General features: G+C 40.8%; 4 protein-coding genes and 2 pseudogenes across 15 annotated transcripts; 1 reads left to right on the top strand and 5 right to left on the bottom strand.

Annotated features, from left to right (window-relative positions):
* Nucleotides 1–40,644: 40,644 nt before the first annotated feature.
* On the bottom strand, nucleotides 40,645–99,973 carry crcp (calcitonin gene-related peptide-receptor component protein). 2 transcript variants are annotated; one of them, XM_080210572.1, is made up of 6 exons: nucleotides 99,907–99,973; nucleotides 90,277–90,313; nucleotides 89,557–89,655; nucleotides 87,131–87,225; nucleotides 44,842–44,899; nucleotides 40,645–41,483 (listed from the first exon to the last, which is right to left on the bottom strand). In XM_080210572.1, exons 1-6 carry the CDS (start codon nucleotides 99,912–99,914, stop codon nucleotides 41,316–41,318), a joined length of 465 nt encoding a protein of 154 aa, XP_080066698.1. In that variant the 5' UTR covers nucleotides 99,915–99,973; the 3' UTR covers nucleotides 40,645–41,315. The 2 variants fall into 2 exon arrangements, with proteins under 2 accessions (XP_080066698.1, XP_080066700.1); XM_080210574.1 differs by lacking the exon at nucleotides 99,907–99,973 and adding an exon at nucleotides 99,722–99,855.
* A 1,738-nt stretch (nucleotides 99,974–101,711) lies between these two features.
* On the bottom strand, nucleotides 101,712–323,185 carry usp32 (ubiquitin specific peptidase 32). 2 transcript variants are annotated; one of them, XM_080210653.1, is made up of 34 exons: nucleotides 322,935–323,185; nucleotides 286,324–286,451; nucleotides 236,946–237,051; nucleotides 213,044–213,162; nucleotides 195,427–195,586; nucleotides 169,239–169,370; nucleotides 165,732–165,839; nucleotides 164,362–164,477; nucleotides 162,786–162,848; nucleotides 160,387–160,470; nucleotides 158,392–158,453; nucleotides 157,683–157,785; nucleotides 149,665–149,848; nucleotides 144,366–144,541; nucleotides 141,555–141,695; nucleotides 139,338–139,497; nucleotides 137,232–137,386; nucleotides 137,066–137,147; nucleotides 133,705–133,779; nucleotides 132,385–132,523; nucleotides 125,586–125,691; nucleotides 124,932–125,105; nucleotides 123,900–124,074; nucleotides 120,894–121,045; nucleotides 119,825–119,936; nucleotides 118,758–118,969; nucleotides 117,788–117,972; nucleotides 116,347–116,433; nucleotides 115,652–115,772; nucleotides 115,231–115,422; nucleotides 111,524–111,767; nucleotides 109,923–110,395; nucleotides 107,461–107,553; nucleotides 101,712–103,969 (listed from the first exon to the last, which is right to left on the bottom strand). In XM_080210653.1, exons 1-34 carry the CDS (start codon nucleotides 322,990–322,992, stop codon nucleotides 103,796–103,798), a joined length of 4,851 nt encoding a protein of 1,616 aa, XP_080066779.1. In that variant the 5' UTR covers nucleotides 322,993–323,185; the 3' UTR covers nucleotides 101,712–103,795. The 2 variants fall into 2 exon arrangements, with proteins under 2 accessions (XP_080066779.1, XP_080066780.1); XM_080210654.1 differs by having other exon boundaries at nucleotides 139,380–139,497.
* A 494-nt stretch (nucleotides 323,186–323,679) lies between these two features.
* LOC145357363 (uncharacterized) lies at nucleotides 323,680–400,017 on the top strand. 10 transcript variants are annotated; one of them, XM_080210657.1, is made up of 9 exons: nucleotides 323,682–323,810; nucleotides 332,099–332,188; nucleotides 336,971–337,569; nucleotides 371,094–371,267; nucleotides 387,357–387,452; nucleotides 390,033–390,145; nucleotides 390,762–390,885; nucleotides 398,262–398,434; nucleotides 398,519–400,017. In XM_080210657.1, exons 4-9 carry the CDS (start codon nucleotides 371,228–371,230, stop codon nucleotides 398,582–398,584), a joined length of 612 nt encoding a protein of 203 aa, XP_080066783.1. In that variant the 5' UTR covers nucleotides 323,682–323,810; nucleotides 332,099–332,188; nucleotides 336,971–337,569; nucleotides 371,094–371,227; the 3' UTR covers nucleotides 398,585–400,017. The 10 variants fall into 10 exon arrangements, with proteins under 10 accessions (XP_080066781.1, XP_080066784.1, XP_080066782.1 ...); XM_080210655.1 differs by lacking the exon at nucleotides 332,099–332,188 and having other exon boundaries at nucleotides 323,680–323,810; XM_080210658.1 differs by lacking the exon at nucleotides 332,099–332,188 and having other exon boundaries at nucleotides 323,680–323,855.
* Nucleotides 400,018–406,493: 6,476 nt separating this feature from the next.
* Nucleotides 406,494–498,792, bottom strand: appbp2 (amyloid beta precursor protein (cytoplasmic tail) binding protein 2). The gene is made up of 13 exons (XM_080210490.1): nucleotides 498,373–498,792; nucleotides 467,134–467,222; nucleotides 442,818–442,969; nucleotides 437,537–437,660; nucleotides 429,111–429,279; nucleotides 426,312–426,401; nucleotides 425,371–425,438; nucleotides 424,667–424,772; nucleotides 423,283–423,407; nucleotides 422,580–422,665; nucleotides 418,717–418,907; nucleotides 414,943–415,108; nucleotides 406,494–408,065 (listed from the first exon to the last, which is right to left on the bottom strand). Exons 1-13 carry the CDS (start codon nucleotides 498,508–498,510, stop codon nucleotides 407,812–407,814), a joined length of 1,758 nt encoding a protein of 585 aa, XP_080066616.1. The 5' UTR covers nucleotides 498,511–498,792; the 3' UTR covers nucleotides 406,494–407,811.
* LOC145357654 (U2 spliceosomal RNA) lies at nucleotides 415,873–416,034 on the bottom strand (annotated as a pseudogene).
* On the bottom strand, nucleotides 467,625–468,142 carry LOC145357348 (large ribosomal subunit protein eL20 pseudogene; annotated as a pseudogene).
* Nucleotides 498,793–519,817: the final 21,025 nt, after the last annotated feature.

Here is a 519,817-nt window from a genome sequence, read left to right as displayed (position 1 = left end):
ATAACACCAGCGCCCCCCCCCCTCACTTCCCCAATGCCCCCGAGCGCCTGGCATCTAACTGAGTCCCTTGCCTTATGTATAATCACTGTTGTAATGTAGGCAATTTGGTAGCTAATTGCCACTCGCACTAGACAGTTGCATGGCACTTGTGGCACAGTGGTTAACACAGCGCCAGGGACCAGTTCAATTCCAACCTCAGATCACTGTGTGGAGTTATGATGTGGAGATGCCAGTGTTGGACTGGGGTAAACACAGAAAGAAGTCTCACAACACCAGGTTAAAGGCCAACAGGTTTATTTGGTATCAAAAGCCACTAGCTTTCGGAGCACTGCTCCTTCGTCAGCTTTTGCTACCAAATAAACCTGTTGGACTTTAACCTGGTGTTGGAAGACTTCTTACTGTGTGAATTTGCACATTCTCCCTGTGTCTGCGTGACTTTCCTCCGGGTGCTCCAGTTCCCACCCACACTACAAAGATGTGCAGGTTTGATTGGTCATGTTCAGTTGCCCATCAGTGTTAGGGCTTAGCAGGGTAAGTACATGAGATTATGGGTATATGGCCTGGGCAGGATTGTTGTCGGTGCAGGCGTGATAGGCCGAATGGCCTCTTTATGCACTGCAGAGATTCTATGAAATTTGATTTGATTTATTGTCACATGTATTAACATAAGTATTATTGCTTGCGCACTATACAGACAAAGCATACCGTTCATAGAGAAGGAAACGAGAGAGTGCAGAATGTAGTGTTACAGTCATAGCTGGGGTGTAGAGAAAGATCAACTTAATGCAAAAGTCTGACAGCAGCAGGGAAGAAGCTGTTTTTGAGTCAGTTGGTACGTGACCTCAGACTTTTATATCTTTTTCCCAAAGGAAAAAGATGGAAGAGAGAATGTCCAGGATGTGTGGCATCCTTAATTATGCTAGCTGCTTTGCTGAGGCAGCGGGAAGTGCAGACAGAGTCAATGGATGGGAGGCTGGCTTACGTGATGGATTGGGCTATATTCTCAACCTTTTGTAGTTCCTTGTGGTCTTGGGCAGAGCAGGAGCCATACCAAGCTGTGATACAACCAGAAAGAATGCTTTCTATGGTTCATCTGTAAAAGTTGGTGAGAGTTGTAGCTGACATGCCAAATTTCTTTAAGCCCCAGGGAGAGTAGAGGCATTCATGGGCTTTCTTAACTATAGTGTCGGCATGGGGGGACCAGAACAGGTTGTTGGTGATCTGGACACCTAAAAACCTGAAGCTCTCGTCCCTTTCTACTTTGTCCCCATTGGTGTAGACAGGGGCATGTTCTCCTTTATGCTTCCTGAAGTTGATGACAATCTCCTTCGATTTCTGGACACGTAAAGGAGAAGATGCCCCTGTTTACAAATAGGATTAAGATCAGATAATTTTTTTGCAATGCTAATTGTGAGATTTGAGTTTAGTGTTTATTTATTGGTGTCACAAATAGGCTTACATTAACACCTTAATGAAGTTACTGTGAAAATCCCCAAGTTGCCTCATGTTCCCGAACCTGTTTGGGTGCACTGAGGGAGAATTTAGCATGGCCAATGCACTAACCAGCACATCTTTCAGACTGTGGGAGGAAACCAGAGCACCCGGAGGAAACTGGGTGCTTTGGGCAGAATGTGGAAATTTCATGCAGACAGTGACCCAAGCCGGGAATCAAATCCGGGTCCCTGGCACGTGAGACAACAGTGCTAACCACTGTGCCAGTATTTGTATAAGCCACCCCCCTCCCCCTCCATGCTCCAGAGCACCTGGCATCCCAATTGAGTGCCTTTTCTGATGTACAGTTACTGTTATAATAGGCAACATGGCAGCTAATTATTGCTCACACAAACAGAAGTAGGATCAAGATCAGATTTTTTTTGCAATGCTAATTGATTTGATTTATTATCATCACATGTATTGGGATACAGTGAAAAGTTTTGTTTCTTGCGCACTATATAGACAAGCATGCCGTTCATGCAGAAGGAAAGGAGAGGGTGCAGAACTTAGTGTTACAATCATAGTTAGGGTGCAGAGAAAGATCAACTTAATAAATGGTATTCAAAGGTCTGATGGCAGTGGGGAAGAAGCTGTTCTTGAGTCAGTTGTTAGGTCACCTCAGACTTTTGTGTCTTTTTCCCAGTGGAAGAAGGTGGAAGAGAGTATATCTGGGGTGAGTGGGGTCCTTGATTATGCTGGCTGCTTTTCCGAGGCAATGGGAAGTATAGATGGAGTGTTTGTATAAACCATTCCCAGAGTGCTTGACATACAACTGAGTACTTTTTTGTTGTAACGTAAGCAACATGGTAGCTAATTGCCGCTCACGCAAACAGAAATAGGACCAAGATCAGATAGTATTTTTTGCAATGCTAATTGTGAGATTTGAGGGAATGGAAGTGGGAATTAAAGGTGAAAGAAAGACGTTAGCACTTAGGAGCAGACCATTCAGCCCTCTAAGTCTGTTCCACCATTCAATAAGAACTTACAATGATCAGGCAGGCTGATCTCCCATGCTTGGATAGAGTCAATGATCAGGTTTAACTGAGGTTTTACCTGATGTGATTTTTTAGAACCATCTCAGCCTTTTGGCTAAGATGAAGACTGTAATTCTCTCATCCCACAATGCTAAAAAATTAGTGCAGCGGACTGGGAGATCCCGCAGTGGCTGTTTGTGTGAGTGTTCAAGCCCCGCTTGCATTTTCCAGCGCCGGATTTCCAGTGGCCTCTCTTCTGTGCCAGAAATCGCCAGGGAGACAAAAAGACCATTTAAAGGTCAATTCAATTTCATTTGCATGTGATTAGCAGGCCAGGGACAGAAATCTCCGAGCCCGCTAGCATCTCCCATCCCGCCAGAGTATTTCAGTCCAGCAGCGATTACACTAATGAGGAACTAGCGGTCCTACCTAGCTGGAGTAAAGGGGGGGCAATCAGAGCCCCGCAATCGGCCAGGGAAGAATTGCCCCCTCAGCAATGGCACTCTTACAGTGCCAGTCTGTGCCCCCTGGCATTGTCCAAGGGGCAAAGTGCAATGCCTAGGAGGCACCTTGTCACTGCTCATCAGGCATTGGTCAGTGCCAAGGGGATGGAGCATGGAAGCGGGGCCTAGGGGACGATCAGTGGGGCTGGGGCATCCCAGTGCCATTCTGGAATCGGGATCGGTAGGGGAAGAAGGGAGACCAGTGATCGGGGTGGGCTGTGGTGGGTGTCGTGGGGAACTGGCCAGCGATTGAGCTGGCCAGCAATCGGGAGGTCAGTAGTGCGGGGCCACTGTGAATGCTCCGGCCTTGGCGCTAACAAATTGGCAGTGGCCCACTCAGTGTGCTGATTTCAGCTTCTCCAGCGAGAGCAGGCACCACCTCCTGAAATTTAATGATATTGCACTGAGTGTGGGACATTCTTGTCTGAACTCCCACTGACAAAAATACACCGTGAATTACTCCAGTTTTCTTGCAAATCCGACACTTAGAATTTTTTTGGGTGGCACGGTAGCACAGTGGTTAGCACTGCTGCTTCACAGCTCCAGGGACCTGGGTTCAATTCCTGGCTCAGGTCACTGTCTGTGTGGAGTTTACACATTCTCCTTGTGTCTGCATGGATTTCCTCCAAGTGCTCCAGTTTCCTCCCACAGTCCAAAGATGTGCGGGTTAGGTTGCTTGGCCATGCTAAATTGCCCCTTAGTGTCCTGGGATGTGTAGCTTAGAAGGATTAGCTGGTACATGTTAGGGATATGGGGATAGGGCCTGGGTGGGATTGTGGTCAGTTCAGACTTGACAGGCTGAAGGGCCTGTTTCTGCACTGTAGGGTTCTATTGTTCTATAATTCCGCCTGATGCGTCTGATCAAGCCCAAGATGGGGTGCAATTTTTTTTTGCAACTTAGATCTTGTTTGTCTCTTTTATGGGGACCATGAATTGGATTCAATTTGAATTCGGTTTTTTTGGATGGAACAAAAATTTGAAAAAAAAAGAAAAGCAAGATTGATCTGATTGTGTCTCAGCTCCCCTTTCCTGGCTGCTCCCCATAAGTCTTAATTCCATTATCTACATCGCACCCTTCATGATCACCAGATGTCCCAAAGCACTTGACAGCCAGTGAGGTGCATTTTGAAGGTGCAGTCACTGTTGCAATGTAGGAATACAATGATAGGCCATTATTTTAAGCTGTCAGCTGTGACTCGATTGGCAGCACTCTTACCCGAGTCAGAAGGGCTTGTGATTGAAGACCCACTCCGGAAACTTGAGCAGAAAAATCTAGGCTGTAATTGAGGAAGTGCTATACCATTGGAGATGCTGGGTTGGATTCTCCGACCTTGCTTACAGCTCTGGCCTCGCTGCAATGAATGGAGATTTGGTGAGGTGCCAAATTTTCCTTTCTTGCTGGCAGTGGCGCATGAACAGCTGGAGAACTCCAGCCACTGTCATTCAGATGAGATGTTAAAAAAAGTGTCATCTGGTGGACATAAGAGATTCCACTGCATATTGAGGAGAGCATTAAGATTATCTCAGACATCCTGGTCAATATTTGTGCGTCAAGAAACAGCACAAAAATGGCTTGTTCAGTCATTTCCACATTGCTGTTTGTGGGAGCTTGCAGATTGACTGCCAAGTTTCCTACATTACAACGGTGACTACATTTCAAAAATACTTTATTAGCTTTGAGACATCCTGTGGTTGTGAATGGTACTATGTACAGACAAATCTTTCCTTATTATTTTGTTTAAGCAATTGTAATGTCTACTTGAAACACTGAACTTGTCAGAAATAGTGATTCACCATAGCAAATGGCTTGAAATTAATATAATAAGGCGTCAATGGGAAAAATGGTACTTCTCCACATAGTTTCTGTAATATCAACTTAAAAATAACAGAAAATACACAGCTGTATACAATTAAAATTTCCTTAAAATATTATTTACTGAAAACATTTTGAAAATCATGCCTCCAGTTTTCTGTTGTAAAACATCTGCAGTTCAGGTTATTCAACAGCACACTAAAAAAAAATTCCTGGATATGGCAATACTGTACTGGTGATGTCATACTGCCAACTCACTGCAACTTAAAGAAAGCTTTCTCTTGCACTTTTACATTTAATTGCCTTTTCTTTGGTCAGATCTGAGACTGTGTTAGAAGCAGCTGCAACCATATCTTCTTATAATTCTACAGTAATGATTGAAACTTCTTCTTAGATGCTAGTTACATTATAATTCACTCATAGATTTGATATAGAAGATAGTGCATTTTTTTTCTGCCAAGCAAAGCACAGAACAGTTCCAAAAATATTATGCCAACAACAATAACCATCATTTTATGTTACCGTATTGGCTATTAAATGAGAAAGCCATTTGACTTTTGAAAATCCATAATATTGTAAGTATGTTCCCCATATGCTCAGCAGTTCCCCTCAGTTTTCCGTCACAATTTATATGCTTTAAAAATCCAGTGCCTGTTTCCACTCCTCTATTAACTTGTCCAAATGGCTTTCCTACATGTAGAAACCTTGGCAGTTAATGCCAGTGGGTTATCTGACAGTTGAGAACATGGTCATTACTGTCACAAAGATTTTCCCTGTGCCAATTCTGTTCTCGTCATTGGCTTGCCACTGACTCTGGCTGTTATCCAGTGTCAACTTTATAAGAATAATTCCTGCCTGTATCATGGGTCCCAGCAGTGCGGGAGGCTGAAAAATTACTGCTACACACCTCGGGCGTTTGCAGCAGTATACTTGAGCCAATTGTTTACATGGCAGCTGAAAGGGAAAGTTCTTTGTTGAATTGCGTGTTAAAGTTTGGAGGAGTAGTATTGATCACTATCTGCTCTTCATGGCACCATTACATGCCAGCGATATAATGTTAGTGACGTGAAATGCACTGATTAAGTGGAAAATCCCAGATGTAGGACTGGGCATCAGGCAACCAGCAAAATATTTCCATGGACATATCACCATCCCAATCCATAGAGGCTATGTTTGGAAATGGACAAAGCCCCTTGGAAAATTATCTCCTTTTCTTTTATCATAAATATATAAATTATTGCAAAGGTTTGAATATTCTTTGAATTGGCCCTTCTCTCAATAATACATCTCAGTTCATGTGTTTTAGTTCACATATTCTTATGAAGTTTGCTTTGTTCAACCAATATCCTGGAGACTGCTAACCAAATTAATTCAAATGTTATTGTAATGTTGGTCCCAGAAATATAATTTCTTCAAATTAATTTATATCGCCATGTGAACAAGCCTAGGCCTATGTTCCTTTGAGTGAGATCCTTAATAAATCATATGAAGATGACATGAATTCAGATTTTTCCGTCACTGTATCAGGTCAGCATTTACAACTTCTACAATGGAATACAGACCATACCGTTGTTCAACGGCAACTATCAAAATCACAGCAGGGAGACCAGCAAGGGGAAAATAATAAACTGGAAGTGGCTGAAACTGAACTCATAAGAACATAAGAACATAAGAAATAGGAGCAGGAGTAGGCCATCTAGCCCTTCGAGCCTGCCCCGCCATTCAATAAGATCATGGCTGATCTGTCGTGGCTCAGTTCCACTTTCCCGCCCTCTCCCCATAATCCTTAATCCTCTCTCTTATCAAGAACCCATCAACCCGCTTCTTAAAAATATTTAGCGAGGCAGCCTCCACCACTTCAACGGGCAGAGAATTCCAGAGATTCACCACCCTTTGAGTGAAGAAGTTCCTCCTCAACTCCGTTCTAAACCGCCTCCCCTTTATCTTGAGGCTGTGCCCCCTAGTCCTACTGTCTTTTTTGAGCGGGAAGAGTCTCTCCACCTCTATCCTATCCATCCCATTCATCATCTTATACGTCTCAATGAGATCTCCCCTCATTCTTCTAAACTCTAACGAGTACAAGCCTAGTTTATTCAGCCTCTCCTCATAGCTCAATCCCCTCAACTCCGGTATCAGCCTAGTAAACCTCCTCTGCACTCCCTCCAGGGCCAAAATATCTTTGCGCAGGTGCGGCGCCCAAAACTGCACACAGTACTCCAGCTGCGGCCTCACCAATGCCCTATACAGCTGCAGCAAGACCTCCCTACTTTTAGATTCAATCCCCCTCGCTATGAAGGCCAGCATCCCATTCGCCTTCCTGACCACCTGCTGCACCTGCAGGCTGGGTTTTTGCGACTCATGCACAAGGACCCCGAGGTCCCTCTGCACCGTCGCCTGCTGCAGTTTTTCGCCTCGTAAGTAGTAGTCCTTCCTACCATTTTTCCTACCAAAGTGGACCACCTCACACTTGCCAACATTAAATTCCATTTGCCATTTCCTGGCCCATTCGCCCAGCCTATCTAGATCCTTCTGCAGACTCTCCACACCCTCCGCACAATTTGCCGTTCCCCCAATCTTGGTGTCATCAGCAAATTTCGACACCTTGCACTCGGTTCCCTCCTCCAGATCATCTATATAAATGGTAAATAGCTGAGGCCCCAGCACCGACCCCTGGGGCACCCCACTAGTCACCAACCGCCAATCCGAATAGCACCCGTTGACCCCCACTCTCTGCCTCCTATTTGACAACCAATCCTCTATCCACGCTAACACCCTACCCCCAACTCCATGTCCCCTGACCTTCTGCAATAACCTCTTGTGAGGTACCTTGTCAAACGCCTTCTGAAAATCCAGAAAGACCACATCCACCGGCTCTCCTCTATCCACTGCCCTAGACACATCCTCATAGAACTCCAGTAAATTTGTCAGACACGACTTCCCTTTAATGAAACCGTGTTGCGTCTGCCCTATCAAGCAATTCCCTTCAAGATGCCTCGCAATTTCCTCCTTAATGACGGATTCTAACATTTTACCTACCACAGACGTTAAACTAACCGGCCTATAATTCCCCGCCTTTTGCCTGGCACCCTTCTTAAACAACGGCGTAACATTAGCCGTTTTCCAATCTTCCGGCACATCCCCGGAATCCAGCGACGTCTGGAAAATAACCACCAAGGCATCCACTATAACCTCCGCCATTTCTTTCAGAACCCTCGGATGCATTCCATCCGGTCCTGGGGACTTGTCCACAATCAGCCCCTCCAGTCTGTCGAGCACCGCCTCTCTAGTAACAGTAATGTCATTAAGACCCTCCAGTCCTACCACCTTTCCATCGCTAACACCCGGCAAATTATTCACGTCCTCCTCCGTGAAGACAGAAACAAAAAAGTTATTCAAGACCTTAGCCATTTCCCCATCCCCTACCACTAGGTCCCCTTTCTCATCCTCTAAAGGACCAACGTTCACCCTAGCCAGCCTCTTCCTTTTTATATACTTATAAAAACTCTTGCTATCCTTTTTTATATTAAGTGCTAGCCCAGCTTCATAGCTTCTCCTACCCTCCTTTATCAACTTCTTTGTCAATCTTTGTTGACATTTAAACCTTTCCCAATCCTCTTGTCGCCCACTGCTCTTAGCTACTCTAAATTCCTCCGCTTTTAATTTAACACTTTCCTTCACCTCTTTCGTTATCCACGGCTTATTACCTCTCCTCCTATGGTCCTTTTTGACCATCGGAATAAATTTCTGCTGAGCACCAAGAAAGATCTCCTTAAAGATCCTCCACTGCTCCTCAGCAGACCTACCTTCCAACGCGCTCCCCCAGTCCACATTCGCCAATTCTTCTCTCATCCTACCGTACTCCCCTCTATTCAAACAAAGGACGCGTGTCCGGGAACCCACTTTCTCCTCCTCCATCTGCACCAGAAACTCCACCATGCAATGATCACTCTCTCCAAGAGGATCCTTCACCGCAAGGTCCCTAATTCTACCCGCCTCATTACATAGCACCAGATCCAAGATAGCTCGCTCCCTCGTCGGCTCCAACACACACTGTTCAAGGAAATTATCCCGGCAGCATTCCAAGAACTCCTCCTCGAGCCCACCTCGTCCAACATGGGTCGACCAATCAATATGCAGATTGAAATCTCCCATAACTACTGCCGTCCCATTCCTGCACGCCGCACTTATTTGCGCGTTAACAGCCCGCCCCACCTCCAGATCATTATTTGGGGGCCTATAGACGACACCCACCAGCGTCTTCCTCCCTTTGCTGTTCCTAATCTCCACCCACAACGATTCCACTTTCTGCTCTTTGGCTCCGATATCATCCCTTGCTACCACCTTGATACTATCCTTAATCAGCAGAGCTACGCCACCCCCTCTTTCCTCCTGCCTATCCTTCCTAAACACTTGATAGCCCTGTACATTCATCTCCCAGTCCCTGTCACCTTGCAGCCACGTCTCTGTAATGGCCACCAGATCGTATCCATTTGTGTCGATCTGCGCCACCAGCTCATCCACTTTATTCCGAATGCTTCGTGCATTCAGATAAAGCGCTTTCATCCCAGCCTTCACCTGGACCCTATTTGCCGTAACGCCACCAATTGGGACATCCTCGGCCTCTTCCCTTACCTGTACCCTATCCTTAACTTTAGACCTCGTAGCGTCACCTACCCTCGCACCCTCCCCCCCACTAATTAGTTTAAAGCCCTGTCTACAGTCCTCTTTACTCGATTCGCCAACACTCTGGTCCCAGCACGGTTCAGACCAACCCCATCCCGCCCGAACAAGTCCCACCTACCCCAATACTGGTGCCAATGCCCCATAAATTCGAACACATTCCTCCCACACCAATCCCTGAGCCACCCATTCACTTCCTTTATCCTGTCAACCCTACGTCCGTCTGCACTCAGTTCAGGCAGTAGCCCAGAGACGACCACCTTGTCGGTTCTACTTTTTAATTCCATTCCCAGCTTTTCATACTCCCTCCCCAGATCCTCAGTCCGCACTTTGCCTACGTCGCCGGCACCCAAATGTACCACAACGACCGGATTCTCACCCTCCCACTCCAGGTTCCTCTGCAGCCCAGCTGCGACATCCTGTACCCGAGCACCAGGCAGACAACACACCCTTCTGTGCACTTTGTCATTGTGACAAAGGACAGTGTCAATACCCTTCACCCCACTATCCCCAATCACTACTACGTTCCTTTTCCCCTTCTCTTTGCCTATGTCCTGCTGCATCACTGTACCGTGTGCAGTTTGCTCACCAACCTCACCTGCCTCGTCCTCTTCCAGACTGGAAGCAAGAACCTCAAACCTGTTATGCAGATTAAGAGGCTGAGGCCTCCGCTCCTCACCCCCCTTCCTCCTCCCAGCAGCCCCCTTTTGTCCCTGACCCTTAGATTTAGCCAGTCTAGGGGCACCCTCTCTCCCCCTGATGAGCCTCAGTGTCTGTAGCTCAGAGGCCAGCTCATCCACCTTGAGCTGGAGCTCTTCCAGCAACCTGCACTTACTACAGACATGGTCACTGGGAAGGACCCTGGGGTCCACCAGTTCCCACATCATACAGAAACCACACATCACATACCCCTCCATTATTCACTGTAATTTTTTATGGGGAAAAAAATTTTTTTCCTTGTTTCCTGCTGTAGTAGTTTTGAAAAAATTTTTTTTTCCTTGTTTTTTCAAACAAACTCACCTGGCCTTTTTCCTTCAAGCCCTTTTTGATATTAAGCCCTATTAACTCACTCTGCTTCCTACTCACTCCGCTGCCCGCTCAAACGCTGCCCGCTGTCTACACCAGGCCTCCTTTTAAACCTGGCGCTGATTTAAAGCAGGCTGGTCCACAAATGCCTTTCAACCACTCCCTCAGAATTCTTAAAGCAGTAAATACAATAAATAAATGCTTTAAACAGTTCTACAAAGAGTAAAGTGCTTTAAACTTATTTTAAACAGGTTTTTAACAGGTAAAATCTTAGCTCTCTCTCTCTGCTCCAGCAAACAATGGAAGGCTTCACTGTGTGGCCCCTTGATAATTAAAGCAGGCTGGTCCACAAATGCCTTTCAACCACTCCCTCAGAATTCTTAAAGCAGTAAATACAATAAATAAATGCTTTAAACAGTTCTACAAAGAGTAAAGTGCTTTAAACTTTCCCGTTGACATCTCTGCAAGCCGACAAAGGTGAAATCTTCTCCTATATGAAAACCTGCCCACTTCTCCACAGAGTCAAGGTTGTGCTACTCAATTGCCAACACAGTAATTCCTGGCAGTTGCTGAAAAGTAACACAAAGCCTTAGGTGTCTGCACACAATCCAATGGTTTGTTTTTCCATTGTCTATGGAGTAATAGTTGAGGGCCTCTATTTCTGATCTTCCAGTGGAGTAACACTTTTTCTCTCTCTCTCTGTCTACTCCTATCATAACCTTTCAGAATCTTAAAGATCTTTATTAGGTCATCCCTCTTTTCAAGAGTTAAAAAAAACCCCAGCCTGTTTATAATTTCCTGATAGTATTTCTGGTATCACCCTGGTAATTTTTTTGATGTTTCTTCATTGCCTTTATATCCTTTTCACAATGTGATGACCAGTATGGTACACAACACCCAAAGTGACCTAACCAAGGTCCATTATAAGTTGAGTTCTCTAATTTTCAATTCTACTCCTTAAGAAATGAAGCACAGTGCCGGATTTGCTTCATTTATGCACTATTAACCTGTTTTTCTTACTTTTTCTTGGGAAATGAGTGTCACCGGCTCAGCCAGTATTGATTGCCCATCCCTAATGAGAGGAGGTTCCCGTACACTTGCTATCCTTGTTCTTCTGGATGGAGGGGTTATGGGTATGGAAACTTGTAGATGGTAAAGGGACTTTAAGGAGTCAGGATGCGAGTTATTTGACACAAAATCCCAGCCTCTGACCTGGTCTTGTATTTAATGGTGGTCCAGTGCAATTCCCAGTCAATGGTAATGCCCAGGATATTGATATGATTCAGTAATGCTGATATGTCACAGGCGTTGATAAAATTCTCTAGATGGTCATTGCTTAGCGCTTGTATGCTCATATGGAGAAAATGTTACTTCCTATTAATCAGCCCAAATTTAAACGTTGTCCAAGTCTTGCTGCATATAAACATGTACCTCATTAATATCTGAAGAGTTGAAAATGATACTGAACACTGCAATCATCAGCAAGCATCCCCACTTCTGATCCATTGTTGGAGGAAAGGTCATTTTAGAAGCAGCTGAAGATGGTTGGTTCTAGGCAGGACCAGCGAGAGAATTCATGGGCCCTGTTACTTCTCCTAATTATCCCCTTATCCCCCTCACCCTCTTTCCCCATGACGTCACACCCCTCCCAACCTGCTCACTCTTGTCCCCCAAAGCATAAAGGCACAAGCCACATAAATTCATCTCTGCTTTAGTGCTCTTAACTTATAAAAAAAACACCTGCATTAATAATTGCTGAATTAAAATCCAAGCTTACCTCTTGTCTGAATGATGGTAAAGATGATCAATATTAAGATGAGTGTCTTGAGGTGAGCAAACATGAAACTTGCTGATAAGAATGAAGTGGGAAAACCATCCAATGATCACCGCAGCACGCCGGTGCAGGACTAATGAGCCAGTCCAGTGCAGGAGCAAATACTTCAATTAACAAGATGCATATGCTACCATTCCGTGTATTCCAGAGTCTCATTCAGTTTCAAAAGTTAACTTCCTTACTTCCTCTCACGAAATCAAATAAGTTATTGCTGCTTAGATAAGTGATTTTCAATACAATTATTTCATACAAGGGGTTTTAATGGATTCCACTTTATCAGCATCTCACAGAATAGAAAGAACAAATGGCAACATTGGTCTTCATGGTCAGTGAGAAGTATTGAAGCTCCAGGCTACTCTGTGCAATACAACTTTTAAAACGCCAAAGGAGAAAGAGTGAATAGTCCACAATTTCTATCTGAGTTTTCTTGATCAATGAGTCTGAGGACTCTGCTGAATGCTGCTTCTCACTACAATATATATTTTCAATGTCAACTATGAAACACCACTTTAATACAATATTTCAATCGCTCAAAAACTCATAAAAGCACAAGGTGAAGTGAGATAATCGGTAAGTAGACATATAGGACAGGATTAAAGTCAATGGAAAAGACTCTTGAGTATCATGTGCAGTGTAAAACAAATTACTGATTCACTATGACCTTATTAAGCACTCCTGGCAATTTTACCCCATAAAACTTGCTCATAGTAAACTTGCAATAGCAACAACATATGCAGAACTCTAGCCATGATTCCACCGTCTATTTGCAAGATAATTATGGATTACAAATGCCCTCTAGCCCAACTCATCTCATCTATCCAGAATGACCTTTAAAAGTCTCCCCTGCTCCCAGAGTATCCAGTTGAATCTAAAATGATTCCAGGAGTTTCACTGACAATTTTCAACCAGATTTTCAACCAAGACCACTTGTGGTAGTTGCTGCGAGTAGGAACTGCTGCTGCTATCAGGCAATTTCATGGTTTTTAGGCATGGTTTCAGAAAATGGGAACCACAAAGCTTCCCAAAGTTTGAAGCAGCACATAGAAACTGGCAGTGAAACTGACTTGAAAGATCAGCTTTTGAAAAATTGAATTGTCAGGCCGACAACTCCAAATTTTTTCTTAAAGTTGGTCTTTCAGGTCTGAAACTCTAGCTGCTCACCCTAGACAACAATGAGAACTCCATTTATTGAATATCACTCCCCACCCCTAGGCCTTGGTGTTTCGCACCATTGCATCCCCCCATCTCTCCCGAGCCTAGGACATTAATAAAAATTGTGAAAGCCTGGGCTTGAGATGATTGGCCTCCAACAACAACAATCTTCCTTCATGCAAGTTACAACTCCAACCAGTGGAGAATTTTGCCCCGTTCCTATTGACTTGAATTTTGCTCATTGGTGTCATACTTGGTCAGATGCTGCCTTGATGTCAAAGGCAGTCATTTTCATCTCACCTCTGGAATTCAACTTTTGACTCCAAGTTTGGACCAATACCACAATGAGGGCCGAAGCTATGTGAGCCTGATGGAACTTAAACTGAGCATGAAGAAGGGCAGTACGGTGACACAATGGTAAGCACTGCTGCCTCACAGCACCAGGGACCCGGGTTCGATTCCCAGCTTGGGTCACTGTGTGGAGTCTGCACGTTCTCTCTGTCTGCGTGGGTTTCCTCTGCACGCTCTGGTTTCCTCTCACATTCCAAAAGATGTGCTGGTTAGGTGCATTGGCCATGCTAAATTCTCCCTCAGTGCACCCGAACAGGTGCCGGAGTGTGGTGACTCAGGGGTTTTCACAGTAACTTCATTGTAATGTAAGCCTACTTGTGACACTATTAAATAAACTTTAAATAAACAGACCATTGCTGTGTAAATGCTGTTTGACAGCATTGTCAAGAACCCCTTCCATTATTTTGCTGATGATTAAGAGTACACTAAATGGGCAGTAATTCGTTCAATCAGATTTGCTCTGTTTTTTGATCATCTGCCCAATTTTGTGACATTTGCAAATTTATGCTGGAAATACTTAGTAACTATGCATTCAGCCTGACCGTTCTGATTTTTAAAGCTGGTTTTTCAGATCAGCTGCACTGAAGTTGCTGCTTGCTGCTGTTGGTCTTCAGGAAATCTCGTGGTGCCGATGTTTTTTGAAAATTGCCAGAAAACCAAGGTCAGCAGCAGCAATTCTGTCTTGTAGCAAGGATCACAAGGATTGAAAATCTGATTGAAAAATGGTAAGTGAAAACCCTGGAATTGTTTTAAAATCAATTGGATATTGTGGGAGGGGGGTATTTTTAAGGTCATTCTAGATGGGTGAGATGAGCTGGGCCAAGTGGCCTTTGTAATAGAACAATGCTACCTGTTTCCTGACTTCACTTCCTCCAATCTCACTAACTACTCTGTGGCACCTTATCAAAGGTCTTTTGGAAATGTTGATGAGTTTGCAGTATATTAATGGTTCCACAAACAAGAGATCCATGTCACATGACTCCCACCTATGCCTTGTCAAAGCTAGAGAGGAATGTGCATTCCTCATCTGGGTCCCTGAGATTGTGGAATGTCTCGAGCAGTAAGAATTAAAAGGAAGGATATAAAATTTAATTTACTGAACTAACCTTTTCCAGTCTTTCTTGCTTCTTCAAAGGGTTCAATGAGGTTGGTCAGATAAGAGGATCCCTTTTAAAATCACAGAATGGTTACAGCTCAGAAGGAAGCCATTCAGCCCATTTCCAGCATAAATTTACACTGCTTCTCCAAAGGAGCAATTTACTTAGTGCAACTCACCAACCTTCTTCCCAAAGCACTGCACATCCTTACTTTTCAGATAATAATCCAATTCGCTCATGAGTGCCCCAACTGAACCTGCCTTCACCTGACCGACAGACTGTGCTATTTGTTATTATATTTTTGCTTTCTATTTCTATTTAGATTTTGTAAATTTTCCTCCCACCAGTGTTGAGCTGACTGGTTTATAGGCCCCGGACATTTCTGTCTCCGATCTTAAATGTAGAAATAACCTTTATTCTCTTTAATCCTCTGGCACAGCATGTTTTTGAACTAATTATTAAATATATTTTATAGTGCTTCTACTATTTACTAGATTCTCTTAAAATACATGGATGTAATCTATCCAAGTCAGGGGCTTTATTTTCATAGAGTTAGATTAGTTATTTAATATTTCTCCTTTTTTATTTAAAATGGGGTTGTGCCATTTCTAATCTCCCCTTCTGTTGTCATGACTACCTAACTAAAATCCTGGTAAATTCTAAAGCAAAGTATTTAATACTTCTGGCATTTTGTTTAAAAAAGTTTATTTATTAGTGCCACAAGTAGACTTACATTCACACTGCCTTTCATTTATCCTGTCCATTTCTTAATGGCCCTATTTCCACCTCAACTTTCCTTTTCTCATTTATGTGCCTGTAGCTAGTTTAATATTTTATTCTATGTTCCTTGATAAGTTATTGTCATATTTCCTCTGACGTCCCAACTATATTTAATATTCTCTTTTAGTCTTCCAGTTTTCTCCCTTGCCATGCTCTGCCCTGTTCATGTACAACTTTTCCGTTATCCTTTCTTTTACGTCTGTATTCATCTATAGTGTCTCATGAATATTTAGATGGATTCAATAATCCTGGTGAAAACGGAGCTGAAATGACAATGCTCCCATAATTCCATCAAGCAACTTGGGAGGATGGCTAACCTTGCCTGAGTCAATGTCATAATTTAGATGTGCTCAGCATACATTTCAATTAGCACAGAGAACACAATGAATAACAAAACTAAGGGGGAGAAAAAAACAAAATAATTTATAGATTGCTACTCCAATTTCAATCCAATTGTTTGTTCTCATGCAAAAGAATGGCAGAAATAGGCAAAAGTAAACCTGCGATGTTGACAGTTCTGATGCTTTGCTGCAAAAGGTACAATAGAGATACTTCACTGTGGAACTTTCTTCTCACCTTTTGCTTATTAGGAGATGAGTGATTACGAGAGCTGCTCCCCACTGTCGTTGGAGCAGAAGTGGAAGGATGACTGTCTGCAGACTGATTCCTCAAATTAATTTTAAGCCTACAGTATAATCACCATGACCTAACATTGCAATGCCTCGACACCAGAAGCTCGAGCACAATTTCTTGCATCTATCGTACCTGCGTTTCCACATCCACAATGTTTCAGCTTTAAATTGTGAATGACACTTAGGAGTGCTTCTAATGTCATGCATTCCTGTTGCAGATAGTATTGTAGCAATCAAATTACCTTCAGAAACTACCTGTTATTTGTTAAATACAGTATTTGTTTAATCCAGTTTATATTACAGGTGTGCATGAAGCAACTCTTAATGTTCTTTAAAATGTTAAAACTATATCCTTTGTCCATCTTTAAAGGACAACAGGAGACACACAAAACTGGAGTGATGGCATTGAGCCAAGAGAAGCCGTGAGTGAGAGATCTTGTGGCTTGTTAGCAAGCCAACTGTAAATGGTATCCTAAAAAACTGCTTCTTCAGACTGCACGCCACCTCCCTCCCCCACCCAAACAAATCCACTCATTAAAAACACACTGTGGAGTAGAAACACATGCATCATGGTAACATATGTTCCTTTTCCCCTCATGTAGGGATCACCCAAGATGATTAGACAGCTGAACTATCTCACAAGAATGCTTCATATACAACTGTAGCTCAGAGACATTTTTCTTGGAGAATTCTTACCGGGACAAGAGGGAGCAACTGGTAATGGACACTGCATAGCATGTAATCAGAGGCTGAAGTGCAGCAGGAACAGGAACACTCTGAATAAAAACGGTTCCTCTGCTGCAAGACCCATCAATTCTTATCTACTGCAGTTCAGGCTGTATTTTGATAATCTTCACATAACTGTATAGTATGCCAAATACATGTTCGAAGTAGTGTTTTAAAATTTCTGCGGTCATGCAAATGGGATTGGAAAACCAGCAGGCAACCTCAGAGCCAGCAGTAATTTCATTCCATTAGGGAGCTCCCAAGGGTACAGGTCCAAAACATAGATGGGATAGCCCTCAGAAGTACAACTATTGAGAGCTGGGGCTCCTTTTACAGAAGTCTCCTACTTTTGGATTGGCTCATGAAACACTGAGGATGCAGTTTTCACCCCTTAGCACAGACCAAAAGTTAAGTTAATGGTCATTGGCAAGGAACAATTAGGGGAGCAGGCACTGGAAGTTAATGTCACTGTGGTCAATCTGGTTGGCCCTTCAGAGGATCGAAAAAATGAGAAAGATACCTTCATGTAAAACTGCAACCTTGTCTGCCTGGTCAGTTGGACATGAATGATTCAAAGAGTTTCTGGATTTTCGTGGTTTTCTGATCAACATTTAGCCCTCAACCATCCCTGGAAAAACATCATTTGCATTCAGTAAAGTGGAATGGCATGATGGCACAGTGGTTAGCACTGTTGCCTCACAGTGCCAGGGACCCAGGTTCAATTCCCGGTTTGGGTCACTGTCTGTGTGGAGTTTACACATTCTCCCCGTGCCTGCATAGATTTCCTCTGGGTGCTCCGGTTTTCTCCTGCAGTCCAAAGATGTGCAGGTTAGGTGAATTGGCCATGTTAAATTGCCCCTTAGTGTCAGGGGGGCAAGCTAGGGTAAATGCATGGTGTTATGGCGCTAGGGCCTGGGTGTACTATTGTTGGTGCAGACTCGATGGGTCGAAGGGATTCCTTCTGCACTGTAGCATTCTATGAATCTATGAAAATATACTATTGACATATTTCCCATTTGAAAATATTTACATATTGTAAAAGGTATGTCATTGGGTACAGGTTGAGCTTAATTAAATACGAAGGAATGTGATCTTGATAGGACCCAATGTCATATAGATGTGGTGAGACAGGAACCTAGAAAATTTAATGCTTAATGACAGTAAGTAATTAGTGCAATGTTTTTGGTCCCTGTGTGAAGAAGCAGTTTTAGCTGTCAGCCAAGGTAACCCATATAGAGCCTGTTCTCTCATGAATTTTGGATAACTGTGGGATTCACTGGTTTATTAATGTCTTGCATGTTCTACTAGAAACAGGAGACTCTCACCAGTCTGTTGTCTGGAATTGATGCCACCAGTTATCACAGGGGTATCTATGCAATCAAACTTGTACTGCCACTGGGAATAAGATTCAATGTTTTGGTCTTATCCACAATTACCCTGTCCCCCTGACACTAAGGGGCAACTTAGCATGGCCTGATTGGCCTCAGGCTTGAGGTTGTCTGAATTGGAAAGATAACATACATAATACATACATGCTATGCTACGGTACTTACTAATGATAATTAATGAGTGAATGTGATATTGCCTAGAGAATTCTATCACTTCAATGCTTCTTTGTTTATTAAACTAATAAATATATATTGTAATGGGTTCATCTTCCACTGTCATCAGATCCAGAATACAATAGCTAATTTAATTTTCAAGTGCACATTCATGCTGAGAAGTACATCTATTTCAGCAATGTATGAAGACTAGAGTCAAAAGACAGGAACAAGCAATGGCCAACTGAAAGGAGGTTGTTCTTCATATAGGCCTGCATGAGATGTTTATCACCCACAACTGCAACCAAATCCAAGAGGTCTTACAGAACTAATACATCAGAACTAATGGGAGTCACTCTTCGGGTGGAGTCACATTGTAATTAGTTACCTCAATTTACTCTTACATCCTGTGCTCCCAGTTCCATAAGTATCATTTGCCATTTTTCTCATCGTTCCCTGTTGTAAAATCTACAACAGCTGAATCAAGTCATGGAACAAGCTAGCTTGGCCCTAAAATTATTAAAATGAAGTGCCAAAACCACAGCAATTATTTGTTCTCAGTGGATTTTAAGAGGATAAGGGCTTAAAAGAGCTTTTGATTTAATTTGATTTGATTTATTATCATCACATGTATTGGTATACAGTGAGAAGTATTGTTTCTTGTGTTATGCAAAGCATACCACATGTGGAGAAGGAAAGGAGAGAGTGTAGAATGAAGTGCTGCAGTCAACACTAGGATGTAGAGAAAGATTAACTTCCAAATCTCTGAGATTGTAAAAGTGCATTGTTAGACAGTTAAAAAGAGTTAGAATGGAGTTTTAGAGATATAGAATGAGAGTAAGAGATATAATTAAAGGGAATGTTGCCACAGCTCACAAGAAGTTGCCACGTTCTGGTGCCATCTTGAATCCTTTGGGAAATCAGCTTAACAACCATTGGATTATTGTAGGATGGATGAGTTTTTGACTGCTTGGTTTTAACTGTGCAAGTGAGTGGGATTTGAGTGAATTAAAACCTTCCCATTTAAGTCATAAACACATTTTCCTAGTTAGCAGGTGCATGGTGACAAAGTTCACAAAAAATTGTTATTGAAAGCCAAGGGAGGTCAAAATTGAGACATGAAGCTATCCACATTATCTCTTTTACCTTCCTTGGTGCAGTCATACAAACTTAGAACTTTTGTTATTTGTTGAAATATAAATAAGTATAATCCCCTTTTATTATTTTGGTATTTTAAAGCCTTGGCTAGATTGGAGTTTCATATTAAATTTTCGAGATTGTAGTTTTATTTCCTTATTAGAACTAAGAAGGAAAATAATGTTTAGATTAGGATTTCTGTACAGCTAGAATAAAGCTCAGCTTAGCACTGGTTGCAAAGTCCACATGGTCAACTAACAATTGTAGGAACAAATAAAGTTTGCATTTAAACTACAAACAGAGATAAGGGGTTACATGACAATGTATGGCCAATCTATATCCAATTTATGATTGGACAAATGGGGGTGCATAGGGGAAACATGACAGAATGAATTTTGTAACAATTATTTTTGGGTATAATATGGAGGTCTTGATCCCTCTCCATAGAGGACAGAGCTGAGGTTATGACATCAGAGTGTGGAAGGTGCATGTACAAAAATTGTAGCTTTTACACAAGATACAAAAGGAAATATAATTCTCAATTTTAACCACTGCTTAAATACTGTAATGTATTATCCTTGTTTAAGGCTGAACACAACAGTTTGCAATATGAAGTCAGTGTTGGACAATTGGACAGCCTGCAGGGACAATTAAAATGATCAGACTGTGCAGCATTATTTAAAGCATTAGTTAACAAATCATTAATTGCTTTTGGTAGTTTTCTACAACCTAATTCACACATTTGTCTCTGTACAAGTGGAATTTATGACAGACTAAAATGTTTAAGGCCCAAGAAAGTTACCAGAACAAACACTCTGAAAAAGATAATAAATTATTAGCACTAAATAAATAGGCTTGTAGAGACAATGTGGATAAAGTGGTCTGTGACAGGCAAGCAACAAATATTACCAAACAAGTACAGTAATACTTCCAAAAGATAATGGCACAAATTTCAGTTCTGCTATGAAATAATCGTAAAAGTGTACTTCTGAACTGTGATTCCTACAATATAACAATACCCATACTACAAAAATACTCGGGCACAGTCTTTGTTTATCCTTGATTGGTGATGACAGTCACTTTTTCCAAGACATTGCTGCAGAAACACAGGCTGTCCCTGGTATTTTGCCTAAGTTCCTCATGATCCTGTACAATGAGTACTTGCTGGTAAGGCATTTTCCCGTGAGGATATTATGATAAGCTCATATGATGCTTATAGGTGTAAAACTGATGTGGTTACTAGTTAATGGTTAATTTATTTTTTCATCGTTTCCTACAGTGTCAGGGGCACCAAGGCAAATCAATTTTTACAGCCATTCCTCAAGACTAAATCTCAGAAAGTGTTGGTACGTTTGGCTTGCTGCTTTACCATTCAATGTTTGAGGAGTCATGAAAGCTTTAGTTATATAAGTACATTATTTAAAATAAATATTAAAAAGGTATACTGACCAAAGAGTTGATAGATACAGGTGGCATTCCAATAGTTTTCAAACATACCTGGAGTATTTTGTCAGCTACCAGAACCTAAATTATGTAATCAAGGAGCAATGAAGACCAAGAAGTCAAACAAGTACAGCTAATTTAGGAAAAAATGTGAATTCTTTAGAATCATGTGAGCGTTTTCAGGTGACAACTAATTTCCAGTGCTCATTTCAATCATGTTAGCAAGTCTTTTTTTTCATTCGTGAAACACTGGCATCACTGACTGGCCAACATTTATTGCCCATTCCTTGTTCCCCAAGGGGGGTTGAGGGTCAACCACATTGCTGTGGCTCTGAAGTAACATGTAGGCTAGACCAGGTAGGGAAAGCAGGTTTGCTTCCCTAAGGGAGATTAGTGAATCGGATGGTTTTTTTTCTGACAATCAACACTGTTTTTATGGTCATCAGTGGATTCTTAATTTCAGATATTTTTGATTGAATTTAAATTCCACCATCTGCTGTGGTGGAATTCAAACCCAAGTCCCTAAAGATTAGCAGAGTTTCTGGATTATTAGTCTAGCAATAATATCACTAGGCCATTTATACCTAATATCTAAAAGTATAAAAATATTGTTTTGTGCAGTTGTAATAACCCAGGAATCAGTGTCCTGTGGTTCAGTACAGGATAATGGAGCTGAATGTGTCCCCACTCCTGTTCCAGTTTCCAGCACTGCTTTTGCTCTGAAGTCTGAAAAAAAGAACTAGGTTGATTTGAGTTCAGATTAGTAGGCTCAACCAGATAGTTAGCTCTGTGAACAAATCTATGAGGAAATTTAGCCTGGTGGATAGGCATATCTAGCAGGCAGAAAGCTGAGCTTACTTACATTTGTACATATGGCTAATGTAAACAAATTTGCAAAGTACTGGAGAATGATTGAAACTCTGTAGAAAAGCAGACATTACAGAAAACAGAAAGAGTCTGGCAAGTTTGCCTGAAAAAGGTTCAGAGTATTTTCTTTCTTTGTGTTCCTGGCCACGTAAGCTTATGGCCTTAGAGGAGTTGCCTGGCTTCGAAAGAGACTTACTGTGCTCTGATTTAACATTCTGGCTCAGACTGCCTTTATGTATTACTTATTCTGAAAGTCGAGCATGAAAGTAAATAAATGATTAGAAGCACACATTTTTTTTTTAATTTGCCACAAGAAAGGCTCTAAGCAAGTGCTGCACAATCTAGGCATGCATTTTACCATATTCAGAGCAGACCTGGATTTAATTTTTATTTATATAACTCAAAAAATTGAAGTTGATGGAAATCATTTGAGTGGGAGATGCACAAAACTAGATCCCTCTTCTGTTTTTTTGTTTGATTTCTTTCAGCCACATTGCAATATGGGTAGCAGTATGAAAGTAACATAAGTCCCCAGCTAACTTGATTAATTGCCTCTTATTGAGCTCAGGCTGGATTGAAATTCTGCATCTAAAATTTATTTATTAGTCACGAGTGAGGCTTACACTAACACTGCAATGAAGTTACTGTGAAATTTCATTAGTCGCCACACTCTGGCGTCCGTTTGGGTCAATGCACCTAATCAGCACGTCTTTCGGACTGTGGGAGGAAACTGGAGCACCCGGAGGAAATCTTTGCAGACACTGGGAGAATGTGCAAACTCCACACAGGCAGTGACCCAAGCTGGGAATTAAACATGGGTCCCTGGCGCTGTGAGCAGAAATGCTAACCACTACCCAGACCTTAATATGGTTAGATGCCATAATAATAAATACTGTCACATTAGCTCATACTTATTTATAGTGTCACAAATAAGCTTACATTAACACTGTAATGAAGTTACTGTGAAAATCCCCTAGTCGCGCCACTCCAGTGATATAGTGAGGGAGAAATTAGCATGACCAATGCAGCTAAACCAGCATGTCTTTCGGACTGTGAGAGAAAACTGGAGCACATGTAGGAAACCCATGCAGACATGGGGAGAATGTGCAAATTCCACACAGACAGTTACACCAGGAATCGAACCTGGGTCCCTGGATCTGTGAGGCTGCAGTGCTAATCACTGTGCCATCATAGCCAGCGTCTGCAAGTTTGAAATACAAGGTTAACTTTAGGTTGTATAAATGCTAATAATGCTAATAGTTATTAGTAGTTCTAAAATTTAAGATGTTGCTGGAGAACAAGCACAGCAATAAGTTTTCACAGAACTTTGCATCTCGAATGTTTAAATCATTTAAAAGCATTTTTGCGGGCTTTTTGTACCTACCGCTTTAAGAATTCTAAGGGAGTGGATAGCAGGGAGTTGTGGGGGAGCAGGCTTTAAAACAGCACCAGGTTTAAAAGGAGGCCTGGTGTAGACAGCGGGCAGTGTCGGAGCGGGCAGCGGAGTGAGAGGGAAGCAGAGTGAGCTATTAAGGCTTAGGAGCAAAAGGGCTGGGGAGAAAAAGGGCCAGGTAAGTTCGTGTGGAAATTTTCAATATTACTACAGTGAATAATGGAGGGGCATGTGATGTGTTGTTTCTGCATGATGTGGGAACTGGTGGACCCCAGGGTCCTTCCCAGTGACCATGTCTGCAGTAAGTGCAGGTTGCTGGAGGAGCTCCAGCTCAAGGTAGACGAGCTGGCCTCTGAGCTACAGACACTGAGGCTCATCAAGGGGAGAGAGGGTGCCATTGTCAATGGGGTGCAAGTGACATCCACCCCCCCTAGACTGGCTAACTCTAAGGGTCAGGAACAAGAGGGGGCTGCTGAGTGGAGGAAGGAGGGTGGGGAGCGGAGGAAGGAGGGTGGGGAGCGGATGCCTCAGCCTCTCAATCTGCATAACAGGTTTGAGGTTCTTGCTTCCGGTGTGGACGAGAACAAGGGAGGTGAGGTTGGTGAGCAAACTGCACACGGTACAGTGATGCAGCAGGACATAGGCAAAGAGAAGGGGAAAAGGAATGTAGTTGTAATTGGGGATAGTGGGGTGAAGGGTATTGACACTGTCCTTTGTCACAATGACAAAGTGCACAGAAGGGTGTGTTGTCTGCCTGGTGCTCGGGTCCGGGATGTTGCATCTGGGCTGCAGAGGAACCTGGAATGGGAGGGTGAGAATCCGGTCGTTGTGGTACATGTGGGTGCCAACGACGTAGGCAAAATGCGAACTGAGGATCTGGGGAGGGAGTATGAAAAGCTGGGAATGGAATTAAAAAGTAGAACCGACAAGGTGGTTATCTCTGGGCTACTGCCTGAACCGAGTGCAGACGGGCGTAAGGTTGATAAGATTAAGGAAGTGAATGGGTGGCTCAGGGATTGGTGTGGGAGGAATGGGTTTGAATTTATGGGGCATTGGCATCAGTATTGGGGTAGGTGGGACCTGTTCGGGTGGGATGGGGTTGGTCTGAACCGTGCTGGGACCAGAGTCCTGGCGAATTGTGTAAATAGGACTGTAGACAGGGCTTTAAACTAATTAGAGGGGGGGAGGGTGCGAGGGTAGGTGACATTACGGGGTCTAAAGTTAAGGAGAGGGTACAGGTAAGGGAAGAGGCCAAGGATGTCCCAATAATAGAGGGAGTAGGGGGCGTGAGTATGGTTGGTGGTGTTCTGGCAAATAGGGTCCAGGTGAAGGCTGGGATGAAGGCACTTTATCTGAATGCACGGGGCATTCGGAATAAAGTGGATGAGCTGGTGGCGCAGATCAGCACAAATGGATATGATCTGGTGGCCATTACAGAGATGTGGCTGCAAGGTGACAGGGACTGGGAGCTGAATGTCCAGGGGTATCAAGTGTTTAGGAAGGATAGGCAGGAGGAAAAAGGGGGGGGTGCGTAGCTCTGCTGAATAAGGATAGCATCAGGGTGGTAGCAAGGGATGATATAGGAACCAAAGAGCAGAAAGTGGAATCGTTGTGGGTGGAGATTAGGAACAGCAAAGGGAGGAAGACGCTGGTGGGTGTCGTCTATAGGCCCCCGAATAATGATCTGGAGGTGGGGCGGGCTGTTAACGCGCAAATAAGTGCGGCGTGCAGGAATGGGACGGCGATAATTATGGGGGATTTCAATCTACATATTGATTGGTCGACCCATGTTGTACGCGGTGGGCTCAAGGAGGAGTTCTTGGAATGCTGCCGGGATAGTTTCCTTGAACAGTGTGTGTTGGAGCCGACGAGGGAGCGAGCTATCTTGGATCTGGTGTTATGTAATGAGGCGGGTAGAATTAGGGACCTTGTGGTGAAGGATCCTCTTGGGGAGAGTGATCATTGTATGGTGGAGTTTCTGGTGCAGATGGAGGAGGAGAAAGTGGGGTCCCGGACACGCGTCCTTTGTTTGAACAGAGGGGAGTACGGTAGGATGAGAGAAGAATTGGCAAATGTTGACTGGGGGAGCGCGTTGGAAGGTAGGTCTGCTGAGGAGCAGTGGAGGATTTTTAAGGAGATCTTTCTTGGTGCTCAGCAGAAATTTATTCCGATGGTTAAAAAGGACCGTAGGAGAAGAGGTAATAAGCTGTGGATAACGAAGGAGGTGAAGGAAAGTGTTAAATTAAAAGCGGAGACGTTTAGAGTAGCTAAGAGTAGTGGGTGAGAAGAGGATTGGGAGAGGTTTAAATGTCAACAAAGATTGACAAAGAAATTGATAAAGAAGGGTAGGAGAAACTATGAAGCTGGGCTAGCGCTTAATATAAAAAAGGATAGCAAGAGTTTTTATAAATATATAAAAAGGAAGAGGCTGGCTAGGGTGAACGTTGGACCCTTAGAGGATGAGAAGGGGGACTTAGTGGTAGGGGATGGGGAAATGGCTGAGGTCTTGAATAACTTTTTGGTTTCGGTCTTCACGGAGGAGGACGTGAATAATTTGCTGGGTGTTAGAGATGGAAAGGTGGTAGGACTGGAGGGTCTCAATGACATTATTGTTACTAGAGAGGCGGTGCTCGACAGACTGGAGGGACTGATTGTGGACAAGTCCCCAGGACCGGATGGAATGCATCCGAGGGTTCTGAAAGAAATGGCGGAGGTGATAGTGGATGCCTTGGTGGTTATTTTCCAAACGTCGCTGGATTCCGGGGAGGTGCCGGAAGATTGGAAAACGGCTAATGTTACGCCGTTGTTTAAGAAGCGTGCCAGGCAAAAGGCGGGGAATTATAGGCCGGTTAGTTTAACGTCTGTTGTAGGTAAAATGTTAGAATCCGTCATCAAGGAGGAAATAGCGAGGTATCTTGAGGGGAATTGCTTGATAGAGCAGACGCAGCACGGTTTCGTTAAGGGGAAGTCGTGTCTGACAAATTTATTGGAGTTCTATGAGGATGTGTCTAGGGCGGTGGATAGAGGAGAGCCGGTGGATGTGGTCTTTCTTGATTTTCAGAAGGCGTTTGACAAGGTACCTCACAAGAGGTTATTACAGAAGGTCAGGGGACATGGAGTTGGGGGTAGGGTGTTAGCGTGGATAGAGGATTGGTTGTCAAATAGGAGGCAGAGAGTGGGGGTCAATGGGTGCTATTCGGATTGGTGGTTGGTGACTAGTGGAGTGCCCCAGGGGTCGGTGCTGGGGCCCCAGCTATTTACCATTTATATAGATGATTTGGAGGAGGGAACCGAGTGCAGGGTGTCGAAATTTGCTGATGACACCAAGATTGGTGGAACGGCAAATTGTGCGGAGGGTGTGGAGAGTCTGCAGAAGGATCTAGATAGGCTGGGCGAATGGGCCAGGAACTGGCAAATGGAATTTAATGTTGGCAAGTGCGAGGTGGTCCACTTTGGTAGGAATAATGGTAGGAAGGACTATTACTTAGGTGGTGAAAAACTGCAGCAGGCGACGGTGCAGAGGGACCTCGGGGTCCTTGTGCATGAGTCGCAAAAACCCAGCCTGCAGGTGCAGCAGGTGGTCAGGAAGGCGAATGGGATACTGGCCTTCATAGTGAGGGGGATTGAATATAAAAGTAGGGAGGTCTTGCTGCGGCTGTATAGGGCATTGGTGAGGCCGCAGCTGGAGTACTGTGTGCAGTTTTGGTCGCCGCACTTATGCAAGGATATTTTGGCCTTGGAGGGAGTGCAGAGGAGGTTTACTAAGCTGATACCGGAGTTGAAGGGGTTGAGCTATGAGGAGAGGCTGAATAAACTAGGCTTGTACTCGTTAGAGTTTAGAAGAATGAGGGGAGATCTCATTGAGACATATAAGATGATGAATGGGATGGATAGGATAGAGGTGGAGAGACTCTTCCTGCTCAGAAAGGACAGTAGGACTAGGGGGCACAGCCTCAAGATAAAGGGGGGGCGGTTTAGAACGGAGTTGAGGAGGAACTTCTTCACTCAAAGGGTGGTGAATCTCTGGAATTCTCTGCCCATTGAAGTGGTGGAGGCTGCCTCGCTAAATATATTTAAGACACGGGTTGATAGGTTTTTGATAGGCAAGGGAATTAAGGGTTATGGGGAGAGGGCGGGAAAGTGGAACTGAGCCACGACAGATCAGCCATGATCTTATTGAATCGCGGGGCAGGCTCGAAGGGCTAGATGGCCTACTCCTGCTCCTATTTCTTATGTTCTAATGATGAATTTACAGTGTCTTCCTTCAGCCCTAAAACATATTGCCCCTGCTAGTTGCGGGATGCTGGATAAAAGAGAAAAAAAAATCTGCAAGTGTATGGAAACAGGCAGGGAAGACGGAGTAGCCGTACTGTCTTCACAGATAGACAGCATGGGGATGAAGGGAAGAATGGCATTTTCTATCCTGTAACTGTTGTATGATTCCATATGTAAGCTGATAATGACACTGAGGGCAATATGGCAACTGGGACAATGAAACCAACAGTCTACCTCTTTAACCAATGAGACTTAAGGATTAAGAAAGCAGCGGGGGGTGGGGGGAGGGTGGATTCGAGTGGGTAGATTAGAACCAAACCAGGGACAGAAAGGGAAATAGAAAGGGAAAGAAAGATTGAATTATGGGAGCAAAAGAAAATGAGGCAGAAAGTGAAAACACAAATAAAAGTAAGAATGTAAATTTTAAAATATTTCCTAAAAAAACTTACCACTTGCAGAGTCGAAACTTCAATTGTTCCAGAGAATTCAAGTAACATTGCAAGAATTTGAACCTTGTCATTAAATGAGCCTTTATGTTGCTAAGTTCCTAACCTAACCTCCAGAGTTTGATTTTTATTTGCTGTGCAAATTCAGAAATTTACTGAAACTAATGTGGAGGTTGACAGTGAGTTGCCAATTTCATTGGTTTAAAAGCAGAATTATGTAAATTGTAAATAATTTGTAGCAATTCACAATGGAAGAAGATCTCTTCACCACAAATTGCTGAATGATTTACAGGTTAATAGCAAAATGCTTGTTAGACATTTTGTTAACAAATTCTGGCACAACATTGTTTTTTTACGATAGGCTAACTACACATTTTGAAAGACGTGCTGGTTAGGTGTATTGACCTGAAAAAGCACCGGAGCGTGCCGATTAGGGGAATTTCACAGTAACTTCCTTGCAGTGTTAATGCAAGCCTTAGTGGTGACTAATAAATAAAAACTTAACTTAAACTGAACTATTATCGTTGGTGATATTAATGGAAGGCACTCATTTCTTATATGACTTCCCTTGTCTTCTATTTAATAATGTCTTTAATCTGTTTAAAAGGTAATATTTATATAGTTAAATCCAGGAAGGCAGAAAATAGTGATATAGCACCGCTGTTTACTTAGTATTTGAACAAAAATTAGAGGCTGATATTTTGAGTGGGATTCTTTTATCTGTCTAAAGTTCTTAACTGAAACTACAGAGAGTATTATCCCCTCCAGAATATTTTGCACTGTGCTTGTTATTATCAAATTCTAGTTCATGCACTGTGGTAATCTCAAGATCATTGGATTCCAGTACAAGGTGAGAGGATTACAATGCTGCCAATATGCACCCCATTTGTTCTCTGACTCTGATGGTCAATCTGTTCTTGGTGTCCTTGGGTATTGTTGGTTCTGACTGTTTGTAATTAAGAGAGCTTCCTGACTGTCACTGTTTACTTGGCAGAAAAACAAGTAGTGAATTTCCCGCAGCTTAAATATGTTCATAGAGCTGGCTAGAAATATCTAGATTCTGCTTTGAAGAATTGCCGGTACCCAGGCTTCTCCGTCTGCATCCCAATTAAGAAACACACACTTCCATCACCCCATATTCCTCACTTAAACTCCAGCTACTTTTGTTTTGCATTGGAAGAAGGGGCGATGTGTTGTGCTTCTTTAAATTAATGCATTTCTGTGTTGTGAAAGTTTATCTTTTCTATGCTACATGATACAATGATATATCATAAAAGTTTCATAACTTATACCTAGAAACATGAAGTACTCACACCTTGGACTTGATTTTGCAGTCAGCAACAAAACAACAGCACTTGCTGTTGACGTTAAAAGTTTCTCATAAAAATTTTGTGATCTCTGTTTGTGAACATCCCCTTTCTCAGTGGTAATTTAAGTTTGGCACCACATCAAAGAGATTTCCAAAAGCACTGATGTCAGCAAACAGGGGAAACAGCCAATCACATGGAGGTATTCTCACAGCTAGCAATCCAGGAAGTTTCTTATAAAAATCTTGTGATCTTTGTTTGTGGACATCCACTTTCTCAGTGGTAATTTATATCTGGCACTAAAGCAAAGAGATCTCTAAGCTTTCCCAAGGGTTCTTTTATAGTCTAAAAATGGAAGTTTTATTGATTCTTTGATTGTTTTGGGGTTGCACTCCAGGGTCGCTCAACAATGCATCTTCTGGATTATCATAGAATCACTGAAAGTAACTTTTGGATTTTCGCAGAAGTTCCTGTCTGTTTTCAGTGGAGTAATGAAGACAAACGCTGACAGCCTGACTGTCATTACCACTGCAAAATCAGGCATGGTCCAGATTTTTGCATCAGCATTGAAGTGATGGTACTCACCACTGACCTTTTCTTAAAGTACCTACTCAGGTAATATGTTGGTGGAGGCGAGAATTTCACTTGGAAGCCAAGGTTTCCTTGTGGTCTCAGCCCTGGCTCTGCTCTGCAATGTTCTTTAACGCCAGCATAAAAAAAGAGATTACTTGGCATGATAAATAAAAGTCAAACACAATGAATGTCAAAACTAAGCTGTTGCAGAACCTAAATTATGCAAGTACACAGGGTTTTATATTAGAACTAGTTAAAAAAGCAGAAACATACGTTTGGAAATAATTTTTTTCCAAGCGAGATAAATTTGAGCAGAATCATTTTAAAAAGCCATGCAAATTAAATAATTGTAAAGGTCAGATAAAACAGCAAAATCCCTCCCTCAGTATTTTGGAAGTTGAAATATCGGTCTCCTCATCAGGCTGAATTTTTAAAGAAGTGTTTTGAATTGACTCTGGAGGTTCTTTCCACCTCGAAGCACCAGCCCTAAAATATTGCTGGGATAATCTCATTACAAGGGTTCTTTTTATATTCATTCATGGGAGGAGAGCATCGCTGGCTGGGCCAGCATTTATTGTCCATCCCTGACAGCATTTAAGAGCCAACTACATTGCGATAGCTCTGGAGTCGCATGTAGGCCACACCAGGTAAGGACAGTCGATTTCCTTCCCTAAAGGGCATTAGTGGACCAGATGCATTTTTATAACATTTGACAATGATCTTTTGATCCCAGATTTTTATTGAATTCAAATTTCACCATCTGCCATGGGGGGATTCAAACCCAGGTTCCCACAGCATCATCCTGGGTCTCGAGATTGCTAGTTCAGCAACAATACCAATACACCACTGCTTCCACTGTTAGCACGTAGACTTCCAGTTGATGCTGATGAGTGAACACTCTGGAACAGTGCAGAATGGCCCAAACAGCACTCAGATTTCTGCACCCAAGTGTGCACACGTGTGCACAGCTGAAGTTGCAGACCCTGTCAGCAGTGTATACCAACAGCCTCACTGTCATTAGCTCAACAAATTCTAGACCAATATATTGACAAAGTTTCATTTATAAGAATGTAAATCTTCAAGTAGAGTACATTGAGCATCCCCAATTATCGGTTAGTTATATCTGACTGAATGGTATCTTTACATAAATTCTCTTCCAGTATTCTCCAAATGAGGAACTTAGTTGAACGTCTAAAGATTCCGGATAATATTTCCAGTGGAAGTATTCCAAATATATATAAGCACAGCATAATCTTAATTTTCACACTACTTTAAAATAAAGAGAACACATAAGCTACTGTCATAATTCCAGAACATCCTATTAATTCTACCCATATGTGAGTTTAGTATGGAATTACAGAGTGCAAACAATTTTGATTACGTGGTAGACAAAAGCACCTGCCAACCATATCAATGGAGAATTAGAGAAAATAGATCTTCAATTAGTTTGCTTTCCATATGTTAGTTCAGATTTGCTCCAATTTATCTTGTGGACTATTATATGTCAACACATTTCTGCAAGCATAATAAATAGCAGACAATTATATAGAGGCTAGCCTCCTGCATCTCTTCTCTTTCTAACCTAGATTTTGAATGGCTGCATTTCCCTGAATTCAATATTGCTACAAACCCAGTTGATGTTATAACCGGACGGGAAGATCCCAGAGTGGCACCCTGGCTTAAAGGACTGTATGTTTTACTTTTTTAAAAATCAAATGTGAAAGCAGAGTCTGAGCACCACTGATTAGTGTTGACAACAGGAAAGTAAATTATTAAACCTGGAAAAGAATGGGTTATAATATAATACTCCTTTACTCCCCTCACCCTCAGGCTTAACAAATTACACACAAGTTTTGCATCCAATTAATACGGATGACAAAGTATATTTGAAGCCACAATGGTCTCATTAGCACACAAAGTTAGTGTTTGTGGATTTCTCCGCAGAATTGCCCCAGATGATTGTCATATGAATGTTTCCAAATTCCACTCCCAAAATATGTTTTAAATTCTCCTTTTGTCACAATACTTTCAATTACTCTACCCTAGATTAGACAAACCACGCCCTCAGGTGTCAGCACACCCTGAGTGCAATGGGCTAGCCTTGTCGCTTGCCTGACCATTGACTCTCCCCTGCCAGGCTCTTTGTGTTAGCATTCTTATAACCCTTGGCAACCAGCTAATGAACTGATCAGAAAAAAACTGCATTGTTCGATTAGGCCAGTCAGATAGAGCCAGCACAGAGAGGGTCAGGACCCTCTAGACATCCTGATGTTCGTGCCTTATTACACGCAGCCCACATTCCAATGCCAATACAAGGAAACACTGGCTCCAAAAAGTCTAAAGTTTATTTATTTGTCACAAGTAAGGCTTACGTTAACACTGCAATGAAGTTGCTGTGAAATTCCCCTAGTCACCACAGTCTGGCGCCTGTTCAGATCAATGCACCTAACCAGCACATCTTTCAGAATGTGGGAGGAAACTGGACCACGTGGAGGAAACCCACGCAGACATTGGGAGAACGTGCAAACTCCACACAGACAGTGACCCAAGTCAGGAATTGAACCTAGGTCCCTGGCATGGTGAAGCAGCAGTTCTAACCACTGTGCTACCATGCCATTTCTATAAACAAATTCTTCAGCTCTTTTTTTTAACACCTTGTGCCCTTTAATATGTTTCAGGCCAACTTGGCCACGGGTAATCCCAGCAAACTTGAAAAAAACAACTTTGGCTAAAAATCAGTTTTGTCTGCTTGAGGAACTTTCAGCATATTAAAAATTAAATCTCTGCAGGCCATTTGACCACAGAAATCTGTTTTCTCCATGCTAATTGTGTGATACTGTGAATATCAATCATCAACATGATTAAGTCTCCTACAGTATAACAATAGTGGATCCAGACTCGAACCATTGACTCTATTCTTCCTCCACAAATGCTGTCAGAACTGCTGAGATTTTCCAGCATCTTCTGCTTTTGTTTCATTCCAGCATCCTCAGTATTTTGCTTTTATCCTACAGTATTACCTTGATTATTATCTTACAGATCATTTTCCTAAGATTAATTAAACTTCTGACATCCATTACCCACTTCACAATTAGTGAAAATAGTTTCTCCATCCCTGTTGCCCTTAACTATTCAATTTCAATCAAGCCACCCCTTGACCGTCTAAATTCTAGGGGATACAACACTAGCTTGTTTAATCTCTCTGATAACTTGGCCCTTGGGGTTCTGCTAACATTCTGGCAAATTCTAGGGATAGTGATCATAACTCTATCTCCTTTACGCTAGCATTGGAAAGAGATAAGATCAGGCAAGTTAGGAAAGTGTTTATCTGGAGTAAGGGGAAATATAAAGCCATCAGGAAGGAAATTAAATGAGTAAATTGGAAGGAGGTGTTCTCGGGAAAAAGTACCGAAGTAATGTGGCAGATTTTCAAGGAATGTTTGTCTAGAGTTCTGCACAACAACGTTCCGATGAGGGAGGTTTTGGTAGGTTACGGGAACCGTGGTGCACGAAAGTTGTAATGAACCTAGTCAAAAAGAAAAGTGTACAAAAGGTTCAGAGAGCTAGGAGATGTTAGGGATCTAGAGGAGTGTACAGCTTCTTGGAAGGAACTTAAGAAGCAAATTAGGAGAGCCAGAAGGGGTCACGAGAAGGCCTTGGCAGGTAAGGTTAAGGAGAACCCTTAGGCGTTCTACAAATATGTGAAGAGTAAAAGGATGAGACGTGAAGAAATAGGAACTATAAAATGTGAAGGTGGGAAAGTTTGTACAGAACTGGTAGAAATAGCAGAGGTGCTTAATGAATACTTTACCTCGATGTTCACAGTTGAAAAAGACCTTGGTGGTTGTACTGCAGGCTTGCGGCGGACTGAAAAGATTGAGTATGTGGACATTAAGAAAGAGGATGTGTTGGAAGTTTTGAATAGCATCAAGATAGATACATCGCTGGGACTGGATGGGATGTACCCCACGTTACTGTGGGAGGCCAGGGAAGAGATTGCAGAATCTCTGGCAATGATCTTTGCGTCGTCGATGGAGACAGGAGAGGTTCCGCAGAATTGGAGGATTGCGAATGTGGTTCCTATATTCAAGAAAGGGAATAGAGATAGCCCAGGAAATTACCGACCGGTGAGTCTAACCTCAGTGGTTGGTAAGTTGATGGAGAAGATTCTGAGGGACAGGATTTATGAACATTTAGAGAAGTTTAGTATGCTCAATAGTAATCAGCACGGCTTTGTCAAAAGGCAGATTGTGCCTTATTAGCCTGGTTGAGTTCTTTGAAAATGTGACTAAATACATTGACGAAGGAATAGTGGTAGATATGACTTATATGGACTTCAGCAAGGCGTTCGATAAGTCCCCCATGCAAGACTTCTTGAGAAAGTGGGAGGGCATGGGATCCAAGGGGCAGTTGCCTTGTGGATCCAGAACTGGCTTGCCTGCAGAAGGCAGATAATGGTTGTAGATGGGTCTTTATCTGCACGGAGGTCGGTCACCAGTGGAGTGCCCCAGGGATCTGTTCTGGGACCCTTGCTGTTTATAATTTTCATAAATGACCTGGATGAGGAAGTGGAGGGATGGGTTGGTAAGTTTGCTGACGACACGAAGGTTGGTGGTGTTGTGTATAGTTTGGAGGGATGTCAGAAGTTGCAGCGTGACATAGATAGGATGCAAGGCTGGGCGGAGAAGTGGCAGATGGACTTCAACTCGGATAAATGTGTAGTGGTTTATTTTGGCAGGTCAAGTGGGATGAAGGAGTATAATATCAAGGGTAAGACTCTTAGCAGTGTAGAGGATCAGAAGGACCTTGGGGTCCGGGTCCATAGGACTCTTAAATCAGCCTCGCAGGTTGAGGATGTGGTTAAGAAGGCTTATGGTGTACTGGCCTTCATCAATCAAGGGATTGAGTTTAGGAGTCGGGAGATAATGTTGCAGCATTATAAGACCCTAGTCAGACCTCTCTTGGAATACTGTGCTCAGTTCTGGTTGCCTCATTACAGGAAGGATGTGGAAGCTATTGAAAGGGTGCAGAGGAGATTTACAAGGATGTTGCCTGGAGGATTGGGTGGCACGCCTTATGAGGATAGGTTGAGGGAGCTCGGTCTTTTCTCCTTAGAGAGACAAAGGATGAGAGGTCACCTGATAGAAGTGTATAAGATGTTGAGAGGTGTAGATTGGGTGGATTCTCAGATGCTTTTTCCAAGGGCTGGAATAGTTGCTATAAGAGGACACAGGTTTAAGGTGCTGGGGAGTAGGTACAGAGGAAATATCAGGGGTAAGTTTTTCACTCAGAGGGTGAATCGGCTGCCGGCAGTGGTGGTGTAAGCAAATTCGATAGGGTCTTTCAAGAGACTTCTGGATGAGTACATGGGACTTAATATAATTGAGGGTTATAGGTAAGCCTAGTTGGTATGGATATCATCGGTGCAACTTGTGGGCCGAAAGGCCTGTTTGTGCTGTAGTTTTTCTGTGTTCTAAATCTGGACTGCACTCCCTCAGAGGCTAGTGTATCCTCCCTAAGGTGTGGTGACCAAAACTGCTCATCATGCTCCAGTTGTGATCTGAACATGGTTTTGTAATCAAGTCCTGTAGATATAAAGACCAGCAATCCATTAGTCTTTTTAATTATTTCTTGGACCTGTTCATGAGATTTTAGTTATGTACATTCTTGAGCCCCCACATCTTTGGACCCTTACTATTTCTAGCTTTTCATCATTCAGAAAGTACTGTATTCTATCCTTTCTAGATCCAAAACGGACCTAATTTGTTTGCATTGAAATTAATTTGCTATAGGTTTGTCCATTCACTTAATCTGTCAGTACTTTTTTCAACTGGTTTCCATCTAAACTGCAAACAGGACCACCTTTTGTGTGATTGACAAATTTGGATATGGACTTTTTGCACCATCATCAAAGCCATTAATGAATACTAAAAAGAGAGATTGTTGTGAGAAACCACTAATCACATCCTGCCATTCCCTACTCTTTATTCTTACTCAGCTAATTTCCTAACCAGGTCTATAATTTACCTATAATTTCATGAGCTTCAACTATATATTTGCCTGTCTACTATTACAGTCGCATTGTCAAAAAAAAATCAGTCAGGATTGCTAGGTGAGACCTGTCCTTTAAAATTCAAGTTAGCTCCTTTTGATCACCTGAAAATCATGTCCAGTCACCCTATCCTTTATTTTAGACGAGCAATTTTACAACAATGGTCCAGGATTCCCTGGTTTTCCTCATTTGCTAATCTTTCAAAATGTTGGGGAACTCTGAAAAATCTTTCCTATGAGAGGGATGAATCTTTTTAATAATGCTCCTAGATTTCAACACAAGTCAGTTCATTGTTGCCATTGATTTATCTGAGCATAAGAATTCAAATTATATGGCGGGCAATCCTCAACTCATATAATCCACAGAAAAATGTAAGGAAGGTCACATCTTAGCTTACATTATGGCTCCTGCATAATGCAAATGGGGCTGAACAATTGCAGGAAGAGGTGTTTCAGTGACAGTGGGAAAATAATGCAGCATTTGATTGGAAGAGCAGTGCATGTTGAAGAGACAGAATCTGAGAGTTCTTGCACCCAGCTTCCTGAATTCACTGACTATGACACTGAGGGAGGGATTATTGTTGTCGCACCAGTTCGCCAAACTCTATATCACTTTCCTGTATTCTGTCCCATTATTGTTTGAGATCTGACCTGTTACGGTAGTGCCAACAGCAAACTTGAAATGGAGTTGGAGAGGAATTTGGCCAATCATAAGTGTATAAGGAGGTGTGTAAGGGGTTGAGGCCGCTGGTGCTTTGCGGGGCACCAGTGTTCAGGTTAATCATGGAGCAGGTGTCATTATCTATCCTAGTTGATTGCAGTCTGTGGGTTAGGCAGTCTAGGACCCTATGGAAGAAAGAGACATAAAATTTCCTCATTTCACGCTGGCTGATGGGAGGTCAGTGGTACAATCCCAACAGTGTGATTGCACCGCTCCTGTTTTTGAGTTTTACTCATAAGGCCTCACTACATAATCCCACCAAAATTTCCTCCCTGTGTATAGTTGCACCATTCTCCCTAATCAGTAAAGCAACACTACCACCTCTTTTGTCACCTTCTCTATCTTGCCTGAAGCATCTAAATCCTGGAATGCTAAGCAGCCAGTCCTGCCCTTCTTTCATCCAAATCACTGTAATTGCCACATCATCATAATTCCAATTTTATCATCCCACCTTGAGTGAGACATGATTGGCAGGTGAAGGCCAGTTAAAGAACAAGTTGGTGGTTACACTTTCTTCTGGAAAGGCAAAGCAGAAGAAGAATGTCATCTCTACGGGATTTCACCATAAAAAAGAAATTGGTTGGATGTCTCAAAGAACTCCCCTGTGGGGTGAATGAATGCCTCATTACAGAGGGTTTTCTCTACTGTCCACCAGGGGAAAGGTCATCACAAGAATTCTCAACACCTCCTCCCAGTGGCTGAATTGCTCCTCCCAGAATTTTTGTGCGTCTTCCCCATCAAGAGGCACAATGGACATGATCTTCAGCATGTGACAAATCCAGGAAAAGTGCCAGGAGCAGCGACAACCTCTGTACATAGTGTTCTTCAATCTTGCAAAAACCGTGAGTAATTGTAGAACATCACTCTCGAATTCAACTACCTGCAGAAACTCATCACCACTCTCTGCCTGCCCTACGGGGACATGTCAGCCGTGATCTTCACCCACGGAACTGCGACATGCCCAGTACGAGTACAGATTGGGTGAAACAGAACAGTATTATCGCACGAACACTCTTCTCCATCTTTCTTGCAGCAACACTCCTCCAATCACCTTGAAGCTCCCTGCTAGAGTGGAGTTAACCTAGTGGACAAGCGGGAAACTGTTCAACCCCTGATGCCTCCAGGCCAGAACTAGGACGATTCCAACTTCTGTCATCGAGCTGCAGTACACAGATGATACCTGTGTGTGATCACACTCAGAGGCTGGGCTACAAACCATCATTGCTGCATTGACGAAGGCAGATGAGAAAATGGGCGTGGACAGACATTGAAGATGAAATCCAACTAAGGACTTCAATGCACCAATCTTCAGATGCTTGATGAATTGAGTGTTCGAAGATTGTGACTTCAAAACGAGCACTAAGCTCATGGTCTACAAAGCAGCTGTGGTTCCTGCCCTTCTGTATGCTGAAGGAACACAGATATTGTACAGGAGGCACTTCAAATCTCTGGAGAGATATCACCAATGTTGTCCCTGTAAAAATGTACAAATCCAGTGGCAGGATAGGCATATGAATGTGACTGCCCTCTTCCATGCCAATATCCCAGCATCGAGGCATTGGTCAACTCAACCAGCTGCGATGGGTGGGCCACATTGTTTGCATGTCTGACACAAGACTCCCGAAACAAGTGCTTTACTCCGAGCTAATGGCGAATGATCACTAGGAAGACAGAGGAAATATTAAAAGGACACTTTGAAAACCTCCCTAAATAAATGCAACATCCACATCAATGCACAGGAATCGTTTGCCTTAGAACCAAGATGCCAGTCACCTCATGTATCACCTGGTGGAGCATGCAGAGTGTCAACAGCGGAAAGAAAGCACAGAGTCCAGAGCATCCCACCCACCCAACACACCAAACATTACCTATCAAACCTGTGGCAGAATCTGTGGTTCCAGATTTGGACTATTCAGCTACTACAGAACCCACCTTCCCAGAGTGGAAGTAAGTCATCCTCAACCCTGAGGGACTGCTAAAGAAGAAGATATCAATGATTTGAATGAGGGAAGTAAATTGCCAAGTTTGTGGACGACACAAAAATAGGTGGGAAGACAAGTAATGAGGATGACACAAATAGTCTACAGAGCAGTACAGACAAGTCAAGTGAGTGGGCAGAAACTTGGCAGCTGGAATATTATGCAGGAAAATGTAAAGTTATGGTAGGGAGAATAAAGGAGTTAAATATTATTTAAACAAAGAAGTACTGCAGAAAACTGCAGCAAAGAAGGATGAGGTGGTCTTCATGCATAAATCAAAAAATGCCAGCTGGCAAGTTTTTGATTTGATTTATTCTTGTCACATGTATTGGTAAACAGTGAAAAGTATTGTTTCTTGCATGCTATACAAAGCATAATGTTCATAGAGAACGAGAGAATGCAGAATGTAGTATTACACTCACGACTAGGATGTAGAGAAAGATCAACTTAGTGCGAGGTAGGTCCATTCAAAAGTCTGACAGTAGCAGAGAAGAAGCTGTTCCTGAGTCAGTTGGTACATGGTACTTTTGTATCTTTTTCCTGACGGAAGAAGGTGGAAGAGAGAATGTCCGGGATGCATAGGGTCCTTAATTATGCTGGCTGCTGAGGCAGGGGGAAGTGTGGACAGAGTCAATGGATGGGAGTCTGATTTGTGTGATGGTCTGGGCTTCGCTCACAACCCTTTTTAGTTTCTTGCGGTCTTGAGCAGAGCAGGAGCCATACCAAGCTGTGATACAATCATAAAGAATGCTTTCTATGGTGCATCTGTAAAAGTTAGTGAGAGTCGCAGCTGACATTTCCTTGGTGTTCTGAGAAAGTAGAGGCACTGGTGGGCTTTCTTAACTATAAGGGGACCAGGACAGGTTGCTGGTGATTTGAACGCCTAAAAACGTGAAGTTCTTGACCATTTCTACTTTGTTCCATTGGTATAGACAGGGGCATGTTAATTTAGCAGGAAATAGGGAAGGCAAATGGAATGTTGGCCTTCATTTCAAAGGGAATGGAGAGTAAAAATAGGGAAGTTTTGCTCAAACTATTCAAGGCAGAAGTTAGAATACACTTGGAATACTGTGAACAATTTTGGTTCCCACATCTAAGGAAATTGGCATTGGAGGTAGTCTAGGGAAGGTTCACTAGGTTGATGCTGGGTATGGAGGGATTTTCTTTTGAGGAGAGGTTGAATAGTTTGGGGCTGGACTCATTGACGTTTAGAAGAATGAGAGGTGAGCTGATTGAGTTACATAGGATTCTCAGGGGGCTTGACAAGGTGGATGCTGAGAGGCTGTTTTCCCTTATGGGACGAGGGAGCATTATTACAGAGTAAAGGGTCACCCACTTAAGATAGATAAGGAGGAATTTCTTCACTCAGGTGATAGTAAATCTGTGGAATTCTTTACTGAAGAGGGCTGTAGAGGCTGGGGTAAGTACGTTCAAGGCAGTGATAGATTTTTAATCAGTAAGGGAATCAAGAGTCATGGGGATAAGGTGGGAAAGTGGAGTTGAGGATCTTCATATCAGATCAGTCATGATCTCATTGAATGGCGCACGAGATTCATTGGGCCAAATGGCCTACTTCTACTTCTACAATTTATATTCCTTCTATTCTTCAAAGAAAGCAGCAGGTATTCAGGGGAATCTTTAGATTCCATGTGGATCTGTACGAAACCTTGCACCAGTTTTTCCAAGCAACATGCTTGGATGTTGGAAATGGCAATACTCTTATTATTTACATTTCCAAATTACCTTGTGTACTTGCTTAAGAGTTTTCACATTCTTTGAGGAACACAAAGATTTTGCTGGGATACAATAGATCTTACACTATTTCCATACTGAGATTGTTGACCCAATAATAAACATTTTATTTTATAATCAGTGAATTTACATTCCAAATTGCTGTTACCCTGAACCAATTTTTCTTGATTTTTGAACATTTATCTTATGTAACAATGGGCTTTTATTTTAGCTGGTTCCCAAACTGACTTAAAACTCCACTTAAATATTTTCAATATCATAATACTACAATACATATGTGTTACGACAAGGTGTATTGTTTCAGTTTATTGACCTAAACAGTTTTCAATATAAGATTTTTTATTTTGCTTACCAAGTCCGTAAATAAGCATTTTCTTTCCAATTCTACACACACCTCCCTTTGAACACTAACCTGGCAGATTTTCTTCCGTAGACTAACAACTATAAACTAAACATGTAAGGTACACTTTTTGTCAGCTTTTACTAAATACAAAGCTACAGAGGTTGAAGTATTTTAGTCTTTGCACCATTGAATTATAAAAATATACTATTTCTGAGTTAAGGAAACACAAGCTAAACACAGCTCATGTCTCTCTCAAGGTACGGTACAGAACATAACAGAAAACATCTGGACAGTATCTGAAATACTATTTTTGCAGGCTTGAATCCAAGTACAGTCAATAGGGCTTAAATACCAAAGGCAAGATAGATCAATCATCAGAATGTTTCCTGAACTGAAATGGTGTTTATTGGATTGGCTTGATTCTGCTAAGATTCTGCCTTTTGGTTTCCTTCCTCTTCAGCAACCATATCCGCCTCTTCCTGCTGCTGAGACGCAGCTTGCTCATCGGGGTCTCCTGGCAGGATACTATTGATGGTCTGTAGAAGCTCCTCAATCTGTTCTTCTGTTAGTCTCTCTTCACTCTCTTCTACCATCTGAAACATTGTGATGGATAACTTGACATTTATTAATGCAAATGATTAAATTTGATCCAATTGCACATAAAAATAAGTGAATAAAGCATCAACTTATTGTGAAGAGTTTCTACACACTCCACCTGGCATTAGAGAGCCCCAAGAAACATATTCATCTAAAAGTTGACTATCTCTTTTGAATTCATTAGATTTATTATTGTCACATGTATTAGTATACAGTGAAAAATATTGTTTGTTGCAGTATTGGTTCTAGGGCAGCGTGGTGACACAATAGTTAGCATTGCTGCCTCACAACGCTGGGGATCTGCGTTCGATTCCCAGCTTGGGTCACTGTTTGTGTGGAGACTGTATGTACTCCCTGTGTCTGCGTGGGCTTCCTCCAGGGACTGCACACAATACTTGAAGTGTGGCCTCACCAAGGCCCTGTACAACTGCAGCAAGACATTGTTACTCCTATACTCAAATTCTCTTGTTATGAAGGCCAGCATGCCGTTGGCTTTCCTCACTGCCTCTTGTACCTGCATGCCAACCTTCATCAACTATTCCAATATGACGCCTAGGTCATATTGAACTTCCCCCTCTCCTAAATTGCCACCATTCAGATAATCTTCCTTCCAGTTTTTGCCAAAGTGGATAACCTTATATTTATCCACATTATATTGCATTTGCCAAGTATTTGCCCACTTAGCCAGCCTGTCCAAGTCACCCTGCAGCCTGTTAGCATCCTCCTCACAGCACACACTGCCACCCAGCTTACTGTAATTTGCAAATTTGGAGAGTAAACTTGCATGAAACATAAAAGTGGACTGTAAAAGTTTCCACAACTACATAAAAAGGAAAAGATTAGTGAAGACAAATGTAGGTCTCTGGCACTCCAAAACAGGAGAATTTATAATAATAGAGAACTAGGAAATGGCGGAGCAATTAAACAACTACTTTAGTTTTGCCTTCACAGAGGAAGATACAATTAACTTCCCAGAAATACTAAGGAGTCAGGGGTGTAGGGAATAGGAATTGAAAGAATTAGCATTACAAGAGAAAAACTGCTGGAGAAACTAATGAGACTAAAAGCCAAGAAATTCCCAGGGCCTGATTATCTACATTCCAGGATACTAAAGGAGGTGCCCATGGTAATAGTGGGTGCGTTAGCTGTCATTTTCCAGAAATCTGTAGATTTTGGAAAAGTCCTGGCAGATTGAACACTGGCCAACATAACCCCAATACCTTAAAAAGGAGGGAGGAAGAGAGGAAACAGGGAATTACATAGCCTAACATCAGTATTAGGGAAAATGTTAGAGTTTATTATAAAGGATGTGATAACAGGACATTTAGAAAACATCAATGGGTTTAACTAAAGTCAGTATGGATTTGTGAAAGGGAAATCCTGTTGGACAAATATACTGGAATTCTTTGAGGGTATAACTTGTAGGATAATGGTGAACCAGTGGATGTGGTGCATTTGGATTTTTACTGCTGTGTCAAGAGCACATGTGGGGTGTATTTAGAGGGGGGGAGTGCTGGTTGCACAAAGCTGAGGATTGAATTATCACGAAGTGATCATCAGTAAATCTGAAAGAAAACAGATCAGTGTGGAATGCACATGAACTCAAAGCAGGTGCTGAGAAAGGAGATATAGCTGTAAAAATAGCTCTTGGCAAAGAGACACAAGCAAGGCAATGGAATAACACTGAAGATGTCTAGGATGAAATAAACATACGTAAATTATGAAGGACTGAGAAAGAGAATTTCTTGAAGGCTAAAGTTCCTGGAAGAGAAGTATCCTTATATAAAACAGTAAAATGAAAGAAAAACAGCTAATTCTGGAAATTCTGGAATAGGCATTCTATAAAAAGGAAAGAAGGGGTCAAGTTTCAGCTATAACCTTTCATTGGAGCTGAAAACTAAAACGCATCTCAAAAAGTTTGAATGGTGGCATGAAGAGAAGAAGCACAAGATACTCCACTCTGACAGAGAAAGTTAATAGACTTACTTATTTTACAATCTAAACGGTGTTCAATAGACCAGGCAAAAGTTAGGAAAATGCCCTTCATCCAGATGCAACAGTGCTTGGAGGAAATAAAATTTTATTCTGATGTGTAAATAAATGATTTGTAGACAAGAAATGAAAGGTTTGCAAACATAACAGGCAAACTTCTGTGGCCTCCCAGCCACGTGTTTCTTGGTGGTGGAAGGTAGCGCACCATTCATTGGCGGTGGGAATCTCTGGTCCTGTCGCTGTCAATGGGATTTCCCATCGAAGGCACTCTAAGCTGCCAGAAAACCCGTGGGTGGGGGTGGACTGCCAGCTGGACCAGAAAATCCCATTGGCGAGAACGGCTGGAGAATTCCGGTAAATGTCATAAATTATGTTGAATCATTACCAAATTGTGTTCAAAAATTAAAGCTTGGATTTCACAACAGCTTGAAGGAATCCTCTCGAAGACTCACTTCCTGAGATGGTTAACCAGCTGCCACGTCTTCATAAACACTGAGACTGTTCAGTCTGCATATTGTTTACACGAACTAGAATATTTACATTGCTTAAGTATGGGCCATACGGAAGCTGTTATTAAAATGGGAAGCTTTGCTGACAATGCCAAAAGATTCCATCCAGCAGCAGTTAGATTCTGCACTTGTTATCATTTTCAATGCTCCCAAAGAATAACACAACTTTTGAATCTGTGTAGCTTTCTAAAGCTTTGAACCGAAAGGTCAATAACTGGCTTATGTTCACTGACTTTCATATGGAAAAACAAATATATAAAAGTGTTTAAATTGTAGGAAAGCCAACTTAATTTTCTGAAAACAATAGGAATATTTTAAAACTCAGATCATTGTATTGTATAAATATACTTGTCTAAGTTTATATTTAGCATATATCATAAAAATCAGCAATCATAGGTTATATTTTAAATGGGAAGGCAGGTATAATAACTAAATTGACTGCAAATTTTTTGCTTTTCCTTTCCTGAAAGCAGTGTATTTATTCTGGAATAACGTTTCACAGGTATTGCCCATGCTCTGACTTAACCAAACCTTCATCCTGTCCTTAAGCCCATTCTTCCAGCAGCAGTCCCTGGCTAGTGTTTGGGACAAGGATCCACAGCTGATTACTGCCCTCTCTAGCTCACTTCGATGAATTGCCACTGTCACCCTAAATGATCTATTTTCATCACAGACCAAAGAGCAATCTGTGGGCCATCCTGGTTTGTGTGGCTCAATATCGCATTGAATGACCCATTTATACACAAATCCAGAGAAAATTTCACCGTGTCCTTTGGTAGCCAAAGGAGTCTTTTTCACAAATTGTACAATTACTTTTCCTATCTTTTGATGTGGCTAAAGAAATTTAACTTACCAGTTGTATCTCCACTGCAGTCAATGGCCTGTGATTCAACAACTGAAGTTTTTCTGCCCTGGAGGATAAACAATAAATCAGCCCTCTTATAGGATTATGCTCAAGATATTCAATATTGAAGTACAATGTCAAATAATTGAACAGGTAGGTTTTTGTTTTAAAAGCACATCTCTCCACAATCTTACTATCAATTAAAAGGAGCACAAGTGGGTATTGAACAGGACAACATTCACATGTGAATGCTTTCAATAAAATATAAATGCAAGTTGGCTTTTTTTACATTCCTAACATACATCTCCACAAACATCTTAATACAAAAAAAGAATAAAATATATTTATTTCTGTTGAAAAAGTTGAAACAAAAAAGAACAGGTAAAAATGGAAGAATAACAGCGTTCAAGAATCAAACATTTTCTGTGTGTTAAGCTTGGGATATGCGAAGACAGTCACATGAAGGCTTTGTCTTACTTTATAACCTCAGCTGGCACAGATCAGCATTAATCAATTTATTTTACATCTGCAAACTCCAATTTTGTAAACTCTCATTCAGAAAGTTTTAACGAGAAAAACAAAGACTGTGACAATTCCCAGCATTGTTAAGACAAACACCAAGGCTTTACATTTTAAATCAGAACTATTTATGAAGTGAACTGTAATTCACTCTGAAAACTGAATAAAAAGGCATAAAATGTGACTACTGTAGTAAAACAAGAAGCATGACTAATGTTATGTAGCTTTTGATTTTAATGCCTTATCAACAGTTTGCATGTTTCAACTCAGAAAGACCAGTAGGTATACCTACCCAAGTCACTGTGTACTTTTGATAAATCACTAGGTGTAGCAGAAGAGTCTGGTGCTGTCTTTGTGTTTTTGACAGTACATGATCCACAGCTGAATCATTTTAATTAGAGTCTACATCAGTTACAAACAACCCAAAGTTTGAATTCATCACATATTCAGCTGCTGCAATTTTTATTGGAAAATCATCACTACCCAGTAAATTACATTCCAAACCCTGAGGGTGTTGTGCTGGTGTCATGGTTAAACATGTTTCAACATAACTTACAAAATTTGCAGATGATACAAAATTTTGAAGTGCTATGACCCCTGAAGGGGTGGTGTAGAATGTCAAAAGGATAAGCATGTTTGTGGATATGCAGCAGTTGAAATTTAATGCAGAGAAGTGTGAAGGCAGAGAGACAATATAAAACAAAGGGTACAATTCTAAAGAGGTGCAGAATCCTAGCCTTTATTAATAGGAGTATGAAAGCAAAGAAGTTAGGTTAAAAGCAAATTACTGTGGATGCTGGAACCTGAAACCAAAAGAGAAAACGCTGGAAAATCTCAGTAGGTCTGGCAGCATCTGTAAGGAGAGAAAAGAGCTGATGTTTTGAGTCTAGATAACCCTTTGTCAAAGCTAAAGGCATAGAAAATGGGAGATATTTATATATAGAGCGAGGGAATGAAAGATGAGTAAAAGCCACAGAAACAAGGGGAAAGGCTGCTAATGACAGTCCATAAAAAAAAGTGTGAATGGCCAAATGGCAGAGAAACTGAAATCAAGGCGTGGGGGGGTGGTGGTGGAGATGGGGTAAAATTGAGAAAAAGTAGGAAAGGAGAAGTCAAGGGGGAGAAAAGGTGAGGAAAAAAGGGATAAAATAGGAGAATGAGTGAGGGAAAAGAAAAATTTGTATTCGGGAAAGAGCATCATTTTTGCTCCAGTATGTTGGTACAAATACAAAGCTATGTCAGTTCATTTTCACAAACACACTGTTTCACCCCTTGCAGGTTCCTCAACAGAAATGGAAGATAAACCTGAGAATGTTTTGTGATGTTCAGAACTTTGTCACAGAAATTATCTATTCATCAATCCTTTAGTTTTCAGTTATTTTACGTATCGGTGCCATTCTGTTTATGAGCCTCTGTTGTTCAGGCTCCTTATACGGCCTAATTTCACCTGAATCAAATCCGGGTATCCACATGTTCCACTAATGTTCAAGATGCAGTTGAACATCCTTGACTTGCAGTGTGTTTGACTAGCAGTGATGTGCTAGTTGACATGCAGCACTCACCACACTTTCAATAAATTCATCAATGCAAAAGCATTTCTTTGATATCTTCATCAAATTGCTCATTTGGATCAGGTCCTGCAGCTTCTTCTTGTTTAAAACCTGATTGCCTTCTGGACTCGCATTCCTGAGTCTGGTGTTGCAGGCATCTTTACCATAGCAGCGTTATTAGCCATTGTACTTGGAGGTAGTGTACTGGATGGATCAGGTTTTACTGAGGGAAAATTTGTTCAATTTATTAGAACTGCAGATCTGATCTGGTTCATAATCCATTGGGAAATCTACTTCTCATTAGGTCAACTTACCTCCACCTCCAGGACAAATGACACCGCTCCACATAGCAGCACACTCCTTAGATTTAATGACTTATTTCCAATTGCTACTCTCAGCTGGCTTTGTCATTGGCCAAACTCAAGAGTAGCCATTTGCCTCTCTTCCCAAAGATAACTTTTCCTTTATCATCCTCTCTCTACTCCACCCCCCACCTCCATTCCTATCATCTCATGCCCCGCATTTTAAAATCTGTGTTTTGGATTATTGTCTTGTGCTTCATATTTTTACTATTCCTTTATGGGAATTGTGCAGCTCAATCTGGACCAGTGTTACAATCCCTATGGTGGTCCATAAAACAAAATGATATAACATGCAGTTTTTTATTCACACAGGATATGTCAGAAGGTCCTGTCCAACAATAGCTTTTACCTCTGAACTTACAGCTACAATTAACAACAACAAGGGACACTTCTACACACCCTCCCATGCGCCCTCTCTCCCCGAGTCATGACAATCTGGATGCTGTTAATTTTCCAGAGATGGTATTCAACAGATAGTATTCCAGTTTATGGTTTGGCCACTTCTGGGAAAATACCCATATTTTTCACCATCTCCTGGTTTCAGGCAGTTCATAGTTTATCTCCTTTGATGCCAAACAGAAAACCGAATCTCTTCGCAAGACTGATTTATTTTCTCTCCTCATGAATTCAGTGTGCCTTTCTTTATGTTTCTGTGTGCTTTCTCTGTGTCTGCATTTATATGTTCATTACCTTTGGTCTCCAGCTCTGACGCTTATTGCTATCCTTTGTCTGCAGCCCTCCTTTGTCTGGCTACACTGCATTACATATCTTAACTTCCTTCCTATTGCTACTGCTTCTGCGTTGGGGATTGCCAGGTTACATGGAGCTGTATTTCTTATCATCTAAGACTGATCTCTTTACAATTAATACAAACACTTAAAAGTCCCTTTCAAAGGTTTTTAAAACAATTAGAGATTCCAGACATCTTAAAGAAATTACAAATTTTCCTTGCTGCACTGCTTTGGGTCACATCAGGAATTTGGAAACATCTGACAATCAAAAAAATCTTTCTCATCAGAAAGGAACTAAACTTTAATTAATACTAAGTTCGTGTTTATTTACAGCAATTGAACTTTGCAGTCTTAAAAACAGAGGCTGTTAGTTTTAACACAACTTCAAATTAGCAGCAGAAAATAAATTATATATTACATGATGTGACGCTTTTATCAATGCAATGAATGGTCAATTATTTAACAAATAACTCTTCTGAAATTAATAGCAGTTTTAGATTTGCACATTATAAATAACAATTTATTTTTCATCATATCCCTTTTCAGAGAAGGGCATAATTTGTAATGTTGGAAGGAAATGTCAGCCTATGTGTCAGTTCTTGCTCAGCTCAAAGTATAGCATTTTTTTTGATGTTTTGTGATAATAACTTCCCACGCTCTGGTCCTCTCAGCTCTGCATTTTGTTTGGATGTTTGCTACACACAGTCAACTTTATGTTTCCGCTCAACTTATTGCAATACTCCAGTGCATTCTCCCTTTCTGCATTTATTTCTGGAATCTAGATCAACACTTTGTTTACCTTTGTTCCACTTAAAAAACTCCATTTTTTTTTGCAAGTTTATACCCACGTTGTAAAGCCATCTGTGGATATGTTCTAGCAATGTTTATTACATATTGGGGCCAATTTTGTCAAATAAGGAGTGTGATGGAAACTGTAATCATACAAGCTCTTAAAGTCTTCGACTCAGTCTTAATTGCATCCATTTATAGGGAAGTAATCATATGTGAGGATAAAAAGTGATGGAATCTTTTTAAAGACTCAAAATTACTTTCCAACCCATGTAAACGTCACACAGGAACATGAAATACATAGAACTGGAAAAGTCTTGGTCATGCATCCTGTTGATCCCAAAACTAATACCTCTCAATTGCCACTCCTTCAAAAATCTATCCAACGTACCCTTAAAAATTTCCATGCATCTGACTCCTGTGCAATTTGTTCCAAACTCATCATCTTATGTATTAAATAATGACAAACTGTTACACATATGCTGCCCTTACAGTTTCATTGTTGTAGCACTTGCATGGTCCATACTTCAGTCTGGCTTCAGGATAGCAAACTCACATCTTCCTAGGACTCCACAAATCAAATCACTAACATTGGGAATTTTGCACTGAATTGTGCATGCAGTGACACATGGCTTGCCTGCAAGTAGGGAACATGTCTCTCAGAGGACACAAGTATTTAAGGACTATTTATCCATTTGCACGAGACAGCATAGAAGTCAAAGGTGGAGTTTTACCTTTTTATTGATAATTGTGGCACTGGGTGGAAAAAATGATGTTGAAGTCACCAGCACCAACGCAGTTTACTCCACCTTACTGCTAGGAACTTGGTACATAGAAGTTGAAGGGTCCCATGATGTCATGTTGTGGGGCAGCCTCTACAACTTAGTTTTTTCAAGATTGGGGCACCATTTTTAAAGGCCACCCCAATGCACAAAAGTTAAAATGGAACACTGTCCACCCTTGGCCCATGAGCACTTCCCCTTGATGACCCTCTCCTCCAAAGTGACTGGAACTCCTCTGATAGGTCTGGCACTCTGGGAGACCAATCGGAATTTATGCCAGTGTGCTCTCATGCCAACATTAATGGATTATCTAACAATGGGGGGGGGGGGGGGGCAATACCTCATCTTCTACTTTCTTATATTTTGTTCAGTTGTAATATTTGGAGCATTTATTTTAGTCTTAAGTTGCTTCTTTTACAGATGCTTTTAGTTTTAATGCATTTTTCAATTAACATGTACTTTTCAATTTTTTGAGGAAGGCAGAAGGCATGTTACAAGTTACAGGGTCCTTTGTAAGTGGCATATGTTAATAATAATGTTTAGTTTAATCGGAGCCCAAAATAGCATATAATCACTGAAGTGGAATAAGATGAAAGAAGCATGCCAAGAAAGTGAACAGGCATCTCAGTTCTACCTACCAAATGATTGGCTCCTATATGTTGAGTAGAAACAATGGGCAGGATTTACCATACAACCTGCCCAGTGTTTTGTGATGGTGCCAGGAGGTGGCCCACCATTGGCTGGCGGTGGGATCTTCCAGTCCCGCTGCTGTCAGTGGGGTTTCCCACTGAATGCACCCCTCACTGCCGTGAAACCCACAGCAGGGGAGAATTGTCGGCAGGACCTTAAGTTCCCGCCAGCGTGACCAGCCGAAAAGATCAAGCTAATACTTCAACTAATTCCATTTACATCTTTTGAACTCACCAGCATGTTGCAGACGTAGCAATTTTGAGGTGTACAATTCTAGAAATCGGTATACTTACAAGTAGCAAGATCTCATGTTCTCTTGTGCTCAGCTGTAGTCCTCAGATGTTTCTGGTAAGTTCACTTTTGTCTAATTGAAGTCACTAATGTCAACAATGGAAGATCAACAGAAACTACAAATGCCTTGGACAGATGTCCAACTAAATTATAGATGCAATTAGAATTAGAACAATTAGTCACAAGGATGTTGTTTAAATAATCCTCAAAAATACAGGATAATGCACCGCTTTTTAAAGAGCATTCCATCAAGAACATTTTTATGAGCTTTTCTAGCTTTGAGTTATTCGCAATCCATCAAACAACTGAAAGCCAGCAGGCACAATGGAGAAAACTTTTTACCTGCCCTCTAAATCTAATGTTTTGAAGATTTGTTCCCAGGGAGCATTATCAGAACCTTTTAGTTCAACATATTGAGCCATTATTTTAATCAAAATATTACAGTGCTAATGAAAATTGTGCCCACACATTTCACATCTGGTTAATGAAACATCATAGGAAATGTGAAGAGGTTCATTATTGAAAGTAGCCTAGCCCAAAGGAAAAAAGAGAAACACCCACTGTATTTTTCCTGAATAGGTCATTGATTGGTGGAAGGAAGGAAGCTGACATCCATAGTTGAATCCCCTCATTGTTACATATATAATTTATGACCATTAAGGAAAATCCTGGGCCATGCAAAGAAGGAGCTTATCTGATCTCAGGTGCGGCTGCAGAAGGAATGTCACAACTAGCTTCCACATGCCTATTGGAGTTCAGGGAAAAGCAGCCATTGGTTCCTGCTTATGATAAACATCACCAAAAGTGTGCAGGAGTGAATGTCAGGCAGGGGCAGAATTAGACTTGTAGTTGCGTATGTTTGGTCTAAAATCCAACCTAAAGGCTCGTGACAAATGGTACACACCCTCCACTGAACTACAATCCTCAGGAATTGGGAAAACTTGAAAGTTGGGGGGGGGGGGGGGCGGCGGGGGACATAGTTTGAGAGTTAATGGTTATCCTAAAAATCCAAACATTTCCCAACTTGAACTGATCTAGAAAGATCAAAGTGAAGTACTTTAGATGCTGGCAGCAAGACTTCCAATCCAGCTAGTGGCAGACAAGAAGCACAGGTCCGAGTTGAGTTTTACATGAAATTACAGGCTTTTCAGTCCAACCAATCCATGCCCGTGTTATGCTCCATGAGTATCATCCATTTTTCTTCATCTAAATATATTATGACCCTCCATCCCCTTCTCTCTCTTAAATGCATCTGTACTATTTGCTTCAGTACTTTGAAGTGGCAAGTTCCACATTCACACCATAGTTTGGGTGGAGAGGTTTCTTCCAAGTTTCTTATTAGAATTCTCGGAAGTCATTTTATATTGATGGTTTTTAGTTACACTCTTCTCCATAAGATAAACATTCTGTCTGTATCCACTCTCTCAAAGCATTTCATTTTTTTTTAAGACTTCCACTGATTGCTCCTCTGCCTTCTTTTCTCATGAGAAAACTGATCCATCTTTTCCTGATATAGATATGCATCCACATTTCTGGTATCAGCCTTGTCAAGCTTTTCTGCACCCACTCCAATATCCTTTTCATAATATGGGACATTATTGTCTGCAGCACTTGCGTGATTTCACCATGGTTCAATATATGTTTAGCATAACTTCCCTACTTTTCAATTCTATTCCTCTGGAAATAAAGTTTTGAGTGTTTGGTTTGTTTTGTTTTAGTGGCCTTGCTAACCTGTGGTGCAACTTTCAGTGACTTATATATTTGTACTCTAAGATCCCTTTGTTCCTCTGTCCCACTAGACTTCCACCTTGCAAGTGTGACCTCTATTCTTTTTACCAAAATGACACTTGAATTTCATTTGTTAATGAGTGTCCATTCTGCAAATTTATTATCTCCTCTTGTATATCCTGTCAATTATGTGCCAGCCATTAATTTATAAATGGTGTCTTTGATTCCACAGTACAAACCTTTCGTGTAAATTGCAGACAGCAATGGTCCCAGCACTGATCCTTTGGAAGCGTCATTAAGTTGTGCACGAATGTCTGGTGATGATACAAGGCCAACTCAGATATACATATTTGCAAAGGGACCAGAATAATCATTGTAGCAAAGCATGATTATGATACCCAGATGCACAATGTTCTTAATGACAGTTCCAAATTCATAGCTGCAGCTAAGTGTGACCATGCATTCTTGCTCAAAAGTATGCGACTAAAATACATTTGTTAGTGTTGTGTAAAAATAATGAACTGTCTTGCAATGTATATGATGGTCACTGTCCTCGTAGCTTATTGCATCCACGTGTGTACAGGCTACTGAAGATGCACAGAAGTGATGTTCCATAATGCCAAATACACCCTATTTTATCAGTGATCAATTCAATGCAGCACGAATTGGCCAAATGGTTGAGTAACTACTACAGCCAGTTCTTAGTACACTTTCCACGTACACAATGAAGATCCCTTCACCTTCACGAAGACTAAACTCAACCTTACATTTTGATAGCAATGCCTTATCTTTCTGTTCATTTGACACTGCAAGGTCATCTACAAGCTTACTGCTGAGGGAAGTCATTAACATTTGTGCCATGTTGGCAAATCATGACAATATAGACATGCCATTTTCTGAATCACGATTCACTGAACTTATGAACTTAGCAACTTGTACAGTAGAATTCAATTTTGATTATACCATGTATGTTCAAATAGATGGTGTAGTCTTGAGGTCCCCTCTAGGTCCAGCGTTCACTAGCATTTTGGTTGGTTTCCATGAGAAACATGTTTTTGAATGAGTCTCAATCTCCAGCACTGTGTATATCCAAACTGTAGTGATACATTTGCAAATTTTGAATCTGCAGTTTTGCCCACCTTAAAATGCACCATTTTGCACCCTTTCCTCGACTTGCTAGTTGAGAAATCCATTAATGGGTTTTCAATTACTTTCTACTGCAAGTCTATCTTCACTGATCAATACACATGGTGGGATTTTTATTGTTCCACACTATAAGATTTGCTTCATTAGTAATCTTGTAAACAGGGCCTTGGCCATTTGCTCGTCTTGCAAACTTGATACAGAAATACAGTGCTGTGGGACAATGGCTATCCTGACCAGATCATTATTTGCTCTATATCGTGCAAACTTGCCAAACAGTCAGACTCCAGGGCCTGTAAAGTGCCTGGTCTACTTCAAATTACCCTGAAAAGTCAAAGTATCTAAAATATTTCAACAACATGTTACATAAGCTGTTTCACACAGCTACTATCCTGTGGCTATATGACTGGTATTTTCCACCAGCAGGATGTTGCCTTCCATCCAAAAAGATGTTCTGCCCATCACATAATTGAGCAACATTGTTTTTGAATGTTAGTGTCAGAGCCATGCTGATCAAATCAAAAGGTATGTGCATTTGATTGTTCAGAACAGGCATGGTACAGTCCACACTCAACCGGTCTGCACAAAATAAAATTTCTACTGCAAAATATGATTCCACAATTGGGCAGTATTTGCCGCGTGGGTTTCCTCCAGGTGCTCTGGTTTCCTCCCACAGTCCAAAGGTGTGTGGATTAAGTGGATTGGCCATGCTAAATTTCCCCTTTGTGTCGGGGGACTAGTTAGGGTAAATACATGGGGTTATGAGGATAAGGCCTGGGTGGAACTGTGGCTGGTGCAGACTCAATGGGCCAAATAGCCTCCTTCTGCATTGTAGGATTCTATGATTTTATGAATTACCTGGGAGCTTGGGGAGCTTTTAGCTCCTTGTTGCATTCTCCATGGCAACATCTGAGCCACAGTAAGAAGTTTCACAACACCAGGTTAAAGTTCAACAGGTTTATTTGGTAGCAACCGCCACTAGCTTTCAGAGCGCTGTTCCTTCATCAGGTGACTGTTAAGCCTGTTGGACTTTAACCTGGTGTTGTGGGACTTCTTACTGTGTTTACCCCAGTCCACTGCCGGCATCTCCACATCATGATATCTGAGCCAAACAGAGTCGACTTGCCAACCAATCAGCAACCTTTCCCCCTCTAGTACAGATTGCTGTGATCATGCTAAATTTGGTGTTCTCACATTTGTCCTAATGAATGCAAGACAAAAAGCTTTGGTATCATGTTATTCCTTTTAACAGGGAATTGTGGTCTCCACCCTCTCTGCCCTAATTGTGGCCTCCTCCGACCTGACTCACTCTCTTGTCACTCCCCTCTTTAGAACTGTGTTCCTGTATGAAGATCCAAGCCATATCTGGAGGTCCAATAGTGTGGAAGCATGAGGCCTAATGGTGCAGAAATGGGGCTGTACAATTCATGTAATTTATAAATGCTCCCACCAGCAAGGGCTTGGGTGAAGAACAGGAAGACAGGAGCATTTGAAAAAAATCATGGATTGTAGCATTCCCAGCTCAGCACTTCTCCAACAACCGGTCTTGCACTTGCACAACACTGGAGCTCCAGTTTTGGACTGGACTTGGGTCTTCAAATGGTAACAGAGTTCCAAGAGAGAGAAGGTACAGGAAGGTGAGTCAGGGAATTAGAGTTCGAACAGAGGGTGCTCAGGGAGGGAGTGTCTGTAATTCAAAGGTAAGGGCTGGAAGGGGAAGGCCACAACTCGGAGGTCAGGGAGTGGGGAAGATTGCAAATCAGGGGATAGGGAGCAGTGGGGCTGGAATTTGAGTTGAGAAGTGAAGAGAGGTCACTCCAAAATGGTGGCAATTAGGAAACAATGACAAAATAAATTTTGTAATGCTGAATGAGATTACAGGCCCCATTAATTTACTGATGCTAAAGCAAAACATCTTTAAAATGGGCTGTATTAAATAAAGGTCAAACTGGGCAATTTTAAAAGAGGGCCGATCATAACTGAAGAAGAATAATCATACTCACTGAGAAGTTTCACATAATTTTTAATGCAATGCATCTATTAAAATTGATCTTTCTGCCTCAAGAACATTTGGGAAGCCTTAGACAAGGGGCCGTTGTCAAAAAAGTAGAGCCCGATTTACCAGAAGTGAAATTAAGAAACAAAGGGTGGTAGCAGTTTGGAAGTTAGGGTGTAAATCAGTCACAATCTCATTGAACAGACATAAGAGAGTTGAAAGGCCTGCTCCTGTTCCTATATTCATCAATTGCTCCTCAAGGCTACTAGGATTCCAAGTTATTCAACATAAAGGGAGTCGTGATTGAGTTCTGCTCTTGCTCTTGTTCTGAATCTACAAGTCTATTTTTGACCAGGTGACAGTGACTCACAAGCAGCAGCCAGAGTTGATGCTTTTCCTGCTACTTCAGAGAATATTTTATTATCTTTTGGAGACCTATATCATCTTAATACTGCAACTACAGTTGGGGCATATTAGATTTAAGCAAAACTAAAATTAAGTTTGATAATCAGCCTAGAAAGTGTGCATGAATAAAATCTGCAAGGGAATATAGCACTACTATATGATAAACATGATGTGGAGATGCCAGCATTGGACTGGGGTAAGCACAGTGAGAAGTCTCAACAGGTTAAAATCCAACAGGTTTATTTGCAGCACAAGTTTTCGGAGTCTCAGGCTCTTTCTTCAGGTGAGTGAGGAGTTGGGTTCACAAACAGGACGTAAACAGGCACAAACTCAATTTACAAAATAATGGTCAGAATTTGAGTCTTTATAGGTAATCAAGTCTTAAAGGTACAGACAATGTGAGTGGAGAGAGGGCCAAGCAGAGGTTAAAGAGATGTGTATTGTCTCCAGCCAGGACAGTTAGTCAGATTTTGTAAGCCCAGGCAAGTTGTGGGGATTACAGGCAGTGTGACATGAGCCCAAGATCCAGGTTGAGGCCGTCCTCATGTGCGGAACTTGGCTATCATTTTCTGCTCAGCGATCCTACATTGTCGTGTGTCGCGAAGGCTACCTTGGAGTTCACTTAAGTGAAGATCAGAGGCTGAATGCTCATGACTGCTGAAGTGTTCCCTGATGGAAGGGAGCACTCCTGCCGGGTGATTGTTGAGCAATGTTCATTCATCCGTTGTCGTAGCATCTGCATGGTCTCCCCAATGTACCATGTCTCAGGACATCCTTTCCTGCAGTGTATCAGGTAGACAATGCTGGCCAAATCACAAGACTATGTACCGTGTTCCTGGTGGATGGTGTTCTCAAGTGAGAACTCCCATGACTTGCCTGGGCTTGCAAAATCTCACTCACTATTCTGGCTGGAGACAATGCACATCTCTTTAACCTGTGCTTGGCCCTCTCTCCACTCACAATGTCTGTACCGTTAAGACTTGATTATCTGCAAAGATTCAAATGCTATCCATTACCTTGTAAAATGAGTCTGTATATATATGCTCTGTTGGAGAACACAACTCCTCACTCACCTAAAGAAGGAGCTCGAGACTCCAAAAGCTTGTGCTGCCAAATAAACCTGTTGAACTTTAACCTGGTGTTGTGAGACTTCTTAATATGATGAGCATTACGGGCAAGCAATAGAATAAAGACTGGCATCATATAGGGTTTGGTTTTCACCCTGAGCAAGTGGAAGGGTATTAAAAGGGTTAAAATCTCGCCTGTATACTCTTTGAATATTGCTGAAACAGAAAAGGGTGAAGTTAAAAGATATTGTGGAGAGTTCACCGCTTTGTTAAATAACATATCAAAACACTGAAGCAGCAAACATTAAAACAAATAGGATGTAAATGATATTGTTACATTGTCATCAATAGGCCGTGTCATAAAGAAAAACAAGAGAAACGAGTACCTTATCCATGGAAGAAAGTGATTAGGAAAAGTCTAAAATAACCTAGTGTGTACAGATAAATACATCCAGGAAAGTATTCCAGGTTAAAATATGAGAGGAAGAGGTTGTTTAAACTTGGCAAATTTAGGCTTGATGTCAGCAATTTCTTCTTCCAGAGTGATCAACACTTGGACTTAATTTGTAGTTAGGAAAGAGAGGGAAAAAATGAAATCGTTTAAGAATCAGCAAATATTGTTTTATCTACTAAGATAGTCCAAATTATCTTCCTCATCTATTTGGTGATCTGGTATCAAAATCATACCTACAATGCTTGTATTTTATATTGCTTTATAACATCAAAGCATTTCAAGTTACTTTTGAAGTGCAGTGACGGAAGTGTGTACATGACAGCTATTCTAATGCCCTACAGTTAGGAGATGTATAACTAGTAAATCTCTATTCTTGCTGTGATTTAAATGAACTACTCCATCCCAAATTACATTTTTCAACTACTGGAAAGGATCCAATCTGATTGCAGGTCACATGTAGGAAAGAACTTCATCCTCACTGAAGCATTCATATCTGTCAAAGTCACTTTTTAACTGTCTAGTTTTCATTGCAAATAATTTGCCTTGCCGGTCAGTGTTATTTTATGGTGCAGACTTAGTTTTGTTCAATAAATAGTAAGATTGCTGGTTTTTATTTAAAATACAGAATAAAACTGCTGGATGCCATTTGTAGATTTGGCACTTCCAAATCAGGTAGGTGTGATTCTTAGCTCATGCTGGCCAGTATAACACAACTCTTAAAAAAAAATCTTTCACAGGATGCAGGCATTGCTGGTAAGGCCACCATTTGTTGCCCAACCATAATTGCCCTTGAACTGGGTGACTTGCTAGGCAATTTCAGAGGAAGGTTAAGAGTTAATCACATTGTTGTGGGTTTGGAATCAAATGTAGGACAGACAGGTAAGGATAATACATTGGGTCTGGCCAAAATTCTTTTGATTTGATTTGATTTATTAACACACATATTGCTATGCAGTACTGTTTCTTGTGTGCCACATAAAGTGTACCATTCAGAGAAAAGGAAAGGAGAGAGTGCAGAATGTAGTGTTACAGCCATAGCTAGGGTGTAGAGAAAGATCAAGTAAATGTGAGGTAGGTCCATTCAAATGTCTGATGGCAGCAGAGAAGAAACTGTTCTTGAGTCAATTGGTATATGTCCTCAGACTTTTGTATCTTTTTCCTGATGGAAGAAGATGGAAGACAGTACATCTGGGGTGCAAGGGGTCCTTGATTATGCTGGCTGCTTTTCCGAGGCAGTGTGACGTGTAGATAGTGTTAATGGGTGGGAAGCTGGTTTGAGTGATGGACTTCGTTTACAACCCTTTGTAGTTTCTTGCGGTCTTGGACAGAGCAGGAGCCATACCAAGCAGTGATACAACCACAGAGCATGTTTTCTATGGTACATCTGTAAAAGTTGGTGAGAGTCATAGCTGACATGTCAAATTTCCTTAGTCTAAGAAAATAGGCATTGGTGGGCTTTCTTAACTATAGTCACGGCATGAGAGGACCAGGACAGCTTCAAAACTTGATTCTCTATCTCATTCCTGTACTATGGCTCATCATTGTTTGAGGGCTGACCCACCAAGGTGGTGTCATCTGCAAACTTAAAAATTGAGTTGGAGGGGAATTTGGCCACAGTCACAGGTGTATAAGGAGTATAGTATGAGGCTGAGGACACAGCCTTATGGGGCACTGCTGTTCAGGATGATTGTGGAAGGGATGGTGTTGCCTATCCTTACCAATTGTGGTCTGTGGGTTAGGAAGTTTAGGATCCATTTGCAGAGGGTGGAGCCGAGCCTCAGGCCAAGGAGTTTGGAGATGGATTTCATAGGAATAATAGTGTTGACAGTTGAGCTATAGTTGATAAATAGGCGTCAGACAAAGGTGTCTTCTAGTATTCCAGGGTTGAGTGCAAGGCCGGGAGATGGTGTCTGCTGGGGACCTGTTGCAGTGGTAGGCAAAATGTAATGGATCCAAGCAATCTGGGAGGCCGCAATTGATTCGTCCATGGCTAACCTTTCAAAGCACTTCATAATGATGGATGTCAGAGCCATCAGACGATAGTCACTAAGGCACGCTGCCTGTCTTTTCTTTGGTACTGGGGTGATGGTCATCGTCTTGAAGCAGATCAGGACCTCAGATTGTTTTAAAGAGAGTTGAAAATGTCTGCAAATATCCCCGCCAGCTGGTCCGCGCATGATCTAAGTGCTCGTCCAGGTACCCCATTTGGCCAGTCACTTCGTGGGCTGACCTTCGAGAAGGCTGCTCCAAAATCTGCATTGGTGACCTTGGATACAATTTCATCCGAGGCTTCCAGGATGGAGCATGTGCTCTTGCTGACCTCTTGCTCTAAACAGGCATAGTTTGCAAGGAATGCATTGAGCTCATCAGGGAGGAGTTACTGACCTCTGGGTCTCTATTAATTTTCTCTACGAGCTTGTGACTATGAGACAAGCATAAGGTGGTTTGGAACAGGGTTAATTCCCTATGGTGAAGCATGTGGCCTTCTCAAAGGCAATCTGACTAAGATCTTTTACCTGGCTGTCTGGAAAATTGCAGACATGAACCTACATGTGACACGTTTTTTGGATATACAAACCATAGCGCATCTTTTTAAAAAGGATTTATTTTCTGAAATGCCACAGGCAACTGTCAAACTCCCAAAGAAAATAAAGTGATATGGTCTTGTTCCCGTTCGGTAAATGCATGCTGTACCTAATATCTGTGTAGTAAATAATTCCTTGCAATTGTAGTCACATCCTTGAAAAGTGCAACTTTAAGGGAAACATTGAGAGAAACAGATTTTCCCATGACAACCAATATAATCGTTTACATTCTGTAGGATCCTGGCTGTCAGAAAACAAAATTAAGTTTAGATCCTGTAAGTTGAAATATTGTACATTTCTAAATTCCTATCTTTGAAAACAAAATAACTTTTAGAATAAACTTTAAATTATGAGAAAATGGTAACTCTTTCTCTTCCCTGACTTTCCCTCGCTGCCTCCCTTGTTCCCTGAACTTCCCGCATCCACTTCTCTCGGTTCGCCACATCAATAACACTCCAGTTTGCCACTTCTTTCCCTGATCCTCCAGCTCACTGCTCCTCTCCCTGTCCATCCCACTCACCTCTTCTTCCACTTCCCTCCCTGACCGTCTCCCTTGGTGTGACCAGCAGCTTGGGAGAGGAATGGGGCAGCAAGAGGCAGGAAATGATCAATGAGAGTGAGACAAAAGGTCAAGAACGGAAGTGGCAATTGGGAGAGGCAGGAAGTGGGAGGTGGGAAGGGCAGGGAATGGAAGGATTGGAGAGCAGGAGGGTTGGTGAGTGGGTCATAGGAAAGATAAGTGTGGGCTACATAATCAATACTACTGGTAAGGATATTCTTCACACAAAATTGTACTGCAGAAGTTTCAGAAAAGTCACTGTTACTTCAAAGCTCTCCAAGGTCCAAAACATTTATTCCAGGTTAAGCAGCGTTTCACTTGCACCTCTCTCAATTTGCGTATTACATTCGCTGCTCCCAATGTGGTCTCCTCTACATTGGAGAGGCCAAGTATAGATTGGATGATCGCTTTGCTGATCACCTTTGGTCTGTGTGCAATCAGGACCCTGACCTTCCGGTTGCTTGCCATTTTAACACATGATCCTGCTCCCATGCCCACATGTCTGTCCTTGACTTATTGCAATGTTCCAGTGAAGCTCAACGCAAACAAGATGAACACCATTTGATCTCCTCACTAGGCACTTTACAGCCTTTCGGTCTCAACATCAAATTCAACAACTTTAGATGATTTGCTCTACTCCACTTTGTCCCCCTTTGTTTCCATTCTTTTTTTTACTTTTTTAAAATTTCTTTATTGTCTTTCTTCATTTTTCTTTGCCCCCCCCCAGTCTTTCCCCCTTCATCCCCCTTCCTTTATCTTTTCTCCCCCTGCTTCCCCTTTTCTACATTCTACCTCTGTTCTATTTCCCCCCTCCCCCAACATCTCCATTTGTCACAGTTTACAGTTTCTCTGCCGTTTGGCCATTCACACCCTTTACTCTCTCTGTGGACAGCTATTAGCAGTCTTTGCCCCTGGTTTCTATGGCTATAACTCATTTTTCATTCCCTCCTTCTGCAGTATAAACATCTCCGACTTTCTATGCTTTTTAGCTTTGACAAAAGGTCATCGGGTCTTGAAATGTCAACTCATATTGCTCCTTACAGGCGCTGCCAGATCTGCTGAGATTTTCCAGCATTTTCTCCAGCATCCATGTAATTTGCTTTTATTAGGACAAAGATCTTGCCCCCTCACTTGCCTCAAAATGGCAGCATTTGGATCACATGATGAAATGCATGCTCTGATGCAAAATGATGCTAAAGTAGAAGTTCCGACACCAAGTGCGTGTATCAGCCTCATTATATCTGTGACATAAACACGGAATGAAGCTTAATGAGCCAATGTAAAAAAGGGGCTTATTGTGCCGAGGCACTATTGTAGTTTGAGGGTGATGTGGAAGGGGCAGGGAGTGCCTGGCAGGGACAGGCAATCAGCTTTTTAAAAAACAAGATCATCCAAATGGCTAAAAGGAGGAGGAATGGAAGAAGGATTTTAGCAAAGTACCTTTGACTCAATCAGGGGAATTTTGGAAGATCACAAGCACTATTTCTGCAGCCACTTTTTTTTGGAACCCAAGTGGTTAATTTGCCTTTCGTTCTATTATTTTTTCCAGTACTTTTATTTTACTAATGTTAGTTACTTCAAGTTCTTCACTCATAATTGACCCTTAGGTTCCCACCATTTCTGGTTATGTTTTTTGTATCTTCTATCATGAAGACAGGCACAAAATATTTGTTTAACGTATCTGCCTTCTCCTTATTACAAATTATAATTTCCTGTGTCAGCTTCTAAGGAAAACATGTTTATTTTCACAACCCTCTTTCTTTATACATACCTTTAGAAGCACTTACAATTTGTTTTTGCTTTTCTTGCTATCTTACTTTCACAATCTATTTTCTCCCTCATTAGCCTGAGTAATTAAAAGTCAGTCAGCCTCTCCTTGTTCTAAGCAAATTACTGGAAAAAATTCTGAGTTGGTATAAATTGTTATTCAGAAAGGTATGGATAATCAAGGAGTCTCACCACAAATTTCTGAAGGGAAAGTCATGTCTGACTATTTGACAGACTTTTATTGAGGAAATTAATTAACCACATTGCTTTGGAGTCACACATGGGTCAGACTGGGTAAGGTTTCCTTCTTTCAAATATACATTTACAAACTACATGGAGACTTTTTATGAGCAATTTTTCTCAGACTCAGCAAGAGGGCCAATAGACAAAACTCAGTTTGACAATGAAAATCAAACCCAATCAGACTCGATATTTGGAACAAGAAATTCAATCTTTACAATACAGTCCATACTCTTAAATTCCTAGTCTAGATTGTCAGCTTTGGTTTAGTAGTAGAACTTGTGAGTCAGAAAGCTATGGGGTCAGGTCCCATTCCAGAGACTTGAAGACGTAATTTAAGATGGCTGCGAGAAGGCTGTATTTACTGTCAGAGGTATCATCTTTGAGATGAGACCTTGAAATATAAAGCCATGGCACTATTTGATGAGCTTCCTGGAGCCCTTGCCAATATTTAACAAGCATCATAACAGATTACATGGTAATGTACTTGTCACTGTTTCTGAGATAATGCTGTGCATAAACTGGGTGCTGTGTTCCCTTCAGCATAACAGTGACTTTCTTCAAAGGTACTTTATTGGCTATAAAGCTCCTGAAGTCATGAAAAGCACTGTGCAAATATATGCTCTTTTCAGAAGGAATCAGGCATGAACTTAAAGATGTCTAAACAGCGATATTATTACTCTGAAACTGAAAATAAACTCACAGCTTGAAACAAAGTACTGACCCTCAGAGATGCTAACAATAATTCCTAAAAAGGAACATTATTATTCAGAATGCCTTCAATACATTTCAAATCTGTACTAACGTTATTGTTCCAAGGGGAGAGAAAACACACTGAACTGGCAGCTGGAGATTAAAGACTGGATGACATGCAAACAATTAATTATAACCAGCTGTGGCCTCCTACACTGTTCCAATGAAGCTCCCCACAAGTTCAGGAACAGCACTTCATTTTTCGATTAGATGCTTGACAGTTTTCCAGGATCAGGATTCAACAACTTTGGTCCAGAACCTTTACATCACTTTTCTGGATAGCATTGTTTGCTCCTTTAACTTTTTTTTAATTCATTCATAGGACATGGGCGTCGCTGGCTAGCCAGCATGTATTGCCCATCCCTTGTTGCCCAAGGGCAGTTGAGGGTCAACCACATTGCTGTGGCTCTGAAGTCATATGTAGGCCAGACCAGGTAAGGAGGGCGGATTTCCTTTCCTAAAGGACATTAGTGAATCAGGTGGATGTTTCTGACAATCGACAATGGTTTCATGGTCATCAGTAGACTCTTAATTCAAGGTTTTTTTTATTGAATTCAAATTCCACCATCTGTTGTGGCAGGATTCAAACCCAGGTTCCCAGAATACTAGCTGCGTTTCTGGATTAAGAGTCTAGGGATAATACCGTTAGGCCAATGCCTCCCCTTTGCAGCATCCTTTTTGTCACTTTCTTGTCCTCCACCTCTTCACTGACTTTCTCTTTTGCTTTTATCCCCACCCTTGTATTCCAGCCTTTGCAACTTGTTGGATCGCTAACATTTTCAAGTTCTGATGAAGGGTCATCACTCTGAAACATTAACTCTGTTCCTCTCTCCAAAAATTTTCAGCATTTTCTGCTTTTGTTTTAGGATCCCAGTGCCACAGTGTTTTGCTTTCCAGCAACTAAGAAGTGTCGTGTGAGCTGCGAGATCACTCCTTCTGGTATGAATGTACAACTGGTTTTGTTTATGTAAAACATAGCTGCTGGCTAGATCAGTTTTCCAAAATATGCATCTTACAAAACTACTGACATTCAAATTCAGATGCATGGACTCTAATTGTTTTTGTTTTTGCCCATAAAATTTTTCCCTCCCCCTCTTGTTGCTCAAGTAGTTATGCAGGGATCAACCACCCTCGATATCTCATCTGTGGATTAAGTGCCCAGAGGCTATTTTAATCACAGAATGCAGCATAACCATGTTCAATCATGGGCATTCCCTAATTATTGTTCCTACAATATTGCTGTTTATATGCCACATAATTAATCTCTCACTTTAAGCTAATCTGCCTCTCTCTCTTGTACCATACACTGATTGTTAAAAGATTTGAGTTTGCAGTCAGTTTTCCAAAACAAAAATATTGTTATTAGCATTTTAAGATTAATGGAAGAAAGAGATTTAAGGTCCTTTCAAGTTGAGTCAAGTGAAGAGAACAGGAGCAAAGTATTTTAAAGGATAACATTTTAAAATATTCTGTGCTCCACCTCATCCACATTTTTGCCATTGCTTTTATATCTTGCTCTGACAGGAATCCAAATGTTGATGTTTTAACCCAGGAATCTTGAGATACAGTCAGATGGGAAGTGAAAGGAGAATTCACAATCAAAAGGAGATCTGCATCATCTAAAATTAATATTCAGCAGCATTTATTTTAAATAATACAAGTTTCCCTGTGCTACCAGCTGTATCCTCACAGCCCTTTGCCACTTCTATCAAATCTTAACAGAGTGACTCACTAAATACCCTAACTACCCATCCTAGATTATGCATCCTAATTCTCCTTTCAATCCCTCCCCTGATTTCACCAGACCCTTCCACTTATCTTCATCCTCATTTTCGAGCAACTGTTAGACACTTCCTGCTTCTTACCTTCAGTCACAAACATCTAGCTTATCATCTTTTGTATTCTGTTCATTCAAAGAGGGTTAATAAACAAAATGAACCTAACAAATCTTTCGCATGAAAATATGCACATCATATCTTAACCCAAACTATTGCTAACACTCCTATAGCAGCAATAGAACTTGACTTATTTAAACACTTTAAATCAGTGGGGTGTAAGGGAGAGGTAGTACCTCTCATAAGTGGCTCCTTTTGGAGTGGTTCATTCTGTATTGATCCTCAATACAGGATATATGAAGAATAGCTTTACAAACTTACTTGAGGTCTTTGATGACATAACCAGTAAGGTGGATAGTGGGGAACGTGTGGATGTGGCATATCTAGATTCCAGAATGGCGTTTGACAAAGTGTCGCATAAAAGACTGATCCAGAAGGTGAGATTGCAGCGGATTTGGGGTAGAGTACTAGATTAGATTAAGGATTGGCTGACGGACAGAAAGCAGAGAGTCGGGATAAATAGGTCCTTCTCCGGCTGGCGAAATGTAACTAACAGGGTACCACAGGAATCAGTCCTCAGACCGCAACTGTTCACAATCTATGTAAATGATCTGTAAGCAGGGGCAGAATGTAACAGAGCAAACTATGCAGATGATGCTAAAATAGGTGGGAAAGCGGGCCGTGAAGAGGATATAAAGATTTTACAGATGGATATAGATAGGCTAGGAAAATGGGTCGAAATTTGGCAGCTGGAGTTTAATGTGGACGTGTGGATAAATAAATAGGCAAATTATTACCTAAATGGAAAGTCGATTCAAAATGTATCTGGGCAGAGGGATCTGGGTGTCTATATTCATGAATCGCAGAAAGTTTGTATGCAGGTGCAGCACGTAATAAAAAAGGCAAATGGGATTTTGGCATTTATTGCAAAGGGACTGAGTATAAAAGTGGAGAAATGTTGCTGCAATTGTATGGGGTGTTGGTGGGACCACATCTGGAGTATGTGTCCAGTTTTGGTCTCTTTATTTGAGGAAGAATGTGGTGGCACTGGAGGCAGTTTAGAGGATGTTCGCCAGATTGATTCCAGGGATGAAAGGATTGACATATGAGGAGAGATTAAACAGTTTGGGTTTACACTTGTTTGAGATTAGAAGGATTGAGGTGTATAAAATTTTAAAAAGGATTGATAAAGTAAATGTAGACCAAATGTTTCCTCCAATGGGGCAAGCTAGATCAAGGTATAGGTTGAGAGACAGTAGATTTAAAATGAGATGAGGAGGAACTATTTCTTGCAGAGGGTGGTGAATTTGTGGAATTTGCTGCCCTATAGCACAGTGGTCTGAATCATTAAATGGTTTCAAGAAGGAGATAGATAGATTTCTAACAAAAAAAGAGGATAGAGGGATATGGGGAACAGGTGGGGAGGTGGATTTGAGACCAGGGAGAGATCAGCTAGGATCGGATTGAATGGTGGAGCAGACTCGAAGGGCTGAACTTGCCTACTTCTGCTCCTAATTCCTATGTTCCACCTTCACCCAACAGTCACTTATAGCTCCAAGTAATTGTTAACAGTGGTCACACTCTGGTAAACTGCTTTGATGGGTGGGCCAAACCAGGAGAGTCTGGTCTCCAATTGGTCTCCTCCCCTTGGTGACTCATGAATTTGTCTATCCTGAGATGCAAAGACTGATTCCCGCAGACTGGGTCTATGAGACCAACCAAAAGCCATTCAGCCTTGAGGGTGGTTCAGCACTGTGCTGTGGAATAGACAAAGCTCGACAAGACACAGAAGACATCCCAATCACCCAATACATCCAGGTCCACCTTCAGCAATCTAGATTTGTCTTGCTACTGGATCAAGATAGGTCAGTACAAGACAGACTACAATACACATACAAATCTGCCTTGCTATAATTAAATTCACATGCACATTCATCATCTTTCTTTCATTTGTCATCTATCATTTAACTACCACATGTCCTGTGACAGTGGATATGCTCATAGCAGAGGCGTGGATTCACTGAGAGCCTAGCTGCGAACCTGCACACAACGAGCTCAGGTCATGGAGTCATTTTTCATTAATCAGAAGCACAATGGATCTTAGCAACCCCAAGTGACTGAGTAGCCCTTTTCAGGACCACTCTAATCATCTCTAATTTGAAGAAGGGGCCCAAAAAAGACCCCCTAGCAATGCCTGCTTCACCTCACAGGCCATCAGACGATGAACATGTCTTGCACGTGATTTGGAGGGGTCACTGATATGCTGTATGCAGTTACACAGCTTCAGCAGAAAAGCAAAGGACAAGATGGATCTCCACTCAATGTTTGTTGGCCTGACCAAGGCTTTTAACACAATCGGCCATGAGGGCCTTTGAGTGGTGCTAGAGAATTTCGGCTGTCCTGAGATGGTTCAACAGATTCAAGTTGGCATGCTTGTGTGTGTCCCGGATGGTGGTGAGTCTTCTGAACCATTACCAGTCACGACTGGAGTTAAACGCTGATGCATTATATCCAACTTTCTTCAGCATGTTTTTCTCAGTCATTCTCTCTGGTACCTTCCATAATGCTGATCCTGGCATTAAAATCAGATATCGCATGGACAGAAAACTGTTCAATCTGAGATGAACGAGGAGTCATCCAGACTGAAACGTTGGCTTTATTCTCTTTCCACTGATGCTGTCAGACCTGCTGAGATTTTCCAGCATTTTTCTGATTTTGTTGTCAATCTGAGATGAGTCTGGGCAGAGATCGAGGTAGCCAATGACATATTTTGTAATTTCTTGTTGACCAATGACTGCACACGAAGTTTCAGTTCATAGCAGGGCATGTAACGTTGCATGGATTTGTTCTCCAATTCACGTGATAACTTTGGCCTTATGGTTAGCATTTAATCAGCTGCTCCAGGAAAGCCTTACCTCATGTAAAAGTTTTCAGTCCATGAAGAGAATCTGTTAGCAGTGGATAAGTTCACTTATCTCAACAGCATGCTCTCTTGAAATAGACATATTGACAAAACATGTATGAATTTGCATAGCAATTATTGCCTTCAAACATTAGTCTGGTAAGAGTTTAATTACCAAGCTGAAACTCTACAGAGTTACAGTCCTGTGCATTGTGCTTCATGCAGGCAGGACTTGGACCGTATACCAAGAAGTTCAACCACTTCCACTTGAGCTGCTTTCAAAAGCATCTGAAGATCAGATGGCAGGACAAAATATCACTGAGGTGTTCACCCAAGCTGGCATGCCATGTTGAGACAGTTACCATTGAGTTGGGCTTGTCACAGAATCACAGATTATTACAGTGCAGAAGTGGCCCTACGGCCCATCAAATCTGCACCGACACGTGAAATGCCCTCCTATCTTACTTGCCAGCACTTGGCCCATAGCCTTGGATGTTATGGCATGCCAAATGCTCATCCAGGTGCATTTTAAAAGATGTGAGGCATCTCGCCTCCATCATCCTCCCAGGCAGTGCATTCCAGACCATCACCACCATCTGGGTAAAAAAAGGTTTTCATCAAATGCCCCCCAAACCTTTCACCCCTCACTTTTAACTTGTGTCCCTCGTAACTGACCCTTCAACTAAGGGGAACAGCTGCTCCCTAACCACCCTGTCCATGCCCCTCATAATCTTGAGCACCCCAATCATGTTGCCCCTCAGTCTTCTCTGCTCCAAAGAAAACAACCCAAGCCTATCCAACCTCTGTTCGTAACTTAAATGTTCCATCCTAGACAGCATCCTGGTGAATTTCCTGTGCACCCCGTCCACTGCACGTCCTTTCTATAATGTGGCAAAAAGATTTGCACACAGTGCTCCAGCTGTGGCCTCACCAAAGCTCTATACAACTCCATCATGACTTCTCTGCTTTTGTAATCTATACTCCAATCGTTAAAGGCGAGTGTGCCCTATGCCTTTTTCGTCACCCTATTTGTCTGCCTTTCTGCCCAGAAAATAGGGTGGTCATGTAGCCAGAATGCCTGATACTTTTACGAAAGCAAATCTTCTATGGAGAGCTCGAGTCTGGGATGTGCACTCACGAACGTCAAAGGAAGGGCTACAAGGACACACGGAAGGCTTTACTTGAGATTTCAACATTATTTTGAGTCTTTTTTAAAAATTAATTTACGGGATGTGGGCATCACTGGCTAAACCAGCATTTATTGCCCATCCCTATTGCCCTTGAGGAGGTGATGGTGAACTGCCTTCTTGAGCCACAGTGAGAAGTCTGACAACACCAGGTATAAGTCAAACCAATTTATTTGATAGTAAACTCGCAAGCTTTCGGGGTTTGCCCCTTCGTCAGGTGAATGGAGAGTTCTGGCCTCAGACAGAGCATATAACAGCACAGACAGTTTACAGATTACTGGTTAGAATGTGAGTCTTTATGCCTGTGGTCACTGTTCTCCTGAAAGTTGGGTAGTTTGCTGCGAACAATGGCCTGTTTGAGGTTGTGCGGTTGTCTGGTTGTCTGAAGGCAAGAAGTGGGGGTGTGGGGATGGCTCTGGCAAGACGTTTGTCTTCATCAATGATATGTTGAAGAATCTGGAGAATGAACAGTGACCACAACACCACACAACCTTGCCACAGCAACCTCTGCAAGACCTGCCGGATCATCGACATGGATGACATCATCACACGTGAGAATACCATCCACCAGGTACACGGTACATACTCTTGTAACTCAGCCAATGTTGTCTACCTAATAAGCTGCAGGAAAGGATGTCCCGAAGCATGGTTCATTGGGGAGACCATGCAGACGCTACGACAACGGATGAATGAACATTGCTTGATAATCACCAGGCAAGACTGTTCCCTTCCTGTTGGCGAACACTTCAGTGGTCACGGGCATTCGGCCTCTGACCATCGGGTAAGCATTCTCCAAGGTGGCCTTCACGACACACGACAGCACAGAGTTGCTGAGCAGAGACTGATAGCCAAGTTCACATGAGGACGGTTTCAACAGGGACCTTGGGTTCACATCACACTGTCTGTAACCCCCGTGACTTGCCTGGGTTTGCTAAACCTCACTTACTGTACTGTCTGGAGACAATACACATCTCTTTAACCTGGGGCTTAATGCTCCTTCCACTCACATTATTGGCCACTTTAAGACTTGAATAGCAGGTCAGGTGTAAAGACTCGCATTCTAATCAGTAATCTATAAACTGTGCTGTTATATGCTCTGTCTGAGGCCAGAACTCTCCATTCGCCTGACGAAGGGGCAAATCCCGAAAGCTTGCGAGTTTACTATCAAATAAATTGGTTGGACTTAAACCTGGTGTTGTCAGACTTCTTACTGTGTTTACCCCAGTCCAACGCCGGCATCTCCACTTCTTGAACCACTACAGTCCATGTGGTGCAGGCATACTCATGGTGCTATCAGGGAGGGAATTCCAATGTTTTGATCCAGAGATAGTGAAGGAATGGTGATATATTCCCAAGTGAGGATGGTGCATGGCTTGGAGGGGAAGTTTCAGGCAGTGGAATTTCCATGTATCTGCTGCTCTTTTTCTTCAAGATGCTAGCGGTTACGAGTTTAGAAGGTGCTGTCTTAGAAGCCTTGGTGAGTTTCTGCAGCGCTGCACTGTGCTTTGGTGGTGGAGGGAGTGAATGTTTGTGGAAGGGGTGCCAATCAAACAAGATAGTGTTGTACTTCTTGAACGTTGTTGGAGCTGCACTCATCCAGACAAGAGAGTGTTCCATCACACTCCTGACTTGTGCCTTGCAGATGGCTTCAGGGAATGAGGTAGTGAATTACAAGCCACAGAATTCCTAGCCTTTGATCTGTCCTTGTAGCCACAGTATTTGTATGTCCAGTCCAGTTCAGTTTCTGCTCAATGGTAATCCACAGGATATTGATAATGGGGAAAACAGCGATGATAATGCCAATGAATGTCTTGAGAGAAGTCTGCTGCACCTAGCAAAGCTAAATAAAAAAAAGTGCAGCTTCCTTTGAAAAGCAAGCACATCTCAGAGGCAGAAAGAAAATTTAAGGAGATGAAATCCTGAGCCAGCAAATTATGCAAAATTCAACCACCTGAGGCATCGTGTTTTATTTGCAGCCGATCCCTACGGCTGAAAATTGTCCTTAGCAGAAACCTACATACCCACTGGAACCTACCAAATGCCTCAGATGATAAATCCCATAATCATCTTTATTTTGAGGACAAACAAGGAACTTCACTATATTATGCAGTTTATGAAACCTATTAAAATATTGTAACATATAGGGAGGCAGCGGAATGGTGGTATTATTGCTGAACTAGTAATCCAGAGATCCAGGTGTTAGGATCCCAGACCAGAACTCCGAAGTATGTTATGAAGCCAAACTAGACCCAACAATTTTTTGATTTTGACATAAACGTGAGGAAAGGATGTTTCACTCCAGGAGTAATTCCACTGACAAATTAGGGATTTAAAAAAAATCAACACAAGCTTTATTCATAAGTTATACTTATAAGTTAGCGTTATACTTGAACATAAGTTTGTTTAAGTATAACTCTAACAAAATTAAGCAGCCTAATTCTTAACAGTTGAACAATCTTTAAATATGAAAAACAACTCTAATTTCTAATTTACTACTTAACAATTCCAAATAAATAACATTCTAATTATAAACTTAAAACTCACGTTAAACATACTTAGCAATCACGAGTATTCTTGCTATAATGAGTGTAAACAGCCTTGGAGTTTTCAGAGAAAGATAGAGTTTTCAGAAACCTGCAAAATTCTCGTAACGTCAACCAGAACAACCAAATTCCAACTTCTTTCTGCAAAAACCTGTGTCTCTCTCTGCTACAGAAACCACAACATCACATCACTCTAATATGAAATCCCAAGGAACTTAACTGAATAAAAATTCATTAACTCTACTTAACATAACCACTTACAAGGTTGAAATGAATAATTATCCTTCTTCTCAGCATTTGAGCTGTATACCTTCCAGACATACTGACTACCTGTCGAAGAAAGCCGAACTTTAAAATATTCTCCTGAAACATAAAATACTCACATTATATACATATATCATTTGCACTTTCATCATACAGGGTCATGCTCTGGGGACGCAGGTTTGAATCCCACTATGGCAGACAGTGAAATTTGAATTCAGCAAAAATAAAACTGGAATTAAAAGTCTAATATCAGACTGAGGAGAGATTGAGTTGGTTAGGATTATATGTGCTGGAGTTCAGAACAATGAGGAGCCATTTCATAGAAACCTATAAAATTTGAACAAGATAGGGTTCCCAATGGTGAGAGTGTCCAGAGCAAGGGTCATAGTCTAAGGATGAGGGGGTAAAACCTTTAGGACTGACATGAGGAGAGATTTCTTCACCCATAGAGTGGTAAGCTTGCAGAACTCACTATCACAAAGAGGTCAAAATATTGTATGTTTTCAAGAAGGAGTTAAATATAGTTCTTGGGACAAAGGGGATCAAAGGAGTGGGGGGAGGCAGGATAAGTTATTGAATTGGATGATCTGCTGTGATCATAATGAATAACACGGAAGGCTTGAAAGGCCTACTCCTGCACCTATTTTCTATGTTCTGATGAAAGGTCATTGACCTGAAACATTAACTCTTTACCTCCACAAATGCTAAAACTGATCTGCTGAGTATTTCCAGCATTTTCTGTTTTAATTTTGGATTTCTAGTATTGCCAGTAGTTTGGTTTTGTTTAATGAACAAATTGTGGCATAGAACAATACAGCTTCTAATGCACAATGATTGGGCAATTTGTTGTATGAATATACAACATCCAAAACAGAAAGGTACCCCAGTGATCCAACTTAATTGTGAAACCCTAAAAATTCTATTGCTCCAACCCTTACAGCAGCCAAGTCGTGTTTGTCAAAATATACAGAATGAGCGCTTTGATTGAACCGCATGCTAATTCTTTTGAGGGAGTGACAGACCAAAGCTAAGGTGAAGTTGCACGAATAAGCAGAGATTGATTTTTTTTTATTAAATCTGCAAAAGATAGAGGAAAACATAGAAGCACTAAAGAACAAAAGCAAATAATTAAATGCAGACAAGAAACATTAAAACTGAAGCCCAACAAACATATGTTTCACATGCTGCCATGAGCATTGGTCCTGGAGGAAACATTTTACAAGGCACAAAGTTCTGGTAACTTAAGTAATTATTTTAAGTAATAATGAATGAATTATTAAATATTTTGCAAGCCAATTAGGATTATGTGTTCACTTGGACTAGAAATAAAAATATCAACAGGAGCCACTTTGAAAAAAGATAGTTCAATGAAATTGTAGACTTTAATAGAGGTTACATTTCTCTGCGAACCTGTGGGATCTAATTCTCAATGATTCAGTACGGTTACATTGCTCATTTCAGCTAATTAACAAACCAAAACACTGGAGAGCCAATTCTGACAAACCAGGGATTATACAAGCCTACAGCATGAGCTGTGTTGAATTTTGAGATTATAGGCTCTGTCTTTTTATTTAGAAAGGCACTTAACAAATAAAGAATGCATGCAAGGAATCAAGCCTACAAACTGGCTGGTGGCCAGGTGCAAAACTAGGTCAACCAGCTGCACTCAGAATGACAAACGCTATCCTTAAAGAGCAAATTTGTTCCCTCACCAGCAAACAATGTTCAAGCTAGAATAGAATGATTTGAAGGGGTATGTTAGCACAACTGCTGGATTGTCCTGTGGGAAGTTGGCATAGGGCAAATATCTTTCTGCTGTGCCGTAAATGATTCTGTCCCCGAATATCCTATCCCACAATCCTCATTGTGTGGGCAGCGAGAAAATAAATACACTCGAGCGATGAAAAGCCCCAGAAATAAAAACATAAAATGCTGGAAATCCTCAGCATGCCTGGTCGCACATGTGAAGTGAAGAATAGAAATAATTGGCACAAACTTACCCAAAAAGATTTTAACTGTCAAAAAAGTTTGGAAACTGGAGTAATTCACTCCGGTTATTTGGGCGAGTTTAGCACTAATTTTCCCACACTCTGTCATTTTTTTTGGCTGTTGGGAGATTGACATCGAAAGAGGGCTGGAACCTATGGAGGCTGGGGAAGCTGGCTGCAGAGTGCTGAACAGGCTTTTTGGCCTCTTCCTGGCTCTCCATGCCAATCAACCAGCGCAGCAGGCGGGTAAGATTGTGCCCTATGTTTCTGGTTGTTGACCCTTTGGAATGTTAGTTGAAGAAAAAAAATCAACAATGCAGACAGCAAGCTATTACCACAAAATCGTTGGTCTCCCATTTTAGTCACTGCAGTGCAAAACACAGAAAAAGTTGACAATCATTTAGGATCTCATCTATGCACGATTATGTGACTCAGGCATATCTGAAGATGTGGCTTCAAAAACAAAATTCCAAAATCCCAAACCAAATTGGGAGCCATGTGCACACTTGAGGTTGTGTGTCAGATTCTGCATGCTTGCTTGCAGAATGTGTGACTCTGTCAACAGAAGGCAACCTCACAACTTCAGGACAATATGAAACAATGCTATACACAAGATGTTTAATCAGGCAGATAATGTAAGCAATAGTTCAAACATTGCTCTGGATTTATATTTCTGCTTAGCTTCATTTGGAATGAATGGTATAGAAGTAGTCTGTAAACAGAAATTTCAAACATACAATGTCAATCTCCAGACTTTGAATGGGAGTTCGAGATTAGATTCAAGACATCTGTGATGCTTTTTTGAAGAAACAAAACGTAATTAAGACAATATTTTAGAGTTGATGATTCCAACCTAATTCAGACAAGAGATTATAATTAAAATGGACATCTGGTCCCCGAAGAAGGAACTAGAAAATTTGTAAAGCTTGGCCAAACCACTGAAGAAAACATAAATCTTTTCGATTATCCATTGTGAACAATCCAATTGGAGCTGCTTTCATTTTATTTGGTTATTCGCTGCTCTCGTGGTTTTGCTTTTTGCCTTTTCTCATCTGAGTAATTCAGTTTTAATCCAGAGTCAACAGCTTTTCTTATTATATGACTGAGAGTCATATAATTAAATAGAAACAGAACTATGAAGCAGTCTGGTCCTAGCAGGAACCAAGGGAAAGGATGGGAAAAGCTGGAAAATATGACTGTTGTCTAAAAATCTAATGTGCTCAAGATGATGTCATTTTGAAAACAATTCCAAGGTTAAATACCAAGGATTTTATATGAAGTACACAAAACCTGAAGCACTCAAATACCCGATATTCAGGATTTGATATCTCCTACTGCCAAGGTTAGCAAACCTTACTTATTGCACGCCCCGTTTCAGTTCCCCTGGCTAACTCTACCAGTAATCCTTCTTCTAACTTCTGTTTGCTGTGGAGATATTTTGTTGCACTGCATGGTTCCATCAAGATTGATATGTGGCTGCTCATGTGTGCAATTTAAAGGGAACACTGTTCCCTGTGCAGCACATTTCTTATTGCTCCTTAACTGCACACTCTCGCAGCTCAGACAGAACATTGCCTACCAGCACCGTGGTTCAATATTTTAAAACCTGTTTAGTGCTCAAGCATTGTACAAATACACAAATTATAATACAAATATACAACTTAAACTATGGCTTAATAATACTAATTACCAATAATGTGACAGATGAGGTTGTTTGTTCAAGCATATGGACATAATGCTCGGAGTGTTGGGTGATAGTTTGAGTCACAAATTATTTTCTAAAGACACTGATGATATTTTGTTTCACTCTAGTAAATGATGAAAACCCACTTACACAGGTAAGCTATAGCAAACAGTATCAATACTTTGGCAGCCCTAGCGGGAACTGTTTGTATTTGAATCCAAAGCTTAGCCAGTGCTTCTGTTGAAATTCAATCTCAAATCAATCATCAGTTGAAATATTTAGGCAGTTCTCTTGTTCTTTGGTGAACAAGTTTGGTGGCATGGGTACTGCAGAAAATTGTTCAAGTTTCAAGGACCCACCCATCTACATTTCATTGGGTACAGAACCAACCTCTCCTTCCAGTTGCACCTAAATCTACGATGACAGATTCAACCTGAATCTACCATTAATAATTACAGTCCCAGTCTAATTTTGATCATTTCTTTCTAATTAACGTTTCCAAAAACTGCAAAGTGTGGAGGGTTTTATTTTGCAGAAGCAAACTCACCCCAAACCAGTTTGAGAAAATGCAATACGCAGTACTAGTCATTTGCTCTGTTAACCACTCCTGTACCTAGAAACGTACACTTCTGAAATGAACATTTCTCTCATTAATTTTAGAGGAAAAAAATTCTTTAAAAAGGAATTTGACTGTACAGAAATGCATAGGCTGTGGTCTGGAAATACTAAGAAGGGGCAATGGGGTTTGGAAACTCAACAGAGAAGAAACTTGAGTTTTGATTGCATTTGGTCATGGAAGGATAAAGGTCTTGCTTACTAAAAACAAGTTTATTAATAGATACTGTAGCAGCAAAACCTATTGCATGTTTGAATTATGAAATTAAAGAAAAAACAGCTGCTTTCCCTCTTTATGGGACACAAGATGAACATGTGCTCCACTTAAACAAAACCAAAATGACCTCATAGAACATACAAAAGTTTCCAAGTTGCAACACATTCTTTTAAACTTCAGATCAGAAAGTTGTATCCTGCATTTTGTCTGAGGAATAAGGTTAGGATGTTACAATTAGAAAATGTGCACAAGTTGCAAATGGCTTTGTTCATCCTTCAAGAGGAAGCAGACTATATTCATTATCAGGGGTGTTTGGTAGGCTTTCGGTGGTGCGTAGGTGACTGCTACAGCCAATCTGTGCCTGGAAGTTTCTGTTGCAAATAGGACAAAGTCTCGGACATGACTTGGGTCACTGTCGGTGCAGAGTATGTATGTTCTCCCCATGTCTGTATGGGTTTCCCCCAGGTGCTCCAGTTTTCCCTCACAGTCCATAAGACATGCTGGTTAGGTGAATTGGTCGTGCTAAATTCTCCCTCAGTGTACTCTAATAGGCATTGAAATATCGTTTCTAGGGGATTTTCACAATAACTTCATTGTGGTGTTAATGTAAGCCTACTTGTGACGCTAATAAGTAAACTTTAAGGTAGCAGACAACTGAGTTTTGGATGAGTTGTTAGCTTGGTATTTACTTGCCTTACATTTGCTCTCTGCCTTTGGGATGCATTTGCTTTTGAAGGAGAATGAGCAGTTTATCTCAATTCGCTAAGTGCAGTGATCCTTGGTGAGCACTTCCAGGGCTTGAAGTCAAGATCAAAACTCCTAAGTAAAGCCTTCAAAGTGTCCAAGTATCATTGCTTTGACAGCCACAACAGCACACTTGAGACTGAAGTTCTCAATAGAAGATTCACTCTAATAAGCGAGTGTTAGGCATTCTGGCTATATGACCAGCCAATTCAGTTGTGACTGTCTCAATATAGTGTGGATGCTTGGTACGTCAACTCAGGTGAGTATCAGAGTATCTGGTATTTTGTCCTGTCATCTGATCTTCAGAAGCTTCTGAAGGCAAAACAAGTTAACATGATGCTGATACAAAGTCCAAGTCTTGCATGTGCACAGCAGTAGGACTATTGTGTTCTACAGACTTTCAGTTTGTTAGACAGACATACTCCTCTTTATTCTCAGACTGATGTTCAAGATCTGCTGAAGGCTATTCTCACTTTGGCAATTCTAGATGTGTCTCATCGTCAATATAGCCAGTTTGAGAGAGTATGCTACCAAGATAAATGAATGTATCCACTACCATGCCAGGTTTTGGTTTTGGACTGAAACTTCGGGCTCCAGATATGACTTTACCCAAGCAGGCTGGTACATTACTTCCGATTTCTTTGTAGTTATTGTATGGCCAAAGCTGTTCTCCAATATGTGTCAAGTCCATGATACGTTGCATGACCGGTAGCTAGTGAGCCAACAAACAGGAAAACATGAAGTATTTCCTTGGAGATCTTGGTCTTTGCGCAAAGTTATTTCCGATTGAGCAGCTTCAACACCTTGCAAAACCTGATCTTAATACCAGGATCACCAGCATGGAAGGCATTGGAGAATATGTGCAGAGAAACATGAAGAGGGTTAGCTGCAGCTGACATCCCTGTTTAACTTCATCGGTGACTGGGAATGGGTCAGAAGACTCACCATCATCCAGGACATCAGTGAACATACCACCATAGAACTGTCAAATGATTGTGATAAATTTCTTCGGGGGTAGCCAAATCTGTTCATTTCCTTCCAAAGGCCGTCAGGGCTGATTGTGTCAAAGGCTTTGGTTAGGTCCACATACATGGTATAGAGGTGCATTGTAACAGAGGAGACCTGACTAGAAAGGAACGGTATTCATTGTTAAACACAAAATAAAGCCTCTACTCAGTGGCACACAAACAAGTCCCCGCCAGAACAATAGTTTTGCAGACCCTTCCCCGTACCTGCCTTATAAAGGGCTCACGTGACGAGTTCCACCTGGGTAGACCATTGCCTCTTACCAATGGAACTCATATTCAACAAGTTCCACAGGGAGATCAATTAGAAATTCCCTATGGAACTCATGGGAGTTATCACATGCATGGTCTGCACTCCTCCTGGAGCTGTATACAGTGACCCCTGTATCAGTGATTCCTCAACCTTTTCTAAAACTGAACTGACTCTGGTAGCAAATCCTGGTTGAGGTGTTGCACCAATGGTCAGAAGGATTCTAGTGAAGATTTTGCTGATGTTGGAAAACAGTGAGATTTCTCTGATTGTTGCAAATTTGGCGAGTTCTTTGTGTATAACTGGACAATGGAGGCATCTTTTGGGATGGTTCCTTGCTCCCACAGAGACTGAAAGAGCTCAGTGAGCTTCGTGAGCTCAGATTTGTAGACCTCAGCTGGTGTAGCAGCAGCTTCTGGAGTTTTGCCATAAGATTGCATTTTGATTGCGTTTATTGTTTCTAACAATGTGAAAGTGTCATCAAGAGAGTTATTGATGGCAACTATTGCTTTTTCATTGATGGATGAAGGTTGATTGAGGTTATGGTTAAAATGCTCTTCTCACTTTCTAGAATTCATCTTCTCCTTGAGTACCAAGGATTGGTGATGAACTGTGGCCAGTAGACATTTTTCAGAGGATCACAGAATCTCTTGTACCTAACCAACTCTCTGCAGACAAGGGCAGTACTTCTTTCAGTCTGTTGGCTATGGATTGTCCATAAGGATGCACACATTCTACGTGCCAATGGTGACTGGTTGTCACGTTTGTATTTTTAAGACTTGTCAGACAGGTGAAGCAGACAATATTTAGGAATCCACCCCCCCATACTAGGGAGGTGAACAGTGTGGTCCAGAAAAGGATTGTTCAGTTGTTTAGAGAGCTATCGAGTTCCAGTTTTGGTTCCTTCCAATGATAAACAAATATTTGACCCGAGCTAGCTGTGTGCAGATTTCACACTGCAGCTCTCAGTGAATCCATACCTACTGCTACATTGCTCGTCATCATTAGTGGTCATGCCACTGATAGATAATGGATGACAGTGATGAAAAGGTTTTATTTATTTAACTACGTGAGTGAATTGAGAACCAATTTTCATTTGTAATCTTGACTTGGTTGAGAGGCTAATGTTGCAGCAACCAAAGTTACATATTGCAATTCATAAAAACAATAAAATACAAATTAGCAGTGAAAGAGAATTGACAGTTTAGCAAGTACAAGCATCAGTCAACAAAGCTTTAACTCTTTGGCAAAAACATTCATGGTAATAGAATTAGTGAATTTCAGCTATAGTTGTGCCTTGTTCCAGTTATTGGCAGCTGCAAACTGAAATGAATTGTGACCAAAGACTGTATTCACTCTTAGAGTGACCAATTTGATCAAGTCACATTACCTCAGATCATAACTTGGACGTGAATGAATTATTGAGGCAGAATGGTACAGTGAGTCTATCTTGTCCTCACCTATTGTGACCTAATGGCAAGATGAGTTTAGATGGCTGGAGATAAATCCAAATGCTGTGGGTGACTGGGGTGGCTTATCTGTCTTGTTGAGCTCTATATGTATGAACAGTAATCTAAAACACAGGGGCTGATTAGTTAGGACTGAGATTAGGAGAAATCACTTTGCTGAAGGGATTGTGAAGCTTTGAAATTCTCTATCCCAGAGGGTTTTGGATGCTTCGTCATTGAATACATTCAAGGTTGAGCTGGGCACATTTTTGGTGTCTTAGGGAATAGAAGGGTATGGGGAGCAGGCGGAATAATGGAGTTGAAACCCAAGATCAGCTATGATATTATTGAATGGTGGAGCAGGTTGAATCGTTCTCCTGGTCTTATGGTCCTGCTTCTACTTCCTCTGATCTGCTTTCACAACTCAATGCTAGCTCATGTTCAAGACTTTTGCACCCTAGACTGGTTTCATCCACTCAGTCTGCCAGAATCAAACTTCACAAGCTAAGATGGGCAAATCACTAAGCTGCCAAGAGTAGGAGACCCGACAGCTATGCTTATTTGATTTGGTCCGCTTGCTGAAATGCTATACCAAGGTGTGGCCACTGTCACATGCTAACAGCTACTTCATGCCACAAGTGAGAGCTGGTTCAAGGGGAGGGCCAATAAAGGATAAGCCACTGCAAAGAGTGCGGTCAGCCCACCAGTGAAACATGTCGCCCTTCCTTTACTCCCGGCTTTGATCATAAAAATGTTCAAAAGTGAAAAGTATCATCATGGAGAAACTTCTTGGTTGATTTCAATTATTTATCACAAAGCCAGACAAATATCAATTAAAATCATTTAAAATGTCCTTGAAGAATGTCAGCCAGATTGCTTGCAAGTCTTGATATTTATATCATATTGAATTTCATTAAATTTTCAAGTAGCAATCACATCTGTAAAGCACAGCTTTAACTAGCTGAATTGCAATATTTATCTGTAAGATTGCCATCAAGCTGTTAGAATGTCTCAAAAACAGTGTTACTTTGCTCCACTGACTTCATCAAAGTAAAGCTGTACCATACTTCCCATACTATCACTCTCCAATTTAGTTTTGTATCCAACCTCATTCTCCATTAAATCTGGATAAAATTTTCAGAACCTGCATAAAAGCCAGTTTATACAGTTGCTGGAACCAATTATGCTGCTTATAATGTTTAGTGCAGCCAACAGTGGAGAGAACTGTTTGCCATCAGCTTTTTCAGATGTAACAAGGATCACAATGAGGACCTCAGTCCTTTTCTTGCCTAACATGTTAGCAACACATAAAAACTACATGCAAAATAATATTCTCCCAATATTGTCTTTCTTCTTGTAGGAGATTTGCCAACATGCATAATCTTTCATTCAGAGCAAGACTGGCAAAGTTGCAAGTTTTTCAACAGCTACACTGCTCTTTAAACAGTAGGACAGAAATACAATTTAATTAATCATAGAATCCTGACAGTGCAGAAGGTGGCCATTTGGCCCATCAAGTCTGTACCGACCACAAACCCACCCAAGCCCTACTCCTGTAACCCTTATTTACCCTGTGAATCCTCCTGACATTAGGGTCAATTTAACATGGCCAATCCACCTAACCTATACATCTTTGGACTTCAGTTGAACTTTTTTCTTTAAACGCCATCGTTTTACTGTCTCTAATTTGGAATCCCTCGCATGGTGCCAATTCATGCTGTTATTTTGGCATTTAAAAATATTAGATAAAAATTAAGTACATTTGTTAAGGAACATATAACACGATTCTATCCATTAGTGTCGCAAGTAGGCTAATGTTAACCCTTCAAAGAAATTACTGCAAAAATCCCTAGTCGCTACACTCCGGTGCCTGTTCGGGTACACTGGGGGAGAGTTCAGCACGGCCAATGCACTGAAACTGCATGTCTTTTTTGGACAGCAGGAGGAAGCCGAAGCACCCAGAGGAAACCCATGCACACATGGGGAGAATCTGCAGATCCTCACAGACAGTAACCCAGGTCCTGGCACTGTGAGGCAACAGTGTTAGCCACTGTGCTGTCCATAATAATAACATGCAGGGGCATAGATTTCACAGTGTCCTACAGGGAAACAGCCAGTCATAAATTAAGACATTAATGATTTTTAACCTCCTTTCAGTCAATCATAGGAAGTATCAAACTTCCCTCCTCGCCAGAGCTTGATCAGTCCAGGGTTTCCATAATTTTGTCCAGGTTTGCAGCAGAGCATTAATATAACACAGGAGACAGTAGTTATGAGTGATAAACCCAACTCAACTGGTGTAGACAATGGGTACTATGAGCAATGGTGAGAGGGACCACTGTCCCACTGGTCAGTAACCATCCATCTCAAAGCCAGGCAGTTCACAATTAGTATTTGAAGTGAAGTTCAAAAGACTGCTGGACAGTGTGTTAATGATTACTGGTTTCAACTTTACAAGGATATCCAAGTGTCTTTCAACATAGGAAATACTGGGGACATATACGAAGGGATCAAAAAAGCAACAGGTCCATCAGTAACAAAAATTGGCTCCAATGAAGTAAAGGTGGGGGAAGACTACAATTAACAGTTGGAGAGAGGGTGGAACATTACCTTGTCTTGTACCCTAGGGAGAACACGGTCATCAAGGAAGCTCTAGACACCATTGAAAGCCTGCCTGTCATGGTAGAACTTGATATTGAATCCACAGTGGAGGAGTGTAGATGGGGGCTTCCTCTTGAGGCTATGTACAGCTACTAAAGCTAATACAAAGACTCACAATACAGTGTTCTGATGTTGAAGATGTGACTTTATTTAACCAAATGATCGAATGGGAGAATGATATGAGGAAGCCCTGCTTTCAAGCTATAGAATGTAGGTAGCTGGGTATCAGTCTGAAGTACAATGCCCCTGTGAATGCATTAAAGATTTTCAAAATCATGGTGCCTATCTTTCCGGCGAGCATTATCCAGTAAACATTAATACAAATCAGCCTATAATCAATCATCCTGTCATTAACTCCAGCCAACAACAATTCACATCATGGCCTCAACAGATTTCATTTGTTACTACATTACAGGCATTACCTCAGTGAAATGATTCCCACCAAATTGAACCCACGTGACTCTCATCTGACCATGAGAAATTCTTCATGTCTGCTCGCCACCTGTTGTATGACCCTATTCATAAGGCTAGCATTGGTAACCATCTTGTTCCTGATCACTGCTGATAGCATTAGCTTTCAGTGAATCTATTGGTCCTTCCCTCTCCCTATATTTTGTCACTAACTGCAGTTTCACAAAATGTAACCAAAAGCAAAACACAAACATCTTGGAAATTCAAAATACATGTTTTAAATGAGAAATATTTGTTAATTATACAGAGCTGTCTTTCTGTGGCAACAGCTGGTTTATGTTCCCATAGTCCAAGATCATTCATTCTAAAGTTAGTATCATGTTCATGTTCCTAAATCTATAGTTATGTGTTTATTAGCATAATTCACTCCCCCAAAATCAAGGAGCTTCACAAAGCTATTGACTCTCTTTGTATGGGCAAAGCTCCAGCTGTCAAAGCTATGCTGCTTGAATTCATGAAGTACAGGAAATTGGCACTCCTGCAGCATCTGTACAAATGTCTCTGGAGAAAGGGGCAGTGTCCCATGATGTGTGCGATACAAAGATTGTGATACTGTACAAGAACAGTGTACAGAGCGATTGCAACAACTGTCAAAACAAAGAACATTACAGCACAGGAACAGGCCTTTTGGCCCGCCAAGCCTGCACCGACTGAAGTAAAACCCCCTATCCTTCTGAGGACCATATCCCTCTATGCTCATCCTGTTCATGTATTTGTCAAGATGACCCTTAAAAGTCACCACTGTCCCTGCTTCCACTACCTCCCCCAGCAGCGAGTTCCAGGCACCCACCACCACTTTCCGTGTAAAAAACTTGCCTTGTACATCTCCTTTAAACTTTGCCCTTCGCACCTTTAAATCTATGCCCCCTGCTAATTGACTCTTCCACCCTAGGAAAAAGTTTCTGACTATCCACTCTGTCCATGCCCCTCACTCTTGAAGACTTCTATCAGGATCTTGTAGATTTCTACCAGGAGGATAGATCAAGATATAGAGGTCAAGAGGAACTGAATTGGATCAGCCACATAAATACTGCAGGTCAGAGGTTGGCTATTTAGCAGTAAGTAACAACTCAGTTTTTGACTCCCAAAGTTTGTCTACCATCTAAAAGGCACAATTCAGGAGTGTGATCAGTACTGCTGCAAAAAAACAAGCAGTTTAATACCACCCAGGCCAAAAGCAGCCTGTTTGATTAGTATCCCATCCTTCACCACAATTATTTACTCCTGCCACCAATGCACAACGGCAGCAGTGTGTAGTATCCACAAAATGTACTGCAGCAACTCATTAAAACTCCTTCAACAGCAGTTTCCAATCCACAACCACTAAAATCTGGAATGTGGGTGTATCTGGGTAAACTATGATTTATTGCCAATTCCTAACTGTCCTTTGAGAAGGTGGTGGTTCATAGACAGGTATAGTCCATGTAGTATTGGTACACTCACAGTGCTGTTAGAGAGCTTCAGAATTTTGACAATGAAGGAACAGTGATATAGTTCCAAGTTACGATAGTGTGTGGCTTGGAGGGGAACTTGGAACTGATAGCTTCCATGCTTCTGCTGTCACAGAATCCCTACAGTGCAGAAGGAGGCCATTCGACCCATGGAATCTGCACTGAGCACAGGCTCTATCCCCATAACCTCATGCATTTACCCTATCTAGTCCCCCTGACACTAAGGGGCAATTTATCACGGCCAATCCCCCTAACCAGCATGTCTTTCGGATTGTGGAAGGAAACTGGAGCACCCGGAGGAAACTCATGCAGACATAGGGGGTATGTGCAAACTCCACAGAGACAGTGGCCCAAGCCAGGAATTGAACCTGGGTCCCTGGCGTTGTGAGGCAGCAGTGTTAACCACTGTACCACTGTGTCGTCCAGTGCTTGGAAGATACAGTTGAAGAACCTTTGGTGAGTTGTCCTCGTGCACCTTGTAAATAGTACACATTGCTGCTAGTGTGCATTAGTGACAGGAGTAAATGTTGAAGTACTGGAAGGGGTGTCAATTAAGCAGGCTGTTTTGCTATGGATGTTGAGCTTCTTGAATATTATTGGAGCTGCACTCATCCAGGTAAATGGAGGGTATTTCATCATATGCCTGACTTGTGCATTGTAGATGATGGACAGAATATGGTGTCTCTGCAGAATTTCTCAATCTCTGACCTGCTCTATTTTTTATATATGCATTGATAGCCAGCATTCATTGCCCATCTTTGGTTGCTCTTGAGAATGTGGTGGCGAGCTGCCTTCTTGAACTACTGCAATCCATGCAATTTGATACACATGATAGGGTGGCACAATGGTTAGCACTGCTGGATAGGATGGCCTAATTAGGAAAGTCAGCATGGCTTCGTGCGGGGCAGGTCATGTCTTACTAACTTGATTGATTTTTTTAAAGGAGGTGATGAAGGTGATCGATAAAGGTAGAGCTGTGTACATGGATTTTGATAAGGCTTTTGATAAGGTCCCTCATGGTAACCTCATCTAAAAGATTAAGATGCATGGAATCCACTGTGACTTGGCTGCTTCGATTCAGAATTGGCTCGCCCATAGAAGTCAGAGATCAATAGTGGGTGTTTTTCTGGCTGGAGGTCCGTGACTAGTCATGTTCCGTATGGAGCCGTACTGGGACCTCTGCTGTTTGTGATATATATATAAATAACTTAGATGATAAGGTAGATGGATGGGTTAGTAAGTTTGCAGATGACACAAACATAGGTGAAGTTGTGGATAGTGTAGAAGGTTGTTGAAGGATAAGCGGGATATGGATCAGCTTCAGATATGGGCAGAAAATGGCAGATGGAGTTTAAGCCAGGCAAGTCTGAGGTGCTGCACTTTGGGAGGTCAAATGTTAAGGATAAGTATACTGTTGTAGGACCTTGAGCAGCATTGATGTACAGAGGAATTTTGGGGTTTAAGTCCTTATCTCCCTGAAAATGGCCACACAAGTAAATTGGGTGGCAAAGAAGGCATATGGCATGTTTGCCTTTATTGGTTGGGGCATTGAGTACAATACTCAGCATATCATGTAGCAGCTTTATAAAAGGCTGCATGTAGTATTGCATTCAATCTTGGTCGTCACATTATAGGAAGGATGTGGAGGTTTTGAAGAGGGTGCAGGAGAGGTTTACCAGGATGCTGCCTGGATTAAAAGTTATGAGCTATAAGGAGAGGCTGGACAAACTAGGGCTATTTTCTCTGGCACAGCGAAGGCTGAGGGAGACCTGATAGAAGCCTGTAAAATTATGAGAGACATAGATAGGGTCAATAGTCAGAACATTTTTCTCAGAGTTGAAATGTCTAATACTAGGGGGCATGCACTTAAGGTGAAGGGGAAAGTTCAAAGGAGATGTGAGGGACAAGTTCTTTTTTTTTACACAGAGAGTGGTAGGTATCTGGAAAGCACTGCCAGGGGTGGTGGTGCATGTAGATATGATATGGGCGTTTTAGGCTTTTAGATAAACACATGAATATGCAAGGAATAGAGGAATATGGACCAAGGCAGGCAGAAGGGATTAGTTCAATTTGGCATCATATTCAGCACATGCCTGACTTGTGCATTGTAGATGATGGACAGAATATGGTGTCTCTTGTGGGCTGTAGGGTCCATTCATGTGTTCTATGAACAGAACTCTACAATTCCAATCTTCATCCAGCTGAACTCGAGCTCCTATGTGAAAGAACTTTTCACTGGACTCTAATTCTGATAATTACATGAACTAATATTCATTTTTAGTTCCATTACAGTTCACAACCATTCATGATTATAAAGCTTTTCTCTACTTCCTTACTCTGTGTGTGTGTGTGTGTGTGTGTGTGTGTGTGTGTGTATATAGTTATCATAACATGAGTTTCCTAAAATTAGATCACAAAAACTGAGACTTTGGAAAAAACACCATAGTCTATTAAAACAATTCAAAAACATCTTGTGCTTACAGACAGCTGGACAGAGGATAAAAAAGTTCAGTTTACCTTTCTCTGCTATCCATAACAGTTTACTTTAATAAGTCAATACAATGGGAAAAGAACATAATGTGAAGTAGATAGCTGGACTTACTTGGTTAGTTTTTGTGGAAGCATTGCTGTAAGAAACTCAGTTACAATTTCTGGGGTCTGGTGTTTGCATGGTGTTTTGGACAAATACTTCAAAGTCTGTGGATGAAATATAGTACACAAGTCAAGCTTCTGATGTCGTCTATAATGCAGAAGTGTCTAATACATATTTCCATCTCTTCTGTTCTGTTCCACATTGCTCAGGTCACAGTTACTGCTTTCATGAAAACACTGGCATGTTACATAGAAATAGTGAATAGGAACTACGAATGCTGTGTAAATCTACAGTGCAATGCAGTCAGGTAATGTTCTGCAGCACATACGTTCTGGAAACATCTCCCTCAGGATCCTGTAAAGCATAAATGAGTTTTTAAACTTGAAACTCCATGACTTTTTGTCATCAACACACATAAAGCTTAACACCAACCAGCACAAGGCCACCTGCTCAACTGCCATCCCATCCACCACTTCCATCATCCATTCCTTCCATTACTGGACACACAGTGGCAGCAGTGTGTAGCATTTACAAGATGCATAGCAGCAACTCGCCAACGCTCTTTCAACAGCATCTTACAAACCTGCAACTCCTAATGCCTAGAAGGGCATGGGCTGCAGATGCTTGGGAACACCAACAACTGTAGGTTCTCCTCCAAGCTACGCACCACCCTGACTTAGAACTCTTTGTGTTCCTTCATTGTTGCTGGATCAAAATCTTGGAACTCTCTCCCAATCAGCACTGCAGGTGTATCCACACCAAATGGACTACAGAGCTTCAAGAAGATGGCTCACCACCACTTTCACAAGGGCAATTAGGGATGGGCATAAAAAAATGCTGGCCTAGCCAATGTCGTAAGAAGTCTGACAACACCAGGTTTAAGTCCAACCGATTTATTTGATAGTAAACTCCCAAGCTTGAGGTTAAACTCTTCATCAGGTGAATGGAGAGTTCTTGCCTCAGACAGAGCATATAAAGCACAAGCTTGATCAGTCTTGTAGTACGTTCCAGTTTCATAATATCCTATATCAAAAGAATTTCCCTTGCTTCATCCTAAATCTCTTTACTTTGAATCTTTTATCTATATAGAATATTTCAGTGGTTGACAGGTCTAGATCATTTATGTCATCCATAGCTCAGTTGATATCATACTGTTGGTCGCCTCTGTCAGAAAGTTGTGGGTTCAAATCCTACTCTAGACTTGAGCACAAAAATCAAAGCTGACACTTCTGTGCATTACCAATTTATGTGTTTTAGATTAAACATTAAACTGAAGTCCCCTCTATTCTCTTAGGGACATAGAAAAGATCCCATGGCACTACTTCAAAGAAGAGCAGTGAGTTCTCTCCTATAGACTGACCAATAGTTACCCCTGCATGAAGATCACTAAAATAACTCATCTGGTCATTCACAGATTGCTGCTGATCGTGGGAATGTTCTGCAGGCAAATTGGTTGTCACATTGCAACAATGACTACACTTCAGAAGTACTTAATAGGCTGCAAGTGTTTTGAGACTTTTGTTGGTTGTGAAAGGAGCTATATAAACGTAAATAGCTTTTCTGTCTTTTTATCCCTTCATAACTTCAAAAAACCTCTATCATACCACTCCACTATTTCCACAGTACTAATAAAAAAGTCTCAATCTTCCATCTCTGTATTCATACTCGTATTTCCTCAAACTAAGTACCATCCTAGTGATTTGTGACTCCCTCAACATTCTGTAACTCAAAGCAGCACAGAGTACTCCAACTTTGGTTTTCTGAAGGTTCTATATAGATTTACTATTGCATCTCAACCTTTATAATCTATACCTCTTAACCTCACATGGATAACACCACGTTGGGTTTTATAATAACATTTTCGTAAAATAATGGCAACTCTGCAGGATAAATATACACTCGAGATCAAGCAGCTCAGACTGGCTGCAACGAAACACTGGATTTATCTTTCAGCCCAGGCTCCTCTTCATTGGGACTGCCTGTAGTCCGAGCAAGGCTCGCTCACTACCCCTCCCCCAAGGAACTATGGAACTGCCAGCCAGGCTGACAGTATGCTAACACATGACATTCTCCCAAATTAGGGGCAGAAGTCTCACCTTAAAGCAATTAATGCTGCTCGCAGCATTAAATTGCCAAGGAGCAGCCGTCATTATGATGGACGGGTTTCATCACCAACTTTATAGCAGAGTGGTTGGGGACCTCAGTGCTCCGTAAAATCCAGCTCATAGTCACCAGTACTGATACAAAAAGTAAAATACTGTGAATGCTGGAAACACTGAGCAGGTCTGTCAACATCTCTAGAAGAAAACAGACTAATTAAAGTTTCAGGTCTGTGAAATGTACATTCATGACGGACTAATTCATTTTCCTGTACACGACAACCATTGGGATTAAAAAAGTGCAAACTTTGATAACACGTGAATGCCACCACCTACCTCATACATTATTGTGTTGAGGTTCTGCTGACCAGCACTATGTTTCTTATTTCCACTTTCTTTCCGTTGTTCTGTAAGATCAGTCAGAAGCTTAAAGACCTACAATGGAGAACAAAAGGATGAAAGATTGCTGATTGGTGTGCGTTCTCAGCTGAGATTTCAATGTATTACGTTATAGGGGTGATTTAACAATCCCATTAATCTAACAGGGGTGTTATGCATAGGTCATGTAAACTGGGGGCAGGATTACAATATTATAGCTACGTAGCCCCTGCCTGCATTCCTTGGAAGCACTGGGCTCCTTACTGAGTGACTCACAGGAACGTAAATTGTAGGAGCAGGAGAAGACCATTCAGCCTGTTGGGCCCACTCTGCCAATCATCCACATCAGCATTTTCCTCCACTATCACCATACCCCTTGTTTCTAATATGCAGTCATCTTTCAAATTCAGTCTTGAACATACTCAATGATCAAGCCTCCAAATAAAAGAAAGTGAAATATAAGTTTTATATAACTTTTGCCAAGAACAAACGAATGAGGATAGTTTAATTGTTCACATATGGGACAAATGGTCTGCAGAAAATTCTGCTCACGTAACAAAATCATAGACTGCAGTCAAACTTCACGTCAAAATAGCACATTGCTATTAAGCAGGATTAAAATAGTTACTGTAAAACAAATTTCACTAATCATTGAAACATAAAGATTTGAAACTTCACCTCATAATTACTCAGCATTGCAGCATTTGCGTCTTTTCTGAAATAGAAAATTAGAAAGGATAAAGTTTTGAGTCAAAAGAAATTATGCAAAAGAGACAAGTTATTAAGTAATAATTGCTTTTGCAAGCTTCAAATTGCCGTAACGGAACAGTGAATGAGCACTCCTTAATCTTCCTTGATAACAGTTTCTACTTAGTGCAAAGCCGTTGCAAGATAAAATTTCCATGGTCTGAATTTTGCAGTTGATGGAAAAGTATGATCTCTGTGGGCTGAATTTCACCTTTAATTTGAATCTGGTGCCACGCCAAGGGGACCTAAGAGTCCCCAACAACAATGATGTTATCAAGCAGGATAAACAGCCAATGGTATTGAAGTTTTCTCACAGTCAGCAAACTAGGGAGTAAAATGCACTGATTATCCTTCACTTATTATAAATTTTACCGGGAGTGAAACAAAGATTGGGGCATACTCATTTGAAGCTGAAATATCAGACAAACTTTAATTTTTTTTTAAGGTGGATTAGCAGAATGGAAGAATTTGACATGACATGAATACAGTATTAGTTTTCAAGAAGTTTCTCAGCAGTAGTTATAACTTGCTATGCCATTAAGAGTCCAGTTACACTTTAATAAGGTATAACCTTTTCAGGAGTTTGAACAGCTATATTACAGCGCAGAAGCAAAAGCTCTTGTCAATTCAGTGATTTCTAATTGCAATCTGTGGAGGCTTCAACAGCACAAGCTATGGAGAAACAGAATCATTGACAGCAACTTCTGAACATCTGCATTTTATTGCAATGTGGACTCTAAAAACTGTCAGTTTCAGAGGAAGAATCATGATGAATGCTGATAAGTTTGCATCATTACTACCACAAAGTCCAGGGCAATATCTTGATTTTAGCTCAGAATCAGATACATACTTTTAGCCAATGTAACACACTCTATATTAACTGGTCCACTGATAATGCCAACTGAAATCAGATTATGTTTTTATTACAGAATATTGTGAGTAATGGGGTAATTTCAAGTTTAAATTCCTAATTGTGGACATATTTATGTCTTGTTTGACAAGAGAAAATGGATTAAATAGTATATGCCGCATGTTCGTTGCCAGGAATCTTAGTTAAAAACAAAGAAATGAAAGCAAAATAATGAAAATAACAAAAGGAAATCATAAAGAAATTCAAATAAAATTATGGCTGAGTTCTGGACATCACAACTGCAGAGGGCACACTCCTCACATAACAGCTGCAGAGGCTGTGTTGATTTTGCTGGCGACATCCCAGACAACTACCCACATCAAAAATGGTGCAAACCAAACTCAGCTGGAAAAGACTCTTATTTCAAACCAGAAATTGCAAACAACGCTAAATCATCTGAAAAAAAGCTTTTATTTAAATACGAACAGTAATATTTAAACAGATAAATATCAAAAAGTTATTGCATTATATCCGTGTTGTACCGCCGATGGGTAATGAACAAACTGTTTCCTTTGTGTCTACCTATCGCTGTAGGAGCAGGAAATGGGCAGCAAATGAGGGCTCAGACAAGGGCCTGGGCAAGAGGCAGATGGATAGGGGCAATGAGTTGGTAACAGTGATGGCTTGGAAAAGGGGTATCAAGTGGAGGATGGAGGAGGTTCGGAAGAGAAGCGGTAAGTAGGATGCAGCGAGTGAGATGGCAAGGGCTTGGGTCAATAGTGGACAGGGCAATATAGGAATGAATCAGTACTGTCATCAGCTGACAGGCTCACAGCAAATACATCAGCTGTGTGAGAATTGTGCCTATGCCAGAAAATGCAGTGGGTGCGGAGTTCAGGAGATATGTGAAAATCAGATGGTGTTTTTTGTTGAAACTTAATGTATAGAAGTTTATGAACAAAAGGAAAGTTTAAATAAAATCAACATATATTAAAATGCATTTGCTATATATGTTTCTAACCAATGGGTAGATTAACTGTGCTATTGCATGAATTAATTTGGATATAGACATGCTTTAATAAACACGTTTATATTCATGAAAGCATTAGCTTACGTGCTGGGAGAGGGCGAGTTCACAAGGCATCCATGGGCGAAGTTAATTATGGGTTTTAATAACACAATATTAGCTCTCTGCAAGTTTACCATACCCTCCCCAACTGCACCATTCAGAGGCCAATAAAATTCTGCACCTAATGCTAAGCAGTGGATTTGTTTCCAAAAGGGATTGTGTTGTTTGGGGCGTGTGTGGCTCGATTTGTAGCAAGAGCCTATTAAAGGATGGTGAAATCTAAGCTACTAGTTGAGATGTGAAGAGAAAACAAATAGGAGTGCGGCAAAGTTGTTGGTAACTACTGGATGGTAATGCAGGAATTTGGCTTGAATGATGTGGAAGAACAATGTTAGGATTTGCAAAGAGTTTGGTGGTCAATGAAAGGCATCGGTGTTATGAAGTGCAATTGACAATAACAAGATGACGAGAGGGTAAGTAAAACATATTAAAGTGGAGAAGAATCTTTAGGTTTGAAAGGAATAATTAGGTATGGAAGTAGTAACAAATATGGAAGAAGAGTCAAGTTGGAGTACATGGAGGAAGGGCAAAAGTAAGCTTAACAATGCAGGAAAAAGAATGTTGCTTGTCATGGGGTAGAGCATGCAAAGGTCAGGATGTGGATGAGTGGAGGGATGTGCTGCATGGAGTGGGAACAAGAGAAATAAGAGCAATAAGTAGACTAGTTAAGGAAATGAAGTGCTGTTCAGTAGCAGCAACAACTGGCACAAAAAAGTTAGAAAAAGGAGCAATAAAAGGCAGCAGTGTTAAAGGGCACAGGAGGAGGCTGTGGAAAGAGAAAGCATGGAGGTAGCAAATGACACCAGGAGAGAGCAGGAAGTGGGAGGAGGAACAGGCATAGTCGGTAGAGATGAAGATGGGTGGAATGAAAGCAAATATTTCCCCAGAGAAATAAAAGAATTTAACACAATGCTTTCCCACATTAGAAAATCCAATCTGTTTAAATAGAAGGATTTCCTACATGAAGAAATCCCTACAAAGATCCTAAACTGCACTGGGAAAGACAGGGCTCCTATTGTGTGCTGAAATCAGCTTTAAGTTCTTCAAATGTTTCTTAAAACTATTAAAGTGTGTTATTGGCTTTAAATTTTGTTGCGGTTATTAAAATATTATATGTAACATTAATAACTTGAATGTTTTTGAAGAAATGGAAATTTAATGTCAGTTCACACTCCCAGCAGGACCAGCACCAGAAGCAACACAGGAAAGCTAAATAAAAGTACAAGTGCCTTAGAGATGAAAGGATTCAAAGGCAAGTAGAGAGACATATCGTTTAAATCTAAACCCAATAAAATCAACATAGTATTGAGGTAATTAATTACTATGAGTACAAAGAGCACACACTAGACGCAAGACCTTCAATATATTAATTATAATAAGCATGTATTGAGAAATGCATGTATATTGATCCAGTTCAATTACTCGCGATTTAAATAGTGTCTTCAACAAAGCAAAAGATCCCCTGTCTACTTTACAGGGGCATAATCGGATTCAACTTGAGGTTGGGCCAAAGGGAATATTAAGAATGTTCGTTAAAAATTGATCAAAAAGTATAGTTTTAAGGGGAGTCTTAAAGGAAAATCAGAGTTAGGAAGGTGGAAGTTGAGAGTTTGTGATGCCATTAATCTGCTTCTGGTCCATTCAGGGATTTTCTGCAATTCAAAACAGTTTCAGATGACTTCAAGACAGGCTAATTAGTCAAGGAGAATACTTGTGTTGAGATTCTCTGTGAATGCATGCTTTGCCTGCCTAACAAAAATGTTTTGCAATCAGACTTGATTGGTTAGTTAAAGGAAAACAAGGATATTGCGTTATGCGAGTTTACATCATCTATAATTTTTAACAATCTATCTATTCCTCGCGCTGGATTGAAAACAAGTCAGTTTCAATCCTGAGGGACTGTCTATGAAGAAGCTATATACCATTGCCATAAGTAAGGAAAAGAAAATGAAGTGATAACAGGATGACAATTGCAGAGAAGAAAATACGAAGGACACAAGTCCTAGTGAGATGGTCAGCAATACCAGGAGACAAAAAACTGCAATTTTAGAGAAGAGTGAAATCAATTACTGAGGTTGTGGGTATGCCATTTTGAATTTCAAGTCATTTGTGGTATTAAGAACATAAGAAATAGGAGCAGGAGTAGGCCATCTAGCCCTTCGAGCCTGCCCCGCCATTCAATAAGATCATGGCTGATCTGAAGTGGCTCAGTTCCATTTTCCCGCTTTCTCCCCATAACCCTTAATCCCTTGCCTACCAAAAACCTATCTACCCGCGTCTTAAATATATTTAGTGAGGTAGCCTCCACCACTTCAACGGGCAGAAAATTCCAGAGATTCACCACCCTTTGAGTGAAGAAGTTCCTCCTCGACTCCGTTCTAAACTGCACCCCCCCCCTTATCTTGAGGCTGTGCCCTCTAGTCCTGCTGTCCTTTCTGAGCGGGAAGAACCTCTCCACCTCTTTCATCATCTTATACGTATATTAGTTGCAGTAGAGGCATATCATTGTGAAGAGCTCACAACAAAAATGAAAATTTAATCTTCAGCACCCAGATTTTAATTGCTTCATCATTGGAATTAGGTCTTCAACTGACAAAACCTTTCACCCTTAACTCTTTCTCCCTGTCTTTCTTTTTTTAAAATGCTCCTTAAAATCTACCTGTTTGACTGAATCTTTGACTTTTTTCCCTAATATCACTTTATGGTTTGGTATCTAAATTTATAACAGTCCCAATGAAGTAAGTGCCTTACTTCACTCACCTCATTTTATTAGGTTATAGGGGTCACGTTAATATAAGTTGTTGTATTTAGGTATCTTCTTCACATTGACCAGAGTTCCAAACTAATTATGCTCATAAGGAGAAACATTTTTTTCTAAAAAGAGCTCCCTTGGGTAGAATTCTCTTCATTACAAGAATGTGCGTATAAGAAATGTACCAAAGGAGGAAATTTCTGTCACAATGTGTGCCAATACTGCAGGCAGTCAAGATGAAGTTGATCACTACTAGGAAAACTCAGATAAAGGTTATTTTAGTGACAACTATTCCTTCAAATCCAACATGAAGCAAATTCCAAAGTTCAGATAACCACACCAATACTTACTGTGTGGCTGAAAAGGGATTCAAGATGCAGCGATCAAAACATTGTGATTGTTCTAGACGACTGAAAAGCAATTCTTACCAATGACAAGCAGTGATTTTACTCTCTCAAACATAATGTCATTGATAAATGGTGTAGTTACAAATTTGAACCATTCCAGGGAAGCAGAATGGTAGATCAAATTTGATGTGACAATGGTAATTGAAGCGAAGAGCACAACTTCATCTCCCTGGTGCAATGCAAGAAGCTGATTTGATGAAAGAAAACCCACCGGCCTGGATTTTAAAAACAGTGGTAAACAAATGATGCTCACTTTCCATTACACTTACACTGGCCTGCAGACATTCTGAGAGCTTTTAAACTGCAATGTGTGTTTTATCAAAGTCAGAACAGCGCTCTACCCTCTACATGAGGCTTGGGACTTTTGTGAACAGAATATGCAACAATGTGTCTTCTCAACCAATCAGATTTTGGTATTTTTACTAAGACACAGAAGCTAAAACAGCAAGTGTACATTAGAATTGTACAGCATGAAAAATACAGAGCAAAAACAGAAGAGAGATGCGAGAGACAGAAAATAAAATTTTGTTTTTAAAAATCCCCATCAGCAATTAAAATCTGAAGAAAAGACATTTCATACTTATAAAAGTGAATGCCCACGACAGAGAGGTTGTTTGGTACTAATTAACACTTATCTATCCTATTGCTAAAAATTCACTTATATTTGAATCGACAAGCCTCAACTTCTTACGGCATGTTTAATAGGTTACAACATCATGTCCCTATACATGTGTGAATGCCAAGTCTCTCAGTGAGATATTAAGTGGTGAAACTTGGACAGCAATTTTTCGATGTCGGTACATAACAGCACATGCTCAGATCATTACACTACTTGCTTCTGTCTAAAATCTTGTTCTTTGACTTAGCACTTATTTTTCTCCAAATACACCACCAAGAAATTCTTTGGCATTTTTTTCTATATTGAAGGCACAATCGCCTTTCGACATTTGTCAACATTCAATGCAATGGACTGCATCAATAAGCAAAAGAAAGAATTAATAAAACATTTCATTAAAAATAACCAACTGCCTCTGCTCTTTAATTTTTTAAAGCTGTTACTAATACTTTCCCCTTTTTAATATAAAGTATAAATAATTTAAGACGATTTACTTAAATATTTATTTTAGCACAAGTGCCAATGCTATCTCATCTTCAAAGAACATCTGATTTTATAAGTTCTAGCTGAAAATTGATGTTCATTCAATGTGGGTTTCTCTATGACAGGTAAGTCTAAGTTACTGTTTGTTACCAACACACTGCATGTGCAGTTGTACCACTTCACTCTGTGACACCATTGTGAGTGAAGATCAGGACTCTACTCATTTCTTGCAATCTCAAAGTGATGTTCAGTCTCTTCACATCGTCTCGATTTTTTTAAAGAAAAATTTAAACTTGCAGCGATCTTAATGAGAACGGAAACTGAAGAAAAAAATTAAATTGACAAACGTAAGGAATGGATTTTGGAATCAGAATGGTCTACTTTATTCAGAACAACATACGATATTCATTTTAGCCTTGGTGATTTCCTATAGCTTAATCTTTTCCTCTGGCATATGTTATAATTCAGGTCAGAAACTCCAAAGTGTTTTATGAAGCTGCCTGGATCATAAGGTTTGTACCTTGAAATGAGCATGATGGGTTTCATTTCTGGTATGATTCAAATGACCCACTAGAGACCTTCTTTCCAACAAAGTTTATTACGAATAAGGTTAACATGTGTCGTCAGAAAATTAGCAACACCCTTTATCAATTACAAACAAAAACAAAACAACCATGATAATGTATAACCCTTAACAACTTTATCTAAAATGTTCCAATCAAACAAAACTTCCCATAGACGAAACCCTTCAAAACAGATGTAACACAGTAAAAGTGAATGTCCACGTGATACTGGAACTGAGTTCTTTGGTTGGAGAATTGAAACCCTGACTTCTTAGTTGTGTAACTTCTAGCAGCCCTCTGGATACACCCAGAACAATTTGAAATTACAACAGTTTCCCAGGACACTAGGGAGAGGCGCTCTCCGGGCAAGTGAGCCACTAACTGCAGATGTTTCACTCCATGAAGACAAGAAGTCTTGCTTTCAGCTAACCAGTAGAATTTCCAGAACCAGGGAGAGAGAGAAAAACACTTCTTTTCAGCTTGATGAGTCTTCTAAATATTAAACTGTTGACAGCCAAAATAGAAAATTAAACCTTAAATTCACTAGGATGGAAATAAAACTGTCCAGAACACATGATCTGCCAACCAGTATTCCTCGTAACGATGCAGGCTCATAAAACATCCCAAAGTAAAAATAAACAAATCCCAGTTAAGTAGCAATAAAAGGACTTCTACAGACAACTTGGCAACAATGACATAAGCTGAGGCAGGGAGAGCTGCACAGAACATGATTTTTTTTAAAAAAATTCTTAAAGGTACACTAACATCACACATATTATATACAAACCCTGGCAACTCACTCATCAATACCTGAAACAAATTGCCATATTTCACACTTTTAATCGAAAGACAAATACAATTCACCATTTTCTCTTACACAATCTGTTATATAGTTGTGTTAACAATAACCATAGAAATGTGTGGCTTTACTTTCCAATATTTTTAAATTGTTTGTAACTGACGTGTCTGATAGTTGTACGTGCAGATGACTATCATTGACCATTTCACATTGCCAGGAGACACAGTGTAATTTTGAAGATATTGCTGTATATATGCGTGGTGGGCGTTCCACTTACTACCAGTAGATGGTGAATGAATAACACAAACCGAGAATAGATTGTCTATCATTACTGATCAGTCTGGCTGATCTGAATGCTTTCTGATGAAGAATTCAAGAATCAAAATACAGTCTTAAAAATCTCAACTGGTTACCTATCTACATTTTTAAAAAATACCTTTATTACGAACATATGAATTCGGAAGAGTAAGCCTCTTGGCCCCTGAAGCCTGCTTTACCATTCAACAAGGTCATGGCTGATCTGATTGTTGCTGTCCAACTTCAATTACCTTTCACACCCCCTTGTTCATCAAGAATCTTTCTAGCTCTGCCTTAAGCATCTTCAAGGACCTTGCTTCCACTGCCTTTAAAGGAAAAGAGTTCCAGAGACTCAACCCTCAGAAGATTTCTCCTCATCTCTGTCTTAAATGAGCAACCCCTTATTTTTAAACAAGGAACCTAGTTCTAGAATTTCCGACAAGAGAAAACATTCTTTCCATATCCACCATGTTAAGATCCTGAGGGATGTTGAAGGTTTCAGTCAAGTCACCCCTTACTCTTCTAAGCTCTGGTGGATACAAGCCTAACCTCTCCAACCTTTATCCATAAGACAACCTGCCGATTCCTCGTTTTGACTAGTAAACCTTCTAGTAAACTGTACAAAGATAGAAATCATAGTAGTGAAGAGAAAATTCTCTTGAACAGCAGAAAAGAGAATTTAGAAGCAGTTGAGTGGTTGCAAAAGAATGGTCTTACCACACTTGGAAACAGGGAGTTAACAAGATACAAATGTATGGGAAATCACTAACAGTGAGATTACTCAAAAAAAGGTGACGGGAAGTTGTAAAAACATTTGAAGATCAAAGTTACAAAAGGGCATTGCAATATAGCTTGATGTCCTTTTTCCAGCCACTATGCCACCTTTTTATACCATCTCGCCTCTGCTATCCGATATGCTGTTCTTCTTAGATTCTCCTCCAACTTGTTGCACCGTCGGCATTACTTGAGAATAGTAATGCCTCAAGCATCCTTCACACATAAGTACACAGAACTTACAGCGCAAAAAAAAGGCTGCTTGACACAACTGGTCAATACCACGTGCTCTTGTCCGCAGTATCGATAATCCAAGCATTTCTGCACAAACTATTTGTCTTGCCTTAGTTAGCAGTTATTTTATGTTGATGGTTATATTAAGTTGATTTTTCTCTACTATGCCGATATGGCTATGCCACTAATGCTACATTCTACATCGCCTCCTTTCTGTCTCCCCCATGTACTTTATGGATGGTATGTTTTGTCTGTAAAGCGCGCAAGAAACAATACTTTTCACCGTATCCCAATTCACGTGACAATAATAAATCAAATACATATAACTAAGCACTGATTTGAAATAACAGGTCTTGACAACTTGGCAAAGTATCCTTCTATTCCGACAGGGAATTTTCACAGGAGAAGGTTTTCACCAGAAAGTGAGGCTATTTAACTATCTCGAGGTGAACCAAGAGGAACAGGCAGTTACCTGGAGTGAGATAAAAGTGAAGGATTAAAATGCGGCTACTGGAAGGTTCGAGAAGCCCCGACCGAGAGTGAAATGTGGAGCAGCGGTACACAACTCAGTTTAAACGCAGCCGGCACCGCTTGTCAATTATTTACAGCGAATGTTCCTTAAAAAAAACTGGAGCGAAATAACGAATGAAAACTTACACCTCCATCCTGCCCGGGCCCCGCTGCTAAAGATTCCTGACGGACTCTCGCCGCTGAATATGCGTTCCGACCCTGCCAGCCTCTGGCTCAAAGCGGAAAGGAACGATTGTCTGAGGTTTCACTTTCCGGGGGGCCGGATTTCAGCCTGGACCAGCAGACAGGGCAGAGTGAAGAGGCAGCACAGTTTGGGATCTCAGGTCCTGAACGCCAGTCAGCATCTGGCAGTCCTATCACCTAAAGCAGTCACTTTAAGAAAAGTTTGTTTATTAGTGTCACAGTAGGCTTCCATTAACACTGCAATGATGTTACTGTCAAAATCCCCGAGCTGCCACATTCCAATGCCTGTTTGGGTACAGAAAGGGAGAATTTAGCATAGCCAGTGCACCTCACCACGTCTTTTGGACGCTCGTCAATTATTGTGCAACGGGTTGAAGCATTCACAACCAGCAGCATGGTGGCATAGTGGTTCACATTACAGCCTCGCAGGATGCAGGTGACTATGGAGTTTGCACATTTGTCCCCATGTGGTTCCCCCACCCCTCCCCGAGTGCTCTGGTTTCCTCTGAAGATGTGCAGGTTAAACTGATTGGCCTTGGTGTCAGGGAGATTAGCAGGTAAATACATAGGGCCATGGGAATAGGAGCTGGGTGGGATTGTTGTCAGTGCAGGCTCACGAGCCCCATGGCCTCTTTCTTTACTGTAGGGTTTCTATAATTCTAACTATTTTCAGCTAAAGGTGCTGAGTAGATGATCCATCTTGGCTACCTCCTGAGATCCTCAGCATCCCCGATGTCAGTCTTCAGCCAAGTCAATACACTCCACTTGATATTCAAAAGCTGAAGTCACTGGATACTGCAAAGGTTTAGGTCCTAACAATATTCCAGCAATAGTACTAAAAGCATGCTCCAGAACTAACCAAATTGTGCCTGTACCAAACTAGTATCTACTTGGCAAATTGTCCAGGTATTTCCTATACACAAAAAAAAACAAATTTAAACTGGTCAATTATCCTCCCACCAGACTCCTTTCAATCATCAGCAAAGTAATGAAAGAGATCGTCGCAAGTGCTAGCAAGAGACATATGTTTAGCAACAAACTGCTCACTAACACTCACTTGGGATTCCATCAAGGCTGTCAAGCTCAACCTCAGCTTAGTCCAAACAGGGATAAAGGTGAACTTAACAGGGAAACTGAGCATGACTACTGTGATGTCATACTCGGTCAAATGCTACCTTGATATCAATCAGCCTGAGCAAAACTCGTCCATGGGAATAGAGGGAAAACTCTCTACTGGTTGGGGTCTTCCCTAGCACAAAGGAAGACGGTGTGGTTGAAGATCAATCATCTCACGCCCAGGACCTCACTGGAGTTCTACAGGGCAGTGGCCCAGGTCCAACTGTCTTTAGTGATGAAACAGGAACTGCTCAGATAAGAGCATCCTTAATTAACGATGTGAATTTCTTGGCAGGCAATGCTTCATTAAGAAAATAGTTCTGCTTGAAGCAGGAAAATTTCTAGTAAGAGAGAATAAATTGAGGATCTGAATTGAAGTGTGATGAAATAGTATGTATGATAACAGTCTAAAATAAATTATCGACTGAGGTTAATGTGTACATACTTATACTCGGTCAAATGTCTATAGGAGCCCAAATACTCTTTTAATTAAATCTTACATGTCTAAAAGCTAATATATTGGACAATATTGGTGGTAGGATAAAATAACCTTGCAGTTTGTCGGAAGATCACAAATATTTAATACTCATGGCAACTCAGTTTACTGAGATTTTAATCAAAAAAATCTGTTCACACATTTATTCAAGTCGGTCATTCCAGCCACTGTATTTATTGTTTTTAATAGTTACAGATGAACAGGTTCACTCCATATACAATTACCAATACAGTTTTTACAGTTTGTATTACAATACATCACTGCTATTTGTTTATTTACAGAGCACTTATGTACATAAAAATCTTCCAATTAATTCAGTGCAATGTCAATATTTTTTACAAGAATTTACAAAATAAGATGTAATGTAGTTACTCATAAATTAATAAATTCTGCAGTTATTAATGATTTAATTAAATAAAAAATATTTTTCAACCATTGTATTTATAACGGACTTGTAAGAACACACAATACAGCAGTAGATTGCACTATCTGCCCTTACTGTAGGGCTGTGGTTGAGAGGGTGGTTTAAAATATTAATTTCTCACACTCAGGCATTTTGTTTTAAACTCTTGTATAACATAAGAAGAGGAACAATTCTGGAAACACAATGTAAAATTGTTGTTGTTCTGTTCATAATGTGCACCTGTAGTTTAATCAGGATATTTAGAATACACGTAACTGTTGAGTGCATGATCTCTGCTTTAATGTTACTGTGTGTCGAGAAAGCATGGCTAGATTGATTAAGAACACCAAGCAACGAGGCACAGAATTTAGCCATCACTTCTAGAATCAGTACATGAGAATTGTGTTACACATTGACTGTAATGCAAAGAAACAAACTGAAACAAACTAGTTGTTCCATGTTACATTGTATTTGCCAATGTTCCTCTTCAACAGAGTTTAATTAGTAGTCTTTATATGAATACACACACATATATATATATATTTAAGACCATCTGAAGTAGCTGTAGGATGTTGCAGGATATCAATAAAAATCACATTGGGCGGGAATTGCAATAACCTGTAAAGGTAAAACACTGTTCAATTATAGTACCTAACCCTGGATATCAAATATTTGTTCCAGTTTTGAATATAGTAAAATAGATCAACATATCATCTGTTTCTGCTAACTAGGTTGTTTTTTTGGTGCCAAAAAAAGTTCTGTTTGAAAATGCATCAAGGTTTTTGGATGCTTTGCAGCTCAAGTAATGAAGTGTTAAAAATCCAAACTAATATTAAAGTAAAAAACAGAAATCCTGGGTTCAAAGTATTTATAATGTAATACCGACTTGAACAAATCATACATTGTGGAGCAGTGCTGAAAATGCAGATGAAATTTAAATGTAATACCATCAAAACCTTTAACAATCAGGTTTTCTAGTTTCAGCCTATTGAAAAATATTAAACCTATGACCCAAAGATGGTTTATTCTATATTCACAATAAATATGAATTGGTAAAAGAACAGAAAATGCCAAGCTCAGTGTAGCATAATCTGTTTTAAATTATTTCTATGCTTAAAGAACATGCAAGTCAACAGAACAGCAAGGAAAATTCAAGAAACACAACCCAACTTTACATTACCTTTTTAATTGTTTAAAATTGGTTCAGTTCAATTCATTCTTTGTATCAATAGTTTTAAATAATCATGGCACGTATTTTGTAATTTTTCAGGATGTTACATTAAACAGAAGAAATTGATTCTGGAGAATTTACACAAAGGTTTTAAAATAGTAATTTTCCTACAACTATATAACATTAAAAATACAAGCTGAAGTAGTAGTTAAAAAGGTAACAAATGTAAACTGTGTTTCATGAACTATTCACTCCAAATTCACCAGGGGAAAATATAGTCTACACAGTTAATGGTAACTCTGTTAGAGTTAAAATGCTGTAGCCCAAGTTTTAGTAGGTTTAAATTTCTTTCTGCCTTGCTACCATTCTGGTCTCATCAACACAATGCATGAAACAGTTTAAGAAAAGGAGGTAGCAGATCACATTGGCTACTGACACGTTGCAAATAACAACTGGAAAATCAGTATTACCATCTGTTTTCAACTTCTACATGTTTTTCTTGTGCTTCATAATCACATAAAAGATAATTTGCAGAAGCAGTACATTGAGCAGAAATCCTGTCCAACCCTGAAACTTTCATCATGGAGTGTTTTGTTGCCACAGTCATTCTGGAATTTCATGGCATTTTGCAAATGGAAGAACACATTCATTGCAGAATACAGTACTTCCTATAATCAGATTCAAAATCTTCATCCATACTGCTAGTGTCTGCCATCTTCTTGCCTTCTGTCTTTGGCAGGAACTGTGCATAGTTCACACCTTGTTGTTCATAGAAAAGGATATAGGCTGAGTCAGTATCAATTTCATCAGGATGTACCTCCTGAAATGGAGAAAAAAAAAATGCCAGGGGTAGTAGTAAAAGTGGGTGCAATTTTGTCTTTTAAAAAACACTGAAACAGTTACATGGGTAAAATTGGTATAGAGGGATATGGGCCAAACCCAGGCAATTGGTACTGACTTAATGGTAAAAACTGGGCAGCGTTGACAAGTTGGCCCAAAGGGCCTGTTTGCATACTGTAAACCTCATGACTCGATTTGGTTCTACTTTCTCAGAAGACAAAAGAAATTTGGTATGCCTACTACCATGCTCTCCAATTTCTACAGATGCACCATAGAAAGCATTCTTTCTGGCTTTTTCACAGCTTGGTATGGCTCCTGCTCTGTCCAAGGCCCCAAGAAACTATAAAGGGTTGCGAACAAAGCCCAGTTCATCACTCAAACCAGCCTCCCACCCACTGACACTGTCTACACTTCCCACCGTCTCGGAAAAGAAGCCAGCATAATTAAGGACCCCATGCACCCTGGACGTACTCTCTTCCACCTTCTTCCATTGGGAAAAAGATACAAAAGTCTGAGGAGACATGTACCAACCAAATCAAGAACAGCTTCTTCCCTGCAACCTGACTTTTACATGGACCTACCTTGCATTAAGTTGATCTTTCTCCACACCCTAGCTATGACTGTAATGCTACATTTTGCACTCTCTCCTCTATGAATGGTATGCTTTGTATAGTGTGTAAGAAACAATACTTCTCACTGTATGCTAATACATGTGACATTAATAAAATGAAAAATTGCTTCAGTCATAAGAAGCACAGGGAGAGAAAGATTAGTAGAATAAGACAGAATGGCATTCTCAGTCAAGAAATACAGAGTCATAAAACAGAAAAACATTATCCTTTTTGGTAATAGATAGTAAGAATGGTAAAGGAATAGGCACAATTAGGGACCATTTAAAGGATTTACATGGAGACATGCATGGCAAAGGTATTAAATGAATAATCTTATCAAGGAAGATGCTACCTGGAGCATGGTGAAAAAGGAGGAAATTCAGTCATTAGAACAGTTCAAAACTAGCAAGGAGGTATTGGGTAGACTGCCTGTACTTAAAGCAGACAAGGAACTGGCACCAGATGTGAGGGAAGTGAATCTGGAAAATGCAGAGACACTGGCCATAGTTTTTCATCTTCCTAGGTAATACCATAAGACTGGAAAATTGCAAACATCATGTTCTTTTGCTCACAAAAAAGTGAGGATTAACTCAGCAACTACCAATCAATAAATTTAACTTCAGTGGTGGGGAAACTTTGAGAAAATATAATTCAGGATAGAATTAATAGTCGCATAGACAAATGTGGATTAATCAAGGGAAATTACATTTAACTAACTTGGAGTTTTTCGAAAAGATAATAGGGAAATGATGAGGACAGTGCTGTTGATATGTACATTGACTTGCAGAAAGTATTTCATATGGGTACATGGTGCAGCAGAGAAAATTTTTAACTCATGGACTAAAAGGGACAGCGGCAACGTGTTGACAAAATTGGTTGAATGACAGGAAACAGATTAATAGTTAATGGATTTTTTTTAGGCTGGAGGAAGGTTTATTGTGGAGTTCCCCAGGAGATGGTATTGAGATCCTTGCTTTTCCTGATATAAATCATCTAGACCTTGTTGTACAAGGAACAATTTCTAAATTTGGAAACAATACAAAATTTGGAATATAAACACTTTGAAGAGAATAGTGTAGAACTTCAAAAGATCAGACAAATTGGTGGATAGGTGACTGATGGAATTCAATATGGAGAAATGTGGTGATACATTTTAGTAGCGAGAACATGGAGACACAGTATAAAATAAAGGGAGAGCATGAGCAGAAGGATCTGCATGTATAAGTCATTAAAGATGGCAGCAAAAATTGAGAGATCACTAGTGAAGCACACTATACCCTAGATAAAAGCAAATTACCACAGATGCTGGAATCTGAAACCTAGGATACTATATCCTATGTTTTATTCGAGCAAGGAAGTTACGCTAACTTGTATATCAGACATTAGTAAGACCGGAGCTTGAGAACAGCATACAGTTAAGGAGGTTGTGAAGGCATTGAAGAGAGTGCAGAAGAGAATGGTTCCAAGGGTGAGGAATTTCAGTTATGAAGATTAGCGAAGTTGGCACTTCACAAGGAAGAGGAAATTTGATAGAGGTAATCATGAGGTGGCTGGACGGAGTAGATAGGGAGAAACTGTTCCTGCTTATAAAAGGATCAAGAATGAAAGGGCACAGATTTAGAGTGATTTGCAAAAGAAGCAGAAGTGATACGAGAAAAAACTTTTTCCACACAGTGAAGGTTTAGAGTGTGAAATGCATTGCTTGAGACTGGTCAAGGCATGTTCAAAGCATTCAAGACAGAATTAGATGATTACTTGAAAAGAAACAATCTTCAGGGTTATGGAGAAAATAGAAGAATAACATAAGGTGAAATGCTAATTCAGAGAGCCAGGCAGACATGATGAGCTGAACGGCCTCCTGCATTGCAATAATTCTGAGACTTAATACATTTACACGGTCTTTAAACAAGGGTTGAGGTCAGCTCAGTTGGAGGAAGTTTGAAATTAGGGAATAGTCTTTACAGACCTATTGTACCAGCTCCATCCTTTTATAAGCAGAACTTTTGGTTCCAGGATAAAAACTATATCAATATTTGATAGTTCCTCATGCCATCATCATTCCTTTCAGTCTAATGTTGATAAAATTGGAGCTACCCTCTTTTGTTGCAATATCTCTTCCATTTCTCTGAAGTCCATTCACCTTTACGGCTGCTAATTTGAGCTTATTTTGGTATTCCAAAACCTTTTGCTTCTGTTTGAGCCAGAAGAAATCTGAGTGCCCATATCTTGGTCATTTAATATCTTTAACATTTTAAAATACTACTCCACATCTGCCCTTGCATCTACAACTGCTACAGAAACCAGTCATTCATGTATTTACTGTATTACAGCCCTACTTTTCCAATATTCTTCACTGCCCATGCTTTGCAACTTCTTCAACTCCATTACTTATCTGTGTCCGAAAGGATCACCTCTTTCACCCTCTCCAATGATACAACACCATATATATTATCTATTTCTCTGTAACAAGGGTTTCTCTAACAGGTCTTCCTGTCCACTTCTCCTGGACTGCTCAATTTTGTATATCTCAATTAAGTCTTTCCATACTCTCCTCAATTCCAAAGAAAACAATAGTTTCATAGCTAAAATTCTCCATTTCTTGCAAACCCTTGTAAATAAAAGAAAATCTTCTTTGATGGTACTTTTATTAATTGACTACCAGCTTTGTCATTCTTTATTCTTTGCACAAGAGCAGTATCTTAAACAATAGAAGTTGTTGAGTTTTCCACATGTGTATATTTTGGACATAGACCATGGCATATTTGCTGAGATACCAGAACTAGTGTGTTTAATTTAAACAATTAACATGTTATAGCCGAAGGGATATGCAAGACAACACAGAACTGCTCCATAAACATACCTTACAGCTACTATCATTGTAGCAGTACCATTTTTCATTTGGGTTTTTGGCATATGTGACATAGTGGCCTCCTCCCAAGATTCCTGAATGGCACTAAAACATAAATTAAAAAAGAAAGTTTTTATTTGGAAACAGGTAGAATTTTGCTGCTTTTATTATGTGCAGAAGTGTGTGTCTTGGTCACAAAATCATATACAATAAAATAAATCAGCAATATCGACATGCTTCAAAATAAAACAATTTAGAAAATGATAGCAGTGTAACTCAACATTAAAATGTTCAAGCAGATTTTAAAAAATAAAATGTCACATTAACTTACATGAGTTTTTAGACCCTTTTTGAATGAGGGGAGAGACCAAAAACGCCCATGGAAAATTAACCTTGTTACTAAAATTAAAGAAAAACTATAGAAGAGATACCCATTAAAGTTAATCTAGTTTATATTCCCATTATCCACTTAAATTATAATCTAGAATATTTAGTTTTGAAAGGTGCTACCCAGCATGATTTCTGAAGTGAAATCAGTGAAAAATCTGACTGACTTTTTCGAACACACTAGAATGAAGAATCAGGGAATTGCAATAGATATCTGATTAATTTTCCAAAAGGAAAAGTGAAGAAGTGTCTCATAAGGGGCTGTGCACTAAAAATCAATTCTAGTGGTATTATCAGTGATACAGTGCAATTGTTCATAAATCAGCTAAAGGCCCAAAGCCAAAGGGTTTTAAATGAGATTAATTCTCAATGAAGTTTGGTCACTGGTGTACTGCTCCAGGTTCAGAGCTTGGATTTGGTTTATAATGTGCATTAAGAGTCTGGAACAATGTAATTATTAAATCTGTAAATTACATGACATGATCCAGTGCAGTTAGGACCTCAAAAAAGGGAAATATCATGGAACTGAATTTGGTTATATTATGAGTCCATTTAAGATCACCAGGTATCTTTCAATATAAATGGGCAGTTATGTATCAGAACACATGGTGTTAATGGCTTATTTCTGACCTAGAGAAATAACTGAACTGTCAGCCTTCACTCCATGATAATTAAACTGGCTTTCAAATACTTAAAAGAAATGTTGATGCGGCAAACACACTGATATTACAGCCTGAGAACTTATCCTCATAGCATGGAAGAGTGCTGGTTCAATTAGTCGCTGAGAAATATGCAAGTGGTGGCTGGAGGAGGGGAAGTGAAAAATCATTTTGCTTGTGCAGTACTGTGCACTTCCCTATGGTGAGACAAAATGTGCAAAGGTAAGGTTCTGTGATCAAGCTACCCAAATGAATAAAGACATAAATTCAGATTCATTTGGGAAAACAGGAAAATAAATTAAGATTAGGCCTGGTTATATAGAATCATAGAATTCCTATAGTACAGGAGATCATTCAGCCCATCGAGTCTGTACCAACAACAATCCCATGCAGGCCCTATCCCCATAACCGCACATATTTACTCCACTAACCCCTCTAACCTATGCACCCCAGGACACTAAGGGGCAATTTAGCATGGCCAATGCACCTAACCCACACATCTTTGGACTATGGGAGGAAAATTGGAGCACCAGGAAGAAACCCACACAGACACAGGGAGAAAGTGCAAACTCCACACAGTGACCGAAGCCAGGAATTAAACCTGGATCCCTAGCACTGTGTAGCAGCAGTGCTAACCACTGCATCACTATGATTCTTCCCACTTTGTTTACTTTTGTTACACTAGCAACTAAACTTTGTCTATTGTTTACCTTGGTATTCTTTAAGATGGTTCATTAAGGATTAATACTTTCCGTCAGTCACAGAAAATAGTTTACCTCCATTATCATCTCAGAATATAGATGTATATGACTAGGTATTTAAAGTAGTGGTGAACCCACAATTCAAATGTGACTCCTATGAATTCATTTGTAATTTCTTTTAAAAGTTGGGAGCTTCTCAAGTTTGAAGAACATAGTTGAATTGTTTATGTCTCATTCATGTTTAAAAAAGCTTCTCAGCTTCCCTGCTTCAAGTTAGGTAGCTCATCTTATCGAACGAGATGTATGGGGATGACAGGAGACAAAAAAAAAAGACTCCAAGACACCATGGAAAGGTTAAAATTTGAGGATCATTTGTCCCGTCCTGTCTTATAAGACATTGATGTGATTCTAGGCATGAGACCATGTCAAACCAGGGGCCACCATCACATACTTCTAGGATTGATATTGATGATGGCACTATGTTAAAGGTTTATGCTTAGCAGGAGCTGTACAAATTTGAGAGTGAAGCCATCAAACATCGTTAACAAGCTTGTCAGTATTTTCACATGGGGAACTTGTCCAATCTGCTGACTAATACTAACTTTCAATCAGTTAAAAGATACCTATATAAATTTTGTCAGAAGAGTTACAAAGCATCTTAGCATTGAAATGTTTATTGGAAAACTATTTAGTTTACTCAATTAGATTTTAAAAATAAAGTACTTACAGAAATTGCATATAAGTTATAGAGAGGCTTCAAAATGAGTGGAGCTCTTTGGTCATCTGCAGTTACATCTTCATTTGTGAGACTTTCACATTCTCCATTATGACTGCAATTTCTAAATCCATTCTGTTGTTTATTGTGACATACTCCATTGGCTAAAATCAATTCATTGTCTTGTGCTGTTACAACCTCCTGCATTATTCCCGCATGGTCTCCTCCTGAACAGTTTGCCCTATCAGTGACATCTACCACTTGGCCCAAATGGGCATTTCTGACATTCTTCATCTCCAACATTTGATCCATATCACAAATATTCTCCTTGCTGCTGTCTAGATTTTCTTTACTGTTCGACAATTTGTTCTTGCCAAGTTGCGGTAAGCGCAGTCGACCTCTGTTTTTTCCTTGTTTTGGGCTATTAGTAGGGCTGTTGCTTTTGTTTGATGAATTATGATTTTTCCTTCCTGAAGTTGGAGAAACTGAAATTAAACACAAAAATTGAAAATAATTATTCCTCCCCATGAAGTCTATTTAGTTTTATCAAAAGCTTCTGTTAAGTAACTAAATACATGCTGTAAAATTATGGCTAAGCTGTGAAATTTAACTTATACTGCCATTACAGCTGAAAATTGCAGTGGCACTCAATTTTTGTTTAAATCTAGTCACTATATAATCATAAGAACATAAGAAATAGGAGCAGGAGTAAGCCATCTAGCCCTTCGAGCCTGCCCCGCCATTCAATAAGATCATGGCTGATCTGTCGTGGCTTAGATCCACTTTCCTGCCCTCTCCCCATAACCCTTAATCCCCTCTCTTATCAAAAACCCATCAACCCGCGTCTTAAAAATATTTAGCGAGGCAGCCTCCACCACTTCAACGGGCAGAGAATTCCAGAGATTCACCACCCTTTGAGTGAAGAAGTTCCTCCTCAACTCCGTTCTAAACCGCCCCCCCCTTTATCTTGAGGCTGTGTCCCCTAGTCCTACTGTCCTTTCTGAGCGGGAAGAGTCTCTCCACCTCTATCCTATCCATCCCATTCATCATCTTATACGTCTCAATGAGATCTCCCCTCATTCTTCTAAACTCTAACGAGTACAAGCCTAGTTTATTCAGCCTCTCCTCATAGCTCAACCCCCTCAACTCCGGTATCAGCCTAGTAAACCTCCTCTGCACTCCCTCCAAGGCCAAAATATCTTTGTGCAGGTGCGGCGCCCAAAACTGCACACAGTACTCCAGCTGCGGCCTCACCAATGCCCTATACAACTGCAGCAAGACCTCCCTACTTTTATATTCAATCCCCCTCGCTATGAAGGCCAGCATCCCATTCGCCTTCCTGACCACCTGCTGCACCTGCAAGCTGGGTTTTTGCGACTCATGCACAAGGACCCCTAGGTCCCTCTGCACCGTCACCTGCTGCAGTTTTTCGCCACGTAAGTAATAATCCTTCCTACCATTATTCCTACCAAAGTGGACCACCTCATACTTGCCAACATTAAATCATCTCCAGCAACAACGTAATTCAAACTGAATTTTAGATGACAGGTAAGCAGGTGTATGGCCTAAAAACATATACAGTAACATATACAAAAACACAATAAATTAATTACCTTTTAAATTCAAAATACTCAAATTTACACCAGCTTGTAGTTCAGAGCCACCGGTCCCTGTTTCCTGGGGGTTTTTCAAATCTAGTTTCTTCAGTTCCACTTGTGCAGTATGCTGTTCAGACTGCACTGAATCCCGTGGCACTAAAAATGCACTGGGGTCAAAACCTTCACGGGGAAATTTAACAATCTTCTGTGATTTAATCCAACGGCCATTAACAAATTGAAATCTTTTCAAGTGAATTATCTAAAAATAAGCAAAATGCAAATAATACAAGGTTAATATACCAACAGAGAACTAACCTGTTTTTGATTCTTAAATGCTGAGACTTGCTTTTGTAGCCTCTTAAATTTCTTATTTATCAATTTACTCTACGTATTAGTAATAACGTATGAATAATGAACGCCCTTTCCAGCTTTCAGAACTTCCACATTTTCTGGCTTGCAACATTCAGCAAAATGAAAAATAACTATTTTAATGTTGAGTAACAATAAGTAAAATTACTGAAACCTCAGACCATAAATAAAATTAGTTCTTTACGTTATGCATTGGGGAGAAATTGGTATTTCAATTTTTATAAGTGCAAGATTCTATAAGACTATTATATTTTGGGTAAAGTGGAGGAATAAAGGGGGTTCGTGTGATCTGTCCTGACTTTTGCCTGACAGCAAGCTAGTTCTTAAAGGTTAAGGGGGACTCAGGTTGTTTTACTTTACCTTTGGACAATGGCCAGGACGTTTGCAATGACTGTGGGTAGACTGTCTGACTTGAACTTTTCCTTTTGTGTTGACAGAGATTGGAGAATTTCCAACTCTGCACATTCACATCCATGGAAGTGGCTTTGAACTTTTCAAATTTTCAGTCCGGGGTGGGGGTGGGGGAAAGAAAGAATGCTGGGTTATAATTGGAGTTAAAGGCCGGCCCTAATGTTGGTCGGCAACTTGCAGCGGGTATTAAAAGCAGGCCTGAGAGAGGGCCATTTCTGAGATAGGAAATTCATGGTGATGTGTCAGAGCAGGGAGATATCACTAACTTGTCATACAAATGTGAACAATGTAAACGTTGATCACAGTTAGCTGACCCTGAAATGAATGGTGCATTATGTGATTTCCCTAGGAAAAAATTGTTACTGTTGCTGCCAATTCATAGTATATTGCACTGAAGCACTTAAACCTTCAAGTACCAAGACAAGACGCAATCATGGAGATGGCACCATCTTGGCACCTCCACCTAATAAAAATATTCTGAAGTAACAAAGTTAGTTATGTCTCAGTTGAGGGGCAGTGGTGATGCAGTAGCATTGTCACTAGATTAGCAGTCCAGAGACACAGGGCAATGCCCTTACTGCTTATTATTTTGAGGGCTCCTAAAGGATGGGTCATTAGCCAAGCTCTGAAGTGCCCTAGAAACCAACCACAGAATTGCAAAGGTGGATGAAGTAGCTGGGAGTTGGGAAGGAGTTATGGTAGCTACTAAGGAACCTTGTACAGGCTTGAAGGAAACAATGTTACGGTCAAAAACTACTTGTACATTAAGCAGGAGAAAGGACTTTTAGTTAACCAAGGTATTCTGATGCTCTGCTGGAGCTTTTATGACAACTTGGGTGCAATCAATGAGAACCTACAGTACGAACAGCCTACTAATTGGGTAAAAACTGTAGCTCACTGCATCCGAGTCCCCAGATCAAGAAGAAAATCAATGTGCTTCCCCCACATATGCAAACACAGCATCAATTAGTGCCTTAATGCAGCTGTGCACTGCAAATTAGGATGTACCAAACAGGTCTCTTGCTAGGATAAGTCTGAGTTATGAAAATTGGGAGACACAGCCATGACACGGCATGGGGATTCAGAGTGTGATTCAAGGTGTTGCTGGGACATATGTCAATGACCAATTCACAGCTTAAACTCAGTCGCCTTTAACACTGTTCTTCATATTGAGGTATGATGTTTAAGCTCTGTACACCCAAACCACAGGCTAATAGTCATTTTTTTCTTGTTCATCTCTTCTTCCTTCATGGCACTTGTGGTGTTGCCACTTCCTCCTGATGTTCTGCCCTCCTTCTGCATACACGGACTTGCTTCCATGGTGCCTGAGTGAGGATGCCACACCCATTCTATACCTTCCTAAAGCACCATTCTCTAACTTAATATTCTTCCTGCCACCTGAGTGCATGAGACAGCATGGGCAAAAATAATTGCCCTGCCAGGTCCAGCAGCCCCAACCTCTGACTCCCTTGGGTTGAAAGCAGACAGTTGTTAATGAATATTTGCCACTTCTGAGGCAGTTGATACAACTTTGCACTAAATTACAAAAAGGTTCCTGGACCTCTCCAAACAAGTATTCTAACTATCCAAACAAATTCCTGAAGTTCAGAATCCTCCTACCAGATGTTTCACACACCTAGGTCAACAAAATGGGGTGGCAGTGGTTAGCACTGCTGTCTCTCAGTGTCAGGGGCCTGGATTCAATTCTGGCCTTGAGTCATTGTTTGTGTGGAGTTTGCACACATTCTCCCTGTGTCTGTGTGGGTTTCCTCTGGGTGCTCTTGTTTCCTCCCACAGTCCAAAGATGTGGGGGTTAGGTTGATTGACCATGATAAATTGCCTAGCGTCAGGGTGATTAGCAAGGTAAATGTGTGGGTTTGCAGGAATAGGGCCTAGGTGATATACTGGTCAGTACAGACTCAATGGGCCGAATGGCCTCTTTTACTGTTGGGATTCTATGATGTTCTAAAATTTCACAAGTGGATGCAGATGATATATACGGGCAACTGCTTCCAGAGAACACGTATGCATGAAACAAAATCCACCCATATATAAAAGGTACGACTTCTAGATTCTGGCCTCCTCTGCCATTTTCACAATATTGTTGTGAAAACCCAGGCCTCCAAGTCTCTCGCTGAGTTGATGGGAATGTCAGAATTTATAAATGCATATAATTTAAACTGTCCATTCAATTCCAAGATAGAGAGAGTCGGGAGTCTAGAAGATAACAAATTAGCATTTCTACCTGGATACAAGGCCCACGTGATTCAGGTTGTTATGGATAAGGGCTTTGCGCGAGAAGAGATGATAGGGACCAATTGCAGGGTGGGGGTACACGTTTTCAAGGACATCCTGAGTCTCACTGACAGGGCAATCTACAAGAATCTGAGAACAGGAGCAGAAACACAAAGGCAGCCCATCTCTGTTGTTCAGATGGGACTTCATGCTTGGATTGAAGAGACCAGATTTGGGATTTAAATGAGCTGGAAGATTAGCATAGCTTGGCTGGAGGGAAGAATCTCCAGGGTAGCTCTCGTTGCAAAAAGTTCATCTGGGGAGTACAAGTTTTTCAGCTGGAAAAGGAAAATGAAACAAGTCATCTGGAGCTGAGAATAACTTGATAAAATCGATACCTGGTGAATGAAGTGTCCACTTAAGGGACAAAGTATAACTGTAGGGTGGAGGATTTGCATTCGCTTTTAAAGTCACACAAGGGAGTTTTTTCAGTAGTTTAAAATAAAGTTGCCTACAAAAGTAGTGTTAGTCAAGGTTACATTTAGTTTATTCATTTCGGTGAATGTCTTAAAACTTGAAATCTTATCATATACTCCTTTCAATCATTCACTAGAATTTAATTAACTTTTTAATAGTTAGTGTACCTTAGGCAGATTGTAATACAATCTTATGTTGATTAACTGATCAAGTGACTTTAAGTATATTACCAGAATTGGTGGAAGTCTCCAAAGATCAAGCTTCTTCGTAGCAAGGCGATGGGTCTTGCATTTTGAACAATAATAGAGCTCATCTTCCCCCAATTCCTCCTCACTAGTGAATGCCCGGAGACAGCTGTCCAAATTAATGGGCTCCGCTTGAGCTCGTCGACTCTGCTCAACACTTTCGTGCTCCTCACAGATCTAGCAATATAGGACAATTAAAATGCATGGAGTTTAATCTTGGTCTCTGCAATATTTTTGCATTGCATATTGTCCATTTGATTGTTCTGGCAGCATCAATTCTATGATTACAATAATAGTGTGAATGTACTATTTAGACACCAGGGAGGCAGTAAAATCAATAAAAGATGGAGCAACAAAAAACGTATCAACTGGTAAAATTAGCCTATGGATTAAGTGAAATATTTACCCTCTCTTGTGATGTTTGATAGCGAAGATGTAGAGCAGTTGGATCCCAGTCAATGGCTATGTAAGCATTCCCAACAGAAGCGCGTTCATCAGAACAATCAATCTTGCATCCTCTGCAAAATCTACACCAGAACAAAAGTTAAAAAGTTACGCAAAAATGCTGTTCAGGACAAATGTGCTACAAGTGTAACTATATCAATAATGGGCCAACAAATTACGCGGATCAATTTTAACTTTTTTTCTGCATGTTGCTATACTTTAAATCTTGATATACCCAAAATAACATGCATTTCTTCAACTGCATTTTCTTATCACCAAACAAATCTGGATAGAGTTGGGAGGTTATGGTTATATGGAATTTCACGGTCTTCACCAATATTATTCTCTGGTGAGCTGATAAGACAAATGAAATACACCTGACTTTGGAATATATCCAAATTCTTCCACAGACAACAAGGATTGGTGACGAGGCAATGACTACTTAAGATTGACAACTTGACAGTCAAATAAACATCAATTAAGGTTGACATTGTTCTCTTGTTTGTGGAAGTGCTAAACTAACAGACTATGCATACAATAATGCTCCCTAAAATGCACAGTCATCTCTATGTAAAATTTGGTCAATCATAAAACTATGTAAATTTTCATTATCGTTTAAATATTGATTGAAATAAAACTAGCTAGCTTTTTTCTCACCTGTACCATGAACACCATGAACATGTATTTCCATCTTTGTGAACAACTCGAAGAGTGAATGGATATTGATAGCCCATACTGTCATCACTAGAATACAGATACATAATATATTAACTGGGAAAACAAATGTTTGGTGTAATACATTGAAAGATTACTTGTAAGATAACATAGTAAATTTGAAATGATAAATCTTTAACCCTTTGAACCAAAGCAACTTTGACAATGAAAATGAACAGATAATTTGTCATTCAACATGGCTAGTGGCACCAGTAAACTGCTAAGGGGGTGGTTATCCCTAATTCTTAAGCCATTGTGCCATCCTCTTTTAAGGTTAGTCCACAGTGCTCTTCCGCAAAATTGACAAGGCACTATTTCAATATGCAAAATCAATGCAAATGATATGCAGATTAGCACAGACCCAATTCTGATTTTCAAGGTAAAAAGTGTGATTTGCTCAGATCACTTGCACAAGGAGGATTGGATCAAGACCTGAAGGAAGAATTCCCAAAAAATTGAGCAGAATTTTTTTTAAAAAAAACAATATAGCTGACTGTGCTTGCAAACAATAATGGGTTGAAAGGCTAACAACACTTAGCAATGTAGTTTAATTTCAGAGATTTTTAATCTGGATTTTTGCCAGCAAGATTAATTATTTGTGGTCAAAATTACAAATTATGCAATTAAGAGATTGCTCTTTTTTTAAAAAAAGAGTAGGATGAAAGGAAAAAGCCAAAGCAATTTTAATTGCAATGGTTGACACCACAGGCCCAAGTACAGCTTTCTGATCATGTTCAATGACACCACAGAACAGGATCAGCTTTGTAGGGTTTGCTCAAAATTGAGCTAGAAATAACCTTTATTGCTGGGATCACACTACAATGACAGTCAAGGAAACCACAAACTTTTATGCCATAGGCTCATTTAAGTACAAAATCTAACTATATCCTGTTTAGCTACATTACCAGTTATATAATTGATCAGGATTGCATTAAAAGGTTTTTGTAGCAATTATAATTTCCATCCAATGGATAACTTGTTTGTATGTAGAATTATACACCAAAGTCAACAGAACTACAGACAACAGCATAATACAAGCATCAAACTGCTAGTTCAGCTCAACATACAAGTTATAAGGTTTTGTTAGGCCTTTGTGGCATTTGCATAAAACTGCCATGGGTGCTAGCTGTTGCTCTGCATCCAATGTGCTTTCTAAATTTCATGGTCACACAGCAACTTGGATGTTTCTGCATTGGCCAAAGGTTGGCTCCTTTGACAACCACTCAGAAAATTTCAAATGACCAGACACAACAACAAGAAATGGAGGGAACAGTAGCAAAGTTTTATATAACGCAAAGTGTGACTGAAAGGTCCTACAGGACTGAACCTGCAGTTACTCTATAATAGTCCATTTTAGGGGAAATAAAAAGTCAGCAGTACTGACCAATCTTGAGCATGGTTGCTTGCTTCTTGGGGTGGCAGAGGGCTGGCAAGTCGTGAAACTTGTATCCATACAGAATCATAGAGGTCCTTCTTGCGGGTATGTACAGTGCAGGGCACGATAAGTGGCATGCCAAACAAGCTGGGGCGGTTTTTCTGAGAGGACAGAAAATACAATTCTGTCCGCATCTGTATAAAAGATAAGTATTTAAGCATTTAGGTCATTTTGCTTGGGTAAAGTGATCAATAGGATCCCAAAGTAAATAGGTTTTTCAAAAAAGGAATTATCAATACTTTTCCTCAGTAATTGACTATGTTACAGAAAAGATATCAAAAACTACTGCTATTTTCTCAGCCTGTGATTGATCTCAAATATCAAGGAATTTAAATGAACACAAAATCAGGAGAACAACACTGACACTAATTTCTGTATTTTCTAAATCTTAGTAACTGACCCTGGGTATTAAGCACATGTTCATTTTAGCAGCCAAGCTTTCTGCATATATAGAGATATCTTGTGGGTGTCACAAGATTAATGTGACCTGAATGATGCGGCTAAAATCTAGAATCTGGCTGGTTTTAACAAAGATAGCCAATTACTTTGGTGTTCAGGTTCAACCTTAAATATCAGTTTAGAAATGGACAGCTTCATTGAAGTACACAAGATAAAATTAGTATTTTGTTACAATAACAAATGCACAAAAGCTTAAGGATTATTACATTTGATCTACTACAGGCTATTTATTTACAATTGCTTTTAACTGAGAATTCACGTAAAGTTGTTTTTTTACAGCACACTTCTTTGAACTTTTTACGTATCTTAGCAAAATAAAACAGCACAAGAATAAATTACTTATATTTTGTAAAATTTAATGAATTGCATCTTTCTTGTCATCAGTAAAAGCTAGAATAAACTTGAGATTAATAGTTGATTAAGTTTTAAACAATGATTTTGCTTTGAAACATCATCTTACCATTTTTCTGTGAACTGCAATAATATATCCTATGAAAGGGCTATCAGTAACTGCTAGCAAATGTCCATTAGGCAGTCCATTAGAAAAATTCTTATCAATCCCAGCCGGCACCACAGTACTAGGAATTCCATTGGGAATGAGGTTTGGTTTCATTGGATTTGCATTTGAGGACTGGTTATGCCTTCCATTACTTAATGGCATCTGGGAGGAATCTAACAAAACATAATATGGCTCAATAACCGATGAGGAAATACATTAACAATCATAATTCCAACTTTTGCTCAAAATATAACACAAAAATTATGCTACCTGCAAGATGAATTTTGTCAAAAAATTCCAAAATATTTTTTCTGCCTTTGGGATTAACTGGCTGTGTATTATGGCTACTGCTAACAGGAAATTAATTTTAGTGCATTTGTACGATATTCCTCACTGCTATTTTGTAGCAATGTGAACCAATTTAATAAATGGATTACATGCCCCATTAGAATAATAGAGGGACAAAAACTTTATATTAAAACATTCAACTGTTGACATTACCAACAGTGACCTCTAGCCTATTTAACCTCCAGCATATTTCGACACCATAACAAGTTGTCGAGATCAAAACCAAATGAAAAAGTTCCTTTCTGTGATTACAAAGCCTCTTGCAACCCAATCAAATTGAGACTTTCCCTAGACTTTTATCAACTCATACAACTTGGCAACTGGGCTTTACTTACAGCAAGTTCAGTCAAATGATGTCACTTTTCTGTACTGTTCAAAGGCTAAGAAATACTCAAATATTTATCACTGTTTCTGTAAAAGGGTCACAGAACTGAAACATTATCTCAGTCTTTCTCCATAGATGCTGCCAGACCAGCTGGGTGATTTTGACAATTTTTATGTCTATTCCAACTTTTTGATCATGTTAATATTAGCCATGTAGAATCTGATTTATGTAGATTGAAAGTTGCAAAATTGGAACTTGAGTCTTACCCCAATGTTTGCAAATATTAAGTTTTAGTATGTACAATTTATTCATATTACATTGATGCTAAAGCACATCTCATGAGATTATTTATTACCTGTTTGTACAGGAGAATTGGCGGAGGTTGGTGATCCCGGAACAGGAATCTCAAAAGCACAAAGAAAACCATTTACTGACAGTCGCACTTTCTGGTTATCTTGAGGAAAGTTCTGAAGATAAAATTCACCATTGGCTTGGTCACTAATTGATTTACAACAATTTTATTCCATCAAAAACACTAAAATGGGTTTTTCATTTGTTAATGTGAGGGTTATATGGGAGCTTGCATTTTTAACCAATTTAATAATCACGATAACATTTCTCAAACAGATTGCTTTTTTCTTTTAATTTTCTAAATTTAATTAGTTTCCAACTGTGCCTGAAGTTGTTACCACAGTAATATTTGCCTGGATTACATTAAGCATTTTAAGCCTTAGTTTTAAGCTCCGAAGAAACAAAATAATTTATAAATAAAGTAAAATACCAAGGCTCTCCCAACCCACTGTGCAACTCAAGCCGCACAGCAGGCTAAAAAGATACAAGTGGGAGCCTCTAGTAGGACTCATGACTGGCGTCCAGCAGATTGAGAATCTCCCAGGCCTTTTGTTTCCCTGCAATCAACCCTGAACTGGAAATTGGTGAGAGATCAATTATTATGTAGAAAGCACCATTTCATATGACTAGCAGGCCTGGGACAGTAGTCTCTGAGCCCACTTGTGAACCCCTCTACTCCCTCAAGCTGGGGGGAGGTCCCACCAGTGGGGTTTATAACTGCTCCTTCCCAAAAGGGAAAGCAAGTGTGCTCACTTCACTGGTGAGGCAGAGGCCGTTGAGGCCCCAGTGGGAGGTCGGGAGCAGGGGATACCCCTTGGATACTGCCAGCTTGGCACTGCAAGTTGGTTGGGCCAGAGCAGACAGGGAACCACCCACAATTGCTGGCCTACTCAACCCCCACCCTCCCACGGAATGCTGGAGATTTGTTCCGATACATATGCTGAAAAAACAGCCAGGAAATTCTCCAGTTTTCCCACCCATTAGGCAGTTCGTTTTTTTTTGTGAGAATCCCTGCCAAAGTCTTTAAGCTAGCTGCCCCATGGTATAGCTATTTCTGCAAAATGCATACTCACTTTTATGTTAGAACCATGAACCTCTCCCAACAAGATCTGTTCTGACTTCAGTCCACACAATTCGCTTAATTGTTTTTTCAGACCAGTGTATTTCTCATCCATGTTCAATCGTAAACCATATCGCACTGGTGTGGAACCATCCAATTTGATGACTGAAACACAGAATACATTTCACATCAATACATGAACACAGCTGTCATTTTTTAAGTTTTTACTAACATTGCACATGTCTCAATTTTAATAACCATTTTTCCCCCCCCAACTATTTCAAGTTTAATTAGTGTCACAAGTAGATTTACATTAACACTGAAAATCTCTTAGTCACCACAATCTGGTGCCTGTTCAGATACACAGAGGGAAAATTTAGCATGGCCAATGCATCCAACCAGCACTTCTTTTGGACTGTCGGAGGAAACTGGAGCACCCGAAGAAAACCATGCAGACATGGGAAGAATATGCAAACTCCACACAGACAGTGACCCAAGCCAGGAAATGAACCTGGGTCTCTGGCACTGAGAGGCAGCAGTGATAACTACTGTGCCACCATGCTGCCTTAGTGTTGAGGTTTAAAATGGGGAAAACATATTTCAACATTTTTCACCCCAGATCCGATTCCATTTTACGTTTGATTCAGATTTTTTTAATATTGGGTATACTTGGACACCAGTCCTGAAGTGCCTTAGTAAACTCTTTGAACTCTAGTTAGCTATCTTACAAAAATACACTATATACTTTCAATATATGAAAGTTGTAGTGAACATTTTCTGAAACTGAAGTCACTTAAATTGCATTCCATTTGCCAATTCTCTGTCCACTCAATCAAACCATTTGATATAATTCTGGAGTTATCAGCTGTTCTCTTCATTCATCAGCTATATGGCCAATTTTTGCATCACCTCCAATTTTCCCAATCATGCCTCCCACAATCAAACCAAAAACATGTTTTTTTATCCCTTGGATGTGGGCGTCGCTGGCTGGGCCATCATTTATTACCTATCCCGAACAGCTCAAACTGACTGACTTGCTTGACTATTTTGGAGGGCAGTTAAGAATCAACCACATCACTTTGGGTCTGGAGTCACATGTATGCCAGACCAAATAAGGCCAGTAGATTTCCTCCCCCAAAAGACATTTGTGAACCAGATGGGCTTATACGACAATTGACAAAGGGTTCATGACTATCATCAGACTTTTAATTCCAGACCTTTATTCGTTTCAAATTTCACCTTGTATCATAGTAGGCATTACCCAGACTCTCTAGATTAGTAGTCCCAGTGACAATACTTTAATATGACTGCCTTCCAATATTAAACATCCTGAAATTGTATGCTGGGGCTGTTGGAGAATAATGCCTGCTTTATGCTTTACTAATAGGATATACTTTAGTACAAATGAAACATAAATAACAAATTTGTAAAATTTTGACAAAGTCTTGCAAACATTTGAGAACTGGCCTGATAAGTAATGAACAGACAGCAGGATTTCACTGGTGTTCTTGCTGGTTAGCAAGTCTTGGGATGAGGTTAGTTCTTATGTGGAATCTAATACTTTTAAGGAGTTAAGACTGACATGGAGGAAAAAGAATGACAGGAAAAAATGATTGGACAGCAAGAGAGTGACAGCAACATTAACGATGAGAAATAACAGAAAAAAAATAAATATTCTAAAAATATCTTTCGGAATCAGTATGTGCTTTTTCAAGTATAACGGAATGGAATATAACACTCAATTTCAGCCAATTTCAAATCATATATTACTCAGAAAGACGAAAATCAAAACTTAATTCTCATCTAATAATTCAACTCAACTGAACACATTGCATATTTTTAATTTCCCACACTTTCATTGATAGGTGGGATAGCAAATTAGTGCAGAATTGTGAACAGTATTTCACTGTGTGGGCTCCACATTCAATTGAACCTGGGTTGAGATTGCCAACGTGAAAACACTTTGGATTTATATACCATTACTGATGGGAAACTTTAATTCCATCAATGTTGGCGAAGGTTGTTAAATTAAAGGATTGTGTGTTGACCCAAATGTGTCTTCCAAATAACTGAGGAAGAGGCACACGTCACTTCAAAAAAGTGTCAAAACTTGAGAAAAGTACAAATAGAAAATGCTAGAAATACTTAGCAGGTCAGATAGCATCTGAGGAGAGAAACAGAGCAAACATTTCAATTTAATGATCATTTATCAGAACTGAAGATCGATAGAAATGTAATAGGTATTCAGCAAGTGAAGTGGGGGAAGATGGGGAAAAGGAAAAGTCTGTCTTAGATGAAGGGCAAGAAAGATCAATAGACAAAAACAAAAGTTTAAAGTGGCAATGGGTATAGTAAAGGGAAAAAAAGGTGCCCAAGTGAGATGTGAGTGGTTGCATAGCAACAGCACAAAAGTGAAGGGGCAGGGGAATTTAATTTAAATGAGAAGCTGTGGCATCTCGTGTTTGCATAGAAATATACTGTAGAAAACAGAATTAGGATGATCCATTGAATATTTCTGGTGGGGTAGTCGATGAGGATAAGGAGAACCCTATCTTGATCTTGAAGGAAGAGGTGGTGGTAAGAGAAGTGTGTGTAATAGATTGGATGCAGTGGAGGGCCCTGTCAACCAAGCTGGTGTGGAATCCTCAATGTAGAAAAAGGAAGACACATTGAAAGCACAGATATGCACAGAGACAAAAAACATTCACTTCTGAGGGCATAGGAAAGACAGGAGACAGAATATCACAATTTCTACTTTGGCAGCATTCTGTTTGAAATTTGAGGGGATTTTTTTTAAAGTCTATTTAAGTCTTTTTAAGTCTAAAACAATCCTCTGTACTGGTCATGTTGAGAAGCAAGAGTGTGCTCTTTGTAGCAACATCTGGAGGACCCCAAAAAACAGTATTTATAAAAGGTATGTATTGAATTAATTCATCAGCAAAGGAATTCATGGCTGAAAATGATTTCTTTACCAATTTCACATTTTTCTGGAGTGAAAAAGAATTATGTTCTGACAAACCTGTGATTTCTAAGTGCATATAGCTATCCATGGGCAGAGGTAAAGACAAGAAGTTGAATGGATCAAATCGAACACTGATGTGACCGCATGTTTTACATTTGACTTGCGATTTTAACTGTCCATGAAACAGGTCAACCACAATTGATTTATTTCTCCTCAAGTGGTTTTCCCATGCCTAAAAGAATAAGAAAATAAACATTTCACAGCAATTAAGTATTAGTACCTTTTAAAATCTTTAATATTGCAGAATATGCTAGATCTTTTATATTTTTCCATTAATAAAACAAAATTTAAAGAGACAAATTCATTAATGTTGCATTTTTAAATAAGTACGCGAACATAAAAGATAACAGCAACTTATCATCTCTTTTTTAAATAGTTAAATTCAATATTATAATTGACCCAACTATTGAAAAACTAGCATTGTTAAGTTATTGCAGTCACTGGGAGGATGCAAACAATTAACAATTTAGCTGAATATTCAGGATAGGAAACTTAGATTTGTAGTTTAATTCTATTGGCTGGAATCCTTAGGCCAACTATTTATCCTTCAACAAATTTGGCACAATGTGAATTAAAAAACTACTAGTGGTGATTTGAACCCAGATACATTCCTGTGATTTACAAGATGACAATTAACTTTGGGCAGAACACTCATTATGGAAATGTTTTCAACAGCAATATTTTCAAACATCAGTGAAAAATGAAGTTTCTAGTGGATATCCTTTCCCAATAACTTCAAGGGAAGGAAAGAAATAGGAACAAAAAAAAAGGCATGTGTCCTATCTTTCGAGTATGAGTAAAATGAGGTCTTCACAATGTAAAAGCAGGTAATATATGGCAAAACTCTTACAGCATTTAGTGCCAATGTGATAAAACCACAGGACAAATTGGCAATCTCCAATAAGCATACATTTAAATGTGCATACAAACCAACAATTACGTAAGCAACTATTAACACATCACAATAGGAATATATATTTTAATCAAATAACATTTGAAATTAAATATTCTGAACAAAGAACAACTGACCTCAGCTGCAACCTCAAAATCTGGACGACCATCACTATCCTTTAGTTCTACATATGGTTTGTCGTGAACTCTGTTGAGGTCTTCATGAAGACCATCCAACAAAAAAGCTAGAAGCTCTTGGGAATCCTGCTGCTGAAAGCCATTAAATCTTGGAGCATATTTTGCTATTGTCCACTAAAGATAAACCAAAGAAAAGAAATTAGCATTTGACATGGAGTAAACATGAAAAAGGGTTACTAAGTCCTTATAGTTGAGAGGACGGCTTTTCTCTACCACTCTTTCCCTCCCTTTCCAATCGCCCTCAGCGTACGTGCTTTCCATTTTAATATTTATTTTTGAGTTTGTAGTATAAATGCCATATCTATTAACTAAGCACAAATCAATGCTTGATTTTACCTCTGCCAGTGTCAGAAAATTCAATCCATCAGATTTCACTGTATTATGCTTTACAGAATTATTTAACAGCAGTGTTTAGCACAGCATGAAATGAATGTTAACTTGTCAAGAATGATTTATTGTGAATTTTCTTATTGATTTTATAATAAACCACTGTTAGTTATGCAACACTTTTCTAATTACAAAACGTTCACAAATAAACCGTCAATGCAAATCATCTTATTTTGTAAAATATTTTACAAAAATATCCTTTCTCACCCTGAGTTTAAGCGGTGCTATATTCTTCTGGGTTCCACTCCACAATTCTTGGATAAGATCCCCATAGCATTTGGCCATATGACCCTTCATTCCTAATGGGTTAGCCCTGCATTAAATCACAGACAGTCAAACCAACGCTGCAGCTATCAATTCATTATGTTCAGAAAATAAATCGGTTGGACTTAAACCTGGTGTTGTCAGACTTTTTACTGTCCAACGCCGGCACATCCACATCAGAAAATGTTAGACAGTGTATAAAAATATTTAGCTTAAAAAATCTGGAGTCACTAGTTATTTAATGGAAAATTACTTACATTTTTGGTTGCCATGAGACAGACACACAAAAGGTATCCAATAACCAAAAATACAAACCAAACATAAGAAATAGGAGGAGCAGACAATCTGCCCTTCAAGCCTGCTGTGCCATTCAATGAAATCATAGCTGAATATCTGCATCAACTCCATTTTCCCACCATAACCCTCGATTCTTTGAGTGCCCAAAAACCTATCTAAAATGGGCACCAACTTTGTTCAAATTTTGTTTGGGGACACAGTTTACACCACATGTTTTCTTTAACATCTTGGCAGTATTAAAAACTAACATGACAATAGCATGCTGAATTTAGTGACTGAGAATCTGTTTTAATAATCTTGGAAGAATGGAACCAACTTGTTGGACACTAGTACTGCTTCCTCCTTGGCTGCCAAATTTTGTTAGCTCTCTGTCATGGTATTATATGAATCTGCTACAGGCTACAAAGCATTTATTTTTTAAAGAAAATAAATAGTAAGGGTTCATAGGACAATGTGATATAGAACAATGCGTGTTTGAATTGCCATGATTGAACAGGATTTGCAGGAGCGCTTTTCTGGTCTCACCCAATGCAGAAATGGAAATTCCCGTTTCAAATATAGGACCTTTTGCTGACCCACTACATTCTTGCAGCAGACGTGACTAGATAATTCTACCCTATATCTAGGTCAGTATATTTCTCATCAAGCTTGAGAAAGTTTTTCTAAAATGCTCAGCCAACTATGTTCATTATGTGGAAAGATTTAAAATAAGATCATTCACAATGCAATTATCTTGGCACTTTTTAACATTTAAATTTTAGATAATATGCTGTGCAAATATAGTCCTGTGTCTCTTTAGTGACAAATGACACAGATTTTAATAGGCTGCTTTGTACAGTTGATATTACAAAATTCATTCATGCTGCTGAAATACTCATTAATGGGCAAAAAATTAGTGTTAATGATAGCTTTAACAGATATCTTGGATCACATTATAATGTACACAATTAAACTGAGTGTTTTTTATAGTTCAAGGTAATGACTGCCTTAAACATCATCAGGTTTCAAAGAAGAATTAGCTAGATCTCATGTTAGCTTGATATCTTTGTTCAGGCTCACTGATCTCTGGGAAGAAAGGGTTGTCCTACGATGAGAGGCTAAGTAAATTGGGCTTATATTCTCTGAGGTTTACGAAAGTAAGAGACTCTCTCATTGAAACCTACAAAATTCTGAAAGAGTGTGATAAGGTTGACGCTGAAAGGTTGTTTCTGCTGGTCTTGATCTGAAACATAGTAGCACAACTTCAGGATAAGGGGCCAATCATTTAGAATTGAGACAAAGAAAAATTACTTCACTGAAGTGTTGTGAATCTTTCAAATTCTCTACCCAAAATGACTGTGGATGCTCCATTGTTAAAGTTGGGGCTGGGATAGGCAGATTTTTGGTGTCTCAAGGAATGAAAGGATACGGAGAGCGAGTGGAAAATTTGAGTTGAAGCCCAAGATCAGCATATGATCACACTGAATGGTACAGCAGACTCGATGGAGCATGCTTCTTGAGTTCTTGTGCAACTTAAATTCAGCTTCCTTTAAATAGAAAAATCTAGTTAAACCTAAAAAATGTTCAATTTGGCCAATTAGTAATTTATAACATGTGGGCTGCTTTGTGCAATGTGAAGGATAATGACTGTTTATAATTTGGTTTACAATGCCCAAGTTTACACATGGAGGAAAATACTCTTACACAAAAGAAAAAAAAGTGGTAAGTTATCCTTCATTATCTGATGTTAAGCTTCCCCAGGGAGGGGACTGTTTATAATGTTGCTGTGGGGCGCAGAGTGTTCAGTGCATTACCGTAAGTTGTCCTTTTATTCTCCACCTACTGCAAGTTTCTAACTGAAAATCACAATGATTTAGATGCAGAGACATCATTCATTTTTACAGTATATTCTGAATGCCTTATAAGAATGGGATCAAAGAAATTGTTTGAAGGGATCTTGGTACATAGGTGAATCATTCCATTTGAAGAAAGTAACTGATCTTACAAGGTAGTTATCCAGCTCCCTTAGAAAACACGAACCCACTCACTGCGTTGAAAAAATATTTATCAAGCTCCAAACCAAATTACTGCACTTTTCACATTGCCTAAAGGTTTTCCATTTTTCAGATGTAGATAGTACAAGAACAGATCAGCAAGCCAGTTAATTATTTTTTCCTTGTAGACAGCAGCTCCATGAGACACAAAAAAGTTAGGTCTTAGAAATATATTTATTTCTGCTCACATTGTGGGGCCAGAGCCTTTTGCCATCGCGCAAGAATTAAATGTGAGCTCTTTTATGCATGCAAAGATAGATCATTAAAAAATTATTTCCTTTACGTGAAATGTGACACCATCTTAAGAAAATGCTTTGAACATCTCTATGGACTGAGTGATCATTTGACTTTATTGAGTATGGTTGATTAACTACTCAGAAAAGTGATGACAGTTCTACTGACAATTGGCGTGGGTGTAGGGACACAGTTGTGGGGAGAGGTAATCCCGGGAGGGTCATAAGAAATGGTGAGAAAACATCATAGCTGTCACTGACTGAAAATGTCAAGAATTCAATTCTTCAAGCAAGTAAACTGGCTTTTTCTGCAATATATGGGGGATGTTGGAATTAAGAATCTAGAAGCGCATAAAATGAACAGAAATTAAACAATTTCTAAGATATTAAAGGCCAACAAATTTTGAGATTTCTTTTTATAGTGCATTTTAATATGTGAGCCAATGAATTAGATAATTATATTTTTATGCAAGCACTGCCATGAAACCAAAATTAAAAGGCTAAATTATTTCTGCATGCAATTCTTTAGTGTAATTTGCAGTAATCACAAAATCAGCACTTTGTAATGAAGGTAATGATTAATATCTCTATTCCAAAGAAAAGAAATTGTACAAAGTATTTTATGATAGAATTTTTGTTATTGCAATTGAACTAAAGAACCGTAACAATTTTCCATGAGCTTAATCTCCATGCCCTCTAACAATTAACTTGAGAATCTGTTGAACTTTTTAAATTAATGTAATCATCAACTGCACTTATTGTGCACATCCAGTGCAAATTCTTTGGTGGAAAGTTACGGAGGGGAACCTTACCAAGCATCAAGTTCACAAATACCAAGCACAAAAATATCAACATTTATTTTAACCAAGTGTAAAAAAAATGCACGTGCACAAATACTGACACAGTAACTGTTAACATACATCAATGGAAGCAAATTTTCATGCAAGTCTGAGCCCTGACAAGATTCTGAAACACGTAAAATGAGAAAAAAGGGCAGCTGCTAATAATTAAGCTCGACTTTCATTGCAGAATGAAGTGATTCAATTCAAAATGTATGCTACTACATTGCCAAATCTTGGTGGTCAGATAAACCAAACTTTATGAAAAAAAATTAAATGTGTATCACTGCTTTTTAAACAAAAGACACACAAGATGAAAAAAGTGTTAGATGACATTTAAATGTTACCCTTTCATACCATACTAGAATTAAAACTTAAGTGAAATTTTCTTTCTAATGGCATTTATTACCTTTGTTATGAAAATTGTTCCTATTTTTGGGTCTTCTTGACAACAGTTTAGTCAAAAGAATAAGCAGCTGTTTTTAACTCTCTGCTGATGCTGCACCATCATTGTCCATCATTCAAGAGCACTACTGATTGAACTTAATATTTCCCTTCATATGATTTGAATAAGGGTGGCCATAGACAGAATATTAAAAAATGGTCTGAAGGATAGCAAGCAGTGTGCACCAGGGATTGGTTTTAGGACCCTCCCCACTGTTTCTCAATTTACATTTCTGGCTGTATTCATAAAACTCAAAGCAATACAGACAAAAGTCCTTGTATAAACCAAGAAGGTTAATTCAAAAATATTTGCTTCACATCAACTGAAACAACATTTAAAAGTACAAATTCACGGTTTCACTATTTGTCCCAAATATCCATTATGTCAACCCTTCCAAAAACATTGACAAATTAAAAAAAGTTACCCTACGTTTTAAAAGATCAAAATTATAGGAAACTTGTGTTTAGCAACCAATAAAGTGGTCTTTCTGGATTAAAATACAGTACTTGCAATGCAAGTTCAGATCAACTAGTCTTGAATGCCAGTCCAAACAATTTTTTTTTAAAAATGGCTTTCATGGTTTTGTGGAGACTCAAACACAAATGGCAAATGAGGAAAAAAATTCTGGAAATGAAGGCTGGCATCTGAGAGTGTAAAAATGAAGCTGTTAGGAAAACCCAATTGGTTCACTAATTCCTTTAATAGGGAAAACAAAATCGTTATCCAGTTTGGCCTATATATGATCTCTGTTTTATGCCAACATGGTGGAGTCTTAACTTTTTAAAGTGACCAAGCAGATCACTCAGTTGTGACAAATAGGATGCTAAGCCAGCAACGCTCACATAAATCACGCCCACACCTCGACAACAAATAAAAATATCCTGCGGCACTTAGGGTCAGAGATATGCAGCATGGAAACAGGCCCTTCGGCCTAACCGTCCATGGTAACCAGCTTTCCTAAACTGAACTAGTCTCATTTGCCCATGTTTGGCCCATATTCCTCTAAACCTTTCCAATTTATGTACTTGTCCAAATGTCTTATAAATGTTGTAATTGTACCACCTTCTCTGGTACTCACTTGGGAAACACGGCCCCCTGTGTGAAAAAGTTGCCCCACAGGTCCCTTTTAAATCTTTCCCCTTAACCTTAAAGGTATGCCCTCTAGTTCTGGACTCTCCTACCCTGGGGAAAAGACCTATGCCCCTCATGATTTTATAAATCTCTACACACTCCATAGAAAATAAAATCCTCTCGCTTATGATTCAAACCTTCAAGTCCTGATAACGTCCTTGTAAATCTTTTTTTTCTCTCTTTCCAGGTTTAATGATATCCTTCTTGTTGCAGGGTGACCAGAATAATGGAATGTAGTACTCCAAATATCTTGGACAGTTGTAACACAATGTCTCAACACTTTTACTCAATGCTCTGACCAATGAAGACAAGTGTGCCAAATGCCTTTTCACCAACCCAACTATGTGATGCTACTTTAAAAGAGCTATGCACCTGCCCCCCCAAGTCTCTCTGCTTGACAACTCTCACCTGATCCTGCCCTGGTTTGTCTTACCAAAATGCAACACCTTACGTTTATTTGCATTAACTTCCACCTACCAGTGCGAGGCCCACCGGCCCAGTTTATCATCAAGATCCTGTTGCAGTCTGAGGTAACCTTCTTCACTGTCCATTATACAACCAATTTTGGTGTCATCTGCAAACTTACAAACCAAGCTTCCTCTACTTTTGTCCAAAAATGTTTATATAAATGACAAACAATTTGGATAAATATTTGATAGTCTCTTCCTACATACCAGAACTGTTTCAGTTTTTAATCATAAGCTTGGGAGGTAACAAATCTAGTATGATTCTAAATGATCTACAAGTGTGGAATACCTTGTTTATTACATCATATGAGGCAAAGAAACATCTATATTTTTGTATGAAAGGGTTAATAATCATACAAGTTTAAAAATCACAAGCTGCACTTGAATCACACAGGGAAAGTTATGTGCAAATGGCAGGCTTTGATTAAAGTAAGCCCAGATAAAAGTCAAGGACGATCCAATTGAATGATGTGCAGCTGCAGTTAATATCTGCCCATTGGAACAAGGGCCAGTGGAAAGGGAGGTTGAGATACCATTGGTCAGAGATATAGCTATCATTTCTTGATGATATAACATGCACAAGTTTTAATTGGACATTATACCCTTATGTATGCATGATGTAACCTTAACTATGATTGGATTCAGATAACTCCTATACATCCATTGGTATTTCCCAATTTACAGAATCCCTACAGGACAGGAGGTGGCCATTCGGCCCATCAAATCTGTACCAACCACAATCCCACCCAGGCTCTATTCCTATACTCCACCCCTGCTAATCTCCCTGACACAAAGGTCAATTTAGCATGGTCAATCAACCTAACCCACACATCTTTTGACTGTTGAAGAAAACCAAAGCACCCAGAGGAAACCCGTGCAGTAACGGGGAGAAAGTGCAAACTCCACAGACAGTGACCTGAGGCCAGAATTGAACCTGGGACATTGGTGCTGTGAGGCAGCAGTGCTAACCAGTTTTCCAGCGTACCATCCCGGCAATTACTTGTAATCAAAGCTAAGACTTTAATTGCCTATGTATTTCTGAATTTTTCACTCTGAATGGTTTCATTCAAGGGCTTACAGTTGTAATAAAATTCATCTTAAACCACTCTGTTACTTTGTCTGGCTACTTGAGAGGAGTGATAGTTTTAAATATAAAAAAAACCATCATAATAGCCCCTGACATTGCAGTATAGAGAACTGAATTTCAAAATTTATGTTGAGACTGAAATGAATTAAAGGAAAAGGTAACTAACCTGTGCATTTCAATTCCACAAGTAGACTGAATTAAAACCCTTACCTGTTGAGTTCATACAGATGTCTCCCTGAGATGAAGTAGCGGGTGAGTGGCTGTGTGTTACTGACACATTGGATACTAGAATTCATAAAACATGTATTTCCCAGGTTACTTAATCCTGTAGCGCCCTTTTCAGTTGGAACTAGAACAAAAGGTATTACAGCTAATTAAGTGATTTATGAAGTGGCAGAAAAGAAGTAGATAAATAAACATGACAAAATGGTCACAAGTTAACAAAAAATGTATGGGTAATATTTGCCAAATGGATTGCCAATTGGATGCATAGATGAAGGATCAACAGAAGGTCCAAATACAGACAGTTGGACATGGTAGAATACCCACACATGGGGAAGATTTGAGGTTAAGAATAATATGTTGATCATTTCCAATATGATATTGGCCTGAGATAATCCATTTTGTTTCCCTTTTTAAAAACATATCAAAGAGCTGGTGGGGTGGGTGGAAATAATTTCTATCAGGAATTATATTAATTTGTTTGTGGAAAAAGTGCTTAAGTAATAAGATTAAAAATGTGGCATTGCAAATAAAAAATAAACAATTCAGCTTGCAGGTCTGTCACCTACTTGAACTGTGTGCATCAGAACAAAAAAATACTTGTCCAAGAAACCTGAAATATGATGGGTTTTATATTGAGCAAAAGATTTTTGTGAACATATTTCCCAGAAATATCCAAGAATGATTGCTCTAATACATAAAGATTCATGTATTCAAAACAATTTCAGTATATGTATAGCACACCACGACTTGCATCGTACATATTTCACAATCCAACTGAAAAAGCTAATTTTCGCATCTAAACCCACCCTAACTAAGCTACATCCTTCTACATATTAGAATTAATATTAGTTATGGGAAAAAATAATTGTGAGGCCAACAGCAAACAGAGTGAGTGTACCTTTATACATGTATAGCCATATTCAAATGGTCTGTATTTGAACAAATGAAATTTTCAATTGCAAAGAGAAATAACTATCCCCATGGGAGTAAGATGGAAAGATACAATGTTTAGAATGAGGCGTAAACTGGCATCATAAATTGGGTTTAAAGTTTATTTTCTTACACATTTAAATATTTTAGAAAATTGGACAATGGAAAAATCTTTGGTTTTACCTTAAAGAATGCCTCCAATTATTATTAGTCCAAAATAAATTAGGCAAACAGTGGATTTGTTTGCTAGTTTCAGCAATTCAAATAAGTATCTATAATCATGCAAATCTACTGCAATTTGCTTAATGACCCCACAACACAAATTAAATTGTATCCCTATTACTTAAACAGCTCAAATTCTATATTCGTACCTACCCTTATGTCTGTCCATTTTGCTACTGTTTGCAATGAATGACATCTCCTCCGGCCAACTCATATCTTTGTTGCGAACTATTATAAGAAACGCAGGATATCAGGCTGACAGAACTGTAACAATGCTCAAACTTAGGTAACTGGAACGTCTGTTTTGACAAAATAAATAACTTAAGTTTCGCCATTTAGTTTTGAACCTCTCTCTTGCTATCGCTCCAAGGACGTAACATTGCTAACCAGATGGCTCAATTCTTGTTTCTTGGGTTTTGTTGCAGTTTAGCTGGTTAATAGGGAGGGAGAAGCAGTGTGTTAAACAGTCCAGAAAAACTGATCTTGTAATTCTTTCACTTCTTCATGTAGGTAAGTATCAAGACATCACAATACTGCTCTATGATAATATAGCTGAGATCAGGAATTCATTGCTCCTGAATAAACAGACAAACTCATCTACCAATCTGTTGTCCATAAACATATTCAAACATGCTATGCTACATGCTACTGGACATATTTTTTCAAAACCGTTGGTGGGTTGGAGGGGTGGTTGGGGGGGGAACTGATCTACCCTCGTCCAAATGTTTTAATATTGTATACTATATAACAATTAGCAATAAAACAGAATAAGATATTTTCTAAAAATTTGATTAGTTATGCGTACTTCTCAACTTTAAGTAACTTCTCATGATATTCTGCACTCTGTTGAAGCATTCCTGATATGATTGCACAAAAATAAAAAAATTAGTAGTTTTAATTATGTGAATTTTCTACCCGGATGTTCAGATGCGACCATTTATCGAACAAGTTTGAAATGAATAACGTACACTTCAATTGAAAAATGTACAATTCTGCTGAATGTCTCTCCATCAACCTTGCGTGAAAACTCGAAATCCCTACTCCAATTAAGGGAACACCACCAGCACAAGACTGCTGCAATACAAGGGAAAAAATACCACAACCACCTCAGAGAAATTTGTGGCGGACATTAAATGACGCTGAGTGCCACATTACAAGAACAAACTGAAAAAGGTTTATAGGAATCAGGTAATTTTTGGGGAAATGCACCACCATACTAGTTTTATTTACTAGTCGCAGGTAAGGTTTAAATTAGCACTGAAGTTACTGTGAAATTCCCCTAGTTGCCACACTCCCGTGCCTGTTCGGGTCAATGCATGTCATCCAGAATGTGGGAGGAAACCGAAGCACCTGGAGAAAACCCATGCTGACACAGGGAGAATGTGCAAACTCCACACAGACAGTGACCCAAGCTGGGAAACGAATCCAGGTCCCTTGCGCTGTAAAGCGGCAGTGCTAACCACCCTGCCACCATGTCACCCCAAAACAAAAAAAGTAATTGATTAAAGTTGTGGAACTGAATATTTCTGACTGAGGTCAGACATCCTCAAACACAAAATCATGAGGGAGTTTATTATTTTTATGCTTCAATTAAGGCATCAGTGAGGGAATAAGATTTGCCGTAGCTTTGATAGTTTCGTACAAACAAATTAGATGATCATAATCTTTAAATAATTGCAACTTAACACAAAGTGAAAACGTTTAGCGCAAGAATTTTCTAAGATCAAAAATATGATTTAAAGTTGTTACCAAGTACCAAGCCAACAGTTTTTAAATAAATGACAACTAAATGGATGTTCAACAAATATACAGTATTTGCAAACACAAAAATGGTTGATAGGCCTGAATATACATTATTAAATGGGTGCATTCGTACTTATGGCAGTGATGATATGCCTTGGAGAAAATTAATTGGTAAAAGCTTGGGGTAAATGCTCAGGTTTCTATTCAAAAATCTGTGTCTTGGCTATGTGCATAATGTCAGCAGTGAATTTCTTTCAAACATTTAATTAGTAAATGTGATATACTTAGGAAGAGCAGGTGACTTTGGGCAACTAGTCCCCAAAACTTTCCATCACCAAGGCTTTTTCTCATTGTATCAAGATCTATTTTAGATTAATCGACAAAGATTGCTACGATTAGTGAACAATTCCAATATTGCTGTATCATGCAACCATCAGGATATAGGAAGTGAGTTGGATGGGTCTTGGCTGTTTTTATTTTGTTCAGCAATTCTCACATTCCTAGTTGTTTTGTGACTTGGTTCTTAAGACATTTAAATTTTACACTGAACTGGAAAGTTATTCTGGCAGCTTCAACAGCAGTGAATGGAATAATCATGAAAAATATGATTGTGTCTTTGACTATAATGTTTTGGAAACATACGCTCAATGAGGAAAACATGGGCTAATGAGATCATTGTGACAGACACAAAGTATTCACATGATGCCTTTAAAAACCTACTCAAGCCAACAGGTTAGCCAATTATACAGGTATTACTTGTCTTTGTACTTTTAAAAATCAGCAATACTTAAATACCAGAAAACAGCAGACTGCAGATTTGTGATCTTGAATCATGTGATTTAAAATAAGGCACTGCTATACCATGTGATTTGTTCCATAGTTCAGGATTGTTTTCAATGGATTTCAGAGAGGAATAGTATACCATCTATATTATTAAATAATACATTAGATTTTCCAATGAGCAAAACTCCAGAGAACAAAAACAAATTCTTGTGCAAAGATGGCCCAATAGCCTCCAAGCTATTAGATGAAAAATTAAAAGCAGAAAAAAAAATCTTGTTGAGGAAGTGGGGTAAGAACCAGCTCTCATTGATACAAAAAGTTGATCTGTACACAAATCTGAAGGGATACACAGCAAAATTTAAAATTTAGGACTATAGGTTGAACGTAATAGTTGCAACCACTCTGACAGACTGCTTGTGGACTTGAAATGCCACATTAGTTTCTGACTGAACATGCTAATATACATTACTCAAAAACATGGTTTTATTGAGCAGTCGTTGGCATTTTCCTTTAAATAATGTATATACAGCGCGCGAGTGCGCGTGTATATATATTGTGCGTGCTTCAAAGTATTTGGGGCTATAATTTTAACTGAGTAGGCTCTTTATTCATATTTACCAAGCAAACTCAAGATCCTCAAACACCAAATCATGGGGGATATTATTTCTATGCTTCAATTAAGGCATCAGTGAGGGAATAATATTTGCTGTAGCTTTGGTAGTTTCTTCCAAACAAATTCAATGATCATAACCATCAAATAATAGTAACTTAATAATATTAAGTAAAAATGTCAAGATAGACCAAGCATTTTCGAAGATCAAAAATATGATTTGAAGTTGTTACCATGTAGCAAGCCAAGAATTTTTGAATAAATGAATGACTCCCATGATTTAAACTATGATTCACAAATGAAAAATTCATTTAAAATGAGGACCAAATGCATTAGTTAATTTCACTGATCTGTGATTCTTAAAAACATTGTCTTTACCTTCAATCACCAAGTGCTGTTCATCTAGAATTTTCAAATCTTCTAACGTGTGATCCTCATCATCCAAAAGTGCAAGGTAGTTCTACAAAAGAAATTGTAGATCACTTTGCATGATCATCCCAACATAACACAACCCAATGACTGAATATTAAAAGTATGGTTTTACCTCACTGTTATACAGCCACAGTCGCATGTCTTCCTCCTTTATTCGAAGCCGCTGAGATAAGTATTCGTGTATATCTTTTATTGTTTGCATGCGGCTGAAGCAGCCAGTGTAAGCTAACACTCGTTTCATTGGAGAAGATGGTGAAGGTACATTTCCTAAATTCACAACAAGTGCTTTAAGATGAAAGTGTACAAGCCACGACACAAATAATTGTCAAAATACAAAATAATATGTTGCTGCCACCCTAGACCACAGTTGGACAAATAGGTCTCCATGAGGAATGGAAATGGCATGTTTCTAGATGCCGCTACAAAGTTATGTTGCTAACAAATTAGGCCTGAAAAGGTCAGTCTTCCTTCACACAGATTGGTATTATGAGTTTTACTAACCAACCAGACTCAAAATAGATTACACCTGCTCCAACTACAGGCCTGGTTGTGAAAAACTATCACAAAAATCACTACATTTTTGTTTTAATCCCTGTAAGATACTCAGTTATCAAATAAGTTTCATACATTTGTTGCAATCCATTAATTATGATCTCTCATTTCCAAGTCACTAAGACAATAAAACCATTAATGTATATATTGATAATTAAATGTCCAATACATTGTTTCAATGGAAAAGAATCAGACTGGATGAATGATTTAATGTAGTAATTTCATTAATCAGAAAGCAAATGATTCAACTGTCATAGGATTCAGACTGCTTTGTAAATCAATATAATTGCTAATAAAAACTACCTAATAAAACAAAATTGTATTACAAGTAATTGCTTTCTGCATGACATGATTTTATGGAAAAACTAATTTAAGCATAGCATCTTATTACTGTACTCTTAAATCAACTTGATGTTTGAAGACTGTTAAATACATCTGCAAAAGATTAGATTTTTCTCTTCGATAACAGAAACCTAAATCAGTATTGTGTAACGCTGCAGCTGCAACCAATGGTATAATGGACAAATTAATGTGTTCCATCACATAATTAAATGATGCTGATTTCCACTGAAAATTATTTATATAGAAAAAGTCCAAATCTCAGTCACATCATCTGAATAACAGGCAAAGCTCTCCATCAAGAGGAGGATGGGGGAAAACTGCAAAACTCTCAAAGCCAGTCACCAAGTCAGTTAAAGAGTTGTGTTCCCAGAGATCTAGTAATGATGATCTGGGCAGTGAGGAAGAGGTCAATTTAATTTTGAAACAAATTTAAAAAACATACATGACCATATTAGTTTGGATAGAGTAGCTAAATTTCCAAAGTTTAACATGAACGTAAATTAATTCATTTTAAAGAAATAATAAAGGCTAAAAATCTAATTTGTGAACAGTTTGATTATTAACTATTTTCTGGTGGAGTTTTGCGCATATAAATTATAAAAGGCTACAGGTAGTTACACTGTTGGGGAAAAGCTGGAGCATAAGAAACATAAATCAGTTAAATCACAATTTAAGAGGTATAGATGTAAGATTACAGCAAGAAAGTAGATTCGATTAAATTTAATCCAGAGTTCGATTTTATAAAAAAAAATCACTGTTGGGTAAGACTTGGAAGCTTATTATAAGATATTTTGCCAAATCGTTGTTCAGGGACATAAACAAGCACACAGTGCTGGGTCCACTCAAGAGTACCGACAACCACTGTAAATGGAGCCAGGGTTCTGTTATGTTTCAGCTTTCTGTACAAGAAACTTAATTTTGCTCATTTTATTTCTGATCAATTGTCCACTCGCAGTTAATGATGGAATTGGGTTACAGAGCTCAAATTGTGTTGGTTACAATGACCATTTTGTTTTTGTGTTCTTGCTTTGGTCATTGGCTGACGATTGATTTCAAGTATTAAAATTTGGGTGTCCACGGTTTTTGTGGTTCAAAAAACAAATGATGCTTCACATTAGGCCAAGTCTTACTCAAAGACCATGCAATAGTAGCTTTGTTATTTTTACTATTTTTCCTGAATAGGCAGCTTTGAATGGTCATCTGGATTTTGATAAAGCCTCAATTCAAAACTATAATCTTAGTTTGAAAACGTAATGCAGATAGAATTCGCATTCAGCAACCAGAGAACTAATAGCTCCCCTTTCTTGCTGCAGTCTTGCATTACCTCGAGGTGCATGTTGAGGAAATGTTCTCAGGCTCATCATACCCATATTCACCCAGATGTTGGACTGTTGTGTACGCGTGGCTGGTTGCTGACGCAAGAAAAGTAGGTAGCGAGGAAATAATTCCAGCTCTGCTTCATTATTTGTTGTGTTTGTAATGACCTAATTAAGATGATAGAAAAATGAAAACTAGTAGTTACTGTTCGATCACATGGTCACAGGAAATTACTTGAAACCACAGAATCTCAAATTTCTTGCCTTGCTAACAATTACCAAGATTTTGAAAACATGCCAGAGACAGTGTTTTAGAGCAACCATTCGGTTCATGAAAAGGCAGCCCTAAGAACAATACAATTGGGTGAGAACTTACAAGGAGTGACAATCACAGTCGGATTGCCACTCTACTCATCCTTACTTACACTGGAATACAGCTGCTTGTTTGCCTGAACTGCCAACTCATGCCTTCTCAGAATAATGCAGTGTAGTACGTCACCAAGGCACTCAATTTTTGGTATAGCACACTAAGGGGAAAGGAAGCCACTCTTCCTTCTTACAGCACCAGCTACAGTGAAGCAGGGAAATTTAAATAACCCAGTCATATAAAGTTAAGGAGAAGGCAAAAGGGTCAAGTAGGTGGGTAGGGATTGTGATCAGTCAAGTGTGTCAGGTGATCAGACAGGTAGTGGGGTTGGGGCAAGTTGGAGGAGTAGTTGGAGTGAGTTTTGGGGAACAGGAAAGTTGTCAGGCTGGGAGGAGGGTGGAGGGAGGATGTGGTCATGCAGGTGGAGTGAGAGCCAACAAGGTGGTTGTTTTTTGGGGGAGTGGTAGTGGGAGGAGAGAAGAGGCTGTGGAAGGTGAGCTGGAAAGGGCAGGGGGGATAGTCAGATGTGAGGGAGGTGGAGGAGTTGGACTTGTTGGGGGAGGGATGTAATCTGATGGATGCGGTAGGGGAAGGTGGGAGTGTAGTCGGATTGAGGGTGGGGAACGGGAGGATAGCTGTAGGTGAGTAGGATAGTTAATTCCCATGCAGTCCCTGCATGAGGTCAAGTTATGGGCCATACTGAATATCTCAAGATCTTGCCAAAATCTTCTTCATTAAGTAAAACAGAATGGAAAAACAACATTTTTTCATTGCTCATAACTGAAAACTTCTCTTATAACTGGCAGTTTTAGACATTCTGAAAATGCTCAATTTTAAAATCATTAAGCAGATTATGCACCATGAAATTACTAAATTCTTTAACATTAAACTATTCATTTCAGGCTATATATATTCTAAAACTTCTTAGCTAAAATAGCATACTAAGATATGTAACATTCTAATTTGGTCAACTCCTGTAACCAAATAGAAACTAATTTGCGCTTTTGCTTTTCCTTGGGGAAAATACCATGCAAAATTATTCACTGACTGACTAAATCATAGAACAGAGGTTTAAGGTTTTGAAGTTGAAATACAGGACTACAGTTTGCTATTCAAAGACTTCTCTCAAACATCCACCTCAGGGTAGCATGAACATCTGTGGAAATATATACTAGTGGGCCATACTCCGAAATATGTTATGAAGTTTGAGTGGTTAGGGTATTAGACTAGGATGCCAGTAGTATGTTTAAATCTTGTGGGGGTAAATTGTGATCTAAACCTAGTGATGTGGAAACTGAAATTCCAAAAAAACCTATAAAAACTCACTAGTTAATGTCCTTCAGGAAAGGGACCTGGCATTCTCCAGCCTACATGAGACTTGGTCTCACAAGAACGGTTGATTCTCAGTGTTGTTACAGCAACTAACAAAGAGCAATATGGTCTCACCAAAGCTGCTCACATTGCAAGAGCAGATAAAAAGAAAACGTTTCCTCATTTGTGATGCTAGATTGGCATCAATTGATGCCAATTGATCCTTTCCATCCTTCTTAAACAAAACCATCAAAACAGTTCTATTCTAATCAAGGACCTCAATAGGTTAAAATGCACTTATTTTGGATATCATTGTGCAAATAAATGAGTAATTTTAAACTGAAATATTTTCTTTATTTCATATCAAGTTCAATTTTAAAAGATTTTTATATTCAAAAATGGAAAACAAGTGTACAAAATAATTCAAAATGCGCACATTTCAGAAAAAAGCACAAAACTGAAAGCATATGTAAATATGAGTGTTAATTCTTTGACAGTTTCCAAATATAAAAACGCCAAAAAAACACTGAAGATAAAGATAACTTACAGGCCTTGGTAGGGCCAGGTTTGCTCCATACCAATGATAGAGTGCCCTCCATACAGGCTCTGGAACGATTGCATAGTCCTTGCCTCGAACCAAAGCTGGATTCTGTTTCAGGCGTCCACCCTCTAAAGTTAATGTTGGGGCCTTTACAAGGAAAGCAATACTACATATTGAAATATATAAAACTGTAACAATTTTAGTCATTTTTAAACATTAACGCAATTGAGTAACTGAAGGGATCTGTGGTACGTCACAGGTGCGCATGCATAAATAATCTTGACTCAGGAACTTGTGAATATGTTGAAATCTGTTGATGACACCAAAGTGGACTGTATGACAGATCGTAACAAAGATCATGACAGTCTTCAGGAAAAATACTGCATCATCCACAAAGATGAAAGGATGACTAGAAGGTAGAAAGCAAAACCAACAGGTTTTTTGAATTAGCATAATATGGTTGGTACTGTACAATAGCATTATGACGCAATTCCCTGTTGGATCCACTTTTCTTCCATGAATACAAACAATTTGGATTAAACACAAAAGAAAAGGCATTGAATTTTGCTGTCAGTGGTCGATAGTTTTGATGACAGATATGGGAGGGGAGAAGCTCAGCTTAGGGTCGAGTGGGACAACAAGTTTGCAAATTGTTTAATTCAGCCTTTGACAGTAGTCAGGAAGATTGAAGGAGTCAGTGGCTAAGAATATAATTTGTGGCTTTGGGTCTTCTCAATATTTAACAGGTGAAAATATCTGCATATCCAATATTGGCTATTGACCAAGAAGTGAGACTAATCTGTGCAATGGGACAGACAAATGAAGTAGTAGTTGTGGAGACCTGGGCCTTGTCTGCATTATGTAAAATGAGATATTGTCATTTTAATGACATTGCCGAGGTACAATGATGATAAGAGTAGGCCAAAGATTCTTAGGGGTTTTCACATTGTAGTAGAATGGGACCAGGAAGGAAAGCCAGCAGAGGTGATTTTCTGGGTACAACTGGACAGATAGGAATGGAACCAAGCAAGGGCAGCATCACTCAAGACATTGGAAAAGAGGCTCAGAGGAAAATGCTGTGCTCAACAGTGTTACAGGCTGCAGAGTATGATGTACAAAAATTCTTAAGTTCAATTAAAATCTGGATTAAATTTAAAGTTGTTGAGCTAACAATTTTGATTTTGATGCTGACACAAGTTACTTTTCTCGTTTAATAAAAATTATACTTGTAATCAAATCTGATTTCAAATTTGCTGCTGTACCAATCAATCCAAGGCAATAATTGTGGCAAAGGGTTTTTTTAATAAAAAATTTGTTTCTACTGTGAAATACTGTAAATAAAACGACCAAGTGATGCCTTTGCGAAATTACACCATACTTGATCTTGGTGTGGAAGTTTAGGGTACATCTAAAAGTCTGTCACCACAAAATTTACAAATTTGTGCATCATTTCTTCATATATAAGCAGTCATTAATACGTCTGCTCCATCTAACATATTCCTAAATGTCAATATTCATACAATCCCTACAGTGTGGGAGGCTGTGATTCACCCCATTGAGCCTGTACTGACAGCAATCCCAGCTAGGCTCTACCTGTAACCCCATGTTTTACCCTGCTAATTCCTCTGGCACTAATGGGCAATTTAGCATGTCTAATCAACCTAACCTGCACATTTTTGAACAGAGAGGAAACCGAAGCAGAAACAGGGAGAACTCCACTCAGTGATAGAGGCTGGAATTGAACCTCGGTCTCTGTTACTGTGAGGCAGCAGTGCTAAACCACTGTGTCATCCTATATTGTCTCTGCTTCAATAACTATTTTTTGTAGTGGATCCCACCTAGTATACTGTTAACTTTATGTCCTTATCCTTCGGAGGCATTGCTTTATGCTGAGGCATTATCTTATGCACATGAATCCCAAATCGTGCTGCTCTTGCACATCACCCAGCTTTTCTGCATTCACAGCATCACAATAAACCATATTTTGTTTTTAAAAAAGTAATACACCACTGCTTATTTACTGACAACAAATTCCATCTTTTTCCTCATTCCACCATTTTAGCAACAGCTGCTTGCAGCGTCCTTTGGTAAATGCAAAGATTGGAATTGACTGGCAAGCAGCAGCAGCTGGAGCCATGTGAAATGCTAGTTCAGAAACATGTTTGTTTACCTCCACCTTTACATCATCATCACCCACTTGAATCTCTTGTGAATTAAAAAATGTTGGTTATTGGCTTGCTAACATTTACACAGTTGAACACGCCAGAGCTGTTGACGTAGCTAGATCTCAAAACATTTTGTGGAGCTCCACGTTTGAAAATCATTTAGCAAGAATGGAATACTTAGTCTGAAAATGTACTTTTTTTCATGGGATGCAAGCTTCACTGGCAAGGCCATCTTGAACTAAGTAGCTTGCTAGGCCAGTTCCTGTTAGGCCAGTTTAGAGGGCAATTAAAAATCAATCACATTACTGGAGAGATACACAGACCAGGCCAGGCAAAGATGGCAATTTCCTTCCCTGAAGGACATCAGTGAACCTGATGGGATTTTATGACAATCAGTGATGGTTTTTTGGCCACCACCACTGAGACTGGGTTTCAATTTCAGATTATTAATTTGAATTTAAATTTCATCAGCTGCCACGGTGGGATTTGAACCCAGGTCCCCAAAGCATTTGCCTGAGCTTCTGAATTCCTAGTCCAATCACTATGGCACTCTTTATATATGCAAAACAACAAACCTAATATTCAGACAATTGGAAAACTCATCACAGCACATTTAAAGACTTTTTGATCTTTACAAGCATTATATCAATACCTTCACAGATCCTTGCATTACAAGTGACTGGTTATCAATAGCTCCTGGTTTCTGTGGACCAAGGTGTGCCAAAATGTTCCCATTAGCACCAAGGAAACATTGACCATTATTGTCCAAACTGTTGTGCTGTCTTGCAAAGCAAGCATCAGTACCAGCTGGACTAGACTGGTATAAACCTGAAGAAAAGAGGAAATATTATTTTCAAATTTTTACTTGCTTTTATATACAAAGATTCTTTTATTAAAAAGTTTGTACTTTGTCACAATCAAAATCTTTGAACACAATGTCAACACCGTGTCTTTAAACTGGATGGAAATCAAATTAGCACCATGATGAAGCAATAGTGTCATAAAATGTAACCCACAGAAAACCACTGATGCACTGAGTCAACATGTTTCTCAGTGAAAATAACTAATATGACTGATGGCTTAAATGGTCCGGCAATTAATGAAGTCTTCTGTGCTTTTAAGATCTGAATCGTTGCTCAGAGTTAGTGAGCTACAACCTGGCTTCAAACACTTGGAGGGAGAAAGCTACCTGGATACTTCCATTCTACAAAGCAGTCACACTCGTTAGGCTAGGGTCCTTTTGTTTGTTTCATCGCCAGTGACAAGAGGTTGGGACTGCAAGTGAGGTAAGCTATAGCGGTCTAGAAAGTAGAAGTGGAGAAGACTCAGTACTTGCAATTGTCTAAGATGCTCAAGGACCTTGCATGAAGGAAAGTAAGGCCTGTAGGGTGGATGAGCAAGTTACCATGGTATAGGAGGCTATTCAAATAAGGAGTGTAAATAGAAATATATTAGTATGAGGGGACAGCAGAGCCAGCGGGATAGACAGTTATCTGCAGAGTCCAAACGATTATGATACCTGCCCGATGCCAAGGTTCAGGATATCACCTCATTCAGTCCAATGCTGGAGTGCGAGCACGTGCGTGTGCTGAAGCAGACCTTACTTTGTGCTGGCGGTGGGAGGAATCTAGTTGTCATGGTCAATGTAGGTACCTATGACATAAATAGCACTTCGAAAGAGATTCTGCTTAGGGAGTAAGAGTAGCTATGTGCCAAAAGTAGAATGTCAAAGAAAATATTTGCTAGATTATTATTACTTGAGCTACAAGCAAACTGGCATAGGGTAAATAAGGTTAGAGTATTGAATGCATGTCTCTCAGACTGGTTTGGGAGAAACCGGTTTCAACTCATGGGGCAGTGGCATCACTTACAGGGAAATAGGAGTGGTACCATTGGGATGGTTGTCAACTGAACCCTGATGGGACCAATGTTCTGGCGAGTTGTGTAACTAGATCAATAGAAAGGGTTTTTAAACTAAATAGTGGCAACAAGGGGTCACGTGAGGGAAGATGTGATTAACTAAAAGGAAAGGACGAGGCAAGGCAGCAAGGTAGCTGCAAGAGTAGTGATAATCAGAGCGTGGCAGAAAAGGAAAGAGCGTATAAACGTCAGACTGCATCTGAAGATAAAGACAGAGGTTGTGAAAGTAGTGAAAAGACAGAATTAAAAGGTTCTATCTGAACACACATAGCATTCATAATAAAATGGGTAATCGGTTAGCTTAAATATGTATAATCTAATAACCATTACAGAGGTGTATCTGCATGATGACAAAGACAAGGAACTGAATATTGAAGGGATACATGACATTTCATGACAGGAAGATAGGAGAAAGTGATGGAACAGCTCTGTCAATTAAGACACAGTAAAAAGTCTGACAACACCAGGTTTAAGTCCAACCGGTTTATTTAAATCTTAAAAAACAACTTTTACAACTTAAAAAGTTGTCAGACTTTTTACTGTGTTCACCCCAGTCCAACGCCAGCATATCCACATCTTAATTAAGAGCGACATCAGTACAATAGTAAGAGATGACCTTATTTCTAAAGGTCAAAATGTAGAATCAGTTGATGCAAAGAAATAGCAAAAAGATAATAAATAATTTGTGGGAGTAGTTTGTAGTCCTCAAAGTAACTACACTGTAGAAAGGGGTATACAGTAAGAATAACAGGGGCTGGTGAAAAAGGTATGGCAACAAGTGTGGGTGATTTTAATCTGAATATATATTAGGTAAATCAGATTGGCAAAGACAGGCCAGAAGATGAGTTCATAGAGTACTTATGGGGCAGTTTATTAGAGCAACTTGTTCTTGAGACAACCAGAGGGCAGGCTTTCTACCTAATGTGCAATGAAACAGGATTAATTAATCACCTAATGGTAAAGGAACCCTAAGTAGCAATGATCATAACACGATTGAATTTTGCATTTTGCTTAAAAGTGGGTCGAAGATTAAGGGTATGAAGGCCAAGCTGACTAAAGTGAATGGGAAAGTAGGTTAAGGGCAGATTTAGAATGTTTTCAATGAGAGTGGTATTTATTAATAAATAATTAAAACAAATTATAAAACGTAAAGAAGACATTTCTTAAACAGTGCACCAAAAAACAAATTTATACACAAATTTTATTTAACCTAAGTGAAAAATAGGTAAAATGTTATGTTTTCAATTAGGGTTATGCGCTAAAGACTCTTAAAGAAGATAATGAATGTGATTGATTCACATACTACTGCATTGTTTGGTTCCAAGTTCTAGACCCACAAAATGCAACTCTTCATGAAACTTCTGCTATGATTGTTGCGGACTGAGTTGAGAAGAGATGATTTAAGAACGCCAGAGATGCTAACAACCTGAAACGTTAAATCTTAACCACTTTTTTTCACAATGCAGTTTCAATTTACTTTCCTTTTTTGAAAACTGTGGTTAAATTCCCAGTTTTAATTTACTCTCTTACACAACATGCTCTTCTCCAAAGGTCTTTTGGATTTCATTACAACAATATCACTTCCATTTAATATTGTCCTCTTCACTGGTGTTTAAACCTTCTATGCCAACTCCAGAACAGCCTAAATGATCCTAATTCAATGAATTGGAGCTAATATAATCAGATATTCAAAACTATGCAAATGTACAGTTCAGCTAAGGTGCATTGAAGTACAATTATAATTTGTTTATTTACAACAGGAATCTAACCAGAACCATTAACAAACTGGCATATTAGATTCATATCAAGCTCAATAATAATGTGATTTATCGGATGAGCTAGTTTGTCAATTGTTCTGTTCAGTCCATTTATTGCTAAAAATGTGTACCAAAAGTAACTTTGACAGTTGTGAGTAATTCCAATAAGAACATAAAGAAATACAAGCAGCAGTAGGCCACCTAGCCCCTTGGGCCTGCTCCACCATTCAATAAGATCATGGCTGATCTGATAGTGGGTTCAGTTCCACTTACCCGCCCGCTCCCCATAACACAATCCCTTATTGGTTAAAAATCTGTGACTTAAACACTTTTAACGAGGTAGCCTCTACTGCTTCATTGGGCAGAGAATTCCAAACATTCACTACCCTCTGCAAGAAGTTCCTCCTCAACTCTGTTCTAAATTGACTCCCCCGTATTTTGAGGCTACGCTCCCAAGTTCTTGCTTCCATTTTAAGTGGAAATGACCTCGCTGCTTCTACCCTGTCGAGCCCCTTCGTTATCTTATATGTCTCTAAGATCTCCCCTCAACCTTCTAAACTCCAATGCATACAGGCCCAATCTACTCAATCTCTCCTCACAAGCTGACCCCCTCATCTCCAGAATCAACCTGGTGAACTTTCTCTGTACCCCCTGTAAAGCTAATATATCCTTTCTTAAATAAGGGGACCAAAATTGTACACAGTATTCTCGGTGAGGCCTCACCAGTACCTTGTTCAGTTGCAGCACGATCTCCCTGCTTTTACACTCCATCCCTCTCGCAATAAAGGCCAACATTCCATTTGCCTTCTTGATTACCTGCTGCACCTGCAAACTGACTTTTTGTGATTCATGCACAAGGACGCCCCCCCAGGTCCCTCTGCACAGTAGCATGTTGTAATTTTTCACTATTTAAATAATCGTCCATTTTACTATTATTCCTTCCAAAGTGGATAACCTCACACTTACCAACGTTATACTCCATCTGCCAGATCTATGCCCACTCACTTCGCCGATCCAAATCTCTCTGCAAACTTTGTGTCCTCCATGTAATTTGCTTTCCCACTCATCTTTGTGTCATCAGCAAACTTTGTTACCCTACACTCAATCCCCTCCTCCAGATCATCTACGTATATGGTAAACAGTTGAGGCCCCAGCACCAATCCCTGCAGCATGCCACTAGTCACTGCTTGCCAATCGGAAAAGCACCCATTTATTCTGACACTCTGCTTTCCGTTAGATAGCCAATCCTCAATCCATGCTAACACTTTACCTCCAATTGTACCTTTATCATACGCAGCAACCTTTTGTGAGGCATCTTATCGAATGCCTTCTGGAAATCTAAATACACCACATCTACCGGCTCCCCTCTGTCAACAGCACTCGTTATATCCTCAAAATTCTAGTAAATTAGTCAAACATGACTTTCCCTTCACGAATCCATGCTGTGTCTGGTTGATCGAAACATTCTTTTCCAGGTGTCCTGCTATTTCTTCCTTAATGATAGATTCCAGCATTTTCCCAACTACGGATGTTAAGCTAACCAGCCTGTAGTTACCTGCCTTTTGTCTACCTCCTTTGTTAAACAGTGGGGTTACATTAGCTCTTTTCGAATCAATTGGCACCTCCCCCGAGTCCAGCAAACTTTGATAAATTACAACTAATGCATTTGCTATTACTTCTGCCGTTTCTTTTAGTACCCTGGGATGCATTCCATCCAGACCAGGAGACTTGTCTACCTTCAGTCCCATTAGCCTACCCAGCACTAACTGTTTAGTAATAGTGATCGTTTTAAGGTTCTCACCCCCTTCAGTCCCATGACCGTCAATTATTGGTCTATTTGCGTCCTCCACTGTGAAGACCGACAAAAAAAAACTTGTTTCGGGCCTCGGCCATTTCCTCATTTCCCATTATTAAATCCCCCTTCTCATTTTCTCAGGGACCAACATTTACTTTGGCCACTCTTTTCCATTTTATATATTTGTAAAAACTTTTACTATCAGTTTTTATATTTTGTGCGAGTTTACTTTCATAATCTATCTTTGCTTTCTTAGTAGTTCTTTGTTGTTTTTTTAAAGCTTTCCCAATCTTCTAGTTCCCCACTAATTTTGGCCACTCTGCATGCATTGGTTTTTAATTTGATGGTCTCTTTAGTTATCCATGGCTGGTTATCCCTTTTCTTACATTCCTTCATACATTCTTCTACTGTGTGCAATAAAAATGTTCAAGTTTCAAAGGGACATAATTGTAAAACCTAAAAAACAAAACTAATTTTACCAGTGCCAGTGGTCTCAGATGCTTCAGATGCAATTGAGATGTTGTCGAAACATTTTTCATCTGGAGAATTGAAGGAACTCAGCACACCAGGTTTATCTTCACCCTGATCCATAATATGCAGTGGGTTCTGGCTTTTCACTAAATTCATTATTGAAGAAGGCTCTATTATGACTGGCTTGGTTTCCTACGATAAAAGCAGGAAAAAATTTTGACAATTGAAGAACACCACACATCAATTCCATAGCCACTTCCATCCATGAAGATGGAGAATACAAGCTGAAAGTAGCACAAGATCCTTTCTAACAATTTAGAGTTTAAAATCAACACTGTTCTTTTATAGATGCCATGAACTCTAACCTCCAAAAGTATCAATTTTGACTCATATACAAGTTTTGGTCCCCTTTCACTAAGGAGGGACCAAAATCCTCTACTTGGAATTTCATTTTTAATTAGCTTAGACATCCATTACCACAGCCCAATGTGCCAAATTCATTCTTAACAATGATTACTCTATGAGTGGATTTTAGCATATAGAGATTGTAATGAAAAAAATCTGCTGGGAGCATTTTCCATATTTTGCAAAGATGCTAAAACATATTGGACCCTGTTTTTAAATCACACCACAATTCTGGTTGCATAGTTTGAAAACAGTAGACTATAATGCGGCAGAATCAAGCTATAATGTACCTCAAAAAAGAATATGCTTTTTGGTGTAGGTAAATTTTGACAGTACTTTAGACACGTTGAATAATATAAATTTAAATTAGATTTCAGTTAGTTGTCTTTGAAACAAACTATTTTGACTTGGTGACAAAGGCAATACATGGTGTTTGAAATTATCTAGGTATATGTGCAATTCAAAAGAGCTAGGAGCATGAGTGCATTTGGTCTAGCAAGTTTGCTGCAGTGATGTAACTGCCTATTATCTATAACTGCATCTGAAACATCAGTTTGTTTTGCAGGCTGGTAAAACGGCAGTGATGACAAAAGTTTAATCTGTAATGGTTCAGCCATCAAGTATACAATATTGGAATCCAAATTCACATAGGCATAGTGTCAGGTTGCTCAATAGTATATCCAATATATTTGCACATCTCAATTTTGGACAGCATGGTGACACAGTGGTTCGCACTGCTACCTCAGTTACGGGGACCTGTGTTTGATTACAGCCTTGGGTGATTATGTGGAGTTTGCATGTTCTCCCATATTTGCATGCTCCGGTTTCTCCTCTCAGTCCAAAGATGTGCAGGTTAGGTGGCTATACTACATTGCCCCTTAGAGTCCAAAAAATGCATAAGAAAGGTAGATACATGGGATACGGTGCTGAGGTGTGGTTTCGATGATAATTGGTGCTGATTCGATGGGCCAACTGGCCTCCTCCCCCACCATAAGGATTCTATTCTATAATTCTATTACAACCTGTCTTTCGAAAGCCCAGAAGAGCTGAGTGTTACGCCAAAGACTTGACTTACCCATTTTGATCAGCTATTTCATCAGTGAAGTTGCAAAGAGAGACACCATAAAGTTCAATGTTTCAGCAGAAACTTTGTTTTGAGATTGTAACAAGTACGAAACCAATTATGGGCTATTAATTTTTGAGCAGGTTAAGTATTGCTCAGCAGATGCATTGTAGCAGAGGTTCCTTGCTAGATTATTCTTCTGAGTAATAATCTAATTTGTCCTTGTATAAAAAATCACTAGAACAACATGATCCACAACATAATCACCTCCCAAAGTGAAAAACATAGTAATAAAAGGTAATTATAAGTCTCATGACATACTATCATGCCATTCACATTGTGTTGGGTTGCACGTTTTAGTGAATAGGATGTGAAACTGTTAAAGGAAACCGTTTTGCTGCAAAAACAAATAAACGTTAAAGGAAAAACCTGAATTGTGTCACATAGCTAACGACATTAATATTGAACTTTTTATCATCTCAAGATTATCAAAAATGTACAAAAATACACTTTCATTACATTCTAATTACCGAACAACCTCACTTCATTTGACACTGATGCATTCTCAATTGCAGTGCTAGATTACTTTTTCCACAGTACATGATATACATCACTGAACTGTATTCCAAGAATGACAAAGCAAGGAATTCTTTTTTATTCCAAAATAACAGTTTTTTTTAAAAAGAGAACAACTACTAAAAGCAGTAAGTTTGAAGCGAGAAGATAGAATATATCTGAAAATACCATTATTTGCCACCTCCAAAATTAAGCTCAGGACCAGTGAGCTTGTACACACTAGCAGGAGAGAGACTGCAGCTTAAAAGGAGATTCAGCTAGAGAGAGGTTATTGGAAATTTGGAGCTGAATGGAAATTCAGTGCTGGGGGAAACAGGTGCTTCACCGAGGGAGGAGCAGAGAGATGGACCTGCGAGGGAGTCTCGATGGCAACAGAGAAGTAGAAATAATTCAAACCATGCTATCACAGCCAGCAGGTAAACTATTGACTGATAAGTACTTTTTTCTTTTCTTTTTTTCTCTTGGTATTACAGTTGTTGTTAAGTTAACTTAACGGTTAAGTAATGGCAGGAGATCCCAGAACTGTGTCACGTGCCCCTTGAGATGTGGGAACTCAGGGACCCTTCCGGTGTCCCTAGCTCCTTCACATGCACAAAGTGTGCCCAACTGCAGCTCCTGTTAGACCAATTGGTGGCTCTGGAACTGCGGATGGATTCATTTTGTAGCATCTATAATGCTGAGGGAGCCATGGATAGCATGTTCAGTGAGTTGGTTACACTGCGGATAAAAATTACTGAGGAAGACAAGGAATGGGTGACCACCAGGCAGAGGAAGCATAGGCAGGCAGTGCAGGGATCCTCTTCAGTCATCACCCTTCAAAGCAGATATACTGTTTTGGATACTGTTGGGGGAGATAGCTCACCAGTGGAAGGTGTCAGCAATCAGGTTCATGGCCCCATGGCTGGCTCTGCTGCACAGGACGGTAGGAAAGAGTGGCAGAGTGATAGGGGATTCAAATTGTAAAGGGGATGAACAGGCTTTTTCTGCCGATGCAAATGAGATTCCAGGATGGTATGTTGCCTCCCTGGTGCAAGAGTCAAGGATGTCTTGGAGCAGCTGCAGGGCATTCTGGAGGGGGTGGGTGAACAGCCAGCTGTTGTAGTGCATATAGGCACCAATTATACAGGTAGAAAATGGGATGATGGCCTATAAGCTGAATTTAGGGAGTGAGGAGTTAAACTGAAATGTAGGACCTCAATGACAGTAATCAGGATTGCTACCAGTGTCACATGCTAGTCAGAGTAGAACCGTCAGAATAGCTAAGATGAATACATGGCTTCAGCGATGGTGCAAGAAGGACGGATTCAAATTCTTGGGACATTGGAACCAGTTCTGGGGAAGGTCCAACCAGTACAAATCAGATGGTCTGCACTTGGGCAGGGCTGGAACCAATGTCCTAGGGGGAGCGCTGGCTATTGCTGTTGGGGAGGGTTTAAACTAATATTGGCAGGATGATGTGAACCAATGCAGGAAGTCAGACAGAAGCAAAGTGGGGATAGAACCAAAAAGGCACTAAGGGGAAGGCAGTGAAGCCAAATTCAAAAATCAAAAGGACCACATTGCATCATAATTCTAAGAGAGCAATAAATATCAGAAAAACAAACCTGAAGGCTCTATCTCTCTTTGCGAGAAATGTTTGTAATAAGGTGGATGAATTAATTACACATAGTCATTAATGAATATGATGTAGTTGGGTTTACAAAGGCTTGGTTCCAGGGTGACCAGAGATGGGAACTTAACGTCTAGGGACATTCAATATTCAGAAAAGACAGGGGGAAAGGAAAGGAGGATGGGGCAATGTTGCAGGTAAAGAGAGGATTACTGCAATAGTGAGGAAAAACATTAGCCTGGATGATGTGGAATCTGTATGGGTGGAGCTGCAGAACACCAAAGGACAAAAAGCATTAGTGGGAGTCGTGTATAGACCACCAAACAGTAGTAGTGAGGTTGGGGATGGCATCAAGCAGGAAATTAGAGACGCATGCAGTAAGAGTACAGCAATTATGGAAGATATCATTTTGCATATTGATTGGTTCACCCAACTGGTAGCAATGCGATGGAGGAAGATTTCTTGGAATATATAAGGGATGATTTTCTCCACCAATATGTTGAGGAACCAACTAGAGAGCAGCCCATCCTAGACTGGGGATTGTGTAATGAGGGGGGATGAATCAGCAACCTTGTGGCGCGAGATCCTTTGGGGAAGAGTGACGATAGGATGGTAGAATTCTTCATTAAGATGGAGAGTGAGAAAGTTAAATCCGAGACTAGGGTCTCACGAGTAAAATTGCAGCTTATGGTATTGGGCTAACGTATTGATGTGGATAGAGAACTGGCTGGGAGACAGGAGGCAGAGTGTTAGAATAAATGGGTCCTTTTCAGAGTGGCAGGCAGTGGCTAGCAGGGACTGCAGGGTTCAGTGCTGGACTCCAGTTATTCACAATACACATTAATAATTTGGATGAAGGAATTGAATGCAATATCTCCAAATTTGCAGACGACACTAAGCTGGGTGGCAGTGTATGCTGTAAGGAGGATGTTAAGAGGCTGCGGGAGACTTGGACATGCTGGCTCAGTGGGTAAATACAATATAATGCGGATAAATGTGAGGTTATCCAGTGGAGGTGGCAAAAACAGGAAGGAAGGTTCTCTGAATGATGGTAATTTAGCATCAAAAGGGGGAAGTGCAGCGTGACTTAGGTCTCACAGTGGGGCAGTCGCTGAAAGCTGGCATGCAGATACAGCAGGCAGTGAAGAAAGCTAATGACTTTTTTTTTTAAAGAATTCGTTCGTGGGAGGACATGAGCATTGCCAATCTCTAATTATCCGAGGGCAGTTGCGAGTCAACCACATTGCTGTTGCTCTGGAGGCACATGCAGGCCAGACTAGGTAAGGATAGCAAATTTCCTTTCCTACAGGACATAAGTGAACTAGATCGATTTTCCCGACAACCAACAACGGTTTTCATCGTCATCAGTAGATTCTCAATTCCAGATACTTTTATTGAATTCAAATTCCACCATCTGCTGTAGTGGGATTTGAATCCTGGTCCCCAATAAGCTATTTCTGGATAAATAGTCTAGCAATAGTACCACAAGGCCATCGCTGCCTCTTAAACATTATACTGTCCTTCACAGCAAGAGGATTTGAGTTCGGAGTAATGAGTTCTTGTTGAAGTTGTAGAGGGTCTTGGTGAGGCCACACTTTGAGTAGTGTGTGCAGTTTCGATCTCCTAGTCTGAGGAGGACATTCTTGCTGTGGAGGGAGTCCAGCAAAAGGTTCACCAGACTGATTCCTGGAATTGCAGGACAGGCATAAGAAGAGAGGCTGGATCGACTGAGCTTGTACTCGCTGGAACTTAGAAGAATGAGGGGGGAATCACATAGAAACATAGAAAATCCTGATGGGAATGGACAGGCTAGATGTGGGAAGAATATTCTCGATGTTGGGGACGTCTTGAACTAGGGAGTCATAGTCTAAGCCATTCAGGACTGAGATGAGGAAGAACTTCACTCAAAGGTGTGAACCTGTGGAATTCTCTACTACAGAAAGCTGTTGGGGTCAGTTCATTACACATGTTCAAGGAGCTGGATGTGGCCCTTTGGTTAAAGGGATCAAGGAGTATGGGGAGAAAGCAGGATCAGCCATGAGCATATTGAATGGTGGTGTAAGCTTGAAGGGCCAAATGGCCTACTCCTGCACCTATGTTTCTATGTTCTTGGAGATATATATTTAAAAGCACAGGGGAGTATTTTTGTATTCACTGACCCGCACACTGAACCAATATTACAAGACAAGTCATTTAAATGTAATATTTATTACCACCCATTGCTTCACAATTAATCTCTCTCAGTAGAATGTTTAATTTTGCCTTTTTTTGGTTCTAACTACAAGTTAATTATTTTATAAAACTGGAAATTGAAATACATTATGTAAAATGGCAAAATATTGAAACATTTTCTATAATTACATAGAAATATTAAATATAACAGTGCAAATTGACAATATGCACTCAGATGTTTAAGGATGCACATAGCTGCTCTCGCATCAGGCTAGTGCTAATGAGTAGTGTTATCACATCTTCTGTACCATTTCTCATTCCATTGCTCATTTGACAACAGCTATATAGTAAATAGGTCAATTCAGGTTTCATTATGTACCAATTTACTGGTTGAATAACAGATTTTAACTTCTACATCCAATAAAGAAAGTGTGAAAGATGACAATGTTTTGGAACACAAGTTTTTACACAACTTTTACAAATCTCTTAATCAGCTGATACCAAGATCAATTTGATGTGGCATTGAGTGTTGAGTTATCTTCTGTAAATTGCACAGTGAATAGTTAGTAAGTTATGAGCAAAGCTTTACACAATTGGCAGACAAACACTGCTTTATTCTGTGGTTTAATTTACAGACACGCATCTTTAGTCGTATTTCCGGTCTTTGGCAATCTGGAGACCAAGATAATTGCTTCATCCATTTGTTTGCTCATGATCAATGCACAATACATGTATCATGTTAGCTTAAAAATGGGAAATTAGTGAGGTCATGTATTTAACTGGGATTAGTTTATCACAAGTAAATCAAGTCTGAGATTGTCCTATCTTGGCCTAGCCACATCTTGTGAAAAAATTTTAAAAAGTTAAAATTGCAAAACCTTTTAGTAAGAGAATCAAAGGTGAAACTTCTATAAAACTTGCACTGACAACATGTTGCCTATAGCATTTTTAAGGACATGTGTTTTTAAGGACAGGAGTAGTATATAATGGAAGTACAACATTTTATACAGCTGCAATGATATTTGTTTCAATTGGCCACTAAACCTAAGGCAGAGCCTACCAAAATGTGGACTGTCATTCACAGATGGGGTTATTTTTCTGCTAATCACAGCAATGGCTATGGTGGAACTCCGATCTAGTATTAATTGTGAGGTCCCTTTAAAATCTCATGCTATTTTTAAAATGACAGGCACGGCCTAAGTGACTGATCTTTGAGACCTGATTCCTGCTCCAAAAAGGCCAGAAAAAGGAGACATTTGTTCTGAAAAACCCTGGTTAAACAGCTCCCCCACTCTCAGTTCTTCCTCCCCTCACCGCTTTACACATCCACATCCCCACTCCCACAGGTATTACCACTTCTCTCTCAGTACCCACCTCCCAGGTCCATCTTCTTTAGTCACTTATTGTTGATGAGGTACATTTTCTGACTGTTACATTTGTAAAAGTCCAGCCGCCTTTGGTATCTCACAGAAGTGGATCCGTTTTGATGCTTAACTGCAAACCTTTCTTATAAGGGCAAGGTCATTGCACAAACATTGCCGTTGGAAGCAGGTGAGCGGAAATACAAACGAATTCCTCAGATCATAAACTAGGCTTGAATAAACTAGGCTTGTACTCGTTAGAGTTTAGAAGAATGAGGGGAGATCTCATTGAGACGTATAAGATGATGAATGGGATGGATAGGATAGAGGTGGAGAGACTCTTCCTGCTCAAAAAAGACAGTAGGACGAGGGGGCACAGCCTCAAGATAAAGGGGAGGCGGTTTAGAATGGAGTTGAGGAGGAACTTCTTCACTCAAAGGGTGGTGAATCTCTGGAATTCTCTGCCCGTTGAAGTGGTGGAGGCTGCCTCGCTAAATATTTTTAAGAAGCGGGTTGATGGGTTCTTGATAAGAGAGGGGATTAAGGGTTATGGGGAGAGGGCGGGAAAATGGAACTGAGCCACGACAGATCAGCCATGATCTAATTGAATGGCGGGGCAGGCTCGAAGGGCTAGATGGCCTACTCCTGCTCCTATTTCTTATGTTCTTATGTTCTTATCAATTAGAACTGAATAAATTGTTTCCAAACTTTAGACTCCAGATGAAATAACAAGCTTGTTTTTTCTCAAAAACTCATATTGCTTCAAACAGCATGTGACATGTGTGGTGTTTGAGTCTGACTTTTTCAATAAACATTAAAAAACATGTGGCAATTACTCACATATTTCACATACTCCTTCCACTGCTGCCACCACTGCATTGAAATCAGAAACCAGTTATGTCCAGGTTGTAGGCCATGTCTGCTTTCTCTTTCCAACCATCCACTAGATGCAAAATGCACATAAAAATTAGCAACTGAAAAAAATTAATAGCAGGGATTCCAAAACTCATTAGTGAGAAATTATATAACATGCTATTTTAACAAAGCCATGTGTTGCGTCTCCATTAGTACATTAGAAAAACATTTGACACTGGCAAGTAACACTACACAACATAACTTCAAAGCTATGATTAACTTTTGCCAATTTGTACAATAAAATTTAGGAAGCGAATATGGAGGATAAAAACTTGTGATGTCTCTTGGGGATTAGTCTGAAGTCCACAAACTTCATCAATGAGCTAAACAGCGGAAGTATGTAATTAGATGCAAAGAGATTCAGATGCGTTATGCCACACAATAGCGGAGAGCATTTAACTTAGATAAACGTATCATAGATATCTTAGATATCATGTATGTTGGTGGGGCCATTATAGGATATGCCAATCACGTGAAGGGAACAATGATAAAAGAGGTTTAGAAAGAAAAAGTCTGTTATTGTGCGCAAATCACTAAAAGTTAACCTCCTCATAATATATTAAAAATGTTACACTGTTGGAGGATGCTCAAATAACTATTACTTTATTGTTTTGGAACTGGGCAAGTTGTGCACCTGATAATTTGTCCTTCTTCTTCTGGTGTCGCTGGCCTTAGACCAAGAACTATATGGCATATCTGCAGAAAAAAGGAAACAAGATACTTCTGCTGTAATATATATCATCCCATTTTCAGAAAGAATTCTGTCTATCCCCAAGACATTTGCAGCTTAGACATTTCTCGAAGTTTCACAGCACAAAAGGGGGCCCATTATGTCTGGGCTGACTATCAGCACCTATCCATTCTAATCCCATTTTCCAGCACTTGATCCAAAGCCTTGTATTCTATTGCACTTCGTCTAAATGCTTTTTAATCCTATGAACTAACAGTTCAACATCTTAATTATTGCATGGTAACATGTAAATTATTATTGAATTATTTTACAGACTGTTTCAGTTCAGTGTTTGTGCAGGCTTGTGGAAAAATCTTCACATACAAATGTCTCATTTCACCACATTTGTGGGCAAATTATCATCTGTATCTGAACTGGAGTATAATTTGGACCATTTATATATTCCATAATACTATACCAATAACCCTAACCAAGCAGGTAATTCATCAACAGTAATTCTGAACTTCAAGGAATAAACAGAACGCCTCAAAGTAATAGTGTCAATCTTCCTTAAAAGAGAATGATTTACAAAGTTAGCTTTCCATATTCATCTGCAAATAAATCAAACATATGTATCAAAAGCATAATTCAAATGTGCACTTGGGCCAAACACTCCGCTCTGTAGACCTTGCACTAATTTAAGCGGAAAATGCCTTGCACATTATGCAGATAAACATACTTCATGGATTTACTGACTTAAACATCTACCATCATTCAAGGCAAACCTTTGAAGCTGCTTTCTTCCATCAAAGTGCAGGATTCCAGCATCACTTTATCTAACATCTTGGTGCAGCTTTCATTTGTCCAACAGTGGTAAACTGCACTTTGACTTCAATGAGTGAATGTTAACTTGTGCAAGGCACACCACACTCACCCCTCTCATTTTTTAGAGATGCAGGTGGGCGCACTTTGTCACAAAATGTTCACTTGGAGCTGCTTCTAATTGGCTGAGCTTGTATTCATCTGCTTGTATTAGGATAATCTCAGTGGCAGTCTAATGCTCCATAAGATGTTGATATTTCTATGCTGCTAAAGTCTGATATTTTCTATTGTGTTACACACCCATTTTAACAGGTAGGCAATAAGCAGTCACCAGGGTGGAAAAACATACCAAACTGAAAAATACTTGCTCCCAAAAATTCTGCTCCTCCTCTTAACATTTTTCCAACGATCTCACAAAATGGTTTAAGTGCACATGCACACTATGAATACAAGATGAGATCATATGCTCAACAATAGCATCCATTTTTCAGTTTTGATTTAGTAACCATAGACGTAATAAGGTACAGCTGGATTTCCAGTGTGGCTTCTGAAAAATTTATTAGGCAAACTGCACAAGATAGTCTAAAGATTTTAAATTTAAAAGGAAATAATTATATTTTATGTCTCATCTGCTGAAGGTGCTGTCTCATCAGAAGGTGGGGGCGGGCAGCAGTTAAAATAATTACACTGTGGACTTCCCTGCAGTATCCCATTGCTACAAATTTGTCATGTATGAGCCTAGTCTTTGATATTAAAGGATAACCAACTCTGGTTCTCACCCTAGCATTGATATTTGCGACACATGGTCTGTGGATACCCATCTGGAAAACAAACTCAGGATAGATCCTACTGAAGCCCAATAGTGCCGAAACCAACACCAACAAGCCACAGACTTCAGTGAACTGAAGAAGCGGAAAAGAGGAGAAAGCCTGAAAGCAGAATTGTTCAGCTGCCAGGATTTATACATTACTAGGATTGAGCTTATCTGCCCGATTCAGTACCATAGCCAACTATGCACTGCCCACCTAAACTGCGGCCATTTAAGGAAAACAGGACAAAACAAATAAATAATTCAAGAGAACCCAAAACAGAAATAACACATCATGAGATTGTTATGCTGGTAAACAGCATACTAACCTGAAATAGGAGATTAAGAAACTCACTGGCTAGAGCACTTTTTACACTCCATATCTGATAATCTTCTAGTGTTAAATGCCCCATCTGTCAGTGAAGGAAAACAAAAGTTCAATTATCACAGAAGGCAAAATGGTTCCCAAGAACACATCTGAGCAGCAACTTATACATTCTTGAATGTAATTCCTTTATTCAAGAATGGTGAGGGACAGTTCTCTCATGGTATTTGCTTAAAATTTACCCTAACATATTTCATTTCATTCAGCTTTCTTACTTGTAGCCTGACTTTCTTTTGGTGTCTTCATATCATTCATTGATAACAAACATCATCTCTTTCTCACTGCTGCTCTCTTACCTTTAAAATTAGGGAAGCACAGCAGTCAGCACTGTTGCCTCAGTGCCAGGAACCCGGGTTCAATTCTGGCCTTAGGTCACTGTCTGTATGGAGTTTGCAAATTCTCTCCATGTTTGCATGGGTCTACTCTGGTTTCCTTCCACAGTCCAAACATGTGTGGGGTAGGTGGATTGACCATGCTTAGTGTCAAGGGGACTAGCAGGGTAAATACATTGGGTTACAGTATAGGGCCTCGGTGAAATTGCTGTCAGTGCAGACTCGATGGGCCAAATGTACTTGTTCTGCACTGTAGGGATTCTATGATTTTAAGCTGCTAATCTTATAGAATGATCACGCTGTTCCATGACTGAGTTTATTGCTGGAATTAATTTCTTGAACACTTTGGTGAATCTTCTTGGTTTGCATCTGACGCTTAAATATCATGGAACTTCTTTTTAACTTGCTACCTGATTAGCACTTTGTGTTTTCCCACCCTCATTACAAAATTACATATTAATAAGTAGTCAAAGGAGGAGTGGAGGCCAAAACACATGATTTCAAGAAATTAGATAAGGCTAAAGGGATCAAGGAACATGGGGAGGGTTGCAGGATCAGGATATTGAATTTAATGATCAGCCATGATCAAAATAAATGGTGGAACAGACTCAAAGGGCCAACTCCTTCTATTTTCTATGTTTCTACGTAATAAAGCTTTAATTTAAGAGCAAATTTAAGTAATTTAACAGCTTTTCTGTTTCCTAACATTGCTGGACCTGTTCAGTATTTCCAGCATTTTCGGCTTTTATTCCACATCTAGCCTGTCAAAACCTTGGTGCAGCATTTGAAACATTTGCAAACAAGACTCGTGATAAAGCCCTTCATAGTATCATTTTGCATTCCATTCAAAATGGACACTGGAAAAGGCAAGCATAAGGCTCACCTAATCTAAATGCTGTATCAATTGAAAATTTAGTGAACACAAAGATTGACTTTTTAAAAGAACACCGTATGTCTTACATGATTCATTGGAAGAATGTCATTCTTAGCCATCTACAAGCTGATTTAAGCTTTAGGTAAACCAATCTTTTGATCTAGCTGGTACAGCATCATTTGTACTTTAACTTATTAACTCTCTCACTATGCTACATAGTGGCTGTGAAATACAACATAATTATTACAACCAATAGGTGCAACAGCTGAGCTCATTCGCATGTGCATGAACTTATGACATGTAACTTATGACATGTAACTTTTGCTCCAAGTTATATAAATACACACATTTCCTTTGGAAAACTATTTAAGAATCAAAAGTGCCACCATTCAGTCAAACGACTGGAATTTGTTCAAGATCTCTTCTCTGTAATTTATTCACTATGTGGTTTAATATCTCAATTTGTGGTACTAAATCCAAACTTTCATTAGTTCAGTTAGATGTTAAAATATTGGATACCATTACCCAATGTGTGTGTTTTGGCTTAACCCCATTTTACGAGTACAGGTAAGGGAGGCCACTAAGCCCATCTAGCTCATCAATCCATAGGAAACTACCATATTTCCTCACTCGCGTCCAATTCCCTTATAATTACATTGTTCACCACCACCCCACCTATTAAATTATCCCTCGAGGAAATTAATCCAGAATTTAATATTTTAGATATGCCAAATTTCAACTGAGCTTGTCATATTTAATTGTATTAGGGATGGGTAATAAAATGCTGGCCCAGTGACACGTTCTGTGAAAGATTTTTAAAAAGGTGTTATGGAACATTTTTTCATTAATATATTGCTGATGTCAATGTGCTAATTATTAGTAAACAATGAAGAAGAAAATCCTGAAGTGCTAAGACACTGGTGTTTGACTAGCAATTTAAGTCAAAGTCTGTTTCATCGGTAGAAGCACAGTGCTGTCCCCTGACAGCAAGTGCAAACATAAAAAATGAGAACAATCCAAAGAATTGCAATATCTTTTTCAGAATTTCAACAATTAACATGCAACATTCATATCACGATAAATGCAAGTCACATGCAACATTCATATCAAGACAAATGCAAAGTTGAAAAGATTTACCTTAGTGGTGTCATGCTTCTTCAAGATATGATTTACAATGTCAGCTGTCCCCATGTGCAGTTCCTAAAGAAAGTGAATAAAATCTTTGTAAACAGCTCAGATAGACATCTTCAAGTGGAGACAAAGCTTTAAGGTAGAGACCAAGGATGTCCTAATGCAGCACATTCCTGCATGGCATTGTTGATTTCATTATTCTGTTCTTTTAATTGACAATTTTTTCCCCCTTTCTGCCTGAGTTCACAAGTGCAATGCACTGTTCCACAGACAATATTGGAGATTCCAAAGATAGGTTATTAAAAAATACAATGCCAGTTTCTGCATACATCCAATTCTAACTCAACACCTGTGATGTCTCAAAATGTTGCTTGTCTGACATCCAGTACTGTTTGAGTAGAAATTTCCTTCAACTAAATAGTGGGAAGATGGAAATTATCTGATCCCATGATTGGAGCAGATGGTTGGGAGAGTAGTGTGGAATCTGGGATAGCTCCCCCGTGCATTTCTTCCACCAAGAAACTTCCCAAGGATGCCTGAAAAGCATATTGGCTGGCCATTCCATGGTGCTGCACCAGCCTTGCTCCCCGAGTTGCAGTTTGAGGGCTGCCATTTAGTTCCGATGTTAGAGTCCAGAGGTGCATGGCAAAACCAAGCACATTAGCTTTAAGAACCTAAGAACTAGGAGCAGTAGGCCATCTAGCCCTTCAAGCCTGCCCTGCCATTCAATAAGATCATGGCTGATCTGAAGTGGCTCAGTTCCACTTACCCGCTTTCTCCCCATAACCCTTAATCCCCTTGCCTACCAAAAACCTATCTACCCACGTCTTAAATATATTTAGTGACGTAGCCTCCACCACTTCAATGGGCAGAGAATTCCAGAGATTCACCACCCTTTGAGTGAGGAAGTTCCTCCTCAACTCTGTTCTAAACTCCCCCCCCCCCACCCTTATCTTGAGGCTGTGCCCTCTAGTCCTGCTGTCCTTTCTGAGCAGGAAGAGCCTCTCCACCTCTACCCTATCTATTCCTTTCATCATCTTATACGTCTCAATAAGATCCCCCCTCATCCTTCTAAACTCTAACGAGTACAAGCCCAGTCTATTCAGCCTCTCTTCATAGCTCAACCCCCTCAACTCCGGTATCAGCCTAGTGAACCTCCTCCACTACAAATTCCATCCCCTTTCCACTGATTCAATACTTCTCTTGGGCATCTGACTGAGGTTAAACTTGATGGTCTGCAGCCTTGGTATCACACTTTGATCCTGAAATAAGCTACTGACCACACATTCACGCCATCAGTAAGGCCACCCTATTTACACATCAGTAACACTGTTCTCTACCCTTGCTTTAGTTCAGCTATTGAAGAAATTCACATTAATGCCTTTGATTTGATTTTCCCAATGCACTCCCAGAAGACCACCCCCTCTAATCTGAAGGTAATCCAAAATTCTGCTGTCCATGTCCCTAACTTGCACCGAGTCCTGCTTCGCCCATCATCCCTGTGCCTACTAATTTATTAACTTGGAGTTCATTTCTCAATAAAAGAATAGACAAATTCTTAAGAATTGATACTATTACTTACAGGGATACTGTCAGTGCGGTTATCTTTCCAGACTTCCAAAAGTGCAATTATCATTTCTTCTAATTCAGTGCGAGACAAAGCTCCATCTCGGTCAGTGTCAAATACCTTGAAACAGACTAATAAAACAAAGAACTTGTCACTTTTTAATAAAAAGCTAGAAATTTGAAAATTGCCCATAAGATACTAAAATAAGGAAGACACGACAAGTGCCAAAAAATTGATAAAACAAATGACTGGAAATAAGACAGCAAGTCAATAGCTGCTACAAAGAGAAAAGACTGGTTATGATGTTTAAAAAGTGTGGTTATAAAAGTCAAACACTTTTTACAGACATGATTGATCTTTTGTTACTTCCTTCTTTCTTCGTTTTTACTTTATAGAAAACATTGTAATTATATTTTCAAAATATATAAATCAAAACTTTGCTTATTTGGACTTGCACTGTGGATTAGAACAGGCTAAAAAGATGCCTTGCAATACTTCTTCAGTCTTGTATCTCAGCTACGCAGTATACCATTTAAATACACTTGGGCGGCATGGTAGCACAGTGGTTAGCACTGCTGCTTCACAGCTCCAGAGACCTGGGTTTGAATCCCTGCTCAAGTGACTGTCTGTGTGGAGTTTGCACATTGTGTCTGTGGGTTTTCTCCAGGTGCTCCAGTTTCCTCCCACAGTCCAAAGATGTGCAGGCTTGGTTGGTCGGCCATTCTAAATTGCCCCTTAGTGTCCCGGGTTGCATGGGTTAGAGGGATTAGTGGGTAAATATGGAGGGATATGGGGATAGGGCCTGCGTGGGATTGTGGTTGGTGCAGACTTGATGGGCCAAATGGCCTCTTTCTGCACTATAGGATTCTTTGACATTATTCCTGTTCCAGGGTACGAAGCTTCATTAGTCATTAGCCTTAACTGTTTCAACGTCAAGATATCTCTAAGTAGAATGAAAGTTCATCTAAGTCGTTGCTCAAGGATGGAACACAACAGAAAGTAGAAATTTGCCTTTCGCCTCTGGAACCTAGCTCCAATCCAACAGAGATCGATGAAACACTGTCTCTTGGCTATAAATCTCTTGTATGATATTAGTACAGATACATAAACTAGTTTCTACAATCCACAGCAAAAAAAATCTTTACAGTCTGCACTAATCAGCACATTGTTTACTTATTGGTGACCTTGTAAATTATGAAGATTTTACAAAACTTATCTTTAAAAGTTTATATTTTTACCCTTTTAAAGTCTTAAATTAATTTATATAAAAACATAGTTTCCACATATTAAACCATATATTCCCACAATTTCTAAAAATAGAGCCACTAGCACAAACAAATTAACTTTTTAAAAAAATCAGAGTCGCTGAATCTACCAAAACTTACATTTCTGCCGTTCAGCAAGAGGTCCTCTACAGCAAGCAGAAAGGCCGCAAGAGATTTCTTTGAAGTCTATGTGATTGTCACGATTTTCATCAAAAGCGCTGAATAGACCTGTAAGGGATGCCCATATAAGTGGACAATACAGTTCATAAGAGGGTATTTACTGTAATACCTTGCATATATCGATTAATTTCAGATATACATTTTGTACTATCAGTGTCAATTAGAATCAGATTCCGTACAGTATAGAAGGAGGCTATTCAGCCCATCGGATACGTACTGACAATCCCACCCAGGCCCTATTCCTGTAACCCCACATTCACCCTGCTAACCCCCCAACATGAGGGTCAATTTAGCATGGCCAATCCACCTAACCTGCACACTTTTGGACTGTGGGAGGAAACCCACACAGGTACAGGGAGAAAGTGCAAACTCCACACAGTGACCCGAGCCGGAATGAAATCCAGGTCCCTGGCACTGAAAGGCAGCAGTGCTAACCACTGTGCTGCCTGTCCTGATGTGACTCAAGTCCAGGTTTATATTAATATTGTTTTATCTTCTGATTTCCACAGTATTGCTCACAAGAAATTCTGCCCGATTTATGCAGTAAATACTTGAAAATCAAGTATCAACTGAAGATAGACTTTATCTTTGTAGACTTGTACTAATTCAAGGATTGAATCAAATCCACCATAGTGCCTGTGTAATACAGTTCGAGTATCCTCTCAGGGTCAACTGCATTTCAGATAATTTAGGTTTTTGGATACCGCATGTAATCTTACATTATGATAGCTTAAGACTGGCCCAGCTATTGTCAGAAGGAAATAAAATAGCTAGAAAGGAAAGGTACACCATTTAATAATAAATACGGGGTACTTGTAATATTTTTATTTGGCATGTTCAAACAACTGGACTTCCTGAATTAAAGGTGGATGAGATTCAAAAAAAACTGTGGTTTTAGGATTCATGGATAAAGGCCACAACGTGCAATCTGTAATGTATTGAGAATGGTGAGTGATCCCGGAGTTCGGGAAGGGCTGCAACTGCAGTTAATATTGTGACTGTACAGGCAGGTACATTAGTGACAGCAACTAAAATTAAAAATAAAAGCTCAATAATTCCTGTACCAAACAGCTATTTGAAAAACGTCTTCTTCAAGGAATCAAAGAAAAGTAACCTGGTTGGTAAATAATTGTACATCTTTAACAGTGAATAACATGATCCATTGTAGCTAAGTACAACTCGTTTCAATATTGTGTCCTTAGCAGAGTAAAACGTTCCAAGACTTTCCACAGGAGCATTATCAAACAAAATATGATATTGAATTACATAAGGAGGCATTATGACAGAAAACAAAAACATTGGTCAAAGAGATAGGTTTTAGAGGAGTACTGGGGCAAAAGGAGGTAATTCTTAGTTTACAACCCTACTTCAGAGCATGGATGCTATTGGTGGAGTAGCAAAAATCAATGCGCTAGGCTAGATTTGGAGTAGGGAGAATGCGGAGATTTGTAGACCTTGAGGAGGCCACAGACAGAGCGAGGGAGAAAACCATGGAAGGTTTTAAAAATAAAGTCTTAAAAAAGCCAAACATTTCCAGGTCAGGAGCCAATGTAAGCCACTGAACAGAAGTCATGGATGATTGGGAATTTATGCTGAGTAGGACACAGGCAGCTAAGATTTGGGTCAGGTCAAGTTTGCAGAGGGTGAAAGGAGGAAAACCAGCTAGAAAAGCATTGGAACGATCTGGTCTAAAAGTAACAACAATGGACAATAGTTTCATCAGTGTTTGAGCTGAGGATGATACAGGGAATGGGTGATGTTATGGGCTTGGAAGCTGACAGTCTTGGTGTTTGAGAGAATATTGGGTAGGGCACTACATCAGTGAATGTTTTGAAGTAGTGCAATCAGAATAACATTCTAGCTGAAATAAAAATGCGACATTGACTGAGTTATCATTGAGACAAAGTGACAAAACAGAATGCAGATCATAATCCAGGTCCACGAATTGCCATCATGAGGACAACTTTGCAATCAGAACAGCACCAACTGGTGCCCACTCCTCCTCACCCCAACCCATCGGGTAGAAAATAAAGATGTCCTGCCTGTGACTAAAATTATGCACCTGTACGCCAATTAATTCTGGTCCATTTTCCCCTCACTTTTCCATTGTGCTGGCAGATGGCATTGAGCAAGCAAGCATCGTGTGAGGCATCTTAAGTGGAAGACTCCAAACAAAGACAATAATGAGTCAATGATAATCTTAATGGACCAAAATTTCAGGCAGAATAGATCTTCACTGAGCAAATTAAAAATACTTGCAAATGTGACAGCCTCTGCGTCTAACCTTGTTTACTGAGCAGAAATCTGGTCACATACCTTTCATCAAACAACAAACATTCAGCCCAAGTCTAGCACAAAAGGAGTGCTCCATCCTCTGAGACACTGCCTTTTGGGTGAAATGTTCAACCGAATTTGGCTGCACCCATAAAAGAGATAAAAGCGCCCGTGATACTTCTGAGAGCAGGGCATTCACCTAGTGTCCAGTTCAATGTTTATTCCTTGGCCAACATTAGTAAAATAAAATACATGGCCTTTGTGTGTTTGTAGGACCTTGCTGTGCACAGATTCAATACCATGTTAATACGTGGAAACAGTGAGTGAACTTTATAAGCACTCCAATTAGCTGTAAAACTCAAATATTCTGAGATTGTGAAAAGTACTACATTGAAGTAAACTGCTTCTTCTTTCCATGTCCTGCTTGAAGGCAAAGATATCCTGTCTATCTTGGGGTTCAAACCTCCTGTAAAAGTCATCCCTGATTTGGGCAATGTTTACTTTCCCCTCCCTCCATTCCAAAGAGGGAAAACAAACGCCCACCACCACCCCCCAGGTATGCAAATTCATCTTTTTCATTTTCTCCAAGAGGAAAACCCTGTTCTCAGTGATATGAAACCATTTTAGCAGAAGCATATGCCATATTAGGATTCATAACTCCACCTTTCGATATGTGGAATGTAACTCAATCCCCTCTAATCAGGATTTAATTGCCCCTCCCATCTTTTGAGAAATAATTCATGTTCAAACTAGTCTAATCCTTCAAACTGAATCAATTTGGCATGCTTAATAAAAACTTGTATTCTAAGTCTTCTTTACACCAGGTCCACCCAATCGCCCTCCCTGCTCTTTCCTCCACATTAAAGAAATGGACTCTTTCCTATTATCACTGACCCTGCATCATTCTCTGCTGCTTTCTTTCCTCCTCCTACATAAAACCAAATAATCCATAACAATGGATTATTATGGGCCTTTATTCAGACGTCACAGCATCTAAATTGGCAATAAATCTGAAAGCAACAATTTAGATTGGACAGCCATATGTTCCAAAGCATTAGTCACCACAGTTTGACCTTAGTTGGGTTCTGGTTGAGCAGTTTACTCCTAGTCTACATTTTTCTCAGTAAAATGCTTCCAATATGCATTACTCGCTCAGTAAAAAGCCTCCATTACCTTCAGTTAAAGATGGATGGATAGGCGGAGAAACCAAAGGAACAAATGTTTCCAAATCAAAACGTCCAGTCCTTGACTGAGCTTTCAATAGCCAGTAGCGTTTCTCAAGATCAATTATATCTGATTCTTCCACTGTGAAGAAAAGTAGATACGTTATCAGATTGATGAACCCCAGACTTTGTGCAACACAAAATTTTGGAGTGACTCATATAAAACTGTTGGTTATAAAAACATCAAATGTATCCTAAAATGACAGCAATTTCTGATTTGTTATATGCATGAGACTAGACCTTAGCCTTATTCAACTTTATCTACTATATTCAAAGAAACCTTTCCAAATTTATTACAAATACTTCGCAACATGCTTAAAACAATTATAACCATTCTTGTACTATTTTTTCTCCCAAACTTAGAACTTACTTACGACAAATTGCTTTTGTATAGTGCTTTTAATGAAAAAAATGCCTCAAGACACTTCAGAGATAGAGATATGGACAATCAAATGATATATTAGACACGCTGACCAAAAAGGTAGATTTTAACTGAAGTCTTAAGGTTGGAGGCAGAAAGATATGCGGATGGAATTCTAGAAAGTGATATTTAAGCAGCTAAAAAGCATAGTTGGCAAAACTGGGGCATAACAATCCAAAGACAGAGGAAAGAGAATTTGTGGGTGGGATGGTTGCAGAAATGGAGGAGCTTACAGAGATAGTGAGCAGCAAGGCCACAGCATGATTTAAAGACAAGTATGAGAATTCAAGACATCAATGACAGCCAATAAAAACAGGGTGATCCATTGAACCGTTCAGCGCAGCAGGCCATCTGGTGCACTGAGCCCGCACCGACCCTCCAAAAGAGCATCCCACCCACACCCACCCCCCTTGCCTTATCCCTGCACATTTACCATGGGCTAATGCACCTAACAATCTCTATAGATGCTGCCATACCTGCTGACTAACTCCAGCACTCTGTTTCACTGTCATGCTCCTTTGAATTCATGTCTGTTGTGCCCAATTAGCTGAAACATCTGCCGATGTAACAGTGACTATAGTCTAAAAATAAATCATTGACAGGTTTAGAATGTCCTGACGTGAAAGGTGCTGTATAAATGCAACTTGTTTCCTTCTTGGCTTCTAAGTTGGCCTGTCCCTTTAAGGCCATAACTTAAACTAGGGTGGCACAGTGGTTAGCACTGCTGCTTCACAGCGCCAGGGACCTGGGTTAGATTCCTGGTTTGGGTCACTGTGTGGGGTTTGCACATTCTCCCTGTCTGTGTGGGTTTCCTCTGGGTGCTCTGGTTTCCTTCCACAGTCCAAAGATATGCGGATTAAGTGGATCGGTCATGCTAAATTGCCCCTTAGTGTCGGGGGATTAACTGGGTAAATTCATGGGGTTAATAGGGCCTGGGTGGGATTGTGGTTGGATGCAGATCCCATAGGCTGAAAGGCCTTCTTCTGCACTGTAGGATTCTATGATTCTAACCTACATTTCTTTGGTCTATGGGAGGAAACCAGAACACCTGGATGAAACCTATACAGGCACAGGGAGAATATGCAAATGTCACACAGACAGCCATCCAAGGCCAGAATCAAACCTGGGTCCTGTCACTGTGAAGCAGCTGTGTTACCCACCCTGGCACCATGTCGCACCAATGTGCGAGCTGGTCTTGAAGCAATTTTATAAAGCTAGAAAGATGGGAGGATTGCCCAGTTCAGCATTGGAATTAATGCATCTGGGAGGTGACTAAGCCATGAATGATAGTTTCAGTTACAGACAGGTGAGGGCAGGCATTGGCAAGGCCCCACCATGCATGTTAGTTAAAAGTGAAATCCCAAAATTGGCTCAACCACAGGAAACAAAAGGTCCATGCAAAAACAGAAAATGCTGGAAAATCTCAGTAGGCCTGACAGCATCAGTGGACAGCGAATAGAGTTAATGTTTCGTGTCTGGATGACATTTCATCAGAGCTGGTATAAGCAGAGCGGAGCTTTGTCAGAGACAAGAGGGTTAGTGTATGCATTTGTGAATGGAAAGCAATTTCCAATGGCATTTCTGGTGTTGGGGCCTTAGCATTTTTAAAAATATATTAATAATTTGAACTTAAATGTGGACAGCACAGTTGGGAAATCTGCAGATGACAAAAATGGCTGCATAGCTGTAGTGAAGAGGACAGCTGTTGTTTCCAGAATTATAATCAATGCTTTGGTTGAGTGGGTGGAAAAATGGCAAATGAAATTCAATCTGGAGAAGTGAGAGGTAATGCATTTGGACAGGGCAAACAAAGCAAGAGAAAACGCGATAAACAAGAGGATATTGAGAGGTATGGAAGAAGTGAGACACCTTTGCGTGCATGCCCACAGGTTCTAGAAGGTGGCAGAACAGATGAATAAAGTGGTAAAGAAAGCATACAGAATGCTTTATTTATTGGACAAGGTAGTGAATACAAGAGCAGGAATGTAATGATGGAACTGTTTGAAACATTGGTTAGGCCACAGCTGGAATTGTGTACAGTTCTGGTCACATTACAGGAAGGACATAACTGTCTTGGAGAGAATGCAATGCAGATTTACAAGAATGTTGCTAGGCTTGAAAATTGTAACTATAAAGACAGACTGAATCGGCAAGGGTTGTTTTCCATAGAACAGGAGACTGAGGGGTGACCTCACTGAGGTGAATAAAATTATAAGGGGTCTAGATAGGGTAGACAGAAAAGAACTGTTTTCCCCAAACAGTTTAAATAGCAGGGCTTTCAACTGATTGGCAGAAGGATTAGGGTAACATGAGAAAAATTTTTTTCACCCAGCAGTTGGTGGGAGTCTGTAATTCACTACTCAAATTGGTGGTTGGTTGAGGCTGAAGCATTCAAATATATTAAAAAGTACTTGGATCTACAACTGAAATGCTGTAAGGCACAGGACTAAGGACTAGGTGTTGGAAAGTAGGATTAAAATGAGTGGCTAATTTCTTTTTCCTCTTTATTGGCCAGTGCAGACACGATCAGCTGATATGCATCACTGATTTCAGTGGTTTCTATGGACAGGGCAAAAGTGGGTAATATTAAAAGTGGAAGTGAGCGATCTTTATGATAGAAGGGATACAGGGTCAGAAACTTAACTCGAAGTTGAATAGCATGCCAAGGTTGCAAACAGCCTGGTTCAGCCTAAGGACAGAATAAAATCAGTAGCTGTGGTATGGAGTTCACAATGGGGCTAAAAGCAGCCACTTAAATCTTCTCCAATGTTTAGTTGAAAAAGAAAACACCAGCTCATCCAAGTCTGGATGTTGGCTAAGCAGTCTATAACAGAGAGGCATCATAAAGGTGGAGGTGGAGTTGCTACTGCAGACTTGAAACTGACTTAATGTTTGTAGAAAATATCACCAGGTGGAAACATAAATGGAACTAGAGGACTGGGCTAAGTAAAGATCTGTGGGGAACTTGACAATGCAGCAGGTGTTACATAGCAACAAAGAATCTAGAAGCAGGGGCAGGCCCTTCAGCCCTTTGCGCCAACGCTATCATTCATTTGAATCATGGCTGATCATCAAATTCAATATACTGACCCCTCTCCCCTTCCTCCCATTCCCCAAGAGCTACATCTAACTTCTTCTTGAAACTGGACATTTTGGCCTCATCTACTTTGTCGTCATGAATTCCACACATTCACCACCCTCTGGGTGAAGAAATTTCTCCTTACTTCACCCCTTACCCTTAAGGTATGACCCCCGCTCTGGCCGAATCTACCCCATCAAACCCTGTTCGAATTTTGTACATTTCTGCAAGATCCCCCCTCACTCTTCTAAACTCCAATGAATATAGTCCTAACTGATTTAGTCTTTCCTCAGGTGACAGGCCTGCCATCCCAGGAATCAGCCTGGCAAACCTTCACTGTACTGTCTCGACAGAAAGGCCATCCTTCCTCAGGAAAGGACACCAAAACTGCACACAATATTCCAGGTATGGCCTCACCAATGTCCTATACAATTATAGCAAAATATCCTTTTCCCTATACTCAAATTCTCTCACCATGAAGGCCAACATACCATTTGCCTTCTTTATTGCCTGCTGTACCTGCATGCTTACTTTCAGTGACTAATGCATGAGGACTCCAAGGTCTCACTGGGTATCCACCTCTCTCAATTTACATCCATTCAAGTAATAATCTATTATTGCAAACAAAGTGGATAACTTCACATTTATCCAAATTATATTGCATCTGCAGTGAAGATACCCATGTACTCAGCCTGTCCAACATTAAAAGCACCTCTAGCCCTACCCTCACCCTCTCGCCCAGCTTTGCATCATCTACAAATTTGGAGATAATACATTCAGTTCCCTTTTCCAAATCATTACTATATAAATGAGAAGAGTTGGGGTCCCTGCGGAACCTCAGTAGTCACTGACTACCAATCAGAAAAAGACCCATTTATGCCTACTTTCTGCTAACCAGCTTTCTACCCATCTCAAGACATTACCTGTAATCCCATGTGCTTTAACTTTACACTGCAGTCTATGTGAGACCTTGTCAAAAGCCTTCTGAAAGTCTAAATAAACATCCACTGTTCTTTGGTCAATTCTACTGGTTATCTTCAAAAAATTGAAAAATATTTGTCAAGCATGATTTCTAAGTCCTTGCTGCTTTTTTATATCGCTGCTTTCCAAATGCCGACTTATGAAATTCTTGATAATAAACTTAGCAACTGCGAGTACCGTTAGGCTCACTGACCTATAGTTTCCATACTGTTAAAGATGCAAACAGTTGATACTTTGGAATTCACTAAATTGGATAGAGGGGTGTTGGAGAAAGATTGTCTGGTCAACCTTGTCAAAGGCTGTATTATAGGCTAAGGGGGACAAGAGGAGATAACTGTGGTTACAGTCACAAAGGATGTCATTTGTGGGTTCAGTTATGGTCTTTTTGGTTTTGTACCATGCGCAAAAACCTGACCGAAAAGGTTTGATTTGAGTAAATCAACAGCATGAATTTGGAAGTCTACATGTCTTCAGCCACAGAAATTCCATTAGAGCACAATAAATTACTTATTTATGGAGCCAAAGACAGAAGATTTCAAATCCCTGCCCAGCAATGTAATAATGCAATGGGAAGGAAAATTGATCAGTACAACAATTACTGCAAAAATCGCCCATCTAAGCATTTAAAATGCAAGAAAAATTGACAAACTACTTTAGTAGTGAGGGATGGTATAATTAAGACAAAAATTAAATTGTACAACTAACAGGTTGCATCATCACACAATATGGTCTTTGTAACAAATATGAATGCCAATTAATTAGTTTTTAGTTTTAAGTGCAAACTGAAAAGTTATAGCTCACACACTTGCATTTCCATCAAACATCTGAATGAATCCAAACTAGGTAAGGATTGCAAAAATAACTTGCATCAACCCTTTATAGATCACACAACTTCAACTTGGCTTATTGATAAAACGAGTAACCCACGTTGAATAACATTTCTCTTGTGGATATACAACACATTTTTGATTTGTTGGCAAGTTTCAAAGAATCAAAACAGTTTTGAATTCTCATTTCCACATAAAAGGGTGATTAAAAATCCATTAGGCGTGTCTTTACGATACAGAACTAATTTGAATTTCACCAAGAACTCGAGAGTTAATAAAATGGTTGATATAAATAGGAAATTGTCAGGATACTTCAATGCAATTTGGAGATAAGTATGTCCTCTTCCATTCTTGTGCAGTGATGCAGAATTGAGAGCTATACCACCAGCCTATAACAGGATCCATAACTTCAGTATGAATGTAGCATAAACCAAAATGGTTATGCACAAGTGAAAGGTATATACAGTAGGTAAGGAAGGGGACAAGAAAACAAATTTTATTATAAGTTTAAAATAATAATGATGTTAGTTCAGTTCATTCTTTGGGAGAGCTTTTAAGAATCACAACAGTATTCTAAAGATAGAAAATCTGAATTTTCAAAGCAGGTTTCATTATAGTTATTACACAATATTATGCAATCAAAAACGAAACCAGTGCAAATGGAGAAGCAATAACGTATAACAAAATGGCATTCATTACATAATGGGCATTGTTGATCAACAAGCACAGTTAGGAAACTGGTTTACAGCAAATATTCCATGTTAGAGCAATCAAATGGATTGCGATTTGGCAGGGCTGTCTCAATGCAATCACGTGAAATGTACGGTTTGTTACTGGAATAACTGGGCATTCTCTGTCACGACAATCATTGATCCTTACTGACCATTACCTGCACACAGTGTGAACTTGTCATATGTACCGAGACGAGGCTGATATTCAAGCCAATATTTTCATGAAAATAAACAGTTTTCTGTCCATGTGCCTCATTAATGCAGGTGACACACCACACACAGCTTCATTTATTGCGTTTCAATTGTAAAAATTCATTTCAGGTTTGACAAGCTTGCTAAAACTTTGGTGTGAAACTCACTTGAGCTACTGGTTTTATTGTATGGGAAGGTCACTACACAGTTTACAGACAGATACATTGCAAAACTTCCAATAAAAATGATTTTTCTCATCATTTTAGAATTAAATTGCCAAATTAGCAGCAACTTCTGGGTGTGTCCATACATAAATTGATATAAACAAAAGATTGGTCAGGGATTACCCAGATACATTTCATAAGTGTGTCACAGCCAGCAGACACTTAGTCAAGTTGACTGAGCAAGCAAGCAAATTGAAGAGGAATTCTCAGCAAACCAGGTCATAAAAATAATTGCGCAACACATAAAAAGTGAATGATGATCAAAGTGTGAAATAAAGGTTTAGGTTAAAGCTGAAATGTCAGACTTAAAATATTTTTACTTTTTAAAATCTTTGGAATCAGGGTAAAGAAAATGATACTCCTGTCTTCTAAAATTAGTTTTTTAGATTATTCAATGGTAATTACGACTTAGTGCACCATTTGTTAGTTTTTTTTCAGTAATGACTGTGATTGCTGACAATTGCGATCCAACTGCAGATTCTGGGTCACTATAATTATTCCTTGTGTCCTGTAGCTGTTGAGCTGAACTTCTCTACATAATTTGCTTAGTCAAAAGAACAGTACAATACAACACAGCAACTGGCTCTTTGGCCCACCAAGTCTGTGCTGATGCAGACGCCGCGCTAATCTAATATTTTCTTGCCTCTAAGTGATCCATGTCCCTCTAATCCCTACCTATTCATTTATCTATTCAGATGGCTCTTGAATGCTGTTATAGAATCTGCTTCCACCACTTCCTCTGCAGCGCGTTCTAGGTATTCACCACCCTCTATGTGAAAACCTTGCCCCTTACATCTCTTTTAAACTATCCCCTGACACAGGCAGGTTAAACATCAACAAATTTGGAAAGAAGCTAAGACTAGGGTGAGCAAATTCCACGTGCAAATTTATTTGCCCGTTCACCCAGGTGCAAGACAAACTATTAATAGAGTTTCATTAGGTGAATTATTTTCATTCGTTCATGGAATATGGGCGTCACTGGCTGGGTCAGCATTTATTGTCCATCCATGGGCAATTTTAAGAATCAACCATATTTCTGTGGACCTGGAGTCACACAATGGCCAGACTAGGTAAGGATGGCATATTTCCTTGGCTAAAAGTATTGAATATCACAGGATGTAGACTGAAGGCAGGCAAATAGAGTTGGGCCCAAACTTTCAGGTCTCCAGATTGTGAGAGACCAAACTTATGACAGATGATGTGTCAGGATCCTGTGGATGTCTCGACATGTGGATATATGTGGGAATTGCCCAGGATACTTAAACTTCTAATGGTTATTTCCCAGCTGTTCAGGACTATGTCAAAGTCCCTGACTCTACCCTCTCCCTCCACCCTCCCTCACCCACCTAACCCCTTATGCACCCTCTGCAGCTCATCCAACTGTCCATTCACTCACCAATTCCTCTACTCATCATCCACTCATTTATTTACTAACTTAAGACTCAAAACTAGACCTTGAAATTTACTTGAATAGGGCAGCTGGTGCATAAAAAGGGGTGTGCGCTCTCTTCGCCAAACTCTACTGTGACCTCTTGGAGTTTCACAGGAGATACTGTGCTGTCCATTTAAGCTGCAGCTCGGATGTAGCATTAGGTCTGGAAAATCTGCAGCACTGCCAGCGACTGGGAGAATCAGGTACTGGAAGTCCAAATCAGTGGGCTGAATGGCCTAACATATTTGGTGCATGTCAAATGGCATTAGTTTGCAATATGATGCACACGAGCGGGGAATTGATTTAGAGGTAGTATAATAAATAAACTAACTCTTACATGCTGCTTGTCACAGCTATTAAAGAAAAAGAGCAGCCATAAAGACATCAGTTAAACCAGTCACTTTTAAATGCAAAAATCAATTTAAGCTGGAATGAAGATGTGAAATTTGTTATCTCCAAGTCTTATTCCAAATAAAAGTCAGATTCCCTGCTCCTCTTCCTACACAATGTAACTAACTCAAAAATAATTTACAATGTATTAGATATGAATTACAAAAGAAATTCAATTACTTTACAACATTTTCTGTCACTGCCTTGGAGCATATATGGTTATATATTCAATACACATACGAATGTATTGTGAAGACTGCAATAAAACTTTAGTTGGCAAAAAAGTAAAAACATGAATACACAAGCAATAAGATCAGCAAGAAATCTACAAAAAATTAAGACTACATAATGTTAAAAAATTAATTTTGCAAATTAAGACAATGACTTGGATTTTATGGTCAGCTGAAAAGCAATTGTGCTTGCCTATGACTTTGAAGGAAGCTGCCCGCAAATGCGGATCTCCTCTTTCCTGAAATTTGTTGACAAGTCAAGATGATTGTTGAGCAATGTTAGTATAATCAAGTAGAACAAGCAACCAAACATACTTAAGTATGCTCAGTCAAGAAAGCAGAAATCAAAAGACATAGAATGATGAAGTTGGGATGGAATTGTCCAGCTTTTTGTGGGCAGGACTTTCCTGGGCAGTTTTCCATGTTTCACAGTTGCCAGTGTTGCAGTTGTGCTAGGACAGCTTAGCCAAAGACTTGATAGAGCTGGAGGACAAAACTTTGGCACCATTGCTGGAATGTTGTCTGAGCCCATTCCCTTTGTAGTATCCAATGCCTTCAGTCGATTCTTGGTATCATGAGGAGTGAATCAAATGGGCTGAAGTTTGACATTTGTGATGCAGGGTCCTCAGGAAGAGGCTGAGATAGATAGTCCACGTGTCACTTCTGGTCCATGTATGACTTGATGCCATGAGACTTGACAGGGTTCAAGTCCAATGTTGAGAACTCCAAGCGCTATTCCCTCCTGACTGTATACCACTCCACTGCCACCCCTGTCCTGTTGGTAGCACAGACATAGGTAGTATAGGAAACTACAGACCAGTGAGTCTCATGCCTGTGGTTGGGAAACTACTGGAGAAGATTCTGAAGGAGAGAATTTATCTCCATTTGGAAAGGCAAGGTTTGATCAGGGATAGCTAGCATGGTTTTGTCAGGGGAAGTTATGCCGAACAAATTTGATTGAACTTTTTTCAGCATGTAACCAAGTACGTAGATGATGCTTGTGCGGTTGATGTAGTTTATATGGATTTCACAAAGCCTTTGACAAAGTCCCACATGGGAGACTTACTAAGAAGACATGAGATACAGGGTGATCTGATAAAGCGGACTCATAATTAGCTTAGCGGTAGGAGACATAGGCTGATGACAGATAGCTGCTTCAGTGTCTGGGTGCCGGTGAACAGTGGCGTACCATAGAGATCCATGCTGGGCCCCCTACTGTTTGTCATTTATATAAATGACATAGATGACTGTGTGGAGATAAGATCAATAAGTTTGCCGATGACACATGGATTAGCAGGAAGGTTAACAGTGAGGTTGAATATCCTTGGTTACAGGAAGATATAGACGAGATGATCAAACGGACAGACAAGTGGCAAATGGTTTAACCCTGAAACGTGCAAGGTGAATACACTTTGGAGGAATAATTTGACAAAGGTAGTATAAAAGGTTTGATACTGGGAAGTTCTAAAGAACAAAAGGACTTTGGTGTGTTTGCCCATAGATTCCTGAAAGCAGAAAGGCAGGTTAACAGGGTGGTGAAAAAGCCATATGGCACACGCGCCTTTATCAATCAGGGTATAGATTACAAAAGCAGAGAGGTCTTGATGGAATTGGATAGAACTTTAGTGAGGCCACAGCTGGAGTACTGTGGGCAGTTCTGGTTGCTACATTATAGCAAAGACGTGATTGCATCGGAAGGGGTGTAGAAGAGATTCACCAGGATGTTGCCCGGGATATAACATTTAAATATTAAGAGAGATTGGACAGGCTTGGGTTGTTTTCTCTGGAGTAGAGAAAACTGAGGGGGGGCAACCCGACTGAGGTGTTCAAGATTATGAGGGGCATGGACAGAATGGATTGAGAGCAGTTGTTGCCTTTAACCGAAGTATCAGCTACAAGGGGACACAAGTTAGAAGTGAGAGATGGGAGGTTTAGGGGGGATTTGGGGGAAAATCTTTTTACCCAGAGGGTGGTGATGGTCTGAAATGCACTACCTGGGAGGGTGGAGGAGGCAAGTCGCCTCATCTTTTAAAAAGTACCTGAAAAAGTACTTGGCATGCCATAACATTCAAGGCTACTGACCACGTGCTGGCAAGTGGGATTAGGTGGGCAATTTAGGACCTTTCACGCATCAGTATAGACTCGATGGGCTGAAGGGCTTCTTCTGCACTGTATTATTCAGTGATTCCAACATACCCAGGGATGATGTTGTTTCTGGGGTAAGTCTGTAAGGTATGATCCCACAATTATGATTATATCATGCTGTTTCTTGACAGGTCTACAGGACAGCTCTGCTAACAGTAGCACAAACCCCCAGATGTTACTAAGGAGGACTTTTGCAAGGTTGGCAGGGCTCCATTTGCCATGGTTGATAAATGATCCTTTTTGTAAGCTTTGTAACAGTTTGATCAAATGGAATGGATTGCCAGAGCATTTCAGTCAACTATGGGGCTGTGGGTCTGAATTCAACCATGATGTGGAGATGCCAGCGCTGGACTGGGGTCAACACAGTAAGACTGTGTTAAACCTGGTGTTGTCAGACTTCTTACTGTGTCAACCAGGTAAGGACAGTAGATGAACTTCCCTAAAGTGAACCAGATGGGCCTTCATGACAGTTAACAATGGTTTTATGGTCGCTATTACCAAGACCAACATTTTATTCTAGATTTATTAAGTGCCACCTTATGGAATTCAAACCAGAGCTTTAGCCTGAACCAGTGAATTACTGGTCTGGTAATATTATCACAACACCACTGCCTCCTCAAGTTGCACCTCATTCAACATGGTGTACTTTCAAGGGGTTTTACAAGGCACTATTGGGTAAAAGAGAAAGTTTTCATCAGCTTAGTGAGTTCTTTCTGATTGCAGTCTGGGGGAACTTCACCCACGCACTCTGTCAAGAAGCATAACGTCACTGACTGTAACTTTTAGATTTGTGCATTTAACTGTGCATATGTGGAGTCCAGAAGTTGCCAGCAGGCTCAGAGTAGTAATGTTGGCAAATCGTGTTTCTTCTAAACAGTACTGATTAAAAAAGCCCATCTTTTGGTTGGTTGATTCAGTGTATATATTTACATGACAACTGCAAGGTAATACTGCAGTATTATATCTTGCAAAGATATGCAGATTTGACTCTAATTGTGTTCTTAAAAGGTCAGGGCTCTATATTGGCTATGTTCCAGAGTTAGTTGGTGGGGGAAGGTTTTTATATATTCGTAACACACACACACCACGTGGAGACAGTATATCATCTGTAGCAGAGATGACAAATTATATAGTCAAATGAGGAAAATGGGAAGACAAGTTGTTGCCAGGTTTTCAAAGCATTTTGAAATCAGGTGGCAGATGACCAAAGTTTTGCTCTCCCTTTGTGGGACATTGCTTGTATCAATTTGACTAAGACTAGGAACTAGATGGAGTAGGGAAATCACCATGACTATGTACGTTCCCATTCACTGAGCTGCTTGATTTTATGCAAGATTTTATCATGAAACAAAAAATTCTGTTCCTGTCTGTATTGAGCATCTGATATGATTAAAGCTTTTTTTAAACAAATTGAATTTTACAACTTAGACACTATACTTACCTCAAGAATAAAACAGTCCGGAGTTTATGTGAAACAAATGTTATCCACGGGGTGTTCTTGTGATACCACAATGTTTTTAGAAATGGAACTTATTTCATACTATTGCTATTTTAAAAATCCCCCAAGCAGAGATCCCCTAAATAGGAATGTGGGTGGAGAGTTGGGTAACAGAAAAAAAAGAGAAATGTGGGGTTCTTTTGTAGCTGGTTACAGAGTTGAACAGGTTAATTGCATGTCTGACATCTAGACACACAATGTCTGTAAAGTCTACCATTAATACATGCACAGGTGTGACAGGCTGAATTGCCTCCTTCAGAGCTGCATATTCCATTGCTCTGCACATTGAGCCAATAGTTAGGTTAATTTTAATGAAAACATTTACTTCAGTCAGTTCGAAATGACACTGATAGCTGCCTAACTGATCCAACTTTGCTGCTACAAAAGGTTGGGGCTGTAGGCGGTTATGCAGGAACAGCCAACAGATAAAATGCTTTATTTTAAAAACCTGCAAACCATATTTGTAAGTAGAGTTTAACAAATAAAACCGATGCTCTAAATACTCTTTTGCTAACCATTTTGAATGCTTATACTAGTTATGCATTTCTAAAGTTAGGTTCTATTCATGCGAGATGCAGCAAATCCATGGGTAATGATGGGATTGTTTCACATGGCGCACTTTTATTGACAGTTGAAGAGACCAATCCATGAGAAGCAGGTTCTAAGTCTGCAAATGAGGCTGTTACCAGGTGTCACTGTGGGGTGCTATTTTCAACATTGGCATCTGCTGTAGACAATGGTGGGGCACATAGACTCATTATTCATAATGAGCATTGGGTTTTAGAGAAACTGAAAATCTTGCTATGTTACGTGGCTGTGTACTTTCTCAAGTTGCAGCTGGTTCTGCAGCAGAGTTAATTTATCTTGATATCCAAACACATTACTGAAATTCAATCATTAAATGAGTATGGAAGACAACACCATGCAAGAATTCAGCACACATTATTTAACCACAAAAGCAATTTACATTTTCTAAGCTTATAATTTTCCTTCACAAATCTTGAATACAATTTTCAATAATTTTATTTTTGGATTTTTTTCCCCTCAACATTAAGCCTTGGGGAATATTTTCTATTGAATTATTTATATATTCAAATAAATAATTCATAGATGTTTCCAAATTGTCCATCACAGCCCAAAAGGGTAGTAATTATGGAATTATTTACAAATGCCAAGTTCCACTTGATAAACATGTGCAACTCAATACATAGCTTCACAATAACTCTAACAAAAGCTAGAATAGTGTTCAAATAGCAATGTGTTTGGAATGTTATTTCGTAAATATATTATGTTGTAGCAATTTTAATGCTCTGAAGTTTTTACATTATCTGTCTCAGAAGGGTTTTGTCCCCCCAATTTAAGCTTCTTCATTACTACCAATCATATGGCTGCACTCTCAGCACCAAATGAATTTTTGTACCTCATTACTTTTCTCCAAAGCACAACAGGGCTATTTGCCACTCAAGTTATATAGAACAGATAATTTTTGAACTACATTTTGTGGAAGTGTTTGTACTCATTTGGTTTCCTTCTGCTCGCCACACAACTACTCTTCAAAACAGATTTCCTTAACTCCATTTCCGGGGATAGGCTGTTCACCAATATCTACTTTTAACCCACCAATTTTCACAGCCAACTTGATTTCACCTCATTATACCACGTATGGGCATTGTATTCCATTTTCCCAAATTCTGTTGCCATTGCATCTTGTCCTGATTATCTTCAGTATATTTGCTTCCAATATATTCTTTTTCTTCAAGTTTAATTAAATAATTTACACAGCCTTCTTCAGGGAACACAATATTCCCCAAAACTATTAAAAGCATCCATCTTCACATGTGCCTTTGTGTTCTCCTTCACAAAGGACAGTAACTTGTATTTCAATTAGTCACTTTACATCCTTGCAGTCTCAACATGGAGTTCAACAACTTTAGTTTGTAACCACTGCTCCCTTTTTCCTTCTCCAAAAGTTACATGCTTCCCTATTTCAACATAATCTAAAAGCACGTGGTTAATCTCAACAAGTAGCACTCAGACCTGCCCAGAAGGCGGTGGAGGTCAGGTCACTAGTATATTTAAGACACAGATAGATCGGTTCTTGATTCGTAAGAGGAACAGGGTTATGTGGAAAAGGCAGGAGAATGGGGTTGAGAAACTTATTAGCCATCACTGAATGGCAGAGTAGACTTGATGGGCCAAATGGCCTAATTCTGCTTCTATATCATATGGTCTCATTGCTTCTCCAGTAGGTCCATGTTTTCATTTCCGCATAGATTTGTATCCATTACACCAATAATCAGCAAAGAGCCTTGCCTTCACTTTCAATTGTATTAATGGTTCAAATCACCCTCTCAAATGTCTTGCAAGCATACGTCTCAGGCACAGGCGTACCCCTCATTGTCCTGCTCTACCAGTGGCTCATACCTCAGTCACCTATTTTACTATCAATGGTCATTCCTTTCAGTCTGGAACATCCAGCCCTCTAGGATTCCATTCCTCAATACCTTCATTCTACAACTTCCTTCCCTGCTTTTGCCCATAAAAGTTCTCTCCAACTGTTCTCTACACCCTTCCAAGTCCTGCTCTTCCCTCAATTTATTCTTCCCATTGTCATCTAGGCCACTGCAAGATTTTTCTATACATGAAGCGCAATAAAAGAATGAGATATGCTGTTTGTTATCCATAGGTGCATTTTTACAGGGCACCCCATTCAACAAGTTAGTATGTTTCATTTTCATTGTGTAAATGAACTGCAGCTTTTTCATATTTCATAGGAATTTCACATTAATAACAATGGTATATTACACAGATAACCAAGTGCAACTCTTGTATTGTAATACAAATTGAATTTCATTCTTAGTAAAATCAATGATAAACTTCAGCAAGTATTATTACTTGCAGGGGCATAATGTATATTCATTCACCCACCTGCAGGTGCTATTCTTTCAGGCAGACAACAATACAGGCATACCATAATCCAGCCTGCACCGATGATACTTGAGTAAGATTTATATCCACCATATTCAAACTAAAATGTCCTTTGAAACAAACTTAACGAAGACACAAGTTTATCCAATAGCAAAAGACAACAGAACTCCAAAGAATACCCAATTTATACAAATTAAATCTGTCATTTCTACAGCAAAAATGAAGTATTGCAGCATGGTGTCCAGAAGGTTACATGGAGAAAACCCATCTGCTCAGAATACAGCTCCAGGAATTAAGAGGATAACGAGACAGGCCGATGATTAGATTGCACAAGCAATTTCTCTAATAGGCATATGATGTCAAAATCCTTTCTGCTGAATGCAAGGGACAAAATAAAACCTCTTTTACTTGCAAGTGTGAATATTCATTTTGTTACATTATCAGTTGCTTGTAGACCTTCACATTTATGTAATTGAACAGCTAATCAAGTTTAGAAACTTAAGGATTGCAGTATCATTCCTAAAATTTACTCATCAATATAAAGGCCAGTCCCTTTCTGCAGTCAAATTCAACTTTACAGGGTATTGCATACATGTACTAATATACAAATACTTCAATTCAATTTATCTAAATAGTGTTTTAGTGTTGTGCTCTGAAAGTTGGATATCACTTAATTGAACTTGCAAAAAACAAATCTGAATATAACCAGATAAGAACCCAATTTTAACATAAGGAAAACAATTAATTTTTAAAAATAAATTCTATGCATCTGTGTTAAACTGATTTGTGAGTTAGTCAGTAAAGGTCAGTAAAGATGATTTAAGTAAAAACATCAAGAACATTACAAATCAAAAGCATGGAACTGGTTGTTGTATCTTTTTAAACACAATGATTTAATTGGAACTTAGGACAACGTATTTCGATTACAAGTTTGTCACAAAAAAGGAAAATATCAAACAATTCCTGCATTTCGTCCTCATAGCAGGCTTTTCGCTGCAACTCAGACCTAGCAATGGATCAACAGAATTATCCAATACTTTTAGTCAGATAAAATTGACAGAACCAGCAGGTCTTATTTGCCGTGGTCAGATGTTCATTTTATAGTATTCACAGCAATCGATTTATTAGACTTTCTACAGTTCTGAGCTGCACTATTAAATGTCTCAAATAGCAATAATCAGAGAATCACTTAAATATTAATATTTTTCTTTGCAACTATGTAACAAAGCAGAAGACAATAAGCTTTAAGAGTACAAGTCACAACTATACAATGTGGCTGTTGTATCTCATTGTTCTCAAAGACACTACAAACGCAGATCAGATTCCTATAACACAGATGATAATTATTGGGTAGAGGAGCATGGGGAAGTAAGAGAGCCATGTTAGGATTTTGCCTGTGTGAACAAGAAAAAGACAATGGTGCTGAATTAGGGATGGCTATTGGTTTACACAAGGCTAGTGATGAGAAGCTAACTGAAGGCCCACTGGACTAAATGGATTAAGCTTGAGTGTAAGGCCAGGGAAACATGGTTCCGGCAGCAGACTGTGGTGGTGGGGTGGGGCTGAAGTAATTGACCAATGAGAGAGATTGAGAGAAAGAGGGACATGAAGAGTGAAATTAGCTGGTACAAGAGTCCATGAGAAGGGATGAGGATTAAAAAATTAAAGCAACAAATTTAAAACACGTTTAATTGCCTTAGTTAGGGATGGCAAATTACTCTTTGATTTATTACTGTCACATGTATTAGTATACATTGAAAAGCATTGTTTCTTGCATGCTGCAGAAAGCATGCATAGAGAAGGAAAGGAGAGGATGTAGAAAGAGGTGTTACAGTCATAGCTAGGGTGTAGAGAAATATCAACTTAATATGAGGCAAGTCCATTCAAAAGTCTGATGGCAGCAGGGAAGAAGCTGTTTTTGAGTCAGTTGGTACATGACCTCAAACTCTTGTACCTTTATCCTGACAGAAGAAAGTGGAAGAGAGTATGTCTGGGGTGCATGGGATCTTTGATTGTGCTGGCTGCATTTCCAAGGCAGTGGGAAGTGTAGACTGAGGGTGGTGATGGACTAGGCTTCGTTCATGGCCCTTTGCAGCTTCTTGTGGTCTTGGACCAAGCAGGAACCATACGAAGCTGTGATACAACAAGAAAGGATGCTGGTGACAGTCAAAGCAGACTAGCCAAATTTCCTTAGCCTCCTGAAAAATTAGTGGTGGGCTTTCTTAACTATAGTGTTGGCATGGTGGGAACAGGGCAGGTTGGAGGCAATCTGGACACCTAGAAACTTGAAGCTCTCAACCATTTCCACTTCAAAGTTGATGTAGACAGGAGCATGTCCTTCATTATGCTTCCTGAGGTCGATGACTCCCTCTGTCGATTTATTGACTTTGAGGGAGATATTACAGTCATTGTACTAGTTCCTCCCTCTCTTTCCTGCACTGTCTCATCATTGTTCAAGATCCAACCCACTACAGTGGTGTCATCAGTAAACTTGAATATTGAGCTTGAAGGGAATTTGGCCATACAATAATAGGTATATAAGGAGTATAGTAAGGATCTGAGGACTCAGTCTTGTGAGGCACAAGTGTTGAGGATAATTGCAGGTGTTGTTGATGCCTGTCCTTAGTGATTGTGGTCTGAGTGTTAAGGAGTCTAGGATCCAGTTGCAGAGAGAGGAGCCAAGCCCCAGGCCACAGAGTTTGGAGATGAGTTTGTAAGAATAATAGTGTTGAATGCTGAGCTATAGTCAATAAATGAGTCTGACCTAAGTGTTTTTGTTATCCCGGTGTTCTATGGTTGAGTGTGGGGCCAGGAATTTAGCATCTGCTGTGGATCTGTTGCAGCAATAGGTGAACTGTAGTGCATCCAGGCAATCTGGAAGGCTGAAATTGATTTGTGCCATGACAAATCTTTCAAAGCACTTCCTAATGATGGATGTCAGAGCAATCAGGCAATAGTCACAAAGGCATGATGCCTGGGCTTTCTTTGATATAGGGTGATGGTCAGCAGATAGGGACCTCAGATCAGTACAAGGAGAGGTTATGAAAACCCCTGCCAGCTGGTCCACATAAGATCTGAGCACTCGTCCAGTACACCATCCAGCCCAGTCACTTTCCACGGGTTGACTTTTGAGAAGGCTGATCTAACATCCGTTATGGTGTTCCCTGGAAACCGGTTCAGGCCAGGCTTCTGGGGCAGAAGGCATGGTGTCACCGACCCCTTGCTCAGAACAGGCATAGAATGCATTGAGCTCATCAGAGAGGGGGGCATTGGTGCCAGCAATTCTGCGCCTTCATCTTGTAACATTATGTCTTGCACACCTTGCCTTAGTCGGTGGGAGACCGTGTGGCTAGCCTAGGACTCTAGCTTGTCCGGTACTGTCTTTTGGCATCTTTGACGGATTGTCTCTGGATTTCTTGTAAAGCCATGATACGGAGATGCCAGCGTTGGACTGGGGTAAGCACAGTGAGAAGTCTCAACACCAGATTAAAGTCCAATAGGTTTATTGTGGCACGAGCCACAAGCTTTCGGAGCGCTGCTACTTTATCAGGTGAGTGGGAGCTCTGCTCACAAACAGCTCACAAACAAAAGACAACTCAATTTACAAAATAATGGTTGGAATGCGCGTCTTTACAGGTAATCAATCTTAAAGGTACAGACAATTTGAGCGGAGAGAGGATTAAGCACAGGTTAAAGGGATGTGCACTGTCTCCAGCCAGGACAGTTAGTGAGATTTTGCAAGCCCAGTCAAGTAGCAGGGTTTACATGACATGAACCCAAGATCTTGGTTGAGATCGTCCTTGTGTGGAACTTGGCCATCAGTCTCTACTCAGCAACTGTGTTGTTGTGTGTCATGATGAAGGGGCAGCACTCCGAAAGCTTGTCTTGTGCTACCAAATAAACCTGTTGGACTTTAACCTGGTGTTATGAGACATGTTACTTTCTTGTATAGGTCAGGGTCACCTGACTTGAATGCCTCAGGAGGAACAAAATTCAAAATGTCATGCTCTTCTAAATTGATATTTCTAGGACTGGGCCTATAACTGTTCACAAGCTCAACCATTATTTTTAAACAATCTTCTGCAGCCATCAGAGATACTTAAAATTTTAGAAAATTCCCATTACAAGATTAACCACAGGCAAAATCAGCAATATTGACATGTGTAATGGGTTCTCCTACTGATGGAGCTTGACATATAGTATTTCAAAGTATTTTGAAATGCAATGTTATGACCTACTTAGGGATTCAAAAATATAATAAAATGTATAGTCTGCACTTAATTCCTGTATTGTTCCCATCACCCTTTATTTGTAACATCCTTGTCACGAAACAGTGCCTTTTTCCAACTAATCAAAGGTTTCAAAACCAACTTTTTGTTTGAGTGATGGAACTGCAAGCTTATGCAAACTGAAAACTTCTACTTTACCAGCTGGTCATTTGAAGGACACCTGAAGCTTTTAGGAACTTGGGTAGAGGGACTTTTGCGAGGTCAAGGCACCATTGGTTACTTTCTCTTGACCATTTGTGGAACATGTTTACACAAGTTTTCTTTATGGATAATATTACATTGCACAAACAGTGCACACAAGCATTCTAAATACTAATCAGTATTATGCAAAAACACAGTTTGGAATTACCCTGTGGGATGGTAGTCAATGAATGCCTCATGCACGTATTTGCAGCTACCTACTTTAGCAAAGGCATTAACCCATTTAGTCCTTGCTGAAAACGTAAACAGAATAGCTTCAGATGAATGCCCCACAGCTTAATTTGGGAACCTACCCATTTATGCACTTACTGAATTTCTTCACATCATTGCTCCCCAATCCAGCTACTCAAGGATGACATTAAATCAAACTGACTATCAATGATCTCTCATGGCAGAGAAATCAAATTGCATTATGAGATGAATCATAATCAGATGATTCAAAGAAACAGAAAAGATTGGTTTGAGTGTAATTCACTGAAGCTTACCAGCTGCCCCAGACACCATAATTAATTTATGAGAAGCCTTCATTACAGCTGTCAGAACAAATATTTCTGAGCTCATCTGTTATACAGCGGGATAAAACCTTCTATTGTTCACTTCATTCACAACTTAATGCCAGGGCTTTTGCTATTCTGTGGGCAATGAAATTGGTGGCAATGTTCAATCGAAGTTGAGCCTTTTGGAAGACTGGCTTCTGGACAACCAGTGACAATACTGAAGGGAACAAGGTTGTGGGTGTGGCAATACTGTGCCTTAAAGAAGCGTATTTGAGTCACGTATCTTGTGCAGCATTTTTTAAAACAGTCTGTTCCAATTGGTGCTGGTGGGTCTGTTTCTGGCAATGCTGTATTGTTACTACAGCAGCATTATTACTTCGAATTGCTAGAATGTTTGTTTTAATCTGGACTAATAGTTTTAGTGTTTTCCGCTGGGGTTTTGCAGAGTGGGGCTTGATTAGGTTGATGTGCAGAAAATCACGTTATTGGGTGGAGATAAGCCTACATAGCAAAATCAAGCTTAAATGCTGCTTGGAGTTGTTAGAAAGCAGTGCCTCTCTTTTTCTCTCTGGATTTAGAGACTGGAATCTGCCAGGAAATAAGTCTCTGAGCTTCTGCTGTTTGGGGTGGATCTTTCTTTGGAGGTAGTTGAGTGAGAATTAGAAGACGGGTGTCTGTCTGGATCTCAGTTCAGGTGTGTTAAAGGCTGGAATTTAGCATATCTGTTTTTGGTGCTACCTGGTTCTGATGCAGCGATGTCTATGGGGTACAGCTTAAATTGGAACAACAGAGATAGGTAGCTGTTAAGAATTAAATTTGTCACGTTTTAAGTTTTAGTTGGTGTAAGTTATGTTAATTCTTTTTGTTATATTCTATGCCCTAAATAAAGTTTGTTTTGATAAAAGCTTCCTGGTGGGTCAATTGATTCATATCCAGAACAAAACATCTTATGCTCACTCTAATGCCAAAATCACAACGAAAGGTTACCGTCGAAGCTAATTTCATAATATACTTTGGAGTTTCTGACCTGATCCGTAACAGGGAAGCACAGCAAGCGTTTTAGTTGGTGAGCACGGCTGACTGCAGATGATAGTGCTAAGGATAAGTAGGCATATGAAGGGCAAGAATACATCTATGGAGTACAAGTAAAGACGGGTGGGGAAGAACTGGCAAGATGACAACTTCCTATTGGGGATGCAAAGGGTGATGATCGAATAGGCAAGTCTGGAATCAAGCTAGGGAAATGGAGTGGAACTTAAAGATCACAGAGGTAAGATGGGTATAGAGGATACGGGCCAAACGCAGGCAATTGGGAGTCGCTTAGGGTAAAAAGGGACAGCATGGACATGTTATAAACCTCTATGATTCTAAGCCCAACAGTGCAAGAGGAGGCCATTTGGCCCATTGAGCCTGCACCCACAACAATTCCACCAAGAGCCTATCTCGACCTCCCCCTTTTTATTTACACTGCTAATTCCTGTGACACTAAGGGACAATTTAGAATGGCCAAGCAATCTAACACACACGTTTGGAGTTTGGGAGGAAACCTATACAGAAACAGGAAGAACGTGCAAACTCCACACAGTCACCCAATGCTGAAAGGGAACCCAGGGCACTGGCACTGAGAGGCAGCACTGCTAATCACTGTGCCATGGTTTATCACGTCAAAGGCTACAGAAAAGCCGAGGATATCATTCATGGGAAGAATTGTTGGAAACATAGATATGGATTCAGGTGGTGACAACCTGTTCAGGGACAAGAGGAGAGGAAGGTTAGCTATGGAGTGAGTGTGCCCATTTTATGATCAAAAATCCACAGACATTTTAATAACTTTTTGAAAACTTTATGATGAGTTTTTACCTTAATTCCTTTGTACATCTCAACCTTAATTTTGTGCTCTGTAAAATTGCTTGCAAGAGGAACTTTTTACTTCCTGGTTTGATATCTATGGGAATTTTTCTCAGCCTGCTTATTGACTTCACTATTGTTAGATGAGTGTACCCAACAGATGAAAATAGCTTCGAATAGGGAAAATTGACACCACACAGCCTGCTAAATCTTTGTGGGCAGCATTCTTCACATGAGCAGAAAGCATTATCCCTTTACTACTGATCCCAAAATCCAGGCCAATTAAGTATTCTGAAAGGGAAAAATACATTGAGAGTTCTCAATCTTGTCAAATTACAACATTCATGTCACATCAGATAAGACAGCACAGCAGTTACTGAAGTTAGAAGGCATGCAGCAAATCTACAAAGAAAAGTAGAAAAACTAAATGTGCTAACATTGTTAGGATGCACTCAACATGGTGATATCAGATGACTGAATAAAAATTTAAATAAGTCTGCCATGAAAATATTCCCAAAAGTTGCCAATTTTGGTTCTCATCAGGTTTGGTGAAAATGCAAGCTGCAACTTCCCAAGGTTTTCCATAGCAAACAAATGTGCAAATTAATAGACCAGAAAAGATCAATAAGGTTGCAATATGAATTTCCTGCAGTGGATTTTTAAAAATTCACTTAATTACTGAAAGGCCTCAACTTGCTGCTATAATGGAAGTAAACCCCTGGTGGATAATAGAAATGGGCACATAATTGAATATCCTACACTAAAGCTGCGGTTTAGTGGCTTTAGTAATTGTAAGCTATGGTATCAATTCTCACCTTTCTGTACCCAATTTATAATGTTCAACTGCACCATCAGACAGTTCAAATGCATAAATCCGTTAAATGTTCAAGTGCAGGCAGATAAAGTCACAAGTTATAATAATTTTTTAAGTATCCATTTGGATTCTGTTAGAATACGATGCCTTGTTTTGATTGTCCAATTAAAGGACACAGAAGTCATGGAGAGCATACAGAAAAATTCTCCAGGGTAATCCAATGGAAGGGAAACTGTAATTTATAAGAGGGACATGATACATTGAAAGTAAAAAGTTTTTATACAGTGAATAAAGGAAGACTGGTGCCTTTGTTTGGCAACCCTCTGAACACAAAAACTAGTAAAATATATAACACTGGATTTTCCAGCAAAGCAAAAATGTGAGACAAAAAGTTGGATAAATATAAAATTGACTCCAGGCAGGTTGAAACAGAAAGGGATGTTAAATAACCCCTCAAAGTCCATTTGGAAGGACAAATCACTTGGGAATTTCATAGAACTGCATCCAAATAATCTGGAGATCTATCTAATGTAATTATGTTAAAGACAGAAATAAAACAAATGCAAGTGTCAAGCAACCCTGAGTTGCAATTGCCTCACAGCTGTGACTCCAAGTTAATACCAGGACCCCAATCATCCAAAAATAATGTGCTTTTCCAATAAATATCTTATGTTCTGGAATGCAGGTATAAGATGTGAAATGGAATAACTGACTAAACCATGAAAGTCACACCACAACAATTTAGAGGACTATGGCAAGCCTAACCCCTGCCACCCGCACTGAAATCAGAATCCCTACAGTGCAGGAGGCCATTCAGCCCATTGAGTCTGCACCCAATCCCATCTAGGTCCTATACCCATAACCCCACATATTTACCCTGTTAACCCTGACACTGCAGTCAATTTAGCCTGGCCAATCAACCTAATGGGCACATCTTTGGATTGTGGGAGGCAACAGCAGCACACGGAGGAAAAACACAGGGAGAATGTGCAAATTCCACACAGTGACCCAAGGCTGGAATTGAATCTTGGCCGTTGGTGCTGTGAGGCAGCAGTGCTAACCGCTGTGCCACCCCAGTGCATTTAATAGCATGAAGCTGCAACTGATAGCTGTTTTTGTAGAGAACACACACTATGATCTGATATGTCAAAGCCACGAGAACATTTTTGCTATTTTCTTCCTGTCAAACAAATGAAGGTTTAATTGCTGATATCAGCTGAATAGCGTGGCACAGCTATCACTGTCCGGTAATGTTCGTGATAGCTGGCAAGACAGTATTAATTTCAAATCTCAAAGAGGAAGTGGGGCATTCATCCTCTGTAACTGACAAACTGCGAATAGCTGACCATTTAATACAGCAATGATAAACAGTTGTTAGTTTTTGATCTGATTTTAAAGATTGGAACAGTACATTAAGTTAGACTTTTCCCCCAATCAGTAGTTAGTTTGAGAAGACTGTGATAGCAATTTAAAAGCAGTAAGAATGCTGAACAAGAGAAAATAAGTTGCACTAAAACTCAAATGTGATAGCCAAGACACCTCTTGTATTCGATTACTCACTTGTAAGTCATCATTCAATGTAAGCCATTTAAGAGTTTTGTTTTCCATAAAATCTCAAGTCACAAAAGTGAAAAGTTATCATTTATTAATATGCAAACATAGGTGGTTCCTACTGTAGCTTCTTCAAAATAACAGTGCTTATATTCATATAGAGGAATCTTACTACTTTAATGAGTCTCCATTCTGCAAGAGGTGAAACAACTTATTTCAGTTTTTTAGCATCTGCTTTATTTTGCTTTTGCTCTGTTTTCTATGACACGTACAAAGCATTGGCAGTACAAAGATCTGCTTTAATTTCCCCATACAAAATTTTTGCATTTTATAAGTGTTTGAAGCCCTTTTTCTGGAATGTATTACTTGTTCAATGGCATAAAACTCTATGAAGTAGAAGGTGGTCATTTCACCCAATGAGTCTGTGGCAGTTCTTTCGAAAAGCTCTTTCGGTTTGTTCCACTCAGACACTCTACCCTGCAATTATTTTTCCTTCAACTGTTTATCCAATGCCTGCAAGCCACTATTAAATCCGTTTCCACCAACCCCAGGCAGTGTATTCCAAATTTAACCATGCTGGCAAACAACTAGTGAGTTGAGGGAAATGTTTTTAATCTGTGCCCTCTGATTATCAACCCTTCAGCCGGAGTGAACAGTTTCTCTTCATTTACTCTTACCTAAACGCTTTGAATTTTTACCTTTCCATCAAGCCTCCTTTTTTTTCATGTTTTAAGCAGAATAACTGCACCTTCTCCAGTTAATCCACATACATATAATCCGTCTTTCCTGGAACAATCCAAGTAAATCTCTTTTGCACCCTCATTTTTCTTATGTCATAGTACCCAGGATTGGACACACTATTCTTGATGCAGAACTCGGTTTCTTATGAACTCATGCATCTATTCATAAAGTCCAAGAACTGATTTGATTTATTAACCTGTTCCGTCAAGGATTTGGCCAATGCCAGATTGTTCTGCGCTTGCAGCCCTTTTAAAATTGTTTCAGCTAGTGCTGTCTTTCCTCATTTTTCCTGCTAAAATGAATGATCGAAGATTTTCACTTTCTAAGGATTGCAAGATACATACCAGTAGATACCCATCTCAGGATTATACTGGATATTCAGTTTTCTTTGGAAATTAGATGGATTTGCATTGGTATAGTCTACAAACCTCCCATTCCTTCAACATGACAAAAACAGCTTTGCTTTTTGAAGACATCTCAATCACATATCTCTTTCTCCCTATTCTTTGCAAATAGAACAATGAACATCAAAAAAATTACTGAAAATATACAAATAGAACTTTTGTCTTTCACTACAATTGTCAGATGCTTAAATTTTATATTTATTGGCAGGAAAAAGCATTACTTTCTTAATAAATACAACACTCTGCACACAGTTATCCAGGGAGGATGTTCCAAAGTTTGAGGCTGAGGTTACCAATGGCTGAATAATTAAACGAAAGGGTGCACAAGAGTAAAGTCCTGCTTCAGTGGAATCTCTAATGGGAAGTGAAAGTCACCCAGGAGAAGTAGATTGAGAGCAATACGCCCACCCACTTCTGGTGTCACTGGACGGGAAATTTTACATCTTCCTTAAGGTTACCCCTAGTTTAGGCACATTTACACTTTTATGATGAGTAGATGTTGATATCCTTTTCAGCTAGCTGTTTGTAAAGAAAACAACAAAGAACAGCCAACAGCATCAAATGTGATAACAAAGTTTGTAAATCAACGTATTCTTTACAGAAGGGCGGCAGCCTGCATGTTGACTTTAATAAGACGAACACTTGGGGTCACTGTACTTTGGCATCAGCAGATTTCATACAATTAGTGATTCATCACATTTAAAAACATACTTACAATGAGTGACTCCAGCTAGAGTTTGATAGAAGGTAGGTGTATCACTATCATCCGTAAGAGTGACACACACTCCTCCTGACAGCAGCCATCGAGCAAATGTGAATGCATCCTTATTCTGAAGGAGCCAATTTTTGAACTTCTCATAATTTACCTTTTCTCCCTGAAACAAAAGCAAAATATTATACTAGAAATGTACAAACTTCATAAAGTAATTATAATCACTTGTATAGGTGGATGAAACAACACATCGGTTATGTTACTGGACGAGTAATCCAGAATCTTAGACCAATAATCCCGAGCCACATGTTCAAATCCCAACTTGCCTATTGGAAAATCTAAAATTCAGTTAAATAAATCCGGAAGAAGTAGCTAGAATCAGCAGTGGTGACCCAACTAGATTGCTGATGTCCTTTAGGGAAGGAAATCTGCTGTCCATACTTGGGGCTAGTCTATAAATGATTCCAGAGGCACATTAATGTGCTTGATTCTTAACTGCCTTCTGAAATGGCCTAGCAAACCACTTTGTTGTCACCACCATCCTCTCAAAGGGAAATAGTGCTGGGCAATGAAAGCTGGCCTTACTCTTGATATCCATACCCACGGAATGGATATTAAAAATAATTCAAGCATGCACTGAAAATTGGAACGGAATTAAAATTAAAAACAACAAAAAGTAACCATAGCTACCAAAGTACTTTGCATTTTTTTTTAAATAGTTGATCTGAGCTTGTGAAACAGAGCTTCACTTCAGTGGCATTTTACGCTGAAAGGTCACTCGGGTTATGAAGCTTTATTCCACATACTTAAGTTTCAAATCTCAGATTCTGTAACTTGCATTTCTTTCAACACTGGGCAGACAGCAATGTGGTTTGAAAATTGATTTTTAAACAGTTTTCAGTAGTTTTATAATGTTAAAAATCTTAATTACCATGATTCAGAAAGCTTATTAGCAATGTTAATATAAATGAAAGCTAAATTTCTAAATAGACTTTTGTGGTGGGTTGAGAAAATGTAGACAGGAGATCACCAATTATTATGGCATTTCATGTTGTGTTTTGATGCCATGAAAATAAATAAGGTATCAGATATCCTAACTTACCTGAACAAGCTGCACATCGTTCAAAAACTGCTTCAGAATAACAAATCTAACACAGCACTAATAAATATTGGTATTTAAATCATATAAAGATGAGACAAAAATATATGAAAGTTGTAAAGTCAAATTTTTAAAAGTGTCATATAGATTCAGGCCTCTATTTTCTTTATCCAATGAATAAAGTGATTCGTAAAATTATCCACAATGCCAATATAGCAGGCAGACTATACATGTAATCATAAGAAATGGCAGACAATTTGGCCCATCAAATCTGCTCTAATCTTCGATAAGATCACGGCTGATCCAATTGTGGCCTGAACTCCATTTTCCTGCCTGCCCAGCATAAGGCACAACTTCATTGTTAATCTGACTAACTCAGCCTTGAATATATTCAGTGTCACCATGTTTTCTTGGGAAGATAATTCCAAACACAAACGATCCTCAGAGAAGAAACTCATCAATCTTAAATGGGCAATGGCTTATTCCTAAACTGTGCCTCTGGAGTATTAAATTCCCCAACATATCACATTCTCCCAGCATCTACCCTGTCAAGATCCCTCAGAATCTGATATACTTAAATTCAATCACCTCTCATGCCTCTAAACTCCACAAGTATAGGCCAAAATTGCTCAACGTTTCCTCATAATATAATTCCTTCATCCCAAGGATCAGCCTATGATCCTTCTCGGAACTGTTTCCAAAGCAAGCAGTATTACTCAAAGGAGATCAAAACTGTCTAAAAGTACAAGGTGCAGTCTCACCCAACACCCATTACAACTATATATCTTTCTTCTTCATTTCTCATCTTCATACTATTCCCCTTTTCATTCATTCCTCCCCCCACCACCCCGGACCTCTCGTCAGCATTGATAAGATAAAGAACTTAAAAGATTAAACTATGTCAAAGATCCCATTCTATGATTTACTCTTAGTTTTCTTATTATTGCATTTTTTCCCCCCACATTTAGGAATCTTCCACATTCTCTTTGAATTATAAATCACTGATGCTGTGCTTTTTTAAATACGCTTAGAATAGTTGGAAGATATGGTACAGTCATTTAACTACACAGACAGCAGTTCAGAATTAGGGCTTAAACCAGAACAGTTTTTGAAGGATAGCTCTTCAAGTAACTCCACTTTTGTCCCACAAAAAATCAGAAACTGAAGTATCAGGTCAAATCAATTCATATCACTGCAATATTTTGGGCAAGATATGGGTGCATCACAAACTGATCTACTCTAGGTACATATTAATTGTAGGGATTTGTGCTGACTCTTGGTAGTTTATTAAATGAAATTACTTTGGCCTTCCAGGACTATGAGCCACCAAAAGTAGCACTCATATCAGCTTGAACCAATTTCAATACTTCCTCCCCAAAATAGAGATTAGCAGAATACCAACAATTTGAGAACTAATAAATTTGCAATCCATCAACAACAGGTGCATTCAAAAGACAAGTAGATATATTAGAATAGATTTTTACCAAGGAAAAAGTGCCAGTACATCTTTTACAGACAGCTCAGAGCATGCCTGTAAAAGGTTAGCTTAATGTCTCATTTCAAAAATGACACCTCTAACAGGTCAGTACTCCCTCATTGCTCAAATGTCAACCTTGATTTTTATGTTCAAGTCCTGAAGTGAGACTTGAACTCAGAACATTTGGATTCATTGGACTGCAACCAACCGAACCACAACTGACATCAAATCTATTTTATACATAAATTAAATTTACATTTAATTTCTTTGAGGAATATTTTGTTGGTGTTCAGCAGTGTTTAATGATGTTCATCTATCCTCTCGTTGGGTATCATTACTTGGATGCCTGGTCAGTCATTGTACTGAGTATAAGAGCAAGGAGGTAATGTTGGAGTTGTGGTGTTGGTTAGGCCACAGCTGGAGTACTGTGTGCAGTTCTGGTCAGCTCACTTTCAGAAGGATGCAATAGCACTAGAGGGAATACAGAGGCAGTTCACCAGGATGTTGCCTGTGATGGAGCATTTGATCTACAAGGACCAACTAGGTGGCTTGGATTATTTTCTTTGGAGCAGAGAAGGCTAGGGGGAAACGTGATTAGGTGTACTAAGGTTATGAATGATATAGACAGGGTGAATAGGGAGCAGCTGTTCCCCTTGGTTGAGTGGTCAGTCATGAGGGAGCATAGTTTTAGGTTAAGGGGCAGGACATTCAGAGGGGATTTGAGCTAAGAGGAAATCTGGAATGCGTTGCTTAAGGTAGTGGAGGCTGGAAACCTTAACTTTTAAAAAATATTTGGATGAGCACTTGAAGTATCATAACATACAAGGATATGGGACAAGTGCAGGAAAATGGGATGAGCATGCCTTTAGTGGTAATTATTGTCAGCATAGACTTGGTGGGCCTAAATATCTTTGCTATACTGCATGTCTCTATGAATTCCTGGACTGAATGTCTGATAAAGACAATTGGGAGAAGATTGCAAAGTATGTCCTTCAAGACTGATGATAGAAACACACATATGGAAGCCAACATTCCAATGAGACCTCTTGGCTGACAATTTGGGAAATTTGATAAGAAATCCGCAACTTTTGTGTGGTAAATGTCACTTGGTTTCAGAGTGTGGTGTGTTTGACTACATTCCACATGACATGAACTGCGTACTTAGGAAGATTTTAGAGTACAAGATGTATTTTACAACTTGTGTTAGCCTTACAAATCTGTGTATATCTGTAAGGGTATAGCTGGGGTGAAGAAGTAGCACCATATAGTTCATCTTTTCTTGTTTATAAAAGTTCTAAATCTTGTTAAAAGTTAAACGGCAGCCCTGTGGCTCTTTGTCCACATTTCTAAACAAAAAATAGTTAGGATCTGACAAGGCAGATTCTATTCTGGGACCTGGCGATCCAAGAATATCAGCTGGTATTAGCATCCATATAATGAAGATAAACAAAGGAATATCTTTCTTGTGCTTAATTTGCTCAATAAATTTATAAGACAACTTTTGCACTCAGCACCACCGCTTTTGCTTTCTTTTTTCTCTGTACTGTGTTGTACAAGGTACTCGTCAGAACTTTGCCCACTGCAAATGAGGTTTATGGAGTAGCTAGGCATCAAAAAATAAATTATTGTAGATCTTGTACACAAAGCACTTCGGCTGTCAAAATATTCAGGGGAATCAGATCAGTTCCTTTTTTGTAGGCTCAACCACTCCAAAGCCTTCTCCCTGCCCCCACACTCCACTTCCCACAAACTTGAGACCATCCAAAACCTGACCAACTGCAACCTCACCCTCAGAAAGTCCCATCAACTCTCAATAAAATTCCCATCCCTGCTCCAAAATCAACTATTAGGCTTTTAGTATGCAATATTTCCACCTCAATATCTAAGGTTTTGGGTAGGAAATACAAATAGAAATAACAGAATATCCTTGACCTGCAGTATCACTTGATTTTATAATGGTATAAAAATAAAGGAGTTGACAAATCTTAAAGCAGGGTGGTAGATTCAAACATAATTCTTTGAATGCTCCAAATGAGAAGCAGCATTAATATAGAAATCAAAGACATATAGCTCACAAATTTCTATTCAAAAAGCCAAGGGTTGTAGGCCAGTGATACTGATCAGCATTCCCAACAGGCCAATGGGGGAATGAAAAGGTCACCCTACTCAGCAGGCACCTTCAGCTAAATGAGCCTCTAAAAATCAGTCACAAATGTATCTTTGCAGTTCCAGGTGAAGGCTTGACCATCATGTAAATTGTGCTGTGGGTGTGTTTCAGCTACATCTTTAAGAGTTAACTTTACAACAGAGGCTGCAATACAATACAATAACAATTTAATCCAACAGCTCTGAGTTCATTCTGACCACAGTATCAATGGAGCCGAGAAATTATATGATCATTTAAGAACCTCATTGGAGCACAGTAATTCTTTTACGTGATTACATTTTATAAACGATTGAACTCAAAGACAATGGGGGGGGGGGGAACGAGAGAGAGAGAAAAAGAGAGAGAGAGAGAGAGAGGGGGGGGGGGGGGGGGAGAGAGAGAGAGACACAGACAGGTGATGGAAAATGTCAAAGTAGTCTCCATTATGACACCCAAAGGCACAAATCATTATATACACACCAACATATTAGCTAATCTCCCTTGAAGACAGGGAGTTAAGGCAGAAATCTGTATTCAGCTAAAGCATGTTAGAAGGCTGTGAAATGCATGAAAATCAGTGTGTGCATGTGTGTGTATGGGAGTGGGGTTGATGGGAAGGGTGAATGAATATTTTTGAACATGCATGGTAGGAACAGATTTACTTGTCTCTGTAACATGGATAGCTTATAATTAGCTTTGTTTTGTGATGAGATGGGGGAAGATCAAAATATTTTGTGGAGGTAATGAGAGATGCCACAAATGCTGCTTTATGGTAGCTGATGGAGTTCTCAATGACTACTTATTAGAATGCGGATAACAATCATCTTCACTTAGTATGGAGTGGGGAAAGAGAGGGAAATTGCTTATTTTAGAGCAAAGAACTTGTGTATTCAGGGATGGAATATAACAACCATGGGATTGAAGCTCATTGTTCACATTTGCAGGCTTTCACAAAGACTGCTTTCTTTTATTAATTGCTCACCAACTGTTCCTGGGAGGCAGTATATATTTTCTGTACAACGAAGTGCCAAAAAATTGTTGATGGTTCAATTTTGTATGGCTGTATAATCTAAGGTGCTGCAATATTTAATTTGTAATGGAATTCTGAAGGCGATAGCATTTTCAATCCTGAGATCATGCACTCATTTTGAATGCACGGAATAAAAATACAAAATAATATTTTTGAATATTTACCTTTCTGAACACGCAAATGTTTAACAAAAAATGATACAACAAAATCAACCAATGCTACTGCAGAGGTACAATTCTCAAGAGGAACCATTCGCCTTGACAACGCAGAAAACATTGAATTTCCCCAGAAATTCCTCAGGGAAATCCCATACTTCACAACTAAAAGGAAAAATATGAAGCAGCTCGCACAATACCAATAGTTCTGCACTTACATTTCCCATGCTTTTCTAATTTTACTTCTTAAAAGCCAAATCATCAAGCACTTAAATTTTTCTCATTCTTGATGAGCTCTGATGCATAAAATAGGGAAAGTAAACAACATTTACAGTAAAGAGAAAAAATCCTCAGTAAAACAACAAGGATGGAAACAAGGAGAAAATCTTTTTGCATAACAAGCCATGGTTTGACATCTGAAGGCAGCAGAAGGAGATTCAATAACTTTTAATATGAAATTGGGTCCTATCTGCCAGACTATTTCAATAGTTTTTCTTTCAAAGAGCTGGCATAGACACAATGGACAGAATGAACTATTTGTGTCATTTAATTCTAAGAAAGCTAATAAAAAGTTAAGGCCATTTTTATGTCCTGGTTTTAACAAGACAGTTCATTCAGCTACAGCAAAGGAGAAATGTGTGAAGCCATTTGGCCTCAACATAATCACGCGCACAAAGGGTAGGCCAAAATATGTACAAATGTATACAGACATTCGTAGGCTCATTAATGAAGCACCACCTTTAAAACGTCTTTTGAATACCCCAAACGAAAGCTATGGCTGCAGAGTTAGGCATATGTTTGTAATGTGTAACTCTCGAAATAAAAAATGACAATTGGCTCCAATTTTATCCTTCACCAGCTGGTATTCTGAAGTATAATAGAAATCACACCAATCTCAAAAATACATATGAATTGAGTCACAAAAAAGATCACAGAATTATTAACCTTTATCATCTTTATTTTCTTGCACTTATTTTTGCTTTTGCAAACATCATTGGGCACTTCACTTGGGAGAAGTTAGCCTGATGATTCTGCTCCTTTACACCAAAGGAGGATGAACAAAATATGCTAAGTTAACAACTTTCCATACAAAGTTTAGATAGATTTAGTACTGTAACAACTGTTCCTTCTTGCTGAAGAGACGTTAGTATACTTGGGCATAATCTGTGGGAAAAAATCTGTATTATGATGCATTGCAGAAATGCATATAATTTTAAACTATTTTAGAAGATTTTAACCTTATTTTCCACCAGATAATTTCAAATTGATGCTGCTCACAGGGAAAAGACCACACATTAGTCCTAGGATCTGCTGTTCTTGCAACATCTATATTTCTGGCAAGGTGCTGATTCCATGACCAACATCCGAATAAGATGCATATCCAGCTGGTACCATGGCATTGGCATCTATGAGACTGGTGTTGATTAACAGCCTAGAGGCTTCTCAGATTCATTTGGAAACTATTTTGATTGAAGTTCTTAATTGTGAAATATACTATTTATTTATTTTCATGTAATACTTTTGGTCAAGCTTCTGAGGTGCACTGCTAAATCTTAAAATTTGTTTTGGAACACATGATGTAAAATTACATCAGTTACTCCAAAATATCCAATCTGCTAATTTATCTGTTCCCTTTGTATAATGTTATCAGTAGATTAACTGAACAACACTGTCCATCAACATGGTGCTTTTCTGCTTATTTGGCGAGATTAGGAATATGTGGTGCGATCTATTTCATAGGTCAATGATTTAAAAAAAAAATTCAACATGTAATCCATTATCCCAGACACTTCATACATAATGTTGGGTTTTTGGTGAAAGAACAGCTTGCCAACTGAAATCTAACCACTGGACAAAAATAATGAAGTAATAAACAACTGTTTAAAAAAGTTTTTAAAGGAGTTATGTTGATGATAGCTCCTTATAAAAGGTATGTTATCAATTACTATTATCTGCATGCATGAATTGTTGCATCGCTGAGCCAATTCAGCTGAAAATGTTGCTTTAGCAGCATTTCAACAATAACTTGCAGTTGTATTGCATCTTTGACCTAGCATAATGCCTTAAGGTACTTCACAACAGTGAAACTAGACAAAAAATTCCTACACAAACAGTAGGCTCAAATGTTTCAAGATTCGCTACCAAACTACAAGACAAATGTGCAATACATTGAAAATGTTATCTTTAATTAATCAAGTAAAACTATTACTCACCACACGTGCTGTTGTCACCATTCTGAATATAATACTTGATTATTTTCTCATTCAAGGGAAAGTTTTTACATCAGGCACATGCTCTTGTTATTACATCATGTCACAAAATCCACCACAAATACACCATCTATACAACCTGGGATTAGTGTATTGATTTGACAAAGTAATGCATGGAGCAAGATCAACCCTCCTGTCAGGACACCTCTTTGTATATACTTAAAAAAGACTTGTTCGTATATATACAGTGAAGAAACCACTCCCAGTAAATCTGTCTGCAGTGACCAAACTCACATGGGTTCACGTTGGTGGGGAAACCCCAGCAGAAAACCACACAAGAACCTAAAGCATCCAATGAATGCGAACACAGCTGGCAGTCCACAAAATTCCTGTGACGTAATATTATTTGACGTCAGTTCTCTTTCCTGTCCTTGTCCCTCCCTGAGGCTTTGTCTTAAACTGAAGTGAAGAAAACTTATTGGGTAAAGTGATTTTGATTGAAATTTAGCATGATAAAATTACATGCTTCATATTATATCTTACAAAGTATTAATTATAAAATGGACAAGAAAATACATCCAAAAAGTTAAAACGGAGTTCTAAATTCATACACTTGAAAAGGTGCAGGTTAGGTTTAAAAAAATAACGTTAATAAACTAATTTTATACCAAAACTTCTAAGTAATTAGATGCTCACAGGAAGCTGGCTGACTTGACTACAGGGATCAGAAATGGACACGTTTTCACTTAGACTTTGCACACTTTCACACACCAAATATTCACCTGAAGCAAACTTTCTACCTGAACGTTATCAAGCTATGAATTCCACAGTGCAAACAAAGCACTTGCACTTAAAGGAATAAAGATTTCAATACTGTCATAGAGATCAGTCTAAATAAAATGTGCTATGCAAATTCAAGACAAAATATTCTATCTGAGCATTAAAACACAATCTTTCCCTTGCCTAATATCTAGACACAGACCTTTCAGCAATTGTTGCAGATGGCGATTTGAAGTGTTGCTTTTAAATCCAAGGATACTTTGGCAACTTTAGCCTATATTTTTTCTTCATCCTTTCAGGGGATGTGGGCATCATTGGCAAGGACAGCATCTGTTGACCATTTCTAACTGTCTTGGAATTAAGTGGCTTACTAGGCCATTTTGGAACACAGTAAGAGCCAACATTGTTCTGTCTCTGGAGTCACATATAAGCCAGGCTTGATTAGGATGCTAGACTTCTTTCCCTAAGGGACATTGCGAGTCAGATGTTTATATTCTAGATTTATTGATTAAATTTAAATGGTGGGATTTGAAACCCCTGGAGCATTAGCCTTGGCCTCTAGATTACTAACCCAATGACATTACCCACTACGTTGCAATCTCCATGTGATGACTTGGCTGAGCTAACATGAAATCAACACAGCTGAGTAATTAATCCTAGACATGCAGCAGTAAGCATTACAATATCATCCCTCCATTATTTTCAGCAGCAAAGCCCTCTAGAAAACATGGTAGGAAGACAATAGAAACAACGAAATGTGCAAGACAGCCAATCTAGAAACAGAACTGCTAATATTTTTAAAATGGGCAAATGTAAACCTGCATGGTTTCATTACATGATCCATAATTAGGCTAAAATGCCCAAGTATTCTTGCCAATTTAAATTCTTGTTGATTTGAACCCTTGCCTTTCTAAACAGGGACTTTAATGCAAAGTTTATCTTTTTAGAAACACATCATATCTGTCTTATATACGTACAGGTGAAACTAAAGAGTATTTCCTTCTGTGAACACTGGATTGGGACAAGTAAAGACCACAACAGCTGACAGGATACACTTAGAGGCAGATTCTACAATCATCTGAGGAAATTTTGAAAAGTTATCAAATATTGTTTGGTGCAAATTTCTGAATTGCTCCTACAGTACACTGTGACATTTTGCATTACCAAATCCATGATCTTTTGTGTTTATTAATTTAAGTTACTGTGCTTAACTTCATATGATATTGAATAGCCAATGTTGTTCCTTTGTTTAAAGGAGGGTAGCAAGAATAATCCAGGTAATTACAAGCCAGTGAGCCTTACATTAATGGTAGGGAAATTATTGGAGAAGATTCGAGAGGATTTATTCCCACTTGGAAATAAATGGATGTATTAGTGAGAGGCAACATGGTTTTGTGAAGGGGTGGCTGTGTTTCACTAACTTGATCGAGTTTTCCGAAGAAGTGACGAAGATGATTGATGAGGGTAGAGCAATGGATGTTGTCTACGTGAGGCCTTTGACAAGGTCCCTTAAGACCAGAGGATACAGCAGGATATAGATCAGGTTGGAGACTTGGGTGGAGAAATGGCTGATGGAGTTTAATCCAGACAAATGTGAGGTAATGCATTGTGGATCATCCAATACAGATAGGAAATACACAGTAAATGGCAGAACCCTCAACAGTATTGATAGGCAAAGGGACCTGGATGTACAGGTACTGAAGTTAATGCAAGTGCTAACGGGGGGGTGGGGGGGGTGGGGGGGCTTGCCGTCATTGGCAGGGGCATTGAGTTTAATAGTTGGCAGGTCATGTTGCAGCTTCGTAGAACCTTGGTTAGGCTGCACATGGAATATAGTGTTCAATTCTGGTCACCACACTACCAGAAGGATGTGGAGGCTTTGGAGAGGGTAGAGAAAAGATTTACCAGGATGTGGACTGTATGGAGGGCATTAGCTATGAGGAGAGGTTGGAGAAGCCTGATTTGTTCTCACTGGAACAACAGAGGTTGAGGGGCGACCTGATAGAAGTCTACAAGATTATGAGAGGCATGGACAGAGTGGACTGTCAGAAGTTTTTTCCCCAGGGTGGAAGAGTCAATTACTGGGGGGCACAGGTTTAAGGTGCGAGAGGCAAGGTTTAAAGGAGATGCACAAGGCAGATTTTTTTTTAAAACAGAGGGTGATGGGTGCCTGGAACTCGTTGCCGGGGGAGCAGTGGAAGTGGATACGGTAGTGATTTTTAAGGGGCATCTTGACAAACACATGAATAGGATGGGAATAGAGGGATATGGTCCCCAGAAGGGTAGGGAGTTTTAGTTAAGTCAGTGCAGCTTGGAGGGCCGAAGGGCCAGCTCTTGTGTTGTAACATTCTTTGCTCTTTGACCTTCCAGCATGCATTCAAAGTGTGTCAGCAGCAAGTTTACTCAATTGTAAATACAGCAGACCAAAATAAACATCACATTATTTCAGTGTCATATTTAATACAAAAACATTTTGTCAAACTTTAAAACCACTAAACATCGATTTCACCATAGAATAGATTTAAAATTAAAACTATATCAAATTTTCAATCATTTTAATTTCTATAAATACTGAACAAGTTTCTATAAATTTACCTTCTAATTTGATTGTTTGCCTGTTTTCAGATATGCCCCTTCATGAAGTCGTGTCATTTTGGAGAATCACTATTACTTCTTCACAAAGTACCTTTCTCCTTCATACTAGTTTTGCCTCTATACTCAGCATGAAATGAAGATGAATCCAAGCAAGGTGATCAAAAACCCTCAATTATTTTGAACAATCCTGTCTTAAAGTCCTTAACTTCAAACAAAAAATCTGTCAAGTACCATTTGAGACAGAGCTACCAGCATAGATTACCCAAAAATAGTTAAGTAACCAGCCACAATGCTTTCTTTGGCATGTTTTGATTTCAATAAGGAAGAAGTTAAAATGAATTCACTTTAAAGCAAAAAGGAGGAGCCATGTGCTTTACCCAGAATATGTTTACAAGTAGAGCATTTTCAGTAAATATGTAAAGTTAACTCCTCAATGAAATAACTGCCATTAGAAGGCCTTATATAAATTACATTACTGACACGGTAATCAAGAAAAAGATACTTCCAATCATCAGCAAGCCAAACAGCAAAATTTATGATAATTATGAAACGGCAAGAGCTCGGGGATTTAAAAAATACACAGAAGGTTGTTCAGACATGGAATGCCCCAACAGATACAGGGAGGGAGAATCCATAATGGCTTTTAAAAAGAGAGTGGCTAACTATTTGAAAAATAAAGTGTAATGGCGTCATAGCGGTTTACAGCATGGAAACAGGCCTTTCGGCCCAACTTGTCCATGCCACCTTCTTTTTTTAAAGCCCCTAAGCTAATTCCCATTGCCTGCATTTGGCCCATATCCCTCTATACCCATTTTACCCACGTACCAATCTGAATGCTTTTTAAAAAATAACATTTGTACCCACCTCTACTACTACTTCTGGCAGCTTGTTCCAGACACTCAACACCCTGTATGTGAAGGAATTGCTCCTCTGGACACTTTTGTATCTCTCCCCTCTCACCTTAAACCTATGCCCTCTAATTTTAGGCTCCCCTATCTTTAGGAAAAGACATTGACCATCTAGCTGATCTGTGCCCCTCATTATTTTATAGACCTCTATAAGACCACCCCTCAGCCTCTTATGCTCCAGAGAAAAAAGTCTTAGTCTAACCAGCCTCTCCTTATAACTCAAACCATCAAGTCCCGGTAGCATCCTAGTAAATCTTGTCTGTACTCTTACTTTAATAATATCCTTCCTATAATAGGGTGACCAGAACTGCACACATCCAAGTGTGGCCTGTCCAATGTCTTGTACAACTTCGACAAGACATCCCAACTCCATTTCAATTGGAAAATTAATTGTGACAGAGAAGTGACTGGGATTTAGGGCCAAGTGCATAACTGAAAGATCCAGCAGAAACAATAGTGGTGCTTTCTATACTGTAATAATTTTAAGTTATTCATCATCTTTTAGATCACAATACTTCAGTGAATAATTGCATGTTGTTTGCCTGTGCAAATAGCTTTAGCAATCTCCCATCTTTGTTGTTCTGCTGTTTAGCCTGTAAAGGCAAGTTGGCTTGACGCTCTATGCATTACACATACACACACACACACACACACACACACACACACACACAATGCTATTGAGCTATGTTGGAGCTAGTTTGGATATTGGTCAAAAAAAATGTGAAAGAAAGCACTGACTCAAGTGGTGGCTATTTTGACAAAGAGGAGAGCAACATATCATCTTATTCTTCAACATTTGCTCAAGTCAGAGGAGGAATGGTCATTAAGTACAGACGTAACAATTAAAATTGAGGAGATTATTGGGAACCGGGTGTCACAAAAGGTCTGAACACTATACCTCAAGATCTAACATTTTAATTCAGGTTGTCGCCCAGTTTTGCTAAGAATGTTACATAAAATACATTTGCATGGTTAAAACAAAAACTTAGAGCATCATGTTCAGAACGCAATGTGCGCAATTTCACTCAGTTACCTAAAAAGGTTGTGGGTGCAGAAAATTAGAAAATCTGCAAAATGTGTCATTTCAAAGAAAGAAATTAAAATCCCCATTCACTCTCCTTTCACACAGCCTTTAACTATTACTGTGCTCTATTAACAACAATTTCTCAAAACTATACTGTGAAGCCCCACCTTGACTCAACTCATTAAATGGGCGAATAAATTCATGGGCAAACCTAGGTACTGAACCAGGCTGAATTTAATGGAGAATGAGAAAACAAATTTCTTTTACACAAAGGTTCTTTGTAGATATTGACTGTGTTGGAACATCACTACTAGATATAATGTAGAGTAGAGATGTTACTACTTATATACTGCATTCTTCTAGAGGCCAAATAAAATCAAGATCAAACATAGTTATTCATTATATACACAATTATGGGCTAATCTAACAAATACAAAAGGTCAAATCCACAGGAGGGTTCACTGATAGAGAGGCTGTTGTTTGGGTAAGAAAGATGATCATATTGCAAGAGATGCAATTTATGAGAAGCTGCCTGGTGTGACTTGTTCCTTGCCGAGTGTCCTTCAAGAACCAAGGAGTGAAAAGCATACAACTTTCCCTTTCTACTTCAGAGACAGGCAAACAACCAGAACACATTAGGTTGACAAATGCTGAAGTAGTGCATCAATCCCTTTAGGTAGAGGTAAGACAATACTAGCATCATCTTTTCTGTGGAACACGAAGATGGGAATCCACCCATTGGGGTTTACATTTCGAGTAGTTTTACTTTTATTTTCCATGCAGCACTGGCAAAATGTAAACCTTTTTAGGACCCTTGTTGGCACCTTTGAGGCTTTTTTAAAATTTACCTCTTTCGTACAGCTTTTAATCACCCCTATTGATATCCCCATCTTTGACTTGGTGTTGCTATTTGCCTAATTGTTTTTCCATCAAGTGCCTTAGGACATTTTCCCTAAGTTAAATGTGTCGTTTAAAATTTGCTCTACCTGCATCCAATCCATCATTTACAAGAGTATGATTTTTTTCTTGAATATATGCAACTCCAGTTCTCATTTTCAGTCCAGTTTATTAATCTTTTAAAACTTAAAGTTTAATTTCCACTTGTCCCTTTGTGAAGCATTTGCAAAATGTTCTAAGCAGAGACAGAATAGATGAATGCTGTGCTTTATCACGAGTGTCTTCAATACAATCATCAAGCTTCAGATACAATTCAAGCAAAGAAAGGCACGCAAAGCAATTTAAACCTCTTCCAAAAAGTGAAAATGTTACTGACGTAATCATTTTTATGAAAAGCAAACCGGAAACTTTTCCATTCACAGAAAACAACTCAAGCCATACAGAGCCCTTAAACCCAAATGTATTTGCCACTGAGCTACCAGCTTGTCAACCGCAATTCACTTTGGCAGTCAGGTTGTTTCAAATTTTGACTGTTAGCTCAAGTCTACAATTTGGAAGCATCAGTGTGATGAAGGATTAAGCAAAAAAAAACCCAGCAATCAACCCTCAAATAGGGGTGGAAATTATTTATTATCTATTGTATTTGCATCTTGTCCTTTCAGAATCATGCAAATTACAGCACAGATGAGGCCATTTGCTCCATTGCACCTTTTCAGTAATCAGAGATTGATATTCCACTGTGGCAGTGCCAGGCACAGATCTCAGTATTGTGTGGGTTTAATTATAAGCACGGTCAGCAGACTATACTGGTACTTGAAGATTGGAGGAAGTTCAAGGAAATCAAAAAAATAATGGAAATGGATATTAAGGAAGGGCACCAATTGGAATTAGAACAAAAATATTCAACATTTTTTACATAAAAATAAGTATGGGTAGGATCTAATTGCAACACTTGAATCTAATGTGCAATCAAAGAAAAGGTTTCTGGATGTGAGAACAAGTTCAGCTAGATTGGAAGGACATTGATAATGTTTGCAGCAAAGCAAGCAAGTAGTGAGGGGTCCACAGGTTGCCTTGGTAAGGGATGGAAGTATAGATTCTGATACTCAAACTTATGGCATTTGCAGCCACAATATTAACCATATAATATAAAAATATATGAAACAAATGCAATCTTTTGATATAGATTTGAGGCTCTAAACCATCCATAATCATTCACTGCCAGAGCCAGAAGAACAGCTTCCAAAAGGTTTTGCAATTTAATGGTTCAGCAAAAGCCTGCTGTATATACTTTGAAAAGGCGGTGACAGCTGCTAATTTGTGTGTTTCTGACAGTGAGTTCCACGTTAGTTCAACAAAACCCATTTCTTCAAGAATAAACCGTCTTTATTTTATCACAATTGATATAGTAGAGTTGGGAATGGTCAAAAATCAACAAATTTCTACATATTAGTTTCTGCACTCTTACTTGTCTTGCTTGTGTTCTTATTACCTGCTATTTCCAAATAAAGCATCTGGATATTCCATAGACCTGTGGCTCATGGTTAATCCTGTAATCTTTTCAGTTACTGATTTAACAGACTATTGAGATGAAGGCTGAAAAAATTTGGATGGTGTTGCACTGTCCCAGCTTGGCAAAACTGCACGTTTCAATCCTCATTGGCAGCAATGCAATTCTGTAGTGTCTCATGTGCCTCAATTGTTTCATGAAACTGCCAACTATCAGCCAGACAGAAGCAAGTTCTTAAGTTAGCATTCCATGAGTCACTAGATTTCCCTCAAATTGAAAACAATCCAAAGGCCAGTTCTGCTTTCACAGCATTTCAGAGCTATCCTTCAAATCTAAATGCATCTTGTAGAAGCAGAGAGAGAACAGGAACAAAGCAGCTAACAAACCGTATGCTATTTTTCTTGTTTCATTCAGCAAAAGCCTGCTGTATATACTTTGAAAAGGTGTTGACAGCTGCTAATGGCTTCCAGTCATTTGAAACTCAAAACCAAGCTATATACCAATAAGCACAAAACATGGTCTGACTGATACGTGACTCCTTTCTAACAGCAACATACTTTCTTCCTTGCTCAATTCTGGATAGCTTACAAGTAGTGATCTAATGAGTGACATCTAGTGATCTAATGAGTAACATCCATACTCGTGATCACCACTGCAACTTTAACACAATCTGTCTTGTGTGGCTCTCCAAATGAAGCAGATCAATTTGCGCACGTCTGTGGCTGATTTGTCGTGTATGGTGAGTGGCAAGGATATGAGAGATGATTGGAGCCATAAAACTGGAGTTGATTGAAGTTCCAAGGATATTGGAAGAGTTGCAGGTGTTAGTTGGTGGGGACTAGAAATGAGAAAAATTGAATGGAGGTAGGAGAAAATTAGTTCTGTGGGCAAGAGGAAGCAGGAACGATTGGCCTGCTGGGACAGTACTGTTTGTGCATCTTCAGTGGCAGGCAAATGTAGGTTGCTCATTTTGGAAAAAGCGAGTGGAAAAATATAGAAGTTATATCTTGCTGTTTAGTAGTGCATTTATTTCTAGGAGGTAGGAGTTTTCATGGAGTTGCTGTTTGGCCTCAGCCAGATCAACAGCATTCTGCCCTTCACAGATTGCTTTTCTTGTCATTGAATAGATAATGTCAGTGCTGCTCGTTCCATGTAGTGGTTGTTAATAAATTAGAGGGAACGAGGCAAATGGGGAAATTGATACAACCATCATGCTTTCAATGAAAAGATCAGCAAAGGTTAGGAGGCCAGAGAGTGCAACTCAGATGGAAAAGTCATCCTGAAGGCAGGAGAAATTCTCTCATGTGCAGAGGAGCCTTTCTGGCCAATTAAAAGTGGGTGCAGAGGAAAAAATAGCAAAGGAAAGCAGAACCTGGGCCACTGGAGCATGTTTCATTTTTCCAGTTTTCACAATTCCCCCTGCTCTACCTACCTAATTTGATTCCACTATTCACAAACGTTTTGGCTGCCAACATTCCTCCTTTTGTCTTATACTTCAACTTCCATCAATGAACTCATCTCCTACTCTCCACCTAATCATCTTACAATGTATTCTTTCTTTTTCTATTTGAGTGGTCTCTCTTTCCTTTGCTCTGTTCCTTTTTAGGAGCTGTTCGTGTGTAATATTTTCTGATAAAATGTCATAGCTGAAATATAACTTGTCACTTTATCACCACAGATTTGTGCGCTTCACATTTGCAGTTTTTTATTAGATTTCCTGCATCTGTGGCATTGTTCATTTGCCTTAAATAGTTGCATTAACAGGCATAAAGTAGTGTCAAACCCCTACCTCGACAAAGCACTTCTTAACTCCCAGTTGAACCTCTCCATCACAGGCACGTAACATGGTTTCCATCTCCTCACGCACGACATAGCTCCCAGATTCATTAGCAAAGAGGTTAAAAATATCTGCAACAGGATTAAATACAGGTTAAAGTGCAATTCATAAAACACTGTACTATATTTTGAGGGACAGAATTTTTGTAAATTATGTCCCCATTTTTATTTCTCCCTCAAATTAATAACAACCTTACACCATCCACAGTCAGGAAAATAAGGCGGCCAGTCTACAGAATGGTCATAGACACTCACGTTACCAACTAGTAAATCCAGGTGGGTCAGCTTGAGGAATACAAGATGATCTAAATGTCTGTCAAGGACACCAACATGACCTTTTATAACTTTATCATTTTACTTAAACCACCGTGAGCAGTGTCATAACTTTGAACAGTCATGACAATTGTGATACATTTGAGATATTAGAACACTCAAACTGACAGATGAGCCTATGACCAGAATGTTGATTTTTTTTTAAATAATTGCAGCCAAATCAGGTTACACGTGATAACCTGCTGGATTTTCTGAATAAAGTAGTATTGTTATACAACTGGGGAAAAAATCTTCTTGAATTCTGCCATATTAATAGCCACATTTTAAGACAACCTTTAGCTGGAGAAAATGGCATTAAGACCCACACAAGTTAACTTTCGAGTATCCCACGGTTATATTAAGTTAGAAAAAAAGGATCCAGATGTGAAAATAAAGCTGCCATTTGTTTAAAGAATTAGGGAAGTTATATTTATCCAATACTATTTTTATTTATTTCAACTCCACGTACAAATGTAAAGCCAGAATTACAGGTGTTTACAGTGCAGAAGAAAATTAGTCAATCATGTCTGGAACATGACTGATGGAGTAATACAAGGTAAACTCCACAAGCTCCTCTTTCTTCTCAGCTTTGCAGTTTTCTTCCTTCAAATATTTTTCCATTTTTTCTTGAAAACAAACTCTAGCTCAACCACTTTTTTGGAGCAAAGCATTCTATACAAATAGCATTTCTCAAAGAATTTCTCTTCACTTCTCTTCTCACTCTTAGTGATCATTTAAAATTATTGACCCCTCTGATACTGTCTCCCAATGTCATGATGTGGGTATGCCGGCGTTGGACTGGCGTAAACACAGTAAAAAGTCTGACAACACCAGGTTTTAGTCCAACCTATTTATTTGATAATATTCTCGCAAGCTTTCGAGGGGTTACCCTCTTCGTCAGGTGAATGGAGAGTTCTGGCCTCAGACAGAGCATATAAAGCACAGACAGTTTAGAGATTACTGATTAAAATGCGAATCCTTACACCTAACCTGCTGTTCAAGACCTGAAGTGGCTGACAATGTGAGTGGTAGGAGCACTGATCACAGTTTAAAGAGATGTGTACTGTCTCCAGACAGTACAGTAAGTGAGGTTTTGCAAACCCAGGCAAGTCACGGGGGTTACAGATAGTGCGACATGAACCCAAGATCCCTGTTGAGACCGTCCTCATGTGTGCGGAACTTGGCTATCAGTCTCTGCTCAGCGACTCTGCGCTGTCGTGTGTCGTGAAGGCCGCCTTGGAGAATGCTTACCCGAAGGTCAGAGGCTGAATGCCCGTGACCACTGAAGTGTTCGCCAACAGGAAGGGAACAGTCTTGCCTGGTGACTGTCGAGCGATGTTCATTCATCCGTTGTCGTAGCGTCTGCATGGTCTCCCCAATGTACCATGCTTCGGGACATCCTTTCTTGCAACGTATCAGGTAGACAATGTTGGCCGAGTTGCAAGAGTATTTACCCTGTACCTGGTGGATGGTATTCTCACGTGTGATGATGGTATCCATGTCGATGATCCGGCATGTCTTGCAGAGGTTGCTGTGACAGGGTTGTGTGGTATTGTGGTCACTGTTCTCCTGAAGGCTGGGTAGTTTGCTGCGAACAATGGTCTGTTTGAGGTTGTGTGGTTGTCTGAAAGCAAGAAGTGGGGGTGTGGGGATGGCCCTGGCGAGATGTTCGTCTTCATCAATGATATGTTGAAGACTCCGGAGAAGATGTCGTAGCTTCTCCCAAGTCTCCCAAGTCAGTGGAATAGGTTTCCACTATTCATTCTATCAATACTCTTCAAAACTTATGTTTTTATTGTCTCCTCTTAGCTTTAATTGCTTTTGTGGATATAAGTCCAACAATTTAAATTACTCTAAAAATAAACTATAGTTTTCAAATGGCTATACTTTCCTTTCTTAGATGGGTTGCTCAAAACTGCAGAGTCTGTGCCCTAACCAATGTTTCATACAAAAGTCTTTAGTAATCCTTTACTCATTTATTCCATGTACACATTTAGACAATCAAATTATTTTGGCCATTTTATTTGTCTATCTGCTGTCACACTTGTAATGCACAATTAGGTGACGTTGCTAATCAGGTGCTTAAACATACCAAGCAGTTATGTCAAGAAACACCACTACCTGCAATCTTACAAATAACCTCTTGCCAGTGACATATCCTGATCTAATAAATAGCAACTTAGAAGAAAAAATCAGTTACAAGAGGCCAGAAGAGCAAAGTGTAGCCTCAGTTGGAGTTCAGTCTTGACATGTCAGTGGACAGGATTTTTCTTCTCTTAAAATGACTACTTTTATGGAGTGATTCTTGTATGTACAAAAGCCAAGTTATGGAAATGGTGGCAAACTGTAATAAAACTATACATCCTGGAAAAACCCAGCAAGTCAGGCAATATATATGGAGAGAGAAACAGTTATCATTTCAGGTTGGAGATTTTTCATGAGAAGTGGGAAAGTTAGAAACTTAATACTTTTTAAGGAAGTAAAAGAGAGAGGGGATCGGAAAGGACAGAAAGTCTGTGACATGTTGGAAGGCAGGAGAGATTGATTGGTGGTGTAAGACCAAGGGGAGTGCTAATGAAGCAAATAAAGAAACAACAGATTTGTACAGAGAAGTGAAAAATGAAAGTAAACCTAAAATCTGCTAAGAAAAAAAAACAAAATGGAGGCAGAGGTCTAAAATTTGAGTGTCCTGAAGATTACAAAGCCAAGTAGTTTTGTTCCCTGAGCTTGTGTTGAGCTTCATTAGTGCACTACAGAAGGCCAAGGACAGGGAAATAAGTATGAGAACAAGGCTAATTAAAATAACAAGCAACTCGTCACACTTGCAGACCAATGAGGGCGTTTTACAAAGTGATCACCCAATATGCGATTGGTTTTTCCAAAGTAATGCAGACTGCATTGTGAGCACCTAAGTATACTAAATTGAAAGGAAGTACACATAAATCAGTGTTTCACCTGGAGCAAGCATTTGGGGCAGTGGATGGTGAGGAGGGAAGTGGTGAAAGGGGAATGCCACATCTTCTACACTTGCAAAGAAAGATACCATGAGAAGCAGATGATTCAAAAGTGGATTTGGTGTTGTGCAGCAACTGGTTCTTTTAGAATGCTGAAAGGATGGTGCCATCATGCTGAAGTTGCAGAAATAGCAAATTGCAAAACACAGTTTTTATTTCCTTACAGGTATAAAAAATTACAAACTTCAACTCATGGGTACAAATGTCCCTCCTGATCTTTCTTCCCTCTTACTTCTCAAACTCCATTTCCTTCAAATAATAATTCTTGCTGAGTATTCCTGATATCCTATGGCATCTTGCTCTTTAACCCTGAAGGATTTGTCCTTAGCCAAGGCCTCAAATTTAATTCCCTTGTACCTTCTCACCAATTAATTGAGCTCAATCAATCATCACCTTGATCACTGCTTCCATCTCTCTGGCCAGTAGTCTTCCTCACAGTGGGCTCTTTCTCACATTTCCAGTATTCTCCCTCCACCTAGATGCTTCATTGTGGCTTCTTATCCCGCATGAGCATTTCATTGAGAACTACCAATGCGAGAAGCTGTCTCAATTTCTCTTCTGCCCTCACTTACTAACCTTTCTCCATCTGAACTGGTTACGCTCCATTCCCTTAGGGCCATCTTTAAAATTGCTGGCAAGAGTGGTGGTGTTGTCTGGCAGACAACCCTTCTACCTAACAGAGGCTTTCAGATCTTCCTCAGAACCAGGAACCCTCTACCAAGCATCATATAACTACGACCAGGTGTGCCATTGATGTGGTCTCCTTTGGTGATCTCAGGCCAAAGGACCATCAGATACAGAAGCAGAATTAAGTCATTCAGCCCATCGACTCTGCTCTGTCATTCAATCATGGCTGATAAGTTCCTCAACCCCATTTTTCCCACCTTTTCCCTCATGAAGTCTGGTCCCCTTACCAATCAAGGACCTGTTTTAAATACACTCAATGGCCTGGCTTCCACAGCCTTCTTTGCGCATGAATTCCATAGATTCAACACCCTCTGGCCGAAGAAATTCCTCCATCTCGGTTCTAAAGGATTTTCCCTTTACACTGAGCTGTGCCCTCAAATCCTAGTCTTTCCATCTAATGAAAAATCTTCTCCATGTCCATTCCATCCAGGCCTTTCAGCAGTCTGGTGTTACGTAATGAGGCAGGTAGAATCAGGGACCTTGCGGTGAAGGATCCTCTTGGGGAGAGTGATCATTGTATGGTGGAGTTTCTGGTGCAGATGGAGGAGGACAAAGTGAGTTCCCGGACACGTGTCCTTTGTTTGAACAGAGGGGAGTACGGTAGGATGAGAGAGGAATTGGTGAATGTGGACTGGGGGAGTGCGTTGGAAGGTAGGTCTGCTGAGGAGCAGTGGAGGATTTTTAAGGAGATCTTTCTTGGTGCTCAGCAGAAATTTATTCCGATGGTCAAAAAGGACCGTAGGAGGAGAGGTAATAAGCCGTGGATAACGAAGGAGGTGAAGGAAAGTGTTAAATTAAAAGCGGAGGCGTTTAGAGTAGCTAAGAGTAGTGGGCGAGAAGAGGATTGGGAGAGGTTTAAATGTCAAAGATTGACAAAGAAATTGATAAAGGGTAGGAGAAACTATGAAGCTGGGCTAGCGCTTAATATAAAAAAGGATAGCAAGAGTTTTTATAAGTATATAAAAAGAGGCTGGCTAGGGTGAACGTTGGACCCTTAGAGGATGAGAAGGGGAACTTAGTGGTAGGGGATGGGGAAATGGCTGAGGTCTTGAATAACTTTTTTGTTTCGGTTTTCACGGAGGAGGACGTGAATAATTTGACAGGTGTTAGAGATGGAAAGGTGGAAGGACTGGAGGGTCTCAATGACATTACTATTACTAGAGAGGCGGTGCTCGACAGACTGGAGGGGGCTGATTGTGGACAAGTCCCCAGGACTGGATGGAATGCATCCAAGGGTTCTGAAAGAAATGGCAGAGGTGATAGTGGATGCCTTGGTGGTTATTTTCCAGACGTCGCTGGATTCCGGGGAAGTGCCGGAAGATTGGAAAGCGGCTAATGTTACGCCGTTGTTTAAGAAGGGTGCCAGGCAAAAGGCGGGGAATTATAGGCCGGTTAGTTTAACGTCTGTTGTAGGTAAAATGTTAGAATCCGTCATCAAGGAGGAAATAGCGAGGCATCTTGAGGGGAATTGCTTGATAGAGCGGACGCAGCACGGTTTCGTTAAGGGGAAGTCGTGTCTGACAAATTTATCGGAGGTCTATGAGGGTGTGTCTAGGGCGCTGGATAGAGGAGAGCCGGTGGATGTGGTCTTTCTTGATTTTCAGAAGGCGTTTGACAAGGTACCTCACAAGAGGTTATTGCAGAAGGTCAGGGGACATGGAGTTGGGGGTAGGGTGTTAGCGTGGATAGAGGACTGGTTGTCTAATAGGAGGCAGAGAGTGGGGGTCAATGGGTGCTATTCGGATTGGCGGTTGGTGACTAGTGGAGTGCCCCAGGGGTCGGTGCTGGGGCCTCAGCTATTTACCATTTATATAGATGATCTGGAGGAGGGAACAGAGTGTATGGTGTCGAAATTTGCTGATGACACCAAGATTGGTGGAACGGCAAATTGCGTGGAGGGTGTGGAGAGTCTGCAGAAGGATCTAGATAGGCTGGGCGAATGGGCCAGGAACTGGCAAATGGAATTTAATGTTGGCAAGTGCGAGGTGGTCCACTTTGGTAGGAATAATGGTAGGAAGGATTATTACTTATGTGGAGAAAAACTGCAGCAGGCGACAGTGCAGAGGGACCTCGGGGTCCTTGTGCATGAGTCGCAAAAACCCAGCCTGCAGGTACAGGTGGTCAGGAAGGCAAATGGGATGCTGGCCTTCATAGTGAGGGGGATTGAATATAAAAGTAGGGAGGTCTTGCTGCGGCTGTATAGGGCATTGGTGAGACCACAGCTGGAGTACTGTGTGCAGTTTTGGGCGCCGTACTTATGCAAGGATATTTTGGCCTTGGAGGGAGTGCAGAGGAGGTTTACTAGGCTGATGCCAGAGTTGAGGGGGTTGAGCTATGAGGAGAGGCTGAATAAACTAGGGGGCACAGCCTCAAGATAAAGGGGGGGTGGTTTAGAACGGAGTTGAGGAGGAACTTCTTCACTCAAAGGGTGGTGAATCTCTGGAATTCTCTGCCCGTTGAGGTGGTGGAGGCTGCCTTGCTAAATATTTTTAAGACGTGGGTTGATGGGTTTTTGATAAGAGAGGGGATTAAGGGTTATGGGGAGAGGGCGGGAATGTGGAACTGAACCACGACAGATCAGCCATGATCTTATTGAATGGCGGGGCAGGCTCGAAGGGCCAGATGGTCTACTCCTGCTCCTATTTCTTATGTTCTTATGTCTGTAAATTTCAACGAGATCCTCTTCTTGTCCTTCCAAACTCCATCAAGTATAGACCCTGAGTCCTCAAACACTCCCCATACATTGAGATTTTCATTTTTGCAAAACCATCTCTGGATCCTCTCCAAGGCCAACACATCTTTCCTTAAAGGCATCTTCCTTCCACGGTCTCCAAGCACATGGTATGCCAACTCTGAACTGTGCACTTCTACCTCCTTCCCAAAATCTCCAAGCAAGAGTATCCTGGTAGAATTGTTTCAGGCTGTTCCTGCCCCATTCAACTGATTTCTTCTCATCGCAGCTGTTTTCTCCCCTCATCCAGCCTTTTTGCAGCTACAGCCATGACTCTTGCCATGCTGTCCATACTTTTAATGGTTTCTAGTTTCTTGTCTAAATTGAAGCTATTTGACAATGTAACCTTCCATATCATGGTTTGATATGACATCCTTTCTTCTCAACCAAGATTCATCGACCTCAACTCCCTTTTGCTTGCTTTTCCCTTGGCAGGTTTTGATTTTACTCTCACTTATGCTTTTTGTTGGCAGTGTTCCCTTTGACACGCTTTGTTTCTTTATGCCCCATTAACACACCCTTTCGTTTTGCAACTAGTCTTCTGTCATTTAGTGTTTTCTTTTTTAAAAAAATGACTCTCTTCTCTTTCACTTGCTTAAAACTTGTTTCATTTAGAATAAAAGGTCACCAGCTCAAAATGTTGACTCCATTTCTCTCTACAAAAATTATGCAATTTTTTCTGGAAGTATCCAGAGGCATTAGTAAAAGTTTAGGCTGATGATATAAATTCAAAAAGACGACAATGCAGGAACCCTAGTTCTGAAAATAAGTGTGAAGCATTTAAGATTGTGATAAATTTTTCCATTTATTTTCTAAAATGAAAGCCAGCTATCAGAATACCTTAGATATATTTTGGTACCATTCAGAACACGAGTTCAACAATTTCAGATCATGATCATTGCACCCATTTTTTCCAGATGGCATTTATTGGTAATGATTCTGCTACTAACATCTCCCCTTGATCCATTTTTATCTATCTGGTTATCATTCTTCTCTCTCTCTCTCTCTCTCTCTCCCCCCCGCCCCCCACCGCCTTACCTTGTATTATCATTTTTTGCAACTTAAGCGCTTCTGCTTTCCACACTTTGTTCATCTCTTTCCCACCCTCTATATTTGTTTAAAACCTGCTACTTTAACATTTGCCAGTTCTGATGAAAGATAGATCATAGGTTTGAAATGGTAACGTGTTTTTCTCTGTCGGATTGACCAACCTGTTGAGCGTTTGCAGCATATTGTGTTTTTATTCCAGGTCAATAATATTGGATGATTTTAAACTGGAATTAAAGATACCCATTCAGAAAGTAGTTCTCCTTTGAGCACAAGGCTAAAAGGGGATTTGATAGAGGTATTCAAAGTCATGAAGAGTTTAGGCAGAATTAATGAGAAGCTATATCCAATGACTGAAGGGTCTATCATCAGAGGACAAAGATTTAAAGCTATTGGTAAAAGAACCAGGAGATAGGAATAGGGCTTTTATTTCAATTTAACATGTGGTTAATATTCGGGATTCATGCCTGATAGGTGGTAGATACAGATTCAACAGTAATTGCCAACAGGAATTGGGTAACAACTTGGCTGCAATTCGTCCTCCTACAAGTAATCATTTCCTGTATTTTGAGATTCTATTTGGTTGAGTGAAGAATTCAGTTTAAAATGCACCCAAGGCTGTTTCTTGATATCAGACAAAGAAAAAGCCTTCAGATATTACTTTTAAGTTTAACATTCAACCAGCATGCCTTGGGAAACTAGGAATAGGCTGATAGAAGAAAAGATTCTTTGTCTATCTGTTAAAAGTAAATTTCTGAACTTGCCAAGAGATGAAAACAAATACTATTGAAAGAAACAACAGTTAATGCAGGCTAATGAGAAACTCCAGCACTTTATGAAGAATAGGCCTTGGATTCAGACAAGGTACATTGTTCTAAGACAACAGAAAAATATTTTTCTGGAAAGTTAGCTGCAAGGGGCTTAACATAATGGAAGATTACTAAGGAAAGAATGGACAGTTTTCTGGGCAAATTCAAATCATGGTTTAAACCAAGAACACAATAAAATTAGGTGCTGTGCTTTTAAAAAGAAACATCAGAGGATTGTGTGGCCTATTACCATAAATAAACTAACACTAGCCCCTGAAAAAGGGTACAAAAGAGTAAATAAGTCAGAGACCGTTACTGCAGAAGCAGAAACTAGCACTACAGTTGAGGGTAGGAGAAAACCCAATCAAAGCTTGGTAGAAGAAATGCAAATTGTGTATCAAAGCCTGGTCTGATGTAGGAAATTGATTGCAAATTCTATGAGAATGACCACATTGGGCAATTGTATGATTAGCTGATGATATATTTGAGTATTCTGATGCTAGAAATTGTTGAAACATTTATTTGCCAGCACAGCAACACTGTTGAAGTTTTCATTTGCTCCGAGCGTCATGGCTTTGCCTGGTAACAACGAGACCCAGAATTCACAAAGGGAATGATGGGATGTAATTTACCTAACAACTAGGGAGGATCTGCCTGGTGACAGTAATAGTACATGTTCAAAGAGACTGATGAGATGCGTCCTTCTCCTAGAAATGATATTAACAGACATCTGGGAAAGATTAGATGTAAATAGCCTTATCAGGAAGCAGTTTACTGAGATGAATGAGAGATCAGTGAAGGCACATAGATGCAAATTTCTGAGAGTCAGGAATGTAGAAGTGACAGACGGCCCAACATGCGGTGAACAGCATCAAAGAGCCAGAATTATAATTGTCAACTTCTGCAGAAGCAGATGGGCCGGTTTAACATCACACCGGAAAGCCAGGGTAACAGCTGATAGCAAGCCAGCTAATAGCAGAGTTCCTTTTCAAAGTATTTGTCATAACCCTAGGACTTGCATGGGAAATCCTTAATTGATCTCCCTATGAGACTCGTGGAATACGAGTTCCCGTGGTAAAAGGCAATTGCCTACCCAGGTGGAACTCAGCTCCCAAGCCCTTGATAAGGCGGACCCCTGAACGGATCCAGCATTCTTTCCTCCCAGATGGGACTTTGCATACGCACCACAAGGTTATGGTTTAACTGTTGATTTAAGAATAAAACATAACTCCTTTCCAGGTGGCTTCCCATAATAACACCAGCCTCAGCCTTCAACGACCCCCATACCTCAGAACCAGGTTCCCAGCAGATCGCATCAATCATGGGCGATGTAGAGTGAGGAAGTTGGAAAATCCATGCACCAGACAAGAGGGTTTTCCACAACATAAATCGACAACGTTGTGCGTGCAGCAAGGGAACCTGCTCCCGACAAAGTTACCAAAACAAACAGAGCACATATCACCCAGACTGAAGGGGAGGTCATCTCAAAATAGGGGTTGTCAGATAAGTCAGCCCGAGGAAGAGAAATTAATACAATTGCATTGCATCACTACACCAAAGGTGGCCCCAATCCAGATCCGACACCAAGCAAAGAGCCACCCATTAAACACAGAGATAGACACAGGCACAGTGGTATCCATCATCGAGTAACATGTCTTCAGGTAACTACGATTGGGCATCTTAACACTTAGCCTGTGAGATACAAAGGCAAGATTGGCAACATACACCAGTAAACTATTATGTATATTCAGGACCATTGTAACCCCTGACAGTTCATCTCTGGTAGTACAAGGACAAGGGCCTGGTGTCTTGGGAAGGGACTGGCGAAAAAAATTGCCTGAACTGGCAGCAAATCTTTAAGTTGGGTATTGGCACCTATACGAAGTAATAGGGAAGCACCCAGAGGTATTCCAGCAGACCTCAGAAGATAAAAGAGGCCGAGGCAGTGATCTACATGGACCCAGAGGCTCAACCTAAATATTTCAAAGCAAGACCAGTCCCTTTTGCTCTGTGTGCAAAAGAGGCCGAGCTGAAACAGTTCAAAGAACTGGGCATTATACGACCTGTGCAATTCTCTGAGCAGGCCACACAGGTACTCCCAAGTCTTAAAGCCAGACAACACAATCCATCTCTATGGAGACTATAAATTAACAGTAAATAGAGCTTGCTGCCTTGGAGGGAGTGCAGAGGAGGTTTACTAGGCTGATACCGGAGTTGAGGGGGTTGAACTATGAGGAGAGGCTGAATAAACTAGGCTTGTACTCGTTGGAGTTTAGAAGAATGAGGGGAGATCTCATTGAGACGTATAAGATGATGAATGGGATGGATAGGATAGAGGTGGAGAGACTCTTCCCACTGAAAAAAGACAGTAGGACTAGGGGGCACAGCCTCAAGATAAGGGGGGGGGGGGGGCGTTTTAGAACGGAGTTGAGGAGGAACTTCTTCACTCAAAGGGTGGTGAATCTCTGGAATTCTCTACCCATTGAAGTGGTGGAGGCTGCCTCGCTAAATATTTTCAAGAAGTGGGTTGATGGGTTTTTGATAAGAGAGGGGATTAAGGGTTATGGGGAGAGGGCCGGAAAGTGGAACTGAGCCACGACAGATCAGCCATGATCTTATTGAATGGTGGGGCAGGCTCGAAGGGCCAGATGGCCTACTCCTGCTCCTATTTCTTATGTTCTTATGTTATGAAGTGACAAGTAGAAGACCTATATGCAAAATTGGCCAGGGTCATAAAAGAATCATAGAAAAAAAACTACAACACAAGCAGGCCCTTTGGCCCACAAGTTGCACCGATCTTATCTCTACCTACTAGGCTTACCTATAACCCTCAATCCTATTAAGTCCCATGTACTCATCCAGAAGTCTCTTAAAAGACCCTAATAAATCTGCCTCCACCACCGACAGCAACCGATTCCATTCACCCAGCACCCACTAAGTGAAAAACTTACCCCTGACATCTCCTCTATATCTACTCCCCAGCATCTTAAACCTGTGTCCTCTTGTGGCAGCCATTTCAGCTCTGGGGAAAAGCCTCAGAGTCCACCTGATCAATACCTCTCATCTTATACACCTCCATCAGGGCCCCTCTCATCTTTTGTCTCTAACGAGAAAAGATCGAGCTCTCTCAACCTATCCTCATAAGGCATGTCACCCAGTCCAGGTAACGTCCTTGTAAATCTCCTCTGCACCCTTTCAATGGCTTCCACATCCTTCCTGTAGTGAGGCGACCAGAACTGAGCACAGTATTCCAAGTGGGGTCTGACCAGGGTCTTATACAGCTGCATCATTATCTCCCAACTCCTAAACTCAATTCCTCGATTGACGAAGGCCCGTACACCATATGCCTTCTTAACCTGCGAAGCCGATTTGAGAGTCCTACGAACCCGGACCCCAAGATCCTTCTGATCTTCCACACTACTGAGTCTTTCCCTTAATATTATATTCCTTCATCCCATTTGACCTACCAAAATGTACCACCACACATTTATCTGGGTTGAAGTCCATCTGCCACTTCTCCACCCAGTCTTGCATCCTATGTCACACTGAAATATCTTTACAAATTGGATATGAGCCATGCTTATCTCCAACTGGAATTGGAAACATCATCCAGAAAATACAAGACCATAAACACACACCAAGAATTGCACAAGTACTCTCATTGTTCCTTGGGAGCAAATCAGAGAGGGAGGAGAGACTGGTGAGAGGAGAGCTGGTGAGTAAGCTACTGTGTTTCTTTTTTTTTAAAACTAACGTCTCTAGCTTTTTTTAAAAATTTAAATCGGATACAGGAAGTGGTCATAGGGAGGGCTAGGAAGTAGTTTTTTTTTCCTCCCTCTGGACCCCCATAAATTGGAAAGGTGAAGTAACCCGATACTCTACACATGTAGAGCATCCCATCCTACCCCCTCCTCTAACCTAAAAAGTGAGAGATCTGGAGTGAGAGCAGGTAAATTTAAGTTTAAGTTTATTTTTGTTTCTTGGTAAGGGAAGTAATAGGGATGGCAGTGCAGGCAGTGCGATGTTCCTCCTGTGGGATGTTTGAGGTGAGGGACACTGGTAGTGTCCCAGCTGATTACATCTGCAGGAGGTGCATCCATTTGCTGCTCCTTGAGGACCATGTTAGGGACCTAGAGCTGGAACTGGAGGAACTAAGAATTATTTGGGAAGCAGAGGCAGCTATCGACAGAAGTTACAGGGAAATAGTTACTCCTGAAAGTGATGAATGGGTGACTGCTAGAAGGGGTAAGAAGCAGTCAGAGCAGCTATCTCCTGAGGCTGTTCCTCTCCAAAATAAGTACTCTGTTTTGGATGTTGGGGAGGAAGACTCAACTGGGGTAAGCTATGGAGTACAGGTCTCAGGGGTAGAGCCTGTCCCTGATACTCAGGTGGGAAGGGGGAAGAACAGGATTAGTGATTGGGGATTCCATAGTTAAGGGGATAGATAGGAGAGTTTGTGGGAAAGAGAGAGACTCACGGTTGGTATGTTGCCTCCCAGGTGCCAGGGTCCATGATATCTCTGAGCGAGTGGAACCAGCCCCAAGTTGTGGTTCATGTAGGCACCCATGACATAGGGAGGAAAAGGGATGGGGATATAAAACAGAAATTCAGAGAGTTAGGGTGGAAGCTCAGGGCTAAAACAAGCAGAGTGGTTATCTCTGGTTTGCTACTTGTGCCGCGGGATAGCATGGAGAAGCATAGAGAGAGAATGTTTGAACTCGTGGCTAAAGGGATGGTGCAGGAGGGAAGGGTTCAGATACTTGGACAATTGGGCTCATTCTGGGGTAGGTGGGATCTCTACAAAAGGGATGGTCTGCACCTGAACCAGACGGGAACTAATATCTTGGGGGGGAAAACTTGCCAATGCTATTCAGGGGGGTTTAAACTGATTCTGAGGGGGGATGGGAACCTGAACTGTAGCTCCAATGTACAGGAGGATGAGAACAGGGAGGTTATGGATAAGGTTTCTAGGTCACAGCAGTGTATTGGCAGGCGGGAAGGTGGTTTGAAGTGCATATACTTTAATGCTAGAAGCATACGCAATAAGGTAGACGAACTTGCAGCCTGGATTGGTGCCTGGGACTTCGATGTTGTGGCTATTACAGAGACATGGATAGAGCAGGGACAGGAATGGTTGTTGCAGGTTCCGGGGTTCAGATGTTTCAGTCAACAAACAAAGAACAAAGAGCTATGGCAGGATTAGGAGGGAGCTGCAGCAAACTGACTGGGAGGGACTGTTAGCTGGCAAGTCCACGGTTGGCAAGTGGGAGGCTTTTAGGGACAAAATGAAATGGTTGCAGGGGAGGTATGTTCCGGTTAAGCGAAAGGATGGGAAAGGTAGGATTAGAGAGCCGTGGATTACGGGGGATATTGAAGACTTGGTCAGGAAGAAGAGGGAGGCGTATGTTAGGTCAAAACAAATGGGTACGGAGTGTGCGCTGGAGGAATATAGAGAGTGTAGGAGGGAGCTAAAAAGGGGAATTAGAAGGGCGAAGAGAGGGCATGAGATGGCTTTGGCTGGTAGGATTAAGGAAAATCCTAAGGCATTTTATTCCTATATTAGAGGCAAGAGAGTAGTTAGAGGGAAAATTGGTCCTCTTAGGGACAAGAGTGGAGAGTTGTGTATTGAGTTGGAGGGAATGGGGGAGCTCCTGAATGAATACTTTGCGTCGGTATTCACGAAGGAGAGGGGTTCGGAATCGTGCGGTCTCTTGGAGGGAGCGGAGGTTCAGTTGCAGGATATAGTTATTACGAGAGAGGAAGTGCTAGGGCTTTTAGGTAGCGTAAGGACGGATAAAGCTCCGGGGCCTGATCGTATTTATCCCAGGCTGCTTAGGGAGGCGAAAGATGAAATTGCTGGGCCTCTGGCGCACATCTTTGTCTCTTCTTTGGACACAGGTGAGGTCCCAGAAGACTGGAGGGTAGCAAATGTGGTCCCGTTGTTCAAAAAAGGTAGTAGGGATAACCCTGGGAATTATAGGCCGGTGAGTTTGACGTCGGTGGTAGGGAAGTTAATGGAAAAAATACTTAGGGGTAGGATGTATGAGCATTTGGAGCGTTGCGATCTGATTAGGGATACGCAACATGGCTTTGTTAGAGGGAGGTCTTGCCTTACGAATCTGATGGAATTCTTTGAGGAGGTGACAAAAACGGTTGACGATGGGAGAGCCGTTGATGTCATCTATATGGATTTCAGTAAGGCGTTTGACAAAGTCCCTCACGGTAGGCTGGTAGAAAAGGTTAAGGCGCATGGGATACGAAGCCAGGTAGCTAGGTGGATTGAGAACTGGCTGGGAAATAGGAGACAGAGGGTAGTTGTGGAGGGTACCTTGTCGGGCTGGAGGCCAGTGACCAGTGGTGTGCCGCAGGGCTCAGTACTGGGACCTCTCCTCTTTGTAGTCTACATAAATGACTTGGAAGAGGGCGTAGGTGGTGTGATCAGCAGGTTTGCTGATGACACCAAGATGGCAGGGTTGGCGGGTACGGAACTGGATTGTCAGGTGATACAACAGGATATAGATAGGTTGGTGCAGTGGGCAGATAGGTGGCAGATGGCATTTAATCCTGACAAATGCGAGGTGATGCATTTTGGACGGAATAATGCAGAGAGGAGCTATGTGATAAAAGGTAGGCCGATTAGGAGTACAGACGTACAGAGGGACCTGGGAGTGCAGGTTCACAAATCCATGAAGGTTGCGTCACAAGTGGAGAACGTTGTTAGGAAGGCTTATGGGATGTTAGCCTTTATAGGAAGGGGCTTAGAGTATAAAAAGCTGCCGTCTAATGCTTCAGTTATACAGAACGTTGGTTAGACCGCATTTGGAGTACTGCGTCCAGTTCTGGTCACCTTACTACCGGAAGGACGTGGAGTCTCTGGAAAGGGTGCAGAGGAGGTTTACCAGGATGTTGCCTGGCATGGGGGGACTGGGTTATGAGGAGAGATTGAAGAGACTGGGGCTATTCTCCTTGGAAAGACGGAGATTGAGAGGGGACATGATAGAGGTATATAAGATACTGAAGGGAATAGATAGAGTTAATAGTGAGAGACTGCTCCCTAGACTGGGTACGAACACGAGAGGTCATCACTTAAGGGTGAGGGGGGGGGAGGTATAATTTGGAGGTAAGAAGAAGGTTCTTTACGCAGAGAGTTGTGGGGGTCTGGAATGCGCTACCGAGTAGGGTGGTGGAGGCAGGAACGTTGGACTCGTTTAAGATGCAGTTAGATGGCACATGAGTGAAACGAGAATGGAGGGATATGGTAGGGGCTATTAAATAGGGTTAAGCCTCGGGAGACACCGGAAGGGCAGGCTGTATGATTAATATTTTTTGTCTTTATTCCACAGGTGGAGGTCCACCTCGTGTCAAGCGAGGGGCATGCACACGGCGGGTCGTGCGTGGGCTGCTCTTGGAAGTCCAGGAGTGGCCTAGTACTTCATGTCGGTGTGTGTGCTTGATCCTGGACCGATGGACGGGCGCCGCAACAGCTCGGTGACTAGCACTGCTAGCTGTGCAGATACATGGATTTGGGCCTGTGTCTGTGGGAGTTTGCGCATTCTCCCTGTGGTTGCGTGGGTTTCCTCCGGGCGCTCCGGTTTCCTCCCACACCCCAAAGATGTGCTCTTAGGCTAATCGGTTTCTACCAAATTGACACTATTTCTTCCCTGAATCTGACTGAGTAGGGTCCCATTCGTAGATATGCAGGGTAGAATAGGTGTAGGGTGATGCGGCGGCGCGGGCTCGTTGGGCCGAAGGGCCTGTTTCCCGTGCTGGGTTGTTCTTTGTTCTTTGTAACAACCCAGCACGGGAAACAGGCCCTTCGGCCCAACGAGCCCGCGCCGCCGCATCACCCTACACCTATTCTACCCTGCATGTCTACGAATGGAACCCTACTCAGTCAGATTCAGGGAAGAAATAGTGTCAATTTGGTAAAAACCGATTAGCCTAAGAGCACATCTTTGGGGTGTGGGAGGAAACCGGAGCGCCCGGAGGAAACCCACGCAACCACAGGGAGAATGCGCAAACTCCCACAGACACAGGCCCAAATCCATGTATCTGCACAGCTAGCAGTGCTAGTCACCGAGCTGTTGCGGCGCCCATCTACCGGTCCAGGATCAAGCACACACACCGACATGAAGTACTAGGCCACTCCTGGAACTTCCAAGAGCAGCCCACGCACGACCCGCCGTGTGCATGCCCCTCGTTTGACACGAGGTGGACCTCCACCTGTGGAATAAAGACAAAAACATTAATCTTACAGCCTGCCTTTCCGGTGTCTCCCGAGGACACCGGAAAGAGGACACAGTCAGAGCAGAGAAGGTGGTACAAGAGGGGGAGGCATGGCATTGTTAGTCAAGGACAGTATTACAGTGGCAGAAAGGACATTTGATGTGGACCTGTCTATTGAGGTAGTATGGGCTGAGATTAGAAACAGGAAAGGAGAGATCACACTGTTGGGAGTATTATAGGCCTCCAAAAAGTTCCAGAGATGTAGGAGAAAGGATTGCAAAGATGATCCTGGATAGGTGCGAAAGTAACAGGGTAGTTGTTATGGGAGACTTTAACTTTGCAAATATCGATTGGAAAAGCTATAGTTCAAGCACGTTAGAGGGGTCAGTTTTTGTCCAAGGTGTGCAGGATGGTTTCATGACACAGTATGTAGATAGGCCAACAAGAGGTGAGACTACATTGGATTTGGTACTGGGTAATGAACCAGACCAGGTGTTAGACTTGAAGATAGGTGAGCACTTTGGTGATAGTGACCACAATTCGGTCACGTTTACCTTAGTGATGGAAAGGGATAGGCATATACCGAGGGGCAGAAGTTGTAGCTGGGGGAAAGGTAATTATGAGGCTATTAGGCGAGATTTAGGATACATAGGGTGGAGTAGGAAATTGCAGGGGCTGGGAACATCTGAAATGTGGAGCTTATTCAAGGAGCAGCTACTGCGAGTCCTTGATAAATATGTACCCGTCAGGCAGGGAGGAAGTGGTTGAGCGAGGGAACCGTGGTGTACGAAGGAAGTTGAATCTCTGGTGAAGAGGAAGGAGGCGGCTTATGTAAAGATGAGACGTGAAGGCTCAGTTAGGGCACTGGAAAGTTATGAAATAGACAGGAAGGAGTTAAAGAGAGAGTTAAGAAGAGCTAGAAGAGGACATGAGATGACTTTGGCGGATAGGATCAAAGAAAATCCTAAAGCTTTCTCCAGGTATGTTAAGAATAAAAGATTGGTTAGGGCAAGATTAGGGCCAGTCAGAGACAGCAGTGGGAAGTTGTGCGTGGAGCCTGAAGAGATAGGAGGCACTGTGAGTATTTTTCAACAGTATTCACACAGGAAAAAGTCAGTGTAGTCGAGGAGAATACTGCGATACCAGGTAGTAGACTAGATGGGATTGAGGTACATAAGGAGGTGGTGTTGGCAATTCTTGAGAGTGTGAAAATAGATAAGTCCCCTGGGCTGGATGGGATTTACCCTAGGATTCTCTGGGAGGCTAGGGAGGAGATTGCAGAGCCTTTGGTTTTGATCTTCATGTCGTCATTGGTTTCAGGTATAGTGCCGGAAGACTGGAGAATAGCAAATGTTGTCCCCTTGTTCAATAAAGGGAGTAGAGACCATCCTGGGAATTATAGACCAGTGAGCCTTACTTCTGTTGTGGGCCACGTTTTGGAAAGAATTAAGGGATAGGATTTATCATCTAGAGGGAAATAAATTGATTAGGGATAGTCAACACGGTTTTGTGAAGGGTAGGTCGTGCCTCACAACCTTGGAGTTTTTTGAAAAGGTGACCAAAGAGGTGGATAAGGGTAAGGCAGTTGACGTGGTGTATATGGATTTTAGCAAAGCGTTTGATAAGGTTCCCCATGGTAGGCTATTGCAGAAAATGCAGATGCATGGGATTGAGGGTGATTTAGCAGTTTGGATCAGGAATTGGCTAGCTGATAGAAGACAGAGGGTGGTAGTTGATGGGAAATATTCAACCTGGTGTGCAGTTACAAGTGGTGTACCTCAAGGATCTGTTTTGGGGCCACTACTGTTTGTCATTTTTATAAAATGACCTGGATGAGGGTGTAGAAGGATGGATTAGTAAATTTGCTGACGACACCAAAGTCGGATTAGTTGTAGACAGTGAGGATGGATATTACAGTTTGCAGAGGGACATAGATAAGCTGCAGAGCTGGGCCGAGAGGTGGCAGATGGAGTTTAATATGCAAAAGTGTGAGGTGATTCACTTTGGTAAGAATAACAGGGGTACAGAATATAGGGCTAATGGAAGGACTCTTAGTAGTGTGGACGAGCAGAGGGATCTCAGGGTACATGTGCATAGCTCCCTGAAAGTTGGCACCCAGGTTGATAAGGTTGTTAAGAAGGCGTATGGTGTGTTAGCTTTTATTGGTAGAGGGATTGAATTTTGGAGCCGTGAGGTCATGTTACAACTGTACAAAACTCTGGTGCGGCCACACTTGGAGTATTGTGCATAGTTCTGGACACCGCATTATAAGGGGGATGTGGAGGCATTGGAAAGGGTGCAGAGGAGGTTTACCAGGATGTTGCCTGGTATGGTGGGAAGGTCTTATGAGGAAAGGCTGAGGGACTTGAAGTTATTTTCATTGGAGAGAAGGTTACGAGGTGACCTGATTGAGGCATACGAGATGATCAAAGGATTGGATAGGGTGGACAGTGAGAGCATTTTACCTCGGATGGTGGCGGCTAACACAAGGGGACATAGCTTTAAATTAAGGGGTGGTAATTATAGGACGGATGTCAGAGGTAGGTTCTTTACTCGGAAGGTAGTAAGGGCGTGGAATGCCCTGCCTGCAGCAGTTGTGGACTCGCCAACTTTAAGGGCGTTCAAATGGTCAGTGGATAGGCATATGGATAACATTGGAATAGTTTAGGTTAGAGGGTCATTGGATTGGTTCCACTGGTCGGCACAACATCGAAGGCCGAAGGGCCTGTACTGCTCTGTAATGTTCTATTTGTCTTTTGGGGTATCTTCAGCTTGTACTATTTTTTAAAGAATAATGCAAAATATACTGTAAGGATTACCCACAGTGGCAGGTTACGTGAATGACATTCTAATTACAGGAGCAGTTATGGAACATCACAAAAGCTTGAGAGGAAGTCTTGCAGCAGTTTTTGCAAGCTGGGGTCAGACAAAAAGAGAATAAGGCACATCCACACAGCACCCCATTACCAGTCTTCAAGTTGCTTGGCTGAGCAAACAATCCAGTTTAAAAACAGCACGAGAAAACAATCTAAAGACTCCTTAGATATAAAGTTGGCATAGCTCGTTTTTAACTTCAGGACAACAACGCATGTGATGAGTTGATTCCCAGCAGAACTCTGATGGGAAGGCACCTTTGGACCAGGCTTAACTTCATATTCCCAAAGTGGAGTGGGAAACTCGAGGAAAAGTAAGAAGCCAAAAAAAAAAAGGAGCCATGATGGGCATGAGCCTGAAAGGATTTTTAAACTGGGTGACACCATCCAAGTGTGAAGTTTGGAGACGGCACCCCATAGACCCCAGGTGTTGCCCTTTCAAGAACAGGACCAGTGTCATATGAAGAACTGGAGCCAAGATAATAAAGAAACACGTTGACCACCTCTGCCATCAGGAGCTTTTCAACAGAAGTAACTACCGCACTGAACATACCATCATTGGCACTGTGCACACCAATGGACAGACAAGAAACTCTCCTATGGTAGACTTGAGAAGCCTATGAAGACTCCACCTCTGAAATGAGGTGGAGGCGGTGGACTCACATTCAGAGGTCATTGCCGAAGATGGGCCACTTCGAGTGACACTTCGATGTTCAGCAAGAAAGATGGTCGCCTACTCAGTGTCCCCGACCAGACAGTAATGCGGCCATGGGCTAAAAGATGAAGACAATTTTTCAGTTACATAAAAATAGAATAGATAGATAAATGGTGATCATTCAAGGATTGAGAAAGGCTGGTTGCAGCTTTTGAAGATGAAGTATGGCAGAGATTTTTGACAAATATTTACCAAAGATTTTATTCTACAAATAATATTCTTGGGAATGTAGAGCAGAGACAGACATGGAACAATCAATTGAACTTTGTAGAAAAGTGGCTATGAAAAAAACAAGATCAATGAGTCATTGAGTCCTGATGACATGCACCACAGGACGTGACAATTCAGAGAGAAGCAAAGCAAAGCCACCAGATATAGTTTTTCAATCTTACAAATCCAAATTGTCCCACAAGACTGGGGAGCAAATAATGTAATTCTCTTGTTTGTGAAGGGAGAGAAGAGTAAATTGGATAATTAGTGACAAAACTAGGAAACATGAAAGGTCCTATGTGGAGTGGCACCACAGGAAATACATAATGGTCAAGAATTGACAATAACACAGATTCACTAGAATGATACAAGAGCTTGAGATAAATTATGAGGACAAGTTGCAGTACCCTGGCTTGCTTTCTCAAGGTTGAATGTTAATCTAATTGAGACGTTTAAAGTGATTTGACAGGGCGGATACAAGGAAAGTATTACTTTTTGTGCAAGAGTCCAGAATAAGGTGCACGTTCTTTAAAATTGAAGTTAGATCATTTAGGAGTGAAATCAAGAATATATTTGCACACAACAGCCACTGGAAATTTGGAAAACCTTCCCTGAAAAAGCTGTGAATGCTGAGTCAATTGACATTTTTAAGACCAAGTATATATCATTGATAGTTAAATTGAGTTGGGGTAGAAATCAGGGATGATCTGATTTAATGGTAACACAGACCCAAGGGACTGAACAGCCTAGCCGTGTTCCTACATTACTGAAGGCAATCCGTCTAGTATAGTATTAGTTTGGGAAAACACTGCCAATCCATAATCTGAGGTAAAGTTACAAAGCATTGACAAATGTGAGTCTTATTCAGGAACTTTTTGCTGAATTTATTAAAGGAAGACTTGTTTCATCAATTAGTGAATTTTTATTTGAAGCAGAGACCAGAATTCTTCAACCCTGCCCCACAGCTGGGATTCTCCAGTCCTGTTGCTACGAGCAGAGATTTAGCAGAGCATCAAGATTTCCGGTCTTGCTGGCAGCAATAGTGGGCTGTGCGAGACTGGAGAACTCCGGCCAGTGTGTATGGATTTGAGCGTAATTTTGATGAAGTGATGAGACTTCCTCAAAAAACAGATATATCATGTAAGAGGAAATTGCTGTTTAAAAAAAACTATTCACATTCATGGAACAAAGTTGGGCTTATGGATGCTTCTCAGAGTATACAGCGATTCTAAATGTGGTGCAATACATGGGTCCACATCTGTTCTTAGTTTTATCTCGCTGATTTAGACTTCGATAGAGGGAGCACAATCTTAAAATATGATATAAGAGGGAGTTTTGGCTAACAATGAGCAAGTCATTTTAAAAAGCATCAGGAATGCACACAAATTAACAGACAGGGCAGCCAAATGGCAAATACAACTTTATATGAAATAAATGTTTATATAAATTGGGAAAAAACCTAACAAAGCAATCTATCTGCATTTCCTGCAATGCACCAGTGACTACACTTTAAAAGCAACAAACTGACTATAAAATATTCTGTCACATCCTGACATTGCGAAAGACACTAAGACAAATAATTTCCACCTTCAAGGTAAAGGCACTGAAAATTTCAAAAGAGGAGAAAGAGAGAGCTTGAAACGTATAATCTTTTGGCAATGCGAGGAAAGATAGAGTCGGGAATTGTAAAACAGAATTTTAAGTTTAGATGGGAAGATAATTGGAGCAGAAACTTGCATTTCTACAACTAAATTAGAATGAAACCATTGAAATAGAGACTGCTGGTAAGAGATTTAGCAAAGGTTTTTGAAACAATTTGATGGGAGTGGATAGGGAAGTACATTCCTTTGCCTGGATTAATCAGTGATGAAGGATTGTCAAATTAAAATCACTAAGGGAGCAAAGGAACAGTTAGTATTTCTTTATGGCTGTTGCAGTATAAATTGCCTCAGAGCAAACAGCTAAGGTGAAGATTAATGCAACCTACTGGGAAATTGGACAAATACTTGAAGTACAAGAACAAACAAGGTAATGGTGAGTCCACTGCTGAATTAGTATTAGAATGCTCTAGTGAAAACAGAGCACAGACATGAGCCACATTGCCTCCTGTACTGTGAACTTGTATGGCTAATACTTCCAATGGATCAGCAGTGTCAAGATGATAACATGGTATACTTCATAATGTAATTTACTGATGTCTTTTGGAAATTAACTATTTAAGGTTTTGATTTACAGTGAAATAACTTGGATATCTTCCTGTTCCGTCTACAGAAAGGACTGATACTTCACAAACATATACTAAGTTTCGCTGAATGGAAAAGTGGACAAAATTAAACCCTATGCTTTCCCAAGATTAAAAACGACTCTGATACAATGTTTCACAAGCTAGAGAAATTAGGTCTATTGTCAATACATATGGGTTGTCAAACTTTCAGAGAGAAATGAGGGTGAAAGAAACCCTCCCAATAGGTTAAAAGAATTGGTGCAAACATATTTGGGGACGAATTCAAACCAACACTTTCAAAGCACTTTCCATCAGACCATCATGGAATTCCACCCCCATTGTGTGCTAACATCGGTGACAGGTAAATTAGCAATATGGATTCAGTAAATTGGAACAGAGTTTTTAATCAAGTAGTATTTAGATACATTATTAAGTTATTGGGAAAAAAAGTGGTCAAACTGTTTCTTAGTGCTGTAAAACTTTAAACTATCAGCTTTCCAAAATACTGACAAGCTCTTGGGTCTTTAAACATTCCCTCTTAAAGGTGATGTCATTTTACACTTTGGGTGTCATTGTGCCAAATTCAATTGTCTATTTCGATTAGACCTGGCCTTCAATGAGACATGTTCTTGCGTTCCACAGCAGGTCCAAACTCCGAAGCTCCAGAAATATTCAGTAATGCACAATGCAATCCCTCCCCAGTTTATTACAAAGAGTACAACTAGCAAATTGGGAGCAAGCTGTGCAATTATCAAAGATGGGCAATATTGAAAGCTGAATTTTGAAAGATGGTTGTTTATTGTTGTAAAAGATTTCTAGGCTACTCATTTGAATCCAAAGCCACCATGAATGTTACTTTTTAGTACCAAACTCCAACATGGTTTACAAACATTCTACACTTTTACATTAGTCAAGGAAAAATTCTGAGACAGTAATCTTTACCACAACTTTAATCTGTAAGTCAAAATTTTCATTAAACATAACCAAAATGATTCTGGAGTACTTACACTTAGCTTTCTCTTCATCCCTTCCCCTCGTCAGGAGGACCAGCCCCACTATCAGGTTATTAAAATGAAGACCTTTTGACGTTCCACCAAATGAATGATAAATAACCTACAGAAATAAAAATAAAAATCAAAGTACTGATAAATCATACTATAGTTATTTCTTAATCTTAGATTTTCATCCAAATAGTACATGGAGAGATTTTGTAAACATTGTGAAATTCAAACAGACAATTTAGTTTCGAAATATTAATTCTTGGTTTGCCTATAAAAGTATCATAGCCATAATAATTATATGCAGGTTGAAGTTGTCTATCCAACCTCTGCTTAATACCTGATAAGGGCAGCAAGGTGGCACAGTGGTTAGCACTGCTGCCTCAGCGCCAGGGACCCAGGTTTGATTTGGTCACTGTGTTAAGTTTGCCATTTTCCCTCCATGTCTGCGTGGGTTCCCCCCTGGTGGTCCAGTTTCCTCCCACAGTCCAAAGTTGTGCAGGTTAGGTTGATTGGCCATGCTAAAAATTGACCCTAGTGTCATTGGGATTAGCAGTTTAAATGTGTGTAGTTACGGGAATAGGCCTTGGGTGAAATTGTGGTCGGTACAGACTTGATGAGTTAAATGGCCTTCTTCAGTACTAGGGATACTATGATTCTAAGATAGTTATTTGCCTGGGTAACAATACAGAGTAACTAATATGCTGTTAACGCACAATTATGGTCAGTATCAGTACAAACTAGTTAGTTCTTGTGATGGTAAAGTTTTGACTACAGATGCAAGTATACACAAATATCAAACAGAGTGATAAAGTTGACTCAGATAGACTGTTATTCCATAAAGCCCTCACTAAACTTGTCAAGAGTTCCATGAAATTTCAAATGGATATAGACCATGAAAAATATAAGAGGCCTGAGTGGGGTAAAAAAATCATTCAACTATTCCTGATGAATGAGCAAATAGAACAAATAAAACACAGGGACATATCTCGAAAACAGAAAATGATTACATCTCCATCAGTGTCAGATTAATAGTAGAATTTTCCAACAAAATTCAATCTCAGATGAAAAGTAACAACTAATTAACACTAGATAAATTTAAACTTGCCAATGACTCTTCAGCCAAATATCACCCAGCTCTATTTACCTTCAACTGAGGTTGCGAGCGAATGATCTTTTTCAGTCCATATTAGATGTCAAAAATACCACAGATAAGAAAACAGTTGCGTGCATTGGCCACAAAAGAGGACAGTAAGAAGTCTCAACACCAGGTTCAAGTCCAACAGGTTTATTTTGTAGCACAAACCACTAGCTTTCGGAGCGCTGCCCCTTCATCAGGCAAGTGGAAGTTCTGTTCGCAAACAGGGCATATAAAGACACACACTCAATTTACAAAATAGTGGTTGGAATGCGAGTCTTTATAGGTAATCAAGTCTTAAAGGTAGAGACAATGTGAGTGGACAGAGGATTAAGCATAGGTTCAAGAGATGTGTATTGTCTCCAGCCAGGACAGTTAGTGTGATTTTCCAAGCCCAGGCAAGTCGTGGGAGTTACAGATAGTGTGACATGAACCAAAGATCCCGGTTGAGGCCTTCCTCATGTGCGCGCAATGTGGCTATCAGTCTCTGCTCAACGACTCTGCATTGTCTTGAAAGCCACCTTGGAGAATGCATACCTGAAAATCAGAGGCCGAATGCCCTTAATGAAGCCGAACATCTCGCTACAGCCATCCCCACACCCCACTTCTTGCCTTCAAACAACTGCACAACTCAAATAGACCACTGTCGGCAGCAAATTACCCAGCTTCAGGAGAACAGTGACCACAACACCACACAACCCTACCACAGTAACCTCTGCAAGACATGCCAGATCATCGACAGATGCCATCATCTCACGTGAGAACGCCATCCACCAGGTACATGGTGCAAACAATTGCAACTTGGCCAATGTTGTCTACCTGATATACTGCAGGAAAGGGTGTCCTGAGGCATGGTACACTGGGGAGACCATGCAGACACTACGACAACGAATGAATGAACACCATTTGATAATCACCAGGCAAGAGTGTTCTCTTCCTGTTGGGAAACACTTCAGCGGTTATAGGCATTTGGCCTCTTATCTTCGGGTAAGCATTCTCCAAGGCGGCCTTCATGACAATGCAGAGTCGCTGTGCAGAGACTGATAGCCAAGTTCCGCGCACAAGAGAAAGGCCTCAACTGGGGTCTTGGGTTCATGTCACACTATCTGTAACCACCATGACTTGCCTGGGTTTGCAAAATCTCACGAACTGTCCTTGGCTGGAGACAATACATATCTCTTTAACTTGTGCTTAACCCTCTCTCCACTCACATTGTCTGAGCCTTTCAGACTTGATTACCTGTAAAGACTCAATTTACAAAATAATGGTTGGCACGTGTGTTTGTAAACAGAACGCCCACTTACCTGATGGAGCAGCATTCTGAAAGCTAGTGGCTTGTGCTATGAAATAAACCTGTTGGACTTTAACATGGTGTTGAGATTTCTTCCTGTGTTTACCCCAGTCCAATGCCAACATCTCCACATCACAGAAAAGGACAGGCCCCAACAACATTCTGCCTGTAATGCTAAAATCCTTTGCTCAAGGGTCAGCCACGGTATTGGAAAAACGTCCAAGTATAACCTGCACGCAGAGGAGTCGTCGATTACTGCCCCAACAGCTTTTTCCATATTTATAGTGATGATGAGAATAAGTCATGAACAATACTCTTGTTGCACTCGCTTTCTAATGCTCAGGATGGGGTCCACCTAGGCCATTTGAGTCTAGGTCACATTACAGTCTTCGGTCAAACATGGACATAAAAGGCAGAATTCCTGAACTGAGACTGATAACCCCTGATAACAAGGAATTATGCCAAAGATCTGAGGGTATGGGAAGGAAAACCCATACTTGAGTCATGATGACAAAAGGTTGATAATGGTTCATAGAGGCAATTCAGCTCAGCCCAGATATTGCTGTACAGTTCCTCAGAGCAGCATCCTGGACACAATCTTTAGCCTTGGCATCAATAACCTTCCGTCCATCGCAAAATCAGATCGCTCAATTCTGTTCCTCAGAAGTTCATATACAGCTAGAACATGTAAATATCCAAGTTGGGCTGATAAGTGATAATCACTTTTGAAAAAAAATGTTCATGGGATGTAGGTGCCTCTAGTAAAAGCAGCATTTAATGTCCGTTCCTAATCGCCCAAGAAGATGCTGTCGAACTTCCTTCATGGATCACTGTGTCTTAGGGGGTCTTAGGGTCTGATAGGAAAGAAGTTGCAGGAATTGATCCAGTAACAGTGAAGGAACGGTAGCATATCCAAGATCAGGATGGAGATGATGGTGTCTGCATGAGCCTTCTGGATTTTCCAGGTGACCTAGGTTGACAGTTTAGGAGGTGCTTTTGAAGGAGCTTCAGTGAGTTGATGCAGTATACTCATAGATGGTACACACCACAGCCGCTATGCCCATGTTGTGAAGGGAGTTAATGTTTCAGGTGGTTGATAGGGCGCTAATCAAGAACATTGCTTAGTACTGGGTGGTTGCGTTTCTTGAATGTTACTGGAGCTGCACAAATCCAGGCGACTGGGAAGTATTCCATCACACTTTTGATATATAAATGGTGAAAATGCTTGGGTTAGGTGGTGAGTTACTCTGCAGAACTCATCTATTCTTGCTCTTATTGCATTAACACGCATGAAGCTCATTAAGAACAAAGTTATGTGGCTTGTCCAAATAAGTTTCTGGTCAATGATAATCCCTAGAATGTTGGAGCGAATGGTTAAATCATTGAATGTCTTGGCATGATTTCGTTCTTGTTGAAGATTCACACTTCAGTGCCAATGGACGACTATTTCAAAGAGATAGCCTAAACACTTTCAATAGCCTTACCATGATTGGATTCCTTGCCAACATCATCTAGGGGGTCAGCACAAGCCAGAATCTCAATTAGACCCACACACAACTACTACAGAAAGTCACAGACAAGGTATTCTGCAGGAAGTAAGCATCTCCTGATTTCTCTCAGCCCCCCTATCACATACAAGGAACATATCAAGGTTGTGATAGAATATTCTCCACTTGGTTTGGTGCTATTGCATTAACCTTCTGAAGCTTAATACATACAAGGACAAAGTTGTCTGCTTGATTGGCACATCAACAGCTTAAACATTCATTCCCTTCACCACAGGTATACTGTGGCTACAGTATGCATCATTTACATGATAACTGCACCAAGTCACCAAGGTTTCTTCAATATTACCTCTCAATGTTTTGATCTATGCAAGACGACTGGGGCAGCAGGTGCCTGGGAACACCATCACTGCCAAATTCCAAGACATCTTCACTTCCACACATTTTGGAATGAACAGTTGCAATGTTAAATCAGGATTTACACTGAGCAAGAGTACCTTCCCCATGAAGACTGCAGAGAGTCAATGTGGCCTACCACAGCATTTCAAGGGAAGCAGGAGCAGACAATAAATGTCAGCTACATAGGTGATGCCCATATCCTAGAAGTAATTTTTAAAAATCTTAAATTATGCTGTAAAGCAGTGCTTACTAATAAGATGTGAATGTGAATAATGGTAAAATTTCAACAGCAAATACTGTAAAGTCAAAGCTTTCCCATTTAAACTCTAGATCCTTTTAAAAGCCTAAAACTGCAGGAACAGACAAACATTGCATGACATACTTCCAATTACTAAATTGTTTGCATGATAATTACCACAAAGAAGTTCAGGAAAGCATGCGGAAAAATATGTCAAGTAGCACTGGTGCCCTATTATTTCAATGAATAATAATCGTTCTAAAATATTCCACAAGTAAAACTACATTTATTTTCTTAGTTCTTCCAGAATCCATTGCAAATCTGAGAGATCTGCGAAACATAGGGATTAGTGCTGCTGTTTCAAAGCACTAGGGATCTCAGTTCAATTCCAGCCTTGGGTGACTGTGTTTGGAGTTTGCATGTTTGCCCCATGTCTGTATGGGTTTCCTCCAGGTGCTCCAGTTTCCTCCTACAGTTCAAACATGTGTAGATTAGGTGAGTTGGCCATGCTAAATTTCTCCTTAGTGCCAGAAGAATTAGCAGGGAAAATATATAGGGCTACGAGTACAGGGCCTGAGTGGGATTGCCATCAGTGCAGGCTCGATGGGCTGAATGCTCTCCCTCTACACTATAGTGATTCTGTATTGAAGGATTACAGAAAAGTGCAAACTTGAGAATAGTGAAAGTTATGAGAATGCAAAATATACCAAATGGACCTGTATTCTCTTAGTATCTTCTGTTTTGCAATCACCTGATGAATTGCCGTATGGAAAGCATGCCCCCTCACTAAAAAAAACATAACATACATCATGTTCATAGTTAGTCAGTCATTCTTAATGTTTTCCTACCTCTTACCTGCTAACTTGTGCTCCTTTCACAGTGCCAAAGCAAGCAGCATATTCCCGCTCTCACATTTACAGCCCTCCTGAATAAACATTTAAAAATTATCCTATATTCTATTAAATTCACAGACCATTTTTTAAAGCCTGTAATCCCTCACTAGAAATCAGCTCAAACAAAATGACAATAACACGTCCCCAAGACGTACTTCTACTGCTGCTGAAATGACTGTCAGTAAATTGCGAGTTCACTAAGCATTTTCTTTTATCTTTTAGGAAAGCAACATACTTCTAAATGGCCCTCAGACCAGGAATCAAACAAAATGTCCTGTCACTTCTTGTCATAGTACATCAGTGCATTAACATGTTGCACCACAAGCTAACAAGAGTGTTGTTCTGTGACTTCAGTGTAAGCCCTCATGCTACAGCATCTATTCCCTTGGTTCATTGAAAAAAACTAGAACATTTAACCACTTCACTATCAATTTAGCTCCGTTAGGTTTAGCACTACAATATTTCTAACATCCTCAATATTTCTATTGTTTCAGCTCTTCTGCTTTCTCCATGTTCTTTCCTAAATTATAAATGCTCTTATGTACCTTTATCTGTCCCACATCCTAATAATGCCACCCTCCAGCCTACATCAATAACCAATTTCCTCCTGTTCCACTGCCACTAACCAGAGCATTTTACACCTTGATTTTCTTCTACCTCTCGCATTCATTTTTCATGACTCTCCTGCATCAGCTATCAACAACTCTGCCCAATCACCCATCTATTTCCCCTAGTCAATGATCATTGCTGCCATCTCTCTTCACTCCCAAGAACCATAATTCCCTCACCCACATGTTCAATTTTGCTTATTTTGTTTCCTCCTCACCAGTTAGCCTTTCCATAGCCAGAGGTACCCACCCACATTCTGGTGACCTAACACCCCATACCCAATTCCAGCAACATTGAACATGCATCTGAAGTGTTGCCAAGTCCTGCAGTCACACTCCAAGCTTTGTCAAATCATGACATCTAGCCCAATGCTGCTCCATGGATCAACCATTTATCAATACAACCCACCGCTCACTTCATGGTGCTTCAAATCAGCCACTGATTATACTCTTAAATCCTCTCCTGCTGTTTTCACACATTACCACTACCATCTGAAAGCCCTAATTCCAACACTCCAGCCCAACATTCCTCCCAATTCTTCCCAAAGCGGAACACTATTTTCTCAATATTATCATATTCTGGTATTCCTTGGCTGCTAACAGATGTCAGGACTGCCCTTTCAAAAACAACTATTTACAATGTGCCTTTAACATAATAAAATGTTTCAAGTTGTTTCACAGAGACACTTAAAAAAAAAGCCACATAAGCAACTGCAGATGACAAAAAGCTTGATCAAAAAGGGTGGCCAGGACCATAGGTAATAAACTGCAAGTCAAGATTATCTCCCATTCGGCATATACCCTGGGACTTCCCTGTGCCTGGTCAGTTCATGTACCTCCCCAAAACAACTTGCTTCATCACATGTGCCTGGATGAGAGAAACTGGAAATATCAATACTAAGATATCTCAAGTTCTTTATCATCACTTGTTGCCAAACTAGCTCTAAGCCAAACTCTCTCATTACAGCACCAACTTCTCACCACCAAGTCTTGTCACTTCCACACTCAACTCACTTAAGAGACTCAACCCCCAAACTTTCTCTCCATAACACAATATACCTCAAAAGCATTTTTCCATACATTTACATTAATTCTTAATTTCCTTCTTCTCACATGCGGTTCATTCCACAATCAATTTTGCATGCTCTGTTTTCACGCTTCTGCCCTCCAACTCAACTTTCCCAGTAAATCAGTTACCACCAATCTTTCTGCACTTACCCTCTGCTCCCACATCCTCCAGCACCTAATATAATTAAACACCAATTAATCATCCAGGCTAGAGCAGGGAGATGAAGTAAGAGTGTGTGTGCGCGCGCATGCGCGCATGCAAGCACAAATATAAAAGTGGTTGGACAAGGGGATAATGTCTTCTGATTAGTCATCACAATGGAAGTTGTTGACAACTAATCAAAGAAAGTTCCTCAACCACTGACCAATAGAAAATATGGTTAAACAGAAAAAAAATATCGTCACTCAAAAAATTTCACTCATCAGCAAGCATGGGCAAAGTGACATCCCGACTTTATCAAACTTGTTTTTAACATAAGAACATAAGAAATGGGAGGAGTAGGCCATCTAGCCCCTTGAGCCTGCCCCGCCATTCAATAAGATCATGGCTGATCTGTCGTGGCTCAGTTCCACATTCCTGCCCTCTCCCCATAACCCTTAATCCCCTTGCCTATCAAAAACCTATCAACCCGCGTCTTAACATATTTAGCAAGGCAGCCTCCACCGCTTCAACGGGCAGAGAATTCCAGAGATTCACCACCCTTTGAGTGAAGAAGTTCCTCCTCAACTCCGTTCTAAATCACCCCCCCCTTTATCCTGAGGCCGTGCCCTCTAGTCCTACTGTCCTTTGAGCGGGAAGAGCCTCTCCATCTCTATCCTATCCATCCCATTCATCATCTTACACGTCTCAATGAGATCTGCCCTCATTCTTCTAAAGTCTAACGAGTACAAGCCTAGTTTATTCAGCCTCTCCTCATAGTTCAACCCCCTCAACTCCGGAATCAGCCTAGTAAACCTCCTCTGCACTCCCTCCAAGGCCAAAATATCCTTGCGTCAGTGCGGCGACCAAAACTGCACACAGTACTCCAGCTGCGGCCTCACCAGTGCCCTGTACAGCTGCAGCAAGACCTCTCTACTTTTATATTCAATCCCCCTCGCTATGAAGGCCAGCATCCCATTCACCTTCCTGACCACCTGCTGCACCTGCAGGCTGGGTTTTTGCGACTCATGTACAAGGACCCCAAGGTCCCTCTGCACCGTCGCATGCTGCAGTTTTTCGCCATGTAAGTAATAGTCCTTCCTACCATTATTCCTACCAAAATGGACAATCTCACATTTGCCAACATTAAACTCCATTTGCCAGTTCCTGGCCCATTTGCCCAGCCCGTCTAGATCCTTCTGCAGACTCTCCACACCCTCCGCACAATTTGCCGTTCCACCAATCTTGGTGTCATCAGCAAATTTCGACACCATACACTCGGTTCCCTCCTCCAGATCATCTATATAAATGGTGAATAGCTGAGGCCCCAGCACCGACCCCTGGGGCACTCCACTAGTCACCAACCGCAAATCCGAATAGCACCCATTGACCCCACTCTCTGCCTCCTATTTGACAGCCAATCCTCTATCCACACTAATACCCTACCCCCAACTCCATGCCCCCTGACCTTCTGCAATAACCTCTTGTGAGGCACCTTGTCAGCTTGTCCTGGCAGTATCTTGCATTTTCCCCTGTCAAATTAATTGATGTGGTTCTTCTCTAAAAGCCTATTTATGCTTTTAAAAATGTCTTCAAAGTGTGGTCAACAATCACTGCATTAAATATTAAAACTACTTGCAATAAAAGTGGTTGGAACTTCAATAATTTACTGAATTTGTCACAATCTAAGTTGGAGAAGTGCATGTCTTTTAAATCTCCTAAACAAATTTGGGAATCAATGCAGCATGACTAAGCACAGCATGATTGAGGTCCTTCAATATCGGCTAGCTATATTATTTCATTATTCGCCTTACCCAAACTATTGCATCACTAAATCACATCTTTATTCCCCACAGTCCTATAGCACCTTCTCATTTGATCAGCTCAGCTCATTTCATCCTTAACAGCTCTCCTTTGTTCTCTCAGTTTCTGTACTGAATGACAATTCACTGTTTTCAATTTCCATCTCAGTCCCTCATTCTGTCTTCAAGTTCAATTTGGCATGGTGGCACAGTGGTTAGCACTGCTGCTTCACAGGGCCAGGGACCTGGGTTTGATTCCCAGCTTGGGTCACAGTGGAATTTGCAACCATTCTCTCTGTGGACAGCTATTAGCAGTCTTTTCCCCTGGTTTGTGGCTACGGCTTATCTTTCATTCCCTCAGCCTGCAGTATAAATATCTCCCGCTTTCAATGCTTTTTAGCTTTGACATCTTTTGACACACTTTTAGACTTGAAATGTCAGCTCTTTTCTCTCCTTACAGATGCTGCCAGACCTGCTGAGACTTTCCAGCATTTTCTCTTTTGATTTCAGATTCCAGCATCCGCAGTAATTTGCTTTTATTGTGAATTAATATTAAATGTTTAACAGATGCGGTTCATTAATGCATTTGGTTCTTATTTTTATATCATGCTTGATTTATTTTCCTAATTAAAGAGGAAAATTAGACAACTTCCATAGCGTCAACGGAGAAGCTGGAAGCTGGTAAACCGAGGTGTTACAATGCTATGACTGGTAGGAATCTGCAATTCTGTTCATGTGACAAGTTTAAACAGGCAATTCCACTGCACATCTGGGCATAGGAATTTATAATGGAAGAATGACAATAGAGAGAAAAATTTGACAACAGAAAGTAAGATTTAGTACATGAAAAAGTAGCGACTGATACAAGATTAATATATTATGACCAGACAATGCAAATGTACATCTTCAATTGTCAATCTTCAGTAACATTGCACCAGAATGTCTGGTGGAATTTTGACTGCCTGAATCTGAGATACAAATTACTGCAGTGTCTTTAAGAATCCAGTTGGGGAGCTGCCATACATTCACTTCTGAAGTTTGCAGAATAGAAATAATGCCCTCTAATACAGGTTTTAATAAATATGCAACCAGTTCCAAAAGAGAAAAATTCTCCGATTTATTTTCCTTCTGCCAACTGCAAAGTCATAGAAGGTAGTCAAAAATATAAAACTGTAGCTGCCAAAACAATTCCTATCAAAAGTTACATTTTGTACAAGTTATAGGTACAATGAAAACATTTGAAATAAATACAAAATTTTCCTCGTTGCGTCTTGTTCTTAGCCCCAAAAGCAGTTTTCTGTTTAGTCAATTTGATTAGCACAAAAATCTAAGCTGTGTCTGCTTTCATCAAAGAACTCATTTGAAACTACTGCCATTAGAAACGAAGTAAAATAGAAATAATTTCAAGTTTGAAGATACGCTTTCACACGGTTAAGCAAATCAGGGCCAATGAAGATCAGAGAAGGGAGGGAAAATTGTTTCATCCACATTTTTAAACATTTTTTGACTTTCAAAGTGATAAATGGACCATTTACTGAGCTTATCACCTGAACTTCTGAATCATAGCTTTACTAAATGTAAATTCTTTAAAATTGGAATTCCCTTATGACATGAATTTCTGACCTCATAAGTACGTAAACATGTTGCTAGTATGCAGAGTATGCCATTAAATTTCAGTTATTAAATCATTTGAGGGAGACGCCAGCAACAACTAATGACTGCCCCCAAGGCAACAAAGATATTTTTAAACAGAAAAACAAGAAAATGCTAGAAAATCTCAATGGGTCTGACAGCATCTGTGGAAAGAGGACAAAGCTGATTTTGAGTCTGGATGACTCTTCATCACTGATTCTACAACAGCCAACTCAGAATCCAAACATGGCATCAATCAGAATCACTCTGCTCCTGGTCTCATTACAGCCTTGGTCAAATGAGCTGAACTCCAGAGGTGAGGCCAGTGTGACTTCCCTTGACATCAAGGCAGCATTTGCCCAAGTGTTACATCAAAGAGCATTAGCAAAACATGTCAATGAGAACTCTCCAGCGGTTGGAGTTATACCAATACAAAGGAAGTTGGTTGTGGTTAATGTCAGTCAATCATCTCAGCTCCAACATATCACTGGTGTGATTCCTTAGGGTGATGTCTTAAGTTCAAAGATCTCCAGCTGCTTCAGTAATTACTTTTCCTTCAACATATAGCCAGATTTGCGGATGATTCCTAACAGATGTTTGTTGATGACTGCACAGTAATCATGTCCACATGCAAGAGCTGAACAATATCCAGGCTTGGGCTGATTTGATTTGTCATATGTATTAACAGTGAAAATTATTGTTTCCTGCGTAGTATACAGACAAAACATAACATTAATAGAGCAGGAAACTAGAGAGTGAGAATATAGTGTTACAGTCATAGCTAGAGTGTAAAGATCAATTTAATGCAAGTTAAGTCCATTCAAAAGTCTAACAGCAGCAAGGAAGCTGTTCTTGAGACAGTTGATATGTGGCCTCAGACTTTTATATCTTTTTCTCCAAAGCAAGAAGTTGAAAGAGAATATCTGGGGTGTGCGGGGTCCTTAATTATGCTGGCTGCTTTGCTGAGGCAGCAGGAAGTGTGGACACAGTCAATGGGTGGGAGGCTGATAAGTGGCCATTAATATTCATGCAACGCAAGTGCCAGACAATGATAATCTCAAACAAGAGAGAATCTAACCTTTTCCCCTGATGTTCAAAGGTATTACCACTGTCGACAGGGACAAGGAGGGGGTGTATGCCATACACTAACTTAAACATTCACTTCCTCCACCATCTACAAGAAACATTGCAGCAACTTGCCAAGGCTCCTTCAGCAGCTCCTTCCAAACCTGCACCCTTTACAACCTTGAAAAACAAGCCTAATAAAGAAAGAAAATTACAGCAGGCAAGCAGCAAGTTTACCAGCTACAAAATACCCTTCAAACTGATCCTGATCTGGAACTATGCCTCTATTCTGTCATCAAAAACCTGGAACTCCCTTCTTAACACCAGTGTTGATGCAATAGTTCAAGTAGGTAGCTCACCATTGCTTTCTCAAGTGCATTTTGGGAAGGGCAACAAAAATGTTGGCCTTGCCAGAATATTTGCATAAAACATTTTTTTTAAATCTAGAGTCTCTACGAACGGAATATCAGATTGTAATGGTTGCCAGAACGTCTGAAGAACAAAGGCTTTGAACACAATCTGTGTAAAAATATTTGACAAATATAGCTTAGGTTAAACTAAACATTAAGTGTGATTATATAAATTTCAGCAAAATGCACCATACAACAATGCACTGCCATATGGACATACGATAGTACACTCCCTCCCACCAACAAAGACCTCTTTCAAGTGCACTGATAAGGTCAGAAAGCCCCAGCTGAAAATGCGTCAAAGCTTTCCTATAATATTTGCAAGTACCACTTGCATGAAACTAATCTCTTGAATTTATGTTTGTTTACATTTATTGAAGGAGCCTTACAGAAAAATTTATTTCATTGTGTTCAAGAACAGTGCATCTCAAGTCAAAATAAATCACTGCAACTAACATTTTGTAGTTTAAGTGGAACCCTGTTTAGTAACGACAGTTATAAACTGATTAAATATTTGGCAATTCACAATGGAAAACTACATTTAAGGGACAATTTTTTGACGGCAAAATGAGAACAGCCAGAAAAAAAGTCACATTTTTAAAAATTACCCAAAGACAAGAAAATAATATATTCCACAATGATTGAAATGGTTTATAATTTTGCAAAAATTGTCTACTTGTCAAAAATTGGGTAAATGCAACTAAACAAACTTCAAGCCTATTACACTTAAAAGGGCTGGAGACACGTAGACTTCAGAGGTTAACAAATAGAAAGGTAAAATTTATCTGCATGCTTGCTGGAGGAGGGAGCTTACTGCAGCAGGGGAAGAGGCTGGTTACTCAAAAGGTGCTATTGTTATCAAGCTCCAGACAGAACGGGCTCAGAAAACCCTGGGAGCTGTTCTGTGAACCAAGGATCCCGAAGCCTGGGGAACCAATGTGAGGGTAGAATGTCACAGGTTCCATGCTGGAGGGGATTAGCAACTCTGGGAGCCATTTTATAGTTCAGTGCAGCCAGAAAAATGGAGTTCAGAGAAACAAAGGGGCATCATCAGGTTAGCAACCTGCAAAAGAGCTGGAATTGTGCCAGTAAATACAGGGAGTACAGCTTTGTGAATCTGCTGAAATTCATTGAACTATTGGGAGGGGAGTTATTGTGACAATCCAAGTCAGAGCAGTTTGAGGGTTTTTGAGGCTAGATCTTTGAATGTAGAGAGTTGTCATCCCTGGTGACAGAGTTTTAACAAGACGTTGAGACTCTGTGGCCACTGGTACCTGATTGTGTTGCTCAGAAATCCATGGGATCTATTTTGGTCACATCTGCCATTAACTGTGCTGTGTTCAACCACAGTTTGCCTGTTAATTCTTATTTACAGAAAGAAGTCTCAACAGCAGCTTAAAGTCCAACAGGTTTGTTTGTAGCAAACGCCACAAGCTTTCAGAACAGGCTCCAATTCTTATTTGCCTCATGTTAATTCCAAATGTTACAGAATAAGACAAATATTCTAAATTGTTCTACTTTTCTGATTGCTTCACAAAGTTGTTTGTTTGTTTTAAGGCTGTCAAATTGTGAGGCTTTATTCTCTTCGGGAGTAACTGCAATTTTAGCTTTGTTTACTTTAAACAAAAAGTTGCTGGTCTCCCATCGGATCGCAACAACTACTATGAAAATAAAGTCCATCCACCAATTCACTTCATTAACATAAAATGTATGAACATTTCTGCTCAGGCCAGCATTCTCTTCCTTGCAGTCTCTTGATTAGCTCTTTCATACATTGTATCCTGATTAAAAACAACACTCCTTAATTCAGAGACATCATAATTTGTCAATACAAAAAGAGCTAGATGCTTTTACCAAATAACTGAATAGTGCAATGAATTGGCCATTGTTTAGGGTCTGAGCAAAGCAAATGCCCGTCCTACATTTCAAATTTCTCACATCTAAATCACAAAGTAGAAACAGAAAGCGATGGAAATACTCAACAGTCAGGGGGCATCCATGGGAAAAATATAGTATTCAGCATTTCAGGCCTATGGTTCTTCCTCAAAACCTTAAGTCTAATTGACTTTCCTCAGGTGAAACGTTTGAATTGTTGAGGGCTATTACTTTTTCCCCAGATGCTGCATGACCTGATGTATTTCCATCCTTTTCTATTGTTCTTTCCAGCATTTGTATTTTTGTTCTCTTTCATGCGAGCTCCAGCTCGAAACACATTCAAGTCCATTCATGTGTAACTTTGTAGAAAATAGCCCAGAAGAAATCCTGAACTATGACAGAGCTGGACAATAAAAAAGTATTGTTTAATTGTGTCTCATATAATTGTTATTTTATTTGAAAAACAAGGATTTTATAACATTGATCAGAATATTCTTGCAAGTCCAAAAATTTAGACTTTAAATAAAGACAGTAGTTGTAGAAATTTCAGTTAGATTTTATTGGATACTAAAAATAGTCTTTTGTTGTTACAATCAATTTAGGGACCAGGAATTTTTTGTTTAAAATAGATGAAAATTGAAATCTGTTTTCCATTGGAAGAATAAAACCACAGATTCCATGGTCATAAACAAAAAGTAGACTGTGACATACCAAGTCAGAAAAATGTAACGATTCACAATATCTATCTTATTCTGTAACATTCAGAATTAACATGAGGCAAACATTAACAGGCAAGCTGTGTTTGAACAGCCACACTGCACATTAAATCACAGATGTGACCAAGAAAGATCCAATGGATCACTCAACAGCCACAGACATCAGTGACCATTGAGTCAAAAAATCTTAATCTCTCTCTCAGGATTCCAATTCTTCACTTTTGAAGGTCTAGCCTCAGAATTCCCTCAACTTTTCATTGCTCCAATTTTCACTGCCGCAATGACTGTTCACATTGCAATGGTTCAATCTCTCCTGAGACTGTGTTCCACAGGATTCACAAAACTGCACCAATTACTAGTATACTTCCAACTTGTTTTGCAAACTATTAATTTAAATAAACTGGCACTGCTTCTCGGTTTTTCTAAATTCCTATCGTCTTCCCAGGGCTTCTTTTCGGTGCTGTCTCCTGCAAGGAACCTCTGACCTTCTGCTATCTTCCCAGCACCTCAAGGCTTCTGCTGAGCCTGCTCATAACTCCCAGAGCGTCTTTGTGAGCAGCAGACCAAACTGCAATCAACTCTCTCCCCCAGAAAACACACAGATAAATTGAAACCCAAGCTCCATCCATCCCCATGATGTAGCCTGTAAGGGCTCAGCAAATGTTTTGAAACTGATTTAGATCCAACTCCCAAAACATCTCTCTACACTGTACTTCTTTGCAAGCAGGACAAACATCACATCTCCAGTTTTCCATCTGCTGCTTTATGGCTCCATCTCTTCTATTCTGACAATGAAACAATCATGGATAACCTTCTGAACTGCTGTTTTCAATGAGCTGTTCTGGCAATCTCTAAAATGCAGCATTGTCAGTTATGTTACCTTCCCAAATGTGAACATTACTTCTAAAACATTCACATGTATTAGATATTCATCACAATATCAAAGTCAAAATCTCAAGGTGCCTGAGAATAAGTTTGTCATAAACAAATCATATTTAAGATTCAAGAATTCACCTGTACAGAAAGATCAAAAAGTCAAAAATCAAATGAAAATAACCATGACCACTCTCTAGCCGCATAATCCAAGCGCTCAGAGGACAGACATGGCTTCTCCATTCATCAGCTTTACTAAAATTGTGGGGGCTGGGCAATCTCAGATTTTCAATATGGTCTTACAAATGTGTCACTGTAAAACTACAATTATAGTTGAGTAAACATGAGGATTTGGTACATGCATTTTGTGTCCCCATGTTACATAGCATAGACCTATTCCAAATCAGCAACCGTTTGTTGAATACAGAAACAATTTTAATCCAGTCAGTCAGACAAGGAAGTCACTGGAACACACAACAATTAGACCGAAGTAGTTCAAAGGAATCCTGGACTTGGATGAATTTTTGTTCATGGAAAAATCAGTTATATTTTAGTATTGTAATGTTATTTTAGAAACAGAAGTATTATGTAACAAGTTACAAGGAAATGTGCCAAAAATTAGAATTTTATTTGCTATTCCCCCATGCTATTATTTTTCAGAGACAAATTCCTCCATGCTTATTTTCACTTTCCATTTACAGTATTTAAAAACAAAGAAAAGTTCGGGAAAGTACCTCTCAACTACCTTCTAAAATCACCATACAAAATTGACTGACCAGGGGTTTTTGATATCAGATTAGCCATTTAGTCAGTCTAAAATCTGAGATGCTGTCCCAGTATTTAATTGACAGCATGGCCAGTATATGTATTGGAAAAATGGTATTGCCACTTCAACCAATCTGCTCTCTTGAAACTATTTCCACTAATGCCCAAATTCATCTCCTTAATCCTTTGGTGAAAGGTAGTTTTAAATAGCTCCTGCCCGTCAGGTACTATCCCCATCTTTTGGGTCGGCCATCATAGACATCTCCTGAAAACTCTGCTCAATTCATCTATCCCCCCAAACTATAACTCCAACTTTTCTTTCCCCACAGTCCAAAAGTGTCAAACATTCTCACAACCCTTCAATCAGGTTTGTTCTGATCCAGTTAGAGACCAGTAACTTCTTGTTCAATGTTCAAAATCTAAAGTACTTACTAACAACAAATCCACAAGATTTCATGGCTTCTAAACAAAACTTGAGTCAGTAAAGTAAAGCAACTTAATATCTATTTTATATTCCAACAATGAAAATTAACACAAAGTACATGCAAATTAACTGGATGAAAACACTATACTGCAATGTAAATGGCAGATGTGATCAAAACAGATTCCATGGATATCTCAGCAACCTACCCAGATGTCACTGCGCATAATGAAACAACCTTCTATTGCCTTTCAAGTTTCCCAGAGAGATTGTCCAGAGCCCTCACTGCTCGGAGCTGACCAACAGCATTTTTGCTGCTCAAAGCCTCAACTTCCCAGTGGTCTCCTCCCAGTGAACTTTCTCTCCAGGTTCTTTCTCTGTGGGATGTCTCACTCATTCCTCTCTGACCCAGGACTCCACTTATAATGGTGCCTAAAAGAGACAGTCCTGTGATTATTGCGTTTGCACCATGCAGATACAGTTCCAATATCTTGGATGACCAAGCACTAATTGAGAAAACAAAATTAGAACGGAGCATGCACTGCTCGTCACTCTGCTATGTTCCACACATGCAGCAGAACTCTTGGGCCTGCTGGGAAATGATGTCCTTGGCCTCTGGCTGGAATAAGGCAAGTTCACAGTAAACTGGTTTTCATTCATGCCAACATTTGATACTCAATCCCAATTGCCCTCAAGATGATGATGGTGAGCAGCTTCCTCAAATCACTGCATTCCATCTACAGGTGCACTCAGTGCTGAGGAAGGGGGTTCCAGAATTTTGACTGAGCAGTGAAGAAACCGGGATATAGTTCCAAGCCAGGATGATGTGGGGTTTGGAGTGGAATTTGCATCCACTGGCTTTGTCCTCACAGGTTTGGAAGGTGCCAAAGGAACATTTACGAGTTGTCCATTGCATTTTGTATATGGTATACGGATGACGGAAGTGAATATTAAAATGATGGATGGGATGCCAATCAAGCAGACTGCTCTGCCCTGGATGATGCTGAGCTTGTGTGTTGGAGAAATAAACCTACAGACAAGTATTCCATCTTAATAGGAAGACCTCATATTCTTAAACTGTCTCCCCTTGGGCTAGTTTCCTCCATCTCCACCTTTTCCAATGGGCATTGGTCAAATTTGTGCAATCTATCTTTGTAAGATAAGTCCTTCATCTCAGGGGTAAGTCGAATGATTGATTCTTCTCAGAACCACTTCTAATACAATTATGTTCTTTTTCAAATGAGACCAAAACTAGGAGCCTAGGTGTAATCTCACTAATGCCCTACACAGCTGCAGTTAAACCTCCGTACTTGTACATTTCATTCCCCTTGCATTAAATACCAACATTCTATTAGCTTTCCAAATCACTTCTGTATCTGCACACTAACCTTTTGTGATTCTACGTTGAGCCTGTGTATAGTTTGCTTAATTTATGCAAAAACTTCATTTTAAGACATTTCTGCCAGTGCAATTTCATTTAAATGCTACATTTAAAAATTAACTAACTCAGCATTAACTTGACTACATTTTAAAACTCAGACAATCTAGGTTAACTAGAAAAGTGACTGCATTTATAAACTTTTTATAATCCAAAGTTTTCATAGCCAACATCTGCCTGGGTGGTTTCACCAAGTTAGAGACAGCATGTGCCAAACAATTTCAATAATGAGATAACAAATCACATATTGTAGTTTCAACTCTGTTTTCGGTTTAGTTTAGTCTGTTGAGTTCTGTTTTGATGAGTACAGGACTGTCAGGCTCTTTGTTTGCTTTTGCAATGATTTAATTTTAAATTCTATTCAATAAAAAGAAATTCATCGTCCCACTGCCATCTTCATCTATTCAAAAGGAATGAAATGGACCCTACATAAGGTCATGGTTGATCTGGTTGTTGCCTCAATTCCACATTCCGCCTATCCCCAATAACTTCATCAGTCAAGACTTTAATTACCTCTGCCTAAAAAAATTACCAATCCTCGCTCCACTACACACCAGAGAATTTAACTGTGGAAGACACAAAAAATTCGAGAGAAAAAAAATTTCTTCTCATCTCCATCTTAAAATGGGAGACCTCTTTAGAACAATGCCCCCTATTTCTCATCTCTCGCACAAATGTTTTGCAGCGTGCATTCTTTTAAGTCCCCTCAGGATGTTTCAAAAGATCCTCTCATCGTCTAAACTCCAATGGATATATGCCCAGCCTTTCCTCCTGAGATTTCTTAAAAGAAACCAAAACCGTTCACAGTACTCTAGGTGTAGTCTCGCACTACACAATAATATAAACAACCCACTTTTATATTCTATTCCCCTTGCATTAAACATTCCATTTACCTTCCAAATCAATTGGTATGCTTGCAAAACCAACTTTGTTACAGTATTTCTTGTACCTCAATTTTGCAATCTCTCTCCTTTTAAATAATATGCTGCCTTTCTAACTCTTCCTGCCAAAATGGACAAGTTCAAATTTCCAACATCAGCCAAATTTTTGCCCACCCATTTAATCCATGTCTTTTTTCAGACTCTCATCCTTTGCACGGTTTTCCTACTCAGCTTCGTCTCATCAGCAAATTTAGCAACCATATATATTTGGTCCCTTCATTCAAGTCATTGATATACATTATAAATAGCTGAGGCCCCAGCACTGATTCATGTGGCACTCCGCTTGCGTTATGATGGAGAGGAAAAAAAAATGGAATTATCCACAGAAATACTGGACTCTATAAAGGCCGAATGGACAATGGAACTCTTGTGTTTCCAGACAAGGTACTTCAAAAGCTTCCAAAGACTGATTACTGTCTCTGGTAAAGACAAAGGAACATAATGACCATGTCACCTCAAAGTCCACGGGAGTAATTGCCTCGACAGCCTGCAATTTTCCAGTTTCCCCTTGGAATGCACAAAGGGAGTTAAGAGAGCTACCTGACTGCCTATGCTTGTGTGCCGTGAGGAAAAACAGTTGGAAGTTTTCCACGCTGAAGCCTTGACACAGTATTGGTGCAGAAACGAAATAACCATTTTTTGCAGGAAGATCTGAAACACCCTCTCTCTCTCTGTGGAAATCAACCAGCTAGCAAAAAGCAATCCCAGCTGGAAAAAAACAAATATTTCTATCAAATGACAGAACCAAAGAATCATTCATTAGCAGATGTCACTGAATATATGATGCACACTGGCTTTCAGGGGTGGTGTGCAGTTCAGGCATGCAATAGGAAATCCTCCTGATTTCCATGCAAAGGGTGCCAATTGTAGGTAGCACTGCAGAGTTTGTGCAGTGGTGTGTTTGAATTGTTAGTGGGACCTGGGATGGAACGTCCGTGGTAAACCACAGAGCCTTTCTCACCAACAGGTGGCAGGCTGGAGGGTATGACATTAATGGGATTTGAACAATGACGCTGGGGAACTCCGGGGAAGACCAACATGGAACATCCATTCAGCGCTTCTGGCTGAAGATTGTTGCAAATGCTTCAGCCTTATTATTCGCATCAATGTTCTGTGTTCCTCATTAGTTGGGGACTGTCCACCATTGCTACAATAGTAATGCTTGGGCACGTGGCACCACCTCATATGGAACCCCATGGGGATCTTTCAGCAGGCAGGTGGCATGCTCACCATCCAAGTCCCGCTCTAGTGGTGACTCCTGACCTGATATTGGTCCACAAGCCCCTGCACCCATAGGGGTCCCCCATGCCACCCCACACCATGGCAGCAGCTAATTCGCTGCTCTCTTGTATCTTGGAAATTGTGGTAGGCAGTCCTCACCTCTGAACCAGATCCCTTGCCCCCACGGTTGAGGTTAAAGCCCTCTCTGCTGTCCAAGTTGCCCCAACATGGTACAGGTAAAGACCAATGATACAGTACCATTTTCCTCAGTAGAGTGCCAGTGGTTCACAAATTAAAACCTATTTCTCCCATACCAATCTATGATCCACATATTCAACTCTTTAATCTGATTTATCCTATGCCAATTTGCTCATGACTCAGGTAGTTATCCATATGTTACCACCTTTAATGTTCTGCTTTTTGAATTAAACCCTGTCCATACTCCTCAGTTGAATCTCTTTCCTACTTCTATCTAGTTGTGTAATCACTCTCCATTTAAGAACATAAGAAATAGGAGTAGGCCATCTAGCCCCTCGAGCCCGCTCCGCCATTCAACAAGATCATGGCTGATCTGAAGTGGATCAGTTCCACTTTTCCACTTTCTCCCTATAACCCTTAATTCCCCTGTCAGAAACCTATCTACCTGTGACAAATATATTTAGTGAGGTAGCCTCCACCACTTCAACTGTCAGAGAATTCCAGAGATTCACCACCCTGAGTGAAGAAGTTCCTCCTCAACTCTGATCTAAACTGCCCACCGCCCCCCCCTTAATCTTGAGGCTGTGTCCTCTAGTCCTGCTATCCTTTCTAAGCGGGAAGAGTCTCTCTACCTCTACCTATCTCCTTCATTATCTTATACGTCTCTATAAGATCCCCCCTCATCCTTCTAAACTCCAACGAGTACAGACCCAGTCTATTTAGTCTCTCTTCATCGGCCAACCCCCATCACCGGTATCAGCCTAGTGAACCTTCTCTGCACTCCCAAGGCCAATATATTCCCTCAAGTGCAGCAACCAAAACTGCACACAGTACTCCAGCTGCAGCCTCACCAGTACCCTGTACAGTTGCAGCAAGACCTCCCTTTTATATTCTATCTCCCTCACTATAAAGACCGACATTCCATTCGCCTTCTTGATCACCTGCTGCACCTGCAGACTGGGTTTTTGCAACTCGTGCACAAGGACCCCCAAGGTCCCTCTGCACCGTAGCACGTTGCAGCTTTTTGCTATTTAAATAATAATCCCTCCTACTATTATTTCTGCCAAAGTGGATGACCTCACACTTGCTAACATTATACTCCATCTGCCAGGTCCTCACTCACTCGCTCAGCCTATCCAGATCTCTCTGCAGACTTTCCACACCCTCCACGCAATTTGCTTTTCCACTCGTGTCATAAATACTGTTCTTTCTACTAAAATGGACAAGTTCATATTTCCCACATTATGCTCCATCTGCCAAATTTGTGCCCAATTAAACTACCTATTCTTTTGACTCTTCACCTACACTTGACAAATTACTTTGACCTATTGGGGTACCATTGACCAATATCTGCCGAAAACTCAAAGGTGCCACTTGCCCAAGCATTACTATCGTAGCAATGGTGGACAGTTAAACTAATGGGGAGCCCAGAACATCAATGCAAATAATAAGGCTGAAGCATTTGCAACAATCTTCGGGCTGAAGTGCTGAATGGATGTTCCATGTCAGCCTCCCCAGAGGTTCCCAACATCATAGTTGTCAATCTTTAGCCAATTTGATTCACTCCACGTGATATCAAGAAACGGCTGAAGGCACTGGATACTGCAAAGGTTATGGGCCCCAAAACATTTTGGCAACACGACTGAGGACTTGTGCTCTGGAATCAGCCACATCACCAATACAGCTACAATAGTGGCATCTACCCAGCAATGTGCACACAAAAGAGGACAAATCCAACTCAGCTAATTACTGCCCCATTTGTCACTCTCAATCAAAAGTAAGTGTAACCCAATGGAAAGGGTCAACTGTGCTATCTAGAGGCATTTGCTTAGCAATAACCTGCTCAGTGACACTCAGTTAGGGTTCTGCCAGGATCATCCAACTCCTGACTCATTACAGCTTTGAAATGGACAAAAGAGAGCTAACCGCCAAAGGTAAGGTGAGTGTGAATGTCCTTAACGTCAAGGCAGCATTCAACCAAGTATGGTATCACAGAATCCCAGTAAAACCTATTAAGCAGCTGGAATAGAAATATCAAGCTCAACTGTGCACAACCTGTGCTTTTCATGTATAGAAACGGTAGAATGGAAGATCTGCAGAACAACTCCATGAGACACAATGACAGCAACAGATACAGTTACGTAACATAAGCAGTAAAGACTGATGCCAGGACCCTCCATCTAAAAAGTAGTGCTTAGTTCTGAAGAGTTTTGTGGCCAATTGCTTGGTTGAATAATTTACAAGATATCCTGAAAACAGCGACAATATTAGAAATGGTATTGAATTCTCCTTTTGAAACCACTCAGCCTCATCAAGGCTGTTGAAAATCTCTAAGAAATTCGAAGGCTTTTAACAACTGGAAGTATGTTTTATTTTTATTCGTTGTAGGGCAGTTATATCAATTGCCAACACAAAAACTATATTTAATACATTCTGATAATTTGCACAGTTAAAGCTCATGACAATGGAATTCAATAAGTGTGTGATGATCTTAAGTACTCTGTCTAAAGTTTTAACACATGATGAGATGGAACAGGAAGAAAACAGGCCAGAGAAATATTGATTTTCTTTTTGCAACCTCTATTTGGTAAGGTGATAAATTATGCACACCTCTAAATACCACAGCAATCTACTCTGCTTTATTTAAGTACCATATTGAGTTTATAGTTTTTTTTAAATCCACAGACAACAGCAAACAGATGGACATTTAAGGCAGCAATAAAAAAGTAATTGACCAATTCTTGCAGCATATCTTCTTGAAAGATGAACAACTGCGCCACAAAGATAGCTACAAAATTAAATCTAAACAACACATTCATCTAGAACCATAGTAACACTGCAGGAGGTGATTCAGCCCATCAAATCTGCACCGACAACAATCCCACCCCAGGCTCTATCCCCACAACCCTACACATTTACCCTGCTAATCCCTCTAACCTACACAGCCTAAGGGATAACTTAGCATGACTAATCAATCTAAACCTCATCTCTGGAGTGTGGGAGGAAACTGGAGCACACGGAGGAAACCCATATAGATACAGGGAGAATGTGCAGACTCCACACAGAGTTACCCAAGCTGGGAATTGAGCCCGGGTCCCTGGTGCTGCAAGACAGTAGTGCTAACCATTGTGCCACCTGTTTCCTGAATCTTTTCTTCGAGCATTCTCCAAAGTTTTACTGACCCCCAAGCTGAGGAGCAAAGCATTTTAGTTTAAAGTCATTGATTCATTTTAAGACGAAGTTGAAATAAATTCCGTGGTAAATGATTTGTGATGGAACAGGCTGTTGCTGGGAAGGTTGACAGGTCTAAATCAGTACCAATTTTAAACCAGGATAAGAATAATCAGTTAAAATAAATGTGATTGAACACATTCCAAAATTTTCTAGTCACGCGCACTTCCATCAGCTTTTTCTTGTTGTATCACAAAAGGTTTTAAATCTGCCTTTCATAGGGCATACAAAATCCTTGCATAAGGCATCCACATATCTCAAACTGGTTTAACTATAGGCAGCAGCCACTTTGAGATTACAAAAGAAGTCAATGTTATCGACTCAAAACACTGAACTGAATACATAACACAACTGATAGCTGTTATGTATTAAAAATATCGTGACAAGACGTTAAATGTTAGTTTTGTCAAATGTCGAACTCCATTTTTAACCTTTAACTGAGCTAATTATCAACAATCATAATAATCATATGCTAATTTTCAGTGAGCAAATAGTAACTAGAAGACACACCAAAAGTGGAACAATTAAATCTCCAATTCATGCAATAACATTTACTGTAATTTTACCAAAACTACAGCAAACATGTTAAACATCTGTTATGGTTCAGGACAGAAACTCCAAAGGATCCTGCCTGGATCATAAGTTTTGCATCTTGAATTTGGCTAGGATAAGCCTGAGATGTTTCACTTCAGGTATGACTGAAGTGACCTATGAGGGAGATTTTATCAAACAAAGTTTATTTAAAAACATAGTTAACGCATACAAGTATGAAAATTAGCAAGAACTTTTGTCAATTACAAACAATGATAACGTATAACACTTAAAAAATCTACAATGTTCCAATCAACCCAATCCCATAGGCAAAAAAACCCTTTTCACAGGTTTAACAGCACAGACTAATGCTCACGTGATACTGGAAATTGACTCCCTTGGTTGGAGAATTGAAAACTCGGTCTTGAAATACTCAAGAACCTCTGAGATCATCAGGGACTTTAGGCAAACTACTAACAGTAGATTTTTTTCCTTCAGGAAGACGAAACCTTGCTTTAAGATCACCAGCAGAATTTCAAAACAACAGAAAATGAAACTCTAAACTCACTAGGAAAAAAACATGTCCAAAAACACGATTGTCCTCCTAACAATGTAGGATCGTAAAACTAATCCCAAAGTAAACACAAACAACTCCTATTTAAACCACTTAAGTAACAATAAAAGGGCTCATCATAGTCAGCCCAGACACAATTACATTAGCTAAGGCTGTGAGCTGAGAAACACAAAGCTGCAGAGATCATGATTAAAAAAAACACATTTAAAAACATGTTTAAAGATACACTAACATCTCACATTCCTTTGCGAAGTGTCAGAATCTGCAGTGACGTCGGTATCCAACGTTGTGATCTATAACATACACTTCCATGACCAGTACGACAGCAGTGGTGGTGGCGGTGGCAGCAGCGGTGGAGGAGGGGGAGGTAGGGGTCCAGGTGTGGAAGACCTGGGGCATGAGGGGGGCCCGGGCAGCATGAGATAATGACTTTTCAAGTTATCATTCTTCATTATCAAGGAAAAAATACATGTATTCAATGACTTCACTTCATATGCAGTCAGTTGTTTTTCATGTTTATTATCTCACGATTGAGAGCATGGTATTCTAGTTGCATAACAAGGGAAACAGCATTTTACTAATGTCATTCAGCAAGTCTGTGTAAATCAGCTGTGGATTATTCACACATCTCTATTTAGGTTTTAAGTAAAATGCTTTCTTTATAGAATAAATAAAGCTCTCCAAAACTCTCCAAAATAGATACAAGTCTAAACTCTAGGATTAGAACAAAATGCTTATAGTAGAATTTGTAAAGTGCTGACTGTTGGCTTGCATATAAGACAATAAAAGGGGCCAAAATGTTCAACGCAGAGCACAAGCCATCAATGTTCTGTGTCTTTTGTCCCATAGGATTGTAAAGGTGTTAGCTATAGTTACAAGGTCCAGCACATAGAAACTTAACGTGGAACTGAGTACAGTGCTGCCCACACAGTGATGTAAGGGAGTCTTGCATCAGAGATGGATTAAGAACTAAACATGGAGATAGCTCATGGCCCATACTTTGTAATAAAGACTTCTTTAGGTGACACCATTCTGTAACCACGACCTTTCCCGATCAAATACTCATAGTGGTACTAACCAAACTAGTATGAGGAGAGAGGGGAGCTATGGCAGGATTTGAAAACATGGATGAGAATTTTAAAGGTGATGTCAGAATAGGTGCTAATGTTGGTCAGAGGAAACATGGGTTCTGAAAGGGCCTTGGTAATAAGGCTTAAAAAGATTTACTCTTCAACTACCCAATGATTGATGCTAAAAATGAGGATTGAATTCCCTCAATTTACAGCAGTATAAATGTCAAGCTAAATTCATGTCTCCTTTTTGGGCTGATTCAGGTAGAACAACAGAATTGTGCTAAGAACATTAAGTTCACTAATTTGCCTTCCTTCCCTCTCTTTCTGAAGTGGATAAAGTACACACATCATGATCTGTACCAAAATTCAAACCAACTTTCTCTTAAGCAAAGCATTTAACATGAATCTGCCTAAATCAGGGAACTCCAATGCTGACATTAGGTAAATGACTTCAGATCTAATCTTGCTCAAATATTTGCAGCGAATTAAAACTGCTCTTACTAGTTTGGTTAGTACCAGCATTAATTTAGTACAATTCTATTTCTTGTATCTATTTTATGAACTTAAACAGAAGACTAACATCGATCAATAAATCTCATTTAGAAATAGGACTGTCCTCAAATCATTGTCACACCATTTCTATTTCGATACCAATCATCTATCTTGCATTCTGCTGCCCTAAGCTGATATCCCCACATTGTTTCACTGTTGTGAAAGTCAAATATCCTTTACCTAAAATCTTTGGGGCCAATCACATTTCAGTTTTCATACACTTCTGGTTTTCAAATCTACCATATATACTTTAGACCTAGGTCCACTTACATTACAATAGCCTGAATCTAGGCTAGCTGTAGTCTTAAATGTAGGTTGTTTTGCTATTTGCCAATTCTCATGTGCCCTACTTCTTACCTGTTAACACAATGTAGTTATAATTTTTTTTAATACAAATTAACCGCAAAGCTATTCAAAAAAGCTTGGCTTTTCAATATTCGGAGACAGGCTATTTGACCTGAAGTTCACTTTTAAGTGCTTCACTTGGGCTAGTACCCAAGCTTAATAGTGGATGACAGTTATTCAACTTTTAAACATCAATTTTCTTTCAATGTTTTGCCCATTAAGACTCATGAGTCTTCAGGACATTTCTGCACAATCTCAATTCTTTTTAAATGAATAAAAAATTGGATTGTTTCATTCATTAAGTTCTTCTTTAGCAACACAAAAGGAAAAGGAAATTTCCAAAAAAATATGGTGAGGATATTTCTTTTCCAAAAGCAAATAGATTTGTTGCAGTGGCCCAATATAACATGCAATTTTAAAATTCAGTTTTAGACGTTCAAAACATTGTTAATATTGGACTTGTTTTTAGCTTATGTAATTGGTTTAATAATTTAGACTATTGTTCCTTAGATTTAAAGGACTATTCTATAATGCAAATTAAACAGAAAATTCACAATCTAATAATATCTTCCTCCTGACACCAAACTCAGTAAAAAAGGAAAGGTATTGAGGCTGTTGGGAAGAGATGGGACAAGGTTCATCCATCGAGAGGTACCTTCTGTGTATTATTCACTCGTTGGGACTTGTTCCATTCAAGTTGGTGCACCTCACTGGAACAGAAGTAAAAAGGAGCAGCTTAAACAGCTCAATCACAAAATGAAGGCTTAGAATAATACTGCAGAGAGGGAGACCTGTTGGCCCATTGTGCCCACTGGCTCTTTGGTAGAATTATCAAGTTCATCCCTCTCCACTGTGCTTTCCCTTTAGCCCTGTTAATCTTTTCCCTTCAAATATTTGTTAGATGTTCTTTTCAAAGTTACTACTAAATCTCCTTCCATGACTCTTCCATAAAATGCATTCCGCTTGCACTGACTCCAAAGCCCAATGTGGGCATGTTCTAAGATTCCTTTTCACTGTCATCAGTCTGTGCACTTCAGCATGACCACCACCTGGCCTGATCCAAGTGAACTGAGACATTACAGGAAAGAACCCAGTCCACAAAAAACAAAGAATCCCAAAAGATAACCCAACATAAAATTTTCAGAATCTGTTTCCTGGTACTAATCAATTCACAGTTGTTGGTTCTCAAGTCAACTGCACCTGAGCATCCAGGATGCATTCCAATTCACCCAAGCAAAATAACTTCCAAAGCACCACTGGCACAAACAAACCCAATTGGGGACTGACTACAACAGCAAACCATACATTAGAACTACTGCATCTAAGTGAAATCAATCCTGAAATTAATGACACTTATTGCGCAAGTGTATGCTGTCATATCAGAAACTCCAAAGTATATTGTGAAGTTAGGCTTGGGCCTAACTGTTTTTGATTTTGGCACGTATGTGAGTGTAAGGCGTTTTACTGCAGGTGTGATTCTATTGACCCACAAGGAAGTTTTTATTAAAAGAAACTTTATTTAACAATACAATTTAACTGTGACAAACAGAATTAGAATAACTTATACCAATTGAAATACTTAAACATGACAAGGTATGACTCTTAACTACTAGCTATCTTTATTAGTTCCAATTTAAGCAATATCCCCACAGGTGTAAACTCATCTTCAGAATCAGTTGAAAAACAGAGGCTTGTGCGAGTTGCCAGTCCTCCAGCCTTTTAACCCCTCTGGACAGAGATAGAGAGAGATGTTTGTCTACTGACTCTTAGAGAAACCCATCTTCAAACAGCAGAACTCTAGAGGAAGACAGGTTTTCACATAGCAGTACTCCAAAGAGACAGAGGGGGAGGAAATACATCTTGCCTTTTGCAGACCTTTGGAGGTATCTATTTTCGAGCAGGTCTCAGACTTTGTTTTCCAGAGAGAGAGAGAGAGAGAGAGAGAGAGAGAGTGAGTGTGAGTGTGAGTGAATGAGAACAAGGGGAAAAGAGTTGCACCTTCCGATTTTAATTCAAATGGCAACTGCCTGCTTTTTCTCTCAAAAAAACTTAGCTCTGCCCATTCACAGGGCTCTGACTTACTGTCAATCAACTGAATTAAGCCCCATTCTGAAAAACTAAGACTAACAAAAATGCATTAGCTTAGATTAAAACAAAGACTCCATTAACTGGGAGCAATTATTCTTCTGTATTATCAGCACATGGACTACCAGTTGCAGTCAATCAGTACATAATCAGTGTTGAAGTATAAGAGCCCTTGCCAAACAATATATGGAATGCTCTATTACACTGGCAGAAGTATAGAATATAAAAGGGTATAATGTTGGAATTGTATAAAACACTGGTGATGCCACAACTGGAGCAGTGTGCACAGTTCTGGTCACCATAATTACAGGAAGGACACAATTGCTCTAAGTGTGCAGAGGTGGTTTACAAGAATGTTGCCAAGGCTAGAAAAATGTAGCTATGAAGAGAAATTGGAAATGTTGGGGGGTGACTTGGTAGAGATGTGCAAAATGATGAGGGGAAGAGATAGAATGGACAGGATATTATTTCCCCAGGAGGAGTGTTCTAGAACAAGGGGACATAGATTCAAAATAAGTGGCAGTAGGCACAAATTGGACACAAGGGCAAGGGTGGTGGGTGTCTGGAATTTGCTGCCCAAGTTGGTGGTAGCAGCAGAGATCTGGATCTGTACCTTAAGTGCTATAAGATAGAGGGCTATGGGCCAGGTGCAGGAACTTTGGGATTCTCAGGCAACCATAGATAATATAGGCCAGATGACATCCTCCTGTGCTGTAAATTTTCCATGGTTCTATGTTTCACAGGAAACAGTGTCAAAAATTTACAGCAAGGAAACAAGTTCTTCGACCCAACTTGTCCATGCCACTTTTGTTTTAAGCCGGCAAGTTAATCCCAATTGCCTGCATTTGGCCTATATCCCTCTATACCCATCATACCCATATAACTATCTAAATGCTTGTTAAAGACAAAATTGTACCCGCCTCTACTATTATTTCTGGTAGCTTATTCCAGACATTCACCACACTGTGAGAGAGAAACAATTGCTCCTCTAGACACTTCTGTACCTCTCCCCACTCAACTTAAACCTATGCCATTTAGCTATAGACTCCCCTACCTTTGGGAAAAGATATTGACCGTCAAACTGATCTGTGCCCTATATTATACTTAAGTAGGAAAAAAAAAGCATTTAGCTAAAATATTTCCCCTCAATCAAGATCCATTCTATACAGGACTTTGGTGACCAGGAAGGGAACAGAGAAGCTAAAACACAACGTAACAATTTGTTTATTTGAAGCCAAATCTGATAAAATGCCTTACCACAATCAAAAGTACACAAGTTTGATGAATACTTTCAAATAATAGATGGGCCTATTTCTGACAAGGGCAAAGATCATCTCAAAAGATGTTGTTACTTTGTAATGTTAAACAGGGTCATCGCAGTCGCTTTGCATTGATCACCCACAGGGGTCAAGAAGAATTCTCCCCTCTCTTCCCCCTCCTAACCCACACACACACTTCTCCAGATGATTACCTAACTCTGGGTATATGTTTTGTGCTGCATAAATTACGATAGTATAGATCGCCTGGTTGAATCAATGTAGGTTCTTTCCTGTATTTCTTTCATACTTTTAACTGGAGAATCATAGCAGAAATATAGCCTGAATTTTACTTGGCCTCGGGAGACAGGAGTAGGAAACTTCCAAAAATGGCAGGGAGGGACTTAGAAGGAAAGCTCAACAGCTTCCTACTGCCACAGGATGTTCCCAATGGCAGGAAGGTGCAGCTGGTGGTGGACAACCAAATAATATCGATCAATTGGCTAATTTATGGTGATCTGCTGCCACTGCTGAATTGGGAGACCACTGGGTAAACAATTGTCATCTCCCAGCAAGGGCAACAACAATTGCTTACCCAGATCCCAAAAGCCGTGGCGGGGTCCTCCTTAATGGCAAATCCATATTCCACAGAGAGATCCTGCAGGAACAGCCAACCTTGCAGTTCTAGTCCCAGTGCAGGAAACTTCAACTCTCCAAGAGAGATCATGAAAAACAGCAGTAGGCCATGCCCTATTGAGCCAATTCTGCTAATTTAATAAGATCACTACTGATCTGATTGTTGGCTTAACTTCATTTTTCTAACTGTCCTGCATAATCCTTAAATCTCTTGATCAAAAATCTGTAACCCAGTCTTAAATATCTTCAATACCTAGCTTCCATTGCTCTCTATGGAAGAGAATTCCAAAGACTGGGACATGAACTTCCTCATCCCCACCCTAAAATGGGGGGCCCTTTATTTTCAAACTGTGCCCTCAGTTCTAAATTCTCACATGAGGAAATATCCACTCTACATCTATCCTGTCAAGCCATGTCTACATCTTCATGTTTCAATATGATCATCTCTCATTCTACTAAAGTCCAATGAGTATTGCAAGCCAACCAGCTCAATCTTTCCTCCCAAGTCAACTCCTTCAACCCAGGAATCAGCCTAAAAACCTCACTGAAGTGCTTCTGACACAAACTCAAGCAAGGAAGCCACAACTGTGTATAGCTTCTAGATAGCTAGGGCCTGACTAGACCCAAAACAGTTTGAAGAAAATATACCTGACCTTTGAGAACACCTCAAAATAGAGGTGCCTTCGTCCTCTCCCTGCAATCCTAGCAACAGCCACCTCTATCAGCTCAGGACCTGTTTTTGGTCCAGACAGTGCAATGTCATAGGTTTTACTAAGATTCTGTCCAATGCCTTGTTCGGGTACATAACTCAAAAATTGACTATTTATTTTGCTGGTTAAATGGCAGATTAAAAGATTTGTTGCTGGTACTAAATACATTGTAATTTAAGTAAGTGAGAACTATTACAATGTACTAAAAACAAGGGTTAATAGGCCATATTTTTTTTGGAAATCAAGTATTCCATATGACTAACTTTAACTTTCAATGTTACATTTTGGTGCTGAAGAGTCCCTTGAATTAATCAAGTGTACATTGACAAGTATGATTCCAAGAAAAGATATGGACAAGAGGTTCTACAATTTACCAAGAATTACAATAACTATTGATGGCAAACTATACATCATGCCACAGGATGTGGTGAGCTGATCAAAACCACTTGGCATTACACTCAAATTAATTCATTCTAAAAAAATTAAAAAGGATGATCCGTATATCTCATTTCCTCCTTTATTTGTTGCTTTTCTAATCAAACATTTAATGGCAGAAGATTTACCTTTAGTTTGAGTCGTCAATTATCAGCATCGTAACCTATCAGCAATCTTAAAAAAACTGATGTACTTTGATCAGAGCAACTAACCAACAGAGAACTTTTACTTGTTTTACATAACATAAGAAATAGGAGCAGGAGTAGGCCATCTAGCCCTACTATCCTTTCTGAGCAGGAAGAGTCTCTCCACCTCTATCCTATCCATCCCATTCATCATCTTATATGTCTCAATGAGATCTCCCCTCATTCTTCTAAACTCTAACAAGTACAAGCCTAGTTTATTCAGCCTCTCCTCATAGCTTAACCCCTTCAACTCTGGCATCAGCCTAGTAAACCTCCTCTGCACTCCCTCCAAGGCCAAAATATCCTTGCATAAGTACGGCGCCCAAAACTGCACACACTACTCCAGCCGCGGCCTCACCAATGCCCTATACAGCCGCAGCAAGACCTCCCTACTTTTATATTCAATCCCCCTCGCTGTGAAGGCCAGCATCCCATTTGCCTTCCTGACCACCTGCTGCACCTGCAGGCTGGGTTTTTGCGACTCATGCACAAGGACCCCGAGGTCCCTCTGCACCGTCGCCTGCTGCAGTTTTTCACCACGTAAGTAATAATCCTTCCTACCAAAGTGGACCACCTCGCACTTGCCAACATTAAATTCCATTTGCCAGTTCCTGGCCCATTCGCCCAGCCTATCTAGATCCTTCTGTAGACTCTCCACACCCTCCGCGCAATTTGCCATTCCACCAATCTTGGTGTCATCAGCAAATTTCGACACCATACACTTGGTTCCCTTCTCCAGATCATCTATATAAATGGTAAATAACTGAGGCCCCAGCACCGACCCCTGGGGCACTCCACTAGTCACCAATCGCCAATCCGAATAGCACACATTGACCCCCACTCTCTGCCTCCTATTTGACAACCAATCCTCTATCCACGCTAACACCCTACCCCCAACTCCATGTCCCCTGACCTTCTGCATACAAAAATAATTTTGTAGCCTTTTCACCCTCTATCAACTGACACCAAGTCACAGAGGAAGATTGAAAGTGAGGTTGAGGCAGGAGGTGGCAAAAGATTTGCCACAGATGATGGGCAGCACAGTGGCACAACAGTTAGCAATGCTGCCTCTCAGCGCCAGGGACTTGGGTTAGATTCCCATCTCGTGTCACTGTCAGTGTGGTGTTTGCACATTCTCCCCTTGTCTGTGCGGGCTTCCTCCAGGTGTTCCAGTTCCCAAGATATGCAAGTTTGGTGGATTGGCTATGCTACATCATCCTTTAGCATCAGGGAGACGAGCTAGGGTAAATGTATGGGGTTTTGGGAATAGGGCCAGGGTGGTATTGTAGTTGATGAAGACTCAGTGGCCAAACCCCAATCTATCCAATCTCTCCTCATAGCTAAGACCCTTCATACCAGGCAACATCCTGGTAAACCTTCTCTGCACTAAAGCCTCCACGTCCTTTTGGTAGTGCAGTGACCAGAACTGGACGCAGTACTCCAAATGTGTCCTAACTAGCGTTCTATACAGCTGCAACATCAGACTCCAGCTTTTATACTCTATACCCCATCCTATAAAGGCAAGCATACCACATGCCTTCTTCATCACGTTCTCCACCTGGGCTGCCACCTTCAAGGGTTTGTGGACTTGCACACCTAGGTCCCTCTGTTTCTATACACTTGATGGCCCTGCCATTTATTGTACAACTCCCCCCTACATTAGTTCTTCCAAAATGCATCACTTTGCATTTATCTGGATTAAATTCCATCTGCCATTTCTCTGCCCAATTTTCCAGGCTATCTATATCCTGCTGTATTGTCCGACAACGTTCATCGCTATCCCCAAGTCCAGCCATCTTCGTGTCATCTGCAAACTTGCTGATAACACCAGTTACACCTCCTTCCAGATCATTTATATATATCACAAATAGAGGTCCCAGTACAGAGCCCTGCGGAACATCACTGGTCACAGACCTCCAGCGGGAAAAAGACCCTTCGACTGCTACCCTCTGTCTCCTCTGGCCAAGCCAGTTCTCTACCCATCTAGCCACTTCTCGTTGTATCCCATGAGCCTTAACCTTATTAACCAACCTGCCATGAGGGACTTTGTCAAACGTCTTACTGAAATCCATATAGACATCTATGGCCCTTCCTTTGTCAACCGTTTTTGTCACCTCCTCAAAAAACGCCACTAAATTTGTAAGGCACGACCTCCCTCTTACAAAACCATGCTGTCTGTCACTAATGAGATTGTTCTGTTCCAAATGTGCATACATCCTAAGAATCCTCTCCAACAACTTCCCTACCACAGACGTCAAGCTCACCGGCCTATAATTACGTGGGTTATCCCTGCTACCCTTCTTAAATAACGGTACCACATTTGCTATCCTCCAATCCTCAGGGACCTCACCTGTGTCCAATGAAGAGACAAAGATTTCCGTCAGAGGCCCAACAATTTCATCTCGTTTCCCTGAGCAATCGAGGATAAATGCCATCAGGCCCTGGGGATTTATCAGTTTTAATGTTCCCTAAAAAACCTAACACTTCCTCCCTCGTAATGGAGATTCTCTTTAATGGGTCAACACCTCCCTCAGACACTCCCAGTCAACAAGTCCCTCTCCCTCTCCTTTGTGAATGCTGATGCAAAAATATTCATTTTGGATCTCCCCTATTCCTTTGGGCTCTAAGCATAATTCCCCTCCTTTGTCCCTGAGAGGTCCGATTATTTCCTTGATAACTCTTTTGTTCCTAACACATGAATAAAATGCCTTAGGATTCTCCTTAATCCTGTCTGCCAAGAACATTTTGTGACCTCTTTTTGCCCTTCTAACCCCCGTTTGAGTTCTTTCCTACTCTCTCTGTATTCCTCCAGAGCTCTATCTGTTTTCAGTCGCCTGGACCTAACGTACACCTCTTTTCTTTTTAATCAGATCCTCAATTTCCCTGGTTATCCACGGCTCTCAAATCCTACCTTTCCTATCCTTCCTTCTTACAGGCACGTGCCAGTCCTGCAGCCTTATCAACTGTTCCTTAAAAGACTCCCACATGCCAGACGTGGACTTACCCTTGAACAGCCTCTCCCAATCAATGGCCACCAATTCCCGCCTAATCCAGCTATAGTTAGCCTTCCCCCAATTTAGCACCCTACCCATATCCTACCCTATCCTAAAGTTAACAGAATTGTGGTCACTATTTGCCATGTTCCCCTACTGAAACTTTGGCAACCTGACCAGGCTCATTTCCCAGAACTAGGTCCAGTATAGCCCCCTCTCGAGTTGGGCTATCTACATACTGTTCCAAAGAACTTTCCAGCACGCATTTTACAAATTCCTCCCCGTCCAGACCCCCAGCCCTAAGCACTTGCCAGTCTATACCAGGGAAGTTAAAGTCTCCCACTACGACAACCCTATTTTTTCTGCACCCATCCAGAATCTCCTTACATACGCGTTCCTCCACTTCCCGTGGGCTGTTGGGTGGCTTGTAGTATACCCCGAGCGTAGTGATTGCACCCTTCCCGTTTCTGAGCTCCACCCACAGCGACTCATTACATGACCCTCTGCACCGCTGTAATATGCTCCCAAACTAATATTGCCACTCCACCTCTATTAGCCCCTCCTTTGTCTTGCCTAAAACACTTATACCCCGGAATACTCAACTGCCAGTCCTGTCCTTCTTTTAACCAAGTCTCCTTCACCGCAACCACATCCAAATTCCGCATAAGCATTAAGGCCCTAAGTTTGTCCGTCTTACCCATTACACTCCTTGCATTGAAGCGGATGCACTCCAGACCCACTCAGGTCATCCTCCTCCAGAATGCTCTTCTTCTTAACTAGCCTTGCCCTGGGCCCCAGCTTGAACCAGCCTCAGTGCTTACTGACCTACTGTTTTGACCCCCACTCCCCTGCCACGCTAGTTTAAACCCTGCTGAAACGCTCTAGCAAAACTCCCAGCCAGGATATTTGTGCCCTTCCAGTTAAGGTGTAACCCATCCTCTCTGTACAGGTAATTTAACTTTTCATCAGAAATTTGGTGCCTTGAGCACACTCAGTGCTGAATGAATTCTCAGCCTAGATTGTTTGCTTAAATCTTTAGTGTGGGATTTGAGCCTGCAACCTTCTGACTTAAAACCAATTCAAGATAGCCATTTACTTTGCAGGAAACATATCGCCAGTTTAAACTTAGTCTTGGGAAAACAATGGTTGGTCACATTACAAAACTAAAATTTATTAAAACTGGTATTGAATGGATTGGTATTCTGATCCAGTCTTTTTCTTAATCCACATCACCAAATATTATTCTGCAAAGGTGATAAATAGGTGTGAAAGAAATCCCATTTATTTGTACTTATTAATATTGATTTGATGTCTCATCTTGTGCAATTGTGATTGTACTAGTACTGCTTGTGAATTTCAATGAATTAACTTAAATGGAATAAAAGCTCGAAATGCATTACACTCAGAATGAAAGGAAATGAAAATATATCAGGCATTTTTCCTTTCTCCAAACTCCCTCAATCCCCTCACAAAAACTGCATGCTGCGTAAGAGACAGCAGCTTTCTGATATCTTTTATGTTCTATGCCAGTTTTACATCCATGAGTTATCACAACCAAGCCTACTCTGCCATCTATATATTTGGGCTTAGTAACAGCGATCAGAATGTTATTTAACTCAAGCTCCAAGATGTCTTTCTATAACTTTCCTCATTTGCAGTCAATCAAATTGCAGCTTTTTTTTCAAAAATCAAGTGATATACATGTACGTAGAAAACTATCAGACTGGATAGTGAACAATCAATTAGATGTGAAAGCTGCAATGGCTCAACTAGTTCAGACAATTCATAGCTATGCTAAGCAGACTAGAAAGACTAGTTTTAATACTTTGTTTGTGCAGAATTAAAGGATCTCAGCTGGGACAAAATTAGGGGACAGAAGGCAGAATCAACCTCTCATGACAGTACATCCTTACATTTACTTCCTTTGTGCATAATACCCAATCCCATCCGTTGTCTGTTGCATTCTAGGTAAGCACATGAATGGTCATTTTATTAAGGAATAGCTGGGTGAGTGGTTTCCTTTAGAGATGTAATCTAACACCAAATCAATGTTCACAAAAGAAAAAGGAAAAATTTGATGAAAAAGGAAATAATGCCCCTCCTCATGACTACTCTAGAGGGCAAGGTGGAGAGCTCCACTGCAATACAGTAGCAGCACAGTTGCCTCCAAAACAGGTGAATACCAGCTCAAAGGCTTTTGCTCCTCATATGGCAGTAGAATCACATTTACATTACGTGAATAATTCCCTCTTAATAAATTTGCACAGGAAAGCATGGTAGTATGCGTGTTGATTTTAATATGTACGATATCTGCAGGATCGTGCTCTTTGTGATGCAAGTGTAACATAGAAACATAGAAGATAGGAGCAGGAAGAGGCCATTTGGCCCTTCAAGCCTGCTCCACTATTCATTAAGATTGTGGCTGATCACCCTTTTGGAGGTTTTCATAATCATGGTCACAGCCTTGGGTGATGTCATTGCTGGAAGGAGAGGAAAAAACTGGGAGCTCAGGTGATTTATTTTATTTTGCTAAGACGTTTGATAAGGTTCCCCCATGGTAGGCTCACGAAGAAAGTAAGGAGATGTGAGGTAGAGGGAAATTTGGCCAATTGGATAAGTAACTGGCTATCTCATAGAAGACAGAGGGTGGTGGTGGATGGAAAATTTTCAGACTGGAGACCAGTTACCAGCAGTGTACCACAGGGATCAGTGCTGGGTCCTCTGCCATTTGTGATTTTTAATCAATGACTTGGAGTTGGGAGCTGAAGGGTGGGTCAGTAAATTTGCTGATGACACCAAGATTGGCGGAGTAGTGGATGAGATGGAGGGCTATTATCGGTTGCAAAGAAACATTGATAGGGTGCAGAAAAGTGGCAGATGGAGTTTAACCCTGATAAGTGTGACGTGATTCATTTTGGAAAGACAAATTTGAATGCGGATTACAAGGTCAATGGCAGGGTTCTAAGGAACATGGAGGAACAGAGATCTTGGGGTTCATATCCACAGATCTCTGAAGGTTGCCACTCAAATGGATAGAGCCGTGAAGAAGGCCTATGGTGTGTTAGCGTTTAACAGGAGATTTGAATTTAAGAGCTGTGGGGTTATGCTATAACTGTACAGGACCTTGGTGAGACCACATTTGGAATATTGTGAGATTAACTCACTATAAGGAGGATGCAGAGGCATTGGAGAGAATGCGGAGATTTGCCAGGATGCTGCCAGGTTTGGAGGGTAGGTCTTATAAGGAAAGGTTGAAAGAGCTGGGGCTTTTCTTTATAGAGCAGAGGAGGATAAGAGGCGACTTAATAGAGCTTTACGAGATGATGAGGGGGATAGATAGAGCGGATGTTCAGAGACTATTTCCTCAGGTGGATGTAGCTGTTACTGGGGGCATAACTATAAAGGTGAGAGATATAGGAGAGATGTCCGAGGTAGGTTCTTTGCTCAGAGTCATTGGGATATGGAATGGACAGCCTGCTGATAGTGGTCGGACGCTTTAGGAACTTTCAAGCAGTTATTGGATAGGCACATGGAGCACACGGGATTGATAGGGAGTGTGATAGCTGAATTGTGGTTTCGTACAAAGCTCGGCACAACATCGAGGGCCGAAAGGCCTGTGCTGTGCTGTACTGTTCCATGTTCTATGTGACCGAAGCTTTCAGCTTTCAGTTTTGTTTTGGCTGCAGTGTTAGAGGCAGTCTTAGAAGCAAGCTGAAAATAAGTCTCTTTCTCTCTCTTTTGCTTTGAAAATTTTACCAGTTAGCTGAAAGAAAGGGTTGTTATCATGCTGCAGTAATTAATCTGTGCTTTGGTGTTTTGGGGAGCTGATACAGGCTGCTCTAAGTTTTCAAGATCATTAAAAATCAGCATTCAACCCAAGGAACTGGATTCTAATATCATGAGCTTCAGCCCGTACAGTGATAAATCTGTTTGAAGGATTATATTTATTGGAATTTTTGGTTTTGATTGGATCATCACATATATTCATTAAGGGTTATACATTGGTGGTGTTTGTTGTTTTTATTTGTAATTGGTATACGTTCTTGTTAATTTTTTTCACTATACATGTTTATATTCTTTAAAAAAAATCTTTGTTTGATAAAAGCTCCCTAGTCCATCTTTTAACTCACACCTGAAGTGAAGCATCTATGCTCATCCTAGCCAAATTCAAGATGCAGAGCTTATGATTCAGGCAGGCTTCATAAAATATTTTGGAGTTTCCAACCTGAACCATAACAGCTTTGAACTATAAATGCTAATAAGCAACTTTTTACTTAATAACCCAATGTCTGTTAAAACATTTCACTATTTCCAGACAATCTACTTACAGTACAAATATCCATGAACTCAATACTAGTATTTGCACAAATTGAGGACTGAAACTTTGAAGATCTTTCACAGAAAGATGTTCAATCTAAAGTGAAATAACATGAAATTGCATTTTGTATGAAATGCAAAAGCATGGGATGATACTGCATCTTTCAGAAATGTACACGTGTCATGTTTCTTGCGCAGGATTTTTTTTAAGTATAGATGGCATCCTCTTATTACTGTAGCAGCATAATTGATCTTAATTACTGGGATGCTTACTTTAATACAGACTAATGCAAGACTGCTATGTTAGTGTTTTCCTGAGGTTTTTCAGAGTGGAATTGATTTGGTTTTTGACAGGAAAAGGCATGTGACAGGGTGGGGCTTATGCTCACAGACAAACACAATTCAGTTGTTGCTGGAAGCTGTGAAAGTAGCACTTTGACAATTGGAGACAGATCTCTTTCTTTGAAGTCCTGCTGTTTGAAGTTAGATCTTTGCTTGGAGTCTGCTGTGTGGGAGTCAGAAGACAGGTGCCTTTCTGTATCTCCGCCCATGGATAAGGGGTTGGAAGTCTAGCATCCATGTGAGTATATTGGTTTTTGATGCTGATTGGTTCCAAAGTAGGATTTATATCCATGGGAATATTTCTTAGATTGGGACTATGGAGATATAGAGCTGTTAAAGTATTTTAATTGCTAAAAGTTATGCCAATTATTATTATATCCTAACTTTGTTCTTAAATAAAGTTTGTTTTAATAACCAACTACCTCATGTGTCAACAAAATCACACTTGGAACAAAACAACAAAAGTGTCATACTAATGCCAAAATCAAAAACTAGGATCTAGGCTAACTTCATAATGTACCTTGGAGTTCTTGATCTGGTCCCTAACATTTACAAAGAGCCACAGCAAGCCTTGGAAAGCCAGCAGTTAATGAAACCTACCAAATATTTCAGCCATTAAAAGAAATCTGTCCTTCATTTCTGGGCTACGTAGAAACATTTCAATTCTGTACTATAGCAAAATTAGAAACTTTTGAATGGAAAAATTGTTTACATGTTCTTAGAGTAGCACATAACAGATATTTTATGTTTCATATCAGAGCTAAAAAACAAAACTACTGAACTGATTGCAACCTAAGTCATAACGAAGGGGTGAGTGGCTTCACTTATCCAGTTCTATATTGTAACACTCAGCTGAAGCCTCATTTACATATTTGCAAAATCTCAGCCAGCTTATCGGAAAGGATCAGAACCGAAATGAAGTATTCTTGTGTCATCAGCCACTGCCATATATGAACTCTTATTCTCACTTTCTCAAAGTACTTTCATTTGTTAGCAAATCTAAACAATTTTTAATGTATTCAGATATCAAATATCCAACCCAGTGTCTTGGTTTAACTTATTCAACACAAGTCGTGATCTTCCCTTTGAAAAATAGAAGATTACAATAGACATGAAACTAGATTTTACTGTAGTTTAAGTTCAAATTTAAAATTTTTTTTTAATCTATTTGTGGGACCTGGCATCACCAGCTGGCCAGCATTTGTTGCCCATCTCTTGTTGCCTTAAGGCAGTGGTGAGCTGCCTCTGGAAGTGCTACAGTGGATTGACCCACAATGCCATTAGAGGAAATTCCATGATTTTGACCCAGCGGCTGTGAAGGAATGGCAATATATTTTGAAGGGTGACCTAGTGGTCAGCACTGCGACCTCGTAGCACCAGTGAACTGAGTTGAATTCCAGCCTTAGGTCACTGTCCAAGATTCTTTGGGGAATTTCTGCAGTGCACCTTGTAGATAAGACACATTGACACCCTACACCACCAATGCTCAGTAGCAGCAATGTGTGTGGTGGGATGTCAATCAACTGGGCTGCTTTGACCTGGATGGTGTCAAGCTTCTTGAATGCTGTTGGAGCTAAAAACTTATCCAGGTAAGTATTCTATCATATTCCTGACTTGTGCCTTACAGATGACAGACAGACTTTGGGGAATCAGGTGGTGAGTTACTCGCCATAGCATCCCTAGCCTCTGAGCTGCTGACTTGTGAAGGGTTTTAAATGGCCAACAGATTGAGGTCAGGGCATGCATTTCCCCAAAAAAGTGAAAGACAGAAGTGGCAGCATTTGGGAACCATGGACAACAAGGGAATTGGAATCTTAGTCAAAAGGAAGCACATGATAGGTTTGGGAAACTAAAAGCTGAAGAAGTCCTGAGGAGTATAGAGATATTGGGAAAGAACTTAAATGCAGAATTAGGAGGGCTAAAAGGGCCCTGAAAATGTCTTCAGCAAACAGAATTAAAGCAGAATCCCACAAAACTCATCTCCAAAATCCATGGCTTAGGGCATGACTCCTCCAACTGCGATTGGATCCTAGACTTCCTAAACCACAGACCATAATCAGTAAAGATAGGCAACAACACCTTCTACACAATTATCCTCAGCCCCAGTGACCGAAAAGACCACGTCCTCAGCCCTCTATTATACTCCTTATACACTGATGACGGTGTGGCCAAATTCTCCTCCAATTAGATTTTCAGGTTTGCTGATGACACCAGCATAGTGGTTCAGATCTCAAACAATGACAAGACAGAATACAGGGAAGAGATTGTGAATCTGATCAGTTAATGCAATGACAATCTCTCCCTCAATATCAGTAAAACAAAGGTGATGGTTATCGACTTCCAGAAGCATTGTGGAGGACATGCCCGTCTAGATCAATGGGGATGAAGTGGAAATGGTTGAGAGCTTTGTTTCTAGATTTCCAGATCACCATCCTGACCTGTCCTGGTCCCTCCACTCTGTGCTATAGTTAAGGTGACCCACCAATGCCTCTACTTTCTCAGGAGGCTAAGGAAAATTTGGCACACTTGCTATGACTCTCACCAACTTTTACAGATGCACCATAGAAAGCATCCTTTCTGGATGCATTATAGCTTGGTATGGCTCCTGCTCTGATCAAGACCTCAAAAAAAATACAAAGGGTCATGAACAAAGCTCAGTCCATCACACCAACCAGTTTTCCCATCCATTAACTTTGTCTACACTCCCCTCCTGCCTCAGAAAAGCAGTCAGCATAATCAAGACCCCATACACCCCAAACATACTCTCTTCCACCTTCTTCAAATCAGATAAATACACAAGTCTGAGGTCACATATCAACAGACTCAAGAACAGGTTCTTCCCAGCTGTCAGACTTTTTAATGGACCTAATTTATATTGAAGTGTATTAAATTCTCAAATACCTTAGCTATGATTGTAACACCATATTCTGCACCCTCTCCTTTTCTTCTCTATGAAGATATGCTTTGTCTGTAATGCACACAAAACACTTTTCATGCATACTAATGCATGTGACAATAATAAATCAAATCAAAAGAATCGCAAGGCTTTTTATGCACGCATTAGGAGCAAGAGTATCAAAAAAGAGAGTAGACCCACTTAGGGACAATGGAGGGAAGTTACACATGAAGCCACAGGAAGTGGGTGAGATCCTGAATGAGTATCTTGCTTCGGTACTCACCAGGGAAAAGGATGTGATGGATGGAGGTCAAGGATGGGTGTGTGAACGCACTAGAGAATGTCAATATATCGAAAGAGAAAGTTTTGGGCATCTTAAATTGCATTAAGGTAGACAAGTCCCCAGGGCCTGGGATCTATCCCAGGTTACTGAAGGAGGCAAGGGAGAAATAGCTGTGGCCTTAACAAATATCTTCACATCCTCTTTGACCGCAGATGAGGTTCCAGAGGACTTGAGAATAGCTAATGTTGTTCCCTTGTTTATGAAAGGAAGCAGGAATAATCCAGGAAATTGTAGGCCAATGAGCTTGCCTCTGTAGTGGGAAAGCTTTTGGGGAAGATGCTGAGGGACAGGATACATGCACATTTGGCAGAAAAATGACTAGCTAGTGACAGGCAGCATGGTTTTGTATGGGGAAGGTCATGTCTCACCAACTTGAGTTTTTTTTGAAGTGGTGACAAAGAATTGATGAGGGGAGGGCTGTGAATATAGTTTATATGGAAATAAAGCGTTTGACAAGGTCCCACATGACAGACTGGTACAGAAACTAGAATCGCGTGGGATTTGGGGTGGGCTGACTAGATAGATACCCAGTTGGCTTGGTCATGGACGACAGTAGCAGTGGAAGGGTGTTTTTCAGAATGGAGATCTGTAGCTAATAGTGTTCTGCAGGGATCAGTGCTGGTACCTCTGTTGTTTCTAGTAAAACGATCTGGAGAAAAATGTGGGTGGTCAGATAAGTAAGTTTGCGGATGACATGAAGATTGGTGGAGTTGCTGATAGTGCCAAGGATTGTCACAGAATACAACAGGATGTAGATAGATCGGAGACTTGGATTCAAATGGATATGGAGTTTAATCTGAACAAAATGAGAGGTGATGCATTTTGGAGGATCAAATTCAGTTGTAAATTATTGGGTAAATGGCAGAACCCTTCAGAACATCAACAGAGCGGGGTCTGCGCATGTAGGTCCACAGTTCCCTAAAAGTAACAACATAGGTGGCCAAGGTGATTAAGGCGGCTTATGTCATCTTTGCCTTCATCAGCCAGGACACTTGAGTACAAGAATTAGGAAATCATGTCGCAGGTATACAAAATCACAGTTAGGCCGTGTTTGGTGTTTTGCGTGCAATTCTGGTCACCACACTACCGGAAGGGCGTAGAAGCTTTGGAGAGAATGCAAAGAAGGTTCACCAGTTTGTTGCCTGGTCTCGGGGGTGTTGACTATGAGGAAAGATTGAATAAACTAGAATTGTTTTCACTGGATAGATACTGAGGGGAGACCTGATAGAGGCCTACAAAATAACGAGAGGTATGGACAGTCGGAGGTTCTTTCCGAGACGTAAACGACAACTACAAAGGAGGCACAGCTTCAAGGTGAGAGGGGGAAAGTTTAAGGAAGATATGGAGTGGAAGTTTTTCATGGAGTAGTGGGCGCCTGGAATGTGCTGCCAGAGGTGGTGGTGGAAGCAGACACATTAGCAACGTTTAACAGGCATCTGTGCGGGGACATGAATAGGAAATTCAGAAGGATACAGACCAAATAAGGGCAGAACCTTTTTTTGGTTAGTTAGGACATCACAATCAGCATAGGCTTGGAGGATCAAAGGGCCTGTTCCTATGCTGTACTTTGTTCTTTGTAGGCACTGTATTTATGTGGAGAGTCCAGCTGAGTTCCAGGTCAGTGATAACCCCAAGGATGTTGACAGTGAGGGATTCTATGATGGTAACACCGTTGAATGTCAATTATCTGCTTTCACACTCAAAATCGTGTTTATTCCCCTCCGCCGATCCTGGACAGGTGGTCTCTGGCTTGATTATCTCTCGGGAAACTTTTAGACAGGTTTTTCAGTTTGAAAAACAATTAACATTCATAGTTGAAAACGAGGAGAAACTAAACAATTTGAAAGAAATAATGGGAAACGTCAAAACTTCCTGCAGCTTTAAGAGAAACATCACATATAAAAGACAATTTTCTATATGCAAAGCAGTGACATAATTGGTTAGTATGGTGACTGAGCTGAGAAAATAAACTAAACAGTCTGAACTTAGAGGGCTTGAAGAATCACATTTCCAAGATAGAATGATTTGTAGGATCACAAATGATTCTTTGAGAGAACATCTTTTGCTTGATGTGGATCTCACAATGAAAATAGCAATAAATATCTGCAGAGTGGCTGAGGCAACAAAATGCCAGATTAAAACATGTGACAGAAGTGATTGCACCTCAAATTCAAGCAGCGAGTGCTGAGGAAAAACAAATTGACAGCTTGAAGGTAAAAAATAATAAAACTGCTACTGATACATTTAAATGCCATTGATGGGTAACAATTACCACTTATGGTAAAGCAGTGCAAGAATGTTGATGAGCCAAATTACTTTGCACAGGTGTGCAAATTGAAGAAAGTACACAATTGCGGCTGACGATGTAAACAGAATTGAAAATTTTCATTTGTGCAGTAATTCCAAATTCAAAAATTGCCAGCATGATGGTGGATTTCAAGCAAACGTCATTCCCATTAAGTCTACGTCATAAGATAAGCAAAGGAAAACAGCTAACTACAAAACTGAAACTGTCTACTTCCACAGCTCAAAAATTTGCTGTAGGGGGCCAACGCACACTTAAGTGAACTACAAAAAACTCTCAAGGAGTTCCATTCATAGCAGTGAAAAATGACACCACACGCATTCTTGGGACCAAGGCTCATGAAAATCCCCAAAGTTAATCAAGAGAATGATTGTCCAATGACATCTCTAGTGATTAAAGATTGGTTCCTAAAAGGAGGACACATCATCAAGATTGACAAAACTGCGATACCCAAAATATATCCACCCAGGAAAATACCAGTAATGTTGAAAGATTAACTGAAAGCAGAGTTGGACAGAACAGAGAAACTTCATAAGAAAATCAAAGATGTGACAAAGTGGGTTTATCCAATTGTAACTGGGGAAACTTCAGATAGGACTCTGTGTCTGTCTTGATGTGGAGATGCCGGGATTGGACTGGGGTAAGCATGTCTTGATCCCAGAGATCTAAACCAGCAAGTACAAAGAGAGCATGAGCAACTGTCCACAGTAGTAGAGAACGCATCTAAGATAGATGATGCTAAATACTATTCAGTCCTAAATATGGTCAAGATGGACAAAGTTCCTATCTTTGTACCATCAGCACCATTTGGGTGCTACAGGTTTTTACACTTACATTTGGTATTAATGCAACTCAAGGTGTCCCACAAAACAGTGAAACAGCTGCTTGAAGAGTTAGAGGGCATGCAAACCTATGTTGATGATGTGTTGGACTGGGGAGTCACATTAGAAGAACATACCACAGACTGAGGCAAGTGCTAGCAAGAGCTAGAGAAAGGAGCTTTAAGTTGAAGGAAAAATGCATGAAATCAAGTACTTTGGAAATGCGCTAACAAGAGACTGAAGCCAGATCAGAATAAAATTGAAGCAATGAATACACCACCTCAGAATTTAAGATTTGGCAAAGGTTTTTGGGCAACATGACTATCTTGGCAAATTCATTCTGCACGTCAGAGCTGACCAGACCAGTGTGTCAGAGAGCTTCTACAAAATGACGTGGAATGGCAATGGAAACAAAATTATCAAGAATCTTTGACCAGTCTAACGAGAACACCGACCCAGACACCAATGCTGAAGTAATAAGATGTCAGTCAAGATATCAACGAACACTTCAAAAACTTGCCTAGAAGCTGTCCTCTTGCAAAATGAAGCACCAGTGGCATATGTTTCAAAGGCAATGACTGAATCACAGCAGCATTATTCCCAAATAGAGAAAGAAATCAAGTTTGGCCCAGATGCTCCCACCAGCTTCTCTATAGCAAAAATTTGGAGGCCGAGTCTGATCATAAGCCTTTGGAAGCTGTACTTCAAAAGCCACTGAATTGTGCACCACAGATGATTACTGTATCTGCAGAAGTACCAGGTCAGAGTTAAATACAAATCAGACAGAGAAATGTACATCAGACATTGAGTTCAAGGAAGCAACCAAGGATGATGCCACCCTGAATTAACTGCAGCAATTTGTGAAAAATGGGTTGGATCACACATTAGAAGAATCCTTTCTGCTGTACTGGAGTGTTGGAACTTTTGAGGGGAACTTCATGTAGCAGAGAGGAATTTTTCCAAGGGGAAAAAAAGATAATTCCTGCACCACTGAGGAAAGAAATGCCACAATTCAAATGAAAGTCAACTCAGCATACAAACATGCAGGAGAACAGCTCACTAATGTATTGGCCTGGAATGGGAGCACATATTGAGAACACGGTAAATGCATGTGCAGTGTGCCAAAAGAACAGCAAATCACAACAAAATAACCACTTCAACCATACAAGTGTTTCAGAGTGGCCCTGACAGAAATTGGCAAGGACTTTTTCATTCTTTACAACAATGAATATCTACTAGCAGAAGATTATTACTTCAAGTTTTTTTTGAGACTGTGCTGCTGAGAAAGAACAATATGAACATCACTATAATTAATCATTTGAAATCAATCTTTGCCTGCCACAGTATATCTCAAGTGCTCATTTCAGACAAAAGTCCACAATTCTCAGGCACTGAATTTCAGTAATTTGCACAAAAATGGGAGTTTTGCCACGTTATTTCAAGTTCCAAATGTCCACGATCCGACGGAGTGGTGGACGGTACCGTACAAACCTTAAAAAAAACCTGTTGACAAAGGCAAAGGTGGACAGAGGAGACCCCTACCTGGCCCTGCTAGACTTTAGGAATACTACAGAGGGCACTGATTCATTTCCGGCAAAGGGGCTTGATGGGGACGTGATTAAGAACTAAGCATTCAACTTTGCCCCAACTGCTATTTCTGCAGTCAGCCACAACATGCAGGATATGCTTAAACACAGACAGAAATAGAAACAATATTTTGATTGAGGAGCCCGACATCTGTCTGAACTGAACATGCAAGATAGTGAGGATTCAACAGGAAGGGATCAGAAATTCTGCTTGTCACTGGAATCACAGGAGAACCAAGGTTTTACATAGTAAACCTCTAGTCTGATAGCAGTAAAAGGAGAAATTCCTACAGAAAACAAATGTAACATGACCGTGCTCTGAACCAAAAAAAGTGTAGCTGAAGATCAAGAACTAGAATCCAGTGAAACAACAGATAACCAGACAAAGCCTGAGTCCTGAAAACCAAGGTGACAATGCTGAAGCAGGTGCCTTTGTCCTTCAAAATCATCTGTTTTGGCAAGTCAGTGGAAGAATTGTAAAAAAAGCCACAGAGATACAAAGATGAGCAAAAGACAAATCAGACTGATCAAAATAGGGTGCAAAAGAATAAAGATATTTTGCATACTTGAGTAGACTATACTCCATCTATTCTGTTCTAATATTAACTAATTCAGTGTTTTTGTGTTTTGAAAATGGAAAACGTCAGAGAGATTGAGTAGTGGATTCTAGTATTAGACATAACAGCACATTCAATACTTCATGGAGTTACCGCACCTGGGGATCAGATAGCACATGTAAATATAAGCTGAAACTAGCCTGCAGGCCTGCATAAACGTATACATATTCTGTTCTTCATAAAATTAGTTAACAATAATGAGAAACAACATAAAACACCATATCCTGCCCCTCAGCTGATGAATCAATACTCCATGTTGAACACCATTTGGAGGAAGCAGAGTGGCAAGGGCTCAGAATGTACACTAGATGAGGGACTTCAAAGTCCATTACCAAGAGTGGGTCAGTAGCACCACCACAGACAAGCTAGTCAAAACCAAAAGGACATAGCCACTAGATTGTGTGCCACAGGAGGAACCTGCAAGAGGGAAAAACATACTTGATCTCATCCTCACCACCTGCCTGTCATAGATACATCTGTCCATGAAAGTACTGATAAGAGCAGCCAGTGCACAGTCCTTGTGGAGGCAAAGTCCTGTCATCACACTGAGGATACATTCATTATAGTAATGCCACATAACACACTGAATGGTCAGTATGGCTTTGTGAGCCATACTGGATAAACAGTCTATTCCTATTTCTTCTATTCTTGGAATAACATTAGATTTGAATCAACTTTGGCAGAACAACTATAAATGTGCCACGTATACGTACATCTGCTAAAATGTACAGAAAAGTTTTAAAACTCAACCTTATTCAGTTACCTGCCTTCCCACATGAAAATAATCCCAGCGGTTTAAATTGCTCTGGAACTTCCACATACTATGTGAAACATGACCTTAATCTTGCTAGCACTGTTTGGGTTTCTAATTTATGAAATTATTGCATTCACACCACACAAATACATTCAAAAACTCACCTCTGCAACTTTAGGTGGAACCCCATCTCCAAGTACTTCCCTGACAAAGGCTTGTTGGTTCATATAATAAGAAAGTCCACTGGTTCTCTTGAAAGCATCCTTTAATCTTTTCAGTTCTACATCTGTAACTGTATCAAAATGAAATATCAGTTAGCATTCATATACTGTACAAAACTGCAAAGATTAGTAGTGATTTTTTAACCAAAATTTCACATTATATTTTGTGTTAAAAAGTACTGATGTTGTGCACAAATTTCAAAAATGTTTCAAATTCTGAGCTAGCCTCAAAATTCCAACCACAACGAAACAGAAAATGAAATGGTGGACTGAAAAGTACTTCTTCCAGATTAAAATGTACATACTTTCTACCAGTACTGCTTAGGCATTATAAATATTTGTGAATTGTTAATATTTGTTTATTTTAGCAGACGCAAATCACTGTATTGAGTGTGCAATTGAAACTAATAGCATGGCATTTGCAAAAGGCAGAACCGTGTGCGGGCTCTTGACAGCTGCAAGGACAAAAGCAGCTTTGAAAATGGAAATAAACAGTTAGTAAGATAGCTAAAAAGAGGTTTTTTTTTAAATAAAAGAACTTATCGGCTATTAGCTATTTTCATGGGAGAGAATCTCAAGAATGGAAAGCATTCAAAGGCTATAATTACCCACCTAGCCAGCTGGTGGAAACCTGTGACCAACAGTCATTGTGGGATGTACTTGCAGTTGGTTCATCCAACACTGCCTCACATTTAACACTCAATCTGAATCATAGTTCTAATAATTTAGATTTACTTGACCCTCTTGTCGTGTTCTCCTTAAATGGAGAAGCACCTGATGAAATCACATGGAGTTATGTTTTAAGGTAGAACAAGTCATCATGATTGCACTCCAAAATGGAAGATTGCTGGTTGGGTCTCTGCACACATTATTAAAGCATTTCAGTATCACACAGATTAACTTTGAGTGCCATTACATCAATTCAAATTCACACCTAGTGATCATTGCACTATATATTTCACATTTACCTCAAGTTCACCTCCCAAATTCGCTTTTACTTTAGTTTGAAAAACTTCTCACCACTTTTTTCTCAGTACTTAAAATATTGAGCAGAATGTCCCTTCCAAATCCTGCAACAGAAATATTCAAATTCCAAATAGCCAGTCTCTTGAACTGTATGCCCAGGAGGAAGAAAACCCATGCAAAGTCTGTGTTTAATATACAGACTTCACTCCACTCATCAGTAACTTTGAAACATCAATGCTTTGCATCCACCTTTTTTAAAACTTCCAACAACTGGTGAAAAATGCAAGATGTACAATTTAAGATCTATTTTTGTATAGTGCAATCTACCTCTGCTTTTACTGACTGTTAAGACAGGATCATTGATTTTAGAGGTATTTATCCTGAAGTCAAATGCAGCGATGGAAACCAGCAGGATTGGATTTATCTAGCATTGAAAATTATTTTTAACAGATTACTAGAAACAGATTTAGCAGGTTATTAGAAAATATCAACATTTATTAAAACAAATTGCTCTAAAGTTTCACAGAAGCACAAATTCAAAAATGTTCATTCCAGCATGCCAAAATTCAGACTGTACTTAAAAAATTCTCATTTTAGAGTTCAAGATATTAGAGTTCATTGTATAAAAGCTGATATTTTCACTCAACAGTCTGCAAAACTAAAAACATTCTTTTACACTATGTCCACTTCAATTCTGACAGTCCCTTTAAAAATGTTAGGCTTCTTAGCAGAAGGAGAAATTTGAGTTATATAGGAACTTTTATAACCAAGGACAGCAATCTGCATGGATAAAATTATTCCGTAAGAGTCCCCAAATCCTCGTCTTGGATGTGAACTATAGCAACTTCTTTGACAGAAAAGTCAACCAGCACAAAACAGCCAAGTTCAGTGAAATCGACCTCACATCATAAAGTTGACTTACATCAGATGGTAGGCATGGGCATTAGTGAATAATTATTAATTCTGGTTGAACTACCAGGATAGTAGAGCAGGAACTAGACGAATCATGGTCCATTTTCATATAGCAACTCCTATTCAACAGTGCACCAAAACAACTTTTCAGTACATTTTGCCTGTCTGTACTCAATGATTTTGCATAACCCTTGTGGGTCCTGCTTTGTTCCAATGGTACTCATTAGCTAATCAATGCTAAACTGATTCAAGTACAGTGAAACACTGCACATTCTGACAATTTACCTGTTTATTCATCCAATGCCCATCTTGATTCCTGTCACATGCTTACCAATTTAAAAAAAATCTACATTTACTTTGGCAATTACTGTGATCATTTTGAACACTTAAATTGGCAGGAGGAGAGAAGTGGGGCTGATGGCACCAACACTAAAGAAGTAATCTGTGCATCTTAAGGGCAGGAAGAAATCAGTCTGGAAATTCACCCTCAACCTCTCCAACCCAGTGGAAGATGGGATCCTCAAATACTGCAATTTTGGTTTTCTTCCCTAGCTTGTCTCTAGGGTTTCCTTCACTAGTGTCCCATGGTTGCGTTTTCTGTAACAGGAGCAAGTTCTTGGGGAGAAAGTCAAGGTTGGTAGGAAGTCCAGAAACCTGGGCAATTTCATCCACGTTGACACTGAAAAACAAGATTACTGTCACCTCAGCCAAAACGTTCTCCAAGAGATACCTGAAGTACCTGAACAAAACGTAGCTGAAAAAACCAACATACAGACTGCAAAAAGGAAAGCTACGAATTCCACTAATTCCAGATCAGCCAGGATGAAGAATCAGAAACAGAGTTGAAGTGGACTTTGCATCTTGGGGTTGAGGACTCATGTACAGAAGTCAGTTTTTCAGAGAGCATTCTTTAATTAACTAATTAATAAAATCACTATTTTCACGGTGAAAAAATCCCTTTTCACTGAAGAGACATCCAATGTAAAGCTTTATCCAGCATGTATTTTAGTGGTACTTGAAGTATGGATAACACACCTCTTTTACAAAAATGCTCATGAGCAAAGGGTTTTTAATTATAATGGCAACAATCTTGCTATCTTTTTTATATTAAGCGCTAGCCCAGCTTCATAGTTTCTCCTACCCTTCTTTATCAACTTCTTTGTCAATCTTTGTTGACATTTAAACCTCTCCCAATCCTCTTCTCGCCCACTACTCTTAGCTACTCTAAACACCTCCGCTTTTAATTTAACACTTTCCTTCACCTCCTTCGTTATCCACGGCTTATTACCTCTCCTCCTACTGTCCTTTTTGACTATTGGAATAAATTTCCGCTGAGCACCAAGAAAGATCTCCTTAAAGATTCTCCACTGCTCCTCAGCAGACCTACCTTCCAATGCGCTCCCCCAGTCCACATTCACCAATTCTTCTCTCATCCTACCGTACTCCCCTCTGTTCAAACAAAGGACGCGCGTCCGGGAACGCACTTTCTCCTCCTCCATCTGCACCAGAAACTCCACCATACAATGATCACTCTCCCCAAGAGGATCCTTCACCGCAAGGTCCCTAATTCTGCCCGCCTCATTACATAACACCAGGTTGGTCGCTTACAGAATGAGAAGGGGGACTTAGTGGTAGGGGATGGGGATATGGCTGAGGTCCTGAATAACTTTTTTGTTTCTGTCTTCACGGAGGAGGACGTGAATAATTTGCCGGGTGTTAGAGATGGAAAGGTGATAGGACTGGAGGGTCTTAATGACATTACTGTTACAAGAGAGGCGGTGCTCGACAGACTGGAGGGGCTGATTGTGGACAAGTCGCCAGGACCGGATGGAATGCATCCGAGGGTTCTGAAAGAAATGGCGGAGGTGATAGTGGATGCCTTGGTGGTTATTTTCCAGACGTCGCTGGATTCCGGGGATGTGCCGGAAGATTGGAAAGCGGCTAATGTTACGCCGTTGTTTAAGAAGGATGCCAGGCAAAAGGCAGGGAATTATAGGCCGGTTAGTTTAACGTCTGTTGTAGGTAAAATGTTAGAATCCGTCAAGGAGGAAATAGCGAGGCATCTTGAGAGGAATTGCTTGATAGAGCAGACGCAGCACGGTTTCATTAAAGGGAAGTCGTGTCTGACAAAATTACTGGAGTTCTATGAGGATGTGTCTAGGGCGGTGGATAGAGGAGAGCTGGTGGATGTGGTCTTTCTGGATTTTCAGAAGGCGTTTGACAAGGTACCTCACAAGAGGTTATTGCAGAAGGTCAGGGGACATGGAGTTGGGGGTAGGGTGTCAGCGTGGATAGAGGATTGGTTGTCAAATAGGAGGCAGAGAGTGGGGGTCAATGGGTGCTATTCGGATTGGCGATTGGTGACTAGTGGAGTGCCCCAGGGGTCGGTGCTGGGGCCTCAGCTACTTACCATTTATATAGATGATCTGGAGGAGGGAACCGAGTGTATGGTGTCGAAATTTGCTGATGACACCAAGATTGGTGGAACGGCAAATTGTGCGGAAGGTGTGGAGAGTCTACAAAAGGATCTAGATAGGCTGGGCGAATGGGCCAGGAAATGGCAAATGGAATTTAATGTTGGCAAGTGCGAGGTGGCCCACTTTGGTAGGAATAATGGTAGGAAGGATTATTACTTACATGGTGAAAAACTGCAGCAGGCGACGGTGCAGAGGGACCTCGGGGTCCATGAGTCGCAAAAACCCAGCTTGCAGGTGCAGCAAGTGGTCAGGAAGGCAAATGGGATGCTGGCCTTCATAGCGAGGGGGATTGAACGTAAAAGTAGGGAGGTCTTGCTGCGGCTGTATAGGGCATTGGTGAGGCCGCAGCTGGAGTACTGTGTGCCGTTTTGGGCGCCGTACTTACGCAAGGATATTTCGGCCTTGGAGGGAGTGCAGAGGAGGTTTACTAAGCTGATGCCGGAGTTGAGGGGGTTGAGCTATGAGGAGAGGCTGAATAAACGAGGCTTGTACTCGTTAGAGTTTAGAAGAATGTGGGGAGATCTCATTGAGGCGTAAAAGATGATGAATGGGATGGATAGGATAGAGGTGGAGAGACTCTTCCCGCTCAGAAAGGACAGTAGGACTAGGGGGCACAGCCTCAAGATAAGGGGGGGGCGGTTTAGAACGGAGTTGAGGAGGAACTTCTTCACTCAAAGGGTGGTGAATCTCTGGAATTCTCTGCCCGTTGAAGTGGTGGAGGCTGCCTCGCTAAATATTTTTAAGACGCGGGTTGATGGGTTTTTGATAAGAGAGGGGATTAAGGGTTATGGGGAGAGGGCGGGAATGTGGAACTGAACCACGACAGATCAGCCATGATCTTATTGAATGGCGGGCTCGAAGGGCTAGATGGCCTACTCCTGCTCCTATTTCTTATGTTTATGTTCAATCGGGAACAATGAGACAATTTTTTAAAAATGATTTTTTAAACAGTCTATTCATACCTAAAGATAAAAGAAAATAATTGAAATTATATCCCAACATTATTGTTTGGAAATTTTGCTGTTAAACACCTTGACACAAGCCAAAAATGTTGTGAAAATCCTATGCATTGTTCACAAAGCACCAGGTGGCAGACAAGAAATAAAAACAATATGCCGGAAATACTCAGCAGTTCAGGTAGCATCTGTGTGAACGGTTCTGGCGAAAAGTTATCCTGACTGGAAACTTGAACTCTTTCTCCACAGATGCTGTCTGACCGGTTCAAGTATTCCCAGTTTTTTTTGTTCTTATTTCAAATTTTTGATTTCATTTATTGTTACACGTATTGGAATACAATGAGAAGTGCTGTTTCATGCACACTATGCAGACAAAATACACTGTTCAGAGAGTACATAGGGGAGAAGGAAAGGATAGGGTGCAGAATATAGTGTTGCAGTTACAGATAGGATGGAGAGAAAGATAAGATTAGCATAGAATAGATCCATTCAAATGTCAGATGGTAGCAGGGAAGAAGTTGGTTTGTACGTGTTCTCAGACTTTATACCTTTCTTTGATGGAAGAATGTGGAAGAGTACAATGGGGTGCATGGGGTCCTTGATTATGCTGGCTGCTTTTCCAAGGCAATAGGGAATGTAGAAGGAGTCAATGGATGGGAGGCTGGTTTGTATGACCAGGGCTACAATTCACAACCCTGTGTAGTTTCTTGCAGACTTGATCACAGCAGAAGACACACCAAGCTGTGATCCATCCGGAAAGCAGGCTATGGTGCATCTGTGGACTTGCTGAACTTCCTCAGTCTTCTGAGAAAGTCGATGCACTGGTGGACTTTTAAGTATAGCATCGGTGTGGTGGGACCACAACAAGTTGATGACGTGAACACCTAGAAATTTAAGGCTCAATAACTTTTTGCTTTGTATTGGGTGACGGAAAAGATCTGACATCCCTAATAGTATCCCAGAGTAACAGAGCATCTTAATTTCAAAGCAGAACTGTTCAATTGTTTACAATTTTAAGTAGCAAATTTAGGCAGAATTATAGTTTGAAAAGGACAGGTTCTTATACTTATTTTTAAAAAGTTTTGCAATCAGATAAGGCATTGCCAAATAAAATTTTAGCCTAGATTAAATGTTTATTTGCATAGTGAAGTTGAAGCCCAAACCTTGTGACTCCAAGGAGAGTGCATTAGCAAACTAACCCAGATAACGAAGAAATAATTTGCATTTTACATTGCACCTTTCACAATCTGAGGACATTCCAAGCACATTACAACCAAGTACTTACATTAATGTTGTGACAGTATTTTAAAAGCTCTAACAAAAATTAACCATAGACAGTACCGACTATTGCTAAATAATCATTGAATGACTATGAAATTAAAGGTATGTTTAAACCATAACACCTGGTGATATCAGCAGACTATGTAGCTGCTTAATATATTACTATCCTGTTTATGGATACACCAAGGTTTTACTTGAAAAATTCTGAATTAGGGCATATGCTTTTGGAAAAAAGGGCTATAATGTATATTTAGCTATTACAACAGGAAATGCTTCTGTTTTGAGAAGATGTTAATGATCTACTGCGCAGTACACAAGTAGGGTGCATAATAACACCAACACGTTTATGCCTAGATGATTGATGCATATTTACATCCATAAATTTCCATATGGCTGTTCCCATTGTCAAACTGGTAATAAAATGAGGAAAAATCCAAAAACACATCAAACCAACCTTAATTCGTAAAGTGCAAACTGAACCAAGTAGACAAAACTTTCTATAACCAAGGTGGTTTACTCCATTTTGTTCCATCATCAGGTCAGGACCTGACACTGATTTGATTGTATTTACACTAACAGGCATGGCACAACAAAACTGAATTGCATCACTGATCCATAATTATGTTAAAGAAAAAACAAATTCAACAGTAAATCATCCATATTACTGCTTCCAGTCCCACAATAAAATTTTCACATAACACAAACTTATTGCTGGATTCCTGAGACAAGTATCTAAAAGTTCATTCTTTTGTCATGTTCTTAAAAAAATGATTTTCTGCTGAACCAAAAGGAAAGCTGCTACAAGTTGGTGCTGTCTAGTAAACAAGAGATTCACAGTTCAAATCACAGCGCCTCAGCAAAACATGGCATTTTTAGGAAGGTCTTGTGGTGCAGTGGATATTATCCTGCCTCTCAGCCAGAAGCTCTGGGCTGGCCAAGAAAGGTGCCAACAGATTGAGTATCAACCTGCAAAAGCAAAGCAGTATACTGGTCAGCCATGTTTTATGCAGAATGGCACTCCAAGCTATAGGCCTTTGGTGACAGGTTAGTGACTTGTTTGAGGTAAAAACTAGTTATGGGAACAAAATGAAAGTCTGCCTTGTGCACCATTAGGAAACTGAAACAGCAATAACTTTCATGGATAATCATTGCTGTTTAAAGCAGCACAGTGGTTGATACTACTGCCTCACAGCATGAGGAGCCTGGCTTCAATTCTAACCCTAGGTGACTGTGTGGGGTTTGCACCTTCTCCCGAGTCTGTGTGGACTTCCTCTGGGTGTCCCCGTTTCCTTCCACAGTCCAAAGATGTGCAGGTTAGATGAAATAGCCATGCTAAGTTGTCCCTTAGTGTCCCAAGATGTATATTTAGGGAAATTTGTGGGGTAAATGTGGGATTACAGGGATAGGGTCTGGGTTAAATACTTGGTGCAGACTCACTGGCCTCCTCCTTCATTGTAGGGATTCTTTATAAAAGTTACATGAGCACAGACAGGGGCAACCCTTTTTCTTTGGAAGCTACCAACGAGAACAAAATAATTAATCTCACATCTCATTGTACAGATCCTTTTTTTCGGGGGGTGGGGGGGGGGGGGGGGTGGTGGTGGTGGTGGTGGTGGTGGAGGAATATCAAAGCTCATTACGCCTGCAGAGCCGTGAACACTCATTTCACACCTGCGATTGTTTAGGTCCATTTCAAAAGGGGAACATTGAGGGAACAATGGAATTCTGGCCAGAAGCACAGAAATGGATTAAGCTGTAAGTAACCATCAGACCACATGACCCAACCCTCTGGCTCTTTGTGCAGTTTCAACATAATATCTTTGGTCTAATGAGCAGCTTGATGTTTAACATCCAGCTGGTGAACCATCAAGAAGCAGAACTCCAGGCCTTAAAAGTCAAATTTTAAAATCAATTCACAATATTCTTGGAATCTGATGTTATGTTAGCAAAGTGGAATTATAGCCCATTCTCAGCTGATGTCAGCTCACAAGGAAATAAAATTTCCCAGTGTTAGGTTACTGGTCGAATATAACACATAACAATATAGTACACACACACACACACACACACACACACATCTAAAAATGGCATGGTGTCAAACTGTATTTCATAACACAAGTCAACCATCTTAGAATGCTTTGCATTAGTGGAGATATACAAATACCAATTTTATTTATAGAACTCTGCTTTGAAAAAATTTTAATACACTTGAAAAAATATGTCATTAAGTTTAAGGCAATCATCCTGACTAGAATAAATCTCTCAGGGTCGTGTCCTAGACCCAACCATCTTTTAGCTGCTTCATCGATGGCCTTTTTTCCATCGTAAGTTCATAACTGGGAATGTTCACAGGTGACTGCAGTGTTCAGCACTATTTGCAACTCCCCAGACATCAAAGCAGTCCATTTACAAATGCAGCAAGATGTGAACAATATCCAGACTTGGGCTGGCAAATGACAAGTAACATTTGTGCCACAAGTGCCAGGCAATGAATATTTCCAGCAAGAGAAAATCTACCCATCACCCCTTGAGATTCAAAAGCATTATGGTTGCCAAATCCACCATCAACAAATTGGAAGTTACCATTGGCCAGAAACTCAACTGGATTAGCCAAAATACTGTGACTCTGAGGGCAGATACGGAATCCTGCAGAATACTCACCTGTCCAAAGCCTGTTCACTATCTACAAGGTACAAGTCAGGAGTATAATGGAGTACTCTCCACTTGCCTGGATGGGTGCAGTTCCAACAACACAAAAAGCCTGACACCATCCAGGATAAAGTAGCCTGATTGATTGCTACCCCTTTTACCAACACGCAATCCCTCCACCACCAATTAAGTGGTAGCCATGTGTAGCATCTAAGCGAACTCCATCGGTTCCTTAAGCAGCACTTTCCAAACAAAAGACTGCTACCATTTACAAGGACAAGAGCAGCAGTGAGAACTCCATCCATTGGAGGCTCCCCCCTAAGTCATTTACCATCATGACTTGGAAATATATTGCTGTTCACTGTCACTAGGTCAAAATCATGGAATTCTCACCCTAACAGCACTATGGGTGTTCCTAAATCTCAAGGACGGCCACACTTCAAGGCAGCAGCTGACCACCATCTTCTAGGGCAAGTAGCGATGGGCAAATACTGGCCAAACCAGCGAATGCGGGGTTCGGACATAGCTCAGCACAACATCGAGGGCCGAAGGGCCTGTATTGTGCTGTACTATTCTATATTCTGCAAAATGAATAAAATTGCTGTCAGAGATACTCTGTGGAGGAGGGTATGCTTTTGCCATCTTTGCCAATAGACTCAGCACTGTGGGCCACAATCTCTAATGGTATGAAGTTACTCACTAGTTCCATTAGATACTAATCGATAGGTCTTAATGAAGTCTTTGCATTCTTACATCAGTTAACTTTATTTACAAGAACTACACACGCATATATAGTAGAGGGTTCAAGCCAAGAGTTGTCTCCATGCTAGCTTGTGCACATGGCTCGGTCCAACAGTAGAATGCCCCCCCAAGTGCAAACCACACATTTTCTTACATCACTGTATGGATGATGCTGTGCTCAGTCCCATATTAACCTTATTCATGGCAGGTGCTCATACCTCCCCTTAAGTCTTCATCTCATGAATTTCAAATTATTCTAGTTTATTCCTTGGATTTACATTGTTATCAATAACCCATCTTCCTCTTCAAGTCTCCAAGTTCAGATGTTCAGGCAGTCAAGAGGCCATATAATCCTCTATATCTCATTTTCCCTCCTGCAAGACTTGGAGGCTGCTCTGGCATCTGGGTATCTTTCCATCCTCTTTCTCTATTGCTTGGCATTAAACTGCTCTTAGTTGATTTGCCAGTTGTGGTGATAGGATGTTGATTTATTCCTTTTTTCTGGGGTGAGTGAACATTGCACTTGCCAAGTGTTTTATTCTCCTCTTCCACCGTGTGGCAAACTGCAACACGTACGGAAGTTAAGTTTCAATAACGGAACTTTCACGTCTGCTTGTTTTGCAATTTGAGCCAACTTTTTTGATTTTCCAGTTGTTTTTCAAGCCGAAAGGCCTGATCCTATGCTGTAATTTTCTTTTGTTTTTATGAATCTTATCAGTAACAACTCTGGCAAATTGAATTGTTTTTTGACCAAGTTGTAAATTTAACAGCTTCAGCTAGGTATTCAGTTCTTTTCAGAATACTTCTTCCATGGTCACTGACTACTCCTTGGACTCTAGTAATTCATTCATTAGATCTTCCACCTGTTTTGTAGAATTAATTTTTTTGCTTTTAAAATCTGGATTTTTCTTCCATACTGCACATTCTATCTTTCATGTTATTCAGATTGAAGTACAAGATGTTCATCACATTTGGCTGTTAATTTTGCTTTGAAACAACTGTTCTACTCAAGTATTTCCTTTGCCTGTTCCCTGCATTTTGCACAACACTGACTGGAAACTTCTGATACTCCAATTTCATAAAATTTTGATTCAAGATCCATTTTTGCTGTATTTGTTTCTATAAGTTCATCAGTTAAGCGATTCAAGTCCTCTTTCAAGTGTTTTACTTCTTGTGAGCAGCATTCCTGTTTTCTCATTGGTTTTTGGTTTTCTTTATCAAACACATCGTTCATATTAAAAGTTGAATCTCTACAATGATCAGTTTTTCCCTCGGCAGAGTATAATTCCTTTGGGCTTTTGTAAATTGTTTTGGAGACTCCTCGATCTTTTTTGTGAAAGCTTCCACTTTCTCTTGCTTTTCAAGGTTCTTGACTAAGATCTTTTAAGCTCTGTCTATTCCATAACATTAAGCTTAAAATATTCAAGCTGGTTGAGGATTTATTAATGCACCACATTAAGGTTCCTTCATAAGCATGTTCAACAAACCAGGATAAAAAGGTATTAATCTGACTTTCTATATAGATCTAGCAGTTTACAAATTCTCTGCTACAGGATGCCCAGTTTTCCGTGGGCTTGACACTTGGAGGAGTCCAAACTAATCTGATTTTTGATTCATAACTAAAAATTTTAAAGTGTAGGTTCAGCTTTAAGAAGTTGCTGAAATTCAAGATCGTGCAGTCGTAAATTTGAAGACTGACTTGACTTGCAGTTTTTGGTTCAGCCCCCCAAAAAATTTTGAACAATGGCTGCTTGGATCGACTGGCTGCAGACTTCAGTTTTAGCACTATATTTTAGTGTTGCAAAAGCATCAAATCCTGGTCTTTGCTAGTCTTTAAAGCTTACTATTTTGTCATGATTTTTCTGACTTAATTTCTGCTTTTCCTTCTCAAAGTGAGCCCAGACACCACATGTTCAAGTGCTGACTCAGCAATTGAGTCTCCAACAGAGATTTTAAACAGCAATCTCTAATCATTGAACTATTCGCAAATTTCTCAGGACTTGTTTTACCCTGGAAATTGAAAATTTTAGCTCACTTCTGTTAGGTCTGTCGTCTCTACACCTTGGAATTGTAGCTGGACTTCCAAGAAATCCTATGGAGTCTTCGGCTGCAAAGAGAAATTTTACACTTCTCATTTCAGCTTTCAAAGCTGATTTGGAGCTTTCCCTGACAATTTTCCTCAGCATGTCTGCTTCTCCAGTCTTCCTTCAGGTTAATGTTTCATCGAATTTTTCTTTGGTCTTGCAAAATTTTTCTATTTCCCTACATTTTTGAAAGGTTTGATTCACTGCCATATTTTAAGGTTTTGGAAAATGTTTAATGGGTCTTAATGAAGTCTTTGTAGTCTTATGTGGATTATTTCTTGACTACATGAACATACATATACAGTAAAGGGTTTAAGCTAGGAGCTGTCTTCACTCTTGCTTTTGCACATAGCTCTGTCCAAGTGTTTGTGTACCTCAGTGTGTGGGCAGTACCAAACTCCGTTCCAACATTTACTCTTATGTAACAGACCCTTACAACAAGTTCCACACCAAAGTTGGCTGAAAAACGCAGCATTCTACAAGTTTTTAATGGCATGATAATGATCATTTGTAAACCAGCTCTCTGGTCTGAAAAAGTTAACTCTATGTGTGTAAAATCTCATTCCCTCAGAATTAGTGTGAGGTTTTTTAAAATACTTCTGATTGTATCTTCTATCTCATTGGGGAATACAGATGGGATTAACATTTTGCTTTTACAACATTCATTTCTATTTATAAAACACAATGTCAGAATTCCCTCCCGTGGATTATTCAACTACTTGTCACCTAATCAGCTGGAAAGAGAGAATTCTATGTACACAGGATTATAGACTACACATTGAATAATGCACAGACATGACAAAGAAAACTTGTCACTCATGCCCATTTGGTTCCTCATGGGAGTTGGACTGCGGCTTCCCCTTCTTCTATTCACTGGAAAAAAAGACATGGCAACTGTCAGCAGCTCTTTATGCTGCTGGCAGACAAGGGATCCCTTGTCTGAGATCCAGATGATATCAGGGCCTAACTACACTGCTCTCTTCTTTCTGGATATGTCCAGTGAGGATGTTTGTAGAGTTTTGTGAAAGGACCTGCTGGTCAGCCTGGAGGCTACCAGAAAGCTTGATGCCCCATTAACCTGGCAAAGCTGCCCACACTCTTGACAACCTCAGTAGGGGTAAGACCTCGTGGTCAGACAGGCTGACAGTGGAGTTCTTGAAGGTGTTCTGGGATATCCTGGCAACCAACTACATGGCTGTTTGGGGGAATGAAACCAGGAAGACGCCCCATTCCTGCTGCAGGATTGTGATCACTCAGCTGCCCAAAAAGGGATTACCACCACAGTCCCTCCCTCTCAGCACAGTCCATAAAATCTTTACCACAGCCATGTCCCAGCACCTTGGCACTGTGCTGGACCATGTGATCCACCCAACCAGTCCTACACGGTCCATGGTGAGGCCATGATAACATCCACAGAATCCCTACGATGCAGGAGGCGGCCATTCGGCCCATCAAGTCTGCACCCATTCTTCAAAACAGCATCTTACCTAGGCCCACTCACTACAAAATCCCCAGAATCCCACGCATTTAACATGGCTAATTGACCTAATCTGTACGTTTGGGCTGTGGAAGGAAACCAGTGCACCTGGAGGAGGGTTCAGCTACATGGAAAATTAGGGAAAGAGAACTCAGGAGATGTTATTAATGGAAATATTAGAATTCAAAAAGATAAAAAAACTAGCATAATGGCACTTTACATAAATGCTTTCAGCATTCGAAACAAGGTAAATGAGTTAATGGCACAAATAATTGCGAACATGATTTAGTGGCCATTACAGAGACATGATTGCAGGATGGCCATCTCTGCAAGTTAAATATCCAAGGGTATCAGGCTATTCAGAAGGTCAGACAGGAAGGTAAAGCAGGTGGTATAGATCTGATATTTAAGAATGACATCTGGATGGCAGAGAGAGATGATTTAGGTTCTGTGGAGAAAAAGTTTGAATCCATTTGGATTGAAATTAGAAATGAGAAAAGGTTACTGATAGGCGGAGTCTATAGGCCGCCAAATAATATCACGGTGGGGCTGGGAATAAACAAAGAAATAACTGATACATATAAAAATGGTATGACAATTATCATGGAGGATTTTAATCTATGTCGATTCGTTCAACTGGGTTGGTCAAGGCAGCCTTGAGGGGGAGTTCATAGAATGCATCCACAACAGTTTCCTCAAATATGTAATGGAATCTATGAGGGACCAAGCTTTACGGGATCTGGTCCTGCGTAACCAGACAGGAATAATTAATGATCTCATAGTTAGGGATCCTCTCAGAAGGAGCGATCACAGTATGGTTCAATTTAAAATACAGAGGATGAGAAGGTGAAATCCAATATCAGTGTCTAGTGCTTAAAACAAAAGGAGGCTACAATGGGATCAGGGGAGCGATGGCTAAGGTAGACTGGGAGCAAAGTCTTTATGGTGGGACAATTGAGGAACAGTGGAGGTCTTTCAAAGTGATTGTTCAGTGCTCAGCAAAAGCGTATCCCAGTGAAAAAGACTGTAGGAAAAGGGATCATCAGCCATGGATATCTGAGGAAATAAAGGAAGGTATCAAATTGAAAGATTGTGCACAAAGTGGCAAAGATTAGTGGGAAATTAGAGGATTGGAAAAGCCTTAAAAGTCAACAGAGTCACAAAAAAAGCTTTAAGGAAAAGAAAGATAGATTGAAAGTAAACTAGTTTGGGATATACGGAAAGCCACTTTTTGTTTTATATATTTGTAAAAAATTTTGCTATGGCATGGTTTAGAGGATGAGAAGGGGGATTTGATTAATAACGGGAAATGAGGAGCGGCTGAGGCATTGAACAGGTATTTTGCGTCAGTCTTCACGGTGGAAGACATAAATAACATGCAAAAACTGATGAGGTGACGGCAATGCAAGTGAGCACTAGAAACGATCCCTAAAGATCCCTAGCGTTGGGCAAGCTAATGAGGCTAAAGGTAGACGAGTCTCCTGGCCCTGAAGGAATGCATCCCAGGATACTAAAAGATGGCGGGGGAAATAGCAAATATGCTCCTGGTAATTTAGCAAAATTCGCTGGACTCTGGGGCAGTTCCAGCTGATTGGAAAACAGCAAATGTGATGCCACTGTTTAATAAAGGAGGTAGACAAAAGGTGGGTAACTATAACATTGGTTAGCTTAACTTCTGCAGTGGGAAAAATGCTTGAAATCGATCAAGGGAGATTTAGTGAGACATCTGGATAGGAACTGTCCATTGGGCAGATGCAGCATGGGTTCATGGAAGGCGGATCATGTTTAACTAATGGAATTTTTTGAGGATATTCTGAGGGAACAAGTGGATGTGTATCTGGATTTCCAGAAGGCATTCAACAAGGTGCCGCACTAAAGACTGCTACATAAGATAAAAGGTGTACAGTGTTATGGGTAACATATTAGATAAAGGATTGTTAACAACAGAAAGCAAAGAGGGGGGGATAAATGGGTGTTTTTCTTGTTGGCAGTGGCCTGTGGTATGCCTCAGGGATCAGGGTTGGGACCATAATTGTTTACAATTTACATAGATGATTTGGAATTGGGGGAACCAAGTGTTGTGTGCAAAAGTTTGCAGATGGCACGAGGATGAGTGGTAAAACAGTGTGCAAAAGGACACAGAATATCTGCAAAGAGATATAGATAGTTTAAGTGTTTGGGTAAGGGTCTGACAAATGGAGTACAATGTTGGAAAATGTGAGGTCATCCATTTTGATAGGAATAACAGCAAAATGGAACATTATTTAAATGGTAAAAAATTGCAGTATGCTGCTGGGAGTCCTTGTGCATGAATCACAAAGTTGGTTTGCAGCTGTAGCAAGTAATTAAGGTGACAAATGGAATTTTGTTCTTCATTGATAGAGGAATAGAATTTAAAGAGAAAGATTATGTTGTAACTGTATAAAGATGCTGGCATGGGCACAAAACTGTACTTTGTACAGTTTTGATCTCCTTAATAGAAAAAAAGATGTACTGGCACTGGAGGGAGGGCACAGGAGATTTACTAGGTTGATTCCAAAGTTGAGAGGGTTGGCTTATGAGGAAACACCAAGTAGGCTGGGACTATACTCATTGGAATTTGGAAGAATCAGAGGGGGACATTAGAGAAAATACAAAATACTGAAGGAAAAAGATAGAAGCAGAGAGATTGTTTCCTCTGGGAGGTGAAACTAGGACTAGGGGGCATAGCATCAAAATAAGGGAAAGCAGATTTAGGACTGGATTGAGGAGGAATTTCTTCGCCCAAAAGTTGTGAATCTGGAATTTTCTGCCCATTGAAGCGGTTGAGGCTACCTCATTAAATGTTTTTAAGGCAAAGATAGAGAGGTTTTTGAACAGTAAAGGAATTAAGGGTTATGATGAGTAGGCAGGTAAGTGGAGCTGAGTCCACGAAAAGATCAGCCATGATCTTACTGAACAGCAGAGCAGACTTGAGGGGCCAGATGGCCTACTCTTGCTCCTAGCTCTTATGTCCTTATGAAACACTGCAGACACAGAGAGAACATGCAGATATTTATCCAAGGACAGAATCGAATCTGTATCCCTGGCACTCTGGTTCCTACTTGACCACAAGCATTTGACAAGATGGACAAGTACTTACTCAAAACTCTGCAAGCGTTCGGGTTTCAGACATATTGTTGCCAGGATCTGATTAGTGTACACTGCCAGTGTCTCGTTAAGTTTGAGGGTCTTTGATTGAGGGCCCTTCGATTTTGGAAAGGCGTGGGGCAGGGCTACTCTTGACCTGGCAACCCATGTTCTATTTGCATGGAGCCTTTCCTCCTGATAACGTGCTCATATTCACAAACCTGGATGACCTGCAGAGGATGTGTGAATGCTAGGCTGTGCCCTTGCTGCTTCAACTATCAGCATCAATTGGACCAAGTATTCTAAACTCTTGGATAGTCCATGGCAGATGGATCCTTACCCCAAGGAGTTAAGGCCTTTTGCTGGAGCAGGACAAGCTTCCTCTACTTGGGAGTTCATACTTGCTCTACTGAGGAATCCTGACCAGTAAATTGGGAGCTAGAGGCCAAAGGTCACTGCTTGACTGAATCACTGGACAGAACAACTGAGTGCTGTCTTACATAGGTTACATTCTCATCATCAGCCACTTGACTGCTTTACTTCCAATGCTGTGGTACTGACTGGTCACTGAACCATCCCTCTGATTTTGTCTCAAACATCCAGAGAACGTTGTGCGGTTTTTATGGGACAAGAGACTGCACTGGGTTGGTACTGAGATATTGAGTGTCCCACTTAGGAGGGCAGTGAGGTACTGTGCCTTCACACCCAGATGGTGGTGATCTTTCACCTTCGGATTCTGCAGTGATACCTTCACAGAGTCCCTTTCTCGATGGTATGTCTTGGTGACATACTCCTTCTGCTAGATGCACGGCCTGAATTATGACATGCAGCTCCTGTTCGTTGATCTAAAAGATCTTTGAGCAGGTCCTGGTAAAAGATGGGTGACTGCAAGGAATAATCAAGATCTTTTAGATCAACGAACAGGAGCTGCATGTCATAATTCAGGCCATGCATCTAGCAGGAGTATGTCACTCTTGCAGTCACCCATCTTTTACCAGGACCTGCTCAAAGACTGGCCCAGTCACCGAACACAGCTGCTCTCTTCCTTCTGAGCCCAATGTCACTGGTGGTTGAGGTACAACTGCGCTGTGAACTCTTGTCTAAGCATACCCTGCTCCAACAGAATTTCATATTGGCCCTAAGCCCCAACAACCACCACCACCACCATTCCCTCCCCCCCACCCCCCAACCACCACACACACCTCATCTAGAGTTTTTTTTAGGCTGAATTTCCCTTTTGTTATTTAAGAAACCTTTTGTTACAGTTTTGTTTGCATTTCAGCCCTACGCTCTATAGACATCCGGTGCAGAAGTGGGTGGAGAAGGAGGTGGATCTCGTGAACCTGCTCCTGGGCCTGGCAGAACTGCAGTAGGTAATGGAGAAGCTCATCAGATCTATCTGCCCTAACACAGCTCTCATTGTGACCAGGTGTCCCGAAGAGGCAGCATGCCTTTTCCATGCCTACTGGGCACCACAGGGGCAGGGTGCCTTACTGGTTTAATGTTTTAAGTTTGATTTGTTCTTGTTTCAGGAGGCTCCTCTTTAAGCCACTGCTTTTTTTTAAAAAAAATCCTTTAGTTTATTTAATTTAGTTCATTTGACTTGACTCAAGAGTTGCCTAGTATGACCAACAAGCAACTCTAGTCCAAAACAGATGGTTGATGTAGAACAGGGGTTCCCAAACTGTGGGCCACAACCACCAGTGGGAATTCAGGACCAGATTTTGAGGTGACACGCTTTGAGGCAGTGATGGCTGTTGAGCTTGGGCTGAGTTTTGCCAGGTACAAGGCCCCTTAAACACTCTCCCTTTCCCGTACTTCTGTTCTGAAGTCCAATTACTGCTGCAACAATAGCCAGTAAAAAGGTGGGCCTTCACCTCTTTCAGAACAAACCCAGCAGTTTTAATGCAGCCAATCTACCTCCAAGCTCTCTCTCATCTCTCTTCCCCATTCCAAATCACACCCAACCCAAACCATGCTCCTCATTCTACAATATTTTCACTCTGGTGGTCACGCAAAGTCTGTAGCATTAAAAAGGGGTCATATTGGGAGAAAGTCTGGCAAGCACTGACCTTGGAAATTACATAATTGGAATAATGTTGTGACCATGCCAGTACCTTCTATATCTAGACAAGAAATTTGAAAGTGTATGAACATGAGTCACAACTTCATCACAGGAAGAGATTGAATGGGGGAAAATTATGTGAACAACTTTATAAAGAACAGTATTGGAGTCAACCAGGTCACAGGTGTTAGTGAGGAAAGATTCAAGACTAATTTGGGCTATTGAGTGGTAAGATAAATATTTCTCAATACTCTAAGTTAAGCACAAAGAGTGCAAAATCCTCCTCTTCTAAAAAAGCCAGTTTCCATCTAAAAGGGAAAAATGTAAAGTGAATAGAACACAAGCTGTAATTTGACCAGCTATGAACAAAACATACCATAAGAAAGTCAGGTACAAATGAAGATCAATCGCACATTTGAACTCAGCTCTGTAAAACTCATACTCCACCACTTTTAGCATCCAACCGCATTGAGAAATTTTAAGCTGGCAAACTAAAATGCCAGCTAAAGCTAAAGGACGAGTGAAGTGGATTGGAGGAGAATCTGAATCAAAAACCCAGGGAGCTAAAAAAAAGCTACCAAGGGTGGGAAGGAAGATATTGGGCATGGGCAAAAGATCAGAATTGGAGAAATGCAGTGTTTTTGAAGCAAGTTGTAGGATTGGAAGAGATTACAGAGATCGGCAGAGCAAGATCATGGATTGATTCAAATACAAGAAAAAGAATTTTAAATTTGACATGCTGCCAGACTGGAGTCAAATATAGGTGAGCAGAGGAATGATGAATGAATGAGTGAAGCACAACAGTTTTGGCTGAGCTCAAGCTTACAGAGCATCAAAAATGGGAGGCCAGCCAATACAACATTGAAGTATATTGAAATAATTAAGCATGGAGGTAAGCTCATAAGGAATTTCAAATCTTCACCTTCAAAGATCTAGGCTCCAAATTCTCCCTAAAAGTCAGACTTGGCTGTCTCAATGTTGCTCGTCCTGATGGCCTAATCTGTTTTTCTAAGTGTGCGTTCCTTGGTTTCTAGGCTACACTCCAGCATTGAATTATGGACACAACTTTAGATCTAGCCACACTGAACAGAACATTACTGCTCCAAAGGATTCCTTTTCCTCAATGGCATACAGCAGAGTCAGTCATTTTTCACCTCCCCAAGCTTCACTGAGCCTTAACTGTACAGAACCATCACATGGCATTTCATTCACTGCCTGGAGCCTCTTTCTTTACTCCTCCCCTAGTGGAGTCTCTGTTGGTTCTTATTGTCTCCTCCCAGTGGTTCCTTCCTGATGGTCTGGCTCTCTCACGATTTCTTATCTGGGTCCTCCCTGAGTCCACATCCAGTAGTTCTGCTTGTCATGGGATTCCCCTGTTTATGTTGCTAAAAAGGGTCACATAAGTGCTTTTTTGTGCCATATAGATGTCCTAGTGATCTCTGCAATGGCCCCTGGAGTACTTGGAACACTGGACTGAGCATGTGCAGCCTATTGTGGCACACAACTCCCAAGGCATGCCAGGACTTGTGTTCCTCAGCTTTCACCAGGAAACTACCCTAGAGACAGGTACATTTTAATTTCATAAAAAGGTAATTCTTCCCCCTTTGCATTTCAATTAATCCCCCTCCCTCCCCCTGCAATTTTCTCGCCACGTATTTATCCAATTTCCTTTTGAAAGTTACTACCAAAACTCTTTCAATAATCTTTATAAGCAGTAATCATCATAACTCACTAATGAAAGTGTTCCATTCTCACATCTGGCTTTTAACAATTACTTTAACATCTCTGCTGCATATTCTTCTGCCAGTAAAAATAGCTATTCTATCAAAATCTTTCATGATTCCAAATCTCAGAAGCTGTGCAATATAGCAAAAAGAAAGTCAAGTAGATCTTTGGAAGTCAAGACTAAAGTGACTAAATGCAAAATGGGATACAGTGTAACCAAAAGGGAGGAGTTGGCAGTCATAGGAATGTTGCTACACTGGTTGGACTCATTTCAAAGACTTCAGTTTTTGTTTCCTTTTGATTGTCACAGTTGAAGAAGAAATTAAGGACACACATTGAGAACAGAAACAAATTTACACCATAAAATGTATTTCAATTCTGTCAACACTACTACACCCAAGTAGAAAATAAACTCAAAATACTCTCCACCTTGGGTACTGCACAACATTGGCTGTGCGTCAAAAGTTTCACAATAGCCTTACACAAAATGAATACAAATATTTGCCATTACTTAACAGTACAATTCACCAACATAATTGCACGTACAGTACTGCATTGACAAATCGTTCACAGGAACTACTTTGAAACATCGTCCTGCAAGGTTAAGTGAAACTAGATTTGCAATGCATTACTAAGTGCGAATGATTATTAAAAGCAATAGAAATTGTAGTGCAATATATTGATCGGTTAGACTTTTTACCATGACCGAAATATCCCAATGCAAATGCCTGATTACAACAAAAGCTCCAGAAAGAACAATTTTGTGAAACATTTAACTTGGACATTTTTTTGCCTCAGCAATTGCCAATTAAGATTCAACACCCTAGTCCATGTTTGATAGCACCCTGGTAACAATGCAAATGCTACAAAATGATTGTTGCACTGCAAAGTGACTGCTGCAACTTAAAAATCAAATGTAAAATTACTGAGTTTAAAATATAAGCAAAAATAAAATTGACAATTTCCTCTGTGACATAATAGCCTGTTGTCTGTCATCAGGTTAATTTCTGCCAGCCACAAATCTAAATCCCACATACAGTGAGAATTTTTTTTAATAATCACTTGAATGTTAAAACCTTCAGGCCTTTGCCACATATTGGAAATGAAGATCATTAACTATTTGGCTGTCAAAGAAAAACTCAAGCTATATTGCCTGAGGGCAGTAATGGAACTTTGCAGTTAGAAAAAAAAGGTTTGTTACAATCTATTGGAGTTGGACATTTTCAGTTCACCGGTTCTTTTCCATCTCTCTTTTGCAGTACAAATTACTCATCAATTTGGTAGAGCTATATATTTCTCTGATTCATCACTTCCCCCTCCACTGTTTATCTGAATTGCTAAGCTCAACTAAGCTGTGAAACCTTTGTATGCAAAGTATTGGAAAACAAACAATGGTTTAGTTACTCCACTGACATAGATCACACAATATTCTGCAGTTTTTTTTGTAATCATCAAACCAAGCAATAGATTCCGCTGAGCTCAGTGGAGCCCTCACTGAATTGTCAGGAACCAGTCTTTAATTATGTGATTGGGGTGCACCACAGCTGCAGTCCGGGTTCCCTGCAAGTCAATTTGCTGCACAAAGGCTTTAGCCAGTGCAAAAATGGTTGCAGAATGCCCAGTGTTTGTGTGCCATGTGAAGCTGGCTGGCTGGGCTGTGGGTTCTGTGATTGAGGAAGTGGTTTTTAATGGTAGCACGTTGGTTCTATTCCTGCTGCCATTCCTTAGCAAGGTGGTATTAGCCATACAGACTGGTGTGATAGAAAGCAGGCAGGTGAGTTGGTAAAGTCATGTATAGTGGCAGGCTTGGTTGGTGCAAGCCTCTAGGAGCTTTCTTGCTGCAATAATCCTCCTGAGGTGAAAGGGCAAGTTGTTGCTCATGAGGAGGAGTAGAGTTGATTGGAGGATACCAGAAATGAACTGAGCATTTAAAGACTGGTTGGGATCATATTGGTGCATGGTGCACTGCAGTCCAAGAGTCAATGGCAAGAGTGGTGGTCCATAAGGTTTGAGCATCTATACCCCATGAATAGCCAGCAAGTTTGCTGAGGTTGTTTCACATTTTGATCTTCGCTGCTGTCTCAATCAGATGTTTTAGTATTTCAAGAAGGACAGCGCCAAGATAAACAGGATGTTGTTTGTGATTCAGTCTCACGCCATTCAGGTCACTCTACCCATCAATACTCCAGGAAACCAATGATCCTACAAGCAAACTGAATTCAACAAGACTTCAAGAGCCTCAGTCTTACCACATCAGCAGCAATATCAATTCCTGTAGGTCCCTCACCATCAGACCTACACCCCACATCCTGCAACTCAGTGTTGAGGGCCAACTAATCAGCATTCTCACCCAGCAACATGCAACTAACACAATAAGTATTCAAGAAAAAAAACACCCTCCAACAAAGCTGGTGGATATACAATGGCTTTGATCTGATATGTCATGCTGCCCATCCAAAGCACGGGTGGCCCAACAGACCACAAGAGGGGTAGCCTACTTCTTTCACTGAACATGTTGATATCAAGATTGCAGCCTACAAGATAGCAAGTGTCTACAAGCCCCTAGTACCAACTGGGAGAAACATGTTTCCCCACCCTATCACACCCAACTGTCTATATCAGAAACTCCAATACCCATCACACAAACTAGGGCTACAATGAGGTTGGTATTGATGGCATAAAACTTGCAAAATTGGGCTTAATGTTATCCTTGACCCCAAATAGCCAAGAATTTTCCACTCTAAGATGGAGGTGTGACTACTCACCTGACCTTTGCTGGCTCAGCTCAACATTTGGCAATCCATTTCCAACATCATGCCAAATCTTGCATAGGTTCCCCCACAGCCAGCACAGACTAGCTCTGACTCACATCAGCCTTCAACTACCTAGTATCACCAGCGGTCAAACCTATACAAAGAAGGCACCAGAACAAAGTGCAGTAACTATACCATCCCATCATATCTCAAAGAGCAGCTGCTTCTGCAAAGCCATCAACAAAGCAGCCACCAAATCCATCCCATGGGGATATCACCAAGTATACACCACTCTGCCTCTAAGGGGAATGCATTTCTCTCCACAAGGAAACCAGTGATCCAGATGTCCTGGACTCTACCCACCAAACTAGATGGGAAGAGGCCACCAGAAACCTGAACTTCATCCATTCAATGCTGGAACTTTGTATGCCACCTTGGAGCAACCCAATCACTAACACCAATCCAACCATCTGTAAATGCCAAAGTAGCAACTCATCTCCTCCATATGGAAAAGATGGCCTTGAAAAAAGTGAAAAATCAACTAAAGACTGAGTGGAGAGCCTTGAGGGAATTACAATTTCAGATCCTTCACTGCAGTGGAGTTGGACAACATGCTGCAAAAAAAATCAAGCCTCTCACTTGCTGCTGACTATGACATCATCCTTCCCTCACTGATCACCAGGGAAAATTTGCCTGGCGAGTGACTGTCAGGTATTCTGACTACATGATCAGCCCAACTTAGCTGTGACAGTTATTATGGTGTGTATGCAAGTCATGCCGTGCCACCAGGGGTGAGCACAGTGTTATTTTATCATGCCATCAAATCTTCACAAGCGCCCAAAAGCAATTCAAGCTCAAGTGTTTGAGCTTCTTGCGTGACATTGGTCCACAGTCCAAGACTCAAATGCATAAAGCAAAGTTTTGATTTGATTTATTGTCACATTAGTACAGTGAAAAGTATTGTTTCTTGCACGCTATACAGAAAGCATACCATTCATACTGAAGGAAATGAATGTAAATGTAGTGTTTCAGTCATAGCTCAGATATAGAGAAAGTGAACAGGACTATTGCTGTATAGATTTCCAGTTTGATAGGATGGTTTGAATTGTAAGGAGAAGTTGAATACATTGGGACTTCTTTTTCCCCCCTGTAGCTTAGGAAGGCTTAGGGGTGGTCTTAGAGGTCTATAAAATAATGAAGAGCATTGATAAGGTAGATAGTCAACATATTTTTACAAAGGTAAAGGAGTCTAAAACTAGAGGGCATAGGTTTAAGGTGAAAGCTGAGAGATACAAAAGAAGGTCCAGAAGGCCAATTTTTTCAGAGAGTGACGAGTGTCTGGATGAGATGCCAGAGGCAGTAATAGTGGTGGGTACAATTTTGTCTTAAAGTGTTGAGAGAATTACATGGGTAAGATGGGTATAGAGGAATACGGGACAAATGCGGGCAATTGGGTTTAGCTTAGTGCTAAAAACTGGTTGGCATGACAAGTTGGGCTGAAGAGCGTGTTTCCATGCTGTAAACCTCTGACTCTATGGTGGGCAGATTTACTCCTTTGCATTCTCAGAATCATGTTAAAGTCTGACAAGTTGCATTTGCAATTTTTGCACATCTCATTCTCAATATGGACAGCTTGGAGCAACGTGCTGCCAAGATAGAAGAACTCATCCACTGCTGACAGATTCTAGTCGTGGACTGCAACTTTGGCTAGAGATTGGGGCTATCTTGGAGCAGGCTGGCATAGTAATTCATTTTTCATACTGATTGCAAGGCTAAAGTTATCGACACATCATGAAGGAATGCTGCACTGCTTGTCTAGCTCTGAAATGGCAGCAGGAATAGGCAAACAGGAAAGTGCGCTGCCCTTGGAGACCTAGTCTTTGCCCAGGGTCTTCTCAGGATCGAGTGGCTTCCCACGCATGTGATATCTGACTTTGATGCCAGGAACAATATCATGGGAGGTATCGGAGAACAGGGTTGAAAAGAAAGAGCAGACAGCCCTACTTAACTCCTTTCGTCACTGGAAACACCACCTCCACGATCATCCTCAACATTGACGCTCCACAAGGCTGTGTTCTCAGTCCCCTACTATATTCCTTATACACCTATAACTGTGGGGGCAAATTCTCCTCTTCACTGATTTTCAAGTTTGCTGACGACACCAAGTTTTAAGGTGCCCAGATCACCAACCTGTCCAGGTCCCTCCGTGCCAACACTATAGTTAAGAAAGCCAATAACATCTCTCTTTTCTCAGACAACTAAGGAAATTTGACATGTCAGCTACGATTCTCACCAACTTTTACAGATGCACCATAGAAAGATTTCTTTTTGTTGTATCACAGCTTGGTATGGCTCCTGCTCTGCCCAAGAGCACAAGGAACTAGAAAAGATTGTGAATGTAGCCCAATCCATCACACAAACCAGCCTCCCATCCACTGAATGTCGACACTTCCCGCTGCCTCAGCAAAGCAGCCAGCACAAAAGGACGCCATGCGCCCTGCATACTCTCTTTCACCTTTTTCCGTCAGGAAACGGATAGAAAAGTCTGAGGTCACATCACAACCAACTCAAGAACAGCTCCTTCCCTGTTGCTGTCAGGCTTTTGAATGGACTTACCTTGCATTAAGTTGATCTTTCTCTACACCCTATGACTGTAACACTATATTCTGCACTCTTTTCCTTCTCCATGAATGGTATGTTTTATCTGTATAGTGTGCAAGAAACAACACTTTTCACTGTATGTTAATACATGTAACAGCAATAAATCAAATAGAACTACAGAAAAATTATGACAGAACAAGGCCATTCAGCCCATTGTATCTGCACCAGCTAAAAATACCAGCCTATTCTAATGCCAGTTTCCAGCACCTGTTCTATAGCCTTGCAGGTTAAAGCAATGGTTGAGAACAAATCATCCAGACTACATGTGAGCATGTTGTTGTGGAATTGTCAAACCATTGTGCTGAATTTCTCCATTCCCCTCCAAAGGCCCTCATGGCTGACAGTGTCAAAGTCTTTGGTCAGGTCAATAAACATGGTGTCAAAGAGCTGTTTAAGTGCAAATGCCATGAGTGGTTCCTTGACCTTTCCTGAGATTACAAATTCTCCAGCAGCATTTCCTGGTCAAGATTTTGCACTTAGATGTTCAGAAGGATCTGGCAAAATATCAGCAATGGAGGAGTGAAATTCCCTTGATTGTCACAAGATTGGCAGAAGTTCCTTCTGCTGGTACAGGTGTTCAATGGAGGCATCTTTATATTCTTGTGGGAAGGTTCTTTGCTCCACACAGACTGGAAAAGTTCAGGGAGCTTCTTTACCAGTGACCTCCAGTTTTGTAGATCCCAGCTTGGTTAGCATCAGCTTCTGTGAGCGGTATTCACCTGTTGGCAAGTGCGTGACTGATGAATTGGTTCAAGAGCATCATGGAAACTATTTCAGACTTTGTGGTTTATACTTGACTGAAGTTCTTTGCTTTCTGATTCAGCAAAAAGGGTCCTGCATGTCCAAGTTTGCACTGGATCGAGCAATGATGCTTTGGTAGGCATCATGTTTGAATAGTTCTGAATTGTCACAGGGATAAACATTGTAGAGGTGATTTTTTTCCTCCAACAGTTTCTGGATAACCTCATTTTAATGCTTATGAGGGATAGAGCCAAGGGGCCTCCGGAGTAGTGGGGTACATATAGCCCCAAGGTCACCTCGTCCATCTTCACCGCACAAGTACAAGTGACACTTCAGTTTCTCCGAGAGAGATTCCTTCACAACTGCCTGAAATCTTGAGACACTGAAGCTGTTCTGGACCTTCATACCCTTGGGACATCTAGGGGATAGACGTTAGTGTTTAGTTTTGAATGCAGTGGTCGGTCCAGCCATCTGCCCTGCACATGGCTTCATGATGCACACATCCTACCTGTCCCTCAGCCTGATGACGCCAATGCTTTGTAATGTGGGTGCATCAGAGAGGTCTTGTTGCGATTAGGGAAACTAATGATTATTGGCAATAAAAGACCGAGGAGGTCCAGACTTCACATCAGCAGAAGGCTGGGAACTCCAACTCCCAGCATGCCTTGGGCATTCCATGCATGTGGGGCAGTGACCACGCAGTCCAGTTTTTTTTATTCTTCTGGCAGAGGATTGGCCCAGCGTGCATGCAAACAAAGAAAATGACACAAAAGCCCCAATCATACGATTAAGAGTGGAGCATCATAATTGATAACAGTGTCAGGCAGGAACAGAGAGAGGTCCTACGAAGAAAGAGGAACAGAGAAAGATACTTCAAACAGACAAATGGCTGTGGTTGGCATCTGAAGATCAAATGAGGCAGAAGATGAGTGACTTCATGTTGTGGGCTGCTGGGGCAAAGATACCCACTTGAAGCAGAAGTGTTCAGTTCTTTGGCCACGTCAAGTGGAAACTGTGCCTGAAAGTCCATGCTGGAATGCAAAAATTGGAAATTCAGGGGAACAGAGTCGCAGGAAGAGAGGTTGAGACTCTGCCAAATGGCCCTTAAGTGGTCTGAGTCAGAGCAACATTTGCAGAGAATTCCAAGGTTGGGGATGTGAGGAACAAGTGGGCAACCAAGAAGTTGGAGTAGACTCTCCAACAGCAGAAAAAGAAAGTTGGAGGAATTTACTAGTACTTCTGGCAACATATTTATGGAAATGTAAATTCATTTACAAAGTAGCATTTTTGCAAAGGGAACAACTTTAAAACCTCCTAAAGAAGCTGGGGATGTAATGGCTAAATTGTGGAAGTTGAACAAGTATTTATCAGCTAAAAATGCATCCATGGTATAGTATTTTTAAATTAGATCACCCCACACTAAAGGCTGGTTGCCTTTAGCTAAAAGCAGATTGAGCAACATTTTATTGGAACTATGAAGGGAAATTAGCAGGCATTTGTACACAATTGATTTCCTGTGAGGGGCTATGTGTAACATTTCAGAAATTTGCGACAAAGGAATTCAAAATTGAAAGTCAAGATTCTAGAGCTCAAGTATATAGGGTTGGACATTAGGCAGTTGGGATACCCTGACTCAACAATCTTTTCTGGAAAATGTTAATAGGATTCTGATAAATCAGGCCAGATTCTCGCAACGAAGATTCTAACATTAAGAAGCAGGTCAATTAAGAAGTTTGTTCAATTAAACTGGATGTGTGCTATGATGTATTAGAATTGAGCACCATGCTAACGTATGCTATTGATGGGGACATGAATAGTAAATAAGACATTAAAGAAATTAATGTGAGAAGAATGTATGCTCAGATTCAGATCTCAGCGACATCCCATACGTTAACCTTAAGAACATAAGAACATAAGAAATAGGAGCAGGAGTAGGCCATCTGGCCCTTCGAGCCTGCCCCGCCATTCAATAAGATCATGGCTGATCTGTTGTGGCTCAGTTCCACTTTCCCGCCCTCTCCCCATAACCCTTAATCCCCTCTCTTATCAAAAACCCATCAACCCGCTTCTTAAAAATATTTAGCGAGGCAGCCTCCACCACTTCAACGGGCAGAGAATTCCAGAGATTCGCCACCCTTTGAGTGAAGAAGTTCCTCCTCAACTCCGTTCTGAACCGCCCCCCCTTTATCTTGAGGCTGTGCCCCCTAGTCCTACTGTCTTTTTTGAGCGGGAAGAGTCTTTCCACCTCTATCCTATCCATCCCATTCATCATCTTATACGTCTCAATGAGATCTCCCCTCATTCTTCTAAACTCTAACGAGTACAAGCCTAGTTTATTCAGCCTCTCCTCATAGCTCAACCCCCTCAACTCCGGTATCAGCCTAGTAAACCTCCTCTGCACTCCCTCCAGGGCCAAAATATCCTTGCGCAGGTGCGGCGCCCAAAACTGCACACAGTACTCCAGCTGCGGCCTCACCAATGCCCTATACAGCTGCAGCAAGACCTCCCTACTTTTATATTCAATCCCCCTCGCTATGAAGGCCAGCATCCCATTCGCCTTCCTGACCACCTGCTGCACTTGCAGGCTGGGTTTTTGCGACTCATGCACAAGGACCCCGAGGTCCCTCTGCACCGTCGCCTGCTGCAGTTTTTCGCCACGTAAGTAATAGTCCTTCCTACCATTCTTCCTACCAAAGTGGACCACCTCACACTTGCCAACATTAAATTCCATTTGCCATTTCCTGGCCCATTCGCCCAGCCTATCTAGATCCTTCTGCAGACTCTCCACACCCTCCGCACAATTTGCCTTTCCCCCAATCTTGGTGTCATCAGCAAATTTCGACACCCTACACTCGGTTCCCTCCTCCATATCATCTATATAAATGGTAAATAGCTGAGGCCCCAGCACCGACCCCTGGGGCACCCCACTAGTCACCAACCGCCAATCCGAATAGCACCCATTGACCCCCACTCTCTGCCTCCTATTTGACAACCAATCCTCTATCCACGCTAACACCCTACCCCCAACTCCATGTCCTCTGACCTTCTGCAGTAACCTCTTGTGAGGTACCTTATCAAACGCCTTCTGAAAATCCAGAAAGACCACATCCACCGGCTCTCCTCTATCCACCGCCCTAGACACATCCTCATAGAACTCCAGTAAATTTGTCAGACACGACTTCCCTTTAATGAAACCGTGTTGCGTCTGCCCTATCAAGCAATTCCCTTCAAGATGCCTCGCAATTTCCTCCTTAATGACGGATTCTAACATTTTACCTACCACAGACGTTAAACTAACCGGCCTGTAATTCCCCGCCTTTTGCCTGGCACCCTTCTTAAACAACGGCGTAACATTAGCCGTTTTCCAATCCTCCGGCACTTCCCCGGAATCCAGCGACTTCCCAACGATAATTCAAGTACAGTGGGATTCATTGTATTTTTAGTGTCCATTAGTATGGGAATCAAAGAAAATAGAGTAATTAAAAGCAGAGACGACACCTCCTCCACACTTATCCTCAAAGCTGGTGCCCCACAGGACTGTGTCCTCAATCTCTTACTATACTCCTTAGACACTGATCATTGTGGCCAAATTCCCCATCAACTCAATTTCCAATTTTGCAGATGACACCACCATAGTGGGTTGGACCTCAAAACAATGCTATAATAATAACGTCTCCTTCAATGTCAGTAAAACAAGGGAGATAGTCATTGATTCAGGAAGCATAATGGAAGACATGCCCGTCTACATCGATGGGAACGAAGTGGAAATGGACAAGACCTTCAAGTTTCTAGCTGTCCAACTCACTAACTACCTGTCCCAGTCCCTTGATGCTGCTGTTATAGTTAAGAAAGCCCACCAACGCCTCTACTTTTTCAGGCTATATAGATAGCTGTTCATTCTGTGATAATGTCTATGTGAAAAAGTGCCACAGAAAAGCAGCTGAGGATTGGTCAACAAGTTACCAGTTGTTGCTTGTCCAAAGAAAGTATTGGATATTCTCGAAAAGGGACATCTTGGTTTGTATTAGATGAGAACACAGCAACTTTCATGTTGTAACCTTTAGAAAAATTGTTTTCAATATGGAGGGAAATTTGGCATGTCCACTATGACTCTCACCAACTTTTACAGATGCACCATCTGATTGTATCACAGCTTGGTATGGCTCCTGCTCTGTCCAAGACTGCAGGAAACTACAAAGGACCATGAACGAAGCTCAGTCCATCATGCAAACCAGCCTCCCATCCACTGACTCTGTCTGTACTTCTTGCTGCCTTGGAAAAGCAGCTAGCATAATCAATGATCCCATACACTCTGGATATACTCTCTTCCACCTTCTTCCATTGGAGAAAATGATTCAGAAGTCATGTACCAACTGACTCAAGAACAGCTTCCTCCCTGCCAGACTTTTGAATGGACCTACCTTCTATTAATTTGATCTTTCTCTACTTCCTGTGACTGTAACACTACATTCTATAGCCTCTCCTTTCCTTCTCTATATTCAGTGTGCTTTGTCTGTATAGTGCACAAGAAACAATACTTTTCACTGTATACTAATACATGTGACAATAACAAATCAAATCAAAATTACTTGTGCTAGAAGAGACAGATATAGCTATGTATTTATTATAAAGGGATTCCTATACAAGAGCAATTGGAGAAAATGTGCCTATAGAATGCTATATAGATAACTGCTCAATCTGTGAGCATGTCTGTTTGAAAAAGTGTCACAGAAAAAAAGCTGAGGATTGGTCAACAAGTTACCAGTTGTTTGTCCAAAGAAATTATTGGATATTCTCGAAAAGAGACATCTTGGTTTGTAGTAGATGAGAACACAGCAACTTTCATGTTGTAACCTTTAAAAAAATGTTTTCAATATGGAGGGGAATATGGAGAATGTTAAAGATCGGTTACATAGTAAACATCACTTTGTATTTTTACTGAATGGATTTCATTTGAATTACAATTTATTTTAATTTAAAGAGCGAAATCTGTTCAATGCCTAGTAGTTTAATTTAAAACATTTTTTAGGTTAAATGTTTTGGGTATTGATTAGTTATCCTCAAATGTGCATATATAGAAGAGTCAGTCAGCATTGGGTGTGAGGTTGCTAAAACGCAAAAGTAAACTTTTTACCAAAGCATCCTATTCTCAGCGTCTTTTACGCTACCAGGCTTAGGAGTTCCTCTCAAATGGGAGACCAGGATGTCGTCTTGGGCTTGGGGTGCTGCCCCGCCTTCAAGACTGTTGAACCCTAGATTGGTCTCATCTCACCAGAGTCAGTCTTTGTACATCAGTACAGACAAGTCCCTAAGTCAAAAAGATTAGGAGACCAGACAGCTCCCATCATCTGCTTATCCTCACCAAAAGCAGTTTACTGGGGTGTGGCTGCTGTCAAATGATGACTACTTGAAGCCAAAGGTGAGCGCTGAATGAGTACCAGGTGAAAGTGAGTATCAATAAAAGATAAGCCATTCCTAAGAGGACAGTAAGCCCACCTATAAATTTTTACCCCTTCCTTACACCCTACTCAGCCATATAGAAAGCAAGACGTTCTGAAAATTAATCAATGACCAGGCAGATGTAGGGATGCTACAAATAAGCTCAGCACTTGTACAAGCTAGGGAAATCAGGGTGAGGATAGAGGGTAGGTTTCTGGTTGATATCAGGATCAGCCCTGTTGCGAAAATACATACATCAGACCTTAAGTCAGTGTCACAATAAATCTCAACAGTGATGTTGACATTCAGTTCTCAAATTCAGGCATTAAGTGCCAGTATTCAAGATTTTTTGCTTTTATTAATTTTTCAGGATGCAAGTATCGTTGGTTGGGTCAGCATTTATTACTCGTCCCTAATTGTCCTCCATTTCAGAAGACATTTGAGAGTCAGCCACATTGTGGTGGGGTCTGGAGTCACATGTAGGCCAGATTAGGTAGGATTTCCTTCCCCAAAGGACACCAGTAAACCAGATGGATTTTTTTTTAAAAAGAACAATTGACAATGGTTTCATGGTCATAATGAGACTTTAAATTCCAGGTTTTTATTGAATTCAAATTTCACCATCTGCCTTGGCAGGATTTGAACCCAGATCCCAAGATCTTGTTCTGGGTCTCTGGATTATTGGGCCAGTGGCAATGCCACTGCCTCTCCAGATTTTGAGGGGGGGGGGGGGGGGGGGGGGGGGAGGTCAGGGAGAAGAGAGAGAAACGATGCATCATCAAGTGCGAGGTGGTCCACTTTGGTAGGAATAATGGTAGGAAGGATTATTACTTACGTGGCAAAAAACTGCAGCAGGTGACGGTGCAGAGGGACCTCGGGGTCCTTGTGCGTGAGTCGCAAAAACCCAGCTTGCAGGTGCAGCAGGTGGTCAGGAAGGCTAATGGGATGCTGGCCTTCATAGCGAGGGGGATTGAATGTAAAAGTAGGGAGGTCTTGCTGTGGCTGTATAGGGCACTGGTGAGGCCGCAGCTGGAGTACTGTGTGCAGTTTTGGGCGCCGTACTTACGCAAGGATATTTTGGCCTTGGAGGGAGTGCAGAGGAGGTTTACTAGGCTGATGCCGGAGTTGAGGGGGTTGAGCTATGAGGAGAGGCTAAATAAACTAGGCTTGTACTCGTTCGAGTTCAGAAGAATGAGGAGAGATCTCATTGAGACGTATAAGATGATGAATGGGATGGATAGGATAGAGGTGGAGAGGCTCTTCCTGCTCAGAAAGGACAGTAGGACTAGGGGGCACAGCCTCAAGATAAAGGGGGGCGGTTTAGAACGGAGTTGAGGAGGAACTTCAACTCCGTTGAAGTGGTGGAGGCTACCTCGCTAAATATTTTTAAGACGCGGGTTGATGGGTTTTTGATAAGTGAGGGGATTAAGGGTTATGGGGAGAGGGCGGGAATGTGGAACTGAGCCACGACAGATCAGCCATGATCTTATTGAATGGCGGGGCAGGCTCGAAGGGCTAAATGGCCTACTCCTGCTCCTATTTCTTATGTTCTTATGTCTACCTTAACATTCTACAGTCATGACTTTTTTCCTATAACTTTATTGCATTTCAGGGCAGTACTGAGGGAATGCTGCACTGCCAGAAACATAAGAACATAAGAGAAGTAGGCCATCTAGCCCTTCAAGCCTGCCCCGCCATTCAATGAGATCATGGCTGATCTGTCGTGGCTCAGTTCCACCTTCCCGCCCTCTCCCCATAACCCTTAATACCCTCTCTTATCAAAAACCCATCAACCCGCATCTTGAAAATATTTAGCGAGGCAGCCCCCACCACTTCAACGGGCAGAGAATTCCAGAGATTCACCACCCCTTGAGTGAAGAAGTTCCTCAACTCCGTTCTAAACCGCCCCCCCTTTATCTTGAGGCTGTGCCCCCTAGTCCTACTGTCTTTGAGCGGGAAGAGTCTCTCCACCTCTATCCTATCCATCCCATTCATCATCTTTTACGTCTCAATGAGATCTCCCCTCATTCTTCTAAACTCTAACGAGTACAAGCCTAGTTTATTCAGCCTCTCCTCATAGCTCAACCCCCTCAACTCCGGTATCAGCCTAGTAAACCTCCTCTGAACTCCCTCCAAGGCCAAAATATCTTTGTGCAGGTGCGGCGCCCAAAACTGCACACAGTACTCCAGCTGCGGCCTCACCAATGCCCTATACAGCTGCAGCAAGACCTCCCTACTTTTATATTCAATCCCCCTCACTAAACGCCTTGTTCAGATGAGATGATACATCAAAGATCCATCTATCCTTCCAGGTAATGTATTTGTCTCATTGCTAATTGATAGCACCTTGATGTGCCTGTATTGGGCCTCATTACAACAGCAACTATACAATTTTTTTGTACAAATGAACGGGTGTGCTGCGATTGTGAAAAGGGTTATCTAAGTGCAAGTTCTTTTGTTATTTCTTCACTCTTATGTTAACATGGCCTCATCAAATCTGTAAAAGTTGTGACTTCAAATACCACTTCAGGACTTAAGGGTACAAAATAGGTCAACAGTCCTGTACAGTTCTAAACAGAGTTACAGCATTAATGATACAACATATGTTAAGCAAAGTCATCATACTTCAAAACAACTTCAACCGATGCAAGACATTTGAAAAAATATTAGCTTATAATCTGAAATGATGGTAGACCAAATTATGTGCTTGAATTTGACATTTGCTGCAGCAGTTTGATACATTTTTACCTAAACAAAGATGCTGGACAAAGTCCCCTCTACAGGAAAAGCAGAAAATGCCTCAATACGAATGATAAAAATTGATCACAATTGATCATTTAAAAATAGATGCATTTGGCAGGAGCGTCATGCCACTTCATGCCTGAACACCGACAAGACTCGTCCTTTTGTACCTGCTTACATATTTCTGCAAAACAAAATTGGAGAATAATGTCTCCACTTCCCTCCAAGGCAACAAAACATTTCAAAAACATTGGAGAAATTGCATTGTTATGGTTTCATTGTTGGTCAAAGCTAATTTTAAAAAGTGTGAACACCTGGCTAGCAAAACATACGGAACAATGAAAGGAGGAAAACACCCCAAATTAGGCAAGTGGTAACTGGGCATAATAAAGCTGCAACACATTTGAACATTGGTTTGCTTTGAAACTTATTCAAAATATTATCTAAATCTCAAGTATGTTGCGGCTTTCATACACAAAGGTAATTTTGTATCATTTGAAAACAATCGAGAACGCGAGGCGTTCATGGCTTCCAATTGTTGATTTATAACCAGAGCCAGAATTGTACTATGCAGTTCTACAGTACTTGGGCAAGATTTTTTTTAACTAACTCCCGAGTTGGACCAACCACGCATCCTAAGGAAAGTATATTTTATTCCAAAGCATGCGAAGTTCTTTCGCCACAAGTCGTGTTTGAGGGGGACCGAAAATGACCAGTTGCTAATGACGAATGACCGTTTGCTCTTTAAATTTTTAACCAAGAGCATTCGTTCAGTCTAACTAAAGGTAACGGTCTTTCTTGTTGAAAAAGAAACTCTTGATAGCCCCGTCTTTGATTAGAGTAACATTCTTTCCCCCTCAATGAACGGGTAGGGCAATAAATACAGTTTCCGATGTATTGAGTTCCGGGAACAGCTAAACACATTAGAACAGAATCCACCGAGAAGTGACAGTTTGCTGCAGAACTCACTGGTGTCCACAAGTCTGCGTCACTCTGGGCTGTGGTGACCGCTATATGTACTCAAATTTCGTCGTAAACACGATATTAACAGGTTACATCCTGCTTACTTGAGGGACTTAAGACTTGACAGGCAAGAGCAAATTGATCGATTAGGAGTGTTTTCTTTTAAGGTTAAAGAAGTTTTTTAAAAAATGCTTGGTAATATGTCTGTTGCTATTATGTTTCGAAATTCGCAAATTAAGTTCCCCACTCGTACAGATGCAACACTGTACTGGAAATTACTCCCTTGGCAGCCCAAGTGGTGAGAAATCGCTGGCGTTATGAAAACACCCGAATACCCAGAGAGTCAACAAATTCAGGCGATAGAGACCTCGACTAGAGTAATTCAAAAATAGATTTCTACCCCTTTCAGTAACCTGCGACCTCAAACAAACCAGGGATCGAAACTCCTGATCAACACAGACCCGCCCTTCAATACCAGGTTTACACGCATGCTTGAAAAATAGGTACTTTAAAAAAATACACGGAAGACAAACGTATGCGAGAGCGCATGTTCCTCAAATCCGCCTTTGTAATAGATTTGGGCAATTTTTAAACCTGGATTTCAAAAAATAACAGCAAATCAATGTCGTGTATAAAAAGTCCACCCCCGCCCCGAAGGGACGGAGTTTCCCAGTCTTTATGGACGCGCGTACAAGCATCGGTGGTGGAATGCCACCTCGAACTGACAGACACTGGTCAGGAGCAAAAAGACCCGGTAATTAACCACCGGCTTCAATAAGAAAAATAAACAAATCAAGATCGCTTCAGACCTCACCTCGTTTCACCGCTTCATCATAAGACAGAAAGCCTATCCTTGACTCCTTGGCACCCATATTCCCCTCATTTCAGTGCTATTGTTGAAGGTGCTGGTCTTGAACCTTTTTCCCCCCTGCCGCTTCTCACTTTATTTTCTTCCTTCAATCTCTACTTTTCTCCCTCAGTCGAAGCCCGGCCTCAGGATTGTCCACAACCTCCATACTGAGTCACATGACCGGCGCGCGGCCTCACGTGGTGCCGACAACAACGGCAGCGCCGCCGAAAGAGGAGGCGCATGCGCACGCGCATCCCGGACTTTTCTGCCGCTCCGGCAATTCCTCCTCCCCCCCCCCACCTCCGGCTGGTCCCTCCCCCTGCTCCAGCACATCCTCCCCCGCCTCCAGCAGACCCCTCCCTCCCTCGGCCGGCCCCTCCCTCCCTCCCCCCCCCCCTCCGAGAGGCCCCTCCTTCCCTCCCCCCCCCGCCCCGGCTGGCCCCACCCTCCCTCCCTCCTCTGGCAGGCCCCACCCTCCCTCCTCTGGCAGGCCCCACCCTCCCTCCCTCCCTCCTCTGGCAGGCCCCACCCTCCCTCCTTCCTCTGGCAGGCCCCACCCTCCCTCCTCTGGCAGGCCCCTCCCTCCGCAGCTCCAGCAGCTCCTCCCCCACCTCCGGCCGCCCCTATCTCTTTCCCTCCTTCAGTCGGCCCCTCCCTCCCTCCCCTTGCCCCTTAACTGGCCCCTCCCCCTCCAGCTTGGCCTTCTCCTCCTCTGCGGTTTGCCCCTCCTCCACAACGGCTTGTCCCCTTCTAGCTTATCCTCCCCTCTTGGTCGCCTCTCCTGCTTCACCTCCCCTTGCTCCTCCCCCTCGTTGTCGCCACTAGACGTGCGGCCATGTTGTGAGTAGTGACATTTTCCTGAGAGCTTCTTCTTTGTCATGCTTGGTCAGTTGCTCTTACCAGCACAATTTCAGTGGTTTCATCACAATTGATATGCTGGAAAGTGATGGATTAAAAAGTACTAGAGGTGACTTGTGGGGATGTTTTATTTCACACTGAGTTACTTTGTGATGTCTTAAAGAGTGGTGGAAGCAGATTAGGTGGTTAGTTTTCAAAAGGGAATTGGATAAAGTTTTGAAGAGAAAACGTTTTCAAGGGTAAGGTGGCACAGTAGTTAGTACTGCTATCTCACAGCAACAGGCAACTCCAGCCTTGAGTGACTGTGTGGAGTCCACATGATTTCCCTGTGAAAACAAAGAACAGCATAGCACAGGAACAGGCCCTTCGGCCCACCAAGCCTGTGCTGATCGTTTGTCCTACACAGACCAACTGCCTGTATCCCTTTGTACCCTGCCTGTTCACGTGCCTATCCAAATAAGTCTTAAATGTTGCTAACGTGTCTGCCTCAACCCCGTCACTTGGCAGTGCATTCCAGGTCCCCACCAACATCTGTGTAAAAGAAATACTTCTGCTGAACCTTTCTCCCCTTATCTTGAACTTGTGCTCCCTTGTGATTGTCATTTCTGTTCTAGGAAAAAGCTTCTAACTGTTCACCTTACCTGTGCCTCTCATAATTTTATGAACTTCTGCCACGTTGCCCCTCAGCCTCCATCTTTCCAAGGAGAACAATCCCAATTAATTCAATCTCTCCTCGTAGCTAATACCTCCATACCAGGCAACATCCTGTTAAACCTTTTCTGTACTCCCCCCAAAGCCACCACATCCTTCTGGTAGTATGGCGACCAGAATTGGACACAGTATTCCAAATGTGGCCTAATCAATGTTTTATATGACTAACATAATTTGCCAACTTTTAAACTATGTGGGTTTCCTCCCACAGTGCAAAGATGTGCAAGTTAGGTGGATTATCCATGATCAATATGCACGATTGTGGGGAGAGATTGGGGGGTGCATTGGGTAGGCCTGAGTAAAATGCTCGTTTGGAAAGTCAGTGCAAACTTGGTGGCCTGAGTATCCTCCTCCTACACTGTAGGGATTCTGTGGTTCAAATAACCAATAACATCTGTCAACATGAAATGCATTTTGAAATACATTCTGTATAATGTATTTTCAGTAGATTAAAGTTCATAAGAGAATGCTAATTTCACTTTACAGTGTAGGATTGCAACATCTCTGAATTTTGTATGGAAAAAAATCTGTTTTAGAAGAGCTATTTGAAGTTACTAAAATGCAAACTGGACACTAAAAAGTCTTGGTTCTCAAAAGGATTTCTGTTTTTTTAATGATGTGGTGACCTCACTTATTAAGGTTATCAGTGAAATTTCATAAGCAGCAAATTTAAATGCCAGTCTTAAATAATAAGAATACATACAACCCCAAAAAGTTGTTTACTCAAGAATGTCCCTAACGTGTTAAAACAATTAGTTCCATGGGTTGTGCAACAAACAGTAGGGGTAGGGATATGCAACATTTCTTTATAACATTTGTTTAGCATAGCTCAGTGGATGTACTTGTTTCTTGGGCTAAAGGTCATGTGTTTAAGTCCCAAGGACTTAAGTATGCAATACAGTTCAGAGGGAGTGTTGCATTTTCAGGTGATGTGTTTTGAACGCAATGCTAAACGAAGACTTTGTCCAGGTAGACATAAAAACTTCCCATAACACTATTCTGACCAGAACAGTGCATTTCTCCTGGTGTCCTGAACAATATTTATCCTTCAAACAACACTGCCAAAACAGATTAACTGGTTATTTATCTCTTTGCTGCTTGTACTGCTCAAATTGGCTGCCATGTTTGCTTACATAACAATGACAACATTTCCAAGGTAATTCATTAGATGTGCTCAGTAACCTCTCTGGGCTGCACTTCTATCTCAGCTCATCTGCAGCTGTAATTTTCATTCACTGCTTTTTCAAATCCAGACTTGACTATTCCAATGCTCTCTTGTTCTGCCTCTCCTTCTCCATGCTCTGAACTTCAGCTTATCCAAAACTCTTGCCCATGTTTTGTCCTAACACATGAGAGACAGAGGAAATTACAAGGTTGACAGGACAATCGTGAATATAGGTGAGAAAATTTATATGGAGGGTGAACATACAGCATGAATGCCAGATTCTCCCTTTTCATTTTCCTAATTTTTCTCCTTCCCTCCAATGTTATACATTTACTTCCCCCCCCCCCCCCCCCCCCCGGTCTGAATTACCATTATTCACTTCTTCATCCTTTCCCTCTGAATCCATACTCACCATCACATTTTTCTCCTTGTCAGCAATGTATCCTCCTTTTGTCATTCATTCTGCCTTCTTTCTTTCCCTTAAGAAGTGTTCTGCTCTATCCCCTGCTCCACCATATGTTTCCTTCATCCCTTATCTTGCATTCTACCATTTTCATCATCTTTGTGTTGCATCTGCCCCTTCTCTTCGACAGTTCCAGACAAGCGAGTCTCACTGGTGATTGGGAAACTACTGGAGAAGATTCTGAAGGAGAGAATCAATCTCCATGTGGAGAGGCAAGGTTTGATCAGGGGTGGTCAGCATGGTTTTGTTAGAGGGAGGTCATAGAACAGTATGGCACAGTGCAGGCCCTTTGGCCCTCGATGTTGTGCCGAGCTTTGTCCGAAACCAAGATCAAGCTATCCCACTCCCTATCGTTCTGGTGTGCTCCATGTGCCCACCCAATAACCGCTTGAAAGTTCCTAAAGCGTCTGACTCCACTATCACAGCAGTCAGTCCATTCCACACCCCAACCACTCTCTGAGTAAAGAACCTACCTCGGATATCCCTCATACCTCTCACCATGAACCTTTATAGTTACGCTCCCTATTAACAGCTACATCCACACGAGGAAATAGTCTCTGAACGTCCACTCTATCTATCCTTCTCATCTTATAAACTTCTATTCAGTTGCCTCTCATCCTCCTCCACTCTAGAGAAAAGCCCCAGCTTCCTCAACCTTTCCTCATAAAATCTAGCCTCCAAACCAGGCAGCATCCTGGTAAATCTCCTCTGCACTTTCTCCAATGCTTCCACATCCTCTTTATAGTGAGGTGACCAGAACTGCACACAATATTCCAAATATAGTCTCACCAAGGTTCTGTACAGTTGCAGCATAACCCCACGGCTCTTAAACTCAAACTCCCTTTTAAAAAACGCTAATACGCTATAGATCTCCTTCACAGCTCTATCCACTTGAGTGGCAACCTTCAGAGATCTGTGGATATGTACCCCAAGATCTCTCTGTTCCTCAACATTCCTCAGAACCCTGCCATTGACCCTGTAATCCGCATTCAAATTTGTCCTACCAAAATGAATCACCTCACACTTATCAGGATTAAACTCCATTTGCCACTTTTCTGCCCAGCTCTGCATCCTGTCAATGTCTCTCTGCAGCCTACAACAGCCCTCCACCTCATCCACTACTCCACTAATCTTGGTGTCATCAGTAAATTTACTGACCCACCCTTCAGCCCTTCCTCCAACTCATTGATAAAAATCACAAATAGCAGAGGACCCAGCACTGATCCCTGCGGTACACCGCTGGTAACTGGTCTCCAGTCTGAAAATTTTCCATCTACCACATCCTCTGTCTTCTATGAGATAGCCAGTTACTTATCCAATCGACCAAATTTCCCTCTATCCCACACCTCCTTACTTTATTCATGAGCCTACCATGGGGAACCTTATCAAAAACCTAAAATCCATGTATACGGCATCAACTGCTCTACCTTCATCTAACACTTAGTTACCTCCTCAAAGAATTCAATCAAATTTGTGAGGCAAGACTTATCCTTCACGAATCTGTTCTGCCTATCCCGGATTACAGTAAAAAGTCTGACAACACCAGGTTTTAGTCCAACCGATTTATTTGATAATAGACTCACAAGCTTTCGGGGTTAGTCCCTTCGTCAGGTGAATGGAGAGTTCTGGCCTCAGACAGAGCATATAAAGCACAGACAGTTTAGAGATTACTGATTAGAATGCGAATCCTTACACCTAACCTGCTGTTCAAGACCTGAAGTGGCTGACAATGTGAGTGGAAGGAGCACTGATCACAGGTTAAAGAGATGTGTATTGTCTCCAGACAGTACAGTAAGTGAGGTTTTGCAAACCCAGGCAAGTCACGGGGTTACAGATAGTGCGACATGAACCCAAGATCCCTGTCTTGGGTTCATGTCGCACTATCTGTAACCCTCGTGACTTGCCTGGGTTTGCAAAACCTCACTTACTGTACTGTCTGGAGACAATACACATCTCTTTAACCTGTGATCAGTGCTCCTTCCACTCACATTGTCAGCCACTTCAGGTCTTGAACAGCAGGTTAGGTGTAAGGATTCGCATTCTAATCAGTAATCTCTAAATTGTCTGTGCTTTATATGCTCTGTCTGAGGCCAGAACTCTCCATTCACCTGACGAAGGGACTAACCCCGAAAGCTTGTGAGTCTATTATCAAATAAATCGGTTGGACTAAAACCTGGTGTTGTCAGACTTTTTACTGTGTTTACGCCAGTCCAACGCCGGCATACCCACATCATATCCCGGATTAAGCAGCATCCTTCCAAATGGTCATAAACCCTGTCCCTCAGGACCTTTTCCATTAACTTACCGACCACCGAAGTAAGACTAACCGGCCTATAATTACCAGGGTCGTTCCTATTTCTTTTCTTGAACAGAGGAACAACATTTGCCACTCTCCAGTCCTCTGGCACTATCCCCGTGGACAGTGAGGACCTGAAGATCAAAGCATAAGGCTCTGCAATCTCATCCCATGCCTCACAAAGAATCCTAGGATATATTCCATCTGACCCAGGGGACTTACTGATCCTCAGGTTTTTCAAAATTGCTAATACATTTTTCCTCAGAACATCTACTTCCTCCAGCCTATCAGCCTGTATCACACACTCGTCCTCAAAAACACGGTCCCTCTCTTTGGTAAACATTGAAGAAAAGTATTCATTCAATGCCTCTCCTATTTCTTCTGACTCCATGAACAAGTTCCCACTACTATCCTTGACCAGCCCTAACCTCACCCTGGTCGTTCTTTTATTTCTCACATAAGAGTAAAAATCCTTGGGGTTTTCCTTTACCCGACCCGCCAAGGACTTCTCATGCCCCTTCCTAGCTCTCCTAAGCCCTTTTTTTAGCTCATTCCTTGCTACCTTGTAGCTCTCAAGCAATGCAACTGAACCTTGTTTTTTCATCCTTACATACGCTTTCTTTTTTCTCTTGACAAGACATTCAACCTCATTTGTGAACCATGGTTCCCTCGCTCGGCCATTTCCTCCCTGCCTGACAGGGACATACCTATCGAGGACACACAGTATTTGTTCCTTGAACAAGCTCCACTTTTCATTTGTGCCTTTCCCTAACAGTTTCTGTTCCCATTTTATGCTCCCTGATTCTTGTCTAATTGCATCATAAATACCCCTGCCCCAATTATAAACCTTGCCCTGCCGTACAGCCCTATCCCACTCCATTGCAATAATGAAAGACACCAAATTATGGTCACTATCTCCAAAGTGCTTTCCCACAACAAATCTAACACTTGGCCCGGTTCATTACCCAGTACCAAGTCCAATGTGGCCCCACCTCTTGTCGGCCTATCTGCATATTGTGTCAGGAAACCCTCCTGCACACACTGTACAAAAACTGCTCCATCTGAACTATTCGACCTATAAAGGTTCCAATCAATATTTGGAAAGTTAAAGTCCCCCATGATAACTACCGTATGACCTCCACACCTATCCATAATCTGCTTTGCAATTTCCTCCTCCACATCTCTATTCCTATTTGAGGGTCTATAGAAAACTCCTAACAACGTGACCGCTCCTTTCCTATTTCTAACTTCAGGCCATATTACCTCAGTAGGCAGATCCCCTCAAACTGCCTTTCAGCAGCCGTTAAACTATCCTTCATTAACAATGCTACTCTTCCACCTCTTTTACCACCTTCCCTACTCTTACTGAAACATCTATATCCCGGAACTTCCAATAACCATTCCTGTCCCTTTTCTAACCATGTCTCCGTAATGGCCACAAAATCATAGTCATGCCTAAAAATTTGATTGCATTTTTTGAGCATGTAACCAAGTGTGTGGATAAGGGTAGTGTGGTTGATGTACTTTACATGGGTTTCAGCAAAGCTTTTGATGAAGTCCCACATGAGAGGCTTATTAAGAAGTATACATGGGATACCGGGTGATCTGACAAGATGGATTCATAATTGGCTTAGCGTGAGAGACAGAGAGTGGTGATAGATGGCTGCTTTAGTGACTGGAGGCCAGTGACCAGTGGCCTACCACAGAGATCCGTGCTGAGCCCCCTATTGTTCGTCCTTTATATAAATGACATAGCTGACTATGTTGGGGGTAGGATCAGTAAGATTGGCTGGATGGTTAACAGTGAGGTTGAGTGTCTTGGGTTACAGGAAGATATAAATGAGATGGTCAAATGGACAGATAAGTGGCAGATGGAATTTAACCCTGAAAAGTGTGAGGTGATGCACTTTGAAGGAGTAATTTGACAAGGAAGTGTACTATGAAAGGTCTGACACTGGGAAATTCCAAACAACGCATTTGTCCATAGATCTTTGAAGGCAGAAAGGCAGGTAAATAGGGTGGTGAAAAGGGCATATGGCACATTCCCCTTTATCAATCGGGATATGAATTACAAAAGCAGAGGTCATGATGGAGTTGTATCAAACTTTAGTGAGGCCACAGCTGGAGTATTTGGTGCAGTTCCGGTTGCCACATTACACAAAAGACATGAATGCACTGGAGGGGTTGCAGAGAGATTTACCAGAATGCTGCCTAGGATGGAACATTTAAGTTGTGAAGAGAGGTTGGATCGTCCTGGTTGTTTTCATTATGGCAGAGAAGACTGAGGGGCGACCTGATTGAGCTGTTTAAGATTATGAGGGGCATGGACAGGGTGGATAGGGAACAGCTGTTCCCCTTAGTTGAAGGGTCAGTGATGAGGGGTACAAGGTTTAGGGGGAGAATTTGAGGACAAACATTTTTTACTCAGAGGCTGGTGACAGTCTGGAATGCACTGCCTGCGAGGTAGTGGAGGCGGGATGCCTCACATCCTTTTAAAAAGTACCTGGATGAGTACTTGGCATGCCATAACATTCAAGGGCAATTGGGCAGGTGGGATTAGATAGGCAGGTTAGGGCATTTCATGTGTGATGCAGACTCAATGACCTCTGCTGCACTGTGATTTCCTTCCTTTCACCCATTTCCTTCCCCATTTACTTCAAGTCCATTATCAAACGCACAAGAAGTGCTGCTGTTCTGTGCCAATGCTGAGAAGGTCATCTCTGTACTGGAGGTTGTTAACCTCCATTTTTGCAAGTGTTCTCACCTTTCCATATAGACAAGGTGATCTCGTCCATTAGTCCTGGATGATTGCTGTCAGGAGTTGAAAGTACATGGTGCATTAGCTGTTAGGTTTAAGAAGATGAGACATGAAGTAGGTTTGTGCTTTCAAATGTTGACACTCAACGGGACCCCAAAATGCTGATTGCATGAAATGCTGATCAATTGCCTAAATGGGAAAATAATACATAGTATGAAGACAGAATTCTAGCCCACTCTGCATTCTTACCATTTTCAATTTTGATTTTGTACATTGGCAAAAATTAGCAATTGAACTTAGCATGTTTTGGTACTTTGGAAGTTCCCACTTTTTCTGAATCTTTCTTTTGCATTTCAATACTTTTGATGTTGCTGCTTCATCAGTTTAATAAATAACAATATTCAGGATCGAATAAACACTGTAATCAAATGTATCTCAGTTGAAATTCCTTCCCTCATCGTTGAGGTACAATTCTTCATTGGTTTCAATTTGCTTTATGTCAATTACATAGAACATGTGGGCCTTAATCTTTTTGACTGTGGGTCCCAGGGCTGCCAGATATATTGAACTTTAAATTGTGATTTTGCTGACTGGAGTATTTCACCTTTTGCAATGATGAAATTGATGAGCTTCTTTGAAAGCCAAGAAGCCTGCAAGTTTTTATTTACTATTGTTCCAGTTGATTTCGTGCATGGATAGCAACAAGTCACAAGATATGTAATAATGATTATGAAGAATTATAGCATAAAGTGATGATAAGAAAGAATTGATTTTGGTAAAACTTAGGTGCCAATAAATTAACTATCCTCTTCATGAAGATGATATCATAGATATGAATAAATAAGGTAATTGAGCATACCTTCATTTACTTATCCAGGAAGAATTTACATTCAAGATAACGTTCAGCTTTTTAAATGAACACGCTGTATGGTATTCCGTTATTCTATGTGAAGGTGGACTTCCTGATGTAAGTCCTAACTTTGCTTGTCACTGCTTTAAACTTATGCGTTCTTTTTGTTCTGATTTAATTTGAAATATTCTTCTTGTTCTAGATCTAAACTTAACTCATTGTTTCTCATTATATGCTTCATCAAGACCTAAAATATCCCAATTTCTCTCAACGTTCCTAATAATTTGCTCCTCTGACATTCAGGCTCAGTCTTGTGCTGCTTCTGTGCACCATATTTGGGACTTGAATGTCTCTCAATGACACAATGATCAATTTTAACCCGACCTATCTGATATGAAGCAGAGAAACATATGGTTTAAATTGTCAGTGACTTATTCAATAACTTTACCCTTTGCATTGCTGTCTTCAATTTTAATCAACTGTTTCGAGCAGGCAGCAAAGATACCAGTTGAAGCTAGTATGGTCCTCCGAATTCCCCTGTTGTTCCCTAAAAATGCAGGTTGGGATTTGATGATGTGGATTAGGTCTTGACTGTAGGTTCTAACTTTGGCCTGATTGGGAAGCCATAGTGGCTTTCCCACCAAGTGAAGAAGATGGGAAGGCAGTGCAGGACCTTCCTGAATTTTCACAGATGCTTGATGATCATCTGCAAGTTCTTGCCCCTTTCGGCCGGGGGGGGGGGGGCTTTATTTATTTATTTTGTCACAAGTAGGCTTATATTAACACTGCAATGAAGTCACTGTGAAAATCCCCTAATCGCCTGTTCGGGTAAACTGAGGGAGAATTTAGCCTAGCCAAACCACCTAACCAGCACATCTTTTCAACAGTAGGAGGAAACAGGGGCACCCAGCGGAAAGCCATGCAGACACAGGGAGAATGTGCAAGCTCCACACAGACAGTGACCCAAGCTGGGAATTGAACCCGGGTCCCTGGCACTAGCCATCATACTGCCCAGCTTCTTGGAAGCATGAATGTAAACCTGGAAGTTATATTATTTAGGTCTTACTCTGCCACTGCTGAACAGGCACCAGAGGGTGGTACACAATTTGTTCATTTTCCTGTCCAAATTCCACTTTTAAAATTCATAATAGCTCTAAAGGCACTTCTCTTATTTTAAGAATAACATCTCAATGCTTCCTTAAGAACTGCAGAAGATGTATGCTTAGCAGTTGCACAGTTTGGGAGAAAATTAAAAAGTTGAGCATTCAAAGTTGAGAGGCAATGCCTAATGGAAGATTGAAAATGATTTATCAACTCCATTTAGTTACAGTTTAGTTTGGGTCTCCAAGACCAGTATGTGGAATCATTCTGTTTGCTTACTCTAAATATGTTTATTTCTCAGCCAAGACTTGACCTGTTGAGAACATTCCAGCATAGACTGCCCGTTTATTTACAAAACATTAAACTTTAATGTAAATATGATGTGTGTCAAATTAAATATTTAAGGATGATGCACAATTTTTGTTAGTAATGTGCAAATTGTAAGAAAATGCGTGAACATTTCTTATCTTATTTTAGATTTCAATATTATAAACATACTACAACATGAGGCATTAAAATGAGGAATAGAAGAGACATAAATGCAAAAGATCTTGCCCTTGTGTATACAGTGGATGGAAAAATTATTTGCTGATGCTGCTAAATCTGAGATAGTGCCCCCTTTTGGATGTTTTGAATGTACTAAGATACAAGATTTAAAAAAAAGGTTAAAAGTAGAAATGAGAAGATTTAACAAATGATGTGCTCCTCACAAGATTTAGCCATCAATGTCAGCAGAGCTTGCTTCTATGGATAACTACCTGAATATTGAATATATGTGTAGCAATACTTCGGACTCTGTTAAAAGCTCTGAAGGTTTTATTTATTCCCGTAATTAGGTGTGCCATTTAAATTTATCATGCAATGGTCAGACCTGGACTACTCAAAGCACTGCTGAGAAAAATCCATTCCAGAAATGTTGGTGATCTTTATTTTTACATCCATGTTCCCTCTTTCTAGGTAATGGTTTCACAGGCATGCTCATGAGTCTATACTCCCCCCTCTGGCAGCATGAGTACAAATTCAGAAAGAGACAAGCTCTATTTAAATTTCTACAAATTAAGCAGTCAGACAGCTTTCAAAACTGAATCAAGCAGAGCATTATTTTTACATCGACTGCGTTGTAAATCTTCTCCTTACACTGTGTGAATAAGTCAATATTTGGTGCATGGTTTCCCAATTTAACAAATAAGCTGTGACCAAAACAAGAGACAGAAAGATAAAATTTGGAAAAAAATTAGGAAATGCAGAGAAAGAACAAGTTACATGAGCAGTAAACTTGCCATAATGTGACCAGACATAGATTTGAAGCCACACCTCTCAATGTTACCAGAGCATAAACTAAGCATAAAAATAAGCAAAATAGTGCAGGTGCTGGAATCTAAAAGATGCTGGAAAAATTCTTACTTGTCTGGAAGTATCTATTAGGAGAGAAAGCAGAGTCCTTTGAATTTTCACCAGAGGCAGAATCAGAGTATAGCAGTGTCTGGAATAACAATGGGGTTGATAGCAGCCTGGGTCCATCTTTGCTTTTGCAAAGAGAAACAGGGTGGAGGTATGAGAATGAAAAACAGGGTTGCATTGAAATAAGAAAATGGTATTTCTTTAAAATTCTTCAATTTGCACTCATCAGGCATGGAACTTTTCAGGATACTAGTATTTCAGGAGATGCTTTTGTAGTTTAAAACCCACTCAATCCCCTTCCAAACTGTTATTTGCATTCAAATAGTCAATCTGAGTGAATGTTGCAGTTCTAATACCTCATTAACATTGGAGAATTGCTTTCCAAGTGACATTATACATTTATAATTTTGACCTCATGTCGGTACTTTCTCCATCTATCCCATAAGTTAAATAAAGCAGTGTCATAAATTACAGAGGCTGAGGACCCACTGTTTCCTTCAGTGTTGGCCTTGAGGTAACTTTTGGAACATTTTACCAGTAGCTTGACCTCTCTACGTAATCATATGAAATTAAATAAACTAAAAACATTTAAGCTTAAGCATTAGCAGTTACAGGTGCATACTGAGTGTGCATGCAGATAGTATGCTGGGGCTTGCACCATTTCACTAGCTTAAAAAGAATTCTTCACTCAATTAACTTTGTGCCTTTTTAAATGAGAGAGGATACAGGGACTTGCAACAAAATTGGCTGAAGCAGACAGGAGACAGGTTGATAGGTTTCTTGCTACTGCTTAATTCCTTTTCTTCACCATTAAAGTTTACATTGATGAGAAAGCACCATCATAATCCCTTCTATTGATTTCTGAAAATCATGGGTTTCATTGAAATTGGATTCTAGGGAACATTCATGATGATGGCAAATGACCTTACATGTATTTTTACCCTGCAACAGGGCAAATATTTTAGCAGCTACTTTCAAATGAAACTATTGTTGCATTAATTTTGTTGCATCTGTAAAGGTGAGTCCATAAAGTCTGCTTCCATTATGATGAATGTTCAGTTACTCTCGTGCACTTTAAGAGAGCATGTACTTGAGTGTGCTCCTCACATTTCAAATATTGTTGAGAAAACCACATCTTAGACTTCTTTTCTTTTAACCTTTGGAAGGACACTTTATTTGGATGCTTGGATTTTACTGTGAATTGTCAACAAGCATGTCTTTCCTTGGAAGTCTCACAGTTTCAGCTATATGATCAGCATGGTACTTGGGTGGGGGTTAGAGTGAGAGCTGTTTATATAAGGGAAGAGTTATTTGTTTGAACGGCAATTATTTTAATTGATGGGGAAAAGACTGGTTTAAAAACAAAAGCTAGTGATTTACTGGAAATCACCTGATAGATATTAGGAATTCAGGAAGAAGCACACAGTCACAAATACATTCTCCAGCTCCATGATCCCATTGTTTTGACCCCCTCCCCCACCCACCCACCCAATCCAAGGTCTGCTCCAGCTCTCCACTCCAAGGCCCGCTCTGACCCCTGCTCTGAGGCCTGCTGCAATTTCTCACTCCGATCCATCTCTTATTTGTCCTTTGTTTGTGTGTCTATGTGTGCTGTGGTACTTTTCAGAAGGGAATATAATTGTGTGTACACCAGTTCTTGCAACTTATTTTTAAAAAAGTCTTGTTTTATAATAAATCAATCATTCTGAGTTTATTGGTTAAAGTCTCTCCTCTACTGGGTTTAATAGTAGCAAAGGTAAATATTGACCATTTTGCCGAGTGAGTTAAATTTTTAAACTAATGATGTGACGAGCAAAGTAGTGGAGCTAGATAAACTGTGTACTTCTACCTATTCCAGTTGTAATAGTATCTCAAAACAATGCCAGGCACAAATAAGCCCATATAGGAATGGTACCCTTCAGTTTTACTTCCTCAAGTACATTTGAGGAAGTCATTCTGAACTTGAGACCACAGTATGGAGAAAGCTGGAGGTCTTTCCCCTCTCCAAGGAGCATATCAGACTTCTTTTCACTGTATTGAAAAGTTTCAGCGAATGCAAATTTGCTACAAACATTGCAAGGGAAACTGGATGAGTTTCTGAATTTGACCAATCTATTTATGAATAGAAAGCGGGTATGGGCCAATATATTGTGATCACGTGGAACTTCTTCGATTTTCTTTGGGAGTAGCAGGGCACTTCTCCAAGCTTTCTTTTTTTAAAATTTATTTCTTTCTCTTTTTTTGCCTTTCCTATTAGATTGTGTGACTGGTTAGTGAGGATGGAAGATTGATGGGGTTCAGAATATGCATAAGGTGCACCATGACTATTGGTGGGCCAGCTAGTCTTCTGTTCTGTTTTTGCACACTCATATATGTATTCTTCTTCTATTTCTTCAGGAATTTCCATGGACTAGCTGGAGCGATTTAGAAGAAGCCAACATGTCATTGCGCCCAGTGTTACTCACTCCATCTTTTGCAACCATCAGCTCAAGTACATTTACTTTGAGGGATTTAAATAGTTTGAGAAAGGAGCATTGGATGAAGCTCTAAATAGCAGTAGATAGCAGAGGGAAAAAAAAGACCTGCTAGCTTGAGGGCTAACCCCACAGCTGCAAAACCCTAGGATTGAATCTTGCATGCCTAATGATAAAAAATACAAATGTTACCTGCAGACTGAAATGCTCAAAGGTCCAGAGAAGTCTGCAACTCATACCAGCGGTCTCCTGCATATTGGCTTTGTGGAACTGTAACCCACTGTGGCATGTGAAAATTTCAGGAACTTCTTTCACACAGTGGACGTATCTCTGAAATACCTAAGCAGCTGGGATGGAGACCATGCACTCAAATATACAGAGATGAGCGCTGAACTGAAATGCTGGAAAATTTAGTAGAAGGATGTTACACAGCATATTATGAACTTCACTACAACAGAGGCATGTCCCATAAGGATCAATGGACATGATGAAGGAGTATCCAGTAGTACGTACGTGCCTGAAGTAGGTATGGATGATTTCACAGCATGCTGCTACATTCATATACCTTCCCCTTCAAATGATAGATGTGTAAGTAAATGAGCAGGACCAGCCAGACATTACAGGATCAGATACAATGACATTAGTTGCAAATCATATCTTATGAGTTAACACAGTACTACCTCCAACCCAAATGGCAATCACGTCAATTATTGCTGCAGCTGGGAACTGGTTCCAGAGGACACTATTAGCAAGATGAAATGCAAGCATGAGGCACATACACTTACTACTTGGAGTAGAATTTGGTATTGAAGTTGTATTAGGCCACTACATGTGTACAGGCTAATCAATAAGTGAGGCAACTCGGGCTTTTGAGTGAAAGCCTCATCCCTGAGCAGGCAGCACATATTTTTTACTATCTTCAAAAGAGTTTCAACAAAATGAAATGATAAAAATATTTTCCATTAATTGTATGAGGTAGCGATATCCAACTTTTCAGTTAAACAGAAAGATAAATCTCATGAAACCAATTCACTTGTTTTAATATTTGAAGTTGGTACTATTGTTAAGTTATTTGAAGATACAAAAAAAACTAATTCCCCACAAATGTATGTCTGCATGTTATGCAAGTGCGAGGTGGTCCACTTTGGTAGGAATAATGGTAGGAAGGACTATTACTGACGTGGCGAAAAACTGCAGCAGGCGACGGTACAGAGGGACCTCGGGGTCCTTGTGCATGAGTCGGAAAAACCCAGCCTGCAGGTGCAGCAGGTGGTCAGGAAGGCGAATGGGATGCTGGCCTTCATAGCGAGGGGGATTGAATATAAAAGTAGGGAGGTCTTGCTGCGGCTGTATAGGGCATTGGTGAGGCCGCAGCTGGAGTACTGTGTGCAGTTTTGGTTGCCATACTTACGCAAGGATATTTTGGCCTTGGAGGGAGTGCAGAGGAGGTTTACTAGGCTGATACCGGAGTTGAGGGGGTTGAGCTATGAGGAGAGGCTGAATAAACGAGGCTTGTACTCGTTAGAGTTTAGAAGAATGAGGGGAGATCTCATTGAGACGTATAAGATGATGAATGGGATGGATAGGATAGAGGTGGAGAGACTCTTCCCGCTCAGAAAGGACAGTAGGACTAGGGGGCACAGCCTCAAGATAAAGGGGGGGCGGCTTAGAACGGAGTTGAGGAGGAACTTCTTCACTCAAGGGGTGGTGAATCTCTGGAATTCTCTGCCCGTTGAGGTGGTGGAGGCTGCCTTGCTAAATATTTTTAGGACGCGGGTTGATGGGTTTTTGATAAGCGAGGGGATTAAGGGTTATGGGGAGAGGGCGGGAATGTGGAACCGAGCCACAACAGATCAGCCATGATCTTATTCAATGGCGGGGCAGGCTCGAAGGGCTAGATGGCCTACTCTTGCTCCTGTTTCTTATGTTCTTATGTAAGCAAACATGTTTTAATTTATTATTTTATAATTCGTTCAGATTGTTGAGTTAATTTATTTCCTATGGGAAGCGATATTTGAGACAAATATACATTTGTACAAAGATGAGTCCTTAACAGAACTTCCCATAAGAGGAAAAGGTCACTGATCCAATGCGTCCATGCAAGTCAGTCAATCTTGATGTGCTAAGTTCTCGATATCATCAGGGAGCTACTGGTAGGTGATGCAAATCTCTTACCAACAACCTAACACCACAGCATTAAAAATTATGGTCTATGATGTGCTGTCAGTTAAAGGGAACTGATTTTAGGAGAATAAATGTAGGGAGATGATAGCTGTGTCATAGTTCATACATCAAATAGTCTAACATAAGCCACAATGGAGCTTGCCACAATCAGTAATATCTGTTTTAAGTAGATTAATTCCAGCAATATGAAAGTACCTACTGGATCATCACAACATCCCACAAACTTAGTCATAATTCAATTCAAACAAAATTTAGCCTTACCATACCAAATGAACTTTGAAGTTAAGAGAAACAATTGGTTTAATCATAATTAATATTAAATATGCCAAATTAACCCTGAAGCCACAATTTTCTTTCTATCTTAACAAAAGCTTTTATGAATATTAATAACAAGACTGGTGAAATCTGTGGACTAATTAAAAATAATTCTGGTAGTATGAACATTTTCTTTCACTCGATATGCAAGTACTACTAGGCTAATATATAATTTGCGTGTGTGCTAAAGCTGTTTTGATAGGCTAATTGTTGGGAGCGTAAGAGTTAGATTGAACTCGGAGATTTAACTCTGACAGCACATTGCTGGCATTTGGTTTAGGACATTGCAAATTTGAATTCCAGCTTCAGTTAAAATTCAGAAATAACTTTCGTCCTTTGGGTTAATTTTGCAATTTCTCTGGATGGCTATCACACTGCAGTGAAGGAAAAGCAGTGATGACCTATCCTGCTTGCTTTGATTGTCCATGACAGTGGACATTCAAGGGAATAGAGCCAACCTGGTCTACTTCAGTAAATAAATGGAAGACAAAAAAAATCAGTTTATCAGCTGGCAAAGGAACATTAAAGCCTCTTAAGAGGGCTTATTCTGATACTGTTCTCTGACAGTCACTATCATTCCAAGAATTCCAACAAGATAGTGCTATGGCATTCAAGTTTAAAAGATTTGATGGCTGTAGCCATAGAAAATAGTTACATTTTTAGGAGACACTTATTGAAGTGGTGGAATGCTTTAGCAATGTAAAGAAAATACAGTAACAACCTTTGTTCAGAGGGTCATACAACCTTCGAGGATACTCACTTGTTTAACCATCAGTGGGTACATTTAAATGCAAGCCCTGACAGACATTTTCACTCATTTTAACTTCAGTGACTTGAATGCTTTCAGGTAATTTATAGAACTCTATAAGAATCAGTTTGTGAATATCTCTGAGTGGAGGGATAATCAGTAAGAAGCTTTTATCTGCCAAAGAAATGATACATCAAGGCTTATATACACTTACAAGTGCACTTGTTTTGGAGAAATCTAAAGGCAAAATTGATTTGATTTGATTTATTATTGTCGCATGTATAAACATACAGTGAAAAGTATTGTTTCTTGCATGTGATACAGACAAAGTATACTGTTCATTGAGAAGGAAACGACTGAGTGCAGAATGTAGGGTTATAGTTTCAGTTAGGATTTAGAGAAAGATGAACTTAATGCATGGTAGGGCCATTCAAAAGTCTGATAGCAGCAGGGAAGAAGCGGTTGTTGTGTCAGTTGGTACCTGACCTCAGACTTTTGTATCTTTTTCCCAACTGAAGAAGGTGGAAGAGAGAATGTCCATGGTGCGTGGGGTCCTTAATTATGCTGGCTGCTTTGCCAAAGCAGCAGGAAGTGTAGACATAGTCAATGGATGGGAGGCTGCTTTGCATGATGGATTAGGCTATATTAACATTTGTAGTTCCTTGTGGTCTTGGGCAGAGCAGGAGCCATACCAAGCTGTGATACAACCAGAAACCATGCTTTCTATGGTGCATCTGTAAAAGTTAGTGAGAATCATAGCTAACATGCCAAATTTCCTTTTTCTTCTGAGAAAATAGAAGCGTTAATGTGCTTTTGTAACTATAGTGTTGACATGGGGATACCAGGACAGGTTGTTGGTGATCTAAAAACTTGAAGCTCTCACCCCTTCTGCTTCGTCCCTACTGATGTAGACAGGGGCATGTTCTCCTCTATGCTTCCTGAAGTCGATGACAATCTCTTTTGTTTTGTTGACATTGAGGGAAAGATTATTGTCACCGCTCTAGTTCACCAGATTCACTATCTCATTCCTGTACTCTGTCTCGTCGTTGTTTGAGATCCGACCCACTATGGTGGTGTCGTGAGCAAACTTGAAAATCGAGTTGGAGGGGAATTTGGCCACACAGTCATAGTATGTATAAGGAGAAAAACTTGAACTATGCTGTGTGCACTTGACTTGAACCACCAGGAATGTTACAGATCCAACCCTTTATCTGCTAAATTTATAGCTCTCATTTGGAGCATTTGTTGAAATAACTGCTCTCCAGTGATGTATGCTGAAACGTGTGTGCAGTTGTTGACTGATTATAGAATCTGTCTGAGTTTTGATATTCCTTGATCTTTATCACCCTATCTCCCCAAACCCTATCAAATAATCTATCAATGCTTCCTACTACTTGAAGTCTGCCAACACATGTGGAACTGTACTTTGACATGAGTCACTTTTACTTTCAGGCAGTTTGAATGCTGTTTGAGTGAGGGCCGTGCTGCATGACGCAGGACTTAGGCAGATGTACGATACCACATTCAGATATTCCTTTTGTAAATTTGAATTTTCAAAATGGTATATTCTCCCTTCTGGCAACATTCTCCATATGTATTTTCTGTACTTTTCTAGCTTAGTTTCTATAATTTTCACTAAATAGAAAATTAATAACTGCAAAGCTAATAAAATTATTAGGAAACTAATTTGACAAAAATTTGAAGAACCAGCTATTTGAAAAGCTTAACTATTGTAATTCTCTGAGGGGTTAATAAAAAAAACTTTCAAATTGTTTAAGAAAAATGAACTCATTTGGCTATTTAATGTCATGGCCAAAATTCCTCATTTCACCATGATGTTACACATGTCCTCCTCTCTAACATCTTGAGACTGGTGCCAAAATTACATGAGCTGTCTCGCAGACTACTCAAGTAATAACAGGACAGAATCATACATTTCAATGTCAGATACTCCTCCATCACCATCCCTGTATATAACTATTGCACTGGCAGGATAGGCCCACCAGATATGTGTGAAATCAATACAATATGAAAGAATATTCAAACCCTGATTTGGTATTTTAAAAAAAAAATGACTTTCTGATGAGCCTAAAAGGATGGTTTCTACAAAACACATAGAATATAGAACATTACAGTGCAGTACAGGCCCTTCAGTCCTCGATGTTGTGCCAACCTGTGAAACCAATCTAAAGCCCATCTAACCTACACTATTCCAATATCATCCATATGTTTATCCAATGATCATTTAAATGTCCTTAATGTTGGTGAGTCCACTACTGTTGCAGGCAGGGCATTCCGTGCCCTTACTACTCTCTGAGTAAAGATCCGACCTCTGACATCTGTTCTATATCTATCACCCCTCAATTTAAAGCTATGTCCCCTCGTGCTAGCCATCATCATCTGAGGAAAAAGGCTCTCACTGTTCACCCTACCTAATCCTCTGATCATCTTGTATGCTCTATTAAGTCACATCTTAATCTTCTTCTCTCTAATGAAAACAGCCTCAAGTCCCTCAGCCTTTCTTCATAAGACCTTCCCACCATACCAGGCAACATCCTAGTAAATCTCCTCTGCACCCTTTCCAATGCTTCCACGTCCTTCCTATAATGCGGTGACCAGAACCTTACACAATACTCCAAGTGCGAGCATAAAAGAGTTTTGTACAGCTGCAACATGACCTCATGGCTCTGAAACTCAATCCCTCTACCAATAAAAACTAACACACTGTATGCCTTCTTAACAACCCAATCAATCAGGAATCTATGCACATGAACACCAGGATCTCTCTGCTCACCCATACTACCAAGTATCTTACCATTAGCCTAGTACTCTGTATTCCTGTTACTCCTTCCAAAGTGAAACACCTCACACTTTTCCGCATTAAACTCCATTTGCCACCTCTCAGCCCAGCTCTGCAGCTTATCTATGTCCCTCTGTAACCTGTAACATTCTTCCACACTGTCCACAACTCCACTGACTTTAGTGTCATCCGCAAATTTACTAACCCATCCTTCTACGCCCTCATCCTTATCATTTATAAAAATGACAAACAGCAGTGGCCCCACAACAGATCCTTGCGGTACACCGCTAGTAACTGAACTCCAGATGAACATTTCCCATCAACCACTACCCTCTGTCTTCTTAGAGCTAGCCAATTTCTGATCCAAACCGCTAAATCACCCTCAATCCCATGCCTCTGTATTTTCTGCAATAGCCTACCGTGGGGAACCTTATCAAATGTTTTACTGAAATCCATATATACCACATCAACTACCCTCATCCACCTCTTTGGTCACCTTCTCAAAGAACTCAATAAGGTTTGTGAGGCACGACCTACCCTTCACAAAAGTGTTGACTATCCCTAATCAAATTATTCCTTTCTAGATGATTATAAATCCTATCTCTCAATCCTTTCCAAAACTGTGCCCACTACCAAAGTAAGGCTCACTCGTCTATAATTACCAGGGTTGTCTCTACTCCCCTTCTTGAACAAGGGGACAACATTTGCTATCCTTCAGTATGCTGGCACTATTCCTGTAGAAATGATGACATAAAGATCAAAGCCAAAGCCTCTGCAATCTCCTCCCTAGCTTCCCAGAGAATCCTAGGATAAATCCCATCTGGCCCAGAGAACTTATCTATTTTCACACTTTCCAGAATTGCTAACACCTCTTATGAACCTCAATCCCTTCTAGTCTAATAGCCTGTATCTCAGTATTCTCCTCGACAACATTGTCTTTTTCTTGTGTGAATACTGACGAAAAATATTCATTTAGCGCCTCTCCTATCTCTTCGGACTCCACGCACAACTTCCCACTACTGTCCTTGACTGGCCCTAATCTTATCCTAGTCATTCTTTCATTCCTGACATACCTATAGAAAGCTATAGGGTTTTCCTTGATCCTACCTGCCAAAGACTTCTCATGTCCCCTCCTGGCTCTTCTTAGCTCTCTCTTTAGGTCCTTCCTGGCTAACTTGTAACTCTCAAGTGCCCTAACTGAGCCTTCACGTCTCATCTTTACATAACTCTCCTTCCTCTTCACAAGAGATTCAACTTCTTTAGTAAACCACGGTTCCCTCGCTCGACCACTTCCTGCTTGACAGGTACGTATTTATCAAGGACACGCAGTAGCTGTTCCTTGAACAAGTTCCGCATTTCAATTGTGCCCGTCCCCTGCAGTTTCCTTCCACATCATATGCATCCTAAATCTTGCCTAATTACATCATAATTTCCTTTCCCCTGGCTATAACTCTTGCCCTGTGGTACACACCTATCCCTTTCCATTGCTAAAGTAAAACATAACCGAATTGTGGTCACTATCACCAAAGTGCTTATCTACCTCCAAATCTAACGTCTGGCCTGGTACATTACCCAGTACCAAATCCTATGTGGCCTCACCTCTTGTCAGCCCATCTACATACTGTTAGGAAACTCTCCTGCACACGTTGGACAAAAACTGATCCATCTAAAGTACTCAAACTATAGCGTTTCCTGTCAATATTTGTAAAGTTAGAGTCCCCCATAACAACTACCCTGTTACTTTCGTTCCTATGATGTGGAGATGCCAGTATTGGACTGGGGTAAACACAGTAAGAAGACTGACAACACCAGGTTTAAGTCCAACCGATTTATTTGATAGTAAACTCACAAGCTTTCGAGATCTCCCTCTTCGTCAGGTGAATGGAGAGTTCTGGCCTCAGACAGTGCATATAACAGCACAGACAGTTTACAGATTACTGATTAGAATGTGAATCTTTACACCTAACCTGCTATTCAAGTCTTAAAGTGGCCAACAATGTGAGTGGAAGGAGCACTGAGCACAGGTTAAAGAGATGTGTATTGTCTCCAGACAGTACAGTAAGTGAGATTTTGCAAACCCAGGCAAGTCATGGGGGTTACAGATAGTGCGACATGAACCCAAGCTCCCTGTTGACACAGTCCTCGTGTGCGGAACTTGGCTATCGGTATCTGCTTGGTGTCTCTGCGCTGTCGTGTGTCGTGAAGGCCGCCTTGGAGAATGCCAAGAGAATCCCAAAGCATGGTACATTGGGGAGACCATGCAGCCGCTACGACAATGGATGAATGAACATCGCTCGACAATCACCAGGCAAGACTGTTCCCTTCCTGTTGGCGAACACTTCGGTGGTCACAGGCATTCTGCCTCTGACCTTCGGGTAAGTATTCTCCAAGGCGGCCTTCACGACACACGACAGCGCAGAGTCACTGAGCAGAGACTGATAGCCAAGTTCTGCACACATGAGGACTGTGTCAACAGGGCTCTTGGGTTCATGTCGCACTATCTGTAACCCCCATGATTTGCCTGGGTTTGCAAAACCTCACTTACTGTACTGTCTGGAGACAATACACATCTCTTTAACCTGTGCTCAGTGCTCCTTCCACTCATATTGTTGGCCACTTTAAGACTTGAATAGCAGGTTAGGTGTAAAGATTCGCATTCTAGTCAGTAATCTGTAAACTGTCTGTGCTGTTATATGCACTGTCTGAGGTCAGAACTCTCCATTCACCTGACGAAGAGGGAAACCTCGAAAGCTTACTATCAAATAAATCAGTTGGACTTAAACCTGGTATTGTCAGATTTCTTCCTTTCGTTCCTATCCAGAATCATCTTTGCAATCCTTTCCTCTACATCTCTGGAACTTTCCAGAGGCCCATGGAAAACTCCCAACATGGTGACCTCTCCTTTCCTCTTTCTAACAGCCCATGCTAGCTCAGTAGTTGAGGCCTCATCAGACGTCCTTTCTGCCACTATAATACTGTCCTTAACTAACAATGACACACCTCCCCCTCTTTTACCGCCTTCCCTGATCTTACTGAAACATCTAACCCCAGAACCTGCAACAACCATTCCTGTCCCTGCTCTAGCCATGTCTCCGAAATGGCCACAACATTGAAATCCCAGGTATCAACCCATGCTGCAAGTTAACCTACTTTATTCCAGATGCTCCTGGCATTGAAGTAGACACACTTTAAACCACCTTCCTGCCTGCTGGTACACACCTGCAATCTTGAAACCTTATGCATGACCTCACTACTCTCAACCTCCTGTACACTGGAGCTACAAATCAGGTTCCCATCCCCCTGCTGAATTAGTTTAAACCCTCCCGAAGAGCATTAGCAAATTTCCCCTCCCAGAATATTGGTACCCCTTTGGTTCAGGTGTAGACCAATCTGTTTGTAGAGGTACCACCTACCCCAGAATCAACCCCAATTATCCAGGTATCTGAATCCCTCCCTCCTGCCCCATCCCTGTAGCCACATGTTCAACTACTTTCTCTCCCTATTCCTCACCTTGCTAGCACATGCATGGGTTACAAACCAGAGATAACAACTCTGTTTTATTCCCAGGATGTCCACAGGATTGGCCATCTGTTATGGAAGCTACCAACAGAAATTACAAGATCACAAGAACAAAATAATCCCGCTCTCAGCCTGTGGATCTCACACCTCATTGTACGGATCCCCTTGTTGCATGCAATCAACAAAAACAAAAAATGCAGCTGAATTCACATCCTAATTTGAACTATCACAAAAGAGAGGGATCAAAACTCATTGTACTGTAAGAAATGCTAATAGCCACCTGTCTCTCTCCCAAGGGAAAGAATGGATTTGGGCCAGAAACACAAAAGATATGTTAAATTGCAATCAACCATTAATAGCCCATGCCATGTGATCTTTTAGACAGTTTTAAAATTACATCTGTGGTCTCACAGGTGGACTCTTTAACATCCAGCTAGTGAACGCTAAGAACACAAGACTACACTGCTCCTCAAATCCTGTCTCTGTTAGATTTCCTACCATTGCCTACAGAACTGACTCAGTCTCTGTGTCATCTTTAGCTTGTAATTTAAACACCTACTGTAAAGTGAATTCTACAACTCCAGTTTTTAGCCGTTCCAGGTAGATACAATAAATCAAACAGTTATATGAGAGAAGAGGTTTGACATCTGTTCCAGCCACAGATGATCCTCAAAACAACATAACCAAAATGGGGTTATCATTTCTGTGTTAGCGAGAACGTGTGTGCGATTTTGTTGGTTTACCTTGTCAAACTTCACGATATACATCCTCGACAATTGTGTAATTATGTTAAAGGAGATTGGAGTGACACAGTGCTGTGAATTACTGGTTTGCTTGGAGATCTAGCTGTGGTGTCAGTCCATTAAAAGTAAGAGCAACATGTGTCAAAATGATTTTAAAAAGCACGTTCCAGCAACCCTTAGATTGAAACAGATTTGGATAGCTTGTTTTACCTACCCAATGTGCAGAAAATACAGCCAATGTTGTTGCTAATGGTTTTGGGGTTCAGTGTATGCCTGCTTATCAGCGACCAAGTAAGGAAACAAGACATAAGAATATGTTGGTACCAGTCCGGAGCTTTTGGTGTATCTTCAACATCTTCGACATCGTCAATCTAATCCCCCATTAATATCCAGTATGGCCTCCTCAAATGGAATCAAGGGATTATAATTTGAGGAAGATCCTGTAGTTCTGCTCTTCTTTCTTTTTATGTGTTATCTTTCTCTGCAAGCACATAACTGGAGATTATATTACTTAGACCTGCACATGCCATGGAATCCATCCTGAAACACAACCTGCTAACAGTAGATGAACTAAGTTGACTTACAAAGATTTCTTGTATAAAGGCAGTTAAAATGTGTGGCCGCTTACCTCTTTGGGCACCTCTTGGAGCTTCTCTTGAATCCAGCCTCCTATTTTTTTCTTTATGGACTTGGAACAAGATGAAAACTTTCAAGAAGAATTGGTGTGGAGCTTCCCATCTGAATGAAAGCAATAAAGTTCTGTTATGGCTGTGTTTGCTTTAAACCCAAATTACAAAAAAGCCATAGCGGAATACAGTAGATACAAAAAGAAGTGTTAGCTATATAAAGAAACTAAAATAAAAGTCCATGTTCTATTTAGAAATGTTCTACTTCCTGGCTGAGGATTTCTGATGCACCAACACAATTCACTTGAAATCAGCCAAATAAGATCAAGGAAATTATATTGAACATAATGGTACTCTAATTGGCAGGATATGACCAGTGACATCCCACAGAGACCTGAGTTGGGGCTTTAACTATTCACTATCTTTAAGACTTAGCTGATGGGATAAAGGGCGACATATCCAGATTTGCTGATGACACAGAAGTGAGTTGTGTTATAAGTGGTGTAGATGGCAGCATAAAATTATAAAGGGGTATTAATCAATTAATTGAATGGGCAAAACAGTGCAAAAGGATTTCAATATAGCCATGTGTGAGACCATCCACTTTGGACCAAAAATGGACAGACCAGACAATTTCATAAATAGTGAAACTCTAGAAGCTGTGCAGGTCCAAAGATATTTTGAGATCCATGTATATAGATTATTCAGATATCATCACCAAAGCAAATGGAACACTGGCAGTTATAACTGGAGGACTAGAATAAAAGAACTTAGAAGTCATGCTGTTATACAAATCCAAGGAGTACTGTATTTAGTTCTAAGCACCGCAGCTCAGGAAAGATAAATTGACCTTAGATGGAATGCAGCTTAGATTTACTTGAATGACACCTGGACTCCCAGGGTTAAGTTAGGAGGAGAAATTTCACAAACTAAGATTGTACTTTCTGGAATTTGGAAAATTAAGTAATTATGTTGAGGTCTTCAAGATATTAAGGAGATCTGATAGGTTTGATGGAAATAAATTATTTCTGCTGTTTGGGGGATCCCAAGTTACAGCAAAGGCCTTTCAGGAGTGAAGTTCAGATATGCTTTTGAGTGCAAAGAGCAGTAGGAGTTTGGAACTCTCTTCTGCAAATGGCAGTTGGTGCTGGGTCAATTATTAATTACATGTCTAGGGATATTTTAGCCAAAGGTATTAAGTGACACGGGGCATTGTTAGGTCACAGAGCAGCCATGATCTCATTGAATGATAGAACAGGCTCACAGGGCTAAGTGTTATGTGCTGCAATTTTAACGCTGCTTTAAAAATTGTCCTGCTGTGGAAGGCAGTCCTGCCCACAAAACTGGGCACGACCGCAGTCTGAACTCCTCAATAAAGTGAGTTTCACCTATTGCTTCTAAAATTAAGCAATTTTTTTGGTGCAAAGTCATTAACAGGCATGTTTAAAACTTTTTAAATGCTAACAAACAGTTGACTTAGTACGAAACTGACCAGTGTGCACCAATGAAACTAGTACATGGTTAACTGTAGTTTCATGAATAGTCATTTTCAGTGAATTTAAACCAGGCTGCTCACAGGTGGTAGACTAGACTTGCTGATGAAAAATCCTTATATTTTGTGATAAACCCATTTTCAATTGTGTTAATAAAATAGCACCTGAAAACAATTCTTAAAAAAGTTAATGAATATTTTTACTGTTTAAAAAAAGAAACAACTATTATGCTGCCTAATTGCACTGGCTCATGGAAGATTTTACATTTGTGATTATGCAAGTAAGTTGCAGCAGAGACCTGAAGCATAACTTTGCTTCAGTGTAATTTTGGGTACGATTTGTGATTGCTGATTGCAGCCAAAGTGAAAACTCTATCTAGCCTGCTGTATGTTTGAATAATCTAGTGAATTAATTAAGTCAATCAATTTGTGCGACATAGGATTCTGAATAATTAAATAGAACAATTTTATGATTAGAATTTCAGGGTGTCCATAGCTTGGGTTAAAAGTTGCTGCTTATCATTCTCCCAGTATTGCAATGCATGCTCAACATTTTCCCATGTGTTAAGACTGCACAAGCTAGCTCCATTAATTGTTAGGAAGTTATAGCACAAATTATTAAGAGTCTATATATTCTGACCAAACTACCTGGGATGGTTACTTGATACTCTTTAAGTCTTGCTTTGGCCTTGCATTAGTTCTTCTGGCAATTGTCCTCAATTTGGGTGCATGAGTGGCATGGTAGCACTGTGGTTAGCACTGCTGCCTCACAGCACCAGGGATCCAAATTCGATTCCCGGTTTGGGTCACTTTCTATGCAGAGTCTCCACTTTCTCCCTGTATCTGCGTGGGTTTCCTCCAGGTGTTCCTGTTTCCTTCCACAGTCCAAAAGACGTACTGGTTAGGTGAATTGGCCATGCCAACTTCGGCCTCAGTGTACCTGAACTGATGCCGGAGTGTGGAGACTAAGGGATTTTCACAGTAACTTCATTGTAGTGTTGATGTTTAAAAAAAAAACTGCCTACAATATTTACTGCCTGTAAGTTGTTCCCAGGCTTCCTGGAATAAATGGTTTTGGGCATTGGTTCTGAAACTACAGTGAACCCTTCAGTTTTTTAGTTATTTTCCAGGAGGTATGTGGAGTCATGTGAAAGTGTGTATGAGATGTCTGTGGTGCTTGCCAACAGGCAAGGGTAGACTGGCAAAGATCAAAATAAGGATAGGCTGACCCTCTAGTTAGGAACAGGCATATCCAACTCACTGATATCTTTATTATATCCCTGTTTTCTTAAAAGCATTATTAAAACACTATTTACATGCAGCACTTTTATATTATAAGTATTGCATAGTACCATATGTAAGTAGAGGGCAAGTTGTGGCTGTAATTACTGATCCATTTGAAAGAGGATCCTTCAGCCAAAAAAGTTCTGAGAAGCATTGTTTTCATGGAAAGTGCCCTTCTATACCATAAAAGAACCCCCTGTAAATGAGTTCCTCCGCTCATGAATCAGTACATCCAGTCCTGATAGAAACATGATGCATGCTGTTTTTAATTATAGAAACATAGAAAACAGGAACAGGAGGAGGCTATTTGACCCTTCAAGCCTGCCCCTTGGCCTGCTCAATCCTGCTCAGATGCAGGAATTTTAAGACTATGTAGTGACCACTCTGGTACAAATCACTTCTGATGGTCCTTTGGTAAATCAGCTAGTGAAGAATCATAAGTTTACTTTGTCAAAGTTTAGCAATTAAATCCTTGTGATGTTATATTTGTTCCTCATCAACTTCCTCCATATGCATTAAAGCTGATTACAATTGGCTGTAAGAAGGTGGCACAGAAGTCATAAATAATTACTTTTATCATCACTTTTAGTCTACTCGCCATTAAGAACGGTACGTTCTCTCAGTTACAAGAGTCAACAATAAAATCAAGTATACAGAACCAAAATGCTGATCAGCTCATCCATGAATTACTTGTAAATTAATATGTTTTGTGTAGGAATTTTCACAAAGGCACATTGGGACTGAAATTTCATAGTTATCTGTAATGGTTTGATACAATTGACTTCCGGGACTATTTCAGACAGTAGTAAAGAATCACGTTGCTGTAGTTCTGGAATCACAGGTAGTCCAGACCAAGTAAGAATGGCAGGTGTCTTCCCATGAAGACCATTAGTGAACGATATTTTCTTCTAACGTCAATCCAGTAGTTTCATAATTATTACCTCCGCAATTGAGTTTGGGCAACAGTAATATTTTTATCTTTGTTCATTTGTCTGTGGAAAATAAACTAAAGGATGTATTTCAACAAAACTTAATAACAATTGGATGTGGCCCATGGAAGAACTCATTAGTTTATAGCGAAGTTGTGGATCCAGATCCTGGAGTTTTTTTAAAGGAATATTTAACATTGCCAATAGGATGAATTGACTTTTTTAGAATGTCAAAGGTTGTTTTATTGAGAATGTTTGTTTTTGAATGTTGTAAATTGTCTTAGTTACAGTGGTGGAATTTGTCACAGCACTCAAAATGTGAACAGAGTTTATAGAGCTGTTTGTTGGATGTGGATTGGCTTGAAGCCTCCTCAGTAAAATGGACGCTCCTAAAAAAAAATTCATCTTTCATTATTGTAGTTACAGTGTATCAACCAGTCAGGGAAAAGACTAAAACAAGAATAGCATTTTTTAATTGTAATAACAATGGGTTAACACAGTGCAGTGGAAGAATGCACTCTACTGGGTGTTCTTTATACTTATTATTAATGAGACTAACTTTGTAATTCCGAGTCTATTAATTACAGGAGTGTCGTAGGCCCAGCCATCTTCAGCTGCTTCATCAGTGACCTTTCTCCATCATAAAGTAGGAATTGGAGTTGTTTGCAGATGATTGCACAATATTCAGCCCCAGTCCCGATTCCTGTAATACTGAAACAGTTAATGTCCGAATGCAGCAAAACTTGGACAATAACCAAGCTTGGGCTGACAAGTGGCAAATAACATTTACATCACATAAGCACCAGGCAATGATCATCTCCGACAAAGGAGGATCTAATCATTGCCCCGTGACATTCAATGGCATTACCATCACTGAATCCCCCACTGTCAACATCCTGGGAGTTACCATTGACCAAAAACTGGACTAGTTCTATAAATATTGTGGCTAGCAGAACTGGTCAAAAGCTTTGACTCACCTCCTGACCCCACAAAAGCCTGCCTACCATCTACAAGGCACAGGTCAGGAATGTAATGGAATACTTTTCATTTGTTTGGATGAGTGCAGTTCTGACAACACTCAAGAAGCTTGACACCATCCAGGACAAAGCCGCATGTTTGATTGCTACCCATTCCACAAACATCCACCACTGACGAATAGTGATAGCCATGTGATACAGTGCAGGAACTCACCAAGATTCCTTAGACAAACCCAAGATCCCACCATCTAGAAAGACAAGAGCAACAGATACCTGGGAACACCACCATATGAAGGTTCCCTTTCAAGTCACTCACTATCCTGACTTAGAAATATATCACTGTTCCTTCACTGTCACTGGATTGAAACCCTGGAATTCCCTTCCTAAATACACCTCAGGGACTATAGGGCTCAATAAAGCAGCTCACTACCAACTTCTCAAGGGTGGAATTTTTGGTGCAAGTCAGATCGCAATTTTTCCTCACTGGGAGAGACGTGGGGCTTAAACTAGCCAGCAAGCCTGGCTTCACAGAGATTGGACATCGTTTTTAAATGGTGCTCTCAAAAGTGAAATTGAAGAACCTCTCCCTTTCCAACAGACATCATGACTCCCCTCATTCAAGGCATCTTTCCCTTATACAGATCGTCTGCATCATAGCCTTCCCAACAGGTCCCCCTTCATGCCCCCCATTCACGATCCCTTTAATGTCCACCTTCATGCCCCCATGATCTTTTTCATAACCGTCTTCATGTCCTCACTTCATGGACCCCTTTATGACCCCCTCAGGTGGCACTCCTTTGGCATTGTCCACGGCACTTTGGTTGAGTCCACCTGGCACCTTGGTTGTTTCCACCTGACACTGCTAAGATGCCAGTTAGCACTGCTATGGTGCCAGGTGGCACTGCCAATTGGGCATTGTCCAGCTATATCCTTTGGGTTTTCAGTGGCTTCCAAGCCCCCCCACCATCACGCCATGTGTGGAGGCCAGTCGTGATTCTTGCCCAGTTCTCACTGCGCCAGAGGATTGGAGAATTCTGGGAACTGGAAGAGTCCGGCTTCAAACACACTGCTAATCTGTTTTCCACACTCACTGGGCAGGAAACAGATTTCATCCAGGCTCAATGGCCGGGAGGATTGCAACATGGTGTTACCCTAACGCTGAATGCATTAGACTCCTCATCCGTACCCTCCAACCCCATGCCACTCCAATGTCATCGGTTTCAGGTGCGATGTGAGTGCAGTCTTCAACAGAATCAATTCTAAAAATGAATTCTCAGCCGCAAAGGAAACTGGCTTTCAGCAGTTGCTGGCAATAATATCTTTACCTTCTCATCTTTCTATCATGGATCTGATAGGCTCATCTTGGGAATGCTTATGTGTATGTTTAATGGGGACATAACAGGCATAGGAGGAAGAAGAAGTAACACAGGGACACAGAATAGGTGCAGCATGGTGGCACAATTGTTAGTACTGCTGCCTTGCAGTGCCAGGTACCTATGTTTGATTCCAGCCTTGAATGACAGACTGCACTGAGTTTGCATGTTCTTCCTGTGTCTGTATGGGTTTCCTCTTGGTGCTTTGGTTTCCTCCCACAGTCTAAAGATGTGTAGGTTATGTGGATTTGCCATGATAAATGCACAGGGTTATGGGAATACAGCGGTAGGTTGGGACTGATGCACTTCTCTTTCAGAGAGTCAGTGCAGACTTGATGGGCCGAATGTTTTGCTTCTGCATTGGAGGGATTCTATGGCTCTATGGTAAGGCTAAATAGTACAGATTACATATTTCTCAAATATCTCACAGAAGAGGTCTGCTTAAGGAGGAAATAATTCAGGAAAGTAAACTGTGTTTACTGTAAATGCCCTACAAACATCCTGTCAAGTACTTGAAGCAAATAAACATACTTTGCAATACAGCACCTTGCATCACAAGGTTTACACGCCACATGATATATGCCATACTTAGTCATATTGCTTTCTTGTGTGGTTTTACCTAAAATGTTAGAGAAAACATTTACAAAATGGGCCAGAAAAAATCTGCAGCAACAATCGGCCCTCTTTTTTCCTCTGTCTACCATAGGATAGACTGATAGTCTTCAGGATCCCCAAAGCTGCTTTTTTAAGGAGGTCAGAAACTATTGTGTTGGAGACCACTGCTTGTGATCTAATTGAATGCATTGGAGTGCCAGATATATAAAGACACTACTAAAAAATGTCAGGTGGAAACAGGTAGTTTATCTTCACAAGTCTGGAGAGATTGTGAAATTTCCAACTGCATTACAATGTCCTGGGTGATAAGGAAATGCTATAAGGACCTTGTTCCACAAAGTGCAGGTGGTAAGACTTCCAGCACCAGCTCCAAACAACCTGTTAATGCTAAAAACCCAATGCTGCAGATGCTGGAACCTAAAGCAAAATCAGAAAATGCTAGAAAATCTCGTCAGGTCTGACAGTATCTGCAGAGAGAGAATAGAGCCAATGTTTCAAATCTGGATGACCTTTCCGGACTCAACATTGGCTCTATTCACTTTCCACAGATGCTATCAGACCTGCTGAGATTTTCCAGCATTTTCTGTTTTTTGTGTGTGAGCCTGTTAATGCTGCTTCATACCCTTTTTTTAGGAGGATGACCAAGTCATAGTCCTGAAATTTGCTAATGGCTGCTGTGATCTGATTGTCATCCTTTTCTGCCAGATTCCCTGTTTCAGATGTTGCTTCCATTTGCTCTTGTAGCAGCAGGAGATTTCAATTTCTCCCAGCTCTACCTTTTGCACCCTCATGGTTTTTTCTTTCCATAACTCTAGAGTGTTTTAATGATTCCCTTGCCCCAATATATCTGGGGCAATGCCGGTTGGATTCGCTGTATAGTTTTTGCTCTCCCTCTGTTAATTACCTTATTCTATTTTAAGATGGCATCAGGATTAGGACATCACGGCCACCAGAAATCCTGTCCACCTCACTTGCAGTAGCACAATGGCACCATTGAAATTTTGAAGCCAACTTGCTTATTCAACTGTGAAAAATATTGATGGATTATCCTTGTGCTTGCATCAGCAAATGTAATGTTCCAGTATCACCAGATGAACAGTGTAAACAGCATACACATGAAATTCTTTTAATTGGAAGAGTGGACATAAACTCTGGCCATTTCCAGAGCCAACTGTTGCTATATTTTCATCTTCTACATGCATAAACTAACATTTACAAAATATTACTCAATATTATAACCTGCCAACTATGATAAGTGTACATCAAAGTTAAATTATTATATCAAATATAAATGTTTAATTGAAGAACAAAAATGCATTTAGGCAAATTTGCTGTCAGACAATAGTATTGTACAGTAAGGTATAACTCTTGACAGTTAGAAATCTAGAATTGAAGTTGATCCAGACATTTAAGACTTTTATACAAATGTAATTAAATTTAAATTAATTTAAATTAGAGTATTTTTTTCCTTGTGTTTTTATGACATGGTGTTATCTGTAAAGATTATGTAACCCAAATATTCAAACTAGGACCCCACTCACCTTGCCACAATTTTGTGCCGTTGTTCTGCTTTGGATTTGACAAATGGTGATGAGGGCTAAATTTGGATAGATCCTGAAAAGGTGTATGGAGATTAGGGCAGCGTGGTGGCACAGTGGTTAGCACTGCTGCCCTACAGTGCCAGGGATCCAGGTTCGATTCCCAGCTTGGGTCAATGTCTGTGTGGAGTTTGCACATTCTCCCTGTGGGTTTCCTCTGGGTGCTCTGGTTTCCTCCCACAGTCCAAAGGTGTATAGGTTAGGTGCCTTGGCTATGCTAAATTCTCCCTCAATGTACCCGAACAGTAACTTCATTCAGTGTGAATGTAAGCCTACATGTGACTAATGAATAAACTTTACTATTCAATTCACGATACCACTGTCACTAACCAACAATCCCAATCAATCAGAAGTCATACCTAACATTCATATACTTCACCCTCATAAACCTGGCACTGCTGCAAATCCCACTTATATCTCAGCTTTGAAAGCGTTACTGTGACTGCAGCCACCAGTGAAACTGAAACTATCAAAATTAGTGATATCCTCACATCTAATCCTCCTCCATACATTCTACTTTCCCCTCATTCTGCAATGTCTTCTCTCTTACAAGTTGCAGATGGTGTACCAATTCACCTCTGACTCCTCCCATCCAAAGCCTCACCACAACCTTGCCCCTATACTTTTTTTTCTTCTGGAGTTTCTTGGGCAAACATCTTCAATTGCTGCATCATGACCTTCCTTCCATCATTGATTTAGATTTGATTTGATTTGATTTATTATTGTCACATGTATTAGTATACAGTGAAAAGTATTGTTTCTTGCACGCTATACAGATAAAGCATACCATTCATAGAGAAAGAAAGGAGAGAGTGCAGAATATAGTGTTACAGTCACGGCTAGGATGTACAGCCCCCAGACATACCCTCTTCCGTCTTCCGTCGGGAAAAAGACACAAAAGTCTGAGGTCACGTGGCAACTGACTCAACAACAGCTCCTTCCCTGCTGCCATCAGACTTTTGAATGGACCCACCATACAACATCTTGCCAAGTTTTTTTTGACAGGGAGAATGAAAACAGTTTTGAATGATAGACTGACAAGGTAAGAGAAGGGAGAGTAATTGACCCAGGAGATGGAATAACCAAAACTAATAAAAAGAGAGACTTGCACCTACATCATGTGCCTTTCACAAGCACTCAATATCTCAAAGTATGTAGAAGCTGATGAAAAGCTTTGTGGTATGTCACTGTTGTAATTTAGGGAATAATACTTAATTTTTAACTTTGCCTAGTTTTGTTGTACAGTTGATGTTTATTTTAGATAGTATGGGATCTTCGAATCCATCAATTCTTGTTAAGCCATACTTTAATTAGCTACCATGAAATAGATTTTTTGAAATCATCAAGTCAAATACTCCATCTAGTGGCCTTGTTAACTGACAAAACTCACTTTCAATCAATCATAAGCCAATGAAAGATAGATAGCTGGGTAGAAATAATTGTGGGCCTAGTTTTGCACCCAGATTCATTGCAACATCTACACAAATAGAGGCTGAAATTAGGCACCAATTCTGCCAGTGCAGGCAGCTAGCCTACAAGAAAATCAAATTTCAGTCTTGGATAAACTCTGACAGAGTGGGTGATCAGGCAATGTCATAGTGAGGATAAAGGTTGCAATATTAAGACTGGAGTTAATGGGAGCATTTCTGCACTCCCTAGCTATTCAATAGATGATTTTTTTTAAAAAGTAAAATACTTGCTTTTGGTTGGTGACTACATGGGACTCTGAAGAATTTTGAGAGCTCATACTGTCAATGGAAACACATTTCTCAAACAGCCCTTCAACTGGACCCTCATCAACATATTTAAATGGCTCAGTACCTGCTTTAGGCATCCCCATGTCCCGCTGTTACGTTTGCACAGACCAGCCCACTGCTAAATTGGTGTACTTTCAGATGTAGAATTGGTGCAAGGCATATCAATTTTTTACCCCAATATGTCTTTGAATCCAGTTACAATCTATCTAGGAAGGTAATAATCACTCCACATCCACTATCGATTCTACGAGTGTGAGGTTTTAGAAGATGGTTATACTATAGACTGTTTCTTTTAATTCAAGGTAAAAGTGAGCATATGATCTGCTACTGGTCCTGTCCGATGATAAACCTGTATGACCCGGGGTCCCTCAGAATGGGGGCTAATGTAAAGTCTCACTGAAAGTCAGGTGCCAGGTTTAACACTTGAACACAAAGAATAAAATGTCTTAGCTCTGTGTAAAGCCAAAGTGGGGGGGTGGGGGGTGAATTTTAATTCCCATCATGCAGACAGTTAAAATAGGGTCGGCAAAACACTTCTAACGTTGCCACACCTCAACATTTATTTTGCAACATTTTCCTGAATATCTATCATTGTATGCTGGGGTTTCAGAAAATGTTAGATTTGAAGAGAAAGCTGAGGGGTAGCAGAGATGGAATGAGAGAGAGGGAGGACAGGACGAGGGGTAGAGTGATGAGATTGGGGAGAAAATAAGTACAGTGGGGTGGTGGGAAGGGATATGGGAGATAATGAAAGCAAGAGGCTGGCAGAAAGGAGCAGAGAAGTTAAGAGATGGAGTGAGTGAAAGAGTATTTATTGATGGTAACATAGGGTGTGAACATCAAAGTATTAAGTAGGGTACTTGATTTGATTTTATTATTGTCACATGTATTTAGCATACAGCTATACAGACAGAGCATACCATTCACAGAGAAGGGACAAAGAAAGTGCAAAATGTAGTGTTAACAGTGATAGCCAGGGTATATGAGGAAGGTCCATTCAAAAGTCCGAAGGCTGCAGAGAGGAAGCTGTTCTCGAGTTGGTCGGTATGTGACTTTAGACTTTTATCTCTTTTTCCCAACGGAAGAAGGTTCAAGAGAGAATGTCCGGGATGCGTGGGGTCCTTGATAATGCTGGCTGCTTTGCTGAGGCAGCGGGAAGTGTATACAGAGTCAATGGATGGGAGGCTGGTTTGCATGATGGATTGGGCTACATTGATGAACTTTTGTAGTTTCTTGTGATCTTGGGCAGAGCGGGAGTCATACCAAGCTGTGATACAGCCAGAAAGAATGCTTTCTATGGTGCATTTGAAGAAGTTGGTGAAAGTTGTAGCTGACGTACCAAATTTCCTTCATCTTCTGAGAAAGTAGAGGTGTTGGCGGGCTTTCTTAACTATAGTTGCAATTTAGGGGATACCAGAAAAGGGCAACAGGAAGAAATGACATCTGGATTCCTGTAGCAAATTTAGCCAATGGGATAGAGTGCCACTATTCCTAATGTTGCAGCCATGTTTTCTACCAAAAACCTCTTCCTCTTTGTGACCTTAAATTTGCCGGCATCCCTGCTGGATCCTTCCCTGCATCTGTCGCACATTTGCATGCCTGGAAACTTGTCCTGCCCCTCAGCATGTCAAAGCAAGCCCATAGTCCAGACCAATGACCAAATGCAGCCAAAGAAGAAAACACCATAGAGAAGAGAAAGAGAGACAGAAGCAAAGAGGGGGAATGAAAAAGACTAAGAAATAGAAGCAAGTTAATGTAAGACAGGTAAGACAAAGGCTAAACAATTCACCTTCAGTTACATTACAGGTGATCCATTAGTAATCTGGAAGTTCCCCTGCAAACCACATGCCATCCTGACTTGGAAATATATTGCTGTTCTTTCACTTTCAGTGGGTAAAATCCTGGAATTCCTCCCCTAACAGCACTGTGGGTATATCTACACCATATGGACTGCAGCAGTTTAAGAAGGCAGTTCACCACCACTTTCTGAAGGGCAATTCGGGATGCGCCAAATAGGTGGTGGTTTGGCCGGCAATGCTCACATCCAGGAATGAATAAAAGAAATGTCTTCAGCTGTCTAGTCCCTAAACTTCTCCATCTCTCTATTTCATGTTGGCAGGATGATCTGTCACCTTTTATGAACATTTCAATTTTCTGTCATTTGCCCCAGGTTGCTGAAATGTCAATGATGAAACAACTACAGATTACAACCAGAAATGTCAGGAACCTGCCAAGAGGGTGTAAAAGTTACACGAATCATTAATCAATAAACGGTTAACCATTAAGACAACTGGGAAAGAAACCAGTGAAAATCATTCCGAACAGTCAACAAAAAAAGGGTCTTTATAAGACCCTTGTCAGGCCTCATTTAGAGTATTGTGCGCAGTTCTGGTCGCCTCACTATAGGAAAGATGTAGAAGCTATTGAGAGGGTACAGAGGAGATTTACAAGGATGTTGCCTGGACTGGGAGGCATGCCTTATGAAGTTAGGTTGAGGGAGCTGGGACTCTTTTCCCTGGAGAGACGAAGGTTGAGAGGCGACCTGATAGAAGTTTACAAAATGTTGAGAGGAATAGATAGGGTGGACTCTCAGAGGCTATTTCCCCGGGTTGAAATGGTTGCTACGAGAGGACACAGATTTAAGGTGCAAGGAGGGAAGTTCAGAAGTGATATTAGGGGTAAGTTTTTCACTCAGAGGGTGGTGAGTGAATGGAATCGGCTGCCATCAGTGGTGGTGGAGGCGAACTCGCTGGGGTCTTTTAAAAGACTTCTGGATGAGTATATGGGGTTTAATGAGATTGAGGGTTATAGATAGGTCTGTAGGTTGGTAGGTGTTGATGTGATCGGCGCAACTCGTGGGCCGAAGGGCCTGTTTGTGCTGTAGTGTTCTATGTTCTATGTTCTAAAACTTGCATTTCAATAGCCCCTTTAGTGTAGTAAACTGCCCAAAGGCACTTCGTAGGAGCATGAGCAGAGTAAATTTAACAATGAAGCACAGAAGAAGATGTGAAGACAGTTTAGTCCAAGAGGTAGGTTTTATTGAATAGCTTAAAAGAAAAACATGAAATAGAGAGATGGAGAAGTTTAGGGCCTACAATGCTGAAGACATTTCTTTTATTCATTCCTGGGATGTGAGCATTGCCGGCCAAACCACCATCTATTTGGTGCATCCCGAATTGCCCTTCAGAAAGTGGTGGTGAACTGCGTTCTTAAACTGCTGCAGTCCATGTGGGTAGATATACCCACAGTGCTTTTAGGGAGGGAGTTCCAGGATTTTACCCACTGAAAGAGGAAGAACAGCGATATATTTCCAAGTCAGGATGGCATGTGGTTTGGAGGGGAACTTCCAGATGGGGGTGTAGCCTTTATCCTTCTAGATGGTAGCAGTCATGGGCTTTGGAAGGTGTTGTCTTAGAAGCCTCAGTAAGTTCCTAAGTGCATCTGCTGCCACTGTCTGTTGGTGGTGGAGGGAATGGATATTTGTGGATGGGGTACCAATCAAATGGGCTGCTTTGTCCTGGATTGACAAACTGCTTTAGTGTTGTTGGAGTTGTGCCCATCCAGGCAAGTGAGGAGTATTCCATCGCACTCCTGACTTGAGCCTTGTAGATGGTGGACAGGCTTTGGGGAGCCAAGAGGTGAAATATTGCTGCAGAATTCCTAGCCGCTGACATACTCTTGTAGCCACAGTATTTATATGGCTAGTCCAATTCAGTTCCTGGTCAATGGTAACCACCAGTATGTTGATAGTTCAGTGATGATAGTGTCATTGAGTGACAATGCGTGATTAATACATTCTCTTGTTGGAGGTGGTCATTGCCCGGCATTTGTCACTTGTTAACCCGAGCTTGGTTATTGTCCAGGTCTTGCTGTATTTTGATATGGATGGCTTCAATATCTGAGGAGTCGTGAATGATGCTGAGCATCGTGCAATCTTGAGGAAACATCCCTACTTCTTCCCATCTTATGATGGAAGGAAGATCATTGAGTAAGTAGCTGAAGATGGTTGGGCCTAGGACACTCCCCTGAGGAATTCATGCATTGATATCCTGGGACTGAGGTGATTGACCTCCAACAACCATCACATTCTTTCTTTGTGCTAGGTATGGCTCTAACCAGCAGACAGTTTCCACCTATTCCCATAGATACTAATTTTGCTAGGACTCCTTGACGCCAGATATGGTCAAATGCTGCCTTGATGTCAGACTTAGTCAAATGCTGCCTTGATGTCAAGGGCAGTCACTCTCACCTCATTTCTGGAGTTCAGCCCATTTGTCCGTGCTTGAATCAAGGCTGTGATTGGTCAGGAGTTGATTGACCCTGGCAAACCCAAACGGAATGTCAGTGAACAGTTATTGTTAAGCAAGTGCCATTTGATAATATTGTTGATGACCTTTTACTGACGATCAAGAATGAGGCAGTTATTGGCCAAGTTGATTTGTCCTGCTTTTTGTACACAGGACATGTGTGGCAATTTTCCACATTTCTGTGTAGAATCCAGTGTTGTAGCTGTCTTGCAACAGGCTGCTAATGAAGGGGGAGAAAGAAATCCTGGGTACACAAGAGGCCAAACATGAAGGAAAACAGAATTCTTTCTTTCAGTCACCATTTTTTCAGTTATCTGAGGAGACAGTAATGATAGATTCTGAAATTTTTAATCACTCAACCAAATTTGTATGGTTGTGGGAACTTATAAAACAAATCATGAGCATTCAAGGTTTAGCAAACTAAACCACTAGATGTCAGGGTTTACTAAACCAAGACTTTGGGTGTCAAGCAAGCAATGTTTTACATATCAAGATATAGTAAACCAAACTGCTAGATATTTTGATGAAGGTTCTACGCTGAAATGTGAACTTGTCTGTTCTCCACAAAAATGTTACCTGACTTGCTAAAGCGTCTCCAGCAGTTTCTGTTTTCATTTTGGATTTCCCACACATAGACAGACAGGAACTTTCCGGACGTTCACACTGGCGAGATCTTCCCCAGTCCCGCCAATGGCGCACCCCTGCCTCGGGTTCCACAGTGGCAAGAGGTGCATTCAATGGGAAACCCCATTGACAATGGCGGAACCAGAAGATCCCTCCGCTGGCTAAGGGCTGCTTCCATCACCGCAAAACATGCAGCGTGTTGAGTGGGAAATGCCACCCGTCCTTTTTTTTGTTTACTCTAGATGTTAATGCCTTGTCAACAACACTACAATATGCGAGGGATAACAAAGCAAACTACTTATCCAAATATATCAGTTTAAATACTTCTCTTTCCATCATCAGTGGACTGAAATCAAGACCCATTGATAGGATTTCTGCACTAATTCACTCTCTCTCAGATTTTCAATCTGTGATTTATTACTCCCTTTAACTTTCCCTTCCTTCTATAATGTACAGAGTTTTTAACAAATCCAACTGTGGTATCACCTAACCATAGTTTAATTCATCTCATCTTCATATCTTACTGTTTTCAATGTTGATAATGCCTTGCATCACAGGTATTTGCCCTGCACCCTAGGCTTTTAAATAGGTACGTCAATCAAACTACTGAACTTTGCTAGTGCAAATAAATTTATTATTATCAGTACAGCAACATTCAAGGTACACCAAATACTTCCTAGTTAGAATTTATTATATTAATTTTCACTGTTGGTATTGAGCTTTTTTCTAATTCAAATTATTGGGATACTTGGATTTACTCAACAAGCTTCATAAATAAACTCCTTTTCTATAGGTGGAGCCCAGTTTGCATCAATTTTAAGCTGAAAGTTGATGACGTTAATATATGTTCTCTTTTTCTTGGCATAGTAAGTCTTTGGAGGCAGAAATCCCTTCACCAAATCTCTTTATTTATAAACTCTAACAGCAGTACACAGAGCGCTGGTAGTTAGCATTGTACCTCCAGGGGTGTCAGAGGACCAGGTTAAAGTCCAACACGTTTATTTGGTAGCACAAACTTTCAAAGCACTGCCTCTTCATCAGGTGAGTGGAGAGTTGGGTTCACAAACAGGGCATATATAGACACATACTCAATTGCAAGATAATGGTTGAAATGCGAGTCTTAACAGGTCATCAAGTCTTTACAGGTACAGACAATGTGAGCAGAGAGAGGGTTAAGCACAGGTTAAAGAGGTTGTGAATCCAACTCTCCACTCACCTGATGAAGGGGCAGTGCTCCGAAACCTCGTGCTAGCAGATAAACCTGTTGGACTTAATCTGGTGTTGTGGGATTTCTTACTGTGTGCACCCCAGTCCAACACATCCGACACCTCCACATCATGGGTGTCAGAGGAACTGATACCCCTGGTTAAGTGCCAGGCAGACTCCCTGATTGGCCCATCAATTGGATCTTTAATCAGGGATATCTTTTCTTTATTACAAACAATTATTACAAAATACAAATTACAAAATACAAACACAAACACAAAAGTTGCATTATTCAACATTACCGACGACTAATGCTATCCATTTACCAATAACCACCAACCCTTTCATTAAGAAAGGGTTCATTGTAGGTTACAGTTTTCTAGAGCATTGTCCTCTAAATACACCCCATAAATTATAAATCAACAAATAACAACACAGTATAACAAACTAACTCTATTCACTAAAACTAAACATAGAAGTTTATCTGTTGCCCTCCAGGGCATTGCCTCCTGGGTTTTTCCCCTGCCGGGATGGGAACAGGGTTACTTTTCGGAAGTACTTATGGCTAGGGGTTACATCTCACGATGGATCTTTAATCAGGGAGTTCATACTCCAACAGCCAAACTCAAGGGCCTGATTGAAGTCATTACACTTGGCTGGCTGGGAATGAGAAAATTCTGATCAGAACAGGCAGGGTGGAGTTACAGTCTAGTTCCATTTAATCCCAACAATGCAGAAGGAGACCATTATTTTATTTGTGGGACATGGGCATTGCTGGCTGGCCAGCATTTATTGCCATCCCTGTTTGCCCTTGAGAAGGTGGTGGTGAACTGCCTTTTTGAAGCACTGCAGTCCATGTGCTGTGGGTTGACCCACAATACCATAGGAGGGAATTTGGCTCATCAAGTCTACACCAACTCTCCAAAGCTGCATCTCACCCAGACCCTCCCTGTCTCTCCCCTCTCTCTTCTCACTTATCCCCTGCCCCTCCCCATCCCTTCACTCTCACCCCACTTTCCCCTTCTTCCCTCCACTCCCATCTCTCCCTTCCCTCTCCACCCTCCCACTCTCCCCCCATCTCTGTTTGGAATGATATTGTTGCTTTTACTGGATTTATATAATCCTTAAATATGTTGTATGAGCTCAAGGTCTGAAAAAGAACATGAAATATGTTGTCACATTGAATCACAATCCAGTGAGAATTGTCTTGCACTTGAGTTAATATTAGTCCCTGTAGGCATTGTGAAATCAATGAGTCAATCCTGCAGCAATTTGATTTTGCAAAATAACTAGAAGGAATAAGTGAGGCATAACATTTCTCTGACATCTATAGAAACTGTGTGGGAGACTTGGCTTCAAAACAAGCTTGAAATTAAAGCTTTGGAGGACTCATGTGAATGTTCAGCACAAAATTTTCAGGAAAATAGGTTAGATTTTCTGTTAGGGGTGAGAAATGTATCTGTCCTGAATGCGGGGTACTATTATCAGTGCCTACTACAACCAAGTACCTGATACTGAGGATTTCCTCACCATGGTCACTGATCAGTGAATCAACAAGCCCATTGGTATAAATATAACCTGTGAAATGTCACTTCAAAGTTTTTTTTAAAATTGGTTTCCAAGCCAGTTGAAGTTGGAAGATGCAGATTATCTACTCCAGCTGCCTCTATGACAGCTGTCTGAACATCAATGGAAATGAGACCCTGGCCGCAATTCACCCCAAAAAATGCTAAGCGTCAAATTTAAAAATTTGAGTGATTCACACTATTTTTCTCTCTCTCACTCTGTGCAGAGGTCACTTTTGTGTATATCATTAAAAATCAGTGAATGGAGCCTGTCCCCGCTGGAGAGGCTGGCAGCAGAGAGCTGTGCGGGCCACTGCGCATGCGCTGATCTGTCAGTGCCAAAATTGGCACGTGCACAATGGCCCCGCACTGCTGGCCTCCTGATAGTTGGCCAACTTGATTGTTGACCAGTCCCGCGATCCCTGGATTGCCAGTTCTCTGCCCCCCCATGGGCAGATGGATGACCCACCCCCCTGAACTGCCCCTCCCGCCCCAGCCTGCCCTAATCTCCAGTACCATTCTCCCCTCACCAATTCCCCAGCCTCGCAGTCCCGATCCCCTTCCTGAATCCTGACCCCATCCCATTCGCAATCCCAATCACCCCAGCAAGCTGACCCCCCGCTCCAGCCCGCCCCAATCACAGGCTTCCCTCCTTCCCCCACTGATCCTGTCTGCAGAAGGGCAGCAGGAACCTCCACACCCACTTATTGGCTCACCAAGCTCTCCTCCCATCAGGGTTTCCTGGTGACAAGGGGTGCATTCAACAGGAGACCCCGTTGAAAACAGGAGGACCAAAATATCCCGTGCTGACCAATGGTGGGCCCCCTCCCATTGTGCGGTAAATTCCACTTTATGTATGTAATGCAGTTACAGAGACTGACTAGTAGAACAAACAGTTGTTAATGCATGAAAACGGTGGATGTATAGTGGGTAAGTTGAGTAACATGGGATTCTATGTCTTCTGTTTGCTAGGAAAAGGGGGCTGTTCGTATTTTTGTTCAATATGAAAAAATTGATATTTGTGTTTTGAAATATAATCAGTCAGATGTCATAGCTGGCTTTCTGTAGTCATGTGACTATGCCATCAGGCTCTGGAGGCCGATGTCTTAAGGCAATTCAATAAAGACTTAACGACAATGAAGCCCTAAAGAAGCATAGCTGTCCTTAAACTTGAAACAAAAATAATTGCCCTTACCAATGTTCAGCAACCACATGCAAAGTTTAAAAATAACTAAGAGTTTTATGAGCGAAGGTAGTAGACAGTTTCAATGCCAGTGTGCCCAAATTACGGAGGCATTGATCTAATTTCAGTAAACTATAATTTTCCTTTTTTTTCTTTTTCCATGAATGCTGGCAAGTCCAGCATTTGTTGCCCATTCCAAATTGCTCTTGAAAAGGACAGGAACAGCTATAGAACTCAATCATTTTCAGAGCAAGAGACAGGTGTGTCTAGATGCTCTTCATACTCAAATAGCTATGGGTTTATTTTGAGTTTTGACAAGAGACTTAATACTGAATGTATGCAATTAAGATACAACTCTTGTTCAAGCTGTACAGTGTTCTGGTCAGTCCACACCTTGAGTGAAGCATCAGGTTAATAATCACTGAGATACAAGGCAGATAGTCTACTGGTGGTGACAGAGCATTAATTTTTTTCTATTGCAGAGGTGACCTTACTGATACATGCAGCATAGTTAAGGTTTTGGAAAAGTTGAATCCAGAATCTTCCTTTTGGCACCATGTCCTCAGAGGGCTCAGTTCCTGAGTTCCATTGGATTGGTTCATGAATATTTTTAGCACAGTGTTGCATTGGTTTTCCATTGGCTTCGCAGTGCGGCTGACCAGAAAAATTCTCCTGCTCTTGCCACTTACCAGCAGCTGCACTGTAAGGATTTACAGGCTGGTAAAATTGTCTGGCCACATTATGAATGCACCTTCCATGGCCATCATATCCTGAAGTGGACTTGAACTCACAAATAGGGATGCTATCAACGCACAAGACCTCTCTGAATCCAAAATGTTGAAATTGAATCATGAAAGTAAGACAAGGGGACTGCTTCAAATCAGTTAAAGCCAGATTTAGAACTTTTGTTAGGAAGTTCTTCATATAAATAATGATCGGTGCATGGAATAGACTTTCAGATAGAGTAGTTGATGCAACAAGTCTGGAATCATTTAAGAAACAATTTAATAATGTAGTGATATCTGGAGGAGTGGGGGACTGAAATGAATTTCGGGATGCATGAATTAAAATAAGCTTATCCCTTTTGTAATGTTATGATCTAATCATGTAATTATATAATCATGTAACAGCTGCTTTTTATGTCTAAAAATAGATTGAGAATTATGAAATAATTAAAATGCTTCAATGGGACTGTCCACAGGTCAGACTCCAATGTACCAAGACATTTATCTGAAAATAGAATTTTGTATGAAGAGTGAAAGAAATGAGTAAGAAAAGATTAAAAAAAAGGTAAGAAAAAGAGAACATAAGAACATAAGAAATAGGAGCAGGAGTAGGCCATCTAGCCCTTCGAGCCTGCCCCGCCATTCAATAAGATCATGGCTGATCTGTTGTGGCTCAGTTCCACTTTCCCGCCCTCTTCCCATAACCCTTAATCCCCTTTCTTATCAAGAACCCATCAACCCGCTTCTTAAAAATATTTAGCGAGGCAGCCTCCACCACTTCAACGGGCAGAGAATTCCAGAGATTCACCACCCTTTGCGTGAAGAAGTTCCTCCTCAACTCCGTTCTAAACCGCCTCCCCTTTATCTTGAGGCTGTGCCCCCTAGTCCTACTGTCTTTTTTGAGCGGGAAGAGTCTCTCCACCTCTATCCTATCCATCCCATTCATCATCTTATACGTCTCAATGAGATCTCCCCTCATTCTTCTAAACTCTAACGAGTACAAGCCTAGTTTATTCAGCCTCTCCTCATAGCTCAATCCCCTCAACTCCGGTATCAGCCTAGTAAACCTCCTCTGCACTCCCTCCAGGGCCAAAATATCCTTGCGCAGGTGCGGCGCCCAAAACTGCACACAGTACTCCAGCTGCGGCCTCACCAATGCCCTATACAGCTGCAGCAAGACCTCCCTACTTTTATATTCAATCCCCCTCGCTATGAAGGCCAGCATCCCATTTGCCTTCCTGACCACCTGCTGCACCTGCAAGCTGGGTTTTTGCGACTCATGCACAAGGACCCCGAGGTCCCTCTGCACCGTCGCCTGCTGCAGTTTTTCGCCACGTAAGTAATAGTCCTTCCTACCATTCTTCCTACCAAAGTGGACCACCTCACACTTGCCAACATTAAATTCCATTTGCCATTTCCTGGCCCATTCGCCCAGCCTATCTAGATCCTTCTGCAGACTCTCCACACCCTCCGCACAATTTGCCTTTCCCCCAATCTTGGTGTCATCAGCAAATTTCGACACCCTGCACTCGGTTCCCTCCTCCAGATCATCTATATAAATGGTAAATAGCTGAGGCCCCAGCACCGACCCCTGGGGCACCCCACTAGTCACCAACCGCCAATCCGAATAGCACCCATTGACCCCCACTCTCTGCCTCCTATTTGACAACCAATCCTCTATCCACGCTAACACCCTACCCCCAACTCCATGTCCCCTGACCTTCTGCAATAACCTCTTGTGAGGTACCTTGTCAAACTAAGTAACACCAACATGTATAAGCAAAAGATGTCAATGCACAAGTGGACCTAACTGTAAGCAACACAACCATGCAATGATGTCTAAAGAAGAGGAAAAGTGAATCTTATTGTACAAATTGGACTCTGAAAATAAATTACCATCCAGGAATGTGTATTACTTTCATTTTAAAATTTCTCCACCCAAAGAGTGGTAAGCCTGTGGAATTCGCTACCACAGAAATCAGTGGAGGCCAAAACATTATATGTTTTCAAGAAAGAGTTAGATATCGCTGGTGGGGATCAAAGGATATTGGGGGGGGTGGGGATCAGGCTATTGAGTTGGATGATCAGCCATGATCATAATGAATGGTGCAGCAGGCTCAAAGGGCCAAATGTCCTCCTATTTTTTATGTTTCTACAGGCCAAATGGCCTCCTCTGTGCCACGAATGAGGCTATGATTGTGTTGTTATTTCACATATTTATTAATTATGATAAGCATTGTTCTCAGCACTTTTACCTAAGTGGTAGGTAAATCTCAAATTAACACCTACATCTCATTACCTGCAGTTTAAAATATATACACAATGCTCCATGGCATGTATCTTAGCAACTCACAACGACAAAATGCTTGAAGCCTCCATGATTTTAAATAAATACAAAAAAGGAAAATTTTTTGATCCAGTGCTGAAAATAGGAAAGCTATGTTCGAACATAAGGCTACTAGATTGCAATATTAATCATTGAACAGTCTGTGACTTCAAATTCTCACAGAGGATCAAGCCCACAATAGATGATAAAAGTGTCTGGGAAAAGAAATTTCACAAACACTGTACATTACTTTGTATGGTTAAGGATTTATCCACCAGAGGCAACAGTGCCGAGAACAATTTTTTCCCAAGTCTTCAAACTCTTGAAATACACTTTATCCCACCCCATACCCCTGCAAAGGGTGCAGGAATACAATTCATCCAGTTATCTGTTCTTATGAGTATTTTATTCCCCCAATTGATATTTACAACTGAACAACATAGGAACATTAATTCAGAGTTTTCAAACACAGAGGATAGCACTGCTGCCTCACAGCGCCAGGGACCCAGGCTCGGATTCTGACCTTGGGTGACTGTCGGTGTGGAATTTGCACATTCTCACCGTATCTGCGTGGGTTTCCTCCAGGTGCTCCAGTTTCTTCCCACAGTCCGAAAGGTTAGGTGGATTGGCTATGCTAAATTGCAGCTTAATGTCCCAAGATGTGTTAGGGATGAATACATGGGGTTATGAGAGGGTAGGGCCTGGATGAGATGTTCTTTGTGAGAGTGGGTGCAGATTCGATGGACCAAATGGTCTCCTTCTGCACTGTATGGATTCTATGGAGAGAAAAAAAAACACATGAAAAGGCTATATTATGTTGAACTGCCCAGAAAGCTGCGACTTTATAGGCATGCATGGTGGGGGTTACAGGTGAATCTCACAGACAGAGGAAGTGACGGTCGTGGCCACCAGCAGCCAGGAAGAAATACGAGAGCACAGCTCCTCCTGAGGAGGAATCGAATGAACAAATCACAGCTACAATAACTCAGGATGGTCTGAGCCACTGCACGTTCAGTCGGGGAGCTTTATTATCGCGTGTGGGCGAGGAGGCTTCGCTCAGCAATATGTTGCACAGTTGTTTATTTTGATAATATTGTGATTAGGTGCGGTACCCACCGGACAGTGACACTCCAAATGCATTTCTGTTTAGGAAGGAGCCGCTGAAGATTAGGGGCGGATACAAATGAATTGCAGTTTCATGAATAAATGGTCAGGTGATTAAAGACGCCGGGATCACCATCCGAATCGATTAATGTTTCCTTTCGTAGCGCACGCGTTTACAAGATGGGTTTGAAAATTTTACTCTACGTGCCTAACATTATCGGTAAGTGACTTTTTCTCTTGAGTTTTATATGTATGGTGAGCTGCGAATCTGCTTTGAAGCATGTAATTTGGTGCACTTTTTCTGGGGTTATTTACATGTTGTTAAATCCTACCTGCCGGCGGCACCGTTGTCCCTTGAAATTTGAAAGCTTACACTTTGTCCTGAGATGCCTTGAGAAACACAGGCGAGAGCTTTACTGCTGCACTAGTTAACAGATTCATAGCGCAGCAGCTCGTAACAAATAGTAGCTGTTGCAAAAGAAAACGTCAATATATTTGGATTAACACCTTTTTCTTAACCTTTATTTCCACTCTTGCGCAGTGATTTGTCAAGGCGATGCACTGAAGTGTTTAGAGTTCTGGTTCGGGGCGGGGGTGGGGAGGGGCGAAGCTTGGGGGCTAAAATAAAAGTTTTATTTTTTCTAAAAAAAAACTTGCAAATGCAAGAAACTGGATGAGGAGAAGATTATTAAAACGACCGTTTGAAAGTATGTGAAACATTTCTTATACCAAGCAAATATATCAAATTTTCAATTTAAAAAAGCCGTTGGCAGCATTTGGTGAAGCAGGAAAAACTAAAAATATCCAGTAGAAAGGAAAGCAAGTTTGGAAACATTAAAAATGCATCCATAGAATCCCTACAGTGCAGAAGGAAGTCATTCAGCCCATCGAGTCTGTACCGACTCTGACAGAACCCCCTCCCATCTGCCTACACCCCCTTGCTGCCCGCCCACACAGCACCGAAGCAGCTCTTATCAAAGCCACATGTAAGCCTGTAGACGACATGGTGGCACAATGGTTAGCGCTGCTACCTCTCAGCACAGGACCTGGGTTCGATTCCCAGCTTGGGTAATTGTCTGTGTGGAGTTTGCACGTTCTCTCCATGTCTGCGTGAGTTTCCTCTGGGTGCTCCAGTTTCCTTCTACAGTTCAAAGATGTGTGGGTTAGATTGATTGGCCACACAAAATTGCCTGTTAGTGTCAGGTGGATTAGCAGGGTAAATATGTGGGTTTACAGGGACAGGGCCTGGATGGTACTGTGGTCAGTGCAGACTTGATGGGCCAAATGGCCTCCTTCTGCACTGTAGGGATTCTATGCAATGTTTCAGCCACTGGTTGGTACCACTCTCACCCGGTTCCATTCGTATCTATCTAATCGTATCCAGAGAATCACTTGTAATGGCTTTCCTTCCTGCTCTCGCGACATTACCCCAGGATCCACCTTTGGCCCTCTCCTATTTTGATCCTCATTTCAAACTTCTGTTTTCTAACTAATGATTCTATCCCCTGTTGTCTGTTCACAATCTTGGTGTTACATTCTATTCCAGGATGAACTTCTGACTCACATTTGTGCTTTAGATTGTCTATTTTCACCTCAACAACATTTCCCAACCTCATCCCCAACTCAGCTCATTTGCTGCTAAAACCTTCATTATGGCTAACTGGACCCACATTGGTTGGTGAAGTTAAAAGTTGAGATATTTTTACAGGAGAGTTTACTGACTTAGTTCACAATCAAGGAAACTCCTAACACAACAGTGTCCCATCTACCCCTGTTTATAAGTGTAGAAATACTCATCACCTTTTTTTATTAATTTACAGAATGTGGGCATTGCTGGCTAGGCCAGCATTTATTGTCCATCCCTAGTTACCCTTCAGAAGGTGCTGGTGAGCTGCCTTCTTGAATCAGTGCAGTCCTGTGATGTAGGTGCACCCACGGTGCTGCTGGGAAGGTACTTCCAGGATTTTGACCCAGCCACAGTGATATATTTCCACGTCAGGATGATGAGTGATTGGAGGGGAACCTCCAGCTGGTGCCGTTCCTAGATAACTGCAGCTCTTGATGGTAATGGCCATGGGTTTGCAAGGTGCTGCCTAAGGAACCTTGGTGAGCTCCTGCATGGTTACCACTGTTGGTGGCAGAGGGAGTGAATGTTTGTGGAAGGGGTAGCAATCAAGAGGACTGCTTTGTCCTGAATGGTGTCCAGCTTCTTAAGTGTTATGGGAGCTGCATTCATCCAGGCAAGTGGAGAGTATTCCATTACATTCCTGACTTGTGCCTTGCAGGTGGTGGACAGGCTTTGAGGGAAACCTGTTTAACAATGTAATTGCCATTAAACTGTAATAATGTAATTGCCACTGAACCATAACATTGAGACAGTGATAAAAAGAGCAGAATCTGTCAATTAACTGACTTTCAAACTAATCAGTTTAAAAATATAAAACTATGTATATTCTGTTTGTCTTCTATGGCCAGAATTTCCCTGCAGTTCACATCGGTGCGATCTTCTGGTCTTGCCAATGGTGAATCCCTGCTGCGTGTTCCGTGCTGGTGGGATTTACAAACAATCCAATGGGGTTTCCCATCGGTGGGACCAGATGATCCTGCAACCAACCAATGGTGGGCCACTTCTGTTACCTTGTGACGCTGTGGGGAGGTGTGGAAAATCCAGCCATATATTACACCAGATGTTTATAGATCCCACATTCCCCATTTTTAAACAATTCTTTTTCTCCTTTTCATCATGTATAAGTAATTGGGAAGCAATCAAAGAAATTGCTGGGTTTTCCATATCTTTATTATAACACAGGCACATCCTATAATTTCTTGAAGCACTTCTCCATGTAAAACACTAATGTGTTGTCCTGCCCTCTGTCTAATACTTCAAAGTAAACATCAAATTCTTCCCAACATTCTAACTTTTTTTTCCTTTGGCATCCTTTATCAACTTATCTTCTAACCTCTTAGTCACCACTAATAATTCTCAATTATAAGGGCTTCTACTTCTCACAGCATCCCTAGCCTGTTCTATGATCCTTGCTCTTGTCAAACCATGACCTCTAGTCATCCTTCTGTCTCTTTCTGAACCGCTACACAATTTCTCCCTCCTACAACTGGAGTCTTTTTTTTCCTTCGGGCTGTAACCACTTTCCGATCCACTTCCATACATCATACTGGGTTTTCTAGTCTTCCATATCTGTACCTCGTTTTGCCAATCCTTGTACACTCAGTCAATCTTTGTATTTGTCAGTGACTTTCCCTGTTCTCCTATAATGGTGCCATCCCTCCATTCACTGACCCCTACTGACATATATGTTACTGTATTGCCAACTTTGGATAGTTGAGCTTTTGAGTAAATATCCTTATCTATCCATACCTCATGCTTCAATCTCACTTCGTTCATATTTAGTCATCCCTTTATCTGCGATAATCTGCTCATAATTGTCCAACGTACGTGTATGTGAAGTGCTTGCTTCTCCATGTTCAGATTCTGTAAATGTATAATCTGTGCGAATAACCTTGAGGAATATACTTTAACAGTTTAGTCCCCATGTTGTCAATTGCTGTGTAATTTATTTAAAAAATCCCATGACTAAAGGGACTTGCCATTGCCCTAATAATCACTCCAGTGTTTGTATTTTCACTATTATTTTTAAATTCATTGTTGGCAATTCCTTCCCTACCCCCTCACTACACCCACAATGTCAGTGAGGAATTTAGCCGATGTGCCCAGTCCAGTTCCTATCGATTTTACCATTATCTTGTCCATAATGACCTATTTGGCTCTACCATATGTTACAGTTGACAGACTGAATCTAGCTGCCATATCTACAAAGTGCAAGAGAAATAATATTTTTGTCCTTATCACACAACTTCAAATTACATTGCTACAACTTCATTACAGTCGCTTGCTAATGGGAGATGGTGTCATTCTATATTTTCTACATATCACAATTCTCACTGATCTATATTAATCATCTATTACCTTGACATTCTTGAGTAGAATTTTTAACCAATGACAAATGGATGGGCAAACTGCCAATGTAGTTTTAAAACAATTTGCTGTTTTTCCATTAAACTCCTATCCCCGAATGTCATCAACTCTTCTTTAACATTGTGTTTCAAAATGTTAGGTCTCATTAAGGGGATACAATAATATCCTGATTTTCCCCAAATCAATCATCTTAGCTTGTTTTGTATCTAATTTCATTTGAGCCTTTTTCATAAATTGCTTACTCAATGGGAAAGGTATGTCACTGAACACTATATCTGTAATGATAAAATGATTTATTCTGGCTATGATGCACAGAATTACACTCTCTAGTGGTTTTTAAAGTGTCATTGGCCCCAAACCTGAACTAAGTTGCACTTTCATATTCCTTAATTTTAGTTTCAGTCTTTGCTATTTAGTGATTCCAGCTAACACTTTAACCAATCCACTCCACGTACTGTGGATATTCCTCCACTGTCTAATACAGCACAATTGCATGAGTCCACCACTAGAACCATCGTCGCTTCTGGGGAGCAGTATTATCAACTTTCACTTCCAAACCTTTCTTGCCGTTTGTCATTTCAAAAACTCTATTCAGTTTCAGACAATTTATCATCATGATATCTTGGGTGACACTTAAATGATCTGTTTACCATTCCATAGTTACTCCTCGGGTTCATTCTCCTGTCATAGTTACCCAACTCTGTTGTCTATTGAAGCTATCAAGTCTTTATTGTCATTTCTTTAATTTGTGGTTCTTCCTTCGTAATGATGCTTGTTGTCAACGATAAATGGTCTTGAAATGCTTCCAGTATCAAATCCTCCAGTTTGTGTGTTACGCTGAATGATTTGGTGCCGAGGAAGTGGCTGAAAATGGATGTTTCCCCAGAATTCTTTTTATAAAACTTCAGATGTCTCTTCCGAAAACAAATCTCTTTGAGAATCTAACTCCAGCCAAGGCCAGCAACCTATCCATATTTGATTTTTTTTTTAGCACAATCCAGCAATTTGAAGGGAAGTGCTGAATTAGGGACTTCCAAATAGAATTTCTGCAATCTGGTATATACCCTGTTTAGAATCCATGATGTGTTCTTCTATGGAGTAACAATCCATCCTTCTAAATTTATCAAAATCTGACCATGCCATAAGCATTGAACAAGTTATCTTTCTATAAATTTGTCCATAAATTTTAAGAGGTTATCTGAACCATCCTTAGTATCCAATGATGAGCCTCTAGTTCTAAAAATAATTTGCATCTGATCTTCTAGCAAGAAGCAGAAGCACCAAAGCCATACCTTTATCTTTGGTAAGGACGTAACCTGTGTCCATATATCCACTTCATTCTTACATTGGGTCATAAGGCCAAAGAACAACAGTGGAAAATCATACCCTGATACTTAACACCGAGTTTCAACCATCCTTCTCAAAAGTAATTCTGATAACAATCTTCTATTTGAAAAGGTATCTTAGTTTCCAATCTTCATCTTTATTCCAATCATACCCTGCTACCAATGCTAACCGGATCCACACTGGTTGGTAAAGTTAAAGTGAAGACACATCACCTTTCTTTGTTTGAGAGAATTTATTGATTTAGTTCACTGTCAACACTACTACACTCACCTTCTAGTGTCCCAGCTAGCCCCATTTATCGGTATACCCATCACCTGTTTAACAATGTAATTGCCATTAAGCCATAACAATATAATTAATAAAACATTGGCAGTTCTTGCCTTCGCTACCATGAGACTTGACTTTTCCAATGCATCCCTGGATGGTTTCTCACATTCTACTCTCTGTAACTTGAGATCATCAAAACTCTGCTGACTGCACCTTAATTTGCAGAAAATCCAGTTCCCCTATCTCCCCTGTGCCCACTGACCTCATTAACTCCCAGACAAACAATTACTTGAGTATTAAATTCTCATTCTTGTTTTGAAATCCTTACGTGGCTTGAGCCCCCCTAACTCTTTCAGCATCCTCCTTTAACTCCATGACCCTCTAGTAAGGTATCTGTGTTCTTCTAATTCTGCTTCTGGTGCCATTCCTTTTGGTGCTCAGGAAACTACAATCTCTGGAATAAGCTCCTTATGTCTATCTACCTCGCGCCCTCTCTTTAAGGCAGTCCTTGCATCCTACCTCTTCCACCAATCCTTTGGTCAACTGATCTAATATCTCCTTTGGTGTCTTATTTTGTTTTTCAATGCTCCTGCAAAGTCCCTCAAGATGTTTAAATTACACGATAGAGGTATTGAAAATCATGAGGGGTCTGGGAGAAAATGTTCCCACTTGTGAAAGGATGAAGAATGCAAGAGAATTAAAATAATTAGCAAAATAAACAAAAGCAATATGAGAAAAACTTTACATGCAGTAAGTGGTTAACGTTGAGAATGGACTGCCTGAGAGTGTGGTGGAAACGGTTCCAATCGAAGCATTCAAAATGGAATTAGTTACGCAAAAAGGAAGAATTTTCAGGGCTACTGGGGAGAAGGCAGGAGAATGGCACTGACTCAGTTGCTCATTTGGAGAGCTGGTGCTGACGGAATGGGCTGAATTGCCTCCTTTGGCACTGTAACAATTCTTTAATTAAAGGCATTGTATAAATGCAAAATGTTTAATTGATTCTTCTCAATCCATTTAGTTTCATAAGGAGTATTTGTTGTTGTGTTTCACTTTGTTCTCTCTTTCCCCTGCCAATTTTTCAGAGCGTTTTAAATTACATTATTAAACCTTTCCTATCATTTCACGTCCATGATCCAGGCAACTTGGAAACCATCATATTCCACACAGCATTCTCCTCTTGCCTACTCTGAAACATGAACAAAATTGACAAGTTTGTATGTATTGCACATCTTGAACTGTCCTGAAAAGATGTTGGTGGACAGTCTTCTATTTTCCCTAATGATTCTTGGTGACCAATTTCAATAATTTGACCCAATGAAGTGATGTATGTTCCAGTCAGGATGATGTATGATTTAGATGACAACGTGCAAGCGATGGTATTGCCATGCTATTCACATCCTGCTCAGTGATGGGAATCACTGGGCTAGTCAGTGTAGTGAACCAATCGTATTGTGTTATTACATACATCCTGCAGTCAGTAGTTAGGTGTACTGAGGTTAAATAAGCACTGGTTCAGCCACAACTGGAATATTGTGGCCGATTCTGGGTATCATACTTTAGCAAGGTGCAGAGGAGATTTGCTAGAATGGTACCAGTGATTATAAAAAAAATTTCAGTTTGTGAAGAGGTTAGAGAAATGGAGGTTGTTCTCCTGAGAGCAAAAATGGCTAAGGGGACATTTGATTGGGGTATTCAAAGTCAAGAGGAATTTTGATTGAGTAAATAAGAAGGAACCTTTTCCAAGGACAAGACGAGCTAGCGATCAGAGGACACTGATTTCAGGTAATTAGCAAAAGAACCAAAAGTAACATGAAGGAGCAACAATTAAAGAATGAGTTTTAATAGCTTGAGATGTGCTGACTTGAAGGGCGGTGGAAGCTGGTTTAATTTAGGTAGCCCCAGACATTTTCTCCTTCAAAGATCTGTGGGGAAAGACAAGAAGGTGGGAATGATTGGCTAATATCCTCAAATAGCACAAATATGATGAGCTGATTGGCCTCCTGTGCTGTATCAGTTTTATGATTCTGAGGATGGAAATCAAGTTCACATTCAGTGGTAGGAATACCAGTCCAGTGAAGAAATATATTCTGGATGGCGCTAAATTTTTGTGTGTTTTCTTGTGAGTTCACACATCCAGGTGTGTGGTGAATATTCCATTACACTTCAGATTGAAAAATTGTAAATGACAGAGAAGTTTTTAAAGGGCCGGGAATTGGGATAGTTTTGCAGAATATCCAGTTTCACTTTATTATTGCAATTGTGTTGCAATGACTGGTCTAATTTAATTTCTGGTCAGTAGCTATCGTCAAGATACTGATGGTTTACTACACAGCCACGCTAGCACTGGCAAAGATTAGGCAAGGTGGTTGGGATTTCTCATGTTGGAACTGGTCATTACCTGGTGCTTGTATTGCCTAAGTATAACTTATCCCTGGTCAGCTAACCCTGTGCCTTCACCAATCCCATGGCTTTTTCATACAACTTTCAGTTGACACCGAATTTTATTGAACTGCATAATGGGTTATATTTTGTTACTGATTGTATGTGCTACTCTTTAGTGCCAAGTATAAAAAGGAATTACAATAATTGGCATTGAGTTCATAAACTCTGCCCTCACTTAAGAGTTGATTTTGATTTGATCTTGTGAGCTATACACACAAAACATACCATACATAAGGAAGGAAAGGAGAGGATGCAGAATGTAATAAGACCATAAGAGATCACTAGGCCCATTGAGTCTGCTCTGCCATTTAATCATGGTTAATATTTTTCTCATCTGCAGTCTCCTGCCTTTTCCCCACAACCCCGATCCCCTAATTAATCAAGAACCTATCTATCTCTTCTTAAAGACACCCAGTAACGTGGCCTCCACAGCCTTCTGCGGCAAAGAGTTCCACAGATTCAGCACTGTCTGGCTGAAGAAATTCCTCCTCATCTCTGTTTTAAAGGATCGTCCTGTTAACCTGAGGGTGTGCCCTCTGGTTCTAGTTTTTCCTACTAGTGGAAACATCCTTGCCACATCCACTGTATCCAGGCGTCGCAGTATCCTGTAAGTTTCAATAAGATCCCCCCTCATCCTTCTAAGCTCCAATGAGTATAGACACAGTGTCCTCAACCATTCCTCATACGACAAGCTTTTCATTCCAGGGGTCATTCTTGTGAACCTCCACTGGACTCTTGCCAAGGCCAGCACATCCTTCCTTAGATACAGGGCCCAAAACTTCTCTCAATACTCCAGATAAGGTCTGACCAGAGCCTTATTCAGCCTCAGGAGTATATCCCTGCTCTTTATTGTAGCCCTCTTGGCATGAGTGCTAACATTGCATTTGCCTTCCTGACTGCCGACTGAACCTGCACATTAACCTTAAGAGAATCTTGAACAAGAACTCCCAAGTCCCTTTATGTTTCTGATTTCCTAAGCATTTTCCTATTTAGAAAATAGTCTACGCCTCCATTCCTCCTTTCAAAGTGCATAACATCACACTTTTCCACATTGTATTCCATCTGCCACTTTTTTGCCCATTTTCCTAGCCTGTCCAAGTCCTTCTGCAGCCCTCCTGCTTCCTCAATATTACTGTCTCTCTACATATTTTTGTATCATCTGTAAACTTAGCAACAGTGCCTTCAGTTCCTTCTTCCAAATCGTAAATGTATATTGTGAAAAGTTGTGGTTCCAGCACTGATTCCTGAGGCACACCACTAATCACTGGCTGCCATCCTGAAAAAGACCTCTTTGTCCCCACTCTCTGCCTTCTGCCAGTCAGCCAATCCTCTGTCCGTGCCAGGATCTTACCCTTAATACCATAGGCTCTTAACTTATTTAAGAGTCTCCAATGTGGAACCTTGTCAAAGGCCTTCTAGAAACCTAAATAAAATGTCCACTGGTCCTCCTTTATCTAACTTCTTTGTTACTCCTCAAAGAACTCTACTTGACTTGTCAGACATGACCTCGTCTTGACAAAGCCAGGCTGACTCAGTCCTATTTTATCATGCACTTCCAAGTACTCTGCAATCTCATCTTTAATAATGGACTCTAAAATCTTGCCAATGACTGAAGTCAGGTTAATTGGCTATAATTTCCCATTAGTGTTAATGTTACAGTCGTAGCTACGGTGTAGAGAAAGATCAACTTAATGCGAGGTGGATCCATTCAAAAGTCTGATGGCAGCAGGGAAGAATCTGTTCTTGAGTCGTTTGGTATGTGATCTCAGACTTTTGTATCTTTTTCCTAACGGAAAAAGGTGGAAGAGAGTATGTCCGGGCTGTGTGGTATCCTTGATTATGCTGGATGCTTTTCCAAGGCAGCGGGAAGTGTTGACAGAGTCAGTGGATGGGAGGCTGGTTTGTGTGATGGACTGGGCTTTGTGGGGCACCTGGTGTTGAGGATAGTGTTGAGGAGAGGAGATGTTGTTGCCTATCTTTACTGATTGTGGTCTGTGGGTTAGGAAGTCTCGGATCCAGTCGCAGAGGGAGGAGCCAAACCCTAGGTCACAGAGCTTGGAGATAATTTTTGTAGGAATAATGGTGTTGAAGGCTGAGCTGTAGTCAATAAATAGGAATCTGACGTGTCTTTGTTATCTAGGTGTTCCAGAATTGAGTGGCAATGCATACAAGAGTGAAGTTTCACATAATCTCTTGCTCTACCTGCCTCATAAGACTAAGATCAAACATCAAACAGTTCTTGTTTAATCTTTCCATTTTGTTTCCCTTCCCTTTCAGCATCCTGCCCCCCCCCCCACCCCCCCATTTCCTGTTTAAAACAGGTACAAGGCTGCTATGGACAGTTGGTGTAAGAATGTACAGAAAAATGGTTTCATCTTTCAGTATCATTTCTTTCTTTTGCAGTTCCATAATTAGAAATCTGATTTAATTTTAAACTCTATAACTGCAAAAATAAAGCAAAGCCACAAAAGCTTGCATTCATATGGCGCATTTAACATTAGTAAAACCTCCCAAGTCACTTCACAGGAGAAGTAACGAATAAAATTTGATATTGAGCTATATGAGAGCTTTCTCATATCCCCTCTTTGCAACCCTAATTGCTTTCTTAAGCTCCACCTTACACTTTTCTGTGCTCCACCAATGCCTCTGCTGATTTGCTCCCCTTTGTACCCACCAAAAGCTTCTTTCCTTCTCAGCATATCCTGAATATCTCTGGTCATCCATGATTCTCTGAACTTATTACCCCTTCATGTCACCTTAGAGAGAACATCTTGGGCCTGTACCATCCCCATTCCCTTTTTGAATGCTTCCCCCCCCCCACCCCCAAAACACTGCTCTTCTGGAACATAGAACATTACAGCGCAGAACAGGCCCTTCGGCCCACGACGTTGCGCCGACCAATTAAAAAAGCAATGACCCTCTAACCTAAACCAATCCCTTTCCATCCATAAACCTATCCACGGATCTCTTAAACGCCCCCAAACTAGGCGCATCTACAACTGCAGCAGGCAGGGCATTCCAATCCCTCACCACCCTCTGGGTAAAGAACCTACCTCTGACATCCGTCCTATATCTACCACCCCTTAATTTAAAGCTATGCCCCCTCGTGCTAGCTTTCTCCATCTGAGGAAAAAGGCTATCACTGTCCACCCTATCTAAACCTCTAATCATCTTATATGTTTCAATAAGGTCCCCTCTTAGCTGCCTTCTTTCTAACGAAAACAACCCCAAATCCCTCAGTCTCTCCTCAAAGGACCTTCCCTCCATACCAGGCAACATCCTGGTAAACCTCCACTGCACCCTCTCCAATGCCTCCACATCCTTCCTATAATGTGGGGACCAGAACTGCACACAATACTCCAAGTGCGGACGCACCAGAGTTTTGTACAGTTGCAACATGACGTTGCGGCTCCTAAATTCAATCCCCCTACCAATAAACGCCAAGACACCGTATGCCTTCCTAACTACCTTATCTACTTGATTCCCAACTTTCAGGGATCTATGTACACATACACCTAGATCCCTCTGTTCATCAACACTATTCAAAGTCCTACCGTTAGCCCTATACTCTACACATCTGTTATTCCTGCCAAAGTGAATTACCTCACACTTTTCCGCATTAAACTCCATCTGCCACCTCTCGGCCCAAATCTCCCCACAATTAGCTGTAACTAATTTACCTTGGCCAGATCCTGTCTTATATTACTAAAATCCGCTCTTCTCCCATTCCAAAATGTTGTTTGCAACTTGTTCATTTCTTGGTCCATAACAAGCTTAAATTGTACCATGTCCTGGTCACTATCACTGAAATACTCCCCCACCTCAACTACCTGTCCAGTTTTGTTCCCTAGAATTAGGCCCAGCACTGCACCATCCCTTGTTGAATTGTCTACTCATTGACCTAAAAAGTTCCCCTGTACACATTTCAAGAAATCCACTCCATCCAAGCCCTTAACACCATGTCTATCCCAACTAATGTTGGGAAAATTGAAATTACCGAATATGATTACTCTATTGTTATTGTTTTTACGCACCTCTGTGAATTGTGCACATACGTGCTCCTCAATTTCCTTCTGACTATCTGGGGGTCTATAATAAATATCTAACAATGTGACTGCCCCTTTTTTATTCGTAGGCTCTATCCACTAAGCTTCATTTCACGCTCCCTCCCATATATTTCGCCTTATTGAAGAAACTGGTTCCTTAACTATTAATACAATGCCTCCTCCTCTTTTACCCCCTCTCCTGATGATTCTGTTTCTATTATGACCTCCCAATTCTGCCGTTCCCTCAACCATGTCTCTATGATGACTACTTTATCACAATTCCACGTGTTAATCCTTGCCCTTAATGCATCCATTTTACCTGTAATAATCCTGGTGTTAAAGTAGAAGACAAGAGGCCTTGCCATATTCTCTTGAAACTTAATACAGCTGTACTCCCTCTGACTTGATGTTTTACTGTATTATGCTGTGTCCCTAATCTGGTAACAATCTGTATTTCCTCCCCCTGCCAAATTAGTTTAAATTCCTCCCAACAGCACTGGCAAACCTACTTGCGAGGATACTCATCCTGTTCTGGTTCAGGTGTATACTGTCCTTCTTGTACAAGTCCCACCTTCCCTAGAAATGGTCCCAGTAATCCAGGAAACATCAGCTCTGAAACCTGAGCTTCTAAGAGCTGCAGTTGGACACATTTCCTGCACACATGCTTGGTCCTGGGCATATGCCTGGCTTCCCACCTAGAGCATGAGGAACAAACCATAGCTTTGATCCTGCCATGACTAAGACCTTTAAATTTAAATAACTTATTTGAAAATAAATCAAATAAGTTCTGACTCTTGCTTAAACGATGATTTCCAATTCAATATAGTTTGAAAATATCCACCAGAACTTACTCACAAATCAGTTGTTCCCATTAGCCCCACATCACTTTTTAAACTGTGATGTCACCTCTGAATACTGGCATTTGTCTGTGCAGTGCTGCTAATGTACCCTGCTGGCATTGCTGAAAAGGTAAGTGGATTTGGCCTTACCATACCCCTCTTTTGTACGCCCCTGAGGCTCAGGTTCTCCATCCGCTACCATCAAAAAGGTAAGTAGAGATAGACAATAAATGATGGCCTAGCCAGCGACACCCACATCCCATGGATGATTTTTTTTAAAAAAATGTGCAGCATTGTTTGTGTCTTTCCACCAGTATACTGAGACACCAGCAGTGGAAGTTGACTGTGCCAAGGCGTTCATCTGTCCTGAACCTATCTGGGGAGGAATACCTTGGTCGTGGTAGTTCAAAGCCTTCCATTCAACGTGTGGGTCTTGTCACGAGCAAGTTGTCATCAACTTTGTGTTTCCCATTCCTTGATCCAAAGAATGTCTGTTCACAAAAGGTGAGCAGCCGAGATGGAAAGTGGATTGAACAGCTCATACAAAGAGAACAAAGAACAACCCAGCACGGGAAACAGGCCCTGCGGCCCAACGAGCCCACGCCGCCATCTTAACAAAGCATTTTCCTACACCTACCTAGACCCGTGTGTATGCGTATGGTACCCCCATTGGAAACCAGATTCAGGGGAGAATAGTTCAGGGACAATTTGTTACACCAATCAGCCTAAGAGCACATCTTTGGGGTGTAGGAGGAAACCGGAGCACCCGGAGGAAACCCACGCAACCACAGGGAGAATGCGCAAACTCCCACAGACACTGGCCCAAATCCATGTAATGTACACCTAGCAGTGATAGTCACTGAGCTGTTGTGGTGCCCATCTGCTGGTCCAGTTTTAAGCACACACAACGACGCGAAGTACTAGGCCACTCTCGAAACATCCAAGAGCAGCCCACGCATGACCCACCTTGTGCTTGCCCCTCGTTAGACAACAAGGTGAACCGACACACCTGCGGAGTAAAAGACACAAACGGAGTGGTAATTGAGGTGCAGCACACATGCACGTTAACCAGCTTATGGGTTTTTGTCCGTCAGCAAATGCGTGGCAGAGTGATGTTTGTGAGAACAGGAAGCCACGGGAGGGATGTTGTGCAGAGAGTTCTAGCTATGGTGCTTATTGTTGCATTAACAGGAGATATTCCCAGTGTCCTGTCCAATTTCTGTCCCTCAGTCAGCATCACAAAAACAGATTACCTGGGCATCACCACATTGTTATTTGTGTGAGCTTGTTGTGCACAAATTGGGTGCCTTTCTAACCATATTCATAAATGTTGGTGGAATAGGGATCTTAATAAAAACTTGAGAACAAAAATCAAGCTGCACTGCTGGAGATGTCATCTGCCCTCAAGTGGAGGAAAAAGATTCCATGGAGTAGAGCAGTTGTTCCTGATGTTTATCTCTCAAATCAACATCACAAGAACAGATGATCTGGTCATGATCACATTGTTATTTGTAGGAGCTTGCTGTGTACAAATTGGGTGCCACGTTTCTTACTTTCAAAAGTGGCAACAGTTCAAGAGTATTTAATTGACCAAAATGTACTTTAGAATGTCTGGTGGTTGTGAAAGGTGCCACACAAATGTCGGTCTTTCTCGCCATATTATAGCTTTAAAAATTGTCTTTGTTCTTATTCATGGAAATCTTGTAGAGTGAAATAAAGCATGAAGTAATCAAACACGTTGTTCACTCAGTATTCTGGTGTCAGTGTGCTCTGTCCCTTTTGCAGGTTAATTGTGGCTATGTTTGTAGTTTCTTGCCAAGTGCTTAATGTTTTGACCAAATATATGGAAGAGGGTGGAAACATTGTGTTCTTTAGAGAGCAGGAATTTTTGTGTCGGCAGCAGCCAATTCATCTGATGTTTCAGGTGTCTTTAACTCATAGTGCTGAATGCTTCACAAGACATCATGTTATTTTCCTTTGTGATTTACGTCAAATTAGTAAATTTATAAACTTTTATGCACGTACATACACATGTACGTTAACTTCCTTTTGATTCCTTCTCGTTCTGTCTTCTAGTTGCATCTCTGAACAGAGCTCGGACTGAGAATGCAGCGATACTTCAAAATGCTTTGCTATTTTCCTGTTTGAACTGTAACTGTTTGAACTAAAGATATTGTGAGATGTTTCCAAATGCAATTAGTCTTCTTCAGTTTGGTTTCCCTTGTGCAGGAGGAGGTATTAAATCAAAGCTATTCTTATAGCATGATGCAGTGACATAGATACTCTGTAGTCTGCTTATTTTCTTTACGTGAGCTGATCCAGAAAGTGGGCGCAGGATGATGAAACTGGATTGAAGAATGAATTCCCAGACTACAATTATGTAAATAACATTGTGAAAGGAGCTAAACAATTTAGTTAGTTAGATTACTTCTGAGACTGACTTTTAAGTGCAGTTCAAAGGGACAGGTAAAAGTCTACTCGTTCTGCTAACTTAAGGATTCCAAGTGAAATGAGTTAAGCAGTGGCAGTCTGGTTTTCAATGTGAATGAGTATATTATGCAAACCTGCCAGTGATTCAGCACTGTAATTGTAATAAATTGCAAAATAGTGTGGAAAGGATATGAATGGGGACTGTAGTAAATGAACAGTACAATAAATGACCTGTTCCATTGAGGTAATGTGGAGGTGTCTTTAACCTACAACTCACTTATGCCGTTCTAAAATGAAAACACGAGCATTATTTTGATTTGATTTATTTTGTCACATGTATTAACATACAGTGAAAAGTATTGTTTCTTGTGTGCTATACAGACAAAACATAAAGAAGGAAACGAGAGAGTGCATAATATAATGTTACAGTCATAGAAAGGTCAACTAAACGCAAGGTAAGTCCATTCAAAAGTTTGACAGCAGCAGGGAAGAAGCTGTTCTTCAGCTGGTCAGCACGTGACCGCAGACTTTTTTGTATCTTTTGTCTGACGGAAGAAGGTGGAAAAGAGAATGTCTGGGGTGCTTGGGGTCCTTAATTATGCTGGCTGCTTTGCCGAGGCAGTGGGAAGTGTAGACAGAGTCAGTGGATGGGAGGCTGATTTGCGTGATGGATTGGGCTACATTCACGACCTTCTGTAATTCCTTGCTGCTGTCAAATGTAGAGTTAGGTTAAAAAGTTCAGTTTGAAGGAGACATACTTTAATATATCCTGTTCCAAAACAAGCATGAATAATTGTTTGATTCAAACATATTTGGCTTTATCTTATTTTAAAAGGTTTGTAAGTTATAATTAATTTCTGCAGGTATTTTTAAAAAAATAGTCTGTTTATGTGTAATTAAATTTGAGGCAAACTTTAACTAAATCTGCCCTCTGTTTTCAGGTTATATAAGGATACTCCTACTGCTGGTGTGCTGGTGGAATTTCAGTTATCCGCAAGTGTTTTTTCCCTGTTATATGATTTCCATTATTCTTGATGGTGAGTATGCACCTTCAAATGCTGATCCAGAAAAGGAAGAAAAAGTGTTTTTAAAAACCTGAATGTGGTTGTTTCCTGTCTTGGTGGTTGATGCCACAGAGTTTGTTAGTTCTCTTTATAACTGTGCTTTGCTGTGACATCTGTTGGTTTCATGCCTGTGGTGAGTAAACTTCCCTTTTGTGTTTGAGAAGAAATAATATTTCCCCTTTATGTACTTGAAAAAACCATAGATTTAATCATGGAAACTTACTTAGGTTGGAGGGGAAAATGAAGACCTTGGGCTTTACTTCCTTTTTTTAGTTCAAAATGTTTCAGTGGAATTACAGTAGCTTTTGAGGTAAAATCCATTACTCAAGAAATCTAAAATAAAAACAGAAAATGTTGGAAATACTCAGCAAGTCAGGCAGCATCTGTAGAGAAAGAAACAGAGTTACTGTCTTAGATTAATGATCTTTCCATTCTGATTTTATTTCAGGTTTCCAGAATTGGTAGTGTTTTGCTTTTGTACCCAGTAGACTTGTTTTACTGTTAAATTCACAGGAATAATAGATGATAATTTTCAAATATTTTACTTTATGGAAGGATTCCATAAAGTAAAATATTCATACGTGTGCAAAGAAGTGTCCACACATCTTTTCAATTTACATTTTCAGTTCTATTCTGTCACCTACACCTTGGGGGATGAGTTAAAGAATATTTCAGCATCCTCCCCCACTTAACCTGATTCACAAGAGATGCACTAGGTATTGGTTAAAGCACACTATTGGCCTTTTCTCTCTGAAGTCCTTGGAGCAGAACCCTTGAAATTTAGTCACAATTACAGGAGCAACTATAATTCTGTCCAGTCACGTTCTACCAATAACTCAACATTGTCCTGAAAAAGCAGGAACAATTGCATTACAGAAATATTTTGATCATCTGTATGCTCTTATTGTTCAATGGGGTGTGCATAAATATTTATCTTGATTTTCAAACTATTAATATTACTTTTACTGTAAGGGCACTTCAAATATCCTCCAGTTGAGGGGAATTGTATCTCTTATGCCAGAAGTTTGTGAATTATGTATTTGTACTTTAACTCTACCATCATATTTAAACTGCCTGTATCTTTGATGATACACAAAGATGAATTGAGTATTTTCTTAATCTTCAAAAAAGTGTGCCAAAGCCTATGATCACCCAGTTTGAATTGACACATTGAATAAAGGAAAGTGAAATTGTATCTCGAAACCCAGTAGATTTCTGTTTGTCTCTTCTTCATTGCTCTTGAACTGCTGCAAGTTCATCGAACTGAAATGTTAACTCTGGTTCCAATTTATTCTGTTTTTTAATCAAAAATCTACTGATCTCAGCTTTGAAATTTTTACCTGATGCTGGGAAGAATCTGATGCCTGCTTGCTGACTCAAATAAGAGCATTGGAGTGAATCAACTTGTCACCAATTGTGATGTAGTGCACTCATGGTTTAATGCGTTGAGTCCAAATCTCTGGAGACTGGCTAGTGGTAATAAATTTAAAAATATTAAGCACTTAAAATTTGATGTGCAGAACCCTGCCACTGTATTTTGCTTTTTCAGCAGCTTTGAGACACAACTTTCCCAGTGAAGTTGGAGAAGTTCACATTTATGCAACATAGATTCTATTCAGTTGGAACATTGGCCTGTGGTGATTAGATATAAGTGGGAACCTGATAAATGTTTGGTTTTTTTCCTTGAGAACAATACAGAACCAAAGAAGCTGGAAGGAAGGCCCCAGCTAACAGGTTTGCAAGAGTTGCTGCAGAAGCAACCAGATTGTGGCACTAACAACTCAGAATTGTCATCAAAGGCAAGAGGACTGTAATGTCGATTCATTGGTTTCTGCAAAAGCTTAATCTTTTTTCTGTGAAATGTGGTTCTTTCTAAAAATGTGATCTTTCATTCTCTTGGAAATGCATTTTGCCCTGTCCTAGAGTGGCATGGCATAAAGGACAGTGAAATTGATCATTTTTAAGGGGAAAGTGATTCAATACAATCTCCTAGGATAACTGACCATGATGAGGATCACACATGAGCCTCTGACCGATGGTTGAGGTTAAGTGTTTAAGTATCATGAGAGTTGAAAGCTTTCACTCAGGCTGAAAACCTCAAGAGGTTTCCTTCAGTGCTCAGACTGTACATTAATTCCACTTTTGGTGCCAGACAATTTTTATTTGATCACTAATTAACAAACAAGTCAATTACTGGCACAGACTTTGATCTTGTCATTGACTATATTAACAGATTCCAATGGTAAAAACTGAATGATACACAACTAAATTTGAAGGAAAACTAAGGAAATGCATATATTAGTATGAAATATAGTTTAGATTTTTTTAAACTGAGTACGATATAGGGCAGTAAGCCTACAAGCATTAAACTTAGTCTATAAACTGAGCATAATCGGACGAGTACTGACATTAGTTTGGACCACCCAGTGTGTACAATGTTGGCCAACTAATGTAACAGTTAATAAACTGCATTTGTAATTTTCTTCCAGTTTGACATGTAATTGCCTCATAATCATAGTGTATTCAGCTAATAAAACATTTCAACCATTACAGGAGTTGATGGATTTGCAGCTCGGAAGTTAAACCAGGTATCGGAGTTTGGAGCTTGGTTTGATGTTGTAATTGACAACTTTGGGCGTACCATGGTATGGACTTTCCTCTTTCAGGTAAGGGCTGACTTGAACTATGAAAATGAGATTATTGTGCGAATTGGAGGACTTTTCAATTAACTTCTATGGGCATTTCTTCTAATGTGCATAGTTTTTCCAAAAAATGGTAGAAAAGTGCAAAGTAAAACCGTAAAGAGTGTATAGGATTAGATTAATCAGGATCATGTCTGAAAAGGAAACTGTAATTATAAGGGGGCACTTGAGACACTAAGACTGTTTTCTCTACTGCAATGGAAATAAATAAAGTGGAGATTTAAGATTGCAAAATTATCAAGGGTTTTTCTAGGGTGAATTGAAAGAAATTATTTTTCTTCTAGTCATTAATGAAGCATTATGAATTTAATGAAGAGGAAGGAATTCCTTTGTGCAGGGGATTGTAGATTAACAATTGCCGCAGGGAATAGTTGGGGAAATGACCTTTGCTTCCTTAAAAAAAAAGTTGCAACAAGTGATTATAGAGTGCTATGAGAGAGAAGCAATGCAATGGACAGCTGATCTAGGAAAGCAATGTGTTAGGTAGAATGGCTTCCTTCTATGATGTGGATCTCTGTGGTATGAAGGAAAGGAGTTTGCAAGTAAATTTATTAAAAATCTTAAATGTTTTGTTTTCCAGTGGGGACATTTTATAAGCAGCTTAGAGTGGTGTGTTTTAGTCTGTACGCACAATTCCATGGGGGCAGACTGGAAGAACAAGTTTGGCAATAGTCCTTGGTGGGTTCGGAAAACCATGGCAAATGGTATGACAATCTTGATTTAATGACATTTTAAAAACATATAAAATTAGAAATTATGCTGGTGGAAAATTGCAAGTTCCAATTCTCTTTCAAACAATGTAATTTGATTCAAGATATTTCAAATCTGAACTTCAGGAGTGATCTCCTCCTATGATCAACGTGAAAGACTTGTTTCTTGAAACCTAACGGACAAGAACTGCAAATACGTAAACTTTTGTTGTAAACAAAGCATTCATATCTTGTAAAACAAAAACATTTTCTTATAAAAAATTTAAATCGTGAATAATTTAGTTGAATAGTAAAATGCAGACATACACAATGCATGGCATGAAGTGAAGGACGTGGGCAGGCATACAGCATTCTAAATGTGCAAAATGGAAGTATGGCAAAGGCTATGTTTTTCTCTCTTGCTGTACATACTTGCCTCACATCCTTCCATTTAAAAGCAGGCAGTTTGGGTACGGCCACTTTAAAAATAGCAGAATACAGACGGGGTTATTTCCAAATTATTCTACTTTTTCAACTTTTGCGTACTGCACCAAATGCTCAAAGTTGGTCAGATGGGCAGATCAATGAGAGATGGAATTTTAATCCTGAGAAGTGTGAGGTGATGCACTTTGAAAGGATTAACAATACAAGGGAGTACTCGAATGGCAGGACACTAGAAAGCTTGCTAGAACAAAGGGATCTTGGGGTACTTGTCCAAAGATCCCTGAAGGCAGCAGGACAAGCTGTTAGGTTAGTTAAGAACACATATGGGACAATTCACATTTTATCAGATTATAAGGGCAGGAAAGTTTTGTTAGACTTTACCTATCTCAATAATCACTTCTTTCAAGACCCTAGGATGTAGTCCATCCAGATCTGGAAATTTTCCTGCCTGTAGTCCCAACAATTTGCTCAATATCACTTCCCTTCTTAGGGAATATCACTTCTTAGGCCACAGCTGGAGTACTGAGTGCATTTCTGGTCACTTCACTACAGGAAGGGTGTGATTCCACTGGAGATGGTGTAGTGGAGATTCACCAGGATGTTGCCTGGGATGGAGCATTTGAGCTACAAAGAGAGTGGATAGGCTTGGGTTATTTTCTTTAGAGAAGCCTGAGGGCATCCTGATTGAGGTGCACAAGGTTAAGGGGTATGGACAGGGTGGATAGGACGTAGCTGTTCCCCTTGGTTGAAGCATCAGGAATGAGGGGCATAATAATGTGAGGGGCAGGAGGTTTAGAGCAGATTTGAGGAAATGTTTTCTTTGCTCAGAGGATGGTGGAAAGCACTGCTCAAGAGAGTAGTAGTGGTGGGAAATGTGGATGCGCACTTGAACTGTCATAACATTCAAGGCTGGCCCAAAGTGGGATTAGTGTAGATTTCGTATAGATTTGTCAGTGCAGACTCAATACGGTGAAGGGCCTCTTCTGTCCTCTCTATCTCTGATTCTGTCAATGACTCTAAGATTATTCTTCATTGATCATTCACTATTAGCAGCTATGACCCTCTGAAGCTAAGATGTAGAGATGCCGGCGTTAGACTGGGGTAAACACAGTAAGAAGTCTGCCAACAGTAGGTTTAAGTCCAACCGATTTATTTGATAGTAAACTCGCAAGCTTTCGGGGTTTGCCCATTCGCCTGACGAAGGGGCAAACCCCGAAAGCTTGCGAGTTTACTATCAAATAAATCGGTTGGAATTAAACCTACTGTTGTCAGACTTCTTCCTCTGAAGCTAAGCCATTTCTGTGTCTCATGAAAGCTCAAGAACTGCTTCAGCAAGTCTCTGTCCCGTATTGGCCAGACTGTCTGGCAGAACCCAAGGACTCTGCCATCTCTACTGAATTTAGGTGAATGGTATTAAGTGTTTTGAAAGATTAAATTAGCATGCAGATTTGCAGCATAAGCTTGTTCTAGCCAAAACCATGTTGATATTTCAATAAAATCCCTTTTTGATTGTAACAATATTTGAACAAAACCCTCTAAGTTCATGTAAAATATCAACTAATCCTAACAGGGGAAATTCTTGTCCTGAAGTCAACCAGCATCAGATTTCTTTGACTGGATCTATTCCTAGCCATCAAGGAACATGGCTCTTCAGTTAGTTGGCACTGTGTTTGTGTAAAAATTGCCCAGTGGCTGCCACTCTGATTTACTGTCACCCTGATTTACTGTCACCAAAGGAATGTGCCTGGTCTTCACTCAGATTTCCCAACTAAAACAGGGCTGCAAGTGGCACAAAGATGTGGGACCCTTCCATGCAACAGTGTGCTGGAGATCATCATGTGCACAGCAATGTTGTCTTCCAGTCATTATTAACAACAAATGTCAACAGGGAGGAAAGTTGTGTCTCAAATATGAAAGTTTAGAATAGATTTAATGCAAAATGAGGAACTTAAGGAGACTAATGATAAAAGCTTGTGGGCCTTAAAAAGGGCAAGAGAAAGAGACTGAGGGTTCAGAGCCATGTTCAGAATCAAAAGTTGAAATGTGAAGTCACAGAGAAGTTGTAAGTTGATTGGCTGGTGTGAATCGTTGTTGAGTCTGAACAACAGGCAGATTAAAAGTGATAAGTATTAATAACAAGTGAATAGTTGGACTTTTATAAGGTTTGTTATTATAGGGTGTGTCAAGGGCATCTGAAGAATTAATAATGTAGAGAGATGAATTAAACAGGTATATTGCATTGGCCTTTCCTATAGAGGACACATCCCAGAAATAGCTGTAAATTAGGAAATGGAAGGGAGGGAAGTGATTATTGAGCAAGTTGTTGGGACTACAGGCAGGAAAATTTCCAGATCTGGATGGACTACGTCCAAGGGTCTTGAAAGAAGTGATTAGTGAGATAGTTGATACATTGGTTTTAATTTTCCAAAATTCTCTAGATTTGAGAAAGGTTCAATTAGACTGAGTAAAGGAGTTACATTTGCTATTTCAAAAAAAGGAGAGAGGCACAAAGCAAGAAATGATAGGCCAAACATTTGTCATAGGGAAAATATTACAAGTCTTCATTAAAGAGCCTACAGGTAGGCACTTAGATAAATAAAAGACTATCAGGCAGAGTGAACATCATTTTGTGAAAGGGAAATAATGTTCAGCCAATTTATTGGAGTTCTTTGAAGGAGTCACGTGCTGTGGATAAAGAGAAACCAGTGGATATTAGATTTCCAGAAGGCATTTGATAAGGTGCCATATCTTAAGGTTATCACAAAAAAAGAAGTCTGTAAAACCGTATGTAGGGGGTAACATATTGGCATGGACAGGAGATTGACTAGTTAACAAGAAACAGTTTGAATAAATGGGTCTTTTTCTGGTTGGCAGGATGTGATGAGTGGTGTGCCACAGGGATCAGTAATGGGGCTCCAACTTTTTACAATTTAGATAAATGACTTGGATGAATAAATAAATGAATAAATAAATAAATAACTGACTTGGGAGAGGGCGGGAAAGTGGAACTGAGCCACGACAGATCAGCCATGATCTTATTGAATGGCGGGGCAGGCTCGAAGGGCTGGATGGCCTACTCCTGCTCCTATTTATGTTCTTATGAAGGGACTAAAGGTATATTTGCTGGTGACACACAAAGATATATAGGAAAGTAAATTGCACGGAGTCTACAAAAGGACATAAATATGTTAAATGAGTAGGCAAAAATTTGGCAAATAGAGTATAATGTAGGCAAATGTGTCCACTTTGGCGTGAAGAATAAAGAAGAAACTTATCTAAACGGTGAGAGGGTGCAGAAGGATCTGGGTGTCCTAGTGCATGAATCACAAAAAGACTAGTATACAGGTAGAGCAAGTAATTAGGAAAGCTAATAGAATGTTATTGTTTGTGAAAGGAATGGAATACAAAAATAGGTTATTCTTCAGTTGTACAGAATATTAGTGAGACCACATTGATCTCCTTATTTAAGGAAAGATGAAGATGTGTTAGAAGCAGTTCAGGGAAGATTTACCAGACTAATACCCAGAATAGGTGGGTTGTCTTATGAGGAGAAGTTGGACAGGTGAGGCGTGCGTCCACGAAAGCTTAGAAGAGTAAGATGATTTGATCAAAACTTTTAAGAGGGGTCTTAAACCTAAAGAGGTAGTTCATTTAAAACAAGTGATGAGAAGGAATTATTTCTTCGAGAGTTATGAGTCCTTGAATATGTTAAAGACAGAGTTAGAGAGATTCTTGATTAACAAGGGGGTGAAAGGTTATCAGAGGTAGGCAGGAATATGGGATAGAAGTTGCAGTCAGATTACCCATGATCCATTTGAATGGTGGAGCATGCCCAAGGGGCTAAGTATTAGGATTTCAGTATTAATAAATTTGTGAATAGTACAAGGTTTATTAATAGCAGTAAAGTTTTAGTATTGTTGTTAAGAATTATTAACAGTAGCAAGGTTAACTAATAAAACAAAAAGGGCAGAGCTGCTTTTACCTCGAGTGCACACCCTGTGTTATGTGGGAACTCCAGTATGTCTGTGTGTCCTGGATAGCCATTTGTGCAACAAGAATATGGATGAGATAGGTAACGAATGCACAGTAAAATCCATGGCACCATGGAGGCTCAGCTGAACAGGGGTTTACAAAGACTGGAAAAGCAATAATGATGAGTGATTTGACAGTTAAGGGAATTGATAGGCAGTACTGCAGCCTGTGGATGTGAATTGTTATGTTGCTTCCCTGGTGCCACTGTCAGGGATGTCATTGACCAGCTACAGAGCAATCTGAGGGGCAAGGGTGAACAGCCAACATTCATGGTTTGTGTTAGTATGAATGCCATAAGCAGAAGGGGGGATGTGGTGTTACTGTCAGATTTTAGGGAGCAAAGTAGAAAATTCTCAAGCAGGACTTCAAAAGTAGTAATCTACGGATTACTCCAGTACTTCGGGCAAATGAGTATAGAAATAGGAAGATGAAGCAGATGAACGGGTGGCTGAAAAGATGGTCCGGAAAGGAGGGTTTTAGATTCTTGGGACATTGGGACTGGCCCGGGGGAGATGTATTTAGGAAGAGGCTGGATAGGTGAATAAAGCTGGGACAGAATTTTTTTGCTAGTCATCTCAGGGAGGGTTTAAACTAGTTTGACAGGGATCTGGGAATCAAGAGGTAATATCAGAGAGGAATACCAAAATACTGGGAGATAAAATAGCAGTCAAATAAGGAACAGTAATATGATAGGTGGGATCAGACTAAGGGAGATAGTCTAAATCAGGTTCAATGAGCATGTATGTGAATGCAGAGTGTAGTGAATAAGATTGGTGAGTTACAGACTCAGATTGCAATGTGGAAATACATTGTTGTGGTTCTTACAGAGAACTGACTTGGGGTCAGAACTGTGTTAAACATTCCAGAATACAAGATGTTCAGGAAAGATAGGAAGGGAAGAAAATTGGGAGGGATGGCAGCATTGATTAAGCAGCACATTGCAATACTGGAGAATTTTGCTAGAGCTAAGGAACAAAAGTGCAAATACATTGCTTGGTATTGTCTACAGGTCACCAACTTGGAGGAAGGATATAGAGGTACACATTTCTAAGGAAATTAGAGATGCAACATTTAAGAATATTTATAACAGGGGACTTCATATTACAACTATTCTATCTTTATTTAGATAATTAAAGGGCATGAAGAGGAAGTTCCTAGAATGTGTTCAGGAGAATTTTTTTATGTTGTGTTTCCAGCTCAAGAAATGAGGCATGCCTAGACCTGGTTCTTTGTAGCTGCCCACTTGATTGCCATCCCATCCACCACCTTCAACATCTATTTCTTCCATCACCGATGCACAATTTAACAGTGTGTACCATTTACAAGATGCACTCAGTAACTCACCAAGGCTTCTTCCAACAGCACTCTACAACATCAAAGGACAAGCACAGAACATCACCACCTAGACACTGCCCTCCAAACTACACACTATTCTGACTTGGAACTATATCATCACTGTGTTGCTGGGTCAAAATCCCCTCACCCTAATAGCACTTTGGGTGTACCTACACCACATGGACTGCAGTGGTAAAGGATAGTTCACTTCACTATCACCTTCAAGGGCAATTAGAGATGGGTAATAAATGCTGGCTTGGACAGCAATGCTTAAATCCCCTGAAATAATTTGGTAAAAACTTCTTGATAGCCATGGTTGGTGCACCTTTCCTTTTGGATTTTTTTGCTTCAATAAAGTGTTTAAATGTGCACCCTAGTACACACGTCATGGAATAAATGTCTCTTTTCTCAGATTTGCAGGTTCCACCAGGAAGTTCCCTTGTTTACAAAATTGCTTTTGTTTTTTTTAAATGTAAGAGCCACAATAACCCAAATTCCTTATTTCATTAATTGTGGAATTCCTATCACTACCAAATGTTCAAAGATGGGTCATCCATTGTTTAAGTTTCCTCACTTCTACCCTGTCCCTGACATGATCAAATAAACACAGGTTACTGTAATTAGCCTGTGCCTATTTGACTTGTACTTTCTTCAGGGTTATCAGTTTCTCAATCATTTCTGTTTACCAGCAGAATTATAAAATCAGATCATCTGCAAGTCAAAAGGTATTCTACAAAATTAACACTGACATACAAAAAGGAACCATTAGGCTATACTATGAAATAATTTGCATAATAAGTTAGGTAAATAAAGAGGTTAATCGACTACTAATTTGCACTGTTATACTTCAGAGAAGAATGACCATGAAACCATTGGTTGCAAAAGCCCATCTGATTCATTAATGTGCTATAGCAGCGGTCTCCAAACTCTGAGCCGGATGTGGCCTGTGGGCCACAGTTGGACACCCCTGTCCTATAGGAAAGGAAATTTGCTGTACTTACCCAACACGTGATCCCAGATCCACAACAACAAGGCTGACTCTGAACAGTTCTCCGAAATTGTCTTAACAACTTACCTAGTTCAAGGGCAATAAGGAATGGGCAATGAATGCTGGCCTTGCCAGTACCACCCACGTCCCGTGAAAGAATGCAGAAAATAATCTTATTGCACATCAGCAAATGAGTTGCACTTGCAATGATAATTCTAATTTTCATCAACAGGTTATATTATGGTGTGATAACGTTATTATTTTTGATTTTCAGGAAGTTTTCAATCAAATTCTTTAGTCGACTATAATGTGCTCCCCAACTTCATCCCTCTCCCTCCCTTCACAATTTTGCCTTCTCTCCTATTTTCCTATGTGAGAATTTATGAAAATAGATTGGTCTGGATTGACATTTACAAATTTTTCAGGAGATCCACACTATTGTTCTAATTATTGGACCAAAAATATTACATTTTTAATGACATCTGAATGTAGCTCTGGTGAATATTTGAATACAAGTTCAAAGTCAAGTTACAAAATGCTTGTATTTTTGTGAAATTACATCATAGTAAAATATGTATTATCCTATCTACAGGATTTAAGACTCCTGTCGGAGCATTTGCTATCTTCGGATTACATGTACTTCCTATATGGCTGTACGGTTATCACAATCAAGTTCTATCAGCAGCATTTCTGATGCCTTATACAATGCAATGGATTGTAACCATATTTCTTGTTGCTGGAAGACTTTTATGTATGGCTGTGGAGGTAAGAGAAAGAAGGTGACATTTTTTAAATTAAAAAGTGACTTTTCAAGAGCAATTATTTTTAAAACTTTTGTTTTTATTATAGTTCTGGTGTATATGGATTCACGTTACGTACCTCATACGAAATGAGAAGGAAACCCAAGGAAAATAATGGACTGACTGTAGCACTGAAGACAATTTGTGTTGTTCAGGAACTTTTTTTTTGTAATTCAGCATTTACAGAAGGAAGGCAATATTTCAAGGTAACTGGATCCTGTAATATAAAAAAGATCTAAGTTCTCACTGGAAATAGGTTGTGCATTACTGGGAGAATTTCTGCCCCACCCCCACCCCACTTTTTGCAGGGGTTTGTAGGAAGGGGGAAGAAAAGATATGATTACATTTTTTTCCCCCTCTGTCTTGAACCATTTTCTTAAGCCAATCAACAAATCACATTTGTGGATTTTTTTTAAGAGTTTCCTGTGTTTCAACTGAAACATTCATGAGATACTTGCTTTCTTCTTTTGTTAAAGGTTCTAAAAGTTTTTGTTACGGGTGAGTTGATACATGAGGATCATACTGTTCATTGAAATCAAAACAGCAAATTGAGTTGGGGAGAAGAGGAAGTTCTTTTAATGCAAACATCCTATCTTCCATTTAAATAATCCATTAATTAAAATCATACTGGAAGATAATTTGGAATGAAGATATGCTCTCTCTTTCATTTTGCACCAAAGTAGCAACTTCTGAGCACTCTAGACCAAACTGAGATCACCTCAGATACCTACTTATACACAGCTACTTCACATTATGCAACTCTAAATTAGTGCAAAAGGATATTTCAAAACTAGATTTACACTAGAACTTCAATGTGTGTCAGTTTTGCCTTGAATTGACGCTAAAGTTGTTAAATTCAGAGGTCGGATCCAATTTGCCTATAACAAAGTGGTGCAAGACAGCGTCATAATGAGCTACCAGCTGTTGTGATGATACGGTGACTTTAAGAAATATATTCATTTTCTGTTTCTTGAGAGGTATGTTTAAAATTCAGCTGTTTTGCACAGTGCCGAATTGTCTGCACCAGGCTACACACATGCTGAGAATGTGGGCTAATGCTTGATTTTAGCTAAGGATGTGTGTTTGTTTTAAACTGAATTGATGCATTATTGTTTTTTCCCCTGGGGTTTCAGATTAGGGTTCTGATTAGCTTGATTCATGTGAATAGCAGAACTGAGCTTGCAGAGAAAACACACCTTTTTTAAATACAGTCAGTTTCTGCCTGGTCCTGAAAGAAGCAAAAGATGTTTTTCTGTTTCACTTTCTGGAGGTTACTATTTGGTGCAGTCAGAAGACAGGTGGCCCTCTGTCTGTGTGTGTCTCTCGCTCTAGAACTGTTCAAAGGCTGTAGCACCATTAACAAGCACAAACTTGGGGATTATCAAATTTAATCTCTTCAAGATTAGTTAATGAGGAATATTGCTCAAATTGGTAGGTTAACAGTTAAGAATTGTATTTTGTCATTTTAAGTATTTCAGTTGGTAAGAGTTAAGCTAATTAATGTGTTACAATAAAACTGTATTGTTAAATAAAGTTTTTTTGATAAAAGCTGTGTGTCAAAAGAATTACATCTGGAATGAAACACATGCTAATGCCAAAATAGAAAAACTATAGGTGTCTAGTCAGTCTGCATAACATACTTCTGTGGTTTCTGTTCTTGTACCCCAACACTGTCACCAGAACCACCAGGGTTCTTATTTAAAACTACATTTCATTTTTTGATCAACTAGAAAACATTTGATGTAGTTTCACGTCTCCCAAAATTAAAGCAGGGAATAGTCTTCTGCTCTTGTGACGAAGCATAGATGCTCAGCGGAGTATGCTTCATTGTACAAGTAGCAATTTCTGACAAATAGCTGCATCCTTAGTAAAACACTACTAAATCCTGAAGATTAAGAAATACACGTGCCAGAATTGTACTGCCCCAGTCGCCCCTAGAATCAGAGCAGAAGAGGGGCAGACAGTGGGAAGGTCTGCTGCCCTCTAGTGGGATTTTCTGGTCTCGGGTCAAGCAAGGCCATAAAATCCTGCTCATAATTTCAGACCCCTTGATTGATCTGGAGTTCTACTAAATGCTAGTTAACCCATTTGCACAATGATTCTGCAAACTACATTTCCTTGTCACAGCTTTGACAAAAAGACACGAGGAAATATGCAAAAGCTACAGGGTGATGTACCTTATTACAATGATGTAGTGATATTGAATTAGATTAAGAGACCCAGGCAATGCTCTAGGAACCTAGGTTCAAATCCCACAGCAAGGCAGCTAGTGAAATTTGAATTTAAAAAAAAAGGAACCAAAGGTCTCATGATGACCATGAAGCCATTATTGATTTTCTTTATTAATGTTCTTTAGAAAAGCAAATCTGCTATCTTTACATGGTCTAGCTTACATGTGACTCCAGATCCACTGCAACATGGTTGACTTCTAAACTTCATTCAGTTGAAGGACAGTTAGAGATGGGCAGTAAGTGCTGGCCCAGCCAGCAATGTTCCCAACCCATGAAGGAATTAAAAAAATTGGAAGTAGTCCTGCTTGTGGGACTCCTTTAGTATCAAAATAGTGCATTAGCCCAAACTCCTAAATGTACAATAGATAGGCTTATTGCAGAAGATATGACTGATCAGAACAAGATTTAACATTCTGCTTCATTGGCTTGCAATAAATTGCTTATATAAAATTCTTAACTGCAAAATAATTGTCGGATCACAAACAAAAAAAAATCTGTGTGCTTATAAGTATGATTGAGGCTTGGGCCAGTTAATCAGGGCAACAGCAGGAAGCGACCATAAAACAAACTCCAATTTACATTATCAAAAATAAATACCTGGTAATATTTAGGTAAAGCACAGCAATTACTACTACATAGTGTAAGCCTTTGCCTTGTGGTGTAATAAGACCATCTCAGGACTTGGGAGAAGAGCACAATTTTGATGGAGGGGAACATGGAAAAAGGAACAGGAGTGGCCTGTTCCACACTTCAACTAGATGATGGCTCATCATCTATCCCTTGATATAGTTGATATCTAGAAATTATCAATCTCTTGTGTTAAATACACTCAACGAGTGAGCCTCTAAAGCCCTCTGTGGTAGAGAATTCCAAAGATTCATCACCCCAAGTGATGAAATTCATCTTTCTCAGTTTTAAATGGCTCATTCTGACAGTGTGTCCCATAATTCTAAGCCAAGGGAAACATCCATTCTACATTAGGGCTCAATGGTCATCTCTTATTCTAAACTCTAAGAGAATACAGGTCCAGTCTCCTCAATCTCTCCTAATGGGGCAATCCCACCATCCTGGAGATCAGTCTGGTGAACATACATTGCAGATCCTCTATGGCAAGTATATCCTACCTTAGTCAAGGAAACCAAAACTACACACTTCCAGTATGTTGTGGAACATCCAGTATGTCAAGACTATACAATTGCAGTAAGACATCTTTGTTCCTGTACTCAAATCCTCTTGCAATAAATGCCAACATACCACTTGCCTTCCTAACTGCTTGCTGCACTTGCATGTTAGCTTTCACTGACTGATGAACAAGGACACCCAGATCCATTGGATAAATCAACATTTCCCAATCTTTCTCCATTTAAGAAATATTCTGCATTTTTGTTTTACCTACCAAAATGGATAACTTAGCATTTTTCCACATTATGTTCCGCACGCCATATTTTGCCCGCTCACTTAGCTGGTCCAAATTTCCTAGCATCCGCCTCACAACTTGCTTTCCTACCTAGTTTTGTATCATCAACAGACTTGGAAGTATTACATTTGGTCCCCATATCCAAATCATTGATTCTTGTACCCCACTAGTCACAGCCTGCCAACATCACCTGTTCGTTTATTTCTATTCTTTTCTCTGTTCATAACCCCATGCGCTTACATTTTAACCTGTGTGGAACCATGTTGAATGCCTTCCAAAAATCCAAATGCACCACATCCATTGCTATTACTTCCGTTACTAATCTAAGCTACTTTCTCAGTTTTATTTATTTAAGTCTTAAGATTGTAGTTTCGGATAGAACTACATCACTTCCAAAGTTAATGAAAATCCTGTCATATTTTGGTCATTCTTCCATTGATGCTTCTTTGCAACAAGATTATTAATTAAGCCATGCTCACTGCATAATACTGGATCTAAAACAGCTCATTCCCTAGCTTGCTCTTCAACATATTTTTCTAGAAAACCATCTTGCACACATTTCAGGACTCCTCCACAGCATTAGTGCTAATTAGATTAACCCAGTCTATATCGCTATCGCATCCTCATGATTACTATGTCCCTGATTTACACTATACCCTACATTAGTAGCCTATAAACTACCAATTTTCCTCTGTCTTAATTTCACTTTTATCTATTCTTGATCTTCCAATTTAAGATTTTGCCCCACTGATGTACTGATCTTATTCTTTATGAACACTGCTTACCTATCTCCTTTTTCTTTTTGCCTATCCTTAAAATACCCTTAAACATTCAGTTTTCAGCCTTGATCACCCTGCATCATGTCTCTGTAATGGCAATTAGAACATACCTGTTTATTTCCATTTGTTCCATCACTTCATCCACCGAGCTGAGAGTGCTGTGTGCATTCAGAATTGCCTTTAATTTTGTCTTCTTCTTTGTAACCTCTGGCTTTATTTGCTGGCGCACTGTTAGGAAGGAACAAAACATACAAACCTGCCACACTGATTATCGATTCTCTTACTGTTACCTTGTCTTGTCCTCCCTCCTTAATTTACCAAATCTTTCCTAACCCTAATCCCTCACACTGCACTATTTGGTTTAAAACCTTTCTACTATCCCAATTTTTACAACTCACGAGAACACTGGTTCCAGCACTGTTCAAGTGTGGAGCATCTCAAATGGTACAGCTTATACTTTGCCCAGTACTAGTGCAGGCCTTATGAATCTAAATCCATTTCTCCCTCACCAGTCTTTGAGCCACATTTAACACTCTAATTTATCCCATGCCAATTTGCTGGTGGTTAAGGTAATAATCCAGAAATCATCACCTTTTGAGGTTCACTTTATAAATTTATCCCCTAGCTGCCCATACTCTCTTAACATGAATCTTTTTCCCACTCCTACCTATATTTTTGTCATCTACACAAACTATGACAACTGGATCCTGCCCCTCCCCTTCCCTGCATATCCTGCTTTTGTCCATACAGGCTTCAAGAACCTCAGATTTGTTGGACATCTGCAAGGGCTTCAACTTCTACCTCATTGATCACACCCTCCTCTCTTGACCATGAACCAAATCAGAAAACTCTATCCTGAAAGGTGTTTGCGCCATCTGGAACAAAATGTCCAGCTAACTTCCCCCTTCCTGATGTGTTGCAGTGTTGGCAGCTTGGCCTCCAGCTCAATGACAGTCCTGAAGTTCCTCCAGCCACAGACATTTACTTCACATATGTTTGCCTTGAATTACACAGGATTCCATGAGCTTCCAAATATTGCAGCCACCCTATCATTTTTATAGTACTTACTCTATTTTAGTTATTAGATTTTAATTGTCTCTTGGCCTGTTTGCTTCTATTGTCATTTCAATAAATGTTCCACTTACCCTGATTGTGATCTCCTAGTTAAGATAAGATCATAAATACCAGCCAGTCTGTAAGGTTTACTAATAGTTTGACTATTACTAAAACCTTACAATTAAAAAGTTACCTAAGTTTTGAAAGATAAATGAGGGAAATACTCATCAACAAATCAACTTTAATTCTTTTAAAACTTCCATTATTCAAGTTACAAAGCCGATGTGCAAAGTGGACCTGGCAAGCCCAAATCCATCTCCTTGTTTGTTCCAAAAAACACATTCAAATTGAATCCAATTCATGGCCCTCACAAGAGATATTCAAGATCCAAGCTGACAAGCTAAAAGGCAACCAATCAACTACCTGTTTTCCTGTGACGCCACACTTTGGTATTTTTCAGAACACAATTGGTTCACTCTGAAGTCACAGGTTGGAGCGTTCTTTAAGGTGCTGCTGTCTCTGAGTCCTCCCCACTCCTGTGCTTTTTTTAAAAAAACAGGGAAAGTAACTAAAACAATGTTCAATTTACATTTCTGGCTATGTGTTTCTACTTTAAAATTTACTACACATTAAACATAGAAGTTACCTGGGAGGTGCGGTATATCTTTACGCAAGACAGGGTTGACAGCACACAGCAGATATAACGTTATATCGCACAGATGTTTCACGATTCCTCTATTGTACTAACACAATATAAATATATGAAAAAGAGCTAGCAGCCACATACGGAGGTCCATCATCAACGCGATTATTCGACTTTAAATCGAAATAACCAATTTAAGTATGATCCAAATGTACAATTATTACACTATAAATTTTAACTGAGAAGTTTAAAAAAAATCTGTTGACAAAAATAAGAGCAACTATTATAAATTAAAACATTTCAGGCCATTTTTATCAAATTATGGTTTCCTGTTCAATTTTTTTTAAACTGGAAAAAGGGCACAGCAAATAAAACCTCCAGTATTGCCCTATTCCAGTTGCTCAAGAAAATTATCAAATAACTTAAATATTTCAGCTATGAAAAATGAATCGGTAGAGTGTACACATTTGGTGGGATTAGCAACTGAAGAGTTGGTTGTTGTATATCAAAATGGCCTGGAACATCTGTATAAATACTTTGCAATTGCTGCTAATTAACAGGTCCCACAATTTTGTATTTTATGATCACACCAACTTGTCCCAGAGTGTCCTTTACCATTCTGAAACTATACCCTTGTGGCAAAACCACGAGCAACTGTTCCAGGTAGCTTCCTACTAAACGCTACTAAAGTGCTAAAAGTATTGATGATACAAAGATTGGAGGTATAGTGGACAGTGAGGAAGGTTTTTAAAGTTTGCAGAGAGATTTGGACCAGCTAGAAAAATGGGCTGAAAAATGGCAGATCGAGTTTAATGCAGACAAGTGTGAGGTATTGCACTTTGGAAGGACAAACCAAGGTAGAACATACAAGGTAAATAGTAGGACACTAAAGAGTGCAATAGAACAGAGGGATCTGGGAGTACAGATACGTAATTCCCTAAAAGTGGCGTCACAGGTAGAAAGGGTCGTAAAGAGTGCTTTTGGTACATTGGTCTTTATAAATCAAAGTATTGAGTATAAGAGTTGAAATGTTATGATGAGGTTGTATAAGACATTGGTGAGGCTGAATTTAGAGTATCGTGTGCAGTTTTGGTCACCTAATTACAGGAAGAATATTAAAAAGGTTGAAAGAGTGCAGACAAGGTTTACAAGGAAGTTGCTGGGACTTGAGAAACTGAGTTACAGAGAAAGGTTGAATAGGTTAGGATTTATTCCCTGGAGCATAGAAGAATGAGGGGAGATTTGATAGAGGTATATAAAATTATGATGGGTATAGATAGAGTGAATGCAAGCAAGCTTTATCCACTGAGACTAGGGGAGAAAAAAAACTAGAGGACATGGGTTAAGGGTGAAGGGGGAAAAGTTTAAAGGGAATATTAGGGGGAGCTTCTTCACACGGAGTGTGGTGCGAGTGTGGAATGAGCTGCCAGATGAAGTGGTGAAAGCGAGCTCATTTTTAACATTTAAGAAAAACTTGGACAGGTACATGGATGAGAGGGGTGTGGAAGGATATGGTCCAGTTGCAGATCAGTGGGACTTGGCAGAAAAGTGGTTTAACACAGCCAAGGGCCAAAAGGCCAGTTTCTGTGCTGTAATATTCTACGGTTGATGGTTCTATGATAACTCTTTGCAAGCTTATCTATAGCAGCAGGGCTTTTGAGACAACAATTTGTAAACGGGCAGTTTTACGTTGTTATACACTGGTCCACTCCCTCACATCCCCCTTCTGAACCCAACCTCTGAACAGTTTCTGTGAACATCTCATGTTTAAAATCTTCCTGCGCAAAATATAGGTGAAATGGCTTTTGCTGCTCGTTACACCCCTGCACATTAATTAAATGAATCCAGACATCATGGAAAATACAAATTAATTCAACAATCAACTGAGAAGCAAAGACTGAGATTGTGCATGAACACTATATTTAGCAGATCAATAATGTTTATAGTAGTACAGTTACAGAATATCACAATGTTTGTTACAAACATAAGCAATAATGGTTTGATGGTTGCACATAATGTTGGGCGCTGCAGCCTGTATGTCGTTACACTAAAAGTTTCTGTACACAAATAATGGAATTATTAAAATGAAACACAAAATTGTGATGTCATTTTATAAATTCAGCATGGCACTATTACAAGGATTCTTGCTCAAGTATCTTTTGAGTGTCTGTCTTGTCATTTTGCTTTCGAACAGCAGAGGCTGAATATGGTAATAGTGTTAAGCCATTACTGTCAAAGCAATTCAGGAAAGTACAAAAATAGTACTGTTTAATTAAATGTGCAATAAAATGAACACCGTTGACCTTTTTTTCATTTCCATATCCTCAAAATGTTATCAAAACTTTATTATTCACTTAATGCAGAACATGGCAACATTATTCCCAAAGAGGAATATAAGTTGAATTAAAAAAAAGATGACACAAATGGTACCTAAAAACATCAGTTAGTGATCCAACACTGAACTTGTGCACCACAAACCAACTTCTAGATATATCCTTTAATATTTCAGTTTAAAAAATGTGCACTCCAACAAACTCACTAAGGCCACTCATGCTATAGATACCTAGGAATATAATGACATACTGTAATGTACAGCAAACCTATCACAGTGCCCTTAAGGATGTCACTTTGCAATTGGTGACACAGCAAAATAATCAGGACTAACTGCGACTCTGTGGAGGCAGGCAGTGCAATGGCACCTGTTAGCATACTTCACAGGGAACTGCTACATCTTTCAAGATGAAAAAAAATCAGCCAAAAGTCAGCGAGGCATGAATGTTTGAAATTCACTTCCACATTCTGAAATGATCTGATTATGCATTAAGGAATGGTTGGATTACTATTCAATATGGTCAGCAGCAAATGGCTGGAAATATAATTAAAATAACATTGTAAAAGGCTGCAGCTGCAAAATAACTTCACTTTAACCAATGTTTATGGCATTCAGGTGCCGAGACAAATCCTCCGTGTCATCAGCATTTGCAAACTTTACTAGACAATGACATGCCACGGCGACTGTTTCTGGTCAGTTCTTTCCTAGTCTTGTATCTATTACATGAATTTTTTTCCATTACCTTTACCTCTGAACTTAACACCTAAATGAAAGTTATTACCCTAATGGTATTAAGTGTAGTTACTGGATTGTTTCACAGTATGCTTCTCCCTTGTAGTCCAGGGCATAAAGACTGTACGTGACAATTTAATCCTGTTTGATCCTCAGCAACCCTGTTCAATTGCAGGCTGAGCTAAAAGGAACAATCTGACCACTTCCTCTGTGGATTGTGTGCTGCCATTTACATCCTCAAGGGCATCACTGATGGCAAACTGTCGATCCCGCAGGCGGTTCCAGTTGGACAGAATGTTATGGTATTCAAATACTTTCTCAAAATTGCCAATAGAGTTGTACAATTTGATGAGGCCCCTGTAATCATACTCCAGTCCACTGTAACCTTCTCCGAATAACTTCTTTCCTGCATACAAACACATAATGCAAGACTTTATTTGCCTAACAAACAGGACCAATTTTTTAACTGTAACACAATCATGATCAAGCCTTTTCAATAAACTTAAGCAATGAAAATGGTTAATTTCCCTTTGAACCAAGGCAACTAACCTTTACACATACATTACATTGAACTTAATTGAAACTCTCAGTAGCAAAGTTTTGAGCCATAGTTTGATAGTGGACCAGAGCTCAATATGGTGTTGGTGGTGGTGGTGGTGGTGGTGGTAATATTAGGAGAAGTGGATGACTATTTGGTTGAACAGGTAAAATTTACAATGAAACTTCTGATGAGAAAATGGCAGCAGGATTTAGGAAAGTAATTCCAGAAATGGAGGAGAGGTCATTGAGTGTCCTGCCACTAATGGTTAAGGGTTGAAGCACAGGAAACATTCAGTTGGTCTGAGTTGCAGGTAACAGAGTGTATGAGATTGGAAAGAAGTGAGAATGTGGTGAGATCATTAGAGAATTTTGAATATGACACACCAGGGATGGAGAGCTAAGAGGTGGGTTTAGAGTGCAACGTTAAACAAAAATAGGGATTAAGCAGAATGAGCTTTGAAGTGTTTTACACACACCTACAATTTGAGGAAAAAAATGACATTTAGCTAGTTAATTACTGTAATTGAAATAGTAATTGAGAATCACAAACATGAAAGTTCGCCCCTTATTATGAACAAAGTCACAAGGGAAAACATATAGTTGTAGTTGAAAAGTAAGAGGAACCAAGACAGTTAAGGCCACTGTACAATGAAAGAAAAGCCATCATAGGAGATGTATTGAGTCCACTTGGATAAGCAGGGAAGCTGTACCTCAGAAGATGATAATGTAGCTGATATCCAATACCATAAGAGGGATAGTCATACTGAAAGCCATAAGTAACTTTACCAGGATAATTTCACTACTAATATGGTATGGAACCATATCAAAGGGATAGTAATAGAGACAAGTAGTGTGAACATGTTTCAGAACATTAGAAAGGAAAGCATGGTTGGTGGTCTCTTACAGGATGATTTTTTGCTAACAAAAATTTGTGATGTTATGATGGTTTTTAGCATATATTGTTTCTAAACCAAAATAATGAAGTGGAGTCAAACAGCCTGAACCACATAACTTCTGTAGAAATCAATAAACCTTTGGCAAAAGCTAGTTGCTAGGAAGGTGCTCAGTGGCATCTGGTGGAAAAACTGCTGAAAAATACAGCATGCAATTGAATATGATACACAGGACATGAAGTCAATAAGGTTTAACAAATAATGTGAGAAAGGTGAACTTTCAAATGGTTTACCCAAAATCAAAACAAATCAGAGCTTTTCTCGTAACAACTTGCGACTTGATGGAAAGTCCAATGGCTGGCTTTATGATTTCAAGATATGACACGGATTTTGTATGATATCAGAAAATTGCACAGTGGATCAGGAAATGTTCAAAAGTCAAAGGGGAATTGTCTAATCTTGGATAATTTCCACACTTAACATTTAAAAAAATATTAGTCAATGTGCCACCAAGTTATAAACAAGCTAAGCTTTCCCTCAAACGGATTAGATCAAAGCTCTGCTGAAGCATTTGTAACCATCTTCAGCCAGAAATGCTGAATAGATATTGCATTTTGGCCTCCTCCTAAAGTTCCCACTAAGATAGATGCCAGTCTTCAAACAATTTGATTCACTCCAAGTGGTATCAAAAGAATGGCGGAAGGCATCAGATGTAGCCAAATTTATGGACCTGACAACATAGTAGTTGCAGCACTGAAGATATGCTAAAAGAATTAGCTGTGCCCTTGGCCAAGCTGTTCCAGTATAGCTACAAGACTGGCATTCAGACAACAATGTAGAAAATTGTCCAGAAATGTCCTGTTCAAAAAAAGCAGGACATAGCCAATCTAATTAACTGATGTCTCATCAGTCTGCTCTCTTATAATCAAAGTGATAGAACATGTCACCAATAGTGCTATCAAATGGTGCATACTCAGCAATAGTTTAATGTTTATTTATTAGTATCACAAGTAGGCTTATATTAACACTGTAATGAAGTTTGAGAAAATCCTCTAGTCAGCTCACTCTGGTGTCTCTTTGGGTACACTGGGGGAGAATTTAGCAAGGCCAATGCATCTAACTAAACTGTGGGCGGAAACTGGAACAGCCATAAGAAATTCAAGCAGACATGAGGAGAATGTGCAGACTTCACACAGACAGTGATCCATGCTGGGAATCAAACCCAGGTCCCTGGTGCAGTGAGGTAGAAGTGTTAACCACTGTGCCACTTGGTCAGCAATTCTCAGTTTGGGATCTAAAGAACCATTCAGCTTCAGACCTCTTTGTAACCTTGGTCCAAACATTGTCAAAAGAGCTGAATTACAAGGATGGGCGTGACTGCCCTTGACGTCAAGGCAGCATTTGATAAAAATGGCATTGAAGGAGCTTTTGCAATATTAATAGAAATCAAGGGAAAACTTTCCACTGACTGGAGTCTGAAGACTGCTGCAGACAAGAGTAAACCATCATCTAGAAACTCCCTTTCCAAGTCAGACAACAACTTAGCACTATATTGCCATTCCTTCATGGCAATATCCTGGGTCCAAATCCTGCAGTTCCCTACTAAAGGCACTGCGGTGGTTCAAGGCGGCAGATCACCACCTCCTTCTCCAGTGTAATTAGCAATGGCAACAAATGCTGACCTTGCCAGCAACACTCCTATTCCAAGAAGGAATGAGAAAAGAAAATACGAGCCTCAAATTTTATCAGTGCTTTTTATTATTCATCCAGGTGAAAGCAATGATGACAACATTCTGAAGTCTGGACAGAACAACTCAAAATCTGTTGTTGCCATTGTTGGTAGGAAACTGCAGGAGAGTCATCTTCTGGTTCAGTGCTAAGTAAGCTGGTAGTTGTGAATCTTAAAAAAAAGAGTTCCACGTGCAGAAATCTTGACACGCATATGGACACAACTATAGATAGATGAGTATTAAAAAGGAAGATACTGACAATATGAAGTAGCCAACCATTCATGCAAGGCATAGACAGATAGTGGTGAACAAACTTAACCAACTGAAATTATTTTGATGATAAGAGAATGAGCAATGATTAAAGGAACATCAGGCACACAAAAATCCTAATTAAACCCTGATTTTCTTACTGTATTTTGCAAACCTGTCTCAAAGCTTACTGTAAAACTGCTATACACTGTTCAAACCAGTTCCTAAACATTACCATGCACATTTTTAAAATCCTATTTTATTTTATAGCCAAATGTTTATTTCAAAATACAGTCTACAATAAGTGATCAAAGTAGAAATTTTGTCCCATTTTAAATACAGAAAATCTTAACAGTTAAAATGGAAGTTATTTTCCTTTATTATTTTAACTCATTCACGAGATGTGAATATCAATGACAAAACCAGAAATTAATGCCCATCTCTAATTGCCCTCAAGAACTTTTAAACTGTCCCTAATAAAACTAATCAAGAAGTATGGCAAATGTGGAGGTAGGATGGGTTATTGGTCCCTTTAAAGAGAACAGGTCTCTTAAATGTTAATTCAAGTCAATGTCAAGCAGGTGAAGTTCAGATTTCAATACATGTCAGATATCAAAAGCAAGTAAATGAACAGATGACCAGGAGACTGCACTTCACAGCAACTGTTAAAAAGAATTAGCACTGACATTGGCTATCTTGGATACTTCTACTATTTTGCTGCATATTGCTTCAATGTATGGTTTCAAATGTAAATAAATTAATTTAACCTTGTACTATAAACCCTGATAGTGTAATATTCTGGAGAAGGCAGAAAACATGATGGACAACTCACTGTGATCTCCAAACTAAAAGTGCAATCATCAATCATTACAGCATGATAGCAGATTTACTCATTTAAAGATAAAAGTTTTGTTTCCCTTAAAATTAGACTTTTTGCCCTTATGCAACAATAACTTGCTTTTTATCAAGCCTTTAGTGTGGAAAAACGGAATGACTAAAAATGGATACGTTGGGGTAAGTTTTTCACTCAGGAGGGTGGTGAGTGAGTTGAATCGGCTACTGTCGGTGGTGGTAGATGGGAACTCGCTGGGATCTTTCAAAAGACTTCTGGATGAGTACATGGGATTTAATGGGATTGGAAGTTAGAGTTCTATGGCTTGGTAGGTATGGATGTGATCGGCGCAACTTGTGGGCCAAAGGACCTGTTTGTGCTGTAGTGTTCTATGTGCAAAATTGGAAAAAATGCAGATATCTTTGAGGATTATTGGGGCTGGAGCAGGTTATAGAAATAGGAACCGTAGATATGGAGGAGTAACGCCATGAAAGGATTTGAAAACAAGTGCAGGAATTCGAAAAATGAAATGTTGCTGAAACTAGTGTGTGTTGACACATAAAAGGGGGTGTTAGGTGAATAGGGGCAAAGTTTTAGATGAATTCAAGTTGGTCTAAATTGGAAGAAAGGAGTCCAGCCAGAACAGCATTGGAAAAGTCAAGCCTAGTGGTAAAAAAAGTTTTCTATAGGCATATAAATAGTAGTAGCGTAGTCTGAGGAGGAGTAGGTGAGATTCAGGACTTAAAAGGGAATTTATACATGGAGGCAGAAACATTGCTGAGGTATTAAAATGAACACCTTGCATATATCTTTACCAAGGAGGTAGATGCTACCCAGGCCATGGTGACAAGCAGGAAACTTTCATCAGAAGAGTTCAAAATTGGTAAAGAGTAAGTGTTGGATAACTGTTGGTACTTGAAAGTTGACAAGGCCCTGAGACCCAATGAGAGTGGAAATTGCAACGGCATTAGCCATAATCTTTCAGTCTTCTCTAGACTCAGGGAAGAGGCCAGAGGAAATGCCGTCTTGCCTTAAAAGGTTAGAAGGATAAGTCTAGCAATTACAGACCAGTCAGTTTAACTTCAGTAGTGGGAAAGCTTCAAGAAACAATTAATTGGGATAGAATTAGTAGCCACATGGAAATACGTGGGTTGATTAGGAAGAGCCAGCATGGTTTTTTTTAAGAAGAAGAAATTGGGTTCATAAGAACATAAGAAATAGGAGCAGGAGTAGGCCATCTAGCCCTTTGAGCCTGCCCTGCCATTCAATAAGATCATGGCTGAGCTGAAGTGGATCAGTTCCACTTTCCTGCTGTCTTCCCATAACCCTTAATTCCCTTGTCTGTCAAAAACCTATTTACCCGTGACTTAAATATATTTAGTGAGGTAGCCTCCACCACTTCAACGGGCAGAGAATTCCAGAGATTCACCACCCTTTGAGTGAAGAAGTTCCTCCTCAACTCCAATCTAAACTGTTCCCCCCCACCCTTATCTTGAGGCTGTGCCCCTCTAGTCCTGCTATCCTTTCTAAGCGGGAAGAATCTCTCTACCTCTACCCTATCCATCCCTTTCATTATCTTATACCTCTCTATAAGATCCCCCCTCATCCTTCTAAACTCCAGCGAGTATAGACCCAGTCTATTTAGTCTCTCTTCATAGTCCAACCCCCTCATCTCCAGTATCAGCCTAGTGAACCTCCTTTGCACTCCCTCCAAGGCCAAAACATCCTTGCGCAAGTGCGGCGACCAAAACAAAACTAACTTGGAGTCTTTTGAAGAGGTAATAGACTGGTTAATGAAGGTGATAATGATGTGTTGTTAATATAGTAGCCTGAGCTTCATTAATTAGCACATGAGCAAGGAAGCTATGCTGAACTTATACAAGACATCAGTTAAACCCCAGCTGGAGTATTGTGCACAGTGCTGGGCATCACATGAACACACTGGAGAGAGTGCAGAAGAAGTTCATAAGAATGGTTCCAGGAATGAGAATCTTCAGTGATGAAGAAAGATTGAAAGAAAGAGGTTGGGATTGATCTTGGAGAGAAGGCTTACAGGAGATTTGATAAGATGTTCAAAATCATGAAGTGGGGCAGGGTAGGCACTGGACAGAGTAGACAGAGGCCACTGGATTAAAGCGATTTGCAAAAGGAACAAATGTCATATATGAGAACAGCAAGTTGGCTTGAACTTGGAATGCACGGGAGGCAGGTTCAATCAAGGCATTCAAGAGGACATTGGATAATTATTTGAATAGAAACAATGTGGAAGGATATGGGGGAAAAGACAAGGAAATGACACAATGCTTCTATTAAAATAATCATCTCCAAATGAACAATGTGCAAGAGTATAGGGAAAAGACACAATGTTCATTTGGAGAGCCAGTGTTGACACAATGGCTTGAATTGTCTCCTGCACTGTAACAATTCCGTGAAAAGCATGTATGAGGGTTGCTGCAGCACATGAGTTGAGGTTAGTGTGCAGTTGGTCTATGTTATGGACCCAGCAATAGGTGATTCTGGTAATGGAGCAGAAGAGGTCAGAAGCTCATCTTGATTAAATACAGCACCTATTTTTCAGTGTGGCTCTGCCTCACAGTTGCAAGGGAAAGGGATAAAATGTTGTGGTGAGGACTAGTAATAGTAGTTTCAATCACCCCAAAATTCATTTGGAAAAAAATTCTGTTCATTGACTGCTGGATATCTGACAAGCAGTATACAAATCAGAGACAGTGGTTGAGAAAAGTGGTGGTGAGGTAGAGCTGAACACTGTCAGCAAACACATGGAATCACAGATTGCATTTTCAGTTGATGCTGCTGAGAGACAGCACTTAGATGAGAAAAAGAAAACAATGATGAAAGGAACTCCCAAGCACAATGCAAGAGCTCAAAATATTTAGGAAAATGTCTGAAGCTTTTCCCTTATTTGTTGAAATACAATAACAATTTCCATTAGACATTTAAATAAAACTACACACAACGAACACAGGTTTAAATTGCTTTAGCATTGCATTCTCAAATTCAAGCGATGATGGTACATACCTATTGCTATTGACCGTAGGTAAAGTTTTTCAGCATCTTCAAACTGATTCATATCATAGTTATAGAGAGATGCAAGATGTCCAACCGATAGTGCCACTTCATAATCTTCTTGGCCCAAGAGTTGTTCCTTAATTTGAATTGCTTTTATGTGCATTTCTTCTGCTTCCTATGGAAACAATAAAATGTATTAGTAATAACTCTGCTAATTATAAAGATGAAGTGAATACTCTGAAGGTAAATTTTCAGCACTGCCTATGACAAAATTCAAAATAACCTGCGGAAAGGGCTTTTTTTTTAACACCATGGGAGCAAAATTGATTCTAATAGATCATCAATATGCCACTATAAGCCATCAGTTTTAAATGTTGCCAAGCAGCATGGAAGATTCAATACTGGCACTCTCGTGGTTTGGCATTAGGAATGCCATTTTACAGCCAATAACGATGACTTGGATTTATTCATTTATCCACCAGAGCGAACAGCCAGCAGGCAACTACAACATTTCTTAAATTTAATCTACCTAAGTAAATGGAACAAATAACTTCAGCTCTATTTATTCTTGCTGTTGGTTCTACATCTCTTCTTGAAATTTGTAGCTACCAAGTAAGTTTTAAATAACAACTCTTCCATATGGTCTGATGATTTAGTGCTCAATCAAATGTGGGTAATATTTCAAAAATGGATACCAACAAAACTGTCAAGTTTTGAACATGGTACAACCACATTTTACCTACAATTACAGGTATTTCACACAAGAAATATAGCCCATTGATGACATTTTTGTCTACAATTATTTACATGAAATCTTCATCCTTAGCTTTATTCCTTTTCTTGCCTCCTAGCTTTTCGTCTTGTAATGTTGACAACTGTAAGAAGTTGATAATTCAATGAAGCTGTGTTTACATGATCCAAGCTGATTGGAGTCGGCATACCTCCTCTTCCAAGGCTTAATCTCATTGCATCTTAGCCAAAAGGCTGAGATGCCACTTTTAAAAATTGCTTCAAATGAAGCTAAAATGTAATCTAATGACTTCAACCAAGTACAGCATGTCGATACTACACTTGATCTTAGCCAAAAGGCCGAGAAGTGATGGTTACACATGAGAACTAAAATTAGACTGCAGCTACTGCAAAATATATCTATTAGCTGGGCCAGAATAGAAAGAGGAGCATCTGTTACATTGTGGCAGATTGTATTCACTTGTATAAGATTCAGAGTATAGGGCAGTTGATACACAAAGCATTCAAAGCCACACAAGAACTACAAACTTGTCAGGAGACATTAGCAACTTTGCTAGACTAGTCAAAGTGACAGCTGAGATCGATATCTGGGGCATAGCTAAAACCAATCCCCAGGGAATGTACTAATCCAAGAACAGAACCTGCAAAATGTCCTACCTATTGCAAATTTCAATTTTTTTTAAGACCCAAAACATAAGAACTGGGAGCAGGAGTGGGCAATTCAGCCTGCTCTGTCATTCATTAGGATTAAGGCTAATCGCATCTTGGCTTCAACTGCATGTTCTTGCCAATTCTCCAAAACCCTTCAACTTATTACAAATGAAATATCGACGCATCTCCTCCTTAAATTTACTCAATGTCCCAGTATGCACTGCATTCTGGGGTAGTGAATTCACAGCCCTTTGAAAGGCATAATTCCTCCTCATCTCAGTTTCAAATCTGCTACCACTTACTCTAAAATTATGACTCTTGTTCCAGAATGCCCCACAAGAGAAAACATTCTCTCTCTATTTTGTCGATCCCTGTATTATCTTACATACGTTGATTAGAACGGTTGACATTCTTCTAAACTCCAGCAAGTACATGCCTAAACTGCTCAATCTCCCTTCATAATACAAACCCTCATTTATGGAATCAATTTAGTGACCTCCTCTTAACAACCTCCAATGGAACATCCCTCCTCAAGTAAGGGGACCAAAACTGTACACAATACTCCAGATGTGGGCACTAATGCCTTGTACAGTAGCAGCAACACTTCTATTTTTAATACTATATTCCTTTAGCAATAAATGCCAAAATTTTATTTGCTTCCTTATTACCTATAAAACCTGCATACTAATTTTCTGTGATTTATGCAAGAGGACACCCAGATCCTTATGCACTAGCATTCTGAAGTTTCTTCCCATTTAGATAATAAGTTGCCTTTTGCCTTTCTTTTATTTCCTGACCAAAATGGATCACCTTATACTTACCACACTAAATTGCATCTGCCAAATTTTAGCCCATTTACCTAACCTATCCATTTGTAAATTTATTTCTTTATTGCAACTTACTATGCCATCTATTTTAGTGTCATCTGCAAATCTGGCTATAGTACTTCTATCCCTGCATCCAAGTGATTAACATGGATTGTAAACATTTGGGGCCCTGGGGACTGAACTCTGTGGCACTGCACTAGTTAAATCTTGCCAACCAGAAAAAGACTTATTTATTCCAATCATCTGTTTTCTGGCAGTTAGCCAGTCGTCTATCCAAACTAATAAATTACCTCAATTCCATGTAATCTTACCCTGTGTATTAACCTATTGTGTAGCATTTTATCAAATGCGTTTGGAAGTCCGATATACTTACATCTACAGGGTCCCCATTATCCACTTCCAAACAACTCAAGCAAATTAGTCAAACATTTCATAAAGCCATGCTGACTCTGATGGATTACATTTAGACTTTGCAAATATCCTGTTATTACTTCCTTAATAATGGATTCTAACAATTTCCCAATGACAGACATTTAACTAGCCGATGGAAGATATTAGATATAGCTCTTGGGGTTAAAGGCATCAAGGGTTATGGGCAGGGTGGGGAAGGCAGGTATCAGGATATTGAATTTGATGATCAGCCATGATCAAAATGAATTACAGAGTGAGCTTGAAAGGCCGAATGGCCTACTCCTGCGTCTAGTTTCTATGTCTATACTTTCCTATTTTCTGCTTCTCTTTTTGAATTTTTCCGATCCACTGGAACCTTTTCCGCATCCAGGGAATTTTGGAATATTATAACCAATGAATCAAATATCTCCACTGCCATGTCCTCTAAAACTTTAGGATTTAGGCCATCTGGCCCTAGGGACTTATCTGCCTTCAATCTCAATAATTTGCTCAATACTTTTTCCTCCAGCGATTATGACTGTTCTAAATTCCTCTATTTCCATAATCTTTTTATTACCTGTTACTATTGGCATTGTACCAGTGTAAAAACTGAAGCAAAATACTGCGTTTCCCATTATTAACTACCCAGTCTTATCCTCCAAGGGACCAAACATTCACTTTAGCTGTCCTCTTCCCTTTAATATACTTAGAGAAATTTTTGCTATCCTTTTTATATTGTATGTTACTTTTCTCACATAATTTATCTTTACCCCTTCGTTGATCTTTAAAAGTTCCCCAATCTTCCAGCATGCCACTGGCTTTTACAATATGGTATGCCTTTGCTTTTGTCTTTACGTTATTTTTAATTTCCTTGTTTAAGCATGGATGCTTCTTTCCCCCTTACAATCTTTCTCTCTGGAAAATACTTTAGTTGGGAAAAATTGAACATCTCCTTAAACATCTGCCACACCTCATCGACATTGATAAGGGTTTGCATATAGCTAGAAAGTAAGAAAGAAAATGTAAATGGATATGAGACAGTCTGAAATGGGACATCAATAGTGTGTAACATAGAAAGCAGCATAAATGTGAAAAAGTCAAAGTGAAAATAGATTCTGGAAATTTTAATCATCAACTAGGAAAGCTGTGCATCATTTAACATTACCTTGAACTTCCGCATAGATTGGTAGAGTCTGCCCAGGTTTCCATAGTGCTTTGCTGTCTGCACATTGAACTCTCCAAAGGCTTTCTTGGCTAACTGGAGCGATGAAAGGTGTAAATCATGAGCTTCCTGAAGAAGTCGTTGCTCGGTTTCCTTGTTATGACAGTCAATAGCAATCTCCTCCAGTATAAGTGCTGTAAAGCAAACAAGTGACAAAATATGAAAACAGATTTCAAAAAGGACAGGACTAGCGATGGTAACCCTGTGAATTCATTAATCTAGTTGATTGAAAGTAGATGTTAACTAGATTTAATGCATTCATTGATTCTATAGGGATCAAGGGTCATCAGGGTATGGTGGGGTCAGGATATTGAAAATGATCAGCCATGATCAAAATGAATGCCAGAGAAGGCTCAAAGGGCCAAATGGCCTACTCCTGCTTCTACTTTTTAATGTTTCTAGAAGGTGACTTAAGAGCAGGTAGAGCTGGACAATAAACATCAGCCTTGCCAGCAATGCCCACATTCCATAAATGAATTTAAAAAAAAACACAAGATCAAACATCAAGTATACAGCATGGTTTCAATATTCAGATAGAAATTACGCTACAAAAATCTGTTTCTCTTCCTTATCTGACACCTATGTACCTGAAACACTCATCCATTCTTCAAAGAATATTCTGAATGTAGGATCAAATTTTTAATACTTAATGCATATCAACCATATCATGGTAAGAAATACAATATTCAGATGTGAACAGAAATACACGTGATTGATCCAGGAAGGAGAGAAACATGTTGCTTTTGCATTGTTAGTCACTATTTACTCATTTTAGCAATTGGAAAATGTTTGGAAAGCTCAGATGATCTCCCCAAATCATAGGCACTTGATGTACCGAACGTCACCACATTCACACTTAGTTACTTCTCTCATCTCCAAATAAAATATCAAACACAGAGAGCTAAAACTAAGAAAATTTAAGACACGTTGCACAATTAATCAGTATTTAGAGTAGAAGATTATAGTCTTCCAGACATCCCAGAGAAACCAATACTGAATCAAGGATGGGAACTCACCAAAATTAAAGCAAGCAAACAACAGTAAATAAAGAAAATGGCGTCTACAATTAACAATGGAATGACTGAACATCTTGAATTTTTCAGTTGATTATACTAGCCATATAATACTGCGGCTACAAGAACAGTAAGAAGTCTCACAACACCAGGTTTAAATCCGACCAGTTTATTTGATAGTAATCCTATAAGCTTTCGGAAACGGTGTTCCTTCGTCAGGCGTGTGGAAGGTTCTGATCAGAGAAAGGCATATCAAGACACACACAGTTTACAGAATACTGATTAGAACGCAAGTCTTTGCGGCTAACTTGCTATTCAAGTCTTAAAGATGCAGACAACGTGAGTGGAGACAGCATTAGCATTGGTTAAAAAGATGTGTATTGTCTCCAGATAGGACAGTAAGTGAGATTTTACAAACCCAGGCAAGTCATGGGGGTTACAGATAGTGTGACATGAATCCCAGATCCCGGTTGAGGCCGTCCTCATGTCAGAGGCTAGGAATCTTGTAGCAAGTAACTCACTTTATTACTCCACAAAGCTAGTGCACTATCTACAAGGCGCAAGTCAAGATTATGATGGAATACTCTCCACTTGCCTAGATGAGTGCAGCTCCAACAAAACTAAAAAGACTCAACACTATCTAGGAAAATACAGCCCATTTGATTGGTAACCCTTCCACAAACATTCCACTACTGACAAACAGTGACAGCAGTGTATTCCATCTACAATATGCACTGCAAGATTCCTTAGGCAGCACCTTCCAAACCCACAATTACTACCATTTAGGAGGACAGCAGATACTTGGGAACACCATCACTCGGAGGTTCCTCTCCATCACTCACCATCCTGACTTGGAAATACATTGTCATTCATTCCCTATCACTCAGCCAAAAATCCTATAACCCCCTCCCTAACAGCACTGTGGGTGTAGATACACCTCAGGAACTGCATCGGTTCACGTAGTCAGCTCACCAGCACCTTGTCCATGGCATTTAGGGATGGATAATAAATGCTGGCCTGGCCAGTGTTGCCCACGTCCCCTAAATGGAAAAAAGAAAAGCCGGCATGGAGGTTATGCCTGATGTACCTAATGGGATTTACTGAAGAATTAGTGAAGAGGTTAATTATTTTAAGAAGGCATTTGATTAAAAAAAAGTCTCTTATAAGACATTTAGCTAATGTTGAGGACAACAAAATGGAGACAAGCTATTAAACTAGACGGAAGCTAGCTCTCTGGTAGCAGACAGAGTAGAAATAATGGGCAGTACTCTAACTTGCAGGGTGTGACCAACAGATCTGAGTTGGGGCCTCAACTATTCATTATATTTATTAACGACAGATGATGGGATAGAAACTCAAAATATCTAAATTTACCAATGATGGGTAGCATTGTAAATAGTGTAGATGGAAGCATAAAATTACAAAAAGACATTGATAGATTAAGCGCATGGACCAAACAATACAGAGTACTTATGGCGAAAAGCTAAAAACAGTAAAAAGATTTGGGGCTTCAGGTACACTGATCATTAAAATGTTATGAACAGTAAGTGATCAAAAGGCTGTTGGAATTTTGGCCTATATATCTAAAGACCAAGGATACAAGGGCAGCAGTTATGCTTCAGCTATACAAAGCCCTGGTTTGACCACACTTGGGAGTACTGAGAGGAGTCTCATCATCACCAAAGTGATCAAGAATAGTATAACTGTAAAGAGCTTTGTTTACAGTCTTCAGTTAAACAAGTAATGCACCTTTACTTCCTGCATAGTTTCAACCTCTCGGTCTCTACCCTATAATTCTCACATTGATACCAGTAGATATGTGATCTTAAATATAAGCTCCCAAATTTATTTATTATTACGAATTTCTGCAGTGACATGTATTCCAAGATAAAGACCGCGATTCTCCCATCCCACTGCCAGGGGATAGTTGTGTCAGATGATTCGCAGTGTTCACGCCCCACTAGCACCTTCCAGTGCCCATTTCTGGCAGCCTCTGCTCTGTGCTGGAAATTGACATGGAGGCATAAAGACCATTAACATGGCCATTTTAATACAATTGGAATGTGATTAGCAGGCCTGGTACTGAAGTCTCCGGCCCACTAGTACTCCCCCCACCAGAGTGGTTCACTCCAGTGAGGATCACAGCAGCTCCCCACTTTCAGGAAGCTGGCAGCTTGACTCCACTGGAGTGAAGGGATGGCAATTCGGGTTGGGTGGTATCCCCCTGGGCAGTGGTACCCTGGCAGGCGATCTAGAGATCACAGCAGGCTGGGAGGTTGGTGTCGGGGCCAGGAATGGTCAGGGACAGAAAGCTGCCACTGCGAACGGTCACAGAGTAATCGGGAGGCCATCAGTGTGGAGCCGCTGTATATGCGCTGATCTCATAGGCCCTGCTCCCTGAAATTTAACGATATTCACACCAGCGGCCTCTGCAGTGTGGGAGATTCTTCTCTGAATACCCACTGAAAAAAAACCAGTGTGAATTACTCCAGTTTTCATGCAAATTTGACACTCAAGAGTTTTGTTGGGAGAATGCCACCCAAAATGTTTTGGCCCAATGGACTAAAAACGTTGAAAAAAATCAGCTGTAGTATTTTGCCATCATGCATTAATGCCAGAAAGTGTGGGTATGAGTTTAAACCCAAGATTCACACACCTCAAAAATCCAATCTTGCATACAAATGATGTGTTGAGACTGGGAATGCTCAGAAGAATAAACATTTAAAGACTGAACTGCTCTTTTGCACCACCAAGTTTATTTAAAGTTTAAGATTTAAAGTTTAATATACAAACCTTTAACTCTTTTAGAAGAAGCCAACAATAAGTGGTCTTCAGGGAGAATATGAGTGATGATGTCTATGGCACGCTCAGCATGGAATCTGCAAGGGAAAACATACATTTCTAATGCAGAATGTTGCTTCCATTAGGACTGCAGATCTTCAAACTCAGAAATCAAGGAGCTCCAAAGTTTAATTTCATTGTGCAATGGCAAAGAAAGAGGAAAGGTTCCCTCAATTCAATTCATGACAGATACTGATCCATAAGGAAATAAATAATCAAAGATATATAAAGCAAATTACTGCAAACGCTGGAATCTGAGAAAATGTCGGAAAATCTCAGGAGATCAGTCTTAATGAGATGTAGAGACGTCATCAGACTTGAAACGTTGATTCTATTCTCTCGCCACAGATGCTATAAGACTGGCTGCAATTTTCCAGCATGTTCTGTTTTTGTGTTGAATAAAATTATAGAATCTTGAAGCCAAAACTCTAATGCATGCATTACTTGTGACAGATTGATGTCCAATTTAAGATGTTCTGTTTTACACAACTGAAGACACATTTTGAAAGACACCTTTTCTTATATAACTTATAGTTAATTAAAAATGAAAATATGCAATAAGGATAATTTCTCATTTTGACTGACAAGCTTTTTTGAATTTGTTTTCAAAAGAACAGAAAACACTACTGGCATGGAACTAAATTTGGTAACTTACAGTGCATTGTCAAACTTCCCAGAACTGTACTGGTGTACGTAAGAAGAATATGCTAGGTCCTCATGAGCTGTTGCTACATGGATGTTCTTGCCTCCAAATACTGACTGCCGGATATCGAGAGCTGTCTAAGAAACAAAACATCATTCAAAGTTCAGGTGGTGTAAGAACCACCTATTTGTAACATCTTCTTCAGATAAAACTAGTTACAAACATTAAAAACATAAAAATAAACATCAATAACATAAAAATAAACATTTGTCCTCTGTCTGCCTATAAGTGGAATAATTTGCACAATTAAAACTTTTCTTTTTGAGGCCATGTTATTGCTCAACTGCAAGACCACAAATAGTGATGTTTAAATCAAGCTGCCATTTGCTCAAAATGAAATGACTCTTTGTAGGAACTGTCTCACACATACAGTTATTGAGCAAGTTTTATTTGTCAAGGAGTCATTTTTTCCTTTGTCAGAGTAGCATTGTTGCAGTACTCTCCTACATTTTTGACTTTTTATTGGCTAACAAATGCCTCGACTGGAGAATTATAAAAACGACACCAGTATGTACCTGGAGCCACATCAGGTCACCATCTGCAACAAGATAAAATGAATCAAATGCAATGCAGAGAAAAAATTAAAGCATTTTTGAAAGGATAAGAAATGCTGCCAAAGTGACCAACTGCCTTTTCCTCTCTGACCACTAAAAAATGTGTTGAAATATTCCAGTCCTGTTACATGAGGCATTTGGGAAGGGGAGAGGATTGTCAACAGGGAAAAAAGACACACTGTTCATTGGCATTCTTCCTTAAAAGTTTGATCTCACCTTCCAGGAAGGCAGTAATACTAGTAATAAGAACAATATGATATATCAGTAATGACAATTAACAACATAGAAAACAACCAAGACACTTCACACTGGCTGCTAGCCTTGGTCTGGGGCTAGAAATGGGCAATAGAATTTTGACTGACCTGACTTGTAATGGCGATAATAGGATGGCAGGTTAACCACAAGTTCATGGGAGCAATTAAGTGTGGAGATGATAAAAACACATACAAGATTTCCCAGACTGATGACTGGACATAGGCAACGGTAGGCAAAGTTCGAGGTCAAAAATTTATGAATGAAAATGATATGGGGGTTGCAAACTAAACTCATGATTGAAGAGGATGCTGAAGTTACATGTAGTAGTTTAATCTGAAAGAGCATATAGGGAGGAAGACCAAAGGTATGGTATTTAGAGTAGTGAGGGGAAAGTACAGCTCATTCAAAATTGCACTGGGGACAAACAGTCTAATAATATGCTTCCCATTTTAAAACATTAGAACATGCTTGAGAGATTAATTTGAAGTATACCTTAAACACTGAACTAAAACAATTTTTCAACATACCTGATAAATAGCCACTGATTGACAAATATTATCTACGTTCAACAAGTAAAATCCATAATCTAAGAGGGTATCAGAGTATTTGGGATGTTTAGGACCAAAATGTTCCCTGAAAAAACATGAAATTTCTGCAATAAATATTCAAATCATGTACTTCAAACAATTTTCTGTAACAATGCAAAATTTTAAATCCTCTCTTTAAACAAAGGGTGAATATTGTCAACATTACCTTGTTTAAAAACCCTCTGTTCCCCCCATAGAAAACATGGCATGCTAACTGTGGGTAAAATGGTTTATTGCACAGTGGCAGCAGCATGTGTCACCTCTAAGATGTACTGCAGGAACTTACCAAGGCTTCCAAACCTATAACCATTACCATCTAGAAGGACAAGGGCAGCAGACATGTGGGAACACTATCACTTGGAAGTTCTCCTCCAAGTCATTAATCATCCTGACTTTGAAACATATCAGCATTTCTTCACCGTCGCTCTTTTAAAATCCTGGAACTCTTTCTCAGCAGCACTATAAATGTACCTACAACACATGGACTTGCAGCAGTTCAAGATGGCAGTTCACCATCACCTTCAAGGGCATTTAAGGATGGTCAGTAAGTGCTGGCTAGCCCAGCTAGTGACGTCCACATCCCATGAATTTGTAAAAATTAAGACGTTAAATTATGTGTGAGTAACTTGTATATGGGAACTTACCGTGCTAAATACACTGCATGTTTTATTAACTGCTCTGCCTTCTTGAATTCTCGCTTCACTACACAAGCCTGGAAGAAAAATCAATTTCAAATCACTTAATCCTAATAAAATTAAATTTGAGTTAAGAGTGATTTGTTAGTGCAATTCAAGGATAAAATATAAATTCCCATTAAATTATACTGGGAATTAATTTACACTGTATTCTTAAAATTCATTCTCTGCAGATGAGTTTTTGAGTCAATTTCGTTTTGGCGATCTTACACATGACACATACAGGACAGGAGTAAACACTGAACTTTGTGAGGAAAACTATTTGTCACCTCAGATAAAATAAGTGGGAGACACGTTGTGGCACTAGACAAAGCATATATGGATATGGTCAATGTAACCTATTTCACTTTGGATATGCTAACTGTGACATAATTTACCACAATGAAATTTCTTCCTAAATCAAAGATAATTATACAGTGTCTATTAATACTAAAACCTTAAGTCAAAAGTATTATATTGCACAATTCAACTCTTCCTGGGATTTTCATGATATTGTTGACACTCCTTTGGTCTCAAGGAACTTATGGACCTGCATGTTTCATGGGCTAATTGTTTCTATCCATACTTTTTCCCTTTACTGTCAGTTACATGGAATTTGTAAATGAAAGAATTTTTAAAAAAATCAACAGTAATTACTTTTGCTAGGAATCTACGGCACTTCATGAAATATATGGCAAGTAGACAGATGCAGTAAACTAATCACAACTGACACTAACTGATCTGGGTATTATTAAACATATTAAGGAGATACCACCCTATTTGTAAAAGGAGGAGGAATGCAAGTATTTAAAATTTGAAGGCTCAACAAATTTTAAGAAATTACAACCTTCTCCACTTTTATCCCCCCAAAGCATATTAATTATAATTACTCATAAGAGCGAATTACTCACTTTTGAAGCTTGTCTCAGAACATCAACTGCTACTTTCACTGGCAAGCCAACTGTGATTTCCCTCATGGCTTCTACACACCACTTATAAGCCTACAAAATAAGTGCATACATTTAAAAAGGATATACTACAAATTAATTTTCTACTATACTGCAGGAAATACGTGCTTACTGCAACAACGTAGGAAGTTGTACATTACGGTTACGGTGCAATAATTATTCCAACTGCATTAAATGGATGATTCATGAGCAGTCATGTGCATTTTTGCTCTGTAAAACATTTGCCAAAATGAAGTTACTGGTTAAGTCCAAGATTTTGGCTACCCTAAACATTTAAAGCTCTCAAACTGGTCAACACTTCCAGCACTCTGGTGAAATCTAAATAGTAATCATACTGGTCAAAAATTGTACCAAGTCTTGATAAAGAGGTGACGCTGCTCTTTAATATTTAAGCATATATAAACAATTCTTTGATCTTCCAGGAAGTTGGCACAATACTTCACAAACAAAATCTACATCAGTTAGAAGATGCTAATCACAGTTGTCTGCTCATGCATCATTTAAAACCAGTCCAAAAATAAATCTTCTATGAAAATAAACTTAATTCAAAGACAATGCAACATTCAGGGGGTGTGTCGACACACTTAACATTAGATGAGGTATAAACTTGTAGTCACATTTCAATGATGTTGGGATGTTCCAAATAGATTAAACATACATAAATTTAAATTATTCTTTTTTTCCTTTGTGTATGCACACTTGTACCTTGATAACTTGCACACTTGTTATAGGTTCAACTCCCTGGAATAGAACTTGTAGTTTTCTATAACCGTTAAACAAAATTTGGAAATCTGCTTATTGGTACTATTACTTATGACGCTATGATGAAAGATACTTTAAATGTACAATTGTGATTGTATAGATTTGACTAGGATGCTGAAAACAAGCACCAATTATGACAAATTCAGACTTGTCTGATTCTGGAGGGGTAACTGGGCACCACAAGTACCAGCATGCTTAGGAGTTTGCATAGTTGAGTGTTTGCCCTTCGGCTGAAAGGCCAGTGGCCCTGCTTGATGAGAAAAGGGGCCACATCTTGATCATGTGACTCAGGAAGAGGACAATATAATCAACGAGTCCCAGAAACGACGCACGGAGAGATCTCCATTAAGGGAAGGAACCGGGGAGGAGATCACTGGTACGAGCCACTCGTAGTGGAACGAGGCTCCAAGTAGTAAAAGTGCTGCAGCCGACAGGATTTAAGTAATGAGGATGCAGCACAGGCTCTAAACATTTGAAAGGGCAGAAAGTTGGGGATTCCATGCTACAGGCCGTTGATAAAGTAGTGCAGCAATAGTGTTCAGCTCAACATGGTTGAGGGCTGATATTAAAATTAATTTATTAGTCACAAGTAGGCTTACATTAACACTGCAATAAAGTTACTGTGAAAATTCCCTAGTCGCCACACTCTGATGCCTGCTTGGGTACACTGAGGGAGAATTTAGCATGGTCAATGTACCTAACCAGTACAAGTTGGTTAGCGAGACTGAAATTCTGCGAGGTGTGCAGTCATTGAGGCTGTCCAAGTTGGAGTGACTTTTGGAGAGAATTCCGAGGCCGGATCTTCAAAGGTGAAGACCTGAGAGCAGTAGAGATTCAACAACATCGGGTCACTTTGTCTACAGACTAAGTTACCCCAGTCTGGGTGAGTTGTTGAGCAGTCCATGGAATGTGTTATGGTCACATTTGCTAGTTACAGTGTAGTGTGGTTGCCTATTAATTCACATGAACCTCATGTTAGAGTAGAAGATAGACATTGCAAATTGTCTTATCTTTTTGACCTTGTATAGTAAAGCTTATTTTGTTTTCAATAAGGGTAGAATCTTGTGACTTTGCTCCCTAATCAGGTGCCTTGAATTTCAAACTTTGGGTACTTTAAACAAAAGATTTACTGGTCACTAACCAGATCATACCAAAATTTGAGGGTCAGATCCAGGATCGTAGCACAATGAACGTCATATCTGCATTCATTTTCTCTCCGCCCTGAACATAATGACTTATATTGTGTCACAGGAACCTGGAATCCTCACGTGATGTGTTCAAGAGGGCTTTTTGTTTTGTGATCTGGACAATGAGATATTCAAAGAGAAACAGCACAGTTGAACTTAATGCTGTCCTAACACAGAGCAACAGATGAAACATTTGAATCTCTATCACTCTCAGGTCTTCACCTCTGAGAATTCGGCCTGGGAATTCTCTCCAAAAGTCACTCCAACTTGGACAGCCTCAATGACTGCACACCTCTATGATTCTCACCCAAGAATCATAGAATCCTTACAGTGCAGAAAGAGGGCCTTTGGCTCAAATGAATCTGCACAAATTCTCTGACAGAGCACTTCTTATTCAGGCTCTATCCCCCTAACCCTGCGTATTTACCCCATTAATTTCCTCAACCTACACATCCTGGTATACTAAAAGGCAAGTTAGCATGGCCAATCCACCTATCCTATACATTTCTGGATTGTGGGAGGAAACCAGAGCTCCCAGAGGAGATGCACGCAGACAAGGAGAAGATGGAAACTCCACACAGGATTATTGCCAAAGGCTGGAATCAAACCACTTTAAGAATTAACATGAAATTTCTGTTAATTTTGTCTTGTTATTCCAGAATGCTGGGGTGAATTTTACTATATAGGCTAAAGTCAACTACTGCAGAGTTAACCGAATACAGTATTGTACAGCATGTTAAGAACGTAAATGCCAAGAATGCTTTCGTCTTCATCTCCATTGCACACAACTTACCTCATCATAATGACTTTTGGCGAAAAGTAATGCACAGAGCTCTCCAAAGAGTGCTGCTCTATTTGCCTGGTGACCATGTTTTGCCAGTTTATCAATATAGGTTTGAGCCAGTTTGTAGGTTTCTTCTCCCAAGTGGTACTTACAGTTGCCATTGCGCACGTGGAGTAACCTTGAAAACAAATTAACGGGAATCAAAGTATAACAATGCCTGAACGACATAATTCAAAACCAAAACTTCTTTTCTGTAGCAAACATTTTCACCGAAGAAGATTTTTTGTTATGATTATGGCCTGGAATTTCCTTGTACTTTTCATGTAATAATGATGCAAATGCTGTCTTACGTTGAAAATTGCAAGGAAATGGATATATATGACTCAACAGAACTTTGATTTAGTCAAGATTAAAAAATTCCGAATTTAAGAAAGCAGACGACACTTTCTTTGGTCCCTGATTGTTTATGTTGAATCTACGCCAATTTATGTGCCAACAAAATCTAACGAGATTGTCAGGAAATCCTCAACGTAATTTACCATTGGCTATTTCAGCACAGAAATCAATCCCAGATGAATCAACTAAATTCTGGTTTAGTATTACTGTTGCAAAATTTGGGAATTTGTACCAGAGAATCCCTACAATGCAGAAGGGGCCCATTCTGCACTGACTCTCCAAAAGATTTTCTTACCCAGGCCCACTCCTCATAATCCTGTGTACTTACCATGGCTAATTCACTTAACCTGCACATCTTTGGACACTGGGGGGGCAATTTAACATGGCCAGTCTATTCACCTAACCTGCACATTTTGTACTGTGGGAGGAAACCAGAGCATCCTGAGGAAACCCACATAGACACAAAGAGAATGTGCAAACTCCAGTCACCAAGGCTGGAATCAATCCCAGACCCTGGCACTTCAGGCAGCAGTGCTAACCACAATGTATAATCTTGGGTTCCAGTGTCTTTTGCTCTCTGCAAACCCTAGCGATCTGAAGTCCTTCCCCTCACTTCACTGCCTAATACTGTGCTTGAGGTCAATGAGTACAGAATCCATATTGCATGTACCACCTGCTGTAATACTGCAGTGTATTTGCCAATCTTTATGGAAAACAGACTGAAAAGCACTTCGGTCAACATAGCCACAATTGCAAATCAGTTTATTTTTCTTAAATAAACAGTACACGATTTACGTTCTACTGTTGCATGTTCCCCAAGGAAGAAATTGTTGAAACTACTGACTCGGAACATGAAAGCTTATTTTAAAGATGCTGGCCATTTTTGTCTCCCATATCAGGCTGCTCACTGTAACTCTACCATGGTGATGGGAGAAGAGGAAAAATAAAAGGAATGAGAAAAGATAACAAATGTATCTCTGATCACTTAAGTTGATGTGGTCATGTGCGAGGCATGCTAAGGCATCAGTCACAGATGGTGCCAAATTGCATCATTCATAGAACCATGAGAATTCCACATGCTTTAAATTTATCAATTAAGCTGGTGGGCAGGGGAGGGGGAACACGTATCAACTTCAGAAAGAGAACTTCGCTGAAAGACCACAATGCTCACTGCTTCTCCACTTCTAGTCCATAAGCTTCTGCAACCAAAAGCCTGGGACATTTCAGACCTGGACTGACTTTCCCAGGCACAAACTTTAAAATTAAGGTTAGTAAATTAAAAAAAAGTCAACAATATATAAATTACCAAACAGAATTAGTAAAAACAAGCAACCAAGACTGTCAATGGAAATCTATAAAATAATGAGCGAGAGACTGCAAAACATAGAATTTACTTTCAAGGTCTTATTATCTTCTATATTAAAATTAGATGACGTATTGCAAGTGTCCTTTCAAAATAGTACACGCTGCACAAATACTGATATACATATTGGCAAGAGTTTTCACCCTTGGCAGTTATCTGCAACAATCATGGAAGAGGCCATTCGGCCCATCAAATCTGCAGACTACAGTCCCACCCGTCGCCCCTCAGATTTACTCTGCTAATCCCCCTGACACTGGGGTCAATTTAGAATGGCCAATCAATCTAACCCACACATCTTTGGACTGTGGGAGGAAACTGGAGCACCTGGAGGAAAACCACACAGACACGGGGAGAATATGCAAACTACACACAGGTAGAGACCCAAGGCCAGAATTGAACCTGGGTCCCTGGTGCTGTGAAGCAGCTGTGCTAATCACTGTGCCACCATGCCATCCCAAATGCGGCGACTGTGGTTGCGGCTTTCCTCCAACGTTCGTATGTCACAGCAACAAGTAATTTTTACAGGCAGACTGAACTGCTAATGAATTAAAACCTACACTCTTATGCTGTGGCAACAATTAGTCCTCAACTACCGTATATTGCACCAGAAATCAAAATCTCTTCCGCTGTAAAATTTTTTTCAGGCTGAAACTAACTGATACCACAAACAAGACAATGGTACAATATTTAAAAATCATCGTGCATGAGGTTGGACTAGCCTGCATATAATGCATTTCTTAATGTATCATTATACAATAAAGCACCTGGGTAAACATCTTTCACAAACTTTGAATGTGATACTGCCACTGTTGCTTGAAGCTATTCCCGTGAGGAGATCTGCTGTTCAAGTCAACTTGTCTTTGCCCTCTCGAAGGGATCTCTGCAACTTTTTGGCTCCAATCAAATGGTTGAAATTGTGACATTTGGTTTAGATATCATAGAACATAGAACACTACAGCACAAACAGGCCCTTCGGCCCACGAGTTGCGCCGATCACATCAACACCTACCTATAACCCCCAATCCCATAAAACCCCATATACTCATCCAGAAGTCTTTTAAAAGCGAGTTCGCCTCCACCACCACTGATGGCAGCCGATTCCATTCACTCACCACCCTGAGTGAAAAACTTACCCCTAACATCACTTCTGTACTTTCCTCCCCGCACCTTAAACCTGTGTCCTCTCGTAGCGACCATTTCAACCCGGGGAAATAGCCTCTGAGAATCCACCCTATCTATTCCTCTCAACATTTTATAAACCTCTATCAGGTCGCCTCTCAACCTACGTCTCTCCAGGGAAAAGAGACCCAGTTCCCTCAACCTAACTTCATAAGGCATGCCTCCCAGTCCAGGCAACATCCTTGTAAATCTCCTCTGTACCCTTTCAATAGCTTCTACGTCTTTCCTATAGTGAGGCGACCAGAACTGCGCACAGTACTCCAAATGAGGCCTGACAAGGGTCTTATAAAGTTGCAGCATTACCTCCCGACTCCTAAACTCAATCCCTCGATTTATGAAGGCCAGTACACCATACGCCTTCTTGACCACCTCTTCCACCTGCGAGGCCGATTTAAGAGTCCTGTGGACCCGGACCCCAAGATCCTTCTGCTCCTCAACACTACCAAGACTCCTGCCCTTGATAGTGTACTCGTTCATCCCGTTGGTTCTGCCAAAATGGACGACTACGCATTTATCCGCGTTGAAGTCCATCTGCCACTTCTCCGCCCAGTCCTGCATCCTATTTATGTCCTGCTGCAACTTTTGCCATCCTTCCAGACCATCCACAACACCACCAACCTTCGTGTCATCAGCGAACTTACTTACCCATCCTTCCACTTCCTCATCCAGGTCATTTATGAAAATGACAAACAGCAAGGGTCCTAGAACAGATCCCTGGGGCACTCCACTGGTGACTGACCTCCATTCAGAAAAAGACCCATCCATAACCACTCTCTGCCTTCTGCAGGCAAGCCAGTTCTTGATCCACAAGGCCAAAGCCCCTTGGATCCCATGCCCTCTCACCTTCTCAAGAAGTCTTGCATGGGGGACCTTATCAAACGCCTTGCTGAAGTCCATGTACACCACGTCCACGGCACTTCCTTCGTCAATGTGTTCAGTCACATTATCGAAGAACTCAACTAGGCTCGTAAGGCACAACCTGCCCTTGACAAAACCATGCTGACTATTCCTGATCATGTCAAACCTCTCCAAATGGTCATAAATCTTGTCCCTCAGAAGCCTTTCCATCAGCTTACCAACCACTGAGGTCAGACTCACCGGTCGGTAATTTCCCGGGCTATCTCTGTTCCCTTTCTTGAAAATAGGGACTACATCTGCAATCCTCCAATCTTCCGGAACCTCTCCCGTCTCCATTGACGACGCAAAGATCATCGCCAGCGGCTCTGCAATCACTTCCCTCGCCTCCCACAGTATCCTGGGGTATATCCCATCTGGTCCCGGCGACTTATCAATCTTGACAGAATTCAAAAGTTCTAACACATCCTCCACCTTAATATCCACAAACGCAATCTTTTCCATCTGCTGCAAATCCGTAGCAAAATCTCCCAGATCAGCTTCCACCGTGAATACTGAGGCAAAGTACTCATTAAGCACCTCTGCCATTTCTTCTGGTTCCACACAGACCTTACCCCCTTCACCTTTTATAGGTCCTATCCCTTCTCTTCTCATCCTTTTACCTTTCACATATTTATAAAAGGCCTTGGGATTCTCCTTAATCTTACCTGCCAAGGTCTCCTAATTTCCCTTTTAAGCTCCTTTCTACAGTCCTTATACTCCTCAAGATCCTTAACCTCTCCTAGTTCCCTGAACTTTCACTTTCTTAAAAAACCTTTTTGCAATTTCAAACAATTTGCCAAGGACTTAAATGTTCTATTGCTACTTTATCGATATTTGGAGCTTTTCCTGTACTCAGTTTCAAAGCATTTTTTTACCTCTGGTATCATAATGCTTGGTCCATCACTTGTTGCTATTTCGTGAGGACTTATTCAATCACTGTGATAGCAATGTTTTTTCATGTTCAAGACGCAAGCACATCTCCAATAACCAGGTCAATAGATGCTTTATCTAAATATGATGCTCTTCTGCTAAAATTTTGAACATCTCAAAACGATAGAAAAAAAACTGTAAATATTGACCCGGTTTGTGCTAAGTTTTCATTAGTTTTGTCGGAACTAACACAATTGGAAATCCAAAACAGCATGATGCCCTCTACAGGAAATCTGAGATTTGTGCAAACAGGGCAAAAACAGTGTACCTTTCTAACCAGACTGAAGAATTCCTACTGAGACATGTAGAGTCTGAAGAAAGTGTGAGCTAAACATTTAATTCAATGCTAAGCCACGTAATGTAGGGGAAAGTAATGTGGGACTGAGACAGAGAGAGAGAGAGAAGAAATGAAGATTTAAATCTTTGAAAAAATTGCCAAGATTTAAAATTTTAAGGAATGAGATGCCATACTTGTAAAAGAAATCATTAGCACGAGGCAGGTTATTTGGCAGTAACTGAGACCATCGTTAAACATTCAATTACATTTTAAATGGACAAGACCTAACATTTTCTAAGTATCTATCATGTCAGCAGCTCAACCTCAAGTTCTTACATATAGTTAAAGTAAAGTAAAGCCTAGTTTTTCCAAAGAGAACTGCTATAGCAAAGTTTATAGAGCAGCAGGAAAACCCAGGCAGCAACTTTCTAATTTTCATATTTCAATGTATATGCCAATATGCATAAATAATATACCCATTTGATTGGCATCACATCCACAGACATCCACTCCCTCCACCACTGACACTCATAGCAGCAGTATGTACTATGAGATACACTGCAGCAATTCATCAATTCATCTTTAGACAGCACCTTCCAAACTTACAGTCACTTCCATCTAGAAGGACAAGGGCAGCAGGTACATCGGAATATCATCACCTGCAAGTTCTCCAAGTCACTCACCATCCTGATTTGGAAATACATTGTCACAGTTGCTAGGTCAAAATCCTAAATTCCTTCTCTAACAGCATTGTGGGTCAACCCACAGCATGTCAACTGCAGTGTTTCAAGAAGGCAGCTCACCACCACCACGTCAAGGGCAACCAGGGATGGGCAATAAATGCTGGCCAGCCAGTGACGCCCATGTCCCATGAATGTATAACAAAAAAAAATCCGCAGTCACTGGGAATGGCTCTCTGATTTAGAATCCATACAGTGCAGAAAGCCATTCAGCCTGCTGAGTCTGCACAAAGTATCCTATCCAAGCTGTCTTCCCTGCCCTCTCCCCATAACCCTGTACATTAACCGTAGCTAATCCCCCTAACTTATACATCTTGGGACACGAAGGGGCAATTTAGCATGATCAATCTTTGGAAGATGTGAGGAAACCAGAGCACCTGTCACACACGGCCACAACTGAATCTGCATCCCTAGTGAAGTGAAGTATCACTGATAACCATAGTGCCATCACGTCACCCTGTGTAGATTTACTCTTTCAGTGATTGCATTGGTGTTATTTTTACTATAAAATCTGGACCACCGTCTGCAAATTTTGCGTGTTCGACTCATTGCTTCATAGACAGTAACAGATAACAGGTCAGGTTATTTACAAATATCAAATTACTTATATTGTGGTGTTTCTGTAATTCTACAGTGATACTAAAATTTAGAACAATCTTAGAGGTAAAGGTTTAAATTTTCAGGTTAGGAATACTGGCTGCGATTCCCCCAAAAGTGCTGAATTCGCGGGAAAACTGTTCTAAATCCCAACTGTTTTGTCAGTTCAGCTTCTCATCCAAATCTCCCCATTTTGTGCACTGCAGAGATCCCAGTCGCAAATATCATTAAAAACCCAGGGGGCGGGGCCTATTCACACCAGAGTATGACATTTCTGGAACTCCGTGCATGCGCAGTGGCCCCGATCTGTTAGTCTCCCCGTTTGCTGGCCAGCCCAGAACCCCTCCAGCACCAGCACACGCCGCCACCCCCCCCCCCCCCCAAAAACCCAATCACTGGCCTCATAGGGCCAACCCTGACCACCCCCCCTGCCCCGGAGTGCTCTAACATCCAGGCCCAGCACCCCGAACGTGGAGAGTTACTCTAAACTCCGCCGAAATGAAGTACTCCTGGCATGGCAGGAGATTCAATCAGGACTGAGAAGTTCCCATTAAATATGTTTTCAATCTAATTAAAATACATTTAAAACAGATTCAAAATGACTTGTCTGTCTTCCTGCCGGTTTCCAGCATGGTATGAGCGGTGACAGTTCTCCGGCTTTGGGAGATGCGCACGCATTCCCAGCACATGCGCAAATCTCGGAACAAGGCCAGCGACGCACATTTCCCACTGCGATCTGCCAAAACATTTGCGGGTCGCGATGGCAGAATTGCAACCACTATTTCTCCTTCCAAAGTGAATCGTAGCAATTTGGTGCAACACTTCAAAAAATGCTTTTTGAACTTCAGTGCCCAGAATACTGGGATGCAGAGTGAAACAGGACTCACACAGATGGGGACATTAGTCACAGTGCTCACTTTCTGATCCAAAGTTCATGTTATAAGGAGGAGGGAGAAGTGGCAGAAAATTAGAGGAGTTATACTGGGTCAGGTTGACCATGCTGGTAAGGAACATGGGAGGGAAAAAACAAAGCTATCTACCCAAGGTTAAAGGGTCAGAAAGAAAATGAAACAGTGTGTCCTTTTCAATTACAATATCCCCAGCAAATAGTCTACTGGATGACCTTCATCATAAGAATTCAGACTTCAGTATTGGATGGGCGGCGTGACAGCAAAGTGGTTAGCACTGCTGCCTCACAGCGGCAAGGACCCCAGTTCGAGTCACTGTCTGTGCAGAGTCTGCATCTTCTCCTCTGTTTGCATGGGTTTTCTCTGGGTGCTCCGGTTTCCTCCCACAGTCCAAAAGATGCGCTGGTTAGGTGCAATGGCCATGCTAAATTCTCCCTAGTATACCAGAACAGGTGCCAGAGTGTGGTGACTAGAGGATTTTCACACTAACTTTCATTGCAGTGTTAATGTAAGCCTTCTTTCTTAAACTTTAAACTGGATTTCATAGTGTTAACCCTTTCAGAGGTAATGTTCTCCCAAATCAGAAGATTGTATATTCAAAACCCACTCTACAGGCTTGAGCGTATAACCCTAGTTGACATATTAATGCAGTACTGAAGAAGTGTTGCATTGTTGGAAGTGCCAACTTTCAGATGATAAATTAAGTAAGAGGTCTCACAACACCAGGTTAAAGTCCAACAGGTTTACTTAGTAGCAAAAACCACGAGCTTTTGGAGTGTTGCTCCTTCATCAGGTGAAGGTGTTAACCTGGTGTTGTGAGACTTCTTACTGTGTTTTCCCCAGTCCAACGCTGGCATCTCCATATCATGATAAATTAAACCAAAGGATCCCATGGTACAACTTATAAGAAAAGTGAAGTTTCCTAGGTATCTTGGCTTATGTTTATCAGTCAACTAGCAACACAAACAGACTATCTGGTCACTTGCCATTATTTGAGACTAAGACTACTCAGGGCAAAATGCTGCCATATTTAGCTACATTACAATAGTGATTACACTTCAGATCATTTCAAATAATTTCACAGCTAATTCAGTATTTTTGAAGTTGTGAAAGGTATGATATTGATATTCATTTTAGTTATTACACACCTGACACAGCATTCAACTGCACGAAACCAGTGAAGCACTTCATCATGTAGCGAGCACAGCTGCAGACAAGAAAGGAACACCTTCTCAGCATCACTATACCAGCCTGCGTCAGAAAGAAACCCACCTGCAAAAAGGGACAGAAAAAAATAAAGAATTGTTAAGAATGATTTTAATTTACAACAGAGTACACCTCTTTGATTCATGAATGGAAAGTTGGACTGCTTTTAAACGTATCTTACACGGAGACATATCTTCATGTTGTATTCAAATAATTTAAGCTCAGCTGACTTCCGTGTGACTAACAAGAGCTACTTCTGAAACAGCCACAAAAACCTGTTCAAAAAGAGTTGACATGACTTGTCTTGCATATGAAGAATTCTACTCAATTATTTAGCATTTAATTCTGCAACATAGAAAATAATTGGTTTTGAGAAGCAGGACCAGATTTAAAATAAAGAGCGGTTGGGTCAGTGTGCTGGAATACTCCTTTGAGCCAGTAACGATGTTAAGAGCTCTAACTGAAATTAGGTACAGTCAAACCAATTTCTGGTGAACAGAAGCACAAAAATCATACAAGCATTGATCTGAAAAGCTTAAGTTTACAGAAGTGCTTAAGAACCATTAGTCTCTAGAGATTCAAATTAGGCAGCATGTTATTTCTTCCTATATGAATTTGTACCTACAGCTCCATTTTGTTTTCAATATTACTAACAAGAAGATTACAGAGGATTGCTGTCCAAGTCTCACCCACTTGTACACATCAATTAAAAATTACAATTCACAATGACCAAAGAATAATAATTTTTTAGGAATATCGAAAATGAGTTTTTTTTGTATAAACCTCAAAGACAGGAAGGCACCAACATTCAAGTTTTTCTAAGGTAATTTCAACAACATAGATGTTGCTTACTATATGTTCCCTGATCTCCATACCAAGAAAAGTGTAGCAAAAGGTCCAACAATGACACAGCTGAAATGAAAGCTGGTTAATGGGAAAAGATTTGGGAAAACAGAAGTAAGAATAGATCCGTATAATTTCATAGAATCTCCATGGTGCAGAAAGAGGCCATTCAGACATTGGAGCGTGCACCCACAACAATCCCATCCAGGCTCTATCCCCGTAACCCCATGTATTTAGCCTGCTAATCCCGCTGACACTAAGGGGCAATTTAACATGGCCAATCAACCTAACCTGCACAACTTTGGACTACGGGAAGAAACCAGAGCACCAAGAGGAAACCCACATGGGCACAGGGAGAATGTGCAAATTCCACACAGACAATGATCCAAGGCTGGAATTGAACCCCAGGTCCTTGGCACTGTAAGGCCGCATTGCTATCCACTGAATTTTTGGATCAAGTTCTACGTAGTAACATCCTTGAACTCCGAAAGCAATCATCAAAGCAAAATGATTCAAGAAACTGCAGTTAGCTTTGAAGAAGAGTGCCATTTGGAAGAAATGTGCCACTACAATTCAAAACAAAACTGATTTATAAATACTAAGTTCCCACTTTACTGTATTAATTCAAATTAGATAGTTCAACATTATCAATGCAACAAAACAGAATTATCAGACAGAATTCTAGGATGAAAGTAGGATCTAAATTGAAGCTGTGATTTAAACAAAAAGCTTTGTTACTTAGATTGAGTGCAGTGCAGTGATACAATCCCAACTGATGTTACTACTGGATGGAAGGTTCCAGAATGGACCCTGGCTCAGAAGACATTATGTTTACGATTTTTAGAAAATGTGGATGAACAGAGTCACAGGACTGTCAATTAGCTTTTAACAAAAGCCATTTATTAAACCCGAAAAGTTTGACTATAATACTTCACTCCCATTTATTTTCACAAATGTACATGGATTGTAATGATAACAGTTTACAAAATGTGTCTCATGCTATAATGTTCTCAGTAAATACACAGTCCCTGTAAACCAGCAGGTCAACTGTGATCAGATACACCTCACTCTAAAACCAAGTGGCCGATGTCACCTAATTGAACTTCTGTGGATTTTTCCTCAAATAGTTATTATAGTGTGAGACAACTATTCTCACTGGACTCTGGCTTCCACAAAAGTGTTTCCAAACTCCACTCTCGAAAACACACAGCTTATCATTGTGTGGAAGATGATTCTCTCAGCTATATTCAGCAAGAATCCATTTCCAGGATTTCCAACTCTCCTTTCAATATTCTTGCCTAGAATTGCTGCATACATTCAAGCTTACACACAATCTCTCAGGTACTCAGCCCCAATAGACAATTATTTTCCAGAATGCACTTTAACTTTGTTCAGTTTCTGGTTTCTTTATTCCTTTAAATTCAGTTTCCTGGAACTTCTCTTTTCAATCCCTGGCTTCGAGAAGTAATTGTTCTTTAGGGACTTGCTTTCTTGCCCATTGCTCCATTGTTCTGCTTCAGAACAGGTGACAGAGCTGCCCAATCTCTAGCTTCCTAGCTCCAACAGCTACGGATCCAGTTAAACTCAAAACATCTCGCTGACTTAAAAAGTGACCCCTAGCTACTAAGCAAAAACTCAAGCCTTCTCTCCAAGCTCTTGTTTACTTTTCACACTGTAAATACCATAGAGACACAGTGCAAAATGAAACAAAAACCCTCATACGTGTAAACACCTTTGTTTAACATCATTCTAAATAAAATTGAGTTTAAACCTTTTCTTACACTGAAACACAAAATTAAACTCATTTAAATCAATACCTTGTTTCTAATATCCAACAATACATAGATAATTTAAAATTATCTCTGATTCCTGACAGCAGGGACATTTTTAGCTACTTAAGTGTGGAACACAAAGGAAATAATTTTACTTGTTAATGTGCCTGCAACCAATGGAGGAAAATATTTATGGGGAGCCAAGGAAAAATAAACAAGAATATATTGGATTATCTCAGGGAGACCTTACAAAATGTCTTTTTAAATCCCTCCAGCAAGGACATATGGTTTACGCCACTTGTATTGGGCAATCAGAATTCACATTAATCACTCAGTACTCATTTAAAACTGCTTTATTTTTTAACTCCTACCCAAATTTCTATAAACTAAAGCATTTGACAAATAGTCCCCTGGGCTTGATAAGAACAATGACCCAGAAGGTTTGCTTTCATTGTCAGTTAAAGATTCTTCTTGATTTCTACAGCATAACTAATCTGAAACAAGGGTAATTGGCGCAAAAGATTGAGGAATTTTACGTACAAATTACATCCACCACAAATTAGATCTCCATAATCTATGCACTAATTGATCCTCCACATAAAACTGGCCTCATTCCCAAAACAGACGAATCACCACTGAGAGATGTCAAGAACTGTGCTCAGTAGGCAGCTCTTTTGGTGCTAGGATGCTACAAGGCACTTTTTAAAAGCTTTTCAACTTAATTAAAAGATGGACTACTGTACTCCAAATAACTAGCAAATCGTTTCACATTTAAGAAGTCATTTTTAGCTATTTAAAATCACTATTAATAGATGGTGGGTCAGCAGTTTGATAGAAAATTCTTTATTTTTTGCAAAAAGCATATGAATCAAATCACATCACATTAGCACTCAAACATAATGAAGGAAAGGTGCTATGCACCCATGCTAGTTCATGACAGAATTTCATTTGCACATCAAATGCAATGAGCAGAAACTCTTCAAAACTGGTGCAATTCTGGATGCAGTTTGCACTCAGATCACCAATTGTAGCAAAGTACAAACTCTATCCATGCTGTAACTTTCAGCAAGTCAATGCCACATGAGATTAATGCAAAAAAAAAGGAGCATCTTGTTTCTGTCACATTTTATGCATCTAAAGATGTGCGGGTTATACGGACTGACCAAACCAAATTTCTCCTCAATGTCCAAAGGTGCGTAGATTAGGTGAATTAGCCATGGTAAATACTCTTGAGTTACAAGGAAAGGGTGTAACTGATGGCCTGGGTAAGATGCTCTTTTGGCGAGTCAGTGCAGACTCAATGAACCGAATGGCTTCCTTCTGCACTATCGGAATATATAGTTCTATGTTCTTGCATCAACGCATAGTACAAAGCTCTGTGGCGAACCTCAATTCAAATTTCTTGTACTGAAACAAGTGCAAATGCAATTATAAATTTACTTATGAAACAACCGTATGTTTAAAAACTGGTTATGATTATCTAGAATGCACTTCCTGAAATGATGGTGCAAGTAGATTCAACAGTTGGAATGGCCTCCTTTTCAATTTTAATATTCTATGATTCCAAGTTAAACCAATAAAGCTATTCAAAACACTGAAAACTTTTCTCTTACACCTACAGCTTTGAAATATATTTTACATTTAAAAATATAATTGGTAGTAATTTGATTAACGTGAGCAGTTCTGTTAATTGGAGGGCTGCAGCACTGTCACGACAAATCCAGTTTGGTTAAGTGAACTGAACATACGATGAAAGGCTACATTAGATATGCCTGATTCAAGCAACTTCTTATAGCTTAGATCAAAAACAAATCTTTCATAATTACATCCAAGTTCAAGAGGCAAAATATGCTCTATAAACTGCAATTTCCACAAACAGAATTACACAATAGTTCAAACAACACTGTCAAGAGAAAAGGATGAAAGAAAACTTTAACACAAACTAAATGGCAATTTTACATTTTTGTGTTTTATGGCATGGCCCAGAAAAGAGTCAACAGTAACAGCGAAGATCTCCTGTATTTGTTTCTTTAAGAAAATGGACCAAATGATCAGTTTTATATTTGTTGTTTCAAAGAGATGTTTATTTACTGAATTTCAGCTTCCTAAATGACTGCAGCAATATCTACCAGCGGTGAGTCTCTGTCAAACTTGAAATAATTCTATTTAGCCTTCTTCCTTCCCTCTCATGAATCGACAAAGTTAAATTATTTCATTAAAAACAAACATTTACTCATTTTTCAGCAGATGGAAGGATACACAAATACCACCCCCCCTTCAATATTCTACATGCAGTTAATAACTGAGTATTTAAGGTAATTTTACTTTTAAATAAAACACATGCCACATGAGATATTGGAATTCAAGTACAAGAAAAGATGTAGATCCTTTAAGCTTAAAAAGTTAGAACTGTATGAAAAACTGTTCTTTGTGAACAGTGAAAGGATGCAAATCACTTGCACTTAATTCTGAAAAAGACGGGAGAATGGGCAGAATTTAAAAATTCAGCACTGTATGATTTACCTTTATACCATGATCCAAATATATTCCCCCCCTCCAGTTCCATCTTTTCAATCCATCCTTGAATACATTTAAAATAATTTCTTACCTAAAACAAATCCAAATTGGATTGCTTTCTCTTTTACATGAGCATCTGACTCTTCAATGTACGAACAGCGCCTGCTAAAGGAATTGGCCAGCACAGAAGCAACCTTCACTCCATGGTCCATTAAAGCCTGGAAACAGTGATGCAGAAGATGTCTGGAAGAGTTAGAAGGGTACTAATTAGGCATAGATTAAAGTACAATTTAAACCAGCTTAAAGATTCCCCACTATTTCATATCGATTATTAAATAAGTGATATAAATAGTTGTTTCATTTTCAGTGGAACACAATGCCTTCACTGTATGCTGGCTCAGAGCCAGAGATGCAAGTCAGTGTGGATAAATTTTCCACGGCTTGTGACAACTTTGGACTCAACATCAACATCAAAAAAAGTGGTGTCGAGGTCCTCATCGATGACGATAGACGAACAACAGGACGTTAATATATAGGACAATGGCAACAAAATACTAGATAGTGCTAATAAACCTGCAGAATCAACATGTTTATGGCAAATTCACTTCAATATATATGTGTGAGGTGTTGCATTTTGGTAGCAGAAATGAGGTAATATAAATCATGCACTAGCCTGCTCCTCTTGCACCATACACAGAACCCATAATCACAATCAAACGGCAGAAACTACAAGCATTGGACCAGTTCACTTATCTGAGCAGCACCCTCTCCCAAGCAGTGACTACTGATACAGAAGTTAACTGCAGAATAGCAAAGGTAAGTTCTGCTTTCGGTAGATTGCGCTCCACCGTATGGGAACGTTGAGGAATCAGCCCAGCAACAAACTGAAGGACTACAGCGCCACGATACTCACTACCCTCCTGTATGCCTGTGAAACATGGACTGTGTGTCGAGGGCATGCTAGACAGCTCAATCATTTCCACGTGACTTGTCTTTGCAGGATGTTACGCATCCGATGGCAAGACAAAGTACCAGACACTGAAGTTCTCTCTAGAGCAAGTCTACCATCAGTCCACACACTGCTGATGAGAGTGCAGACCTGGTGGGCAGGTCACGTCATCCTTATGTCAGACAAGCTATCAGGAATGACCCAAGCAGCTCCTTTTTGGGGAACCCTCTACTGGAAGACGCTCACATGGAGGGCAGAAGAAAGGACACACTCAAGGCCTCCCTGAAGTCGCTTGACATTGACACGACCACCTGAGAAACGCTGGCACAAAACCGCCCCACCCGGCGCTGCCTCATCCACAAAAGGCTGTCAAGTTCACGAAACAAGGTGTATCGCTGAAGCACAACTTAAACGTGAGTTGCACAAGCCCAGAGCCACCAGCGCAACAACTACAGTGTCTACACAAGTCTGTCCGATACACGCCAGGACATTCCGTGCCTGAATTGGCCTCATCAGTCATCTTCGGACACACCGCAGCCAGCCTCAAAATGACTAATGGTGTCGAGGTCCTCATCGATGACGATGGAACAACAGGAAGTTAATATATAGGACAACGGCAACAAAATACCAGATAGTGCTAATAAACCTGCAGAATCAACATGTATATGGCAAAATCACTTCAATATAGGTGTGAGGTGTTGCATTTTGGTAGCAGGAATGAGGAGGTAATATAAATCTTGGAAAGAAAAATCTAAATATTTCTCCACAATAGATGGAGAAAAAAGGGATCCAATGATATTAACACGTCATTAATAGGAACACAGGTGAAAAAGTTCATTTGTGGAAGGGCTTCAAAGCAGAGAAGTCACGTGAAATGTTTACAGAAATTTCATTAGACCACATTTAGATAATTGTGCACAGTTCTTGTTCCCAAGGTTTACAAAGGATTACAAGCATTGCAGAAACTGATTTATGAAAATGATACTGGAATTCACAGAGCACTGCTATCAGGAATGCCCAAATAGGCTGAGGCAATTCTCTAGAATGAGTGGACTGAGAGATTACTCGATCAAGGTCTTTAAAATTACAAATAGATGCAAGAGGACAGTATTAGAAAGGTTGTTTTCACTTGACTGAGTTTAAAACTAATAGCAATAAGTACAAAACAGTGACTAATAAATCCAGTAAGAACTTCATTACAGAAATGAAATTGTGGAACTCATTAAGCTTTCTCCGAGTTTTCTGTGCAATTTAATTCCTATATTTTTTGTACCACTCTCTGGTTTGAATGCTTCCCTGCAAGGTGCAGTATAACTAAGGCTCCACAAATTTCAGGGACACACTCTCTGACTTGTAATCTACTTACTGATATAGTCACATTATTTACAGTTAAAGTTTGTGAGATCTTGCTTCAACAAAATTGCTTTATTTCCCATGACATAATAGTGCCTACACTTTCAAAGACGCTTCTATATCTGCAAAGCAATTTGTCCTTCCTGAGATTGTGAAAAGCAGAACATAAACAGAACACAACAGTTGGTAAAACTGTTCATTGGCATGATGTCAAAAAGCCAAACAGGCATTGGAAAGTTAAGACAGGGTGCCAATTTATAAATGCCATTTATAAATTCCATTCTTTGCAATGGAATGTTATTAAGTACAAGACTACCTGTATTTGTCTACCTGTGATTTGTCATGCTGAATCTTTGTATCTCTTTCTGCCTCATCTATTTCTGCATTGTTTATACTATGCTTAAGACAACCATTTTCCTTGTAGTGTGTTTTTCAAATATCTGTAATGAACTTCATCTGCTATTACTCCGCTACATACAGATTTTATTTTGACTGTTACCTCCAACTCAACTGCTTTGCCTAATAGAGTACTCCTCTCCAAGTATCAAATCATTTCTAAAATATAAAGAACAAAGAAAAGTACAGCACAGCAAAAATTCTGAGAGGCATAGACAAGGTGGATAATCAGAGGCTATTTCCCTTCTGGCCTTCCAAGCCCATGTTGATCATGATGCCCGAACTAAAAGAAAACTTTCGACTTTACTCAGACTGTAACCCTATTTCTTTCCTGTTCACCAACCAGACGTCTGTTAAATGTTGTGACTGTGCCTGCATCCACCACTGCCTCTGGCAGCGTGTTCCAGGCACCCACCACTCTGCGTGAAAAACGCCCCCTGCACATCTCCCTTAAACTTTACCCCTTTCTCACTTTGAAGCTGCGCCTCTTTGTAATTAACATTTCTACCCTGGGAAAAAGCCTCTGACTATCCACCTTGTCTATGCCTCTCAGAATTTTGTAGACCTCAGGTTTCCCCTCAGCCTCCATTCTTCCAGTGAAAACAATCCTAGTTTATTCAACCTCCTTATAGCCAATGCCCTCGATACCAGGCAACATCCTGATGAACCTTCTTTGCACTCTCTCTAAAGCTCCCACATCTTTCTGGTAGTGTGACGACCAGAACTGCTTGCAATACTCCAAATGCAGCCTAATCAAGAGTTTACATAGCTGCAACAAGAGTTGCCAACTCTTGTACTCAAACTTGACATTTAAAAAGATCATTGCATTTTAAAAACTGAAAAGTTCAGTTTTCTTCAAGTTGGCAGTTTGCACTGGGTTGAAATCAAATCACAGAATTTGTGTGTGGTTATCTATTAGTATAATATGCTTTACTCCTGGTTGGCTATGCAGTACTCCATTTGCCTTGCACATACTTGAATCTGCATATAGATTTAGCTATATAATGATAATGAATACATTGTTTTGCAATCCGGGGCCCATGTAGACTGTAGGGGCTTTCCAGAGGCTTGCAAAATAGTTGAGCAATTCACAAACGCGTTGCAGCCAGACGTAGGCTAACTGCAAGCCCAAAAAGGAGAACAGAGTGTGACCAGCACATATCCAGCATGAAGAGTGCACACAGAATGGTGAAAGTAGGCAGACAATCAGATTGCTAAGTAGACCAGAGATCTGGTGATTGAACAAAGCTGAACTTGCCCTGTAGCAAAGAAAAGCTTTTTAAATATTTAAGTATTATCTAAACTCAAAGAAAGAATACACACATTGGGAGAATTTTAGAACGTTAAAACTTAAATAGAGGTGTGTGCGGAAGGTCAGTGATTGGTGATCCATTTGAAAAGGGGTTCTTCAACCAAAAATGGAAGTAATAACGGGCAGAAAACTTGTACATAAGAACACAAGGAGTAGACTGCGCCACCATTCAATACGATAACAGCTGATCTTGGACTTCGATTTATCCATTCTTCTGTCTGCTCCCCATACTCCTTAACTCCCTGAAGCACCAAAAGTTTGTCTGTCCCAGCATTAAATATATTCAACAATGGCGTGTCCACCATCCTGTGGTAAAGAAAATTTCAAAGATTCACAACTGTTAATATGAAATCATCTCTCCTCATCCTGGTCCTAATTCTGATGTAAAACATGGGGCAAGAAATTTTAAGGGCTGAGCTGCATACTTCAATCCTGCTAATGCAACCTATACAAAGGCTTGCATTGCTGCAACACCTTTCACAACCTCAAGATGTTACAGCCAGTGCAGTATTTGCAAAGTGCAATTATTGTGGCAATTCACACTGCTACAAAATACGTTTATGCCTAATGACAGTATGTTCTCTTTTGCGAAGACAGGATTATTTGATTTTTGCAGACCCACTTTTTGGAGCAAATAACAAAAAGGTTTCATATGAATTTGTGGGAACATATGGTCCATCAAGGACCTACCGCATAATTGCTTGGACCTCATAGCAAGCATGAGCTAACGCAATGAATTGCAATAGATCAAGTATTCTTATCTGTGACTCAGTATGATTTTTATAAGAAAAAGGATATAATATTCAAGTTGGGTTAAGTAATCACTTAATTTATCCACACCATGTTTTTCTCTGTCATACATAGAGCAAGTTAAATAAAAAACTGTATATCATCCATGTGAAGAGCGATTCATAGGTAAAATACTGACAATGCTTTGATAATTTCTTTGTGGCTGCCTCTCTTGCTGCTCTAAAATTAACAGGTCAGTAACAAAAATTAAATATTCAAAGTAAGTAGGTCATAACATTCAAAAACCACATCACAAAATAACTTTAAAATTGAAGGATGTCTTTTCTTCACTCTCCTCTTCTGAAGGCACCATACGTTTCATAGCATAGTTCTGTGATGCAGATAACTCTCCAACTGCATTATTTTCTATATACGAGCCCAGGTCTATGAGACAATTTTTTTTATTCACTGAGGCCAATTGGAGCAGCTAAACTGCTGCCCTGTGGTTACATTACTTTGGGGAGTCCACTAACATTGACATATTTAGATCAATCTGTACATGCAAATAGAACGTGCATTTATCAGTACAAATTATACCCAGCAGGCAGGTCAACATAAAAATCTTGACTTAATGAAGTTTGCTCATGACATCAAAATGGCACATGAAATTGTGAAGGGTATAGATCAGGTGCCAGATTTGGTTTAATATAGAAATTTATGAAGTCATTCTTTTTTGGAAGAACAGAGAAACACTATAAATGGTAAGATTTTAAAGAGTATAGGAGTGGCAATTATTAAAAGCAAACACCACAAGATCACAAAAAGGTAAATCCCTTGTTTGTTTCTAGAGGTATAGAAAACAAAAAAAACAAAGATGTTAAGTTTGTGCAAGACCTGAAGGCTAAAGTCTAAAAATTGTATATTGTTTTGGGCATCTCATTATAGGTATGATGCAACATAGAGAGAGATTCAATAAATTAGAGCTTAATTTACCAGAGTTGAGAAAGTTACTGGATTATCTCATACATGTGTTCAGTATAGCAAGTAGTCTCACAACACCAGGTTAAAGTTCAACAGGTTTATTTGGTAGCACAAGTTTTTGGAGCGTGGCCTCTTCATCAGGTAAGTCTGTCACATCATGTGCTCAGTAATAAAGTGTTCCCAGTGGGAGAGACATATTAAGATGCCAAAAACTGGTAATTCGTATTTTGTGGAGTAACATTGCTTACTTGCTTTTTTTTAAATACAAGTCAATTCATTATCAAGTATTGCAATTTATATTGTGCGCAAAAATGTAGATTTATGTAATCAGCTCATGGCACCATAAAGGCATATTGGAGAGCAATGTTTAAGCTGCATCTCAGATGCAATGCACTGCTTTATCAGCTATATATATTGGCCCCATATGTATTAAACGTCGCTTATGTGGTTAGATGGAATGAAGCAGGGATTTTCTGTCAAAAACTTTCTTTAAATAATTCAAACTCCCTCTCCTTTTCTCAAATTTCACCAGTATTATAGATTTTTTAAAATATTTTTGTACTCCACAACTAGTAATTTTGGAGAATGGCCATTCTTCGAAACGTAATCCATATAGGGCTCTCTGCTCACAAAAACTATAGTTTATAAAATGCTGCAAAGTTGGGTAGAGTAATTGTAGATTGGTGTCTGTAAAATACTACGGAGAAAGCATTGCACGGTCCTTTTAAAAGGTGGTGCTTTTTCTGTTAAAGTTAAAGTAAATAAGACCCAAACTGAAACATTTGGTTCGAAAGGCCAAGCAGCAGTTTTTAAAAAGACGATGGGCTTCTGAATCCAGCCAGTTTGAATTAAGCATTTAGATACCAAGAACCATGGATAGGTTTATGGACGAAAAGGGATTGGTTTAGGTTAGAGGGTCATTGTTTTTTTAAAACTGGTCGGCGCAACATCATAGGCCGAAGGGCCTGTTCTGCGTTGTAATGTTCTAACCTATTAAATTTAAATCTGATGGTTTTGACAGCTGAGGGCCAATCCTATTGTGGGAAATATTGATATGTCATCACAGGTATGAAAGAAAGGGAGCAGTGGGACAAAAGGAGAGAGCAGCTGCCACCCACCACAGCTCTTAGCTCAAAGCACCATCTGGATAGCAAAGTTACCAAAGGAGAAAGTTCCAGGCAGAAAAATCAGAGAAGGCCCAGAATATTCCAGAGGAAACAAATCCTGGTTGCAATTTAGAGAGTAACTAAATGTATTTCTTAATGAGTGGGGATTGTATTTATTGGAACAGCACACATTAGAATCTTGTTTTATTCGGTTAACAGTTTAGTAACGTTGTTCATTATTAGTTAGATAAATAAATAGTTACTTGCTGATTTTACAGCGAGTCTCAGGGATTTATTTTGTATTTAACCACTAAAAGTCGCTGAAGCGTGGGTCACATTACTTCACACATACATTTTACAGATTAGAAGGCGAGGTACTCCTCTTTGGGTGTTTTAGTGTTAATTTCCAGTGGGAGAAATCAACCTCTGCTTTATAACAAAAATAATAAATGTAATAGAAATCAGGAGATCTCATTGAGACGTATAAGATGATGAATGGGATGGACAGGATAGAGGTGGAGAGACTCTTCCCGCTCAAAAAAGACAGTAGGACTAGGGGGCACAGCCTCAAGATAAAGGGGAGGCGGTTTAGAACGGAGTTGAGGAGGAACTTCTTCACTCAAAGGGTGGTGAATCTCTGGAATTCTCTGCCCGTTGAAGTGGTGGAGGCTGCCTCGCTAAATATTTTTAAGAAGCGGGTTGATGGGTTCTTGATAAGAGAGGGGATTAAGGGTTATGGGGAGAGGGCGGGAAAGTGGAACTGAGCCACAATAGATCAGCCATGATCTTATTGAATGGCGGGGCAGGCTCGAAGGGCTAGATGGCCTACTCCTGCTCCTATTTCTTATGTTCTTATGTTCTACAGTGCAAAAGGTGGTCATTTGGCCCATCGAATTTACACTGCCTCTCTGACAGAGTATTTTACCCAGCCCCATCTCCCTGCCCTATTCCTGTAACCCCACTAATCCCCTACACACCTTAGGAATTAAGGGGCCATTTAATGTGGCCAATTCACCTAATTAAGTCCACATTTCTAGACATTGGGAGGAAACCGGAGCACAAAGAAGAAACACACAAAGATAGGGGGAGAACGTGTAAATGCCATACAGTCACCCAAGGCTGGAATCAGATCAGATTATGTTTGGGAGAAGGATGTGTACCCATTAAAGTGTCCCAAGTCATATACAATGTACCACATATACTTTGTAGAGAAGACTGAAAATTGATGATCACTTGGAGGATGAGAGTGGTTTGGAGATTGCCAAGTATATTCAGCTGGCTACACTGGTGGAAACATAACTTTTGCCCTGCCCCAGGCTAAGAAGCAGCAACTTTATTTGCATTAAGTTAAATGATACTTTTAAAATAGATTAAATGTTAAGCCACTTCAAAAAAGCCATGTGAAACTGAACCAAAAGCTGTTATTGAAAGTTTGGTCAACAAATTGAGGTCTTAAAAGGGGCGAGGTGTCAAAGGAGAGAGGTGAAATAAAAGCATAATATAGTAAAATACTCAAGCAGGCCTGGCAGCATCTTGTGGAGACAAAACCAATTACGTTGCAATTCGATGACCTTACATTAGAACTGGAAAGAGATACAACAGATTTTATGCACCTCAAGGCAGGGAAAAGGGAAGAAGGATCTGGTGCCCTCCTCCATTGGGTTTCATTAGTGTAATCAGCTGGTACCAAGGCAATAGTCTGCAATGTCAGAGGCGGTCATGGTGTGTTTTGAAAGGACACGACAGCAATTTTTAAAGACAGGAGGATAGTACCTGACAAGAGGGAACCATTAACAATGCCAATTAGCATTAGGGACGGAAAGTTAAGTTGAATGGTTAGCAGTGTCAGAGAAATGGGAACAAGGGAGTATGAGCAAGGACATGATGACCTCAGAAAGGAAACAAGGAAGGTAGGTGAGGAACTAGACAGAACCAGGGCATGCAAGAGCTTCCGGGGACATTTGGGATATAGAGCAAAGTGTGGTTATGTTATTTCACTTCACCGACTGTCACTGCTTCCATCACTCTCGTAAGCATCAAGTTCCAGGTCATTGTCATTTGCTGCAACAAAATTTCATTCTCACATTTCCCCCTGTACCTCTTGCCTAAAACCATAAATCTGTATCTCCTTGTCCTAGTACCATCAATTAATAAAATAGTTTTTCTTTGTTTACTTTTTCTAAACCAGTCATAATCTTCTAAACCTCCATCAATTTTTCCCCTCAACCTTCCTTGCTGCAAGGAACCCAGCTTTTTATTATGGTTTAGGTCAGAAACTCCAAAGTGTTTTATTGCGTCCACCTGAATCATGAGATTTGCATCTTGAATTTGGCTAGGATAAGCATAATAGGTTTCACTTCAGGTATGATTCAAATGACCCACCAGGGAGCTTTTATCAAACGAAATTTAAGAATATGTTTAACATTTTGATTTATTATTGTCCCATGTGTTAGTATACAGTGAAAAGTATTGTTTCTTGCATGCTACACAAAGTATGCCGTTCATAGAGAAGTTTAGGGTGCAAAATGTAGTGTTATAGCCATAGTTAGGGTGTAAAGAAAGATTAACTCAATGCAAGATAGGTCCATTCAAAAGTCTGTTGGTAGCAGGGAAGCAGCCATTCTTAAGTCAGTTGGTACGTGACCTCTGACATTTGTATCTTTATCCTCGATGGAAGAAGGTGGTATGTCCAGGATGCGTGGGGTCCTTAATTATGCTGGAAGCTTTGCTGAGGCAGCAGCAAGTGTAGACAGAGTCAATGGATGGGAGGCTGGTTCATAAAACATAGAACACTACAGCACAAACAGGCCCTTTGGCCCACAAGTTGCGCCGATCATAGCCATACCTACCAGACCTATCTATAACTCTCAATCCCATTAAATCCCATGTACTCATCCAGAAGTCTTTTAAAAGACCCCAGTGAGTTCGCTTCTACCACCACCAACGGCAGCCGATTCCACTCACTCACCACCCTCAGTGAAAAACTTACCCCTGACATCTCCTCTGTACCTGCTCCCCAGCACCTTAAACCTGTGTCCTCTCATAGCGACCATTTCAGCCCTGGGAAATAACCTCTGAGAATCCACCCCTTCTATACCTCTCAACGTCTTCTAAATCTCTGTCAGGTCACCTCTCAACCTTTGTCTCTCCAGGGAGAAGAGACCGAGCTCCCTCAACCTATCCTCATAAGGCATGCCTCCCAATCCAGGCAACATCCTTGTAAATCTCCTCTGCACCCTCTCAATAGCTTCCACATCTTTCTTGTAGTGAGGCGACCAGAACTGCGCATGGTACTCCAAGTGGGGTCTGACAAGGGTCTTATAAAGCTGTAGCATTATCTCCCAACTCCTAAACTCAATCCCTTGATTAATGAAGGCTAGCACACCATTCACCGTCTTGATCATATCCTCCACCTGCGAGGCCGATTTAAGAGTCTTATGGACCCGGACCCCAAGTTCCTTCTGTTCCTCAACACTGCTAAGAGTCCTACCCTTGATATTGTACTCCTTCATCCCACTGGACCTGCCAAAATGGACCACTACACAGTTATCCGCATTGAAGTCCATCTGCCACTTCTCTGCCCAGTCTGTAGCCCAGTTCATGTGATGGACTGGGCTACATTCATGATCCTTGTAGTTTCTTGTGGTCTTGGACAGAGCTGAAACCATACCAATCTGTGATACAACCAGAAAGAATGCTTTCTAGGGTGCATCTGTAAAAGCTGGTGAAAGTTGTAGCCAAAATTCCTTAGTATTTTGAGAAAGTAGAGGCGTTGGTGGGCTTTCTTAACTAGTGTTGGCATGGGCCGGGGGGTGGAGGAACCAAAACAGATTGTTGGTGATCAGATCCCTAAAAACTTGAAGCTCTCAACCATTTCTACTTCGATGCCATGATGTAAACAGGGGCATGTTCTCCTTTACACTTCTTGAAGTCGATGACAATCTCCTTTTTGTTGACATTGAGGGAGAGATTATTGTCATTGCACCAGTTCACCAGATTCTCTCTCTCATTTTTAAGATCTGATCACTACGGTGATGTCATCACCAAACTTAATCCCCTCATCCCTGGAACCAATTCCGGTAAATCCTTTCTGCACCTCTCAAAGATCCTCACCTCCTCTCAAAGTACAGCAAAAATGTGGTTTAACCAGAGCTTAAAAGTTCAGCATAATTTCCCTGATTTTTCACTCAATATCTTTATTTGTGAAGTCCAAGATCCAATATCCTTTTGCTAATTATTATCACAATATATGTTGCTACCATCAAAAATTAAAGTACACAAACCTTCAAGTCCTTCTGTTCCTACACATTCTTTAGAACTGTGCCAGTAAAGTATTTTCTATATACCTATCAAATTTCATCTACCACTCACAACAGGATCTGCTAGCCTATATCCTGTTCCAGTCAATTGGGATGATCCTCACTCGGTTGCCACACCTCCCTGCTTGTTACGGACAAATTTTGAATGTTTGCTTTGTATCCCAATATCTATACATCAGAAAAAGTGGTCTGAGCACAGCCTTGTAGAACACTATTATCTACCATCTTCCAGATGGAAAAAAAACAATTTATCACAGTGGCCTCTTGAGCTAATTTTATCTTTAATGACACTGACCCTTCTTTTCAAAGCCTCAATTCAGAAAACCAGACTTTTGTGTCACTTTGTCAAACGTTTTCTTAAATTTCAGATAAATAGCATTTATTACGTTCTCAAAAATCTTTTCTACTTCAAAAGAAATTTTACTTGATTAGTCAAACACAATCTATCTTTTACAAATTTGTGCTGGCTCTTCTTAATTAAGCCAAATATCTCTCAACTGTCTGTAACTTTTTCATTGATTGTTGATGCTACGTTGACCACTTTGTAGTTAGCAGGAACGTCCTTGCATCCTTCCTTGAATAAGGGTGTCATATTTGCCACTCTCCAATCCTCTCCAAATATCCAAGAAAGATTATTGTAAGCCCTTTTGCTGTCTCCACCCCCACTTCCTTTAGCAACCCGAGGTGCAAGGAAAGACCATATGCCTTATCGACTCTATTTCAGCCTTTCAAGTACATCTTGTCTTGTCATTTTTCATCCTGTGCATTACCTAGATCATCACTACTTCCATCAGCACATTATCAGTGTCCTCTTCCTTGGTAAACAGGGATACAATGTACTCATTAAATATTCTAGTCATCCCCTATGTCCAAGCATATATATCCCTAATAGATCTCTGCTTTGCCTTGTTATGGTCTAGTTAGATTAGTTGATGGCTGGCTAATCCAACTGTGCACCAGATAAGCTCAAGAATGCATGTCTTGGAGCTGCAGAAGTATGACCACGTTGGAGTTTGGGCATTCCTGGGAAAACATCAAAAATAGAGGATTGAAAGTAGTTAAATGAATCACCAATTGCAGGAGTATCATAATTCCTTATACGTATACATCTCTCTCCCTGCTCATCTCTCCCTCCCTGTTTGATAAATAATATATTTAAAATATCATAAGATCAATGTTAACCTTCAAGGAGTCATGGGCCAACATTCTCCATTTTTGTTCACACCATTGCCACTGCCAATGAGAAAGGAGAATTTGGCACTCAGCCAAAACTCCATTCACTGCAGCAAGACAGAAGAATCCCAGCCATGGTGAAGATCAGAGAATTCCGGCCATTGTTTCACCAGGCAAAGAAGTTAAATTTCTTGTGGTCCTTTTAAGTCCATTCTTGTTTCCTGTTCATGCAGAAGGGTTTTTTTCAGACCATTTTTTAAAAAGGACATCCCCAGAGGAGTCGTTTTGTATTTTAATGACTCTGCGTAGCCAACTCTAGACAGAAAAGTCTGAAAGTGTGAGTAAACACAGAAAGGTTCCATGTTGTCTGCATATATTCTCATCTTGAGAAGGGCCTTTAAACGCAATGTAAAAGGTTTAAAAACAAAAATACATTGAAACAATTGTCCTTATTTTGTAATATCATAATTAGATGCTTGTGACACTATGCACAGCTAAACTAAATTAAGTCTAATTTCACCAAATGCCCTTATAAACTTATAAGTAGTATCACAGCAAACAAAAGACTAAGTCTGAAAAGTACAATTTCAAGCAATACACTTGCAACCTGCTACTGTCCAACTCCCAGCCCCTGGGAGTTGGACAGTATGCAACTGATGCAAGGAGCAGGCAACACAAATGAAGACTAACTACCTCACTGGCAATAGATGAGACAGTTTATAAGAGCCAGGCTGTTATTTCAGATTTCTTAACCGAAAACGAAGAGGTAATTTTATACACGTGCATTATATTTGCACAAGAGATTGTAGCCAGCAACAAAAAGTTATCATTTACCTTCTGCAGCTACCTGTGAAGTTTAAACTTGGTCAAGTTGGACTAACCAATGACAGGGATTTACAGTGGGAACAATAACCGCTGGTGGAACAATTGATCATTCTGCCACTGTTAGCTTTCAGCACTTGGTCCTATTGTTTTCAGTGACACAACATCAACTGGGTTACATAAAAAGTCACAATCTAGAGAATTATCTGGTAACACATTGAATTAGAAATTCTACAGTGCTAAAGCTGGATCTAAAAATACATTTCAGAAAGCCATTCTCATTCAGCTTCTGTAAACAAATTTAGCATGCATCTGTTCTATATACACAACAGCTACACACATAAAACTGACAGAAAAAATAAAGCCATGACTGATCTCTACCCTCACCTCCAAATGATGCAATATGCCACATGTCCTGTTCTACATTGAGAGGTGAGAATGGCACAAGACAATAGGTCTGAAAATTAGTGGTTAAAAACCAAAAGATCTAAAAAACATGTTTGTGACAAGATACCATGTAATTATAGCAATTTTTATGATCTGTATAAAATGCAAATGCTTCTGGGCCACTTCAATTGGGTAATTGGCCACTTCAATTAGAATTAAAGTGGGTGGAAAGTCATTTTTCCTTGTTTGTTCTTTATTGTCAAGGCTGTGGACACAGTATTTGTATAAAATCACCAAGTGACTTCAGCATTCAATACAGGTAATGCATGAAGTACAGGGTGAAATCCAAACCAACAATAGAACATGACCTTGCTGGATTATGTACACGCATAGCATAGTGTTTCGCAAATTATTTTCCAGTGTAACCCCATTTTAATTCACCACTGTTTTCTCTGGACCAATTGGGGGCAGGCAATGAAAGCTGGCCTGACCAGCAATCCCCACATCCATGAACTCTTATAATAAATTAATTCTTGAAAATTAAACGTGACCCTGGACAGCAACAAAAAAAACCGTGATAAAGCAGAATAGCACCATTTGGTATGTTATTAAAATTCACATTATAGATCAACATAAACTAACACATAAAATATGAAAATGCTTTAAAGTATTTTGTTTTGTAAATATTAAAACATTTTATGCACTCAATTTCAGACAAACTCTCCATGTTCCATGGCGACAGAAGTGCTTTTCCCACTGTCCTCATACACTTCTAATTAGCTCCTCTTCCATCACATACACATTTCTCTTACCAACCCACTTCTCCCCTACTCATGCTCTCCCTCCCATCTTCAGTCACGCCTGCCTGTTCCACTTAGACCATACTCACTCATTCCTTCCCCACTCAACCCTTCTTTCACCTACCCTCACTCAGTCATCCCCTTCTTCTTTTCCACCCAACCCATTACCACCGCTTTCTCCCCCCACCCAAAAAGAAAACAAAAGTCACACTCCCAGCCGCCAGTCTCACTTCCTCCACCACATTCTGCAGTCACTTCAGCAGTGCGTTCTCACTCCGAGATAGCATCTCCACTAGCCTTTTTTCCCCCCCAGTGTCAGTAGATGATTGTCTTTCCCTGGAAAAGGGAAAGCCCCAAACTACCTCCCTGGGGAAAAGGAGCTCAGGTCTGGAGGCTCAGACCCCAACAGGTCAGGGAATGCATCCTCTTCAGTCATTTAAACTAATTGGGGGGGTGGGGGGTGCGCGAGGGTAGGTGACATTACGAGGCCTAAAGTTAAGGAGAGGGTACAGGTAAGGGTGGAGGCCGAGGACGTCCCAATAATAAAGGGAGTAGGGAGCGTGAGTATGAATAGGGTCCAGGGGAAGGCTGGGATAAAAGCACTTTATCTGAATGCACGAAGCATTCGCAATAAAGTGGATGAGCTGGTGGCACAGATCGACACAAATGGATATGATCTGGTGGCCATTACAGAGACGTGGCTGCAAGGTGACAGGGACTGGGAGCTGAATGTCCAGGGGTATCAAGTGTTTAGGAAGGATAGGCGGGAGGGAAAAGGGGGGCGCATAGCTCTGCTGATTAAGGACAGCATCACGGTGGTAGCAAGGGATGATATTGGAGCCAAAGAGCAGAAAGTGGAATCGTTGTGGGTGGAGATTAGGAACAGCAAAGGGAGGAAGACGCTGGTGGGTGTCGTCTATAGGCCCCCAAATAATGATCTGGAGGTGGGGCGGGCTGTTAACGCACAAGTAAGTGCGGCGTGCAGGAATGGGACGGCTGTAATTATGGGGGATTTCAATCTGCATATTGATTGGTCGACCCATGTTGTACGCGGTGGGCTCGAGGAGGAGTTCTTGGAATGCTGCCGGGATAGTTTCCTTGAACAGTGTGTGTTGGAGCCGACGAGGGAGCGAGCTGTCTTGGATCTGGTGTTATGTAATGAGGCGGGTAGAATCAGGGACCTTGCAGTGAAGGATCCTCTTGAGAAGAGTGATCATTGTATGGTGGAGTTTCTGGTGCAGGTGGAGGACGACAAAGTGGGTTCCCGGACACGTGTCCTTTGTTTGAACAGAGGGGAGTACGGTAGGATGAGAGAAGAATTGGTGAATGTGGACTGGGGGAGCGCGTTGGAAGGTAGGTCTGCTGAGGAGCAGTGGAGGATTTTTAAGGAGATCTTTCTTGGTGCTCAGAAATTTATTCCGATGGTCAAAAAGGACCATAGGAGGAGAGGTAATCAGCCGTGGATAACGAAGGAGGTGAAGGAAAGTGTTAAATTAAAAGCGGAGACGTTTAGAGTAGCTAAGAGTAGTGGGTGAGAAGAGGATTGGGAGAGGTTTAAATGTCAACAAAGATTGACAAAGAAATTGATAAAGAAGGGTAGGAGAAACTATGAAGCTGGGCTAGCGCTTCATATAAAAAAGGATAGCAAGAGTTTTTATAAGTATATAAAAAGAAAGAGGCTGGCTAGGGTGAACGTTGGACCCTTAGAGGATGAGAAGGGGGACTTAGTGGTAGGGGATGGGGAAATGGCTGAGGTCTTGAATAACTTTTTTGTTTCAGTCTTCACGGAGGAGGACATGAATAATTTGCCGGGTGTTAGAGATGGAAAGGTGGTAGGACTGGAGGGTCTCGATGACATTACTGTTACTAGAGAGGTGGTGCTCGACAGACTGGAGGGGCTGATTGTGGACAAGTCGCCAGGACCGGATGGAATGCATCCGAGGGTTCTGAAAGAAATGGCGGAGATGATAGTGGATGCCTTGGTGGTTATTTTCCAGACGTCGCTGGATTCTGGGGAAGTGCCGGAAGATTGGAAAGCGGCTAACGTTACGCCGTTGTTTAAGAACGGTGCCAGGCAAAAGGCAGGGAATTATAGGCCGGTTAGTTTAACGTCTGTTGTAGGTAAAATGTTAGAATCCATCATCAAGGAGGAAATAGCGAGGCATCTTGAGGGGAATTGCTTGATAGAGCAGACACAGCACGGTTTCATTAAGGGGAAGTTGTGTCTGACAAATTTACTTGAGTTCTATGAGGATGTGTCTAGGGTGGTGGATAGAGGAGAGCCGGTGGATGTGGTCTTTCTTGATTTTCAGAAGGCGTTTGACAAGGTACCTCACAAGAGGTTATTGCAGAAGGTCAGGGGACATGGAGTTGGGGGTAGGGTGTTAGCGTGGATAGAGGACTGGTTATCAAATAGGAGGCAGAGAGTGGGGGTCAATGGGTGCTATTCGGATTGGCGGTTGGTGACTAGTGGAGTGCCTCAGGGGTCGGTGCTGGGGCCTCAGCTATTTACCATTTATATAGATGATCTGGAGGAGGGAACCGAGTGCATGGTGTCAAAATTTGCTGACGACGGCAAGATTGGTGGAAAGGCAAATTGTGCGGAGGATGTGGAGAGTCTGCAGAAGGATCTAGATAGGCTGGGCGAATGGGCCAGGAAATGGCAAATGGAATTTAATGTTGGCAAGTGTGAGGTGGTCCACTTTGGTAGGAATAATGGTAGGAAGGATTATTACTTACGTGGAGAAAAACTGCAGCAGGTGACGGTGCAGAGGGACCTCGGGGTCCTTGTGCATGAGTCGCAAAAACCCAGCTTGCAGGTGCAGCAGGTGGTCAGGAAGGCTAATGGGATGCTGGCCTTCATAGCGAGGGGGATTGAATATAAAAGTAGGGAGGTCTTGCTGCGGCTGTATAGGGCATTGGTGAGGCCGCAGCTGGAGTACTGTGTGCAGTTTTGGGCGCCGTACTTACACAAGGATATTTTGGCCTTGGAGGGAGTGCAGAGGAGGTTTACTAGGCTGATGTCGGAGTTGAGGGGGTTGAGCTATGAGGAGAGGCTGAATAAACGAGGCTTGTACTTGTTAGAGTTTAGAAGAATGAGGGGAGAACTCATTGAGACGTATAAGATGATGAATGGGATGGATAGGATAGAGGTGGAGAGACTCTTCCCGCTCAGAAAGGACAGTAGGACTAGGGGGCACAGCCTCAAGATAAAAGGGGGGGCGGTTTAGAACGGAGTTGAGGAAGAACTTCTTCACTGAAAGGGTGGTGAATCTCTGGAATTCTCTGCCCGTTGAAGTGGTGGAGGCTACCTCGCTAAATATTTTTAAGAAGTGGGTTGATGGGTTTTTGATCAGAGAGGGGATTAAGGGTTATGGGGAGAGGGCGGGAATGTGGAACTGAGCCACGACAGATCAGCCATGATCTTATTGAATGGCGGGGCAGGCTCGAAGGGCCAGATGGCCTACTCCTGCTCCTATTTCTTATGTTCTTATTTTGTTCGAGTAGTCCCAGGGTCCCAAGAAGCTGAGCCAGAGACAACTGCTGTCATACACAATTTGTGGTAGATACATATCTTGGCTCCCTGGAATCTTACTCCTGAGCAGGGCTGGAGTCTTACACCAAGTGGCAAGGTCAGGGCCAAGTTGCTTCATCAGTAATAGGATCTCAGATTGGGCAAAAAAAAAATCCTACATCAGATCAGCAACTCCCACAGCCCAGGTGGTACCAGGAAGGTGGTGATTTTCAGGCTGCATGTGAGCAGCAGCTATTGTCAGTGCGCCTCTATATCTCCCAATCACAGAACACAAGTCAGGTTGGCATCAGAGATTAATCTGAGTGCTCCCCGAGGCAAAGTAGAGGTTGAAATTCCATTATCCAAAACAAAAAAAAACAGAAATTTGCCAGTGAAAATTTTTCAGTCCTGTATATTTACTGTAGAAATGAGAAACAAAGCACATACTTTTGGAATTAAAACTGTTTCTTAATTTTGGTTTACACTGCAATGGAAAGATTTATTTTTAAAATGTGAAAAATGACCTGCAAGCAGGGCATAGCGTGGGACAATAACTATACATGGGTTTCACATCCTATCAAATGAAAATGTACAGAAATAGAAGGCTAACCATTTATACCAGAACTTTGCTAAACTGTTCACAAGATTAACAATTACCCACAATTGGATAACACAGGGCACAGCATACACCCAAATACAAAAGTGGCACTCAGAAGTCTGCATATATATAGTGCCATTGATGACCTCAGGATATCCCAAAGTGCTTTACCATGAAGTGCTTCTGAAATGTAGGAAATGCAACAGCCCACGTAAGTGTGAAAATACTAAAAGAAAATCATTGCCAATGGTAGAAGGCTACACAATTATGAAGGGCATGAACAAACTGGATAGTCAGAAGCTTTCTCCCAGGCTGGAAGAGTCAATTATTAGGGGTCATAGGTTTAAGGTGCAAGGGGCAAGGTTTAAAGGGGATGTACGAGGCAAGTTTTTTTTTTACACAGAGGGCGGTGGATGTCTGGAGCTCAATGCCAAGGGAAGTGGAAGCAGATACGATACTGACTTTGAAGGGGCATTTTGACAAATACACGAATAGGATGGAAAGAGAGAGATATGGTCCCCAAAGAGCAGGGGGTTTTAATTCTGTCGGGCAACATGGAGAGCCAGAGGGCATATTCCTTTGCTGTAATTCTCTTTGTTCACTACCACCAATATCTAGAACCACTCAACAGTAGGTTTAGCCTGTGAAATGGAACAGTCTCCCATCTTTAAAACTGAGTTTTTAAGAAAACTCAGTTCCTTCAATTGTCTCTTTTCAAAACAAAAATGCTGGGATATTTGTTTTTTGTTGCTCTTTGCAATTGATCTAATTAGAGTACATGTTAGCTACATTATTTTTTTCAGTTTCTCAAACTGGCTCCCTCTAGAACTACTTTTGACACATTAATTTTAACACATTGAGCCCTATTTTACCATTTTAGTTCAGAGTGCTGGGTGGATTTGAAATTGGGAGTGTTTCAGATCTGACTTTTAGAACTGTTCTCAGGCGCCCCCATACGCACTCTGCCTGAAAAATAGCAGTGATTCTGAATTGCACTGCAGAAACCTGCAGGCAGGGCTAATCGTGCCCGAAACACTACGGCTCTGATTGGTGCCTCCAACTGCGCATGCGCAGAACAGAATGGAAAATGCTCCTCTGCTACATCGCTCCCAGGCTGGATAATGCCTCTGCCTACCTCCTCAGAAGCTGGAGTGCCCGAATCGGACCTTTGCAGACCATGTCTGTTTTGCGCCGAATCTGGACAGGCAAATGCAGTGGTAAAGGGGAAAGTGCTGGTAAGTTTGGGCATACAGTCCATTAAGTCAATTTAAATCCATGCAAATTCTCCAATTTGCAAATTGTAAATCGCGCTAGTCCCCTCATGTCCGTTTTCGAAAACGGGCTTGATGGCAAGATAGGGCCCACGGTATTGAAAATATTATGAAAAACAAAAAATTACATTTGCATTTACTTTAAAATCGGTTCTTAATTTCTATACTTGTGACAACTGAAACTTGTTAAGCTCAGCAACACAACCTACCGGTGAGAGATTGATAAATGTTTCAGACCTTTCGGCTAAGATCAAGTATAACATCAGTTCTGGTCAGCTTGTATCTAGTATGTCCCTTTTGTGGGGAACATTAATTGGACTGGATTTGAATTTGTTTTTGGTGCAAGGGAATCGTATTGTGGCTTGTCCCGTCCACTCTGTGCATTGGCTTTGTGACTCTAAGAAAGGATTAAAATCTTTAAAAAATGCTTCAGTTTTTTGAAGGATGACCATGATATTGGTACATTCTTTACCCCTCCTCTAGCACAAATCAGAAACCATGCATAATAACCAAGTAACTAATTTGCTTAAATTGGGTTTCAATAGCACTTGTAGAATGCTCTTTCATCAATGATTATAATTACATGTGTGTTCATAAAAAGCATTGTATATTTAGGAAATATACAGAGGTTGATATTGCAGAGGTCCTGCTTCATGTCAAACAGCAATCTGAATTGATTTTTCACTATTTCCTTCCTCTTTAGATATTATTTCCTTCACATTTCATAGTTTCTTTAGGTTAGATCTTTGAAAATTTACTGAAGCTAGGGAAGACTTTGCTTTACCAAATATAATTTTTATTTTGACAAATTAAACAACATGTGAAGGGGAGAAATTTTTGCCAGTTAAAGGGTTTACTTGACTAATGATCTACTGTGCCTCCTATAACTAATTTCTTTAAAACATTCCTTTCTTTGAAGAAGCAATGCATTCTTTACCTATAGGACACTGACAACCCTGGGAACATTACACTAAAAATGAAAGCCTATTCAGATCAGTAAGTCAAATGCAGTCAGTGATTTGACTAACTTCAGTTGGAGAATTTTTTCAGGCCTGTAATAAGAAACAAAAAAAATCTCTCAAATTCAGTACCAAGCACAAACTGACCTAAATACTTAAAACAAACCAAGGGTGAAACTTGACCAAAGCAAAGTCATAAAGAATCATAGAAAGGGCCTATGTTGAGAAACCGCTTATCCTGACTATAGTCAGGAACTAGGGGTCATAGTCTCAGGATAAAGGGATTGAAAGGGGTTGGCCATTTAAGACCAAAAGGAAAAGAAATTTCTTCAATAAAGGATTCAAAACTTTTGGAGATGCTCAGTCAACAATTATATTCAAGACTGAGATAGGCAGAATTGTGTGTGCTAACAAAAGAACGTTACACTTTTCCAAGGCACGATGATGGGCTAAGAGGCAAGGGGAGGACTTGAAATTCAGTGTAATGCTGTGGGAATGACCAATTAAGGGCATCTTCCCACCTTTACAGCAATTTTTCCTATGTTCCTATGGGTGGAGTCTTGCATCAAGTATGAATCCTGGCTTTATGGGCCCCTGCAACCATCAGAAGCGCTTCTTCCCCCATTCCAGCTTGCCCACCCAGGCTCCTTAGCACACAAGGCCCTGATACCTTGGCTCTGCTGAAGCCCCACCTTCCCATTATCTCAGCAATTCTCTCTGTCATGAATTAGATGCAGTCCCAGTTGTGGTCATGGTTTCCAGAGAGCTGCGGTCTATTTGAGTGGATGGCAGATCTTTGGAGACCGGTTTTCTCCCCAAAGAAGCAAAAATCTCACCTGGAGCCAATTAAGATGCCAGCAAGCATTAAATGGTTTTGAGGCAACAAAGTGCGTGGAGAGGTGCAAATGGGAAGGAGAGAAGACCCCAGTGCAACACAACATTCTGCCCAATGGATGAGGCTAAAGGAGGAAAGTGAAGTTATACAATAGTTCAGCAATAATGCCACTGAATGGTGGAGCAGGTGACCATGCCTGCATGATAAAGTACAGAGCAGGCATCAACAAGTTGTATGAACTTGGTACAACTGAATCTAAATCTTCCCTCACACAACATACCTTCACAAAAGGGTCCAGCAAAAAGTCGAGGAAAAAGAAAAACAAATTTTGGTTGGTGACTTTCTCCCACATAACCTACAGGAACAGGTCAACTGTAATACCCTCATTAAAATCAGCTAAATCAGTACTGACCAATGATCAAACCTTAGACTGTCCTGGTTTTATGGCTCAATACCAAACTAGGTAATGCCTTTTCATACTGAACCATTGCAAGCAATGGAGTCACAAGTTACATCAAGCTCTTTCTGAGGATGGGCAAGGGCACTTGGTATTTACACTTAGTTAAAAAATAAAGTGTAATTGATGTGGAAACATGCAAAAAGTGCTAGGCGCATCAAGATAGAGACGGACGTGAAAAGGGGGAGTGATGAGAGAGAGAGAGGGGTGTGGGTGTCATTGATACTGCTTCCTCAATGCAATCCTGAATGCCAAACCCAGATCCAGCTCCTATCAGATACTTAGCATTTCTGTGGGATCAGACATTGATATGCTCCAAATTTAACATTCAGTTCTCCTTGAGATGAGTATATGACACTATAAGCTCTCCATCATGAAGACTGCCTGTTTCCACTTCTGCTAATTTGTCTGCCTCCATCCCTGCCTGAAAACATCTGCCGCTGAAATATGTGCTTATACTTTCATCAATTCCAAACTCCACAAACTTTGGCTATCCAAAACTCTGCTACCTCTAAGCTACTTGCATCAAATCTCACTGCCCCATCAACCAGTGGTTAGCACTGCTGCCTCACAGCACCAAAGACCAGGTTCAATTCTGGCCTCGAGTCACTGTCTGTGTGGAGCTTGCACATTCTCCCCGTGCCTATGTGGGTTTCCTCTGGGTGCTCTGGTTTCCTCCTGCAATCCAAAGATGTGAGAGTTAGGTTAATTGGCCATGCTAAATTGAACCTACTAGCAGGTTAAATATGAAAGGTTATGAGGATAGGGGTGGGATTGTGATTGGCGCAGATTTGATAAGCCAAATGGCTTCCTTCTGCATTGTAGGGATTCTATGAACCTTGGCCTTGCAGAACTACACTAATTCTAGGCTTCCAAAGTATCAAATTAAGTAGTATTACTCTTGTGTTTAAATCAATTCATATTTTTAACCATACCTTTCTCTATTCTCTTATCTATGCCTCCAGCACCTGCCCTAACTCTTCCTTGGTCTCTTAGGTATTCTGGCCTCCCATCACCCTATTATCAACAGCCAGGTCTTCAACTGCTGAGGTCACACTGTGCAGAATTTCCTCTTTAAAACCAGTGAGCAAGCTGTTGGTTAAGCACCCTATTTTGGTCCTTTTAGCTCAGTGTTCATTTATTATTCATGCTTCTATGAAGCACTTTGGGGTATTTTTACACATTAAAAGGTTCCATACCATTGCAAGACTATTTTGCTGGGCTGCATTTAGAATTGAAAACCTCGAGAAGGAATTTCTGATCCAACAAAAGATTAAGAATTTACGCACTATTACGCAGAAGCAGTGCTACTCTTTAGTTAAGCAAAAGGATCACCCAAGAACCAGATGTGACTAAGTATTAGGGAAAGAAATAATTCTTTCCAAGAGGAGGAGGAGGAAAAGGTAGCAAGAGCAAAGAATTGGCAGTGTTTGGTAAGGAGTGAGAGCTTTTTTTGTACTTAGCCATCAGTGTGATGTGGGAGGTGGCTGTAGTCATAATATTTTAGAGAGGAAAGCACAAAAATTTGATCCTTATAAAATTACAAGTATTGCCAATCTGTGGTGAAACCTATTTTACTAGTAGGATTAGGTTTCACTTTAAAAACCAGGAAAATATAATTAAAACAGATCCAAAATGAATTCAGTCAAAAGCACTATTAATGCCCACAGCAGCAGGTTACATAGAACATTACAGCACAAACAGGCCCTTCGGCCCACAACTTGTGCCGATCACATCCACACCTACCAAGCTATAGAACTATCTGTAACTCCCAATCCCATTAAATCCCATATACTCATCCAGAAGTCTTTTAAAAGACCCCAGTGAGTTCGCCTCTACCATCACCGACGGCAGCCGATTCCACTCACTCACCACCCTCTGAGTGAAAAACTTACCCCTGTCTCCTCTGTACTTGCTTCCCAGCACCTTAAACCTATGTCCTCTCGTAGTGACCATTTTAGCCCTGGGAAATAGCCTCTGAGAATCCACCCTATCTATTCCTCTCAACATTTTATAAACCTCTATCAGGTTGCCTCTCAACCTTTGTCTCTCCAGGGAGAAGAGACCTAGCTCCCTCAACCTAAGGCATGCCTCCGAATCCAGGCAACATCCTTGTAAATCTCCTCTGCACCCTTTCAACAGCTTCCACATCCTTCCTGTAGTGAGGCGACCAGAATTGCGCACAGTACTCCAAGTGGGGTCTGACAAGGGTCTTATAGAGGTTAAGCAAATGCTGCAAGATTCAGCCTGACACTCCCAATGGCCAATTTCAAAATGTTCCAACATTGAATCTACGTATATGGAGTTTGAGAAAGTTGGTCTGAAAACAACCTGGGGTCAATTCCAGATCGCTTCATGTCAGGAATCCTATTACTCAGTTGTTACCTCCAGATCGAAACTCAGCACATAGTTAACCTAAATCATACATAACATCAAGCATGCCTACCTTTTGTCTGATGCTCTAAGCACCTTGGCAAACACCTCAAGTTCACAGAATTCACCACCCAGCTGGCACAGACGTCCTTGTTGATAAAGCTGTAAAAGCAAATGGAGATTTTAGTCAGATCAGAAAAAGCACAGCATTTATGATGAACATCCAAATCACATTTTAATTACTTTTAAGAAACCATATTGGCACATTGGTTTGCTGTTGTTTTTGGTATTTTCCTTACTGTTTACTAAGCAGCAATTATGCAATAGTTTCTTCACATTTGCATGCTAATGTTGGGAATGGATCACAGTTTACTGTGGATAACCAATAACAATATCAAGCACACCCAAGTCTGTTGCAGCATATTTGTATTCAAGCCATCATTTCCTCAATGCTGCATTTCATTGCAACAAGGTTTCTTTTCTAAGTTTTCACACCAGTTGCCCGATAACTTCTTTTTGTCAGGCAGGCTTTTATTTTCATAAAGTTCCAACAGTCAACACATTTTAGAAAAAAGTGTTTGGTCTCTTGGTGGTGAAATATGGCTTGTGCTGTTGACACAAGATTCGGTGTGACAGAGGGAACATGATCTTGCAGTTATGAACTGCTTAACAGCAAGACGGCAACACTTGCTGGACGCAATCTCCTCTACCTTCATGATTTGAATGGAGTGAACCTGGGCACGATGGTGAACTCCCATATCACAGTAGCACTGAGTGACAGCACCAGCATGGTCAGGTCCCTGTACATATTGTGGATTTCACTTCGAGAGTCACAGCACAACCAGATACCAAAGTTCTTTACTTTTGTAGGTAACCTCCCAAAAGCCAGTCCACAATAGACTTTCGCCAACAGATTTCTTCAGTTTCTTCATCAGTGAAATGAAGTACCAGAATTGAGATTTAGCAACAATATAATTTGGAGCAAAGGTGCACAGCCGATAGAGTGCAGGGCTGGGCTCCTTAGCCAAGGGCAGGCGCCGCCAAATTACCTTGTATTCCTTAAGGGTGCCTGAAGCCTTCATGTCGCTTCTTACTAAAGTAGGCATGATTTATACCTACCAAGATATCCATGTACTTTTTTTTCTCCAGGCCTTCAACAGCAAGAAGACAAAGAAGACTTTCATCCTGTCGTTCTGAGATGGATGATAATTCAAAAGTGGCATTTTGGGAGTGAAACTGCAGGACCATTCAAAATGGAAAAACTCGAATCAAAATGTAAAGCTATAAAAAGATAAATAATTACAACTTGGATCACACCAAATTGCAAACCAGAGGAGAATCATCAAAACCTTGACTCAGTATACAATTTTATAAGAGACGGCGTTTATCTTTGTCTTTTATCTTATTTTTCTTACAATATTGTGTTAAGCAAGGCAGAAAGACATTGTTTGAACAACATAAATAACCCTGTTGTAGATATATTATCCTGGGAAACAGGACCATCAGAGGAACAACTCACAATCAAGTCTATAACTTGTTGATATATCATGTGCTGCTGAAGGAACAGTTCGTGAAGCAGCTTAGTACGAGATCCTGCAAAGTATGGCAACCATAAAATTTGCTGAACTGAATTTAAGAAATGAACAAATATGAGATACACAGATGCAGCACTAAAACAGGTGTCATGTCTGTATACTCCAAGGTTTACCTATTTCAATGAGTTTACCCATTAAAAAATAATTTTTTATATAAACATAAATAAATATGAATTTTTACATAAGCTGAATCATAAAATGAGAAACTGACCCATGGGATTGCTTTTAGTAGGTAAAGAAATACTGATACTAGAGATGATTATTTGCGTTTCTAATAATTCACAAGAAAACATTCAGGAACAAGCAATGGAAATGCACTGACAACTATTTTTATATAAATTAGTACATATGGAATGTTTATAAATGCAAAAGCTAATGTCAGGGTGGAATTAATACATTCACCCAGCTCCAGCATGTCTGGCTTCTGGATGAACTCTTCTCTTCTATTTCACCACTGCGTTAATTAAATCAGAAAGACATAATTTGAGCTGTGCAAATTATATCCTCTCGTGGGTACTTCAATCAGGATCAGGGCCAAAGGAACTACTATGCAATTAAGTTTGCAACTCCATTTTGTATTATTGACTGTGGAATTTCATAGAATAACAGAAATTTATAGCACAAAAAGAAGCCATCCAGCCCAGCATGTCAGCACTGACTCTCCAAATGAGCAATTTACTTCGTGCTATTTTCCAGCCCTATCCGCATTACTCTACATTCTCTTCAGATAACATTCCAATTCCCTACCGAATACTTCAATTGAACCTGCATCCATCACAACCTCAACACTGCATTCTAGGCCTTTATCTCTTGCTGCGTGAAAAAGATTTTAACCTAGTGTCGCTTCTGCTTCTTTTACAAATTACTGTAAATCTGTGTCTTCAAATTTTCAATTCTTCTACAAGTTGGAACATTTTCTCTTGATCTACTTTGTCCAGACCCCTCGTGAATTTGAATACCTCTGTTACGTTCCTTCTCGGTTTTTTATTCTCCAAGGAAAACAGTCCAGATTAATTTAATCTTCGTAACTAAAATTTCTCATCCCTGAAAACACTCGTGAAATTTCTTTGCACTCTCGCCACTGCCTTCACATTTTGCCTAAAACATAGCACCCAGAACTAGATGAAATACTTCGAAACAGGCAAAACTAGTGTCTGTTACAAGTTCAATATAACCTCCTTGCTCTCATCCTCTATTTTTTGATAGCTAAAAGATGTTGCATGCTTTATTAACCATGCTCTTAACCGTCCTGCAACTTTCATTACTTGTGCACATTTTTAAAATTTTTTTTCCAGAAGATCTAGGTCACTGGCTCAGCCAGTATTTATTGCCCATTCCTAGTTGCCCTTGAGGTAGTGTTAGTGAGCTATCCTTTGAATGCTACTGTCATGTGGTGTGTATATCCAGAGTGCAGTTGGGAAGGAATTTTGACCCAGCAGCGATGAAGGAACAGCAATGTCTGCCTGTGTGAGCAAGAGGATGTGTGTCTTGGAGCCATGCATCTGTTGGCCTTGTCCAATGACGTACAGGTGGTCAGGGGTTTGGAAGGGGCAGTCAAAAGAAATCTTGGTGAGTTTCTGCAGCTAGTACTCACTGCTGCCACTGTGTGCCGGTGGTGGAGGGAATAAATGTTTTATGTCGGTGAATGGGGTGCCAATTCATAAGGCTGCTTTGTTCTGAATCGTATTGAGCTTAGATGTTGTTGGAGCTGCAATTATATAGGCGGGGGAAAAGTAGACGGTGTAGATGGTGGACAGTAACTGAGGAATCAGGAGGCAAATTATTCCCAGCCTCTGATCTGCTTTTGCAGCTACGGTATTAATATCGTGGGTGCAATTCAGCTTCAGGTTAATGGTAACCACCAAGGGGGCATTCAGCACTGGTAATGCCATTGAATATCAAAGGGTGATGGTTAGATTCTCTCTTTTGGAAGCGATCATTGTCTTAAACTTGTGTGGCGAATGTTACTTGGCACTTGTCAGCCTAAGCCTGTCTAGGTCTCACTACATATGATGAGATGTCAAACACCAGGTTATAGTCCAACAGGTTTACTTGAAATCACAAAGTTTTCAGAGTGCTGCTCCTTTGTCAGGTGAAGTGTAGTGAGATGCGCAGGCACAGAAAATATAGGTGGAATGACGATAGCCCGACACTAACAGGTAATCAAGAGTATCAAAGGATAAGTACTGACAAACTGTATAGTGTTTAACATCTCACACTGAGTACAAGCCAGCTGAATAACATATCTTTACAAGTAATCACAAGTACTAAGACAAATGCAAACAGTTATGTACCATCAGTATGTGTGAAGTGTCGACTGACTGTATAACAAGTGAAGGGACGAAGTAAGAACTGATAACTTAAGGCAGAGAGACCGTTACAAAGAATGAGATGGTGTCAAACACTATGCAAACTAATTCAGATAAAGAGATCATCACCTGTAATGAAGGTATGCATGGTGTCAAAACAGGACAGCAAGGGAGATTTTCCCCAGTACTACTCTTCAGAATTGTTCCATTTTTGGATGCACACATTTCAATAAAGGACAGGCACCTCAGCACTTCACTCTACCGTAAGCCCATGATGCTCCTCTTCTCCAGCTTCCACCCCAATAAAGAAGCCATCCCCTATGAACAAGCACTGCACACACACAGGATCTGCTTGGACGAAGAGGAACATGATGGACTTTGAAAGGTGCTCGTAGAAACAGGATACGATGTACAACTCATCAATCAAGGAGTTTCGACATACACAGTGAAAGGCCGCAATGCTCCCCTCAGGAGACAAACACAGGAAACAACCAACCAAATACCCTTCAGTTGTCCAGTACTTCTCTGGAGCAGAAAAGCAGGTTTTTCACAGCCTTCAGCATGTCATCAATGACGACGAACATCTCACCGAGGCCATCCCTGCACCTCCACTACTCACCTTCAAACAGCTGCCTAATCTCAAACAGACCATTATTCGCAGCAAGGTATCCAGCCTTCAGGTGAACAGTGACCACAACACCACACAACCCTGACACTAACTTCTACAGGACAAGCCAGATCATCAACACAGGTGCCACCATCAGATGGGGGAACACCATCCATCAGGTATATGGTACCTACTGATGTGACTCGGTCAATGTCGTCTACTTCATCCACTGTAGCGAAGGATGCCCCAGATCATCGTACATTGGCAAAACCATGCAGACACTACGAAGACGAATGAACAGACACTGCGCCAGGCAGGAGTGCTCCCTCCCAGTCAGAGAACTCTTCAGTGGCCAAGTGCATTCAACCTTCGATCTTCAAGTAAGCGTTCTCCAAGGTGGCCTACGAGATGCACAACAACACAAAATCGCCAAGCAGCAACTGATAGCCAAGTTCCACACTCATCAGAACAGCCTTAACCATGATCTTGGGTTCATGTCACGCTACATGTAACCCTACCATATTCTCTGGGTGGGGAATCTCCGACTGTCCTGTTTTGACACCATACATAGCTTCATTACAGGTGATGCTCTCTCTACCTGAATTGGTTTGTATAGTGTTTAACACCATCTCACACTGATTGTTTATAATTATCTCTCTGTCTTAAGTTATCGGTTCTTACGTCATCCTTTCACTTGTTATACAGCCTGCCGACACTTTACACATGCCTTCAGCTTGTGATCAATGATGACGCTTTGGCGAAGGGTCATCCAGACTTGAAATGTTGGCTCTATTCTCTCCCCACAGATGATATCAAAACCCACCAAGATTTTCCAGCATTTTCTGTTTTTGTGACACTTTACACATACTGATTATACATAACTGCTTGCATTTGTCTACTGGTACTCATGATTACTTGTAAAGACTTGTTATTCAGCCTGCATGTACCGCCTGTATTTATCCTTTGACTCTTGATTACTTGTTGGTGTTGGGCTACTGTCATTCCGTCTACATATTCTGTGCATGCGCACCTCGCTCTATTCCACCTGACAAAGGAACAATGCTCCGAAAGCTTGAGATTTCAAATAAACCGGTTGGACTATAACCTGGTGTCATGTGACCTCTCACCTTGTGCACCCCAGTCCAACACCAGAATCTCCACATCACTATAATACAGACTGTCCAGGTCCAACTGCAGGCTGCTTCAGTATCTGAGTTGCAAATTCTACCGAACGTTGGGGCCATTCTCTGATGATTGCACAATTCAGACCTTATGATGGTGGGAAGTTTATTGATGAAGTAGCTGGGCCTAGGGCACTATCCTGAGGAATTCATATAGTGATGGTTTCCCCTGTCCATCTCTCAGGAAAAGGCCAAGGTGGATCATCCATGGCACCTCTGACTGAAGATGGTGCAAAAGACAAGCCTGAAGCATTTGCGATGTGTGTGCTAGGCTCCCCCACTATTGAGGATGGAGTTATTTATGCAGCTTAATCTTCCTGTTAAGTTATTTAATCATCTGCCACTATTCCCAACTAGACTGCAGTCTGGATCTGATCTATTGGTTGTAGGATCGCTTAATTCCATTGTGTGGAATTGCCTGGAATGCCATCCATTGAATCAGGGCTGATCACCTAGCTTGCTGGTATGGGAGTGTGGGGAATATGTCATGGACAGATGTATCTGCAACAGGTAGATTAGCGAGAACAAGGCCAAAATAATTTTTTTTGTCATTCAGTCCTCATCAGCAGGCTCACAGCTAATGCTTTACAACTTGGTTAGCTTGGTCAGTTATGATGCTACCGAGCCACTCTTGGTGATGGACATTGTGGATTCCCCATTTGTGGAGGATTGTGTCCTAGCCACCTTCAGGTGCTTCCTCCAAGTAGTGTTCAACATGGAAGAGTACTTATTCTTCAACTGGGTGGGGGCACAGTAGATGGTAACCAACAGGTGGTTTCCTCGGCCAGGTTTGACCTGGTGCCACAAGACTTCATGAGGCTCAGAGTCAATGTTGAGGCCTGTTTGACTGTATACCACTGTGCCTCTGATGGGTCAGCCTTGCCAGTGGGACAAGACCTACCCAGGGATGGCAAAGGTGGTATCTGAGAGCCTGTAGGGAAGACTCTGGGAGCATACCAATGTCAGGATAATGCTTGCTTAGTCTAATCTGTGGGTTAGGTGATTCATCTGGTTTCATTTCTTACTGACTTGTCTAGAGATCTGATAGGTCAGGTCAAGAGTCAGCCACCTGCAGTGGGTCTGGAGTTACACGTAGGCTCGACCAGGTAAAGTTGGCAAATTGCTTACTATGAAGGACATTAGTGAATTTTGACAATTATCTTTTAATGCTAGATTTATTAATTGAATTTAAATTCTACCAGCCATGGTGGGATTTGAACCAATGGCCTGAGACCAGAGGCATGGGCCTCTGGATTACTTGTCCAGTGACATTAACACTTTGCCTGGCCTTCCAATTAACACCCAGGTCTTCCTACTCCAACACCCACTTTAAATTTGTACTCTTTGTTCTTCCTCCCAAAATGAATCATTTCACACTTCTCCATATTGAATTTTGCCTACCATTTGTCTGCCCATTCCACCAACTTGTCTATGATGCTTTGAATTTCTACACTGTCCTCATCACTGTTTCCATGGCTTTTTTTTTCCTCTAACACACGTAGCTTTTCTATGTTTAAATTTCAGTTCATTTATTGTCATAATTAGACTTACATTAACACTGCAATGAAGTTATTGTGAAAACTTGGAGTACTGTGCTCAGTTTTGGTCACCTCATTACAGGAAGGATGTGGAAGCCATTGAAAGGGTGCAGAGGAGATTTATAAGAATGTTGTCTGGATTGGGTGGCATGCCTTATGAGGATAGGTTGAGCGAGCTCGGCCTTTTCTCCTTGGAGAGACAAAGGATGAAAAGGCAACCTGATAGAGGTGTATAAGATGTTGAGAGGTATTGATAGAGTGGATTCTCAGAGGCTTTTTCCCAGGGCTGAAATGGCTGCCACAAGAGGGCATAGGTTTAGGGTGCTGGGGAGTAGGTACAGAGGAGATGTCACAGGTAAGTTTTTCACTCAGAGGGTGGTGGGTGTGTGGAATCGGCTGCCGGCAGTGGTGGTGGAGGCAGATTCGATAGGGTCTTTTAAGAGACTTCTGGATGAGTACATGGGTCTTAGTAGGATTAGGGTTATAGGTAAGCCTAGTAGGTAGAGATATGATCGGTGCAACTTGTGGGCCGAAGGGCCTGTTTGGGCTGTAGCTTTTCTATGTTCTAAAATCCCCTAGTTGCCACACTCCAGGCATCTGTGTGGGTACACGGAAGGGGAATTTAGCATGGCCAATGCACCTATTCTTTTGGATTGAGAGAGGAAGCCAGACCACCCAGAGGAAACCCATGCAGACATGGGGAGATTGTGCAGACTTCACATAGACAGTGACCCAAGCCAGGAAATCAAACCCAGGTCCCTGGCACTGTGAGACTGCAGTCTAACCACTGTGTCTGATTAAAAAACAAATTCAGGTACTGCTGGAATTTAAACAGGATCTCCTATTTACTAGATAGGTATTTTAAGCAACTAAGCCATGGCACTGTCGCTCAAATACATTTTTGTAATAATCTAAACATTTTCATGGTTATTCTTCTGACGCATTTACCAATTTCAAAACAAAGTAGGTACATTTAAGCCACTGGTGTGGTGAGTTCTAGAAACAGATGCAGAGAAAATCAAATATGAAACTATGAAAACCATAATGCAATGTAACCCAAACTGAGGGCTGGAATGTTTTCAGACCATTAGAATACACTTTGGTGACAGTAAGAATCATTTACACAGTTGCAATTTGCACATAAATTTGTGTTCTTGCATGTGTATCTTAATCATTTAATTCAAGTAAAATAAACCATGTTATTAGTTTATTTTTTAATCTGCGACTAGTGTAAAATTTATATCCCTGACCTGCTAAAAGATTAAAGAGTGCAATATTATGATAAATTGCAGGACTTGCACAGATAACAAGGTTCTAGCAGGGAACTTAGCAGCAGGAACAGGCTTTTGATATCCACTGATACACTTGTCTAACAAAAATGTATCAACCACATCTTTAAAAATAATTAACACAGCTATATAGTTTTTGAAAGAATTCCAGGATTTCTGTTCTCCTTTGTATGGAAAAGGTGCTTTCCAACTTTATTCCTAAATGTCCTGGTTCTAATCTGACATTTATGCTTTCACCTTTCAGATTCCCTTCCAAAGGAAATCATTTCAATATATTTACCTCAGTGAATTCCTTTATCATTTTAAACTCTCAATTCAATCATCATTCAACTATCTCAGTTCAATAGAAGGTCACACAATATCAGGTTAGGGTCCATCAGGTTTATTTGGAATCACAAGCTTTTGGAGTGCTGCTCCATCGGGTGAGTGGAGAGGTTGGTTCACAAACAAGGCATATATAAGCAAAAACATAATTGCAAGATAATTACAGATTGGAATGTGAAAAATGGTTGGAACGCGAGTCTTCACAGTAATCAAGTCTTTACAGGTACAGCCACTGTGAGTGGAGAGAGGGATAAACACAGGTTAAAGAGTTTTTGGGCCACTAGTTTTTGGGACTCTGCCACTTTGTCAGGTGAGTCACACAGCCAAGTAATGCAGTAGAAGCACTACTTCAGTACTTCATCAGTTCCATCATATTTCTTGGGGTGTTGTACACATGCTGCATATGTGTGCAGGGGTTGGGAATGAAAGACATGAGCCATGTTATTAGTAGATAGCCCTGTTACTTAATTGTCATCCTTTGGTGTACCCCAGTGGCTTAAACAGACAGAATAGACTGCTACAGAACATACCAACACAGGAATTAGGAGGAACAGGCCACTTGAGCCTTCTCTACCATTCAGGTCGCTGATCTGATTGTAACCTCAACTCCACATTCCCACCAGCCTTGATAACCTTTCATCCCCTTGCTCACGAAGAACTTACCTAGCTCTGCCTTAAAAATATTTTGAGTCTGTTTCCATCACCTTTTGAGGAACAGTTCCAAAGATTCATTACCCTTAAGAGAAAATAAAATCATCCTTTGTTTTAAATGGGCAATTCTTTATTTCTGAACAGTACCCCAGTTCTAGATTCTCTCACATCAGTCAAGATCTCTTTGGATCTTATGCTTCATATGCGATTAATGCATTAAGACACTCAGATTTCTCTGCATCTCTGACATTTGCAATCTCTCACCATTGAGACAATTTTTTTTATTCTCCTTGCCAAAATGGACAATTTTACGCTTTCCCATATTATTCTTCCATTTGTCAAATATTTGTCCACTCACTTAACCTATTTATAATCACTTTGTGGACTCCTTACACCCTCTTCACAACTTGCTGTCCTCGTGTCATCAGCAAATTTAGCAATCGTACCTTTGGTTCCTTCATCCGAGCCATTTATATAAATTGTGAAAAGTCGAGGCCCCAGCACTAATACCTATGCCACAGCATTCATTACACCCTTCAAACAAAAAACGACCAGAATTAATACATGATGAGCGCTCCCAGGATAATGCATGATATATTGTATATCGTTGCACATTGAATTAGTGCAACCACTTTCAATTTAAAAACAAGGCAGAATTGGCATGCAATGCCAGCAAAGGAACATGCATGCATTCAATAGCATGCTGTACCATGAAGAAGCTTGCAATCCTTACAAACCTTTCTGCTTCCTCCACCTTTTCCTCTCTGAAAAGATGGAAGGCAATGAAGTTACCTCTCGTTGAGCAGAACACCTCGTTTATTTCCCTTATGAAACAGCACTCTAAACAAGAGACTGCTAATAATATCCTTATTTGGAAGGAGCCATATGATATTAGATCATGACTTTAGATTTTTTTTAAATCATGTTTGCTAATAATCCACTGGGATTGTTCTAGAACTTAAGAGTTTTGGGACATGACAACAAATCCACTATTTCTGCAGCAACTTGATTTAAAACCCTAGATGAGCCATCAGCTCAGGGGAATCCCATGATTTATTTAATACTTTTTCTCTTCTGATATTAATTATCTAAACTTCCATATTCCTATTGGTTCCGTAGCGTCTTCAGTATGCTTTTTGTGCCTTCTACTTTAGGGAAGAAATTCCTAAGTATTCTGTTAGTAGCATTTTTTAGGAATTAACTTGGCAGTTGAAATTTTGGACATATAAAATGAGGAGTGCAGATATCTTACAGGGCTGGTGGAAAGAACAAAGATAGATAAGAAAAGGCCATGGAGGAATTTAAAAAGGACAAAAATTTTAAAAATTAGAAAGAGAGCTAATGTAAGTTAGCTTGTAAAATGGTTTCAAGGCCAAACTATAAATTTACCTAGATTCCTTACTTAGAGCAGCACGGCAGCACAGTGGTTAGCACTGCTGCTTCACAGCTCCAGGGACCTGGGTTTAATTCCTGGCTTGGGTCACTGTCTGTGTGGAGTTTGCACATTCTCCTCATGTCTGCGTGGGTTTCCTTCGCGTGCTCCAGTTTCCTCCCATAGTCCAAACATGTGCAGGTTAGGTTGATTGGCCATGCTAAAAAAATTGCCCCTTAGAGTCGTGAGATGCACAGGTTAGAGGGATTAGCAGATAAATATGTAGGAATATGGGGGTAAGGCCTGGGTGGGTTTATGCTTGGTGCAGACTCGATGGGCCGAATGGCCTCGTTCTGCACTGTAGGGTTTCTGTGATTCTACGATGTTCTCCGCAGTTTGTAAGCAGGCCTTTTGGTTTCATTGTGGCATCAGCTGTTTTCAGTAGTCCTTTAATTGCTGCTTCAGTGGTTTAAATGTGTTTTTCTTTATTTTTACTCTGTGCCTCAGATACTTACGATGCTGCATTGGGAGAGGGAAGATTGATTGAAAAGTCAAAGTCCTCCCCAGAAAAATTTAAGAATTCATTTTCAGTTTTAGTGTAGAAGCAATGTGGATATATAGAAAAGCAATGTTTATCTATCTCTCTTCTTCATGTTTGTCTGTGTATACATCAAGGCAGCTGTGGAAGGGTACAAGGCTGAGAAGTCACAAGGCTGAGAAGTCAGAGTTTCAATTCTCCAGCCAAAGGATCAACTTCCAGCAGTACGTGAACATACATATTTTCTGTGCTAAACCCATGGCAAGAGTTCTGTATAGTGAAGTTTGTTTGATTGGAACATTCTGTATACCTGTTAAGGGTTATATGATATCATGATTTTTTTTGTAATTGTTAAAAGTTACTGCTAATTTTTCTTTCTATACATGTGAACTCTATTCTTAAATAAACTTTGTTTAATCAAAGCTCCCTAGTGGATCAGTTGAATCATACCTGAAGTGAAGCATCTCATGCTCATCCTAGCCAAATTCGAAGTGCAAAACTTACAATTCAAGCGGACTTCATAAAACACTTGCGTTTTTGACCTGAATTATAACAGCCAAGTGATCTGGAAATGATCCAGAGCTTCAGGTCCTCTAGGTCTCCAGATCACCAATAATCTGTCCTGGTCCCTCCATGCCAACCCTGTAGTTGGGAAGGCCCACCAATGCCTCTACTTTCTCAGGAGTCTAAAGAAATTTGGCATGTCTACTATGACTCTCATCAACTTTTTTAAATGCACCATTAAAAACATTCATTTTGGTTGTACCACAGCTTGACATGGCTCCTGCTCTGTCCAAGACTGCAAGAAACTCCAAAGGGTTACGAATGGAACCCAGTCCATCACATACAATGGACTCCTATTCACTGACTTTATACACTTGCCATTATCTCGGAAAAGCAGCCAGCAAAATCAAGGACGCCACACATCTTGGACATACTTCCACCTTATTCCATCGAGAAAAAGATACAAAAGTCTGAAAATACGTACCAAACTACTCAAAATCAGCTTTTTCACTGCTGCCATGAAACTTCTGAATGGTCCTATTAGGCTAATCTTTCTCTTTGCCCTATTTGTAACTACAACACTATAATTCTACATCCTATCCTTTCCTTCCCCCCCATGTACTCTATGAACAATATGTTTTGTCTGTACAGTGTGCAAGAAACAATGCTTTTCACTATCACTACACACACACACACATTATATATATATGACAATAAATCAAATTTTAAAATAATAGGAAAATTTGTAGCACAAAAATGTGAATACTACTGAACCCAATTTTGACTGCCTAATGCTCAATGCAGGACACCTTTATACGCTATACTGGAAACCAAATACATGCAGGAAGTCAATAATTTTATTTGCTGACACACTGCTTTTGATATCCCGAGTCTGTCAATGCAAGTGGCTGGTCACATATTTAACAGGCATCAACCTATCATTAAATATCTTTTGAGTTCAGTTCAGAGTCTCTGTTAAATATGGAAACAAAATACATTAAATGGTTGAGTGTCATTATGTCATATTCATCTAATGTAATTATATAAACAGCTGCTGGACTTGAAAAATTATGAATAATTACAGTGTTACATGATCTCACTGAAGGATTAATGATCATATACAGAACTCCAGTCAGAAATCAATGACAACCAAAAACAATCAAATGTAGATCCAAACCAAATGTCCAAACTCCAAACCACAGCATTGTAAAACAAATAAAAAGCAGCATTTTTAAGGTCATAATGGTCTTGTTTTTATGTTCTGTGTTTGGATGAAAATGTTGCATTGTTGGGACTTCACGATCACTGTTTAGAATATCCAAACCTGCTCCGAAGTCAGAATCTTGAAATCAATCCCCAATAATGAAGGCAAAATTATTTTCTGATCCTTATTGATAAAATAACATGAGGAAATGGCTGAGGCCTTGAATAACTTTTTTGCTTCGGTCTTCATGGAGGAGGACGTGAATAGTTTGCCGGGTGTTAACGATGGAAAGATGGTAGGAGTGGAGGGCCTGAATGAGATCATTGTGACTAGAGAGGCAGTGCTCGACAGACTAGAGGGACTGATGGTGGACAAGTCCCCAGGACCGGATGAAATGCATCCAAGGGTTCTGAAGGAAATGGCAGAGATGATAGTGGATGCCTTGGTGATTATTTTCCAAACCTCGCTGGATTCCGGGGAAGTGCCGGAAGATTGGAAAACGGCTAATGTTACGCCGCTGTTTAAAAAGGGTAGCAGGCAAAAGGCAGGGAATTATAGGCCGGTTAGTTTAATCTCTGTTGTAGGAAAAATGCTTGAATCTGTCATCGAAGAGGAAATAGCGAGGCATCTTGAGAAGAATTTGTTTAATAGAGCAGACAAAGCACGGATTCGTTAAGGGGAAGTCATGTCTGACGAACTTATTGGAATTCTATGAGGATGTGTCTACTGCGATGGATAGAGGGGAACCAGCGGATGTGGTGTTTCTCGATTTTCAGAAGGCGTTTGATAAGGTGCCGCACAAAAGGTTGTTACAGAAGGTTAGGGGGCATGGAGTTGGGGGTAAGGTGTTAGCGTGGATAGGGGATTGGCTGTCAAATAGGAGGCAGAGAGTGGGTGTCAATGGGTGCTATTCGGATTGGCGGTTGGTGACTAGTGTAGTGCCCCAGGGATCGGTGCTGGGGCCTCAGCTATTTGCCATTTATATAGATGATCTGGAGGAGGGAGCCGAGTGTAAAGTGTCGAAATTTGCTGATGACACAAAGATAACTGGAACAGCAAATTGTGCGGAGGGTGTGGAAAGTCTGCAGAGGGATCTAGATAGGCTGAGCGAGTGGGCGAGGACCTAGCAGATGGAATACAATGTTGGCAAGTGTGAGGTTATCCACTTTGGTAGGAATAATAGTAGGAAGGACTACTACTTACAGGGCGAAAAGCTGCAGCATGCTACGGTGCAGAGGGACCTCGGGGTCCTTGCGCATGAGTCGCAAAAACCCAGCCTACAGGTGCAGCAGGTGGTCAGGCAGGCAAATGGGATGCTGGCCTTCATAGCGAGGGGGATTGAATATCAAAGTAGGGAGGTCTTGCTGCAACTGTACAGGGCACTGGTGAGGCCACAGCTGGAGTACTGTGTGCAGTTTTGGTCACCGTACTTGTGCAAGGATATTTTGGCTTTGGAGGGAGTGCAGAGGAGGTTCACTAGGCTGATACCGGAGTTGAGGGGGTTGAGCTACGAGGAGAGGCTGAATAGACTGGGCTTGTACTTGTTAGAGTTTAGAAGGATGAGGGGGGATCTCATTGAGACATATAAGATGATGAAAGGGATGGATAGGGTAGAGGTGGAGAGGTTCTTCCCGCTCAGAAAGGACAGCGGGACTAGAGGGCACAGCCTCAAGATAAGGGGGGAGCAGTTTAGAACAGAGTTGAGGAGGAACTTCTTCACTCAAAGGGTGGTGAATCTCTGCCCGTTGAAGTGGTGGAGGCTACCTCGCTAAATATATTTAAGACACGGGTAGATAGGTTTTTGGTAGGCAAGGGGATTAAGGGTTATGGGGAGAATGCAGGAAAGTGGAACTGAGCCATTTCAGATCAGCCATGATCTTACTGAATGGCGGGGCAGGCTCGAAGGGCTAGATGGCCTACTCCTGCTCCTATTTCTTATGTTCTTATCAATTCTATATTCCTATTACAAAAATTCAATTGGCCTAGGGAGACAGGATTCCAATAAAGTGTGATTACCTTAGAAGGTATATTTTGCGACTTGTGTAAAAAGATTTCATTTATGTATCTTAGGCTAATTTGTGGTTACTACAGGCCTAGAGTGTTAAGACTTACTGCTCAGAAAAAAGTGTTTTTGCCCATCTTATAATGATAGTTAAAAAAAAAGAACATTTATGAAAAACAACATGAATGACTAAAGCATATATAGGACACAATAACTTATTCAGCCCATCTATCTCACTTTGATTTAAGTCCTAATTCAGACAGGCACATGCTTAAATATTCACTGAATTTTATTGCCAGGTTTATATCTCTTAACCCAAAATGATTCAGCAAATTATTTATATTTTAAAATATTATAGCTCCATCTATATTCAACTTAGCAATCTATTCTTAAAATTGTTTAAGTAGTTAAGAAAGACCTCCAAGCCAGCACCCTGCTTTCTGCAGGAATTCTTCATAGGTCCGCACAAAATCTCTGTCATCAAATAAACTTGGGTGAAGCACTAGACATTTCTCTAACGAGGCATAATTGAGACTGTTTAGTGATCAACAGTACTATAGTTGGAAACACAGTTATTTAACCTTCTAGCAAAGTAAGAGATGTGTTTTTAAAAAACGGACACACAAGCAAAAACTGGCAGAGACTGTAAAATAACCACATGCTGGAAAATTCCAATGTGGGTTACATGTAACCAGCTAGTCCAGAGAGAATGGAGTGTCATTCATTTTTCAGACAGACACTTCAAAGGAAGAGATACAATGCAAAAACTGAACAGTAACATCCTGCAGATACTGTAGGTTGATTACTAACTCAGCAGAAACTTTCGCCCGCAATACATCCCAGGCCATGGAGATGATGGGAGTTGAAAGAAAGCAGTTCTGACCAAAAGACATTTCTGTCTCCTTCCAGAAATCACAAGAAATGGGGTTAAGAGCCAACCCTCATCTTTGTGTGCTACTCTGGTGTTCTAATTCCACTGTGCTATTCTGGTGTTCTAGTTTTAGTGTACTGGTGCATTCTGTATAGGTCACAGCTGAAAAACAACAACTAGGCATTCCTGCAGTTGCTGGCAAAACGTCTCTCTGATTGTTCGAAGTCACAAGTCAGCAAAGGCACAATCAAAAAAAAAGGACAACTAAGTTCAGCTAACCTGCAGAATCAAAAATCTCCAAATCAAATGGTCAACTGTCAAAGTCAGCACTACCTGGACCACCCAACTTAACGGCATGTCCGTGATGAGTTGATGGTGGAACGTTATGTTCCACCATCAACTCATCACGGACATGCCGAAGATTAACATTTTATTTTTGGACTCACTTCTCAGTTCTAATCTGTGCATATATGTTTTATTATTTTCTGCTCATGTATTAGCAACCAGGCACTCAAAGAAGCCACTTGCACAAACCCAAGATGAGATCAGCCAGCACTTCTACTGGCCGCACTTTCACAGGGACGTGGTAAAGATTTGCAGAAACTGCCACACCTACTAGATTTTGGGGACACCCCAACTGTATAAGACCTGTACCTATCATTCCTGTGCCCATTTTGGGGGAACCATGAACAATGGTGATGGTATTGACCTAATTCTTTACCCACCGAGATCCAGTTGGATCAGGGCTCAAAATATTCCAGGAAGTCATGGGTAATCTGGGCATGACACAGCTGAAGTCTTCAGCACATCACCCCCAATCACAGAGGCACTAGAATGTGTGTCACTAGATCCCAAAAACAATGATCAGGCAAACTGCCAAAAATACCCTCAATGAATGATCTTCTGCTCAAAGACTCAACCAACGAGTTCATTAGTTTGAACTAGCTTAGAGGCACCAAATATATGAGGGCCTCTGAAACTAATCGAGGAGAGGCTTTCAGATGAGGAGAAGGAGGGAGATTTCATGTTAGACTATACATCAGTACTCCAAGAGCGACTCACAAAAGCCTGTGTTATGGCCCCAGAGCACTTGAAAATCTCCCAGATAGCTATTAAAAAAAAAAGGTAAACATGCCAGGGCCTTTACCTTTCAACTGGGATAATGTCTCTTACTGCCCTTACCCCATACCAGGTAAACCCTTAAAAGACTGTTTCTGTGGCCCACATAGTTAGATAGCTTGCTTCTTTGCTATTCTGAGATCCAGAGTGTGGGGTAAAAGCAACAGCCGTATTAGGCCAACACGATAAAGCAACATCATAGCTGAGAGGGAACAAGCAGTCAATGGTTTGTCCCACTGTCATCGACCTAGAGAATGAGGGATTAATGGGGTTGAATTGGAGGGAGACCACATTGAACCCCCTGCTACCCAGCTAACTAATCAATACAGAGATACTAGCAAACTTAGACTCCTTATTCACTCATCTATGCATAGAACTACCAGCAGACTGAACAAGGCAGTTTACTGCATTTAAAAGGCTTATGCAGAGACAACTCAGGCTGCACAGCTCTAGCTCTACATGATTTGGATGTAGGAAAAGCCCCTCCCATAAGACAACATCTCTATTGTCAAGGCCCAGAACAGCCGGTCCAGCAGATGGTTAACTACATGCTGCTGCATCAACCAAAGAGCCTGGCAGCAGTAGCTAAAGCTTCCCAGTTGCACTCATGTCAATGTTGGACAGCTCCACAAAGTTCTGCCTTGACTACCAGATAATTAATGCAGTGAACAGAGTAGACTCCTACCCAATACCCTGGCTGGAAGACTGCATAGATATGGTAGGTAAAGCAACCTACATTACAAAGGTAGATATACGCAAAGAATACTGGTAGGTTCGCTTGACCACCATGTAAAAGAAATCGGTTTTCGTAACTCCGGATGGATTATACCAATGTCAAGTCATGCCATTTGGACTCCAAAATGCCCCAGCAACCTTTCAAAGGCTGATGAATCAAGCAGTGGCAGGCTTATCTAATTGTTAGGGTACCGAGATAATCTCATATAGCAACACCTGGAAAATGCATTTAGAGCGAATGGAAGCTCTTTTCCAGGAAGAACAGATATTCTTCAATCTCATAAACAACAAATTCGCTAAGGCTGAAGTGACCTATCTAGCACACAGCAAGAAGTCTCACAACACCAGGTTAAAGTCCAACAGGTTTATTTGGAATCACAAGCTTTCGGAGTGCTGCTTCGTCATCAGGTGAGTCTTAATGAAATGAGAATGAATCTCGTTATATTTGGATATATCGAACTTTTGAGGACCTTTTATTTGTAAGTCCTTTTTCCAAAAAAAAACCATTTGCTGTGACTGTAAAGTAACCACGTGCTGGAAAATTCTGACGCAGACTACATTTGACAAATTAGTCCACAGAGGACAGAATGTTGCACCTTTTTTCAGAGAGGTACTTCAAAAGGAGAAGATGCAATGCAAAACCTGTACCAAAATCTCCTGCAGAAGTATTGGAAATTGATTACCATCTCAGCAGAAACCATCGCTTGTGAGATACATTCCAGACTGTGGATATGATGCAAGTTGAAAGAAGTTTGGGGCAAAAGACATGTTTGTGCTTTCTCCTTCCAAAAATACACAAAAGGGGTTAAAACTCCTGGAGGAGAATTTAACATTAAAAGTTCAGATGCCCACCCAATCCAGAAGTGTGTGAAATTGCACAGGCAAAGTTAAGCACGCATTCCAGTGTGATCACATACTTGCACAATATCTCAGTTGGCAGGTGTGGCAATTTAAATGATTTAAACACCAATTAACCTGAATTTTACATTGCTTGTGCGATTTTTAGGTCAGCGTACCGGCAACACTTGCAGGTGGCCAATCCATTTTTGATAATTTGACATCCAAGAGTCCAATGAGTACTCAATGTTGTGTCACTACCTCTGTAATAAAGTTTGCTGTCCCAACTGCCTTTCATTTGGCAGTGGTGAGGCCAAAACATATTGAATACATAGGACACCCAGGGCTTGTAAGCAAATTGGTCATTTATCTTTATGACATTTAAGGGGAGAAACAAAAAAAATGTACGATCTCAACTGATATTGACACCTATGCAAACCCACTGCTGTGCTCACTGTGTCTTAAGCTTACGTTTGCAGGGCACCATAGGAGTTCACAGAGACAACAGGCAGCTCATTTCCCAGCATAAGGCACCCTACTCACCACTGATGGATAGGCACCGAGTCACATTCATCTACTACACTGGCACTGACTTCCCGAGGTCATTGCCTGTGTGAAGGTTTGCAGGTATGACCACAAACCCCAGAATCCCTGATTCTATTCCTGGAGCTGCCTTTCCACAAGTTTTCACACTCAATGGATGAGGCTACATTGAGACACGCAGCACTCATGCTCCACAGGGATGCTTCTGTGACAGAGACATGGCACACAGACCTTCAGAAAGCTCCACAAGATCTCCCTGCATATCCTGCAACTGCTGCCTGAAGGACAAATCCAGGGACTCATCATCTGTTTCAGAGTCAACATGGCCCTCGTCTCTAGCAGTCTTCTGACTGCTGGCACCCTGCCTCCACCATCTGCTCATTCAAGTGTGATATACCTTTATCAGTGTGCACTACCATCTGTTCTAGCACACTATTGCCCACCAACATGCCAGTATCTGCACTGGTACTTGGTGTCGAGAGAGAGTGCGTAACGATCTATCGTCCATGCCTGCTCCAGAGTTAATGGAAGCGTTGTTGGGTTCGTGGCTGTCTCTGATGGAAGGCTCATCTGAGGGAGGAAAACAATCGGTCAGCACTAATACCCGTTGCATAGTCAATTTCTATGATACGCAGCCAGGTGTGAGTGATATCAATGGCATCACAATGGCTTGGCGGTTGGTGAACCACTGGGCACCATTTCTCAGCAGTTTGAGACGATTTTTTTCCGATCTCTGCTTGTCCTGCTTCTGCCCAATGGACTCTTACACTACTCTGGAAGGTGACCGGAAGACCTCTCCCCTTCATTCACATGCCAGCTCATGGCATCCTAGTTCATGGCTGATGAGAATAGTCAGATTTGCCACCCCACCACTAGTAGCAGATCGCTTTGCACTCTTGTGGCTATGTTTCTCCTATAAGTGCAATGTTTCTTTCACTACTCAACCCTACACCTCCAACACCATACCATGCTGTCCCCCACACCCTACACTCCTGCAAACCATGTCGATGTTCCCAACACCTTTGCACACCTAACCCTTTGATGGACCCAGGGCTTCTAATCTTCTTTCCTAGCCTTAACACACAGGCAGAGGTGTGTTCTGTGCCTCAGATATCTTCACCCATAATAAGCACAACGAAGGACAGATACTTTTTCACACTGGACTGTACCAACTCAGTACTCACCCTTTCCATGTGCAGATGATCAGTGAACCTTTCACAGTACTGAATCCAGGTGCAACAGATCAAGTTGTGCCACTGACCTAAGCTGCCACATCTGCCCAGGCGGGTTGGCCACTTGTCAGCCCGTAGCATTTGACTGTCCCTCCTCAATCACCACCTCCACAACAGCACAGAGAGAGGCATCCAAGAAACAGGGGGCTTGCTGCCCATCAGAAGAGCCGTCCTGCCTGGAGTGTCTACCAAGTGCTACAACCATGATACAGGCCTCCTTCTGCCCTCTCAGATGTTTTCAGCAATTTCGGGCAGCCACCCTTTCATATTCCATCAAGCCAACATTGGACCCGGCACCCACCACATTTCCATCCGCACCAGCCTTGCAGACACCATCCTGACGCATTACACACTGACCAGCATCATAGCCAGCCAGCAATAATATCACAATGCTTCCAGGATCTCGGGCAGAACCGGGAAATGTGGCTGCTTCTGGGTCCCACTTGCTTTGTGTGTACGTCGCATGTAAAATTCTCAACCTGGTAAGTGTGCGCCAGTTCTACTGTGGAGCATGCTGTGTAATTCACAGCTGAAGGACATTCACTAGGCATTCCTGAACTTACAAATAAAATATAGTCCTGTGCTTTCCCAGTTCTGCCCAAGATCGTGGAAACACTGCGATATTATGCTGGCCAGCATGTAATGCGCAAGGATGGGGTTTGCAAGGCTGGCGCAGGTGGAAGTGTGGTGGGTGCCAGTGGCGGCCTGGTAGAATGTTTATGCTCCCTGATTGGGGAAGCAAGTCGCAAGTCAGCAAAGCCACAGGTGAAAAGGAAAATGGCAACTGCTTTCAACTAACCTGCAGACCAAGAATCTCCAAACCAACTACTAAAGTCAGAACTAGTGGAATCAACCACTGCAATGTCTCACCATCTACTCCTCATGGACAAGACTGATTCGTATTTCTTTTTCAACTCACTTCTCATCTGTGCATACGTATTATGTTTTATTCTTTTCTGCTTTTGTTTTAATGACTAATAAACACACACTATTAATCCTGGTTAAATTGGCTTCTTTCATAACATACCTATATTTGGACTGGGAAAAAACATCAATGAAGGAAGAGATCTTATCTAATTTAGCCTTGTTGTAACCAACAAAAAAAATGGTTAAAGAAGAGGAGCTAGTTCAACCCTCCTCAGCCCGGGAGCATCTTATCCAGAATAAATAACAAATTTGGGGAATTCACGGGGTTTGGTCATAACACTAGACTTAGACTCCTTGTGCAATGGATCCTTTAAACACTCTATTCAGCCTATAATTTGAGAATGTCAACCCGAATGTCTTCACATTTAGTCAATATTATACATAAAATCCAGCAAGTCACATCTCAGTTGGTTTGTCCAATGTTGGATAAAATGGCAAAATACATAGTGCAAGTGCTCCTGGTTTTTACACTGCTGGATGAAGTGGATGATGAAAATATATGGTCAAGATTTGGCTCAGGTGTATGTGCAGAGTGATAATAAATACTGCACATTTTTGAGGCTTTTTATTATTACTCATTAGGACAGAGACAAGAATACCAAATTTCAAAGGGATCAACAATTTATATGGCATGAAAAAGAGTGCTGATTTGTTGGCAACAGACTTTGATCTCTTTGTGGCAACATACCAGGATGGAGTTATCCCCTAAGCCTGTTTAAATAAAAAAAAGTTTACTCAGATTAGTTGAAACGTTGCCAAGGGAAATGCAAAGGGAATAATCCGTCTCCCTTCCCCCATGGTTTATGTAACTGAAAGTAGCTCATTGCCAAGATGTTCTTTCTGCTTGCAGGGGGCAGGGCCTTATATTTGAATACATGCAGCTGCAGGCTGCATGTATTCAAATACATGCAACTGGAAGCTGCACATATTCAAATTCCAAGTGAACCTCACTGTGAACCCAACTGATAATCTGAAAAATTAGCAGTTAGTGTTCTTCTTAGCACACTCAAGATTGGACAGCAAATGCTGTCCAAAGAATCCCATTTTAAAGGAGCATCCACTTGCCAACCAACTTTAATGCAGTATAGATTGTTCACTTTGAAATCTGGTACTCTTGCAGCTGACTTGGAGAGTGCAAAATGAAAGGCATCAATATCATCTCTTTTTTCAGCAATACTATGTTCTACACTACCAAACAGATCATAGAATCCCGACAATACAGTGCACCACCCACCCAGGCCCTATTTCCATAACCCCACATATTTACCCTGCTAATCTTGTGACATGAGGGTCAATTTAGCATTGCCAATCTATCCTGTGCATCTTTGGACTGTGGGAAGAAATTGAAGAAGCGAGAGGAAACCCACACAGACATGGGGAGAATGTGCAAACTCCACACAGATAGTTACCCAAGTCCAGAATTGAACCCAGGTCCCTGGTGTTGCGAGGCAGCAGTGCTAACCACTGTGCCACCATGCCCTAGAAATACTTTCCTCAAAAAAAAGCTCTGGCACATTTCTATTATTGCTATACTCTCCTCCTGCAGAACATTGACAGAGCTGGTTTAACTTTCACCAGCCATCATACCAACAGCCTGTTAAACAGGATAACCATTTCCTTGTATTTTTAAGAGCATTTGTTTAGACCTAACTGCATTAAATTTCATCTGTTGTAGTTCTACCTACTCAGATACTATATTTAAGCCATTTCATAATATTTGAGTTGCCTCCTTCAATTCCACATGCTTTCCTAGTTCGTCATAATTTGATCCATTTGCATTGAATTTCTGAATCTAGGTCACTGACGCAGATCAGAAACGGTTGTCAATTATGACAAATACTGTGTTCAAGTGGAAAAAGGTTATCACATTTGAGTGAATTCAGTTTGCACTGAAATGATTTACTTGCTTATTTGGGCGATCTATGCATTTAATCAATATGTAATTTCCAAAGTTGGCGAAACGGCAAATAAACTGAATTATTTCATCCCCATTCCAACTTAAATACATAACTTCTGCGGAAATGTTACTCTATTTCAATACTTGTAGGGAATAAAGAATGTTTTTTAAAAAGTAAAATGTCAAAATTGTTAAAGATTGTACATGTACATTTTTTGTTACATAAAATTATTTGCTTCACCAGCTCAGCCATGCAGACCAAAAGGTTGCATATTCAAATCCCAACTCTTTGTTCAGCTACTAAACTGGCTGATCACAAAAATCAGCCTCTACTACTAAATTTAGAAGGATGTTTTTTTGTCATCTCTATGGAGCAGCTCTGCTGGAAATGCATAAGGGTGGCAGGTTTGGGGGTTGGGAAAAGAGAAGAAAACCAAGTATTCACGTTCCTTGCAAATGCTTCTCGGCCTTTTGGCGAAGATCAAGTGTAGTGTCAACATGCTGTGCTTGGTTGAAGTCATTAGGTTACATTTTAGCTTCATTTGAAGCAATTTTTAAAAGTGGCATCTCGGCCTTTTGGGTAAGATGCAAATGAGATCAAACTGTGGAGGAAGAGCTATACCTACTCCAATCAGCTTGGACCATGTAGATCAAGCCCAAGATCATGTAGATCAAGCCTTGGTTGTGTGGGGGGGGGCCCTCTGTAAGGCCATCTCAGTCTGACGTTCTGAGGATCTGCAAATCCTTCTATGCTGGACTGTATGACCTGAAGCCAACAGACAGCACAGCCTCCTAGTCTTTCCTGTCATCTGTCACGCAGGTCTTAAGACTATGGCGAGTGACAGAGCCTGGACAGACCGGTATCTCTGGACGAGCTGACAAAGGCCATCAACCCTTTCAGAAGGGTAAAGCTCCTGGAAACGACGGCTTACTGGCTGAAATTTTACTCGGCGTTATGGGTCTTGACGGGCCTAGATCTCCTGGAAGCATACGAGAGTATGCTTCAGGAAGGCAGAATGTCAGACTCCATGAGGAAAGGCATCATTATCCTCACCTACACGCAGAAGGGGGAAAAAGGGAAGAGGAAATTAGAAATTGGCGACCCATTTCACTATTGAATGTGGATTATAAAATTCTGGCCAAGGTCATTGCCAACCAGGTCAAGTCTGCTCTGGGGTCAGTGATCCATCCTGATCAAACTTGTGTGGTAGCCGGCAGGAAGATCTCTGATAGCCTTGCGCTACTCAGGGATACGATTGCCTACGTGCCAGGACAGGCAGGTGGATACCTGCCTCATCAGCCTAGACCAGGAGAAGGCATTTGACAGACTATCACACAGCTACATGATGGATGTGCTCTCCAAAATGGGCTTCGGGGAGGGAATCCGCAATTGACTGCTCTACACAGATATCAACGGGTGGGCGTCAGACAGGTTTCATATCAGGTCTGGAGTCAGGCAGGGCTGCCCTCTCTCCTCCGTCCTTTTTGTGTGTTGCATTGAACCCTTTGCCGAGGCCCTCAGAAGCAACCCAGGCATCAAAGGGGTTACAATCCCAGGCAGTGGAGGCATGCAGGTCAAAGCTTCCCTCTAAAAAGGATGACATGGCTGTCTTCTGTTCCGACCCCTCGTCTGTTCGCAGGCTCCTCCAGGTCTGCAAGCAGTTCGAGCTGGCCTCGGGAGCCAAAGTCATCCAGGGCAAAAGCGACGCCGTGTTCTTTGGGAACTGGGCTGACAAATCCTTTGTCCCCTTCACCGTCAGGGCAGATTACTTGAAGGTGCTGGGGATATGGTTTGGAGCAGCAGGGGCACACGCCAAAAACTGGGATGAGCGCATCACCAAAGCCAGACAAAAACTGGGGTTGTGGGAGCAACGTCCCCTCTCCATCACCAGAAAAAGCCTGGTGATCTGATGCGAGGTGCTGTCCATGTTGTTGTACGTGGTGCAAGTGTGGCCTATCCCCAAATCCTGTGCAGCAGCAATGACCCAGGCCATTTTCAAATTTATCTGGAGATCACAGATGGATCGTGTCCGGAGGGAGTCGATGCACAAATCTCCAGAGAACGGAGGGGAAAACGTTCCCAACGCCGCCCTCATCCTGACTGCCACCTTTGTGCACGTCTGCATCAAGCTGTGCGTAGATCCTCGGTACACTAACAGCAAGCGCCATTACTTTTTGAGGTTCTACTTGTCCGAAGTGTTGCGGACAACAGGTCTGGCCACACTGCCACGGAACGCTCCAAGAGTTGGACCATACCGCAGTACCTGTCCTTTGTGAAGGAACTTTTTCCGCAAACACACCTTTGACCACATGGCAATCAAGCAGTGTCAGTGCGTAATGTCCTTGGGGCCCTGACAGAAAAGGAAATGGCGGATCCTGTCGGATGGTTCCCTGAGCAGACTGTCAGCGTCATGTGGCAGAATGCCTCATCACCACAGCTCACAAACAAGCACCAAGACCTGGCTTGGCTGGTGGTGAGAAGGGCACTCACCGTCAGATCCTTTGTGCACGCTTGAAGTCTCAGAATCACCGCGCGCTGCCCACGAAGCGGCTGCGGGGCTGATAAGACAGTTGCACACCTCCTTGTGGAACGTGCCTTTGCAAAGAAGGTCTGGAGTGAGATGCAGCGGTATTTGTCGAGGTTCATCCCGAGCAGCTTGGTGATGCAGGACTCCGTGCTCTACGGGCTGTTTCCAGGGACGCACACCAAGACAAATATCAACTGATGCTGGAAGGTCATCAAGTCGGTGAAGGACGCAATTTGATCCGCCCAAAACTTGCTGATCTTCCAGATGACAGAACTGTCCTCGACCGAGTGTTGCAGACTGGCACATTTCAAGGTCCTGGACTATGTGCTGAGGGATGCGCTCAAGCTTGGGGCAGCTGCTGCAAAAGGCACAATGGGAAAGACCACACTGTAAAGCCTTTCAACAGAGGCAGACCAAGGGGCCAGGAACTGCAGAATACCCTCGGCCTGTGTAACTGTGCACCAATCTGAGAACTAATGGCACACAGTAAAATCTGAAGCGTGTATATAGTTTTTTTAAGTTTTGAAATGTAATGACTGCAATTTGTGCAAATAAGATTGTATAGGACTGTAAAAATGACCTTTTTCTGCTGTTTGTAATTTTTAGATGTCAGTTTGCAATGGTTTGAGATTTTTTATGAATAAAGTATATTTTTGGAAAAAAAGTGCAAGTGGGATGAGACTCAGAGGGAGCTTGTGCATTGATATAAACCCTATAGGCTGTTAAATTTAATTGGAAACTTTTAAAATATGGCAAAACGTTTCCATGCACGTCAGATATTTAACTGACCTCAAAAAAGTTATTCTTGACTCAAGAGTTCAGGCACTGTTCCATAAAAGAGATTAATCCATCCCTATAAGAAAGTGAAGGTTTGCACTTTAGAAGCAAATTCCTGAATTAATTGGAATGCTCGTTTTAATATCCCAGCTGTATTATTTGTAGACACACCATTTTTCATTACCTTTTACTGTACTTTTTTTAAATTTAAAGAGCACTTCATCTTTTGTGGCAGTTACAATAATGGTTATCTTATATTTAACTGTCTCACAAAACAGGACTTAAGCCTTACTGTTGTGAATATTAGTAGAGACAGTTGCAAAATTTGAGATAAGATCCAGTCCCTGAACGTTTAGTTCTGCAAATTATTTTAATTTCTGCATTTTTTTATCGTTCAATACTCTTTAAATATGTGACCCTGTCACCGTGTAACACAATGAAACTATTTAGAATGCATTTGCAACAAACTAACATGAAGCGTGCTATGTTTATATTGAAAATTGAAATTCAGATATTTTATGTCAATATCCATTGTGTAACAACTTAGAATATGCAAAGATTTTCCAAGTATTAAAATATGGGAAGGGAGATCAAAAGAACAGCTTAGGGGTTTACGAGTGGCAACGTCAGCGCACAAAGTCTAGATAGCTGAAGCAACAACAGTTAGTGGGACAAATGAACATGGAGCTGTCACCAAAGAAGCAGAGCATTTGGTGGAAGGCAAAGTGGCTTGCAAACTGGAGGAGATTATAGGATAGCAAAAGGACACAGCATGGAAGCATTTAAACAGGATTAAGAATTTTAAATTTGCAGCACTGGGGCATCGGAGGTCCATAAATTAGAAAGGGCAGCAAGAATGGGTAAGTAGGATTTGGATAGGATAAAATATGGATAGATGTTTAGGGAGCCAAATAAATTAATTTACAAAACACCAAAAACCTTGTTTTGCATTCATTTAAATCATTTGGAATTTCCATGCCCAATTAATATTTGACTCAAGCAAACGAAAACTACTGCTTTGCCTTCTGGGCAATCATACTAGGTAAATTAGTGGGCATCCCTGCACTCTAACTTCAGAGTGCGCCAATTTGGTAATGCCAGAAACACCTCAGGGAAATCAAGCAAGACAGTTTCCTTTGAAGCTTGGGCAAAATAAAATACACACTTCATGAAATTGCACTCTGAGCTTTGGCACAATATAAACAAGGCAAGTGTTTTTAAGATTTCCCACAGAAAACCAGATGATCATGGAATTCTATTCAATAAATGTTACTTACTTAGTCGTTACAAATCAATATCCTTGAAAATGAAGTTAAAAAGGGAAAAAATAGTCACAAAAAAAAATGAGGATTCATTTGATAGATACCACAATGCTTGAGGGACTATCAACTTTTCTATTAAGAAACTGAATTCTCAAATTCATTAAGCGAATGCAGAAACCATTACTACTGCATAAGCATTTATTGTTGTTGTTCATTTTGAAGCTGGTTGCGGAAGATGACTGATCAGGCCAATTCGGGCACAGAATGTCCTGGCACACACAGGACAGACTTGTGTAGACGCTGTAGTTGTTGCGCTGGTGGCTCTGGACTTGCGCAGCTCGCACTTAAGTTGTGTGCTTCAGCGATACACCTTGCTTCGTGAGCTTGACAGCCTTTGTGGATGAGGCAGCGTCAGGTAGAGCGGTTTTGTGCCAGCGTTTCCCAGGTGGTCGTGTCAATGTCAAGCGACTTCAGGGAGACCTTGAGTGTGTCTTTGAAACCTTTTTTCTGCCCTCCACGTGAGCGTCTTCCAGCAGAGTGTTCCCCAAAAAGGAGCTGCTTGGGTATGTGCTCGTCTGACATACTGATGACATGACCTGCCCACCAGGTCTGCGCTGTCATCAGCAGTGTGTGGACTGATGGTAGACTTGCTCTAGAAAGAACTTCAGTGTCTGGTACTTTGCCTTGCCATCTGATGGGTAATATTCTGCGAAGACAAGTCATGTGGAAATGACTGAGCTGTCTTGCATGCCTTTGATACACAGTCCACATTTCACAGGCATACAGGAGGGTAGTGAGTACCACGGCGCTGTAGACCTTCAGTTTCGTTGCTGGGCTGATTCCTCGACGTTCCCATACAGTGGAGCGCAGTCTACCAAAAGGAGAACTTGCCTTTGCTATTCTGTAGTTAACTTCTGTATCAATAGTCACTGCTTGGGAGAGGGTGCTGCTAAGATAAGTGAATTGGTCCACTGCCTGTAGTTTCTGCCGTTTGATTGTGATTATAGTGCATGAGGAGCAGACTGGTGCATGACTTATGTCTTTTTAATGTTGGTGAGTCCAAAGTTGACACAAGCCATGGAAAATTTGTCCGTACTGACTTGCATCTCTGGCTCTGAGCCAACATACAGGGCACAGTCATCGGCAAAGAAGAAATCTCTCAGCGTTACTAGACTTCCAACTGAACACTTTTCTTTGTTTTTCCTTTGCTCATCCTTCCATAGCAATCTGAGCTTACCTACCCTTCATTTGCACTCCTGTACACTGCAGCTCTTTTTGAGAGTAACATTTTGACTTCTGTTGCTAGGAACAGGAATAGCCTACTCAGCCCCTTGATCCTATTCTGCTATTCAATGAGATTATACCCACCTTTGAAGCATGTTACTTGATAGTCCTCTTACCTAATAAAAATCCAACAAACTCTGACTTGAAAATTTCAGTTGACCCAAGAGCCCAGCCATTTACTTTTTTAACCATTTCAAATCTCTTACTTAGACCATCCTCAACCTTCTAAACTCAAGAAAATACAAGCTGAGTTTATGCAACGTGTCCTCAGGATTTAATGTTTTGGTGGACTTGTGGTGAATCTACACTGTTTCCCCTCCAAGGCCAATATGTACTTTCTTCAGAGCAGTACCCAAAACAAAATGCAGTCTCTCCGATGGAGTTTGATGAAGGCTCTGTACAACTGAAACAAAACTTCCACTCCCATTTGAACATACCTCAACTAAAGATCAACACTTCAATTCGCATTTTTATTAGCTTTTAATTTTCTGCAGACACTCAATTCTTTTTGCTCCTTCACAATTCCCAGTCTCTTACCATTATGAAAATATTCCCATTTGTTTATTTTGGCTCCTCAGTAGACAACCTCTCACTTGCCCACATGGAATTCCATCTGTCAGTTTGTCCCTTTGGAATTTTCAACTCCAATACAGATTACTACATTGTGAAGCATTATCATTTCATCAACTTTCTGCCTATAACAAGAACAACCAAAGAAAATCTAGTCCATATTATTTACATGTTAACATCTGCACTAACAGAACAGTTTATCATAGGAAAATATCAAGCACTGCTGACCATAAGTACAAAATCAAAGCTTGTAATTTATAGATGCCAGAATGGCCCTGTCATTTAACTAACAATAAGCAACCTTTCTCCTTTCCCAAAGTCTCCTTACAACATGAACTATCTTTGTCAAGTGACAAGACCACTTCAAGGCCATCACCAGTATTTATTAAACAGCTGGCTGAATTGATACAGAAGCAGCTTCTTCCTTCTCCATTATGGGAGGAGTATTCATAGAATCAGAATCCTACAGTACAAAAAGGAGGCCTTTCGACCCAACAAGTCTGCACCGATCACAATCACACCGAGGCCCTACCTCCATGCATTTACCCTAGCTAGTCCCCCTGACGCTAAGAGGCAATTTAGCATGGCCAATGCATCTAACCTGCACATCTTTGGACTGTGGGAGGAAACTGGAGCATCCAGAGGAAACCCACGCATACACGGGGCAAACACCACACAGGCAGTGACCCAAGCCGGGAATCAAATGTGGGTCCCTGGCTCTATATGCCAGTGTTAATCACTGTGCCACTCCACTCAATACACTGCAGCAAGAGTGCTAACTTATAAGAGAAACTACATACAAAAATATCCTTTCACAACATATGTAAAATGGTGATTAAAAATGAAAAGACAATGTATCATGGGATTCAAAGCTGAATTCACGGTACATTCTGCTACAACAAACACATTGTGACTTTTGTTCTCAACGACAGTCAGGCATACAAATGGACAACAGTATTGTAGTTTTGTCATTTCAATCCTTCACAAAACAAATGGGTGGCAAGTGGGAGGCAGCAACAGCTGATCACTGAAGCACAAAAGTTTTTGCTAACCTAGCAGGAATCTGTCAAGACTGAATTTGCCCAAGATATTCAACCAATGAATAAGAAATCAATATTTTACAGCAAGTAACAGAGGGGAGTAAAGATATGATTAAAACAAAAATCACACAACAAAATCAACTGAACAATTAAATTTTACCAGATTAATAATTTATTGATGTTAACATACTAAGGAATGAAATCTGAAAATAAATCACTTATGTCCTAAAATAGCCTAAGCTAACTACTCCAGGGAACTACAATATACAATACACCAACACCCCTGTTGTGTAAATAGCACATATGTAGTGTAGTGACAGATTGGGATTGGTTTCATTACCTGCTTGGTCCTAAGTGACAGATGACAACTGCGGCAAATATGTGTTTAAAACCAATTTCAAATTCCACGCAACGCAGTTTGTTGATAGCCCGTGTTTCGGAGTCGTACATTACCCGGCCCTGGATTACCAACCAGCAATTCAATATAGTCGAGCCAGCTGCAATGTAATATATATATATACATATAAAAAGCCACTGAAAAGGAGTGGGGGAAGGGGGGATGGCAGATGGCCTTACCTTATAATAAACGTCAAACTGTATATTTTCGGGCAGCGAACGTATCTCCCGGCGGGAGCGTGTGTAACTATCCACCACGGCCGAGATTGCGGTGTTATACAGGGTTTCGGGAATCCATTCCAGCTCCACGGCCGCCATGTTGTTGATGTCTTTTCCCCCTCAGCGGCCGCCTCGCACCCCGAACAGGGACCGACCGCCTAACCGACCGAGCGAGCGAGCAACCTCCACCCTCCCCCTCGCCAAAACACAGCACCGATCGTCAGCTTTTCAACAGCCTCGACGTAAAATAATAAGAAAGGATATAACTAAAATGCCATTCAATCCCAGTACACTCCCACCGCCTTTTCTTCCTCACACTTCATTTTACACCAATTTTTTTTCCTCTCACAGGATGAACATTTTTTTCAAGCCACGCTCAACGTGGTGACGTTTACCGCCAATTTCCCTCCTACATCACGACGCACCAGAGCGCGCCTTACGTCATTATATTCTCAAAAAAACCGAGAGGGAGACCCGCAGTGGGTGTTTCCCCGCCTGCTTAAATTCTCAGGTTCGGGAACAAAGAGAGGACATTACAGGCGCAGGTGGATAGCAATTAAAACCGATCGGGATATGCCGAATTACGCTCCTTGGCTGAATATCTTCTGTTTCCACCGCCCAGGGTAGTGAGTTTCCCTCTAATTTAAGGCAAATTAATGCAGATGCTGGAATCTGAAACAAAAGCAAAAAAAAAGCTGGAAAATCTCAGCAGGTTTGACAGCATCTGATGGCATAAGGGCGGCATGGAGGCACAGTGGTTAGCCCTGTTGCCTCACGGCGCTAGCGACCCAGGTTCGATTCCCGGCCTTGGATCACTGTCTGTGCTGAGTATGCACGTTCTACCCATGTCTGTGTGGGTTTCCTCCCAAAGTCTGGAAGAGTGCTAGTTAGGTATGCTAATTCTCCTCAGTGTACCTGAACAGGTGCTGGAGTGTGTGGGTGACTAGGAGATTTTCACAGTAACATCATTGCAGTGTTAATGTAAGCTACCAGTGACATTAATAAATAAACTTGAAACTTTAATCCATGGAGATCTCCAATGATGCTATCAGACCTGCTAAGAATTTCCTGTTTTTGTTTACCTTTAATTAGATGGGTTGATGTATCCACCCTGCCATCTGTTGAGGTCCTTAAAAGTGACCAACTAATGACCATTTTAAGGCCCTTATCCTGCTCTGTGATTAATGCAGAACCATAGAGAAGTTATGGTGAAGAAAGGCCAGTCGGCCCATTGTGTCTGCACGGGTAAGTAGAAGAAGAAAATAGCCACTTATTTTAATCTACTTTCCAGCACCTGTTCTGTAGCCTTGCAGGTTACAGCATTTTGGATGCAGATTCAGGTATCTTTTAAATGAGTTGAGCATTTCGGTCTCAACCACCAAATTAGGCAGTGAATTCCAGATGCCCACGAACCTTCTGGATGAAAATATCACAGTAAAAAGTCTGACAACACCAGGTTTTAGTCCAACCGATTTATTTGATAATAGACTCACAAGCTTTCAGGGTTAGTCCCTTCGTCAGGTGAATGGAGAGTTCTGGCCTCAGACAGAGCATATAAAGCACAGACAGTTTAGAGATTACTGATTAGAATGCGAATCTTTACACCTAACCTGCTGTTCAAGACCTGAAGTGGTTGACAATGTGAGTGGAAGGAGCACTGATCACAGGTTAAAGAGATGTGTATTGTCTCCAGACAGTACAGTAAGTGAGGTTTTGCAAACCCAGGCAAGTCACGAGGGTTACAGATAGTGCGACATGAACCCAAGATCCCTGTTGAGACCGTCCTCGTGTGCGGAACTTGGCTATCAGTCTCTGTTCAGCGACTCTGCGCTGTCATGTGTCGTGAAGGCCGCCTTGGAGAATGCTTACCCGAAGGTCAGAGACGGAATGCCCGTGACCACTGAAGTGTTCGCCAACAGGAAGGGAACAGTCTTGCCTGGTGATTGCCGAGCGATGTTCATTCATCCGTTGTCGTAGCGTCTGCATGGTCTCCCCAATGTACCATGCTTCGGGACATCCTTTCTTGCAACGTATCAGGTAGACAATGTTGGCCGAGTTGCAAGAGTATTTACCATGTACCTGGTGGATGGTATTCTCACGTGTGATGATGGTATCCATGTCGATGATCCGGCATGTCTTGCAGAGGTTGCTGTGGCAGGGTTGTGTGGTATTGTGGTCACTGTTCTCCTGAATGCTGGGTAGTTTGCTGTGAACAATGGTCTGTTTGAGGTTGTGTGGTTGTCTGAAGGCAAGAAGTGAGGGTGTGGGGATAGCCCTGGTGAGATGTTCGTCTTCATCAATGATATGTTGAAGACTCCGGAGAAGATGTCGTAGCTTCTCCGCTCCGGGGAAGTACTGGACGACGAAGGGTACACTGTCCACTGTGTCCCGTGTTTGCCTTCTGAGGAGATCGGTGCGGTTTTTCGCTGTGGCGCATCGGAACTGCCGATCTATGAGTCGAGCACCATATCCTGTTCTTATGAGGGCATCTTTCAGGGTCTGGAGGTGTCTGTCACGATCCTCCTCATCTGAGCAAATCCTGTGTATACGGAGGGCTTGTCCATAGGGAATGGCTTCTTTAACATGTTTAGGGTGGAAACTGGAGAAGTGGAGAGTCTACTATCAAATAAATCGGTTGGACTAAAACCTGGTGTTATCAGACTTTTTACTGTGTTTACACCAGTCCAACGCCGGCATACCCACATCATGAAAATATCACAGCATGGAAGGGAATGGTTGGGGAGCGGGAGTGGTTGGGGAAGGGGGTTTGAATCATGCATGTGGGCAGGCCCATCAGCTGCTGGTTCAAAACCAGTGGCAATAGGAATAAGGCCAGTGGCAATATGTATAAGGCCCTTAAGTAGTCACTGGTCATTCAGGAGCTTCAAGGGTGGTGTGGAGGCAAAGCCAAGAATGGGCCTTCCCACCCACAACTTCTGGCAGAGGTGGCAAGATGCTAGGTTCAGGTAGGCAGCCATGCCACCTAGTTAAATACTTTTCCCTGTCTTTTAAGCTCAGCACCAAAGAAAACAGAAAATTCCGCCCTATGTTTCATTCTTCCCTCAGAGGGTGGGGACTTTCCACACAGGTGATTTTTTCCCAGTAATATCACAACGTTTAAGATATGAGGTCAGCTTCCACCTGCACACTGGTCATAACCAGCTCTACCTCTTTACCATTTTTCTCGACTGCATATTGTTAGGTTCTCATATGATATCTTGTCTTGTCCGAGTTTCAATTTCCTCCAATTAAACATGAGTGAGACCAAAACTATCATCATAAGTGCCCACCACAGCATTGTGACTTTAAAGTGCAAAACTATTTTACCTACCTAGTGGTGTCCTTCACCTGTGAAATCTTAGTGCGGCTACAACTTCCTAACTTTACATAATCTACCACTGCGTCTTGGTGTCTCCCCAGGATGTACTTGGGAGGTGGAAGGGCCAGCTGTCTACTGTGCCCCATGGCTTGTGATGCCCTTGGCGATTGTCCTCTGGAGGGCCTGGATCTTGAGGGCCCTGGCTGGCTTCCTGATGTCTGGGATTTTTCCATGACATGCTCCTTGTCCCTCTGCCCCAGTGTCAGGACAGAAGGAGTCAGAAAATGTAGCTACAGCCACTATCTCCTGCACGGAAGACCTAGGCAGGAGCTCGAGTCCTTCCTCCTCCCTTAGTTTCCTTTGGGCCCTGGGTCATGGTCTTTCTGCAGTGAGCTCCAGAAGCTCAGGCGTCACTTGGCCTTGCCAGTCCTGGAGGACCACCTGCATTCTGAGCATGGTGGCTGAGCCATTTCCAATGGCATTCCACCTGTCAATGGCAGCAGCAAGTGCCTTCTGAGACTGGGCCACGCTCTGCAGCCCCTCAGCCGTGACTCTCTGTGACTGGGCCATGTTCTCAAGGGCTGCTGCCATAGCCCGCTGTGTCTTAGCACTGTCCCTTTGGGCCTCTTGCAAGCAGAAGCCTCTCAACCATGGACTGCAGAATCTCAAGAAGCCTGTTGAAGCCCTCAGCTGTGGCCTTCTGTGACTGGGCCGTGGCGCTCTGGGACTCCACTATGGCCTGCTGTGATTCGGCCAATGCTTGAACCCTGCTACTCATAGCAAGGATTCCTTGCCTCAGGCTCTCCACTGCAGACAGAGCCCTTGCAGTGTTGGCCTGGGAACCATGCAAGATAGGCAACAGCTGGTCCACCTGAAAGCTTTGGGACTCCTCCCAACAGTTTTGCAGCTGGTCCAGTATTGCTGTCAGCCCCTCCCTGAATTCCCTTGGCTCTGTTGCTGCATCTCCAGCAGCTGAGGGTGAAGTGATCACAGAGGCCCAGCATATAGCTAAGTCCTCATCACCAGCCGGACCCCGTGTGCCAGCGGGCCCTCCTCTACCAAATGTACATCAGTAGATGTGTCATCTGCACCAATGAGTGACCCAGGTGCCTCACCACTAACTTGACCCACCAATGTGAGAGTCTCTGGGATGGTGATTTGTGAGATAGAAGCTGATGCCAAACTGGCGCCACACTTGGAGATCCTTTCATCCACTTCCTCCGAGGAGTCTTCCGAGTTGTCGGGCTGAAGCAGCAGTGGAGGCCTGATGCCAGATGGCCCAGACGCATCGGGGTCCCTTCTTGCAACACAGGACACAAGGTTAAGTGCAAGGGAGGGAGAGGAATCAGGGATGCAGTAACTTATTTGATGTTTCTACATTGAATGGAGGATTGGAAGCCCAACCATGCTGTCATTGATGGTCTGGATGCTCTCCTCTCCTGCAAACTCGAGCACCCATTCCTCAAAGGGGGTGAGGACCTAGAGGTCAGGCTCACCACCCCTTGTCTTCGCCCTTTCCCGGTGGGGAGGTTATGGGCATTTTTCTCCTGTGGCGACAGAAGGAGTCATGAGAATCTGATGGCATGACTCCTGCAGAATATCAGGGCGTGCCTCTCAGAGGGCAAGCGCTGTGATACCCTTATGGAGGAGGGAGGAAGGAGGTGCTTGGGTGTCAGGGATGAGGCAACTTACTTGACTGGAAGCATGCAAGGTGCTGGTGGTGGGGGGATCTGGGAGTGATTTGGGGAAGATGCTAGATGGGACTAAACACTTGCTACCCAGATGAGGTCATTTATTTTCTTGATGCACAGCTTGCCGGCTCTCCTGGCCATTGCCTCCCAGGCTGTTTTCCGTTGTTTCCTCTGGGATGACATCCTGCTAGGAAGAGGAGGGTGTCCTGTCTCGCTCCACTGTCTCCAGCAGCCTGGCCAGCTCAGATTCAGAAAATCTGGGAGCTGTCTTGCTTGCTACTACGGAGGGGAAGCCAAGTGAGCACTTGCAGGTGTGCTGATTGGGGGCAGGGGGAGGGGGAGATGCAGGGCAGGTGAATTTGTGCCTCTGATGATTGGGGACAGGGAAGAGAGAGGGGGAGAGGGTCATGTCAGACAGCCATTGGGGCCAGGTGGTGAAGGGGGGCCATGTGCAAATGGGTCCAGGCTGAGGGGATAAGGGGTCAATAAAATGTGGGGGGGGGGGGGGGGGGGGGGGGGGGGTCCAATGTCTGTGGGAATGAGGAGAGGCTGCATCTGGCCCAGGAAGGATTTCGGGTTTTTTTGGTGCACGCGCAGCTGGAGGCTCTGATTGGAACTGCAGGTTTTTGGGTGCGTTAAGCCCCACCCACTACCTTCTGTAGCGAGAAACGGACTTGCTCAAAATTTTGGAGACAGAGTGCATAAGATTGGGCATGAAAATATGTCCAAAAAACGGACCTGGAATTCTCCTAGTTTCACACCTGCCTGACACTTGGAAAAAATCTCGTAAAATTCTACCCAAACTTTATTTTTAGTGTCACAAGTAGGCTTACATTAACACTGCAATGATGTTATAGTGAAGACAACCTGCTCATTCCAAGTAAATCTCCTCTGAAACACCTCTAACACATTTACATCCTGCCCAAATATCTCTTCATGCAGTTTGGTGTCAAATTTAATTTTATAAGATTTCTGTGAAGTGGATATTTCATTACGTTAAAAGTGTTACATAAAAGTGTTACAGGGGTGGAATTTTTAAAAAAATTCTAAGTGCTGAACGAGCACGAAAACAGGAGAGAATTGCGTTGGTGTTTTTGGGTGAGCTGCGAGTCATTATTTGATGGCTCTTAGTGCAAAAAAAGAGGCAGGATTCTATTCTCGCCAGTTAGGGGAGGGACGGAGCTTAATTTCACCAATGAACCTGGCTGCTGATCTGCCAGGGTTCTCCCTTCCCTTCCCGACTACTGTCTTTGCAGAGTTCCCTCCCACTTACCTCCCCCCCACCCCCCGTTATCACCCCTGCAGTGTTCCTCCCTTCACACCCCTCTGCCCCCACTGTGCAGCTTCTCCAACCCCGCATCCCCCCTTGCTATCACCCCATCCCCCTCAGGCTTTACCTCCTTCAGGCCACACCCCCTCAGGCCTCCCTCCATAGGGCCATGCCCCTGGCACTGCCATGTTACCAAATTTGCAGTGCCAGGGTTGCCAGTGGGTGATGCCAGGCAAGGAGTGCCAGGGTGCCAGGCAAGCACTGCTGGGCTGGAACTGTCCCATGAGCACTACCTGGCCCTGCCCCAACCACACAGGGGCTGCAATAGCCTCCAGTCCCACTGGCAAGGTCATCACAGCTGGTCTCCATTGGTGGGGACTATAGTGATTCTTGCCAATGAGGACCTTGACCGGCAAGCAGATAATTCAAGTGAGCCCAAATGTTAGGTACCTTCACAGAAGAAACACAACGTGGTGTCATTTGATTGGGACTCACTAATGACATTTAAATGATGTCATTAGTATTGAAATCTGTTTTATACTCTTTTTGAGTGTGGAGCTGATTTCACTCACAAAGCAGTGCTGGTACAATCGGGAAAGGCACGAAACCAGGCAGGAACCTGATTTTTCACCTCTTGCCCTATCATACCAGTTCACCACCCCAATCGACCAGCTCACCAAGCCAATCGACTGGAGTGGCAAGTCGATACGCTCGCGCCCACGTTGCTATCAACAGTTGAGAAATCTGGCTGTAAAAGGAAGGAAAAATGTGGTGACATTTATTCAGCAATAAAAGGGTGCCGAGAATCTGGAACTCTGCCTGAAAGGGTGGTGGAGGCAAAGACAGTCATAGCATTTAAGAAGTATTTAGATGTGCACTTGCAATGCCAAGACATACAAGGCTATGTGCCAAGTGCTGGAAATTGGGATTAGAATAGTTGGGTGGTTTGTCTTTGGCCGGCACAGAAACTGAAGGGCCTTTTTCTGTGCTGGATGACTCTATAAACATGACGTGGAAATGACGACATTATAAACTCTATAAACAGCAGAACCTTGTTATACCTATCATTAGCAAGCCAACAGATACCATTAGAAATTAAATCATAGAATCCCTACAGTACAGAAGGAGGCCATTCGGCCCATTGAGTCTGCACCGACCACAATCCCACGCAGGTCCTATTCCCATAATCCCACAGATTTATCCTGATAATCTCCCTGACACTAGGGTCAATTTAGCATAGCCAATCAACCTAACCCACACATTTTGGAGCACCCAGAGGAAACCCATATAGACACAGAGACTATGCAAACAGTGACCCGAGGCTGGAATTGAACCCGGGTCCCTGGCGCTGTGAGGCAACAGTGCTAACCACCGTGCCACTGTGCCACCCCAATAAATTGATGCTGCTGATTCTGCCCTGGAAGTAACTTGGTGGCAATACTCCTTCACTCTTTCTACTTTCTGCAACTACAATCTAAGAAAGATACAATATTAGAAGATGTGCCCTCAAATTGCCATGTGTCGCAAAAGGCCTGTGTATCGTAATCAGCTTTTTTCTCATTCAGGCGTTGATAGGTCTGCTGAAAGCACATGTGGCTATCTGAAAATACCTCTGAACTAAGCCTGTATTATTTCCCTTTATGCCACTGCATTACGTACATTTTTATTTTCCAAATATTAATTCCAACACACAAGCAAATTATTGTCCTATAACTCATTGAAGAGAAAAAATATTTGAACAATATGATTACCATTTGATTCTTTGAGTGGCCCAACAATTGATAATTGTCTGATTGACATGTTCTGGATTTGTTGTGAACTCACTTTAGCAGCATTGCTAAACATTATTGGCTGTAGTCCCTCCTGCATAAAGCAACATCAATGATTGCCTATTACTAAAACTGAATATTTTTGTTTTATTTCCCACCTGAATAACTCAGCTAACTGCAGATTTCCCCTCTTATTGAAAATAGCTGTCAACTGATGAACATTTTTATGCTATAAAATGTTGAACTTTGGCAAATGTATAAAATGAGATTCTGTGTCAGGCCTCTGTTACAATGCTAACACTGCAATTTCAGAATGTGTATTGGAACAGAAGCTTATTAGACCACATGGTTTTGCTCTTTCATGGAATGTGGATATCATTGTCAAGCCCAGTATTAGCTGCCACTCTCTAATTATCCTTGAACTTAATAACTAACTAGGCCATTTACTCGGGACACCACCATCTGCAAGTTCCACTCAAAGATACACACCATCCTGACTTTGAACTTCACAGTTGCTCGGACAAAATTCTGGAACTCCCTTACCAGCATTATGGATGTTCTTGCATCACATGGACTGCAGCAGTTCACGAAAGCAGAAAACTACCACCCTCTCAAGGGCAATTATGGATAGGCAATAGGTGCTGGCCAGTGACACTCACATCCAGTGAATGAATATTCTTCACTGCAGTACATTAATGGACCAGGCTGAGTCTCAAAGACATCCTGGAGTGATGGCCCCAAGGTTTGGCACCAGCAGGCCACCTTCAGGCAGCTGCTGAAGCGTTGGAGTCTGAGGCCATCTGGAAAATGCCAATCAACCTCCAATCCATGGTTGTAATTGACATGCTCTACTTGTTCAAATCTTTTACGGTGAGACCACTCTGCAGTGCTTTCAGGACACTCATAGGGTTTCACAGCACAGAGGTCCCAGACAAGGTAACATCCTGGTGAATCTCCTTTGCACCCTCTCTAGTGCAATCATATAATTCCTATAGTGTGGTGACTAGAACTGCATAAACTACTCTAGCTGTGACCTAACGAGTGTTTTGTACAGCTCCATTATAACCTCTCTGCTCTTATATTCTATGCCTTGAATAAAGGTAAGTATCCCATATGCCTTCTTAATCACCTTGTCTATCTTTTTGGGTCTGTGGAGCCATTTAGTATCACAACACTAGCATGCTTTAATGGGGTCTTGAGATTTTGTTCCATAAGAGATCTTTTTCCAGAATATCTCTCGCGTTCTTTTGTTTAGGAAGTTGTACCATCACTTGGGTTTTCTGAACCAGGTTTTGCCTTCCCTTCTTAGTAGGACACTATTTTGCTGATGGCTCTCTGATTGACTAATTAACTTTACTAAAGTTATGTCTTCTTCGGTTTACAGTAGGTCAGATGCGGTACTATCCAACCCGGATTGGGTTACCCCATCTGTGATATGATGTCATGTCAGATTTAAGATCATCATGTTTGCAATCTTCAGCTAGTTGATGCAAGTCTTGGTAAGGGTATCTACAGATTCACCAGGTTTCTGGACCCTCTTATTAAACTTGACTCTTTCTAATGTCTTGTTACTTCATAAATTAATTATCAAAGTTCTTAACAACTTTTTCAAATTTGTCTGTGTTCCATTTATGCCTTGTCTTGCTATCACATCAGCAATTGTCCAATAGAGTACACTAACATATTGACTTGTTCAACTTCTGTCTTATTATTCAATCCTGATGCAATTCTGAATCTTTTATTTATTAATGTCACAAGTAGGCTTACATTAACTTTGCAATAAAGTTACTATCAAAATCCCCTAGTTGCCACACTCCAGCACCTGTTCAGATACATTGAGGGAGAATTTAGCATGGCCAATGCACCTAACCATCATGTCGTTGGACTGTGGGAGGAAACCAAAACATCCAGAGGAAACACCCACAGATACAGGGAGAATGTGCAGACTCCGCACAGACAGTGACCTGGATCCCTGGCGACGTGAGGCAGCAGTGCTAATCACTATGCCATTGTACCAGCGTGCCACCCCACTTAAAAACTCTTCCTCCATAGTGCCAAACTCTGTGTCTGATCTGGCATTTCCATGTGCCCAAATCAGTCTGGCAAGATGAAGTTACAACCCGTAGCTGTTTAAAGATCTTGGGAGGTTTGCCTGAAATTTTTAAACTTTTAACTTCTATTGCAGTTTTCTCATGCCGACCAGGCTTTCACTACTGTGGTTGCTGACCCACTTTGGTAGTCAATCCTGAACTTCACCACATTTCCAAATAATCGCTGGTATTATTTATTAAGATCAATTCACTGCTTTTCTCCCTTTGCAGAATCATTTTGGGAAACTTTTTTTTTCAGTTGCTGTCACGCAGTCTGCACTGACCTTGGTCCTGGGTTGTGGGGTGTATCAACTTGCTCCCAATAAAATGGAATTTCTCCCAGTGTTGCTTGCTTACTGCACCATATGTGGAGTTTGCACATTCTCCCTGTGTCTGCCTGGGTTCCCTCCAGAGGCTCCAGTTTACCCCCCAAAATCCAAAAAATGTCCGGGTTAGGTGAATTCGCTATGCTAAATTGTCCCTTAGTGTCAGGGAGACTAGCTTGGGTAAATGCATGAGTTTGTGGGGATAGGGCCTGGGTGGGATTGTAGTCTGTGCAGACTCAATGGGCTGAATGGCCTCCTTCTGCACTGTTGGATTCTATAAATTTGAAGTTTTTAAGTCTTTTTCAAGGTTGTTCACCCTTGATTATCCTTAGGTTCTTTGACTTTGCTGCTGGATCGTGATTTTTCAGTCTACCACGTGCTATGTAGCCCTTAGTAAGCCAACCATTTCTTCTCTGCCTCTCAGCCGCAACATGCATGTCTTCTGTAGAGTTCTTTTAGCAATGTTCAGCTGTCTTACAGAAATTTTCAGCTTTGCAGCCTTTTATTCAGGGTAGACTTGCAAACCTTTCTAAAAGTTGATTTTCAGAGATTTCGGAGTCCTTCAGTGCTGCCACCATGTTGTTTGTTAGTTGTGACTGGCTAAACAATGGTTGCAGTGACATAGAGATGTCGGAACAAAAGCTGATTTATTGGATGAGCATAACTCTTTACAGATATACAAGATCACAGGTGTTACTTCGTCTAAGTCATGAGTTTTCTCCTTCTCAACTTCTACTTATATGACTTTCTCTTCATCATCATTTGAATGATACAGTTTCTCCAGCCCTACACATTAACCTTTGAACATTCCAATGCCCGACTTGGTCCTTCCCAAAACTGCTCAGGTTGGCACTGGTGCCAGCAAATTGGCATGCCAGTTGGTAACAAAAATTATTTGCTCACTCATGTTGCTTTACATCCACGTTGGCCGTAAAACTCCTATTCTCTTATGATTGGCACAGACTTTCCTGGCAAATTTGTCACAACCCAAGCTGTTAAATCATGGCAGTTAAAACAGCGTACGCAATGCAAAGATGCAACTGGACTCTGACTTTAAATTGGACACAAGCTTCTTTTGGTTAGGGGGCTTAATGTCTGATTTCAAATGAAGATTTTGGGAGGAAGTGATGCAATGAGGAAACACCTTCTGTGGAATCTTAACCTCCCATCCATATCGTTCATGGTTGGGGTGGGATTAAAATATCCGCTTATAGATTTCCTTAGGAAGTTAAAGTTTTACAACTCCAGTCACAAAACAATAAAAGTGATTCAAAGTCTTTGAGATTGCACATAATGATTTGTCCGTAATTTTAAAAAATATATTTTTATGGAGTATGGACGTCACTGGCTAAGCCAGCATTTATTGTCCTTTCTTAATTACATAATAAGAACATAAGAACATAAGAAATAGGAGCAGGAGTAGGCCATCCAGCCCTTCGAGCCTGCCCCGCCATTCAATAAGATCATGGCTGATCTGTCGTGGCTCAGTTCCACATTCCCGCCCTCTCCCCATAACCCTTAATCCCCTCTCCTATCAAAAACCCATCAACCCGCGTCTTAAAAATATTTAGCGAGGCAGCCTCCACCACTTCAACGGGCAGAGAATTCCAGAGATTCACCACCCTTTGAGTGAAGAAGTTCCTCCTCAACTCCGTTCTAAACTGCCCCCCTTTTATCTTGAGGCTGTGCCCCCTAGTCCTACTGTCTCTTTTGAGCGGGAAGAGTCTTTCCACCTCTATCCTATCCATCCCATTCATCATCTTATACGTCTCAATGAGATCTCCTCTCATTCTTCTAAACTCTAACGAGTACAAGTCCAGTTTATTCAGCCTCTCCTCATAGCTCAACCCCCTCAACTCCGGTATCAGCCTAGTAAACCTCCTCTGCACTCCCTCCAAGGCCAAAATATCTTTGCGCAGGTGCGGCGCCCAAAAATGCACACAGTACTCCAGTTGCGGCCTCACCAGTGCCCTATACAGCTGCAGCAAGACCTCCCTACTTTTATATTCAATCCCCTTCGCTATGAAGGCCAGCATCCCATTCGCCTTCCTGACCACCTGTTGCACCTGCAAGCTGGGTTTTTGCGACTCATGCACAAGGACCCCGAGGTCCCTCTGCACCGTCGCCTGCTGCAGTTTTTCGCCCCGTAAGTAATAGTCCTTCCTACCATTCTTCCTACCAAAGTGGACCACCTCACACTTGCCAACATTAAATTCCATTTGCCATTTCCTGGCCCATTCGCCCAGCCTATCTAGATCCTTCTGCAGACTCTCCACACCCTCCGCACAATTTGCCGTTCCCCCAATCTTGGTGTCATCAGCAAATTTCGACACTCTACACTCGGTTCCCTCCTCCAGATCATCTATATAAATGGTAAAAAGCTGAGGCCCCAGCACCGACCCCTGGGGCACTCCACTAGTCACCATCCGCCAATCCGAATAGCACCCGTTGACCCCCACTCTCTGCCTCCTATTTGACAACCAATCCTCTATCCACGCTAACACCCTACCCCCAACTCCATGTCCCTCGACCTTCTGCAATAACCTCTTGTGAGGCACTTTGTCAAACGCCTTCTGAAAATCTAGAAAGACCACATCCACCGGCTCTCCTCTATCCACCGCCCTAGACACATCCTCATAGAACTCCAGTAAATTTGTCAGACACGACTTCCCTTTAACGAAACCATGCTGCGTCTGCTCTATCAAGCAATTCCCTTCAAGATGCCTTGCAATTTCCTCCTTAATGACAGATTCTAACATTTTACCTACCACAGACGTTAAACTAACCGGCCAATAATTCCCCTCCTTTTGCCTGGCACCCTTCTTAAACAACGGCGTAACATTAGCCGTTTTCCAATCATCCGGCACTTCCCCGGAATCCAGCGATTAATTATTAATTAATTAAGGTGCTCGGGTCCGGGATGTCGCAGCGGGGCTGCAGAGGAACCTGGAGTGGGAGGGTGAGAATCCGGTCGTTGTGGTTCATGTGGGTGCCGGCGACGTAAGCAAAATGCAGACTGAGGATCTGGGGAGGGAGTATGAAAAGCTGGGAATGGAATTAAAAAGTAGAACCGACAAGGTGGTTATATCTGGGCTACTGCCTGAACCGTGTGCAGATGGGCATAGGGTTGACAGGATTAAGGAAGTGAATGGGTGGCTCAGGGATTGGTGTGGGAGGAATGGGTTTGAATTTATGGGGCATTGGCACCAGTATTGGGGTAGGTGGGACCTGTTTGGGCGGGATGGGGTTGGTCTGAACCGTGCTGGGACCAGAGTGCTGGCGAATCGAGTAAAGAGGAATAATAATTAACTAATTGGTGGGGGGAGGGTGCGAGGGTAGGTGACCTTACGAGGTCTAAAGTTAAGGAGAGTGTACATGTAAGGGAAGAGGCCGAGGATGTCCCAACAATAGAGGGAGTAGGGGGCGTGAGTATAGTTGGTGGCGTTGCGGCAAATAGGGTCCAGGTGAAGGCTGGGATGAAAGCACTTTATCTGAATGCACGAAGCATTCGGAATAAAGTGGATGAGCTGATGGCGCAGATCGACACAAATGGATACGATCTGGTGGCCATTACAGAGATGTGGCTGCATATTTTTATATTAAGCGCTAGCCCAGCTTCATAGTTTCTCCTACCCTTCCTTATCAACTTCTTTGTCAATCTTTGTTGACATTTAAACCTCTCCCAATCCTCTTCTCGCCCACTACTCTTAGCTACTCTAAATTCCTCCGCTTTTAGTTTAACACTTTCCTTCACCTCCTTCGTTATCCACGGCTTATTACCTCTCCTCCTACTATCCTTTTTGACCATCCTTATGGGATCCTTAAAGATCCTCCACTGCTCCTCAACAGACCCTCCCTCCAACGCGCTCTCCCAGTCCACATTCGCCAATTCTTCTCTCATCCTACCGTACTCCCCTCTATTCAAACAAAGGACGCGTGTCCGGGAACCCACTTTCTCCTCCTCCATCTGCACCAGAAACTCCACCATACAATGATCACTCTCCCCAAGAGGATCCTTCACCACAAGGTCCCTAATTCTACCCGCTTCATTACATAGCACCAGATCCAAGATAGCTCGCTCCCTCGTCGGCTCCAACACACACTGTTCGAGGAAACTATCCCGGCAGCATTCCAAGAACTCTTCCTCGAGCCCCCCACGTCCAACATGGGTCGACCAATCAATATGCAGATTGAAATCCCCCATAACTACGGCCGTCCCATTCCTGCACGCCGCACTTATTTGCGTGTTAACAGCCCGCCCCATCTCCAGATCATTATTCGATTTTATCACTGGGATGAACCCTAGGGTCCACCAGTTCCCACATCATACAGAAACCACACATCACATGCCCTGCCATTATTCACTGTAGTAGTTTTGAAAAAAATTTTTTTTTTTTGTTTTTCAAACGAACTCACCTGGCCTTTTTTCCTTCCAGCCCTTTTTGATATTAAGCCCTAGTAGCTCACTCTGCTTCCCACTCACTCCGCTGCCCGCTCAGACACTGCCCGCTGTCTACACCAGGCCTCCTTTTAAACCTGGCGCTGATTTAAAGCTGATGGCCCACAACTGCCTGCTAACCACTCTCTCAGAATTCTTAAAGCAGTAAATACAATAAATAAATGCTTTAAACAGTTCTACAAAGAACAAAGTGCTTTAAACTTATTTTAAACAGGTTTTTAACAGGTAAAATCTTAGCTCTCTCTCTGCTCCTTCACTCGTCTGCTCCAGCAAACAATGGAAGGCTTCACCGTATGGTCAGTTGATTTTTTAAAAAATTAATTAATTAATTAATTAATTAATTACCCTTGAGAAGATGGTGGGGAGCTGCCATCTTGAACCTACATATGATGCAGGTATGCCTACACTGCTGTTAGGGAGGTAGTTACAGGATTTTGACGCAGCGACAGTGAAGGAACTTTGATATATTTCCAAGACAGGATGGTGAGCCACTCACCATTGAGTACAAAGCTGAAAACAGGTATTCAGTCATTCGCATTAAGCTGATCTTTCTCTACACCCTAGCTATGACTGTAACACTACATTCTGCACCCTCTCCTTTCCTTCTCTATGTACGATATGGTTTGTATAGTGCGCAACAAACAACGCTTATCACCGTACATTAATACATGTGGCAATAATAAATTAAATCAAAAAAATGTTTCCCTGTGAATCAATGTGTTTCTGGTGCAAAAGGTTAAAATCTTACCCCCTCCACATTGACCATGCCACCAATAAGCTTCCCCCACCCGAACCATACAGACGCACGCACACAATCATGCATGGTGGCACAGAGGTCAGCACTGCTGCGTCACAGCGTCAGGGATCTGGGTTCGATTCCTGGCTTGGGTCACGGTCTGTGCAGAGTTTGCACATTCTCCCCGTGTCTGCATGGATTTCCTCCGGTTGCTCCAGTTTTCTCCCACATTCCGAAAGATGTGCTGGTTAGGTGTATTGGCCATGGTAAACTCTCCCTCGATGTACCTAAACAAGTGCCAGAGTGTGGCAGCTAGGGGATTTTCATAGTAACTTCATTGTAGTGTAAGAATACTCATGACACTAATAAATACACTTTAAAAAAAACAATTATTTTAAAGACTTGGCTGTATAAACCCTTTAAATTGACAGTTATCCAAATTAATTGTGTAAGCTGTAATTTTCTTCACTTGTAGAATAGTGGTATAATAATAATTCCAGTCAAGATGACAGTCCCATGACTATGTCTTACCTCAAATATACTTGTCAGTTGAAAGTGAGAACAGTCTATGTGTATTGATGTTCACCGCAGATTTGTACAGACTAACTGGACAGCTTTTGTTCATTCTGAGCAATAACTCAATTAAAAATGATAACAGACCTAAGTTCCCATAAATAAATACTAGAACCAGGGCCCAAGATTAATAAAATGCAGATGTTCAAAATTTCCAAAGAACAAACTATATGTTGAAAACACTCAACAGATCAATCAAGATCTGCCAGGAATAAATGAATTGTTGATTCAGTTGCAGACTCTTGAATCAGAAGACATTATGCAATAAATACGTCCTCTCTCCCTGTACATTCACTTTCACTGCCCCCACATACACTTTCTCTTTCTCCCTCTTTCTTTGTCCTTTCACAATCACTCTCACTCCCTTATGCTCTCTCCCTCTTCCAACCTCTTTCATGCCATCACACAATCTCTCTCTCTCTCCCTCACACATTTTCTCTCTGCCTCATTCTGCCTCTACCCCCTCTCTTTCTGTTCTCTCACACCCTCACTCTCTCTCACACTCTGCACCCACCCTCTGTCCCCTCACACTATCTCTCTCCCCCTCACATGCCCTCATGATCCCTCTCCCACTCATTCTCCCTTTTCTCCCAAGTCACACGTTCTGTCCCTTCACACAATCTCTCCCTCCCCCTCTAACTCACACTCTCTCTGTTTCTCCCTCTCCTTCACACAATCTCTCCCTCTCCTCTTCTCTCACACTGACTCTAGTAGCAGCCCATCATGGGCCTCCCACTCTGGTCTATCTGCAGACCCCACTATTGTCCACTTGGGTTCTGCTCCAGATGCTCAGGCCCTGCTCCCTATGCCTGTGCTCCCCAGCACCTCTACCCACTGGGCTCTGCATCCCAGCATCTCCATTTCCTTAACTGACATGGTGGCACAGTGGTTAGCACTGCTGCCTCACAGTGCCAGGGATCTGGGTTTGATTCCCGGCTTGGGTCACTGTTTGTTTGGAGTTTGCACATTCTCCCTATGTCTGCATGGGATTCCTCCAGGTGCTCTGGTTTCCTCCCACAGTCCAAAGATGTGCAGGTTAGGTGCAATGACCATGCTAAATTCTCCCTCAGTGTACCCAAAGAGGTGCCAGAGTGTGGCGACTAAGGTCGAATGACAAAATGGGAACAAAACCATTGTTAAGATATTTGGATTCAAGATTATAACATTGAAAATTACAGTGAGGTTAAAGTTTAAAGTTTATTTATTTGTGCCACAAGTAGGTTTAAATTAGCACTGCAATGAAGATACTGTGAAAATCCCCTAGTCGCCACACTCTGACGCCTGTTCAGGTAACTGAGGGAGCATTTAGCATGCACCTAACCAGCATGGCTTTTGGACTGTAGGAGGAAATCGGAGCACCTGGAGGAAATCCACGCAGACAGAGGAGAATGTGTAGACATCTTCTATAAGATATACTGAGGATACGTTGCAGGCCAGACTAGATGTACAACTGGGCTCAACAGATCTCCTTGCTTTTGTATTCCAGTCTGATGAAAATTAAGCCTATAAGACAATAAAAATGCAATGTTTAGACATTCCATCATCACTAGTTTTCCTTAGGCTATTGACTTAAGTATCCTATACACAAACGGAAATTATACAGAATCTAGGTAATTGTAGCTGCAGTGAGCGAGTATCCCATTTGTAGTTGAACTAAAACAATTGGAACTGGCAAAGAAAATCCATTTTAGCTGGTGTTAAGTGATTTCAAAATGGTCAAGTATATTTTTGGACTGTGTCTTACGTACACTGGAAGGAGAGCAAGCTTGTGGAAATAGATCCTAAAGGACCATTGTTATTCTCTTGCAGGAAGTGTGCACAGTTGCCCTTGCTAGCCATCTGATGGGTGATAAATTGTGCACATTAAACTGGCTAGGATATGCAATATGTCTCTGTGGAGTCTCTCTACATGCTGCACTTAAAGCCATTTATTCTGAAAGTAAAACTACTTTATTTTACAAGCTGAATCTTGTTGTAATAGAATGAATGTGAATTTCAGTAAAAAGGTCAAATGGTTAGGTTCAATTATTATTGGTCTATGAATTGGGAATCGGCATGGTGGCATAATGTTTAACACTGCTGCCTCAAAGCTGCAAGGACCCAGGTTAAATTCAGGCCTTGGGTGATTGTGTGGAGTTTGCCCGTGTGGAGTTTACACGTTCTCTCCATGTCTGTGTGGGTTTCCTCCAGGTACTTTGGTTTCCTCCCACAGTGCAGGTTAGGTTCATTGACCGTTCTAAATTGCCCCAAGATGTGTAGGCTAGATGGATTAGCCATGGTAAATGTGTTACAGGGATGGGTTACAGGGATAGGGCAGGGGAAAGAGCCTGGGTAAAATGCCCTTTCAGAGAGCTAGTGCAGACTTGATAGGCTGAATGGCCTCTTCTGCCCTATAGGGATTCTATGATTCTAAGATTTCATCTCATTAGTTCAAAATACTTCTGTTTTTGTTTTGAGTTGTTAATGATTTGGGGGTCACAGTTCTCAATGGTCACTGTCATTGATGTTCTGAAACTTGTGGCCAGCCAACCTTATCTCACAAGACTTTTTTCCCAGTTTCTCCCACTTGTCTCTATCTCACTGAATTGTTCTTTGTACATGTCTTCCCTTTGTTTATCTATCAGTCTCTGGTGAAGGCTACAATGAGTTTTCTTTCATACCCTATTCAGCATTGTTGCCTAATCAATGTTTGACTTGGACATTGTGTTCCTTCAGTAGGCTGCCAGAAATCTCAACTACTGCTAAAAATTGAATTTTTCCATTTCTGTGTTTCAGCACTGGCAAAGAAAACACCAGCATTTAAATCAGAGTTACTTCCCTATAAGGGCTTAGGAGAGCTAGGAGGGGACATGAGATGTCCTTGGTGGGTCAGATAAAGGAAAACCCTAATGCTTTTTACTCTTATGTGAGAAATAAAAGAATGACCAGGGTGAGGTTAGGGCTGGTTAAGGATAGTAGTGGGAACTTGTGCATGGAGTCAGAAGAGATAGGAAAGGGAATGAATGAATACTTTTCTTCAATGTTTACCAATGAGAGGGGCCATGTTTTTGAGGATGAGAGTGTGATACAGGCTGATAGGCTGGAGGAGATAGATGTTCTGAGGGAAGATGTATTAGCAATTTTGAAAAACCTGAGGGTCGATATGTTCCCTGGGCCAGATGGGATATATCCTAGTATTCTTTGGGAGGCAAGGGATGAGATTGCAGAGCCTTTGGCTTTGATCTTTGGGTCCTCACTGTCCATGGGGATAGTGCCAGAGGACTGGAGAGTGGCGATTGTTGTTCCTCTGTTCAAGAAACGAGATAGGAATAACCCTGGTAATTATAGGCCGGTTGGTCTTATTTCGGTGGTCAATAAGTTAATGGAAAAGGTCCTGAGGGATAGAATTTATGACATTTGGAAAGATGCAGCTTAATCTGGGATAGTCAGAATGGATTTGTGAAGGATAAGTCCTGCCTCACAAATTTGATTGAATTCTTTGAGGAGGTAACTAAGTGTGTAGATGAAGGTAGAGCAGTTGATGTCGTATACATGGATTTTAGTTAGGCGTTTGATAATGTTCCCTATGATAGGCTCATGAAGAAAGTAAGGAGGTGTGGGATAGAGGGAAATTTGGCCAATTGGATAAGTAACTGGCTATCTCCCCTCCCTCCCCCCTCTCTCCCCCTCCCCCTCTCTTCCCCCCTCTCTCCACCCCCTCCCCCTCTCTCCACCCCCTCCCCCTCTCTCCACCCCCTCCCCCTCTCTCCACCCCCTCCCCCTCTCTCCTCCCCCTCCCCCTCTCTCCTCCCCCTCTCTCCTCCCCCTCTCTCCTCCCCCTCTCTCCTCCCCCTTCCCCCCTCCCCCCTCTCCTCCCCCCCCTCCTCCCCCTTCCCCCCTCCCCTCTCCCCCCCTCTCCTCCCCCCCCACTCTCCCCCTCCCCCCCCACACTCCCCCTCCCCTCTCTCCCTCCCCCCACTCTCCCCCTCCCCCCTCTCCTCCCCCTCCCCCCTCTCCTCCCCCTCCCCCCTCTCCTCTCCCTTCCCCCCTCCCCTCCCCCTTCCCCCCTCCCCTCTCCCTCTCCCCCCACTCTCCCCCTCTCCCCCTCCCCCCTTCCCCCCTCCCCTCTCCCCCCCGCCCCTCTCCTCTCCCCCTCCCCCCCACTCTCCCCCTTCCCCCCCCACTCTCCCCCTTCCCCCCCCACTCTCCCCCTTCCCCCCCCACTCTCCCCCTTCCCCCCCCACTCTCCCCCTTCCCCCCCCACTCTCCCCCTTCCCCCCCCACTCTCCCCCTTCCCCCCCACTCTCCCCCTTCCCCCCCCCACTCTCCCCCTTCCCCCCCCCACTCTCCCCCTTCCCCCCCCACTCTCCCCCTTCCCCCCCCCACTCTCCCCCTTCCCCCCCACCACTCTCCCCCTTCCCCCCCCCACTCTCCCCCTTCCCCCCCCCACTCTCCCCCTTTCCCCCCCCCACTCTCCCCCTTCCCCCCCCACTCTCCCCCTTCCCCCCCGACTCTCCCACTCTCCCCCTCTCCCCCCACTCTCCCCCTCCCCCCCCCCCCCACTCCCCTCTCCCCCCAAGATAACAATCTGGCTTCACTCCCTCCCTCTCCCTGACAGCGAACTTGTCTCACTCTCCACCCCCCCCCCCCCACCGAGAATAGTCTGGCCTCGCTCCCCCTGCCTTCCAGAAGGACATCTGACCCTCTTCCTCCTCCTGCCCAATGAGGCAACAATCTGACCTCATTCCCTTCCTCCCCTGCCCAACCAGAGAATGATCTGACTTGCCCCGACCCCCACCCCCACCCCTGATCTAAGTCAGAGAGCCGTTGCAAACACTGAACGTGCTTTTCAGAGACTGGACCATCCGACTCAGACTTCTCTTCAGCAGATCCCTAAAAGCACGGTTCCGGATTGGCAAACGCGGTGGTAAAGGGGAAAATGCTGATAAAGTTGGGCAGGCAGTTTATTAATTCAATTTAAATGCATGCAAATACATTTAGTTCGTCATTGCGACCGACTTGGGCACGGAACGGATCCCCGTCATTCACAGATCTTGGTAATGTGGCGATCTGCGCGGACATGGGTGCAGATCGCGATAAAGGCTTCACACCCAACTTTACCATGATTTAGTGCCCGAAAATGGGCGCAAATTGTTGGTAAAATTGGGCCCAGTGTTTCAGGTTGTGACCTTAC

This window comes from Carcharhinus amblyrhynchos, chromosome 23 (genome assembly GCF_965287045.1).
Source record: "Carcharhinus amblyrhynchos chromosome 23, sCarAmb.v2.hapA, whole genome shotgun sequence".
NCBI lineage: Eukaryota > Metazoa > Chordata > Chondrichthyes > Carcharhiniformes > Carcharhinidae > Carcharhinus > Carcharhinus amblyrhynchos.
Note: the sequence above shows the minus strand (reverse complement) of the source record. Positions and strands in the feature narration are given on the sequence as shown.

What these genes read in the sequence shown, in the direction of transcription:
- crcp (XM_080210572.1), bottom strand. An exon ending in TCAACACAATAATGTATGAG is followed by an intron (nt 87,226 to 89,556) that starts GTAGGTGGTGGC and finishes TTTCATCCACAG; the next exon opens with ACTTTGAAGTATTTGTCCAA. An exon ending in CTGCAGTGGAGATACAACTG is followed by an intron (nt 41,484 to 44,841) that starts GTAAGTTAAATT and finishes ACAATGTTTCAG; the next exon opens with ATGGTAGAAGAGAGTGAAGA.
- usp32 (XM_080210653.1), bottom strand. Translation starts at nt 322,992, where the DNA reads ATGGGTGCCAAGGAGTCAAGGATAGGCTTTCTGTCTTATGATGAAGCG. An exon ending in TTCATGGTTCTAACATAAAA is followed by an intron (nt 119,937 to 120,893) that starts GTGAGTATGCAT and finishes TTTTATCTTCAG; the next exon opens with AACTTTCCTCAAGATAACCA. An exon ending in AGCAACCATGCTCAAGATTG is followed by an intron (nt 116,434 to 117,787) that starts GTCAGTACTGCT and finishes TCTGTATTCTAG; the next exon opens with TGATGACAGTATGGGCTATC.
- LOC145357363 (XM_080210655.1), top strand. Translation starts at nt 371,228, where the DNA reads ATGGGTTTGAAAATTTTACTCTACGTGCCTAACATTATCG. An exon ending in TATGGACTTTCCTCTTTCAG is followed by an intron (nt 390,146 to 390,761) that starts GTAAGGGCTGAC and finishes TTTGTTTTCCAG; the next exon opens with TGGGGACATTTTATAAGCAG. An exon ending in TTTTATGTATGGCTGTGGAG is followed by an intron (nt 398,435 to 398,518) that starts GTAAGAGAAAGA and finishes TTTTTATTATAG; the next exon opens with TTCTGGTGTATATGGATTCA.
- appbp2 (XM_080210490.1), bottom strand. Translation starts at nt 498,510, where the DNA reads ATGGCGGCCGTGGAGCTGGAATGGATTCCCGAAACCCTGTATAACACC. An exon ending in AGTTTGACGTTTATTATAAG is followed by an intron (nt 467,223 to 498,372) that starts GTAAGGCCATCT and finishes TTGCTTTTACAG; the next exon opens with CTTTATCAACAAGGACGTCT. An exon ending in TTCTTCTAAAAGAGTTAAAG is followed by an intron (nt 418,908 to 422,579) that starts GTTTGTATATTA and finishes TTTGCTTTACAG; the next exon opens with CACTTATACTGGAGGAGATT.